The sequence below is a fragment of the Musca autumnalis genome, unplaced genomic scaffold (assembly GCF_047663935.1).
Source record: "Musca autumnalis isolate F117 unplaced genomic scaffold, ASM4766393v1 scaffold_4, whole genome shotgun sequence".
NCBI classification, from domain to species: Eukaryota; Metazoa; Arthropoda; class Insecta; order Diptera; family Muscidae; genus Musca; species Musca autumnalis.
This window is the reverse complement of record NW_027411977.1, coordinates 138433293-138845197: the sequence shown is the minus strand read 5'-3', so window position 1 is coordinate 138845197 and position 411905 is coordinate 138433293. Positions and strand designations below refer to the sequence as shown.

The window sequence follows — 411905 nt, the reverse complement described above, 5'->3', positions numbered from 1 at the left end:
TCTCACCAACAAACTGACAATTGCCGCAAGTAAACTCGCCTAATGTAAATTGGGACTAAGTTACTGAGCAATTCTTACTACAAAAGTAAAAAGACAAATGCTCTGTTCCAGAACCTGCAAGAATCTACTATTTTTTACTACGATAACAATTTTTCCTTTATGTTATCGGAAAAAATAGTAAAAATTAGTAGATTCTTGCAGAACTGGAACAGACCAAAATTGTACGTTTGGTTTTATAACGTTATTGAAAAATACCTACGTCGTCTTCTACTATGCGCAACAAGTCAAAATTAAGAGTGCACATTCTGCGCTTCGCACTTAATTGCGCGAAAAAAACTTTTTAATTTTATAGTTGTACTTGGTGCAAACCCCATCTCACTGTTTGGGTACCAAATTTCTACTAAATTGAATTGTGGAAAATTGGCACTTAAACAGGATTGATCCGCAATTTCGTAGGCACTCCTACCAGCTAAGGACCTAATAATTAAAAATTTCCTCTGTTCTTCTGAGAACTCTTCTTGCCCTTTAACTAATTGGCGTTCGACATTTTGTAACTTTTATTTCAACGTATTCAAACTGTAAGAAAATGTCCTGAAGTTCATTTGTTAATTATTCCATCATATGACGTTTGGACTTCTATTGATATTTATCATTCAAAACACTATCAGTTTTGAATAACAATCAACAAATATAAATAAATTTATAATAATTATTAAATAATAATTATTATTAAATATTATTAATTAATTATCAATAAATAATTAAAAATCTATATTAATAAAAGAGTAAAGTGATTTACTGATTGATTCATCAACGCCTAGGAGCTAGAATCTTGAAATTTTGGGTGTGGAAGGCTGGGTTTTTGGAAATTCGAACTAGAAGGGTACGAAAAGTACTAAAAGGTACTAAATGTGGCTCCATTTGTATTTGGCGAACCGGTAAAGCTAGAACTCTGAAATTTGGATCAAGGGTCACTGATGGAGAGTAAAATAGATATTTATCTAGAAAAAGTTTGCTGAATTCAATTTTTGTAACTATAATTTACTTTTTTAAATTCGCTTGACTTCCTGAATTGAAATTTTTCTATAAAAAATTTGGCGGAATTGACTTTTTCTATAGAAAAACCTCACTAAAATTGTATTTATTTAGAAAAAGTTTGCTGAATTTCATTCTGTATAGAAAGATTTGCTGAATTTACTTTTTTAAAGTCCGCTGAATTGATATTTTACTATTCAAAATTTGGATGAATAAACTTTTTCTATAAAGTTTCTTTAGAAAAATTTCAAAATTTCCCTAATGAAATTTCAATAGGGAAAGTTAATTGCGTATTGAAAACTTTGCTCTATTAACTCTTTTCACTACAGAAGTTCACTGAATTGACTTTCTATAGAAAAAGTTTAGTGAATTTACTTTTTCCATAGAAAAAGTTGTCTTAATTTACTTCTTGTAGACAAAAATGTCGCTGACTTCACTTTTTCTATAGAAAAAGTACGCTATATGGACTATTTTTATAGAAAAAAATTGCTGAATTCTATAAAAAAAATTTTTGCTGAATTAAATTTTTTTATAGAAGAGTTTGCTGAATTTATTTCTTTTTAAGAAAATTCGCAGAACTGACTTGCTAAATTGACATTTTTCTATAGGAAAAGTTCGCTGAGTTGACTACTTCTATAGAAAAGGTTCGCTGAGTTGACTTCTTCTATAGAAAAAGTTCGCTGAATTTACCTTTTCTGTAGAAAAAGTTCGCTGAATTTACCTTTTCTGTAGAAAAAGTTCGATTAAATTTCATTTGATATATACGGAAAGGAAATGACAGTTGAAATCCTCTCGATTAAGTAAATAATAAGAATCCTAATTTGAAGCAAATTGTTGAGGAGAAGGGTGGAGGTGGTTTTGCAAGTGTGTCCTCGTGTGTAGTAAAGTAATAAATTTAGTACAATTTGGGTTTGGGTAAACGGATAGAGCTGGAATCCTGAAATTTTGTCTGTCAAAATAAGATTTGTCTGTCAAATTTGAATTTCCTTACCCTGCTTTTACACATGACAGGACAGTTGAGTTCATGTATTGATTGTCAAAAACCCAAAACTTGCCTGTGTGACGTAGGCGTCCAGACAACTGCAAAAACGGTTGTAAAATTATTATTGAAAATCATCGATTTCTTTTCATTTTTCATTCTCATATTTCCTTTTTGTACACATTCTTTTGTTTTCAGCACATTTAAATTATCATCTCACTTCTTTTTCACAAAAATGTCAAAAATTTGATAGCCCGACTGTCTGTGAAAAAATGATGGACAGCAGAAAGACAGCCGACAAAAGTCTGTATGTGTTAGTAAATCAGAGTTGTATTTGAAGACAAACTGTCTGGTGTAAACGACTAGTTACTAAATTGTTTTATTTAGTCTTGTGGCACACTATGAATATTTTCATTAGACTATTCTTTTTCTTTTAAAATTTCATTGACGTCCACCACAAAATATTTTCATATTAATATGTTGATATTTAATTAATTATTTTACATTGTTTTGAGTTACGAATAATAATTTCAGATTGCAGAACCTTGTCTACAGAGTTTCACTCCCTTCACACCTCCTGCCTTTAAATCATTTTCATGTTAATGACAATTTTCATAGTCTGACACAAAACCTACTTAAATTGTTAAAAATCTAAAATGATGCAGTATGAAATTACAATTACAGATTACTAACCACAGCCACAACCTTCAAAATATCGAAAATGGGGAAACTGGCTATTTAATACCCCAACGAAGACTTAATACCAAATTTCAGCCATTTCGGAGGGATTTTGGCACCATAACCTTCAACCTACAGGTGGTGTCTTAAGACATGCCTTTCGGACTCGGCTATTCATTGATGTAATATGAATCGTGGTGCACTCCCTGTTCCTTCTGGGAAGCTTATGGAACAATTATTATGTGATAAGGTGACAGACTCCACAAAGTTTTTTCTTACAATATGTTTATTTGTCCAAAGGGAATTTTGATTTGTTGAAAACTAATTCGTAGGGTAGTGGTGTAGGGTATCGCATGGTCGGCCCTGTCCGACTATAGCCTTTGCTTACTTATTTTTTATATATTTTTTCTAGTTTTTTGACCAAAAATATAATTTTTTAAGCCAACAATTGAAATGTTTCTTTTTACAAAATCGATTGATGAAACCAGGGTTTCGGAGTCGAGGTATTTTTGGGTCGACTCCGACTCCAGACCAATTTTTTTCACGACTACGGCTCCGACTCCGGGTCGACTCCGAGTGTAATTTAATAATGTAATAATTTTAACTTTTTCCTATATTTGGGCCCATATAGGCTAATCTGTTGGGTTTTCCTAATATATTCTTTAGAAAGAGCATTCGTTTGGACATAATACTCAACTACATAACATAAAAATGAAGTACAATTAATACCTATATTGTTTCGTCTGAATCTTAATTTAAAAGCGGCAACAAAATACAAGATATAAAGTATTTGTCGGTTTTTGCACGAGTATATTCTGGAAGGATCTCTTCCCCGTAAAAAAATTTTTAAACATTTAATATACATATGTGAAAATGAAGGGGCAATACAAAACATAAGGACTACATGCGATAAAACTGATAAGCAATTCATGACCAGGTTTTAAAATGGAAGTAAGCCAACATTTTAGAGTGCTTCGATAGCCTTAAGGGGTGACATCCAGTTGAATGCCCAATAAAACCTCTGATTTTTGTCCAAGAAAACTTTTGTGACAGATGTTTTCTTCATCAGAATGAGCATAACTTAATCCGCTTTCTGAATTTTTTGTTAAAAATATTTAGAAGTTTTGTAGCAAATGGCTGTTTGTATACCCTCCACCATAATATGGAGGATATAATTAACTTTGTCATTCCGTTTGTAACACATCGAAATATAGTAACAACCTTTAAGGGTTACGTCTTTGGGCATTTCAGGTGACGATATGTATATTCTTCATCGGCATTAAAGTCTAAGTCGATTTTACAACGTCCGCCTGTTGAAATCAAGATACAGCTCGCAAATTTTAAGATAGAGATCTATAATTTGGAACAGAAGTTTGTATTACCCCTAGGATGGTTGGTATTGAAAATGGCCCACGTTTTGATATATAACCATAGAACCGTACCTCCAAATGTTCGGTATTTTAAAGGTTTTTGCCTAATTATTTAACCGAAATGGCTGCGGGTATACAACTTCCCTTCTAAGATTAGTTGGTATAGGTCCATGTCTTCATATAGCCTCCATAGAATGGTACATCCCGATTTTCGGTATTTTCATGGCTGTGGCCTAAAATGGATTAAAATTTGGTATTTAGTCTTCCGTGGGGTATTAACTATTCTAGAAGAGAATTATAAATATATTTTCATGTCGTCATATAGCCCCCATAAAAGCGTACTTCTCGATTTTTGGTATTTTTAAGATTGCGCTCTCAATAATCGAAAGTGCTGGTGGGTGCCACCGTGGTGCAATGGTATGCACACCCGCCATGCACACATAAGGTCGTGGGTTCGATTCCCCGGCCAGGCAACATCAAAACACTTTTCAACGGTGGCAAAATACCCCTCAGTAAGGTTGGCGACATTTCCTGAGTATTTCAGCCATGTAAAACTTCTCTACAAAAGTGGTGTCTTAGACACGCCGTTCGGACTCGGCGATAAACTGTAGGTCCCATATAATTGAGCTAATATGAATCGGGGTGCACTCATTAATATGAGAGAAGTCTCCCTTGTCCCTATGGCATGTTGTGGAACAATTATTATTATATGAAATTTGGTATTTAGTCTTCGTTTGTGGTTGTACAACTTTCCACCTAAAATTTGGCGGTATTGCTCCACGATTTTCGGTATTTTGAAAGTATAAACACACTGTTCAACCGAAATGACTGCAATTTGGTATTTAGTCTTTAGTCTTCTTTGTAGTTACAAAACTTTCCTCCAGAAATTTCTCGCTAGAGGCCTTCAAAGAACAGTACTCCCTATTTTCGTGATATTGAAAGTATTCTTCGATTAATTATTAGATGTTGATGTCCTTAATAAATTTTTTATAACTAGGATTTTATATAATCTTTTTAAAGCTCATCACAATATCATATATGGATATGAGGTTGTAAAAAATGCATAACCCTAGCAAGCATCTGAAATTCATACATAGTTGAGCCGCTCAGTGCACACTTTTACAAATCTTAAATTTAAGTATCAAAGCTTATAGCTTAGCTTTGTGATCAAAATAGAGATGAAAATACTAGACTTCAAAGGAAAGTAAATATGCTGTAAATCTTCCTCTAACTTAGTATAATACACCGTTTGCTTGTATGTTTTCTTATAGCTTTTTTTTAATATATAATGATTTTTGAAAAGAAAAATTGGTGTCCCGAATTTAATGTTATATTTCTATAATGAAAAAGGAAATTTGCCCGGAGTCGGAGTCGAGTTATTTTTTCGACTCAGACTCCGACTCCGAAACCCTGGATGAAACACTAGATTTTGATGTACTTGATAAGCCTACAAAAATATATGGCAATCGGATTATTAGTATTCGAGCTATAGTTGGTACTGCAAAACCCTTTAATAAGAACAAGGTTTCGTAGACTGCCATGTGCCACAAAACTTCTTATATTTTTCAATGATAGCTCTTAAGGCTCTCGTAGAACTCTAAACTGTTGCCATATATCCAGTTTAAAACCTGACCATTATTTGCTTATAATTTTTACTGGTCGCAGTCCTTATAATTTCCACTGCCCCTTCATTTGCACATGTATTTATTTCAAGAAGGAAAGTTTCTTCCAGAATAATCTCGTGCAAAAAACCGGCAAATGTGTGCACATTTCATGGTGCTCAATTTGTTGTTGGGTGTAAAGACAGTGTTAGAATATGTATTTTTTACAGCTAATCTTTTTGACAATCGAAATAAAGGCGTACGAACAGTACTAAAATAAAAATAAATATTGATTAAAATGGGTATAAGTGCAACAAAATTTTCAGCGCTCGCCATTTCCATATTATATATTGTTTGTTTTTTATACCCTTTCCGCTTACAAAGTAGCGGACATTTTGCTAGTAACAAATATTTTTTTCTTCTTCTTCCATATCCAAGAACACCACCAGGAAGTGATTGTAATGGATTCACAGATGATTCTACTGAAAATGAAAGTAATAATAGCGTGGAAAGCGCCAAGAAGGGCAAAAACAATAAAAAGCCCTACATGCAGGAAGAATTCAGAATAGGATTATCTATGCCACACGAACAGAGCTGGCAAAAAATCGATGACACTATCGATAATATCGATTATGATTTAAAAATTCAATATCGATAGATAGTTTGGCCTATCGATATTATCGGAATAAAAACCCATAACCTGAAATCCATTGAAATAAAAAGTAATTTCGTTGCTTTTCAGTTATGGGTCTGTTCCAGATCTGCAAGAATCTACAAATTTGTACTAGTTTTTCCGATAACATAAAGGAAAAAATGTTATCGTAGTAAAAATTAGTAGCTTCCTGCATAGAGCTGGCAAAAAATCGATGGCACTATCGATAATATCGATTGTTATTTAAAAATTCAATATCGATAGATAGTTTTACCTATCGATGTTATCGGAATAACAAACCCTAACCTGAAATTCATTGAAATAAATAGAAATTTCGCTACTTTTCGGTTATGTGTGTGTGAGAAAGTAAGCCCGTAGTCACACGTACACATTTTTCTATAAAGTAAAATGTATTTTTTTATATTTTTTATAAAATAAAATCAATTGTTTATTCTGCCTAACATTTCTGTGAACTACTTGTGCAAAATTTCAAGAAAATCATTGACATTTCCGCCATTTTCATTTCCAAATTAATGGTGATGACAGCTTAACGATAATATCGATAGCAATCGATATTTAAAAACATTATATCGAAAATATCTAATGTTGGGAATATCGATGGTTTGCCAGCTCTATTCCTGCAGGTTCTGGAACATAGCATATGTGTGTGTAAGAAAGTAAGTCCGTAGTCACACGTACACATTTTTCGGTAAAATAAAATGTATTTTTTACAATTTTTATAAAATAAAAGCAGTTGTTTATTCTTCTTTACATTTCTGTGAACTACTTTTGCATAATTTTGAGAAAATCATTGACATTTCCGCCATTTTCATCTCCAAATTAATGGCGATGACAACTTAACGATAATATCGATAGCAATCGATATTTTAAAACATTATATCGAAAATATCTAATGTTGGGAATATCGATGGTTTGCCAGCTCTACACACGAACCAAACAAATTGCGGATGTCTTAAAAATTCCAAGTAAGTCACTTCTGCACCATTTACATATATAGGCTGGAAGGAGGATACTATTCGAGGCCTCATTTGGTACAAAAGGCAAAAAGAGGAAGATAGGTATAGGAAATTTACGGAAAAAGATAGACAATTCGATAACAATGACACATGGCAGAATAAGAAGGTAGTCTCATTTGAAAAAACCGTCCTTGAGCTGCCAAATACAACCATGCATCGGAAACAATATTAAAGTTGTTGTTGTTATTGTATATCAATGACAACAATAACAAAAAGAATTGTCCAGCAAGAACTTTCTCAGAGAGTAAGGGGTTTTTATTCTCTTTTGCTAGAAAATTGTAAAAAGTAAACAGACACCTTCCCAGCAAAAACCAGCAAGCAATCAGCTGACTTGTCAAAACAGAACAATTTGTCCGCCAACAAAGGAAGCAAACACGTTGTATTTTATTAAAAATAAAAAAGAAAATGAAACAAAAAAGTATTTTTCCACTTTACAAATTTGTTCTCCATAAAACAATACAATTAGACTATGTTATTTCCACAATAAAATTGTTTTTAATGTTCACAAACATAAATCAACAAAAAACTAAAAACGGCTGATTGATTGTTTTCAGGAAGAAGAAGAGCTTGCAAGTGCTTGCTAGAAGAAATTTGTCCAGCAAGAATTTGCAAGCTCTCAGTGAAAGAACTGTCAAAATGTCTCTCTCGAATCGCTCTCTTTTGCTGGTTTTTTGTGTTAACAGACGACTTCCAGCAACAATTGGTACAAATTGTTACAAATTTTAGGGTAACCAGACACAGCTAAACTATGGTTTGTTGTCTTTATGGACGCAGCCTGTAGAGGCAACAAAGAAACCAGATAACTGAAATAATACACGAACGAACATCTTACGTTGTTGCAACAACAACAAACAATTGATGCGCCGCGCAATCTATATGCCGTCAGCGAACAAACCGATAAGTAAATGGGTTTGAGTGAAGATGAACCCATTCATCTACATTTTGTTATATTGATTATGTGCTGCCTGTTAAAGGTCACCAGACCTGGTCTGAATCATTGGGCACTGGTCGGCTGTTGCGCGTATTCCCCGTGTCCGCTCTGGTGGTTGTTTTTGTTACATGTGCCGTGGTAAAGGTAAGGTCAATGTAAACCAATTTTTATACTTATTACACCTATTTATATTTAATAAATTTTCCTTTGTAGTGGCTGTCGTCTCAACCAACGTTCGTCAAATTATCAAGATGAATACTTAAGCTGATGTTCCCTGCCGCCCCGTCGTTCTGGCTGCAGAAAAGCGTACCATTGCCAAGGCTGTCGCTAGAAACTCAAGAGAAACAACGTTGAATTGGCTAAGAACCACTTTGCTGTTGTTGCCACCTAAGCCAAGAATGAAAAAAGAAAGCCGCCGCTGCAACATGTAAACTTTTGAAAAATTGTCCACTTGTAAACTTTATAAGAATATTGTATTTTTTAAAAATACAAAATGTTGAAATTTGTATAATATATAAACAAACTTATGTTATGCAGGCGAATATCTTTACGACATACATATCGTCACCTGAAATGCCCAAAGACGTAACCCTCAACGTAACCCTTTGAGGGTTATGTCTTTGGGCATTTCAGGTGACGATATATTGTCTAGTAATTCAAATTTATTTATAGGCCTATTTTATAGTGGTACTAAAAATCAGGTAAAAGTTGCTGAAGAAGTGGAAAAAAATTAAAAGATCGCATTATTGGGGCACTGACAGCCTCTGTTTTATATCCTAGATTGTTATTATCCTTATTAAAATGTATCGAAGAAACCTTGTTTGTAATATAGGCTGACTTCCGAAACGTCATAAAACTGCGTTGTTTCAGTTAGTGCTCGTGCATTGTGAAAGTAAACTATCCATCTATTCTGAGTTTCAAATGCAGAACAGCGACGTTACTGAATAGGATGTTATGTGGAATAGGATGCTTAAGAGATTTACAAAGTAACTAATGTTTTGGAAGTCAGCCATAGCCTTCCCCTCAGTCTTTAGGCCAGAGTCTATACACATTCATACGGGCAAAATGTGCTTCATCGAAATAATGGTTTTAGACCCCAAGTATGTTTGGACGAAATCAGTTTCAGACAATTTGGCGTAAGCTAAGCAATTTAACTCTGTCTGTAGCGCACGCTAACTCTCGAACGGATCAACCGATTTGGTCCAAAATTTGGCCTTGGTAATATATTGTCTATACTTAGATTAAGTTCGAAGATGGGTAAGACTACAGCCCAAACTATGGATAATATTCTGTCCAAATTGAGTTTAACTTCTATCGGCCTTCTCTTTAGGGTACCTCCCCTACAAAAGTTCACAAACTCATATACTCGTAACTCCAGTGGATCTGTGGTTACATCCCATCGAAGTCACTTTCATGGAACTGGAGATAGACCCAGAGCCAGATAGAGCAGAAGAACGAACACATAAACATAAAATAATAAACACTCTTACAACAACAAAAGTTCAGCTTTTTGTTGGTGTGCAGTTTTGGGACTGTTCGAAGATCCTTTGAATATATATACAGATGCTACTCCTTGTGGTCCTGTTTACAACGATATTATTTTTTCGTGTGTAAGTCCATGCTTTCTGTGTAAGTTCATGCAGTTGATCCGTTAGAGAGTTACCGAGCACACAATTTTAGCGAAAATGTTTGTGAAGATGAAGATATGGCCCATTCTCGAAAGTGATCAATGTTTGGACATATTGGGCTGATCCGTTCAAGAGTTATCATACAGCCAGACGCACGTATAGAGATAAATCGACTCCTAATTGTCTGAAAATGTTTAATTTAAAAATTTGAAATGAAATTGGTTTTGAATTTGGATAGTAAATAAACCTGACATGTGTATATGTTAACGTATACATACAAAGTTTGTCAAAATCATTTTGTCAATGAAGGGAGGGCAAAGCGAATACAACTATGTGAGCTCTGAGCGTGAGGTTACCTTGTATCATTGTATCATGACAGGATTTGTCAAGAGGCAACATTAGGATACAATTCAGCAAGATATTGAAGATCCTAGAAGAAACTCAAAAAGGAATTTCTTAAGACAAGCAATTTAGTCAAGGAAGAAGACAACAATTTATCAAGAATTTCAAGATTCAAGGAGATAATTTTAAAGAGAAAATGGATTTTTCTAAGCATATCAAGCCTTTGGAGAATGAAACTGATTATCCCATATGGAAGCGTAAGATGCGCGACTTATTAGACTATCACGAAGGAGCTATTGACGTTATAGAAGGTAAATTGAAGAATCCTAGTCCACCGTCCTCTAATGCCACAAATGAAGAAAAGAAGCTGTACAAGGAAAATGCAGATTTGTATAGAAAAGCAAATAGTTATGCCAAGTCGATGATTGCCAGCGCAGTAAGTGACAATGTTTACCAAAAGATAATGGATAAAGAAACTGCTGCTGAAGCTTGGGAATCCCTCATGGTTCAATTTGAAGCAAGATCAAAGGATCAACTTTTCAAGATATGCATTGATTTCTTTTCTTTTGCATGGAATTCTAGTGAGGATGTTAGCCTACATATTGCAAAGCTAAAAAGCTTGTGGATAGAACTCAACAATGGATTAAAAGGACGTAAGGAAAATCAGCTCCCTGAAGTTTTATTGGTTTGTAAAATACTTCAAATCTTGCCAAGTCACTTTGACACTTTCAAGTCTAGCTGGATGCTTCTAACTAAAAATGAAGAAAAGAATTTTGAAGAAATGACCGCTCAACTGTGCATGTACCAAAGAAATTGCAAAGGTGTTGATGTCGGTAAGGATGAAGAAGCACTAGTTGTTAATAATGTCAAGAAAAGAGTCCCTCAAATCAATAATACCAAAACGATCAAGAGAAATGGTGTTTGCAACTATTGTCATAAGAAAGGTCATTGGGTACGCGATTGTAGAAAATGGATAAGTGATGGTAAGCCTATAAAAGAAAAGAATACTGAGGCAAAGAGTTCTCAACAGCAAATTCTACCATTAATGTGTGAAGAGATTAACTCAATTAAAAATGAATTTTCAAACACTTGGTGGATTGATAATGGCGCCACACGACACGTCACAAATAATAGAGGATTATTTAAAACTTTTGAGAAATTCAAGGAGTGTTGCAAGTACAATTTTTCATCGGGAAATCCCGTCCCGGGAATTCCCGCTTTTCCCGCTCATTTTTGACTCCCGCAATCCCGATGCCAATCCCGGGAATTCCCGGGAAAAATTATATACTAAAAACGACCTTCAAACGGGTATATTCAGACATTAATTTCAAACATTTTGCAACATAAACATAAAATTTATTGCCATTCAATTAACGGCCTGTTTCTGTAAGACGATTGGAATTCAAATTCGTTCGAATTACTACCAAACTCCTGTTGTTGTAGAAAAATTTTGTCTGATTGAAAACAAAAACAAATCAATAAACTGAAGATTGGTAGTAGTTCGAACAAATTTGAATTCGAATCGTTTTACGGAAACAGGCCATTAATATATAATTGTGCCATTAACATCCCAGGTGGGACAAGGGAGACTTCTTTCATATCAATGAGTGCACACCGATTCATATTAGCTCAATGCTATGGGACCTACAGTTTATCGCCGAGTCCGAACGGCGTGTCCAAGACACCACTTTTGTAGAGAAGTTTTATAAGGCTGAAATACTCAGGAAATGTCCCCAACTTTACTGAGGGGTTTTGCCACCGTTAAATAGAGTTTGATATTGCCTGGCCGGGGATGCGAGCCTACGACTTTAGGCGTGCAAGGTGGCAACCAATTCAATTAAAATATTCTTTATAAATTGATCAGAAATGAAGTATTACGTAGGGGGAATGAAACTTAAAGTAGGACAGTTTCTTTGGAAAATTTTCAGAGTATTGAAATGAACTGATTGCTGTTCGTTTACATTTGTCAATGGTTCAGAGTACCAAAAGTAAACTATCAAAATAAATTAACAGTGCTAGTCGATAAAAAAAGTAAACCCGACAAAAAATATTCAGATTTCATTTACATTGTTATAGACGACCAACGGGATTTTAAAATTTATTTGACAGACTTTTATTTTTCTCAGGAGGTCCACAATATTTGTTTTCATTTTATAACATTTTCTCTAAAGAAGAGATTAAATTGACTTCGGTTAATTATTCTATACCTTCAAAGAGCAATATACGAAACGACAAAAAAAATTCTGAAAATAGCATTTGAAGCCGATGTGCTAAAATAGCTAGTGGATTTTGGGTAGGTTGATCCATTTGTGCCGTCCCCACCAGGTCAAAAATATAATTCATAGCGTAAGGTTGTATTGGTGATATTCAGATTGTTGGTATAACTTATATTCATTCAGGTAATTCCTGTAGACGTAAAGAGGGAGCTAATTAAAGTGCTAAATGGCAAATTTTTATCTTCGACATAACTGCTTTCGTGTCTCTAAAATGTACTTTACGATGATATTATATATGAGCGGGAATTCCCGGGAAATCCCGGGATTGAAAAATAATTCCCGATTTCCCGGAAAATGAAAAGGACCGGGAAAAGAAAAACCCTAGTTGCAAGATTAAAGCTGCCGGTAGTGAAATGTTAGATGTAATTGGCAAAGGTACAATCGAGATCAAGTCAAGCATCAACAACAAGGATATTACACTAACAGATGTTTGGTACGTTCCAAAAGTATCAAGGAATTTATTCTCTGTATTATCTGCTCAAGATAAGTGTTCAAATAGTAAATTCACGTCGACTGCAACAGCATGCAAACTTTTGGTGAATAATAAAGTTATGTTAGTTGGTCATCGAGAAAAAGGAGGCACATTATATCAAGCTGATATTGAAACAGTAATCCCGAATTCACCAAACGAAATAAACTCAACGGAATCAGATAACACATTGCAACTATATCACGAGCGTTGGGGACACCAGAATAAACGCCATGTACAAAAGAAGCTAAGGAAAGAACTTGGCATTAATGTCAAACTTGACAGACAAATTTGTAAATCATGTGTTTATGGCAAATCACATCGCTTACCTTTTGGTACTAGAGAGGTATCTAATAGTCCAGGCGAGTTAATGTCAGCTGACGTCTGTGGTCCATTTTCAATGCCTTTCAGTAAAAAGAAGTATTTAGTAATATTTAAAGATGCTTACAGTAAATATTGTTTTGGATATTTCTTGAAGGAAAAATCTGAAGTTAAAAACGCATTGAAGGAAGTCCTAGCTCTTTCAAGAAATCAAGGCAATCCAATAAAAGAATTTTTGAGCGATAATGGTGGTGAATTCGATCATTTTGAAGTAAGGGAAATACTTAAGGAATATGGAGTCATACAGAGGCTAACTGCTCCTTACACTCCGCAGCAGAATGGGGCAAGCGAGAGGGAAAATAGAACTGTCATTGAGATGGCCCGAACTTTTAAATACGCAAACAAAAATGTTTAATTTCCTGAAGCTATATGGGCTGAATTAGTTCGTACCGCTATTTATATTTTGAATCGAACTCGCAGGACATCAGTTGATGGTAAAAGTCCACATGAACTTTGGTTTGGAAGAAAACCCAGGATTACTCATTTAAAAATAATTGGATGTGAATGTTATGTCCATGTTCCCAGCCAGAAACGGAAAAAGATGGATTCAAAAGCAATCAAAGGATATCTAATTGGTTATGACACTGAGGAGCGATACAGGATTTATAACAAAGAAAATCACAGTGTAATTTTATCTAGAGATGTAAAATTTAGAGAAGAACTTACAAAATGCGACGATCCTATCCAAGATTTGAAAATAGAAGATTCAAACAGTACAAGTGAAGAAGTAAAATTGCCATTTAAAACCTATGAAGGAATAAAAGAAGATGTTTTAGAAGAAAATCGCGATTAGCCATGTACATCAAGAAATGTTGAACATATTCGTATTGAATCGGATTGGGAAGAAGATGAGATTTTTGAAGAATGTTCCGAAGAAAATTTATCCAATGAGAGCGAATCCCGAGGATTTGAGTTGAGAGAAAATCCAAATGAGAATTCAATAAGAAACCGCTTAAGAGATCGGTCATCATTGCACAATTCGAAGTTTGATGACTATGTTATGGCTGCTCAAGATTTTATGAGTCAAGTTGAAACCCCTACGAGCTTTAGCGATGCTATTGAAAGTACTGAAAAAGAACAATGGATTCAGGCAATGAACTCTGAAATGAATTCCCTGAAAGAAAACAACACGTGGGATTTGTGTCAACTGCCCAAGTGAAATAAAGCACTGCCATCGAAGTGGGTTTATAAGGTAAAAACTAACCCCGATGGAAGTATAGACAAGTTTAAAGCAAGACTTGTTATCAAAGGGTACAAACAATGTAAAGGTATAGACTACAATGAAACCTTCAGTCCAGTCGCAAGGCTCGCAGCAATAAGAGCTATAATAAGTATAGCTGCAAGTGAGAGGATGCATATCTCTCAATTTGATGTATCCACCGCTTTTCTTTATGGTCATCTTGAAGAAATTATATTCATGAAGCAACCAGATGGTTTTGATGATGGTACTGGAAGAGTTTGTAAGCTTAAAAGGAGTCTTTATGGATTAAAGCAAGCTCCCCGTTGTTGGAACCGCAGATTTGGGAAATTTTTGTTAAAAATCGGCTTTATAGCAAGTGAAGCAGATCCCTGTGTGTACATAAGAGACAAAGAAGGAAAGAAATTAATATTAGCTCTTTATGTAGATGACGGTCTAGTTGCTGCCACAGATCTGAATGAGTTGGAAATATTTTTGGAAGAGTTGAAAAGAGAATTTAAAATAACGGCAAAAGACGCAAGTTATTTTTTGGGCCTGGAAATAAAAGCAAATGAATGCGGAATATCAATAAGTCAGCAAGCATACACAAAACGAATTCTAGAAAGGTTTAGATTCTCTGATTGCAGACCTGTTTCATCGCCTATGCTGAAAGGAGAAAATCTTGAACCAGGGAAAGAAAATGCGAAGTTTTCTCAATTTCCTTACAGACAAGCAGTAGGTGCGATAATGTATCTCATGTTGGGAACAAGACCTGACTTAGCGTATAGCGTTGGGTTCCTTTCGAGATCCTTAGAAAACCCATCAAAGGAAGATATTACCAGAGTTAAACGAGTTTTTCGCTACATTTCTGGGACAATAAATCATGGAATATTTTATAACAATAGTCAAGCTCGAGAACTAGAATGTTACAGTGACGCAGACTTTGGTGGATGTTTGCAAACTGGGAGATCTACATCTGGTGTAGTTATAAAATTTGCTGGTGGTGTTGTGTCATGGTTAAGCCAGAGGCAAGCTATGGTAGCAACGTCTACAACTGAAGCAGAAATTGTTGTAGCTTCTGAAGCAACAAAAGAAGTAATTTGGCTACAGCGTTTATATTCCGAATTGATTGGGCTAAATGCCACTCCAGTGTTATATGTCGATAATTCCGCCGCAGTACGCTTGGCTCAAAATCCAGAATATCACAAACGAACAAAGCACATCAACAATAAGCATTTCTTTATTAGAGAAAAAGTTTGTGAAAAGAAGCTTGAAGTTATACAAATACCAACGCAAGATCAATTAGCTGATTTGATGACAAAACCTTTGCAACCTATGAGACTCAAGCTTCTTTGCGATAATATTGGATTAAAACAAAACGTCTAACATCTCTTAACAAGGGAAAGTGTTGAAGTATTATGTTAAGATATGTTATACTACTGTTCTTATAAACCAGTGTGTGAATCGAGTAGTTTTTGAATTTTATATTGTTAGTACTTTAAATTGTTCACATACATATTTTATTTATTCCAAATAAAACTTCTACTACAAAAGTTTTTTTATTGAATTGAATAAATATGATACATGTTTGCTTTTCACCTGTGTTCAAAATGTGTATTTTTCATGTTTTGATGTTTCTAATACTGAACAAAAATTCAAGCATTTTGCATAGCTAGTTAATATATATATGGTAATATTCAAAAATGTTTTACAATCGTTGAAGTTGAGGTTCACCATTTAATAAGTCGCGAACTGTCAATATATTTTACACAATATGAATAAATTTATATTAATTGAAGTGTTTTAGCCGGGGTCGCATAAAATGAACCATAACAAATAATTTATGTGGAAGCTGTGTTGGTGGTAATATTAAAAATGGGTAAAAATGTGTTGAAGTTTACAAGTTTTTTCTTGATTTCTGGCCAAACCACGGAAAATTCAGACCTGAGCTCAAAGAAAGAATTGAAGAATACCCTTTGGGCAACATGGTTCTAATGTATGACTTTTCGATATATACACTACATCCCCCTAAAATCGATGCTGACATTTTGAAGTTTTGAAATCTGGGTTTTTTTTGAATTTTTCTTATAATTGGATGGCGCAACCAGATAATTACCCAAACTTTTTATTGGATTGTAGAACTCGTGATTCCACGTCGTTTGATGTATATCTCATGAATGTGCTTCATACAGCTCCCTAGTAATAGGAGCCCAAAGTCGAAATTTTGGTGCGTAAATTTTCTTCAAAAACCTATTTTTTGGCTTCAAAATTTACAACTGTGACTCAGGTACCCTTGAAACCCGCGTGATTTTAGTTTTTTTACGCGCCGTATCTAATGAACCCTTCCGCTTTCAAATCCATCTACTAAAACGGTGGTTATAGATACCTTGAAAGTAGGAAATTCTGCAAAATTATATTTTGATGATTCCGCGCATTGAACCGCGATTTTCTTGGGTTATTTTTACATAAATGGAATCCTTTATACGCGATTATATTATTTTCCAAAACCGTGTGGCATAAATTACCTAGATTCTGGAGTAATATTCGTATTTCGTATAAAATAGAATTTTGTAGCACATCCGCGGGTCTTGACGAATTTGTTTAAAATTTGTTATAATGAAGTATTTTTTATAGGCGGTCACTGAAATCGGATGCGCCTTATAATCGTATGTACATCGCGCAATTTTTACCCACATAAAGGTTTTTTGAACAGTAAGATGCAGCTAACGGCACACTTTGGCCGCTGAATGAAAAGTGGAAAAATCGCTACATATTGAGAGAGATGCACTCGCTGTATCTGAAAAGCGCATGCGCCTTAACTGATTTTAACGAATTCGCGAATTATACGTTTTTTTAACTTTCATGTTTTTTCTTTGGTTATAATTTCAATATTGCTTTCTATTTCATAATCCTATTGTTTATCAAAGTAAGCAAATACACTTTCGCGATTGTCATCGCATTTTCCCTAAAGACGTTTCAGCGAAGTTTGTCAGTCCTTGCATCGAAATTTAGAGAAATAGTAGAATAACTCCCAAAAATGTTTTTTCTATTTTTCGTATTAAACAAAAAAATATATTTTTGAAAAAATTTCCAACACTAAGTTTTCGTCTTTTGTTGTTGCTGTAATATGGCAGTTATAAATCCTATCGTTAAAATTTTGGTCTCATATTTTTCTACGCATTGTCTACAATCTGTACGTATTTTTAATTTATTTTTTCGAGTTTTATTTGTACTCTAAATTAGAATAAATTAAATTTACTCCAAGAATTTTTCAGTATTTCTTGATTTTCCGCGAAAATAGAAATACATTTAGTAAATATTTAGGCATCTACGGATAGATATTAAATGCTGTTAACGCTTTATATATACATTTTCTTATTACAGCAAAAATGTAATTTTTAAATATTTGTTCTTTATAAGGGAATAAAACCCCCCATAACTTTGCAGCGCAGCATCCAATTTTGTAAACGCGAACAGATTTAAAACCACGACTTTTTACTTAATCTATGTTCCAAAATTTGCGGATGTGCTCGCAAAAAATTTTTTTAACATTTCTTCCAATGGAATTGCAAAAGAAATTTGAAATTTACCATATATACATATATATTTTATTTTCTTTCTTTTAACAGCTATGGTTTATGGATGGCGATATCAATAATCAATTGTGGCTGTGGAAATATTTAACTTGGATGAAGCAAAACACTTACTGTCTGGGTGGCCTATTGGTGGGACTGACGTTCTTTGGGTGTTTTATGAATCATCAAGTTGATCAAAGGCAAAACCGTAAAGCTGTAAACAGATACAACGTTTGGGTAAAGTTTTGTGTCGTTTTGGCCGTTTTTACACTGTTGGGCATGATGCCGAAAAATTCAAATTCATTTGAAATATATGCCGACAAACAGATAAACGCTGGACTTTGGTATCGTCGTCGCCCTGTTGTTGTTGTTTTTTCTCGACGCCCAACGCAAAACTTTAATCAAACGTTGTATCTGTTTTCAGCTTAAGGGTGCCAAAATGAGAATAGCCTGTTATTCTTTGATCTTTCGAAAGGTGGGTCATGAGTGCGATGTAAAGTATAGTTTCCCCCTAATGCTTCCATTTCTTATAGGCCTCAAAACTTTCCTTGGAAACAGCTGGAGACATCTCTGTGAGTCATATTGTCAACCTGATATCCAACGATGTAAACCGTCAATATCTAGGTTTTGTTTTTGCCCATTATCTATGGATACTCCCGATACAAACTGTGTTAGTTGCCTATTTGCTTTGGGCTCGAGTTGGATATGCATCTATTATTGGTGTGGTCGCATATTAAATTGTACTCGCCCTATGTTCAACATGAACCCTTTGTTATATATTTTTGTTTACTTTTGTGTGTAGCTATATGAAACAAAAATAAAGGACATATATATATTCCTGGGAAGAGTCTATCGAAAAGGAAGTGCAGGAGGCTAGACGCTTGGAAATATTGGAAACACGTCGTGCTGGCCTATTTGCGTAGTTTCTATTTGAGTAGCATAATCTTGCCGGAACGTTTAACATTGTCTATAACAATTGTTGCTGCGGTTCAATTTGGGGCGGTTATGTCAGCCGATATTATATTCGCAATGTCGAATTTATATCATGTGTTTCAATTGGTTGCTGGGCATGGGCATATCGTTTGCTGCAGAAGCCTTTACATCGTTTGAACGTATAGAAACTTTTCTGCTGCACAAAGAAAAGGATCGGGTTAACAATGAAATGAGCGAAAGACGTTTTTGCCCATAATTATTGTCGTTTTTGCCCATAATTATTGTCGTTTTTTTCGGTAGACTCCTAATTTTTCAATGTATCTCTAAAGGCCATAAGGCCTGCGTACATAAGCTGCCTTGCCTGCTTACCTTGCTTACTTCTGATAAAAGAATAAAAAAGAAAAGGGCAGCCCAGTTCGAAATTTCCTCGGCCTTCTTTATTCTTTTATTTTTATTATGTCAAAAATGAAGCAGGAAAGCAAGGCAATCAGGCAGAGCAGCTTATGTACGCAGGCCTTAACAGCTCAACTCGAAAGAGAATTAATTAAATATCACTATAAATGGCCTTCGCCTTAATAAGGCAAAAATAAAAAATAATTTCAGCATGAGCCAGGCTGGGATTCGAACCTGGGTCTCCGACAACTGAGTGTCAAGGTTGCCGGCGTCTTAGCGTTCTAAGCCACCATCAACTTGTCAAAACTTTATTAGACAATAATTGATGATCAAAAAATAAAATCTTCTGATATAGAAGAGCAATTACTAATGATGTAGGAATAAAACTTACCATAGTATTTGTGAACATTGAAAAATGGGATTACCAAAGCAGGACTATAGGAAAAGTTTGGAGTTTCAATTAACTGACATAATTTCGCATATACATTTATCTAATGAAGTTCGATATATATACCAGTTACCAAGCTTTGCCTTCGTCTGCCACAAAAACAACATCCTAATACACCTGAAGATCGGATTTACCACCCGTGAAACGTAGTGTAATGGTATGATGCGTGGGACTTCGGTAGACTCCTAATTTTTCAATGTATCTCTAAAGGCCTAACAGCTCAACTCGAAAGAGAATTAATTAAATATCACTATAAATGGCCTTCGCCTTAATAAGGCAAAAATAAAAAATAATTTCAGCATGAGCCAGGCTGGGATTCGAACCTGGGTCTCCGACAACTGAGTGTCAAGGTTGCCGGCGTCTTAGCGTTCTAAGCCACCATCAACTTGTCAAAACTTTATTAGACAATAATTGATGATCAAAAAATAAAATCTTCTGATATAGAAGAGCAATTACTAATGATGTAGGAATAAAACTTACCATAGTATTTGTGAACATTGAAAAATGGGATTACCAAAGCAGGACTATAGGAAAAGTTTGGAGTTTCAATTAACTGACATAATTTCGCATATACATTTATCTAATGAAGTTCGATATATATACCAGTTACCAAGCTTTGCCTTCGTCTGCCACAAAAACAACATCCTAATACACCTGAAGATCGGATTTACCACCCGTGAAACGTAGTGTAATGGTATGATGCGTGGGACTTCGGTAGACTCCTAATTTTTCAATGTATCTCTAAAGGCCTAACAGCTCAACTCGAAAGAGAATTAATTAAATATTGTCGTTTTTGTCCATAATTATTGGTTGTATCGATGCTACTTTGGTAGGAGAAGGTGGTGCTTCATTGTTGGGCGGTCAAAAGGCCCGTGTAAATTTGGCAAGGACAGTATATACGAGTAACAACAAAGCTTCTATATATCTGTTTGATGATCCCCCAAGTCGTGAAATTTTCAACAATGTCATGGGTCCCAATTCTCTGCTGCGGGAAAAGACACGCGTTTTAATCACACATCAAATACAATATCTACACCAAGCCGACTATATAAGCGAAACGGCTATAGAACCTGATCCCTGATCAGCTAGAGGCTGAAGATCAGGGGAAGGGGACAGTTACAACTGTTGGCGTACACGTACTGAAAAAAACTAAACACATAAATGAGGAGGCTTTGAACAAGCAGGGAAAGAAATCCGATGAGGGCATGGAAGTTTAAGTAGGCTTTGTATCAATCATATCATGTAGACAGTTTTTTGACGAAAATACGAAAAAAAATTAAATTGTGTTTTAATTAAATAACTTGAATTCTTTTTCGAATCGCAATCAAGAAACGGGCTATTAGTTAGAAATTATGAAATTTCAAAACGTTCATTATTGAGATTTTTTAATATTTATTTGGTCTTTTAGGTTTATTGGAAAGGGTCAAGGCATATTTATACAAGGTAGAAGTGACAATCAGCTGTATTCTTACTTTTTTTTGTAAATTTAGTTTTCAAAATGTAATAGGGTCTACACATGAAATTTGAAACTTTGAAATTTGCTACCATAAAATACTGCTTTTCATCCTAAAAGTGTAATAAAAATTACCTACGATAGTTCTGAATGCTTTATATTTACATTTTGTTTCAAATTTGTTCTATTTTAGAGGATTTTCAAAATGTATTTATGTTTTTCCTAAAACAATTTTTGGAACGACCCCATTATTCAATATTTTCTTTGACAATTAATTTTCAATAACAACAATGTTGTTTTTGTAATTTTTTTAGTTGTCGTAATTCATGCATTTACCTTATATGAATTTGCCTTGGAAAGGGTGAAAAGGACTTTGTCAAAGTGTATTACACTTGATTCTATAGTTTTTTAGATATTCAAAAAATTGTTTTAAAACATACTTTTGGTCTGTTCCAGTACTGCAAGAACCTACTAATTTTTACTATATTTTTCGATATCATAAAGGAAAAATTGTAATCGTAGTAAAAAATAGTATTTTCTTGCAGGTTCTGGGACAGGCATTTTTTGTATTCTCATTATCGAAATTTTACAGCCAGTTTTTTCCAAACTCGATGCGAAAGAATTCGCTCGAGTTAGTACTTCTATTTCATTCATACTTCACTTTGAATTGGCAAAAAATTTGCAATTAATAACTCAAACTTATTAGTTCTCATAGAATTTTACAGAAACACTCTATTAAAATCCACAACCCAGACTCGTTTCTTTATTAGTTTTGGGCATTCACAATTAAACCAAAATTGATTTTAATCCTCTGTTTGTTCAAAGCCATGCCTTATTTATGAACTTTTTCATAGCTGATTTCATATTCTAATGTTAAATGTCCTATTTATTCATAATAGGGATTAGGTATGTGTATTCGTACTGTTTGTTATTTGTATTCCAGTGAATGATTTATTGTATACGATAATCAGAAAAATATAAAAAAAACATATGAACTAAAAAACAAAAACTAATGGATATATAAAATAATTTCTCAATTTCACAATTTTTAATTTCCAAATGTCCAAAAAGGGAATATTTTTATCAATTCGTCGAAAATATGTGATAATTAAGTGATTCTAGTAGGTTTTTGACGTTTTAAAATATTGATTCTAAAAGAATATCACTTTTTAAAATTCCTATTCCTAGGGAAATATTCATGATTGCCCTGAATAAGTTGAAATCCAGTTATAGAAACAGACTTTATAATTACCACCAAGGTAAAATCCAATTATAGAAGGTATCGGCTTTATAAATACATTTCTGATATATATGCAGCCGGTATGCTCTGTCCTTTTCTGAAACTTAAGAATCCCCGATTGAAGACAAATTTGATTTTTTGTAAGATTTATGGATAGCAACTCATCGTAGTTGCGTTGCCAGAGGAGAAAATCATATTCATATTTGTCATATTCATTCAATATTAGTGTTTTGAACCTTTAGCTTTTAATTTAATTGTAAAAAATTATGAATTTCAATGCAGAAATGGAATTTTTTATTACTAAATTTTCTGTTTCCATCCATAATCGACCCCTTAAATATTAATTAAAAATGTAATAAAAAAGGGAAAAATTATAGATCTATATATATTTTAATTTAAATGAAGTTTTATAAGAAATGTAAATAAAAAAGATTAAAAAATAAAAATAAATATATTTTTATATCTGAAGCAAAATTGTTTTTTAAGTTTATATGACGTTCTTTTCAATTATTACAACAAAATATCTGTTAATTTCGTTGGAAAAGACCATCGAAATACATGAACTCGGTATATAATCAACATGCATTTACATTATATGTAAATTATGCCTGGAAAATGTTGCGAATAGTTGCATGTATAAACAAGAAAATATAAACTAGGAAGCTAGATCCCTTTAACTAACTACAGTTAGCTTATGTTAGGACCTGTCTAAAGAATCTTGTTAGCAACTTGTGAAACATAGCATACTCTATACCGCAGACCACTAAGACATGAGAAATAACAAGTTGAACTCATTAGTCCTTATGTCAACTTCACGAAGAGAGTAGTATGCAACAAGTAAGCAGCTAACGTGTTGCAGATTGGGATCATTTTAATTTAATTTATTTCAATTCTCTTATTTTTCATGATCTCCTGATGATATGCTCAAGAGGGTGCCTTAAGGTCAGCTCGTCTGGATCGTCTAACAAATGCTTTACAAGCCCTTTCTCCAGATTGCAAATGGATAATGGGAGAAGCTCCGGAAATACAAAATTATTATGTTTCATCTAGCATGAAAACAATGGGTGTGTCGGCGGCAGGTGGTATTGGTAGGGCTATAATGATCAAGGGATTCCACCACCGCAAACTACAACCTTCAGCCATCATTAAGGCCAAGCCATCCAAGGCCTTAGGACCAGACGGCATCTCGATGCTTATGCTAAAGCAAATAGGTCCGGCAGCAAAGTGCTACCTTGCACAGATCCTTACACTTTCCATCAACCAGTCAGTGATTCCGGAGGTATGGAAGAGCGCAAAGATCATCCCGCTACCAAAACCAGATAAGACAGCAAGCCGAGGAGACTCGTACAGACCTATCTCCCTTCTGTCACCGCTTGCCAAGGTTTTGGAATCCCTCCTGCTGCCAAATATGACAGAAGAACTAAAAATTGCACAACACCAGCATGGCTTTAGGAAAGCACACAGCACCACCACTGCCCTTACTGATGTCGTCAATAGTATAGCAAACGGACTTAATCACAAAATACCTGCCCATCGCACCATAGTCGTCGCTTTGGATTTCTCCAAAGCTTCGACACTGTTGATCATGCAATTCTTATTGGCGACATCCTGGATTCTACATTGCCTAATACAACCAAGACATGGTTATGCAATTACATCAGCGGCACAGTCACCACATTTCTCAAGGGAAAAAAATTTAGAGCTCTTGCCAATAAATCCTCTGCAACCCTGTTCACTTCATGGACTAAAGAGGTGAAGCGTCAACTAAACATACACATTGGAGAGGGGACAATTCCAACTGTTCAGCACCCAAAAATTCTCGGGATTACCTTCGATAGTATGCTTACGTTCGCCAGCCACGCATCAGTCCTGAAGTCCAAAGTCCAGAAACGGAACAAGGTGCTCAAAGCCATCTCGGGCACTACGTGGGGCAAAGATAAGGAGATCCTTTTGGCCACTTATAAAGCAGTCAGCCGATCGGTCCTTAACTATGCTGCACCCGTATGGACTTCTTTCATTAGCGACACCCAATGGAATGGGTTACAGACTACGCAAAATAATGCCCTGCGAACCGCAACCGGATGTGTGCAGATGACGAGTGTGGATCATCTGCATCAGGAGGCAAGGATACTGTCAGTGAAGCAACATAACGTGTTGCCCTCTCGACAGTCCCTACTGGCATGTCATCTGCCCACGCATCCCAACCACCACATCATGGTTCAGGATTCACCCCCTAGACACATCCGGAAGGACATTAAGCGGTACAGCCCAGACATCCAGGATGTCATTCCACCTGACATCGACCGACTGTCACTAGCTGCATCGCTTAAACAGATTTATACTCAAGTAGTCCAGCAAGCCGTAAATTCAAATCGCGTCCTTAACCGTCAACCACCAGCGGTAGCAGAGGTCGAACGATCCTTGCCCAAAAGAACCAGAACCATCTGAGTACAGCTCAGATCAGGCTGGTCAACCATCCTAAATTCCTATCAGGCTAGAATTATGCCAGGAGTTGAAGATATCTGCCATCATTGCAGACAAGGACCGAACGACACGAAACATATACGAGGGCAGTTCGGAAACTTCCTAGCCTAGCACAAAAAGCGCGGTATAAACAGCAAGAAGTTAAGTGTTTTGGAAACTTCCATCTCTGTTATGAACGCATGTTAAATTTTGGTTCGATCTGGCAACTCCTTCATACAGAAACAGGTATTCAAAAAAGGCGCATCCGCAATTTTTCTACAATGGAAAAATTAGAAATGCGCGCTGTCATTCAATATTTACATAAAAAAGGTTTATCGGGACCATGGCAGAACTACCAGGTAGTGGTATCACACCAGATGATCGAATATGAAAAATCAAATCCCTTTATAAAAAAAATATTTTTGTTGTAATTTCCCCAACAACATAAAGAAAGTTTTGACATAACATATTCAAAATTTTACGATGCCACTACCTGGGTAATTGTGCCATGATCGGGACAAGAAATTCATAATGATATGGTGAATGTGTTAGGTGAAAGTGCTCCTTCATATGCAACAGTAAAAAATTGGGTTGCTGAATTTAAACGTGGTCGTACAAGCATTGAAGATGAACCACGTAGTGGACGTCCAAAAACAGCAACAACAACAGAACTTGTGGTATTAAATGATCGACGAATAAAGGTGCGTGAAATTGCTAATATCATGGGCATCTCAAATGATCGAGTCCATTTAATTTTGCATGAAGGACTACAGATGAAAAAGCTTTCTGCAAGATGGGTACCGCATTTGTTAACAGTCGATCAAAACGCATAAGAATGAACATTTCTCAAGCTTGTTTGGATCGTTTAAGCGAAATAAAATGGATTTTAAGCGTCGTTTTATAACTTTTGATGAGACATGGATCCACCACTATACTCCAGAGACAAAAGAACAATCCAAACAATGGACTGAAGCTGGAGGAAGTGCCCCAAAGAAGGCAAAAACAATTCAATCGGCTGGTAAGGTTATGGCAACGGTTCTTTGGGACTTCAAAGGTATTTATTGATTGAATATCTGCAAAAGGGTAAAACAATAAATTCAGAGTACTATTGCAACCTTTTGGATCAATAAATGTACAAATTCGAGAAAAACGTCCTGGCTTACAACACAAACAAATAATTTTTCATCAAGACAACGCACCAGCGCACAAGAGTTTTTTAACAATGGCTAAAATCAACGAATTAAAGTACGAGTTGCTTGACCACCCACCTTATTCTCCTGATTTAGCTCCCAGTGACTTTTACTTGTTCCCAAATCTAAAAAAACCCTTGCTGGCGAGCGTTTTACCTCAAATGAAGATGCAATTACAGTTGTAAACCAATATTTTGAAGACCTTGAGGAAAACTATTTTAATCAAGGGATAGAATTGCTAGAAAAGCGTTGGACTAAGTGTATTGAAGTTTCAGGAGATTATATTGAAAAATAAAAATATTTTTGAAAAACTAACTATTCTCTTTCATTGATAGGCTAAGAAGTTTCCGAACCGCCCTCGTATTTGCATGCCCATCACAACCTACAGACCTACGCCCCCTAGATCTATGGTTAAAGCCAGTAGAAGTTGCTAATTTCCTGCAGCTCCCAACCTTATCCCGACAGCACAATCCCAATCACATCCCAACTCACCCTCACAAACATCCACACACATAACAATTGTTATTAACCCCCAGCCAACAATTTTTGCCGAGATCGTACTGCATTCGGATGTATTTTCTGCACAAGTTTCCATTTCTGATGCCGTAATAGCATGCAAAACAGGTCCGAATTTGTGTGAAGCGGTTCGCAGAATTCGCAACGTTTTGTCGAGGGAAATTCGGAAAGAACATTCTAGTTTCTACACGAATTCGTTTAGAATTCGAAAGATTTTCTGATAACACTCTGAAGAAATATTCAGGGAAAACGAGGCAGCCAAACTGTTACAACAACAACCTTCAGAGTTTCCATTTACTTGTAGTGAATGACAACAATCTTTTGGAATTCAAAGGTGAATGGACGCCTCCAAATAAAGAGAAATTTATACGTTTTGGTTGACTTTATAACCGAAGAAGAAGAGGTGAAACTTTTAGAGGAAATCGAGCCCTACATGAAGCGCTTACGTTATGAATATGACCATATGTTAGGGTTTCGTGATTTTGCTTAAATACGGCAAATCTTATCGGAATGGGATCTGGAAAATCTTATAGCTGTGAAAATTCTCTACAAGACTGGCTTATGTAATTTTTCCTAGGTTGTACCATTTTTTTAGATATATAAGTTTAAGTTGGAAATTGCAGTCATGACATTGTTTTATAAGGAGACGATACAGAATTGAATTTGAATTGTCCCGTTTTCAACTTCTATATCTGAAAAGTTGTAAAATCTACGAAGATATCATTAAGGTCAATCTTTTAGAGAATTTTGTAAGCTGCAACATTTTCTTTATTCCAATTTCGATAGGACTTGCGGTTTCCAAGCAAAATCGCAAAAACCTAAACAATCCCTAGAAATGTCAACTTGAATCGCGATTTATTAAAAAAGCGCTCCGGCGATTTTTTTTTTTTTGTTTTTCTGATTTTTCTCATCTATGAGCATTGTAGTTTCAGAATCCGCAAAAACCTCCCAGGTGTAAGCACCTTCCATTTAAATTTGATTCAAGAGCACCGTGCCCCATATAGCGGTACCACCCCTTTTTAATCGAACTGAAACATGGCACACTTTTCAGATTTGGATGACAATACATGAATATAGGCCCATTTTTTCCTACAGCCCCCATATAACGGTACCAAAATACCGGTATTTTAAGGACTTTTTCTTAATTTTTGCCCGAATTAGCTGTCATTTGGCATTTACTTATGGGGACATAGGTCCAGGTTTTGCTATAGCCCCCATATAGCGGTACGGCCCGATTTCAAGTGTTTTGAGGATTTTATCTTCATGTTTAGGCCGAATTGGCTGTAACTTGGCACTTGGAGTGGAGTCCCCAATGGTACTGAAGGAAAAAGGAAGTAATTTTTGAAACCTATAAGTACTAAATTTGGTATCAGTTTGGTGTTGCAACATGTTGTATGAGGGATGGTGGTTTAGATAAGGATTTTTTTGAAATGCATACAAGTTTAAAATTAGGCTGAGGGCTTGATGATTTATTGAGAAATACGAAATGTACTAAATGCTATTAAATTTGATGTTGGGTGTAGCAATGAAGCGCGTGAAAAGTAAGTTAAGTTAAGCTGGTACGATTTATTTTTGTAGTCAATGTCATTCAGACGTTAATGGTGTTATAAGTTGATCCTTCTTCACATAAGGGTGCATTTTATTGATCTTCTTTCCATAAATTTAATTTAATTTTACTTTCGCGGCTTGTAATTTTTAATTTCTGTCGGTTGTCAGCTTTAAATGAACCGAAAAATAAATTCAAAATACATTATGATTATTATTTACTCACTACAAAGAACTAATGTAAAAAGTGTGTATTATTATCAATTCAAATAAATTTAATTTATTAGTTTTCTTAATAACTATTTTAAATAATCTTAATAACTATTTTAAATATTTAATTTTATTTACTTTTACTTATTTTTTAAACCGGGTTTCAGACCAGGCAAGTTTATTGGCTTCTTCCAGGCTTCTTGATACCTCTATAGCCGTATCACAGCGCGATTTGAAATACTTCATTGTATAAGATGTTGGTGTCGACGTACATCTTCTTCTTATTCTGTAGAATAAATTCTCAATGCTGTAATGCGTTGACAATTTCTTGAAGCTGATATTTCCATGTTTATGTAACATTAATTTCCACGCTCTTATTGTTGCTACCAATTTTGTTATGATGGGATGCCTCATTTTTCTCAAGATAGTCTTCACTTCGGACAGTGTTCTTATTTTCTGTCGCAGAGGGCGTTCTCGGGAGAGCAAACCCAAAAAAAGTGACATTACTGAAACAAATTTGAGGGTGGGTTCCAAGTCTTGATTCACTGGTCGAATCTGCATCAGGCTCATCAGATATTCAATGCTCTGCCTGCCGAATACTTGCCTGTAATTTGCCAGTTCGAAGGTTTCATAAGCATAGCTATCTTCCGTAAGTTTGTGTCCTTTGGGGCCTATGGGTTGGAGCTCCGCAATGTATTCAAAATTAACTTTTGTTCTCCGGTATTTCAAGTTGCCATTCCTGAATGCATGGACTACATTCACCACCAGATGTTGTGGATCAATACCCCAAATCTTCCTTCGGCTGGTTCGGCTTCTTCCTCCAGTCTATGAGCAGGATCGGCATCGCAAACGTTGTATTGGATATTAAGATCCAAATTCTCAGCTGCGGTGTAAATTATCCTCAACAAGCGCATAAAACCCACGGGTGTGTTACGCCAGAGCATAGTGCCGACGAAGAGGCTCCAATCGCTGAAAAGACTAGTCAGCAGGAATCCATATTGTGTCTTCATGCCTCGGAACTCGACGATATTTATGGCATCAAAGCTTAACACACACAATTTGTCCTTTTCCGTTTTTGTATCGAAGAATTCCCTTAACTTCCTAGCCGTTGATTCGGCAAATCCCATTTTTTGCTGAGTGTACCACCACTCTGCAGTCTCCAAAGGTGGTGTTTCGAAATTCGCCATCTGCTGATAAACGCAGTATGAACTTCTGCCGCTTAATGCCATCACCAGAATTAGCCTTCTTTCCTCCACGGAATAATCGCCTTCGGGGTTTGCCAGGTTTCCAATTGATATGTTGTAGATGGTTCTCTGGGGTTCCATTTTCTTGTTTTTCACTTTAGACTTTAGTATTCACTTCACAAACACGACACTTTTCACTTGATAGACACTTGTTGAATGAATTCATGCGTCAGAATGACCTTTTTTATAAGTGAATTTGCACGTCTTTATCATGTGAAAAGGGTCAGAAAGTTTGCATGAAATTTCCCAAACATGTACTTTTGTTGTTGTTTGATGCACCAACAAAGGGTCAGAAAAATTGCATGAAATTTCCCAAACAGGTACTTTGTTGTTGTTTGATGCACCAACGTCCTGAAAGGGTCAGAAAATTTACATGAAATTTCCCAAACAGGTACTTTGTTGTTGTTTGATGCACCAACGTCCTGAAAGGGTCAGAAAATTTGCATGAAATTTCCCAAGCAGGTACTTTGTTGTTGTTTGTTGTACACGTGTAATGTCTGGCCTTAAATTTTTAATTATTTTCCTTATTATTGCAGAAAAACAAGATAAAAATTAAAGATAACAATTATGAACGAATGAGGCAAACAACGACAAAAAGCCGCGACCACCAAACCACCGTCGAAATCCATGCCGGAGGCAAATTTGTCGAAATAAATGCTCTATTCCTAATAAGATTTAGCTCTACCCTCAGACATTTAATAGGAAACAGAACAAAAATTGCCATTATCCCACCCGACATATCACCAGAGATATTGAAGCACGTTACCGACTTGCTGTATTATGGAGAATGCATCTTAAACATGTTTCTTTTCCATATGTTGCAAGAAACATTGGAATTGTTAGGGATACAATGTGGAAATGACAGTAAAAATGACGGTGGGAATGAAAATGGCAGTGAAAATGATGGTGATAGTGACGGTGGGAATGATTTTTTTGGTGGAAACGATGAAAATGGCGTTGATTTTGTCGGTGCGAAAGATCTTGGTGATGAGAATGTTGGTACGAAAAATGTTGAGAATGATCTTGCTGAAGAAAATGGTGGTACGAATAATGTTGCTGAAAATTGCGGTACGAATGGTGGTAAGAATGATCTTGCTAATGGTGATGAGAATGGTGGTACGAATAATGTTGCTGAAAATTGCGGTGCGAATGGTGGTACGAAAAATGTTGAGAATGATCTTGCTAATGGTGGTACGAAAAATGTTGCTGAAAATTGCGGTACGAATAGTGGTAAGAACGATCTTGCTAATGGTGGTACGAATAATGTTGCTGAAAATTGCGGTGCGAATGGTGGTACGAATAATTTTGTGAATGATCTTGCTGAAAATGGTGATGAAAATGAAACATTAGAAGCGCCACCAACAAAAAAAAAATTGGACAAAACTAGTAGTACTTTACTAAGTCTACAAAGAGCAGTAGATGGATGCAACGCAGAAAAAATGACCATAAACGCAGCAGCATCCTATTATAAAATAGACCGTAAACGAATTTCGTATCACCTCCATCGCACAAAAGGCGGTCCATTTTTTAATAAAAAATAAATGTAACTAATGGGCCGATTCCGTACAGCGAGGCGAGTCGTGTCGCGTTGCCAGATGCAATTTTTAGATTCCGTTCAGCAATATTCGCCTGACGGCGTCAAATTTTGTCGCCGTAATGTTCATTTTCCGGCGACAACAAATTAGCTGTCGCCGTTCATTTTTACTAACGAATAAAAGCGAAAAATTGAATCGTAAGTAACATTTTCATTTATTTTAAGTGAATTTACTTAATATTATATACGTTTTTGGTGTTTCAGTACTTATAATGGTGAAAATTACTACAAGACAGCAATTTGAAATGCTGGTTCGAAAAATGGAAGCCCACCCAAACGTAGCTCGTGGAGTCAGACTTTTTGGGGAAACTAAAGCCACTTTTGATGAGGTGTGGAAGGATGTTGCGGAGCAATTAAATAGTTGTGGTCCACCAACCCGTACACCAGATTAATGGCACAGAGTGTGGACTCATTTTAAATCCAAACTAAAGAAAAAAATGTCTCAAAATAAGAAGAACATTACAGCTACAGGAGGTGGACCATCACAAGAAATATTTTTGTCGTCAATGGAACAAGCGGTAGCAGACTTACTGCAAATTAATATGGTTTCAAATCCTGCAGGTGCAATGTACGGAATTGAAGACACATGGGATGATAATAACAGTGAAATTGGACAATCTGCTGAAGTGGAAAATGAAAGACCTCAAAGTGAAGTAGAGATTGACAACGTATTCTCCACTCGCAGGAAACGAAATACACCGCAAGACCAAAAGATCCACATTCTTAAGGAGCAAACCGAAACTCAAAACGAACTTTTAAAATCTCTAACCTCGCTTGAAAGTGCTATTAACAAACAAAATGACATTTTAACAGAAACAAAAAACGTTCAAAAGAAACAATATGATCTTTTAAAAGATACCAAAGATCTAAAAAGAAAAAAATATGAAATTTTAAAAGAACTTAGAGATATGAAAAAGAGGAAATATGAAGCTTATGCCGCGGAGCAAAAAATTAATATTAAAATTAAAAAAGCCAAACTTGAACTTCTAGAAAAGCAATTGAACGCTTTATAATAGAAACATTTAAGGTTTTTTTTTACTTCATTTTTTTATTTCTATTATCTCGTTTACAAAACGCGTGCTGAATTGAAATACCTTACATGAAATAAATACGTCATTTTTAGATTTAAGAAACTGAAATAAACTTACGTTTACATTTGAATTCTATTAACTTAAACTTTGTGTTATTGATTGTCTTATATCCGAGGCAATAGCATCATCTCTTTCATGTTGATTTATTATAGCTGGCTCGCCTAATTCTTCAGGAATATTTTCCCAATCAGAATTGTAATGTCTGCCTATATTGTATAATGCACAACATGCATTAATTATAGATGTGCACTTTTGTGGTGAATAGTGTAAACCGCGTTCTGCAGAAAGGCATCTAAAGACAGATTTTAGAACCCCATTAGTGCGCTCGATTATGTTTCTTGCTCTGGAATGCACGGTATTGTATTTACCCTCTGGTGAATGAGGGTCTGCCGAGCGGTAAGGCGTCATTAGTTGTGGTTCCAAAGGAAATCCGGCGTCTCCTAAAATAAGTTTAATTATATTGATTGAAACAAATTTTAATTTTAAGATCCGACCTAGTAACCACGTATTGGGCCCGAAATCTGCAGCGATCATTTGCTTTAATGAACTATTGTTCCATATGAAGGCATCGTGAGTTGAACCAGGATGTCTACCGTCAACAAACCTGATTCGCATTTTAAAATCGCACACCTAACAAACAATTAACACTTTAGAATTTTTTTCAGAATTGGTAAAATATTACTTGCCAGCAAAACGTTTATACTAAAATATCCTTTTCTATTCAGATATAAATGGCGAACATCTTCCTTTGGTCCCATTATATGCACGTGTGTTCCGTCAATGCAACCGACAACGCCCGGGAAATTTGTTCTTGAATAAAAATAGTTTTTATTTTGAAGTTTTTCCTCTTCTGTTAATTTGGAAACAATCCAAATTTTACACAGTTTTTCCTCTATTAACTCCAGAACTTCACTTAATACCTTCGACAATGTGGGTTGAGCCATCCCGAGGTTAAAGTCATTGCCATGGGATTTTTGAAAGCTTCCTTCGGCAAAAAGCCTTAAAGCAGCACACACTTTAAGGAGTGGCTGTATTGCTGTTGATCTGCAGGTTTGTTTAAAGTCATTTTTTAATGCCTCCACTATATAAATAACAGCGTCTTTTGGAAGCCGAAAATAGGCTTTAAACCTAAAAAATTAACAATTATTTTGATGAATGTTGATAACCAAACATACTCACAATACTGATGGCAGTTCTAAAGGATTCGATTTATCTCTTAAGTGTCGTCTGATGGATGCTACGTTAACTACATCTTCGTCGCTATCATCAAAAAATAGTTCCACCGAGCTTATCATTTTAGAAAACTATAACTTTTGTGTACAACTTGCTTTGATATTTTTTTCTGATTTATTGAAATCAAAACAAAAAACGCTCCACAACATCACCGATAACTTGTTATCGACGATTATTTTCTATCGCTGTACGTAGTGCATTTTTTAAATTTTGTCACAGAGACGATAGACGACGCGACACGACTCGCCTCGCTGTACGGAATCGGCCCATAAATATACACCACCATTATGCCGGGGCGATTTGAAAACCTTAATGGGCCCTTCGCGTTTCTGATTCCTGGGGTTGAACTGAGCAAAAAAGTCTACTGGACCATATGTCTACGATGAAAATCGAGCCTCCCGATTTTGACTTTAAGTTTTTTATTGACGTTTTTTGGATATTTTGGCATATAACAGCCAAACCATTGAGATTTTCGATCCAACACAAAGACAAACATTGTAGCCAAGACAGTAATTGAAAACTCTATAATACATCGCAAAAGCATTGGAACGTTTCTTCAGGCAGTTTTGGCCTTAAGATTGTGCAAACTTTTCGGAAAAGGTCGATAAATGACATTGTGCTACAAAATTTGACCCGAAAAATATTCAAGTGTTCTGATGCAAAATTATATCGTGTTGGTATCCATGGACAACGACAAAGCCCTTATTTCGTTTGGGTCGCTTCGTTTTATTTTTTTATAACGGTAAAAGTAGTGAAAATCTGGGTTTCTTACATTTTCAAATTTAATTATTTATTTTTTCCACAACGGATTTCTTTTGATCCTTCTTCCTTTTAAAGGGGTGAATAATGTCTTTTGAATAAGCTATTATTGTTTTAAATCGGTTAACAAATGGCTAAGTTATAGTGGTTAATGTCTGAAAACCCCCACAAAAAACGTATAAAGGAATTTCTCATAATTTTCAAAAATATAATGTTTTTTTTTTGTTTTGTTCAATATCCATAATTTTCCAGACAAAAATTATAAGCCTAAAAAATTTACTACATATGTATACATCACATAAACAACAAAACAAAGCAAATAGCAATATAATGGGTACTTTACACGATATGTTTTTTACATATGAGTTGTCACTTCTCCCATACAAAATGTATATGCAAAGTGACAGCTCATATGTAAAAAACATATCGTGTAAAGTACCCATAAGCGAACAACACCAATCATCCTCATACACAAAATATGCGGAACGTGCATTGCAGGATCTACTGTGGGAATGAAGAAATGTTTAAAATTCCAAAAACCAAAACACGTATTTCAAATTAAACAATTATATTATAGTCTTATCATCCTTTTGAAGTATTGGCCCAATTTTTTGTTAACAGTTGAATTAATTCAATAATGGGCGACTGTTAAGGTATTCCCAATCTTACTCCTAGTCACTTGCAGGCACCAACTAAATAGTATATCTATATAATCATGGCTGTATCGAAGTGAAAATTGTTTTTTTTTTTTAATACCACTATACAGCCATTTTGTTGTTCAAATTGAAATAAAAACAGAGAATAGAAATAAAAACATAAAGAAAAAATCCTGCAAAAAATCGCATGTTTATATCATCAACCCAAGAAATCGTTTCTTTTTCGAATTTGCATTTATTTATTAACATACATACATTTTATTTATTGGCATTTGCTTAGAATTGAAACTATAGCTTAATAAAATTAATAACTATGACTTGAAATTAAATTATGAATTAAAATTTAAATATTTTGTCGTTGCAGAAATCGTGCCAAGAAAGTGATAAGGAGGTTGAAGGGGGTTGCACATAAGGAGATGTTTATGAATAAAACCACAAAAGAGATGTGGTCGATATTGAGTAAGAACGGTTTGCGTGATTCTGAGAGCGAAGTGAATGTGGATGTAGAGAGATTGAATGCTGATTTTGTTTCCAATCAGACGGTGGATGCTTTTGATGTTTCTTGTGTTCCTGTTGGCGCTTATGATGGTTTTTCGTTTCGTTGTGTTGATTATAATGAATTGGTAATTGCATTTAATAAAATAAAGTCTAAAGCAGTAGGTTCCGATGGTTTCCAGCCATGGTTCAATTATTAGAAGGTTGGGCAGGTTCATGAAATTATAAAAAAACAACTCTGATGCCGGTTTGCTTATAACTTCAAAATGACTAATAACAAATGCAACAAGTTTTGTTTATTTGTCAATGTTTCTTTTGTTTTCATTTAATATCAAATATTACTTTTTCATTTATTAAACAACCAAAATGTGTCTCATCGAAATAATGTTTTAGACCTTCAGTATATGTGGACGAAATCCGTATCAGACAATTTGGAGTCGAGTTAGCCATGCCCGGACGTCTGTCTGGAGCGCACGATAACTCTCGAACGAATAGACTGATTCGGTCCAAAATTTGCCCAAACATAGATCAATCCTCAAATTGCTTCAAATCGATTTCTTGGAACACGTTGTATTCCATATTATGACGGTACAGGAGCAAGTCCATACGTCCTAAGAAAATTGCACGAAAGCTGCAAAAACTCCTACGGCCATCATGTGTAGTGGCTGGTGAGGACGACAACTCTCGAACCGAAAACTGCGTTGGTCCAAACTTTGCATATCATAACATTTCTAGTTTGAAGATGGTGCTCTAACGATCCACTACTTCCGGCCCCTCCCCCACAAAAGTTCACGATTTTAGTTTAAGAACAATTTACAATTTGTGTTCAGGATGGAGATAGACATATCCCGTTTCTATATTTTTTTGTTATTATATTTTTTCATGTACTGCACTGTTGATAAGCGCAAATTCTTAGTGTCTTCCAATTTGTCCATTTGTTCCATTTCAGGGAAAAATCTTCACCCACATATTAACAGCCCAATTCGATCACAATGTTTCACTTCAAATCCTACATCATGATTATAGAGCACCACACCAAAATTGCCGCGATAGTCTTCATCAACTACACCGCCACCAACGCCATAATGTCCTTAAGGGCCTACCTGGAGAAATCCATCCGTAAGATCCATCCATCTACCCATCAGTTCAAACTATCTGCAAAATATATAAATCGGTTGAAAATAAAACAGAAAACAATGATTTGGCCTACCAATCAACTAGGAATCATTGGAGTGTCGTAAGGCTTCTGGTATACTTCCAAGAAGTGTCCATTTTAGGCACAATAACATTTCTTTTGTGTTTTAATTTTTCTTTTTTATTTGATTTTGAATTACTTTATTTTGTCAAACTTGTTAAAAATCAATGTGTACAAACAAACAACTTCAAAACTGTTTTGACACAATAGGCGGACCCCAAGAAAAAATTGTAATCAGCTGTTTGCTATGGCCTACCTTGTAATGATTGTACCATGGTTTCCAGCTTAAGTTTCTTAAGCTTGTGTTTCCTCTTGTTGGTCAATTTCTGTTACATATTTGCTCTGTTCCAGAACCTGCAAGAAGCTACTACTTTTTACTACGATAACAGTTTTTCCTTTATGTTATCGGAAAAAATAGTAAAAATTAGTCGATTCTTGCAGTACTGGAACAGACCAATTGTTAATACCATGTTAACAGCGTCTGTGTTTCCCGAGGTGTGGAAAATAGCCAAAATAGTGCCTATTCACAAAAGTGTGGTGACAATGGTGAATATAGACTTACATAAGTATACGTACGCCCCATAAATCTCGGGTTTTAGAATAAGTAATGATATTTATGAAATTCCAAGTACACAGGTTTATTTCGTCTCACTAATAAACAATATTTAATACAACAAAAGTATATTCCATAATATAAATAACGGTAAATTTTACAAAAACCAAAAAATGATACTTACAAAAGTATACATACGCCCCAAGGAAATATGAGTATTATCGTACAATTTATGGAATTAGCAGCAAAATTTATACATTTTATTGTTTTGGCCAATGTGTCTGGGTGTCCGAGATATATTTTAGAGAAAAAAAAATAATTTTTGGGTGTTAAGTGCCGTTATTTAATGCCAAACTTCTTGTATAAGCTCGTTAAAGCGGACCCTTGCTGATTTCTTTCCGTTTTAGGTATTTGACTATACCAAAGCCACAATATTAGTGTCAGATTATAGATTTTGAGATCCTAGAAAGGTTTTTAGGTGACCTTGTGCATAACACACCTTCCTGGGTGTCGATAAATTCACATTTTTCCTAGGATATCTCAGGAAGTTAATAGTTTCCTCGGAATTCTTGGCTCAAATTACATACAGAAGACCTTGAATTGTGTTTTAATATGGTGTTATATAATCCTTGGACACCAATTGAATCAGAAATGTGAAATATTCTGTTAAAAACCTGCTCCCAAAGCATAAAAATATAATCACTACCAAAAAGCATGAAATTTACACTGTGAACAACGTAGTTTTCGTATTATAACCATTACCGTAAATATAGGGTCGGAAAGTATCGGATAATTGTACATTTCTGATTCAATTGGTGTCCAAGGATTATATAACGCCATATTAAAACACAATTCAAGGTCTTCTGTATGTAATTTGAGCCAAGAATTCCGAGGAATCTATTAGGTTAGGTTAGGTTCAGGATGCGCAGCTGCCATGTTGACAGCTACTCCACTCGGAGACCTTGAGGTCCATTGTGATCATCCAAACTATTAAATTATGTGTGTTGTAGAGGTGGAAGATGTTGTATTGATGTGTGATGTGTGGTTTGGGCTATTTGATTGTAGATGCTGGATATGGCTGTGTGTGTTGATATTGGTTGAGTTGTAGGTGGTGATGATGTGTAACTGATGTGAAATTAAAGGTGGTGTTGAGGACAAGTGATGGGGTGCCTAGATGGTGGTGATGTGTAGCTGATGGTTATATAGTGATTTTGTGCATTCAGGTGATGACAAGGAGATGTGTTATATGTAGATGATGATATGTGGCTACTTATATGATGGTAGTGTATGTGAAGGTATTGGTGATGTGAAGGACAAGTGATGAGGTGCCTGTTGTGGATAGAGCTGTGTGGTGCTGTGTACCCGTGGATGATGCTATGTGTCTGTTGTTGTGATGTGCTGTGTGGGAGGAAAGTGATTAGGTTGGAAAGGTTGGACAGGAAGGGAAGCGGAAGAGAGAGAGAAGAGTAAGAATAATTAGAATGATTAGTGACTGTATTGGAGAAGTCAGGTTATTTAAAGAGGGAAGATGATTTAGTAGCTAACTACGATTTAGTTACTAATAGTTTTAGGTCTGTGTTGGCCTGTCCCAGAGCATCTTAAGGCTCTTGCAGTAAACCACCAACACTGTGGGGTCAATAGAGGCGAAGTAGGAAAGAGATTCAATCACATATTCACCAAATAGTCTATGTCTTTTGACCATCAGTCTAGGACATCTGCATAGAAGGTGCTCGATTGTCTCCGTTTCCTCCTCATCCTCACATAACCTACAGTACTCAATGTTGTTGCCATCCCACTTGCAAGTCATGGATCTTATTCCGCAGTGACCGGTTATTACCCCCACAGCGGTTCTGATTTCTGATTTGCACAGCGAGAGGAGGGACGAAGTTCTACGCCATGAGATAACCGGCCAGATTGACTTAGATACCTTACAACCAGGCACATCCTGCCAAACTTTAACGGTTTCCTCTGCGTAGAGCTTACTGAGTTTGTCGAGGAAGAAGCAGAGAGGTGGCTTGACACTATCCTCTACCGTGAGGTCCGAGGATTGGGATCCTCTTCTAGCCAGTTCATCAACTATCTCGTTTCCCTCAACATTGCAATGTCCTGGAACCCAACAAAACCTAACAACTATGTTACATGTTTTTAAGAGAGACCTGCATCTTTGAACAATCCTGGATTTAATACTGTATGACCCTAACGCTTTTAGGGCAGCCTGACTGTCCACGTAAACAGTGACTGCCTTATCTATAAGGTCCGTCATTCCCACTATTAATTCCAAGGCTTTCAAAACCGCAAAAACTTCTGCCTGAAAAACACTACAGTTGTCATTAAGCTTATATGAGTTCCTGATGTCTAATTCCTCACAGAACACACCAGATCCCGTGCCTTCCTCCATCTTCGATCCATCGGTGAAGATCGACAGGCTATCGGGAAGTGGTCTGCCTCGTGTCCACTCACTCCTGTCGGGGATTAGTACGTCAGCTGTGTCAAAGTCCAGGCTTGATGAGATGTAGTCAGTCTCATCTCCCCTGGCTCTTAGTCCAATCTGGCTACAAGTCCGCTGTAGAACACTAGCATGTCCAAGATGTGAACCACGCCACAGATTTAGCTCTTTAAGCCTCAAGGCAGATCGTGAAGCTCGATACTGTACAAGTATGTCCAAAGGTTGGACGTTCAGTATGGCATTCAATGCGGCCTGAGGGGTGCTTCTTGCTGCTCCAGTAACGAGTACTGACGCAGCTCTTTGCACAGTAGCTAGTTTGGACAGATTGGAATTATTGCCTAGGGCATGCCACCAAACGAGACAACCATAGGTCAGAATGGGACTGACCACTGTCCTATACAGCCAATGTATTACATGTGGTCTGAGGCCCCAGCTCTTGCCTATGGAGTTCTTGCAGGAATAAAGCGCGATTAAACCCCTCTTGGTGCGCTCCTCCGTGTTCCTATTCCATCTTAGCCGATGATCCAGGATCACTCCCAGGTATTTCGCCTCCGTAGAGAGATCCAATCGCACTCCATCCAGCGTTGGCGGCACAAATTCGGCAATATTTCTTTTCCTGGTGAATAGTACCAGCTCAGTCTTCGCAGGGTTCACCCCAAGACCATTGTGGTGAGCCCAGCGAGAGAGCTTAACCAGCGCACCCTGCATCAGTTCCGACAGCGTCGACAAGAATTTTCCACTGATTAGAAGGACAACGTCGTCAGCGTATGCTACAACTTTAGTCCCTAGTCTATCAAACTCCTTGAGTATCCCATTCACCACTAGAAGCCACAGCAATGGAGATAAGACTCCACCTTAAGGGGTGCCCCTAGTGACTGACTTCCTTACGGAACTCTCTCCAATACTGGAATTGATCAGTCTGCTTTCCAGCATTCTGTCAATCCAGTTGATTAAGATAGAGGGGACACTCAGAAGCTCTAGAGAAGAATGAATGGATTCAAGCTTCACATTATTGAACGCTCCCTCTATGTCTAGAAAAGCGGCCAATGTGTGATCCAAGTTATCCATGTTCTTCTCTATATAACTCACTACCTCATGTAGCGCTGTTTCCGTCGATTTCCCTTTCATATAAGCATGCTGGGAGCTGCTTATAAGGTCACAATTTATGTACGATCTGATCTCCAAGTCGAGCAGCCTTTCTAAGGTTTTTAATAGAAAGGAGGAAAGACTTATCGGTCTGTAGTCCTTCGGCAACGCGTGGCTTGGCTTCCCAGCCTTGGGGATATAAGTCACTGTTACCTCTTTCCACAGTGCCGGTACGTGCGACAGCAATAAGCAAGCCCTAAAAATAGCCTTCAGTATGGTGATCAATACCGGTGGTGCGTTCTGAAGCATCGCCGGAATGACGCCATCTGGACCAGGAGATTTGTAGGGTTGAAAAGTGCTGATCGCCCAAGAGATCCTTGAGTCACTTATCAACCTATTGACGAAGAACCTCTCATCGGGTGTATAGGTTCTGTTCGTTTCCGAGCTCGGATACGAAACAGCGTCCTTGCATCCCGGGAAATGAGTCTCTGCCAATAGATCAAGAGTCTCTAGAGCAGAGTTCGTCCACGTGCCATCATTTCGTTTGATGCTCCCAATAGGTTTGGGGTCCTTTGAGATTACCTTACGAAATCTTGCCGCCTCGTTTACTCCCTCTATCGATTCACTAAAGTTAATCCAGGAGTTTCTCTTAGCTTTCCTGACCTCACTTTTGTACTTATTGAAACTGTTCTTATACAGATCCCAATCCGTACTAAGTTTGGTCCTGTTCGCTTTGTTGTATGCTCTCCTGCTAACCTTCCTAAGGTTAGCTAGATCTTTGTTCCACCAAGCGGGCTGTGTTCTCCTACCTGGGTAAGTTAATGGGCATGTCTTTTCATAGCAGTCCCTGAGGACATTTGTGAGATCCTCAACCCGTCTGTCCACTTCCCTCTCTGTGTGAGGTTCAGATATTTCACACAGTCTTGAAGAGGCCATGGAGTTGAATTTCTCCCAATTAGTTCTCCTGGGATTCCTATGAGGTTGTTGCCGTTTACTTCCACTCGGGACTCGAAAGTGTATCGTCCTATGGTCCGAAAAGGAACATTCCTCCGATACTCTCCAGTCCGTTATGGAAGTATCCTCCATATTTGTAAGGGTGAGGTCTATTACCTCCTCCCTTACCCTATTCTGGAAGGTGGCCGTATTTCCCCTATTACACACTCGTAGATTATTAGTTAAAATAAAATCGAATATGGACTCACCTCTCGTATTAGTGTCACTGCTGCCCCAGTGGAAGTGATGGGCATTTGCATCGCAGCCCATTATGAGATTACAAGTGCCCGAGATCTCATCCACTAGCTTACGCACCAATCGACTAGGTGGGTCAGGTACCTCGTACGGCATGTAGACCGAGGCTAGCACCAAGGCCCTTCCGGAGCCTACTTCCAGCCTCACTACCGCCGTGTCGCCATCACTGTAATTATAGAGATGAATTGGATTTAAACATTTCTTCACTATAATACAAGATCTTACCTTCTCCCCGTTCGACGAATAGAACAGAGAGTATCGCCCATCGTTTAGTCCAGAAACCCTATTTTTGTAGAGATAGGGTTCCTGGACCAAAGCGATGTCAATCACCGAATTTGTAAGGGAGAGAAGGAGCTCTGCAGCCGCCGCCTTGCAGTGATGCAGATTGATCTGCACCACGCGAAGGCCCTGCTGCCCGAACTCCTTACTGGGGCTGCGAGAAGCGGAACCGAAGCCAACCCAACCCGAAGTCCAGCTCTCCCTTACAATTCTTGATGAACTCTGCACTAGCACTGTCCATGGTGAACTTCATCACCGTGCCTCCGCCTTCTGGATAGGATTTCACCATTTTCCAGCTGTCGATCTGGATGGGCCTGTTTTGCTTCCTGATCAGCTTCAACACCTGTGCCACATCCGAAGCAGGAGGTGGCACCCATGTTGTAGCCGCTACTCTTGATGGGATCTCGGCGATGGGAATCGCAGCCAGCCTGCATCCGTCCCACAGAGCGTCAGAGCTATTTACTGTTTGGGTGAGGAAATCACGCGATTCCTCATCCTTGCAGTTGATAACCTTGACGCCCTTGTATACGGATGCCCTGCCAAAGCCGGTCTTCCTTTCATCCACATCATCGGAAGTAATGACATTCCTCAGAAGACCCTCTACCAGCAACCAATGATCGTCACTGATCCTACCTTCAGGGTCAGTTCTATCAATGATTGCCACCAGAAGGTCATCTGGGGCCGTCATTCTTGCAGGCCTGTGTGGCTCATATGGCTTCTCACCAGCAGGTTTAGGAAGTTTTTGGCCCGAGCTGCCTTTACAGGCCCTCTCTGGATGAGCTTCCTTAACCGTCTGTCGAGCTGCCATTTTTGCATACGAGGCCGGTCGATTATCGGACTGGCGACCACCCAGCCTCTTAGCATCTGGATGCGGATCCTCAGAAGACCTCACTCTCTTCATACCAGGTGGTAATGAAGAAGTAGTCTTCTGACCGCTAGCCAGCTTTGAGGTTGAAGGGCCGTCAGTCCCATCAATCGTCCGACCTCCAGCAGAGCCGATATTCCCTTTCGGGCCAGTTTTGTTATTCCCCGAGGTGTTGGATTTGTTCCTCGTCACTGATACCGCAGATGCCTGTTCAACAGGCTTCCGCAAATCAGCGACCTTGGAACATTTCCCGCCTATGTCTTCCCCAGCAGCTCTTGTGGCATTCACCGGCGGGGTTGTCACAGTAGCTGAGATATCCCAGGAAAAATGTGAATTTATCGACACCCAGGAAGGTGTGTTATGCACAAGGTCAACTAAAAAGCTTTCTAGGATCTCAAAATCTATAATCTGACACTAATATTGTGGCTTTTGTATACTCAAATACCTAAAACGGAAAGAAATCAGCAAGGGTCCGCTTTAACGAGCTATACAAGAAGTTTGGCATTAAATAACGGCACATAACACCCAAAAATTATTTTTTTTTCTCTAAAATATATCTCGGACACCCAGACACATTCGCCAAAACAATAAAATGTATAAATTTTGCTGCTAATTCCATAAATTGTACGATAATACTCATATTTCCTTGGGGCGTATGTATACTTTTGTAAGTATCATTTTTTGATATTTGTAAAATTTACCGTTATTTATTTTATGGAATATACTTTTGTTGTATTAAATATTGTTTATTAGTGAGACGAAATAAACCTGTGTACTTGGAATTTCATAAATATCATTACTTTTTCTAAAACCCGAGATTTATGGGGCGTACGTATACTTATGTAAGACTGTGTATATCAATAATGCCGATCCTTTCAAAAATGGTCGAATATGTTATGAAGGATCAAATGCTTACTACATTAATGAACATGCGCTGTTGTGTGAGAGTCAGTATGGATTCAGGAATAATCGCAGCACAACATCGCTTCTTGTTGGGTTGACTGACAATATTAGGAATACTGTTAGTGCTGGTGGTTGTTGCGTATTGTTGTCACTGGATTTGGAAAAGGCATTTGACAAATTAAATCATGCCATTTTAGTTAGGAAGTTGCATCGTCTGTTTGATTTTTCTTCCTCAGCCTGTAATTTAATTTATTCGTACTTGTTCAATAGACGACAGTATGTTTCATGTAAGAATAGTGTTTCTGGTATGCTTCCCGTGAGTAGTGGTGTTCCTCAGGGGTCTGTTCTTGGACCTCTGTTATTTGTAATGTATGTTAATGATTTGTTGAGTTGTGTTAATAGTAGGAGTTGTATGTCATTTGCTTTTGCTGATGATGTCAAAATTTTGTTTAAAGGGGAATATATGTTTTTGGATGTTCTGCAATCGTCAATTGATTTCAGTGTCAATATGTTGGTTACTTGGTTGTCTTGTAACGGGCTCTCAGTGAATACTCGGAAGACTAAAGTGATGTTTTCCGGAAACTTGCAAGAGGATTCAATTAGTGTTTCCATCTATAGTACTACTATAAATGTTGTAAGCTCGATGAAATGTCTTGGTTTGTTTCTTGATAGTGGTTTAGTGTTTGATGTGCATGTGAATTCTGTGGTGTCCAAGGTAAACTTTGTTTTAAGAAAGTTGTACTGTTTGGACTTAGTTCTGTCTAGAGACATTAGAATTCAATTGGTCCATGCATTGATTATGCCTCACTTTTTGTATTGTGCTGAGATTTTCGGGGGTAGTTATGGTTTTGTTTTGCGTAAGCTGCACCTATTGTTTCATAGTGTTATGAGATATGTTAGATATAAGTAACTGAGAGTAGTTATTGTATAGCTGTTTTTAGAACCGCTCTTGGCCCTATGGGGTAGGTTACTGTGATTGTCAAATAAATTAAATTAAAAATTAAAAAAAAAACTAAGGGATTTAGTCTGGATGATATAGAGCGTTTATCAGATCATATTGTTTGATTTTTTAGATTATTTTTCAACCTAAAATTGCCAGCTGTGTTTTGTTTCTTTTTTATTTTCCTATTTTCCATCACTTTTCAATAAAACAATGCCATTTCGCGTTTCTTCCTAATTATTGATTATGACATTCTGCCAAAATCACCAAACATATGGTTGTTGTATACTATATGCACCAGCCATTGTTGTAAAAATGCCCAAACCAAAGATTTGGTCCATACTTTACACATCCAGATATAGATCAGGTTCGAATATGGACTTTATTTGTCCACTCCTTCGGGTACCTCCCACATGTAGTCTGCTACATCGGAGGATTATCGCAGTCAACCCAAAGCCGTATTAGAAAATAATTATTATGTTAATATTTTACTACCTCGTCGTTCCCTTTACATTCTGTTTAATTTAATTTTCCTATAAAAAATAAACTTGGACGGGTCCGAATTATTTTCTTAACGGATATGATACTAAAACATGTTTTTTATTACTTGCATTTAGTGACTTATATAAGCTAATATTAAAAGAAATATATATTTAATTAGGACATGATAAGTTCAATTCAGTTAAGGTTTCTTGGAGTTTGGCATATTTCTGTTGCAGCTCCTTCTCACGTTCCATTTGACGACGTACATCTTCTTGCAACGACTAAAATTGTCGAGTAAAATATTTGTTAAAAATTATGAAAATATGTATTTATTTATTACATACCTCTAACCGCCTGGGTATAGCCACCGACTCCTGTTCAGCCAAAAATTTAAAAGTAGACAATGCAGTGGTGTTTTGTTCAATTTGCTCATAAGTGTCTTGTAACTGTTTAATCAAGGCTTGTGCCCGAGCTTGGTAGCCACCTGTTAAAATTTTTAGTTTCTTTTCAATTTTGCCACAACGTTTGGCTTCTTTAGCCATGTGTCGGCGATTTTGTTCCAAACGTCTTTCCGCTGATTCTAGGCGATCTTTTTTACTCGCCAAGTTGGCCCGAGTATACCGATTTTGTGAGGGTAAATATAAAACTTGACCCAAACATTCCTCCCAAACTTGCGAATATACGTCTAGAGGCAGATCACCGTGACCCATACCCTCCTTCACCACTTTCATTTCTTCGGCCAACATTTCCTTGGCTTTCTCCAGATCACTTTGTGATACATCCTCATAAGGATTTGCCTTAAAATAACTTTGTAATTGATCCATTTTGGCTTGGGATTGTCCGGGCACGGGATCTTTGGTTGAGTCGAACAACAACATTGTAATCATTTCGTGTTTTATCAATTCTTCTGCCTTTTGCAGTTCGGTAAGATTCTGTTTATCCGTAGGAGGACGTAATATTTTTGTATTAACCTCGGTTGGACGGGGTAGAGCTCGTTGTATGACTTGTGATCTCTTTTCCAATTCACGTTTACGTTTTGCCTCTTGTTCAGCAACAATACGAGCATCGACATCTGCCTGATCTTCGATCATTGCAACTTCATCGGATGGCTCAGTGGCAGTAATATCATTGCTATCATCGGGTACAACAATTTCGTAGTCATTTCGTGGTGCTGGAAGCGTGGCTAATCCTTCTCGCAGAGTGTGCTTAAGTTGTTTTTGATAATTTTTATATAAGGCAGGAGTATCGCCTACGTTAATATTTTCCTCGGGATTTATACTAAGTTTATCTCTAACTAATGCCACAGTTTGAGAACCATCTCCACCTCTTGGTGTCTTACCGACGGGCACCAAAGCCGAAGACATGGGTGTAGCAAATCCACCTGGTGTAGCATTTTCTTGACCCCGCTGAGTCCTAAAAAATGCATGTCGTTTATTAATTAATTTCATTATTAATATATTATGTTCATTTACCTAAATGGTGTAGCTATGACAGTATTTGGTGTAGCAATTGCTGACGACTTGGGTAATGTACCAGAAAAGTCAGACTCATACAGGGGTGTGTTTACCCCACCCTTTAGCGGTGTTTCAACATGTGTTAGTGCCATTATGTTCTGGGCCTCCTGCATAATTCGATCAGTGTACGGAGCTGGTGTTCTTGGCGTTGCAGCAACTTGTGGGGTTATTGAGTAGTCCGTCAATAATGCATCGGTTGTCTCAATACCACTTTCGCTTGCCACTTCTTTGGCAATTTCACTAGCGCGTCCCAGCTTAACAACCTGTTGCAATTCCTGATCAGAAATTTGGGGCTGTGGCAATACAAGTTTAGAACGTTTACGTTCTGGTTCCAGGTTTTGCAACATTGCTGTTGGAACATCGTTTTCTTTTCGCTGTTTCAATTTCTGTTTATCTTTTTTGCGTTCACGTTCTTCCTTCTCAGAACGCAACTCTCCGTCCAAATCTTGTTGACGCATTTTATTGAAATCCGGTTCAGTCTTATCAATATGCTCCTCAGATGTGTCATAAAATCCCAAAGCGGGTCTCTTCTCAAAGGGAATTTCGGCATTATAGTCTATGCCCTTAATGCGTTTGGGTCGTCCACTACCAATACCAGCAGCACGAAGTTCACGACGTTTTTGTAAAGCTGCCAAACGACGAGCTTCTTCCAGCTGCTTTTCACGTGCTTTACGTTTGGCTTTTTTACCTTGTGTGTTGGCCAAACGAGCTCGAGCTTCAGACAACATTTCCAATTCTGGCAAATAAAAAGGAAAAATGAATTAGATGTCTAAATCTTGTCCTTCACATACATACCATCTTCGTCCATGTCCTTTGGATCAGGTCTGGCCGGCTTAGTTTCTGGATTGGGATCAATCTCACCGGGTTTCAATTTACGCGGATCGTCGGCAACTTCCTCGCCATCTTCTTTGCGTTGAGCTTGATCCCTATGGATGAATGGGACAATAAATTGAGTATATAAAATTACATCTCTATTACTTACAGTAAATATTCGTAACGTTCCAAACATTGCGCTGCTGTACGTCCAATTATAGGAGCTATGGTCCTCCATTGCGTTGGCATCAATTTAGCCAAATGCAATAACTTTTCATCCTCTTCGCGTGACCACTCTGTCTTCTTGATACTGGGATCCAACCATTCATACCAACGTGCCTTGCATTGTTTTGCGCTTTTCCTGTGCAGCAATGAGGCAATACGTGACCATTGGTTTTTGCCATACTTCATTACCGCGGCTTTGAGGATTTCATCCTGAAGAGGAAGGGAAAAGTTTTATAGTGTCATTGAAACCGCATATGTAAACCTTTGTAGCTTACCTCGGTGTTCCGCCAAACACCTCCCTTTATCATAATACGCGGCATTTTGAAGTTTTATATTTGTTGGCTTTATGAAAATTAATTTTAATTTTTTTTTGTTTATTAAACGTATAAACACATTTCACACACAACACACTGTCCACCGGTCAAGAAGAAGCATTGAATTTTTTGGTTCCTTTATTCTCTTGGTTCCTTCATTCTCTCTACGTTTTATACACGTTCCCTGAGTCCGTCCCCCTTTTTCAGTATATAATAAACGGCATTATCATCATAACTCGCTGCAGCAGAGATCAGCAAGAAAAAATAAATTTGCAGAAACTAAAGGCCTCGACACTAGAGTGGTTTTAAAAAATCGATGTCGGATTTTTTTATGCGACGCCCTCCTAAGCTCAATCGGAATATGTTAACACGTGCCAGTATGTTAACACAATTTTCAAATTTTTTGTAGGATTACTTGTTTAGCCGCTACAAAGAATTGGTAAGAGGTAGTTTACACTATATATCAATGTCATATGACACGAAATAAAAACATTCCATATCTACCCAGGCAACGTGAAGACGTAATTCTATTACATTTTTGCTGGTGTGGACGCACAGAGTAAATGGCGTAAGGAAAATCTCCAATATTGCACATATTAGCAAAAATATAACGAGGGAAAATTTCATGTCATATGACATTTACATATAGTGTAAACTACCCCTAAAACTGTTTTCACAGATTGGACAATAATGATAAGTTTACACTTGCGCTCTAAAATCCACTTGATTTCACGAAATCCTGGTCTAGGGACCGACGGAATTCGTCGCTATAACCGATATGTCGTTATAAGCGATAAGGTTATAAAGGGTCCCAGGGATTTGGGACTTTTGGATATGGTCGTTATAACCGATATGACGTTATAAACGACGACGTTATAAGCGGTTTCGACGTATACACTTATTTTTTTGTTGATTTCAAACATATCACAATAATCAAGGTGGATGCATATGCGCAGCTGATCGAAGATGAATTTTCAAAACAAGTTGTTGTAAATTGAATTAGTTATAGAAAACATACGACAATATAAAACATTACAACTTTATTTCAAAAATTATCGCAAAATTATATATGTATCGTATTAATTTTGTATAGTACTAACAAATGAGAAAATAAAAAATTATTTTATCGTTGAGACATCATCATGGTAGAACAAACCAGGTAAAGTTAATACTACAACAAATACAACTCAACAACAATCACAAAGGAATTTGTTTTTGTTTGTTAACGTTAGTGTCAACGTAAATGTAAACAAAATAAGGAAATTTCTATAAATTATTGAAATTTAAAAAACTAATAATTTTTCACATTTGATTGAATATTTTGAAAAACATGAATGAAAACTCGTTATATTTTCAATTTGAATGTTTCGATATCATTCCACTAAATTCATTATTTCTTGCAGAAAGTAGAATTCTTGAAAAAATGTTTGGGGTCGCTGGTAATTCATTGAAAAAAAAGAAGCTGTTGCTTTTCAAAACAAAAAAAGCACAATTTATTAGGGCTTTATTCTTTTCAGGTTTAACAAAATGCCACACATATTAACAAATATTGTACCGCCTCTATAAGCGGTGTTTTAGTGTGTGGCATGTCGTTCGGACCTGGAGGAGGTTACATGTCAATGATATGAAGGAGTTTTTATGGGAAATAGTTGTTTTTCTGATGAATAAATTTGTTCTTCAAAAAATATATATCCCTAATATACATCGAACATAAAAATAAATATATAAAATGACATATGGAATTTGACACTAACACTACAGCCCAGTTCAGTCAGCTGGGTATTGCTGCTACCTTTTCTTGTTCTACCATGAGACATCATAATAATAAATTTTGATATATAAAATTTGTGTTCAGAACTTGCAAAATATTACTACTTGCAGCAGTTTTCCCGTTTAGTGCTCAAAATGCGTTCCCGTACTCCGAAATCTAGCAAGACTTGCACTTCTCTTTAAACAAAAATAGCGCCGAATAACACCATCTTTTCCTGTTATATGCCATACAATTTTGACCTAGTAGAAACTTGCTGCATGTTAATTGGCATTTAAATACGATAGCTGATACGTTAATTTTGATATCACTCCTGGAGATTTTGCAATTTCCACCATTTTTCCGTTCCCGTATTTTTTAAGAAATTTGTATGGCGAAGCAATTTTTGACAATTATACACAATTCGCTTGTGTATACGTCAAATGAAAACTCATCTGAAATCGATTGGATTTCATTTGACGTTTGAGCAATGGAATTGACAGTTGAAATCGAGTGGATTTCGTAAATGTAAACATAGTATTATGTTTGGTTTACATTCGGCGTCTTTTCGTGATTTCGAAGGCGTTTCGTGATTTCGCACGGAATCAAGCAAAAATTATCATGATTTCACATACAAAAATGAAATCATCTCATTTCGTGATTTCAGCGAAATCAACATCGAAATCGCAGTACACATGATATACAACCCTGTTATTGCCTGAAAAGTACCAAAAGTTGCAACACTTTTCACGTATCACAATAAACAAGGTAGATGGTCAATTGATGCAACAAAAGATTTTAGTATCAAAATTTGTAAACAATGTGAAAAAATCCCCATACAAATTTCTTAAAAAATAATAGAACGAAAAAATTACGGAAATTGCAAAAACTCCAGCAAATCAACGTATCAGCTATCGTATTTAGATGATAATGAACATGTTGCTAGTTTCTACTATGCCAAAATTGTATGGCAAAAAACAGGAGAATAGGGTGTTATTCGGCGCTGTTTTTGTTTAAAGAGAAGTGCAATTCTTGCTAGACTTCGGAGTACGGGAACGCATTTTTAGCGCTAAACGGGAAAACTGCTGCAAGTTCTGAACACAACTTTTATCTATCAAAATTTATTATTATGATGTCTCAACGATAAAATCATTTTTTATTTTTTCATTTGTTATTACTATACACAATTAATACGATATATAGATAATTTTACGATAATTTTCGAAATAAAGTTGTAAAGTTCTATATTGTCGTATATTTTTGATGACTAATTCAATTTACAACAACTTGTTTTGAAAATTCATGTTCGATCATCTGCGCATATGAATCTACCTTGATCATTGTGATATGTTTGAAATCAACAAAAAATAAGTTTAAACACCGGGATGTATTTCAGGATTTCGTGAAATCCAGTGGATTTTAGAGCGCAAGTGTAAACTTGGCATTATTGTCCAATCGATGAAAACAGTTTACCAATTCTTTGTAGTGGCTAAACGAGTAATCCTACAAAAAATTTTAAAAATCGGGTCAGATTTTAATATAGCTATATAAAGAGCCCATGGAAACTTTGAGCTCCCACTGGCACGTGTTAACATACTCCGAGTGAGCTTAAACTTTGGCAATCTTAATTTTTAACAAAACTAAACATTTAAGGAGGGTGTCGCATAAAAAAATCTGATATCGATTTTTTCACTTTTAGTTAAAACCAGTCTAGTGTCGAGGCCTTTAGACCATATTCGTTTTATGTAAACGTAGCTGTAGCCACTTTATGAATTTATAAATAGAGTTGTACAATCTAGTTCATTTGAAATATCTAGTTCAATAGCTCTGCTCTTTAAACTGAACTAGGTCAGTAATCTAGTTCATAGTTCACTGTCAAGTTCAATCATTCGGATAAAAATCGTTCACCGGCTCTTAATAGGTCGTTTGATGAAAACGTATACATACACCAAATACAAACAACCAAAAGACTAATATAATTTAACTACTCCATATCAAAAATATTAAATTTACATAGTTTTATTGCATTCTTACAGAAAGATTAATTAATTTTAGAAAAAAACAACCTTCATTTAGGTGACTGCCAAAAAATCTTATGTTGTGTGTGTAGAAATTGTCATTGCGAAAAAGCTTTGTGCGTGTGTGTTTCTTTTTATGTTTTCCCTTTTTTTCTATCCAAAAAAGCAGATTCATTAGGTAATCGATTCGACATATTGTAATATGTTATGTCTCTATGGGCCATTATTACATGTGTTCTTTTACTATCTGATGGATTTGAAAATGCAAAATAAACTAATTTGGAGGCATTAAAATTATAATTTTCACATTGAAAGTTAATGACAAGAAGCTCCTCCTTAAAATTCAATCATCTCTTTTAACTTTAAGTTAACCGAAACGCTATAAATCTGTTCGGTAAATCCAAACTATCACAAAAGAAGACTTATAATAATGGGGGTAAGTTTTTGTAGAAATCTTCATTTTCGGGCAGCTATTCCATGTACCTTGATCCAAAACATAAACAAGCTGATCACATTACGAAGGCATCCCTTAACATAGACGACGCCGTCACTTTATGTATTTGTGAACGACATGTTGAACTAGATTGTGAATCGTTCGTTGATCGTACGGCCACCGACTGATTATAGTTCAGTGAACTATTGAACTATAATGAACTATATCCACTGATCTAGTTCATATGCTCTTTTCAATGAATCGTTCAATTGAATTAGTTCGTTCATGAACTATACAACTCTATTTATAAATGATGATAATGCAGTTTTTTTTGTTTATTCTCTCATTCCAAAATATCAGCTGTTTTACCCCACTTGTTTTCATATTCATTCTAAACATTGCAAACTCATTTTGATCAATCTTTATACCTTATTTTCTTATATTTACAAATTAGAAATTATAGAAATTATTAAGAAGTTTGAAATCCGTTAAATCAAGGTTTGAATAGTATTATTTCTTCAGATGCAGTATCGAAAGACGATTAATTAAAACTCAGCACAACAATGAATGAGACCGGGTTTTTTCAATTTACAAATTATCAGGTATGAAAATGGACGGACACTTCTTTTTCATAAATTAAATCATTTCCTTTTAATGTGGACCATGTATAGGTGTCTTCTATTGATACCATAATCGACTACGATATCCAGACACAGAATCACTATTCCAACAATTGCGAGTTACTGGCAAACACTTCACCTGCAGTGGAACCGAGACATCATCCAGGTCAAAACAACTTTATCAACGAAACTGCCACAAATTTATGTGTCTCAAACAACTCAGTAGTGTCAACAGGCCAGACGCCAAATACATTTGTAAATATTCCGTTTGTACAGATTCACACCACAGATGTTCAACCGCAACGCACAAGCTATGGAAATGTTTTTCGCAGGAATATTAGTCGACAAGAAGAAATTAAATCGGAGCCAATTAAATCAGAAAACTCGGATGCATCTAAAGAAAGAACTAATGCTACTCCTACACCGCCGAGGACGCCATCTACTACACAGAAAAGTCATAGCACTGAAGTTGCTACGCAAAACCAAAATAATGATGATGATAATTTAAATGAGGAAGATCACCATAAAGAAGAGGACCCAGCAAATAAAGTGAATGCATGTACAATATATAAATGTTCGTTATGTCCTTACATTAGTTTAAATGAAGATCAAAGAAATGAACATGAGTCTGTGCATACGGAAAACTCCAAATTAGAAGGAACTGTGCAACATGAATTGAAGTGTCCAGGTAATGTATTTATCCATGTTTGTGCATATATAAAAAAGCTTTTGGTACAAACCTAAGAAGGTTTGCGGTGCATAGAACCTATAATAGTCAATACTGGATCATCTCATTTCTAAATTCGGATCTTTCTTGTCCTTTTATTATTTCAACTACATACATACATATGTATGTATATTTTATTTAAATTAAATTTCTATTTCAGGCTGCAACAATGTATTTTTTGTACAAGAATCTCTTGAAGTCCATTTGCGACTCGATCATATCATGTCAAAAGAAGAGGCCTTCAAATTATCACATTCCATTGCTCAAAATAAGAACAAAGTATCTTCACAACCAACCAAAGAATCCTCTAACAATTCCGAACACAGTGAACCACAACGAAAAAGTAGAATTTATTTGAAAAATGTGGAATGTCTGAGGGAACCAAATCGCCAACCAATTGAACAGACTGAGAATCAGTTATTTGTAAACAATACTAATAATAACAACAGCAACAGACAACAAAATATCAAAGCACCAAAACAGAAAATTTCCATAAAAAGTGTGGATGTTTTGCGTGAACCAGCTTTGTTGAGGAGAAACTCTCATTTGGATAATACAAATTATAATCTGTTTGCCTCCGGCGATGATACAAACAATAAGGAAACAGATTTGAACACTATAGATTCTGGGTCGTACAATGATAATGAAAATGCCATGGCTCCCATTAATAGAAACAACAACAACGAAAATAATGATAGCGGTAAATCGAGAAAACCCAAAATTTATGTGAAAAGTGTTGAGAGTTTCAACTTAATGCCTCTGGAATATATAGAAAATCATTCAAATTTATTTACAAACACAACGCAGACCAATTCCAATTCTACACACTTTCCATTTATATATGAAAGTAGCTCAAATGTTCCACCAACCGCTGCATGCAATGGTACTATGTCGTACAATGGCGGTCATAATGAAATGTCCAACACCACTTATCAATTGAATATTAATTCAACTCCAACAGACAATAGTTATTTACTGGATAATCAATTATATGTGGTTAACAATGTTGAGACTATGGACATGAATAATTGTGGTGGACAAATTGAAAACATTACCCTAATTACTGACGCAACTCCTCCACCGGATGTCTCTACAATAAATTTAGAGGAACCCTCAGCTTCTATGGTAATTTGATTTTATAACTACATTAGATTACGAGTATCAGTTTTTTTTAATGTGCGTTTATTCTACTTCTTCTAGAACAAAAACTTTTATCCAATTCAAGAACCGCATCGTTGTACATTACATTTACGTACTGTTGACGAATTGAATCTTATGAATGAAAATGAACTGCAGCATCCAACTAATGGGGAGATGAATCATTTTAATGTTGTAAGTATTTTCCTGACATGCAAGTTTATATATTCCGTAGTCAATCCTCTTGCAATACCTAAGGTGCCCGCGTTCACGTTGCTTAATGCTCATGACATCGTTGTAATTCGATACGTTTGACTATGCCGTTGTTGGTATAAAGTTCAATAACACGGGGTTCAACGATGTTTTGAACCTGATTGACCCGTAACCAAAAGCGTTTCTCCATGTTTGTAGCTTTATCTTTCCAATTTCGAGTGACCTCATTAGCCAATTTTTATACCTCAGCCGGCCATTAGTCGGTCTTCCAAACTTTTTTATTTATTTATTTCAATTCACATATGCCCAGTCTTTCGACCTTAAGGCTGTACACTACAATATAATGCCATGATAACAAGTAAATTTTAAATTATGTAACTTAAGGGTGGGATGACTATACTGCTCCAAAACACAATTACTATGTATAAAAAAATAGGGGTAGTAATTATAAAATGGGTGACACCGTGGTGCAATGGTATGCACTCCCGCCTTGCACGCAGAAGGTCGGGGGTTCGATTCCCCGCAACATCAAACATTTTTCAACGGTGGCAAAATACCCCTCAGTAATATTGGTGACATTTCCTGAGTATTTCAGCCTTGAAAAACTTCTCCACAAGTGGTGTCTTAAGACACGCCGTTCGGACTCGGCGATAAACAGTAGGTCCCATATCATTGAGCTAAATATGAATCGGGGTGCACTCATTGATATGAGAGAAGTCTCCCTTGTCCCGTATGGGATGTTGTGGAACAATGTTTTTAGTAATTATAAAATAAAATAAAAAACTATATTAAATATACAATATTTTGATTGATTGAATTATTATACTCCAGGAAAAGGAAGGGATGTTAAACAACTCCAACAAAAAATACAGAGCTTTATATAAAGTAAAATGAACATAAATGAATAATAAAATTATAATTTTTTAAATAGTTTGATTTTAGTGAAATTTCAAAACAGAGTGTATTAAAAAATGAGCATCAAATGCAAGCATCTGGTACATCCCCACGCTTTTTCTTTACCATTAATAAATATTTTACATATCGTCACTATAAATGCCCGAAGACGTAACCCACAAACCCAAAACTTTACAGGAGAAGCAAAAAACCTTATAAAATGAAAACCTGTTTTATAGAATATCAATCTTTTAAGGGCGAATAATTGGAGTATTATCAATCCTGTGCGAATAGGAATATGTAGTGAAACCAAAACCGCTTAAGCGCTTGGTTTTGGGATCCTCCATTACAACAAAATCTGCAATGTTATCACATTTTCCGAAATGTCATTTCTTGAATAGGATCGTTATTTTTGAACGTAGAAAATTGAAATTTTGCCAGAGGATGTATTTTAGCTTTATGTACTGGATTCCATCAAAAAATGAATTTCGATTTTCATGTGGGTTACGTCTTCCGGCATTTGTGGTGACGATATGTATCTGTATATTCTTATATCTATTTTTTTTTTTTTTAATTTCAGAATAAAAATCCGATCAATCAGGAGCAAAGGGGTACCTTGCATTTACGTACTGTAGACGAACTAAACTTAATGAATGAAAATGAGGTACAGCATTTAATAGCCCCCAATTTAGATAATAATCACAGCGCCTCCGATGTATTAGACAACAACATAAATATGAATGATGGCAATCTAATTGGTGATGGGCTTTATGATGATTCTGATGCTTTCAAATTTCAAGATTTGGACAGTCAAATGGCAAATGAATGGCCTGAAACATATGACGATTTGGCGGAAGATATTAACGGCATAATTACTGATGTGACCAATAATTCTGTTGCCAATAACAATAATCGGGAGGAACATAACATTTACACATCAATGGAAGATAATCAAAAAACATTCCCAAATGGTATGGAAGTCGACACTCCGCAAGTTTCGTTAATAACAATAAGGGATATAGAAGAGCTGACAGGAGGGTCTGGTTTACATGATATGGGACATAACACGAATTATGTAAACGATGGCACAACAGATGTAGCAGCTTCACTTGGAAACACTATGGAACCAATCGAAAACTCCTCCATGACAAAAGATAGTTGTGGAACAACTGAAGGTACGGGAAGTACAGAAAATCTTAAAAGAGAGTTGAGCAATGCTACACCAGAGACCAAAGATTGCGCCACACTGAAAAATCCATGTGATACCCATACACCCACAATAGCTGTGGAATCAAATAATGAAGTGGCTGTCACACCAGAAGCCCGCTCTCCGATATTAACAACATTGAGTGTATGCGAAATAAATGCAAAAAGTCCCATAATATCTGCAATAAATAATCTTAGATCAGATTTGTGTGAAATTCCTAACAACAAACAAAACAGCGTAACAGTAAGTTCTTCATTAGAGCGAGAAGGGCTTGCTCCAAGCCATATACCGGGTCATGATGATAATGTTGTGCATACTGCAATATCCACTGTCCCCTTAGTAACAATACCACATTTATCAACACCTCAATGTTCACCAACAACATCATCAATTGACATTCCAGTACCAGTATCAGAATCAATTTCAACGAACAGTCCAAATCCGGATGCAACTACCCATCATGCTCCCGAAGCCGAGTTTACTGTACCTCAAGATAATACACCACCTCATGCTGAATCTCAAGTAGCGCCTGCAGAAAAAGGCCGTATTTATGTAGCAAATAATTTAATGGAAACTCCCAAGAAGCTTGTTACTGCACTTAGTGTTCGTGGCAGACCATTTGGTTCGAATCGGACAAGAATGGTTTTGGAACCCACATCAACTAATGAAGTATTTGTAAAATGTAATTTTAAGGGCTGTGCTTTTCGCTTTAAAAAGGACGACACATTGGAGTATCACAAGAAATGCCACCTCACCGACTCCTCCAACCTGACAAGCAACCAAGTTGCAATGTGTCCCGAATGCAAATCAACTGAATTTAGTAATTGGAATACACTTCACACTCATTTATGGCGCGCTCATCAAATTGACATGGAATTGTACAAATGTGAGTTGTGTGACTTTAAGACTCCAATATTTTCCAGACTGGCAAATACCCATGCAAAAATTCATTACGATGATCGCAACTATAAGTGCGAACAATGTGGCAAAGGTTTTAAAAATTCCAAACAATTGAAAAATCATCGTCGTTGGCATAGGGTTCAAGCCAATTCCAATAATTCTCCATCTGTCCCACCACCCAAGGAGTTGCCACAACCAAATATTTATCGGTGTCCCAATTGTGGTTCGACATTTTCACATCAGAAAACTTTAAAGGAACACTGTTGCAAAAACAGTGAATCATCAATGATGAAATGTGATGTCTGTCACAAGGTTATGAGTACTAAGGCTTCGTTGAAATTGCATTTGTTAACACACAAGAAAGAGAAACGTTTCAAGTGCCAACAGTGCGATTATGCCACCAACGATCATAATGCTTTTCGGCGACATCGTATGGGACATGAGAATAAAAAAATGTACGATTGTCAATTCTGTGAATACAAGTCTGTGCAGAGCGTAACGTATCAGGTGAGTACGACCACAGAATTTGATCTTTTGAATAAAGCTACCTATTTTATAATAAGTCTGTACGATAACCCAAAAATTTGTACAAATTCGTGCAAATTTTTACTGCTTTTTAATGCTGTTCGATAACAAAATTATCCAGCAAAAGAGAGCGAGTTGGGAGAGATTTTTGGAGAGTTCTGTGACTGAGAACTTGCAAATTTTTAGGTCTGTACGATAACCTAAAAATTTGTACAAACCTGTCCGTGTACTCGGTAATTTGTAATATTATGCCGGTCTGCGTAATCGATAATTTGTAATAATTATTACAAATGTCTCTAAAATTAAGAGTGTCTGCGTACTCGATAATAGCTGTGTCTTTTTACTTGATAATTAGTAATAATTATTACTAATGTTGCAAATTTTGAAAACCTACTCGCACCACCAACCGTACATTACTACGGTAGATGCATTAGCAATCTGTTACAACAATTGGTGTGTCTTTTTACTTACTATATATTGCTGAAACAATTTTCAGCAACTTTTCCTTTATACAACTGTCAAAATTTGAAACATGTGTAATAATTATTACAAATTAAGTTTGTCTGCGTACTCGATAATTTGTAATAATTATCACAAATTATTACTGAATGTTGTTTTTTTACACAAATGTTCAGTAAAAGAGAATGAATTGGGAAACTTGATTTGAAATTTTTATTACTGAGAACTTATAATTTTTACTGAAGGAATTTTGTTCAGTCAGTAACATTTTGTACCTTTAGGCAGTTGTCAAAAGTTTAAAATATTCAAATATCATAATCGTAAATATTAATCAAATTGAAAATGTTTACTGAATGTTGTCTTTTTACTTTTTTTAATTTTTTCCTTTGAAAGAGTATAGAATGCTTTACTCTCTAAAAAGAAGTTACTGAGTAATATTTACTGAGAAAGTACAAGGACAAACCTATTATCGAGTACGCAGACACACTTAATATCAAAAAGTTTTACAAAAATAAATCATTTGGTACTTTTTTCTAGCAGTGGCTGGATTCTTGTATGAAAATTTGAAATAAAATATATTTCCTTTATAATTTTTTTCATTTGACAGTTTTTTTCCTTTATAAAAGTTTTCATTTCACATTTTCATTGAAACAGAATTGAGCCCCAGAACTTCATTCCAAAATGATTGCCTAAAGTATTGTTCAACGAATTCAACAAATATTTAATTTTTTTCATTATTAATTTTGTTTTTTAGTTTTTGCTTTAAAATGAACACATTTTTTACCATCTACCTACTTAATGTTCTTTAAAAAACACATAGGTTTTCACAGTTCGATTTTTTCATTCACGAGCAAATACTCGATCGAATCGGATGTCGTAATTAGGCCCCCTGTCTTGCTACTAGTCATTGATGACCCAATTAAAGACAATATCGTTTATGTTGTCGTGTGTCAAATTTTCATTTTTATTAAATTATCAAATATATTATTTTTACAAATTTAATTAGTTAGTTAAATAATATTAATTCGCTTAGTTTTGCGAGCCAACATTTTCTTCGAGCTTCTTACACCAGCCAACCAAAAGGCGACCTTCGTTTATTTTTGGATTCTGCAAAAATACACGCAAGTTGTTCATGACAATTTAGGAGATTCCCTCAACGAATCGTTGACGAAAATGCCATCGAAGACTGGATTTTCTATTGGGAACTTGCATGACCATGGGCTCAATTCTGCTTCTATGAAAAAGTGAAATGAAAACTTTTATAAAGGAAAAAACTGTCAAATGAAAAAAATTATAAAGGAAATATTTCAAATTTTCATAGAACATGTCTTGCATTGTGTCTTGGTAAGTCCCAATTTACATTGGGCGAGTTTACTTGCGGCAATTGTCATTTTGTAGGAGAGAGAGGTGAGACATATGGTAACCCTTTGCCTCTCAGCACCCTCTCTCACCTACAAACTGACAATTGCCGCAAGTAAACTCGCCCAATGTAAATTGGGACTAATAAACGAATGCTCAAAAAGTGTGATTTGAAACAATTGTACAAATATTATTTATTCCAATATAAAATGTTCGATTTGTGATAAATGTAAAATTATAAGTCATTGAATTCGGAAACCACGTCACTGATTAAACAGTTTTTGTTTATACAAAGTGCATTAGGTAGAAAACGGTAAATTAGAATAAGTAGACTAACCTTGAAAATTCCAGCGGCTGTATCGTAAAATACAACTGAGATATATGGTAAGATTTTAAATATGTATATTAGTGAGTATTCACAATATTCATTTATGGTGTAAGAAGCTCGAAGAAAATGTTGGCTCGTAAAACTAAGCGAAGTATTATTATTTAATTAACTAATTAAATTTGTAGAAATAATATATTTGTTAATTTAATAAAAATTAAAATTTGACACACGACAACATAAACGATATTGTCTTTAATTGGGTCATCAATGACTAGTAGCAAGACAGGGTCTTTGAAATAGTCGTTAACGAAATAGGGTGATTTTTGTCATCGAAATCGTCACCGACGACAACTTCGCTTACTCTGTCGCTCAAGCTGTCCTGCATGAATACTGGGACACTTGTGTGAAAATGTCGTCAACGATCCCAAAAGGCTGTCTGCAAAGAGTCGTGAACGAATTGGAAATGTCGTACACGATTCATCAATGTTGTCTTAAAGACACTTCCTACTGGGAACCCGTCCTCAAATTGATGTACGTAAGTAATTTTGGTTTAATTGTTATTCTCGAAGCTTTTTTAAATCCGGTTTTTCCTAGAAATTTTCGCCGGAGAGATATTTACAATTGCCGCAAGTAAACTCGCCTAATGTAAATTGGGACTAATACCGACTGATATCCTCATTTTCTGTCAAAACATATTTGTAATCAAAAATAAATAACAAATATTTAACTTCTATAAAGGATATATGTGTACAACGTCTTTATTTAAGCATCGCGAATATTAGTTTTTTATTAATATTTCATAGCATGCTCCTTTCAGACAGTTTGAAATTGATTTGTTTTGCATGACACATTGCAAGACAATGTCTTGCAAATAGTCACCTATTCGTCATAAAAGTATGTTTCAATACATTCTGTCTTGAAAACGACATGACAACTTAGGTGACATTGTCCTGCACTTAGTAAAGAAAGACTATTTTTCAAATTTCATCAACGAATCGTTCATTTTCTATTGGGAATAATTCAATACTAATATTGTGTACTCAACATAAATTATAGTACGTTTATATATAACAGGATTTAACAAACCCACTGGGTTTTAAATGTCAATTCCATTACATATACGTCAAAAAAATCCTCATAAAGAAGGTTAACCCTGCAAAAGGCTATAATATAAACATGGCCTTAGTTTCCTTTTAATGCATTAAAGTTCTATTTATATCAACGGATGACCTATTTTTCCTTTTCAGAAACACATTCGACACAAACATCCCGACAAGGCTGACACAGTTTTACACAAATGTTCATATTGTCCATATACTACGATAAATCGTTCACTACTCATTGTTCACCAAGCCAAACATCACAAAGAAATGGATAATGGAATTCCTAAAACTGCTGATGTTGTTAATGATTCTGCGGCTGCAAATAAAATCATAGAGAATTCAGTTACAAATGTAGTTACCGAAGGTATTAATATATTAGAGAAATCGATGATAGTTACTACAACCGATGTACAAAAAAGCAAAATAAAAGTGAAAAGTAATCTTTTCACTATATAATAATTCGATGTTTATAGAAATGTAAATTTTTTAATCTGCGGGCAGTGCAATTATTTATTGCTATAGAGTATTACAGCGTGTTTTTGTAAAAAGTTTTTGCCCATTCGTTCGTCGATTTCATGAGCGAAGACACAATTTGGTTTTCATAGCGGTTGACGTTTGTATTCGTGTGACAAACAAATAAAAGCTTTTTATTTTCGTAATTTTTTTGGTTTTCTTAACAAAATCAGACGAACGAATACGTCAAAAATAAACGAATGGAAAAGACCCATCGTTTTGAATGAAAATTAAATAATTTGAGTAATAAATGGCACAAAACACACAAAAACTGGAAGGGAATGCAATTTTATTTATTTCCATAGATGCACACGCGTATATGTACATCCGTTTCTTCATATTATCACAATTATTTTTGGACAAATTTGATTACATTTTTTTCTTATTTTTTGTTTTTCATCTGTTTATCGGGGTTGCCATCAAGTAAAACATTTTACGTGCAGACGCCTATGCAAAATTCACAAAATAAGTATCATGGAAACCCTGAAATATAAAAGCTTTTACGAAATAGACGAAAGCTTTCAGATAAAAACGAATGGTTCGTAAAATTTTACAAGAACTAAATTATGAACGTATATGTTTTAGTACGAGCGGTTCGTGTGACAGGCAAGCATTTTTACAAAAACACCCTGTTAATCTTATTTTTTATTTATTTATTATTTTTTAAGAAATAAATACGTATTTAAAGAACTGTTTTTTATTTTTAGATTTAACGAATTGTTTTTATTGAATCATCAGGGAGACTAACATAAAATATATCTTAACATTTATCATATTTTCTGGAATTATGCATCATGTCTGAAATGGTAATACTAATCGGTGTGCATTATTTCGGCAACAAGTGGTTGGGACCAATGATGTGGCAAGATGCGGCCCTCCCTCTCCTTCAAGATGGAGATTGAAACATCATCGGAATGATGCTGTTATGCCCAGAGTATGGATAACGTAACCCGTCTGGTTGTTGTAATAACATTGACCTTACTAAATGTGTTGTGAGAAGTGGGTGGTGGCATAAAATGGGTTAATAAGCTTTACTAGCTTTTACTGGATACCATACAGGCTAATAGTACGTTTACATTTGCGAAATCCACTCGACTTCAACTGTCAATTTCTTTGCTTGAACGTCAAATGAAATCCAATGGATTTCAGATGAGTTTCCATTTGATGTATATGCACAGGAATTGACAATTGAAATCCACTCGATTTCGTAAATGTAAAGGTACTATAATAGAACCACAAGCCGTATTATCGCAAAGATAGTGTTTCTGAGCTAGAGGATGTCTACTTTCGATTTTTTATGAGGGATAGTAAAAGTTCGATAAATTCGCCTTAAATTGGCTGTAATTTGTCATTTGGGGTTCCTAGCCAGCAAGAACTATTTTTATCTAGTTTCTTGAGAATGTTTTCATATTCCTACTTCACAATCATGGTAGAATAAGAAAAGGTAGCAGCAATACACAGATGACTGAACTGGGTTGTAACGTTAGTGTCAAATTTCATATGACATTTTATACATTTGTTTCTATTTCGATGTACATTAGGGACATATATTTTTCGAGAAAAAAAAATATATCATTCGGAAAAAACCATTTCCCAGAAAGACTTCTTCATATCAATGATATGTAACCTCCTCCAAGTTCGAACGATAAGCCGCGCAGTAAATCCCCGCTTGTAGAGGCGATACAACGTTAGTTAATATGTGAGGTATTTTGTTAAAATTTAAAGAAATAAAGCCCTAATGTGCTTCTTTGATTTCTTCTTTGATTTCTAAAACAAAACATTGAAACAGCTTCTCCTTTTTCTATGAATTTCAAGCGACCCCAAACTTGTCTGCAAGAATTCTACTTTCTGCGACAATTTATGCATTTAGTGGAATGATGTGAAAACATAAAAATTGAAAATGTAACGAATTTTCATTCATGTTTTCCAAAATATTCAACCAAATGTGAAAAATTATTCGTTTTTTAAATTCCAATAATTTATAGACATTTCCTTGTTTTGTTTACAAATACAACTGGCAGTAACGTTACAAACAAAAACAAATTCCTTTGTGGTTGTTGTTCGAGTTGTATTTGTTGTAGTATTAACTTTACCTTGTATTTGTTCTACCATGCTTCACAATTAAGAAAAAGTTACAAGATTATTTCAAATTGTGAGCTAAATAATGACATGATTTTATTTATTTTTAAGACATTCTCTTATAAATAGGTGTTTAATAATTTTACGTGCACAAAACTTCTTTCCATAAGCTTTAAAATAATACCCATATTGTCTACGTTAGTATTGTAAAATGTCAAAACCCATGTGACGGGAAGTGTGGACTTCCCCCGGAAAATATATATCATTGTGTTCAGGGTCCCAAGGAATATCTACTGTAAAAATTTCAGCACTATAATGGTACCCACAAACAACGTAATGGTGTTAAAGTACAAGATTTGCGAAATGTCAAGACCCATATTTCGGGAAGTGTGGACTTCCCCCCGAAATCCACTGTAAGCCCGATCCACTGTGCCCCTTATGCCTTGTTCATACTAAGGCTAATTCGCTGTATATTCCTTGTTCGAACCCAAATTACGATATAATTACTTCATTTCCCATACAAAATTTTGAGAACGAACGACGATTTTTGTACCTTGTTCAATTTAAATTACTCTCCGAACGACGATAAAATATGTCCCATCTCTAACAAATGAGAGAATTTATCGAAATAAATTAATTATGACAAGAAAAATTCAAAATTTAAAAGTTTATTAAAAACCCAACAGTTTTATGCTAAGTTTACATTTACGAAATCCACTCGATTTCAACTGTCAATTCCATAGCTCAAACGTCAAATGAAATCTCATCTGGATTTCATTTGACGTTTAACCTTTGGATTTGACAGTTGAAATCGAGTGGATTTCGTAAATGTAAACCAAGCATTAGAAAAACTGCAAGACATGTGGCCTGTTCCCGTACTTTATAAAGTGGTAAAAGTCGTAAAAGTTGTAAAAGTCGTAAACGATTTTCATATAAATTTTGTGTACGGGAACGCAAAATGTGTAAAAGTGGTAAAAATTGTAAAAACTTGTTAGTTCTGGAACAGAGCTATGAATGGAAAGTAAACGTTTTAACGACTAGTATACACTCAAATCATATCAAAAATTGTCTTCTCTTTCATTGCAGTTATATTTCTTGTCCGTCGTTCCAAATTCGCGTACAAATCTAGAAACAAAATCAAATGCCTGCCAGAAAAAAAAGATATTTTGACAGGTCTCTCTCTAACTCTCGCTAATTTTGAAAATAGAAAAATTTAAAAATGTACTGAAAACACCAAAATTGTGAAAAAAAAATAGAAAAAATGAATGAAAATAATATTATTTAATATTAAATAGATATCATATCAATTAATTTTACTCGTCTTTTGGTTGAAACTTTCTTTATATTCAGTAAATAAAAAGTATGGAAATATAAATCATGTTGCTATGAATGGTGTACCATGTCGTATGAACGGGTTAACTCGTGTACGTAATTATGAGAGCGAACAACGTGATTGAAATGCTGGTATAAACATAGCATTACTTTAGCATAACATTACTTTAGCAAGACACATTTATAGCTCTATTCCTTTACGTGCAAGAATCTTCAAATTTTACCACTTTTTACTCGAAAAGCGTTCCTTTACTTTAGACACCATACAATTCATATGAGAGTAGTTACAATTTTTACTACTTTTGCCGGTTTTACCATTTTCAAAAGTAAAGGAACAGACCATATATTTACATACATACATATATAAATTTATAGCTCTGTTCCAGAACTAAAAAGTTTTTACAATTTTTACCACTTTTACACATTTTCCGTTCCTGTACACAAAATTTATATGAAAATCGTTTACGACTTTTACAACTTTTACCACTTTATAAAGTACGGGAACAGGCCATATATTTTCCATCTCTGAACATCTTCGGCGCCAGCCAAACGCTCTCATTTAGTTGTACGCCATATGAAACTGAAAATCATATGTTTTCACATTGACTTCTTTTTTCATTGGTAAATTGAAACTCCGCTGTTTTAGTTTTAAAAAATAAAGTTTAGGATTTGTTAATAAAAGTCAATCTAATAAGTAATGATATTTCAACGAATTCATATGTTGCGCCATTCGAATGGACTCAAACAGTTAAATTTACAAAGTAAAGTAAGTAGAGAATACATTCTCCGTCGAATCTGAAGAACTGTGCTGATATGACATAACCTGAAACACTCTTGAATGGACGTTTGCCTCCTTCTGCCTCTTTACAGTTTACATCACCCACAGCATCATCGCTGTACATAAATTCACGGGATTTGCATGTGGATTTGGGAGCAGACAGAAAATGGCAGCGTGCACACACATCCAAGTTACCAATGATGTCTTTATCCATGCCCACAATAGGTATGCGATTTGCCAGCGCAGAGGCAGCAAGTGAAGCGGCTGGAAAGACAATTATAAATTTGGCAGACATTCCCGATGTACCAGCCGTTCCAGAAAATGTCGGTGAATTGGCTGGACCAGTTCTAAATGCCTTGGGAGAGCCTTCATTTGCTTCCATTGGTTTGGGAGGCTGGTCACCAGTTGGTCTTGTACAGAATTGTATGGAGTTTTTGCATGTCACTTGGGATCTACCTTGGTGGGGTGCCATTGCAATTGGTACAGTTGTGGTGCGTACCATTATCTTTCCTCTGGTAATTATGGCTCAACGGAATGCTGCAAAAATGAACAACAATATGCCGCAAATGCAATTGTTGCAAATGAAAATGACGGAAGCAAGACAATCCGGCAATGCTATTGATTCTGCCCGTTATGCTCAGGAAATGATGGCATTCATGAAGGAAAAGGAATTGAATCCCCTGAAGAATCTTATTGTACCGTTGGCTCAGGCTCCACTTTTCATTTCGTTCTTTATGGGTTTGAGAGGAATGGCAAATGCGCCAGTAGAATCAATGAGAGAAGGTGGCCTTTTCTGGTTTACCGACTTGACAATTGCCGATCCCACATTTATGTTACCCGTCATTACAAGTTTGACCTTGCTTCTGACTGTCGAAATCGGTACAGACAGTGCCAGATTATCAGCCCAGAATATGGGTATGATGAAGTACGTGTTGCGAGCTCTGCCTCTAGCAATTTTCCCATTCACTATGAATTTCCCAGCGGCTATTCTGACATATTGGGCATGCAGTAATTTCATTTCACTTGGGCAGGTAAAGATATACTTAAAGGATAGGACGAACTCATATATAAAATTAACGAGTATTTTATTTGCTCCAGGTGGCTGTTCTGAAAATTCCAGCAGTAAGAGAGTACTTCAAAATCGACAAAATGATTACACACAAAGCCGAAAATTTGCCCGTCAAGAAAAAGAAGTTTGTTGAAGGCATGAAAGATTGTAAGTTGGTTAAATTTGCAAAATTAAATGAAACTTACAAATATTCTATTTGTTTTTTGCAGCATGGCAAAACATGAAAATTACCAAAGAATTAGAGGAACGATCACGACTAGACGAAATACGGTTTTCTAAGGCAGGTCGAGGCCCATTGGTTAAAACCTATAAATATGACCCCACAAAACCACGACCGGCTTCGAGCATACAAGCACAAGCTAAAAAGAGTAGTTAAGACAAGAAAAAAATAATTATCGGAATATTGCTTCTGTAAATACGGTATAAGTTGTTGTATTAAGTTTTTATTAGAAATAAATAAAAAACAAAAACAAAGAAATTATGCTGCCGTTGCCTCTTTTGCCGCAATACATTGATTTATAACTTCTGCCAAATGTTTATTTTCTAGTGCAGCTGCCACTCGTTCCTTGTCAGCCAGTTGTTTGTTAACTGCATTCTCCGAAGAATGAGTTCCAGGCGTAATTTCCACAGTTACCTTAAAACGTGGAGGCAACGAACGTAAAAGCTTAACTCTTATTGAGAGTCCAATCAATGTAGCCATAGAACAATGCGGTATTGTCGGGGTAAAGTTTACAAAAATTGTATTGCCTTTATCATCAACTTTTATCAAATCTTCCTGGACAACATGTAACTCCTCCAAGGTGAGCGGATGTTCCGGATCGTTAATGTTGCGTATTAAATCTATTAAATTGAAATTCTTTACAAGTTGTTTACATATAGGGGTCGATTATGGATAGCAACCCAACCCCAGTTGCGTTGCCCACAGCAAATTTAGTAATAGAATTTTCTATTTCCGCATTAAAATTTATACTTTCCTACAAATAAATTAATAGCTGAAGGTTTAAAACATTGATATTGATTGAATTTGACAAAGATTTCCGTCTTTTTGCTCGTTTTAATCGCATGATTTTCTCTTCCTGCAACGCAACTAAAGTTGAGTTGCTATCCATAATCGACCCCATAGAATATGAGCACAATGTCACACTGCTTCTTACCAAATATTTCCCTCTTGTCAAAGGGATCCACTATACTTTCATCTGTTTCTTCTTTGGTAATAATGCGTTCTTTTGACTTACTATATACATTGGGATTCAAATTCTCAATTTCCGCAGGCATTTTTAATTAATTATATTTATTATAATTGGTTGGTATATTTTATTTTTATCGTTGAGTCGTTAACTAGTTCAAATGTACTATTCCCTGCAATGAACGAACGGAACCATATCAAATTTCTGGTGCTTACATCAGGGATGCACAAAACAATTGGTCTGTTCCTTTACTTTAAAAAATGGTAACAGTGGCAAAAAATGGTAAAAGTGGTGAACTGGTCTCATATAAATTGTATGCTTGTTGAAGTAAAGGAACGCTTTGCAGGTTAAAAATGGTAACCTCAGGTACGTAAAGGAACAGAGCTAATATATGTGACTGCAGTGGTAAGAGTACCAAATTTACTCTCCGACGGAGCACAAAATTTAAAAATTTTATTTTTTATAGATTTTCTTTATTTGTTTGATATGATCAGATTAAAGAATTAATTTAAAATAACAATCAATAAACTAGAAGTGTTAACTCTAATATACAAACACTATTTAAGTATCATAACTCTGCATTGCACAACTTCCAAACTTTTTTGCTGGCATCTCTAAAGCAACTGCTTATAAAATGTATCGAACGGAGTGCATTTTTCATAACTCTGTTGGACTACATCAAAAGATGTTGTGAAATCATAACTCTAATTGCACAACTCCTAATTTTTTGTTGGTTAGTTCTTTATGACCTATTCTTGGTCTGTTCCTTTACTTTTGAAAATGGTAAAACCGGCAAAAGTGGTAAAAGTTGTAAACTGCTCCCATATGAATTGTGTGGTGTCTGAAGTAAAGGAACGCTTTTCGAGTAAAAAGTGGTAAAACTTGAAGATTCTTGCACGTAAAGGAACAGAGCTTCTGTAACATTTTAACAACTTAACTCATTTTATAGCACGGTTACACTACAGCTTTTTGCCGGGTTAACCCACTTCATGAGGATTTATATGCTTAATCTGACCAGATTTGCCATACAAAAATTAAATCCTCTCATGGCTGGGTTTATTTTAAGTCCGGCACAAATCCACCACAAATACAGTGTTGTATTCGGTATTTGTGCAAAAAAATTCAACTCTACTCCAAAAGTACCAAAAGTTGCAACTGTTTTTGCAACAGAGTTTGTCGTGTTTTACAAGTTTACGATTGGTTGCATGAGATTTTATGGAGTTAATCTATCTAAAGTTATTTGGAAATCACAAAATTATTTTTTTTTTCATTAGACACTTTTTTAACAAAAAGTACGATTGATACCACGATACAAAAATGTATCTCTGTGTGTAAAATATACCAATATGAGCAAAGAGGGGACGATATCTCATACGAGAAATTGTAAAAGTGTAACACACGACTTTATTAGTTATTTTGTATGTATACGTAAACAAACATCAGCTGATAGTTTATATCCTCAAAAAGCTAAGTGTAACCAGCAAAGATTAACCCACTGGATCTATTAAACCCAGTGGGTTAATCTTCAATAGTGTAACCGGGGTATTACAACAATTTCATTTAGTTTTGTTATGTCCAATTTACAGTAGCAACTTTTTCGTCATTTAGAGCTGTTTCGTCATTTATTTGCTAAAACAGGCAACATTTTGCGTCATTTAACATACAAAAATAAATGACGATAGCTACGTCATTTATTCTAAACAACGCACGAAAACACCATACTATTATACGCAACCCTGCTTTTTCGTCATAAACTACCAAAAAATGCAACTGTTTTATGATGTCTTTGTTTGTTTGTGTGTGTTGTAGAAAAACAAAAATACTCAAACGATGACAAAAGTGAAAATAAATGGTTAAACAACTTGCAAAAATTATGTTTTTGGAATTAATTTAAGTTATTTGATACACATTTGTGTTGAAATTCAAAAAAATATTTTTCTGAATAAATATATTGTGTGCGTGTGTTTGTGTTATTGTATATGTGTGTATGTGCGATTGTGTGCGTAAGCAAATGACGCAAAAAACAGATGTAAATGCACTTCATTTGATTCTAGGATTTCGTAAAACGAAATCATTTAATGTGCATATGTAAATTGGACTTAACATTAACAAAAGTAATTTAGGCAATATCTGCTCTGTAGTGGGATTCTGTAACTCATTTTTGCTGTTATCGAAATAGTCGGTAAAATTAAAATGCTTATAATTTCGATAATTAACGAAAATTTTCGGTAAGTTAACGATGAATAAAAAGTAGTCGCTAGCCTCTACCGACACAAACAGTGATGCCAACTTTTATTTATGTTTTTAATCATAATTTTGCGATTTATTTTGACCCATGGTATAAGTAAAGAGGTAGATTTAAATGAAAAAAATCTATAGAACCCTTGTTTTTCCTGAATTCCTAAAACTTCAAAATTAAGCAACAAGTGGGTTTGTTTACAACACCAATTTTGAGCATTTTATAAAAATCGCGAAAAATGAATGAAGGACCAATGTTTCTCCGCATAATAAAGTTGTGGATATGATAAAATGTTTGTTTCAATGATAGCCTGACGAATTATTTCCATACAAATGTTCCAAAAATAATTTTAAAAATCATTGAATTCGATTGTTTTTTAAATTGTTTGACATATTATTCAAACACCACACACACATACACAGTTTGTGTATATTGTTTTGAAGTTTTAGGAATACTCGAATGAAAAAATTTAAATTGACATAAAGCTTTGCCTAACCTTTCTTATTAAACCATGTTTTGACCGATTTTTGTCGGTAACAGCAAAAATGAGTTACAGAATCCCACTACTGTTCCAGAACCTGCAAGAAACTACTATTTTATACTACGACAAATTTCCTTTATGTTATCGAAAAAAAAAATAGTGAAAATTAGCACGGTTACACTACAGCTTTTTGCCGGCTTAACCCACTTCATGAGGATTTATTTGGTTAATCTGGTCAAATCTGACCAGCAATCCTCTCACGGCTAGTTTTATTTTAAATCCGGCACAAATCCACCAAAAATGCAGTATTGTATTTGATGTATGTTCAAAAAAATGCAACAATGCTCAAAAAGTACGAAAAGTTGCAACTGTTTTTACATCAGAGTTTGCCGTGTTTTACACTTTTACGATTGGTCGTATGAGATATTATGGCCTTTATAAATCAAAAGTTATTTGAAAATCATAAAATTATTTTTTTACATTAGACACTTTTTTAACAAAAAGTACCATGATACAAAAATGTATCCTTGCGTGTAAAATATACGAATATGAGCAAAGAAGGGACGATATCTTATACGAGAAATCGTACAATTGTAAAGCACGACTTTATTACATTTTCGGTAAATGTTTTCTTTGCTCACTATTTATGCATTTTGTCCCATATTTTTTGTTTTCCAATCAATCACAATACTGTTTAAGTACTTGCAATGCATCAATAGTTACCATTTTAATTTTTGGAAACAAATTTTTTGGTATTTATGTTTTATTTTGTATGTATACGTAAACAAACATCAGCTGACAGTTTATATCCTCGAAAAGCTAAGTGTAACCAGCAAAGATTAACCCACTGGATCTATTAAACCCAGTGGGTTAACCTTCAATAGTGTAACCGGGGTATTAGAGGTTGTTTACACTGGCTATCAATGTCATATGACTCCAAATAAAAACATTTCATACCTACCCACGCAGGCAATGTGGATGCGTACTTTGACTGCATTTTTGCTGGTGTGGCCGTAAAAAGTAAATGGCATAAGAAAAATCCCCAATATTGCACATATTGGCGAATGTATAACCATGGTACAATAATAGCTCTGTTCCTTTACGTGCAAGAATCTTCAAGTTTTACAACTCTTTACTCGAAAAGCGTTCCTTTACTTCAGACACCATACAATTCATATGGAAGCGGATTACAACTTTTGCTACTTTTGCCGGTTTTACCACTTTCAAAAGTAAAGGAACAGACCAAATGTATAAGGTAGGCCACAGCTAACAGCTGATTACAATTTTTTCCTGGTTATGGCCTATTCTGTCAAAAGCAGGCTTGACATTTTTTACTGTTGTTGACATTATGCAATTATAAAGGTATATGCATCGGTGAATTGTTCCAAAAAAAGAACTGTGTTGATGGAGCCCACTGGAGCCCACTGAATTAGCTGGCGGCTGTTTATTTATTATGTATTATATCTCTTTTGTATTTTATTATCATCACATTTGTTTTGATTGTATCTACATACATATGTATGTAGCTAGCAAGCATTGATATGTTTACATTAATTTTCTCTTCTTGCTTATTCTCAAAACCGGTTTATTATCACTCATTGTCGATTATTGCTATTACATGTTCATAACAACAACAATTCATTTGAGTGCATTAAAACATATGGTCTGTTCCTTTACTTTTGAAAATGGTAAAACCGGCAAAAGTAGTAAAAGTTGTAAACTGCTCCCATATGAATTGTATGGTGTCAGAAGTAAAGGAACGCTTTTCGAGTAAAAAGTGGTAAAACTTGAAGATTCTTGCACGTAAAGGAACAGAGCTATAATTTGTAAATTTTGTGCATAGCAACAGTGATTTCAATTTTATGTAATGCTTGGTTTTAGAGTTGGGCAATCTCGTTCCTTTTGCGGTTCGATCTTTTCCGTTCCGTTCCGCAAAAGGAACTAGGTCGTTCAGTTAGTTCCATAGTTCCTTTTAGTACCAACCTTAATATGTGTAACTACACTCATACTCGTTCACTCAGTTCATATCGTTCGTGCTTCTTCTTCATCAAAACAAAAGAAAAATAAATTGTTTTCGGCTTTCTTCATGGAAGATTAAAAATATTTGAAACAAATTTACAATCGTTTTGCTAATTACAAATATTTCAATTGCTTTTTTTTAATTCGGCAAAAATCAGTTTAGTAAGAAATGAAAAACGAAATGACACTATGAGATTTCTTATTCACTAATAGAAGACAGGGAGGGAGAGACACCTGATGTTAAATGAACTGATGGAACTAACTGAAAGGGAAGAGCAAAAATAATGGGAGAAAAACGAACGAGGGAGCAAAAGGAACTAGCTGAACCGCATAGTCGGACCTAGGACCGGTCGTTCCTTTTGTGGAGTAGTTCCTTTGAACTAGTTCGTTCCGGAACGACACAACTCTACTTGGTTTACATTTACGAAATCCACTCGATTTCAACTGTCAAATCCATAGGTTAAACGTTAAACCAAAGTTAATATACATTCTGAAAGTGGTGAAAAAATGCAATACTTTAAGAGCATAATTCTAATTAACTAAACCCAAAGAATAAATCGGAAGTTGATTTTTCTGATATCTGTTATAGTCCAGAAGTTATGGCCAATTTTTATAATTGCAAAAAGTTGCTGAAGTTTGCTTTACCAAACCAACCTTTTGTCAATTGTGTTCCACCTTCCTTACGTGAAGTGCTACTGCGAACCGGAAATTCGGGGGGTTAAATTAAACAGTTGTATGAAAAAGAAATACGTTAGATACCATTATTATATGTTTCCTTTACATTTATTTAAGGGGTTGCCACTTAACACTAAAGAATAGAGTTTTTTTCTTTAATTAGTCTGTGTTTAGACACACAAATTTCTCGGGAAAGTAAATTGAGTTTTTTGTGAGAGAGCGGAGAGGAAAGAGCTCCTCAATACTCTTTGCTACCCCCTATTGCCTAAAAACTGAATTTACTTTCCCGAGAAATTTGTGTGTCTAAACACAGACTAATTAAAGAAAAAAACTCTATTCTTTAGTGTTAAGTGGCAACCCCTTAAATAAATGTAAAGGAAACATATAATAATGGTATCTAACGTATTTCTTTCTCATACAACTGTTTAATTTACATGTCTTACATGTTTTGTGTTAGTAGGAGGCGGTAAAATTAAGCGAAAATAAATTTAGTTTCATATAACTGTACAATATTCAAAAATATTTAGATTTAAAAACTATTATTCTTCAGTTTTTAAACCAAGTCCTTGAAAACGATTTGTTCCATACGCAATATCATTCACAACTTGGCAAAATTGGGTAATTTTTTTGTTCCAAACACCATCATTTTTGGTGCGGAGCAATTCGTTTTCCTTATGGGTACTTTACACGATATGTATTTTACATATGGATTGTCACTTTGCGTATACATCTAATATATAAAAGGCAATGTGTGTATGTTAGTATGTTTGTTTGTTTGTATGTTTGTATGTTTGTATGTTCCGAATAGACTCAAAAACGGCTGAATAGATTTTCTTCAAAATTTCAGATAATGTACTGGGAACACCGGTGGTGAAAATAGGCTATATATTTTTTTGAATGATCGTCGCGGAAGTGAAATATCGCGGTCATCCCAAATTATTCAAAAATGTATTATTTCATATTTAGTAAGCGTGACTACAAAACCGCTAAAACACTGGCTTCAATATGTGGGATAACGCGGTCAACGCCATATTTTGGAATACAGTAAAATCCCGATAACTTGAGATGTCACTATATAGAAATTCCGAAAAATCGATTGGGAAATCTTATGAAATTTTGTATGTGGAGTTTTTAGGTCTGAGAATAGGTCGTAATCTATTTGTTTATCCCGCTAAGTGTAGTGACCGGTGGTGCTCCCCACAATTTTTTTAAGAAAACCGCGAAATTCAAGATGCATTTTAATTTTAATATATTGTTTACAAATTGTTTGCAATGCTATGGTAATTACAGTCTTGGTCGTCGCGGAAGTGAAAATCGCGGTCATCCCAAAATTTTCAAAAATGTATTATTTCAATTAATTAGAACTGTCGTAAACTGTTTTTATACGGCTAGGAGTAGTGACCGGTGGTCCTCCCCCACAATGTTTTTAAGAAAATCTGAAATCTTTGATATTTTTGAACGTATTGTTTACAGATTGTTTTCCCTGAATGATCGCGGTCATCACAAAGTTTTCAAAAATGTATTATTTCAATTAATATACATAATTTTAGTAAGCGTGACACAAAAATGATATAAACACTAGCTTGAACAAGTGGGATAGCGCGGTCGTGAGCTATTTTAATACGGCTAAGTGTAGTGACCGGAGGTTCTCCTTCAAATTTTTTTTTTAAATCTGAAGTCCATGATATTTTTGAACGTATTGTTTACAGATTGTTTGCAATACTACTGTAATTACTGTTTTGACCCTGAATGGTCTTCGCAGAAGTGAAATATCGCGAAAAGTGAAATATCGCGGTCATCACAAAATTTGCAAACATTTATTATTTCAGATAATATACATAATTTGGTAAGCATGCCTAAAAAACTCTATAAACGCTGAACACTAAACAATAAGTGGGACAGCGCGATCAACTCCACATTTTGGAATACAGTAAAATCCGGATAACTTGAGATGTCACAAGATCGAAATTCCAGAAAGATCCATTGGAAATCAGACAAAGTTATTGATATACAATACAATATCATAATTGGAATCAGAATACCGCGATCGTGTACGATTTTTGAAAATATTATAATTACGGATAAAATCTCAAAATGTGGGAAGTGGAACTTCATGAGCTTTAATTTCAGTCCTTGGAATAGCTAGGTAAAGATACATTTTTTAAATACAGCAAAATCTCGATAATAACAAGTAATTTTTTTATGAATTATATAAATGTTGCCATACATATCCCGAAGGAACATACATTTCGCTGAGGGGTATTTTACCACTATTGCATATAGAGCGCGAAGAAAAAAAGCGTTACGTTCGATCGGCCTGAATGAGGTTAAATCCACCAAAAATAGCGAAAATCGGGAGATACAGTTTTATGGGAGCTATATCAAAACGAGGACGTATACTGAACAGTGGCTATATCTCTGAACTATCGAAAATCGGGAGGTACTGTTTTATGGGAGCTATATCAAAACGTGAACCTATTACTGTTACATAGCGAGCGCAAATAAAAAGGCGTGTCTTTCGGTCGATACGAATATTTATGCTCTCCTCTTTAAAATATATTAAAACCAGATTTCAGCCATTTCGGTGTGATAATGATGTTAAATCCTCAAAAATAGCGAACATCAGCCGGTACCGTTCTATGGGAGCTATATCAAAACGTGGACCTATACCAACAATTCTTTGCAGTAATAATTACGACCCCAACCGAGACCAACAATCCAATATATAGCAATGTCAATTGACGTGCACCGACCAGTATATGTGGGTCACAAAGTGCTTTAAACTGTCGATTTATGGTTAAGGGTATAATAAAAGAGATTTTATATCTTAAATTTGGGGGATAGCATTATATGGAATTTATGTCAAAACATTGATTTATATTATGAAGTTTCTAGAGGGATGCCTAATTATGGGTGTATCAATGCTGATAGATAACTAAAGTTTACACGGAGAACCCAAACAACGGGCCAGCAACGCGGACCGGGTCAGCTAGTTTTGTATATAAAAGGTGACAACCCATATGTAAAATACATACCGTGTATAGTACCCATTACTTTTTGTTCCATACGCCAAACGACATGGATATGGAACTAAAACTTTCAAAGATGTTTCGTTCCATACGCCATGCTTTATGGATATGGAACAAAAACACAAATTGTTTGCTGTCGCAAAGTGGATATGGAGGATATTGACATCTGAATATCTCAGAAACTATAGGAGTTAGAGAAAAACCAACCAAAAAATCTGAAAGAGCATGGTTCAAAACATTGTAAAGTATCTTTATCTCAAAATGTCAAAAATGGCGTATGGAACACTTATGCATGATACCGATGATATTCCAATTGTGCTCAAATTTTAACAATCTTAAAATCTAACCAAACTAAACAATTTAGGAGGTGCCGCCTAAAAAAAAAAATCGACATCGATTTTTTCCCTTTGAGTTAAAACCAGCCTAATGCAACAAATTAAGACAAAGAAAATATTGAATTTTACATAAAATATTTGACAATTTTATATTTTTGCATAGTTTAATATTAAAAAACTAGCTGACCCGGTCCGCGTTGCTGGCCCCTTGTTTGGGTTCTCCGTGTAAACTTTAGTTATCTATCCAGCATTGATACAGGCGTAATTAGGCATCCCTCTAGAAACTTCATAATATAAATCAATGTTTTTACATAAATTCCATGTAATGGTATCCCCCAAATTTAAGATATAAAATCTCTTTTATTGTACCCTTCACCATAAATTGACAGTTTAAAGCACTTTGTGACCCACAGATAATGATCGGTGCACCTCAATCAACATTGCTATATATTGGATTGTTGGTCTCGGTTGTGGTCGTAATTATTACTGCAGAGAATTGTCAGTATAGGTCCACGTTTTGATATAGCTCCCATAGAACGGTACCGGCTGATTTTCGCTATTTTTGAGGATTTAACATAATTATCACACCGAAATGGCTAAGATTTGGTTTTAATGTAATTTAAAGAGGAGACCATAAATATTCGGATCGACCGAAAGACACGCCTTTTTATTTGCGCTCGGTATGCAACAGTTATAGGTTCACGTTTTGATATAGCTCCCATAAAGCAGTACCTCCCGATTTTCGATAGTTTGGAGATATAGTCACTTTTGGGGGTCGTAAACAGTCTTGCAGAGAATTTTCAGTATACGTCCTCGTTTTGATATAGCTCCCATAGAAGGGTGGCGCATGATTTTCGCTATTTTTGGTGGATTTAACCTCTGGATAGTGACATCTCAAGTTATCGGGATTTTACTGTATTGCAAAATGTGGAGTTGATCGCGCTATCCCACTTATTGTTTAGTGTTCAGAGTTTATAGCATTTTTTAGGCACGCAAAATTATGTATATGATCTGAAATAATAAATGTTTGAACATTTTGTGATGACCGCGATATTTCACTTCCGCGAAGTCCATTCAGGGTCAAGACGGTAATTACAGTAGTATTGCAAACAATCTGTAAACAATAAAACATTGTGGGGAGGACCACCGGTCACTACTCTTAGCAGTAAAAAACGCGATATTTCACTTCCGCAACGACCATTCAGGGTCAAGACAGTAATTACCATAGCAATGCAAAAATTGTAAACAATATATTAAAAAGTGTCTTGAATTTCGCGGTTTTCTTAACAATTTGTGGGGAGGACCACCGGTCACTACACTTAGCGGGATAGAAAAATAGATTACGACCTATTCTCAGACCTAAAAACTCCACATACAAAATTTCATAAGATTTCCCAATTGATTTTTCGGAATTTCTATATAGTGACATCTCATGTTATCGGAATTTTACTGTATTCCAAACTATGGCGTTGACCGCGTTATCCCACATATTGAAGCAAATGTTATAGCGGTTTTGTAGTCACGCTTACTAAAATTAGGTATATTATCTGAAATAATACATTTTTGAATAATTTGGGATGACGGCGATATTTCACTTCCGCGACGACCATTCAAAAAAATATATAGCCTATTTTCACCACCGGTGTTCCCAGTATATTATCTGAAATTTTCAAGAAAATCTATTAAGCCGTTTTTGAGTCTATTCGGAACATACAAACAAACAAACATACTAACATACACACATTGCCTTTTATATATTAGATGGTATCTAATATATAAAAGGCAATGTGTGTATGTTAGTATGTTTGTTTGTTTGTATGTTCCGAATAGACTCAAAAACGGCTGAATAGATTTTCTTCAAAATTTCAGATAATGTACTGGGAACACCGGTGGTGAAAATAGGCTATATATTTTTTTGAATGATCGTCGCGGAAGTGAAATATCGCGGTCATCCCAAATTATTCAAAAATGTATTATTTCATATTTAGTAAGCGTGACTACAAAACCGCTAAAACACTGGCTTCAATATGTGGGATAACGCGGTCAACGCCATATTTTGGAATACAGTAAAATCCCGATAACTTGAGATGTCACTATATAGAAATTCCGAAAAATCGATTGGGAAATCTTATGAAATTTTGTATGTGGAGTTTTTAGGTCTGAGAATAGGTCGTAATCTATTTGTTTATCCCGCTAAGTGTAGTGACCGGTGGTGCTCCCCACAATTTTTTTAAGAAAACCGCGAAATTCAAGATGCATTTTAATTTTAATATATTGTTTACAAATTGTTTGCAATGCTATGGTAATTACAGTCTTGGTCGTCGCGGAAGTGAAAATCGCGGTCATCCCAAAATTTTCAAAAATGTATTATTTCAATTAATTAGAACTGTCGTAAACTGTTTTTATACGGCTAGGAGTAGTGACCGGTGGTCCTCCCCCACAATGTTTTTAAGAAAATCTGAAATCTTTGATATTTTTGAACGTATTGTTTACAGATTGTTTTCCCTGAATGATCGCGGTCATCACAAAGTTTTCAAAAATGTATTATTTCAATTAATATACATAATTTTAGTAAGCGTGACACAAAAATGATATAAACACTAGCTTGAACAAGTGGGATAGCGCGGTCGTGAGCTATTTTAATACGGCTAAGTGTAGTGACCGGAGGTTCTCCTTCAAATTTTTTTTTTAAATCTGAAGTCCATGATATTTTTGAACGTATTGTTTACAGATTGTTTGCAATACTACTGTAATTACTGTTTTGACCCTGAATGGTCTTCGCAGAAGTGAAATATCGCGAAAAGTGAAATATCGCGGTCATCACAAAATTTGCAAACATTTATTATTTCAGATAATATACATAATTTGGTAAGCATGCCTAAAAAACTCTATAAACGCTGAACACTAAACAATAAGTGGGACAGCGCGATCAACTCCACATTTTGGAATACAGTAAAATCCGGATAACTTGAGATGTCACAAGATCGAAATTCCAGAAAGATCCATTGGAAATCAGACAAAGTTATTGATATACAATACAATATCATAATTGGAATCAGAATACCGCGATCGTGTACGATTTTTGAAAATATTATAATTACGGATAAAATCTCAAAATGTGGGAAGTGGAACTTCATGAGCTTTAATTTCAGTCCTTGGAATAGCTAGGTAAAGATACATTTTTTAAATACAGCAAAATCTCGATAATAACAAGTAATTTTTTTATGAATTATATAAATGTTGCCATACATATCCCGAAGGAACATACATTTCGCTGAGGGGTATTTTACCACTATTGCATATAGAGCGCGAAGAAAAAAAGCGTTACGTTCGATCGGCCTGAATGAGGTTAAATCCACCAAAAATAGCGAAAATCGGGAGATACAGTTTTATGGGAGCTATATCAAAACGAGGACGTATACTGAACAGTGGCTATATCTCTGAACTATCGAAAATCGGGAGGTACTGTTTTATGGGAGCTATATCAAAACGTGAACCTATTACTGTTACATAGCGAGCGCAAATAAAAAGGCGTGTCTTTCGGTCGATACGAATATTTATGCTCTCCTCTTTAAAATATATTAAAACCAGATTTCAGCCATTTCGGTGTGATAATGATGTTAAATCCTCAAAAATAGCGAACATCAGCCGGTACCGTTCTATGGGAGCTATATCAAAACGTGGACCTATACCAACAATTCTTTGCAGTAATAATTACGACCCCAACCGAGACCAACAATCCAATATATAGCAATGTCAATTGACGTGCACCGACCAGTATATGTGGGTCACAAAGTGCTTTAAACTGTCGATTTATGGTTAAGGGTATAATAAAAGAGATTTTATATCTTAAATTTGGGGGATAGCATTATATGGAATTTATGTCAAAACATTGATTTATATTATGAAGTTTCTAGAGGGATGCCTAATTATGGGTGTATCAATGCTGATAGATAACTAAAGTTTACACGGAGAACCCAAACAACGGGCCAGCAACGCGGACCGGGTCAGCTAGTTATAATATACATATAACCATAATTTTATACCCTACACCACACTGTGGTAAGGGGTCTTAATAACATAATAATCCGCTAAAAAATCGACGTTAAACGGCAAACAATCTTAATTTAGAACACTGCGAAGATTTTTGATGATTTTTTCATGTTTTATTGACAATTTAACGACTTTTATGACGATTTTCGGCCAAAAACTGTTTGTATATTTTGCATTTTTTGGCAACAAATATATACGGAATATGGCCCGGTTATTGAATACAGTTTTTTTTTTAACGATTTTTTTTCCAATCAGCACTTTTGTATCTTTATTATTAAAAAATATGCAAAATCCGATGTCTATCCACAATACATGATAATACATTTAAAACATGTTTACCTCGTTAATATTGGACCCATTGAAACAGAACATATTTATGTTTAACCAAATAATATTATTTTATTCATTCATTCATACATACATATGTATATCAATTGTAATTATAATAAAAATATTATTATAAGAATTAACTTAATTATTATTAATCACATGCAAAAATTTAGTTTTTCTTTTAATTTTATTTTTAATTAAATATTTTTGCTTTTTTACTGCTTCTTGGTTTTTCTTTTTTTTAATATTAAAACTATAAAGAGGATTAACATATCATTATTAAATAATAAAAATACATTTGTTTTTTATTTATTTTTTTTTTTTTTAATTTAGACTTTTCTACTTTCTGGCCAGTTTAATGCGAGGCCTACGTTTCGTATCGAAACAAATAGACGACAATAATTATGAAAATTTAGTTAATGTGTCACCCTGTATTTTTTGTTTGTTTTAAAATAATATAAAACGGAAACTTTAACAAAAAAACAAAAAATTCTAACAGTAGATTGCTTAATCAATGATACAAAACGAGGCCGAAGATGCCAAGCCTTTCTTAATTTGTTGTTGATTTTTATTTAAGAAAAAAAAACAATGTTTTCCCCTTCCTTTATTGTGCAATATTTGTATCCATCATTTTATTATTATTTTTGTATTAATTTGCTACTAACTAAGATTTAATTTTGTTTTTACTAATAATAATAATTTTTATTTAATAATAATTTGTTTTCATTAGTATTGTTTCCGTATGCAGTTCCATAAAAGGCACAATCCATTGCAATGCCTAAAGCCTAATTTACAGTGGTACATAAAACATGAGTTGGGGGGAAAACACGTTATTTATTTGAGACACATTTAATGGGATTGGAAATTTAATAACGTGTTTTATTAAACCCCGTCTTAATGCACCATAAGATTGTAAGTCAATAAATGGTAATATTTGTAGACATGTCAATGAATTGAGTCTTCCGGAACCTTTCATTCCTAAGTTAATTACTTTAATGTTTATTTGTTATTACATTTTTTGTATATAAATATATAATTTACATTTAAACATTTTACATTTATAGTTTTGTTATTTTTTTGAAATATATTATTTGTGGTTTTTTTTTGTGTTTTCAATTCTTATTTATCATATAGAGCTCAACATTGGAGTTGTGATCAAGAACAAGTTTACATTTACGAAACACTGTGAATTTCAACTGGAAATTAAATTACGTATACGTCAAAAGAAATCCAGGGGATATTGGATGAGATTTTGTTTGACTTATACGCTATGGAATTGGCAGTGGAAGTCCACTGAATTTCGTGAACGTAAACTTGATTTGGTCATCAATATTTTCTTTCTGACTTGAATTTGTTTCTAAAAAACACTTGAAACATTGTTGAGCATTGATTGTAAATGGGGATGTTTTGAGTTAAATTCTTAAATGTTCACACTATGACGCATCCAAATTTTTGTCGAAGGAGTAACGTTTTTTGCTAAATTAGTCAAAAAGTGAAATTATATGAATATTGGTAATTGAAATACCTCTGCAGTAACTCAAAAGGAGTTAAAAAATATCTTCCCACAACATTTTGTAGGAGGCAATAGGGGTCTTCTCTCATATCAATTGGTATCGCCGCATAAGGTTTGAATTTATATGGTAAACGTGCTTGATATCGATTATAAATACTTTTTTATAGCGGGTACTTCATTTATAAATAGTACCTCGACTATATTGACGTCATTGTAGGAAAATACAATGCTTTGAATGATTACCGACTATTAGATATATCATAAGATTCATATGTAACGAAGAAATAAAATATGGTGGCATGGTACAATAATTCTTAGGTAGGCCACAGCTAACAGCTGATTACAATTTTTTTTTGTTATGGCTTAATCTGGCAAAACCGTGTTGACATGCAGAGTTGATATTTATTATTGATCAAAAAATTCAACTCTGTTTTGTTTTCATTTCAACATTTCGTTCTTCTTCTTCTTTGTTTACTCATCCGTTATCATTCATCAAAACAATTTTGACGTTTTACGCCATAGCGACAGGGTTGTATTTTTTGGCGATTCTCATACCTGGCCTACCTATGAATTATTGTACCATGTATGGTGGAATAATATAATACTATGTTTACACTTACGAAATCCACTCGATTTCAACTGTCAATTCCATTGCTCAAACGTCAAATGAAATCCAATCGATTTCAGATGAGTTTTCATTTGACGTATACACAAAGAAATTGACAGATGAAATCGAGTGGATTTCGTAAATGTAAACATAGTATAAACATGAGTTGCGAGTATCTTAAAACATCTGTCAAACAAATCAAGATAGTCATTGTCTTGATAATTAGCACTAATATAAATGTACTCTTAGAAACAAATTTAGTGAAGACAAGTAATAAGGTAACTATGTTAATTTTTTTCATTTAAGAATTAACCCATATTTTTTATATATTTCTAATTATTGAGCATCCCTGTTTTTTTATTGTAATGTACAAATTTAGAGGGTTTTCTCACCTCTTTTTCAATGGGATATAAAGCTGTTAGTCTTCTATACATTTCTTTCATATGTTTTGAATTTGTTGTTATTTTATGTTTTTTGTTTTCTCTTTTTAATTACTAATAGTAAACTTCAGTTCTTTAATTACGTACATCAATTTTTAGTGTTTTTATATTAGTTTTTGTTTTGATTTATACACATTTAAATGCCAGTTACACTAGGGCTTAGTATCGTGTTAAACATCTCTATCTTATTTATTTGATGTAAATTGTTTGGAAATATATATGCAAATACGTCAAATAAAATAATATAGAGCAATTATTATGATAAATAATAAGCTCTGATGCTAACGTAGCCTAACTTAATTTGTTTTTTTTTTAAGATAATGAATAGACTTGGGCCTCATTTATTTTAATTATACACTTTTATAGGATTTAGGTAATGCTTGTTTTGAAAGGGATATCAAGTTCCTAAATTACATTTATATCGTCCGATCATCATGAAAACGACTCCATCTTGATTTATTTCACATGTGTTTTCATACATATGTATAATGTGAAATGAATAGAAATAGAACGGTTTATCGTAATAAAAAGCAGTACTATAAATGTTATTTCATACTGTCCTTGAAGTCTGTAGTAGGATATTGCCAATGAGTTTTATATTTTATAGAACTTAAACGCACGTTACATTTAACATGTTTTATAAAACATGCATCATTTAAGTTGTCAATTCCATACAATATCTGTCAAATAAATGACGTAAACTCCCCAAACACCTGTTTTAAGTGCAAGTGAAAAATGGGCTTTATGCTTTGTTTAAATTTACGAAATCCAGTCGATATCAACTGTCAATTCCTGGATTTCATTTGACGTTTAAGCAATGGATTCGACAGTCGAAATCGAGTGGATTTCGTAAATGTAAATTTACTATTACATTAGCAATATTATAGAACATTATAGAACTTACATAAAATTAGCATTATTTACCACGATAAACATTAGTATATTGATATAAATAGTATGAAAATATATACCACACAAATCAACTTCAAGATATGTATGTGATGAAAAGCGATTCGACTCGTTTTCCCTTAAATCGAAATCGTATTTCGAATTTTGGTGAATATTTTATAGAAACTGAAAATGGATTTTAAAAATATTATTTTAATAATATTATTGAAATAAGTAAAACTATATATACCACCAAAGGTATCACGAATATATAACCTTTCGATTCTGGTAATCGAGTCGATTCGGTTTTCAGAGTCATTATCATGATAATGAGCGCCAGTATAAATACATTCTTATTGCCATGTTATAAATACCATATCTTCTATACACCTGTGTATGTAATAAATGGATTTTGAATAGATATTTGTGCTTTAAGAAAGAAAACTGAAACCCTTCTATTATATATTTATGTAAGGATATTGTTTTTCATTTTATTATTAAGGATATTATTTTTCATTTTATTATATTGTTTTTACTTTTTTTTATTAGATTGTTTTTACTGTTATTAAAAAAAGGAACAATTTTACTTGATTTTGTTTTGAATATTTTATTTTAATTTCTACAATGATCATGAAGTTTGCATTTTTTAATTGAGCATTGAGTAATTTGAAACAAAATGATTGTATTGATTTGTGTTTATCCAATATGTTATTTAATGTATGGTTTATGGCACACTATTGTGATCTATGTATGTGATTTGTGTTTATTGTTTGATGCTGAAGAAAAATATCAACCATAAATCAATTCAACTTCCAAAATCTTTTGGATGTATTGATAGTTAAACTTTAAAGCAATCTCTACTTTTTGAAGGAATAAGAGTAAATAAAAAACTCTTTTCTTTATAAGAGCATGTTTATTAGGGTTATGACTTTTTGACATTTTTCCTCAAAAATGATTTCCTGTAGCAGGGATGAATGAACTTTTGCCTATTAATCACTATGCTATCGTTTATTTCCTTGAAATATAAAAAAAGTTCACGCACAAATCGATTTTAAAAAAATAATTTTTTTAAAAAATATATGAAATGAAAAAAAAATTTTTTTTCAAAAAATTATTTTTTGTTGCACGAATGAATAAATATAAGCCTACTAATAACTATAATAACGTTTATTTCATTCAAATATTAAAAAGTCGCGAAAAAAGTCACTTTGGAAAAATTTAAAATTTTTTGTTTTTTGTTAAAAAATTATATTTTTGAATAAAAGCGTTTACGACATTTTTACGATTCTCAGAATTGAAGAAAAATAGTGAGAAATAAATTTTATGTCATTTTAATTATCTCATGTGACTCTAAAGTTTATTTTCAATTATATATCTGTTTTCAGTGACTTCAAAAAATTGTCCATAATTTTGATAAATTCAAATTTTAAAATCATTTTGTGCGTGAGGTTTTTTCACCGAATCACCTTATAATTAAGATTTTATTTAATCTTATGGCAAAACTCATCACGCTATGATACAGGGATATGAGGTTGTAAAAAAGTCATAACCCTAATGTTTATACTGGCGCTTATTATGGTTCTATCTTGATTTGGTTGCCAAATGTTTTCATAATTTTAGGTCAAATTATAATTATAATAAATTATTTAGTTAGAATTATAATACATTATAATTTGAATAAACGCCAGTGAAAACGTACTCAAAATGTCATCGTTTTAGCCCTTTGGAATTCATATTTATGTTTTGTCAAACCACACTAGAACACTGATTAATCTTTTAATTAGATTTAACTAATCTAAACCTTTACAGCTGCATTACTTGCTCGAATTAGATCACATTGCATAAAGATTGGAAAAAGATTTTTTTTAGCAAAGAAGGAAAACTATTAACATTTCGTGCCCTGTCGCATTGATAAGATTGTTATGGGTAGTTTACACGATATGTTTTTTACATATGAGTTGTCACTTTTTATATACAAAATGAATATGCTAAATGACAACACATATGTATGTAAAATAACATATCGTGTGAAGTACTCATTAGAGTACGTTTCTACTGTGCTCACTTTTGTAATAATCAGCTTTCTCTCACACTCTTTTTGGCTTTGATGTATTTGGAATAAAATGTATTACAAACAACTGTCAAATAAGATTAATTCATCTATTTATTTTCAGTTATGTAGATATGAAGACTGAGGCCTTCGCCAAGGCTACAGCTAGTTGAACGATAACTTTTGCAATGGACTGTGATATCAACACTCATTTGGTGTACTTCTGAATGAAAATTCAACATGAATTTTCTCACTCTCCGTAAAATTGAAACGGCAAAGGGACAAAACTAACGGGATTTTTTTTCAGAATAACTCCCATTATTTCCAATGGTGAAACAGTTACAATTTTAATTTATTGCAAATATTGATCTGTGTAATAGGATTGGTTAGAGAATATGTTACATGTAGTTATAATAGTACCTAATTAACTAATTAATATTCTTTTCGGACCACAAATAGATATTCTTTCCAGTCTCGTTCAAAGATGAAATACAAAAGCCAAATAGGAACCCACAATGCAACACTGAAAATGCTAATAACTTCTAGTATGCATTTTTGAAAGTACATATTGAGACTACAAATAGGGTTTTGTTCTGTCAGATACAGTTCGGATTTTATGGCCTCATCTAAACCGGGCTAAAACTACAGTTTTTTCATTTATCGGGCCCTACTGTAGCCCTTAACTAGTAAAACTGATCTTTTGAACGGACTACATTAGAAAAACTCGATCTAGGGCATCAAAATCGTTAAATATAGAAAATTTTACATAATTTCTGAAATTCTGATCAGTATCAGCTAAACTATCGAGAGTTGAACAAAGCAAACTTTTGCAAAAATCTTCAAATAAAGTTCTCAGCAATTCTTAAGAACATTCTGAAACTCTAAAATGCTTACTTCATGTTGTTTCAACGGTATTTTGCATCATCACTTTTACAACACGTATTTCAAACACAGTTCACACCAACAGTTTATTCTCGAATTTCGGATTTCCCCACATTATTGAAATATTTATTAATAGTCGTTGAAAAAATAAACTGAAAACAGCGTAATTGAGGCATTTTACAACAATGACATGTTCTGAAGAGTTGAGAGTTTAGAAAAATTTAACGGGTTTGGAGTTACGGTGCGAAATGTATACAAATTATGGAAATTTTCGATATTTTACAAAATTTTAGGCAATAAATGTAGCTTTCCGAGTTCATTATTTCTACAAATATTTTATTCTTGCCCTTATCTACAAATTTGCTTCAGAGGTCAGATCATGATTCACATAGGTTTCAGAGATATAGCCCAGAATTGCTTTAAAAAGTCAATATTTAACCATGTTTAGATGGGGCCATAAAATCCAAGTTGGATCTGACACAACAAAATCCAACTAGGGTTTTTGTCGTTTGGGTCTGTACTTTCAAAAAATCCTCAGCTCAAATTGTTTGCAAAATTAACTTAAAAATGTTGCACAGTGTAACTGTAAGAACATGGTAGAAAGTGCCACGGTGTGTTTGAGAGAAGACTTCTTCGAAAAAATAATAGAATGGGAAGATATCGGTGTCAACTCGAACGCCTACAGTGACATAGGTGTAAACGTATATAACTAATAAAGGCAAAAATGCCACCTCGAAACTTGGTGTCGTTAAATTTAGCTCTTTATAAACAGGAACTAAATTAATTTTTAAACGCTATTTGCTTTAACCACGATTCGACGTGAGAATGAGAATTGGTCAATACACAGAGCATTAGAAATTAGTTTTTTATTTTATTTCAAAAGTCTGTTTCTGGACAAAATATGAACTTTTGCGAATAAAAAATAAAATATGTCTAAAAATGCCCATTACGGAGAGTGAGGCGAACAAATTCTAAAGGACGTAGAAATTTCATTAATGTAAGCAAATTGTTGAAATTTATTCAGTGTACATCTCTGTTAATAATCCAATAATCATTATATCTGAACTTGTTATGCCTAACCTCGCGTTTACAAAAGACAGAACAGTTGATTTCATGTATTGATTTCAAAAACCCAAAACTTGCCTCTGTGATATAGGCGTCCAGACAACTGCAAAAACAGTTGTAAAATTATGAATGAAAATCATAGATTTCTTTTTGTTTTCTGTTCTCATATTTTGTTTTTGTACATATTATTTTGTTTTCCACACATTTGAATTATCATCTCACTTCTTTTTCACAAAATATTGTTAACCCGGCTGTGTGTGAAAAATTGATGGACAGCTGGGACACAGCCGACAAATTTATGTATGTGTTAGTAAATTAGAGTTGTATTTGAAGACAAACTGTTTGGTGTAAACGCCTAGTTAAGAGGCAGTTTACACTATATATCAATGTCATATGACACGAAATAAAAACATTCCATATCTACCCACGCAGGCAACGTGAAGACGTAATTCTATTATATTTTTGATGGTGTGGACGCACAGAGTAAATGGCGTAAAGAAAATCTCCAATATTGCTCATATTAGCAAAAATATAACGAGGGAAAATTTCATGTCATATGACATTTACATATAGTGCAAACTACCCCTAAGCAAAACTTTAGTTAGTGAGGTTGTTTGTCGCCAAAAAATCCTTTAAATTTTGGTAAAATCCCTCTTTGTATTTTTAGACAACAAAATATATAAGTTTTTAACTAATTGAACATAGTGAATTTTGTCCTCTTTTTCCATTTGTGAAAAATATTTAATTCGTTGGATAACGATTTTTGGTATTGAAATTAATCATAATATATGTATGTATGTCTCTATTGTTGGATAAAATATGTCCAACAAAAGTGAAAAACTGCCAACATTTTGCATTAACATTCTTTACCAACCCATATATTTAAGTATGAACTGAATTGAAGCCAATTGCCTTAATTGTGAAGATGTTTCCCAAAGCAAAATCTGCTTTTAATGAAAAATTCTCACTCAATTTTATGCAATGCGATTTAATGTAGCTTCAATTTATTAATAATTCACAGTTACTTCTCGGCTACCCTATAAACTAAACAAGCTGTTCCATATGTGGTTTGTACTTTTAATATATTTCTTTACACCTTTCGCTTTATTTTATAGATGTGCAGTAGTTTGGCGATATTTCTTTGAGAATTCAGTTTGCATTTTTCCTGAGATATTTTCTTTTTAAAGAAAATTATCTCGCATTACATTACATTTGTTTATTTTACTCTAAGAGCATTAAGAGCAACTTTGTATCCATACATACATACATATGGATATGTATTTAAGTTTTTTGTTATCGTTTTGTTTTTGTTGTATTAGTAGTCTGCTATCCTGGCTGTATACAATATAATTCGTATTTTGTTTCATGTTTAATTAATTTTTATTTTATTATTTATTTTCATTTTTAGTTGAGTTTTTCTTTAATTTCTCTTTCTTTCATTCTTTCGTATTCGTACATACATTTATAGATTTATTTATATTATATAATAACTACATAATTTATAAAACAGAGTTGCACCCTTGGATTTGTTGTTGTTGTGTTGCATGTTGCAGCAGCAGCATCAGTATTTTTAACGTGTGTGTTGTGTGTGTTTTTGTGTTGTTGCTTTTGTTTTTTTTTTGTTTTCATTTAATTTAAATTAAGTTTATAAAATCGTATCGTTGCTAATAATGTATGGTGTATGACTAGTAGTAGACAAGTTAAAGATGCTAAACTCATCGCCGAGGATACTGTACTGGCCGGTGAATTAGATGGTTCATGTGGTGTAATTTCATTGCCTTCATTATTATCGGAGCGTGGATCAACGGGGAAGGATGTGGCACCTAAAATGGAGATAGAAATATATTAATCGAATGATGTGAATGTGTTGTGTACTTGTTAGGGAAAACTTACCGTCTCCAGATCCATCACCAGACCCTTGTAACCGATATTCTTCATCATCTACATCATCAGTTATGCGACCAGATCCTTCGTCATCATGACCAGCCATATCACTTTGAATGTCGTTGATTGTTCTCGGAGTAGATGGCATCTAAAAGTGAAAAAGAAAATGGGGTTATTGCAATTGAGGTTTCAGAGATGGAAAATGTTAAGAAATTGTTCTCGATTGGCTGGTCACAACGCAACACTTACCGCTGTATCTAGATTTTTACGTATTTTCAACAATTTATCTAGTAATTCGTGTAATTTAGTTGGCTCAGTTGTAGGCTCATAAGGTACTTCAGGATTATAGCGTTGTGTATCGGCGCCAGGTGTCATTATAATTTGAGTGTAATCACTAATACGATCTCCTACCCAGCAATGACGATCGTTTCGTTGAAATTCGTCATCATCGCAAACGCTAAAAAAAACGAAAATAGTTTATTAATAACATTGCAAAGTTTTTATGTGATTTAAAAATTCCTACTTTGAAGCCCTACTTTTGTTCTAGAACCTGCAAGAATCTAAAATTTGTTACTACGATAACATATGCGCTGTTCCCGTACTTTATAAAGTGGTAAACGTCGTAAAAGTCATGGTATAAATAGAAAGGTATAACAGAGCTCACATCTGATTTCAATTTTTTTCTGAGTGTGACCGACTTTTGTCTATTTGAAGTTTATATTTTGTGTGTGTATGTGTTTGTTTTGAAAAATATTAAAAATGTTTTCAAATTAGATTCAAAATTAATTGCAATGAAATCGTTAATTACAGAGCCGTTGTAGAATATATTTATCAAACTTAAGTTGAAAATAAGTTTTTGACAGTGTTTCGAGGTATATGTGAAAACAAATATTTGTGTTTCATTCATTTTCGCGCTGTTTTAAACAATTGGATAAAATGACAAAAAGTATCAAACAAACAAAGGCAACCTGTTGCATATGCCAGTATAACAATTCTGACAGGAAGCGGGCATACGTGTAGGGTTGAATTTCTATCGTTTTTTCGAACCTGTTCTACCTTCCTTATTGTACCATGGTAAAAGTTGTAAAAGTCGTAAACAATTTTCATATAAATTTTGTGTACGGGAACGCAAAATGTGTAAAAGTGGTAAAAATTGTAAAAACTTTTTAGTTCTGGAACAGAGCTATTTTTTTCCTTTATAATACCTAAAAAATTAGTAAAAATTAGTAGATTCTTGCAGTTTTGGAACAGACCAAATAATAGTAAGCTGATTTTAACTTCCACCTTATTGAATATACTTTGAAATTGCGTAATGTAAATAGGGTCATATTTTTTGACATTGCATTTAAAAACAAATAAATAAATTTACAAAAATTTCAAAAAATAATAAAATTGTTCCAAAAGTTTTTCGTACAAATTTTGGAATTATGTTAACTAAAATTATTGTCAACATTAAAGATTTCATACACAATATCTTTGTTGGACAGGCGGAAACCTATACAAAGAGGAGTTGTGAGGTAAATTCAATTAATAGATTCGGAAATTTATAATTTATCGCAATCTATTCAGTATATTGTTGTTCTTTGCAGGCTTGTAGCCAGTGTGTTAGTTGCCGCGATTGCATTGAGAATGTAATATTTTTTGGTGGTGCCATTCTAACTCCAATATATGTTTGCGTTATAAAAGAGATTTTCTCTAAAATTGGAAGTTACAATTACAAAATTGCCAAAATAAAACGTAAAGCTGCATAATGCATGTATGTACAAATTTCAATATGTAAAAAACTACACTAGTTTTTAAAAAAGGCGGCTAATAAAATGGGATAAAGGACACATCATCAGGGTTTAAAATGCTAACGCCATATTAGCAAAAGCATCGAATATTTGCAGCTTTGCATGCTAAAATTTCTTCGAAATATGTTTAGCAACAATGAACAACGGCAACATGTAGCAACAAATTTCACAAAAATATTGCTAGCGATGCTGATGCTATTTGATATTGTCGCTTTCATAAAAAAGCTTCGCACACGCATACTCATATTTTGCAGCACACATGATCAACACATATCAGAAAAGAGAATAAGCAACAAAGTTTCAGCGGCTTAGCCATGTTTTTAGCAAGCAATTGTTTTTGAGATCAGGGTTACCAGTGTAATGCATTGAAAATCACGATATAATTAATTCCACTTTTTCGTTCAAAGGACATGTGAATTTTTAGTGAAGCTGATCAATATATATTTTTTTTATTTTTAAACAATAATCATTAGTATTCTTTAGGTTCTACTATATGATGGAGGCATTTTGACATTAAATGACACCTTTTTTATTACTGCGCTGGCAACTCTAATCAAAAAACCACCCTGGGATGCTAATTCGTTCTGAAGAATGGTCAGCCGACTGCTAAATATGTAGCGTGGTTGTTGATTATGCCTAACGCAAAAAAGATTAGGCGTAAAAAACGAAATAAGCAAAAATGTACAAAAATAAATATGCGTTCGGTTGCTTGTTTAGCCGTGTGTGTCAATATTGTGTAGCAGTTGAAGGGTACAGCTAATGCTAATGTTTTTAGATGCTGGCTTTTAAACCCTGCACATCATATTATATTATTTTACATATTTCATATTTGTATGGAGAATTCTTTAATTGATTTCAGGCAAATATTAAAAAATTTAGACTTTTAAGATTTGCTAAAATCTTTCATGTGTCTTTGTAACTGCTAAAATGTATACATATGTATATATTTTTGGTAAAAGTGTGGAAAGAAAGTGTGGCGAAAGAAGGAAGTGGAAGTTTTCTCTCATTTATTGCTATATTTTCGAAAATGTATGTTCATATTGTTACTTACTTATTGACTATGTTTGAATAGAAATCTTTGGATTTATCAATGGTCGATGAGAAATGCAATAGTTCAGGTTCAACTGGATTTATCTTTTTAATATAGTGAGATATGGGTGTTTTAATTTCACTATCGATATCTTTGGAGGGCAACAATTTGGGTGTGCCACAGGTTTTCTTAACCTAAAATAAGAAGAAATTCCAAATTAATTAATTATTAAAAGAATATTAAGAATTTTTTTTATAATTGCAAGTGTCTATAATTGCTCTGTTCCATAACCTGCAAGAAGCTACTATTTTTTACTACGATAACATTTTTTCCTTTATGTTATCGGAAAAAATATTAAAAATTAGTAGATTCTCGCAGATCTGAAACAGACCAAATTTGTTATGCAAAATGAAATAATTTTTAATAAATATCAACTTCAAATAGATTAACCCCCTGTTTTTGTAACTTATTTTTGTTCGTTCGTCTATATTCGTAATAATTTAGGCATCCCCAGAAGACATACATGCCTAACATTTCGTATACCCGTTCTATATACAGCTAAGAATTCCTCTACATTTGCGCTAAAGCGAGTAAATCGATTTACAAAATTTGACAATTCGTGTGAGAAGAATAATTTTTTTTTACAAAAACAGGGGGTTAGGCCATGTTTATATTATAGCCTTTTGCAGGGTTAACCTTCTTAATGAAGATTTATTTGACGTTTGCGCTATGGAATTAACATTTTAAACCCAAATCCACTGGGCTAATCTGGTTAAGTGTACCCGGGGTATTACTTTCTCATTTCTAACATTTGAAATGTGAGAAAAGCAACTTAAAATCAAGTTTCTTTTAATATCTCCTTAAAATTTTAAATAGTTATGCTTACAAATTTACACCTGCATGTGCAATTACACTGCCGCTCACTTGAATAGAACCCCCCTGCAAAATTTTTTTCAACCTCCATTTTTTTCGAATTATACGAGATATGAAGTTTTTAAGTTTTATTATATTTCGCTTCATGTGTTTGGAGTAAATTTAGTCATTCATTTGCATTCAAATCCAATTTGTATAAGAATTATACAAGGAAAACAAAATAAAGTCAAAAATTGATGTAAAATATTTGGCTCATATGAATAGAACCCCCCTTTAAAACTTGGGAATACAAAAAGATTGTATTAGAATATCGGATGCATATTCACTCTATATTGAAAACGAAGTACTTTCAGCAATATTCAGTAAAATTATATCCCTCCTGATTAAGGATACACCCGTATAACCTGCTTTGGCAAGGATTCTTTAAATAATCAGGATTACTGCCTAGCAAAGCTTGCTTTTTTCATTCAAGAAGTTTATTTTTGGAAGCTTACTGTCTCCTTTAGTCGTATATTTTACGCATAAGTCATTCCCATACTTTTTGAGAATATTTGCCACCGTAGAATATGCCGAACCCTCCAGGATATCCGCATTTCTTTTCAAATATTTAAGTTTCGATGACTCGAAGTGTACAAAAGTTTATAAAATTGTGATGAAATTTCCACTCCTGATATCCAAAAATGTTACTAGTTACTGGATATGTCTGTTTCAGAACTCCTTTATAAGTTGGCGTGGGCTTTTAGGATGAAGAAAATTGACGCCCATGTCCTTAATAATTAGTAATACATTCCAGCACCATAAAAGCACATTCATAGCTTGAGTAAAAATTTAGAAGATGTTCTTCCATTCAATAGGCGCCAAAAAAATGGTTATATAGTTATGCAACTGTTTACTTAATGAGGAGAGTCCTTACTAATTATGAAGGACTTGGACGTCAATTTCTTTCACCCAAAATGCGCACAACAATGTACAAAGGAGTTCTAAAACAGGCATTTCCAATAGTGAGAAGCATTTTCGGATATCCCGAGGGGAAATTTCATAACGATTTTATAAACATTTGTACACTTCGAGTCATCGAAACTTAAAATTTAGAAAAGAAATGCGGATATCCTTCTGGGGCCGCCATATTCTACAGTGGTAAATATTCTCTAAAATTTGTGGGAATGTCTTATGCGTAAAACGTACGACTACAGGAGACAGTACGCTACCCAAAATAAACTTGTTGAAAGAAAAAGCAAGCTTTGTTGGGCATTACACCTGATTATTTAAAGAATCCTTGCCAAAGCAAGTTATACAGGTGTATCCTTAACCAGGAGGGATATTCTTTTACTGAATATTACTGAAAGTATTTCGTTTTCAATATAGAGTGAATATGCATCGATATTATAATACAATCTTTCTGTATTCCCAAGTTTTAAAGGGGGTTCTATTCAAATGAGCCAAATTTTTCACTTCAATTTTTGACTTTATTTTGTTTTCCTTGTATAATTCTTATACAAATTGGATTTGAATCAGGGCTTCGGAGTCGGAGTCGGAGTCTGGAGTCGGAGTCTAGCAAATTTTGCTGGAGTCGGAGTCGGAGCCTGGAGTCGTGAAAAAAAGCTCGACTCCGACTCCGGGCAAAATGTTTTTTTCTACATTTATCAAAAGAATTTTTATTTTTTATGATAGAGAGATTAACTTTATTAAAATTTTGATAAATCGTTTATTCATTTTATAGGAAATCTATGAGTAAACTTGTAAGCAAAGGATTTATTATATTCAGTAATGTTCCATGACAATAGAATTATAATTGCATCTTTCAATATGAATCGATTTCTTAGTATACCATCACATTTATGACAAAACTTATATACACTCTGGAATACTAGTTTTAGATCTCACATATTTATACTTCACAATATAATGTGGAAAAAGTATTATAAGTTTATTTTGCCCACAATTAAGGGGTTATGGTCACTTATCGTGCACGAAAAATGAAATTTTTCATGAATTTTTACAAGTAATCTACCAATTTTTTCCAAAAGATATTGTTTTCATCTGATTTATAATACCTTGAGCTACTTTCAGATTTTTTTTTTGTTGAAAAATATTGCACAGTTTTCTGACAAATGGCCACCTACGAAACACTGTTTTTACTAAAGCAGTTTGCGGTGACCACTGTAGCTCGAAAACGAATAAACCGATCAGCATATGTTTTTGTGGGATCATTAAGAACATAATAATCGTGTAGTTAAGCGAAACGAATTAAAAAATATGCATTTAAGAAAAATTTGAACTGTAGAAGTCAAAATTTCGATTTTACCTAAAAAAGTTGAGAGTTTTTTCGCCATAAATCCGTCAAAATTTTTTTTAAAAAGTCTCTTGCTTAAGTACAATCTTTTTATACGTATAATAATCCCAAAATGCTATTTTGAGAAAACCGTGTTTCAAACTTCGATGTTACATACAAATCACAATGAATTTTCTCTTTCTAACGCTCATATCTCAGCTAATTTTTATCCGTTCGACATATTCTATTCTACATGTACTTTAAAATGAGTCAGCAAAAAATTTTCGCTTTCGTAAAATCTGTAAGTAACAAATTACTGTTGGCATACCCATCTTCATATTTCGACAAAATAAAACGAAAAAGATATGTGACGGTGACGTACAAAAAAAATTAATCAAACTCGTCAGTTCTACTTGTTATACCCTCAGCATTTATTCTAACGAGGGTATATACACTTTCATACGGGCAAAATGTGCCTCATCGAAATAATGGTTTTAGACCCCAAGTATGTTTGGACCAAATGTGTTTTAGACAGTTTGGAGTCGATTCAGCAGCGAACGGATGAACCGATTCGGTTCAAATTTTGGCTTTCGTAATATTTTGCCCAAAACTTAGTTTAAGTTCGAAGATGGGCTATAACGGTCCACTCCTTCCGGTACCTCCCCCACAAAAGTTCGAAAATGTTCGGAAAATTTGTGCGCACGATAACCCTTGAAGGGAGTAACCAATTTGGTCCATACTTTGCCCATCGTAAAGTGTGCACCAGACTTACAAAATGTTTCAATATGGACTCAATCGGTAAACTCCTTCGGGTACCTCCCACACAAAATTTGGGAAAAGTTCAGTTTAGGGCCATCTCTCGAATCGCTCTGATTTTTGTTTTAGCAACTTGTATTCACCGCCCTCCATACGACGGTTCAAGTTTTATTAGGGGCGTGTCCATACTTCCTGAGAATATCGCCTGAAAGGTGCAAAAAACGAGTATGACACCGTGTGAGGCGGTTGGAGCGCAAGATAACTCTAGAACGGATCTGCCGATTCGGTCCAAAATTTGGCGTTTGTAACATTTTGTGCAAAGATAGTTTACGTTTGAAGATAAGCCATATCGGTCCACTCCTTCAGGAACCTCCCCCACAAAAGTTCAAAAATGTTCGGAAAAATTGTTCGTACGGTAACTCTCCATACTTTACACATCCTAATATATCTACTAGATATAGATCAAGTTCAAATATGAACTATATTTGTCCACTCCATCCGGTACCTCCCACACAAAATTTCGGATAAGTTCACTTTAAGACCTGCTATCGAATCACTTTGATTTTTGTTGAAGCAACTAGCATTCGCTGCCTCAATTACGATCGTAAACGTTTTTTCAGGGGCAAGTCCATACTTCTTGAGCAAACATCCCGAAGGGTGTAAAAGCCCCCTATGGCACCATATGTAGTGGCTGGAAATCTCTTCCATAATGGTCAATGTAGATCCATTCCTTTTAGTATCTCCCCCGCAAAACTTTTGATCTCTAATCCTAATGAACATTTTTGTCGATTCAAATTCCCAATATTTTTAAAACCCCTAAATACATACGTTTTTGGGAAAAATTATTTCAATATATACAGGCTGAGGGTATATCTCTGTCGGCAAAGCCGACTGACACTTTTTTACTTGTTTTTGTTTTAAATTGATAATCTGAGGGTATACTCGTACATATATTTCGGCAAAATCTACTGAAACTTTCTAAATTCTTTCTGCTGTTGTTGTTCTTTTTGATATAAGATTCAGCAGATTCAATACGGAACATCAATTTTACATCGCATTGCATTACAAATTGTTTTAGAGAAAAGAACAGATAAGCATATAGGGTCCTAGTATAGGAAAAGTTGAAAAATTTAGCAAATTTTATTAATTTTTAATGGTATAGGAAATTACCCTCGGAGTCGAAGGAAAAATGGCTCGACTCCGAAACCCTGATTTGAATGCAAATGAATGACTAAGTTTACTCCAAACACATGAAGCGAAATATAATAAAACTTATAAACTTCATATCTTGTATAATTCGGAAAAAATGGAGGTTGAAAAAAATTTTGCAGGGGGGTTCTATTCAAGTGAGCGGCAGTGTATGTACGTATACATATACCAATGCCACTCAGAATGGTAACAGTAGAACTTATTATCCTTCTTGCAATGGGCTTGTTAAACGAAATGCTATGTAACACTTTCACTAATTCATTGCCTACTTAATAATTTAAGCCATGTCGACACATTCATTACTTGAACTTTAGTTGTTGTTGTTGTAAGGAAGGTTGTAAGTATATAAATACATATATATATATGTAAATGTTCTTGGTTTTAAACGAGCAACAAATGTCTGTGCTTTGCTGATGAATATTTTATACAATTTAATGTGACGTTAAGAAAATACTGAGTTGGATATAGTGGGGGTATCCCAATAGAAGTAAAGGCCTGGGTACATAAGCTGCCTCGCCTGCCTGCTTCTGATAAAAGAATAAAGAAGGCCGAGCCAATTTTCGAACTAGGTTGCCCTTTTCTTTTTTATTCTTTTATCAGAAGCAAGCAAGGCAAGCAGGCGAGGCTGCTTTTGTACCCAGGCCTAAAAGGTGAGAACACAATGAGAAATTCATGCTTATCCAAGCCTGAATTTGTGTAAAGGAATAAAGAAATCCAAAATCGCATTTGAATTAGGTAGTACCTGGTCTTTATTCATTTACTTGAATTTGAGCTTGCTTCACGCAACAAACGTCATTGTGTTTCTACCTTAAGTTCTTTAGGCGACACTATAAGAATCGTGAGTATTTGATATTCGAATTTCATATCATTATTTCAGTTTTCTGGAACATCGAGAAAAGGAAGTTCTACGAGAACTCCATTGGAAATGTTGAGGTTTACTTGTGTTTTTATTTGATTGATATAAACGTCACGTCATAATATCCATTGGGTAATGTGACTGTTTCTAATAAGAATTTGCAAATTACAATTATTGAACCCGTAGAGAACTTCAAGTCTGTATAAATGTGAATGTTTAAAAATTGTAGAAAAGACAATAAAGTCTATTAACACCTTCAGTACGAGGAATGGCGTTAATATTGACACATTGCGGTGCCCATATATCAGAAAACATTGGTTTGCCATAAAAAAATTACAATGTCAGGGAGCTACCGTTGAGCCAATATGAATAGGCGCGAACTCATTTACATATATGAGAGAAGCCTCTGTCTCTTCGAGGATGTTTTAGAAACGACTATTTTAACACTATCCGAGAAGTGATCTTAAACTGGATAAAAGCGCAAAAGTGTTAAACTTTCATGGAGGAATGGACCGACATAGTTCACTTTGGTTTTTGCTTTTGAGAATATCTTTATATCGCCGTAAACAGCACCGTAAAGAGTGCTCTCGGTAAATATTTCTCTGTTCAGGCTTTAAACTGAACGAAAATGTTAAACTTTTGTGAAGTTTGTTCCCAGAGGTGCTGTCCGATACAGACCTTCTTTGAACTTGATGTACGTTTTGAATAAATGTTATGATGTGCAAAGTTTCAGCCAAATCAGATACTCAACTCGTAAATTATGATACTGATCAGTTGTTGTTTTGTAGCTATATAGAAACTTAAACGCCTGTTACACTATACACTTATAACATGTTGAAGAGCATTATCTCGATTTATTTGACATACATTGCATGAAAATGACAACTTAAATCGACTGGATTTGCTAAATCTACCATAATCTAAACGTACTATTACGTAGAAGCGTAGATTTGATGCCGGGCGCTGACGCTGGCCGGGTCAATTCGGTACGAAAGAACTCGCTGTCCTGATTAATGATTATCAGTTATTTTGGTTGGTGTCGGAAGAGTTTTTAGTGCTTTTGGGTCATTATCTTAGGAAGTAAGGACTTACGCCCGAAAAGCGTCGTAATAGGGCCGCGATGAACAAACTGCTTCAAACAATTTCAAAACGATACAAGACACGTCCTTACCATACATTTTGCGAAAATCGTTGATATTTTATGTGGGAGGTATCCGAAAGAGTATCAAAGTGTATATACCCTCGTTAGTCTACAGACACGGATGCGTATAACTGTAACAACAACATTTTCAACCAAATTCAATGTACATTTCAGAGTTTTTAGAAGCCAGAAAACTTCCTTACAAAAAATTTGTCGGCTTAAGCCCACATTTTGATATAACCGTCATCCAAAATATTTTTGGATTTTTCATATTTCAAAGATTTCACCCATATTTTCTAAAAAAATCAGCTGTTATTTGGTATTTTTCGAGTTTCGGGTACCTCTAGATTTGAAATATTTTAAAAGCTTTAGCTACATTTTCTAATCGAATCAGTTAAAATTTGTTACTAAAGGTTTCCAATGGCCAGAAAATTTCCCTTCTAAAAGTTCTGAATATATATTTCCACGTTTTACCATAGCTCCCACACAATTTTACCTCCCGAGTTTATTTAAATATTTTTTTCGGAGTTTTCCTAACAACTTAGTTATAATTTGGAATCTTATGTTCCGAAAATCTTGCTGCAAATCGTTTCAAAATAGGTATCCGTATATATCGATTTGCGGTATCCGTATATATCGGGTCCTTTTTTACCCTCAGATTTTAGGCTAACGAACAAAATGTGACTCATCGAAATAATTGTTTTAGACCCCAAGTATGTTTGGTCGAAATCTGTTTCAGACAATTTGTAGTCGATTTAGATATGTCCGTCCGTTTATCTGGCAGGAGCGCACGATAACTCTAGAACGGATTAACCGTTTCGGCACAATATTTTCAATATTCTTTGCAGCAAGAATAGTATCAAAATAGGATCACGATTTGCGATATCCACAAATAACGGGTCCTTTTTATACCCTTAGATTGTATGCTAACGACCAAAATAATGGTTTTAGACCTCAAGTATGTTTGGACGACATCCGTTTCAGACAATTTGGAGTCGATTTAGCCATGTCCGTCTGTCTATCTGGCAGGAGCTCATCATTCGGTCCAATATTTGGCCTTCGTAATATTTTGTCTAAACTAAGCTCCAGTTCGAAGATGGGCCATATCGGGTGTACTCCCTCTGGTACCCCCTCCCCACAAAAGTTCAACACTTTTAGCTAAAGGTTGGCACGATAACTCTCGAAGGGAGTAAACATACATTATTGCACATGGTATTATGTGTACTAGACATAGATTAGCCTCGGATATGGACTATATCGGTTCAACCCTTCGGGTACCTCTAACACATAAAAGAGCAGTTTAAGACCTCCTTTCGTATCGGGTGCCATGTACCATTAGGACCGTACAAGTTTTTTAGGTGCGGGTCCATTCTTCCTGAGAAAATGACCCAAAATCTGTAAAAAACCCCTACGGCCAACATGTGTAGTGGCTGGTGCGTTCGACAACTCTCGAATCAGATACTGCGTTGGTCCAAACATTGCATATCATAAATTTTCTCCCAATCATAGATATAGTCCGACGATGGCGTTTATCGGTCCATTCCTTCCGGTAACTCCTACGCAACACTTTTGAGTAACAAATCCATATTTTTGTCAACAAGTTCATACTCCCAGAAAGAGCCTTTTAACTCTAGAACTTTTCAACATTAAATCATTTGCAAAATGATCATGTATTGCCACTTAATTCAATTTTTCGAACTGCTTACCGTCATTTCCAATTCTGGTCCATGTCCCATGGCTCTCATTATTGAGTCAGGTAATTTAATATCCAATTGTTTAATTGCTGCAACAATGCCAGCATCAGCACTCATGTGAACATTCATTAAATTTTCCAAACCACTCGCCACACTAGACCAATGGGTATCTAAAACACCAGCATATTGGGCTGAACAACCTCTGTGTCAATGAAAGAAAGAAAGACACAAGATTAAATAAAAACCAAAAACACATATTAAAGTGTAAAAAGAGAGAGAGACAGAGTAAAAGTAAACACTTGAGTAAAATTGGAAAATTGTTCACTTTACTGTAAGAAATATGGTAGATATACATACATACATCTGCATGTATAACCATTAGATTGTACATACATATTTGCATTCTGCCTACATACCTCAAAACGTTCACACAGTAACCGTAACATGTTTTAACATGCGACTTTTGGAAACCATTACAACGTGGACAATAACTCATTCGTAGCAGATGCTTTTGGCAGCTTTCAGTCAAATGTGCACCATACAATTCATCTGTCTCGGCCAAAACTTCAGCACTCTGATGTAAAGCGTTGATCAGAATGTGTACCATTTGAATGCTTTGCCTTAAATTTCGACTGATTTCATTGGGTATATCACCGAAGGGTTGGATGTCGTCATATGTGTGTTTCAAGCAATTAATATAATCCGCATGCAATTCACCATTCCTTTGCTTGTCCAAATGTACCACTTGATGGTAGGCAACGGGAAATAAATCGACAAAGAACTGATGTATGGTATCCTCCAATGTGTTGACGCTGTCTGGTGACTCGCTTGATTTTATAGTACTGCAGCAAAATGGAAAGAAAAGGAAGAGAGTGAGATGTGAAATTGAGGGAATGTTAATGATAATCGATTTATCAGTTAAGTTTTCAGTAATTGATATGTTCAAATGAAGTGGACTGAAGTAATGACGACTTACTTGTACATATCGTCACCATAAATGCCCAAAGACGTAACTAACAAAATAATAATTTTACAGGAGAAGCAAAAAACGTTATACAATGAAAAACTTTTTTTATGGAATATCAATCTTATAAGGGCGAGTATATGGGATATTATCAATCATAAACGCTTGGTTTTGGGATCCGTCATTACAACAAAATCTGCAATGTTATCCCATTCTCCGAAATGCATTTTCTTGTATAGGATCGTTATTTTTGAACGTAGAAGCTTGCAATTTTGCACTTTAGTCTTATGTATTAGATTCTATCAAAAAACGAATTTTGATTTTTTTGAGATACGTCTTCGGGCATTTATGGTGACGATATGGAAATGGGGCATTTTTGTTAGCTGTTCAAGTCAACAAGAATTAAATAAAAAGAAAATATGTTATATCAATTTCATAAAATTGGCATTGTGTCCACTTTTTTATTTTTTATTTTCTATTTTTATACCCTATACCACAATGTGGAAAAGGGTATTATAAGTTTGTTTTGGTAAAAATTCATGTAACACCGCGAAATATTCGTCGGAGACCCCCAATGTGGTATACCAATCTTCATATCTCGACGAGATAAAGCGATTTTGAGATGTGTGTCCGTCCGTCCGCCCGTCCGTCCGTCTGTCCATTATAAATTGTAAACACGCTCCAGGCCGCAATTATGGACCGATCGTCACGAAATTTTGTATGGAGGTCGGGTTCAGATCAGAATAGATCCCTATTCTTATTGGTGATGATCGAGAAATATTTAGCGGGTGAAATGGACCAAAAACATAATATTTATCCAATTTTCTAGCGGCTCCGTAGGTCTCAATAATAGTCCGATCAACGCGTAATTTTAAATAAGGTAAGAGTATATCACAAAGGAGAAGCTTGCAATTTGAGATGGCGATCGGATAATATTTAGAGGGTTAAATGGACCAAAACTTTTGTGTGAAAATTGTGAAATTTTTTAATATACAGCTTATATCTTAATTCCTGGAAGTGACATTCCGGACAAGTGAGATATACTTGAAAGTGGAACGCTTGACCTTTCAATTGATGCCAATTATGTTGGTGTGCATGATCAGATAACAGAGTTACAGCCTAATATATTTCGTTATTTGTTTGTAGTGTAATAATAAACTCGCTAGAAGTCGCAATTATACATCAATAGTCACGAAATTTTGCACCGGATAAGAGTAAAGGTCGAAAAAGATGCCTACAATTTTGAATGATGATCTGATATTCTTTAGCGGGTGAAATGGACCATTACTTTTGTATGAAAAATATAAAAATTTTATTTTTGGTCGATATTTTAATTCCTTGAGGACATATATATTTCGCAATGTAGCCTACATATGGAAAAAAACTACTGACCTTTCCTCTGATGTAAATTGCAACAAAGTGTTTGCTAGATAACGGGCCTACTGCCTAATATATAATGGGTTCTGTGTAGAGGACCACATTTTTATCCCATGCTACTTATTGTCTCTCCAAAAGTTTATGTAACACCACGAAATATTCATCCTAGACCCCTTATTTGGTATGCCAAAATTCATATCTCTACGAGATAAAGCGATTTAGCGATGTGTGTCCGTCCATTAAAAATTGTAAACAAGCTTAAAGCCGGAATTATGGACCGATTGTAACGAATTTTCTAAAGAGGTTGGGTTCGGGCCAGAATAGAAATTATTAGTTTTTGGTGATGATCGTGAAATGTTCAGGGGATGAAATGGACCAAAAACAACATTTTAACCAATTAATAACCCGCAAAATTTTAAACAAAGTTTGAGTTTTTGATGAAGAAGAAGCGTACAAACCAACGTGAAGATCAGATAATACTTAGCGGGTTAAATGGACTAAAACTTTTGTGTGAAATTGGTAAAAAGTTCAATAACGTAGCTGTTAAACAACGGAAGTAGCAGTACTACATAAGTGGGTTTCATTACATTTTACGTGAACTTAATTTTCCTTTCCTGCTACAAAAATGTCTTTGTCATGCTAGATAACTTTTTGGTTTTGGTCATAAGTATTATACATTACATCTCTGATATTTGATAATTAAATTTTCACAATCATTGAAAAGAAGTTCCGTGGAGAGCTATTGTCCAGGGATAGTGGTATAGGGTATCCCATGGTCGGCTCCGTCCGACTATAGACTTTTCTTACTTGTTTATTTTTATATTTAATTTATAAAAAAATAAACATACATATGTATATTTAATTTATATTACAGATTAAATACTTTAAATATAATCTATGCCAGTAATGAATAGATTAACAAATATTGATCACAGCTCATGGCAATAATCCAGATTAGCATTCCTTTTTTTAAACTAGAACAATTTAACCTCACATCCATTGCGGACACATTTGTTGCCAGTATGTGAGGGTGTTTCATTCCAATTGCGAGGAAGCAATTACTTCAATTGTAAACACCATTTAAGTGGAACATAACGGACGTAATAACAATAATTACCTTTTAATATCAGAGTATAATTGTTCGATTAATTTCCTTGACAATGGTAACATCCGTTTGTAGACTTGAGAAAATACATTTAAAGTAAGATTTTCCGATTTTTCGGTGGAATCCAAAATGTAAGCTGAAAATAGAGTGTAAGAAAAAAGAATAAAAGTTAGAAAAATTACATTAAAGCAAAACACAAAACAAAAGAGAATATATACAATTGAAATGTGTCCCATAATTAAGTGTAATATACTGTCATGACAACTTTTCGAAAGAAATTTGTCTAACATAAACTCTCCTAATAAGTTCTATGTGCTATTAGCCAAGTTATTTGGAAATTTGTTAATATTATTGTCTCAACTTTGATTTACTTTCATTTCATTGACTCAAGAGAAAAGATTTATATTTTATACATGATACGTTTACATTCTATTGGATATATGTATGTAAACGTATAACATCATAAATATGTCCATATGTATGTATGTATTATCTTTATGACAATTTGACATATTTTTCTATACTGTGTGTTTAAAATCAAATGAGTTTTTGGCAATTAATAGCATCATCCGAGAACTTATTACTTTTAATCAATTAATTTTTTTTTATAAAAACTTTTTTGAGGTTGGTGTTTTCAAATATAATGGGGATCAATAAACTAAGGTTCTTATTTTTCAATTTGAATGAAAGAATTGTTATTAGACTAAAAAGCTGAGCGTGTAGTATTTTTGTTTTATACTTAGATCAAACTGTAAAATAGACTTGGTCGGTCTACTCCTTCGGGTATTTCTCATTAAAGGGCTTCATGGATCGTTTTCATTTCTATACAGCCGTTACCCAATTTGACAGGATATGCGCATGATTTGTTGTAAACATTTATTGTGGAATCTCTTTCTGGAAGTTTGGGTGCCGCTCCAGGTGGGACAGACCATACTTAATGAAATGGGGCGCCGAATATTTCCAAAATCTTACAGCCACTAATCAAAAGGTGCTCACCTCTGCTCTGACTTCCAGTGATGAATTTCATGTGTATTTTGACCAGCTGAGAACCAATATGGTGGCAGTATAGGCCAAAATGTTCCCAACCCTGTCTGAACTTATGCAAGGTGCCTTGTTACCACTGGCTAACTGGGCCCATGACAATGGCGTTGGGTCAACCTAGAAGAGACGAAATTTGTACTTTTCATCATATAACGCAAAACTCCCGAGGCGAAAGCCTCCAGTTTTGGAGTTGCTTTGGCACACTCTCCAGAAGCAAAATACCTCGATACAATCCTGCGTTGACATGGAAAAGGAATACTAATTACGGGGCTTATAATTCTATTGAGAAAAGTTGGTGACTGCGACCACACACAAGCCGTACACTGGCAGTATGTAACTGTAATCCTATCCCTCTTAACACTGGCAGTATGTAACTGTAATCCTATCTCTCTTAACCTACGGCGGATTTGTCGGGTGGCAAGCACTTGGGAATAGCGTGCAAAAGTCTGTGTATATTCTGATTATCGGGTCAATGAAAAGCACTTCTCATGCCGCCTTGGACGTGATCTTGGATCTCCAACTTCTGGATATGCTGATCCGGTTTCAGACTGCGAGGACGGCTTTTAGACATTTCGCACATGCGAAAGATTTAAAAATAATTGATAGTCAGCTAGAACTAAATGACAGGAGTTGCGCAAGCGATTAAGTGCCCAACAACTTCAGGGTTGACTCAGTATCCTTAATTTTTCAAAGTTGGGACCTTTGTGCTAAGGCAACTCTCCTGTGGGCGGTATGTCAATAAATACAGGGAGATGGAGAAAGGCGCAGGCGGTGACTTTTACTGTCAGAACACATTAATCAAAAACTCATTTAAGCTTAATGATAGCTCCAGCGACTTTCAGGCAGGAAAACAGCAGAATTGGTAAAAAGACTTAAAAGCAACCTTATAGGACCGGTGACTATATATGCCGATAGTCAAGCGGCCTTTAAGGCTCCCAAGTCCTGGAGCTATTTTTGATTGCAGGAAATCTCGCCAGGTCATAGTAGTACAATGGGAAACGAATCTTCAATGAACTAGCATAAGGTGGCTCTTAGTTTAACGATCTGTCGGTTGATGAATCTGTTCTGCCACCAATGTGCTACTACATCGGCAAACTTCGGGAGATTTACCTCGAAAAAGCGATCGCAAATGGCATTGAAACATGGATGCAGGACATCCTCACACTCGATAAGTTAGGGATGAAAATCACTGTGGGACTTATTACGGATCACTGCAGAATAAGATCTCAAACTTCAAAATTGGATGACTGTGGTATTGATTACTGCAAGTTATGTGAAGATGCAGAAGATACTGAGACTATTGAACCTCTTTGCAAACAAGAAGACGCCTACTGCTAGGAACATATGAGATAGATACTCAGACCTTTCATCAAGCATAGATTCCATTGTCCTTAAAGCTCTATCATCATATTTACCTCATCATCTTCAACATATCCAGGACGAACACAATTTACCAATATACAATATACAATTAGACATATTGAACAACCCAACAAAAGTTCAGAAATGATTAAGTGCCGTTTGAAGGATGTTTGCGAATTGTTTTGAAATTTGAAATTCACGGTAGGTGGTCCTTGTGAGCCTGCATACTATGGCGGTCCTTACTCATCCTGCAGACACTTCTTACACACTATTTTTGCACTTATAATATTAAATCCAATTAAAGGACACTTCTCGGATCGTGTTGAAATTTTAATAGTGGTCCTAGTAGTCCTTGTGATCATGACCTGCAACCGTATAAATTTTTTTCTAGAGAAAGCCAATACTACGCGATATATGGACATTGGACATTTATTGTCACCTACAAATTTGTTGTTTCATTTTAAAATTAGGGATATGTTAATATGATATTTAGGTCCACCATTTCAGTTTTTGTCTTCTTTTCTGTACAGTAATAGGCTGACCGCAAAGCGAACTTATTTTTACTGGCTTTACTTGAACCAAACCAAGAGAGAGGGAGAGAGAGTCTATCATATATAGAATAATTATATACAGAATAATTATGAATTTAATTTTTTTGCTTTATTCTTTATAATTCCAAAATGGAAAATAAAAAAATACAATATATTACATTATTACATTTTCCTTTTTAACGAAAAGTTACATTTTTATTTTTTTGGGAAACAAAATGCAACATTTCGTCAAACGAGAAAAGTAACCCACAAATTATTCATATTGAAATTCCACACCTGAAGTGTAATTAAGCTAATGAATTAAAACATTCCACGAAAAATCGATGAATGTTATGCATAACAAAGATGTGAAAGAATGGTGATGGTGATACTGTGTGGACTGTTATTCTTTGTTTAACTTTTGTGTTGCAGAAAATGTAATTGTCATTAAAACAATGTGTATGTATGCTTCTTTATCCCGATACGGATGAAGAGGTGACTTTAACAGCAATATGCACTTTATGTAATTAATGAATTATCAGTGGAAATATGTAAACATTTCTTGAGAAAATATCGAATGACTTCCCAGCAAACATTGTTGATGTATATATATAAGAATTCATATTCCCAAAGAAAGAAATATTTATTAAAAAAAACTAGTGAAAATGTTAATTTGTATTTATATTATATATTTTTTAATGTAATGAAGGTAGTACTATTCCCACATTTGAATCAGCAGTTTAAAGGGGTTTGCACTAATTAGTGTACCGCATTTTTGAATGTAAACATTTTGCTGGGTTTAAACTTTGGCAGCGTGCATCAACTCAGTATCTTTATTTTACATTCTTCATTCATACCAGTTGGAAGATATTCATATTCATTTTTCTTCTTCTTCTTTTCTCTAATCAAGTAAAAAAGTTGTCCAACTAGACCAGCAGCCACAACTTAAGATCTATAAAAAATATTTTTGTAGATAACAAAATTAAGTTTGTATTACAATGATGTAAATGCCGGTCTCGTGTAAACGAAAAAGATGTAACCAGAAAACCTGTTCCAGTTCCATATTTATGTCAGTTAAGCGGTCTTTTCAGTTCCTTTAATTTCATTCCGTGTAAATGTAAAGAGACAAGTTTAGCATATCTCGTTTTATAGAGTAGTTCATTACCAATATACATACATACATATGCAAATCGTTGGCCAGTACGGCCACCTTCAAGACTGGGTGGTCGGCACAGTTGTTTGGCCACCACTTGTTTTCGTTGACTTAAATTAATAATATTTAATAGAGAAACATGCCTTAATTTTAATATTAAAGTAAATATGCCGCAAATCTTATGAAAATGAATGGAAACAGTCAGTCGTTAAGTATGTATATACATATCGATTGAATTTTATCTACATACATGACGACATGTAACAGATGTTTATATGTTTGACCGAGAATAACAAAAACTGATGATGAGCATTTTGAGTAAATGTTAATTTTTTGACTTTACGTTTGTTGTAAATAAAAACACGAGTTTTTCTATCAAAAATAAGTAATTATTTTTTATATAGGAGGGATTTTTTCACATAAACTACACTGTATTTTTAAAAACTAAAATATTCACATTACTGTGTGTGTTGAAAACGTTCTAAATAAATATTAAATTTCACTGCCGTTTAAATCTCCTGAATAATGTGAAAGTTTGCCAAACAAAATATGTATGTACTATTCCCATATAATTTGTAATACCATGTGAAATGGAATAAAGAAGAAAATAAAACTTGCCAGACAAGACCAAACTAAAAGATATAAATATGAAATTGAAATGGTGCGGCCTGGTGGTAGTAAATAAAGAACATTTCATCCCACAATAGTGTTGGGTTATTGCAAATGGCTTTGCAACACTACACAAGCAAAATATTTTCTCTCATTAAAAATTAATTTACATTTGTGCACAATTTTCAAATACTCACCAGTAGAGTTAAACTTCCTTTGCGTTGATAACAAAATACCCTTGGGGTTAGCAAACAGTGTGGGTGTCCAACCCATCGTCATCTTCCCACAAAATGAAAAAAAAAATCTAAATTATGCTCTCTAAATTTCTGTATAAATTTCCATGTCACACAATTCAATTCCAAAGAATAGATCCCTAGCATTTCATTTATTCCATTTGTAATCAACACTCTGAGAATTGTGGGTAACAAAAAAATGACAAGCAGCAATATCACTGGTTTTTGCAACATCATTATCATCATGACTATGATTTGATATGGTGTCGACACCACACTGTTCTTCGTCAACGCCATACTCAAAAGTTCAGAACCAGAACATGGTCTTATGTTGTATGTATAAAAAAAGTTAAATGTTCACTAGTTCGTTCAATCAAATGTCTTTTACACTTTGTGAATTGTGGTTGGTTGCTGTAAGTGATGTGAAATGTTATCACTTCTAATCCTTTTAAGCAGGAAGGATGAACCTTGTTATCTATAACACCACCAATGCAATTGAAATCAACAAGGCATTGAAGGAAATTTATATATTTTTAAAATGTTAACTAAGGAATAATGTAAAGTAAAATAACGATGTGGGGAATATTCCGGACCTGCTTGACAAGTTCGGTCTAACTTTCATTTCAAATTGACAAATACATCCCCGTTGACGGTACATCCAACTGAGTTGGTATCTTTAATATACGCTTTAAGTACGTCCATGTTTATATTAGGCAATTTTCCTGACAATTGCAAAACATTATTTTTTGTTTTTTTTATAACATAAAATTTGCACAGTGGTAGTGGGATTCGAAAAACTACTATTTCTTCTTATTTTTTTTTAATTTGTCAAGAAAATGGGAAAAAATTGTTATTTTACCAAAAAATTAGGAAATTACATTTAGGAATTAATCTTGAACATCTTAAAAAGTCCTCATTTTTGATTTTAAAAATGTTTTAGCAATTATTGCACCAGCCTTTGTGGGTATTACTGAATGAAATTTTCGTTTATGTCCGCGATAGATTTAGCAATTGCATATTTCAAACCCGCTTTCGTATTTAAATAATTATCTTCTGAAAAAATGTAATTTTAATATTTGGTAGGTAATTCGGCTGGGATGCCCAGTCATATTATTCTGGAGCTGTAGTTATTTGATCATCAATTTATTTAGTTTATTGTCCGGCTGGTACAATTGCTGAGCTATTTTCAAAATCGAAAAATCAAACAGTTTTTAAGAATTTTGAGATAAATTCCTATATAAAATTTTTTAATAACGCAACTTTTTATTTTTTTGGTAAAATATAAAATGTTTCACACTGCACAATGGTCCCAACTCCAAATTTTCTGGCCAAAACTATTTCAACGTCCATTTTGTATTGAAATTAATTATTATTTTTAATAAATGTGTACAAACTGCAATTCTTACGTTTTATCGACCAAAATGACCAAAAACTGCCAAAATTTGTTGAACAGGGTGGTCCCGTGGTGTGGGGTCTAAACCAAAACATTGACCTATGTTAACAATTTTTGGTACGAAGGATTCATATCTTCCAAAAGGTCGAAATACCAAATTTCAGCCGAATCGGTCATAAAGTGTCGCTAAAATTCACAAAATATCTAAAATTGGACGGTACTTTTATGTGGGGGCTATGACAAAAAATGGACCTATTTTCAAAAAACTTACTCATACTTGTTTTCTACACTCTGAAACCCTTAAATATGAATTTTAAGAAAAATCGGTTGATAGATGTAGGTATTACCGCTCTATTTCAATTGGATACTACGTACAGTCACAACAGGTATTTACAAAAAATTCTCCCATCTTAAAATAGAAAAATCCACTTTATTTTAACTGTGGCAAATTTGAGCAAGAATTTATTTCTCAATTTATTAGTTCAGACCCCTAGCTATCTTCCAAAATCAATTTGGATTTGGACAAACTTGGACATTTTTTTAAAAGTTTAAATATATTTTAAAAATATTTGTAAAAAAATAATTTTTAATATATATAAAAATTGATTTTATTACGCTAATTTTACAAATTTCATCGCCCTTTTTGTAAATATTATGAAAGTACTCATTAACAGCTTCCCGATTCATAATAACTTTGGTCTCACTTCTATATATTTATGCAGCGACGCAATACAACAAAAATTGTATATTTTACAGCACAAGGTCTGTTTTATTTTTACATAAAAAAGTGTCAACTTTGGTACTGCGCCAATCAACGAATACTAACGTTATTTACGAAAGCTAATTATTTTCAGACGACTTGAGGTGTTTTTTATTATTCTGTGCAAAAAAAAAAGTTAAAATTTCGAAACTTCAAAAATAGGGTTTTGGCCAAAAATTTTCAGATTGAAACCTATGTGCACTGGTATAAAGGAAAAATTATATTGACAAATTTAAAAAAATAAGAAAAAATAGTAATTATTCGAATCTTACTACCAAGTAGGACTTAAAAATATTTAAATAATCATTTTTAACTAATCAAAATCGAAGAAAAAAATCAAGAATCGAGAGCTTTAACTATTAAATCGCGAGAACTGCACCCAAGCTCACGGTGCAAATTTTTTTCTTTTTTATTTGATAGCAGATAAAAAAACAAATTCAAAAAAAAAAGGATTTGTTTATTTGGACTAATATTAAATAAGTTATGAGTATTACTTTGCATATAATTTTTACAGAATTCATAATTTTCAAGGCTCAATATCTCTGGAACCGTTAATAACAAAAAAACTGAAAATGTACTAAAATAGTTTGCTGTGGAGCAGCATTAACACAGCAAAAAATAAAGGAAATCAAAAAACCACTTTTTGTAAAAGTTTCCGAATTTACTCAGAATTCCCCATATATAACAGACATGTGTACAAATATAACAGAAAACGAGTAACAAAGTATATGTTGACTTTGCCGACAGAGATATATATACCTTAAGCCTGTGTGAGTTAAAATTTTCATTTACGGACAGATCGAAAAGCGGCAACACAACCAATATTTTTTACCTAAAATTATGTACCTAGAGGGTTTTCTGAATTTTGCGGTCTTTTTGCACGCATGAACTTGCCGACTCAAATACATTGCGGAGTAGGTACCATTTTGGAAGTGGTTCTTATTTTTGGGAGTCATTTCTGTGGGAGTCATCACTGTATAATTTAGCGCTTTTGGAGCACTACGTCAGGGTGCATGGATTTGCGCACGAAAAACATAATATCGCTGTAAACAGGACAACAAGGAGCAGCTTCAGTAATCTTCCAAGAGATCCCAAACTGCACTTAAAAAATTAATGGACTTTTGTGGGGGAGGTACCTTAAGGAGAAGACCGAATACAAATTTTTGTTGCAAAAATCAAAGAGATTCGAGAGGAGGTTTTTAACTGCACTTTTCCGAAATTTTGTGTTGGAGGTATCCGAAGGAGTGGACCGATATGGTCAATCTTCGAACTTAAACCAAATCGACTCCAAATTGTCTGAAACGAATTTGGTCCAAACATACTTAGGGTCTAAAACCATTATTTCGATGAGGCAAATTTTTAGTCGTATCATAGTGTATATACCCTCTGTAGCCTAAAGGCTGAGGGTATAAAATTGCGAAAATCGAACATACGTTACTCACGAAATTTGAAAATAATGGCTATTTTTGATCAGACCTCGTATGGTGAAGGTCAGAGTAGAAATGTTTCATAAAAAATGCATTTAATTAGAAAAATTAAATTAATATTAAAAATTATCTAAAAATGTTGTCGTTAGGCATGCCGTTCAAACTCGAATATAAAAACAAGTAACGGCGTTAAGTTCGGCCCGGCCGAACTTGTTATACCCTCCACCACAAGTTGTTTTGAAATAAAACCGAACAATTAGTTTCCTTTCGTTTATGAAGACGACTAAATACCAAATTCAACCAATTTCGTTAAAACAATGTGGCTAACTTTCAAAATACCGAAATTCGGGAGGTACCGTTCTATGGGCGCTATATGAAGGCGTGGACCTATACCGATAAATTTCATATGGAAAGTTTTGTACCCCAAATTAAGACTAGATACCTAATTTTAGCCATTTCGGAAGAATATTGAGTCCACAACATTCAAAATACCTAAAATCGGGGGTTCCGTTCTATGGGAGCTATATGAAGGTGTGTACCTATGCCGACAAATTTCATATGAAAAATTTTGTACCCCAAATTAAGACCAAATACCACATTTTAGCCATTTCGGAAGAGTATTGAGGCCACAATCTTCAAATTGCCGAAAATCGGGGGTTCCGTGTTATGGGGCTATACGAAGGCGTGGACCTATACCGAAAAATTTCATATGGAAAGTATTGTACCCTAAATGAAAGCTAATTACGAAATTTCAGCCATTTCGAAGGAATATTGAGGTCACAACTTTCAAATCGGAAGGTACCGTTCTATGGGGCTATATGAAGGCGTGGACCGTTAAATGTATTTGCATTACCAAACATCCTAGGATTAATAGAAATCTCTATACAAAATTAGAAAGCTTTATCTTAAAAATTGCAAGCTGTATCTTGATTTTAACAGACGAATGGACAGATGGACATGGTTATACCGACTTAGAATTTTACCCTGATCAAGAATGACAAATTTAATTATTGCTTCCATATTATGGTGGAGGGTATAATGAGGTCCCATATTATTGTGCTAATATGAATCGGAATGCACTCCAATATATGAGAATAGTCCTTCCAGTTCTTCCGGGGAAGTACGTGAGGAATATAAAAGGTAGCTTAACTTATTTTTTCAATATTTTAGAAAAGTGGAAAAAGTTACATAACGGTGACATACTTCCTCAAACTCGCATCTTAAAAAATACAATTTTTCAGTATTATAAGTTTTTTTGATAAATCGGTGGTTGAGTTGCATTTGCATTTAAACTTTTGCATTTAAACTTTTTGCATTTAAACTTTTACCCAAACCTCGATGTATCAAAAATGATCATTTTTTATCTTCAGTGAAAAATTAATTTTTTAAGATATTAGTTTGAGAAAGTAAGGCATCGGTATGCCTCTCTAAAATGAAGTCGTTGCAAGGTTATTACAGCTTTCCAAGGAACATGTTTGGTTTGTCACCTCCATATAAATACATATATCGCCTGAGATGTGACATTTTGAACCGTTTAAATATCTCATAGATCAATTTTGGTTATACTGTGCACCTAGACGTATAACAGTTGCCATGATGTAAACAACCAAATGATCCACAAATATCATTAGTCTCATATTTTAGAGACGTTGCAATCGGGTTGCCTTCTGTTTTGCAAGAGTGTTACACACGTACTACCAAGCTGAAGATATGCAAAAGGATTGTAGTTTTCCAAGAAACATGTTGGCTTAGCCCCCATATAAAGATAACGCCCTATTTCACAGTGGTCCCACTTGTATGAAAAAGAGTGCTAAAAATAGTTCTAATTGAGCTACCGCCTCCAAATTTTAAACGTAGGTTTATAACTAGCCAAAAAGATAGAAAACCATTTTTAGTGGATGTAGGTCCATATTTGGGTAGAGCTCCCATTGAAAGGTACCGCCCGATTTGTGGTATTTTGACGATTTTGGCCAAACTAACCAACCGATTTGTCTGTAATTTGGCATTTTGAGTTCTGAGTGAACAAAATACCTCCTTGCAAAAAATATTCAATATCGGTCTACGTTTAGGTATAGCTCCCATATAAACGTACCTCCCGATTTTCAAAATTTTGACGATTTTACGGGCGTGGTGTAAGAAGAATAACTCAGCGGGTGGCAGGTGGGGGCAGCAGGACTTTTTTTAATCGTAAACTAGAGACTTGCCCCTGCATTCTAAAAAAATTTTCGAGACTCACAAATGCTCACAACATTAGTAAAACTCAACATAAATTAATAGTAATTATATTAAAAGTAGCAGAAAAAGTCATTTATTAAGAATTTATTTTTAATGAAGTTAGAAAACGAATTATGAATTTGTTTTTACGTAAAAACATTGCCAATGCCATCACCTATAAGTTTCATTTTGAAAATTTCACATTTACCTCTCCAATTTTTTATAATTTTACTCATAACCTACTAATGCTTTGCGGGAGAATTTTTCGTTTTTAAGGCCTCACATACAAATCACAACTTCTTCGACATAACTTGGCATATAACCGCTGTAAATTTACAAAAATAAGGCTGGATGTTAAAAATTTTATATGTTTAAAGAATATTTATTTCAATCGCAATAAAATTTGTCACCATCAATTTTTCGATTTTTGTCCACGGGCGGAACCACTGTGTATTTGTGTTATTTTAAAGCATTTGGTAATTTCGGCAATGATTTTTATTCCCTTATACACCAAGACGTATAAATGTTGACATGACGTATACGTCCCAATGACCCTTAAAATTTTATTCCTCTATTATTTAAAGACCTTTAAATATCAAATGTTTCTTCTTTTAATTTTGCAAAAGAGTTACTTATCTTCAAGTTGAAGGATATATGTTTGTATATAGTTTTCCCAAGGACAACATTTGATTTATTTCTCTTAAGGCTCCTGGTCCGTACATAACCATATTTTGTCTTTCATTTTGCAAAATGACAAAGAATTCCAACATTTCATAACTTAAAATTACAGAGTAATGTCTATTTAATTTCAGAAATTCTCCTTTCTTAGAGATGTCATGTTTTTAATGACACAAGACTTTGTGGTACAGCAGCCATGGGTGGTAGTAACGATGCATACTTCAAACACTCCCTTACCTACTATTAAGGCTATATATTAACATACATACAAAATTACAAATATACAAGCATCCTTTTAATTTACTTACTTATGGACACCCACAGCGTCAAGTGTCGAGATGCGTGTACATGCGTAAATACATTGTTGTATGAGAATTGTGTGTGTGTTAATGTTAAGTTGCTGCCTCTTGATTAAAACTTTAATAAAGGTAAAATTCTTTTGGCTTGGCATGTGGTAAAATTGAATTGCAGTTGGTTGGTTTAGTAGCGAAGGAAACGAAGCAAGAGGTGTTTAATGTACGAAAATATTGCCCAAAAAGAAAAAAATATGTAGACATGTTTGTAGTATGAACTCAATCATTATACTGCTAGTAATATAAACATAGTTTTCTTCTTCTTCTTCTTTTTGTTTTCTTGTAACATAAACCTCAATGAAATGAGAATTAAGTTTCCGATACGTTCTATGGTTAATATTGCTTTCAATTGAAATGAAACCAAAGTCATTAAGAGGACGTATAAGCAGAAGAAAAAAAAAATGAAAAGACTAAATGGAATACATAAAGACATTTGAGATGAAGTAAAAGTCTTGTTGAAAGCTTTAATTAAAATTTCATGACTTATGGAAAACAACCAAAAATGTTCTTCTTGTCGCCTTTATAGATACATGTGTATGTATTTCTGAATGTATGTGTATGCAAGGAGTATTTGTCGTAATGTCATCAAATAACATTTCGAATCATGCGAAATTAAAATGCTATCATTATAAAGAGTGTAGACACAAAAATTTAATAAGTTTGTGATTTGTGTTTGTCTGCAAAGTTACCCGACTTCGGAAGAACAATAATATTTTTGCAAGTGTCAAACATGTTGTAAATGTTAATTAAAATGCATTCTTATATGGTTTCAGGGGATAGGCATTAGAATGATCACATTAAATATTAAATGTAAACAGCATTATTACATGTTACATGTAATTTGAATGGTGTGTTTGAGAACGTTAATGTGATAAACTTAATGGGAAGTTTGGGAAATTTTTAGGGAAAAAATATATATTTTTTTTGATTTTTTCGGCTTTAGGCCATTATTTAGTAAAACAAAATTATATTTGTTTCAATTTCAAAATTTCCTTTTGGGTTCTTAGTATAATCATCAAGGGCTTTCATCTCCAAAAGAAATTGTCCACCCCCAAAAAAAGAATAAACTATAAGACAGACAAAGAACACTGTGTACAAATACATCGAAACGTCATCCAAAAATATCAAAAAAAAAAAATAGAAAAACGTCAGTTCAACATCACCAGTAACATAAGATGAAAGTTGTTTGCTAGTTGCATAATTATAAAACATTTTGATATTGTCGATAACAGATAACACACTACTTATAAAAGCTCCGTTTCCCTACCATTTAAAGGGTAAAATTTGCAAAAGAGCGAGCTATCAAAAATGGGTTCCACATACACATTTTTCGAAAGATAATAATTCCGTGTACCTTGACGTATAACAGTTGCCATGATGTATACTGCCAAATGATACGCAAATATCATTAGTCTTATATTTTAGAGACGTTGCAATCGGGTTGCCTTCTATTGTGCATGAGTGTTACATAGGTACTACTAAGCTGAAGATATGCAAAATGATTGCACTTTTCCCAGGAACATGTTGGCATAGCCCCATTATTAAGCGCCTGATTCGTGAATTTTGGCAATGATTTTTATTGCCCTTATATACCAAGACGTATAAGTGCTGACATGACGTATACGTCCTAATGACCCTTAAAATATTATTTATTAATTATTTAAGCTGCTAATTACGGTGTGGATAACTAAGGCTCCGGAACACTAAATCTCAAAATCAGCTTATCAAAAAATCTAAAAGAATTGTGTTCTCTCACCATTTGTTTTAATTTTCATGGTACCTTCCGAATCAACGAATGCTCATCCATAGCTTTGAATTTTTGACAGCATGTGGTTCTTGGGCGTCTATTATAACGACATACATTTGTTGTGCTTACTTCAAGAGAAAACAGACCTGAAAGTTCCTGAAACAAGCCCTTGCACAGTGTCCAATTTTTGCGAACACCAAAAATCGGGAAAATTTTTTATCAATTCACACCAAATAGGGTCAAATATTGTTTATATGATCCCACTACATGTAGTTATGAAAAAATATATACGTTTCTTATTTAATAAGCGGGTATAAAAACGTGACCCTATTTGGTATTTTTTTGTCTCAATATTTAAGTTGTTTATAAAACTGTAATAATATCCAAAATAAACAACGGTTTTTAAATATTTTTTTTTGTGATTGCACAGTGGATCCACCCATTGGCCAAAAATAAAAAAAATGAATGTCAAAATTTTGGTACAACATCTGGCAACTCTGACAGCTATGACACGGACCTTTTTAAAAATATATAAATTTTTGTTTCATTCGAACGCGATCTTCTTAAGAATACCTTCAAAAGTCGGAACATTTGACTAATATTTTTTGTTGTGAGTACAACCTATATTTTAAGTGCAAGTAAATATATTCAAAATATCGCGAAACTAATACGTATAGCAAAACATTATAGTGGATTTTGAAGGAGAAGGTAATAGCTTAATTTTCATTAAAAAATTGTGTTTTAGCGTGCTGTGGAATTCTAGTTAGCTGCATATATTCTTAGTGTATTTTGTAATGCCAATTCGACCATATACTTAAATTTGACCTAAGGTTTTAGTAATGATGCCCACCAGTGCCCAGTGCCTCGGGAATAATATTCCAAAGTAGTTCATGGGTTTAAGATTATTCAGTATTAAAATCAGCTGCCATCTAGTGCCAGACTATAAATGGTGGGCCGCTGACTAAAACTGCCCTATAATAGGGTTTCTATGGATATATTAGCGTATAACTCTGTTATCTGACCACGTGCATTAACATAATTGGTATCAGTGGCAAGATGAAGAAATCTTGTTCCAAATTTGTCTTACGTTGGCGGTACGTGCCTTCCAGGAAGAACGCTATAAGATCTATATTAAAAATTTTACCAATCTTCAGACAAAAATGTTGATTTTTTTAATCCGCTAAATTGGTTGGATTTTATGTTGTTTTGGAGATTGTTTTGTTTCCCCAAGCCTATTTTTGCATCAAAAGACCTTCGGGACCTTTTTTCATGTCATTTTGTATTAACAGCATAAAACAATTCTTAGCGAATGTTACGATCGTGTTTTCTTAAAACACTCGCAGCAGCACAAAGCTGTAACCGGCGCTTAGGCTTGATTTTTATACTCTAAATATTTTTGGCCACTTTCTCCATACAAGTGGATCCACTGTGGATTGTAATGAAAGGTATGTGAAACGTATTTATGATGTTCAGTTTCGCCAATGAAATGTGCGATCTTTAAAAATTGATGTCAGTACTTGTTAATTTTTTTCAAGGTCCAATTTCACAATAAATGATGAAAATAGTTGTGAGTAAGATCGAGTTGGGCTGTGTTACTTATCATTGGAAAAAAGGATCAAAAGAACCCCTTTTATGACATGCACGAGGGTTAATTTTCCTAAGAAAACTATTCCTCGCATTTTAGTCAGTAAAGTTGCCAAAGACACCATATACCTAAAGTGCAAGGATCCCAAGTAATCTTAACTCAAATATTTCCAAAATTGTAGAAAAAAATTGTAATGCGAAAAGCAAAACATAAATATTGTTGAAATGGAATATGAAAAAATTGGCAACATTTCCCAAATGTACTCTATTTTCATTCAATAATATTGGTCACTGTAACTAACATAGACTGAGAATACATGTATTTAAATTATACAATTTTAAATATTTAAATTATAACATTAATACCATTTTAATTCGTAGAAATGTAATGTTAATGTAATTTTTGATTAATCCCTTTAAATTCTATGGGCAGAAAAATGAAAACAAACTTAAACACTCAATTGAAGTAAACGTTTGAAAAAGTTCTCAAAAAAATATTGTATATAAATTCTTTGCGAATTGATTTCTTTGTGCAATTTGTTTGCGTTTTTTTGAGGGCTTTATTGATTTCATGAACAGCAAACGAATTCTGAAAAATTTCACAGTGGTCGTTTACTTTTTTATCTTCTTTGTCAGGTTCGTTGTCCGTGCCAAGGATGGATATTTTGTACGGTGATTGGCTTGCTGAATACTCATATTCCCACGTTTGGTATTGTCAAAAAGCCATAAAAAATGTTTTTTTTTTTGTTTCATTGCAATGTCTGTGTGCTTCTTCTTTGTGTGATATTGAACATTCCTTCGAAAAGTGAATGTTTTTCTTTTACGCTTTCCCTTGATGTTTTGAAGAACTGCTTCTGTTTGTAGCAGTTGTGAATCGATGATTTGAATATGTGTGGATTTTCGCGCATAAAACCGCACCTACTCTACCTACCTACCGACAAACAATCGCTGTTGTTGCTTTCCCAGAATATATTTTAGGATTTTTTACGATTTAAGAAAAAAGTTGTTTTCTTCTTCTTTCCCATAAATCTCATTTGAAAGTAATAAAGTTATAAAATCACGATTTTTGATATTTAAATAAATAATTTGAATACGTTGTGATAGCATTTAAAGCAATCTTCGTGCCCTTTATTTTTTCTCAGGAAGTATTTTATAATATTTTTATGGAAAATGGTTATGAATTGAAAAGAATTTTAGTCAGGAAAGATCAAACTTTAAAATTGCGTCGGGAAATAAAATAACAAATTTAAAATTGTTCTTGGGTTATAGATTATTTTTATTTATTTATTTTTTTTTTTAATTTTTCTTGGGTAAAGAAGAGCTCAAGAAAAATTAATGAAAAACGCAATTTTCGTATTAAAAACAACTTTTAAAATTAATAAAACTTTTAAAATTAATAAGCCCTTTAGACACGGACTCGGCCCTTAGAATCAGGCTGCGCTATTAGACATTAGTTAAGTTTTCCTCGCCCTTCCCGGTGTGTTCATGGAAACCATTTTTTATTTATTTAATGCAAGAACGATTTCTTTCATCTATTGATTCCATAATGGTAATCGACTATTGAATTAATTTTATTATGAATTCAAAGAATTTCCATTAATTAAGTCGATATTATTTATTACATTTCCGCATAATTTCTTTTTCAAAGACTTTGTTTTTGCATTTTTCTTTCATCCCTTAAAGGGTATTTCCTGCCTAGGAATGAAGCTTGCAACTAGTGGATTATATTCTATCGTAGTGGCAAACATTTTAATGCATTAAGGAAAATACTTAACAAGCAAAAATAAAGAAGACGAAGAAGAAAAACGAACAACACCGGACACAACTGTTTTTCCAATGAATAAAGTTCTCATAAATATGCCATAGCATAGTATAGACCCGGCGAAAGTACATATCACTCTGCAATTGCACCAGCAATTGTATAAAATACAACAACTTAAGCTTTTACTAAGATGTAAACTCACGTTCTTTAAAAAAAACAAGTACGGTACGGTATTAAGCAGAATAGTTTCGTTCCTTCTTTTACCTTCCCTTTGGGAAAAATGTTGTTTTGTATTGCTTTAAATATTTTTCATAGATATGTAAATATTTTAATGTGATTAAAAAGAGGCAAAGAAGAAGTGGAAAGCTAGAAACATTATGAAATTGCAATGCAGAAAAATTGAGTTCTCATTTTGGAGGGTGTAAAAAAGAAATGTTAGCAGAAACTAGAAATGTACAGGGGTCAGAATGAAGTGCGAAGATATTACCGCAGTGTTAAACACCAGGCTGATGGTTATGGCGCCGGCACACTCTTCTGTGAAGATAATAAAGGTTATTTGGTAACTAACATATATGATGCACTTAGTATGTGGAAGGAAGGTATTGAATGTAAACCACCTAGTCAATGTGAGGTCAGGACAGCAATAAAATGGTCAGGACAGCAATAAAATGTTTGATTATCACATTATCGAACTCTTACTGGATAAACACAAACCTGACAAATGGAACCGCAGTAGTTCATATTATGAATCGTGTTCGTTCCCGCTGTTCCAATTAGAGTTGTCCCAAATGAATTATTTGGAACTATCTAGTACTACGCAGTTGCAATGCGCCCATCGTTTGTATGAACAATCTGCTTATACGTAATTTCACACGTTAGTTTTTATGACGTTACTCATACGTTTTGGAACCAGTTCAGTGAACTAGGAACTAGATACCGAACTCTAGCTCCGATTCATGCATATTATGAATGCTGTTCATAAGGTAAAAATACTGATTTCATCAAAGAAAGAGACTAAAAAAGCAATTTTTGTGAGTTTTATTTTATATGACAACGTAATTTTGACGTTGAGCTTTTATAAACTAACTATCCTGGGACAAGCTAATTCTTTGATGTATTTTGTTTGAGTTGCTGGTTATTTCAGACCAATGTGAGTACAAATACATATACTAGTATGTTGATTCTATCAACACTCGCTTAAACTACGCTTCATTGATATCGAAGTAATTTGGAAAATGTATATGCGAATTATGTAGATGCTTGGTTATATTTATTTCAACTTTGTTCTTACTTATGGACGTTTCTTATAATACGTCTACATAGACAAAACTGAAGGTGATAGTGAAAAAAAAAACAAACAGTGGCAGAACTAATCAACAATGTAGAGTGAGCGGGAAAAAATAAAACAAGATATGAGAGATTTTATCAAAAAAGAGAGTATAAATAGGAAAAAAAAATATAAACAAAATATAATAGAAATAGGAACAAATTCATTAAACAGTTTTTTTCTGCCAGTCAATGAAATACTCGGGCCATGAGGTTTAAAATTAGGACAGTCCACCATAGACCAGATTTTACTCTATGCCAAATTCTAAAGACGACCCATGAAAAGCAGACACTTTCCACTTATTCTTCGATTAGAAGTTCGGCTACCGCAACACAAAAATATGAAATGAGTTGTAAGCCATGTCAAAATTTGGCATTCCTTCGAAATTGGTTCGACTGATGCAAGATCAGCAGTTATAATAGAAAACAACGTCACTGAACCTTTCAGTCAGCATTCCCCTGTGTGACCTATATAACATCCCATCAGTAAAAATTAGTATTTTTATTGTAGAGATAAAAAATGTTGCATCTTCCAAAGAAGAAATGGCTCATAGACAAACGCTTGCAGAGGATTTTTTAGTAAAACACTCTACTAACACATAAGAAAGATGGAAATAGCGTAGCACAGGAAAACACATTACGGTTACACTGAAATTTCCGTTCGAGGGCATCTGTCGATAATACTGTTCCCATTCACCATAACGTGAACCTTTTATTGTCAATTGAGAGGAATGAAATGTGATATTATCCCAGAGTCTGAAGGGCGCTGAAATTAAAAGCACTTTTTATAAAATAGTTTTTTAATTGACAATTTTTAAGAAAACTTTGAATTCTAATTTTTGCGTCTTAGGATCTTTGTCAATCTTTGGCATTTTCTGGCACTTCAGAAAAGTTTTCCATGATATTGAAAAAGGGCGTAAATAACGACAACAATTTACTATATATGTACAAGGAGATACAATTCGCTCCGATCTCAAAATTACAAGCGGGTCGTTTGGAAAATGCGGCTGAAATACCTGAAATCGAATAAAGTTCGACACATTCAACATATTTATCGATCAATATTTACCTACGACAGTTCAAATTAGTAAATGTGTTCCGTGTGCGGTCAGATTTTGGCATTCCTTTGAATTTGGTTCCACTGATACACGATCAGGGGCCTAATTACGACATGCGATTCGATCGAGTATTTGCTAGTGAATGAAAAATCGAACTACGAAAACCTATGCGTCCTTCAAAGAACATTAAGAAGGTAGACGTAAAAAAAAAAATTCGTTTATTTTAAAATAAAAACTAAAAAACCAAAATTATGAATGAAAAAATGTAAATATTTGTTGAAATCTGAGTCAATTATCTTTCGAGTTGGGTAATAATTTTCGAATGAAGTTGTGCTAGAAAAATGTACGATATTATTTATTTTTGTAAAACGTTTTGACATTGTTGTAACAGATTGCTAATGTATCTACCTTAGTAAATGTACGGTTGGTGGCGCGATTAGGTTTTCGTAGTTCGATTTTTTCTTTCACGAGCAAATACTCGATCGAATCGAATGTCGTAATTAGGCCCCAGCTGTTATAATAGAAAAAAATTTCTAAGCCTTTTAGACAAAATTAATCCTAATTAACACCCCATCAAAAATGGCAACCACATGACCCGAATTACAAACTAACCATTACAAAGTAATGTGAACAAACGTCCTTCTCATAAGTTGGTTGCAAACCCTGTTACGGTAATTTTGAAATTTCCGTACGAGGGCGCTTCATTGTATACCATACCCTAGACCAGCGTCGCCCATAATATTTTCATCAATACTAAAGCATGTGTGTATGCACGGGTGAAAAAACAACAACCACATGATGTTCTTCGTTTGTTTATGTATACGTACACTGTACAAGAGAGAGAAGCAAATGCAAAAACAACTCAGTGGGCGCCCTCACTATACTGTCTTTGCAAAGAAGCTCGTCTCTGCCCTAGACACGACCCTTGTGGCGTTTGTCGACAATACTGTTCATTATTGTCACTTGACAGGTATGAAAATTGGTGCATAACGTTTTTACTTAAATGAAATGGCATATTATTCCAAAGTATTCCTATTACGAAAATGGGACATCAACAGTTATAAAATAGTTTGAAATACCTTAAATACGCAAGTAATGTCACCACAAGTAAAGGTGTCTATTTGATTTTCTGATCCAAGCACCTCCACAAAGAAATTTGGTTAATTGGTTTTGCTTTTGTCCAGCTTTTTATTGAATTGATAGAAAATGTCGTATCTTCCAAAGTAGATATGACTCACATCCTCCCAATACATAAGCAGGTTACAAATAGTGGAGCGCACGAAACCCATTAAGGTTATTCTGGAATTTCATTTTGAGGGCGATTCGTTGGTAACCATATCCTAGACACGACCCTTGTGGCGTTTGTCGACAATGCTGTTCATTATTGTCACTTGACAGGTATGAAAATCGGCGCATAATGTTTTTACTTAAATGAAATGGCATATTATTCCAAAGTATTCCTATTACCGAAAATGGGATGTCAACAATTATAAAATAGTTTGAAACGTCTTAAAAACGCAAGTAATGTCACCACAAGTAAAGGTGTCTATTTGATTTTCTGATCCAAGCACCTCCACAAAGAAATTTGGATAATCGGGTTTGCTTTCTGTCTAGCTTTTTATTGAATAGATAGAAATGCCGCATCTTTCGAAGCTCAAACCCTTGCAATGCATAAGTAGGTTGCAAATAGTGGAGCGCACGAAACCCCATTAAGGTTATTCTGGGATTTCAGTTTGAGGGCGATTCGTTGGTAACCATAGCCTAGACACCACCCTGAAAGTGCAGTACAATATCACCGACAGTGGAATTTTATAAGTTCCAAAATTGGAGGGAAAGCTCCAGTAAAATAATTCTGTAATTTCCTTATGAAGTCGCTTCGGTACATATCATAATCAAGACAGGAACCTTGTTGCTTTTGTCGGTAATAAAATGATGTTTTTATTGTTTATCGAAATCGAAAATTTGCGATAGAAAAGAAGTAGGAGATCGACGAGATTGAAAATCGATTCTTAGTTCCACTTATGGAAGTTTTACTGACTTTCAAAAACAACATCCGTGGCCAACAATATCTAAATCAAATCCACAAATTCTAGGAAATTGATGACAAATTATTGACTTTAAATTAAATTAATTTAAGGAAAAATAAAAATTATTGCCCATATTCATGATATTCATAGTTATATACATCATTTGTTGTAGCCATATTCAATACTTGTTAGTAAATTTCAACTTTGCAATTTATTCTTTATTATGTTTAAATTTTAAATTTCTTGGTATGTATTTTGTAAAATAATATTTTGTGTTTATTTTTCAATATAACATATTTTATAAAATAACATTTGCAATGTTTTTTTTAGAATATGCAAATGCATGTAGAAAAATAAACTGAATAAAATATCAAATTTCATTACATAATTGTGTTGAACATTGGATTTGTTCAAAATCCATAAATCCTTTATGAAAGTTTAAGCATTTAATTACATATTCAGTATTCGTCTATGGCATAAAATAACTTTTTCTAAATAATTTCTGTTATTTTTTGATCAGTTTTGTTTTTTCCTCCATCAATTAAAATTTCATTTGTGTTTATTAAATTTACTGAAAAATACCAATTACAGTAAAGTGTTTCTATTAAAATTTGTTTAAGATTTTTTTTTTACTTTTTTTATAAACCCAAACATTTAAAGAGGAAATTACATTAAAATTAATATGCAAATGTTCAATTTTTTTCATTTTTTAGTGACACTGCCAAATGCAGAATTTTGCAAAGGAAATGCAAAACATTATTAAATTAAACGAAACATTGGTCACGTTTCAGGCATGATCTCACCTACAATTTTTGGTTTTGTGGCGTTTTTTTGGTATACAAAGCATACATTTATTTGTATGCAGATATGTATGTATATATATGAATATTATGTCCACACATCCTATGAAAGGAGTTGGAAGAAAAAAAAATAGTTTTTACCGTGTATGCTTAAAAACACAAAGATATATGTATGTATGAATACATACATATATTCATTTCTTTGATTATACCCAGTCAGCATTTTTTGAAAATTTTAATCAAATTCGAGTCTTTTTTGATCCGACTGCACGATTAAAAAGCTAGAATATGAGCTCATTTTCTGATCATAAATGACTCCTTTGTCGGTAGGAAAACATAACCTCAGGCGACTCTTCTAAACAAATCACAAATGAGTCTTTTTCGAGTCGTATTTCAATCATTTATTGGTGTTTTGTTGATTAATTTCGGACCCTTTTTCGAGTCTTTTTAGAGTCATGTTTATAATCATTTATGAGTCTTTAGGGAGTCATTTATGAGTCTTTTTGTTAGACGAAATAAATTAAAAAAGTTTTCTTTTTATTCTTCTTTGTTTCTTTCCTTTGTTTTATAGTCTTTTCTGCTTTGTTATGTCTTTTAATTATCCTTTATGTTGCTTGGTGGTTAGTATACTGCTTCTTCATTTCACTTGGCAAAACCTGTTGTGTTGTGTTTGTCTGTACCTTTAATATTATACGTTACATTTATATCAAAATTTTGTAGAAAGTGTATATGAGAATTTTATTTTTTTATTTATAAATAATTACAACCAAATAAAAATAAAACAAAACAATCAGTTTTTAATCACCTAACTGTTCAAAATATGATCAGAGTATACATAATTATAATCACTTTTCAAACACCTGTATGACCCTTTTTTGATTAAGCATTTTTCAATCTTCCAGATGATCAAAATGTGACAATAAATAACAAAAAATTGTCACATTTTAAACACCTCAATGATTTATTTGTGATTGCTACACATTTGTTGTTGTATTTTAAATTGAACTATTTTTAATCATTACAGGGAGTCACTTTCGAGTCCCTTTCTGATCACACAAGCGACTTAATCAATTTTTGATCACCAAAAGGACTCTAAAAAGACTCCTCAATGTGATTTTTGACAAAACAGTCTTCTAAATGCTATCTGGGTATATTATGTGGCATTGTGTTCATTGACTGATGTATGTATGTGACATGATACAATTATTGATATAAGAAAGGCAGAACAGAAAACAAACTTCAAACGACTGTGTGTTGCTTTCATCAACATTTTAATGATGTCAAAGCAATGCAAATATCACAAAAGAGAAACACCTTTTTGTTTTTGTTTTATAGCATTCATTTTATGTACATATGTATGTATGTCTGTTTCAAAGGTTTAATTTGTATAGGATTTCAATTTTTTTGCTGTAAAATCGATATATGCATTTCTTTTGCTATTCAATGTATTCGTTTGAAATTTATATTTTATTATGATATCATTAAATGTTATGGCTTCTAGGAATTATTTTGAAGAGTTTAAATAGTACTCAAAAAATTCTAAAAACAACATTAGATTCTAATTCGATAGCTTTATTCGACAACAGCCTGTCAAAAAGCATTTATGACGATAGATAATTGATGAACTATAAAAAATTTGTAAAATACATTGAACATTGTATGATGGCAAAATAATAAAAACTATTTTTATACCCTCCACCATAGGATGAGGGTATATTAAGTTTGTCATTCCGTTTGTAACTACTCGAAATAATCATTGTATACCCCAAAAACTATATATTCTTGATCAGCGTGCAATTCTACATCGATATAGCCATGTCCGTCCGTCCGTGGAAATCACTCTAGCGTCCGAACGGATTGACGTAGGTGGATGAAATTTTGGGAAAATCTATTATATGTACGTAGGACTTTTGGTATTAAAAGCGGACTATGTTGGTCCACGCTTTCGTATTGCCCTCATACAAAATGACGCGTGACGCGTCGTAGTTTTAAGGAATTTTTAAGATATTTGTCCAATTTTACCACCGAATTAGTTGTAATTTGTCTCCAGAGGCCAAAAAAACATTCCTACCAAAGTTGGTTTATATTGGTCCTCGTTTTGATAAAGCCCCCATATAACGCCGTCATTTTTAAATATTTTGAATGTATTAGTCCCATTTGACAACATAATCGGTTGTAACTTTGTATTTTGTGCTTCCAGAGGCTAAGAAACATTTCTACCATAACATGTTTATATAGGTCCACGTTTTGATATAGCCCCCTTAGGACGTTATCTCCCGATTTTCGGTATTTTGAAGGTTTTGGCCTCATTATCTCAACGAGATGGCTGAAATTTGGTATTTAGTCTTCGTTGGGGGTATAAAACTTTCCCCCAGAAATTTGTTGGTATAGGTCCACGCCCTCATATAGCCCCCATAGAACGGTAACTTCCGATTTTCGGTATTTTGAAGGTTGAGGCCACATTAATCCACCGAAATGGCTGAAATTTGTGGTGGAGGGTATAAAAAGTTCGGTTCGACCGAACTTAACGCTTTTCCTACATGTTATATCTTATTATCATACTAATTAGCAATTTAATAAAACTATGTTAAAACACCCAAAACATATTATTTTCGTTAAGATGAAATATATGATTATGGTAATCGTATTATGATTAATATTGTTACGAAAGTGACATGAGTTATTTTACAAGAATTTCCATTAACTTAAGATTTTTAAATTGTATACTAAATTTTTATTAAGCATTTGCTTTATTTAAATCAAATTTGCAATAACAACTACTTTATAGAATTAACTCACTGTTTTCCATATTTATTTACCTATTGTTTGTGATACATTCATATTTATTTTGATTATTCATTAAAGTAATAATTTACCACTAAAAAATCGATATTGACGATTTTTATAGTCTCGACATGCTCTTAAATCAGATTTTTAAATGTAATGACTTTTTAAGTGTTCCATAGTTTAATCTATCTGCAATAACTGCCCCGTAATTTTATGGCTTAATCTACAGCCGGTCAATCTTAGTTTATGTTTATAAGTTGTTGGTTTCATATCTCGGAAACCGATTGTATTTTCATTTTCGGGAATTTGGCAAACTTGTATCACTAGTTCTGGATAACAAAAATGAAGGCCTTTCCTCAAATTATCAGATTATTTTTACATTACATTCCAAAAATAGTATCCGTACTATGGATGTTAGTTGTTTTGAGGATACGTAGGACGATTTTCGACCATAACAAATAATTTTTTGAGAAAATACCACCGATATCTTCTATTATGTGGTAAGTTTTTCCTTGGAAAGTTTAAATTGTTTTTTGAAATTTTGCCTTTTAGGGCGAAGATCATTTTTAATGATTTTTTATTAAGTTTCTCGTTTTAGAGTTAAGCTTGATGATCGGAAATTATTTGCAAGTGAAAAAGGAAAGCCAAGGACTCGAACCCAAATAGTCACCAAATTACGTTACGTAGTTTCACTGGTGGTAAAGTAGATCTTCGGACGTATCGACTATGTAGTGGCTTCTCTGTCCTAGAACTTTTCGTTTTTCAAATGCAAATGTGTTTTATACATTTACGCGGATATTTGGCCGCTGAAGTGTATTTTCTTCACGACAAACGCTTTTTTGCGCTGCCTTTGAAGTTATGAGTTTTGGCTTTGAACGCTAACACGCCGTGACAACATTTTTTGATATGTTTTCAAGGCCGTGGGTTCAAATCTCTTAAATTGTTTATGTTTATGACTATCTGTGTTGCACTGATGCACTAAAGACAGTGACGATCAACATTTGTACACATATTGTCTGTATTTCGTCTTACTTTCATTCTAAAATACTTTTCAACTCTAAAAAGTTATAAATGAATAGCCTTTAACATGTTCATTTTACTTGGCTTGTTATATTTTTTCAGAAAACTTTAATGGCGTTTATAGCAGCATTATTTCAATTTTCGTACATAGCAGTTCCGCACTGCTATTATTTTGCACGGTACTGTTTATGTCTTCACGAATCGACTAGAATGTTGCGTGCTCATTGTGGAACTTTGAACATTGAGGATGCTAGAACAGTCTATGCATCAGGTAGCGAGTATAAATACAGAAGAGTAGTAGGTGGGTGAGTTGAGTTGTAAATCAGAACGCGAATTAAAACCGTCAGTGAAGGTATGAGCAACCTGAAAACACAGCTGTGTGCTTACTAGAGTTATGAAATTTTATTTCCCAGCTTGTTTCTATCTTGTGTGATTTTCTATCTATACAGAACTGAACAAATATATGTATTTTTATATGTATATTGACAAGGCTATGAAGAAGATAGACTCGATTTGGAATGATGCCCTCTTTTGACAACAATTCCAAAATCGATAGCGGCAGAGTAAACATTGAAAATAGATTTTTACTGATTTGATAAAGTCAAATGATCGAAATATCGGCTTTATAGTTCATGGTAAAAACAAAGAAGACTAATTGTTGAAAAATTTCGTCACCACTAAAGGTGTTCATTTGATAATATTAAGATCGCAAGCACCCCACCAAGAAATGTGTATAATAGCTTTTGATTTCTGTCTATTTTTTTATTAAATAAATGGAACATGTCGTTTCTTCCAATGTAAAAATGGCTCATAGAAAAATACTTGCAGAGGATTTTGTAGTAAAACACATAAGTAGGTTGTAAGTAGTGGAGCGCACGGAAACCCATTACGGCAATTCCGGAATTTCCGTTCGAGGGCGCTTCGTTGGATATTATAGCCTAGACATCTTGAGGCATCTGTCGATGGTGTCGTACATATTTCCATAACGGGAAACTTTTACTTTTACCTTGGCATATATGGAAGTCGGTGCATGTTTTTATTTAAATAAAATGGGATATTATTCTAAAGTATTCATATTACTGAAAATAGTTAGTCAGCAGTTATAAAATTGTTTGAAATGTTTTAAATACGCAGAAATATCGCCACTAGTAAAGATGCCCATGATACCATTATGATCGCAAGCCCTCCAAGAAGAAATTTGAATAATCGGTTTTGCTTTCTGTGTAATTTATTTAGTTTTATTGAATAGATACAAAAATGTTGTTCTTCCAATGTAGAAATGACTCATAGAAAAAATACTTGCAGAGGATTTGATACTAAATACTCTCACAATAAATAAGTAGGTTGCAAATACCGGAGTACACGAAACCCCATTACGGCAATTCTGGAATTTCCGTTCGAGGGCGCGTCGTTGGATTCTATAGCCTAGACACCACCCTTTGGGCATCTGTCGATAATGATGTTCATATTTGTCATAACGTGAACCTTTTATTGTCACTTGGCAGGTATGGAAATCGGTGAATAATGTTTTTATTTAAATGAAATGGGATATTATTTAAAAATATTCTTATTACCGAAAATAGGATGTCAACAGTTATAAAATAGTTTGAAATGTCTTAAATACGCAGTAATGTCGCCACTAGTAAACGTTTCCATTTGATAATATTGTGATCGCAAACACCTCCACAAAGAAATTTGAATAATAAGTTATGCTTTCTGTGCAATTTATTTAGTTTTATTGAGTAAATAGAAAACTTGCAGATGATTTTATTGGAAAACACTCTCTTAAGGCATATGTAGGTTGCAAATAGCGGAACACACTAATGCGGCAAATCTGGAATTTTCTTTCGAGGTCGCTCCGTTAGATACCAAAACCTAGACACGAACCTTGTGGCGATTGTCGTCAATCTCTAGGCAGGAATGGAAAGTTCAATACAAATCAAAAACGATAGTACTGAAAAGCGGAGCTTAAAATTACAACCTAAGTTTTTTTTTGATTCTTTTGGAGTTTTTGTGCGAAACAATATTTCGGTAATGCCGTTAACAATTGAGGAGTTTTGGGTAGTTTTCAAATCATAATATTAAATTACTTTGACTATTTGAAATGTTGAGCAGTAAATGGTACTCTAGAAAAGATTTTGACGACATTGGAAAAAGTCTTTAGATAATGACTGTAGAAAGATTAAAACTTTCCGATATGTTAATAAAAACATTCAAATACCTAAAGTCAGGCGGGATTGTTATATGGCAGCTATACCATACGTAAATCTATATTTACGATTTTTTCAATCTGAATCGTTTGAAAATTTTGGCAAAAATACGTAAAATCGTCAAGTCAATACTTCTAAATATTTTTGTGATACCCAAGGCGAATTTAAGAAGGTGATCCAAAAGGCGAAGTTAGGCCGTAGTCTTCATTTGCTGTCAAAATTTTTTGAGCAGTAAAATACTCTTCGCGAAGCTTAAATAAAGATGTTGTACACAGTTATTGTTTATAGAAGCGAAATATTTGTTATTCATATTTGATTAAAAATATGTTTTTTTACAGCAAATGAAGACATTAGTTGGTATTATTGTATTACCTTCTTTTTCGCACCATGGTCATACCCTACTATACAAGTGAGACCATTTTGAAATAGTGAAAATGAAAACGCATTAAGATATTTATTGAAGTATCCACCAGATGTCGCTTTGGTCGATATTATATCCTAGCGTCTCTAGGAAATGTTTGTTTTGTTTATTGTTGAAGATTCAATCTCATTTTCGATTGCTTGAGTGGAGTATTCCCGCATTGGCTCAACTTCATTTATTACCCTCTATTACAGAGAGTAATGTTTTTCAAAACGAACTGACAGTGTTGCAAAATTTTACTGATCGCTACCAATATCATGATTTCATCCCGGCGAAGGGAATTATCAATTGGCTTCTCAGTTTTTGAAATGATGCCTTTTTAGCGTAAAACCGAACTCTTTAAGTGTCTAGTATTCTCATATGAATGAGAATCACACTCACTTTTCGGCTTTTTCTCTGTAATAGAGGGTAATAAATGAAGTTGACCCAAGTTGAGCAGTCTCTAGGAAATTATTAAAGTTGTTCCATATGTAACTAAAACCGTTTAAATGCCTAAAGTCGTGCGACATGCTAATATAGGAGCTGTACAGTGCGTGATCTGTCTAAATCAGTGCCGAACAGACATTTGACGCTGGTTACGAAGATTTTCGGCAACTCACACACACACACGACCCGAAGGCAAGGAAAGACCGTGCAAGAAAGAGCAAATGTTTTGATTTTTTTCTAGCTTGCGTCCATACAAACTTACTAACACCCTGCCATAAATTGCCAAAGTTTTGAATACATTTACTTTTTTGTCTTCCCTCTTCTTGATCGGCACTGGTCTGGTACTCGTATTGATAACTTTTTTTTAAAGCTAAACCAGTTAGAAATTTTGGCAAAAATATGTAAAATCGTATTCAAGTCAATACTTTTATTGTAAATATTTTTATCATACCTTCCTATACAAATGAGTACTATGCCAATGTAAAAAATAGGGGGATATGAAAACTCATTAAAATATTTATTGAAATACCAACCAGATGTCGCTTTGGCCGATATCATATCCTAGACACGAATATTGTGGTGTCTGTCGGTATTGATGTTCATATTCCCTTGGACGTGAACCTTGTGTTATCTCTTGGCAGGGATGGAAAGTTCAGTACAACGTACAGTGGATCCACCCATTGGCCAAAAATAAAAAATGAATGTCAAAATTTTGATACAACATCTGGCAACTCTGACAGCTATGACATGTACCTTTTTAAAAATATATTAATTTCTGTTTCATTCGAACGCGATCTTCTTAATAATAGCTTCAAAAGTCGGAACAATTGACTAATATTTTTTGTTGTGAGTACAACCTATATTTTAAGTGCAAGTAAATATATTCAAAATATCGCGTAACTAATACGTACGGCAAAATATTGTACTGAATTTTGAAGGAGGAGGTAATAGCTTAATTTTCATCAAAAAGTAGTGTTTCAGCGTGTTGTGGAATTCTAGTTAACTGCATATTTTCTTAGTGTATTTTGTAATGCCAATTCGATCATATACTTAAATTTGTCCTAAGGTTTTAGTCATGATGCCCACCAGTGCCCACCTCGGGAATAATTTTCCAAAGTAGTTCATGGGTCTAAGATTATTCAGTATTAAAATCAGCTGCCTTCTAGTGCCAGGCTATAAATGGAGGGCCGCTGACTAAAGCTGCCCTAGAATAGGGTTTCAATGGATATATTAGCATATAACTCTGTTATCTGACCACGTACATTAACATTTGGGATCAGTGGCAAGATGAAGAAATCTTGTTCCAAATTTGTCTTACGTTGGCGGTACATGCCTTCCAGGAAGAACGCTATAAGATCTATATTAAAAATTTGACCAGTATTCAGAAAAAAATATGTTGATTTTTTTAATCCGCTAAATTATTTGGATTTTATGTTGTTTTGGAGATTATTTTATTTCCCTAAGCCTATTTTTGCATCATAAGATAAACGGGACCTTTGTTCATGTCATTTTGTATTAACAGCATAAAACAATTCTTACTGGACACGTTTGCAAGAGAATTTTGCAACACATTCTTTATAATAGGAATGTTACCTAACGATACCTTAGATTAATAGAGATATGGGCCGAATTTTACAGATTTAAATCGCAGCCTCAATTATTGGTAACAATCCTGTAGTCAGGCATTTAAATATTGCATTAGCAATTTTTCAAATTTTTAACGTTCATTTATTTATATTTGGGGAAATTTAAGAACATTTCAAATTAAATTCAATTTCCTCTCGTTGAGGTAAAAATTCTGGCGGATGTTATTGTTATTATATTGACCATTTATCTTTCTTTCTTTCTGCTGCTTATTATGCAAAACAAATTCTCCATAATTTTGTAATAACTGTCAAAATTGGTCGTCGATCATCCCCCGAAATCAACAAAGTGATAAATTCACAACAATGGATTTTATATTCCGTCCTGATATGGGAAATAAATAATAATTTCATTATAACCAAAGATAAATTCAAATGTTGATAAATATGACAAAATTTTGTGCTGGACGGGGTTGTAGTTGTTATTTAAGCCATAATAAATTTTGTGTATGCATGTGTTTTCCTTCTTAACATTAGTCATTCATCCTTGTGGCATACGAATACATACATAAATAAAATAAGAAAACGCTTTGAATTATTTCTACTTACATTGAAAATGTTTTGCTGTTGATTCCAAAACGCCACGTAAACTCTTGGTATGATGATGCAATGAACGTTCAAAATCTGCTGAGGCAATTTTCTTTAATTCATTTTCTGTGGAATTTGTACAACAGTGACCTCCACATTGGGAACCTGCAAAAAATAAGAGGAGACAACAAAAGAAATGAGTAAACAACAGCAGGTGCGATGAGTAAGAGATTGAAAGTTGGCAATCTATTATTAAGTTTTGTGTGGTAAACACATTTTTCAAATTAGTTTACAATGTGACAACGAACACCTAAACAGAGATACAAATAAATAATGCAGCTTGTTTTATTTTTTCTTCTTCTTGTTCTTATTCGTGGCCCATGATTGTTGACAATGATTGTTTTCTATTTGGGAATTCCTCACCTTAACGATGTTGTGTGGATTTACGTCAAGACATGGTAACGCAACAACAACAAAAAAGGCGATAGAGAAAATCGAAAATCTATGTCAAGGTAAATTCTATTCGTATCCATTTTGGTTTAGCATTTAGTCATGTTGTGTGCACGAGTCCTGGCAGCGGGCCAATACAATGAGGTTATGTGTGAATATCGATTGCAGGTGGGTGTTTTGAATGGCACTTACACACACATAGCGAGTTACCTTCCTTCCAGAAATGACTGGAGGAGTTGGAGGTGGGGAGGAAGTTTGATAATGTTTTATGAACTGTAACCAAGTTTTTCATGTTCATTGTGGTCAATTATTCAAAAGGTTTTGCATAAAATATGCGGGTATTTGTGGTTTACCGGCTGCGAGTTTATTTGCAATAATTGGATATTAAATAAATTGTGGTTGTCCTGAGGCAGACCATGCATATGGATGAGCGGTTTGGAAGTTTTTTTTTTTTAAATGCATCATATAAATTAATTTTGTAAACAGTTATATTTTCAAATTATTAAATTAGTACGCTCTCCTAAAAGTATGCTACATGTGTTAAAGTATAATTTATATTGCTGCATTATCGGTGGGCATATTTATGAATTTATAAGGATAATATTTGGACGGAGAGAGGTGATCTCACTTGAATAGCGAAGCGTACAAAAACTGTTAAAATAATTCTTGGAAATTCCGTTAGAGGTAGCTGCAGCAAATAATGCAGGCAAACATTTTATAGCATCTGTAGGAAATGGTACTCATATTTTCCTAAATGCGAACCTTCTATTGTCTGTCGGTAATGATGTTTCATCTATGGCAGTATTAGGGATAGGTAATGGAAAGCAATAATCGATTCATCGACTTTTCGATTTTGGTCTAAAACTTAAAATGCGATTTTTCGGTCTGGCGATAATTTCAGTTGTATTATCGGTTTTGACTGTCAGTTTTGCTGAAATAATCGGTTGCTTGCCAGTGTGTCCGTTTACTTTTGTCAGTCATCAGGCAACCACAAAATGTTTTGTGGTTGCTGGACAGTTTGACATTTATCGATATTTCCGAAAAATCTGCAGTCAAAACTGATCGTGTGTACCCGCTTTAAAACTCAACTTTCGGCGTTTGCATAACAGCAAAAAAATCGATTACAATTGAATATTCGTCGATTTTATTTTGAAACTGTAAAACCCCAAAATGTGTAAAACCGCCAAGTCAACAATCTATGAGCAAACTCGAAAATCGATCACAAGATAATCTATTATGCGATTTCCCTTCAGACTAAAGTTGACTACGATTTATAGACTTTTGACTACAAAAGGTCGATTAATCGAAAATCGATTTACATATCCCTATTCAGTATTGATAGCTTTGTTCCTTTACTTTTTTAATGGTAAGAGTGGTAAAAGAGAAAAGTGTCAAAATTGCTCTCTCATGAACATTTTTACCAGAAAAGGTAAGGAACGGAAAAATGGTAGATCTGGCAGCAATGTCGAAAAGAAACATAAAAAAATCAATTTTCGTCTTTTATTTCACAGTTTTTAATTTAGTTTTGTCAGCGTTCGACGTTTTCTTCTGTTTTTCGTCCATTTTCTTTTTCATTGTGAAATAATCGTCAAACAAAAGTCGAAAAATCAGTTCTGCCATTTTTTACCTGCAGAAATTTTGCTGGTAGCCTGTGGTTGAAGAGAAAGCCATTTTCGCTCTCTCTCCTCTCTCACTCTCTTAAAAATTGCTTCCACTTTTGCCACTTTTCGGGGTTAAGGAACGCTTTCCAGGTTAAAAATGGTAACAAATGGTAAAAATGGTAACCTCAGGTAAGTAAAGGAACACAGCTGATGTTGCATGGCTGTCGGCATGGCGGAATAAGAGGGTGTTACATCGATAACACCATGGCTGTCGGTAATCATTTCAAAGATAATATCAGAGGTCGTTCTAGTCGATTTTTTCGGTAGATCCTATATAATCGTATTACTAAGTTGAATTAATTGGAAGCTTGTTCCAAATGCAGCATATCAAATAATTTTGAAGAAACTAGATATTCATTTAATTGAACGAAATCTCCCCTTTCCCCTAAAAGTAAACTCATATGTATGTCAAAGTAATATTAAAAAATAGGAAATAAGTCTTAATCAATACAAATTAAGAAAAAAATTATAAAAGTTATATTTGAAAGAGACAGCCTTTCGTGTGATCCTGCTTGAAAAGTTTATACGAGATGCAAACGTCAAAAGAAATGACACAATATACACCAATATGCACTTGTTACTTGCTTATGGTGACGTTTACAGTACCGTTATACTAAAATTCACGACATTGTTAGCAATGTTTCTAAAAGCTATTTTCGAAGAAAAGTGCAAAAGTGTTGTTCTATCCCCTGATTTTTTCTTCTATCAGGGCAACGACGTTAAAGGTTAGTCTAATATGGGACAAGCCTGGCTTATACAGGGCTTTTCACTTTAGGAGATGATGTTTGTACGTACTCTGTTTTTATTTTTCATAGTCTTTTGTTGGAAAATAACTTCAAAAACTAGAAATGTCAAGCCAAATTACCTATAAAGGGACACTAATTACGATCATGCCAAAATTACGTCAGGAACATTATTCTTTCGGTCGGAATCAATGTCATTGAACTATTGGAAATGATAAGGAAAAAATTATTCCACCATTCTGATAACTAAAATGGCATAGACATTTAACAATTTAGTAGTTATTAATCATTATTTCGGTGCATCATTTTAATGCTCAATTAAAAAAAAAAAACAAAATTTTTTGGATTTTGTTGTATGCCATCTTAAAGACAACTTTTCAACCTACAAAATTGTTTTTTGAAATGTTAAAAATTTCAACTCGTTTCGAAGTTTTGAACGTTTAAATTTTTTAGATCAGATTGCATCATTTTCAGTGACACCTACTGCATGTATACGTTTGTAGGTTTGGATCTTTGCTATTGTCTCGTTTCGAATTTATAAACGTTTAAATTTTTTAGATCAGATTGCATAATTTTCAGTGACAACCACTGTATTTTTGGCGAATCTCGGGGTATTCGCTATATGTAAGTGCGTCTTCCCTATTAATAATCGTTTTTATCTTCATGCACATGATAGGGAATAGTCAATATTTAGATTTTCTCAATAACCAAGAGTCGAGTTCGATCTTATACTTTCCAACAAAAGTCGTGTAATTTTGGGTGTCTGATCTAATTATCGTGGCTTTTGTAGCAACTGTCAAAAATTATGTTTATATTTTCCAAGACGTAAACCTTCGTTTGTCTGTCGGTAATGATGTTACAGTTCGTTCGATAAACATCTGTATACCTTATTTCATCCTATTTATTGGAGAATTGGCGCCTATCATCATGCATATGGTATTCACATCTGTAATAATAAAATTTTTATTGTTGTAATTGGGAACTTAAATGGAGTTGCGCATAAAAATCTACATAACATTTTGAGCGTATTACCTCATCCCATATTAAATAGGTAGGGTGTTAGTAGCGTATTACCTCATCCCATATTAAATAGGTAGGGTGTTAGTAGCGTAACACCCAAAAAAGCTATAAAAATAAATCTTGGCATTTCCGTTAGAGGTAGCTTCATCAGATATCGTAATGTAATCGTTTTGTAGCATCTGAGCGCAATGGTGTTGATATTTTCCTCGACGTGAACCTTCTGTCTGTCGGTAATAATGTTGCATCTCGGTCGGTAAGTATTTTCAAAGATAACATGAGAGGTCGCTTTTGCCGATTTATTTGTAGGTCTTAGGGCCATTATTATAGGTATTGCATTGATTTCGAAACGCAAAATAAACGAATTTGGAGACATTAAAAATATAATTTTCACATTAAAAAATAATGCCAAGAAGGTTCTCCTTGAAATTGAATGATCACTTTTAATATTAATTTATACGAAACTCTATAAATCCGATAAAAATCCTAACTATAACAAAAGAAGACTTACAATAATGGAGCTTAGTTTATCCAATTAATAGAAGATTGGTCGGTGATGATACTCTGTATGAAACTTGGTTTTTTTTAATATTCATAATATTTTGAAGCTTGTTGACCTCAGAAGGAGCTTAATAATAAGAGAATTCAATTTTAAATTCCATTGCACGAAGAACAAGAAGACAAAAGACTTTATATTATCTTATAACTGGAGCTTTAGCGGCCTTTGTAAATTAGGTTTTAACTCAAATTCCAAGTTCCAAAAATAAAAAATGTCGTTAGTAAAATTTATTATTTCTTAGGTCATCTACTTCTGTTTTTTTTCTTTCTCTCAAATGCACCGTATTTAAAGATATTTTCTGCCAAAGTGTGCCTTAAGTTCCTTTTTTCACATCTCTATTTTTGAGGTCATTTGTTGTTGTCAAGGCTTAATGCATGGACTTCAGACATATTTATAAAGAAAAACACCGCGACATGTTATAGATTTAATACAATAGACACTACACAAATCCAAAGACATCAAAGTCGTCTAGTTTATAGTGTTTTATGTCTTGTATTCTCGCCGTCTCGCTGTTGTTGTTTGAAGCATCAGACATTATTGTTGTAATATAGACCTGTTTGTTTTATATTTTATGCTTAAGAAATATGATTAATTATGTGATAGAATATAATAAAGAAAAAAGTATTTTATTTACAATTGTTGTTGTTTTTTATACATATGTCTGGAGTTGATGTCTAGTCTACTCATTAGTTCGACATTAAGACAGGACAAAATAAAAACTAACATAAAAAAATGTCTTTGCTTGGAGCTTTATCCTACACAAGTGGAATAGCTTTATATGAAGATTAAGTAAAAAGACAAAGGCAAAAGGTTTTTGTTTAAACACATAAATACAAAAGTTGTGACATTTTGATCCTCGTACACAAGAGTGAAATTTGTCATTTGTTCATATAAATTCCTATCTCAAAAAAAAAACTAATAAAACTTGTTCTAAATTGCCTCTAATTCAATTTATGTTTTTAAACTTTATTGTTATATCAAAATTCTATTGGCTTCGATCCAGATTTCCATTTAATTCCACTAGAAAATATAATCTATGCCATAAATCACCTTTATGGAAATACGGAAAACTTTTAAATTTAATTGCAGTTGCAGGAAAAATAACCTAAAATACTTTCAGGCGCCCTAAAGTCTGGCCTGTACTTAAAGCCAAGAAATAAATAAAAAAATAACACCAACAACAAAAAATGACGCCAAAAGAATTTTTGCATTATCGTTGCCAGTTTAGCAATGACCATGACACTAAAGGGACATTCAAGAATTGAGCAAAACAACTCCACCCAAACAGTAGTGGCGAAAATTGCAAATGCCCCATATTTATGTTGTTATCGTTGTGAATTTTCTGTTGTTGTTGTGGTTGTTGTTGATTTACTCTGCTCAACAACAATTTGTACATGAACATATTATACCAAATAGGCCAACAAATATTCATAACCATGCAACAACAACACATGCATGATGCATCCGAAATTGCTGGCAATAATTTTGAACATCGTATACGATGTTCATGCTGGGCATAGGAATAAAAATGCTTGCATATGTCCATGCCTAAAAGTATGCATTCAACATGCACAACATTTCTTCCTCCCTCTCTCTTTTTGTTTGTAGCCAGCCAACTACAACTTATATCCAGTTGTGTGTCCTTGTATGCCTGCCGTCCATACATATTTGCAAGTAAGTGTAAGTGCTTTAACGTTAAGTAATGCCGTAAGTTGGTCGTATGTATGTGTTTGCATGAAATGCTGAGTAGTTAGTAATGGATACCAAGTGGAGTACAAATAAAGGTAAACAAAAGTTCCGGCGTGGAACAGCAGGCAGCAAACTGTTATGACCAAATATTTAACACATACAAACATTAACAATAACGCAAACTTGTTTGGCGTAAAAAATTGTATTCCTTTTTTTCACTTGTTATGTTATTCATTCATTCGTGTGGGTTTTATGCGATTTCGTAAATAGAACAGTGGGGAATATCGGGCTATTCTATCTAAATGCCTATTTTGAACTTCAGCTGGTGTTTACAAACAGGAATTTCGGGTCGACAATAGCGAATATGCAAACCTTTATCCCTAATATACAGTATCGGCCAAAACTAAAGCACCCCCTCAGTAAATTTTTTTGAAATGATAATTTTTTTATGAAAACTAAATTATAAATTTATATTTTATTTTTCTTTTTATTTATTTATATCTTTATAATTGGAAAATACAAAAATAACGAATTCAGAATTTAATAAACAAAAGTTAAAATTCAAAAAATATTTTAGGTCGCAAATATAAGCGGACAAAACTAAAGCACCCCCCAATTTGAGGTACAACAAAAACTATTGAAATCAATATTTCGTTGCGTATCCTCTATTCTGAATGACACAATCATATCTTTTTGATATAGAAGATACTAAATTATTAATTACTGCAGGCGAAATAATTGATTTTCGGAAAATTTAGCTTAAATCCTCAAAATACTGAAAATCGGAAGGTACCGTTATATGGAGGCTATACCCAAACGTGGACCCAGGTCCACGATTTTTGGTGGATATGTTTTGTGACCACTAAGAACCCTAAGTACCAAATTACAGCTAATTTAGTAGGAAATGTGGCTTAAATATCCGAAATGCCGAAGATCGGAAGGTACCGCTATAAGGGGGCTATACCAAAACATTAGCCGATATTGTTCATATTCATCCAAAAATGATGCTACAGCATCCACTAGGCATTGTTTTGAAATGTTCATTTCATTCAATTCAAAAATTTTAAAATGAATCCTTAGAAGTATAATTATTTTCTGAAACTGGTCCAAATGTTTTAATTCTGTTATACATGGTGTATTCGCTAAATGTGAATGTGTCTTCGCTAGTTAGAATAGTTTTCACGTTAGCGAGCATGTAGGGAACAGTCAAAATTCTGACTATATTGAGCAATGTCCGTCCGTCTGTCTGTCTGGCTGGCTGGAGCGCACGATAACTCTCGAAGGGATGAACCGATTCGGTTCAAATTTTGGCTTTCGTAATATTTTGTCCAAACTTAGTTTAAGTTCGAAGATGAGCTATATCGGTCCACTCCTTCCGGTACCTCCCCCACAAAAGTTCGAAAATGTTCGGAAAATTCGTACGCACGATAACTCTTGAAGGGTGTAACCGATTTGGTCCATACTTTGCCCATCGTGGAGCGTGTACCAGACTTAGATGAGGTTTTAATATGGACTCAATCGGTCCACTGCGTCGGGTACCTCCCACACAAAATTTTGGAAAAGTTCAGTTTAGGAACATCTCTCGAATCGCTTTGATTTTTGCTTTAGCAACTTGTATTCACTGCCTTCCATACGACGGTATAAGTTTCATCAGGGGCAAGTCCATACTTCCTGAGAAAATCGCCTGAAAGTTGCAAAAAAACCCTATGACACCGTGTGAGGAGTTTGGAGGGCAAAATAACTCTCGAACAGGTCTGCCGATGCGGTCCAAAGTTTGGCCTTAGTAATATTTTGTCCAAACATAGTTTAAGTTCGAAGATAAGCCATATCGGTCAACTCCTTCAGGTACCTCCCCCACAAAAGTTCAAAAATGTTCGGAAAAATTGTGCGTACGATAACTCTTGAAGAGAGTGGCCGAATTGGTCCATACTTTACACATCCTAATATATCTACCAGATATAGATCAGGTTCAAATATGGACTATATTTGTCCACTCCATCCGGTACCTCCCACTCAAAATTTCGGATACATGTTCGCTTTAAGACCTGTTTTCGAATCACTTTGATTTTTGTTGAAGCAACTTGCATTGCTGCCTCAATTGCGATGGTAACTAGGCGTTTACACACAGACAGTATTGGCAAGACAATAGCAAAGTTACAAACCATTTTCACCAGTACATTCATACTTTTCTCTATACATATTTAAAAATTTGTAAATGTATTTGTGAAAAAGGTTTGTATTTTTGCTATTGTCTTGCCAATACTGGCATTTGTAAACGCAGGGTAAAAGTTATTTCAGGGGCAAGTTCATACTTCTTGAGCAAACATCCCTGAAGTTCTAAAAAACCCATATGGTACTATATGTAGTGGCTGGAGATCCATTCTTTTTAGTATAAATCCTAATAAACATTTTTGTCAGTTCAAACGCCCAAAATTTTTAAAACTCCCTAAATACATGCGTTTTTTGGAAAAAAAATGTTTCAATATACACAGGCTGAGGGTATATCTCTGTCGGCAAAGCCGACTGATACTTTTTTACTTGTTTTATCCCATTTACAGTATAATTGGCACATATCATGCATATGGTATTCACATGTGTAATAATAACATTTTTATTGTTGTAATTTTGAACTTCATCCCATATTGAATAGGTAGGATATAAGTAGCGGAGCAAACAAAAATTATTAAAGTATATCGTGTTGCTTCTATTGGAGGTAGCTTCAGCAGATATCGTAATGTAGATAAGCTGAGCGAAATATGGCGTTCATATTTTCCTAGACGTGAACCTTCTTTTGCCTGTCGGTAATGCTGTTGCATCTATAGCGATAAGTATTTTCAAAGTTATCATCAGATGCCGCAATTTTGGTTGGACACCATAGTAGTTTTTTGAGCTCTCTTGAGTCACTGTGTCGAGAAACATGAACTTACCACTAAAACAACTATATCGTTATAATCAAAATCACAAGGACTACCTTCAATGAAATTTTCAAAACGATCCTCGAACTGGCCTTAAACTGCTCTCTAGCGAAAATGTTTAACATTTTTGAGGGAGATAGCAAGAGGAGTTGTCCGATATAGTTCACATTCGAATTTCATTCAAGTTTGGGAGAAATATTACGTTCTGCAATGATTGGGCCAATGTCTGTCACTGCTTATCACGCTCCAAGCCATTTTCGACGATCATATGAAGATATAGTAACGGGTAGCACCTGAGTGAAATGATACTCATATTTTTCTAGACGTGAACCTTCTATTGCCTGTCGATAATGATGTTACATATCGGTCGATAAGTATTTAACACCAGAGGACGACATTTTTGTTGGACACCATATAATTTTTAAAGCTCTTGGTTCTTTGTGTCAAAAACATGAACTTGCATTTCAAAACAATTCTTAAACAGACCTTAAACTGAACTTAATCGAAAATTGCTTTAAGTCTGGAGTAAATTTTTAACTTTTGTGAGCGATGTACCGGAGGAGTTCTTCGAGAGAACGAAAAATAGTATATCTCTGTAAACATCATCACAAGAAGTACCTTTTAAGTAATTGCAAAGCGATACTCAATAGACCTTTAATTGTATTTAAGGGAAAAATTTTAAACTTTTGTGAGGGAGTACCTTCAAAGTAATTGCAAAGCGATCCTCAACAGACCTTTAATTGTATTAAAGGGAAAATTTAAAACTTTTGTGAGGGTATTGTCCCTTCTTGGAACATGATGTACGTTTGAAAGACATTTTCGATGTGCAATCAATTCGTAAGCTATGGTGCTCATCATTTTAGTTGTCGCGGGTAGGTTTTTTTATTGCAATTATCTCAGGTCGTGAGGAAAATCGGTTGCAATAAATGGTTCTGACCAACTTACTCTCTTCGAATGTTATTGTGTGCACCATTTTAACGAACATTTTTTAAATTTTGTGGGGGATGTACCCGAAGGAGGGTGCCACCGTGGTGCAGTGGTATGCACGCCCGCCTTGCACACAGAAGGTCGGTGGTTTGATTCCCCGGCCAGGCAACATCAAACATTTTTCAACGGTGGCAAAATACCCCTCAGTAATGGTGGCGACATTTCCTGAGTATTTCAGTCTTGTAAAACTTCTCTACAAGTGGTGTCTTTAGACACGCCGTTCGGACTCGGCGATAAGCAGTAGGTCCCATATCATTGAGCTAATATGAATCGGGGTGCACTCATTGATATGAGAGAAGTCTCCCTTGTCCCGTATGGGATGTTGTGGAACAATGTTTGTTTGTTTTGTACCCGAAGGAGACCACCGAACTTAAATACAGTTTGGATAAAATATTACGAAATGTCAACCACTAATAAAATAGTTGTTTTAAAATAATAAAGCAACAACAATAGGATTAAGCCAGACTATTTTGAAAAAAAATAAAAATAAAAAAGTCAACCAAATCGGTTGATCCGTTTCAGAATTATTGTGCGCCCGAGCCTGCCAGACAGACGGACTGAAAAGGTAAAATCGACTCCAAATTGTCTGAAACGCCTTTCGTCCATTATTTCGATGAGGCACATTTTTGATCGCATCAGAGTGTATATACCTTCGTTTGCCTAAAGGCATGTACAGTGATGAGTATATGACGCTGCATCAGGTATCGAGGACACTATTAAAGCTGAAGCTCTAGCTGATCGATTGCAGAATGCCTTTCGATCCGCTGATGGACCAGTTGGTCATTTTCTCCACGGTTTTATATCCAGGGCCATGGAGGTTTCGGATGATCGATTTCCTTTCGCAACGTTATCAAGCACCGGTTTTATTTTTTCCTACTGTGTTTTGTTCTTCCCAGCATCTTGCAAACAGACCCGCCAAAAAATCTAGTGGTTTAGATAGGATACCAGACACAACATTGAAACAAAGGCTGGTGCAGTTTTATGTGGTTTTCTTTCTATTCTGTTCAATCACTCACTGAAACTAGAGTACTTCTCAAAAGTCTGGAAAAAAGCTACGGTGCACAGTGGTTCAGAATCGTTTTTTCCTGGTCAAAATTCTGTAACTTTTGAACGGATAGAGATATTTTCATAATTCTTTTTTTGTTAGACAGATAACACAATCAGCTTTCCGGTGAACTATAAGCGGTCAAATTAGGTCCGGTAGTTGCAGAGGAATTCAATGTCAAAGTTAAACTTTTCAATTTTTTTACTATTTTTCATCAAAATATCAGTGCTTTTGTGTTTTTATATCTTTTTATATATTAAAGATGGTCAAACGCCAATAAATAAACTATAAAAATGCAAAAAAAAATCAAAAAAATTTTTCGAAAAAAAATTTTTAAAAAATTTTTTCACAAATTTTTTACATTAAAAAATGCAAAAAAATTAAATTTTTTCAAAAATCAAAATAAAATGCTCTTGGGTGTTCATAAAACGTATATAACTCATATGAAAACTCATATACTCCAAAAAATTTTAATTTGTGTACAAAAGCTGTAATTCATATGGGAATTGGTATGGAAAAACACACATTTTTACCCATGTAATTTCAATAAATTTAAAAAAGTGTTAAACGGACGGAACGGGACGGGAACAAAAGTATATATGGGCTAAAAGAGGAGACTTTCGGGCATATTTCTGTGGAAACAGAACATTGTTCCATGTTGTTCCACAAAAGTTCTAGTCCACTAAATTTGGAATTTCATAAAATTTAGTACCTGAGGAAAAATAAAATAGCTCATGTTGTGTAAACGCCACGGTAATTTGTTTAATTTATTTTTAAAGGCCACAATCCTACCTACCTAACAAAAAAACAGCGAACGCAATTTATGTTATATTTCTTTCTCCAGAAGTTTTCAAAAATTACGTATTTCTCAAAAATTGGAAAAATGTTCGTCTTTAGGGGCACCCCACGCCCGAACCTTCCAATATTTTGACCTAATTTTTTGTTTTCCTTAGTTTTAATATGTTTACTATCGAATCCCATATAGAAATTAAATATCTGTTACAAAATAAAATTTTGATTTTTGGCCAGGAAAATCGATTCCTGAACCATTGTGCGGTGGTACCCACTTTGAGGAAAGTTTCACCATTCAACGATGGTGGTAGCTATCGTCCCATTTTGATGCTTTCAGCTTTTGGGAAGCTATACGAGTCTTTTATACTCAAACCCTTTAAAATATATTCGAACGCGAATAATGGTCTTCCAATTTGGCATCAGACCGGGACACTTCACGTCCCATGTCCTTACGGTCTTCTTATCTTTTGTGATCAAGGGTTTGATCGTTAATATATATAACCATAGCCGTAGGGCTTGAATTTGCCAGGACCTACGTCTTAGTGTGATATGACGGAATCTAGTCTAAACTGAAGCAAATTGGTTTTCACGCCCAGATATGCTGACTAATTGCAAGCTTTCTCAAGGCAGGAGATTTAAAGTTAAAGTTGGCGAACGTCTTTCCCTGTGGGACCTGTTCGATCTGGGGCTCTCTTCTGGGACCCATGTTCTACAATATTTTTGTGAGTTTTATGCCTGAACCGCCCCGAGAAGACCTGCTACTCCCATACTCCGACGATGTGATATTAGCAATGTCTGGCCCAAGAGCAAACGCTGTGGCTTTTCTCCTTAACGAAATGAACGTGGGCAAATGACCAGCTATTATGCTCAGTGGCAAAGCTCGGGTCGTGTTTAGGAATTTTAGGGATTTTACCCGTTTTTAAAAATAGTTGTTGAAATTATCCAAGTCAGAGACAAAATCAGGTACTTGGAAGTAGTGTTCTGCAAAAAACACCTTGAAAGAACCAAATGACTTGCCTATCAAGGTGCCCTTCGGCACAGTGTTGTTCTCTCTAATGGAATAAAGCTCCTGATCTACAAACAGCTGATCATATCAATTGTCTTCTACGCCCTCCCGTCATAGTTCCTTAGCTCTTCGTGTTAGATGGAAGGGGTTAGGAGATGTAAAATATCGAATTTAAACTACTGTTTAGGTCTTAGAGACACAGTTCGAGGGGATGGGTGGTATAAAAGCCCATCATGTAGAGCAAGTTATAATGGGGCGAATATTGAGTGAATCGACAAGTTTCTTATGAGAGGAGCTTTGAATTTTGTGAATTCTATTTAATGCCAGGTCAGGCAATTAGGTGCCCGTGTGCGCTCATTTAACGTTGCTCTCTCCACACACACAATTCAACCCATTGAAAAAGCATGCACTCACACAATGACGCCCCGTAAAGTATGCAACAGAAAAGTATGGTGCCTGACGCCGATTTAATGCCATACTTTCTTTTGCATACTTTAGGGAGTTGTTATTGTGTGAGTGCATGGTTGTCAGTAAGTTGAATTGTGGGTGCGGAAGAGGTTTCGGCATTCCCTTTACTCGCGAGCAAGCAAAGAAAGTTTCTCTCTCCACTCACACAATTCAACCCAATGAAAAACCATGACCTCACACAATGACACCCCTAAAGTATGCAATTGAAAAATATGGATGGATGAGGCCACGTGGGTCCTTTTTTGCCGATAGATGGCATTGTTTTTATTGTGAAAGTGCCACTGTTCTATCCAAAAACAACATTTACCCAAATCCAATTTCTCCCATTGTAAATCGTGATCATGAAAATTTTATTCACTCCCTGAATAATTCACAGGAATGTGTTAATATACATTAGTTGCAAGTATGTGTGTGTACACACATACATGCAAACATACATATGTGCTTGTTCGATGAGATGGATATGTGTTAAAGTATGTATAAATAAGTATACAAAATTACATATCCATTTGCTGAGCTTATAATAGTGCAGTAAAAATGTTTATATATAACTTTACATTTGTGTACATATTTACTTTCGAAAATGTGCTACTACTACAAGTTGCATTTGCCCTGCAACTGCTGAACGGAGTAGCATAAAGGCAAACATGTTGTGTGTGCTTCAATGGAGGAATATGCCATAAAATGTTCATGTTGTTGCTCAAACAAAAGAACAAAATGTGTTGGGTGTGAGTTAAGGAAATGAATAGAATTTTTTATGACCAGCACCAGAAGCAGGATGTAGAAGAATGGTATATATTTAAAAGCGGATTTCCTTAAATTTCCTTACTATATTTATAATATATTAAACAAAAAATTTTAAAGGTATCCCATGGGTTGGTAAATTGGTGAAATGTTTTCACACACAAGTCTGACTGAAAAATTATAATTAATATTACATGTCATTAAATTTGTTATAAACTTTAAAGTCATTTCATAAGGAAAGAAAATTGTCGTGAGAGATGAAGTCAACCGCGACTAGGGAAATCCTGATGGATGATTAAAATGGCCTCATCAAGGAAATGAGGTCGACTTAGATGAGCAAAAGAAATGAAATGATAGAAAGGTTTCTGAACGAAAGGGTGCTTCTATAGACCCTTTCTGCAAAAAAGGGTTCAAATATAGACCCTTTCTGAAAGAAAAGTTGCTTCTTTATACCCTTTCTGAAAAAAGTGTGCTTCTATAAACCTTTTCTGAAAGTAATGGTCCTTCTATGGTCCCTTTCTGAACGAAAGGGTGCTTCTATAGACACTTTCTGCAAAAAGGGCGGTTCTGTAGATCCTTTCTAAAAGAAAGTGTACTTCTAAAGACTCTTTCTGAAAGAAAGCGTGCTTCTATAGTCCGTTTCTGAAAGTAAGGGTGCTTCTATAGACCCTTTTTGAAAGTAAGGGTGCTTCTATAGACCCTTTCCGAAAGTAAGGGGTGTTTCTATAGACACTTTCTGGAAGTAAGGGTGCTTCTATATATCCTTTCTGAAAGTAAGGAGTGTTTCTATAGACCCTTTCTGAAACTAAGGGTGCTTCGATAGACCCTATCTGAAAGTAAGGGTGCTTCTATAGACCCTTTCTGAAAGTAAGGGTGCTTCTGACAATAAGGGTGCTTCTATATACCCTTTCTGACGGTAAGGGTGATTCTATATACCCTTTCTGAAAGTAAGGGTGCTTCTATAGACCCTTTCTGAAAGTAAGGGTGCTTCTATAGACCCTTTCTGACAAGAAGGGTGCTTCTATAGACCCTTTCTGAAAGTAAGGGTGCTTTTATAGACCCTTTCTGATAGTAAGGGTTCTTCTGTAGACCCTTTCTGAAAGTAAGGGTTCTTCTGTAGATCCTTTCTGAAAGTAAGGGTTTTTCTGTAGACCCTTTCTGAAAGTAAGGGTGCTTCTATAGACCCTTTCTGAGAGTAAGGGCGCTTCTATAGACCCTTTCTGAAAGTAAGGGTGCTTCTATAGACCCTTTCTGAAAGTAAGGGTGCTTTTTAGACCCTTTCTGAAATTAAGGGTGCTTCTATAGACCCTTTCTGAAAGTAAGGGTGCTTCTTTAGACCCTTTCTGAAATTAAGGGTGCTTCTATAGACCCTTTCTGAAAGTAAGGGTGCTTCTTTAGACCTTTTCTGACAGTAAGGTTGCTTCAATAGGCCCTTTCTGAAAGTAAGGGTCTTCAGTAGACCCTTTCTGAAAGTAAGGTTGCTTCTATAGACCATTTCTGAAAGTAAGGTTGCTTCTATAGACCATTTCTGAAAGTAAGGGTGCTTCTATAGACCCTTTCTGAAAGTAAGCGTGCTTCTATAGGCCCTTTCTGAAAGTAACCGTGCTTCTATAGATCCTTTCTGAAGGTATGGGTGCATCTATAACCCCTGCTTCGTTAATTACCGAAATTTTAATTTAATTTTTCCGGTAACCAAAAAATGAATTCGAGAATACCTCTACATTAGGTAAGTCTATCCTATAACATTTAATAACTGCCTACACAAAATTCCTTTTGTTATTGTAGAGACAATAAAAACAGAAAACTCAACAAAACAATCTCTCTTTCGCACAAAAAGCAACAATCAATTTTAAATTTTTTGTTTAAATAACATTTAAACCCTTGACAATTGAAAATACTCTGTCAATTGTCTATTGTCAACCAACCTGCAGTTGCTGCTGCAGAACAATTACCACAAAAGTACTAAATTAACACCTTAAAATTTAATTGAAACCGAAAAGAGAAATGAATTGCATGTAACAATGATAACGGATATTGAAAATGGAAATGAAATCTAAAGGACTTTTTAATCCAAATTCATGTCTATGTATTTGATTGGGTGTGTGTGTGTGAGTATACTTGATGGCTACATCAATACTGACCACACAACCGTACAAGCATGATTGCATTCAAAACCATTGTCCTGCTTTGGACTATAATAATTTCACAATTCTCGAGTAGAAACAGACAGACAAACAGAGAGACAGATAGATTGTGGTGCAGAGCTTTGAACAATGAATATTGCAAAAGTATGTCGTTGTGTAGTAGAATTGTGGTAACAGTGTTAAACAAACAGGGATGTTGTCGGTTATGGAAACGTTTTTGAATGCATTCGAAGTAATATAAAAATTTTTAGATTTTTATTCAAACTTAGATTCTCAGAAAAACAAGGGAATGTACGGCATTGAATAACTTTAAATGTAAAATTTTGAAAATTAGAGAAGTATAAAGTCAAGAAGTTGCGGCGCCATTACTAAATAATGGGTTGATATATTTGTTTGTTGCCACAACCGCTTACAAATCAACCTATTATTTACCACACAATAGGTAATTACAAAAGGTTGTTAAAACTCGATAACTATGTTGAAAAAGTTGATCTATTTTATAAACATTTGACTTTATTTTGAATATCACAACGCTCCACATTTTTATTTTGTTTGTTGGTGAAAACAAAAATTCCTTTCCTCGAAAAAATTAAAAGGAATAGCCCATTATTTTCCATGTACTAGTTATGCAAAAGTTCCGTTGTTTACATTATTTTGTAATGCCTACGTCTCATGTGGCCCCCAAATTTTCCTGGGACCTTAAACCGTATCGCTTTGTACCACTATGCAACGGTAATTTAAAGTTAGCCACATAATAACGCTAGCACCTGCATTATCACCAACCACCAACCGCCACCAACATCTCATCATCATCGAAATTATAAACATCATTGCCACAATAGAATTTGCAGTAAATCCTCTTATGGGCATTGAGTGCCAAATAATAATAATGCCACAATATTCAATGCCATAAATCTATAGCGCAATTGTTTCATTGCATCATCCACCATGCTGGTTGGCCGGCTGGCAGGTGGAGTGAAAAGATTTGACATTGTAATATGCAACGAGGTCAAGTTTAGAAAGGTTAAGGGTTTACTCATCTTCGTAGAGAAATGTTCAGTATAAAAGCCAGCAAGTTTCTTTGACTTTTTGAGAGGTGGGAAACAAACAATAGTATCGATAGTTTTGTAACAGCTTTGCTTTTGTGATGGTGAAAAATATGAACTGCTATAAGTTGACGTTGCCAAACTAAAATCCAAGTATTAGTTCTGTATTGATCTTTTCCATCTACTAAGCCTTTCCATCTTACATGAAGAAATGAGGAACCAGACCGGAAAGGCGTAGGAGACCGGCAAGGCGTAGGAAATACGTGGTTGTAGATCGGAGGTACACCTTGGTAGGCAAAATAAATTCGTTCGGATCTTTTAAGAATAAAATCTACGTCATCACCTATTTTTCCTTCGTGTAGAAAGATCTAAAATTCGGATATATGACCCGAGGTTTACCTCCGAACATGGTAACTGAACATTTGTTCTCATTTAGCTTGAGGCCATCCTACATATTTTTCAGATGTAATTTGTAATTCGTAACACTATATTTGTAATTCGAGAATTCCATTTATAATTCGAATTATTTCATTTTGTAATTCGAATTATTCTATTTTTAATTCGACTTATTCCATTTGTAATTCGAATCATTTTATTTGTAGTTCGAATTATTGCATTTGTAATTCGAAATATTTCATTTGTAATTCGACACATTTCATTTGTAATTCGAAACTCCAAGTATAAATCCAATGCAACCAAAATTTTTTAAATTTTTTGTTTCGAATTTCAAGTGGAATAATTTGAATTACAAATGGAACAATTTGAATTACAAATGAAATAATTCGAATTAAAAATTGAATACTTAGTATTACGATTGGAATAATACTAATTTAAAATGGATCCTCGGAATATATATATCATTCACAAAAATATTGTAGAGCATGGATCAAAGTAGAGAACCCTGGGGGACGCCAGCCCTAACTGGTCCTTCTGTGGAAAGATGGTCGCTAACTACGTCTTTAAAGCTCCTGCCTTTAAGGAAGCTTGCAAGATCCTGCCAATACAGCTGGGTAGAACATCGATCGATCTATCGATGCTACCAATTTCCTAACCGTCGGCCGTCAAGGAGCTTTAGTACGTTTCAAAAAAGATCGATTATCAATTGCCTCCATGGCCCAGGCCCAGAACCATGGAAAGAATGGTAAATCGGTACATCAGCGTAGCCAAAGAAATTCTGCAATCAATCAGCTAGAGGTTCAGTTTTAGCGCGCACACGCATTCTGCAATCGATCAGCTAGCGGTTCAGCTTTAGCAGTGTCCTCATCAATATGTGTACTCATCCCTCCCTTCCATTAGAAACAGAACCTTGGAGAGAATGGTCAATCGGTTAATTAGCGGACCCAAAGCCTTTCTGTAATCGATCAGCTAAGACTTCAGCTTTAGCAATGTTCTCAACAATATGTGCACCTTAAGAGTCAATTAACTCACCTTGAGGCCACTTCGGTTGCAGCCTTAACCTTAGCTAAGTTCTGGAACGCTCTTGCTTGTAGATGTGGATCGAATCAAATATAATGTGGGCAAGGTTCTCAACATCCGCATTTAGAGTGTTACGTCCCGAGAGATCATTAGTTCTGCCCGTTGTGCGGGAGATTCGCAATGTGCTGAACAGTATGTGTACCCTCAGAGTCAATAAACTCACCATCTGGGTACCTGAAGGCCACTTCTGCTGCAGCCTTGACCTAAGCGAAGTGTCTGTTAGCGACTTTAATGCCCTCCAAGAAGTTCTGTAAATGCTCTTGCTCGTAGATGCGGATCGAATCACCTATAAGGTCATCAAGGTACTTTATATCCGCTTTTGGAATGTTAACCTGCGACGGATCATTAGTTCTGCGCATTGTGCATTATTGGTTAAAACTGCATAATCCTCGGTGGATCTCACCTAATGACATGTTCTTAGCTCTTTATCTGGGGCTGAGAAGCCGGTAGCATTTCTAAAGACAGGAACTGATGAGACTCTAGCATCCCTAAAGACAGATTCTAACTTACTAACAGTTGAATCGATATCTTCATCTGGGGCTGAGCAGCCGCTAGCATTTCTAAAGACAGCGACTGAGCAGACACTAGCGTTTCCAAAACCGGATTCTAACTTACTAGCAGTTGAATCTATCTCTTCAAGTGAAACATATCTGTTCACCAGCAGACAGATTTCTGTGAGCCCTTGTTTTATTTTACCCTGCTCGCGAACTGCATTAATTGTTAACAAAGTTGACAAAGCCACATGTTTCCCTCCATCTAAAATTCACCCATGTCGAGAACTATCTCAAAATTCTATAATCTGATTCGAAGTTCAATACTGCAATCGCGCGAAAGCGAACCCGATGTATCATTCAGCCATGTGGCCACATTTCTGGTGTTTTAAATTTGAATTGCCACCCTTCCCCCTTTTTTATATTTCCTCCCAAAGTAAACTTACAAAACGCAGATGCACGATTTCCGATTTTTCTTGTAACTATTTGTTCCCTTATATCTTGTATATAATTGTTCCACAAACATCCCAAAAGGGAATGGAAGACTTCTCTTATATCAATGAGTGAACCCCAATTCATATTAACTCAATGATTTGGGGCCTACTGTTTATCGCCGAACCGTGTGTCTCAAGACACCAATTGTAGAAATGTTTTAAATGACTGAAATACTCAGCAAAAGGACGCCAAGATTACACTGATGGGTTTTTGTCATCGTTGAAAATTTGATGTTGTCTGACCTGGGAATCGAACCTGGAAATTCAGGGTGCATACCATTGCACCACGGTGGCATCTTCATATACCTTTTGCTCTTTCCATATAACATTGTGCCAATATTTCCCAAAAATGTTTAAACCTCATTGTTATTCCATCCTGATTTCAAACGCCGCCGTTTTGTAACTAAATATCTGACATTACACAAATGCGGGTTGTAATCAATTTATCCGCTACTGAATGCGATATATGATGCCTATGTTTGTCTCTGTGTGTCCGCGCTCAAAATTGGCTTGTTTACGTAATTTGGTTTACGTTCAATTTAAATATAACAAACACCATAATACTCCGGCAGCATCATTTTGCTGCCAATAAGTATCTATGTGCATGTCTAGCAGCTAAGTCAACCAGAGTGGCATCTGTCTAGTTACCACAAAATCCTCATTTTATTCAGCAGCAACAACAACATCAACATATGTATGTACATGGATGGCTATAATGTAACAACTAATTGTTTGCAGGAAACCGCAACCATGATGCGCTGTTGTCTCCACCATTGCAATGGCATTTGCAAATGTGTTGATGTTGCAAAATTTAAGTGTCACAGGAGAAGAGAGATTTGAGAAGGGGGAGGAGGATGAGAAAAAAGGTCATGCTTTAAAAACATTTTTAAAACAACATAAAAACTAACAACGCCAAAAAACCATAACATGATACAAATTCTCTATCAAATTTAAGTGTACCTTGTTTTTGTGGTATAGTCGTCGGGTGTGTGTGCGTTGTTGCTGAATTCTCAAGGATTACTAGGCAAGGATATCCTTGCTTTAAAAGTTAACACTATTTTTTAAGTGTGACACTTACTTGCAGGACATGACAGCATAAAAGCCACAAAATATGTTGTTTAAGAATTTTTCATAGCTTATACAACAAAATTCTGTGACTACAACGAAATGTCACAAAAAGTGTGCAAAACAAAAAAAAACCAAACGAAAGCATGACAAATATGAACTATTTTAAGTATGTTTCATACACACCAACACATACATACGCTGCTGTTTAACCATACGCACTGCATATTTTCACACACATATATATACTCACACCCACAAAAAGTAACTACCCAGCAAACCAATCGTACCGATATCGTAACGAAGTCGGAACAAAATTCGGACGTTACGTCCGATATCTGATCCGAAATCGTAACGATATCTTAACGAAAGTTGTATGAAGTGGTTGACATAATTTCGGAACGAAATGTCGGAGCGAAATCGGATCGATTTCGGTCAGAATTCGCAACGAAATCGGAAGAAAATCCTTGGGAAATTCGGAATGCGAATTTTTTCCTCCGAATTTTTGTACAGATTTCTGAACGATTTCGGAATAATGTCGTATGAAAATCTGAGTTATCTTCCGAACTTTCGTAAAGATTTCTGAACGATTTTGGAATAATTTCGTATGATTATCGAAGGAAAAAATTTTTCTCTTATGCCTCTCTTTTATTGATAAATTTTCTTTGTTATGTTTTTTATTGGAAGATTATAATTTCAAAGATATCTAATGATTTTTACTGTTGTTATCATTTTGTAGTTATAGTAGAACAATGTAAACTTTGTGTACGAATATGTTGAGTCTATCAGCACTAGTTTGAATTATTATATGTTGCATTTATATTTAAAATATTTAAAAAATGTATATGCGAATTTTATAACCAACCATTTTGTTTTTCGACAACAAACTAAAATGTTGCTTGTTAGATATATACAAAAGGTGGTTGTTGTGCGAAGGGAAATTTGTTTCCGACATATCGATCCGAATTCTTAACGAAATCGGAAGAAAAACAGTAGCATATTCGAAGGGAAATTTACTTCCGACATTTTCTCCGAAATCGAAATGAAATCTGAACGAATTCCCCTACGAAAAATCGTATAGAAATCGATACGAAATCTGAACGATTTTGTTTCCGAAATTGTTCCGATATGTCGGACATCCGACATTTGGTTTGCTGGGTATTCAGGCTTTTATCTTGTATTTTATTTTTGTGGCATATTTCCAGGCGTATGCTGTGTGTTTCTTCCCGTCACTGTTGTATGGCGCTGCTGTGTTGCCTCCATTCATTCGCTTTTAACAATTTTTCTATGTTTTTATTTTCGTGTTTTTTTTCGTATGAAATAGTAGACAAAACGAATATGGAACAGTTTCCATTTTTTATTTAACTGCTCGGGTTTTTTCGACATTTTATTCCACTTTAGATTGGTAAACCAAGAGGGAGTTTGAGCGTGTCACAAAAATAGTAGTAGGGAACAATTTTCATATATCATATAACACACATACATATGAACTATGTCGTACATACATAGGTATGTGTTATATATAGAATGTCATCCAATATTTGTTTTTGTGTAAAATAAAATACAACAAACTGCCAGTGTAGATTTTGTTAGAGGAACTCATCACTCGTTAGTAAGTCACTGGGGAACTTTATGTATAAATCATCAACTGAAATATTAAAAAGGAAAAGAAAGACATTCCATACATACACACATGGTGGTGGCATGAAAACAATGAATGGCAAGAAATAAACAACATTTAAATTGTTACTTTTTGTTGGTATATATAGCATAAGATGTTTTTTAACAAGTATTCGCTTTTAAAAGTTAAATATAAATTATCAATAGTGGATAGTAGGCTCATATGGTCCATTTTGTGTATTTAAATTCTAAAAAAATAATATAGACTGGATTTTTGGAAATGGATGATGTTGTTGATTTTGGGGATGAAAAATGCCAGAGAACGGTCCTTGACCGGCCTAAATAAGGCAAAACCCAGGACTTACCTTGGTCTCTCTTCGCTTTAGCACCCGTTAAAGGCGATAAGCTAGCATGTGCCGTATGTTCACAGATAAGAACGATAAAAACTTGTGTTGAGCCTCAGGTTAGTAACCCACCCCTTTAAAAATATATCACACTATGAAAAACAAGGAACAAGGAAAGGTTTAAACTTCTGATTTTCTGATGAAAGACTTGCTATAATTCGAATCAAAGCTAAATGTTTCAACATCAGTCTCATTTGTGCCATGTCCCGATCAAAGACAAATATGAGCACACCAAAGATCTATTTTGCGAACGCTTATTTTTTTATAACCGCGACTGGGGTCCTGTCTATGACATTTAAATTATTCCAGCCAGGTCTGTCTTTGGCCCAAAAGTTTTTATAATGAAACATCTGACAACGGATTAGGCGGAAAGACTTCGTAGCGGCAAAAACATGGTGGTTAGTATCACCTAATATACACATCCCGACATAATATAATATCGCTGTAAACAGGACAACAAGGAGTAGCTTCGGTATAAATTTCCAAAGGATCCTCGAACAGACCTTAAACTGCACATCAACAAGACCGTTGAACATTGGTAAGGGAGATACCCTATCTTCGAACTTTATCTAAGATTTGCAGAAATATTCGGATATGCTAAATTTAAACCAACGCAGTATCGGGTTCGAAAGTTGAAATGCCACTACGGAAGGTGGCCGTAGGGGTTTTTTTACAGCTTTCAGGTAATTTTCTCAGGATGTAAAAACTTGTATCGTCGTAAAAGGGGCCCGAGAATAACCTGTTAGCAAAAAATTAATACAATTCGAGAGCAGGTCTTTAACTGACCTTTTCCGAAATTCTATGTGGGATGTATCATTATGTCAGGAAGCATGAATTTGCCCACGAAATACATAATATCATTGTAAACAGGACCACAAGGAGTAGATTCGGTAAAAATTTCCAAAGGATCCTCGATCAACTCTTTAAGTTAATTTAAACAAGAACTGTTGAAAATTTGTGGGGAATGTACCGGAAGGAGTTAATCGATACGACCCATTTCCGGTATCACACTTAAACTATGTGTTGAAAATACATAACGAGATCCTAACTTTGGACTAAATCGACTGTTCCGTACAAAAGGTATCACACGTACCCTTTTGAACTTTGGTGGGGAAGGAGTAGCGAGTCATCTTCGAAGTATATTTAGACCAAAGCAGCATCCGATTCGAAATATGACGTGCGCACCAGCCTCTAAAGAAGGGGACCGTGGTGTTGTTTTTACTGTTTTCGGGTCATTTTCTCAGGAAATATGTAAAAAGGTGCCCCGAGAGAACACCATATTGCCAAAAAAAAAAAAAAAAAAAACGATTCGAGAGCAGGCGTTAAACTGCACATTTTCGAAATTTTGTGTGGAGTTACCCGAAAGAAATATTACAATGTTCAAAATATGGGACGATCGGGAGCCACCGTCGTGCAATGGTATGCATATCCGCTTTGCACTCAGAAGGTATGCGGTTCAATTCCCAGGCCAGGCAACATCAAATTTCTACGCCGTTCGGACTCAGCGATAAACAGTACTCACTCTATGCAAACAGCCGAAAAATTCATGCTTGGATACCAAAGGCCTCCAGCAACGAACTCATGATATGACCAGAAGTGTCGTGCTGCTACCGAAGAGAAGAAAGAATGCGGTATATAGACCTACTCTGCAATCATTAGCAACGTGAAGTACACGAAGTGCGAAACATAAAACTGAAGGCTTTGGCACATCCTCCAGTAGGAGGAGCAACGTAATCTGATAACAAATACATATAGTGAGCTCAGGTTATGAAAATATAATTTTTGCAAACTGATGGCATCCAATATTAACTAGGACGACGAAAGTACCACAGATCAAATCCCAGGTGATGCTGTAGAGTGTATATCGGCCGACCAAGATGAAGCAAAGACGGCAATAAATCGGCTGAAGAATAATAAGTCGACACAAACAGATGCTTTATCAGCAGCCAAGCTTTGAAAACAAAATTATTTTATATCGGACGTAAGACCCAAAATTTTTGGCCGTTATGTCCTACATTAAATGGGGACATAATTCCTAAAATTGATTTGGGAGATGCGTCCGTTGGGAACTATGTCACGGCACCTGAGGAACGCATACGCGATGATTGGAAGTTGGGCATCCTATAGCCCGTTCTATTCTTCCGTCTTTATTGGGTGAACGACTAAAGCATATGGTCAATGAGACAATTTTACCATATCAATGCGGCGACCTAAGAAATCAACATGGACCACACGTTTAGTTTGCGGCAAATCCTATAAAAGATCCGAGATATGCGGAAAGATTTTGCAAGCGATGTCTGAATTTGGTATTTCGGCAATGCACATTCGACTTTGTAATGTGACATCAATCTGTTGCCCGGTCCCCAGTTTAAATGGGAAATAACCTCTTCGAGCTGTTTAGTCAGTAGTCACACGTACACAATTTGCGGTAAAATTGAGTTTTTGGGTAAGAGCGGGAAGAAAAGAGTGTAGAGGGGCTCTTTCCTCCCCGCTCTCTCCCGAAAACTCAATTTTCTTTACCGCAAATTTTGCGCGTGTGAATACTGACTTAGTACCAAAAGTGATTTTAGACAAGGAGACATCCTTTTGTGTGATTTCTTCCACATCTCGTTGGAACTGGTTATACGAGATGCAAAAGTTAAAAGAAATGGCACAATGTACAGTAATAGGCACATGTGACTTGCTTATGCCGAAAACAATGGCATCCTGGATAGGTCAATAAAAGATGTAAGTGAAACCTGTGAAACAACATCAGTTGTTAAATAAGAAGAAGAATTGTATTGCCCTAAATATGCTACTTTAGACTAAGTAAGTCTTTTAAAAGCATAGCCACATCTCGTCAAACAAAAATAACACTTTACAAAACACTAGTACTACCCGTGCTAATGTATGGTTCCGAAACTGGGCCACTCTTTCAAGGTGTAGCTGGGAGAAAAATTCTTCGAAAATTCTATAGATCAAATCAACTTTTCAACAATTCCCATTTATCTTTCCTTGTTTTATAACTCTTCTCTAGAAAATATTTTGCTAATTATGTCAGACTCGAAGTAGTTTTTTTGGAAACAAACCATTGATTTTAGTGGCTCTACTGTTGAAATATAAAAAAAACATAAAACAATTTTTATTGATAAAAGATGCCTAAAATTTATTATTGAGACTTCATACCTCTCTCTCAGTTCTAATGAACTTCCCTATTCTCTCATAAAGAAAAATAATAAAATTTTAATCCACATCCAAATTCCTTTCAGCACCAACCATAATCTACTGAAATGGCATGAAATAAATACAAAAAGCCCAAAAAATTAACTGATTGCAATAAAACTAAATCGATGATCATTTGTGTTCACAATTCTTCTTTTGGCAGCATTAATTTACTATGCCATGAAACTACCAAAAAAAGTATATAAATTTATCCATTCAAAAAATGTGCGGAAGGCTAGAGAGGATGGTATGACAATGTTTATGACTTTATGGATGAAGTTCCCAATAAAAAATGTATGTATGTATGTATGTATGTATGTTAAGAACATTTAATATTAAACCACTTCCCAAACGAAATATCGAATGTCATCTGCCACAAGAGATTGGTGTGTGTGTGCATATGCATGCGTCTGTGGGTGTAACATAAAATTAATGCTTTCTCCTAACGCTGGCAAACTTTGCTTAGATTGCCAAACCCCCAGTCATATGCTGTTTTTTTTTTTTTTGTTTTGTTTTTGTGTAATATAAATTAATTGATTAGAGAGTCATAAAAAATAGAATTGTCGTTGTTTTATGTTTCAGGCTTTGGCATTAACATCGTTCGGAAAGAGTTTTATGGAATTGTTAATTAATTCTTTGTAATTAGTGTTATTATTGATTTCCTAATTGATTAGTCTATGGGGAAGGAGGAGCGCTTTACAACCAGAAATAAAAAATATAATTTTCTTTAAGAAACATAAAATTCCAAAGATAATTTTTACGGATTATGACTCATGGTTGTTGAAAGTCTTAGGGAAATTATTTTTCTTGTTAATTTTGTCATCACACACATTGGTGTTTGTTAGTATAAGATTTTAAATTTGTTTTTTTTTCACGATATTTAAAAATAATATTTATTTATTTTGGTAAAAAAAAGATGCCACATAATCGGAATATCCCAATACAAAGTAATGTAAACAAGCTACATTATGTATTAGCAGTAGGCTTCTTTAAGGCAAATTTACTGATCTGACTGATTACTAAATAATGAGTAAAGGTGATATAGTGTGTGTGTCCCAATACGGAACCAACATTTATTGACAAAAATACGAAAAGTTGATGATGGACAAAGCCTATTTGTTTAGCTACAAATCAGAAGTTCGCATGTTCTGTACCACCAGCCAACAAAACAAAATTGTGAAGTGTGGTGAAATTTAAAACAAATTCACCTTAACAATTCTAAAATTACTCATTGTTAAACCTACAAAAAGCTACTAATCCATTACTTCAACAAGGGCATGTCACGCGAAGTAAGTAGTTATTTTTTGACCAAATAAGTAAGTACTTATTTAACTACTTATTTAAGTAGTCGAGCGACATGAAATTATTAAAATAATGGGTAAGTAGGGGGTTTTGTAATGAGTATTTTTGGGATATGTTTTTAAGCTTGTTTGTCGATTTTAAGTGGCCATAAAAATACTACCTATTTGATGCGAAATGTTCTTGTTAAAATAAAATAACAAATTAATTTGTAAGTAGTTGCGGTTACCAAATGGGACTAAGTAAACTCTCTGTTGGCAATTGAAGTTTTTGCTGGGTAAGGACAAAATAGAGCAACTTCAAAACTAATTAGAACCAGAAAATATGAAACCTCATTTGATACTGCATTAGTCGAAAATGTATTTGCCAAGAGCAGTCACAGATATATTTTTTCATCAGGATTTCGTTATCCACTATCTCCATTTTGAAAGAATTTTTGCTCTTAAATTTTTCCGTGCCAAAAATTCCGTAGAAATAATTCATGAATGTCGTGTGCTTTGCGGCTTATGGCTTGGAACACCTTTAACCGTATAATTTAGCCTTGTAGTCGAAAAACAGGTGGCAAGCATTGAAATCTATCCGGTTGTTCAAGATGTGACTTAAACCACATTGAGAGGACCCGGTGGAGTTGACAGTTGATCGATGGAGGAGGAGACATTACCCTCCATAGTTGGAGTATAATGCATTATACGCGCTCCCTTTAAAGGGATTTTTCTTCTTGGATTCCAATAATAGGATGGGTATGGTTTCCTCTTATTGAGTTTTTCTATCTTGTTGATGGAGACACGTAATCAACACCCCTCAAACTCAGCTGCAGGCTTTTTTGTTTCTTTAAATATGATTGCCTTTGCCTACATTTCTGTATTTTGTGCTGTGACATCTTTCTTCCTTTTAGATATGTCAGCATAAAATAGCTTGGAAAATGTTCTTTAAATACCCTTAGCAGGTTTTCTGTACTTTGGATCCGATTTCCTACGGTAAAATGTGCCTGTACGCAAGCTATCAGTTCGAAGTTGTAATATTTGTAACGTACCTCAGTGAGAAAATTTGTCTCGATACGAAATGGGTTAAGAAATATTTGGCATGTTTCGCATAGACGATTCGGAACCCAATTCGTTCAAAGTATGTACTACCAAAATTCTGTTGTTGTGGAATTTCTCAGGAAGTATGGAGTTACTCAGAAAAAAAAGAAACAAGTAAGAAAGTATTAGTCAGCTGTGCCGATAGAGAAATACCCTCAGCCTAGGACCTAAATAAGCTAACACAACAAGTATGGACTTGCCACCGAAAACAATTGCGCCGTCGTAACGAGAAGGATTTTTGGTAAAAATTAACACGATCCGAGACGAATTGTTATCTGCAGTTTTACCAAATTTTGTGTGGGAGGCACCGGTAGGACTGGAGCGATATACATGACTACATAAAATAATACGATGTGCAAAGTTTGGACCAATCAAAAACTCCCTGCGAGAGTTATCTTGCGGATTTGTCATTTTTTTTGGTGCCATCTGGGTTTTCTAGAGCTTTTAGGTCATTATCTCAGGCAGTATAGACTTGCCTCTGACATTGAACCGTCATAAAGGTGGCCACAAGGGCAACATGCTGAAAAAAGTTTGAAGACGATCCAACAGGAACTCTTAAACTTCACCTTTTGCGAATTTTGTGTGGGAGGTATCCAAAAGAGTGTAACGATATATTGGAACCCGCTCTATATCTGGACGGAATAATACAATGTGCAAAGTGAGGACCAAATCGAGTGCTCAAACCATTTTACGGAAATTTTTTGAATTTCTGTGGTGGAGGTACTCGAGTGGACCGATATGGCCCATCTTCGAACTTAAAATAACCCAGTGGGAAAATGGGGAATGTATTATCTTTGTAATCGAGAAAAGAATGCAAATGACCAAAAAATTGCACATTGATTACCCATAATATTCCCCAATCTAACGGTTATGGAATCAATACACAGACAATTCGTAGATCACACACTCATTTCTTCTGGACACAAGAAAAGAATGCATTATTTTCCTAGGACATGGTCCGTGTTAACAATAATGTACTCTGGAATCAATAAACCATAGTGTTTCTGCATTACCTTCGCGTTTACCATTGCTTCCATTTTCCCACTGGGAAGTTTGGGCAAAATATTAGAGAGTGAAAAAATTTGGCCAGAATCAATAAACCATAGTGTTTCTGCATTACCTTCGCGTTTACCATTGCTTCCATTTTCCCACTGGGAAGTTTGGGCAAAATATTAGAGAGTGAAAAAATTTGGCCAGAGAGACAGGCAGACGGACAGGGCTAAATCGACTCCAAATTGTCTGAAACGAATTTCGTCCAAACATACTTGGGGTCTGAAACCATTATTTTGATGAGGCACATTTTTGGTCGTATCAAAGTGTATATACCCTCTATAGCCTAAAGACTGAGGGTATAATAAGCCTAAAGGCTGAGGGTATTTTTTGCAATAAAGGAGAAGTTTGTTAGTAATTCGAACGAATTTGGTTTCGAATCGTCTTAATGAAACCGGACCATAACAAAACAAGAGAAATATGCAGCAGTAACTGTCTCTTTGGCATCGTTCCCATTGGGTACCGTTCCAGCAGAAAGGTATTTTCCGATGTAAAATATTTGTATAAATTCACTGGAACCGTTACATAGCTTTTAAGCTTACACTTTAAGCTCAGCTACCTACACCAGAAAAAATCTTCATTAATTTGTTTTGGCTTCTTTACTCAAGAATTTCATTAAATATTCATCTCATAGCTTATATTTTTCATGTTCGATTAATAACAATAAGAACAACCAAGACAACAATAGCAACAACAACAACCTTTTAGAATTGTAACACCCATTTTGTTTGTTGTTGTATCATTGTTTTGTGTGAACATTTTAAAGGGCTTATCACGTGATTGGATTTAGTAATTGTTTTATATTTTGTACGGCGTTTAAATGCATGGCGTTTAAATATTTCCTATTCAAGTGAATTTTGAATTTCTGCTGAAAAAGGGTTTGTTAAACTTGTTGGACAAGGAAGGTAAGGCTGGTTGATTGTTGGTAGTTAGCCAGTATCATCGAGCTGTAGTGACGAGTGAGTGGCTCGTGTAGATTTCAATCGAAATTCTCAGGTATTCTAAATAATGACAGGCCTACCAGGCACTAACTACATATGTACATACGTATGTATTTATGTATACATATAGTGGTTGTGGGGAGGTTGGGATGTGGTGTCACGTGTTCATTTACATACATAACAACATGTTTTGTCTATGGTATGTAAATGTAAATTTATTAATTAACACTTGCTTTTCTGTTAATAAAACTATCGATAAGCAATTCAATAAACGCTTTGAATAGCTTACAGATATTTGTATTATTAGTTTCTATTTAAAAATGTAAATTTAATTGTGGTGATTTATTTAGGCATTAAATTTTCTTGCATCATAGTTAAATGATTTAAGCTTTTAAATGGTTTATTTAAATTTATGTTCAAAAATAATTAATTTGCATAGTTGTAGCAAACGTTCGTTGGCTATTGCCGTTTAGCCATGACAAAATGCTCATAAAATTACAGCAACGTAAACTTCTTTAAACAGTATTGGGAAGACAAATGTTAGCGACTTTTTTGTTAGTTGGGAATCGGAAAAAAATTGAAATAATTATTTATAAAAACAATTGACAATTCAATTCAATTCGTTTATTTTCAGTCTTTAGAATATTACAATGTTAAAAAGATAATGACAATAAAGACAATGTTACAAAGATAAAATATTTGATATTTTCCACTTAAATTCCGGCCAAATGATACGCAATAACCACTTAGTAAACTTTAAGGCGTCCTCCTAAAATATTGTTTAATAATAATACTTCTGGAGTTTTTCAAAATACTTGGCCTAATATTTGCAGAAATTCTTGATATCTGTAAATTTTTTCTCCCAAGCTTAAGCATTGATAATTCTAGTTAATGACTCAGTTTTTATCCCCTGCATCTGTACCGTATAAAATTATGAATATTCCTTTTTAATTATTCCACTAATATTTAATTTTCCACAAATGTTCCATTAGTCCCGTGAGTGGTATAAATTTTAATACAAAATAACCAGAAAATTGTTATTTAATTACTTGTTCAATTTGAGTGTGTGTATGTTTTTTTTTTTAATTTTTAATTTATATTAACTAACCACTTTGTAGGTTAGTCAGTTTTCCATTTACCCATTGGAGCCAATTGGCGGCGACAAAGTGATGACGCCAACATTTCTTTACGTGCAGTTCGTTTGTTTTTTTTTTCAAGTCCAACAAAACTTTGTACAGCAGCAACAAACGTCATGGGAATTATGCAAAATTCGACGTTATATTGCATGCGTTTGAGGACGACATATAACAGCGAAATGTTGGTCATATATTAGCAACATTACCATATTGGGTAGTAAGTAAGTCGCTGAAGATACATACAAACAGATATGTTTTTCTGTAGAGTTTTCTAATGGCGCCAATAAATTAACTCCATGGATATTCTATGGAAGCCATGTTGAAAATAAATAATACAAGTTTTACGTATATTTGCCACTGATAGTTGTTAATATTTTTTTGTTCGTTTTGCCTTGGTAAATTGACTACTTGAAGTTGTAGTCACGTTAGTAGCTCATAATCTGATGTTGTAGTTTTTTTTTCGTCGAACACGTTAAAAAAGTATGCCAAATGATAATCAATTTTGTGTGTGTGTTTTTTTTTTTTTGGTGAATGACAGGGTAATGCAAAATATGAAAAGGATGTTTCTAATCGGTAGGCAAAGTTATGGGTTATAAGTAAGATTTGATTTTAGGATAATATTACACATATATACATATGTGCAGACCAAATCCCTACGTCTATCTGAAAAGAACTGTCAATTACGATCATGATAGCAGGAAGCATGGAATTACCCACAAAAGACATTATATAGGTGAAAACGGAACCACAAAAAATATATTCGGTACTGCACTTAAGCAGTTCATGCACATTTGAAGATATTTTACGATGAGAAGTTTCGGTAAATCGGATACTCAATTTATAAGTTTGCATAAAAATTAAGTTTTGGAAATATTATTGCCTTTGCTTTTGCTTCAAAAAAAAAAAAAAAAAAAAAAAATAAATAAATAAATAAATAAATGAATAAATAAAAAAATATATATGAAAAACACACTCGAATTTGGTAGTGTTTCTTACGAATTCATTTTCTTATCGAAATATATAAACAGGCTGTTAGTGTTCACCAGTCATTTGTGTTGGTGGTGGCAGGGTTTTTTAGAGTCAGCGACGAAAAAATGTACCCAACAGAGAGGACCGATATAGTCCATATTTGAAGCTGATCTATGTCTGGAAGAAATATTACGATGTGAAAAGTTAGATTCATATCGGGTTCCCTTATCGTGCGTAATATTTTTGCAAAAAATTTCGAACTTTTGTTGAGTAGGCTGACTTATCGTGCGTTCCAACCAAGCTGTTCAACCAGTTATATTTCACACCTCGGGTTTCCCTTGTGGTCCCAATTACAACGGTAAACTTTTAGTACATACATACTCCCTTTTTAAAGTTTGTGCGGCTTGTAGTACCGATTTTTTTTTGTGGCAGGTTCACTTAAAGCGTTCTTGGTGAAATTTGGGAAATCTTTACCTTTGTTACTGGTTGCGCATGGCTTTACACCGTTCCCTTTGGAAAAATTACGTAATATGCTTTTTTGTGGTTCTTGCATATCTCTGACATGGGCCATATTTAATCCACTTAGCGCCGAGAATTTTTTCCGAGAAAACTTAAAATTGTTCATAAAAATTATATTCTTCAGACTTTTTAAGCTCTTTGTAATTAATAACTTTTTTCTCTAAAACGTATAGTTTTCCTGCAATCGGCCCTTTTAAAAAAAGTGCCAAAAACTTTGGAGGGTAATATAGGTGTAACCTTATATGCCCATCCCTTGGTTTTTGATTGAGAAAATACTCTTACTATATTCCTAACAAATTCCTCACTTTATACGGTTCTAACATTTATGATTAAACTTTTATCGCATATTTAAATGTTTCATCAAAAGTCGAAAATTTCGAAAAAGTAGATTTTTTTGAATAGCTTGGGTTTTAGGCAAATTGCGTGGAAATGCATAGGTCAAATGAAGCTTTATAAGCGTGGAATGACAGATAACAGACAATACTATAACAAAATGCAAAAAACCCCACAAAAATATTCGAAAAAAACAGAGTTTTACGTTAATTTTTGCAACCATTTTTTGTGGCGTTTAAACGACCAGTGGCTTTATCTGGCTTAAAATGGGTTAAATAAGAATTTGACAGTGTTGAAAAAGTCAAACATTATGTTCTCAACGTCCAACTTTTTAAGCGTCTATTGCTTATGGGTACTTTACACGATATGTTATTTTACATATGTGTTGTCACTCTGCGTATACATTTTGTATATAAAAAATGACAACCCATATAATAAAATACATATCGTGTAAAGTACCCATTACACTCAAACAATTTGACGTTCAAAACTTTCAACTTGAAAATTGGAAAGAAGTGCAATTTTATTTATTTTTTATTTTTATTTATTTTTGACGGGAATATCAAATTGTCTAAGTGCATGAAACCTGCAACATAAGTCAGATGTTTTTATGCAAAGCTTCAAAAATCAAAATTAATACTTTGCACCATTCGAATGACATTATTCGCTGCATAGTGCCTGTTGTTGCATATTTGGTGGTTACTCTTCACAGCCTTCGCAAATGATTCGTTGGGTATTGCAATTTTTAAAAAGTAAGATTTTAACTTGAAAATTGGAAGAAAGTGCAATATTATTTTCTTTTAACTGGAATATATAATTTGCACATATAAATATAATCTGTAACATGCATGAATGACAAAAACTAGTCACACTTTTCCAAATGCGCATGTTGTAGTTCCAAGCGCCAAAATTCGTTGGAAATAATACACTGCTTATCGCTCGTGAAAATTGTTAAAAAGTGCAATTTCATTTTTGTATCTGAAAGGTTAAATTCGCATTTAAACGGTTGGAAACTAAATGCATTAAATCTGCGACATGACCTATATCAGAGCTCTGCATATACGAGTATGGCAAACAACTGACCCACCTTTTCCAACATCTACATGTTTACTGATTGATATTCACAGTATTCACAAATGATTCCCCAGCAAAATGTTCGATGCCAAAGATGACATTCAATCATGGGTGCAAGTGATCTAGCATGTCATCTTTTTAGCATCTTCATCGATGAATTTTATATGAGCGTGGACCCCAAAAGATGACGTTCTTTTCTGGATCCTAAGCATGTAATTTTAACCAATGCGTTGACATGTCATTTCCACCAATGCTTTGGCATGTCATTTCCACCAATGATTTGACATGTCATTTTCACCAATGCTTTGACACGTCATTTTCACCCATGCTTTGACATGTCATTTTAACCAATGCTTTGGCATGTCATTTTCACCAACCCCTTGGCATGAAATTTTAATGTCTTGTTTGGAAAATGGAAATGCTGTATTGAAATATGGTTTTCATGAAAAACAAAACTCTTTATTAATTCAAACGAATTCATGAAATAGCTACAATTAATTTATCAGTTTAGTTTTTCAAAAGTTTACATCCAAAATTGCCATGTAATCACCACCGCTGCAACGCAAAAGATTACTTCCTCCGTTCTCCGCAACTGATATTATTTCATCTTACAAAAGGTTTTTTCAAGTATCTTCCCATCACCAGTTCAGATTTCAACATGGACTCCAAATGCACTCCTTTAAGTATTTTTATTTCGTAAATTACTTTTATTTTATAATTTTGTTATTTTATTTGGTAATTTATACTATTTTGTTTAGTGACGGAAATATGTAGGGATCTACAACCCGGCTTGCTTTAGGGATCTCTAAGAACAAAATGTAACGAACGGGGAGGAGAGACTTTTTATGGAAAATACCATTTATGCTTAATTAATTTATTTTTAATTGTTTCATTCCAAAAGTAGTTTCTTCTTTATTTTCAGATTCTTGTTCCTTTTCGTTTCGGACTTTTTTTTCAAATTCCAAGAAGCGAGATTTGATTGATTTCATTCTATGTCAGATTTAGAACAGACAAGGGAACTTTTAAAATAGCAATGTGTGCAGTCCGATTCTATTTTTAGCTCGATGGTTGGGACTTCATATAATACCAATTGTTTAGAAGTTTTAGTTGTTTGATATGCACGAAATGTAAAGTACAGTACACATTGTCAGTTTTGAATGACGATTTTTTGCAATTATCGATAACGGTCCAACCGTCCAGCAACCACAAAATATTTTGTGGTTGCATGATGAATGCCGAAAATGAACGGTCACACTAGCAAGCAACAACAAAACTGTCATTCAAAACTGACAATGTGTACCCAGCTTAAGACAACATCACGACGACAGTTCTAACAACTTTGGTCTGTTCCAGAAACTGCAAGAATCTACTTATTTTTACTACGATAACAATTTTCCTTTATGTTATCGGAAAAAATAGAAAAAATTAGTAGATTTTTGCAATACTGGAACATACCAAAATGAAAATAAACAGGTGTGTAAATAAAAACACAAACATCATCTCTATTGGATCGATGGAATGGGTACAAATGCTGATGAAAAGATCGGATCTTTCACGACTTCCTTTGCATTGGTTCAAATCCTAATGGAAAGATCGGATCTTTCACGACTTCCTTTGAACCAATGCAAAAGATGACATGAAATCACGTCATCGCAAAGAACCCCTTCCGTCAAATTTTGCTGGGTCGTTAAATTTGCAAATGTTTTTAATATAGCGAGCTTATAAATGCATAACAAATGCCGTGAATGTTTTGAATGCACTTAAGGTTTATGACACAACAATCAAGCAATAATAGACAATTGAGCGAAAGAATCAAAGGGGAATACAACATCAATCAAAAACGAAAATTCAGCAGGATGAATGTTAAAAAAATGCTGAAGAGAACAAGAAAATGTAGATCTTAAAAAATCTAGTATAACCATCTAAATAATTAGTTGAAAGTAATCCTACTATTAAATGTCTTTATATGAACCCTAAAAAATTTTTAAAATAGGATCGGATTTTGTTATAGCTCCAATTTGCATATTAGGCCGATTTTGGATATTTTGGGCTTTATATAGCATTATCAAATTCCTATCCGATTTTCAAAAAAAAAAAAAAAAAAAAACAAAATGTAGGGTTCTTTTTTAGCCACAACAATGAACTGGTAACATTTTTTCATTGAATGGACCATAATTTCTGTTTTTAGAAAATTTTCGTGAAAATTCACCTATAAAAAGTGGAACAAATTTAGAGTATAGGAGTTCCAAAATGTTGTGGGCATTCTAATGGTTAAATTCTACCACATGTGTCGCCTAAGTGAAACGTAATATGGTCATCGTATCAGAACGAACTTAAAATGGCAATAAAAACAATATGATTCCAATCGTAAACTGTAAGATTTTATACCTGTTTTACCGTAGTCTTATACAATTTCATAAATGGCATATGTTTATTCCTTTAGACACCTATAAGGAGCATAGATCCAAAAAATGGCATGGTGTTTATTTAAAATAGGGGTCTCCACATGGGGAAATGTTATTACCACTTTTCAAAAATAGTATTATTTTTTTCAATCGTACAAGGTTTAAATTTAATTAATTTGCCAAGTTTTATTATTTTTTATTCGTCCACTTTTGGTTTAATAAATGCTGTTTTCGACATGAATACAGGTCCGTTCCTTTTGGTAACATCCACTTAAACACTCAAAATATTTTGATTAGATCCACTTTAAATCGATTTGTTTTTACTTTCTATGGTCACATATAATAAAAATGTTTATGTACATTGTCGTCAGGACGTGTTATAAGCACTATAATAATATTCTAAACCTAAAATGAAGGAGAAGTTGAAAAGTTCGAGTGAGTCAACAAAACGTAATTAAAAACATTTTATATAGCTTAATTTAAAATACCCATAAAAATTAACTTTCCCATTTTTTTTCGCAACATACTGTTGTGTATATTTTGCATTGTCTACTTGATATTATAGAAAACAGTTTATTGTTTAATCTTAAGTAAATATTGAATTTGCATGTTTGTGATTTGTTTATTTGTTTCTCTTGTCTCGTTTTGTTTCGTTTTCTTTGCTTTGCACATTTATGTGGTTTTATGATTATTTCAAATGTTTAGAATATTCTGACATTTCTTTATTTAAATTCTTGCAACGTTCTATCTCTTACCACCATAAAGCAATAACAAGATTTTGCGGGGAGTGAAGAAGGTCGGTCCACAGCCAGCCACATCATGGCTCATTGAAGAAACATAATATACCGGTAAAGTAATAAACAATTCAGATTTTAGATTCCTATTCAAATAGATATGACTTAGAGACTTACAGATACAAATACAGCATAAGCTACAACAAGCTAAACAACATTTGAAATTTAATGATGTACGGGCACGCACGCACACACAGACTTACATGGTGTTCACTAAAATATACATTTATGCAAATATCCCCATCCATACAACTCCCTGTTTAACTCCTCAAACCTCAATGAACGAGACGAAGAACTTGTTTTATGACCATTTAAATAAAGTTGCTCAGAAATTCATGCAGTGCCTGCCAGCCATCATAGTCATGACTTTACACAGCATTACAACAGGCCAAAATGTAATGTCAGCCATATATATCCTCAGCCATGATGGCCTGAATGGAGTGTGGTGGGGGGAGCATGTAAAACGAGACAAAACAACAAAAATGAAAACAAGTCATAATGAAAACGGTTGTAAAAATGCAAAATGCGTAAACATGACAATTTGAAATTTATTGTAAATTACAACGCTCTGATGGTGCTCCCACACCACCACACCAACAATATACCAAACTAAATACCAAACTCCTCACACGAGTCATCGTTGCAAATACAAAATTTGAACATCGTTGTCCTTGTTTGTTTGAATTATAGAATTGAAATGTTATGATGTGGCGGTTGTATATAATTCCTGCTTCTGCCACTGCCTGCCTCTTTTCTCCGCTCCCCTTCGCTGTTGCAATAAATGTTGGGAGTGTTTTATTGTGTGTTTATTGGGTGATATACCCGATGCGAATGATTTCCAAACTGAGTTGTACAACCTAATTATGGGACATTTCGTTGGATTTATGGACTTATGGTTTATTATGGGAAATAAAATATTTTTCGAAATATTTTATGAGAATTTTTTTATTATTTGAAGAAAATAAAAAAGGACCCCTAGTTAAGATGAACGATAACACAATGCTATAGGACGACAATTTTGCAAGGTCTACAAATGTGTGTATGGCTTGATATTTGGGTTATGCAATCCTTGCAAATTTTCTGAAAAACCCCGTTTTTCCTCCTCGCAGAATTCGACCATTAATATTCGTATGAGAGAGCGAGAGAAACTGCTCTGTTCACCTCTAAATCTCCTATCACCCGCTGATGCCCAACAAAGTGGTGAATGTTTCATCTATTTGTAACCGCCACAATATTTTAAAAGATTTCCAACTTGCCCACAATTCCATGAACCACTCCAATAAATCAATTTCCATAAGGCATGTGGTACGAATTTTCCTTAATATTGCCTTTTCATATGCCAGCCCTGACTGTTATAATTTTATGAATCAGTTTTTCCAATATACCAATCTGTTTAATCTGTGAATTTCTGCGGGCCCAAAGTTGTGTCTGATTAAAATCAGCAACAATCCAGTCAACCACGACAAACAAACAAAACCCATACAATGTTGTCTGGATTAAAATAATCATAACGTAACGCATTGCTTTATGTTTGTCTTTTCTGTCTGTCCGTCTGCCAGTCTATTTGGTTTGGTCTGTGGCAAGAATGCATTAACTTAATGGCATGGATAATTCTGAAATCTTTAGAACACTCCTTTGCATACATATTTGATAAATATGTATATGTACATGTGTGGATTAATACATAATTTCAATGACAATGCCCATGGTGGTGGTGGCGGCGATAATGATGTTTTGTTTAAATGCCAAAGCCTTCGTTATTTGGTATTGTAAGCGGGTAAGAACAACATAACATAAATAATTTTTGCAAACGAATTGAAATATTTCCCCTTAATCGCCCATTTAAAAACTTATAGAGGTACATTTATGGATTTTATTGATATATGCAAATATGTGTATTAGGGTGATATGTCAACAATATTTAAAATTGTGCGATTTTTTGAACATATTGACATTTCCGAAAAAAACAATTTAAAGCCACATGAAACTATAACCAATTACAAAGTAATGAAAGTGCTAACTTCTTTTTTAAATCTTTTTATAAACATAAATAAACAAAAATGTCCTTAGTTTATGAATGTACTAAGCTCCTCCGCAACGGTGTCCCTACCAAAACATTGCCCTGTATTAAAAATTTTCTGAATAAAACTTTTGTACCCACATATCAGTCCGAAAATGTGACAAAGAACCCATGGAAAAAGTTATCAAAACGTGGCCATAAGCGGTTGGAATGTTTTATACTCCGAAAGAAATACCGAAAATCGGAAGTTTCCTAGCAATAAATTTCTTGGAGAGAGTTTAACGCTCCCATCGAAGACTAGTAATTTCAGTCATGTGTAATAATGATGCAAAAACCTGGAAATCAGGAGGTACCGTTCTCTGGAGGCTATATCAAAACGTTGACCTATAGTAACACATTTCTGGTGGACCTATAGCATACAATTTCAGGGGAAGAGTTTAGTGGTCCCTGCTCCACGGAGGATATATCAGAACGTGGAACGATGTAGCCCATTTTCTATATCAAACTTCTGTACAAAATTATAAAGCTCTGCCTGAAGTAGTGCGAGCTGTATCTTGATTTCAGCAGACAAATGGACGGAAAGACCGACATCGTTATTCTGATGTAGAATTTTATGCTGATCTAAAATTTCGATGTGTTACAAACGGAATGAAATGTATCTTATGGTGGTGGGTATAAAAAGGCAATGTGATGTTGTTGTATATGTCGGTCTCAAAATCTCAGGGCATCCGAATTGACTTGAAGAAATATTCGACCAGGGGTCGTCAGGTTCATACCTGCTTTGAGCTCTTTTGGTCCGTGCCGGGATAGGCAGGAATACAGGGACATTGATCTCTTCCGTTTAGCAAATCCTTAGTTGAGTATTTGACAAGTGGCCTCTTTTATCGTTAGCCTCCCACATCTTACCAGAACCTGGTGGTCCTGCTACTGAGCCAGGCAAGGATGTCAACAGAGGGGAATCATACAGGCCTAGTTCCCTCCTGCCGCCAACAATAACAAATATTTTAAAGACACTACTGCTCCCCATAATGAGAAATAATTTCACAGTTGCCCAACATCAGCAAGGATTCCGGAAAATGCACATTACCACATGATATTGGAGTCTGATCTTATTGTCGATGACATATCACGGTGCGCCTTAAACAAATTTAAATGGAAGGAGCCTACACCTGGGAAGTTTTTGCGAATTCTGAAACTGCAATGTTCATAGATGAGAAAAACAAAAAAATAAAAAAAATCGCTGGAGGGGTTTTTAAAGTATACACTTTTAGGGTTTTTTAGGTTTTCACGATTTTGCTTGAAAACCGCAAGTCCTATGGAAATGGGACTAAAGAAAACGTTGTAGCAGTGAAAATTCTCTACAAGATTCGCCTTCATGATATTTTTTGGTAGGTTTTACCGTTTTTGAGATATAGATGTTCAAATTGGGACAATGCACGGAATGTATCGTCTCCTTATAAAACAATATCATGCACGTGGGCCTTAACTAACTTTAAATGAAAACCGCTTACACAGGGAAAGTTTTTGTGAGTTCTGAATCAGCAGTGTTCATAGATGAGAAAAATCCAAAAACAAGACAAAATCGCTGTAGGGATTTTTAAATAAATCGCGGTCAAAGTTCACATTCTTAGGTTTTTTTTTAGGTTTTCACGATTTTGCTTGAAAACGGTTAGTCCTATCGAAATGGGGCTTAAGAAAATATTGTAGCTGTAAAAATTCTCTAGAGGATTGACCTTAATAATTTGTTCGTAGTTTTTACAATTTTTGAGATATAGATGTTTAAGTCACATTTTTAGGTTTTTTTTGTTAGGTTTTCACGATTTTGCTTGAGAACGCCAAGTCTTATCGAAACGGGACTACAGAAAATCATATAGCTGTGGAAATTCTCTACAAGATTGACTTTTGTAATTTTTTAATAGATTGTACCGAGATATATAAGTTTTTGTTGGTAAATTGTAGTCATGCCATTGTTTTATAAAGAGGCTATACAGTCAGTGCATTGTCTTCGATATCTCAAAAACGGTAAAACCTACGAAAATATCATGAAAGTCAATCTTGTACATAATTTTCACTGCTACAACATTTTCTTTAGTCCCATTTCCATAGACTTCAGGGTTTCAAGCAAAATCGTGAAAACGTAAAACGCTCTAAAAGTGTGAACTTTGACCGCGTTTTTTTAAAAAGCCCTCCGGTGATTTTTTTAGTTTTTTGATTTTTCTCATCTATGAACATTGCAGTTTCAGAATCCGCAAAAACTTTCCAGGTGTAAGCTCCTTCCATTTAAATTTGGTTAAGGCGCACCGTGATATGTGATAGGTTAAATGTCTACTTATCTAACTTAGTGTAGTTCTTCCGTTCGGCCTAAGCATATTGGTCGATGTTGTTCTCATACGGACCACTAACTACTCCAAGATATTGGGTGTAACGTTCGATGGCATGTCTAAGTCGTCCGCGCAAGCCACAGCTATTTGCAACAAGATCATAGGTAGGAACAAGATCCTCAAGTCGCTGACCGGTAGTACTTTGTGTGCTGACAAAAAAACTTATTGACCTCTTGTAAAGCAATAGGCCGGTCAGTGGTAAGCTATGGGGTGCCAGTGCGATATGCCAATGTAAGTACTGCTCAGTGGAAGAATATCAAACCCGCAACAATGCCTCCTCCCGACACCTGTGGACCATATTCATGAGGTGGCAAAGATTCTGCCAGCACAACAAGATGTTGTCAATGTAGTACCTGCTTGGGCGTTATCGCCGTGAACATTCCTGCCACAATCTAGCGGACACGCTTTCCCACCCAGAACGTCAGCTGTCGGGCTCGAATCGACAGCGCTATAAACAACACGTAACCTGCACTCCTTCGGATTCCTCCCTTTGGTGTTTGTTAACTAGCATAAAATATTTGTCTTCAGGAGGAAAGATTTTGATCTATATCTTTATACCCGCAGCCTTTGGGCTAATGACACCATGAAAATGTGCCTTGTCCCAAGTTAGTTTGCGAAATCCGTTTCAGAAAATTTGGAGTTGAAATTGAAATTTTCTGCAGCTGGTTGTGTTCGCGGCCCCCTTTACGACGGTACAATTTTTCGGGGTAAGTCCATACTTGCTAAGATAATTTCCTAAAAGCTCCAAATAATCCTGCCGGCAACAAGTCAAATGACTGATGATCACGAATACTTACGAATTGATTATCCGATTTGACCGAAACATTGTGTATATTGAAATTTATTCCAAACGTACATAAAATTCCAAGAAGGTATATATTGGAAAACATCTCAGTTCACAATTTTTGCTTATGTGCAGTTTAAGGATCGCTGTTCGAGGATCGTTTGCAATTTCTTACCGAAAGTACTTCTTGTGGTCCTACATACAGCGATTTTATGATTTTCGTGGGAACGTCCATGCTTCCTGACATATTAGTCCAAAAGCTCTACAAATAACACTGGTGTTTCTAATTGAAATCGGCAAGTTATTCGGTTTTTACGATTTTTACCTAGAATTTCGTTATTCTCGGATACAACCAACTATTTTTGGGGTGTTTTGGGCACAATTATATCGAGAAGATGTTGTACGTTCGATACAAACTGTTTTCGCAATAGTTATGGTGAATATATGTATACCAAAAAATATACATAAATGTTAAAAATGATTTCGGATAGTTCTCGCAGTACTCATTACAACAGTTATGTTTTGGAAAAACAAAGACTGACAGCAGTATATCGCTGTCGAGAAAGCCGACTGACACTCTTTTACTTGTTTGTCTATATATTGGTTAATATATGTATTTGGTATTAGACCCCACACATATTTCAGGAATCGGTGATGAAAAACTGAGGAGTTGGTGCATTATCATTTTACTATCAGATAAGTCTTCATTTTCCTTTTTAGTAACTTTGTGGGAAATAGTTCATTTCACCTCTTGTTAGAGGACTTACATTTCGTATACCACCCTTATACACACATACATATGCAAATATATTTTAAAAATCACAAGTAATGTAATCCGCCATCCATCTCTCCATTCATTAAAATTAACCCATTAACATTTTTTAACTGAATCTCTGCTCCTTGTAACTTCGACTAGCTACATAGCTGTTGGGTGCAGTGTTCTCTAAACTACTGCAATATATTAAAGTGCTGCTGTTGATGTTGTTATCGCTGTCGCATAATGTATTTCACGAGTCTGGATGTCAGCCAGCCACTTTGGCAGCATTCCTGTGATTTTGTTCCCTTTGAAGTATGTATATATTTTGACACATAAGTGTCACTATTAATTACCTCATCTAAAACACAAGTCAACATACATAAATACATACATACATACTCGTCTATTATGTATGTAAATTGTAGATTTGCACTTATGTTGGTTGCTGAAAATATTTATGTATTTTTCATGCTTCTGCGGGTAATGCCATTGGACCCATGAAACACACGCACATCCGCACACACTTAAGTTATTATTATATCCCAACCAAAGGCACTTAATTTTACACAACTGATTTTTATACAAAACGGAACAGAGCAGTAGTTTTATAAATATGTATGTTTGTGTTGTTGTTGGTTACTTTTTAAGAAGTCTGCCTTGAGTAAGTGCCAGCAGTAAGCACTTCACGCTGCAATCAATAAATTTTAAAGTGTGTGACAGACACTTTTGTCATATGTATGTATATGCGCACACTTCACGCGTTCTACAAATATTGTAAAAATATGTTCATGAAGTTAGACGGGAAGCAAGACGGAGGCACTGCACCGAGTTACCTTAAACAAATTATGTACAGCAATGTGGTGAAATTGGAACAGATTGCCATAGCTTGAGTCATATCTAGTAGTGATCCAGTTAGAGTACTTAACTTATTTAAGATTTATGTACAAGAAACGCAACTATTTGTTAATGGATTAAAGAGTTTTTTTTTCGGAATACTAAATTTAATTAAAACTGTTTAACGATATTAGCCAAACAATTCGAAGTATTTTTATTAGTGTTGGTTGACATGTCGAAATGGAAACCCCTTTTTTAATGGGTAATCAGTTAAATTTTTTTACATTGCCATATTGTTTTACATACCATGATTTATGCTATAGACCATATATTATATCATACCTGAAAATAGAAAGAGAAAACATAGATTAGAGATCAAACTAACGGATAAAAATAAAGAATAGAAATAATAAATAAAGGTGATTATAGAAGTGAGTTAAAAGTTTCTTTGTAATAAGTAGTCATTCTAAAGTCTAGGTGTAAATATAGTTACGAAAGTAACTGGATTTCCGTTAATTTGAATATTTGAGTTGTAGCTCAAATTTTAGTTTAGCAGTTACTTTATTTAAATCAGTTTTACAACAACTGCTACTCTATAGAATTTACTACAATCATGCAATTTAAGCGATAATTGCATGATTGTAGTAAATTTTATACAGTAGTTGTTGTTGTAAAACTGATTCTCCATTTCTCCTGTTTTTTTAACTCCTTCTCTCATATTTGTTTTAATCACTCAATTATAGCTTAATTCGTCTTCTATTGTGACGTCTTTATTATCATCCTTTCTATTCTCTTGTATTTATTACCTCTGCCCAATTTGTTGTTTACATTCATCCGTCTGTTCGATATGTGTGTATGTGTACATCTGTTAATGGATGCATTTCGTTCAACATTCTAGACTGAGGTTTCTAGAACAGTATATGATTCAGCGAGCAAGTATAGATACGGAAGAATAGCAGGTGATAGCAGGGACGTACGCAGGGGGGGGGGGCACAGGGGGCCCGGGCCCCCCACGAAATGGTTTGGTCGAACAAAATTTTTTAAGCTACTGTAACTAGTTATTATATTTTTTTCTCATAAAAATGTTTGTATATTTGAAGATTTCAAATTAAAACTTATATTTTCTTATATTTCAAAAGCTAATTCCTTAATGAATATACCCCATGTCTATTATTTATTCAGACTGTATAGAGCTCTCGAGGCTTAAAACTCATCCGGTTATAACAAAAATAACGAGTTCAGTATTATGGGAATGGAAATATATAAAAAAATCTATTGAATAAAATGTATGAAGGGTCGGTCCTTCGTGGACTACGTATTGAAAGCCAATTAGAAATTTGTTTTACTGCCATCGCCAAAATTTTGTTATTCTGTTTTAGACAAATTTGCTGCTAAACAGTATGAGAAAATAATGAAGACAAATGAATTTTTGTGCGTCACTTGATTTTTACTTATCATTACCGAAGTATAATTGTAACCTCAGACTTTAGATTACGAGATTATATACACTAGGATTGTATAGATTTCATCAAAATAATGATTTAAGACTTCACATATGTTTGGACGATAGTCGTTTCAGCCAAGATGGAAGTACTTACCACCGTCCGTCCGTCTGTATCTCTGTTTGTCTGGCAGGTTGGAACAAATGACAACTCTCGGTCCAAGTTATGGATCTCGTAATGTTTTGTCCAAATTAAATTTAAGTCATATCGGTACCTCCGCCATAAAAGTTCACTAAAATAGTTGAAGGGACTAACCGATTCGGTCTAAAATCGAATCTAATATGGTTCGCAAGATTACTTCCATCAAGGTCCAAGAGAATATGTTTGGACAACATCTTCAGGTCTCTTATACAAGTCTAACATAACTGCAGTTTAAGACTGTTCGATGATTCTTTGGACATTTTGTAGTCTTGTTTACAGCGATATCCTACTTTTCGTGGACAAGTTTATGCTTCCTGACAAAGCTCTAAATACTACGGTGGCCAACTAAAAAGCTTATGGGCGCGGTAACTATCGAGAGGAGTGTCTCTCAAATAATTATTAGTGAATAATTATGTGGGGTTCAATAAGGATCGATCAAAGTGTTTGCCATCGAGTCCAAAAACTTCTAACCGTACAATTAAGAAAACAAATTATAACGCTTCTTTTGTAACATAATATTAAAAGTAAAAATAATCCTGGTATCAGAACCTATCTCTTTCGGTAAATAACACTGTGCAACATTTTTAAGGTAATCTTGTGCAAATAATTTGAAGTGATGATTTTTTGAAAGTACAGACCCAAAGTACAAAAGCTCTAGTTCCGTTTTGTTGAGTCAGATACAGCTTGAATATTATGGCCCCATCTAAACATTGTTAAATATCGACTTTTTAAACAACTCGGGGCTATATCTCTGAAACCAATGCAAATCTTCTTCTGACCTTTGCAGCAAATTTGTAGATAAGGGCCAAAATAAAATATTTGGAGAAATGAAAAAAAATAAATAAATTTTATAATATATCTAAAAATTCCATAATTTGTATACATTTCGCACCATATCTCCAAAACTGTTAAATTTTTCTTAATGTTTTCATTTGGAAACATATCAACGACAACGACAGCCGATATTCTTAAAAATTAGGCTAAGATCATCGAAATAGTGAAAATCTTGCTATAGCAAAGACAACGGCAATTCTTTGTTGTTGTAAAATTCTGCGATAAACCATAACGTAGACCTGTATGATTAAAAACTTCAATATACTTCAATAAATTTTACATGGCGACATTACCGAACGTGGGCCGATATTGTCTATTTTCAATTCTAAATATCCTACTCTGTAAATATTTAAAATTGTATCCTTAGTCCCAATTTACATTAAACGATTTTTCTCGCGGCAATTTTTCTCGTTCTCTTTTAAACTTGCCTCTTGCGTTTATACAGGCAATTCTGTTTCTGCAAGTTTTGTTTTCAAAACAATGAAAATAATGTCAAAAACGAAAAATATAAAAGGAATTGCCTGAAAATTGCCGGTACGAGCAATTTTTTCCACTTCCATACCCCTTACGTGTCTCTCCTACAAACTGAGACTTGCCGCAAGTAAACTCGCCTAATGTAAATTGGGACCAAATATTATGAATTCTTTCTATTGAATTTATATACTTTGTACCATTATTTCATATAAAATATAGAATAGAATCACGGTGTGTCTTAACCTAATTTAAATGGAAGGTGCTTACACTTGGGAAGTTTTTGCAGATTCTGATACTACAATGCTCATAGATGAGAAATATCAAGAAACGAAAAAAATCGCCGGAGGGATTTTCAAATAAATCGCGATTTATGTTCACATTTTTAGGGGTTCTTTAGGTTTTCACGATTTTGCTTGGAAACCGCGAGTCCTATGTAAATGGGACTAAAAAAAATGTTGTAGCAGTGAAAATTCTCCACATGATTTACCTTTATGATATTTTCGTAGGTTTTACCGTTTTTGAGATATAGAATTTCAAATTGAGACAATGAACTGACTGTATCGCCTCCTTATAAAATAATATCATGCGCAGTGCGCCTTAACTAACTTTTGCTGAAAACCGCTTACACATGGGAAAATTTCGCGGATTCTCAAACAGCAAAGTTCATAGATAAGAAAAATAAAAAACAGCAAAAAATCGCCGGAGGGATTTTTAAATAAACCGCGATAAAAATGCACAATTTTAGGGTCTTTTTAGGTTTTCACGATTTTGCTTGGAAACCGCAAGTCGTATCGAAATTAGTCTAAAGAAAATGTTGTAGCTGTGAAAATTCTCTACAAGACTAACCTTTAGATTTTGTGTAGGTTTTACCATTCTTGAGATATAGAGGTTCAGTTCAAATTTTTAGGTTTTTAACTTAAGTCTTCTATATCTCAAAAACGGTAAAACCTACGAAAATAGCACAAAGGTCAGCCTTGTGGAGAATTTTCACAGCTACAACATTTTTTAAGCCCATTTACGTAGGACTCGCGGTTTCCAAGCAAAACCGTGAAAACCTAAAGAACCCCTAAAAATGTGAACAAAAATCGCGATTTATTTAATATTTGATATTTCTCATCTATGAGCATTGTAGTTTCAGAATCTACAAAAACTTCCCAGGTGTAAGCACCTTTCATTTAAAATTAGTTAAGGCGCACCGTGAATATGTGCCAAACTTTCCAGTCCATCGGACAAAAAATTTACCGAGATATGAGCTTTCGAAGGGAAACATTTATTGTGTTTTGAATGTAGCATAGAAACTAAAAACGTCTTTTCCTCGAAGTGGCACTTTATATGTTTTTGTGGGACTATTGTACACATAAATCATGTGCTTAACCGAGAGAGTCTTAAAAAAACTGCTGACGGAGTCAGTGTACAGTGTTTTGTTTTTGTTAAAATCGAAATTTTGATTTTAACTGTTCAAAATTTTTAAAAATTGATTTTTAATTGCTTTTCGATAATGGACAAGATTATTAGGTTCGTAATGACCCACAAAAATATATGCTGATCGGTTTATTCTTTTTCAAACTACAGTGGGTACCGCAAACTGCTTTAGTAAAAACAGTGCTTTATAAGCGGGCATTTGAAAGTAAGATTTTTCAAAAGAAAAAAAAAAAAATAGAAGGTAACTTAAGGTTTAATAGATTTTTTATAAAAAATTCATGAAAATGGTTTTTCTCATGCTTATAAGTGGCCATAACCCCTTAAAATAGCTTTACGTAACGCTACACAACATTTGAATTTTTCTTGATTTTTGGTCAAGTTGTGCCCCCCCGAAATGAAATCCTGCGTACGTCCCTGGGTGATAGAGTGGGTTGTAAATTATACCGCGAACTAAAACCGCCAGGGAAGTAAAGCGTAACCTAAGCAAAGTAAAGCTGTGTGCTTTGTAAAAAATTTAAGTCGTGTACGAATAAGTGAAGTGACATTAATAATCATTGTAAGATTCGTAATCTAAATAACCTCACGTTTCGTATCGTATGCAGTAGCAATATATATTTATAATGTTTATATTTGGTTGTAGTTGTAACAGTGTTTAGCTTTGTTCTCTTACCTTTTTAATGATAAAAGTGGTAAAAGAGAAAACTGTCAAAATTGCTCTCTCATGAACAGTTTTACCAGAAAAGTAAAGGAACGACAAAATGGTAGATCTGGTAGCAAAGCCAAAAAAATTACAAAAATTCACTTTTCCTCTTTTTTTCACAGTTTTTTATTTTGTTTTGTCAGCGTTCGCTTTTTTTCTTCTGTTTTTGTTCATTTTTCCTTCATCGTCAAACAAATGTCAAAAAATCAGTTCTACCTTTTTTACCCGAAGAAATTTGTCTGGTAGCCTGTGGTAGAAGAGAAAGGCATTCCTGCTCTCTCCTCTCACTCTCTCTTAAAAATTGCTTCCGGTAAAACTGGGGTTAAGGAGCGTTTCGCAGGTTAAAAATGGTAACCTCAGGTAAGTACAACTTTTATAACTTTATGTTTGTGTGTTCGTTCTTTTGCTCAATCTGGCTCTGGGTCTATCTCCAGTTCCAAGAAAGTGGCTGCTTCGATGTGATGTAACTACTGATCTACTGGAGTTAGTTGAGTAGGTTTGGCAGGGCAGTTGAAAAGTTGCATGGTGTTGTGCGGGCCCATGCCGCATGTCGTGGCAGATGGTGCTCCTCAGCTGCGGTAGAAGGGGGATGTACTCCGAGGACTTTATTTACACTATATTTGAAAGCTTATGGCCTTAGCAACTGCGTCCGTGTGGATGCTATTTAAACCTGCTTGATATGCTTGTTGATCTAGGGGCTCTCTCCTGTATCCTCTAGGACGTAAAGATCCTTCTTGATGTGTCTGAGTGTGTCGCACCTACCCACCAGATGGTGATTGGGATGGCTGTCACGATAACAGCCGAGCAAGTACTGCAACGAAAGCATCTCATTGTGTTGCTGTTACTGGAAGAATCTTTGCCTCCTTATGTAGATGGTCCAGTGAAGACATGAGGAGACACCCTGTTTCTGTACTGAGGGTGGCATTCTGACAAGTTTGAATCTTATTCCATTGCGTATCACATAAACTCCGGCACCAAACTGGCATCGCATAGCTTACCACAGACCTACCTATCGCGTTATATGGATAAACAAGGTTTCTTTATCTGCACCCTAAGTGCTGCCGGCTAGGGACTCGAGGGCCATGTTCCTACTTTTCAGTTTGTCGCAGACAGCTGTGTGACCCATAGAATTTTGGGGCAGTTTGCGGTCGGAAGATCGGTTAAATAGGAGTCCAGACTTTCACAATTATCCGCATATGTTACGATATCGATGCCGTCTGGAGGGGGCGGATTGCAGTAGAGGTTAAACAGTTCTGTAGATATCACCCCACCTTGGCGAACTCCCTGTTTCACTCTACGGGGTTTGGACTTCTTGTTCCTGAATTCCATGTACGACTGGCGTCCACACAAATAACTGATTATTCAACGTTTCAGACTTGGCCGAAGGGTTGTCTGCCCAATGTCCTCAAACAGCGTAAAGTGTCTGACATTATCAAAAGTCAAGCGCCACCATCACTGTTCTATCACAGGGCTTATTTCTCGACAAATATGTGTGGGGACAGCGTCTAGCGCTGTGCTGTTTACGGAATCCATACCGATGATCGATAACTAGGTGGGTATTTCTGACGCTGGGGAGGACTAAGACCTCAAGGGTCTTTGTCTTGACAAATATGTGTGGGGACAGCGTCTAGCGCTGTGCTGTTTACGGAATCCATACCGATGATCGATAACTAGGTAGATATTTCTAACGCTGGGGAGGACTAAGGCCTCAAGAGTCTTTGCTACCGGCGACAAAAGCGAAATCGGCCTGTTCGATTCACTTTTGCTGGCATCCTTGCCTGGCATCAGTAACGGGACCACCCTGCCCATTTTCCAGACTTCGGGAACAATGAGTGTGGCTAACGACAAGTTAAGAACTTTAGTGAAATACTACAGCTGTTTCAGCAGATCCAGATCATACAGCTATTTCAGCATTATCATGGAGATTCCATCAGGGATCAACTCTTTGGACAATTATCGTTCCTGATTGCATTCGCAACACCATCCATTGTAAACTGAGGTGGTTCATCCTCGGCAGAAAGGGATCTCTTCGCCCTATAACTCTGTAACCCTGTAACAAGCTGTCGATTGAAATAACATGCGGGTCAGTCAACGCAACGTAACGTCGGCGACTTAACCGTTGCTCACAATTCAGTTATACCGGCTCTAATGTTGCAAATCTTCATATGATTTAGTCGCTTGTTTCGCTTACGATCAACCTGTTAACCTCCAGTGTCAACTCCTTCACTCGTTGGGGTCACGCGCTCTTTTTTAATCCCATTGCTTCTGCTGGAAAGTTCGGTCTCATTTCGGGTATTCGACCAGCAGTTATATGGCATGCGGCTGCAGCCGTGATTATGTCTCGGAACGCCTTTCCGCTACCCGAACATCAGAAGAATTGGGCAGATCTCTGAAGCGGTGATTAGTGAGTTCTCTGAAACTCGGCCAGTCAAATGGTTAACAGCTTAGAACGCTTTAAGGTCCGTTTCTAATATTTTATGTTTATAAAGGTCGAAAGAATATCGTATTCAAAATCGATTTAAGGAACTATGTAATTTCGTCAACAGATCGTGTCATATGAAATTCAAAGGTGGTACCAGACGAAACCCTACCATAACGCGGAGGATGTTAAACAAAAACATATTGAAATATTGTTTACTAAATTTAGAAATTTACACAGATTATCAAATACACAAAAAATGTGCATAATTTCCACGCATTCAACTATGTGTACTCAGTGGGGATTCCAGAGATTTATCACAGTGTTGACAAATAATGTTTATGGGTTTATTATTTTATTTTTCTTTTTTTGCAAAACCAACAAAAGTACTAAAAAGCCTAGCATTCGAAACAATAATTCTTGATTGTCATTTGTTGTTGTTGTTGTGTATTTGTTAAATGACATAATTTCTGATTTTTTGTGCACTTTGTAGGTGGTGTTGAAATTATTCACCAACGCAAAGAAATTATTATGAAAAACAAAAACAAATAAAGAAAAAAAGCTAAAATATTGTCGCCCGCAATGCCACGAGGGAAAACTGTTGACAATTTGGATTACATGCAGCATAAATTGTGGTTATTGTAACAAAGCAGTGAACGAAGTTTATTGTGGAGTGTGAGGAGCGAGTGTGACATGTTACTACCCACTTTGTACATCGAATTACATAGTCGGAGTGGTTGGGGCCAATTTATTGCCAAACAAATTGCCTGACGTTTAACACGAAGTCTAAATATGAGAGATGTTATTTATTTTATATGGATTTTGGGGTTTTTGTTCTCTTCTTTTCTGATGTAAGTTGTTTGTCGGACGTAGAAATTTAATTTATGATTTGTTATATACTTTTTTAAGGTTATATTATTTTAAGGTTATATATTATTTTGTAAATATTATGTAATAATGAAAATTTAAATACTGTTGTCAATTAGAGAAATCACGGCGATAGAAATTCCACTCTTCAAGACATAATTGTCCAAGAAAGAGCTCTAAACAAATCCTACCGTGATTTAAATGACAGGTGGCCATTGCTCAAACCTTTGCACGTCGCAATATTTCTCTCAAACATACATCAGGTTCCCAAAAGGTTTATATCGTACAAGAACTTCGGATAGCTACCTCACAAAGTTAAAAATGTTCAATATGACTTTTTACAAGCAAAATGTCAAAAAGTGTAGGGTCAGGGCCACCTAAAGACTAATCAGCATGAATCCCTGCTCGGAAATCTATGATTAGTAGTACGGCTTCAAGAACAAATGCTTGATTTAGCCACCATAAAAAAGTAAATAATTGTGTAGACTTTCCTTTCAACGTCACTTGAAAATGTCCGAATGTTATTGGAGAGTTTTTAAATCAATGCCGTTTGGTATTGCTGATGTTACGAAGTTTTTCGGCAATTCACACACACCCGACCCGACTAACACACTGTCAAAAGATGCCAATATTCAGAATTGTGTGTGCCCTCTTCTTGGTCGGCAGTGTTTTAAATCTTCACTTTTATTCATTCTAACCTTTCATCCACACATACATACATACAAAGTCAAGTCACATAAATTAATATAATTTTCTTTTCCACATTTTTAATGACTTAATAACGTCTTAATTACAAGACAATTTATTTTGTCGTAATGGGTGTTGTAATGAATGGTTTTGTCTATTTCTTTTTTTAATCCTATGTTTCAATTATTTATAAACACGTTGTAAAAACAATAATGATTATTTGCAAAACTTAACACTACCATAAAAATTCTTAACCACCTACAATGGCTGGCAATTTGCTGCTGGATAATATTATGTGTTTTATTTGGTGGTAGGACACTTGGCTTTGTTTTAATGGAATTTAAGAAAATAAGAAAGGTGATAGACGCAAAAAAGTCGTGAATTCTAGCTTGTGAAAGAAACAGTAAGAAAATGGAGAACCACCGTTCAACTTTCAGCATGAAAGAGGCTATAAAAGCTTCTGACAAGAAATCTTAAAAAAATATTTCAACGGTGGTTAAACCTCTTTGAGTGTTGATGACTACATTTCTATAGTACTTCTGTTATGTAAAATTTTCCTGTAAGTGGTGTCGTTCTACACCAATGGTGGGCAAATTGCGAGAGACTCATGTATTTTTTACACTTTAGTGTATGAGGCCGAGCATTTCTGCCCAACAGTGTTCTACACACCGTTTGAACAGGTCAATAAAAGCTCGCTACGGTGTTCCTGGGGAATATTTTAATTTTAATAAAATAAAAATATATATTGCAATTACAATTATCACAAATCAAGGCCTTAGTGTAAGTGATTTCTGCTTACATATGTTTCTTATGTCAAACCAGTAAATATTTTATAGGAAAGCATGGCAAGCGGCGGCACACATCGTGTTCACACGTTGCCGATTACATGACTTGAAACAACATGTAATTACATTGCTGTTTTTAAATATCCTACACACCATCAGTCAGTTAAGTTGAGATAACTTCTGGGTAAGGGGAGCAGACAAATTGACAATCGAGTTATGGTATTTGCATTCAATTTATGTTTTATGGTATTTTAAAGTTAAAATTTAAATTACAGAAAAACTATTTTTAAAGTATTTAATATTTATGTAAAACTTATACAAAGTGTTGAAATATTTATCTGTCAATAATTTCATTTAACAAGATTGTAGGTAATTTGTCAAAACCCCAACTCAGCTTGACAGTTTCCCATTTAATTACTTTATTTAAATGTCTTCGTCGTCCTACCTAAAAACATAAAAAACAAGATTTGGCCGTCCCAAAACGAAAATGACAACAACAACAGAAAACACTTGTCACATTTTATCGCCGTCAATGTTGTACAAATATGTGACACATGGAACCATAGACAGTCACTACTGTCGCCACACCACCAAATGTCCTACCTATTTTGCAAGAGTAGGAAAAAAATCGCCCACATTGTTTTATGTTACTAGCTCTATCCAGTCAGGCAATATTACAAAAGCCTACAACTATTTGAAATTGGGGTTTCAACGAAATAAAACGAAATGCAGTTGTAGGTATGACGATATGAGAATTGTGGGAAGATTGTCAAAAGCGAACTTCAGACTGCAGTTAACCGGGAGAATCAGTCACCAGAACTCCTAATAAAGAATGTGGGTCAGATTACCGAGTTGAACAAAAAAAAAAAAAAACAGTAAGGAAAGGATCAAAGTCGGGCGGGGCCGACTATATGATACCCTACACCACTGTGAATATGTAAAATATAAATCGGAGCTATATCCAGATCTTAACCGATTTTGATATAATTTGGCACATTTATTTCCAGACCGAATTCAGTCACACATTCCAAATATCATTGAAATCGGACTTATATATCGTGTTTGGAGCAGAAAAAAAAACGAAATCGGCCGAAAATATATATGGGTGCTATATCCCAATCTGAACCGATTTCGATATAATTTGGCTCATTTATTGCTAGACTGAATTCAGTCACACATTCCAAATTTCATCGAAATCAGACATATATAGCGTGTGTGGTACAGGAAATACGTGAAATCGGCCGAAAATATATATGGGAGCTATATCCAAATCCGGACCGATTTCAATATAATTTTGCACACTTATTTGTAGACAAAATTCAGTCACACATTCAAAGTTTCATCAAAATTGGACGTATATAGCGTGTTTGGTGCAGCAAATACGTGAAATCGGGCGAAAATATATATGGGAGCTATATCCAAATCTGAACCGATTTTCACCAAAAGCAATAGCGTTCTTCCTATGGCTAAAAAAGTTGTAGTCCCCAATTTTTAGCTGAATCGGACAAAAAATGCGACCTGTATGTTGCGAACAAAAATACATGGACAGACAGACAGACGGACACGCATAAATCGACTCAGAAAGTGATTATATGTATATCCCCAAAAGGAACTGTGGGTCTATTTCGTTTCCTTTTGTATGTTACATACAAATGCACAAAGACATAATATCCCTTACCACTGTGTGGTGTAGGGTATAAAAAGAGACGAGACGACATGTGCCAACTATCGTTCAAAATGTCCCCTTAAGTATAAATTAAGGGTTCCTCGAGAATCGATTTTTTACCCGAAGGTGCTGCTTGTGGTCCTATTTACAGCAATATAATGTGCTTAGTGGGCAAGTTCAGGCCTTCCGACATTATGGTCCAAAGTCTCTAAAAATACTCTTAAATTTAAATAAATTCGGGTATAGACTCTATCGGAAAATCTTCCTGATGCCTCCCTCACAAAAGTTTAAAATTTTACCATAAGTGCACTCGGGGTTCACTCTTTGATATTAGAGATTTCTCTCTTGTCCTTTCTGGGATGTTTGTGGAACAATTATTATTACTAGAAGAAGTGGACCGATGTAGCCCGTATTCAAACTTAATAAAAGTTAGGAAAAAATGTTACGAGGAATATGATCTTGTAGAAATTTTCACAGTTATAAGATTTTCTCTAGCCCCATTTCGATAGCACCTGTCGTTTTAGAGCAAAATACCGAAAACCTTACAAATGTGAATTTTGACCACAATTTATTTAAAAATCCATTCGGCGATTTTTTGATTTATGTACATTTCTTTTTCAGAATCATCAAAAACTTCCCAGGTGTAAGCACTTTTCATTTAAGATTAGTTAAGGCACACCGTGTTTTATAAGCAGGCGATGGAGTTAGTGCAATGCCCCAATTTGAATTTCTATATCTCAAAAATGGTAAAAGCTAGCAAAAGATAAAAAATGTCAATCTTGTAGAGAATTTTCACAGCTATCACATTTCGATAAGACTTGCAGTTTTCAAGCAAATTCCTCCGGTGACTTCATTTGATTCCCGCACTTGAGGAAAAAAGGCGTGATCCACATTTTTTATCGCCAAAAGATGCTGTTGAATCGATCAAAAACCATGTTTTGGAGGTGTCTCATTCGGAGTGAAAAAAGTGCTTCAACAATAGTGTATAAATAATGCCGGAGAATACTATTTTTGATAATAAATATTCTCGTTTTCATTATTAGTTCAGAGACTTTTCTAGTAGCCCTCGTATTTGGCTCTCAAAAGTCCAACAGCCCCATTTGGTAGGGAAGCATAAAGACACAGTCTTTTCCAATCTTGGTATTAAAATCGCCAAGAGAAAATTAATGTCAGACCATGGTTTCCAAACTTGTAAATAATTTTGTCGAAATTCCAATAATTGTAAAACCCCGGCCAACCATTGATTGCATCCCTAACTGAAAATTTCCTATCAGCGTTTGTGTGAAAATGCAATTTAAATTTCTTGTTGCCTCTACCTGTTGTAAAACGAACGCACCCTGAGGCAATATAGATATTATGTTTTGATCTCGATTTTAAGTCAATATTGAATGCTTTGAAAACTGAAAAGAAAAACATGTTTATTTAGTAGAGCGTTCATATGTACGAGTATTCATTTTCATGATTGCCTGAAGAAAAACAAAAAAACAGAAAACAGAAACAAAAATAAAAATGAAATCAAAGAAAATAACTATACCGAAAAAAGATAACTATACTTAAAGTTTGCCATGAAATGTATTTTACCACCATTGGCATGTAGCTGGGTTTCTTTGTTTAGGCATCAACAGTAATTGTGGGGATTTAACTAGTCTATCCAGTTTACAACTTAGCATGAGATGAAAAAAACGAAGGAAAATTCATCAATAAAGTCATTTGAATTTCATTATGTGAAACCTAGTGTATGACCAAGCATGTTCAATCATTTGTCGAATTTGCACAAAATTTAATTTGTTCAAAATGTGATTGATTGTGATTGTCTTTAAATTATTTGTAATATTTCAAATTAATTTAATTTACATCAATAATACTATAATACTTTCAAAGTGGCACCGGATACTTGGAATTTAGGAAAATATGGAATTAATTTGTGTGTATTCACTGGAATTTCTAATTTAAATCCCCAGTTTTACTAATGAGTAATATTTTACTTTCACATTATGAATAATTAAATGTACGCTTTATCATATTTTAAATAAAAACTAAGTATACACACAAAAATGAATCATCCGTCCCTGTAGGAAGCATGGTGTCATGTGTCGACATTAGGGTGACCCAAAATAAAACATTTTTTTTTTTATTTCCTACCCCCTAAATTTTTTCCATTTGATCCAAAAACCTCATAAATGAATTTTTATGGCGATCGGTTAACGTTAACCCATGCCAAACTAGCAATCTTTGTTTCCATAGTAATTTGTGTGGGGACAAAGGCGCATTTTCAGCAAAATTCTTTAAAGGCCATAATTAATGTCCGATCGATGAAAAAACATCAGCACTAGCTTGAGTTACTAGATGTTGCATTTATATTAAAGAAAAAATTGTATATGCGAACTATATCAACCACTTTGTTTTCCGAAAACAAGCGACATCTATACGTGTTTGGTTTGTTAGGTGTGATAGTGGTGGTTGTTAAGCGTAAAGTATTTGGCTTTACTTCAATTAGGTTATTGTGCTTTGTTGATACCACAGTTTATACAGTTGGACACTAAGCCCGGCTAATTGTTATGTTTGTTGTCAAAGCATTATTGTGATTTAAAATACAAAGAAACTTAAATCACAATAATGTAAAATCTATTATGTTTGTTGTCAAATGAATGGCCGACCTTCTGTAGGCCTTGGTTGATATATGAAAAAAAAGTTTTTGCATGAAAAGAGAATCTCGAGAGAGAGAGAGAGAGAGAGATTCAAAAAAGAAGACAGCAAATTATGGGGAAAGTAGGGGAAACTTTAAAAGAGGTGCGTTCAAATTATGTACAAAAAAGATTATGAACGGAATTAGTAACAAATTCAAAATTTTGCTTTTATTCTGTGTTGTGACAATCTGCTACCAACGTCTCTATATGACCCTTTATGAACTATTGACTCACTACCTCCTATGTCTATTAGGGTTATGACTTTTTACAACCTCGTATCCTGTGTCATATTTTGATGAGCTTTTACCTAAAATTATATAAAAACTTAATTATAAGGTGATTCGATAAAAAAGATCACACACGAAAAGCTTTTAAAGTTTTAATATGAGGTTTTTTGAAAAAAAAAGTTGGAGTCACTTTAAGCACATATATAACTCAAAACAAGCTTTAAAGCCACACTACATAACCGAAATGACATAAGCTTTTGTTTCTCACCAATTTTATCGCCACATTATCACACACTTATCATTTTATATGATATATAACTTTATTCCATATATCATATCAATTGAAAGTGGTTTGTGAGTGACCTTTTTCAATATTTAAATGGAATAAAAGATATTTTGGGTGACATAGGGGATGGAAGATACCAAGCAACGGTCCTGACCGGTTTTAACATGGCAAAGCCCAGGATTTATCTTGGTCTCTCTTTCATCTCAAGTGGACACTGACCTCCCCGTGGTGTCACCTGGGGAACTGCCTTTAACACCCGTTAAAGGTAGTGAGCTAACATGTGCCGCGCGTTCACCCATAATAACGTTAAAAACTTGGGTTTGGGCGTCGGGTTAGTAACCCTCCCCTAGAAAAAACAGCCTACTATGAAAAAACGAAAGAAAAGAAAAACAAACACCTCTAAAGTTGACGAACCCCGCAAACGTTTCAAGGACCATGATCTGCGAATCTGCACCTGGAATGTTCGCACTCTTTATAGAGAAGGTGCAGTCTTCGCATTGGCAGACGTACTTGAAAAGTACAAGGCCGATATTACTGCCATACAGGAAATACGATGGATTGGGAAAGGCGTCACAACAACACCTAAAGGTGACGCACTGTATTATAGCTGCCATGACGTAAAGCATGAGTTTGGTTGCGGATTTGTAGTTAGTCGGAGACTAAAACATCTGGTATCCAGCTTCACTCCAGTGAATGAAAGACTTGCTGCAATTCGAATAAAAGCTAAATTCTTCAACATCAGCTTTATTTGCGCTCATGCTCCCACTGAAGAAAAGGACGAACAGACCAAAGATATATTTTACGAGCGCTTAGAAGAAACATATGACCGTTGCCCTGTCCATGACATTAAAATCATTCTAGGCGATTTTAATGCCAAAATTGGAAAGGAGAATATCTTTGGCCCAACAGTCGGGAAATTCAGTCTCCACAGTGAAACATCTGACAATGGTATGAGGCTGATAGACTTTGCAGCTGCAAAAAACATGGTAGTTAGCAGTACCAGATTTAATCATCTCGATATTCATAAGGGCACCTGGCTGTCCCCAGATCAAAGAACAAGTAATCAAATTGATCATGTTGTGATAGATGGAAGACATTCATCCAACGTGTTGGATGTACGATCGTTCCGAGGCGCAAACATTGATTCGGACCACTACCTTGTTGCAGCAAAGGTACGTACCCGTCTAAACGTTGCAAATAAAGCACGAACAGACACAACGCGGAAGTTGGACATCGATAGGCTGCAAACACAACAGATAGCCACAGCATATTCCACTCAACTAGCCCAATTGCTTAACGCGAGCACTCCTTGTCCCGATAACATAACAACACAATGGCAAAATATTGTCTACTCCATGCAAACAGCCGCAAAACCCATACTTGGATTCCAGAGGCCTCCACAAAGGAATTCATGGTATGATCAGGAGTGTCTTGCTGCTACCGAAGAGAAAAATGCGGCATATAGAGCTACTTTACAATCAGTAGCAACGCGAAGCGCACGAGAGAGATATCGGGAGAAAAGGAGAGAAGAGAAACGTCTTTTCCGCAAGAAAAAGCGAGAAATGGAAAAGCGGGAATGTGAAAAAATCGAGATGTACAGGATGAAGTCCGAAAATCCTACCAAAGAGTAAAACATCCAACAGATGGCTTTGGTACAGGCACATCCTCCTGTAGAGACCAGCAAGGTAATCTGGTAACAGATACAGATAGCGTGCTCAGGATATGGAAGGAACATTTCTCCAATCTGCTGGTATCCAATAGTAGCGAAAATGATGACACCACAGATCCAATCCCAGAAGATGGTATAGAATGTATACCGCCCAGCCAAGATGAGGTAAAAACAGCAATCAACCGGCTGAAGAATAATAAAGCAGCAGGAGCCGATGGCTTACCAGCCGAGCTGTTTAAAACCGGAGGCGACGCGCTGATAAGGTGTATGCATCAGCTAGTTAGCACCATCTGGCAGGAAGAACGCGTACCCGACGATTGGAACCTGAGCATACTATGTCCCGTCCACAAGAAAGGAGATAAGACTATATGCTCCAACTATAGGGGCGTAAGTCTTCTCCCTATTGCCTATAAGATAGTGTCAGGGATATTGTGCGAACGACTAAAGCCAATGGTCAACGAAATAATTGGACCATACCAATGTGGCTTTAGACCTGGCAAGTCCACCATTGACCAGATATTTACCCTGCGGCAAATCCTAGAGAAGACCCAAGAGATACAGATCGACACATTTCACCTTTTTGTCGATTATAAAGCAGCATTCGACAGTCCCCTCCGATCAAAGGTATTCCATGCAATGTCTGAATTTCGTATCCCCGCAAAGCTCATCCGGCTTTGTAAGATGACTTTAACTGATACTAGGTCCTCAGTTAAAATTGGAAAGAACCTCTCCGAAGAATTTTGTACCAAAAGAGTTTTCAGACAAGGAGACAGCCTTTCGTGTGACCTATTCAACATTTTGCTGGAAAAGGTAATACGAGATGCAAATGTCAAATGAAATGGCACAATCTACACAATCTAAAGGAAGTAACTTATACCTTTAGGAAGGTCGAAGCAGAATCTGCGAAAGTGGGTCTGGCGGTAAACGGCGAAAAGACCAAATTGATGGTTTCGACGCGCAAAGCGTCCATAGAGCTCGGACCAACTGTGGAAGTTGGTACCTACAATTTTGAGGTAGTTAAAGACTTCGTCTACCTCGGCACTGCCATAAACACAACAAACAATATCAGTTGTGAAATAAGAAGAAGAATTGTATTGGCCAACAGATGCTACTATGGTTTAAGTAAGCAATTTAAAAACAAAGCCACATCTCGTCAAAAAAAATAACACTATACAAAACGCTGATACTACCCGTGCTAATGTATGGCTCCGAAGCATGGGTACTTGCGCAAGCAGATAAGGCAGTGCTTGGTGTGTTTGAGAGGAAAATTCTTCGGGCCGATTTGCGTTGACGGTGAATATCGACGTCGTATGAACCACGAGCTATATAAGCTATACAAAGACATGAATATAGTTAAACGTATCGAGATGCAACGATTGCGTTGGCTAGGCCATATCATGAGAATGAGCGATGATGAACCCGCTAAAAAGGCGTATGAATACATGCCACATGGCGGTGCACACAGAATCGGCAGGCCTAAGCTTCGATGGAGCATACAAGTGGATGAAGAAATGATGAAGAAATGGCGCGGTATTCCAAAAAGTCAAGCGAAAAACAGAGAGGAATGGAGATCTTTTCTTAGTTCGGTCTATGGAACAAATGTTCTGTAATGGGCCAACCAAGTAAGTAAGTAAAAGTTATTTTAGTTATAAATAGGCAACAAGTCATTCATTCGTGTAACAGGAAATAATTTTTGAGATTTTTTTTCATCTCATAGTATTTTTCAAAAAAAAAAAAAAAAAAAAAACAAAAATTTCAAAGTAGTTTGTGCGTGACCTTTTTTAATAATTAAATGAAGTTGACGTTATTTTTGGCATTAATAGGCAAAAGTTCATTCATTCTCGCTACAGGAAATCATTTTTGAGAAAAAAGGTCAAAAAGTCATAACCTTAATGTCTATACTGACTCACTAACTCCAATGTCAACACATAGTCCCTCAGCAACTAATGAATTACTACTGACATACTAGTTCCAATGTCACTACTGGCTTTCGAATGACACGTTCATACAAAATGTCTATAGGAAATTAAATTGATATTTCCTACAGGGGTGTTATACGTATGTGTCTATGCATGTATGTATGCAATTGCAATAGATACGACATTGAAAGTTTCATATACAACTCCTTCCCATTTAAATATGTATACTGTATACAATTATAAACACTACAAAAAGTTATAAATTTTCCAAGAATAATGTTTAACTTCATTATACTAAGTAAACAGTGATAGTAAAACATCATAATGTTATACGTTTTTTATATTTTTTGTTAGATTTAGTTTTAATTAGAAAACAAGGATTGATTAAAACTTTAAATTTTATATGAATTTATGGTTTATTTATTCCGTAGGAATACAATTATTAAATAATGCTCCTACGTTAGTTAATAATTAAAAATACATTTTTAGGTATTTTTAATTATTAGGTATTTTAATTATTATTTTGAAAATATCCTTGACCTAACCATAGCTGCAACATTTAAATTGCACAACACGATCTTGCTTTGTTTTTGGTTGTAATTAACATTTTTCTTTGAGTGCATTTTTTGTGCATAGTTTCAAGCACCATGATGGAATGCTGACTGCCAACCTACCTAGCATGAAATGAAAGTACTTGAAGTTGTTGATTTTTGTTTATGTCTATTATTTTGGTTTTTTTCTGCAAGGAAGTTGCACAGAATGAAAATGAGAGAAAAAACACCGTCAACAGCAACAACAATAACAATAAAACTTTTCTTCATCTTCAACGAAAACGGAACCCAGATATGAAAATAAACAGGCAGCAGCAGTAGCACTACTAGTGGCTGCAGCAGCAGCATCATAGTTTCACTGGATGCATTACAGATGGCTGCCCTTCTTGTTTGTCGCGTGTGGAACTGCCGTTGTTGGCATGGAGGTGTCTCCTCCTCATGATTGACTGACTGACTGGTGGGTGACGAAAGTGTTGATTGCTTCAAACACATGTTAAATGTAATGTATAAACAATGATGTGAACTGTTGAAGAGTGTAGTTAGTTCATGTAATTGGTAGCGATGTTTTCATTTATCAACAACGTTTTGTTGTTCTCCTCCTCCTACTGCACTCACTTCTTTATATATTCAGTCAAGCAGCATGGGGAAAGTGATGAAAAATTAGGACACTTGTTACCCGGTTTCTTAAGAAGCTTTACGCAAATCTTCACTAATTTCTATGAATATAGAATTTTATTTTTAATTTCTAAACAAAATGAAGAGCGTTTTGTTGAAATCTGAAAAGAGTTACAAGTTTTTGTATTCAACGTGGTTTAGATCAGCAGGCCTTTAGAGGATCTAGACAAACAGGGCAATCAAGAATGAAAATTGAGTGCGGAATTTGTTCCCTTTCACCAATTTTACAATTTTTTATTTCCATATTTATGTCCAAAAATGGAATATTTTTGTTTGGTTTTCAAAGTTTTAGAATATTGATTTTAAAAGAATTTAACTTTTTTAAATTATTTTCCGTGCGGAAAATTCCGAGGGAAATATTCATGATTGCCCTGAAAGTTATTTGATATTATGGGAAGAGGTGATGTTGCAGGAGACTAAAAATATAAAGCAACGGTTCTAATAAAGCAAAGCTCAGAAATGCTTAGATTCCTTTCTCTTCACTCTTAAGGCAAAAGGCTAAAATACTCGCGAGTGGAAGCACTTGAAGAGTATAAATTTTATTTTTCATCTAGTCTATCTATTACAGGAATCTCTATATACATTCAGATTTTGGTAAATACTATTTTATATACCCACTATCAAGGCTGCTAAGCGTAATTACTCTGGGGCCTCTGGCCCAGCAACCGTGAGGGGTGGGTCCACGGGATATTTTTTGCTGGAAAAGGCATCGAATGTCCGTCTAGCCTATCTATTTCAGGAAACTCTAGATATATTCAGATTTTGTTAGAAAATTATTTTATATACCTACTACCAAGGCTGCTAAAGGGTAATTACTCTGGGGCCCCTTGCCAATCAACCATGAGGGGTGGGTCCACAGGATATTTTTTTCTAGAAAGGGCATCGCAAAATATACGTAAAGAAATAACAAAACCTCGGGAAGACTACGAGAAAAGAACAAAACGTTAGAGGAACTATTTGGCATAATCAGGGTAAAAGGCGTATAAATGTGCAAAGCATATAAGAACTTCTACAAACTGCAAATTGAGAGCAAATATAGCGTTGGTTATTCCAGTGGCAAAGCTCTACCATCCACTCATCCAAAAGCGAGAGGACAATTGAAGAGACTGTGTCCACGCTTACCAGCCCAGCGATACCTGATTGTTCCGAAGTAGCATGGCCTCACCCGGCTGCATTACAGATGGTCCTTGGAGGGATGACAATGCAGCATCAATTAGCAAAAGGAAGCATAAACCAGCAGGCACTCCAAGTCGCTCTGTTATAAGTTCAAAGTTGTCGAATCATAAAGCAGTAACGATGTTCCAGCAGGTTTCTGCTGAGGGCATTGAAATTTCAACCCCATGCTAGTCAGGAATCCTCAAGACTAACCGCAATAAAGCTGAGCGGGTAAAGGAGTACTTGGAGAAGTGGAGCACGCCAAACACCTTGAGAGCTTTGAAAATCAGCTCCGACGTAACCCGAAATGTTAATTTTTTAGACATTTTTTGTATATTTTACTCACAAAAGTTGTCCACTGGCCCCCAAAGTGGTGTTGAAATGCATTTCTGGCTACGTCCCTGGTTAAGAATGAATCTATAATTGTTCCACAAACATCCCACACGGGACAAGGGAGACTTCTCTCATATCAATGAGTGCACCCCGATTCATATTAGCTCAATGATATGGGACCTACTGTTTATTGCCGAGTCCGAACGGCGTGTCCTAAGACACCACTTGTAGAGAAGTTTTACATGGCTGAAATACTCAGGAAATGTCGCCAACATTGCTGAGGGGTAATTTTGCCACCGTTGGAATTTTTGATGTTGCCTGGCCTGGAATTGAACCCACGACCTTTAGTGTGCAAGGCGGGTGTGCATACCATTGCACCACGGTGGCACCCATGAATCTAAGGAAGAATCTAAGGAAATTAAGAATGAATCTAAGGAAATTAAATTTGCTGCAACCTGTAGGGATTAAATGCGATGATTTTTGCTGATGCAACAAGCGTGAATACTGGCAAAAAGACAGGCAACTCTAGCATATGTTAGCAGAGAAAAGTCAACCTCACACCCAAGTTCAGCAGCAAGTGTTGGATCGCGTTATTCACGTTATCATGTAAGATGGGCTCTATGGATCGACTAAATTACCAAGCATGGGCGCAATGATGATCAATTAAAAGTAACCTTCAGCAATGGTAAAACTCGGTTTATGAAAACATGTGGCCGGAGAGATGACATAAAGCATATCTTCCACCCAGCTAGTGTTTTTCGTCAATTCACTGAGAGAATTGAAGATAATTTTAATATTAATTTTAATTAATTTCCTGTTGGAATCAAACTCGATTGATGTTTGATTTTTTGCACAAGAAAGAGGAAAGACGAAGATTCGAACCCATACAACCACAATTATGTGACCGGTTTTGCTGTTAGTAGCAGCTCATCAGTCATATCGGCTGTGGAGTGGCTTCTCTGTCATCGAACTTTTCATTTCATATCTGGTGTGTTTGATGATCCTATCTAATTTAACATCTCAGCAAAAATACTCATTACAAAAATCCTTACTAACCCGTAGATACATTTACAGTTGCTTAAAGTCGTAGCTATTAATTTATCTACTTATATTAGCGGCCAAAAAATAACCAGTTATGTACATCGCGCAACATGCCCGTCTTAAAATAATAGGTTAGTAAGGGGTTTTGTAATTAGTATTTTGCTTGGATATGCATGTATATGTGGTTCCAAAGTTGACATAAAACTTGCCAAAAATGCTGATAAATAAAAAAAAAATTAAAATCAATTTGTGCGTAAAGTTTTATATTATCAAATCACGTTGTATGTAAGATTTTATCTAATCTTTTATCTAAAACCAAAGTGTCCAAAAACTGAGAACTGATGATGACGCTGCATCATCATAAAAACATGTCATTACTAATTGTGATGTGGCAAGCTATACTTAACACTCAACAGCAACAATTTTCACTGTGGAGAATTCTAAAAACATTGTGTCGGGCTGCATTTTTGCTGGTGGTGAGACACAGACACCCACCATTTACTTCCACACAAACAGGAAAGTAAATGTCAACAGCTGTTGAACGGGATGATGATGCTGCTCAAGTTGATGTCATTGTGTAAACAAAAATGAAGAAATCAGCAAAAGATATGTAAACAAACAATGAATCAGAAGAAGAAAACCCTTTTTGATATTTAAATTGCTTGTGGTGGTGATACATATCCAGTCATATACATACGAGTACATTCTAGATTTGACAATTGGACGACAGACAAAATGACAGATATTATTTACATGACATTATGGATGACATACATAAGTGGAAGACCATGTGCGCATCAGCTTCAGTTCTGGAATTTCAAATTAAATATTCAACAATTTATTTGGTATGCACTATTGCTTGTTAAGAAATGAATGTAAATATCTAGTGGTTCACTAAGCGGAGGAATAACTTTGTGGCATCAAGCTGTTACGAACTTGTTTGCCACCAAAAATTTCCCAGAAAAAATTAAACAATGATGTCAACAAAAAATTCCAAAAAGGATTGAATCATTATTTAGGTCAGTGGTAAACATTGAGTTCCCAAATGTAATTAATTGCAATTAATTGAAAAAAAAAACAACAGTGAAAATCAGTAGAGAAACGTTTGAAATTACAATCTTTCCATAACAAAGATAAATTAATAAAAAAGAGAGGCGTCAGCGAAATTTTTTTCCTACGTTATTCCAAAATCGTTCAGAAATCTTTACGAAGATTCTGAAGGTACCTCCGATTCTCATACGACATTATTCCGAAATCGTTCAGAAATCTGTACGAAAGTTCGGAAGAAAAAATTCGCCTGATCTAGATATATAAATATGTGAACGTTTCTCTGTCGACACTATTCACTATTCAAATAATTGATACACAATGACACCCCCTGAAGTATGCAAAAGAAAATAAGTCTTTGCCTTGTTTTAAATCATCGATACGCCAGAGAGCGTACATGGGCTCTCAACGTTTCTCTCTCCACACACAACTCAATTATAATTGAAAATGCATGCGGTCACACAATGATAGCTCCATAAAGTATGCAGAAGAAAATATTTTGCCCATCGCTCGATTAAATACTTTGTATTAATAATCTTATCTACTATTCTGGAAATTTTTACTATTTTTCTTGCATAATTTTGAACCGCCACACAATATCTCATTATTTATTATTAGATATTTTCTAATTAAAATATATTATTATTTTTCATTTCTTTTACCATTTAAAGGGTTAAACCTAGAACAGCAATATCTTATTTCACTGCAATTCATTAACCCAACACAATGTTTATTAAGACAACATATCGTTGCACATGACATTTCATTACGGTTAACATAAATATTTGTTTATGAATCTAATTTTGATGTCGAAGCACATTTCTGCATATCATTATGGATGCAATTTCAAACATGGAACATGTGTAAATTGTTCTTAGTGTTGATGGTTTCATAATTACTTTGAATACTGAGACATTGAGGAAAAGATTTTCACAGAAGTAAAGGACTGATCCAACACTAGCTAAGCGAATAGAAATCACTTCCTTAAAATCTTAAAAATTCGTTAAATAAAATCGTTTTCACAGGAAGATATGGCTTCTCCTCAAAAATTATACCCTTATAATTGGGTAAACATTTCAAGATACAAGACTAGGCCAGCTTTTGAAGCTTTTATTCTGAATTAGGTGAAGTGTAAACTATGTGAACTGAATGAAGTCTTGTGTGGATAACAAAAAAGCATTGTAGAATTGTAATCTAAAACGATCTCGAAAGACGACGAAGCCAAACTCATAAGATCCAAAGGCTGCGCTAAAAAAAGCGTTTGTCTTGGAAGCCATACAGATTGAACGAACAAATATTTGTCTCTGTAAAAACACGTTGTTTTTGAAAGAAAAAGTTCGATGGCAGAGTAGCCACTCCCACAGCCGATATGTCTGATGATTATCTTCGCCCTAACCGGCAAAATCTCAGAACCCTTGTTTTATTTGCTACAAATTGTATCGGGGAATAAAACAACGCCTACAAGGAGCTAAGTCAAACCTTAATCCTGTAAAAATATGTATATGCGCATATTTTGACTTAATTTATTACATGTTGTTAAATTTTTTGAAAATATTCACTCAATAAAATCTATATGAATATAAATTTTCTTTACCATTGTTTGATGAATTTTTCCAATTGCTTCTTTGAATGCCTTTTTGTTTTCTGATAATTAATTTTTTGTAATTAATCCAGTCATTTGCATGGTAGTCAGTTGTGTTAAATGAAATGAAAACTCACAGACTACTTTGTGTTTATTGGGAAAAACTGGAATTCACAATCAGTTCAAAAGCTTATTATTTCAGGCGCCATAATGTATGTAGGTTACAATGGTGACTACAATGGGACAAGTGGAGGGAAAACGTGGGTTTGGTTTCATTCCAAACAAAATGATTGAAGATTTTTTTTCATCATAAGGTCTCTTGTTATTATATTATTGAGGTTTAATTTAATTCTCGATCAGATTCCACTATGAATACAATATTTGATATATTTGAATCCTTTGCATACTCTTTATGTATTTATATTGCATACTTTAGGGCTTAATAAAAATATGGTGACTAATAAACGGTAAAAAATAAATTCAATATTTTAAATATAGGGATTCAATTTGAAATTGAATATTTAATATTTCCTATTATTTTTGTACTGTTTATTAATTAGAAAGCATAATTTTAAATAAGCCTTAATGCAGGGATGAACCCGAATTATTATCAAAGACATTTTTAAACTAATTATGGAAATTTTGAAATTATATATAGTTTGTTGGTATATTAAATCAATAAGTGCAAACTATAACCTTATTTTAAATTTAAAAAAAGTTTTAGTTTTGCTGAAAGCTATGAATTTAAATTAATTTTGAAGCAATTAAAATGTGCGCGTGATAATCCGTTGCTTTTTCAACATACATATTTACACTGCTGAAAATTTCCTAAAAATTGCAAATGTGGCATAGTTTGAGGATAACTAAAATACTTGGAATGCTATAACAATGCTTAGAAATATTTATTGTTTTCCAAAAGAGTTGTTTTACCATTGTTAATTTAAATTTGTAACAAATTCCAAAATATTCAACACAATTATTCGATATGTAAATGAATTTCAATTATTATCTACATTAAGGCATTAATAAATGTGAATATTGTTGCATATTTAGGGATGAAAACATTTAGACATTTACAATTGCCTCCGCATAACCAATTTCTAGTGAATAAAATGCACATATTTCGAGGCTTATGTTAAAATAATAATTAGACCATAACTTTAGGAATCGAATAACCTCCTTCCCTTAATTTATTAATATTAAAATTTATTTTATTTTGCACACAAACTTTTCTCACACAAGCTAAAAACTCATCACATAATGGTGAAGCATTGAGAAAAAACAAATAATCATGACAAATGTGGCATAGTTTTAGGCATTATTAAATGTGAATACTTGTTGCATACTTAAGGGATGAATAAAATTCGACATTTACAAATGCCTTCGCATAAACTATTTCTAGATAATAAAACTCACATATTTCAAGGCTTATGTTGAAATAATTATTTTGAGCATAAATTGTGGAATTGAAATACAAACGATTCTCAGTAATTAATTTCGATTAACATTAACATGTAAGTAATTGGAATCGCTTGCAAATGAAGGAGGTCTGTAGTAAATAATTTCAAAATGATAAAATATTAAATATTAATGCAAATAATCGTAAACTGAAATTTTATATAACATGTGGGTGTGTTGCAAGAGGTTTTACTATATAAAATATTTAAACAATGTTAAGCTAACTTTTTATAAATTACCTTTTCCTAAAATTTTAAAAGACAAAATAAATACATTTGAAGTCTTTTGAAACATTTATTTCAAATTGAAAGTTAATTGTAAGAAGTTCCTCCTTTTACTTTTTACTAACAAATATATCTATTGAAAAATAATCAGTCGTCTTAGTCAAAATCGGTATTCCCTTAGCGTGTGAAAAAAATATCAACGGCAAGAGTATTGAACGAAAATATCGGAATCCGCAACTTCGAGTAAATTGTTCTCTCCTTTAATTAAAAAAATATAATTTTAGTTAGTGAGAATACGTCCGTATGTGGTTTTTGATTTCTCATTAACTGTAGAAGCTATTTTTTAACATCATTAAAAAAAGAGAGAAGAGATAGAAAAAGTCCCTAAAGGAATATAATAGTAACAAATTTTAATTTTTGTCTTAAAATGGTCACCGTAACGTATGAATAACGTCAACACTAATACGAACCTATGTTTATACTACACAATTTTTGGGAAACTTTTCGAAGAACTTTGACTGGCATTATTTTTTTAATTTTCCACGGGCTATTTAAAGACTGACATACGTTATGTCTTCATCTTCCGAGGCCGTAAATGTTAGATTACTGAAACTTTTCGGAAAAATACTTTAAAGCTTTCAAAGTTGTATTTTTCTGTTTTTTTTTTCAGAATTTGTAAGACCCAATTTACATTAGACTTAGTTTACTTGCGGCAAGTTTCAGTTTGTAGGAGAGACACGTAAGGGGTATGGAAGTGGAAAAAAATTGTTCGTGCCGACAATTTTCAGGCAATTCCTTTTATATTTTTCGTTTTTGACATTATTTTCATTGTTTTGAAAACAAAACTTGCCGATACAGAATTGCCTGTATAAACGCAAGAGGCAAGTTTAAAAGAGAACGAGAAAAATTGCCGCAAGAAAAATCGTTTAATGTCAATTAGGACTAAGGGCCTCTACATTAAGGCTTTTAGAGATGTATTTTTCTGAAATTCTTGTTGGACTATCAATAGGCCTTTGACGTGCGTATAAGAAACGTCAATACTCACACAGTCCAGTTCCTCAATCAAATATAGTTTAATGTAGCTTTTGGATTATTTAAAAGGTATTTGGGGGAATTTTTCAAACGTTTGAGAGAATTTTTGAAGACTTATGGAAAAATATTTGGCGTATTCAAGCGAGTAGTTTTTACAAATTTATGGGAGAATCTATGGAGGTATTCAAGAGGGGATTTTGAAACACTTTTAGGAGAAATCTTTGGGGTATGTATTGGAGAATATTTGAAAGTATTTAGGCATGGTTTTGTTAAGATTTTTGAAAGAATCTTTGAAGGTATCCAAGCGTGGGTTTAAAAAAAGAAATAAAAACTTAGACATTGAACCAAGTTTTGTTTAAAGATTATTGGGAGAATATTCTTCAAGGGAAGATTTTTAAAGACGTACAATTTTTGAACGTGTTCGAGCGAGGAATTTTTGAGGATCCATGAGATAATTTTTAATGTATTCAGGAGTCGTTTATAAGATAATCATCGAAGGTATTTAATCGTGGATTTCTTTGAAGATTTAGTGAAGAATCTTTGGAGAAATCAATGCTCATTTGTGTATGATTTATGGGAAAGCTTTAAGAGATACCAATGTGGGAATTTTTTAAGGTACATATGTATATGAGGGAATATTTAAGAGACTTCAAGGGTGGGTATCACCACAAATGTTTTTGGCCAAAAAAGAGTTCAGTAAACACAATAAGGATAGCTTTTTACAGCCTTAAGTAAAGTAATTAACCACAACACTTATTTATAATTAACGTCAACATATATTGTACCAATTTCAGGGGTTTCTTGTTTTTTTTCTTTTTTTATCGAAATAAGAGTTTCCACTGGTATGGAAAGATGGGGATGACATCTAGTGATTTTTGGAGGTACAGATAGCATTATTAAGTCTACAGATTCGTTCTATCCATCTCAGATGAGCCATAGTGTACTTGAAGAGGGTTTCTGAGTGAGTGGCGTATGAGTAACGACAGTACTTATAGAACACTTTGGACAATTGCAGTTTTTGTTTCTTTTTATCCACCGATGTGGAGAGATACATAGTAAAGAGTTTTTGCGGCACAGACAGCATTAGTAAATCTACTTGATTGCTCAGATTAGCCACAATGGACTAAGAGGCTTATGGATGGAAATTATGTGGAATTTCCAAAATGTTCTTGTTAAATATGTGAAGGCCTTGAAATGTGGACTTGTTGATAATATAATTCATCTTCGAACTTAATGTAAGCTTGAAAAAAATATTACAATATATAACGTGTCCATCAAGTAGCCAGGGAGACAAAACTAGGTCGACTCTACATTGTCTAAAATAGATTTGGTCTTAACATACTTTGGGTCTAAACCATTATTTCTATGAGACACATTCCTGAGCGTATGAAAGTTGTTCACGTACTAGATTCTTGCAGATCTTTGTTTTAAATTCCTACCTTGAAAATTGTTAATTACACTGTGCAGCAGCATTTTTGGGGGGTGGAAAATTTCTTTTGAATATGAAAGCCCTTGATGAGTATACTACGAACCCAAAAGGAAATTTTCGCCATAGGTCAAGTTTCTGAGATATCGCGCGATGAAATTTTTGATTTTTTCCCTATAATACTTGGGAAAATAGCTCCATATCTCTGTTTGGCGTTGTTGTAGCTTCGTTTTGAGGTGACATGTCTTCAGTGAAATCGATTGGCGAATCTTTTTGTAGAACATTACATTCTTCTAACTCAATGCCTTTCATGTCCTTTTCGTCCTTTATTTCTTGAACCGTAGTGAAAGTACCACAAGATGAGATTTTTCAGCATCCAAATATTCTACAAAAATGTTGCTCAGAAGATTTTAGGTACGGTTCCCTTTGACAACTAATCGATTTTGTCCCGTTTTCATTGTCCTTTTTGACATTTAATCGGTTTTGGTTCAGAAATAAACTATGTTTTGTTTTTCTGTATATTCGTCATTGGGTATTTATTGGTATGTACACATAACTATTGGTTATTGCTTATGTAGACATCTGGGGTGCTTCTGAAATATTTACCACTAATAGCTATTGTAATGATGAACACGTTAATAACAAATTTTCTTGGAGGATAGATCCGGTTATCTCAATTTTGGAACCGGATATTCCGACATTAAAACCGATTTTTGAACCGGTTTTAAGTAACCGATTAAACTTATATGTATACCGTTAAAAAGCTTATAGAGTTGTCAATCAAATTAAATTAATTCGCTTCTGAAAACTTTGTTAGTTGCAATTCTAGAACAAAAAAACCGTTTTCTTAAACCGTTTTTTAGGAAAAATATCAATACGCGCAAATATGAAGATCAAAGGCTGGGGGGCGAACAATTCTTTTTGGCTATGAAAGTCGATGAAGGTAATATTACGAACCCGGAAGGGCAGTTATGCCGTAGGTCAAACTTCTGAGTTATTGCGTGATCAAATTTGGATAGGTTTTTTGTCATGTAGGTATGTATAGTTTGTCAAGAAAGAATTCATTTCGCTATAACTCAGAAGTTTGACCTACGGCATAACTGCCCTTCCGGGTTCGTAATATTACCTTCATCGACTTTCATCGCCAAAAAGAATTGTTCGCCCCCCAGCCTTTGATCTTCATATTTGCGCGTATTGATATTTTTCCTAAAAAACGGTTTAAGAAAACGGTTTTTTGTTCTAGAATTGCAACTAACAAAGTTTTCAGAAGCGAATTAATTTAATTTGATTGACAACTATATAAGCTTTTTAACGGTATACATATAAGTTTAATCGGTTACTTAAAACCGGTTCAAAAATCGGTTTTAATGTCGGAATATCCGGTTCCAAAATTGAGATAACCGGATCTATCCTCCAAGAAAATTTGTTATTAACGTGTTCATCATTACAATAGCTATTAGTGGTAAATATTTCAGAAGAACCCCAGATGTCTACATAAGCAATAACCAATAGTTATGTGTACATACCAATAAATACCCAATGACGAATATACAGAAAAACAAAACATAGTTTATTTCTGAACCAAAACCGATTAAATGTCAAAAAGGACAATGAAAACGGGACAAAATCGATTAGTTGTCAAAGGGAACCGTACCTAAAATCTTCTGAGCAACATTTTTGTAGAATATTTGGATGCTGAAAAATCTCATCTTGTGGTACTTTCGTTACGGTTCAATAAATAAAGGACGAAAAGGACATGAAAGGCATTGAGTTAGAAGAATGTAATGTTCTACAAAAAGATTCGCCAATCGATTTCACTGAAGACATGTCACCACAAAACGAAGCTACAACAACGCCAAACAGAGATATGGAGCTATTTTCCCAAGTATTATAGGGAAAAAATCAAAAACTTCATCGCGCGATATCTCAGAAACTTGACCTATGGCGAAAATTTCCTTTTGGGTTCCTAGTATACTCATCAAGGGCTTTCATATTCAAAAGAAATTTTCCACCCCCCAGACTTTGAGTTCCATTTTGTGTCACAGTGTTATTTATTTCCATATTTTCCATGACAAAGGAAAAACCATAACCCCTTTGAAATATAACCTTTAAAGTGAATTAACTAATTTGACCCTTTATTCTAATAAAATCATTCTTCACTAAGGCAAAAACAACAATTGTTATGATGGTCTTGCAAACAGCATACAAGCAAACATAAAATTTTCCATATGCCCACAAAGTGTTCTCTATGCTGCTGAGAATGAACAGATTTTGACTAAAGCTTCTTTTAAAATCCCTGTTGTGTGTAGAGAGGAGTACGAGTAGGAATCCCATTATATCGCATCATTGGTTGGGAACTCTTGCTTGGTTGCTCCTTCTAACTCTAACAGACTATGAGTAATAGAGACTACGTTGAGTCTTGTGCTTAGCTTACAACATGTAGAGTTACAACAAATGAACGAACGAATGAATGGATAACTGGGAATATATGTATCTGAAGATTTAGAAAAGTTGATGTTGTTGTGTTTGTAGTTGTAGTTGTTGTTCTTCTTTGTACTGTTCTTGTTAGCATGTTGTGTTTGTTTGTTGTAAATCTTTATGATAAATTACCGTAACGAGTAGAACTTGAAACAAACATTGTATGCCACAGAGTGTATCTATTTGGCTTTAAGGTTATGTGGTGGTTCTTTTTTTGCTGTACATGATATTTCATTATATTCTGATGCTATTAGAAGGGGACGAGATAGAGAAAACAGTTGGGATTTTGAAAAGAACAACAAAAAAATGTTGATTACATTCATTTTAGAGTTCTGGATTTGACATTATGAATGGGCAACTCTGTTTTGGGGAATTCAAAATATATAGCATACTTTTAGGAACGTTAAATATTCTCAAGGGCTGTATATTTTAAGGTTGTCCAATTTAAGGAAAAGCCTTATAATTACAAATATCCAAATTCCGCAAAGCTAGTTTAAATACATTTTTAGAAAACAGAGAGGAACCCTAAACATTTTGGGAATACAGTTATATGGCAGCTACATCATAACTTGGAATCCTGGTAGTTCTCCACCCAATAAAATGTATAAAAATAACATTTCATGGGCATGGTTTTAACTATTTAATTAACCACAACTGTGAACATTTACAAATCTCTACATTTTTTGTGAGATAGACCAACATTCATGTGAGCGCATGCAGACAAGCCGAGGGCATCTGATTACATATGGAATTTCTAGTAAAGCACCAAACATCCACATGCAAATATAAAACATACGGATGCAGCAGTACAAAAACCAATGCAAGTTTAACAAATTCTAATTTGTTGTTGTTTTTTGGATTCTTCCTCTTGTGACTGTTGTCACAATCATTGTTCGTTGCTGTTGCCGTTGTCGGTCGTCATTGTAGAAGTTCTGTTGTTGTTATTTCGTTAACTTTGGAACAGATAACGAACCCACCAACTACTACTAACTTGTCAAGTGATATGGCTACGACTTTTTTGAGTTTCTCCAACTTCAAAACTCTCAACGACCAGAAGAATTGTTGCATGTGACATGGACCAGTGGTTGAGTTGCTTGGCTCTTTTTTTCATTCTAATGCAATCTATTCATTATTTTGTAAAGACTTGAAGACAAATTTACATAAGGGTGAGTGCACTTAGTTGTGCCGCTTTAATAAAATATTGAAGAGAGTTCTTGTTATTTGTTCTTGTTATTCTTGTATAACAAAAAATTACACACACACATTGTTAGTTTATTACAAAATAGTTTTCTTCTAACTTTGCCCCTAAAGAATAGCCCATAAACGGTAGTACAAATATAGAGCAAGCAGAATGAAAAGAAAAAATATTTTGATACATATCTAACAAAAACTCGTGTTGATGAAAATGACTTTTCTACCACAACAGCTTCGTTTTATTTAAAACTACAACCAAGCTATTGGAGCACACAAATTGCCAGCTTATATTGCAAACTGTAGAGAAGTTGGTGTTGCAAATGTTGTAGCATGACAACGATAAAATAACTTCAAACAAACAATAGTGCTAGACAAAACAAAATAAAAAACAAAACAACTTTAAAGTGGCCTTAGTTTGTTTTGTTTCATTTACAGCAAAACAAAAAAGCAAACCTTTATCAATTTTCTCTTTACCATGTACTTGTTGTTGGGAAAACTATTTGTTTTTCATTTAGTTTATTATTTCTGTTTTAAGAATTGTCTCCATGGTCTAGTTTTGTCCATTTGTTTGTAGTTTATTTTATTTGTGGTTATTTGCCTTTTCTCCTAGAGCTTGTTATGTACAGAGTTGTGTAAATTACAATAGTTGTTCTTTTTACTGTTGGGTTTATGGAATTTAGTATGACAAAAATATTAATTGGACTAATACTAATTGAAATAGAATTAGAATATTGCGCATACACAACTTATATATGTAGCAAAGTGTGGATGTTACATTTAGTAACATACTCATATGTAGAATTGTTACAGTAAGAGGTTCTCCCACAAGTGGCATCATCTTAAATGTCAATACTTTTTAGCTACCAAATAAACAATTTAACATTCACTAGTTATAAATTTAACAATGTGTAGTGCATACTTTTAGGATGTTATAATAAAGTAACATATGCCGCATGTTCCAAGTAAGAGTTTCTCCCACAGTGGAACCATATTAAATGGAAATTTAATATACACAAGGGTGGTGCATACGTTATAATAATAAAGTAACATATGTATTTTATAATATAGTAACATATGTAGAATGATCAAAATTACAGCTTCTTCAGCAAATAACATTATATTAAATGACGAAACTCTTTAACTACTTGCTTACTCTGTAATTCAATCACAGTAATGTTCTTTTTTTGACATTTAAACCCGAATCAGAGCTGTTCTTGATCCGGGACGAGTTTATTGGGTCATGTATATGTAGTTATTTTCCAAACAGTTCAATAAATATTCTATCATATAGAGCAACGTATTCGAACCAATATTTGTTACTTCCCAGCCATGTTAAAATAAGTTATGGTAAATGAATACACTATATGAATTGAAAATGGTCCAAACTTTGATGCTTGTAGGTTTGAGAACAGATTTTTGAAACACTTCATAATTGCTTATCCTTATCAAAAAAAAAAAAAAAAAAAAAAAAAATCAAAATTGACTACTAATTATTCTAGACTTACAAATTTATTCCATGGACGTATAATTGAAACATACCTGCAAATAAAAAAAAAGCATTTAAGTACAATTAGGGAATATATTGACAAAAATGTTTGAAGAAAAATAGTTTCCAATGAAATATATATGTTTAAAAATTTGAAAACTTATTACTGTTATTATTCGTTTTAAAACAAAAGTTAAAGTTACCATTCATTTAACAACTTGTCATGCATTTTCTATTTATGATTCCATTCTGGTTGTTTAAATATTTCATTAAGGCAAAAACAATGATTGGCATCGACTTTTCTATCCTCAGCCATATAGTTAATGTGCGTAGTGTAAGCTCGAAAATGTAGATAATTTAAATAATGGTTGTAAACCTCCAGGTATACACGTTAAGACTTCAGACGTGTCAGAAAATCGGTCATTAAGTTCGACTCCAACGAGAAATTAATTAAAATTAATATTAAAACTATCTTCGCCCTAGGCATAGGCAAAATGTTCAAATAAATAAAAATCAGCTTGAGTCTGGCTGGGGTTTGAACCCATGTTCTTGAAAAACATATGAAAAATGTGTTATCACGGCGTGTTAGCGTTCAGAGCCAAACTCATAACTTCCAAAGGCTGAGCTAAGGGTTTGTCATGGAAGCCATACAGGTTTAATGGGCAAATATCCATCTCTGTAAAAGGAATTGCATTTGAAAAAATAAGTTCGAAGCCACTCCACAGCCGATATATCTGATGAGCTGCTACCAACATCGAAACCGTGGTAGTTTTGTGGGTTCGAATCTTCAGCTTTAATTGTTTACTTGCAAAAAATCTTCGATCATTAATCTCCAAAGAGAAATAAATTAAAATTTTTCAATTCGATTGTTCACGGATCCATTTTTAATTTTTTACCGTAGTAGTCCTAATTATAACGATATATTTTAACGAATCTAATTGGTAGATTTAAGTTAATTTATGAATTTTCATTAATGTTTGTTTTGTTTATTGTTGAAGATTCAATCTCATTTAATTGCTTGAGTTGGAGTATTCCCCCAATGGCTCAACTTCATTTATTTCCCTCTATTGCAGCGAGTAATGTTTTTCAAAACGAACTGACAGGGTTGCAAAATTTTACTAATCGCTACCAATATCATGATTTTATCCCGGCGAAGGGAATTATCAATTGGCTTCTCAGTTTTTGAACTGATGCCTTTTTAGCGAAAATCCGAACTCTTTAAGTGTCTAGTATTCCCATATGAATGAGAATTAGAGTTGTGCTTTCTAGTTCGTTTAGCTGATCGATCTTTTTAGTTCAGGTCTTTTGATTGAACTAGTTCGTTCTTTAAGTTCAGTAGTTCAGTTCGTCGTTCAGCAAGCACTTTGCAATAAAACTCTCTAAAGTGTTGCATATTACCATATAGTTGACCGAAGATCCCATAAACTGTTGATAATGAATTGGGAGAGTGTTTTCCTCGTTGGTCGCAGGACAGTGTGACACAAGTTCTATTAATTTTTTTGAATTCTGGCTCATCAACTATGTGTAGCGCATAATGACCTTTTGCTACCACTTTCCCTATCAATTTCTTCAAGCTTTTTCATAGGAGGCGGTCTCCGGATGTTGAGAGCTTGTACTTGGCAATTCTACTCCAACCGCGTCAGATTCCAAGTTCAGAGTCCTGTGTGTTTGCTGCCGTTTCAAGAGGCGGTCACTGCCTTTTCACCACCAAAGGAATATGATGATGTTTTGTCTTCATGTGTATACTTAAACTGCCAATGTACCCTCCAGCAGTACTCAAGGATGTGGGGCAATACTTGCATGTCGCTCTTTTAGAATCATTTTCCTTAAAATATATTTTCTGTTTTCAGACATATTACTTTCAATAACAAATTTGCACTCTTCGATTGAGAAAAACTAGAAAAAGGTAATTGTTACACCCTGCGTTTACACATGACAGGACAGTTGAGTACATGTATTAATTGTCAAAAACCCAAAACTTGCCTGTGTGATGTAGGCGTCTAGACGACTGCAAAAACAGTTGTCAAATTATGAATGAAAATCTTCGATTTCTTTTTGTTTTCCGTTCACATATTTTGTTTTTGTTCATGTTCTTTTGTTTTCAACAAATTTCAATTATTATCTCACTTGTTTTACAAAAATGTCAAAAATTTGTTAACCCTATTTTCTGTGAAAAAATTATGGACAGCTGACAAATGTATGTATGTGTTAGTAAATCAGAGTTTGAAGACAAATTGTATGGTGCAAACGCCGGTTGCAACAACTGACATTTCTTTCGTTCTTTTACTGAACTACTGAACTATAAAGAACGACTTCGAGTGATCTAGTTCAGTCGTTCTTTGAGGTGAGTCGTTCAATTGAACTAGTTCGTTCGCGAACTACACAACTCTAATGAGAATCTCACTCACTTTTCGGCTTTTCCAAAGAAACACCAAAATCAAAATATTCTGCAACTTGTCAGCACGTATCAACAAAGAATTCATCGAATTCTGTGAGTTGAAAAGAACATCAACACAGTTGCCTGTGAGGTTGTTGTTGGAATTTTGTTTTTAACAAAGTTCCCCTGCGCGTGCCTCCGCTGTTTTTTTGTTTGTTTTGTTTATTGTTGAAGATTCAATCTCATTTGATTGCTTGAGTTGGAGTATTCCCCCAATGGCTCAACTTCATTAAAAAAACCATTACTCTCTGTAATAGAGGGTAATAAATGAAGATGAGCCATTGGGGGAATACTCCAACTCAAGCAATCAAATTTTCATTAATTTAAGAATTTTAATTTGTAACGTAAATTTTTATTAGCATTTACTTGAATCAATTTATTTGAATCAATTTTACAACAACAACTACTATTTTCCATGTTTATTTTATTTTATTTTATTTTATTTTATTTTATTTAAATTATTTATTTACGTTGTGAAGTCATTCATAATTACCTCTTCTATTCTCTCGTATTATCTCTGCCCCATTTGTTCGCTACATTTGTATATGTGCATCAGCGAATGGATGTGCCCAGCAAACTAAATGTCGGATGTCCGACACGTTGGAACAATTTCGTAAGATAAATCGTTCAGATTACGTTCCGATTACTACCCGATTTGGAGGGGAAATCGTTTAGATTTTGTACCGATTTTGGGGCAAATTTCGAAAATATATTTCCCTTCCGAATTTCCCAAGGATTATCTTCCGGTTTCGTGGCGAAATCTATCCGATATCTCGCCGACTTTTGGTTCCGAAATTTTGTCTTCCACCTCAAACAACATTCGTTAAGAAATCGTTACGATTTCGTATCCGACATAGGACGTGCATTCGTATTTTCTTTCGATTTCGTTACGATGTCGGTACGATTGGTTTCCTGGGTGGTTTCAATTCGTTTGAACTTTTTAGAACATCCTAGATTGAGGATTCGAGAACATTATATGTTTCAGCGAGCGAATATAAATACGGAAGAATTGGTGAGTGAATTGTTAATCATACTGCAAACTAAAATAAAGAGTTGGATTTAGTAAAGTAAAGTTGTGTACGAATAAGAGAAGCGAGGTCAATAAATCTTTGTAGGATTCGTAAATTAAAGAAACAGCGTTTTATTTGGTACAAATCATGTCGAGGAATGAAGCAATGGACCTGAAATATCTCAAGATCGCGACAACATTCAAAGGAATGACATTATTCGGGCCAAACTTTACTAGTCTTAATATATTTTCACACTTTGATACGTCAAAAAATGAGCCTCATCGAAATAGTGGTTTTAGACCGACCCCAAGTATGTATGAACAAAATTCGTTTTAGACGTTTATGTGTTTTGTCATCAAAAGTAACTATGTGTATGTATGTGTTGTGCTCTACCATCTACACTAACAAAATTCCCTGGACCACAATGTGAGGGTTATAATTTTCTGAATGTTCTAAATACGTTATCAATTTCGTAAATTAAAACTGGCAATAATTCATACCTCGAGAGTTCCATGAAAATAGAATTTTTTAAATAAAAATTAGTGGGAAATTTGTTCCCCCAATTAATAAATTAAATGTTGATTATTAGAATTATGATTCGTTTGAAAGAATCAACACAAGATTTAATTACTCAATACAATTTATATATGTCAAGAGGTCTTTTGATGCTACTCAAATACAAAAAATATAGAAAATATAAAAAAAAATTGGCAAATGTTAAAAAATTAAGACAGGCAATTTTTGTTTATTTGTATTCTCGGTTCGGCTTTAGTTTTTTTCTATGTTGTTTCTGTATGGTTCTTTGATGCCAATTAATTCATTATTATTATTAGTTTATTTGAAATCATTGTTGAATAATTAATTGAGGACCTTATGGTGCCAAACAGCATGGCACGCTTCACTAAATAAAAACATTGATTGTCTAAAAAAGGCAAATTATGTTTTTGGGGTTTTATGTCGTTGTTATTGTTTTTTTTGCATATTTTAATTTATTTGTACTTTTGATATTTTGGATATTTAATTATGTCTTTATTTGTTAATATGTTTTTTTTAACTATTGATGTTCAGTTATGTTTTTTAATTGGCAAATAATATATAGATTTTTGGCTTTGAGAAGTTTGTGGCTTCTGAATATGTTTAAATATATATAATTAAATTTTGGTTAATGTTTGGCAATTTCCAAAGTTTCTGGAATTATGACTTAGTAAATAAAAAAATAAAAATAAATAAAAAATGGTTCAACTTTTTTGTAATTATTACCGCAGCACAGAAAAGTTTTTTCCTAGTCAAACTTTTTAAATTTGTAAGAATAAAAATATTTTCATAATTTTTATTTGTTCGACAGATAACACATTCAGCTTTCCGAAACAACAAAAGCGATCAAATTCGGTCTAGTAGTTGCAGAGGAATTCAAGTTTAAAGTTAATATGATGAGTTTTTTTCATATTTTGCATTAAAAAGTGTTTTTGAGTTTTTCACATGCTCCAATCTATTAAAAAGGTAAAGCACCAATAAAAAAATAATAAAGATACAAATTTTTTTTTAGTATTTTTAAAAAATTTAAAATTTTTTCAAAAGTTAAAAAAACACTCTCTGGGTTTTCATAAAACTCACATAAAACCTCAAACCCATGTAATTTCAATAAATTAAAAAAATGTTAAACGGACGGAACGGGTACAAATGTATATATGGGCTAAAAGAGAACCCTCTCAGCCATCATTCTGCGAAAACCAAACTTTCTGCCATGCTGTTCCCTAGAAGTTCTAGTTCCAAAGTTCTACTTTGGAAATTCACTAAAATTTAGTACTTGAGGAAAATCAAAATAGCTCACTTCGTGTAAATGCTACGGTAATTTATAACAATAATTTATAACAATTAATTGGAATACAAGAAAAAGAAATTAGATGCATACGCAATTTATATTGGAACCAAACTGCAAGAATTGAAATAAATGGTGATCTGACTGACGAAATTCCCATATCAAAAGGAGTCAGGCAAGGATGCATACTATCGCCGCTTCTTTTTAATATATACTCCCAAAAGATATTTAATGAGTCAATTGAAGGAGAACGTATTGGAATAAGAGTTATGGGTAAAATTATAAATAATATACGCTATGCTGATGATTCCACAATTATTGCTAGCAGTATATCTGGGCTGCAACAACTCCTAGACAAACTCACGTACGTAAGCGAATCATATGGCCTCAAAATAAATATAAAGAAGACAAAATATATGATTGTAAGTCGAAAATATGTCAGTTGTGAAACGTCATTAAATATCAAAAACGAAAACATCGAACGCGTAAAATCTTTTACATACCTCGGCGTTTTAATTAACGACCAGTGGAACACATCAAACGAAATTAAGCGTCGAGTGGAGATGGCCAGAAATGCCTTTTTTAAATACAAAAAAACACTTACAAACCATGAAATTGGTCTCAAAACGAAGGCAAGATTTGTCAAATGCTACATTTGGTCTATACTACTATATGCAGTAGAAACCTGGACCCTAAAAAGTGCAGATGAGAAAAAAATTGAAGCATTTGAAATGTGGGTATACCGAAGAATACTGAAGATACCCTATACATCGCATATTACGAATCAGGAAATTCTAAGACGAATGAACCTTGATAGACAACTTTTACGCACCGCAAAATCAAGGAAAATCGCATACCTGGGGCACCTGATGAGGAACCATAAATATAAATTTATACAAGCCATTATTAAATGTAATATAGAAGGACACAGAACAAGAGGCAGAAGAGAGACGTACTGGTTAAGGAACATCCAAGAATGGACAGGATACTGGGATGAAACGAATCTAATATATGCTGCGAAGAATCGAGAGCTGTCAATAATTTCATAACATAAAACATTAAAATATATTAATTTGTAATACATATAATATTGTATGATCGCTTATATCCGAATAACGGATCCGCAAATAAAGAAGAAGAAGATAACAATTAATGAAGACAACAATCCTACCTATCTAACAAAACTATAATGAACACAATATCTATTATAGTTTCTGAGAAATAGCTATTTCTCTCTTCAGAAATTTGCAGAAATTACATATTTCACAAAATTGGGAACAATTGTCGTCTTTAGGACGCCACCCGCAAAATTTCCAATATTTTGGTTTCCTAATTTTATTATGATTACTATCGAATATCATAGAAATTAACAAGTGGTGATAAAAAAGGGGTTTTGTCCAAAAAATCGATTTGCGATGCGCCGCACAGTGGTTCAGAATGGTTTTTTCCTGGTCAAAATTCTGTAACTTTTGAACGAATTATAGGCAGCCAAATTTGGTCTGGTAGTCGCAGAGAAATTCAAGGTCAAAGTTAAACTTTTGAGTTTTTTACACTATTTTTCATCAAAATTTGAGTGTTCATGTGGTTTTTATATCTTCCTATGTATTAAAGATGGTCAAACAACAACAAATTGACAATAAAATTACAAAAAAAAAAACTAAAAAAAAATTTCGAAAAATTTTTTTTTTTAAAAAATTTTAAAAAAAAATTTTTGCAAAAAAATTTTAATTTTTTAAAAAATGAAAAAAAAAAATACTCCTTCTGATTTTATACAACTTATATAACTCGTATAAAAACTCATATACTCAAAAAAATTTTAATTGGTATCAAAAAGCTGTAATTCAAAGGGAAACAGTATAGGAAAACACAATTTTACCCATGTAATTTCAATAAATTGAAAAAAGTGTTAAACGGACGGAACGGCACGGGAACAAAAGTATATATGGACTGAAAGAGGAGACTTTCGGGCATCTTTCTGTGAAAACGAAACTTTGTTCCATGTTGTTCCACAAAAGTTCTAGTCCACTAAATTTGGAATTTCATAAAATTTGGTACCTGAGGAAAAATAAAATAGCTCATGTTGTGTAAATGCTACCGTAATTTACTAGAACGATTTTTAAAGACCACAATCCTACCTATCTTACAAAAAAACAATAAACATAATATCTGTTATAGTTTCCGAGAAATAGCTACATCTTTTTCCAGAAATTTGCAAAAATTACGTACGCCCACACTTTCCAATATTTTGACCTAATTTTGTGGTTTCCTTAGTTTCAATATGTTTACTATCAAATCCCATATAGAAATTTAATATCTTTGACGAAACAAAAATTTGATTTTTGGCCAGGAAAATCGATTCCTGAACCATTGTGTGGCGGTCAGTATTTTTTTTTAAATTAACGAACACTAATCCTGCCACTAGCTTTGTTTTCATAATTTTGCTTTTTGATATATATATATTATTGTCGGCAATAATAAAAAAAATAATTAAAACTAGTGAAAAAGTATTTGCCGACAGAGATATACCCTCAGCCTGTACGAGTTCAAACCTTCATCAACCAAAATCCTATTCCCCAATAATTATGTAGTAGGGAGGTTTCAGATATTGTGATCTTTTTGGACGTAAGCAAATAATGAGGAGTAGATACCTGAAGGAAAGGATCGACATACTCCATTTTGGAAGTAGATCTTATTTTAGGAGTCATTTGAGGTGGTCACCGTATAACTTAAAGGTTTTGGACCAGCATGTCAGGAAGCATGGACTTTCCCCGGAAAAACATAATATCGCTGTAAAAAGGAGCACAAAGAGTTGCAAAGGATCTTCGAACAGATCCTGAACTGCACATAAATAAAAATGTTAAACTTTTGTGGGGGGACACCCTAAGGAGAGGACCTATATGTGCCATTTTTAAAATTAAACTACAATTGGACAACATATTAGGAGATCCAAATTGGTTGCCGCGTCCAAGAGATATCGAACACCATTTTCGTGACAATTTTTAAATATTGGGGGGAAGTACCGGAAGTTGTGGACCTGTATTGCCCATCTTCAAACTGAAACTAAGTTTGGACAAAATATGACGAAGGTCAAATTTTGGACCAAATCGGTTGATCCATTCGAGGGAGAGCACAGCCACTACATATGGTGCCATAGGGGGTTTTACGCCTTTTGGGCCGTTTACTCAAGAAGTACCGACTTGCTTCTGAAAAAACTTTTACTGTAGTAATTGAGGCAATTTTGAACCTTTTTTTGGGGGGGGGGGGGGTACTTGAAGTAGTGTACCGATATGGCTTATCTTCTAACTTTAACTAAGTTCGGACAAAATATTACGAAGACCAAATTTGGGGCCGAATCGGCAGATCCGTTCAAGAGTTATCTTGCGCTCCGACCACTACACATAGGGTTTTTTTGCACCTTTCGGGCTATTTTTTCGGAAGTATGGTTTTGCCCTTGATGAAACTTGTACCGTTGTGTAGGGTGCAGTGAATACAAGTTGTTACAATAAAGATCAAAGCGATTCAAGAGCAGGTCCTAAACTGAACTTTTCCGAAATTTTGTGTGAGACGTACCCGAAGTAGTGGACCGATTGAGTCCATAATTTTCCGAACATTTTCGAACTTTCGAACGGGCAGGTACCGGAAGGAGTGGACCGATATGACCCATCTTCGAACATAAACTAAGTTTGGACAAAATATTACGAAAGCCACCGAATCGGTTGATCCGTTCGAAAGTTATCATGGGCTCCAGCCAGCCAGACAGATGGACGGAAATGGCCAAATCAACTCCAAATTGTCTGAAACGGATTTCGTCCAAACATACTTGGGGTCTGAAACCATTATTTCGATGAGGCACATTTTGCCCGTATGTTTATATACCCTCGCACAGTGACCAAATTTCCGAAAAACCTGGCCAAAAATCAAGGTCAATTTTCACAATAATTGATGAAAATAGGTGTGAGTAAGATCGAGTTGGGCTGTGTACCTTATTATATTACAAAAAGAGAAGACTTTTGTACCAATTTCCATCGAAACATCCTGCACATATTTGCACTTTTCTTTTTTATGTGATATTTTGTCTTGCAGATACATATATACACATTTTCGTTGATTTAGAATGTCAGGGTAACTTCCTGGCATTTCGGTAAAATTTAGGGTTTTGATGTATTCTGGAATTGGCCACTGTGTCTCGTTATCATCATGCTGAGGTTAAAACAATTAAGTTACAGTGTTTTATTTATAAATGCACTTAAAACTAGAAAATATTTTTTCATGATGGAATCTCTCAAATAAAACGCTTGCCGTTTAATATTGTCACAATTTTGAATGCAAATGCAAGCGTTTTATTTCAGAGATTCGATCATGAAAATTTATTTTCTAGTTTTAAGTGCATTTATAAATTATTTTTATTATTTAACTTTTCAGTAATTAAATTTTTTGACCACTAAGATCCTCATAACAAAATTGTGGCCAATTTAGGTCGAAAAATTAAAAATGCCTGAATTCGTGTGGTTCCGTTATATAAGGGCTATACCAAAAACCTGGACTTATGCCCATAATTTTTGGTGGGGAAGTTTCTGTATCATTGGGAACTCCAAATGCCAAGTTTCAGCCAATTCGGGTTGAAAATGAGGATAAAATCCTTAAAATACCTACAATCGGGTGGTGCCGCTATATAGAGGCTATACCAAAACCTCGACCTATGTTCAACATTTCTGGTAAGGAAGTTTCTGTACCATTTCCAAATTACAGCCAAATCGGCCTAAAAATGAAGATATAATCCTTAAAATAGTTTAAATCGGGTGGTACCGCTATGTGGGGGCTACAAAAAATTGACCCATATTGGTTTTGGTTTCATATTCATGTATTGTCATCCAAATATGAAAAGTGTGCAGAGTTATAGTTCGAATGGTGAACTGCAACTGTGTGGAAAATGAGTTACTAGATTTGAACTAAACGGACACCAAAGCAAGTTAAATAAAACTCTGTAAAATAGTTACTTTATTATACGAACTTAATTCTAAACCATTCCTCTGTTTGTGTAATCACAGTTCCATGCTACTATCTTCCCAGCGGCTTTAAATAAATGTAATATGTCATGACTTTACACCAGAGGCTCATTAATTAATCTTAGCCTTGAATGAAATCAATATAAGAACTTTTCATACTTTTACGAAAGCAAACTACTTACTATGTAAATGTCGGTATGTATATGTCTGTATGTATATGTTGTCTAACATATGCATTACATACACATCTATTTACTATTAATTTCCACAAAAACCACAAAATAATATTTGTCTATTTATTTTAGGCGACTTTATCATCAAATTATATAAACAAATAAAATCTGTTTGAACAAATTGCCTGCTAACATAACTAACAGCTGTCATAAGGAAAACTAAGATTAATTAAGACATCAACAATCCAAGTATCCAAGAATATACTCGTACATATTGTGTCAACAAAGTTAATGTGCATTTTGACTTTTACCAAGTAATCCTAATGCTGTCAGAACCACAGCAACACCACCACCACCCTCCCTCCTTTAATTCTGACCATGTGACCGACCAGCTAATATTCAACTTGACAACAGCCAACAAAATGCCAGTAAGTAATTTATTAAAACTTTTAATAGAAAAGTTATATTTGTTGTGACTTAAGTAGTAGTATTTAGCACTTGGTGTTATGCGTGTCTGTTTGTATGTATTTCTTGGTGGGGTGAAGGTTGTTGCCTGGTGTTGGTGAACTTTGATTTTATTACACATCTCCCAGGCTAGTTGACGTCATTGTGTAATTTATTTATTTGTTTGCAAAATGCAATTTAAAATTGTTCTTCCACAATCTCGTTATAGCGGACAGTACTACTCCACACATAATATGTTTGTACAAGTGGGTCAGTCACAGTATCTTTTGTTGTTTTGCACCCTTCTCTCTTTCATTTCATCTATTTCTCTGGCCATTCCTCAGGCCGTTGCCACAAAACGTCCTTGTGATCTTTATTTTCATTTGTGCAATTCCATTACCATTGAAAGTAAAGCACTTTATGCTCCCTTTCTCATCCATTTAGATGTGTAGCTTATACGTCTTTACTTACTTACATTTGTACGCATGGATATTGCAGTGACCCCGTAATTTAATAATGACAATAGAATAATCATAGAATGAGTGCCATAATATGGTTGTGTTCCTGTCTATGATGATGTATGGCGCACAGTGTAGTGAAAGTGGAATAGTTTCTAGAAAATCGAATTTGGATTGGGAATTTCTATTATAGATATGAATTACTAGAATCCAAAAAAAAAAAAATATCCATTAAATTTTAAGGATAAGTCGAAGAACTAGATTAAGACCATAACTTTATAAAAAAAATCTATCAACCTTCTGCCAATCTTTCGAACTGAGCTGGACTGGCGGAGTTATACCATCAGTCACTGATAAAACAAACAAAAAAAAAAATGATCTTCGCCTAAAAAGGCAAAATTTTCAAATAAATAAAATCAGCTGAGCCAGGCTGGGGTTTGAACCCACGTCCTTGAAAAACACAGGAAAAAAGTGTTGTCACGGCGTGTTAGCATTAAGAGCCAAACTCATAACTTTCAAAGGCAGCGCTAACCGTTTGTCATGAAAGCACAACTAAAATGGGAAAATCCTCATTGTTGTTGTAAAAAACAAAACAAAATGCATTTGAAAGAAGAAAAGTTCGAGGACAGCGAAGCCGCTCCACATCCGATATGGCTGAGGAGCCTTTACCGAAGGCGAAACATGCATGTCAAATATATATAAAATATACGAGTTTACTTTAAAATCTGTACGTATCGTAATGTGAGGCTATACAAAATCACTGACATATACCAAACCAAAAGGCCTCGAAATATAAAATTTCGTTAAACTAAGTTTAGAAGAAGTATTGACATGTTTGGTATACATTTCCAAAGAATCTTCGAACAGACCCTAAACTGCACTTAGACACATATATTGAATTTTTGTGCGGGATGTACCCTAAGGAGAGGACCGATATGGGCCATTTTAGAAGTTAAACTAAATTTGGGCAAAATATTAGGAGATCCAAAGTTTGGACCAAATTGGTTACCCCGTTCAAGTGATATCGTGCATAACGTTTTGTGTGGGAGGTACCCGAAGGAGTGGACAAATATACGCACCAAATCAAGAGTTATCTTTCGCACAATTTTCCGAACATTTTTGACCGAATCGGCAGATCCGTTCGAGAGTTGTTTTGCGCTCCAACAACTATACACGGTGTCATAGGGGATCCTATAAAGTATATACACTAATACATCGATTTGCGTTGTTTCGAATTTTGTTAAGCAAAAATAATATATTTTTTTTGATTTGCGCTGCTGAATCGATTTGCGTTATTAAAAACTAATATTTGTGGCTTTGAATTTTGTGAAGAGATTATTATTCAATCATGTGGAAAAATGTGTTTTGATTTGCGCTGATTCGATTTGCGTCGGAACCAATCAATAACGCAAATCGAGGTATTAGTCTGTCCGTTTGTCCGCCCGTCCGTCCGGTTGCTGAAATCAAGATACAGCTCGCAATTTTTAATATAGAGCTTTGTAGTTTGGTATATAAGTTTCTATTACTCCTAGAATGTTTGGTATTGCAAATGGGCTATATCGGTCCACGTTTTGATATAGCCCCCATAGAACGTGCTGAACCGAAATGGATGAAATTTGGTACTTAGTCTTCGTTGAGGATAGAAAACTTTCCCCCAAAAATTTGTCGGTATAGGTCCTTCTTTGGGGGTATAAAACTTACTCCCATAAATTTAACGGTATACTCCTTCATATAGCCCCCATGTTACCTTCCGATTTTCGGTATTTTGAAGGTTGTGGCCACATCAACTCACCGAAATGGCTGAAATTTGGTATTTAGACTTTGTTGGAGATAAAAGCATTTCTGACTGAAATTCGTCGGTATAGCCCCCATAGAACGGTACCACCCGATTTTCGTAATTCTGAAAGTTGTGACGTCAATATCCCACCGAAAGACTGAAATTTTGTTATTTAGTCTTCCATCGGGTTATAAAATATTCCAGAAGAGAATTATCGGTATAATTCCGTTTTCCTATATCCCCATAGAAGCGTACCTCTTGATTTTCAGTATTTTGAAGTTTTTAATGAAATATCGAAAATTTGGTATTTTGTCTTCTTTGAGTCTAAACTACTTTCCGCAAGAAATTTGTAGGTATATATCGACGTTTTGATATAGCCCCAATGGAACGGTACCTCCCGAATTTCTGTATTTTGAAGGTTAGATACATTGTTTCGTCTTCTGCATAAAGGAAAGGTAACTAAGTGTTCCATTTTACTTCAATACAACTCGTGGTGGAGGGTATAACAAGTTCGGTCTGGCCGAATTTAACGCCGTTCTTACTTGTTTCGACTATTTTTTCGTCATACTGTGCCACTTCATGATTACATGAGTTGAAAACAATGCAATTACTATTATATTTTTCCCATTTAGAGATAGTTAAGAGGAGTTCATTAGTTCCATTACCATTGTGGTCAATGAGAACGGGAATATTGCATGGACTGGCGGACTTTTGAACAAACAGAACAAAGGTAGACGTAATTAAAACACTCTCTATACTACTGTATAAAATAATAGCACGTGTTTTGATTTTGTTTTTTTTTTTTTTGTTAATAAAATTCAATACGAAAAATATGAAGACTACGGAGAGGAAATAACATTTTATGCCAAAACATTATTATATTTCTTTCTCACAAGTTTTTTTATACTTTCGCATGATATAACAATTTTCACAACTGTCCATCATCAATCGATCACTTCAACACTTAAATTGATTGTGCTAAGGTAGTCAGTAGTAGCAGCAACAGCAACAACCGAAACAAAAAACTTGCTAACCTTGCCCGAAGGCCTTTTAAGTTTCCAATGCAGAAGTTGTTATTTTTGTGTTCTCTTGGCAAGCGAATGCAACGAACTTTTTTTCTTTTTTTTTTTTGCTATCGTTATTCAACATCAACTCGTCGTCATGGCTGACAAAAGTTAGTCCATAGACCAGCTTTAAAACTGGCACATACGTACGAGCGAGCGCCAGTTTGAATGGCGTCATACAAAAATATCTGCATTTTTAATAGATCCCATAGAGCGTCTGAGTGTCTGCGAAAGTTTCATAGAATCTATGAAAAGAAAATATAACAAAACAGCAGCAACAAAAAGCAAAAAAATAAAAAAACAAACGAAAGCAAAATAAAAACAAAATATGGCCAAGTAAGTATTTAAAGAGTGTTTATCAAACAAATATTTAAGTTGGATTTATGGTATCAGATAAGGAGGGCGCGTTTTATATATATAAAAAAGTTTCTATATGACAAAAAAACGGTTTTTATGATAAGAAATTGGAATAATTGATGACTGAGACAATGTGTGAAAAAATAGCGTCAACAATTTATGAAAAAATTTCAATTGGGCTTATGTTTTAAATAATAAATTTTTTGCATGAAGAGTAGCATAATGCAACAATGTTGCCTATTTTAATAAAAACAAATTGCTGGAAAATTGACGAAGTCAGCAATGAAATATGACTGCTGTCTTGTAAGAAATTTTGTAACATAATACTTGAAAACTTAGGTATGCAATACATAAATTGCATGTGCCAAAATAATGAAGTTCTTTAGGAAATTTCCAGTCTTACAAAGCATTCATGTAGCTGGCTACAGCCTACATGATTGTTTTTTATATTGTTATTTTATATGTTAAAGTTCTGCAGCATTTATGTGCATTTTTTGACCCACTACACATTTTTGTTTTCAAATAATTTGGGCCATACTTTGATCTCAAAGGCAATTTAAATCACATAACAAACTTCATTCAAAGCTCAATATATCTTTGTTATTTTATAGAACATAATAATGTTAGTTTTTCATTCTTTTATTGTTGCTGTTGTTATTGTTGCACCCAATATTTATTATAATAAACAAAATATTTTATTTTCTAATTGCACACACACGCAAACTCATAAATAAATAACTAACTGGACAAACTTGTGCCACCATTATTATCATTTATCTTTTTTATTGTTGTTGGTGTTTTTCAACACTGACGCAGTTCTAATGTCAAAATGTGTGCAGTTTTGTTATTCCCAATGATTACGACGGCCATAGATTGTCGATAGTTGTGCCAAATGTAATTTATTTAAAATAAAAATTGCAATAAAACAATTCAAGTGGAAAAAAGAAAATCACAACATGTCATTGAACTGCATGCCTGCCTAGCTGGCTGCCTGCAGCTAATATAACAAACACAATACAATGGAATCAAATCTAAATTATTCTGTTTAAGTTTTTTTTTTCTATTTTTTGCATTTGACAATGGTGAACTAATTTGTTGGTGGGGAATTTGTATGCATATTGGCAAATTTTCGCTTAGAAATGCAAAAATTGAAGAGAGAATATATTCATTCATTAAATATTTTAACATTTCATTGGGGATTTCAATTTGTTTAAAGTGCAATTTAGTTGTCAATGTACTTTTTTTTAAAAATACGAAAAGTGGGAAATTAATTAAAATGTGGAAAGTCCAGAGTAAAATGTATGTTTTTTAAAGAGTACTATTGAATATATAAGTTTCCACCATTTTTAATTAAATACATACACATATAAACAAAAAAATCGTGACCCCAAACTCGTCTAATTTTCTCCAATGGGGGTATTCCCCATAGGGAATAATCGGTATTAAGAGGTTATCTCTAGTTGTGCAGACCAACCAATTTTTCATGATTTTTTAAAGAAACTGCAAATAATTGTATGCAGATCTTTCTTTCAACTGAAAGAACACATTTTAAACTATATATATATCAAAAAATATGTCTAAAATTGTCTTTTCCATTTCAAAAAAATCAAAAAAAAAAAAAAATTTAATACTACGTCAATCATTTTTGGTACATAGATTAAGAAAAAAATCAGCATTCCAAATCTGTTTTCGTTACTAACTTTGATCGTTGCGCGCAAAAGATATGACCGTTTTAATTATGACAATTAGAAAAAATTCTAAAAAAAATCGCGGCTTAATATAGTTAGCTGTTATATCCCATTATCGTTAACTGAATTCGTAACCTTTGCGAGGATGCAAAAAAATAATCGCAATGTCTCAAAGGATTCGCGAAAAATCAAATTTGTTAAATAATTTCACGTATTTACCAACATATTTTTGAAACAATAGCGCTCATACTTACGAAAAATATATAAAAAAACTATAACAGCATCCAGACATTTTGAGGAATAAAAGGAAACCTAAGTTGTGAAGGTTGGAGCTATAGTATTTATGTTATTTGCAAAAATACAAAGAAAATATTACGAAAAAATTAAAATCATATTATTCTAATTTTATTTTTTTTATGGTTTAATAGGAAAAGTCGGAGAAAAATTATTGAGTTCTTCGGCATTTTCGTAAAAATTTCACGCAATAATGATGATATTCCTTTGTAACAAATGTTTCGCTTATAGTTTTCCTATTGGATAATATTATTAGAACCTTATATTAAATCACAAGGAATTCCAATTGTGGCATAACGTTATAATAATGTTATATTGAATATTACAACATTTGAGATGCATATAAACCGCGCAATTGTGAAAATGACATGATGCGCATCCGATTTTCCAACACAGCGAATCAATCCCTTTTATTTGATGTACAGTTTGTCAAATTCTACTTGGCGGCCACGATGTAGCATCTGCTGCATATTAGGGTGATAAATACAGTAAAATGGTCATAATTTCCGCGAAGTTCATTTACATTTTATGCGCATCCGATTTCAATAATCACCATTAAAAAATACATCATTCTATGCCGTTTAAATACGATCCATCAAGAACCGTGGATGTAGCATTGCACGCAATTTTTAGAAAAAATCTATTATATCTCTGGATTTACGAGAGTTTTTAAATATCTGTTTTCGCGCAGTTTTAACCAGGGTTTCGGAGTCGAGGTATTTTTGGCTCGACTCCGACTCCGACTCCAGGCGAGTTTTTTTTCACGACTCCGACTCCGACTCAGACTCCGGGTCGACTCCGAGAGTGAATTCCTATACCACTAAAAATGAATAAAATGTGCACAAATTTTTAACTTTTTCCTATATTTAGGCCTATATAGGCTAATGTGTTAGTTTTTCCTTACTTAGTCATTAGAAAGGGCATTGGTTCGAATCTTACATTGAAAAATAGCAAAGTTTGAAAGTTTTTGTCGGTTTTCATTTTCTTGCACGTATATATTCTGGACGATTTCTTCCGCGTGAGAAAATCTTTAAGCCTTCAAAATATTTTAAAATGATGGGGCAATACAAATCGTAAGGACTACATGCAATAAAAACGATTAGCAATTTACGATTTAGTGTACTTAGCCTTAAAAGGAGACCAATTGTAAAGCTCAATAAAAACCATTTTTCATGAATTTTTTCCGAGAAAACTACGTAACTTTTTGGCAGAATTTTTTTTTTCATCTGAAAGAGAAAACTATTACGAAGGTTTGAGGTCGTCTACGAAAATTTGTTTTCATTAAAGCATTTTGCGGTGCCAACTCTATCTCGAAAACTAATAAACCAATTGTCATATATTGTGGCCGATTTCGGTAAAAACAAGGTTTATATGCTGCATACAAAATAAAATAAATTATTCAAATCCAACGCTCATACTAAGGCAATATTGTTCCGATCGACTTAAAAATTTGACCACATACTCTATGCTATTTATACTTTCTACCTTTTTCTGAAAATTATAAATAGGGATCACCCCTTAAACTAAAATTCAGCGCTCACGTTTTGAACTTTGGTGTGGAGTGGATAATTTTATTGAAATATTTGAGATATATTGTGTACACCACTCAGCATGAAGGCAGGTGGATGTTTTCTGGAACTGAAAATTAGCAAACGATGAGATTTCGTGCATGAAAATATACTACAAAAATGTTGCTAGGAAAATTTTATGTAGTGTCGCTTCACTAGGACAAGAAATCGATGTTGTCATGTTTTTATTGTCCTTTATCACTTTTACCCGATCCTTATTTATGAAAACTCTATGATTATGTATTTCATTGAATTTCGTATATGCAATTGAATGTGCAGAAAATTCTGACATATTCTGTTATTTGAATATCTACATCTAAAGCCCTCATTGAGTATTTAATGAATCCTAGATGAAAGATTCTCCGTTTGTGAGGCTTCTGTTAACCAACAACGAATTTATGATGCCTAATTCAGAAGCGTAACCATCCGAATTTCATATATAGTTAATAGATTATGCGAACTTAACCGAAATACATAAACATGGGTTTTTTGAGAAAGTAACGGGTAAAACTGATAACGGACAATTAAAACGTGACAATATCGATTTCTTGGATATGGGAAACCTACATATAATTTTCGGTGGAACATTTTTGTAGAAAATTTCATTTTGTTTTACTTTATGAGTTCAAGAACAAAAAGGACATGGAAGAAACTAAGCTAGAAGGACAGCATATTTGACATAAAGGTTCGTCATTCCATTTAACTGAAAACATGTAATCTAAAAATGATGAAACAATATCTCCAAACAGAGATATAAAGCTATTTTCTCAATGACTGATGAGGGTCAATCAAAAAAATCATTATGTCATGACTCAGAAATTTCAGCTATGGGATCCTTTGGGGTTCTCAATTGGGGCTTTCATTCCCAAAAGGAATTTTCCCCCAGATATTAACTTCCGCTTTGTGTCACAGTGTATTCACTAAGATTTCCCATAGAGACCACAATGTCTTTAATAGAAGACAATGATGACTTCTCATAAAAAAACAAGATGAGAATACCAATAGGCATTTGTGAGAAGACCAGTAAGACTTCTGACGAAAGAGGTCCAATCTTAATTCGATTGATAGAACTTTACTATTGTTTGCAAAAAGTGAAGAATCAATTGGATCAACAAAATAGGGATGTATAGACTACACTTCAGAGGATAGTAAATATCCTGTGAATTGTCCTTTAACTTCGTATAATATATAATTTGCATATATATTTTCTTTTACCTTTCTTTTAAAATAAATAATCATTTTAAAGAAATGTTCTTGTTCCAAATTTAAGATTATATAACTATAACGTAGGAAAAAATTATGCCCGGAGTCGGAGTCGAGTTATTTTTTTCGAATCAGACTCCGACTCCGACTCCAGCAAAATTGCTCGACTCCGACTCGTAGACTCCGACTCCGACTCCGAAACCCTGGTTTTAACACGCGTATTGATCTATTTATTTAAGTAGAACTGACACATCCGAAACGCGTTTTAATATGCGATATTTTCAAAATAATTTTTTGCACATTTTCGAAATTTGAGGGGTATCATATCCGCCGATCTAGTGGGTGGATTTTTACGCGTCGTGGCTTGTTAGATTCAGAACGTAAAAAAACTAATTTATACTGAAATGTGTTGTTGTTGGGCTTTTTGGTCAGGTATTTTTAATGAGAATAAAAAACTAAGTTTTATTTCATTTCCACTCGACGTTTCGTTGGTTTTATTCCAACTTTCTCAAGAGTGTTATTTTATTGGCGAAATTCTAGTAACAAAATAAAAAGGGAGATTCTTATTAGACTTTTTTCTGTTAGATATTTCACTTGTTTTAACTTACATTAGATATTTCACATTATTTTAAACTTTTTTCTTATATTAAAAAACGGGACTGCACACACATAAATTAATATAAATAATAGAAAAATAATTGCAAAAATAATTAAAGTTAAAACTAAGCTAATATCACAGAACTGTTACTACTTGATTGCAATGGAATACTGATGTTTTGTCTTGTCTTTATCTTCTTTTGTGTTTACTGATCTGTCAATTCGTTGCTGTATCCTTAAACTTTCTAGTGTGTATCTTCTGTTCTCTTTTCTTTCCTTATCCAGTATTTTGACATTTTTTAAGTCCGCTGTGTGTCCACTGTCTTTAATGTGTTGAGAGAGTGCTGTTTTTTCTGAACCATTCCTAATGTCAGTTTGATGTTCGCTCATTCGTATACTTAGCTTTCGTTTGGTTGTGCCAACGTATACTCTTCCACATTCCTCTTTGTCATTGCCTTTACATGTAATTTCGTAAACAACATTGCTCTGCTGTAATCTGTCTCTTTTTGTTTTGCGCCTTTTAAATAGTGTTTGAAGTGTTTCGTTTGATTTGTATGCTAGTGATGTTGTTGTGTTATCAATGATGTCTTTCATACATTTAGTCTCTGTAAGTTTAGGAACATACGGTAAACTGAGGAAACATTTTTCCGTTTTCTCAATGCTTTTATTATCGTTTGTGTTTGTACTATTTATGATTTGGTTTATTAGTGCAGGTGGATAGCAGTTTTTGGTTAAAATGTCGGTAAATTTGTGTATGTTGTTGTTTTTGAATTGCTCGTCGCTTAAGAAAAGGACTTTATTCAGTAAACTTTTTGCAGTATTCACTTTCATATTTTTTGGTTGTGTCGAATTTACGCGGGTTTCTACGGAAATCGAATGACGTTTGTAAATGTTAAACCAAAAAATAGGTTTTTGAGAAAAATTTACGCACAAAAATTTCGTGTTTGGGCGCAGATTACTGTGATCCTGCGAGGGCTACACCCTCATGTTATACATTAAAAAAATGCGAAATCGCGAGTACTACAATCAAATAATATGCTTTTAGGGAAATCCAGCTGCGCGTCCCGATTAGAGCAAAAATTCAAAAAACCCAATTTTTCAGGTTTCAAAATGTCAGCATCCGTTTGAGGTAGATGCAGTGGATATATTAAAAAGTCATACATTAGAAACATCAACTCTGAAGTGTACTCTTTAACTTCCCCTTTGAGCATTAAGCTCGACATTGTGTTGTAAATTAATTGTAATTGGAAAATAACATAATAAAACTTGTTTCCTTTTTTTTATTTTTGCCTTATTAAGGCGAAGGCCATTTATAGTGATATTTAATTAATTCTCTTTCGAGTTGAGCTGTTAGGCCTTTAGAGATACATTGAAAAATTAGGAGTCTACCGAAGTCCCACGCATCCAACCATTACACTACGTTTCACGGGTGGTAAACAACATCCTAATACACCTGAAGATCGGATTTACCACCCGTGAAACGTAGTGTAATGGTTGGATGCGTGGGACTTCGGTAGACTCCTAATTTTTCAATGTATCTCTAAAGGCCTAACAGCTCAACTCGAAAGAGAATTAATTAAATATCACTATAAATGGCCTTCGCCTTAATAAGGCAAAAATAAAAAAATAATTTCAGCATGAGCCAGGCTGGGATTCGAACCTGGGTCTCCGACAACTGAGTGTCAAGGTTGCCGGCGTCTTAGCGTTCTAAGCCACCATCAACTTGTCAAAACTTTAGTAGACAATAATTGATGATCAAAAAAATAAAATCTTCTGATATAGAAGAGCAATTACTAATGATGTAGGAATAAAAAACTTACCATAGTATTTGTGAACATTGAAAAATGGGATTACCAAGCAGGACTATAGGAAAAGTTTGGAGTTTCAATTAACTGACATAATTTCGCATATACATTTATCTAATGAAGTTCGATATATATACCAGTTACCAAGCTTTGCCTTCGTCTGCCACAAAAAACAACATCCTAATACACCTGAAGATCGGATTTACCACCCGTGAAACGTAGTGTAATGGTTGGATGCGTGGGACTTCGGTAGACTCCTAATTTTTCAATGTATCTCTAAAGGCCTAACAGCTCAACTCGAAAGAGAATTAATTAAAACTTGTTTCCTTCAACGATTTTTTCCGATTTTTTTACATTAGTACGACCACAGCTTCCGCTCAAATTATTATTTTAAGAAACCCCTCGGTGAATCGGGCTAAAACGGCTTATTTTACCAAAATGCGGTCAAAAGTTATGGTATAGTAAAACTGACCCATACCTCAGTTTCAACATAAGTTAATTTTCTACAAAAAGCTTGATATATATATATAATTGTTCCACAAACATCCCATAAGGGGCAAGGGAGACTTCTCTCATATCAATGAGTGCACCCCGATTCATATTAGCTCAATGATATGGGACCTACAGTTTATCGCCGAGTCCGAACGACGTGTCTAAGACACCACTTTTGTAGAGAAGTTTTTCATGGCTGAAATACTCAGGAAATGTCGCCAACATTACTGACGGGTATTTTGCCACCGTTGAAAAGTGTTTCGATGTTGCCTGGCCGGGGGATCGAACCCATGACCTTATGTGTGCAAGGCGGGTGTGCATACCATTGCACCACGGTGGCACCCATTTACACATTTTAAACTACTTTTGGAATTTTTATTGCATAGTTTTGCGGTAAATGGCTACCTATGAAACCCTTTTTTGTAAAAGCGTTTTGCGGTGCCAACGATAACTCGAAAATGAATGGGCCTACCTTCATATATTTTTGGGCGTTTTAAGAATCTAATTGTCTTGAAGCGAAACAGAGTTTAAAAAACAAAAACTGTTTAACAAAGTTGCGAATTGTCAAAATCAAAATTAAATAAATTACTGCTCTTTGTCCAAAAGTCAGACAAAAAAATTAAAAAAAAAAATCTGTCTTGCTTAAAGACAAGATATTTATTTTTTAATAAGCTCACCAAAATATATAAAGATATGTCATTTTATTTTCGAGCTATCGTTGTCACCTAACAATGTAAGCACTAGGGTTATGACTTTTTGACCTTTTTTCAAAAATGATTTCCCGTAGCTAGAATGAATGAAATTTTGTCTATTAATGCCAAAAATAACGTTATTTCCATTTAATTATTAAAAAAGGTCACGCACAAACCACTTAGAAAAATTTGTTTTTTGAAAATAACTATGAAATGAAAAAAAATGTTGTCAAACAATTATTTCCTGTTGCACGAATGAATGATCTCGCACAAACCACTTTCAATTTATATGATATATGGAATAAAGTTATATTTCATATGAAATGATAACTATGTGATGATATGGTGATAAAATTGGTGAGAAACAAAAGCTTATGTAATTTTGGTTAAGCAGTGTAGCTTTAAAGCTTGTTTTGAGTTATATGTATATGTGCTTAAAGTGACTCAATTTTTTTTTCAAAAAAGCTCATATATAAAAAATTTAAAAGCTTTCTGTGCGCGAGCTTTTTATCGAATCACCTAATAATTGAGTTTTTATCAAATTTTAGGTAAAAGCTTATCAAAATATGATACAGGGATACGAAGTTGTAAAAAGATCGTAACCCTAGTAAGCACTGTAGTAGATGTAGATTTTTTTCCACTTACCGTTTGTTCATATTACCGAGTGTTAAAAATATGAAGAGATTTTACATACCTGCAAAGAAACAGAATAATATAAAGTTGTAAAAATTTTTGGAAATAAAAAATGTGTATACATTTTTAGTTTTTCAAACTATAAAAAAGTAATGTTTCAGTTAATTTAAAAAATTGATTTCTAGCGTAAATTTAAATTATTTAAATCAGTTATACAACAACAACTACTGTATAGATTGCATATTGTTAATTTCTCCTGTTTATTATACACTCCACAATTATATGGAGGATATATAAAGTTTCTCATTCCGCTTGTAACTCATTATTCATACATTAGAGTTATGACTTTTCTAAATTTTTTTTCTCAAAAATTATTTCCTGTAGCACCGATGAATGAACTTTTGTTTATTCCATTGAAATACAAAAAAGTTCATGCACCAATCAATTAAAAAAATATTTTTTTTTTAAAAAAACATTTCATACGTTTTTTAAAAAATATATTTTTTTAAAATTTTTTTTTTCTCAAAAATTATTTCCTGTTGCACGAATGAGTAAACTTACGCCTGCTAACAACTAAATTAACGTTTATTCCATTCAAATATTGAATAAGGTCGTGTTCCAACCACTTTGAAAAAATTTTGATTTTTTTTGTTTTTCTTTGTTTGTAAAAAATTATGTTTTTGAAAACCGCGTGACATTTTTATGATTCTCAGAATTAAAGAAAATTATGCGAGAAATATTCGCATAAAAATAAAACGTTTACTATTTTCCTCTTACTATTCACCAGGAAGCAGAAACTTCCCTTTTTCTAGCTGCCGGTTTTTTGATGGAGTGTCATTGAAGCTAAACACCTCGCTACAAGCCTTAATCATCGCCTGGTATGGAAAAAGAAAAGTCCTATTGCTTTCTACTCCTGCAAGAACTCCATTGGCGAAAGCTGGGGACCCAGACCATAAGTCATAAACTGGTTGTATACAAAAGACTGCTTAAATTGTGCTCACCGGATCAATTAAATGCACTCTCCAGGCTACTTTGGACATAGTCCAGATCTCCAACCAATGGGTATCCTGGTCCAGTTCCAAGCGCGAAGACGGCCTTTAGACTTCGAGAGTCAGGACCATGGCAAATTTTACAGATTGCACATGCGAAGTTCTTAAACGTAACCGAGAACGCAGCAGTGCTGATTAAGGGACTTGAAGCCAGCCTTACAGAATCCTCGAAAATATGTCGATAGTCTGACGGCCCTTAAGGCTTTCATGTCATGAATCATAAACTCGCGAGCCATAATTTACTGTAGAAAGGCTCTTTATGATATACGAACTGGGAACTTTACTGGGTATAAGGACATAATAATATAATGAGAAAAGAATTAGCAGAAAGCTAGTGTGTTTTGCTCATAGTCGATCGATTTATCAGTTGATGGATCTGTGAGGCCACCAATGTGCTACTAGATCGATGAACGAAGACGCGATACGAGCATAAGAGGAAATTGTCACAGATCGCCAAACGTTACCACTGTTCCACACATCACCCGGTATGATAAATGGCATGTGCCGGCAACCCGTTATATCCCTTGGCTTAGACCATCTTCCGACTATCGTCTACGTTAAAATACCTCCCGACTTCATAACTTCTGACTGCCGTTCTTTTCTAATGCAGATGATTGGCAGGGTTTCAGCAATTTTACTAATCACCGCTTCAGAGAGCTTCCCAGATCCTCAGATAGCTGAGAGAATTTTCATCACAGCTAAAATAACATACCTCCCGACGTTATAACCACTTCTGATCGCCGTTCTTTTCTAATGCAGTTTATTGGCAAGGGTTCAGAGATTTTACCAATCAACGCTTCCGAGAGTTATCCATTTCCTCAGATCCTCGGGTAGCGGAGAGAATTTTCATTATAAGTGTAACCGTTCGCTACATACATACCTGCTGGTCGAATACCCGAAATCAAACGAATATCCGATCACAAACCCTGAAGACCAAAGATTTAGATTATTTAGTCTTGAAGTCGACAGACTAGTAGGCAAGCATAAGCGGAAAATGTGGCTAGATCACCAGAAGTAATGCAAATAAATTGTGGGCAACGATTAAATCACTCTCGAATCGGGGAAATACGGATTGTAGAATGGATGTTATAGCGGAATGGAAGTTTTAGCGGCTTGACAGTGACAGATTCAAAGAAGAGGGGGTTCTACGCCGTATAAGAGCCCTCTCAGACAAAGAGGTACCAACACAATATACGATAGCGATGTTGTAGACGTCATCCGAAACGCGAAATCATCCAAACCGTTGGGCTAACACAGAATCAATTTATCGTTAGCCACCCATATTGTACCAGAATTCTGGCGACTTGGTGGCCCTGCTACTGAATCGTTCTTATCGCCAGTTGCGAAGATTCTAGGAGCACTATTCTTTCCCTTGATGTGAAGCAGTTTCCCAATTGCCCAACATCAGCATGGATTCCAGAAGGTACACATCACCACAACAGCACTACACGCTATATGCACACATATCATTCGAGGACTGAACCAGAACAGGCCGTTCGACCAAACAGTTATGATGGATCTTGACCTATCGAATGCCTTTGATACCATCAACCATGCCAAGCTGTCCGAGAGCATAGAGAATACTTTCCTTTTGCAGCTTTTGTAACGGCTATAGGAAAGTCAATGATGGAGTCAAAAGATAACTGGAAAAAATATGCAATATATGTATGTACATCCAAGATGTGATGATGGAGAAAACCCTATACCAATGCAGTCAGGAACCGAACATAGAGCAGCCAATGAGCCTCATCCCGAAGTAATGCGAAAGAGGTCGCGGGGTGGTGGTACCAGTGGGTGGGTGTGGCCACCGTGAGCATTGCTGCCACGATGTGTTAAAAGCATTTGATCAAAACTCAACTTATAATGCCCTCTCCTGGTAGTGGTGTAAGGTGTAATGAAGAGACGAACCGTGGAGCTATATGAGGTCCATACATGCTCATTCTATTAATGACAAAGTAATGTTCAAGTAAAATATGGAAAGTTAATACTAATATTTGTCGTTATTCGAAGAACAGAAAACATTTTCTGTTCTATTTGTTAAATCCCTCAAATTGTCTATTAGTCTGTGTTGCAACAAGAAATTATTTTGTAACATATGGCAGCAACACTTTTTCCTATGCGAGTGAGCCAACAAAATATTCATTTTTTACTTCTTTGCTGCAATGATGCACATTACATTGTTGTTGTTACATTATGCATAAATACATGTGCATGTAAGTAAGCTTGCATGTATGCATCAATGTTCATGTGTGTCTAAAAATTAAATCATCACTCAAATATGTTGAATACAAAGAAAAACGTCTTTTTTCTGTCCGTCTGTCTGCCTGTCGGTCTTTAGCTGTTTTTTTGTACATATTTCGAAAGCTTTCGAAATCAAACTAAAAGTCAATTCCACAAAGCAAAATGTTTCATTTCACACAAGAATCTCTCAGCTGCAGCCAAAGTAACAAGAAAAACAAAAAAAAATAGTGATGCAATTGCATTCATGCTAGACCATCCCATTCCAATGAGTATTCAAAAAGACAGCTAACCGGTCGGTCGGTTGGTCCATCAGCTTGTCGTTCATCCATTGCATGCATTTGCGCTGGGTTGCCAACACCAACACAATCAATACAAAATAGATAATCATGTATGGGCAGCACAAACATACAGTAGCACACATATTGATGAGGAAACATGGCGATATTCTAATGCAGTTTTTTTGATTCGTCATTCCACATTAACACATTTCAATATTGAAGCAAAACTTACACTGGGAATTGTTTTAATAGGGGCAAATAATACAACATATTGATAATTAATCAAATACTGTATGAACTCAGTTATGATGGGAATCTCCGTATCGATCTAAAATAGCAGCAGAGATGTGATGTTCAGATAAAAGCATCTAAAGTTGAATCTGCATATCGTAAGAGGGTTTTCACTTAAATATTTGCAGTTCATACTCCTACAGTTTTGCTCTGTTCCAGAACCTGCAAGAGTCTACTATTTTAAAAATTATTACAAATGTTTCCTTTATAAATTTGACTAAAATTTAAAAATAGTAGATTTTTGAACAGAAGATGTGTAATAAATTTCTAATTCCTCAAAGACCCCACTCTAATTATTGTCAGTGTAAAGATAATATACACATATGTATGCACTCGTATGTTAATCCATTTACATTCTGTGTCATAAACTGTGAAAGTGTTGTACAATATAATTTGATTTTTCCCTTCCCTCATGCGTATTTTTCACAACATTTTAAATCTGATTGCAGCGAGGTCATATGCATCATAAATTGTTATATTCTTGAATTTTACTATGTTTTCTATGATGCCTCTCCACCCCTCGCTCTCCATCTTTCTTTGACATTTAGATGCCTGTGTGTGATTCCCATGGATACATTTTGTTTATTCTCAATGAAAATTTTGTTGTTGTTGCAGCTGATTGACGCTGCAAAGAAATAATTATTAATTTTTTCTGCTGTTGTTATTGTAATTGAATAACGATTTCGTGATATCATCAATTGCTTCCAAATCGTCAACAGCAGCACATTTTGCGTTTAACAGCAGATGTTCGTTCAGCCGTTCAAAGGCCATTTGCAAAGCAAACACTACGATCTTCGAATCAATAATGAATCACAAAATGAAATTGTGACATTAATGGGAATATTGAAGAGAGAATTTATGGCTGGACATTATCGCTGAGAGGGTGGGGAATTCGTTAATTTTTTCTAATTTATATGGGAATCGTTATAAGCTTCCATTAATTTTATTATCTATTTTATTGCAACTTTTCAAACATATTGAATATTTGAAGATTATAAAATTTAGTTTTGCCCAGAAAAGAAGGAAGAAGGAGAATCCGTAGAATTTATGCTACGAAATAAAATTAAGATAAATTTTGCGAAATTAAATAAATAATACAAATATAATTAATTATAAAGAACACAAAATAACAAATAATAACAAAAAAGATTTCAAGATTTTTTACATGTTTTCGTTTGTGATGTAGTTTTTTCATACTGTACAGGTACAAGAAATATGTGCAGTTTCTTATATCTATCCGAAAGCCACTATTTTTCAAAAATATGCAAGATTTTCTTTCTAATGCAAAATCACGTTCCTATTTTTCCCTACATTCCCATTATTTGCTCTCATATTCCCTCTCTTGTTTGCTAAATGCTCTCAACTTTGATCTCTTTTTCTTTTGAATGGTCCCATCGTCTCACCATCACATTGACACTGTATTAACAAACCACAACACAATCCCCACCATCGTCTCACCATCACATTGAGACTATATCAACAAACCACAACAACACACAACCTGAGTTACAAATAAACGCTTTACGCTAAACTATCACCGTCGTAGCAATTGTCAGTTAACTGACAAACCAAACAACTACTCTGCGTTTGGTATGAAAAAAAAAACAAAGTGATTGGCTGTACGATATAGTTCGCATCTACAATTTTTAATTTCTTTAATATAAAGGCAATATTAAATAAAAATCAGCAAAATTTGTCTCTGGTTTGGTTGGTGGTGTGTGGGGGTTGTTAGTCAATAAAAACGAAACAGCTCGCCAATTTTTTTTTCAGTTTCTCAGAAGAAGCCAGTATTTTTTTGCTTTATGAAAGGCGTTCATGAAATGCAGAAATTTGAACCTTGGCAAGAGACTTTATGAATACTATTCCTAAACTGCAGTAATTTGTTTTTCTGTGCACAGGAGTGGATAAGGCGATATCAGTAGTCCAATGGTCATGGAACTATTAAAGAACAGTTACATCACGTGCTTTTCAAAGAATTTCAATTTTTATTTAAAAACTTAAAACTTTTTACTTAACATAATGTATCGGATCATATATGCATACCTACGACTTATTTATTATTGCACTGCAAAAACTGCATTGGGGACTCAGACCACAAGTGTACACTGCTTGTATGGCTCTGCCCATCTTAACCTATGTTAAATTTTCAAGTGGCAAGCACATGGAAAGAAGGCTCTACTGTCCAAACTATTAAGTGTACATAGGGCTGCGTCAATTCTGATTGTCGGAGCAATCACAAGCAATTCTCAGGCTGCTTTGAGCGTGATCCTAGATCTTCAAACTCTGGATATCCTGGTAGCATTTCAAACTGTGAGGTTGGCTTTTAGACTCCGAGAGTCAGAAACTAGATGAGTTTGTCATTTTGGTTTTAAACTTTATTGATAGTCAGTTTGAATCTGCCGAAATTAAACAGTTGTGCTGAAGGTAACTCTTCTGTAGACTGTCTGACCAACATGGAGGAAGATACTTGCACCAGTGTATATTACGAGAAATCCATTAATATTACACTCATATAAACTTAACGATGATTTTGGAACCTGGACGTAGAATATCTAAACCAATATGTTCTGCGATCTCCCAACGTAGAACCATATTCCTTCTCTCACTAGATACGTTAAGGGCTCTGCGCATACGGTCCGTTGAGTGCAGCCTTACAACAACTACATGAAAACTTCAAGAACAAACTTGACATCACTTATACATTTTTCATGTGGTTCTTGTTTATAACGCGTGACGCGACTCATAACCGACCGTATGTGCCGGGGCCTTTAGGGATACAAATCACTGTAGGGTTTAGGTTTTAGGATGACAGTGGCGTCGACTTTTGTAAATATGTGTAGATGGAGAAGAGGTCGAGTATCTACTTTGTAGGTGTTCCTTATTGCGACCAAGAAGACCCAACTACTGGGAAGATACGAGATACATATGGTCTGTTCCTTTACTTTTGAAAATGGTAAAACCGGCAAAAGTAGTAAAATTTGGAAACTGCTCCATATGAACTGTGCGGTGTCTGACGTGAAGAAACGCTTTTCGAGTAAAAAGTGGTAGAACAAGACGATTCTAGATTCTTCTAAAGTAACAGAGCTATAATTTCACCTTCATTAGGTATAAATAGGTAAGTCGACTTTCGATTCATCGACTTTTGCTGTCAAAAGTCCAAGTAGAGTTTTGACTGGAGGGAAAATCGCAGAATCGATTATCTTGTGATCGATTTTCGATTTTGCCATAGATTTTAGTTGACTTTGGCAGTTTTGTAGTTTTCTGATAGCTACTAAACCATCTGTACAAAGGATCAAAAGAAAACTCGAAAATCGACGAATAGCCAATTTCCTACGTTGCAAAAAAAAAAATGAAAGTCGAGTTTTAGGACAACTGAATTAATCGCCAGACGGAAAAATCGCATTGTTAGTTTTAGGCTAAAATCGAAAAATCGATTATTGCTTTTTATTAATTATGCCTATTAGATATATTATTAGATATACTATTATATACTATTATCTATAGATATAGGTCTCATTGACATTTTTAAATTTGCCAAAAACCTGTCATGGCCTGTCAAAAAATACCTAGCTACTCCCGGAAATTTCTTCGGTCAATACGTTCGATTAGGGTTAGGACTTTTTGATATTTTTGTCAAAAATTATTTCCTATAGTGAGAATGAATGAACGTTTGCCTATAAATGCCTAAAATAGCATTCATTGCATTTTATTATAAAAAATGTCCCGCACAAACATCTTTTCATTTTTTTTAAATACTATGAAATTAAAAAAAATTTCTCTCAAAAAATTATTTCCTGTTGCACGAATGAATAGCACTTTGCCTATTAATGACTAAAATAACTTTTATTTTATTTAAATACTAAAAAAGGTCCCACACAAACCACGTTTAATTTTTATGACATATGAATTAAAGTTATATATAATATAAAATGATATATATGTTATAGTACGATAATAAAATTAGTGAGAAACAAACGGTTATGTTATTTTGGTTATGTCGTATGCCCCTATACATTGTTTTCAGTTAAATATCAGCTTACAGTGACTTCAAAAAATTTTCAAAATTTCTGAAAAAGGAAATCTTTAAAAGTTTTTAAGGCGGAAGATTTTTTTCATCGCATCACTTTATAATTAAGTTTTTATGTAATCATAGGTAAAACTCAACTCAACTCAAACTATCATGCAGGGATACGAGGTTGTAAAAAGTCATAACCCTAATGTCGATGCGATGTGGTAAACTCGAGATTCCGATATTTTTGTCGTATATTCACATATATGTATGCTCAGCGTACGAAAAAAAACTTTATGAATGTTTCGTTTCGTATTTGTCTTAGGAACAAAACAAGACGAAACATTATCCAAGTTGACCGAACTCGCTGTGTACTTTCGTTTTGTTTACATTCGTGAGTGTGAACAAAACGAAAACTGAAAAGTTCTCAACTTCACAACAACTCATAGAAAACAAAACCGTATAATACACACTGCAAAAGTTTGGTGGTTGATGAAACATCCACTGCAGTATATTCCAAGTGTGTTATGCTAGCTTATAGGTTTGTTAAGCAATTAAATGTGTGTGTCTGAATCTCGCTTTCATCATTTTGCACATCAAACGTTTGCAAAACAATTCAGGTTGTTTCGTTCGTGAATGAAACAATTCGAAACAGCATAAACGAAGTACATTTCAGCAGTCGTACAGTTTTTTTTTTCTTCAGTTGAAAAGTTTGTGGTTTTGCTTTGAGAACGAAAAAATTAAAGTTTGTGACACTGAGTGAATGGTACGGGAAACGTTTCGTTTGTTTGCCTTCATTACATATGTTATCCTCTTTTCGATACGCCGTTCCGTTAAATTTTCATAGCCTTTGATGTGTTCACTGCAACAGCTAGCTAGCTATTCGCTATCCATCATTAAGCATAAGGCGCGCGCGTTCTTCGAACAACAAAGTATGCTGTTAAATGCGAAAAGGATTAGGCTAACAACCACCGAACATATTCTTGATGAATTTCCGAGAAAAGCCAAAAATAACAAAACAAAGAAAAATTTTGAAATATTTCACACAGCATATCCGCTACAAAATCGCATGAGTCAAATTTCTTATTGTTTTTCTAAATTTTTTGTTCTTAAAAAAACATTTTGTTGTAGTTGTTTCTGTTTTCTTCTTATGTTTTGTTTATAAATATTACACATTCGCTGTTATTATCATTTTTTCTCAATACGCTTTTTAATTTGTTTTTCACTTGGCGTGTTTGCCAAAAAATTAAACACGTCGAAATTTTCTGAGGCGGCAAGCTGTTGCAATAGCGAGCGAAAAAAAGCAAACATCATCATCATTGCCCAAAGCAAAAAATCTTTATTTGTTTTAGATGTTTGTCGTTGTTGTTGTTTTATTCACTTCACTGCCCATTTTGGTGAAAAAGTCAAAGACCGTTTGACCGAATTGATGGTGGCGGTCGGTGTTTCGTTTGGCCAAAAACAGCAACGTCTGTAAATCACGAGATTTTTGGGTATAGTATATTTTTAAGTTTTCTGTTTTTCGCGTTTTGTTATTTTTATTTTGGCAGCACTTTTTTTGCCAAAAATGAAAACGGCCGCAAGATTTTTGTTTTGCTTTTTTATTTTGAAATTAAAGCCAAAAATAAATATTGAATGATTTTTATAAGAATAAATACGAAGAAAATTTTTCGCCTACGAGAAGGAAATTATTCACTCTTCAATGAAAATGATATGTATGCGATTTTTTGTATTTTTGACTATGCAATGGGTTCATTGAACGAAATGCTGGTGTTTGGATTAAAAATATTATTTTTTTCAATACTGCAGCAAATATAGAAATAGACAATTTTTTAATTGCTAAGAAGAAATAGAAGAATGCAAGGAATAGCAAAATGATTATTTTACATAATTAAGACTACAATATAATCCCGATAATCACTTATCCAGAAAGATTTTTTACGAATATTACGACGAAGACCGCATTCAGGGAACCAACATTTGCATGTTAACCCAGTAACATATTTTGGCGCCTAAAAGTATGCATTATTCACGTTACTTTAATTCTCTTAAACATATGGGCGAATCATGTTATCTTATTATATCCAAACCGTTTAGAAACCGGTGTCAAAAATTACAGAATGGAATATATTGTTGCTAATGTAACTGGTCGATTTAATTTAATTAGGTCTGTGTACTACATTTTTATGTTAAAATAACAAATTTAATGACTTGATATAGTAGCTTAAAATTATTAAGGAAGGGATGTTAAATTACTCCAAAGCAAAACAAAATACAAGGTGGCGCAAAAGTAATCTTCCGAAGTTTTTTGGCTGTAATTAAAAAAATGAAAAACTTTGATTTTTCTTGTGGATTATTTTTATTTGGTCTTTTAATTTTTTTTACATCAAGTCGAGAATATGATATCAGATAAATGGCCGCCGCCACAGTTTATTGTCATTTGAGCCCTTTTTATGGCATTTTACATCACTTTGGCCAAAACTTCCGGCGATAGGTCCTAATATTCTTGGCGGATATTGTCTTTAAGAGCTGAAAGAGTATGAGGCTTGTTGACATAAACCCGCGACTTCAAAAAGCCCCACAAAAAGAAGTCTGGAGCGCCTCGTCACTCATGATTATTTTTGATGAAAAATCATCTTCTTCTTGGTGGTGATTAAGGATGGATTGATCGTATGTTAGACGCGATTGGCGGTGAGCGTTTAACAGCTGATGCACCGTCTGGACTTTGTACGGAAACATCTTCAAATATCGTACTAAAATTCGCTGTAAAGACCGTCAACTGATACTCATTTGCGTGGCACGTCTATGACATCCTCGGCTACATCAGCAATATTCTCTGCAAAACGGATACTCCGGGGTCTGCCATGCCTGGCAGCATCTCGTGTTGTGCCAGTCTCCTCGAAGCGAGCGGCTAAACGTCTGTGACGAAATTCAAGTTGTGCCAAAGTCACCGACCGCGTTCTGGAGCAGTGTAGCGTAACATTGTTTATCAACGTGTGTTTCGCATGTGTTTACTACACAAATGTCAAAATAGAACTGACATTAGGGGCCAATCGCAAAAATTATAGCATTTTCTGATAGGAGGATTACTTTTGCGCCACCTTGTACTATGCATAATTAAGAATTAAACAAAATATATTATTTGAACACCTTCCTACAAAAAACTGTTTGATATAAATTGCATGAATTAAAACTACTCCATGAAAGAGTGGGAGGGATGTACAGTGAGTGGATGCGCCCATAGGACAAAAATGAAAAATAGTATGTCTGCGTATAACACTTATATGAGCGTAAAAGTGTTACAAAAATAGTAAAATTCAGTGTACTAACAATGTTTTGAAAATTTGTAACGGTATTTGCTGATGGGAGCATCATAAAAACATGTGTTCATTCCTTGCGTTGTAAACGGGACAAATAAAGTGCTTTACAATGTGAAGTTGTCATTTAAGATATGAGCATATTTTCTATATTATTTCATCTGTGTATAGTGATCCTTGTACATTAATAATAATAGCCAATAGCCAAAATTAAAATTATGTAATTTGTAATGTTTTTACTAACTTCCCATAAACTTTTAACTATTATCGCTACCTATCTCCGCCACCGCATTAGCATGTTTTTGAAGCTATCGATGTCAAGATTTAAAAAATGTATAACTTAGCTGCGGAAGTTTGCGGATGAACGTGTGTAACCATATTTGTGACCTAACCTCTAAATGAAGAAGTCAACATGTAACGCGCGATATCTTATAAACGGAGCAACGAATTTTGTCCAAACTTTGGATCTCGTAATATTTTGTCCAAACTTAGTTTAAGTACGACATTTTTGTTTAAGTACAGTTTAAGGTCTCTTCAAGGATCCTTCGGAAAGTTTTTACGGAATTATTCCTTGTGGTATTGTTTACAGCAATATTATGTTTTTCGTGGGTAACTCCATGCTTCCTGTAAATTATACGGGGACCAACTGAAATGACTGGTAGGCGCGATATGTAACGAAAGAAATGACTCCCAAAATAAGACCCATTTCCAAAATTTTTGTCGGCAAGTTCATACATGAAAAGAGGACCAACATTTTGAAAACCCCCTAAATACACATTTTTTTAAGGAAAACCCAGTTCAATTCACACAGGTTGAGGGTATATCTCTGTCGGCAAAGCCGACTGATACTTTTTTACTTGTTTGATATTGACGTCTAATACAGCATTAGCTGGTATTATAAATACATACAGTGACTGTCACTGAAAATGATGCAACCTGAAATAAAAAAATGTAAACGTTGATAACTTGGAAACGAGTTGAGATTTTTTAACAATTAAAAAAACAGTTTTATAGCCTGAAAAGTCTTGTCTTTATGACGACATACAAAAATATTCCGTTTACAGTACCGTTATACTAAAAATTTGCCGGAAAACAAAAATGGAAATTTTTAAATTTAGCATTGAAAATGATGCACCACTATAATCGATTAATAATTAATAATTTCCAAATCGATTAATAATTTCCAAATATGGTAATTGGTTCCCTATCGTTTTCAGTAGTTTCGTCATTGATTCCGACAGAAAGAATGATGTACCTGACGTAATTTTGGCAGGATTATAATTAATGTCCCTTTGTAGGCAATTTGGCTAGAAATTTCTGCTAGAGCAGTCTATGCATCAGCACGCCAGTATAAATATGGGAGAGTAGCATGTGGGCGAGTGAGTAGTAATTCGGACCGCGATTTAAAGCCGTCAATGTAATCTAAAGAGTAAAGAAGTGACCTAAGTAAAGTTAGGATGTGTGCTTGAGTGAATAATGTCAATAACGCATTGTAGATTCGTAGTCTAAAACGAACCCTCGTTTTATTTGGTACAAATCGAATCGGGGAACAAAACAACGACTACACAGAGCTGAGGTAAACCTAAATTACCTAACAATATATAGAAATACCATTAACGCCAGAACCTTAATTCTTTACGAATAATAATCCTTACACTTCCCCCATAATTGTACTGAAAAACAAATATGTGTACAAAAATTAATCCATCTATCTTAAATGCCAAAAAATGTCTGCAATTAAGGTTATCGTGTTTAAAACTGTTATTATAAATTATTGTAATTGCATGATAAAATTTTATTCTAACCAACAATTTAGCAAAATTCCATTACATTCTCACACACGCACGCAGAAGTCATTAATCATTTATATCAAGACAATTGACCTTTGTAGACGGGGTGAGTGGGTACACCACATAGTCAGTTTCAAATGTGCTAATTGTCCTTTAGAGTTGAAACGGAAACTTGATTATCCTTGACAGTTTATCGATAGCCAAATAACCCATTGACCACAATAGAAACTGAAACTATTGAATAAAAAATGGCATGATGTCCTTCGGGTGGAAAAAACAAACACTCTATGGCATTACTCTTGTAAATTCTTTCACAAACACACAACCACGTACCTACATAGTTTACAAAAGTTATTTACCTTACCGTCATCATATTCTTCTTGGCCACTTTCAATGGCAGCTACATGTATTCGTGCTCGTTTGTCAGTTTTATATTTTCTACCTCACTCTCTGTTTTTTTCTTTTCTACTTCTTTCTATATTCTCCTTTCCAACCACCTCTATATTATATATTTTTTGTTTGTTACATGTCAAAGTTTTTCTTAAAGATGACAACTACAGTAAACAGCACAACCTTAAATGTTTTAGCTTAGAATAATGTCAAGACCACACACAGCCACAAAAAACATTTCACACAACAACAAATCGTATAGAACAAGCTGGGCTTACCTTACCTTACCTGCCAAGAGGATAGATAGCGTGCTGAGAAATAACATTGATTCATGCTTTTGGAAAAAAATAGCAGCAACATTTTTTCTTTGCTTCTGCATTTGTTATAAATGTTATGAAACTCATTAAAATGAATATAGCCATGAATGTAAAAGTGAATTTGGCACGCAATTTCAATTTATTTTTAGTAAAAACGGGACGAAAAGAATGAGACCACCTCAAGACAAAATCCACGTTTGGTTGGCTGCAATGAGGCCTCGATTTCCACATTTGGATGGTTGTATTGAGGCCTCAAAATTCTTTAAAACTCCATGTTTAAGAAGCTGAAAATCTTTAAAACACGATGAGGCCAAAGGAATTTGATATTGGGATCGATGTAAGACAAAAATTCCACATTTTGACAACGTTTAAAGAGTATAATGACACCTCAAAAATCTTAATAATTGACCTCTAGATGGCTAGAATAAAAACTTAAACCACTTAAAACCAGTTTGCTTTGCTGAAAAAGATATACTCAGACAGATGGACTACCGCCTACACAGCCTAAATATTGTTCCTCAACATTTACGAGGGGTACAAGAAAACCTTCTGGCCTAGGCAACGCGCTTTGACTTTTTTGGAAAGTTTGTCAGGAAGACGAATAAGCGCGTTCTTCCGAGGGTACGTTCAGTGTCCACTAGAAATGGAAGAACTGATCGTTTTTTTTTTTTTCATTTAAAATGTCCATCAGCATACCCATATTTCACCGCCCTACATCGAAATTTATAATTTATCATTCCTTCCTACATTTGCCATGTAAACGATGATATTTTTAGATAGGAAGTTTATTTAGATTTCCAAATATTTTGTTGTTTCTGTTTTCACCTCGTGGCTTAAGTTAATTGTTAAATTTCTTGTTATGTACAATGTGTTCTTCCGCAGCAGCAAGCACTCTCTACTACCCACACCACCTCATTCACCACTCATTCACCTGGGTTAATTTGCCTAGGGTCATTTTTTCTGTTTTGTGTAAAATGTAACTTTTAACCTTGTTCAGTTAGTGAATGAGCCATCATCAACAACTATTTCCCAAAGCTATCATTAGCTAGTAGTAGTGTAGTGGTAGTTGGCTGTATCTGTGGAAACGTCAATGGCCGGAATCATGTCTCCGTGTTTTTGGCTTCCTTGCCTATTGGCGATGTCTATCATGGTAGTTAAGTTTTTTTCTTTCGTTTATTTTTCTGTTTTCAAATAACTTTAAAGATCCATGGGATATTAAAGAATATAACCCAACAACATCAAAATTTAATGAATACGCCACAAAAAATAATGATGGCATTTTATTGCCTCTTCATTGACGTCGTATGTTTTGGGGTTTTGAATGAAACCAGACATCGAGAATTATACCGAAGTGATTAAACAACAATTTGGCACGCGATTTTTTTCTAGCTTTTAGAAACGAAACAAGTTAAAGACATTTGCTTGTTTTCATTCTTAAATCGTTTGCCACAACTATTCGGTTGGGAAAGCGAAACAGGTTTATTATGGTGCAGAACTAATTTTGATTGTTTTTGAATGAATAAGGAAATATGAAAACTATTTCCTAAGAACATTCAGGAAGGGATAAGGGGGAACTTCTCTCATATCAAAGATTGAAATGTGATTTTTCTAGCTCCGTATTAAAGAAGAGTTTGAACGGTGTACCATGTCCCTGAGAGGTGTAATCATACATACATATGTTCCCACAACATCCTCGTTGGGACAAGGGCGACTGCCGCACGCCGATTCATAATGATGCTCCTCTTGTCAAAAGGCGCTAACGGTAATGCCGATGCAAAAATCTGATCAGCATCCGTATCTGATCATAAACAGATTCACTGGTTACCCATTGACTTCGGCTGGGCCAGTCGGCTCACTGCTGTCCTAGTATCATTCTAGAAAGGCGATATTTACCCCACTATTTTTTGGGAGTGTTTCTATGGCTTCTCCGTCGTCGCTTCTATGGACTTTGACAGTTTCTTCCTTACCCCTATATCCTTTTATACCCTCCTAGTGTTGTTTGTTTTTCCGTTTGTAATTTGCGACCCTATAAAGTAGATATCTTCTTGATCAGGATAAAATTCAGAGTGGATATAGCCATGTCCGTCTGTTGTAATCACTTTAACGTCCGTAATAATTGAGGTAGAAAGCTATATTTTGCACCTGAGTTTATTTTTTTATCATAGGCAGGTCAAGTTCGAAAATGGACTATATCGGCCAACGTTTTGGTATAGTCCCCATATAACGTTACCTACCGACTTTAGGTATTTCGAGGATTTTAGCTGCATTTTGTTACCGAGCTAACAGTAATTTAACATTTGAAGTCACAAAACATCTCCACAAAAAATTGTCAACATAGGTCCATGTTTTGGTATAGTCCCCACATAGCGATAACTCCCGATTTTCGGTATTTTGAGGATTTTAGCTGCATTTTGTGACCGAACTACCTGCAATTCAACATTTGAGGTTCACAGTAGTCACAAAGTATCCCTTAAAAATATTTCAAAAAGGTCTATGTTTGATATAGATATATTACGGTACCTCCCGATTTTCGGTATTTTGAGGATTTAAGCTACATGACCGAACTACCTGTAATTTCACATTTGAGGTTCCCAGTGGCCACAAAATATGTCCACACAAATTTTCAACATAGTTCCATATTTTGGTATTGCCTCCATATAACTTTCCCTCCTTATTTTCGGTATTTTGAGGGTTTTAGCTACATTTTTGGAACGAACTACCTGCAATTTCACATTTGTGGTTCCCAGTGGTAACAAAACATATACACCAAAAACTGTCAACATAAGCCCATGCTTTGGTATAGCTCCCATATAACGGTACCTCCCGATTTGGCTGATTGTAACTACAAAATATATCCCCAATATTTTTTCAACATAGGTCCATGTTTTGGTATAGCCCCCATATAATGTTACCTCCCGATTTTCGATAGTTTGAGGATTTTAGCTAAATTTTTGGACCGAACTACCTGTTATTTCACATTTGAGGTTCCCAGTGGTCAAGAAATATCTCCAGTAAGAATTGTCAACATATATTTAGGCATATTTAGGCATTTAAGTATGCGTGGTCACAAAATATCTCACCATAAAATTGTGGACTGGAAAGAAAACTAATTAATATTTTATGGTGGAGGGTATAAAAAGTTCAGCCCGGTCGAACTTAACCTTTTTTTTTACTAGTTCTACTGGGCCCTTTTGCAGGATAAATTTTTCCCCTTGGCAGCAGACGTCAAATTTTCGGTCTATGTTAATTCGCAATGTTTAATCGAGGGCGTGCCTTTGCTGCAATATGGTAGTGACTCTGAATTTGACCCATGTGAATAAATTCATCACAAAACAATTTGTTCTACGTATTCAGGTTGTAATCTGTCAGTTTTACAATACCGCATCTGTAGTGAATATAATATGTATGTACATGTGGCCGTTAGGGTACATCTCAGCCTCAGTGGTGGCTATAACAACGTACAAATTATAGCTTTATAACCGTGAAAAACTGTGGTACTTTGTAGATATGTTTGGTTCCGCTTTCCCTGCTGGTGCTTCAGTCTTTTACTTAGTGACTGACTCATGTAGTAGTCCATACCTCCTAAATATTTGTGTGTTTGTGGTATATAATTTGGGGTTGTTGTTATAAATTTGTGTTATTGTTGATATTGCAGAATGGTGTTGTTGTTGTTATTTTTTTTTTGCTACTACTACCGCTGTTGTTACTGCTGCTGTTGTTCTTGTTATTGTAATAACAAAGAAGGGTAATTTGCTGATATGTTTTGTATAACCCAGCCTTTTTGCAGTATTTCCGTTCCATGTTTTATGTTTTGGCACGAAATATTTTTGCCACTGCTGCCTGCTGCTGTTTACATTCATTCAATTTAACCTTTTCTGTTTAACCCAATGGTGTTTTCATGTTGTTAGTTATTCTTCTGCTGGTCTGTGGTGATGGTGGAGGGAAATTCCCAATTTTCATTTCAGTTAAACATTAGTGAATATTTTTGTTGGTTACGCCTTCAAATTCAACTTGTTTATATTTAGAAATGATTTTGTGTGATTTTCACTTACACACATACATAGATACATAAATGTTGAGAAAAATTTATGTTATAAACGATGGTGTTATGGGTTTACTAAATTTTTTTGAAAGCCTTACATTTGAAGGGTAAACAAAATTTTAGTATTGCTGGCCATGATACCCATAACATGTTTTCTTTCACAATGAAGACATGGATTTGGTTTGTGGTATGACCATGACTGTGCTGAGTAAAAGTGCTTATTCTGTGGGTGTTTATACATACATACAAATGTATGATTCATAAGGGAAATTCCATGGAAATTCTATTTTAGAACTTTTAATTAATTAATATTCGAAGATGGTGTATAGCAAACAAATGTTTACAGTGATGGTCAGTCAGTATGTGTCGGATGTTTCCTTGTTGTTAAAACTTCGGAAGAAAATCGGTTTTCGTCTAAAACTTAAAACTCGATTTTTTGGTTAAACGATTTTTAAGAGTGGTATAAAAATCGACTTCAGATTTTTCGTTAATAAACTGAAACTTGTTATAATCAAATATAATCGACCGATTGCTTTTGGCGCACATCCAATAGTCAACTACGACTAATAGTCGACTACGGTTAATGCTCGACTACGACTAATAATAGACTACGACCAATAGTCGACTCCGTTTTTCGAAAGTCGATTAAGAATCGATTATCCGATTTTCGTTCAGTCAATAGTCGACAACGGTTTTAATGCATTTTACGGCAAATAATCGATTAATCGATTAACCGAAATCGACTTTGCTTATCACTAGCATACACAGTGGACAAAACTTCAGACTTTTTGCAGACATATCGGTTACAAGACATTTGCTTTGTTCAATACACAAAAGTTTGTAAGGGCTAGTCAACTTCTATGCATCGTGCATGCATTTTTTTGGGAAGAAGACAAAAAAATATACAAAACATTGAAGTTGAGTGCATGGAAATGCTTCACATCTATCGATAAAACCAAACTGCATAGTTCGTACTTGAGTGGTTTCTAAATTCAGTGCCAACCTTTATGTTTAGACCAAAAGTGATATCAATGATGGGCATACCTACTACCGAATCATTAACTTATATCTACGGTTAAATCATTGGTCTCTCATTTAAAACTCTAGACCAGTAAAATCTGCCATTGAATCTCTAGAGAGGTTTAAAATAACGATGTGGACTCAACTTCGGACTTTTTGCAGACATGTCGTATATCATGTACTTTGTTGGGTAGACAAGGGACAAAGAAATCTTTCGACTATATCGTACAAATCTAGCACTGCCAATTCCAGTCTCTGAGTCCTTGGTGAGGTATATCAAGACGATATGACATCAGATATTGTGTAGATGGGAAATCCCATATTGAGTCTTAATAGAGGTATATAGAGATGATGTGGATACAACTTCCGACCATTAGCAGGCATGTCAAGTGCTTGCTTTTTTAGGTAGACTATGATCAACGAAAGCATGTGACTATATATTATAACTCTAGAACTGCCAAAATATCTCTTTGGGCAAGTCTTCAGATATCTTTGAGTCTCAAGAGCGGTATATTGATACGATTTGGACACAACTACAGACTTTTTGACAACTTCAGACATATCGGATATCAGGTATTTACCAATGGCCAATAAAAGCATAGGACTACATCGTAAAACTCTAGAAATAGCAAATCCCTCGTTGAGTCTCAAGAGAGGTATATTGGGACTTTGTGGACACAACTTATGACTTTTAGCAGACATGTCGGACATCAGATAGTTGCTTTATTGGGTAAACAAAGGCCAATGAAAGCATAGGGCTATATATTACAGCGGTAAAACTGCAACCCTGCCGAATAGGACTATATATTACAACTCTAGGACTGACAAATTCACCATTGAGGTATATGGACACAACTACAGACTTTTTGCAGACATGTCTGATATTGGGCATCTGTTGGTCTGTTGATTTGTGCTTTGATAAAAAATATCCCTGGTAGATTTCCATCTAAAGAATATTAGTACTCTTATGCTGCCATATCCACCATCGATTCTCTAGAGGTTATGTAGACACAACTTCAGAATTTTTGCAGACATGTCTGATATCGGGCATTTGTTTTCTTGGGTTGACATGAGTTTGCTTTTGGATTTTTTGGTTTTCTGAAAGATATCGCTGGTAGTTAATAGATTGAAGCAAGCAAAGAAAACCAGGCAAATTCCTCTTTGAGTCTCAAGAAAGTGTATTGTGAAGATGTGGACAGAGCTTCGGACGTTTATTTGCCAAATCTGACCTCAGATTTTCGCTTTGTTAGGGAGATTATGGCCAGTGAAAGCTTAAGGCTATAAGCTATAACTCTGAAACTGTCAAATCCATCATTGAGTATTCAGAGGGTTACGTCGAAACTATGAAGACACTACTTCAGACATTTTGCAGACATGTCTGATATTTGTTTTCTTGGAATTTGTGGTTCGTTAAAATATATCTGTTTTATATGTCCGCTGGAGGCCATATTGACCATATTTTATGACTGACTATACATTACAATTCTAGAAATGTAAAAATCAGAAATTTTTCTCAAGAGATGTATATCGAGACCACGAGGACACAACTTCAGACTTTCTTCAGACATGTCTGAAAGTGGTCAATTGTTATCTTGGGTAGATATGCGTTTGTCATATATGTTGTAGCCCGACTTGGACCCATTTGACCCATTCTTTAGCAATTCAAGCTCAAATAAACCCCATCTATCTAATAAAATAAATTAATTCACTTCGTTTTAAACCATTCAAACTTTTTGTGCTTATTAAATTTCATTCTATCATCTGTCATAAATATTAAAAACTGATTGTTAACTTTTTAATGGAATTTGTAGCCTTTATTTCCGCCCCCAGAGTAAATGCGGAAATTTTGCTTTGCATTGAAACCGGCAAAGAGAAAAGAAGAAATGACAGTTTGATAGTAGTGAAGAGAAAAAAAAGATGGCCAAAATGGGAACACTCCAAAAGAGGAGATGCATGAATTAAATATAAATCATGGCAACTGCTTTGGCATTCATAATAAATGATAATGCAGTAAAAATGGCAGATGCCAAACTTGGAATGAACGAAAAAAAAAACAAGAAAAAAAGAAGCAGGACTAAAAGAAGGACATAACCGAAAAAGAGCTAGATTTTTTGTTGGTTCCCTTTCTCTGTGATAGCTACTTGCCATGGCAAAACATGTTATTGTTCATAAAAAAATATGTATTTTAAAAATCAAGTGAATGGAAGGAAGCATTTAAAGCCCAGCCTCTTAGTGTAGCAGTTAGCTACAGCTGCATTCTAACCGGGCTTGATTTGCTAGTGACACATGGTCTAAGTAAATGGACAGCGAGAATACCAACAACTGCAAACGTAATAGCAACCAGACATATTGACGACAATTGCTGTTCCACTGTTGTTAGAATAGCCATGATGACATTACAGCCCGTCCGTCCGGACTGCTGCTGTCTGCTACTGTAGCCGTCGTTGCCAATTAAGCGAAACGGATATACAACCAACCATATATGAGCAAAAAATACACCCATATTGTGTGTGTGGTACTAGTGGGTTTGCCATTTGTCCGCTTCTCTTCTATGAAAGATTTATTTCACATTTTATAGAGTACACAAAGTTACTTTGTTGATACTTAAATCAAAGATTTACCTCCAAGTAGATGGACATTTTGAAATTCTTAGAAATAGTTTTGCCATAAATAGGCAGGCAGCAACAAACAACTATTTGCTGTTGTTGTTATCCGATCCAATCCTCTTCTTTCAAGCTGATGATGTTCTAATTCTTTTCTATGGAATTCCATTGTACAACAACAAGAAATAATATTAACGACAAAATCTCCATAAAAATGGCAAAAAGTTAAATATTATGAAAACAAAGAGCAGAGAACAACCCATTATTGCCATTTTGGATAGTCTGGGGATTGTTGCACGGCACTTGTCAATGACGCGCGTTCGTGTGTTCAGTTCAGTTTTTCACATTTTGCAGACAGATTTCAATGAATTTCTTACTAGAGTGAAAGATGATACCAACTTTTAATATAAATGTGGTAGGATCAAAGTAAATTCGACCATGGCAAGTAACATTATTAAGGGCCTTAACAGGGCCCGATTTGGTTTTGTAGTTGGTCCCGCATAGTATAAATGAAATGTTTTGAATTAAAAACTATATAAATTAATAATAATAGTTAATAAATCGTCAGCACGATTTGACTCTGTCATACATCAAATATTTGCTTTGTTGGGTAGACTGTGGCTAACGAAATCATTGGATTATTTCTTACAACCCTAGAACTGCCTGATGCCTATTTAAGTCTCAAGAGTGGTATATTGAGACGATGGAACACAGCTACAGACATTTAGCAGATATGTCTGACATAACATAGTTTCTTTGTGGGTTAAACTATGGCCAACGGAATCATTGGACTATATCTTACTACTCTAGAATTCAAAAATCCCTCTATGAGAGCCAATAGAGGTATATAGACTATCAGACTTTTAGCAGACAAGTCTGATATGGGTTATTTGTTTTCTTGGGTAGAAATGAGTTGAATTGTGGATTTGTGGTTTGTAAAAAGATATCACTCATAATATCAGATATACCTGCTGGTGGATGGGAGATTAAAAAATGCTTATGACCAACGAAATCATTTCGAGTCATCTCATATGGCAATATGTGATATATAATTCTCATTTAACAAAGCCGCACTTTTTATACCCTCCAGCGTTATGGAAACTGAAAGAAAATGATGCTTCCAGAAATCCTTACTGAAAGAAACAATGCTTCTAGGGACCCTTTCTGGAAGAAGGGTAGATAAGCACCCTTTCTGAAATAAAGCGTGCTTCTAGGGATCCTTTCTGAAAAAAGGGTGCTTTAATGGACCCTTTCTGCAAGAAAGGATCTATGGATGCCTTCTACAAGAAGGGTGCTGCTATGGACCTTTTCTGTATGAAAGGGTGCTTCTATGGACTCTTTAAGTGTGCTTCAATGGACGCCTTCTGCAAGAAAGGATGCTTCTATAGACGCTTTCTGAAGGATAAGGTGCTTTTAGAGACGCTTTCTGAAAGAAAGGGTGCTTCCATAGACGCTTTCTGAAAAAAGGGTGCTTCTAAAGGCCTTTTCTAAAAGAAAGGGTGCTTCTAAGGCCTTTTCTAAAAGAAAAGGCTTTTCTAAAGACCCTTTTTTAAAGAAAGGGTGGTTCTAAAGACCCTTTTTAAAAGAATGTGTGCTTCTATAGACCCTTTTTGAAAACAAGGGTGCTTCTCTAGAAGCTTTCTTAAAGAAAGGGTGCTTCTATAGACGCTTTGTGCACGAAAGGCTGCTTCAATTGACGCCTTCTGAAAGAAAGGGTACTTCAATATACCCTCTCTGAAGAAAAGGGTGTTTCTATGGATCCTTTCCGATAGAATGGGCGCTTCTATAGAAGATTTCTAAAATAAAGTTTGTTTCTATAGACGCTTTCTGAAAGAAAGAGTGCTTCTATGGACCCTTTCTGATAGAAAGAGTGCTTATATAGACCCTTTCTGAAAGAAAGGGTTATTCTATAGACCCTTTCTGAAAGAAGGGGTGCTTCTCTAGACCCTTTCTGAAATAAAGCGTGCTTCTAAAGGCCTTCTCTAAAAGAAAGGGTGCTTCTAAGGCCATTTCTAAAAGAAAGGGCTCTTCTAAAGACCCTTTTTAAAAGAATGTGTGCTTCTATAGGCCCTTTCTGAAAGAAAGGCTGCTTCTATAGACCTTTTTTGAAAACAAGGGTGCTCCTGTAGACGCTTTCTTAAAGAAAGGATGCTTCTATAGACGCTTTGTGCAATAAAATCTGCTTCCAAGGCTGCTTCTGCAAGAAAAGGGTGCTTCTATAGGCGTTTTCTAAAAGAAAGGGTGTTTCTATAGACGTTTTCTAAAAGAAAGGGTGTTTCTATAGACACTTCCTAAAAGAAGGTGTGCTTATATAGACCCTTTCTGAAAGAAAAGATGCTTCGAACCTTTCTGAAAGAAAGTCTGCTTCCTTAGCACCTTTCTGAATGAAAGGGTACTTCTAAAGACTTTTTCTGAAAGAGAGGCCGCTTCTATCGAACCTTTCTAAAAGGGTGGTTCTAAAGACCTTTTTTAAAAGAAAGAGTGCTTCTAAAGACGCTTTTTAAAAGAAAGTTTGCTTCTATACACCCTTCCTGAAAAAAAGGTTGCTTCTATAGACCCTTTTTGAAAAAAGGGTGTTCCTATAGATCGTTTCTGAAAGCAGGGGTGCTTCTATAAACCCTTTTGGAAAGAAAGGCTGCTTCTATAGACACTTTCTGAAAAACAGTGCTTCCTGAAAGAAAGGATGCTTATATAGACCCTTTATAAAAGCAAGGCTGTTTCTATAGACCGTTTCTGAAAGATAGGATGCTTCTACAGACCTTTTTAGAAGGAAAGGGTACTTCTTTAGACTCTCAATTTTTTCCAAATCTCGACCTCTTAATGTTCAAATAAAGATCGCTTTTCGTGGGGCCTTTTGCCCAAGTCAACTTGGGCCATGCATATGTGTATTCCCCCCTACAAAATGCCATTTTGAATTAAGAAAAGCACAGCATAGAACTCCATGATGTGATGATGCCCAACAATAATGCATTTATGGCAAAGAAATGTGTTGACAACTTAAGGCATCTAGTGTGACATACAGACAGCCAGGCAGGCATGCAGACACACACAAACAGCATCCACATAAGGTACTCTTGGATTTGTCTCTTACATTTATGGCTAGGCAACTTCTTTATATGGAATTAGCTGATCTCGCTCTCAATACTAACGACACCAAAAGGCAACAAAACCAGTGGCAGTAACAGTGGAAGTAGAATAATAAATCCAACAGCATAGAAAGTGAAAAGATGACAGTTTGAAGGCAAGGAATTCTTGAAGCTAACACACACACATGTGTACATATGGCTACATATAAATAAGGACTCACACATTGTAGTGTTTAATAACGCTGTCAGCTACTTAGTAATGGTGTCAGTGACAGACTTAGTATCTTGACTAGGGATTTTATCGTTTTAAATTTATTTCAGGATTTCATCTGTTTTTTTTTCATAACCTCTACATACCGAGGCTCGTGCTGTATTTTATTTCCAAAGGAGGAGGAGAAGAAGAAGTTTAAGCAAAAAATTCAAAACATGTGTGCATTTAAAATGTCATTATAAATGAAATGGATATGCCGTTCTGGTTTCAGTTTTATTTTGAAACAAAATTATTTTGTCATTATTTTGTTGCCTCAACCCCTAATATCATCGCCCTCAGCCTTTTTAACTCTCAAAATAACAGGGTGGTTTCGCTGTGATTTTTTGCTGTTTCTGTGCAGGCCCATCAGGAAGTGTGCTTGGGAAAATCATTTTACAGTGACATGTGCTGATGACACTGATATGACACTGACGTCTGATATGCGCTTGATTTTGATGTGGTGGTACAATATTTTCAATTGTTCATTGTGTTCATTTCGGCTCCCCTCCTCCTCATGCATAAAATTATGTGTGCATTTGTTTGTCCGCCGGTACGTACGTCCGTCTGTCTGTACATTTTAATGCAATATGTTGCCTCAACCCGAAACCTTAATGTAAGCCATATTGCCTTTCGTTTTGGATTTGTGACTGACATTGATACAGTTTTTCGTTCAATTTGGTCTCATATTTTGTCCAGCTTTATCCCTTTGTCTCTAAAAAAAAAAAAACAAGGAGAACTTGCTTTGTTTGCGAAGGGTACAGGACGAGTGATGTAAAAATGACAGTTGTTTATGATTGTATGCAGTATGCGTATCTGTAATGATTCTCATAACACATGACAGGTTCTTCGTGAAGTTCCCATTGTCACCAAGTGACTAGTGGCCGACTAAATATTTGGAACTAATACAATAATAGAATCAACTATGTATTTGCATTGAAATGAAATATTCTTTTGTTAGTTCAAAGAACTGCATATCGTCTCCATAAATGCCCAAAGACGTAACAGACACGCAAATCGAAATTCGTTTTTTGATGAGATCTGATACATAAAGCTAAACTACATGCTCTGGCAAAATTTCAAGCTTCTACGTTAAAAAATAACGATCCTATGAAGAAATGGTATTTCGGAAAATGGGATAATATTGCAGATTTTGTTGTAATGACGGATCCCAAAACCAAGTGTTTCCGCGGTTGTGGTTTCATTAATTACTACCATTCGTGTAGGATTGATAATATCCCAAATACTCGCCCTCATAAGATTAATATTCCATAAAACAGTTTTTCATTTTATAACGTTTTTTGCTTCTCCTGTAAAGTTTTGATTTTGTGGGTTACGTCTTCAGGCATTTATGGTGACGATATAATTCGTTCAAGATTCAAACATCGCCAAAGCAGCATAGCAATGGATGATGCTATAAGGAGATTAAAGTAACACTTCCCAACTGGGGACTTTAACCGTTTTATGATTTTTCCCCTTTGGGGTGGAATTGAAGTTGTACGTTTGGCCTCCCCTTTCGTTATTGTATTGCCGGCGAGAGAGAGTAAGGTCGTAAGACTAAGTTATTGTTTCCAATCTCAACTGCGAACCAGTATTACAATAACAGGAGCAATAACATCAACACCATGTACACATACATCCAACAACATTTCATAAGAATATCTTAAGACCCAACAATATCTGTCTGCCATGCCAGCCATAGATATGTTGTGGTGGGGTGGTGGTCTTAAGGGATGAATGTTTATTTTTGTATGAGAAATTGTAAGCTTGGCAATTAATGTCTTCTGTTGTTGCTGTTGTTGTATTCGTTTTATATAAAAACAACATTGAAAAATTAACATTTTTATTGAAAGTTATTGCTGCTGGATGGTCGTTCCCAAAAAGGGGGCAAACAACAAAATATAAAATTTAATTTTGGCAATGTTGCGTATGTATGTGTGTGAGGAGGGTAAAAGAAAATTAAATTTTGTTAACTACTTGAGGCATGTCTGTTCCTATAAAGATAAACAGTGGGTTAAATGGCTTGGACAGGCCTGAAATACGGCCACAGGATATTTTTGTTTTAGATTAAATAATATTTTTAATAACTTTGTTCGTTTTGCAAAGGCTATGTGTTTATGACATATTTGTCCTTGTAGTTATGGGGGTTTTGTTGCAAAATGTGTTTCTTTGGGGATGCGAAAATTCATAAGAAATATTTTTGATTCAATTTTTAAGTCGTCATAATTGTTTTTGTCTGTCCAATGTTGTCATCAAAATAAGTATAGCTGCTTCATTTATTTTTAATAATAAGCTCAGATTTGAATTTCAGCAGAACAGTAGATCTGTTGTTAGTAATATTTGAATGATAGAAAGCATTTGGCTTCTTAGATTCGATAGTCGTTTTTGAAAGGACAGGCAGTAAGTCCTTATGTCTGTATCTCCCGCAGTAGTTTATTCATTTACCAGAAGTGACTTAAGCAAAAGAAATATTCAGTTAGTTGCCTCATTCCGTATTATTGAAATACCGTTGCCTCTGTAGCGCCTAAAAGTATACACATAGATTTATGTTTTCTGTCAACTACACAAATTCGAAGGCATTGCTGTATGAAGGCTATATCGCAGCGTTTACCAATGTTTATAAAATAGTGGATAATTTCATTCAAAATTGTGGATAATTTTATTCACATTTGTGGACTATTTTATCCACATTTGGGAATAATTTTATCCACATTTGTGGATAGTTTCATTCATATTTGGGATAGTTTTATCCATGTTTGTGGATAAATTTATTTACATTTATGAATAATTTTGTTCATGTTTTTGGATATTGTTTATCCACAATTGTGGATAATTTTATCAACAATTGTGTACAATTTCATCCACATTTGTGAATAATTTTTTCAACATTTGCGGATAATTTCATCCACATTTGGGGATCATTTTATCCAAATTTATGGAAAATTTTACTCACAGTTGAGGATAATTTTATCCAAATTTATGGAAAATTTTATCCTCCTTTGTGGATAATTTTATTCACATTTGTGGAGAATTTTATTGACATTTGTGGATATTTGTATCCACATTTGTGGATAATTTTATCCATATTTGTAGATAGTTTTATCCACATTTGTGGATAGTTTTATCCACATTAGTGGCGAATTTTGTTTACAGTTGTAGATATTTTTATCTAATTTTTTCTACGTTTGTGGATAATTTTATCCACATTTTTGTTTAATATTATTCAAATTCTTGGATAATTTTATCCAAATTTGTGGATTATATCATCCAAATTTTTCACGCTTGTAGATAGTCCAGATATGCGGAAAATTTTATCCAAATTTGTGGATAATTTTGTTCACATTTGTGGATAATTTTATTTACATTTGTGGATAATTTTATCCACACTTGGTGATAATTTTATCCACATTTATGGCGAATTTTTCCACATTTGTGGATAAATCTATTTATAGTTGTAGATATTTTTATATAATTTTTTCTACGTTTGTGGATAATTTTATCCAAATTTGTGAATAATTTTATCCACATTTGTGTATAATTTTATCCAATTTTTTGGATAATTTTATCCAAATTTCTGCATTGTTTCATCCGAATTTTTTCACGCTTGTAGATAATCCAAATATGTAAAAAATTTTATCCAAATTTGTGGATAATTTTGTTCAAATTTGTGGATAATTTTATTCACATTTGTGGATAATTTTATCCACATTTATGGCGAATTTTTCCACATTTGTGGATAATTTTATTCTGTAGATATTTATATCTAATTTTTTTCTAGGTTTTTGGATAATTTTTTCAACATTTGTGTATAATTTTATCCAAATTTTTGTATAATTTTATTTAAATTTATGGAGTTTTTCATACAAATTTTATCCACATTTTGGATAATTTTGTTCACATTTGTGGATGATTCTATTCACATTAGTGGATAATTTTATCCATTTTGTGGATAGTTTCATTCTCATTGGGGGTAGTTTTATCCGCGTTTGTGGATAATTTTATTTACATTTATGAATATTGTTTTTATGTTTTTGGATGAAGTTATCAACAATTGTGGATAATTTTATCCAACTGTGTGCATAATTTTATCCACATTCATTGGTAATTTTATCCAAATTTGTGTATAATTTGGTCCACATATGAGGATAAGTTTATGGATATATTTATCCACATTTACGTATAGTTTTATCCTTACTCTTGGATTTTATCCTAAGTTGTGGAAACTTTATCCAAATTTGTGGATAATTTTTTCCTCATTTTTGGATAAATTTATCCACATATGTGCACAGTTTTAACCAAATTTTTGAATAGTTTTCTCCAAATTTGTAAATAATTTTATCCTTATTTGCTAATAGTTTTTTCCAAATATGTGAATAATTTATCATCATTTATGGTTATTATTCACATTTGTGGAATATTTTGTGGAAATTTTTATTTTATAAAATACCTCCTAAAGGTTCTATAAAGACAGATCTCACAAATGTCTTTAGTAACTAAAAGATCTCCTAAATGTGTTCTATAGATAAAACAACTCCTAAAGGTATTCTTTAGATAGAAGACCTCCTAAATATCTGCTGATGCTAAAAACTCCATACAGGTCTTCTATAGGTAAAAGAAGACCTCCTATTGACTTGACTATCATAAAATCATAGACTATTTTTCATATGTAAAAATTATTTCTTTATTTCTCTACAGAAATCATAATGTAGAGAAAAAAGTGACCGCATACTTCCTTCTCTCTCTAATTTACATAGTCACCTTACTTGAATTTCAAATTTTAATTACATTAGACATTTTCACTTAGGTGGGTCCATATCATGTTACCATCATAATCAACTAGAGCCTCTACTCGTGATGATTGGCACTCAAAAAGTGTTTGCCAAATTGTTTACCTAAAACGAGATACAGAGAAAAAGAAAAAAAAATATGGAATTAATAATGTAATAGGTTTTCAAGGCTAGAAATATATGTAAATGTAAATGGATGGCATGCTCTTTAAATAATTAAACAGTTAAGGACACGTGTGTTCGTTAGTGATGCCTAGCACATCACAGTACTTACATCTAAACCGATTAATAATTTAAATATGTAAATAATATTCATCCCTTAATGGGAGTTGGTAAAGGTAGTACATGGATGGCGGTAAGCAAGTGAGTGAATTGAGACAATTTACATTTTACAGACGGAAGGAAGGAAGAAAGGTGAGTTGCGTTGAGTTTTTTAGAATAAGTGATTAGGAAAGAAAAAACATTCGGAAATGCTTGTTTTTTAGATAATGCAAGTAGGATTATTATCATTATCACAGGGCGTGTATGTGTGCTGTTGTTTAACATATTCATTGAATTTTTAACATAGAATTTTCCCCAACCCTTATATGCCTAAAATTCTCATGTTCCAAATACAACAAAACAAACATCAAATCAAATAACTAGTATCCCATTTATACACCCCTTAATATGATTACAACAACATTTGTTGGAAAAAAGTTGTAGGTGCAGCATTGTACAATACAAACATCATAAATTCTAGCCCTCATCGATACCCTCCTGCCCCGATCATACATATGAGGTGTGTGCGTGCGTGCCACATGTTTTCTTTTTGTTTTGTATATCCCCCAATAGTCCGCCAAATGTTTGTTTGGCTGTGTGTGGTTTTACGGTTTGAGCAATTCTATTCTATGCATAATTTATTCATTCAGCAGCTACAACATAATCAGCAGGAGTTGTTGCATTAGCACCCCCTAACTTGAGTGCAGTCAAAACGAACATCATCATCTGAATGTTTACAGTAGTACAATGGGGGAAAGTAGGGAAAAAAGTGTGTAAGGTCGTCGAAGTGACCTCCGTCATAAGGAGACAGTTCAGTTCGAACGATATTTTGTCATATTGGTGATGTAAATGACTTGGGGCCGAAAGTATGAACTATAGCTTTGCCTCTAACAACTCTGAATGCGGAATGAACTTTAATATTCTTTTATCTTTTAGATTTATTTGCTCTGACAACAACTTAAATTCGAAGCTTCTGCTGGAACGGGACTACACCAATGCGTTGACCAATGATTTGACCAACCTACCCAGAACCCATGGCTTGTGAAAGAGAAATTACACTGTGCGACACGAAAAAAATTAACCACATTCTGACACCGCAGCGTGATAGAAGACGAAAAATAAGAAGACACGTGTATCGGCGTTTTTCCCTGTTACTTCGAATTTCGCGGTTATAGGCACCCAAAGACCTGAGGCCTTGATGTCAAAAAGGACCATTTTGTCAGGCTCATATCTTCTAATCCGCTAAGAATTTTGGTTTACTCGTGGAGGCAAAGTTGTAGCTCTCATCTTAAAGAATAATAATTGTGAAGACATAATGCTACAACTTTGCCTCCACGAGTAAACCAAAATTCTTAGCGGTTTAGAAGATATGAGCCTGACAAAATGGTCCTTTTTGACATCAAGGCCTCAGGTCTTTGGGGCCCATAACCGCGAAATTCGAAGTAACAGGAAAAAACGCCGATACACGTGTCTTCTTATTTTACGTCTTCTATCACGCTGCGGTGTCAGAATGTGGTTAATTTTCCATGACACAAAAAATTACACACTGTGTTATTTATGTATGTGCCTCAATCCCTAATATTTAAACATTCAGCCTAAAAGTATGCACATTGATTTTATATTTTATGACAACTGCAACAAATTTGAAGTTATCTGAATCCACATTGACGTTCATACAGAACGCTAGATACGATTTTATAGGCAATGGGGAGAAGTCATATGTCCCTGTATTTTTAAAATACTACCTTATCACCTGTTTGTTTAACCGACAAAGAAAGAATACTCAATTTCCAATTATCGGGTATGCGCTCCTATTGAAGATGGTGTTAAATATCTTGATGCAAATAACTGGTGCTTTGAAAAATGGCATCTGGTAACCAAATTAACATTTTTGGGCATTTAACTTTCGTCTATTAATTGCTGAAATTGAGTGGAGTATGCTATGGAGGTCTGTTGTTATTGCTGTCTTACGATGTCCAGCTATCGCTTCGTTTCAGTTCTTTCTTTATTCGGATTCTTTATTATTGCTACAGCAGAGGGAGCGATTTGAGCCGCATTTGCTCCACGAATCGATCTTACGTGAAACATACTCGGTGATGTTTCTAAAATATATACATATTTAGGCAACTCGTGCTTTTCCTCTTTCGAGTGCTTTCCATCCATGATCTGTTGTCGGATTTTTCCACTGTCGAGTGATTTTCGCTTAAAAAATGGCATGGCCAAGACATTGGCGAATTAATTTGAATTAAGGCAGTTAATGCAAATTAACGCTGCCGTCTGTCTAGGGTATAAAACACCTCATGTTTGGTTTGGCAGTTGGTGTTCTTCTGCTGCGGTTTTTACACTGTATATCTGTACTGCCTGCGCGACTGCATCAGTGAGAATACTATCCAAACCTACCTGATGGCCTCGTTGGTCTAGAGGTTCTCGTTTACACCTTTGGACCAGGGATGCCAACTGTTTCGAGGTAAAAATCGCTACAGCCATATACGCACCACAGGTCTGTAGCGATTTTTACCTTAAAACAGTTGACATTCCTGCTTAAACAGTGGTTTTTGTACGTCAAAAATCACCACAAGTAGTGGGAGAACCACCAACTTGGCAGCCCTGCTTTGGACCTATCTCTAGATCATGAAGATTTCCCTGACGGGCCAGGGAAGCTCACTGCGATAGCACCAATCAGGTGCCCGGTAAAAACTTCACCTCCTCAAGAAGATGGTCCACTGGTGTCGTGAGGAGGTACCCTTTGGCACTCCTCAGGGCGGCAGTCTGACAGTTTTGAACATTCTCCCACTGTGTAGCGCTAACATTTGCATACCACGCTGCCAACGCATAGACCGGCCTATTGCTTTGAAAGAGGTCAACAGGGTTTCTTTGTCAGCATCTCAAGTTCTGCCGTACAGGGAATTGAACATGCTATCAAAGTTTACATCCAAAATTTTGGGATTGTTAGTGGTTGGAATCAGTGCACCATCGACCACTAAGTTCAGTGGGACCCTAATTTCAGCCGTTCAAGTGTAGTATTGGATTTAGAGGCGGATATTTTCATATTCCTCAGATGGATGTACTGCGTTAGGTTAGACAAGTAGACATATAAAACCTATCACATATGCCATCGACGATAGAACCCGACGCCAAGATCGTATTACGATCTCTATGCCGTCTGGAGGGTGAGGAATTTAAGAAAGTTACAGGTTAAATAGTTCTGGAGATTTTACCCCACCTTGGGGAACTTCTAAATTCCACAAAGAACTGACGTCCGCACAAATAGGTGATTATCCAATGTTTCAAACACGGCTGGAGGGTAGTCTTCTGTCCTCGAAACAGCTTGGCATGGTTGACGGTCTCGAAGGACTTCGATAGGTCAAGTGCCACCTGTGACCGTTCCGTCGCACGACCTGTGCTGGTTAAGTTCTGTACTGATGTGTGTGGATATGGCGTGCAATGCTATTGTAGTACCATGCATTTTCCGCAATCCATGTTGATGTTGGGCAACTGGAAAACAGCTTCTTATTGTGGGGAGGAGAAGCGACCCAAGAATATTTGATACCGGCGACAGGAGGGAAATCGGCCAGTACGATTCACCTACCTTTGCTGGTATATCCTTACCGAGCTTCAGTGGCGGGACCACCTTACCAACTTTCCAGTCTTCTGTCTGGTATAATATGGGTGGCTAACGATAGGTTGAGGACAATTGTTAAATGCTCATCTCCCGGTGCATCCAGTTGTTTAATCATTACCATTGATATTCGGTGTGGGCGAACGATTTAGATGATTTCGAGTTTCGGATTACGTCTGCGACAACTCCCTATCACTCTTCGGGTGCTCTATAAACTGCCCCGCACCTCTTTGGGTTAGTTACTGTCAAGCCGTTAAAAGTAACAGCCGTTCTATCATTCTTCTTTATCGGATTGAAGAGTGATTTAACCGTTGCCCATAATTTACTTAATCCTGTACCAATGTTGCATTACTTCAGGTGATCTAGCCACTTTTTCCGCTTATGTTCGCCTTTTAGCCTGTTGACTCCAACAGTAAGTTTCTCCAATTCTTGGGTCTTTAGGGTTCATATGCAACGAGCTGCTGTAATGTTGATGTTCCGGAAAAACCTCTCAGCTATCCTGAGGGTAAATCTTTGTCGACAAAGCTGAATAGAATACCGTTCTATGTTTTTTTCTGTATATAGCACGCAAATGTTGTTTCAATATCAGTACGACTGACAAAGGTCTAATATTTTAGGATCCAAAAAGACAATTTTATAAGTTTTTATACTCTAGGGCAAAGTTCGGCACAAAACAAGAACAATTCGAGCAAACACTGTTGTCATTGTGTGAGTGCATGGTTTTTCAATGGGTTAAATTGTGTGAGTGGAGATAGAAACTCTCTTTGCTTGCTCGCGGCGATGCCGATTGCTGCTCTAAAGTCTAGAGGAGGGAGCGTGCCGTGCCGTGCGTAGAGTGTTGTCGCGGCTTCTCGAAAACCCCGTGCTTCGACGTGCCGAGCAGAAAAAAAATTTTGAGCAGTGCGTGACAATGTTTTTTTTTATATTGTTGTTCTTGTTGTAAAGTTGAATCACGCACGACACACAATTTAGCACGATCGTGCCCCATGGGCCATTTTGTAAAGGCGAAATTGAAATATGTAGAGGGAAAATAGTATTTTCGACAACAACAAATGAATGGAAAGGTACATCCTTATTACTTTTCTGAAGTAAGAAATCATTGTGTAAAGCACGAAAGATCGTTATATTTACTTTCTGTTTATTATATTTGTTTTATATGAAAAAAGGGTTTCGTGCGTAATCGTGCCTTTTTACACCCCGTGTTAGTTTATGAAAATGCATAGAAATTTTAGTGCGCGTTTGTCAATTTCAGTGTCGAAGTTTTTATTCACGCTCCCTTCTGTACTCTAGACCATTATAAGATCATAGAGATATCAGAAGTTCGCCCTAATAATAAAAAACGCAAAATTTACTTTTTGCCCTAGAAAAAATTTTAAATAATTTCATCATTTTTAAAATTAAATAAATACTCATTCCCTGAAAAAAATTAACTAATTAGGCAGACATTGTTTATAAAAACTTTTGCATCACCCAGTCACACTGTATCCATTTATCTTTAGGAAATTCTGCATTTCTATGTTTTCAATGCGTCATGGCTTCGCGGTGGTGTCTAATTTTCCCTATCGGCAAACTAATTTGAAGTCTCAATAATTATTGTAAACATGCAATTTCAACACATCCTCGTTACTTTAAACCATGTTTCTCCTGTTTACACACAAGTGCGTCCGTCAAGTGACCTATAAATAGACCTAATTCAATAATTCCTATACGAGTATCTACACGTTCGCAAGTGAATTTTACTTGTGTGCTGCGTGCTTACGTACGTGTTCCATGCTGCGCTTCAACGAATTAAGCAACAAAAATTGTAACATTTGTGCGGTGATTTCATTTCATTTGTTTAGATTTATGTTTGGCGGAGAATATCCCAGCGAGAAAAATAAATAAATGAAACAATTCTTCGTCTTCTTCACTTAGCAAACAAACAGAAACATGAAAGAAATGTTTATGGAGGAAAGACAACCAACCATACAGAGATGTTCTTCTATTTCCCCTATTGTTGTTGTTGTTGGTTCGTACGTTCGTTCATATGGTTTCAAACATAAAAATTGAAATAACCAAAAGAGCATAATATCGAAACTAAAATAAATATCCAAACAAAAAAACATCGACGCCTGTGTCAATATTCATTCCAAGTAAATCATTTAACGCGCTGTCTAAGATCAATTCTTTTCGAAACCAAGATCATCAGGGAGGCGCCACAATTGAGTTTTATTCTTTTTTTGTTTATTTGTTTGTTTGCTCTTTTACGTTTTCGTGTTAAATATTGGATTTTATAGATATTTTTATGGTTGTGTAGAAATGTGATAAGAATATTTTTTGAAATTTAAAAATATACCCTTCTTTTCGAATGATTAGATAAAATTGAAATTTTTATAACGCGATCTAAAACTTCCGTTAGAAAATGTTTTAATTGAAGAATGATATGTATATCTCAATTAAGTTGTGTATTATGTACTTCAATTAACATTCATTGATATTCGTGGCGATTTCTTAATTGGGGTGATTATTCCTGCACATAGAAATCATTGGAATAAGGTAACCCAGAACTTTGTAGGTGCCTTACTTGTACATGCCTGGAAAATATTTTGTATTTCTTTTTTCTCATTCATGACCATCATTCACAAACAAAATGTTTGCCAACATCTGTTTGAGATTGAAAATTATGCCTAAGGTTGCAAATAGTTTTACGCTTTTGCAAAAGGTCTTTCTTATACAAAACTACAAACAAGGTTATTCTTAGCTAAAGATAAAAATTAAATCATATAAGGACCACTTGTTTTCTTTCAATTTCTTGCCCATAAAAATTCGATTTAAAGAAGCAATTCAAATTTATTTTCATTTAAATCGTTTGGAATTTTTAAACTCCAAAAGCAATTTGTTTAAATTCTCTTTAATTGTCACTTAATGGCATACTTTTGTACTTTCTCCATCTCGAATCCCTCCTCGTTGTCTCGTTTAATGTGAACAATAAAGTCCCGCTTGACAGCATTCTCATTTGTGTCTCATGTTCACATTGTGTCCTTAAATTCCATTCAATCAGCAGCAGTAGCAAGTGTCGACTTCTGTTCAACCCTTTTGATCTGAAGAGGAGTTCTTATTCAAGGGGGTATGCGGGCGTGTTAAGCAGCAAATGACATTTTCTCATTTTTGCTGCGTTAATTCTGTGGTTTCTGCCAGGAATTGAGTAAGGAATGGTTGTTGCGGAGGCTGGCATTGCTGCTATTAAAGAATTTTAAACTGACTTCATTAATTATGGTGACAGCTCATCAACATTGTATTACACAGACACGTTATGTTGCTCCTTTTTTGCTTTTAATAACTTTGCCGTTGTGAAAAGTGGATTTATTTTGGTTATTTTTTTCATAAGTGGTAAAATATATGTACATACATACATTATATAAAGTACAAGTAGCAACAATGATGTGAGACAGTGGGTAAGAGGTGGCATCCCATAGAGCAACTTTGAAGAAGGTATTTTCAACATCATTTACTTACTTATTTACTTAAGTGAACCTCTACAGAACATTTGTCCTAAAAATAGATTTTCTTCCTTTCCTTTTTTAATTGAGGAATGGGCATCAGTTAGTAACATCTTACAAAGCAGAGTGAGCTTTGCGGGAATACCTTACGAATGTAAGTGTCGATGTTCATCCCTTGCTTCTTTTCTATGATATCTGGCCAATGGTGGATTTGTCAGGTCTAAAGCCGCATTGGTATTACCCAATTACTTCATTGACCATACATGCAGAGAAGAGATATTGTAGGAGCAATCATATTCTATGAACAAAAAAGTGTATTGTAAAAATCTGAAAATATATATTGTTGGTGCAACAATATATTTTGTGTCGTTATGGTGCCTGACCCAAAATATATGGTTGAAACAACAATACATATTTGCAGATTTTTACAATACACTATTTTGTTCATCATTGCTCCTACAATATCTCTTCTCTGCGTGTAGGCTTTAGTGGCTCACGCAATCTACCAGACACTACCTTAAAAGCAATAGGGAGCAGACTTATGGCCCAATAATTAAGCAGTCTTACCTCCTTTCATGTGGACGGGACTTAGAATGCTTAGTAGCATTCGGGACTACTGCCACATGTAGATTGCAACTTTGCATTGCTTACAATCTTTTGTAGAAGATTGTACATGAGGTGGAGAAGGAGGACTAACCTTCCTTATACAGCAGTCCGTCCAATATACCCTTATCTTGCTTGAGCTTGACTCTAGTGGGGAATTCATCCTCTTATGAGGACATCACCATTGTGGCCCTCGGTCTGACAAATGACAAGTTCCGGCAACCCGTTATTTCGCCTATGCTACGCCTATCAACCGTAGAGGTATCACAGATGCAGATGTCGTCCAAAACGCGACATCATCCAAAGCGCTGAGCCCATACGGAATCTTAATAGTAATGCTTAGATAACTGGATGTCCGGATTTATCCCGGGCCCTCAATCTATAATTAGCCAACCACATGGTACTAGAAGCCTAAAAAGTTTGCAGGATGGTCGCGCTACTGAAGCATGGATGCCAGTAGAAGCGAATCGTACAGGTGGATTACCTTACGCCAGGCATGTATGCCAACAGAGGCGAATCGTACAGGTCGATTTCCCACCTGTCGACAGTAGCGAAAATTCTAAAGGCGAGGAGTGCCTTGATGAGAAGCAGTTTTCCAGCTACCCAACATGAGCATGGAGTCCGAAAAATGAACAGAATTACACGCCATATTCACACATATCATTCGAGCATAAGAATAGGGTGTGCGATTGAACAGTCATGGTGGCTGTTGACCCATCGAAGGCCTTTTATACCGTCAACCATGGTGGTGTCCTGATTCCGAACACAAACTGTCCCATGATGTATAGTTCGGCTGCATGTTTAAGTCATCCGCGTAAGCCGGCGATTTGCGATAAACGTAGGAAAAATGTTCTCATGTCCTTGGTCGACACCACTTGGTTAGAACTGGCAAACTATCGATAGTCTGATCGTTTTGATCGCTGCCGTAAAGCATTGTTTATGCCCGTTTTCAAACCATCTATTTCTTGAATAATTCGTGACAAATAATCCAGAAAACATGGTTTGGTCGTCGGGGAAAACTTTGTTTTCCGACAGTAATAAAAACGATAGTCAGACTATCGATAGTTTGCCAGCTGTACCCTTGGGGTGAAGAGATCCAATAGCCCGGTCTGTGATAAGAGCGGCGCCAGTAAGTGTTAGCGTTACTTAGTGGAAGAATACTCAAACCTGACAGAAAACCGTCCCGAGGACAGTAACAGGTTCCTCCTCACGATACCAGAGGACCATCTGCGTGAGAAGAAGATTTTAGCGGTACATCAGCATAACAAGATGCTGACGATGCAGTACCTGTTTGGGTATTACCGCTGTGAACGTCCCTGCCATAATTTAGTGCACATGCTTCCCCACCCAGACACGTCAGAATATATAGAGAACCTCAACGAGCCTATCAGGCAAGCCACAATAGCATTCACACTGATGCAGTTGCTCAGGCAGTATATTGGTACAGTGTAAATGTCGTATTCGGAGACCTCATCCCCTCCATTGAAGAACGCAGCTGTAAAGGCAAACACGAGGGGTTTTAGCTTAGTTAAGGTCTGGCTGCAGCCGCCTCAATTCACATTGGACCCGAATTGATGGCACGATACGCAACATATGCACTGCATGTGGATTGGGACCGCACAACGCGCTGCAGCTAAACACACTCACCTGTCTCTTGATTCTTTATGGACGCAGCCAATCCAGGTTGCAGAATGTTTGAATCTGGACACAGAGGAACCAGAACCAGATAACTGAATAAGATCTACGAAAGAACATATTTGTGTTGCTACAACAACAGCTCGGCTGGTACGCCATTGTCGCGTTATTATCCTTCAGCTGGATTAGTGGTGTTTTTTTACCTTAACTTGACCGGGCGGTATACACTGGAATTGGATCCGTGGTATCTTCGTCGTCTTCGTTAGTGTTGGATACCAACAGTTTGGAAAATGGTCTTTCCATTTCCTGAGCACACTATCTATATCTATTACCAGATTGCCTTGCCCGTCTCCACAGGAGAATGGCCTGAACCAAAGCTATCCGTTTGATTTTCTACTCTTTGGTAAAAATTTCGGACTGGATCTTGATTTTTCACACTTCCGCTTTTCCATTTCTCTCTTATTGGAATGAGGAGTGCTTTTATTAAGCATTTGTTTCAGTTGAGTAGAATATGTTGTAGCTGCAGCTTGTAATTCCAACTTACCGGTTTTCGACTTCCGTGTTGTGCCTTTTCGTACCTTAATTGCTATGTTCAAATTGATACACACCTTTGCTGTAAAAATGTAGTAATGCGAGTCGATGTTTGCTCCTTGGAACAATCGTACATCCAACACGCCTGATTAATGTCTTCCATCTATCACAATTTGGTCAATTTGGTTTTTGTTGTTCGATCCAGAATGAATGACGAGATGCTTAAATCTGGTGATGCTAACTAACATGTTTTTTTTTTCGCTGCGAAGCCTATCAGGTATTTCATTATAAAGACTGAATTTCCATATTTTTGGACCAAAAATATTCTGGCAATCATCAAACGCCTAGACTAATTTAAATGTCATGGACAAGGAACCGATCATATGTTTTTTAAGCGCTCGTAAAATATATCTTTGGCCTGCTCGTCCTTGCCTTCAGTGGGGGTATTAGCGTAAATAATACTGACGTTGAAAAGTGTAGCTTTTAGCCAAATATTAGCAAGTCCACCAGGGAGAAACTGGAGACCAGATATTCTTACCTCCGACTAACTAGAAATCTGCAGCCCAAATCGTGTCTTATATCATGGAACTTTGTGCACGCAGATTGTGGTCTTTAAAACGTTTGCGGTGGTCCTCAACATTGGAGGGCTTTGGTTTTCTTTGTTATTTTCATGGTTGAAGCAATTATTCATGTGACACAGCGGAGTTGTCAGTGTCCCCTTGAGATGAAGAGGGGCCGTGACAAGTCCTGAGCTCTACTGTATTAAATGCGATCGGTACTGTTTCTTCGCCAACACAGACATTATAATTTTCAGGGTTTCAAAGAATTTAACTACCACAAAATTTGTGGTGGTTAAAAATTCACTTGTTTCAACTAACCCTCAATCGCATCTCTTTTGCGACTCAACGTCTTTCTGTACGGATCCAAGATGGCTTTCAGATAAATGATGTCACAGAAGTTTGTGTTGAGAAAATTGAAGTAAGAAAATATTTCTAACTTTGATTGATGTTAAACATGAGGTGCCATCGTCTTTAGAAGTCACATAGGCTTTAGGAAATGTTTTTTTTTAAGTGGAAAACTTTAAAACCACTGTCTGACAGCATCAGTGGCAAAAGTGTCAAGCACGTAGTACACGCAACATTTCGTATGTACACAAAAATATACATACGCACACACATTATCGCATATCACGCAAAACATCCCTGTAGGAAATGTCAATAGTGAATCTATACTGACTTACTACTGACATTGTCAACAGTACTACTGACAAACTGTAGACAACTCATATAATTTCCTATAGACATTTTGTATGAACGTGTCATTCGAAAGTCAGTACTGACAATGTCAATAGTATGTCAATAGTAAGTCAGTAGTTCCTGAGAAACCATGTGTTGACATTGGAGGTAGTGAGTCAGTATAGACATTGGAGGTAGTAAGTCAGTAGAGACATTGGAAGTAGTGAGTCAATAGTACATAAAGGGTCATATGGAGACATTGGTGCTAAATTTTTCACTATTAAGTTTTTTGGCCTATTTGGAACATTTTAATGCGATGAACATATACTTTTGTTTAAATAGTATATTTTATTAAAGAAAAACATATAATTATGGAATACTAAAGCCCTGTTCCTTTACGTGCAAGAATCTTCAAGTTTTACAACTTTTTACTCGAAAAACGTTCCTTTACTTCAGACACCATACAATTCATTTGGAAGTAGATTACAACTTTTGCTACTTTTGCCAGTTTTACCATTTTCAAAAGCAAAGGAACAGACCATAAAAAAGTACAAATTGCGTATTACAGTCTTTTTTACAAAATTAGTAAATAAAGCCAATGTTTTCAAGGCTGTCTAACCAATAATAAAAAATTATTTTCATTGTCAGAAATATCATCGCCTTTTTATTTTCTTCGCCATAAGGATTGGTGTGATTTATCTGCTTAAAATATTTCTTCTTCAGCTGCACTTAACGTTTTATCAAGCGATTTGCTGAATATTGATATAACATCTAGGAATTGAAAAGAATAAGCATGTATAAATAAACATAAATAAAGAAAATGTCCTTAAATTTGCTTACACATTACATTTGTATAAACATTGGAAAAATCTCGCAATTGTCTATTTTTCCCTTGTCTGTTATTTTCCTTTCCTAATTTATTTTGATCATACTCGTTGTTATATTTTATTGATTTTTCACGAAAACACATTTTTTTTTAACGAACCGCCAAAATTATTTTACGCCAAGAAATTAGGAAAATGAAAAAATATGAAGATTCTTTGTTGGGCCATCAATTTTCAATATAAACAATGCTTCTTCTTATTAAAGTAAAATTATAAATTAGGAGGGTTGGCGTTTTTTGTTTGGGATGACGACTTCTATTTTGTTTTTCAAAATAGTCAGGCTTAATCCCATAGTCGTTGTCTTAATATTTTATTAAAACAACTTTAATTTATTAGTGGGAAAAAATTGGCGATGTATACCAAGGGGTAAGGCAGGGAATACTATAGTTTCAGATCTCGCCACAGATCTTCATCAGTTCCCTTATTTCTTGTTTTTCAACAAGAAACTTTTTATACCCAAGTGTCAATTGCTAGCTCAAATAGATACGTGCGCAAAGAAACACTCTGATCGAGAATTTCTTTGGCACTACCTAAACTCTAGCAACTTCACTTGCAAACAAATCCAAATTTTTCCCACTGCTATGCGTTCGTCGATTCTCGACGAAAAAACACATAACTAATTTGTTGGTATTGCATACTACAGCAATAAACAACATTTTGACGGTGCCCGGTCTCACAATTAGGAGGGTTGGCGTTTTTTGTTTGGGATGACGACTTCTATTTTGTTTTTCAAAATAGTCAGGCTTAATCCCATAGTCGTTGTCAATACCAACAAAATAGTTATGTGCTTTTTCGTCGAGAATCGACGAACGCATAGCAGTGGGAAAAATTTGGATTTGTTTGCAAGTGAAGTTGCTAGAGTTTAGGTAGTGCCAAAGAAATTCTCGATCAGAGTGTTTCTTTGCGCACGTATCTATTTGAGCTAGCAATTGACACTTGGGTATAAAAAGTTTCTTGTTGAAAAACAAGAAATAAGGGAACTGATGAAGATCTGTGGCGAGATCTGAAACTATAGTATTCCCTGCCTTACCCCTTGGTATACATCGCCAATTTTTTCCCACTAATAAATTAAAGTTGTTTTAATAAAATATTAAGACAACGACTATGGGATTAAGCCTGACTATTTTGAAAAACAAAATAAAATTATAAATTGTTGACAAAGTGTTGACTTTGTCACCATAATAGTATACAAAGTGGTGACATGTCTACACATTTCCCCATGCTTCCTACAGGGATGTGACACAACATTGAACACGAGTTATAAGTTTATTTTTTCACTTCTACTTCTTCTTCATCTTCCATAAAGAAGCAAGCAGGGCAAGAGGAAGTAATGACGGAAAGACTTAAGGACCAATTTAAGGTCATGGTTTAAGGCATGCTCAGTAGTCGTAATATTCACTGGATAATAAAATGATTTTTATAAAATTACAATGTGTCATTTTAGTTAATCTACAGAGGCAGGCAGCCAAAGTGGCAGGCAAGCCAGCAGTCACAATGGTCTTTGTGAAAAGTTTGCCACATAGTTTATGGTGACAAATATGTGGAATTAAGAAGACATAAAAAAGGCATGGTGGTAACTTAATGACAAGATTTTTATGTTTGATACATACATATACATTTGTATCATTATACACATGTATGTATGTTTGTAGATTTACTTGTGACCGCAAAGAACTATGAAGTTGTATCAGCAAATTTATGACCACAAATTAGCATTTTCTTTGTGAAAAGAATAAACACACACACACACGAACAACAATTTACTCATAAAAATCAGTCAATAATATTACTCAACAATAATTTTTATAGTTTGTGACTTAAATTGTGTGATGAAATGTCTTTGTTTCAATTCACGAGGAGGCAAAAGATGACAACCTGTTTCTTGGTTTGTTTTGCTTTTGTGTGGGCGTTTTTTTCTTTTCTGTTTTGTTGTCAAAATCACAAAATGAATAAAACTATTAAGATATCTTTTTGTATTAAAAACAAAAAACTACATATCAATGATCATTGAAAATATATGTTAATCGCTTAAGAGGATTTACGTTGCTTGATAATTTGTAGATAATAGCAGATAAAGAAAATGGCATATCATGCCAATGTGCCAAGATGGCAACCTGTTTCATCAAGGTTCTCTTCGTGAGAGATTTGCTTTATGGGAAATCTTAAAATGTAATTCTTACATAAAACATCAATTAGGGTTATTTATTTATTATTATTAATATTACTTAAAGCATTTTTGATATTATCACGATAGTTTATTATTAATATAATATACAGTGAGTGTCAAAAATATTCGGTTTCCAATTTTATCAATAATAACACCTCAGTATTTTAGAAGTCCATACCCAAAAACAAAACAAAAAAACAAATTCTTAAAAAACTGTTGGTCTTGTGGCAATTAAAAAATTTATATAGCAAGGATCGATGGCAACCTTATAAGCGAGAATTACAAAGAAAATTCGGTTAACCCTGTTTTCTATGCGCCAAAAATATTCGGTTTTTGTAACTTTTGTTAAAAATGTTGCCAAAAAACAGGACATTATCGAACTTTTTCTGCAATATTAGTATATATTTTAATAATTGCGAACAGAATCTTTGTTCCTGTGTTTAAAAATACTATATTTTATGGCAAATTATGACAATTTAGCGATAAGGAAAAACGCTATCCTATAAAAGGGAAAACTGGGTTTATTTCATTATAAAAACGACAGAAATAAAAGAAATTTTGCTTATTTTTTTAATATTTAGTCGAATATAGTTGAAATCATGTGCAAAAGTCACAAAGATATAGAAATAATAGATTTAGTGAAACACTTAAGCCAGCCAAAACCAAGGATTTGGAGGAAATATAGAGGAATCTCCGGAAAAATTACGGCTAAAATTGAAAACCGAATATTTTTGACACTCACTGTAGGTATTGCCGTGAAGATAAGAAGATAATATATAGAGTAAATAAATATAAAGAAAACATTTTTCACAGAACAAGAGCCCTTTAACTTATATTAAGAGCGAACATATTCAAAACAAGAGTTTGGTTGCGGATTTGTAGTTGGTGGGAGCCTAAAACATCTGGTCTCCAGCTTCACCCCAGTGAATAAAAGACTCGCTACAATTCGATTAAAAGCAAAATTCTTCAACATCAGCTTTATTTGCGCTCATGCTCCCACAGAAGACAAGGTCTAACAGACCAAAGATTTATTTTACGAGCGCTTAGAAGAAACTTATGACCGTTGCCCCGCGGACGACATTAAAATTATTCTAGGCGATTTTAATGCCAAAATTGGAAAGGAGAATATCTTTGGGCCAACAGTCGGAAAATTCATTCTCCACAGTAAAACATCCGACAATGGTATGAGGCTGATAGACTTTGCAGCTGCAACAAAACATGGTCGTTAGCAGTACCAGATTTAAGCATCTCGATATTCATAAGGGCACCTGGCTGTCTCTAGATCAAAGAACAAGTAAGCAAATGGAACATGCTGTGATAGATGGAATACATTCAACGAGCGTGTTGGATGTAAATCGTTCCGAGGAGCAAACATAGATTCGGACCACTACCTTGTTACAGCAAAGGTACATACCCGTCTAAACGTTGCAAATAAAGCACGAACGGATACAACGCGGAAGTTGGACATCGGTAGGCTGCAAACACAACAGATAGACACAGCCTATTCCACCCAACTAGTCCAATTGCTTAATGAAAGCACTCCTCGTCCCGATAACATATCAGCACACTGGCAAAATATTGCCCACTCCATGCAGACAGCCGCAAAATCCATACTTGGATACCAGAGACCTTCACCAAGGAATCCATGGTATGACAAGGAATGTCGTGCTGCTACCGAAGAAAAAAATGCGGCATATAGGATATCGGGAGAAAAGGAGAGAAACGTCTTTTCCGCAGGAAAAAGAGTGAAATGGAAAGGCGGCAGTGTGAAAAAATCGATGTGTACAGGAGCCAGAATGAAGTTCGAAAATTCTACAAAAGAGTGAAACATCAAACTGATGGCTTTGGTACAGGCACATCCTCCTGTAGATACCGGCTAGGTAACTTGGTAACTGATACAGATAGTGTGATCAGGGTATGGAAAGAACATTTTTCCAAACTGTTGGTATTCGATAGTAGCGAATACGGGGAAGATACGACAGATCCAATCCCAGAATATGGTATTGAATGTATACCGCCCAGCCAAGATGAGGTAAAGAGAGCAATAATCCGGCAAAAGCCGACGGCTTACCAGCCGAGCTGTTCAAAACCGGAGACGACACGCTGATATTTATCAGCTAGTTATTACCATCTGGCAGGAGGAACGAGTACCCGACGATTGGAACCTAAGCATCCTATGGCTTGTCCACAAGAAAGGAGATAAGACTTTATGCTTTAACTATAGGGGCATAAGTCTTCTTCCTATAGCCTACAAGATATTGTCAGGGATATTATGCGAACGACTAAAGCCTATGGTCAATTCAATAATTAGACCATACCAATGCGCATTTAGCCCTGGCAAATCCCATATTGACCAGAAATTTACCCTGCGGCAAATCCTGGAGAAGACCCAAGAGATGCAGATCGACTCCTACCACCTTTTGTTAATTACAAAGCCGCCTTCAACAGCCACCTGTGTTCAAAGGTATTCCAAGCCATGTCTGAATTTGGTATCCCTGCAAAACTCATTCGGCTTTGTAGAATGACAGCCTCAGTTAAAATAGGAAAGAACCTCTCCGAAGAGTTTAGTACCAAAAGAGGTTTCAGGCAAGGAGACGGCCTTCCGTGTGGCTTAAGTAAACAGTTTAAGAACAAAGCAACATCTTGTCAAGTGCATGGCCAAGTATTTAGTTTAGGCAGAGTGTAATTTATATCATCTCTAAAAATTTGAACTTCTGAAAAAACTCGACTTTCAATATTTTTAAATATGTTTTGAATGTTGGAACAATTGTCTTTAAAATATAATTTTGTATTACTCACAGAAACAAAACTGTTTTTATAAGAGTGATGCTAGTTTTTATAAGTTTAAGGACCATTATTACATGTGTTCTTTTACTATCTGATGGATTTGAAAACGCAAAATAGACCAGGCATTAAAAATATAATTTTTACATTGAAAGTTAATGCCAAGAAGCTCCTCCTTGAAATTCAATCATCACTTTTAACTTCAAGTTAAACGGGACACTATAAATCTGTTCGGTAAATTCAAACTATAACAAAAGAATACTTATAATAATGGGGGTAAGTAAATCATGACTTATTAATTTGTTCCCCGACAACACACAAAAATCGTATATGCGTTCAAAATCAAAGTATGATCACTATATAAACCAAAAAACAAAAACTAGCACTCTTTAACACCAATTATGATTATCAGCTATCATTATTAAATTTCTCAACACAGTGACACTATCTCATGCCCCACCGAAAGATCTAAGCTTTGGAAACAGATTTCTTCATTCCCCAATTTAGAGGCAAATAAACAAAATGAAAGCAAAGTGCAATTGCCGCACGATCCCCTGCACACATTCGAAAAAAAAACTTTTGTTTTATCAAATGTCGTTATCAAAAACCAACACCAAATTAAAATAAATGAAAAAGTAACAACTCCCCAGGGTATTAGGGGAGGACAGCGGCACGCAATGCAATGGCATAGCTTGGCATGCCATCAATGTTAAATTACAGTTTAATATTCTATCAAGAAATACTTGTGGACAAAACAAAAAGAAGCTACAACAATATCGCAGCAAAGACAAAAACAAAATGGGAAAAATTAAACACCAACCGAGAGTGCATTAAAAACTTTTCTTTTAAGTGCCAGAGCGATGGTTGGTGCTGCTGATCTTCTTGGAATTTTGCCCCTTTAATGGCAATGTAAATTGATGGTTCATTGGGCTGGCTGGTTGGCTGGTTGGTGGGTGCATTAAATTTGCTGCTGGCTTCTTTACTAACTGTTTGCTTGTGGTGCTTGCTGTTAGTTTGTAATCAAATAAAAGTTAATGGAAAAACTTTAAATGAGATTTTTGATATTTCTTAAACGAAAGAGGACAACAAAAACGTATGCATGCCTAGAAAACGGCAATCAAGTGTCTAAAACGAACCAAGAACTAAAGACAAATCATGAAATTAAACAGAACGAAAAGAATGTCAAAAGTAACAGTTAGAAATCATGTAACAAAAATTATACCTCTCTTTTCTTCTTAAACAAGAAAAAAATTAAATGTAATTCTAAGACTTGGAGATTAGGCTGAATCTCCTCCAAGTCTTAGAATTACTTAAGTAAACACCAGCATAGAAAGAGAGATGGATGAATGGATGTTTGGTGAGATGTATAGTTGTGTAGTTGATGTGTCTTTTACCGCCTACCAACTTTTACCGACTTGTCGACTAACTACCAAGTTGCTCAGCTCGGTATCCGTATTTGCTACTTTTTTATTTGCAATTTATCTTACCGTTTATTCTCTTGCTCTCCCACTTCTTTTTTCGTCAAGCAAACATTTATGATTATTTGCTTATAACGGGAAAACTACTTTACGCTGTGAAAGACATGATAATGGAAAAGGCTTTTGGCAAAATAGCTTTAGCACTGAGAAGACGAGAGAAAAAACAAATGAAGTAGGCGTTTTACAGGAAAGAAATGCGATTTTTTGATGTCTACAACATAACGTTGCGTTGAGAGGAAGTGTGACTTAACTTTTTTTAACGAAATGAATTAGGACATTTCAGATAGACTTAAATTTAAATCATATGGCCAGTGGATGATAAAAAGTTGGAATTAAGCGACAAAAAGTTAGCATATAATATGAAATAAAGTACTCGTAGTAGAAGTAGAATAACAAGTGCAGTTGTTGTTGTTGTTGTAGCATCTTCTAAATGCCTCCAAATCCAAGTTCAGAAAGGATGTCACCTTGATTAGATTGGTCCAAAGTGAGAGTGGAGTTAGATGAGTTGGTCTTGCTGGACAGTTGAAAAGGTGCAGAGTAGCATGCGGACAGGTGTGGCATTAGGGGGGTTTTAAAAAATCGATGTCGAATTTTTTAGGCGGCACCCCCTACGTGTTTCGTTTTGTTAGATTTTAAGATTGTCAAAGTTTGAGCACATTTGGAATATGTTAACACGTGCCACTGGGCATCAAAGTTTCCATGGGCCCTACATATATGTACATACAGACCGACCCATCGTATGTGATTAACAAGGTTTCTTTGTCTGCTCTCCAAGTGCTGCCGGCTAGGGACATGAAGACCATGTTCCTGCTTCTCATCTTATCGCAGATAGTTGTTGCAAGCACGGACGACTAATACATGCTATCGACTGTGGCCCCCAGGACTTCGGGATAGCTTGTGTTCGGAATTATTGATCCATCGACCTGCACATTCGTTGGGAGCATAATTTCCGCCGTCCATGTGGTGACCAGTATGGCTGTTGACTTAGTGGCAGATATTTTCATATTTCTGGCGTGGAAGAACTCAACATGTTCAATGAGATAGGCATTTAGCCTGACACAAATACTATGAATGGTGGAATTTGACGCTATGAGCTTATACATCCACGTACTTAATTCACTCAATGCTGCCGGAAGGGCCTGGAATTGTTCCCCTCTTAAGGAACTCCCTACTTCACTCAACTGGGTTTGGACTTCTTGCTTCTGAATTCTACGTATGACTGGCGACAACACAAATAATTGGTGATCCAACGTTTCAAACAAGGCCGGAGGGTAGTATTCTCGACATCCTCGAAAATTTTAGCATGGCTGAGCGTATCAAAATCCTTGGTGAGATACAATGCTAGCAGTTTTGTGGGACTGTTTGTTCTGAGTGAGACCTCGGCTAATATGTGTGGAAGTGGCATGCAGTGTTGTAGTGGTACCATGCTGCTTCCGGTAGCCGCGTTGATGATTCGCAACTGGATAACACGCTGTGATTCTTGGGAGGAGTAACGCCTCAAGTATCTTTGCTACTGGTGATAGAAGTGAGATTGGACTGTACGATTCACCTTCGCTGGCATCTTAGCCAGGTTTCAGCAACGGGACCACCCTGCTTATCTTCCAGGCTTCGGGAACTATTAGGGTGGCTAGGAATAGGTTGACGAAGCTGCTCAAATACTCGATACTAGGATTATCTAGCTGTTTTAGCATCACTATAGAAATTCCTCCAGGTCCAAGCGGTTTTTATAATTTTGCGCATCGGATAACATATGCAACATCATCACCCATCGTAAATTGTGGTGGTACCTCCTCTGCTGGCAGAGATCGCACACGACGTAAAACACTTCTCTTCGCCCAGTCGCTATCGGGGTGCTCGATAAAATATCGGCAAAAATAGCTCGCACATCTCTTAGAATCGGTTATAACCACGCCGTTAGACATGGAAAATGTGCAATCATGCTTCTTACCAAGATAAAGCCTTGCAGCACCTCAGATGCTCTAGCCAATTTTTCAGCTTGCGTTCACCGACTAACCTATTGACTTGCCAACTCCCTGACTCTGGGTTCGATGGGGTTTGACGGCGAAGACCATCACGCTCATTTGCAAATCTCGTAGCCTATCGGGAATATAGGTCTTATTTCAGGTATTCGACGGGCGAGTGGATGCAGCGGCGATGATTTCTCCGAAATTCCCCCCTTTTCCCCAAACATCAGAAGGACTGTGCAGTTCTCTGTAGCGTTGTTTGGTGAATTCTTTGAAAACTTGTCAGTTGGCTTTTCCGTGGTTAAGGAAAGTACGACGTTCAGAGGTTGTGAAGTCGGGAGACGTGTTATCAAGTCACGTCATTTGTCAGACCAGGTGACACGATGGATTTGTCAGGCGAACTATGGCAGTCTCCTCTAATCGTGGTGGGTGCATCCTCAGCCAGCCAACGCTATGCCTCTCTGGTCATTCTCTAGGGTAGAATGCCACAGCTCATGATGCGCATTAAAATCTCGAAGAACCAGCCGTTCTCACCTTCCAAAATGGCCTGATATCAGGCAAATAGCGCGGAACAAATCTATTAAGCGGCGGGATATATACATTCAGCAATTCTATCTCGGTGATTCCGAACTTCTCCGCTACCCCCATACACACCAAGTATGGGTCACTAGTGTCGAGCGCAAGCGAGATAGTTCAGTTGAACGATTCACTGAAAGGAACTACTGAACTAGGCAATTCAAAGTCGTTTATTATAATTCATTAAAAAATTGTCCGTTCCTTTCTATACACATATCAGCTGTTTGAATTATGTCGCACGAAACTCTAATCCAATTCGTCAATGTCTTCAGATCAGTTCGTTCGTTTTTGAGATAAGTCACTTTTCTTCTCTATGCTGCATAACTACAGATTTTGCTATATATGTATGTGTGGTTTTTAATTATTTGTCCCTGCCTAGAAGTGAGCACTGCTGTAGGTGTTCTCTTTATTTTCCTTTAGACATGCAAGGGATTTTAAAGTGATTAATTTTATTATCCTCGAGGTATGCTTTCATAAAAAAGAACAGGGAAGTAGACAGACCACCTCATAAGTTCTGTTCACAAATATAACATTTTAAATTTTGTTAAATAATGAGATTCACAATATATTTATGACGGGTAGTAAAATTTGTTAATTGTATGCATTTTAAATATAATGGAAATATAAAAAATCAATGAAAACATTACTTCACATGGAACAATTTAAATGTAAGTTTAAAGGCTTTACTTCAAGCCTAATTGACCTAATAAAGTTTCAGACAAGAATATTCCAGACCTGAGCAATCATTAAAATTTAATATTTATCTTCTGTTGGCGAAAAAAGTTTTTACCCTCATAAAGACTGATATATCACATAAAAAAACTTCTTTATACGATTTTATTTGACATTTCTCCGTTTGCCGTCTTTACTTAAATTCTTAAATAAGATTAATGATTACAAATGATACTTCTTTTTTATGCCATCATCATTCAATAGCTAACCATTAAAGAAGGCATACCTATATAAACATACATATATGCCCATTTATCTATCAATGGGAAAAGCTCACAAGAAATGAACAAACAAAAATATCACAAAAGAAACTGATTGAGGAATGTATCAGAAAAAGGAAGCAAAGAGAAATAACAAATCAGCATAGCAGCCTTTTAGGCGCTTAAAGGCAAATACGCAAAATTTTGTGAGTGATTTTAGGCTCATAACTATAACGTAGTGTTTTATGATGTGTTAGGCATTTCATGGTTATATATAGGATTCTACACAGTGGTCGCTTATATACGGCAATTATTATCGGTGATAGCAAGTCTCTTGTTCTTTAATGTGTATATAAAAATCAAGATAATGGAGAAATCATTCAATATAGTAACAGTAACCCTAATGAGAATTTCAAGATCCAAGCACTAACCACGTATGCTCTGAAAAAATGCCAAGGGACGGTCTGAGCGACGTTAACATGGCAAAGCACAAGACTTATCTTGGTGCCTCTTCCATTTCAAGTGGCACTGGCAAGTTGCCTTTGCTTAAATAATAAAGACGGTATGTCAATTTCGTGAAAAAAGAACACGAGCAGGCTCAGGGGATCGATGACTCTCAAATGATCCAAAGAGATGCAAATACATAGGGAAGTAGAAAAGATTATGTGCTAGGCAACACACAGTGTTGCCAAGAGCCATTGAACATTTTTTTAGGAAATAACGAAGATCGTGAGGGTCGTCATAAAACGGCCGTTGTGCCAGAAAAAAATAAGCCGTTCGGGAATGTATAATGCAAGATCGCCATTTTGTATAACGTGAAGTAGAGGCATGCTTGGGCGTTTCATTCACCAACTAACATTTAATGTTGCATGAACACCTGGGATTTTCTCGTCAGATCCAGCACAATTTGACAATCGTTCAAAAAAGGCTCTTGTCGACTTATGCAAAGAAAGTGTGCATAAATACGATTGCGGTGCTTCGAACGATGTTTATAAGATTGACACAGACGACGAATCTTGGATCTATGTGTATGAGGCCGAAACAAAAAAAGCAATCAACGATGGGGGTCTTCGAAGGCAAGACAAATCCCAGGAAAATTTTCATGGAGGAATCACTTCGAAGCAAATGGTCGCCTGTTTCTTCGGCTAAACTGACCATGTTGCTGACTAAACTAACTATACGGCTTGAGTAATGTAGGACGTTTAATTCTGAGTTTGGCTGAATTCTCCGAAGAAATTCGAAAAACGAACTAGGGAAGGCGCATCATTGCCCATAAGCGCCCATTTGACCGAACAAAACGTAGAATCGAGGGGTCATCCGACTTGCAGCCCTGACTTAGAACCCAATGACTTCATTTAATTCCCGCACATCAAGAAAAAGGGCGTGGTCATCGATTTTCGTCGCCCGAAGATCCTGTTGAAGCGTTAAACAAGTAAAAAAGTATCAGTCAGCTGTGCCGACTGAGATATACCCTCAGCCTCGGATCTAAAAAAATCAAACACAATACTTCTGACAATACTTTTTGGACCAATTTCTCAAGAAGTATGGATTTGCTCCCAAAAAAAATTTACACTTTATCTAGGGCCGCATACAGAACATGTTACAAAAAAATTAAAAACGACCAGACGAGTCCTTTACCTACATTCTTTCCAAACATTTTGTGGGAGGTACCCGAAAGAGTGGTCCCATGTAGTCAATACAACGTTTGGGCGATATCGGTTTCTCCCTTTGAGAGTTATCTCAGGTACTACCCAGATTAGACTAAAACTATCCATTTCTTAAAAAATCTTGACAATTTTTCAACAAGATGATTATTAGGAGAAGCCAATGACAATCCTTATCAAGTAACCTATACCATGTACATAAGAAATTATTTCACATAGGCACAATACATACACATGTACATCAAAAAGGACATTATTCTATGATCCTAATGTACATTGATTTTGTTATTCGCTTTCTATATATTCTCGCATTTTAGTGAAACAATAAAATGACCGATTAACTATGCAAGCAAACAAGTGTGATTGTGTGTAGTAAGCTATTACCAGGATTCCAGGCTGGGCTGTTTGTTTACGTACATAGTGGCTTATTTTATTTTACAACAATTTTTATATACACAATCTTACATATGTACGACAATATGTACTTTAGTCAGTGACTTAACAAAATAAGGTAGTTCCCAGATTACATACATATTTTCAAATCAAGTTGGGATTTAACGATGCACAGTATTCTAAACAAAAACATAAAATTCTTTCGACCTGTCTGATATTTTATTTGTGAAAAATTTATGAACCTAAATACGTAATTGGAAACTAAACAACAACGAGTTTCTAAATTGTGAATGCAACAACAACAAACAAAAATAGATTTTTACTTCTAACACAATATAAACATTACATACTCTCGTACATGCATAAATTTCCAAATAACCGGAAGTTTACATATTTCTTTATTGCAGACAAATTTTTGTTTCAAATTTCCCCACCAAACTTAAGACCGACCTCACAGAAAAAGAAATACATTTTTCCTTTTTAATCAAAAGTAAAAAAACAAACAAACGAAAAAAAATTCTTATTCTTAAAGTGTTAGACAATAGACATAAAACAGTCCATAAACCCTGTCTGCTCACACACATTCATCCCTGTCTCTCCGGTGTTAAATCTCCCAGTGGTTGAAGCACTTGACATGTCAGCAGTAATTCAAAGGGATTATGTGGTTAGGCGAGAAACGACAGCGCCCCATATTGTTAGCACCGCTACTACCACGAAGTAGTCAAAAACACGACATAGCCGGAAAATGAAACATTCGTCACTTAAAGACGTTTCCTTTTTTCTTGGTCATTGGTGGCGGCGGTGGTGTTAAGTTTCTTCACATTGGGAGGTCGCGCAGAGATTGTTAGCTGGCTGTCTGTCATCAATTACTTGTGTTTGTTAGCATGAGCTATAAAATATTATCTGTGGGTTGGTTGTAATTTAAAGTTAATTAAAATGAACAATAAAATATTCAATATAAATTGAATGAAATATTTCTATTAAGAAATGGAATAGTTTTACGATTTTATTAACATTAAAAAAAAAATCAAATACTTAAAACTTTTATTTTTTATTCTTGTTATTTTATTTAATTCTTTTGATCATCACTAGACATCGGATTTTGCATATTTGCATATTTTTTAATAATAGAGATACGAAGATTCTGATTGGACCAAAATTCGTTTCAAAGAAATCTAAATTCAATGGCAGGGTCATATTTCGTATTTATTTTGCATATTTGCATATTTTGCATATGCACAAAATATGCAAAAAATATGCAAAATATGCAAAAAATATGCAAAAAATATGCAAAATATGCAAAAAATATGCAAAATATGCAAAAAAATATGCAGAATATGCAAAAAATATGCAAACAGTTTTTGGCCGAAAATCGTCATAAAAGTCGTAAAATTGACAATTAAAGTTGGGAAAAATCATCGAAGTGTCCTAAATTAAAATTGTTGGCCGTTTAACGTCGCTTTTTTAGCAGATTATTATGCTATTGAGACCCCTTACCACAGTGTGGATATAAAAATATATATGTTATATGTATATTGTAATACCATTTTTTATTATTAACCTATTAAAAATATAAAATTTGTTAAATTGTCAAATATTTTATTTAAAATTCAATATTTTCTTTGTCTTAATTTGTTGCATTAGTCTGGTTTTAACTCAAAGGGAAAACATCGATGTCGGATTTTTTTATGCGGCACTCCCCTAAAGTGTTTAGTTTGGTTAGATTTTAAAATTGTTAAAGTTTGAGCACAATTGGAATATGTTAACACATGCCACTGGGTCCTCGTAGTTATCAAAATCTCGACTTTTTGGCAATTTGACGACTTCAGCTACCCATATCTATGGAACGGTTAAAACTATTTACCCGTGTTATGCATTACATTAAATGCCATACTGTTCTTAATATTTCTTGCCGAACAACAAAATACGTAAGTAATACTGAATTCAAGATAATAAAGCCAATGTCCCGAAAACGCCTTAGGGTGAAAATGGAGTCTATTGTGAAAAAACCCTTTTTACAGTGTTTAATTTAACTTGCTTTTGTGTCTGTTTAGTTCAAATCTAGTAACTTATTTTCCACACAGTTGTAGTTGACCAATCGAACTAAAACTTTGCACACTTTTCAGACTTGGATGACAATACATGAATATGAAACCAAAACCAATATCGGTCCATTTTTTTCTTAGAGCCCCCATATGGCGGTACCACCCGATTTAAAGTATTTTAAGGATTCTGGTAAAATTTTTAGGCCGAATTGGCTATAACTTGGCATTTGGGGTTCCCAATGGTACAGAAACTTCCTCACTAAAAATGTTGGACTCAGGTCAAGGTTTTGGGATAGCCCCTATATAACGGTACAACACGATTTCAGGTATTTTAAAGTCTTTATCTACATTTTCGGCCTAAATTGGCTATAACTTTGTTATGAGGTTCCCAGTGGTCAAAAAAATTAAATGCTGCAAAGTTAAAAATAAAAAATAGTTAAAAAATAAGTTACAGTGTTTTATTTACAAATGCACCTAAAACTAGAAAATATTTTTTAATGATTAAATATCTCAAATAAAGCGCTTGCATTTGAATTAAAAATTGTGGCAATATTAAACGGCCACCAGCGTTTTATTTGAGAGAATCCATCATTAAAAATTATGTTCTAGTTTTAAGTGCTTTTGTAAATAAAACATTGTAACTTAATTTTTAAATTATTTTTTATTATTTTGATGTTCTGCGGTCAAGTTACAGGATCTTTTTCAAGAAATTCGGAGTTAATGCTTAATCTCTTGAACAACAAGTAAGTATACCCTGTAATTACGCCTGGTAGAATTTTTCTGGAAATTTCGGCAGTTGTTCTTTTGTTATACCCCGGTTACACTTAGCCGGATTAACCGAGTGGGTTTGGATTTCAAATGTCAATTCCATAGCGCAAACGTCAAATCCTCTCGAAGTGGGTTAACCCGGCAAAAAAACTCTAGTGTAACCGTACTATTAGTTTGGTTTTTTTCATCTTCTTCTGCTTGCTTTGTTAATATGTTTGTCGCATTTGGCTCTTTACGGTGGTTTGAACTATCAGATCAGGCCAACAAGTTCAGGACTAAGATACCACAGATGATATATCATTTTGTTATTTCCCTTATCTGATATTTGTTTCATATATCAATAAATCTTCAATGCGGTTTAGGTCTTTTTTCGACCTAAAAAATATTTCTGAATTTCGCTTTCACTATTTGTTGTATTAAACTCAATCTATTGTCTCTAATCCTTTAACCTATTGATTATGTTTACCCAATCCATCCAATATTATATCTACATACACATTATCTTGTTCATTATAGGTTTTGTAAAATCAATAACCCACACTCTCATTTATAACACTCAGTTGTTGTCCTTTGATACAAAATAAATAAACAAAATAAGAAACATTCTGGGCGCGTTAAACCGGGCTCGAAAGATGAAAACACAAAGTGCTTCTACGACCTCTTGTTCTTGGGAAGTCAGCTGGGAAGTAGTTTTAAAACATTCTCGCCTACATCGAACTTGGATTTGTCAATCGCAAACTATTCTTATAGAAATCGCGTGAATATGTTTGTTTGATGTCCGGACGTGCTGCCAAACTTCCAGTCAAAAATCCCTCTCAACAATACTTCTTATAAATCTGTACGCAGGTACAGAAACTCTCGACTTAACATTTGCTCAAGCTGGTAAGACCCCATTATTCTAGGCATTCGTACAAAAAGTCTTGTCTAAGTCTTGTTTCTCCCCTGAGCTACTGTCAGTTTCAGGAACGCCCAGGAGTTATTCTTTACCCCATACCAGATGATACCAGAACAGCAACCCGTTTTTTCTGCACTGTTTTGGGAATACCTGGTAATAGTTTTCCATGCCAGTGCACGCAAATGGCCTTGTTTTGGGGTAGTTGAAGTTGTTGCAAGTATTTTTGCTGTTTATTCTCCGAAATAAACGGATAAAGCTTCTAAAGATCACATATTTTTTGAGGGTCCTCTCCGAGAGCTTCTGCTGTAGAAAAAATGATACGACTAACGTTCCTATAGGACACTTTACAGGGATCCAGCAGCAATGACAATTTCATGGTTAGGAGTTTTTGTTGAAGCTGCGCTTAAATATTTTCGGGACAGATGGTTCTTCAGATTCTACGAAGCGTTTAGCATCAAAAGAAGACCTAGACCTCATTGAAAATCTATTGAAATACAAAAACATAGAGAGTAAAAGGAAATAAAAAATGATAAATCACCTGTGGTATCTTAGTCCTGAACTTGTTGGCTGGGCATTGTTTGATCCGACAGTGCAAAACACCGTAAAGAGTTAAATGGCGACAAAAATCTTAACAAAGCGAAGATGGAAACTTCTCCGGAAATATTCGACCCAAACTTACAAAAGAACAACTGTTCATTAACTCCGAGTCGAGCTCACCCCAGATTACAACCAATTAATTAAAAAGGACGAATAACTAAAACAATGCGTTCTCCAAGTAGTCGGCTATACCCAGATAGTCACGTTAATCGGGACACTGGTTTTCTATCTCGAATTCAGTAATACTTAACCATTTTGTTTTTGAATATAAAATAAACAGAATAGCCTTTAATGCATAATACTGGCAAATAGCTTTAACCGTTCCACAGATATAGGTCGCCGAGAGAGACGAGATTTTTATAACTTCGAGGCTCCAGTAGCACGTGTTAACTTATTCCAATGGTGCTCAATTGGCAATCTTAATCTTAAATCTATCTAAAATCTAATCTAAGTAAACAGTTAAGGCTGTACCCCCGCCTAAAAAAATCCGACATCGATTTCTTCCCTTTGCGTTAAAACCAGCCTAAAGCTACAAATTAAGACAAAGAAAATATTAAATTTACATAAAATGATTGATATTTTATCAAATTTTATATTTTTGCATAGTTTAACAATAAAAATAGTATTACAATACCATACCACACCGTCGTAAGAGGTATCAATAACACAATAATCTGCTAAAAAATCGACGTTAAATGGCCAACAGTCTTAATTTAGGACACTTTAAAGTTTTTTTGATGATTTTTTCCAACTTTAATTGTAAATTTTACGACTTTTTTGACGATTTTCGACCAAAAACTGTTTGCATATTTTGCATATTTGTTTGCATATTTTTCATATTTTTTGCATATTTTGCACATTTTTTGCATATTTTGCATATTTTTTGGCATATTTTTTGCATATTTTTTACATATATTTTGCATATTTTTGCATGTTTTTGATATGACCCCAAATATCGAAAAATTGACCCTCAAAACGCCTAGATCCAAAATTTGAGTCCAATCGGATGAGAAATAAAAAACATGCAAAAATCCGATGTCTAATCATCACTCATGCTTCTATCCCGGAGGACTTATAAAATTACGTGAACAAAAATTTGGAAAATGTATAAATATTTATAGATATTGTAATATATTGTCGCCAGGGATATGTTACTGGCATTTGTAAACGCAGGGTTAGCCTTTAGGCTAGGCTTTAGGCTGTGCCTAATCGGAATTACGGTTTTAGACTCCAAGTATGTTTGGACGAAATTCGTTTCAGAAAATTTGAAGCCGATTTAACAATGTCCGTCCGTCTGTCTTTCTGGCTGGCTGGTGCGCACGATAACTCTCGAACGCATCAACCGATTCGAACCAAATTTTGGGTATCGTAATATTTTGTCCAAACTTAGTTTATGTTCGATCCACTCCTTGGGGTACCTCCCCCACAAAAGTTCAAAATTTGTCTGTAAAATGGTGTGAACGGTAACTATCGAAGGGAGCAATCTATTTGGTCCAAACATCGCATTATTCCTTCCAAATATAGATCGGGTTCGAATACCCACTCCTTCGGGTACCTCCCACACAAAATTCGGATAAAGTGAAGTTCAAGAGCTCCTCTCGGGTCGATGTGAAATTTGTTTCAGTTGTTGTCCTTGGGGCTCCCTTTACGACGGTATTTTTTTTTTGTGCAAATCCATACTTCCTGAGATATTGACCTAAATGTTCCAAGAAACCCTGACGACACCACCCAAAATGGCAAATCCGCATGATAATTCTCGCTGGGAGTTTCTGATTGGTGTAGGCTTTGCACATCATATTATTTCATCCAGTCACGTATCAGGTTGGAATATGGGCTCCTGCACGCAGAAAAATTTATGTTAGAAATATGTTTGGATCCAAACAAATATATGTTTGGGACCGGTTGCAAACAAATATATGTTTGGATCCAAACATAATATGTTTGGGTCCAAACAAATATATGTTTGCAACATTTTGTAACATATTTCAATTTGATATGTTTAGGTAAAACATATTTTTTATGTTAGAACATTTTTTTCATGGGTGTAGAGTAGATGTTTGTCAAGGAGAGTAAAAACAGTGCTCTCGCGGCTGTGGAATGCTATTTTGTAATAAAGAGTTGTGTGTATTGTATAATAGAAGACGTAGAAGCGAAGAAGGGGGCTTTGGTGGTGTGTTTGCGTCAAACTCGTGTGTTTCTTGTTTTGTTGTTGTTAACCAACGTAGCGGGCGAAGAAGAAAAGAAGAAATTATATGAATTATATTTTTTCTTTCTTCAGTGTTTTAGATGCCTTTGTAGAGTCAAGACGGTAGAGTGAATAAATCAGTGTTTTGTGTTTTCTTAAAGAAATGGTGCTTTTTAGTAAATTAAATGCCCATACATTTTATAATTGAATCGGAAAGTTGAATGGAATTATTTTATTGGACAAGGAAGAAATCGCATTTAATATTGGTAATTGCATACATACTTATGTATATTTGAAATATGGCATATCCATATTTATTTATTACATTACATAATCATTTGATTCTAGATGCCGATTCCCCGCTGATGATTTCAACTATGAGGACAATTTGTTTTATTTCACAACTAAGGAGAAGCGTTCAACTACATTTCTATATCAGGAAAAATGTCTAAAATTGTCTTTTCCATTTCAAAAAAATCCAAAAAAAATTGTTGATACTACATCAATGATTTTTGGTACATAGATTAAGAAAAAAATCTGCATTCCAAATCTGTTTTCGTTACTAACTATGATCGTTGCGCGCAAAAGATATGACCGTTTTAATTATGATAATTAGAAAAAATTCTAAAAAAATCGCGGCTTAATATAGTTAGCTGTTATATCCTATTATCGTTAACTGAATTCGTAACCTTTGCGATGATGCAAAAAATAATCGCAAAGTCTCAATGGATTCGCGAAAAATCAAATTTGTTAAATAATTTTTACGTATTTACAAACATATTTTTGAAAAAATAGCGCTCATACTTACGAAAAATATATAAAAAAATTATAACAGCATCCAGACATTTTGAGGAATAAAATGAAACCTAAGTTGTGAAGGTTGGAGCTATAGTATTCATGTTATTTGCAAAAACACGAAAAAAATATTAGGAAAAAATTAAAATCATATTACTCTAATTTTATTTTTTTATGGTTTTATAGGAAAAGTTGGAGAAAAAATGTTTGAGTTCTTCGGCATTTTCGTGAAAATTTCACGCTATAATGATGATATTCCGTTGTAACAAATTGTTCGCTTATAGTTTTCCTATTGGATAATATTATTAGGACCTTATATTAAATCACAAGGAATTCCAATTGTGGCATAACGTTAAAATAATGTTATATTGAATATTACAACATTTGAGACGCATATAAACCGCGTAATTATGAAAATGACATGATGCGCATCCGATTTTCCAACACAGCGAATCAATCCCTTTTATTTGATGTACAGTTTGTCAAATTCTATTTGGCGGCCACGATGTAGCATCTGATGCATATTAGGGTGCAAAATACTGTAAAATGGTCATAATTTCCGCGAAGTTCATTTACATTTTATGCGCATCCGATTTCAATAATCACCATTAAAAAATACATCATTCTATGCCGTTTCAATGCGATCCATCAAGAACCGTGGATGTAGCATCGCACTCAATTTTTAGAAAAAATCTATTATATCTCTGGATTTACGAGAGTTTTTAAATATCTGTTTTCGCTCAGTTTAAACACGCGTATCGATCTATTTATGTAAGTAGAACTGGCACATCAAAAACGCGTTTTTATATGTGATATTTTCAAAATATTTTTTTTGCAAATTTTCGAAATTTGAGGGGTATCATATTCTCCGATCTAGTCGATGGATTTTTACACGTCGCGGCTTGTTAGATTCAGAACGTAAAAAAACTAAATTTACGCGGGTTTCCACGGAAATCGAATGATGTTTGTATATTTTAAACCAAAAAAATAGGTTTTTGAGAAAAATTTACGCACAAAAATTTCGTGTTTGGGGGCAGATTACTATGATCCTGTGAGGGCTACACCCTCATGTTATACATTAAAAAATGCGAAATCGCGAGTACTACAATCAAATAATAAGCTTTAAAGGAAATCCAGCTGCGCATCCCGATTAGAGCAAAAATTCAAAAAACCCCATTTTTCAGGTTTCAAAATGTCAGCATTCGTTTGAGGTAGATACAGTGGATATATTAAAAAATCATACATTAGAAACTTCAACTCTGAAGTGTACTCTTTAACTTCTCCTTTGAGCATTAAGCTCTACATTGTGTTGTAAAACCACTAATTGGAAAATAACATAATGAAACTCGTTTAATTCAACGATTTTTTCCGATTTTTTTACATTAGTACGACCACAGCTTCCGCTCAAATTATTATTTTAAGAAACCCCTCGGTGAATCGGGCTAAAACAGTTTATTTTACCGAAATGCGGTCAAAAGTTATGGTATAGTAAAACTGATCGCGAGTTACAATACCCCATACCTCAGTTTCAACATAAGTTAATTTTCTACAAAAAGCTTGATATATGTTTCCTTTTTAAAAGTGTGACTATTTACAATTTATTTTAATCAGTTTTTCTTTTATTAAAGTGTGTTATGTACTTCTTTGGAATTTTGTATGTACCTATGCGTTTGTTGTTCTTTTGCCTTCCAATAAACAACCACAATATTTGTGTGTATACTATAGAGATAGCCAGTGAGTTCTTACTGAGAGCAAGTGAACATACATTTCAAAGTGTTTTACATTGAATTTCACGCTCCCTTGCTCTCAGTAAGCGTCCACTGGTGCATGTGCTTGTTTTTTGTGCCTTTTGGGTTTGTATTTTTTTGCACCCAAACATAAAATTGTTTCCACCCAAACATATCTTTGTTTGCACCCAAACATAAATATGTTTGCACCCAAAAATAAATATGTTTGCACCCAAACATAAATATGTTTGCACCAAAACATAAATATGTTTGCACCCAAACATAAATTTGTTTCCACCCAAACATATATTATGTTTGGGACTGTTGCAAACATATATATGTTTGCTGCAAAATATGTTTGGGACATATGTTAGAGAGGCGGTTTTTTTGCATGTGCGGGTACCTCCCACACAAAATTGTAAAAAAAGTGAAGTTTAAGAGCTCCTCTCGCATGGTGTTGATTCCTTTGTCAGTAGGTTGTTCTAGCAGCCTCATTTACAACGGTTCAATCTTTTTCCGGAGTAAGTCAATACTTCCTGAGATAATGGTCCAAACTCCAAAACCCTCCAGGCATATACTAAAATGGCTATTGTGCAAGATAACTCCAAAACATTTTCAAACATTTCTTTCAAACTTAGTTTAACGTAATTTAATATTTCGAGTCTTTTATGAAGAAGTTTGGTTACTAAAAATGTTTGGTATATTTCAATGATTTGGTATAGCTCCACATTACGGTACATACAGATTTTAAAGTGGTGATACAGTGGCTGAGGGTATATCTCCGTCAGCACAGCTGACTAATACTGGTTTAATGAATTCAATCGTGGCCGACACTCGCCAAGAAAATAACGAAGTTCGTGAGGGTCGTCCAAAAACGGTCGTTGTCCCAGAAAAAATTAAGCCGTGGGAGAACGGATAATGCAAGAACGCAGTGCTATATACCGTGAGATAGAGGCATCTATTCTACCAACATTAGATATTGCATGAAAACTTGGCGGCAAAAATGTTTTTTTTTCGTGGATCCCCAGAAGATGCTGTAAAAACATTAAAAAACCATGTTTTGGAGGTGTCTCAATCAAGCCACTGTAAACAACTTAACACATAGTAGTATGTGAAACTGTCCTGAGTACTCTTAGGCTAATAACTCTCAAACTTTCCAAAAGAAATGTCAAATGACTCCTGGTGCACTGCTTGTTGCCTAGGCCAGAAGGTTTTTTAGTGACACTCGTCAATATTTTTATAACCTACACCACATTGTGGTAAGGGGTATTATGTGTTTGTGCATTTGTATGTAACATTCAAAAGGAAACGAAATAGACCCATAGTTCCTTTTGGGAATATACATATAATCACTTTCTGAGTCGATTTATGCATGTCCGTCCGTCTGTCTGTCTGTCTGTCCGTCTGTCCATGTATTTTTGTTCGCAACGTACAGGTCGCATTTTTTGTCCGATTCAGCTGAAAATTGGGGACTACAGTTTTTTTAGCCATAGGAAGAACGCTATTGCTTTTGGTGATAATCGGTTCAGATTTGGATATAGCTCCCATATATATTTTCGCCCGATTTCACGTATTTGCCGCACCAACCAAGCTATATACGTCCGATTTTGATGAAATTTGGAATGTTTGACTGAATTCGGTCTAGAAATAAGTATGTCAAATTATATCGAAATCGGTTCAGATTTGGATATAGCTCCCATATATATTTTCGGCCGATTTCACGTATTTTCTGTACCAAACACGTTATTTATTTCAGATTTCGATGAAATTTGGAATGTGTGACTGAATTCGGTCTAGAAATAAATGTACCAAATTATATTGAAATCGGTTCAGATTTGGATATAGCTCCCATATATATTTTCGCCCGATTTCACGTATTTGGCGCACCAACCAAGCTATATACGTCCGATATTGATGAAATAAAAATAAAAATCAGCTTGAGCCAGGCTGGGGTTCGAACCCACGTCCTTGAAAAACAAATGGAAAAAAGTGTTGTCACGGCGTGTTAGTGTTCAGAACCAAACTCATAACTTTCAAAGGCTACGCTAAGCGTTTGTCATGAAAGCCATAAAAAGATTTGAACAAAAAATTCAACTTTGTAAAAAAAAACAACTTGCATTTGAAAGAGGAAATAAGTTAGAGGATAGCGAAGCCGCCCCACAGTCGATGTGTCTGAGGAGCCTTCCTAAACCAAAGGCGAAACATGCATGTCACACAGTGGTGATTGTGTGGGTTCGTATCGTCGGCTTTCCTTTTTCAAAAAGCATCTTGGTCAGTAAGCTCGTCTCTAACGAGAAATTAATTAAACAAATTAATAAAAAATGACCTTCGCCTAATAGGCAAAATTTTCAAATACAAATAGAAATTTGGAATGTTTGACTGAATTCGGTCTAGAAATAAGTATGTCAAATTATATCGAAATCGGTTCAGATTTGGATATAGCTCCCATATATATTTTCGGCCGACTTCGTGTATTTGCTTCACCAAACACGCTATATAAGTCCGATTTCAGCCCCGCCCGACTTTGATCCTTTCCTTACTGATTTTTTCTAAATAATTATTGAAGGTAGATCATAGTAGAAGTCATCATTATTCTGAGGGACCTCGAACTAGTCTGAGATATCTTTAACATGTTAGGAGCAATCCCAACACGTTGTCATGAAAGAAATAAGCCTATATTTTTCATAAGACATACTGGGTTAGCGAAGCAAACCAAGCGTCCATCTTTTCTTTAAAAATATATGGAAAGGTCTCTACTTAAAATGAAGATTTAATACATGAAATTTCAATTCTAAAGTAGATTTTACAATATTGAACATTCTTACCACTTTGATTATTTCAATTCACTTTATATTACCTGAAAAGGAGAAAAAAATATTAAAAGTTAGCACAGACTTAAAAATCGGATAACAAAATACTTCGTTAACAAAAAATGGTCTTGAGGGCTTAGCTAGATACTAAAAAATGAAAGACTTCTGACAATTTGGATAAAATCGAAATTTTTCAACATCAGTCTTATCTGCTGCTATGCTTAGGTGTACTAAGGGAAGAATGAATAGACCAGGAAACACTTTTTGAAATTTTTTTTATTTCATACATTTTATAAAAAAAAAAATAACTAATAATTTTTAAAGTCGATTTGTAAGTGAACTTTTTTATATTTCAATGAAATAAACGTTATTTTAGTGAATAATAGCCTAAAGTTCTTTCATCGGTGCTACAGGAAATCATTTTTGAGAAAGTATGTCGAAAAGTCATAACCCTAGTCTACATAACTAGGTGTAGGGTAGCACAAGATCAGTCCGACTAATATGTCTCATATATTATTTCTTTCTCATACATATATTATTATTTAACACTATATATTGCACACCAAAAGGTTTCTACTCCAGAAGTCAACTATAACCAAATTACTGATATTTTAATGTAACTTTTCCAATTTATTCCCCGAATAAATATATTAATTACATTATCAACGTAGATTCATGTCGTTTGAATTTTTTAAGAGTTCCCATTAATTTGCCATAATTGCATTACCTTGACAATTTTATGCTTTCAGGGCAAATTAAGTTGTTTTTACTAGCTTTCATTCTCAATTTATTTTAAATTATATATATTTTTTTCATACCAACAACCTTATAACAAATCCATTAGGTATTATATACCTTGCAAAAAAGCAAAAACCGTGTGAAAAAATGCTCAAATTTTAAGGCTATTTTCCCAATTGTTTTTCGCTTTACACTTCAGCGTGCCGTGCCAACCAACGGTGGTCATCCAAAAGGAAATTTTATTTATTTAACAAATTTTATATTCACTTTGCTGTCCATTATTATTTATGTAAATTTACTTTGACATGACGGAAAATAGTGAGAAAAACTACGAAAAAACATTCAATCCAATTTTACGTGCCACTCTTTGGTAGCGCGAGGGCATTCCTCCATTATCATGGCTTTTTGATGCACAACAAGGCTGGCCATCAATCTATTGATGCCCCATATTAAATCTCTGTTGTGTTCTCTTTGACAATGTGCAACGCGATTTTGCTGAGGTTTGGTAAAAAAAACGAAAACCAAAAAAACGGAAGAGGGTGTAGTTGGGTTGTTATTACTTTTTTTGCAGTGCAACATTGTGCTGTTGTTGTTGTAGTATTTTTTATTCATAAATTGATGAAATTGAAATGCATGAGTAAACATTTTGATTGACAGAGGAGCATTGGTTGTTTTTGGCCAAGCCATAAATTCGTATAAAAATGTGAAGTTTTTCATATGTTTCTTTGCTTGATTGGACAGAGAGAGAGAGAGACAGGAATGCCATGGACAAATTTGAATAAGAACAAAAAAAAAAATCAACGCTTATTTGTGTCAACAAAAATATGTATATGAATTGTTGCATTATTTTTTCAGTTTTCTTTGGTTTATTGTCCCTTTTTTGGAAACTGTGTCACAGGTTTTGGGAGAATAATTCATAGGTACATCATCCAATCAGTGCTAAACGAGGTAGACCAAGAATGTAATTTCGAATTCTATTGAACAAAATTCAAAATTTATTTTTAAAGCGTATTTTTATTCTAAGATAAAAGCCAATATATTATAAAAATGTACCCATATGAACTTCTGTAACAAGAAAACAAACTAACTTCCATGTTGCGTGGGAGTCCCATCAGTCATGCATTTGCAAACGAGCGACCGACCGACCGACCGACCCTTTCAAGCAACAGCAACAACAACGGTCACACATAACAATAATGTGTCAATATCTAGTCATAGTACATTTCACACTTAAACAATAACAGTAAAACAACAACAATTTCCAACACCAACACATTTTGTACAGATACATCACGTTATATATAAATACACATATACTTACAATATACCCTAAATGTATGTAAAACACAATACAACATAAAAAGCATAAACAAACCGTGTCAAATGAACCCATCAAAAAACAAAACAAAATCAGATTCAGAAACATGGGAATAGCATAAAAGTCAAACTGAAAGACAATGACCAGACAGACAGACCCTCAACGAAACACCGAAAATCTCACACCCACAAAAAAGTTATGGCATGTGAATTGTACGAGTCTGTTACTACATGTATCTATCTATGAATACCCGGGGACTAGCGGAAGTGTAAGTGGTATTTATTTATATAGAGACAAAAAGAATACAAATTGGAATATACATACATATGTATGTATATGTAAAGTGTATAGCTTTTAATAACAATCTAACATTCCCATCAAATCCATTCGCACATAGATACACTTCAATATTATTTAGGATATCTACTTAGGTTTGTGATTGATATAACACGTATGGACATAAGGGAGGATTCAAAAAGTTTTATTTAAAAGGCGTAAGTAAAATGATTTTCAAAGATGGGAAAAATCGCCTTAGATTGTCGGTCGATTAAGCCAAGTTTTGTATTTATACATTTTAATTAAGAATTATTAAATAAAAAATTCTGAATATATAATTCTCATTCACTTTGTATCATTGAAAACAAAAGTCTGTGGAACGTGCACCTATACATTTATCTCGTTCATTTAGCACCTTTCGTTTATATAGCTCTTCTTCTTTAACAGGTTGGGCAAGTCAATACCCGCTAGCAATGAAAATTCCAATTGTTGCCAGTTCATTAGTCCCGAACAAGTTCTAGATCGTACTAGTACCAAACTGACCCCTAAGTACTGCGAAGGGAACCAATTCACACCTTTTTGTGTTCAAGAAAAGGCGTCTGTTGCGAACTTTAAATAAAACATCCACATGTCCAAACAACGACAGTATAAGACTGTAAACCAGGAACTAGTATAATACCATCTATGGGTAATGCTTCCAGCATCTTCTGGCGTCGAAAACCGTCGTCCGCATATTTTTTTCTTGAAGTGCGGGAATAAAAATAGGTCATTGGATGCTAAGTCAGGGCTGTATGGCGGATAACCCATCAATTCCACGCTTTGGCCCGTGATGGTGTTCGTTTTTCGAATTGCACCGAAGACTTCAGGCAAACAAATTGACCGTCCTACTACGTTGCCCAAGTGGAATACTCGGCACATGGCCACTTATGACGAAGGAACTGGATATCACTTGCTTCGAAGTGCTTTTTCCATGAACAATTTTTATTGGATTTTGCTCGTCTTCGAAGACCCACACGGTCGATTGCTGTTTTGTTTTGTTCTTCATACGCATAGATCCAAGATTCGTCACCTCTAACGATCTAGTAAACGCCTTTGGAAGCACAGCGTTTAATTTTTTTTTCAAAATTTCTGTGTAGCAATTGACACAAGCCTTTTTTAACAATTGTCGAATTGGGCTGGATCCGACCAAAACAAACCTTTTTTTACGTACAGGTGTTCATGCAATATCGAATTTATGCTAGTGGAAGGTATTCCCAAGGATGCCTTATCTCGCGGTAAGTCGCAGGACGATCTTGAATTATAAGTTCGCGCACGACATCAATGTTCCCTGAAACAACACATAGTGTTGTTTAGGCCATAAACTTATCTAGTAGCTCTCGCAACTTCTTACAAATCAACCTACTTAAGTCCATATCTACATTAGGCAATTTTCCTTGCGGCAATTGTCAGTTTGTCGGTGAGAGAGGGTGTTGAGAGGCAAAGGGTTATCAAACGCCTCATCTCTCTCTCTCCATCAAACTGACAATTGCCGCAAGGAAAATTTCCTAATATCAATATGGACTAACCATTATTTCCGGGTGCCACCGTGGTGCAATGGTATACACACCGTCTTGAACGCTGAAGGTCGTGGGATCGATTCCCAGGCCTGGCAACATCAAAAAACTTCAACGTTGGCAAAATACCCCTCAGTAATGCTCGCGACATTTCCTGAGTATTTCAGCCATGTAAAACTTCTCTACAAGTGGTGCCTTAGGACACGCCGTTAGGACTCGTCGGTAAACTGTAGGTGCCATATCATTGAGCTAATATGAATCGGGGTGCACTCATTGACATGAGAGAAGTCTCCCTTGTCCCGTATGGGATGTTTATGGAACATTTATAACCATTATTTCAACAAGGGCAAGTCACCCGGAAATAGTGGATACTTTTTTCTTTTACCGTCTGCCTGAATTGAATTGTGAAGTTTCAAATCACCCATAAAAAACTTCCATAAACATCGGTGAGATGTAATATATGTAGGAAATGAGTGAACTTCCGAGGTTACCCTGGTCTTAGCCGTCTTCAGGACTTCTGCCATCGGAGTTATGTTGCTGCTTGCTGTGTCAGATCATCTACCAGCGTGTCTTCAACTTCGGAATATGAGACATCTCCGCAGTCTCCTTTAAACAACAAACACGAAAGTAATCGAAATCTTAAACTTTAAGAATCGAAGAAATATCATGGTCGCGGCGATCCAGGAAACCAAGCCATTGTTACCCATAGCTTGCAAAGTTGTGATGGTCACAACGTTTTGCGAAAGGATCCTATAATAAGCGGAGTAGGAGGGATTACCTTCCTTATACATCAGTATGTCTAGTACAGACCTATCTGGCTGAAGCTTGACTCTAGTGACCCATACATGGAATGTATGGGGGTAGCAGTAAAATATGGGACAGTCGAGGAAGGGTAACTTGCGTTATATGTATGCACGATATTAGTTCGCTTTTGCAGGGCAATAACCGTCTGATGCTAGGGGACTTTAAGGCTCATCTTGAGTTTTGGTATTCCGTCCTAGGCAATGACTAGAGGACTAGAGGAACGTTGAACGGAGGCGCTTGTAAGAGGAGATTGTAACAGCTCGCCAGAAATCACCATTGTGGCACCCGGTCTGATAAAGGTCGAGTCTTGGCTAGGGATGGCGATCCCGAAATCCCGAATTCCGGGATTTACTTCGTCTGGGCCCCGGGATTTTTCAAGTTACTTTTTAGTGGGGTTTTACCCGCATATGGAAAATAATACTCTGCAAATTAGGTTGTTGAAAATATAAGGCTATAATTTAAAGCACGAAGGGTATAATTTAAAGCACATTTAGAAAATGTTCCGCAAAGGAATATGCCAAGGAAAGTTTCTTAAAACAAAAAGTTTATATTTGAAAACAAATCGTAATTTTTCAAACAAAATTCGAAGAGAATGAGATTGGGAAGGAGAACGCTACTTTCATAAAGACTTTTATTGTAAAGCTATTCGCATATAAGTCATCCACTAATGCAGATGGTTGGAAATACCATGCTTAAGCTTTACTAGTTATAACCCCAGACCTTGTTTTGGCTCGTTAGTGTGTTCCTCAAAGTGAAACGACTCAAAGTGAATTAAGATTTTCTATTGTTTGGTGATCGGTTGCAGGGTTAAGAAAAATGAACATTTAAACGTCTTAATGTAATAAGGATCATCTAGCGCATTGGCTTTTTTGGTTCCAGCTTTTTTTATTACAATACTATTTTCTTATTTTGTTTGTTACAATTTATTTATTTTTTCAATGAAAATTTTATTTTATACAGTCTGTCGCAAAAGTTAGTATACACCGCTGAAACCAAAATGTATTAGGGATAAATATCACTATAACTTATTGAAAACAACAAACAATTAGTTTTATTTGATAGACAAGAAGGTTGTCTTCCGTAATAACAATTAAAAGTGCTCAATATTTGCATACATTAGCAAATGTACGGTTCGAATCCCAAAAATACCAAAATTTATGTCGCAAAAGTTAGTATACAATGGAGAATCCTCGTGGAACTGTGTAAAAAATTCTTGATATTTTTGAACAAAATGAAACTAAATCTGTACTTAAGATCATATGGAGTATATTAATTGGTTTTAATGACAGTTATAGTACTTATAGTGACAAGTCCAACGTACACTGGGTCGTAAAATCTACAAAAATTGGTCATCTACAAATACAACAACTGTAGCGACAAAATTCCGGGTGTTATGTCCTGTTTATGGATTCTAAAGCCATGAAATGCTCAGAAAAGCTCTAAAGTTTTAATATGGGGTGATCTTGATCGAGTTTCGGCTTGTCCTGTTTGAAAAAACGGGAATTTCTTGAAGGAAACCCATACTTTTGAGGTCATTGTCCTTTTCAAACATGTAATAATCCTTAATCCTTACACATAAGGACTTTCCTTTTGAGTTAATTTTCTCACAAATGTTGCCCCTTTTCATATTCCCACCAAAAGTAAATAGTAGGAGAACCTCAAGGTCCGTTTTAAGCCCTACAGTTAAACTGTCCTACCGGCCTTTTAGCAGTATCGAACATGCTTCTCATGTCCCTAGTGTCTAATGTACTACTAATGTCTAATGAAGTACTTCTAACTGATCCATTTAGTTGTATTTTGGTCCTAAGTGAAGCGAACACAGCTTTTCAGAACGTTGTTGCACAATCCATGCGTAATAACAGCAGAGAAAGCTCTGTATTAAAATTTTTAATGAGCTATCATATCCTTCTGTGGTGGTGGAGTATCACTGTAGAACTTACACCCGAACTTGAGGTTCTCCTACTATTTGTTTTTGGTGTGAATGTGAAAAGGTGCATAACTTGTGAGAAAATTAACTGAAAAAGAAAGTCCTTATGTGTAAGGATTAAGGATTATTACACGTTTCAAAAGGACAACGGCCTCAAAAGTATGGGTTTCCTTCAAGAAGTTCCCGTTTTTTCAAACAGGACAAGCCGAAACTCGATCAAGATCACCCCATATTGAAACTTTAGGGCTTTTCTGAGCATTTCTTGGCTTTAGAATCCATAAACAGGACATAACACCCGGAATTTTGTCGCTACAGTTGTTGTATTTGTAGATGACCAATTTTTGTGGATTTTACGACCCTGTGTACGTTGCACTTGTCACTATAAGTACTATAACTGCCATTAAAACCAATTAATATACTCTTTATGATCTTAAGTACAGATTTAGTTTCATTTTGTTCAAAAATATCAAGAATTTTTTACACAGTTCCACGAGGATTCTCCATTGTATACTAACTTTTGCGACATAAATTTTGGTCTTTTTGGGATTCGAACCCTACATTTGCTAATGTATGCAAATATTGCGCACTTTTAATTGTTATTACGGAAGACGACCTTCTTGTCTATCAAATAAAACTACTTGTTTGTTGTTTTCAATAAGTTATAGTGATATTTATCCCTAATACATTTTGATTTCAACAGTGTATACTAACTTTTGCGACAGACTGTACTATACAAAATACTCCTGCAGAGACAAGTCCAAACAAATCCCGCAGTCCCGAAATTACCCCGAAAAATTCCGTTCGACATCCCTTGTCTTGGCAACCCGTTATTTCCCTTAGCTCAGACCATCTTAGTCTGCGATCATAGTCTGCGTAAGCAGAACAAACGACTTCATAACCTCAGATCGCCGTACTTTTCCGAACCATAGAAAAACTGATTGGGACTAGCAAATGAGCCTGATGAGCTTCGTCGTACAAACCATAAAGAGTTAGGGAACTTACTTTTGAAGTCAACGGTCTAGTGAAGCAAATCCAACATTGGCACCGGATTAAGAAATTGGTGGGCAGCGGGTTAATGACTCTCGAATCCGAAAGTTTAAGATCCGTAGAGTGAGGCAGGGGGTAACTGTTTAACTTATACCTTTCTTAAATTCCACACACTCCATACGGTCGTAATGTATGTGGATGATTGTACGATCTTGGAATCGGTCTTATCGTCGACGACATATGTGATAGTACTTGGAGTGCTGACAAAGAAACCTTTCCGACGTCTTATAAAGCAAAAGGCAGGTGGTAAGCTATGCGGCGCCACTGTGGTATGCAAGTGTTAGCGCTACGTAGTGGAATATTTTTCATGCCTGCCAAAATTCTGCCCTGAGGTATGCAACAGGGTGTCTCATCATGACACCAGTGGTCCATCTTCATGAAGAGACGAAGATTTTTCCGGGGCATAAGTATAATAAGATGATTCAGTACCTGCTTGGGTGTTACCACCTTGAACATCCCTGCACGCCGGTGCACTAGTTCCCCACCCAGGCATGTCAAAGGTGCAAGAGAGAACCACTAGATCAACGAAACTATCAGGCAGGCTTGAATAGCATTCACAATGATGCAGTTGCGCAGGCAGTACAACGGAACAGGTACTAGGACAACAACCATCGTAGCAAAAGTACGCCATCTTCCAAGGCAAACAGTTAGCCCAGTTAAGATCCGGGCGATTTAGGCACCTAAATTCGTAATGTGCCCGAATTGATATAACGATATGCCTTATCTGTGTTTTAGGACCGTACGACACACTACATATGATTAGCTCCAGCTAATCCCACTCGCATGATTTTTATGGACACGGCCAGTCCTGGTTGCATAATTTTTGAATCTAGACACAGAGGAACCGATCCTGCTAACTGAACTGCTCCAACAAGAACATTACATTTTTGTAATCGCAAATTCTCACAAATAAACCTACTAATCTATTATTTTAATAAGAGCATGTCGCAATAAATAAGTAGTTATTCAATGGTCACTAAACGTCGACAAATAAGCTGTCACTTAAAGTCCTAACTACTTATTTTAGTCGTCAAAAATAACCACTTATTTCAACCGACATGCCATTGTTAAAATAATAATAATAAATAATGGGTTTTCGAATGAGTATTTTTGCAGGGAACACATTATCTTTGAGCCTACCGGTAATGCAGAAAGTAGATTGTTTACAGTACTTTGAAACGGGTTTATTATTTTGTCCGCTGTTGGAATTGAACATTCTGATTTCTAATTATATACACAAGACGCCAAAAATTTAAGCGTCAAATGAACCGAATAAGCCATTACAAAGTAATGTAAAGAAGCTCAATTATTATTTCTTACATTCGTACATCATTGTACATCGCACTTCTTTTTCAAGTTTTTTCTTTGTGAAACACTCTAATGTGTGGTAAAGTTAATGTTCTAAGTTTTATTTCCTTATTTTATTGGCCTTAGATACTGAGAACAAGCGAATGAAAAATAAAGAACTAAAATAAAGAAGAAAGATACTAATGTTAAATATGTAACAAGGAAATGGAATATTTTAAGGCAAAATAAATCATTGGAATCAATTGTGATTAGGGCTAATAAAAAAACATTTGCTTGTTTTTGGTTAGGGGGAAATGAATGTTTGACAAAAAAGAAACAAAAAAAAATGAAACAGGCTTAAACAGAATATAAAATATCATTATGAAGAAAAATCACATCCATGCCAAGGGGAGATATAAAAGAATAAGTAAATTGATAACCCATAAGAAATTACATTTCCTTGTTTGTGAAAGTAAATGCCTGGAATCTCCAGAAGAAGAAGGCAATAAGTAAAATGGAAAACGATTGATTGACAGCATTAAGTGGTTTGATCCCTTCAAATCCATCACAAGGATTATAAACAAAAGTCAAAAGCCAAGTAAAGGAGTCTGAAAATTAAAACTACTTCCAGGAATATACAGTGGCAGTTTAATTAAATTTTTTCTTCTTAAGGAAATATTCAACATTTATTTCTTCTTTTTCTTTATTACTCCAATAACTCAATCCAATTGCAATTGATTTTAATTAAAAATTGAAAAAATCAAAAGAAGTGATTGTCAATCCAATTGACAAAACGAAAGCTTTCCGGGCAATGTAGTTTACAATAATTTCCGTGGAATTGTTGAAATCAGTTGAAAAGTCAATAAATCATAAGCAAAAGTTTGATTGGTGTATATGAAGACTGCCACATAACTCAAGCTTATTATAGGTACCTCACAATCAACATGATATTCAGAAGCTACTGTCAAATTTTTTTGTTTTTGTTGTTGATTTCTTTCGAAATTTCTTTGCAACATTCAAGTAGCGGAAATACTCGTTGGTGTTTTTATTAATTTTTAACAATTTCCTTTTTTTGTTAATGGTTGCTATTGTTTATTAATTCTATACGATTTATTGTTGCCATTGAACAATGGACATTACATTGTATGCAGCACAATGGCGTTTGTTGTTTTTACTTATTTATAGGCTAAGGTCTAGGGCTGTCCCCACAATTCATATGGAATCTAACGAATTTTTCTTGTTAAAAGGTGTGAAACAGGTTTGTTTTTACATACATATGCTGTGTGAGGTGAATCATCAATTTTTTTAGAAAAGCTGTTTTATAATGAAGATTACTTGCATTGCAATTCAATGAATTACGTAATAATATGAACAAAAGTTTAACACTCTATAATAATGAGATTTTTTTAATATAATTCATATAATTTATATCTAGCGGAGTCCCATTTCATTATGGCCAGATCTCTTTCGATCTTAAATGTTAAACATAAAAAAATATTTGTATAAACAATAATTGCTAGATAAAAATATAGAGTTGGTGATTACAAAAACTACTCCACATAATGTCGGCCCTATATTTATGATTTAGTCTCTCAACGTAAGCCGAGAAAATGTTTTTATTAGCATTTTTTCATATTTATTAGTTGTATTCTAGTCGATTTTTAAGTTCAGTTCATTCAACAGAAATAGTTCATTAACTTAGTCCAATGTTCAGTATTAAGTTTAGTCGTTGAATCGTTCATTAACGGTGCCGTTTGTATGCAAACACATACAAAAATAGTTTGGTCTAGTTCATACGCTCATTTCAATGAACTGTTAAATTGAACTAGTTCGTTAATGAGGTAAATAACTCTACACAAAAATGTATCTAAATCTTTCGTAGGAATATATAAATTTGACAATAAAATCTTCTTGAGAATAAAATCGTCCTTTCCTAATGGTTTAGAAAGAACATTTTGGTTCGTGGCCCTATGATTTTTGGAAACTTGCGGTAACCAATCTCGAAAATAATGTGTGTGCTTTTCGAATGAAACAACATTATATTGTTGTAATCGACAAAATAATGTATACTGTGGCAACATGATTTATAAATACATACAACAAAATCTATACTGAAAGGTAAATCAGGAATACGCTGTTGACGTTAGCATACACCATATCCCTCTACCTGAATGTTTGTTCATTGGCAACGCAAGCAACTTATTCGCATTCACTTCATTACACTGGACACTTATAGTACGCTTAAATTCACTGGCATATATATACTCGCACACAAATATAATCGTACGCACGTCAAATAAATTCTCGTCACAAATCTTGTGGACGATAGATTTCGAGTCGAAAATGGGGATCATGACTGCGGCCAAAAAGCCTACACTACGGTATGACAATGAGGTATTATTTACACCATCGCAAATTTTTAGTTTCAGACTACAAATTATTTTGTTCAATATAAATCGTTTTGTTTCGATGGGATGGAGTTTTTAGTGTGAGACGTAATGAAAAGTTGCCTGAACTATAGGCAGATATGTCAGTTGTGTCTTAAGTATTCAATATGTCCTGAGAAACTTATTAATCGGTTTTAAATAAGGAGAACCTGCTAACCGAAATTCTGCTAACTTAAAAACACCATAGAGAGAAGGCTGAATGAGCATATGGAAACACTTAACATTGTATACCTTTGATATTTACAGACAGATCCAAGGTATATACCGAGTCTGTCGATAAGTTCAGCTGATGTTGTTGCTGTAGTAGGTAATGGGTATGAATCGCTGATTGAAAGAGAAATAAATGGAAAGATAGAACATAATAACTTAGATGTAGACAGATAAGATTCCACATTCAATCCAGGAAGCGGGCTGCTTCGACTTTTTGGGTCCATAGAGAATCAGGTGCGAAGTTATTCGGAGAGATGTCTTGTGATCTGTGTGGTGTTTTTCCACAGTTTGGAGATGCATCAGAGATGTCAGGGTTTAGAAGAGAGAGGTAGCTATTTAAATACCTGGAGATACCAAACTGGTGTTGTAATAACACCGACTTGGTAATATCTTTTCATTAGCTAATGGGTGCGAACCTGCCACCGAACACAATACCTTCAGAGGTAGTTCTTTAAATACCACATAGGGGCTATGATAAGACCGATCTGGTTTCTCAGGTTAATATATTTTCATTGTTGTTTATTAGAAGGAGTCTACGACCGAGCATTGTTCTGCTTGCATGTGATGAAGTGTGTTCATGTATCATCTCTGTGTGGATCTGCTTCATTGCCTGTTGTATGTCATCATTGTGGGTATTGAGGCGATATTGTTTAATCTTTTTGAAAGTGTGGACGTATGGGCTTAGAGCTTTGCGAAGTTCAAGCGGTTCGGGTGGCTAGTTTGTTTGCACATTAACACGTGCTGTCTCCTTAATAAGGTGCAATGCTCTTTAACTCTTAACATCTCGGTTCCGTGGAGTTGTTGGTGGTCTTGTCGTGCTTTTGAGTAGCATTCAATGGCTATTCTGAGTGCGTTATTTTGGATAGTTTCGAGGTTTCTCCATTGTGTATCGCTTATGCCAGAGGTTCATATTGGTGACGCATAATCCATTAGGGAACGCTCAATGACTTTGTCTCCGAAGGGACAAGAGACACTTCTCTCATATCTATGAGTGCACCCCGATTCATACTAGCTCAATAGTATTGGACCTACTTTTATGAGCAGAGTCCGAAGGGCTTGTCTAAGAAACCGCATTAACTTTTGTGATGCCTTTACCGTTAAAACCTTTGGTTATTGTAGAGCAGTGGTGCTTATTTATGCATTAGCGTCTCAGAGAGTGTTTTCCCTATCTAAACAACGCAGATGAGAATTAAGAGGGCGTATGTTCTTGTTGTACATTAATCAATGCCGTGTCTATACTCCTTCCAGCTGGGAAGTCGTATTGGTGGTCGGTAAGGTGAAAATGCTCAGTAATTGATGATAATAGTATCGCCTCTAGCACCTTCACAACCAATGCCATGAGTGTTACAGGTCGATAAGAACTTCCGTCAGCTTCCCAGGTTTAGGGATGGGGAATATCTTCCTAATTTTCAACAGGTCTCAAATTAAAAATAGCTGAGGTATACATTGAACGTATGGGCCAGATAAGCATTTTGGATGCCAGGCCATCTGCACCAACTGCTGTGGAGCTCGCGGTGGCTTTGATACTTTTCAGCATATTTTCTCTTGCGACCTGTGTTTGAGGAACTCTACATATTGTTCAACACGGACATCAATGGTGGGAACTAAAGTATCAGAATTTCAGTCAGACTTCCGTTTTTCGTTATACCAAGAAGATTTTCGCAGGAACGAAAGAAAAAGAATGAAAAATGATCCGGAGAATCATCACGCGGGCTCTTTTGTTATCTGAAGAGATATTTGGCCAATGCAAATGGTAGAATTTAGAGGCTGGGAAAGAAGTTTTTTAACGACCAACCCATTTCAATCGGATCGACGCTCAGTGGCGACATTGGAGGGGTTTGATTGGAAAATTCATATTATTAAAACCGAATAATTTAAATGACATGCGATGGATAAGTGTTCGGCCTACGCTATGAAGAGACCTGCAAAGTCATAATTTGTGGAGATGTTAAATATGTGGTGTCTAAAAATAAATTTGAATCCATTTTCAATTTTAGCTCCATTTTATTTTTTCTGTCGATATTTTGGTAACATATGATATATTAAAATTGGGTCATGGGTCCACCTTTATTAGTACCCCTTAGTAGTTACATACATCATGGTCCAAAGTCCGTATACCAAAATAATTTTCATGTTCCTTGATTTGCAAATTCCTTAAAGCGATTATCATTGTCCTAAAAAATAAATTATCTGCAGAGAAAGTTTAATTAACTTTTTACTTAAGATTTAAAACTAAAATCTTTATACAAACGTTACATTGTTACATACATATGTATGTACTTTGTTGTCTTTTGCACAATTTGACCTCTAAAGATTATTTACTTTTTTGAAAAGAAAACTTTGTCCAGCAAAACTGTTCACATATAAATACCCACAAACATGCTATAACTAGCCAGCAAGCAATTCATCCATTCAACCATGGCATAGCATTGTTTTAAAAATTGTTATACGTTATTGTTGTTGCTGTGGTTAGGACATAGTCAAAATGCTTAAAGGAGAAATAAACCGGGTTAAGGAATATATTATGGTGTGCCCTGTTTTTTCTGTTTTTTGTTGCTGTTGTTTTCCAAAGTTGTTTTATGCCGGTGATTTCTTGTGTAGTTTTCAAAAATGTACATGCTTGAATATTTTTCATGCAACCAAGCATCATCAGCAGGCACCAATGTTTTGTTGTTTTTGTTTTTAGCTTTCCTTTGTTTGTTGTCATTTTTCGTGTTTTTTTTGTTTTGTTTGGTTTCTTTTAAAGCCTTACGAACAAAAATCAGATTCTTATCAACTCATCTGGCTGTTTTAGGAAACTTTAACAAAGCCCACAAATGCCGAAAACCTCATGAGAAGAGATATGCAGAAGGAGGAGAAAAAGAAAAACATAAACTGAAAACTTGTGCAATTTCTTAAAGTTTGATGACGATAGTGTACGAACGACCACCACCAAACAGTTCAACTCCCGAGGAGGATGCTGAACAATGAGGAAGGAGAAGGCTGCTGGTGCTGATGATGATGAAACTGGCAAATATTTGTGGGTTAAGATGAAAAAAAAATAATGAAACGAAAAATGTAAACCGGTTGGTTCGCTGGTTTGTAGGCATTGCTCCTTTGCCAGAGCAGTGATGCTGCTGTCGGGCTTCTTTAATTTTCAGTTTTGATTTCAAAGTTGAATGCAGTTTTTGTCAGGGTTTTTTTCGTTTCGGTTTGGATGTTACATTCATTTCAAATTGTAGCTGCTGCTGATGATTATTATGATGGTTGGTTTTTTCCACCTCATTTTAAAAAGAGACACATATGCTGTTCGAGTTTTAGTGTCTGATTATTGTGGTTTCCTTTTCCTTGATTGTCTGCGTTTTAGTTGTTTCTGTAACTGGTTAATCTTCATTTTGAATGCTTTATTCTGAAAATCCAAGTGATAAAGATATTCGTTCTTATGTGGTCATTGTTGGCTGGCGTTTGTTATTCAATAAAATCCCAGTTTTTCTGGGCGAAATACTTAATTTACGGTGCGCAATGTTCATCCTTTATATTGATGCAATTTACATCAGCAAATAACTTGTGCTCCTGACTAAAACATTAAGATTGAGCTAGGCGACTCATTCAATATGCTAGACGTTCGATCAAGCAGAAAAGGATATATCGATTCAAACCACTTTCTTGTAGACGAGGTACCCACGCGACTTAAAAGATTGAAGTAGCCCATTTGCCGCCAGAGCGCACTGCTTATACCGACAATGTAGACGCACAATGGGATAAGATAGGCTATCCTTTCCCTAAACTGCTGTAAAATATATGCACGCATACCAAATACCACCACCTTTCAAACGTGTCGTTATGCTACTGATAAGGAATACAGCGTAAACCTGGTGCCAATACCTACACGAAATGTGTAGGGGAGAAAATATCGGGAGAAATCGAGAGAGTGAAAACCTATATCAAGAGAATATGGGAAATGGAAGACAAATATGAATATGAGAAATTCCAATTATACAAGAGTTTGAATGAAGTTCGGAGGTGTCTTGGGAACCCTTAAATTAGTTCGGCTCAGACCACCTTTCTATTATCGTCTCCGCTAACATACCAGCCGGCTTCGTAACCTATGACCGCCGCACTTTTGTGAACCATTAACCGCTTCAAAGTGCTGCCATTTCCCTCGAATAGCTGAGAGAATTTTCGCGGACATCATCACAGCTGCTCGTTACATACCTGCTGGTCGAATACCCGAAATTAGAAAGAAATTCCCAGCAGATGTGACGAGACTAACAAAAGTGATTAGCTTCGTAAACAATGTATAACCGCTTTGAGCCAACACGGAATCTCAATGGTAAGGTTAAAGCAACTGGATAAACCCGGAATCGGGAATTTGACAAGTGTCTTCTATTTGTTGTAAGCCACCCATATTGTAGCAGAAGCCTGAATTGTTGGCAGAGCGTTGCCGCCACTGAAGCCAGGCAATGATGCAAGCAGAATCGATTCGTACAGGCCGATTTTCCCACTGTCGCCAGTGAATAAGATGCACTACTCCTTCCCATGATTAAAATTTATTTCTCAATTGTCCATGATCGGCATGGATTCTGGAAAATGTCAGTGCATTGTCTCAATTTGAACTTCTATATCTCAAAAACGGTAAAACCTACGAAAATATCATAAAGGTCAATCTTGTGGAGAATTTTCACAGAAACAAAGCAAAATCGTGAAAACCTAAAGAACCCCTAAAATGTGAACTTAAATCGCGATTTATTTGAAAATCCCTCCGGCGATTTTTTCTTGATATTTCTCATCTATGAGCATTGTAGTTTCAGATTCTGCAAAAACTTCCCAGGTGTAAGCACCTTCCATTTAAAATTAGTTAAGGCGCACCGTGTAATGCAATGAAACGGTTACATTAATACTACGAAACAGTTTCATAACTTTATGATCAACAAGTCTATCAGACAGGCTGAAAGAAAAAGCTTCATAACATTAATGAAATCTTACGTCACATCAATGAAATTTGTCATTGATTTTGATCCAACGTAAAGCTTCACTGAATAAATAAAAAAATCATCTAATTAAAATTTTGGAAAATATTCATTAAAGCAATGAAAATTTTTCATTAATGCAATTGAACTATTTCATTTATACAATGAAACACTTTCATTACTACAATGGAACTTCTTCATAATTACAATGAAACGGTTACATTAAAACAATGAAAAATGTTCATAACATCAATGAAATCTGTTTCATTTATTGAAATAAAACAAAAAATCATTAAATTTTACGTATCGTAAAGTTTCATAGCATGAATGAAACATTTCATTATATCAATGCAACATTTCACAACATCAATGAAACATAATCATAGAAAACCGTTCATTGCTACAGCGAACCATTTTTCTTTATGGGTGCAGCAAGTCAAGGTTACAGAATTTTTGAAACTGGACAGAGAAGAACCAGAACCAAATAACTGAAAACAATAATCGAACGAACAAATTAACTTTGCTACACAACAACTGATATTAAATCAACGAAGACATTCATTCCAGTAATGAAAATATTTCATTGATTTTCAATAATTTTAATTTATTATAATGATTATAAATAATGATTATATTCGTTAGTGCAACGAAACTTTTTCATTAATACATTACACTAATGAATTAAAAGCGTAAACATATTTTGAATGTGGATGTGTACGGTCTCACAGTGCGTGTGTGTCCGAATACGAAAGCGACAGTTGTGAGTTCAACGCTCACAGTAGGCACGCTAGTTTTTTGTTTGCAAAGTTACGAAGAGATGTTGATGTAATGCATTTTTTTAAACAGCGCTTAATGTTCGCACGCGTAGCACAATATTTGGCTACAAATCAGAGAAAAAATAAAAATGTGGAATGATTTGCAATTTTTATGCAAATTCACTTCAACTGCTCTAAAAATAAAACATATGTCTAGAATAATTACTTATTTTGATAAATTTTTGTGGGCAAATCCAAAACTATAGTTACTTTGACTTTTTCGAAATCAAATTTATTAAATTACCACTCACTTTAAAAACTTGGTGTGTTAAAATTCAAAACAACAAAACTAAAATTAATCTGAATTACTTTAAAAATAATAAAACATAACATATTCAAATAAGTTATACATACAATGATATTAAAAAGCAATAAAAACGTCCGTGGGGTTTCCCAGAATTCAAGTCTCAAAAACAAGACAAAAACACTAAAATTATAATTTTGTTTATTTCATTAAAGTGACAGAATTTCAAGTGACAGAATCAAATTCCATTCAATTTATGCAAACACGCAAAATTTCATATAAAAATATTTTTTAATAAATTTAAAACTTTATAATTTTGACGTTTGTCGCATGAATTCGCTGCTCTTGTTACCAACACCCAGCTAACTGACAGTTTGTCACTTTAGTTTTTAGCGAAGCGTAAAAGCAAAATGTTGTTGCTGTCTCGTTATCGTTAAACTCTCACCAAGAGATTTTTTCATAGAATTTTAGCTTAGAAAACGATGGTGATTTCAGATTTTTGTTCTTGTGGCAACGGCTTTTGCTACTGTTGTTGTTACTGCTGTCACTGTTGTTAAGAGCTTGTTTATAAAATTTAACAAATAATTGAGTTATATAACCATGAAATATAATTGGTTTAAATCCCAATATACAACAAGTCACAAACTCACAGTTTAGTTAGAGGCAGACCGACAGTCTGATGTTCGGGTCGTAATAGTCAGTTGTTGTTGTTGTCCTGAGATGTTTGCGAATGGTATAGCAATTTAAGTTTTATGTTGGTAAATAGTCTCTCTTTTTGCTTGTTTCATTTCTCCCGTAACTGCCATATCCGTTTGTCTGTTGTTACTGTTTTATAAATTTACGCACAAAATGCCAAAAATGAAAATGTTAGCGCTACTTAAAACGGCGAAAGGTACACCTTGACTATACAGATAACCCTCGATGAATGTAAAAACAACAATACACGGTTGGTGGTGACGGAAGGTGTATTAAATGAGGATGAGCTAAAAAGTCTAATCTTGTTTTCAGTGAACATTTCTCTTCCAACTTAACTCATCTAAATCTCCAAATTCCAAAATAATGAATTTTAAGGCCTCATAACTGACAAACCGGCTGACTTCCGAAACGTCAGTTGCTTTGTAGTCGTGCATGAAACTAGAGGTTCTTAGATCGAGTTCCATACTAAAGTAATATTATGAAATTCCAGTAGTGGGGAACTCGATCTAAGAACCTCTAGTTTCTGATGTTTCGGAAGTCTGCTACCGTTTGGAATTTTCATTTTATATGAATTTATTAACTTAAACTAGTGCTGTTTCGTTCATGAACGAACTAGTTCAAAGGAACAATTCCGTGAAATGCGCGAATGGAACCAAATACTCCTCCTTTATTTAGATTATCTCGTTCATTTGGCTCACCTCGTTCATATAGCTCTTTTAGCTTGTTAGATGTCATAGTATAAACGATGAAAACAGTTTCTTAATTTCGTTATTTTTGTTTCTGGCGAGTTAAAAATACAAATATCCTGTAAATCGATCGAAGTGTTTTTAACAGATATATCCCCATTTTTATGAGTTTCCTTTTGCCTTCCTTTATTGTTAAAAGTGACCAATTTATTTGAAATTTATATTCTTAAAGCCTCCAAATGTATAAATTTCAAGTTATAAAATCCAGCCTATACCAATAGGAAACATATAATAATGACCCATAAATTAAAAAGAATATACTATTTTCCAACAAGAAATATTTTTTCTATAGTGATTGAGTATATGAAACATTTATTTTCTTATCTATTAAAACGACTAGTGATTATTGATGATGAGAAGAGAATGAAATTTACCCAGCAAAATGTTCGATGCCAAAGATGCCATTCAATCATGGGTGAAAGTGATCTGGCATATCATCTTTTTAGCATCTTCATCGATGAATTTTATATGAGCGTGGACCCCTAAAGATGCTATTCATATTTGGATCCAAAGCATGTCATTTACACCAATGCTTTGACATGTCATTTTCACCAATGCTTTGGCATGTCATTTCCACCAATGCTTTAGCATGTCATTTCCCCCACACCCTTTGCAATGACATTATCATTACGACAGAGTTTTAACAACTTTGGTTGTAATTTCGAGTCTCCGACAACATCAAGCCTATTGAAAATAATTATTCTTATATATTTAGAAAAAATTTGTATAAATAAAAACACAAAAATTCATCTCTATTGGATCGATGGAATGGGTTCAAATGCGGATGAAAAGATCGGATCTTTCACGACTTCCTTTGCATGGATTCAAATGCTGATGAAAGGATCGGATCTTTCACGACTTCCTTTGCATTGGTTAAAATGCTAATGAAAAGATCGGATCTTTCAAGACTTCGTTTGAATCAATGCAAAAGATGCCATGAAATCACGTCATCGCATGGAACCCCTTCCTTCAAATTTTGCTGGGTAATATTCAACGAAAATGAGCCAATGAACGAAATGAAAGGTTCCTTTTGGTGAACGGTATGAAAAAACATAAAACCGCATTATATGTGGTCTTACTGTCGTCCATCTACGAAAATAATATATTTTTTAATTAATTATAACTTGTATTCGCTGCTGTTGATGTAAATACAAACATTCGTACATACCTAGCACTTTGGTCGAGCATATTCAGCAATTTAAACAAGAATTGTGTCGAGAGTTGTATTTCAGTTTAACAACAACAACAACAAAAAACAATTATAAACATATAGCCAAAAAGTTCAAGGCTTGATACCAGTTGCTCTGTAGGTTGGTTGGATGGCTGGCTGGCTAGTTGGTTGGTGGCTAATGTTATTCGGGACTGACAAATGGGTTTTGGTCTGTAGGTTTTTCTTTGCGTGTCGTGTCCAGCAAACATTCATTTGCCACAGAAAATGCAGAAAAGCATAAAAACCTGACAATGGAAATTGTTTGGTTTCGCGAGACAAATTAAAACAAAATTCCAAAATTGTAGTTCTTTCTTTTAAAGATGACATTGGCATTTTTGTTAGGGAATTATATTTCAATTTATAGAGCTTTAAATAAATAATATAGAAATTTGGGAAATATTTATGCTTTTACGAGAACGGGTATAAAGTATTTGGGCAATTTAGAAAAGGTCAGTAAAAAATCTAGGCACTGGATAAAGTTGTTGGTTTACTTGGATAATATGGATAAAGCTATCGAACAAAGGTAATTGAAAATTAAGGGCATTTGGATAACATGGATAAAGAAACTAGGTGCTTTTGTTGATATGGATAATGAATTTAAATAATTTAGAGAGTTGTACAAAGTATTTTAGCTATTTTGACGATAAATGCGGAGGAAGTATCTGAAAGAATGAACCGATATAGTTCATCTTGGAACTGAAACTTATTTTCAGAGTCATTACTTTCGAGAGTTATCGAGCCCATCGTATGGTCACCGTAAGATTTTTAGAGCTTTATGTCACGAAGTATGGACTGACTTTTATGAGAATTTCAAAATAATCCTTGAGCAGCCCTTAAATTGCACTTGGAGGTTCCCGATATAGAAATTCTTGGATGAAATTTTGTGATGAGGAAAGTTTCGCCAACTCGGTTCATTAATTAGTACTCTTCAGTCATGTTAGTAGGCACAGGCAGGTTTTTTAACCGTTATACCATCGTTACAGACAACGATGCAAAACAAAACAAAAAATAAGTGATCCGAGACATGTCTTCTGCGAAAAAAATAAATTTTGTTTGTTAGGAACTCGAAAGTTGACTGATAGATTTGGTTTCCGTGGTGGCTATAACCTTTATATCCTCAATTATTATCTTAAAATATACCGTTTTGAAAACCACATCATTCGGGTGGTGATTGCTATTCTGTTTTAACAGGTTGGCATTATATCCAGCCTGATGAACTGAGAAATATTAAAAAGTCTCCTAGACCTTGTTCGTTTGTCTCAGCGAGATCATGTAGGAACGGTCATCTCAGAGCTTTCAATAATCTTTGCAGTTGTGCACACATACTTGAGGTCCATTTGCGACCGTATCACAATGGTCTATACATTGCAACTAGTAATATTTTAGGCAGGTCCGAACATCGACTGGTTTCCTTAAAGGCTGAGGATATAGACGTCCGAAAGTGAACATAGATTATGATCATTTCCTAGTAGCACCCAAGCTGGTTAGCACCTCTTCAAACATATCGGGTTAATGAGAGATCTGACACAGCCCACGAGACTTCAACAGACTAGGACCAATATTTGAAAAGTATTTACTTACCTTCAGAAAACTTTGTTAACTTTTATGTATTTTTTAATTTACGTACCTGAAAATAGGAAAAATATGTTAGTGATATTTTATAAAAATAAAAAATAATATTAAAATATTTTAATGAAATATTTATAATGCGGTAATGGTTTTATGTAAAGTTTCAAATAAATTGATATCAGGTGACACTTATTGTCAGTTTCTGTAAGACGATTCGAAATGAAATTCGTTCGAATTACAACCAAACTCTTGCTGTTGTAGAAAATATTTGTTTGATTGAAAACGAAAATGAATAAAATATTTTATAAAAAACAGAAGTTTTGCAGTAGTTCGAACGAATTGGTATTCGAATCGTCTTAGTGAAACAGGTCATTAATTTGGCGTTTACAACAGACAATTTTAAAACAGAGAAAAGCAAAAAAATTATATAACGTTTTAGCAATACATTTATAATTTTGTAAATATATATGTACATATATAAATATTCTCAATTGAGTATAAAATGCCACTCAGCATTATTTAGGTGACATTCCCTGAGTATATCTGCAACGGTGGCAAACATGAGATACCATATTATTGAGCTAATATCAATCGGGGTGCACTCATTGATAGGAGAGAAGTCTCCCTTGTCCCTTCGGTGATGTTTGTGGGATGTATTGATGCATTTTTGAGTTAACTAATAAGCTACACATTTTTTGTTTTGTTGCAGGTACTGCATATAGGAATACGGCGAAGTCCGGAAAGCAAACTTCTTCCACTTACGTTAATTTCATTCACATATTTTGTCAGGCAACCTTCATATCCTTCAAATGTCCTTTTCTTCTGTTTACCTCTAATACAGGTACTTACATATATTTCAATTTCAAAATATTTTGCTACTCACAATGAATGTTACACATTATTCATTGTTACTCGTCAACATATACAGCAACCTTAATTCATCTTTTTCTTAGTCTACTACTTTGGGTTAGATTTTCTGGAAAGAAAATCACATTTTCCAAGAATCACATCAACATCATCATTCGTCTTCTCATTTCTGGGTGGATACCTATGTAAAAAAAGAAAGACGAAGCGATGCCATGGTGGGAATGCATGGTGTATTTATTCCGTACGGATGATACTTCTATGGTCTCGGGTGTTAAACAAAATGAAAAAGAGGAACAACAATAATGAAAATAAATAAAAGTAATGCACAATGCAGCTAACCAACGAACGAACCAAACAACAACATTCAGCCAGGCATCCAACCAGCCAGTCATTTGAACAATGACTTAAGGAAGAGAACAATGAAACCTCTTCGAAGTCAAAGAATGGGAAAAAACAACCAAGGAATACAATTTTGTAAAGTCATTCTCCACAACAAGAAGAAAAAAATCACTAAAAAATAAACAAAACTGCAACTGAGCATGAAAGGCATACAAATTAAAGAAAAAAGAGCAAACCAAATGTAAAATTTTATCATAACATGCGAAGAAGAATAAAGAACCAACAAAGTGAATAATATTCGAGAGGAATAAGAGCAAAATCCACAATATTAGTTGTATTGATATGGACCGTTAAATGTTAAACAAGTGTAAAATGCTGTTCAAATAATTATATTGATTGCATTTAACACGTACATTTTAAGAAATAGCAAAATAACAGCATTGTTTGCAGCTGATATTTTCACACACAAAATGTTGCAAGACGGGCATCCTAAAAATTTTAGCACGGACTTTCCTGGTTCTTTCTAGGAGGTGACATATAGATTTCGTCATTAGCGAAGATCCCCACTTCTATTAATATCGCCATATTGGGGGTAATTTACAACGAAATCTTCAAAAGCAACAGGAAATAAAAATTAAAATACGATGAAGGGAATAAAATAACATAAACAAATAGTCAAATTGAGCTTTGAGGATCTGAAAGGAGCTTGGTACTATGGTTTTGATCACAAATACAGATACACTGAACCCATATTAAATTAAATGTAAGGATGTCAACTAATCGGACTAGTTATAATGTTATAGCAGAAACGGAAGCACTATCAGAAATGTGAGTGATAAAGATTTTGATAAATGAATGATAAAGATTTTTTTTGTATAAGAGGTTATCTATTTGTATAAATATTTATTTATCAGTATATTAACAGAAAAAAATGGATTATTTGGCATTACTATGGGACATTTATAGGGAATAAATAGTGTCGAAATATTGGAAATATTTGTTATGTATAAAATCTTTGATATTTGTACCATTATACGAAATGTATGCTGCCGCTTTAAGAAAATGCTTAGACCAAAAAGGATTCATTGGAGGAATTTGAAATTTCGAAGAATGATGGAATGACTTTATATTGAAGGCCTCTCACTATGGGGAAATTTATGCCACGTTGGGATATATGGCGAAGTTTTTTTTATAAAAAAATCATTATTAATTTTATAAAAAAATTCAATTTTTTTTTTCTAAAAATCTTTTAAAAATCCAATTTTATTGCCAAAACGTCTTTTTAAACATCCAAATTTATTCTCTCTAAATCTTTTAATAAAATTAAATTAATTCTAACGATTATTTTTACAGAAAAAATATTTACTAAAAATCTTTTAAAAAATCCACGTTTATTTTTATGTAAAAAAATATTTTCTTAACATATATTTAAAAAATCCGTACATATTTGTTTTTATATACAAAATTATTTTCTAAAAATCTTTTTAAAATACCCACGTTTATTTTTATATTAAAAATTAGTTACTAAAGTTCTTTTAAAATATCCACGTTTATTTTTATATAAAAATTATTTTATAAAAAAACTTTTAAAAATCCACGTTTATTTTTATATAAAAGTTTAAAAAAAAATCCACGTCTATCTTTATAAAAAAATATTTTGTATTTATAAAAGATGTTTTATAAAATCTACGTTTATTTTTATAAAAAATAAATATTTTATTTTATAAAAATCTTTTAAAAAAAGTAATAAAAAATATTTTATATATTTTTTTAAATAAACGATTAGTTTTATAACAAAAATTATTTTATACAAAATCGTTTAAGCAATCCACGTTTTTCTTTATAAAAAAAATATAAAGCAATTTATTTTATAAAAATCTTTTAAAAGTACACGTTTACTTTTATAAAATATTTTATTTTATAAAAATCTTTTAAAAGTACACGTTTACTTTTATAAAATATTTTATTTTATAAAAATCTTTTAAAAATCCACGTTATAAAAATATATTTTATAAAAATCTTTAAAATAATCTATGTTTATTCTTATAAAACATTATTTTATACAAATCTTTTTATAAATCCACATTTTATAAAAATATTTAAAAAAATAGGTTTATTTAAAAAAAAAATCTATACAAATCCACGTTATAAAAAATAAAAAAAATATTTTATTTTATAAAAATCTTTAATAAATCCGCGTTTATTTTTATAAAAATCTCTGAAAAATCTGAATTTATTTTTAAAAAAATCTTTGAAAATCCAAGTTTATTTTTTAAAAATATTTTATAAAATCCTCGTTCATTTTATAATTTTTTTTTTAAATTTTCGTTAATTTTATAAAAAATATTTGAAATTCCACGTTAATTTTTTAAAAAAATTTCGACATTTTAGCGTTAATTTTATAAAAAAAAAGACTTTGAAAAATTCAACTTTATTTTATAAAAAAAAATTCTTGGAAAAATCAACGAAAAATTTTATAAGAAAGCTTTAATGAATCCACATTAATTTAAAAAATGCACTTTAATTTTATAAAAAGTCTTTGAAAATCCACGTTAATTTCAAAAATCAACTTTAATTTTATTAAAGATCTAAGACATTATATACAAAATCACGTTAATTTTATAAAAAATCTTTAAAATTTTATAAAATCCACATTAATTTTATAAAAAAAAATCTTTGAAACTTTATAAAAAATCACGTTAATTTTATAAAAAAATTCTTTGAAGTTTTATAAAAAAAATTCACGTTAATTTAATAAACAAAATCTTTGAAAACTCCACGTTACCTAAAAAAATATTGAAAAATCCACGTTAATTTTTTAAAAAAATCTTTGAAACATATACGTTAATTCTATAAAAACATCTGTAAAAAGAATCTTCGTGTTTTATAAAAATCTTTGAAAAGTCCACCTTAATTAAGAACAAATAGAAATCCACTTTTATTTTATAGAAATTCTTTGAAAAATCTACTTTAATTTTATAAAAAATCTTTGAAAAATCCACTTTGATCTTATAAACATTTTTTGAAAAATCCACGTTAATTTCATAGAAAATCTTTGAAAAATTCACGTTAATTTTATAAAAAAAATCTTTGAAAATTTCACGTTAATTTTATAAAAAATCTTAACGTGCATAATTTAAAAAATATGTAAAAAATCCACTATAATTTTATAGAAAATCTTTGAAAAATTAAAGTTAATTTTATAAAAAATCCACGTTAGTTTTATAGAAATTCCTTGAAAAATACACGTTAATCTCATAAAACACGTTGAAAAATCCACGTTAATTTTATAAAAAGTTGTGAAAAGTCAACGTTATTTAAAAATAAATGTTTGAAACATGCAGATTTATTTTTAAACAAGTAAGCAAAGGCTATAGTCGGACAGGGCCGACCATACGATACCCTACACCACTACCCTGCGAGTTAGCTTTCAGCAAATCAAAGTTTCTTTTGGACAAATAAGCTGATTGTAAGAAATAAATTTTTGGAGTCTGCAACCTTATCACATTAAGTTTAAATAACAATATAATAATTGTTCCACAAACATCACAGAAGGGACAGGGCGTGCACCACGATTCATATTACAGCAATAGTATGGGGCCTACTGTTTATCGACGAGTCTGAAAGGCATGTCTTAAAACACCACCTGTAGTTGAGTACATGGATGAAATACTCAGAAAATGAGGGGTATTTTGCCATCGTTGGAAATTTGATGTTTGCTGGCCGGCGGGTGTGCAAACAATTGTACTATGGTGGCACCAATAAGTAATTTTAGAACGGACATTTAGTCTGGACCTAATTTTTTGCATATTTTGCCATATTTGCTAAACCATATGCAAGACTTTGTGCCCTAAATATCCCATTGAATTGGCTGAAACTTTGTATTAAGTATTCGTTCATCACAATTTTCGATGTCCAGGTCTTCATATAGCTCCCATACAACCGTACCTCCCGATACCCGATATTTTGAAGGTTGTGGCCTCAATATCAAACTGAAGTGGCTGCCATTTTGTATTCAGTCTTCGTTGGAGGGGTGCTCTAATTGATATGAGAGAAGGCTCCCTTGTCCCTACTGGGATGTTTGTGGAACAATTATATACAGTACATTTTAAGAAATATTCTTAAATTTGAAAATTGGCATTGTTTAGCAATTTCTGCTACATCTTTAAATTTTGAACAATTGGACGGGTAATAGATAGGGTTCCACGCAATTTGTAAGAACTGGGAATTTGTCTGTCATGATAGAGAAAATTTGTAGCATGGGAGGAAGATGTTGTTCTCTTCACAAAACTCATTATATCTTAGGTAGTAGGTCCGTTACCAAGCACACATATTATTGCAATTTTCATCAGAGGAAAGATCGGTAGTTAATTTTTCATATATAGGCGACTTTGCCGGTATATGGCCTCCAGGGATTCAAATATGGACCAAAAATAAAATGTTTTTATTTAGAATACAAAAGTAATGGTCCATTGCACCCGCTAAATAATATCAGATCATCATCAAAAATTGTAGGCATCTTCTTCGACCTAAACCCCTACTTCGTGCAAAATTTCGTGACTATTAATCTATAATTGCGACCTCTAGCATGCTTTTGATTACATTACAAGCAAAACACTCGATATATTAGGCTGTAACTCTGTTATCTGACCACATAAATCAATATAATTGGCATTAATTGAAAGGGCAAGAGTTGCCCTTCCAAATATTATTTATGTGGGCGGAATGTGTGGTCCAGGAATAAAGATATTACCGGTATATTAAAAATTTTCACAATTTTCACACAAAAGTTGTGGTCCATTTAACCCTCTAAACATCATCCGATCACCATCTCAAATTGCAAGCTTCTTCTTTGTCATATAATCTTACATTATTTAAAATTTCGAGGCGATCGAACTATAATTGCGACATACAGAGCCGCTACAAAACCGGATAAAAATTTTGTTTTTGGTCCATTTCACCCGCTTAATATTTCTCGATCATCACCAATAAGAATAGGGATCTATTCTGATCTGAACCCGACCTCCATACAAAATTTCGTGACGATCGGTCCATAATTGCGGCCTGGAGCGTGTTTACAATTTATAATGGACAGACGGACGGACGGACGGACGGACAGACACACATCTCAAAATCGCTTTATCTCGTCGAGATATGAAGATTGGTATACCACATTGAGGGTCTCCGACGAATATTTCGCGGTGTTACATGAATTTTTACCAAAACAAACTTATAATACCCTTTTCCACATTGTGGTATAGGGTATAAAAATATGTAATTTTTATAAAAAAAAAATAGTTGAAAAATTTAGGTTAATTTGATATTTTTTGAATAATCCAAGTGAATTTTATATAAAATACACCTTTACTAGCAGACTCCGGTCCCCGTTGCTGAACGACATTTGATTTTCATTTATATAGATATAAAATTTTTAAAGAAATAGGGTATAGGGGAAGTGCCCCCGCCCCTTCCGAAATTTAACTAAATTAGTAGGCTATTTTAACCGGGGGCCATCTCTGTACATTTCCTGGTAATTTCAGGAAAATCGGTTCAGTATTTTTTTTAGTAATCATAAAAACTGAAAATTGAAAGGAAGTGGGCGTGGTCAAATTTTCGTTGCATAAAAACCCAAGTCGGGTTATGGCGCACATTTTACGGAAAGAATTATTCAAATGGGTCCAGCCGTTCTCAACTGATGCCATTACCATCGAACGACATTTGATTTTTATTTATATAGATTTACTTAAAAACATAACAAAACCCACGTTTATAAAAAAAAACAAAATTCACGTTTATTAAAAAAAACAAAATCCACGTTTATTTTTTAAGAAAAAACTTTTTTTATAAAGAAATCCACGCTTATTTTTATAGAAAAAAAGTTTACTTTTATAAAAATTTTACGTTAAAAAAATCTCAGGAAGTACTTGTATTGTATGGGCGTATTGTAGGACTGCACCTTCAAACATTTGTTGGGCTAATTCCTATGTAGATTCTATTGATTATGTCTGTCCCTACGAAAATTCTATGTATTCATAAAAGTGGAGATCTTTTGATGACGCATTTAGATCCACCACTACTGTTATTGTTTTTTAGGGTATATATCTGTTTTTCGCTTCTTTTAAAATCTACTGGTCTACATTTTCCAGCGTTACCATTTATCCCATATACATTAGGGTTATGACTTTTTTACAACCTCATATCCCTGTATCATAGCGTGATGAGTTTTGCCATAAGATTACATAAAATCTTAATTATAAGGTGATTCGGTGAAAAAACCTCACGCACAAAATGATTTTAAAATTTGAATTTATCAAAATTATGGACAATTTTTTGAAGTCACTGAAAACAGATATATAATTGAAAATAAACTTTAGAGCCACATGAGATAATTAAAATGACATAAAATTTATTTCTCACTATTTTTCTTCAATTCTGAGAATCGTAAAAATGTCGTAAACGCTTTTATTCAAAAATATAATTTTTTAACAAAAAACAAAAAATTTAAAATATTTTCAAAGTGACTTTTTTTCGCGACTTTTTTAATATTTGAATGAAATTAACGTTATTATAGATATAAGTAGGCTTATATTTATTTATTCGTGCAACAAAAAAATAATTTTTTAACAAAATTTTTTTTTCATTTCATATATTTTTTCAAAAAATTATTTTTTTAAAAACGATTTGTGCGTGAACTTTTTTTATATTTCAATGGAATAAACAATAGCATAGTGATTAATAGGCAAAAGTTCATTCATCCCTGCTACAGGAAATCATTTTTGAGGAAAAATGTCAAAAAGTCATAACCCTAATATACATATTTCATAGTAATGCAGGTGCTTGATAGGTGTATTCCGAATGCAAAAAAGTTCCTAAAACTGAGTTATATTTGTGTTTGTTGGTTTTTTTTTCGTTTTTTTTTTCCTAAATCTATTGCAGATAATTATTGGTTAGGTCCGGTCAATTCGGCGTCATCCTATCGTTCGTTTTTAATGTTAATTTCATGTTCGTTTTTCAGCTCTAAGTTTTACCTGTTCATTGTGTCTTCGTAGAAGATATGATAAGCAAAATGAATAGACATTTATGTTGTCCACAAACACTTTAAGGGCTGTTGTTTTTGTAATCATAGCGGATAGAGAAAATAGGTAGTTGTAGGAGATAACGTCGTTTTTCTATGCGTTTCGATGTACATTTCACACGATCATTAGTCAATGGAAAAATCAATAAAGTGAGTGTTAGAGATTAAGGCAGACTTGGTTTGGAAAAAGGGTTTTTTAATAGTTAACTTTTGATTTTTTTCTCCCTCTCAATCATTATTCTGTAATGGAGAAACAATTTCTGGGTAAAAAATTAAACCTTAAAAATTTAACCAATCCCTTGGAGAAACAAATTGAAGTAAAAACTGTGATTGATTTCTACCACATTGTTATTTGTTCTGCAATAGTCATTGTTGTAGTTGTGGTAAATTATTGTTTCAAATATTCATTGTTTGTACTTGTTGTTGGTGTTCTATTTGAGTTTGTCATACGAGTATATGTAACAATGGACTGCATTCTGGCAATTTTTTCACATAAACAGTGTTGGTTAAAACTGTTTAAATTTCCTTGATTAATTAAGGTACCTAGAATATGTATTTTTCGTTTCATGGATTTTAAATATACATACATATTTAAAAATACAAAGATTTCTCCAAAAGTTGACATTCAAAAATCCGACCACTTTATTATGTTTTTTTTTTTTTTTGTCGCCACTGTAAATTTGTTCTTTTTGTAACATTTGTTTCCGTTCAGTTTTTTTTTTCATTAAAAATTTCTAGTTATGACTCGACGCCTGCATTCATTTCATTCATTGTTCGTTTCGCAGTTCCGTGTATTATTTTTGCAGCATTCATTCATTATTCATTTGGTGGTGGAACAATTTTCGCATAGAATCTGGTTTAGAATTAAACCAGATTCTATGAGAAATTGTGAGTGTGAATGTACATAAGTAAACACATGTATGACATTTATTAAAATATTGTAAAATGCGTTCAATTTGCTGCTCTACTTTGTTTCAGAGCTTAAAAAAGAATCTACTATTTTTGCATTTTTTATAAATTCGAAAAAAAATCAAATATTATAGACTCTTGTAGGTTCTGGAACAAAGCATATAATTGAAGTGTTTTGTTTTCGGAGGTATTCTGAAGACTATTTTTTTACATTATATCAGTGTGTTTTTTCCTAAAAACGTTTTAGATTTGATTTAGAATCGGGACTAATATTTTCCATCTCCGTGTCTAGAGATTCACATAGAATTCCATTTTTAAATCTACATATCACAAGTAATATGGAAATTAATGAAGAGTGATAATGATGGCGTGCGTGGTGCGTGCTTTCCATAAACTTTGCATAGCTTTAATGTTTTTCTTTCTCTTATTATTCGCATAAAAATTATGACACTGTTCCAGATTTATAATTCAGATTATAATGATAAAAGAAAGGCTTGAAAGTGAAACAATGACAAACTAGAGCAGTTATTTTTATAGAGGGAAAAGCCTTGAAACTTGTATCCAACAACAGCAACAAGAATTTAATTTGACACTTTACAATTGAAATTTCAGATGAAATGCAAAAAGTATGTTAAAAAGAAAACTTTTCTTTGAAATGAAAAACAACAACTGTCATAAATGTGTGGTGTATACTTTTAGGGTTGTTGCAACTATACCATACCATAAAGTGACGAATGAAACGGAATGAGAGAAGGGAATGAAGAGAGAGCTTGGTAGTAACCATGATGTTATTAATAAGGTTAACCAGAAACTACAATAAGAAGACTATTTTAATTGAAAATACTTTCAGTTGTCATAACTTTTGTTTCCGTTTTCACACAATTAATTCGCAATAATTGTGTGAAATCAGCTGGCTTTACTGTTTGACCTTATGTATTGCATCATGATAGTAACCAAATCAATTAAAAACTGCAAACAGTCTTTTGCCACAAAACAACTATCAAGTGGCGTATATTTACCTGTGTCAGTTTTTGTTTGGAACTTTAACTCTATTTTTTATTGTTTACTTCTGGTCTCATTTTCGATTATTCCCAAATTTTCAAGCTGTACTTTTGTGCCAATAATTTCTTGCAAATTTTTTTGTAACAACTTTGCTAATTTTTATCCAAATTGAATACGATGTGAAGCAATTATTTTGCTACTCATTGTGTAAATGTAAAGTGTGGTGCATAAATTTAGGGATTCGACAATTAAAATAACATATCACTCCACTTAATTTTATTATATTTTCTTACTATACCAAAAATAACTTTTAATAATTAAGCGACTTGTTTAATTATTCAACTAAAAGTTTTGTATAGGAATTTTTACTCTCTAGAAGTTTTGCGTTATCGGAAATGAACTAGTTGAACTCATTAAAAATTGATACAGGATCTAAACGCCTTTCATAATTAACTAAAATTGGAACTGGTCAAAGACCGACTAAGTATTACTGAAAGAATGAACGAGTTAACGGAATGACATTTTTGTTTAAAAAACCGAACTAAAACGATCTCTCTTAATGATGTCCATAATTCAATCATCACGGTGGTCAATCCTTACTGAAACTTCAAAGGATGGAATCAACAGCTAAGTATTACAGAAAGTGTAAAAGACTAAACTAACAAATTAAAGGAAGGATCTTCTACATTCAAATGATCTTCTACATCCGAAATGAGCTAATAACTTGTCAAAATGACTCAAAATATTATATTTATTTGAGAATTTTATATTTAAATGTGTGGTGTATACCTTTAGGGAATCGAAAATAATTATAAAATCGTATATTACTACAGCAGTTCAAATCAAAATTTCAACGATTTGATTAAATTAATTTTAATCAATAAAAACCGAACGGCATTTATATTAATCAATTGAAAATCTCACTTAACTAATGAACAAAAAAGTAACAAGTAAATGAACCACGGAACTACTGTCTAAAGGCCGATTCAGCAAGTGGAATGGTGAACTACTGAGCTAAGGGAACAATCTTTTACCACCTTCAAAAGAGCTGAAATAAATTTACTCTAATATAAATGAACTCAAATATCCAATTCGACTTCAAACAGAGGACATGTTGTCCATAATAACGATTTAAAACCGATTTGATCGGGTCATAAACTCTTCAAGAAACTCTTGAGTAGATAAGTAGAGTTGTATATTCTATTTCATTTGAAAGATCGCTTAGTATAGTTCAGCTAATTCTGTAATTAAATTGATAGTTCAATATCTAGATCAACTGTTACGATCAGAATTATTCGCCGGTTTTAAATCGCTTTCAATTTCATTCGTTTGTATGAAAACACATACTGACATACAGAGCGAAGAAATCACTAAACCTACACGTATTCATAGTGAATGGTAAGCTGAACTAGATTTGCAATAGTTCGGCCGCTCACTGAATTTAGTTCAGTTAATATGGACTATATGGAATATATGGACTGTTCAAGTTCACGAGCTCTTCTCTATGAATTGTTCACTTCAGCGAATGTGTTCTATAAGCGTTCCGTGGTTCATTGTTCGGACGTTCGCAGTATTTAGTTCATTGTATTTGTATCAACTTTTTTAGTTCAACGCTCTTTTCAATAAATCGTTTACTTGGACTAGTCGTTCGTACGCAAAACAACTCTAAATATAAGGCAAGCTATACTGACCCAGATATGCTCCTAGACAGAAAAAAAATTATAACGATTTGATAAACATATTCAAACATTAAATTAAATTTTGATTGATTTTTGCCGATAAAAGAATTGCAATTTTTACGAACGTCTTTATCAATTTCATTTTTTTACGTGCTTTTTTTACAAACGTCTTTATCAATTTCAGTTTTTTACGTGCTTTTTTTGTTCACGTATGGACTCTTCAAGTTCACGAGCTCTTTTTATGAATCGTTCACTTAAGCTAGTGTGTTCCATAAGCGTTCCGTCGTTCATCGTTCGGGCGTCCACATTACGTAGTTCATAGAATTTATATCAACTTTTCTAGTTCAACGCTCTTTTCAATAAATCGTTTACTTGGACTAGTCGTTCGTACGCAAAACAACTCTAAATATAAAGCATGCTATACTGACCCAGATTTGCTCCTACACAGAAAAAAATTAATAATGATTTGATAAACAAGTTCAAATATTAAATTAAATTTTGATTGATTTTTGCCTATAAAAGAATTGCCATTTTTACAAACGTCCACCGTGGTGCAATGGTATGCACGCCCGCCTTGCACGCAGAAGGTCGGGGGTTCGATTCCCCGGCCAGCCAACATCGAACATTTTTCAACGGTGGCAAAATACCCCTCAGTAATGTTGGCGACATTGCCTGAGTATTTCAGCAAGTGGTGTCTTAAGACACGCCGTTCGGACTCGGCGATAAACAGTAGGTCCCATATCATTGAGCTAAATATGAATCGGGGTGCACTCATTGATATGAGAGAAGTCTCCCTTGTCCCGTATGGGATGTTGTGGAACAATGTTTGTTGTGTTTTAACATTTTCAGGTTTTTACGTGCTTTTTTTTGTTCACCTAGTTTTTTATTAAAAATATAATAAGGCGTTTATATCCTCGTCTTTCAAAAAGTTAATACGATACATTTTAATTAGTTACAAAATAAAAATCATGATAAAGCTGTTTATCGAAAAAGTTTTTTTTTCTGTGTAGGACTCCATCAAGCAAAACAGGCGCAAATTTCTCTGTGAAAGGAAAATAAGTTGTTACGCCATGTATTTATTTATTTATTTAAAATGAAAGACTTTAGCTTTGTTCCAGAACTAAAAAGTTCTTACAAATTTTAGCACCTTTACATATTTTACCCGAAAAACCGTTACCGTACAGAAAAGAGTTCTAAAATGTTCACTTCTCTTTAAAAAAAAGCTGGCGCTGAATAATGTTCTCTTTAAAAACTTCCCTGTAGGAAATGTCGATAGTGAATCGATACTGACTTACTACTGACATTGTCAAAAGTTCTACTGACAAAGTGTAGACAACTCATGTAATTTCCTATAGACATTTTGTATGAACGTGTCATTCGAAAGTCAGTAGTGACATTGGAACTAGTATGCCAGTAGTAGCTGAGGTATCATGTGTTGACAATGGAGGTAGTAAGTCAGTATAGACCGTACTGGTTGTTTGCCACCAGATCACACAACCAGGAATCGGATGAAACCAATTGGTGAAGAGTGACTCCAAAGAGTTGATGAGCAGTCAGTCAATGGGACTACTCATCAACGCTTTGGAGTTTGGATCTTGTGATGTCTTGTTGCGAAGGTGTTGATGATACGAAAAGACCAACTATATCTATATTATTCCTTGTCGATGAGCGACTGACTAATCATCGACGCTCAAGATAAACTAATAAAACTAGTCTCTTGAAATTGTTTATGGGATCGGGGTCATATTAAGAATTACATTTCACAGCTTTTCACTGTCATCGATAACTAATGTAAAGGCATACAAAGAGATCGATGTAGCGGTTCTCTTACTAGGAGAAGGCCGCCAAAGCCCCGATATGAAGACCTGTGGTATGTGATACCCCACAACATAGTATTTAGAATTGGAGATTCATATTCAGATATCACCTCCAATAGAGATCATTTTTAAATTCGACATGTATAACACATTTTCAGTTAGGAGCCACATTAGCAAGTGAGTGATGCATACTTTTAGGAGAGAGAGGGAGCAACATATGCATTATGTACATATGTGTAAAAAATATGGTAGTTTTAATAATTAGAATTTATCTATTTTATTTTCAATTAGCATTTAGCCTGTGAAGCTCAAAAATATTTTTGTTGCAAATATTTCCATATGTAAATATTTCGAACATTTCGTAACATCCAAAGGCATACACAAAATGATGCTTCATTTGCCAATCTAAAGACGTTTTATTTACCCAAGTTACGAAGTTCATTTTGTATGGAAATTGCTCAGTAAACAATGCCGTATGTATTTGGCAAATAAATGAACAGTAATATTTTCATATTTTAAACCACACACACCCTCACGGGAGGGAAAGACTCTGAGCAACAAAAATCAACATAAAATCATAAATTATATTATTCATATGCAAAACACCTTTAGTAAACAATAGAAATAAATAAAACAACGACAAAATTCTGCATTCCCACACAAGAAAGGGCGCCACACCATGTCAAAACCATTCCCAAAGCAATTTTTCTGAATGTGAGTGACTAGCTGGGAAAATGGGAGTAGCCGTGGTAAATGGAGCAATCATATCTTACATTTTGTATCTATCCAAAAAAAAAAGAATATTATTGGTATGAATTTGAAGGATACAAACCCATCACAGTCATAAGGATTAAGGAAACCTACTACTAGGTATTGTCAAAGACACATACATTGGTTAGCCACCAGTGGAAGTGAAATCGTTGGAAAATTATGATTGTATGTGTTGACAGCTCAAACGACAGTGGCAGCACACCTGCTGAAAATTTATGGAATTTTTCTTTTACACCAAAACACAATGAAACAAACACCTTGTTTGTTCCGTTTTATTTTCTGAAGGAGAGTCAAATGATAAACAACTTGTCTTTTGGATATATGTATGTATGTAGGTTAGCTGGGAAGGTTGCTTGCCATCTTTTATCATATATCTTTTGAAATGCTAATTTCTCTATAAATTTTAAAGAAAGGAATGAATAAAAATGTGGCCAAATTTCACGTGTTATGTTCCCGACTTCTTTTTTCTTATTGTTAAAATGATACACCTTTTAAGCATAAAAAACGTCTTCAAAACCCCTCCAAAAAATATTGGTCGTTTTCGTTTTTTATTTTTTGTTTGCCGTTGTCGCTAAAGATTATTTTAATATTTTAGAGGATTTGCATAAATTGTTTGTGTTTAGGCTTTAGGCTGTTTCTCAAGTTTCCGTTTTTGTTGGTTTGCCGTTTTTCTCAGCTGTTTATTTAGGGGGAAAAATGTTTTTTTTTTTTATTTTAAAATTCCAAAAGAAAGTGAATTTCAACACTCAAATTGGTGTGACATATAACCATGGAAATTAGAGAAGCCTAAAGTAATACCTATTTGAGGAAATACAAACAAAAGAAAATTGTTACAATACATGTTCTAATCAGGTATATAATATACATATAAACAGAGAAAGGATATGGTCCCTGGAACTGTATTACGAGAGGAATCAAAATGATATTTTTATTTTTTATATGGTTGCTGCAAAAATATTTTAATTTACAAAGCTACATTTCCAATTTCCATAATATTTATTTACAATGTTATGGTAGAAAATGCTATCTTATCAAGTTTTTAATATAAACACATAGATAAGCAATATGATCATTGGAATCATATCTTGAAAGGATAACGCCTATTGTATCTATTTCTATTGTTTCTATTATATACATTGTTACCGTAAACCATATTATGGTGTCGGATACAAAGTAAATGGTTGCAGCAAAAATATATTGTTAAAATACCTATTATCTATCCATTCTCGGCGTGTAAGAACTTTAAAATAAGAACGAGAATACCTTATTCCCATATATAATTTGTTAAAATGTGTAGATCACAATCATCTGTGCCGATTACAATTCCCAACAGGTTTTTGGTAAAGCAATATTGAAAATGCCTTATCTACAATATGTCCAAAAGATTTCAATATTTTGACGTATAATTTCCGCGACCATGCTCGTATGTGGAAGGTTTGCCAAAAGCTTATCAATTAAAACTATTTGAATGACAGCATTTGTAGTGATGCTGCTAATATTTTCACCTTTCAATCATATTTCACTTTTTTCGTTATTAATTTTTGTAACAAAATATAATATTTTATTTTTTAATTAAAAATGATGGTTTCGACATTGTTGTGGATTACATGATAATTTTATTTTTATATGCTGTCAATAATATTGAATATTAACAGTGGTACATGGTAATAACGAACACTTTGGCAATAAGGATTATTGATTTCTCTATAAATTTATATCTATAAAATTCAGTGGTAATGAGTGATTCACTGAATCATCAGGAAAAACAGCTGAAGCGTGGTAGTTGAAATTTCTTATGATTTTTATGTTGGTGCGAAATTACCAAATATATTCATATGTACGAGTATATAATTCTGTAAAGGTGAGTGACGCACTGGCCGACTGATTATCAACGTCCACGAAAAAATGGCTAAAGCTAGAATCGTGAAATTTCTCTGAGGATCACTGTTGTTGTGAATAAGACAAGTAACTGGATCAAAAATATCTATATATATATATAAAATTCTTTGGTGATGAGTGACTTTATGACTAATCGATTATCAACGCTCTCATGAAGATCACTGTTGCGGCGATGTTTCTAGGTTAGACTGGAATTTTACCCTGGGAGAGTTCAGTGACTCATTGAAATTAGTAGTTTGAAACCGAAGGTGTTTGTTAATAATGGGTTTAGAAAAATTCGGGAATATTTGTCGTCGACCAAAAGTATCTACACAGAAAAAAAATACTGTATTTTAAGAATAGTGTTCATAAAGTCTTGTCAAGGTTCAAATTTCTGCATTTCATGAACGCATTTCATAAAGCAAAAAAAAAAAAAAAAAAAAAAAAAAAATACCGGTATCTTCTGAGAGATTGAAAAAAAATAATTTTGGTAAGTTGTTTATTTTTATTGGTTAACAACCACTACACACCACCAACCAAACCACAGAGACAAATGTTGCTGCTTTTTATTTTGCTTTACTTTTATTTTGCATTACTGTAATCTACCGTTTCTTCTATTGATTTTCACTGTTAAAAAATTGTAGATGCGAACTATATCCTACAGCCAATCAATTTCTTATTCGACACCAAACGCACTATACTTTTTTTGGTTTGTCAGTTAAATAACAACAATTGTTGCGACAGTGGTAGTTAAGCGTAAATCGTGTGTTGTTGTGGTTTGTTGATATAGTCCGGTGGTGCACAAAATATTTTGTGCATTAGTCTCTCTGAGCGGGTCTTTCCATTGCTAAACCACGACAAATGAGAATAAAGAGAAAATATGTTGTTGCTGTAGCCACGTTAACGTATATGGTTGATCTTGGCTGATATTGTCTCAATGTAATGGTGAAACCATTAAAAAGAAAACGAGAACAAAGTTGAGAGCATTTACCAAACAAGAGAGGAAATATGAGAGCAAATATGGGAATGAAGGGAAAAATAGGAAAGTGATTTTGCATCTCATGAAAGTCTTACATATTTTTTTTTTTTAAAAAGTAGTGGCTTTCTGATGGATATAAGAAACTGCACATGTATCTTGTGTGAGGTCCCTGTACAGTATAAAAATATGTAAACATTCTTGAAATATTTTTTTCTGTGTATATATAAAATTCTGTGTAGATGAGTGACTCACTGACTGACAGATGACCAACGCACAGCAAAACTGCTAAATCTATTGTATTTTGGATCGCTGTTGGTCGGAAGGTACGATAATACCAATATATATAAAATTATGTATAGATGAGTGACTCAGTCACAATCATGTTGCTCATGTTTTAGCGAAGGTGATAGGATAAACTGGGTTCGGAGATATTCGTACAGGAAGAGTACGAAATGGAAAAAAATCTATGTCTATACAATTATTTGGTGATAAGTGAATCAATGAATAACATATCATCAGGACAACTACAAAAATTTAGGTCTAGGAATTTTTCAAGACTTATGTTCAAGAAAAACGTATGAAGTTAAATTAAAAATTCTTTTGAGCGTTGGGTTTTGGGAAACTCGTCCTAGAAGGGTACGAAAAATATCTATGTATATCATACATTTCCGTGTAGAAATGTGACTTATTGACTGATCGATCATCACAACTCAAGAAAAACGGATACTGAAATTGCAGATGTTGGTGCGAAGGTGATAGATAAAACTGAGTTCTGTCATATTAGTACTGTAAGCATCCGAAATGACGAAAAAACGATATCTATACAATTATTTGATGATGAGTGACTCACAGAATGATTTCTCATTAGAAAAACGACAGAAGCTTTGGTCTTGAAATTTCTCATCAACGTTCAAGAAAAAGGATGTTACTGACTGATAGGGTAGGAAAGGCTTGGTTTGTAGAAATCCGTCCTGGAAAGGTGCGTAATCACCAAAAATATCTAAATATAGAGATCAAAATCTGTGAAGATGAGTGACTGGCTGATCGTTAACGACCAGGAAAACTGGCTAAAGCTAAAATCTTGAAATTTCTCATATGGATAAATGTTGATGTGAAGAAGGTATATAAGACTAGGATTTGGGAAATTCGTATTTGAAGGATACGAAATGGCCAACAATATTTCTATATATATAATATTCATTGTCGATGAGTGACTGACTGGATCTTGAAATGTATCCTGAAGATCACGGTGTTAAGCTGCTAGATTAGGATTGAACTTGATTTCCTCATAGATTTCTAAAAAAATTGTTTTAATGATCCGGATTATCGGGATATATTCCCATTATCGCAGTAGACTAAAGAGATATAAAAGTTCAACTATTTTTACAAATTTTGCCAACTTTTAACAGTGTTTATGAGCCGTTTGATCAAGAAAAAATATTTTGCAGCGTATAAAGGAAATAATTAATTGCCGTGATCTAAAAATAGAGGAACGCGATATGAGACTTTTGTGGATTTATTGTCGTAAATGTATATACGATTTCAAGAGTATTTCATTAGACCGTGTCTAAAGCCAGGCCAGGCTATGTGTATGCTCACTTGCTCTCAGTAAGCGCACATTGCCTGATCTGGGTCTAAAGGTAAGGTCGCATTAGGCAAATATTTTCTCCAGCGACCGGCAGTGTGCGCTTACTGAGAGCAAGTGAGCGTAAATAATGCATTGCAATTTATGCTAATGTGACCTTACCTTAACGCATATATGAGCACAGTGAGAGCATTTGTATGCAGAATCATATTTTAAATTAAAGGCGCGTGCTGTCCGTGTTCATCTCTGCTCTAACGTTTCTGACAGTAATTTATTTGTATATTGTTTAAATTTGTATTTATTTATATTGTCAATATGCAAAAACAAAAACAAGCAATTTTTCACATCTATATTTTCTCTTGCCATTCGCGAGCGGGTGAGAAAAGTAAACAAGTATTTATTTAAGTGTAAATTTTGCATTATGCAGTTTTATGCATTGTGCGGGTGTATCGGGAGATGGGCAAACAGCGAAAAAATTGTTTGCATGAAATATAAAATGCAAATAATTCATTTTATTTGTTATTTATATTTAATACCATATAAATAAAATGTTGATACTTGCCAACATATTTGGATGTAGTAGGTGCGCTTGTAAATAGATGTGTTATATAAAATAAATACAAACATACAATGGCGGTAGCGATGGAAAGTGTAAATATGTAAATATATACATACATTAATTGCTATTAAAAATTCGTAATATTCGTTTAGTTTTAATAGTCATCATCCTAGCTGACTAGGAAAGAAAGGTTTAAACATCGATTTATTAGGATGTCTTGATTAGAATCTTACCAATATGATTCATTACTTTCCGTTTGGAAGCTATAGCTGAGCTATATAGACTTTTATATATTGCTATAACTTCCCCTCTACTCTCCTCAAGCAATAAGACTTCTTTATGAAGTGGATGCATCCATGCATCAGCCATGGCTGAAAATGTGGGACTATTTTTACCTTTCAATATTGAAGAATATTTTCAGTTAAAGTACTGTCTCAAAATTGTGTGGGCAAACAAAACATTAATTGTAGTGTATATTCATAATTTATAAAATTTATTACACTGTCACCTGGCCGTCATCACGATTTATTTTCCTCTCATACCTTTAGTTGGACACAGTGATGTGTAATCTTTAAGTATTTTCTTTTCCTTTATCGCACTATGGGGATAAACAATATTTATTTACTTTGTTGTTTTATGTTATAAATCATATCATTTGGTTACCTTAAACAGACACGCAGACTTACATATTTACGTGTAAATAAAACTGTGAAGAAGAAGAAAACTTATATGGCTACGAAAACGAATGTTTTATCTGAAATTTACTTCACATATCTGTGATACAACTAAAGACAAGTTATAATTTCCGATATGACGGGTCAAATATGCTTTGAGATAAAGATTACAATTGTCAATAAGCGAAGACAACTTTAACACGCATATAACGAAGACTTGTGACAAACAAAGCATAGTTTTTATTTTTATAAAATTGCGTTGAGATAATTTTTTTTTTTAGTTTTCTACTTTAATTTATTATATGCTACTTTTTATTTCCGTCAAAAAAGGTAGTATGTATTTCTATCGGTCAGACAATTGGGACTTGTTTGAAAAAGATAACACCAAAGCATAAATATTTTTAAGATAAGATATATAATTTTTTTAAATATGAGTGTGCAATCTAACTACAGTAGCCGTTGCTTTTTTGGTAGATAGGTATCATTTGATTTTGCACAAAAATAGGGTGTGTATGTGTTTATACATGTACATATGTATATGGGATATTTTATATTGGGGTTTGGTTAAGTGTCATCGACATGTTATCAATAGGATTTTCACTGTCATCTGAGCTGCTCAAAAGTGTCAGGGAAATATTTTCACGTTTTGTATACTCATATTATGTAAACTGAATCTGAGTAACAAGGTGCAAAGTTTAATGATATGCTTGGAAGTCATGCCAAAGGTTTAGTATTTATAAAAAGTTTATTTATCACTTACTAGAAATATATAAAAATGTTGCTTTTTTCATTATTTTGTTTACGTTCGAAATCGCTTATGACGTCGTCGTTTATAAAAACATATCGGTAATAACAACGAAATCCAAAAGTCCCAAATTTCTGCGGCCCTTTATGGACACAAAACAAATATCGCTTATAACGACCCGGCAAACCAGTCGTACCGAAATCGTAACGAAATCGGAACAAAATTCGGACGCTGCGTCCGATGTCGGATCCGAAATCGTAACGATATCTTAACGAAAGTTGTATAAAGTGCTTGACATAATTTCGGAACGAAATGTCGCAGCGAAATCGGATCGATTTCGGTCAGAATTCCAAACGAAATCGGATGGCGTTTTTTTTCTTTCGAATTTTCGTACAGATTTCTGAACGATTTCGGAATAATGTCGTATGAAAATCTGAGATACCTTCCGAATCTTCGTAAATATTCCTGAACGCTTTTGGAAAAATGTCGTATGAATATCGAAGGAAAAAAATTTTGTTTGAGGCCTCTCTGTCGGTATAATTAAATTTGTTATTCCGTTTGTATCACATAGAAATCACATAGAATCATCGGAGACCCTGTAAAGTATATATATATTCCTGATCAGGGTAAAATTCTTAGTCGATAAAACCATGTCCGTCTGTCCGTCCGTCTGTTGAAATCAACATACAGCTCGCAGTCTTTTTTGTACCACCCGATTTTCGGTATTTTGAAGGTTGTGGCCACACAATAATCCACCGACATGGCTGAAATTTGGTATTTGGTCTTCATTTGGGGTACAAAACGTTCCATATGAAATTTTTCGGTACAGGTCCACGCCTTCATATATCCCTCATAGAACGTACCTCCCGATTTTAGGTGTTTTGAAGGTTGTGGCCTCAATATTCCTCAGAAATTGCTGAAATTTGGTATTTAGCCTTCGTTGAGGGTATAAAACCTTTCCCCAGAAACTTGTCGGTACAGGTCCACGCCTTAGTATAGCCCCCATAGAACGGAGCCTCCCTATTTCGTGTATTTTGAAGGTTGTGCCCTCAATATTCCACCGAGATTTGGTATTTGGTCTTCATTTGGGGGTATTAAATGTTCGTTATGAAATTTTTCGGTATACGTCCACGCCTTCATATAGCCCCCATAGAAAGGTACCTCCCGATTTTCGGTATTTTGAAGGTTGTGGCCACAGCAACCCATCGAAATGGCTGAAACGTTGTATTTAGTCTTTGTTGGAGGTAAAAGCCAAAGCCTTTTTGGTTGAAATTCTTCGGTATAGGTCCACGTTTCAATATAGCCATTCTATGAGGGCTTTATCGAAACGTGGACCTATACCGACGAATTTCAGTCAGAAAGGCTTTTACCTCCAACAAAGACCTCCCGATTTTCGTAATTCTGAAGGTTGCGACGTCAATATCCCTCCGAAAGAAATTTGTTGTTTAGTCTTCCACGGGGTTATAAAATATTCCAAAGGAGAATTATCAGTATAGGTCCAAGTGTTCCTATATCCTCCATAGAAGCGTACCTCTTGATTTTCGGTATTTTCAAGGTTTTACCGAAATATCGGAAATTTGGTATTTAGTCTTCATTAAGTCTAAAACCTTTCCGCCAGAAATTTTTAGGTATAGATCGATGTTTTGATATAGCCCCCATGGAACGGTACCTCCCGAATTTCGATATTTTGAAGGTTAGCCACATTGTTTTACCGAACTTGGTATTTTGGTGTTTAGTCTACTTCATAAACGAAAGGAAACTAATTGTTCCATTTTACTTCAATACAACTCGTGGTGGAGGGTATAACAAGTTCGGCCTGGCCAAACATGACGCCGCACAATGGTTCAGGAATCGATTTTCCTGGCCAAAAATCAAAATTTTGTTTTGTCAAAGATATTTAATTTCTGTATGGGATTCGATAGTAAACATATTGAAACTAAGGAAACCAAAAAATTACCCCAAATATTGGAGGGTGTGGGCGTGGCGTGCCCCTAAAGACGAGCATTTTCCCCATTTTTGGGAAATACGTCATTTTTCCAAATTTCTGGCGAAAGACGAAGCTATTTCTCTGAAACTATAACAGTTATTGGCCAGTGGCCTTTAAAAATCGCTTTAGTAAATTACCGTCGCGTTTACACAACATGATCTGATGATGAAATTCCAAATTTAGTGGACTAGAACTTTTGTGGAACAACATGGAACAAAGTTCTGTTTTCACAGAAAGATGTCCGAAAGTCTCCTCTTCCAGCCCATATATACTTTTGTATCCGTCCCGTTCCGTCCGTTTAACACTTTTTTCAATTTATTGAAATTACATGGGTAAAAATGTGTGTTTTTCTATACAGTTTCCATATGAATTACAGTTTTTTGACACAAATTACAACTTTTTTGAGTATATGAGTTTTTATACGAGTTATATAAGTTGTATTAAAACCCAAGGAGAAATTTTTTTAAAATTTTGAAAAAAATTAATTTTTTTGTAAATTTTTTTTTTACAAATTTTTGAAAAAAAAAATTTCGAAATTTTTTCGAATATTTTTTAGTTTTTTTTTGGTGATTATTTTGTTTATTTGTTGGGTTTTGACCATCTTTAATACATAGGAAGATGTAAAAACCACAAAAACACTCATATTTTGATGAAAAATAGTTAAAAAACTCAAAAGTTTAACTTTGACCTTGAATTTCTCTGCAACTACCAAACCGAAATACACCGCTTATAATTCATCTGAAAGCTGATTGTGTTATCTGTCTAACAAAAAAAGAATTATGAATATATCTCTATCCGTTCAAGTTCAAGTTACAGAATTTTGACCAGGAAAAAACGATTCTGAACCACTGTGCGCCGTTCTTACTTGTTTATTGATAAATTTTTCTTTGTTGTTTTTACTGGAAGACTGTAATTTCAAACGTTTCTAATGATTTTTACTGTTGTTATCATTTTGTAGTTATAGAAGAACAATGTAAAGTTTGTGTACGATATGTATTAGTCTATCAGCACTAGCTTGAATTATTGTATGTCGCATTTACATATATTTGAAATATTTAGAAATTTTATATGTGAATTTTATAACCAAACATTTTGTTTTTCGACAACAAACTAAAGTAAAACGACAATCACAAATAGGCAAGATCTCTTTGATTTTCTTTGGCTAGTGGAATCAAATGAAGGTTTTCTGTGTGAGAAAATTTTATCTTTTTATAATGGTAAAGTATATTTATCCATATAAAAAAATTCCCAAATAAAAAAAATTTCCAAATTCAAAAATTTATCACCAATTAAGTTAAAGTTCAAATTTACATAAAAACTTTTATCAGATGCACTTCAAGATAACAGACCGACAATAATTCAAAAGAATAACTGACGCCATTGTGACATATTTTCCGTGTCTGTATGTAAATAAATGGGCAATTATGTTGAAACATTTTGGTACTCAATTTGTTACCAATCCTAGACAATACATTATGGTGATATTGGAAGATAGAATCTACCTTTAAGTCTAATTAAGTGTCTATCTTCATCTGTTGGGCTTATAAATTACATTATCATAAAATATCAATTAGGGGTATTATGTTAACAGACTTTTAAAACGCGGTCTATTTGTTGTCTGTGACATTGAAATAAAGCTTCGAATGCCATTGTAATGAATGAAGCTTTGTAACTAATTTTATTTTCAATCTTATTTAATGTTTTGTTGTCTACTATCTTTGATCAACAAAAAAATCTTATTGTCAACAAACAACGACAAATGAAGCGGGGTTTCTATTGTATTCTCAGCTTGTATCATAGAAAACTAAATGTGAAACTCATTTATCTCTTTACTCCCGTTTCTTGGTAGTTTGTGAATACCTCCTACGCTTTATTCGCTTAAATTGAAGAGCAAGGCATATGTCATCAGCACGACTAAGAAACAAAACTGACATTATTAATTAATAAAAAAGAATTATTGTGGGGTTGATTGTTTTTTATACAAAATGGAATTATGCTTTGCTTTATTTGGAAATTTATGACAGTTTCCATAAATTTGATTTTTTGTCTCTCTTGTTCTTTCATTTTCTATGAAAATGGATTTAGCCTTAAGCTGTTGTTCTTCAATGAAATTGTTTACAAACTCATCGCTGAAATATGTCAAGGCCAAATGTGGAGCAAATGTTGAAAATATTAAATTAAAAAAAATATACAAAAAAATAAATAATTTAACTTGTTGTGTATTTATTTCAGCTATAGTCCATATTTTGTTGCTTCAAAATTTGAAGAAACAAAATGTTTAACAGTGGATAATGAAATTGATTACTACGAGCGGAGGCAGAGAATACTATAGTTTCGGAAGCAGCCAAACTTCCCCAAACTTCTATATATATAGTATTCTCTGCCTCCGCTCGTAGTAATCAATTTCATTATAAGCATAAACAACATTTTGTTGTGATCTCTGCTTACTGCAAACAACACTACTTATGCTTGTCTTCTTTGCGATGCAAAGACAGCATAAAAAAACAGTAGTGGGTATATGATTTTGATTATTCTGACTCAATTGTGCGGTCAACAGATTTAGGAGGATACAGAAAATTTCTCGTTCTGTTTAATTTTCTGGTCACTCTTATTGACCTGTTTATCGACACCGAGTCAGCGGTTAAGAGAACTGATGAGGAAGTTTGGCTGCTTCCGAAACTATAGTATTCTCTGCCTCCGCTCGTAGTAATCAATTTCATTATCCACTGTTAAACATTTTGTTTCTTCAAATTTTGAAGCAACAAAATATGGACTATAGCTGAAATAAATACACAACAAGTATTATTTTGCAGTCCAACAATACAAAGCCAACAACAATAACAGGCAATCAGCACGGCCTTACTTGTTGACTACGCATAAAGCAAAAACAACATTTTGTTGTGATCTCTGCTTACTGCAAACAACACTACTTATGCTTGTCTTCTTTGCGATGCAAAGACAGCATAAAAAAACAGTAGTGGGTATATGATTTTGATTATTCTGACTCAATTGTGCGGTCAACAGATTTAGGAGGATACAGAAAATTTCTCGTTCTGTTTAATTTTCTGGTCACTCTTATTGACCTGTTTATCGACACCGAGTCAGCGGTTAAGAGAACTGATGAGGAAGTTTGGCTGCTTCCGAAACTATAGTATTCTCTACCTCCGCTCGTAGTAATCAATTTCATTATCCACTGTTAAACATTTTGTTTCTTCAAATTTTGAAGCAACAAAATATGGACTATAGCTGAAATAAATACACAACAAGTATTATTTTGCAGTCCAACAATACAAAGCCAACAACAATAAATAATTTAAAAGAAAATTGTTAAAGAAGTTTGCAACTGAAAATTGCAAAAAAAAAGTTGTTCTTGTACTAGAAAGTACATACCATGTTAATATCTTCTATCTAATTTAGGAAAGTGCGGATTACGTACCTGTAAAGAGAATAATAAATAAATATTTTTTAATAAATATTATAATTTAATATATGTACGTTAATGTGTGTTGCATAGTTTTAGTGATATACTGAAATTCTTCTTTACAACTTATTTAATTATTTATTTCTGCAATTACTATTTTGTGATTTTCCGAAACTAAACGTAAGGTCGCATTAGGCAAATATTTTCTTCGGCAACCGGCAGTGTGCGCATACTGAGAGCAAGTGAGCATACATTTCAATGCATTCACAAGCGCACACTGCCGGTCGTTGGAGCAAATATTTGGCTAACACTGTGCAACACGAAAATTATTAACCATATTCTGACACCGCAGCGTGATAGAAGACTAAAAAAGAGAGGACACGTGCCTCGTCGTTTTTTCGTATCTCATCAACTTTCGCGGTTATAGGCCTCCAACGGTTTGAGGCTTTGATGTAAAAAGGGTCATTTAGTCAGGACTATATCTTCCAAACCGTTAGGAAATTTGAATTCATCAGAGAGGCAAAGTTGTAGCCCTTGCTATTTTGACCATTAATATCCGTTTCTAAAGAGTTCGTATATTCTAGAAAGATGTTTAGTGAGATCTGAGGTACATTTTTGTAGTTGGTTGTTTGCTTCAAATTTGATCAGTTTGAAAGCTGTATAACAAAACTTGGGAAAAATTTTTAAAAGAAATTTGACCATGGCGATTTTGACCTTGCAGATGAAGTTTGATGGATTATATGTGTTCACAATTTTTGTTCCTTAAGACAAGAGCTACAACTTCGCCTCTGAGATAAATTCAAATTTGCTAACGGTTTGGAAGGTATAGCCCTGACTAAATGACCCTTTTTACATCAAAGCCTCAAACCTTTGGAGGCCTATAACCGCGAAAGTTGATGAGATAGGGAAAAACGGCGAGACACGTGACTTCTCGTTTTTTTGTGTTCTATCACACTGTGGAGTCAGAATATGGTTAATAAAACATGACTCAAAAAATTACACACAGTGTAATGTGACCTTACTTTTAGTGAACTGAAGACAGTCGAGATTTTTGTTTTTATTTAACTCATTTCCAATTAATTTAACTCAAATGAAGTTTTTTAATTTAAAAAAATATTGAATTGTTACGTACATTTTATTTGAGTAAGTTTTACAACAACAGCTACTAGATTGAATCTTCTACAATCTTGCAATTATCGCTTATACCCTATACAGACAACAGCGTTAATTTGCATTAAGATCTGCACTCAATTTTACCCTGACAGACGGCAGCTTCTGCATTTATGTATTAGCTGATTTGTGGTATACAACTGTTTTTTTTTTTTTTTTGTTTGCTCTGCAATTTTTTATTTTTCATCATCAATATGCTCTCTCTTACATGAATGTGGGTTTTCTTTTGCAGTATTGCCATATTGAAATACCTAAATTCAGTTTGATTTGGTGCATTCAAAATGGTTAATGCAAATTAACGCTGTCGTCTGTCTAGGATATTAGGTGTTTTTCTGCATTTGAACGTCATTCATTATTACCCCATTTCACCATCTCGTATTTATAACCTCTGCCACATTGACTGCTTAAATTCAAAGAATAGCAGAGAAGATTTAAGTTTTGGATATCGCCACATGTCCTCTTCAGTTCACTCAAATATATTTAACAATCACACTTATACTTGAGGGTGCCACCGAGGCGCAATGGTATGCATATCCACCTTGCACTCAGAAGGTTTGCTGTTCGATTCCCAGGCCACATCAACTTTTCAACGGCGGCAAAATACGCCTCAGTGTAATCTTGGCGACATACACTCCGGTTCATCTGAATAGAACCAGCCAATTTTTGTCTACAAATGCCGTTATATCTGACGAAAGGAGAGGAATTGTAAATTATAATTTTGTGGACGTGTAGAGTATATAGTAGCCGATATTTTCAATACCTAACATGTTTCACATATGCGTCATAAGGGTACTTTTTATTCGCTTTATGAAAAAATGTCAAAATATTAGCATTTTTTAATGGTTCACCAGGATAGAACCACCCTAAGAATTTACACAAATCCTTTGTTAGATGTGGTAAACTTTAACAAAAAACTATTTATAATTATAAATAAATGCCGTGAGTGTTAATTGCTATCAAATATTGTGCAAAAATTTGTATTAGGGTCTGGAAATATGATGAAAATCGATGCTTCGAGCTCCAAAAAATATTTTTATGAAGCAATCGGTAGAAACAATTTATAAAGACAACATTTTATACTGAATTATGTTCAAAATTTTCTATACTACAATAAAGTTACAAAAAAGTCACATTTGATAGGTTTAAGAGTCCGAAACAGAGGAAATATGGTAAATATAACTCAAATTTCTACCTTTCCAATCCAAAATTTGATATTTTATCTCAGGAAAGTGAATGCAAATCGATGGGTTCCACCCAGTTTCGTTGGCTGTGGACATCTACATCTCCAAAAAATAAAGAAAATTCCACCGCCGAACGCTCCATGTCACCATCAAGTCCTTGGAATTTCAAAAGGTTCTAAGACATTTGATGTGAAGAAACAGCTTAGCGGTAGGGGAAGGCAGATGATAATTTTTTCGAAAGGAAAGGGTTTAATTTTGATGGTTATGATGTTCACACATCTTTGCCTCATAGTATAAGTACCGAAAAAATATTTCTGATCCGTTATTATACAAAAAAGAGCGCCTATGTTTCTGTGCTTTCCATGTCATGCGATATCTTCTAAATCAAAGCCTTGATGTTGACATGGAGCGTTCGGCGGTGGAATTTTCTTTATTTTTCGGACCTGTAGATGTCCACAGCCAACGCAACTGGGTGGAACCCATCGATTTGCATTCACTTTCCTGAGATAAAATATAAAATTTTGGATTGGAAAGGTAGAAATTTCAGTTATCTTTACCATATTTCCTCTGTTTCGGACTCATAAACCTATCAAATGTGACTTTTTTGTAATTTTATTGTAGTATAGAAAATTTTGAACATAATTCAGTATAAAATGTTGTCTTCATAAATTGTTTCTACCGATTTCTTCATAAAAATATTTTTTGGAGCTCTAAGCATCGATTTTCATCAAATTGCAAGACCCTAATACAAATTTTTGCACAATATTTGATAGCAATTAACACTCACGGCATTTATTTATAATTATAAATAGTTTTTTGTTAAAGTTTACCACATCTAACAAAGGATTTGTGTAAATTCTTAGGGTGGTTCTATCCTGGTGAACCATTAAAAAATGCCAATATTTTGACATTTTTTCATAAAGCGAGTAAAAAGTACCGTTATGACGCATATGTGAAACATGTTAGGTATTGAAAATATCGGCTACTACATACTCTACATGTCCACAAAATTATAATTTACAATTCCTCTCCTTTCGTCTGATATAACGGTATTTGTAGACAAATATTGGTTGGTTCTATTCAGATGAACCGGAGTGTATCATGAGTATTTCAGCTATGTAAGTTATCTCTACAAGTGGTGTAGTAAGAGACGCCGTTCGTACACGGCGTTAAACACACACTAGGTCCCATATGATTGACCTTAATATGAATCGAGGTGCACGTATTGATATGAGAGAAGTCTCCCTTGTCCCTTCTGGGATGTTTGTGGACCAATAATAGGTTCAAGTCAATTTAGATGCATTTCGGTTAATTTAATTTTTTTTTTGCAACCTAAAAATTTTATTAGGCTGCTAATTTATTAGGTTTGCAACAACAATTACTGTATAAAATTTTTCTCAATGCTTCCGGTCTTATATGTATGTATATTTGTTTACATTCGTTATATTATAATCGTGCAATTATCGCTTAGTGTCAGTTTTCCCCTTATTTATGTTGTACTCTCTTTTATGACGTCAGTTCAGTCACGTCATTGTTGTTCTCTCAATTCTCTTGTGTTTGTCCTTTTTCGCTCATGTATGTATGCATCATTGTTCCCCTAGTGCCAGTTATGTCTTTGTGTGTGTCTGTAGCACTGATTCGAGATGTTACCAGATCTTCCGTTTAAAAATATCGGCAACGAGAAGCGATTGGGCATAAATACCGGGGAATTGTGAGGCAGTCAGTCAGTTGTATTTGAGAACTAAACTGTCAATTAGAGCATGTTTTGAATGTATTTGGCCCATTTGATCACCAATTAGTTATCTGGTATTTTGTCTTACCAGAGGTAAGAAGACACTTTCGCCAAAAAACTGTCTATTGCGCAACCGGCTAATTTCAGGTATTTTGAAGTTTTTATCGTTATTTTCGGCCCAAATTGGGTGTAATTTGGACCACATTTTTGAATAGCCCAAATATAACGGTAACGCCCCATTTCAGAAAGCTTGAAGTTTTTATCGACATTTTCCTCCCAAATTGGATGTAATTTGGAATTTAAAATTTCAGGTCGACAGAAAACCTTCCCACAACAAATTATGGGCTTAGGTACTTTCGTAACAAAAAGAAAACTAATTATTATATTTTAGAATATTTCATGGTGGAGGTTATAACAAGTTCAGCCCAACGGACAAAATTTGTGAGTAAAATATAACAGAAAAGTCTTAAAAAATTAACATTTCCCTGGCTACGTCGGTGGCTCCTATATATTTTTTGTCCGATTGAAGGTGTTGGATGCACCAAACATTTGGATATATTTTTGCCTGACTTCATCTATTTGGTGCACTAAAAACCCCATGCCTGTCCAATTCTTATGAAATATGAAAATTTTAACGAAATTCAGAAGTTCAGATTTGGATATATTTCCGCCCGATTTCATTTATTTGACGCACCAAACACTGAACTAAATAGACATTTTGATGAAATTTTGAAAAATCGTCTAATTATATTGAATTCGTAGTGGTGTAGGGTATCGTAAATTCAGCCCCACCTGACTTTGTTCCTTTTCTTATTGGTTTTTATATAATAAATGTGAATAACATAAAATGAAGATCGATTTGAAGCATTAAACCCGCTGAAATAGTAAGAGAAGCAAACTTCGAGGCGCTAACTTTCATTAAAAAATAATTTTTAATTTTGTCTGTTGGAGCAAAGACCATTTAAATTTAATTTTTATTAATTTTCCGTTGGAATTGAGCAGAATCGAATATCGAACGGTCAAAGATTTTTTAATATGAAAAAGGAAAACCTAAGAGATCCTCAGAAAGCCATTTACACAACCGATACGTCTTATGAGCTGCGTAACTAACAGTGAAACCTGTCGCATAATTTGGTGGTTGTGTGGGAGTCCCTTCGGGTTTCATTTTTCATATTCAAAAAATCTTCGATCATTCAGCTCAAAACCAGCGAGAAATTATTAAAAAATATATATAATTGTCATTATGGTTGTTACTATAACTCGTTTAACCACAACTAGTTTATTTAAAAAAAATTGTTTATAATAAATTTTGTTTCGTCAATATTTTGTACACTTAAAAGAGCAAGTGATATATTTCCCATCCACAAAAAATTAACAATATATTTTTTATTTAGTTTATGCACACATCATCTATTTTCAGGCGCTTTGACCCTGTTTTACACGTTCTCGCCCACAAATACAAATGGACCAACAATAACCACAACTATAACAAGAAAAATGATTAATAACTAAAACAACGCATAATGACGTCTTTATAGTATTGACCAACAAAGCAAAAAAAAAATAAACCAAACTATAAAATGAACATGAACAATTATTTACTTTTCATGTCCGTTTTTTCTTTTTTACTTTTAGTGAGGTGCTGATAAAATAGATCAAAGAAAACATTTGAAAATCAAAGAATAGAAAAAAAACAGCACCAAAAAGATGTGTGAAATGGAAACAGTTTTGATGTTGCGAAAATCTAACAAATTGAAAATGAGATGAATGTTAAAAATAGAGAGGCATTAGAATGATCTCAAAGTAAACTAAATGGGTTTATATTTTCTTTTGTTTATTTTTTGCAATAATATAAAAAAACGGGGAAGCAAAGGCCCAAAAACTACAAACACGATCCAAATTTTTCATCCATATTTGTCGTGGTTTCTATTTATGACTACTCTGTGGTTTGGTTTTAATTCAAACTTTTGGAATACAGAAAAGAAGTCATTTGAAAATACAACTTATGACGGTTCATGCAGAAGGCGAAAGGCGAATCTTCGATGTAAAGTTCAAAAATTGTCTCGAAATTGTATTTGAATATAATGGCAACATATTTTGAAAGCAGGTGCCTATAGAATTTATTTGCTTCGGATCTCCGTAGTAGAATTTTTTTCAGTTTGGCATTTTGTCTACAGTTCCTAATTTTTTTGTAAAATTACTTTTGTTGTTTAAAATTATTGATATTTTAATTTATTATCCCAACTAGTACAATATATTGTAATACTCACGCTCCGAAATCCACCGGACTTCATGAAATCCTGAAATACACGCCGTTGTTTACACTTATCTTTTGTTGATTTCAAACATATCTCAAAAATCAAGGTAAATGCATATGCGCAGCTGATCGAACATGAATGAAAAAAAAACAAGTCAGAACGGCGTTAAGTTCGGCCGGGCCGAACTTGTTATACCCTCCACCACGAGTTGTATTGAAGTTAAATGGAACAATTAGTTTCCTTTCGTTTACGAAGAAGACTAAATACCAAGTTTCAGCAATTTCAAAATACCGAAATTGGGGAGGTACCGTTCTATGGGGGCAATATCAAAACTTCGATCTATGCCGAAATTTTTTTTTTTCGTTCTGTCCCACGCCACTCACACCCGCCCACCCGACCGAGGGGGGCCACCTCCCCATAACGTAGGGAACGCGTACACCCCATAGACTGGACAATGGAGGCTTAGTAGAATGATGGGATACCAAATGCCAAATTTCATCCATCTCGCTTGAAGGTTGTGGCCACAAACCTTCAAAATACCGAAAATCCCGTTCTATAAGGGCAACGAAGACTAAATACTAAATTTCAGCCATTTATGTGGAACCTTCAAAATATCGTAAATTGGGATGTACCGTTCTATGGTGCTATATAAAGGCGTGGACTTACACCGACAAATTTTGAGTGGAAAGTTTAATACACCCAACGAAGACTAAATACCAAATTTCAGCCATTTCGATGGATCGATGGTCACTACCTTCAAAATACCGAAAATCGGGAGGTACAGTTCTATTGGGGCTATATTAAGGCGTGGAGCGGTACCGAAACAATTTCTGGGGGAAAGTTTTATATCACCAACGAAGACAAAATACCAAATTTCAGCCATTTCGGAGGATAAAATATCGAAAATCGGGAGGTATTGCTCTATGGGGGCTATATGAAGGCTTGGACCTATACCAACAAAGTTCAGAGGGAAAGTTTAATACTCCAAATGAAGACTAAATATCAACTTTCAACAATTTCGGTGGAATATTGATGCCACAAACTTCAAAATACCGGAAATCCGAAGGTACCGTTCTATGGGGGCTATATGAAGGCGTGGACCTTTACCGACAAATTTTATGTGGAAAGTTTTATACTCCAACGAAGACTAAACACAAAATTTCAGACAGTTCGGTGGATTGTTGTGGCCACAACCTTCAAAATACCGAAAATCGGGTGGTGCCGTTCTATGGGGGCTAAATGAAGACGAAGACCTATACCGAAAAAATTCTGGGGAAAAGTTGTATACCCCCAACGAAGACTATGTACCAAATTTCAGCCATTTCGGAAAGATAATAAAGCTAAAAGCTTCAAAATAGCGAAAATCGGATAGTACCGCTCTTGACCACTAGAAACCCTAAGTGCCAAATGATGGCCAATTCGGCCGGAACATGTAGCTAAAAACTTCAAAATACCGGAAATCGGGCGGCCCGCTATATGGGGGCTATAAGAAAACGTGGACCTATGTCCATAATTTTTGGTGGAGAAGTTTCTTGCTCACTGGGAACCCTAAATGTCAAATTATAGCTAATTCAGTCCGAAAATGTGGTTAAAAACGTCAAACTATCTGAAATCGGGCGGTACCGTTATATGGGGCTATATCAAATCGTAGACCGATATAGCCCATCTTCGAACTTGATCTAAGCTCAGACCAAAAACACATGTGTACGAAATTTCAGCGCTGTAGCTCAACTCATTCGGAAGATAGCGTGATTACAACAGACGGACAGACGGACGGACGGACAGGGCTAAATCGACTTAGACTTTCACGCTGATCAAGAATATATATACACGGTCGCAAATGATTATTTCGATGAGTTACAAACGGAATGAAAAACTTAATATACCCTAAATGTTATGGTGGAGGGTATAAAAAATTAACAAATAAAAAATTATTGTATCATTGAGAAAAAAAATAGTGGGTAATTCCGACTGATAACTGTTGTATTCCAGAATCCGCAAAATAGTACTACTTGCACTATTTTCCCCTTTTGTGCTGGACATGTGTTTCCGTAGTTAGAAAACTAGTAACACTTGCGCTTCTTCCTCCTTTTGTGGATATTTCGCGCAAAAAAAAAAATTGTCAGCAAATGAAAACTACGGTCTGAATTCGCCTCAATTCGCCTTTTGGATCACCTTGTTGAATTCGCCTTGTTTACAATTTTATGTGAAAATTTTTTAAATTTCTAAAATAACATTTCCTGTGTTAAATCAGCAAAATTCTTATAGAATCATAAAAATCACATTCTGACCTCAATCGCCGACATTGTACATGGTCAAAATCATCTATAAAAATAATGCCTAAACTATAACCCCTTAATGTCTGAAAAATAACCCAATCAAAAAAATATTTTCTATAAACCCTCCATCAGCAGCATTGCTTTTTCAAACACCCACCCACACAGCCAGCAAAAACAATCACATAATCCAAAATGTCCATTAGATTTTGTAGTTTATCTACTTTTCCATTGTTTTTTATGTTTGAAGAGAATTTTTCTTTCATGTTTTGTTTTATGTTCTTGCCATTTTGTTGTTTTTGTTTTGTTTTTACTAACTCATTCACTTAGCCAACTACCTACCTGAAATAGTGATTACTTAGAGCCCTTTGATCTTTTTTTATTTTTTTTTCATTTGAAAAGTAGATGACCAGCCAAGTGTGGTGTCGGCGATGGTGTAAAACAGGTATCAGAAAAAAAACGTATATTGTGGAAATGTTTTTCTCTCCTCTTTAAAAACTATATAAAATGCCTGCCAAGCTATTATTGTGGGCAATTGTGCGTGGTAGTTGTTGAATGGTCTTTCGTTGCGTCCGTTTGTCAAGGTCAGATAATCAGTCCATAACCATTATTATTTTATTATGTACATACATAAGATTTGTGTTGAAATCAAGTGTATAGGTATTTGAAATACACACAGACATACCTATAGATGATGAAAAATTATTTCCCTAAATTCCAGGAATTTAACGGAAACATGATTTCATTTTTATTTAGATCAGAAAATTGTTTTTGGTTTAAATCTTAGAAGAAAAATCAATCAATAAACTTTTAGTACGCCAAAAGTTTTCTTTCAAAATTGTTTCAAAACGCACCGACCGATTTGGGAGGTTCCATCAAGGCCTACACGAGGTCTAGAAATAAGTTTGCCAACTAATTTTGTAAACGTTTCAGATTTGGATACATTTTTGCCTGATTTCATCTATTTTATGCTCTAAAAACTTTATGTTTGTCCAGTTCTGAGAAAATTTGACGGAGTTTGGAAAGTTTGCCAAATTATTCAGATTTGAATATATTTTCAGAAGAAGTTTAAAAATTTGACGGAATTCGGAATATATATAAGTTTGCCAAATTATTCAGATGTGAATATATTTTCAGACGAAATTTGACGGAGTTTGGACTATAAATAGGTTTTCCAAGTTATTCAGATTTGAATATATTTTCGGCCGATTTCATGCACCAAACACAAAATTAGACAAACATGAAATTTTGAACATTCTCTAAATTATATTGAATTCGTAGTGGTGTAGATTATCGTACAGTCAGCCCGCCTGTTGTATCCCCATAGAATGGTACCACCCGATTTTCGGTATTTTGGTAGCTGAAATTTGGTATGCAGTCTTCGTTGAGGGTATTAGACTTTCCGCTAGAATTTTGTTGGTATAGGTCCACTCCTTCATATAGCCCACATACATATAACGGTACCTCTCGATTTTCGGTATTTTGAAGGTTGTAGCCCCAATATCCCACCAAAATGGCTGAAATTTGGTATGCAGTCTTCGATGAGAGTATACAACTTTTCACCTGAATTTTGTCGGTATAGGTCTACGTCGTCCTCGGGTCCTCCCGATTTTCGGTATTTTGAAGGTTGTGGCCACAATATCCCACCGAAAGGGCTGACGTTTGGTATTAAGTACCCATGGGTGTACCAAATATTCTAGAAGAGAATTATCAGCATGGGTTCACCTCCAGATTTTCGGTGTTTTGAAGGTTGTGGCCATAATAGCCCACCGAAACTACTGAAATTTAGTGTTTAATCTTCGTTGTGGATATAAAATTTTCAAACAGAAAATGTTCGTTTTTTTAATTTTTTCTCGTTGGAATCGAGCTTAATAACCGTTTATTTTTGCAAGTGAAGAAGGAAAGCCGAAAATTCGAACCCACACAACCACCACTAGATGCCATGCAGTTTCGCCGTTTATAGAGCGGCTCATCAGACATATTCGCTGTGGAGTGGCTTCTCTGTCATCGAACTTTTCTTCTTTCAAATGCAATTTTTGTTTTTACAACAACAATGGGTATTTGCCCATTTTTGGGGACTGGCACTATGCAAAAATAAACGGTCATTAGGTCGATTCCAACGAGAAATTAATTAAAGAATTATCTTCGCCCTAATAAGCAAAAAAAAAAAAAAAAAGAAATTTTTCGTTATTGGTGCACGTCTTCAGATAGCCCCATTTATTTTATTATTTAACAGGAATAACTGAAATTTGGTATTTAGTCTTCGCTAAAGGTACAAAACATTTATACATGTACAAAACATCTCTCGCAAAAATCAGACAGTGTATGTCCACGATTTGGTATAGCCTTCATATAAAGGTGCCCCATTTAAGAATTTTTGAAGATCTTAGTCACATTTTTCTACCAAATTGATTGTTAATTGCAAATTTGTATTCCCAGACTTCAACAGAGTTCGTGGTAGAGGCCGAACTTAACGCGTTTCTAAAATTCCTAAAATCTGTCTATCGGAGCTATACCAAAATCCGATCCGATTCTCGCAAATTTTTGTAGGATTCGTTTTTTACCCACAACAATAAACTGATAAAGTGTTTTCATCGATCGGAATAATTGTGCCATTTAGAGAATTTTCGTGAAAATTGATCTTTGACAAATTACTATGGAAACAAAGATCGCAAAGATGAAATTAGAAAAGTTTGCAAATTGTGAGTATATTCTATAAAATGACGTGTCGGGATATATACCAGACCTAACTGCCCCATTAATAATTCATATTGCGTTTCGATTTATTTGAGACGAAATGGCACCACCTTTATTTGATTTCGTTATTTTTTGTATGTATGCAAATACAATATACATTGATATCTATTCAGAACCAACTAGATAAGGTGTATAATAAGACACTTATACATATTTGTATTATGCCAAAAATATCAGGTTTATCATTAATTTCCATTGAATTTATTTCGTATTTTTTTATTTGGATGAAAAATACTTAATTACTGGACGGCATTAACTTTATTATTCATAGGTTAATATGCACATATGTATGTATGTATCTATGAAACAAACAGAAAATTATTGTCAAAATTATAAAATCAAATAAATTCCAAGAATTTACAAAGCTTAATGGAAAAATATTTGTCAATATAGGTACTCAAAAGTAATTAAATCTCTTCTTCTATTTTTAAAACGAATATTGTTAGAGACTAATGAATGTTGTTAAAAACAAATCAATTGGAAAATTATTTTAAATTTCCCCCCTTAGATTGGATTTCATCGAAATACCAATACCCTGAAAATAGATTCCCCCCATTAAAGTATGTACACATTTCTATAAAAGCCCATACAAATTTCAAAACTTCCATAACAGCTTTCCAACAAACAAACAACCCTCCTCTATGGCAATTCATTTCTTTTACCTTTCGCACATGCTTATTGGCCCCGAAGTATAAATACTAATGCGAGAAAAGAAACGATAGCATTATCAAAATAACCGATAATTAATAACCCATTAAAATTGTTGGCATTTAAACTATCTGTCTATCGTTTAGAATAATAAATTATCCAAACGGTAATAGTGTTCCGAGTAGCAAGAGCAGCAACAACAGTCGACGGAGGTCGGTAGACACACACAATTAACAGACTTCCATTGTTGAAAACGTGGTCCAGCAGCAGCAGCAGCAAAGGAGAAACAAGAAAACGGCCAAGAAACTAATACTAGTTCATCATACTCATATACGAGAGAATTCAAAGTGAAATATTTCCAGTGAAAAAATGAGGCAAAATAATTAAAAATGCTACGCTTCGTTGAGTCAAGTCTACCATTTCAACTTTAGTTGCTTGCTCTGATGTGCTATGCTCTACTGAATAAGCGGATAATTTAAAAATAAATGAAAGACACCGCCCGTTTTTGGGAAGCTAAACTGGAAATAGTTTTCCTAAGCAAACGAATTATTTGAAGACATTAAGAGCGGCAACTTTTATTGTGTGGGGAGGAACGGACGGTGGTGATAGATAGAATTACTCAGTTTTTATCAAAATATACAAATTAAGAAATGAGAGAACTGTCATAGTCATCAATGAAAAGCAAATGCATTTCATCGCTTGAAATGCATATTTTATTGATGTTGACATTTGTAGGCTTTGTGTCAATGACGCTGATGCCATTAGAAGCCAACCAACCATATATTAAGATCAACACATAATTTACATTAAGAAATCAGCATCTGCCCAAATTAGATACATTATTAAAATTTATTTTGGGGGACATTTTGTCAAAATAGATTGACCTTATACTTGTGAGAGTATTCGTATGTGATAGTGTAGTGGCAAATTTACAATTGTATTGGAACTTCTGTGAAATCTTTTAATTTTATTTTTTCTTTGGTCAGATCTTAGTCTGTTTAGTTTGGAAAGGCTAGAATTGTAGGTATCTATCGATATTTTAATAGTTTCAACCAGGGCTTCGGAGTCGGAGTTGGAGTCGGAGTCTGGAGTCGGAGTCTAGCAAATTTTGCTGGAGTCGGAGTCGGAGCCGGAGTCGTGAAAAAAAGCTCGACTCCGACTCCGGGCAAAAATCTGTTCTACATTTATCAAAATTTGTCAAATCAATTTAAATTATTTAATTGATCATAATTTAAAAAACTCCTAATCTCTATTTTGACTACAAAATGTATATCGGAAACATTTTTGGGTCAATTGATTGGAATAATGTTAGCATGTTCCAAATATACCTAGGGAAAATCTTTTAGAAGATTTACAGGCCATTTTATAGAAGACTCACTGGTCTTCTCTTGTTGTTTTTTATTAGAAGTCATTTATGTCTGCTGCGAATGAGCCTGTTGGACTTCTATGAAAGACCTTGTTGTACTTTAAGGGAAATCATACGAAAGACCTACTAGACTTCTTGCTGAATTTGTATGAGAAAAGTTAGAATCTTCTTAAATAAAAAAATGTGTGTGGTTATCTATAAGTAAACCTACTTAACCATTTCTCTTCCTATGCTATCCTGTTGTTCTTTGATGAGAAGAGATCAAATGATTTTTCGATTAAGTCATGCATCTAGGATAAATTTGTCAATATATTTATGCTGAGAATTGAAAAATATTTAACAAATTGACTTTAAATTATGAGCATTGCCTCTATAGGATGGTGGATATATAAATTTCTAGAACAATTTAATCATTTCCGATTTTCAGTTCGGCTTAGCCGTACTAAACTTTGGTTTTACTTATATTCTTTTTGAGGTGGTAGACAAAAGAGACTTTCTACCATAAGATACTAACTTGTCATTCCGTTTGAAAAACATCGAAATATTCGTCGGGAACTTTATAAAGTATAAAGATGTAAAATTGCCGGTTTAGGATTACGATTTATTATAACGGCACGGCCCGATTTTATGTATTTCATAGGTTTTCTTTTGTCACATTACTTGGTGCAATACGTAAAAAATAACTATGGACGGACAAGAATCCGAGATATTATCCTTGAAGATGTATCCTTGTATGTAGGCAAAGGCCTACAAGTGTAAATCAAAATTCTTAACGGTTTGAAGAAAATTATCCCTTTTGACATAAAGGTTTCAGGTAACCTTAACCACGAAAGTGTATGTTAAGTGTATGTGAGGCAGTACGCTATTTTGGTCTTATATCACGTTGTGGTGTTAAAATATCATTAATTTTCCATAATTAAAAAAGATACAAAGAGTGTTACCGGTCAGTAATTATGGTAATTTGATATTTCGAGTCTCATTGGGTACATAAGTCAAATTCGGAAAATTGTAAATATACTCGTACGTCGGTGTTTATAAAGAGGAACCTTGTAACGATACCGTCCGATTCCAGTTGCTTTGAAGGATTTTGCTACATGTTCTGAAGTGTGAAGTATGCTGAATTGCTTGTTACTTTTTATTCCGTATTGTCAACGTGAAAAATACGAACAATATAGGTCTATGTTTTGGTATTCTCCCAATGTAATATATCTTGAAAGTTCAAACTGAAATGACTGTAATTTAAGTTGTGAATTGCATTTTATCTATTTTCGGAGTCGACTCCGGAGTTGGAGTCGGAGTCGGAGTCGAGAAAAAAATTGGACTGGAGTCGGAGTCGGAGTCTGACCAAAAATGGCTCGACTCCGAAACCCTGGTTTCAACTATATTCCGTTATATTGTTTAAATTAACGTGTTTTCGAGTTTCTTATGTACCATGGCGCACCTATAATTATATGAGGAATATTTGACACATGTAAACTCTTTCTCCTTCCCATGACTTTTTTCTAGTCCAAATTTGGCGACATTTTCCAAATTGGATCAAAATTAGACAGAATTTGCATGTTTGATGCATCAAATACCTCAAATCGAGCGAAAATATACATATATGGGAACTATATCCAAATCTGAATCGATTTCAAAACAATATGGCAAACTTTCAAACAAAAATGCAAATTCGGTCACAAGTTTCAAATTTCATCAAAATTGGACATACATAGTGTAGTTGGCGCACCAAATACCTCAAATCGGAAGAAAATATATATGGGAGCTATATCCAAATGTAAATCGATATCAATATAAATTGGTAGACTTTTTTCTAGTCCAAATTCGGTGACATTTTCCAAATTGGATCAATATTATACAGAATTTGCGTGTTTGTTGCATCAAATACCTCAAATCGAACGAAAATATATATGGTAGCTATATCCAAATCTGAGTCGATTTTCAACAAAAACAACTGCGTCCTTCCCATGGTATAAAAAAGAGAAAATTGAGAAAGAAATTAATAAATATAAATTAATATTTTTTTGTAAAAAGTACCACGGTGCGCCTTAACTAATTTTAAATGAAAGGTGCTTATACCTGGGAAGTTTTTGCGGATTCTGAAACTACAATGTTCATAAATGAGAAAAATCAAAAAACAAAAAAATCGTCGCAGAGATTTTCACGATTTTTGCTTGAAACCCGCAAGTACTATTGAAATGGGATTTGAGCAAATGTTGTAGCACTGAAAATTCTCTACAAGACCCTTATGATATTTTCGTAGGTTTTATCATTTTTGAGATAAAGAAGTTCAAATTGTGACAATGCAATGACTGTATCGTCTCCTTATAAAACAATGTCTTGAAGGGCGCACCTTAACTAGCTTTGAATGAAAACCACTTACATCTGGAAAGTTTTTGCGGATTCAGCAATGTTCATAGATGAGAAAACTATAAAAACAAGAAAAATACCCTGGACGGATTTTTAATAAATCGCGGTCAAAGGACACATTTTTAGGTTTATTTTAGATTTTCAGGATTTTGCTTGGAAACGACGAAACCTATCGAAATATGAATATGAACTATATTTGTCCACTCTTTCGGGTACCTCTCACACAAAATTTTGGGATAAATTCACTTTAAGGCCCGCTCTCGAATCAATTTGATCTCTGTTGAAGCAAGTTGCATACGTCGGCAAGAGTTGTTTCAGAGGCTAGTCCATACTTCTTGAGAAAATAGGTGCAAGAAACTCCAATATCAACGTGTGTAGTGGTTGGAGCGCAAGATAACTTTTGAACGGATCAACCGATTCGGTCCAAAATTTGGACTTCGTCATGTTTCGTCCAAACTTAGTTTCAGTTCGAAGATGGGCAATATCGGTATTTCCCCCAATATTTAAAAATGTCAATAAAATGGTATGCACGTTATATCTTGAACGGGGCTACCAATTTGGTCCAAACTTTTGATCTCCTAATATTTCGTCCAAATTTAGTTTGACTTCTAAAATGGTCCATATCGGTCCTCTCCTTAGGGTACCTCCCCCACAAAAGTTCAACATTTATGTCTAAGTGCAGTTTAGGGTCTGTTCGAAGATCCTTGGGAAATGTATACCGATTCAGTTCGTTGTGGTCCTGTTTACAGCGAAATTTTGATTTCCGTGGACAAGTCCATGCTACCTGGCATACTGATCCAAAAGTTATACTATGACCCACTAAAGTGACTAATGTGCGCAATATCAATCGAAAAGATATGACCCCCAAAATAAGATCATTATTTATTTCCACGTTTATCTCCAAAAAGGGAATATTTTTGTCGGTTCGGCGAAAATATTCCATAATTAAGTGATTCTTGTAGTTTTCAACGTTTTATTACATTTAAAAGAATTTCACTTTTTAAAATTATATTCCGTGCGGAAAATTCCGAGGGAAATATTCATGTTTGCACTGGTACACTTAAATAAGACCAAAAAGGTGCCTCATCGAAATGATGGTTTAGATCCCAAGCATGTACCAAATCTGTTCGACACAATTTTGGAAAAATTTTGCCATTTTCGTCGGTTTGTCTGACTGGCTGGTGCGCACGTTAACTCTCGAACGGATCAACTGGTTTGGTTCAAAATTTGGTTTCGTAATATCTTGCTAAGACTTGCTCACGAATCTTTTTGGGTTTTTGCAACATTTTGTTCTTGGCGCCCCTTTTATCGCGGTTCAAGTCAGGGGCAAGTCCATATTTCTCGAAGAAAATGGCACGAAAGCATGTGTTATGGCTGGTGCGCAGAACAACATTCGAACAGGATACTGCGTTGATCCACATTTGATGTCGTAATATTTCTATCGGACCACTCCTTTTGGTATCTTCCCCACAAAAGTTCAAAATTTGTTTGCTAAAATGATACGTGTGGTATCTGTTAAACGGAGCAACCGATTTTTGTCCAAACTTCGGATCTCATAATATTTTTTCAAAACTTAGTTTAAGTTCGTAAATGGGTCATATACAAAGTACACAAAAATTTTTTATAAGTGCAGTTCGAGTATTCTTTGGAAATTTTTACCGAAAGTATTCATTGTAATCGTGTTTACAGCGATATTATGTTTTTCGTGGGCAAGTCCATTATTCCTGACGTAATGGTAGAAATGCTCTATACGGTAACCAACTGAAATGGTTGGAGAGCGCGATATTTTTTAGAAAGGAATGTCTCCCAAAATAAGATCCACTTCCAAAATGTATTTTGACAACAAATTTGTAAAATTTTTATGATATTAGAAAATGTTTTGAGATGAAAAATTATACGAATTATCAAGGGGACAAAAATGTGTGTAATTTTTACGAAATATCGCGACTTTTTCAAGGGCCCGACAGTCTGTTACGAATTATCGAGAAATATAATATAACTATTTCTGAGAAATAGTTATTTTTATTCAACAGAAATTTGCAAAAATTACGTATGTACTTTCCAAAATATGGAAAAATTATCATCGGGAAACCAACGAAGACGAAGTAATCTATATGACTACGGCAACAATTTAGTAACACAGCCGAACATAGAAAAATGTGAGATTTTGAAAATTAAAATTGGGTGGAAATTTTCTGTTGAAATGAGGTAAAGTACGCATCAATGTAAAAATAAGCATTAACCTATTCAAAATCAAATTATTTCACTCATATGATTATACCGGGTAATTTAGGAGCTAGGAGCTTGAGAAGGCCGATCAATGTTAGTGGTATCTATGACAAGGCAGGATGCTTTTCTTTCAAAAAATGTCAAAACCCAATCAGAACTTAAGATATGCCTCATGAAAATCCATAAAATCCAACATTTTTTAATCAATTTTGATATTAATCTATTGTTCTACTGTTTTAGGAGGATACCCCATTTTTCAAACGCATCAGTTTCCATAAAGATATTAAATCTGGGTCAATAATATATACATACATATGTATGTTAACTTCAACATTAAAAAATTTCGATCAAAAATTAAAAATTGTATAAAATTTGCGGGATTTTTTTTTTTTTTTTTAATTTGTAGTCTTCAAGCTTTTCAAAACACAGTGATGCGAAAAAAATCTCCTAGAGTTAAAGCTTTCAGAAAACAATTGTTCTAGTTTGGAAAATTTTGCTAATTTTCACACATTGTTTCATTGGGTCATATCTCTTGGAGGTGGTAAAATAAATTCAGTCGAATACTTTTCAGGTGGCAATTTTTAAACAAAATATTCTGTCTATAACCTAATAATTCGTCGGTCCCCAAGTGCTACGTTATATAGAAGTTCGACTTTATAAGTAAATTGTGTCAAATAGTTAATGCGGAAATATGACGTGAAGAGAAGAGTTTTTTTAGTCCATTTGACTTCTAAATATTATTTACCCCCTGTTTTTGTAACTATTTTTTTGTTCGTTCGTCTATATTCGTAATAATTTGGGCATCCATAGCTTAGCCCCTAGATGACATACAGATCTAGTTCTTCGTAGACACGTTCTATATCTAGTTAAGAATTCCTCATTCAAAAATCAGCATTCCACATTTGGGCTAAGGCGAGTAAATCGATCTACAAAATTTGACAATTCGTGTGAGAACATAATTTTTTTTTTACAAAAACAGGAGGTTAATATATCGTCACCTGAAATGCCCAAAGACGTAACCCTCAAAGGGTTACGTTGAGGGTTACGTCTTTTGGCATTTCAAGTGACGATATGTAAGTATCGTGACGTTTGACAAAAATTTCGACTTCTAGAGCGACTACAAATGGACGGAGTGAGACTTGTTTTCGCTATTTTTGAGCTAAGCCGAAAAATCATATATCAATGGAAAGCTGAGAAGTTATATGTATTTTCCAATGAACTGTAAATCATGTTTTCTTAGTTTGCTAATAAACCAGACCTAAAGCTGGCATTCCAACTATTTCAATTTGTGGCTCCATTAAAAATCCAGAAAAAGCATTTCTACCTAAGACCAACTCCCAAATAATTAGAGCTTATTCCATTCTTTGTCTATTGTCCAGATGGATGTGTATATCGTCACCCAATGCCCGAAGACGTAACCCACATGAAAAACGAAATTCTTTTTTATGGAATCTGATACCTAAAGCTTAAATACATGGTCTGACAAAATTACGTCTTCGGACATTTATGATGATGTTTGTTCATCTCTGAATAAAAATTTATTTTATATAAATTTATATTAAATTTTACAATGACTTTTTAATAGTGCTGGAACATCTTTCCAATTACTGATTTATGACCATCCCTTAATGATTGTTGATAAAAAAATGTGACATCATTTTTTTTAACCACAAACAACCTAAGAAAATTTAATCTTCAAAATTACAAAATGTCTATCATAATGATTCGCAACGGAATCAGGAAAAAAACAAAACAACAACAAAATTGTCACCACTAATCACTTTAATCCTAGATAAATGTTATACCACCCGCATTCTTTATATCCGAGCCAGTCAGCCATTCATTTATTTTGCCATCTTACCTTTTTCATTGAAATGTTGGGGCAACTGAATATCTATCGCCTCAAAGTCTCCACGAACATCATTACAATGGAGTCCATCCTTTGAATTGGAATCACGACGCTGCAAACGACGATTCCGATTATGATGATGAAGACTGTGTGATTGATGATGATGCAGAGACGAGGCCTGATGATGATGCGGTGCTTCCAAATAGCTGTTGGTGGTACCCAAATCATGTGAAAAATCCAAACTCTTGGCTGAGGCTGATGCCACAAAAACTGTGGCAAAAATGGCAACAGCAACAACAACAATGAATTTCATTAAATTGTTGTAAATATTTTGGCAGGACGAGTTGGTGGCTGAATGCCGTTGTTGAAGATTTAAAGCCATTTTGATTTTGGGAGTAGTGATTTTGTAATTGGGGAGAAACAATTTTCAGATAATGTAAAATTTTTTACTATTTATTGTTCTTGCTTTTTTAATTTTTGTAATTTCAATACAAAATACACAAGTCGATCAAATTTTTATTTGAATAATATTTGCACAAAATTTTAACACATTTTTATATTATTTTTATACAATTTTTTCGGGACACATTAATACAAATTACTTTTGTATGGCCCTTAGAATTTTTTGTATGTATTTTTTATTTAAATTATTTTCTTTAAACTTTAAGGTGGACACCACACTTCACATTTCTGATAATTTGTTTCGATCTTATTTTTTTTTTTTTGTTATTCCCTTTTTTCGTTGAACTTTATTTGTTGTATTCTTCTTCTTACTCTTTCTTTGCTTTATTTTGTTATCTTATCGATTGATTTACTCTTTTCTTTACATTTTATTTTTGTAATCTTTTTTTAGTTGTATTTTATTTTTAATTTCTTTTTCGTAAATTTCTTTAAGGTTTTACTTCTTTGACGTGATATTGCTGGTTGTATGTGTGTGTTTAGCCGGTATATTCCACTAGTTTTTTTGGTGGGGGATTTGGCTATAGCTCAAAAATTTTGTTGTTAAATTCAACTCACTACAACAACAATGCCAACAACAAGGTGACAGCGTGGTTAACAGAAGAATCGGTAAAGCAGAGTGGAAATCATTTACACGACACTGCACAAGATTACGACAAATACGCACTCACACAATCACTTCTATGTTGTACTCTGCGTAGCAAACACTCTCGTTTACTCGCCGCCACACTAGTATTTTATGCCAGAGACTACGACGAAGGACCACGATGATGACGAGAACAAACAACGTTGGCTACTCAACTCAACTGAATTGTGGAGCATTGAAAGAACAATGATGTCGTTGCTTTTGGTTTGAGATATCACAAACGTTAGCGTCGCAGTCGCTGAGAAGCTGTACTGCGAGAGAGTATGAGCCGAGAGAGGTTATGTACTATCTGGCTATGGTGGTATGAAGCTAGGCCAGACACCACGGCTGTTTTGTGAATACTTTTTTGTTTTGTTTTTGTTATTTTCGTTTCGTTTTTTTTTCTAACCGGCTCTTCTTCTGTTATAGTTCTGGTTTGGGGTTGTTTGTGTAGTTGTTGTAAAATTGTTGTTTGTATTTTGGGAGTAAAGAAGACGACGAAGTAGGTTGTATGTTACGCAGGTTGTTTGATTATACAGTCAGTCACTAGCCCCATCAAGCTCACACACAAAAGCACCACATTGACAGTCAGAGCTAGTTGTGCAGCCAACCAGAATTATCTTAGGCCAGGAGACCAGTTGTAGCGGGTGGGGGGACAATCACAACTTGTATCAGATGTTATTGCCAATGGAATTAGGGGGGTAATGGCTTCTTTTCTCTGCCTCTCACTTAAGTTGTGATACACCACGAATCATCCAACTTCATTCAATGTCGGCATAGCAAACTTCTTGCCAATGTTTCATCTTAATTTCTGATGTGGGAATTACACTTGAATGTTTTTTAAATTTGTTTTGAAACTTTTATTTATTCATTCACCAGAATATTCCACCGTTTAACACCACTTTTTTGGGATAAATTCAAAATTAACACAAAACACCACCTCACATAGTGGACGAAAGCGATGCTAGGTAGGTAATTTATTCTGTTGTTACCAACTTTAGATATGAAGTAGGTAGGTATTTCGATATTATCTACCCTTTTACGCCGACAAACATTCAATTCAAAACAATATTTTTCGAACTATCCGTCAATAATATTTTTGCCATCCAAACGCATTGAAAACTCGTACTCAACTAAAACATGTTGGATGTGTTAGCTAGTTTCTGTTATTGCTTGGTCATTCGGTTTGACAGAAGACGCCGCAGCGCTGCTTATTTTACAAATGCTTCATACGTGCTGTAGAGGTAATAACATGTTGGATATAACATTTAGGTTGTATGTTGCAATTCATTTAAAGTGAAACCTGAATAAAATCTACAGGTCACCAAATAAATAATTTTTTATAATTTGCTATTAATTTATGAAGTACGAGAAAAAATAGTTTAATATCTCGGGTTTGATATGTGTAAGGTTTTAGACAAATACTACAATATTGCTGTAATAATAATATTGGGTTTTCCATTTAAAAATTATATTATATACGAGATCTAATAATGAAAACGCGAATATTTATCACCAAAAATAATTTTATTTTTTTTTAAAGTATTCTCCAGCATTATGTTTGAGATAGCACAAACACTTTGTTCCACCGATCGACACGGGATCCTACGAGAACAAACCCATTTTTTGCGGCCAGGTGTTCATGCAATATCGAATATTAGTTGGTGTAAAAATTGCCCAAGGATGTCTCTATCTCACGGTATATAACTTGGCAACCTTGCATTATCCGTTGAAGCACGGCTTCGATGTTTTCTGGCACAACGACCATCACTACCTTCTTTTTCGTACGAGCGTCCTTCACGATTGAATTGATTATACCAGTGTTTTCACAATGCAGGATGACCTTTCATTGCCGTACAAATATTTAATTTCATCGATGCACTCTTGCAAAGAAAAATGAAAGGTGCTTACACCTGGGAAGTTTTTGCGAATTCTAAAACTACAATGTTCATAGATGAGAAAAATAAAAATACAAAAAAATCGCCGGAGGGTTTTTTGAATAAAACGCGGTCAAAGTTCACATTTTTAGCTATTCACCATTTGCTTGGAAACCGCAAGTCTCATAAAACTGGGATCAGAGAAAATGTTGTAGCTGTGAAAAGTTTGGCCATTCTGATATTTTCATAGGTTTTACCTTTTTTGAGATACAGAAATTCAAAATTGGACAATGCCCTGACTGTATCGCCTCCTTATAAACAACAAGTTAGAACGGCGAAAAGTTCGGCCAGGCCATGTTATACCCTCCACCACGAGTTTTAATGGAGTAAAATGGAACAATTAGTTCCCTTTCGTTTATAAAGAAGAATAAATACCAAATTTTAGCAAGTTCGGTAAAACAATGTGGCTAACCTTCAAAATGCCGAAATTCGGGAGGTACCGTTCCATGGGGGCTATGTCAAAACGTCGATCTATACGTACAAATTTCTGGCGTAAGTTTTTTAGACTCAAAATAGCGAAAATCAAGAGATACCCTTCTATGTGCGTATAGGAACCCGCGGACCTATACTGATAATAACAAATTAAAGTCTTTCGGTGGGATATTGACGCCACAACCTTCAGAATTACGAAAATCTGGAGCTACCGATCTATGGGGGCTACATCGAAAGGTGGGCCTATACTTTCAGTCGGAAAGGTTTTTACCTCTCGTGGTCACAACCTTCAAAATACCGAATATCGGGAGGTACCGTTCTATAGGGGCTATATGAAGGCATGGACCCATACCAATTTTCAGCCATATCGGAAATCGGGTGGTACCGTTCTATGGGGACTATATGAAGGCGCGGACCTATACCGACAAAATTAATAAGGAACGTTTAATACCCCAAATGAAGACCAAATACCAGCCATATCGGTGGATTATTGTGGCCACAACCTTAAAAATACCGAAAATCGGGAGGTACCGTTCTATTGGAGCTATACTAAGGCGGGGACGTAAAGCGAAAAATTTCATATGGAACGTTTAATACCCCAAACAAATACCAAATGTCAGCCATTTCGGTGAATTATTGTGGTCACAACCTTCAAAATACCGAAAATCGGGAGGTACCGTTCTAAAGGGACTATATAAAGACGTGGACCTATACCGACAAAATTCGTATGGAAAGTTTTATAACCCCAACGAAAACTGAGTACCAAATTTCACCCAATTTGGTGTGATAACAAAGCTAAAACCTTCAAAAAAATCGGAAGGTAACGTTCTATGGGGGCCATATGAAGGCGTGGATCTATACCGACAAAATTCGTATGGAAAGTTTTATACCCCCAACGAAGACTAAGTACCAAATTTCAGTCGTTTCGGTGTGATAATGAGGCTAAAACCTTAAAAATACCGAAAATGGGGTGGTACCTTCCATGGGGCCTATATGAAGGCGTGGACCAATATAGCCCATTTGCAATACCAAACATATTAGGAGTAATAGAAACTTCTATACCAAATTACAAAGCTCTATCTTGAAAATAGCGAGCTGTATCTTCATTTCAACAGACGGACGGACGGACATGGTTATATCGACTTAGAATTTTACCCTGTTCAAGTATATATAAATACTTTATAGGGTCTCCGATGAATATTTCGATGTGTTACAAATTTAATTATACCCTCCATATTATGGTGGAGGGGCAATTTCCAAATTTAAACTTATACATATATCTCAAAAATGGCACAACCTAGGAACAAATTACAAAAGCCAATATTGTAGAGAATTTTAACAGCTATGAGATTTTTTCTATTCCCAAACCTAAATATGTGAACTTTGATCGCAATTTGTTTAAAAATTCCTCTTCCTATTCGGTATTTTGAGGATTGTAGCCACAATTATTAATCGAACTAGCTGTAATTCAATATTTGAGGTTCTTAGGGTCACCACACTTCTTCACCAAAAATTGTCAATATAGGTCCACGTTTTGGTATAGACTCCATATAACGGTAATTCTCGCTTTTTCGATATTCTGAGGATTTTAGCTACATTTTTCTACCGAACTACACTGTGGCCACAAAACTCCACCAAAGATTTTCGTTATAGGTTATGTTTTGGTATAACCCCCATATAACGATGCTTCCCGATTTTAGGTATTTTGAGGATTTTAGCTACATTTTTCTACCGAACTACCTGTAATTTTGGGTGCAACTGTGGTGCAATGGTATGCACACCTGCCTTGCACGCTAAAGGTCGTGGGTTCGATTTCCCGGCCATGAAACATCAAAACATTCGATATTTCCTCAGTATTTCAGCTATGCAAACTTCTCTACAAATGACGTCTTAAGACACATCGTTCATCATTGTGCAAGTCTCCCTTGTCACTTAAAGGATGTTTGTGGAACAATTATACCTGTAATTTGACATTTGAGATTCACAGTGGTTACAAAACTTCTCAACCAAAAATTGTCAACATATGGTATGGTATAGCTCCATATGAAGGTACCTACCGATTTTACGAAACTACGTGTAGTTCGACATTAGAGATCCCCTTGTGGCCACAAAACTTCAACACATATTGTCAGTATAAGTCCATGTTTTGGACCTTTAAACAGTACCTTCCGATTTTCGGTATCAGGATTTTAACTACAATTTTTAACCAAACTCCAGCAATAATTATCAGCATAGGTGCCATGTTTAGTATAGTCCCCATAAAACGATAACTGCCGATTTTCGGTGTTTTGGTGATTTTAGGTACAAAATTAAACCAAACCAGTTATTTTCAGAATTTTTGAACGAACTACCTACCTACCCACAAAACTTCTCTACTAAAAATAAGCATAACTCCCATGTTTTGGTATAGCCCACATATGTACATATAGTATCTATAGCCTCCAATCGGTACCTCCCCATTTTAGGTGTTTTAAGAAGTTTCTCTACAGTTGTAACCGAATTATCTGTAATTTGGCATTTGAGGTCCCCAGTGATCACAAGATGTCTCCACCATAAATTTTCAAATCCACGCTTTGATATAAGACCCGTATAAAGGTGCCGCCCTATTAGAGATATACTTAAGTACATTTTCTGGCCTAATTTATATACATACGTGGTCGTAAAGTATCTCCTCCTAAAATTGTACACAGGGAAGAAAACTAATTATTCCATTTTAGTTAAGAATATTTCATGGTGGAGGGTATACAAATTTCAACCCGGCCGAACTTGATCCTTTTTACTTGTTATTTGTTAAAATGTATTCAAACTGCGAAATCGACTAAAGCGATTTTTGTACATCCGATTTTTCAATAGAATGCATTAATCCTTTTCAACTGACATGTTCTTTGTTAAATTCCAAGATCTATGAATCATTGGCTACATTATAGGATGCGACAGTAAAATGTAAAAAATGCATATATTGCTATGCGTATGCTATTTCGCCTATCTCCGTTAATTATTACATCATTCCATGGCGTTTTAATGGTCTATAAATAACATGGATGTAGAATCACGTTCAATTTTCAAAGCAAATTTTATACGTCGTGATTCGTTATAGTTTCCAGATATGTATGTATATGTTTCTGTAAATATTATACATATGCATTAGTGTATATATAGTAATAAAATTTCACAAATTGAAAATTGCGGAACCAAGCGTATTTTTCTATATCTCCGATTGCGACAGCTATACATTATCCGCGGCAAAGAAAATGAATAGAATTAGCCCTGTTCCTTTACGTTCAAGAATCTTCAAGTTTTACAACTTTTTACTCGAAAAGCGTTTCTTTACTTCAGACACAATACAATTCATATGGGAGCAGTTTTCAACTTTTACTACTTTTGCCGGTTTTACCATTTTCAGAAGTAAAGGAACAGACCAATTGTTTCTCTCTGGGACCCTCAACTCCGCACTAAATTTCATGGGAATCCGATCAAAATTGTGATCGGGGCTGGACTCTTGTTCTATGAAAATTTGAAATGAAAAATATTTCCTTTATTATCTTTTTCATTTGACAGCTGTTTCCTTTATAAAAGTTTTCGTTTCACAGAATTGAGCCCATGTAGTCTGATTAAAAAGTCTAGAAGTTCAGATGAACAGAGTAATTTATTCATAAGAAATATCAGTGGAATCTAAAATTTTTCACACTTCTGCAGATTTCATAAAAAATACTAAAAAACATCATCCTTACTTTTGCTCTCCTGAAAATTTGCCATTTAAAATTTTGTTAACATAAAGGTGTAATTCTTCCTGTGTATTACCTAACATTTATCTATTTATGTTCTATGAATCTATCGGCCTTCAAACAACACTCAACTGAGATACATTTTTTCATTGATGCAATTCGATTTCATCTTGGAATTGGACAAAAACAATATCCCTTGTTCATTCATTTCTGTATGAAAAGCAAAGGTTTCTTTGCAAGCATGTTCGATTACAACATGTTGTTTCAGTTAAACAAACGTGTGCATTCATTAGATACTTTTGTGGTCTTTGAGTATCTCTGGATGTTTGCAGTCAGTGCAAAGAAAGAATCCCATGTTGTCTGTCTGTCCTTTATGTATGTATGCATGTACCTCTTTTGTCGCTTCTTCATTTACCTGTTCATTGTTGAATTTTTTTTTCTGTACGAACAGTGTTTAAAATTAAAAAAAAAAAAATAACAAGTTAAGGTGATGATTTTCGCTTTAAAAAAATATTTGCTGTAGGACGATTACATTAACTTTAGCTTATTAACAATTAAAATAGCGTTTATTCCCAGGTCAGGCAATGTGCGCTTACTGAGAGCAAGTGAGCGAAAATTTCAATGTAAAATGCATTGAAATGTATGCAGAATTTGAGTATGCTCAATTAAAAGCTGTCTTCATCAATTAAGGAAACGGGCGGCTGGAGTTATGATTTAAAGTTCCTCTTCTACATCACTCGTGTCTTCCGACACACCGCTTATGGCTGTATCACACCATATGCTTTTTCACATGTATGTTGTCACTTTGGGTATACTAATATACTGACCAGCTGATACATGTGAAAAGGCATATGGTGTGATATAGCCAGTAGGGGAGTGAAATCCCTTTTTTATACCCTACACCATAAGGTGGGGTGGTATAATAAGTTTGTCATTCCGTTTGTAACTATTCGAAATAATCATTGTAGACCCCACAAACTATATATATTCTTGATCAGCGTGCAATCACTCTAGCGTCCAAACGGATTGAAGTAGGTGGATGAAATTTTGGTAAAATCTATTATATATACGTAGGTATTGAAAGCGGGCTATGTAGGTCCACGTTTTCGTATAGCCCCAATACAAAGTGACGCGTCGTCGTTTTAAGAAATTTTTATATTTGTCCCACTTTACCACCAAATTGATTGTATTTTGGTATTTTGTGTCTCCAGAGGCTAAAAAACATTTCTACCAAAGTTTGTTTATAGGTCCACGTTTTGGTATACCCCCATATAACACCCCATATATAGTACGAGTCACTTTAAGATATTTTGAATGTATTAGTCCCATTTGACCACAGAATCGGTTGTAACTTTTGTATTTTGTGTTTCCAGAGGCTAAGAAACATTTATACTGCAACATGTTTATATAGATCCACGTTTTGATATAGCCCCCCTAGGACTATATTTCCCGATTTTCGGTATTTTGAAGCTTTTAGCCTTATCACATTATCACACGAAATTGTGAAATTTGGTATTTAGTCTTCGTTGCTGGTAATTTGTAGGTATAGGTCCACGCCTTCATATAGCCCCCATAGAACACATTAATCCATCGAAATGGCTGAAATTTGGTCTTCAACAGTGTACTAAACGTTCCATATGAAATTTGTTCGTATATGAAATGTGTCGGTATAGGTCCACGTCTTCATATAGCCCCCATAGAACGGTACCTCCCGATTTTCGGTTTTTTGAAAGTTGTGACCTCAATATCCCACCGAAATGACTGATATTTGGTAGTTTGTCTTCGTTGGGGGTATACAACTTTCCAGCTGAAATTTGTCGGTATAGGTCCACGTCTTCATATAGCCCCCATAGAACGGTACCTCCTGATTTTCGGTATTTCGAAGGTTGCGACCTCAATATTCCACCGAAATGACTGAAATGTGGTAGTAAGTCTTCGTTAAGAGTATACAACTTTCCACCTCACATTTTTCGGCGTAGGTCCACGCCCTTATATAGCACCCATATGACGATATCTCCCAATTTTCGGTATTTTTGAAGGTTTTAGCTATATTATCCTGGAATTTAATATTTCGTTCTCATTTGGGATGCACAACCATGGAAACGCACATCCCAATTTTCGGTATTTTGAGGGGTTTAGCCTTATTGTAACACCGAAATGGCTAAAATTTGGTACATAGTCTTCGTTGAGGGTATAAAACTTTCCACCTGAAATTGGTCGGTATAGGTCGACGTCTTCAAATAATCCGCATAGAAGCGCACTTCTTAATTTTCGTTGTGAAGGTTGTGTCATCAATATCCCATCGAAACGGATGATATGTAATAGTCTGTTGGTGGTATAAAACTTTCCACCTGAAATTTTCCGGTATTGTTTTATGTTTTTATATAGCCCCCATAGAAAGATGTCTTCCAACTTTCGGTATTTTGAAAGTTTTAGCCACATTATTCAACGGGAATAACTGTCTTCGCTGGAGGTACGAAATTTCTTCCTCCAGAAATTTATCAGTACAGGTCAACTTTTTATACAGCCTCCATAGGACGGTGCTCGCGATGTTGTTAACTATCCAAATCCAGAATATTCAGGTTTAGATCTAGTCGGTATTGCCCAATTTTATGTATTTCGCTTAATTCGGAAAATTGTAAATATTGGTCCATGTTTTGGAAAGACCAAAAATGTCTCCCCATATGAGCTGAAGGGAGTATTATTAGTTGAGATATGTATATGTACTACTCCTGTAATAAATTAAACTTATCTGGTTGGAAAAAAATAAGTACAGGCAAAAACCATATTTGGGTTTTGTTTTCTTAGATCGGGTTCGAATTTTTAAAACAAATTGGGGCTGTATCTCTGAAACCAATGCGAATCTTGTTTTGACATCTGCAGCAAACTTGTAGATAAGAGCAAGAAAAAAATATTTGGAGGAATAGTGAACTCGAAAAACTGCATTTATTGCCTCAAATTTTATAATATATCTAAAAATTCTGTAATTTGTGTATATTTCGCAGCGTATCTCCCAAAATATTAAATTCTTCTTAATGTAACCTTTTGGGAAAATATTCTCTGGAATGTAATACACAACTCTTCAGAACATTATATAGTTGTTAAATGCCTCTATCGCCTTGTTTATAGCAAATTTTTCAACAACAATTTGGTAAATATTTCAATAATTCATTGAAATCCCCAACATGAGAATAAACAGCCTGTGTGAACATTGTTTGAAATAAGTTTTGTAAAAGGTATGTTATGAAATACCCCTTAAACAACGTGAAATAGCCGTTTTAGAGTTTCAGAATGTTCTGAAGAATTGATGGTCACCTTATTTGGAAAATATTTAGAATGGTTACTTGTTTCAACTCCCAACAGTTTAGTTGTTACTGACCAGAATTTCAGAAATTTTGTAAACTTTTCTATATTTTAAAGAGTTTGATGCGCTAGATGCAGCTTTTCCTAGTTCATCTGTTTGAAACATAAGTTCTACTACTTTAGGGCTACAATATTGCTGAAGACTGCAAAGCTAAATTCTTATTAGTTTCGGAGATCACTGAAAAAAGGCTCATTTTAGGTCGGTTTAGATGAGGCCATAAAATCTAAACACGATCTAAGAACACAAAACCCAATTAAGGTTTTTGTAGTCTCAATATGTACTTTCCGAAAATACACATTAGAAGTTGTTTGCATTTCCAGTGTTGCACAGTGTAATATTAAACAAAAATAAAAAAAAATTAATTGATGGATGGGGCGAAATAAGGACTATTACCCTGTAGAGAGGAGATTGACGTCAAAATTAAAACATGAGGAAAAAAAATCTTCGATAATATTCAAATCCCTGGAAAGGCCGGTGGGATTTGTCTAAAACAGAATCATATGGGTCGGCCCGGAAAAACGTACATACATGAAAAAAATTGGCGAAATGTCTTCTAGAGCAATGAAATGAAAATAAATAAAATAAATTTCTTTGGAAACAATTACGGCAAGATGATTTTCAATCTCAAGGAAAAATAATTTTATATAATGGTTACAAAAAATTATAATGGTTACAATCCTTCAAAATAAACATCAAATTTCGAATTTTATACAAAAACTGTGGTATTAAAACACTTTTGAAAATTACAGCAAACTACTAAGCAACATGCCAAAAAGATTACAAAAAGTAGTCCAAAATAAAGGTGGAATCCCCAAATATTAATAATATTAACACCTTAATTACAATCTATCTTAAAACAATTGTATATACTTATAATTATTAATGATTTCCAAAACGTACTCTTTATTTTGTCCATAAATTTGTATGACTTTTTTCTTAATATCGCACTTAGAAGTTCATTTACCTTGAAGATCTACACAAAAATTATTTTCTAAGTGTCATTTATGTTGCAAATTTAAATTGAACTTTGTTTTACAAGGAATATATTCCTGACTTGAACGAAAAAATGAATAATAACGTCTGTAGTTATTATTTTGTCCATATGTGTATGTTTTGACAAAATCCGTTCAGGACTTTTATAATTGTTCCACAAACATCCCAGATGGGACAAGGGAGACTTCTCTCATATCAATGAATGCACCCCGATTCATATTAGGTCAATGATATGGGACCTACTGTTTATTGCCGAGTCCGAACGGCGTGTCCTAAGACACCACTTGTAGAGAAGTTTTACATGGCTGAAATACTCAGGAAATGTCGCCAACATCACTGAGGGGTATTTTGCCACCGTTGAAAATTTGATGTTGTCCGGCCTGGGAATCGAACCCACGACCTTTAACGTGCAAGGCGGGTGTGCATACCATTGCATTACGGTGGCACCCTGCTTCAGGACATTTGGAGACATGATAAATTTCAAACGGATAAACTGATTATGTTTAAAATTTGGTCTTCGTAATATTTTGTCCAAACCTTCTTCGAAGATAGGTCATATCGATCCACTTCTTAAGGTACCTCTCCAATTTTTTTTTTCGCTGAAATGGTGCGCACGGCAACCCTTGAATGTATCAATCGATTTAGTTCAAAATTTGGTTCTGACTAGCTGGAGCCCGCCTCTCGAATGGATCAACCGAATATGTCCAAAATTGGCCATCGTAATATTTTGTCCAAACGAAGATCATATTCGAAGGACGGTCCACAGCTTCCTGTACCTTCGCCTCAAAGGTTCGAAATTTTTCGCTAAATGGTGCTCACAACAACTCGAACGAATGAACTGAATTGGTCCAAAAATTGGTTCACGCAATATTTCTTCCAAATATAGATCAGGTTCGAATATGCACTACATCGGTCCATTGCTTCAGGTATCTCTAATACTAAATTTCAAAATTGTTCGCAAAAGTTTGTTTTGTTTTTTTTTCAGGAACATGTTCCTACTTACTGAGACAATGGCCCCAAAGCTGTATAAAACCCTCCCGTAACTAAAATGACTGATAAGCACGATGACTTATGAATTGAGTACCTCATTTGGCCGGAACGTTGCACATCATAAAATTTCTTCCAAGCGAAAATTAAGATCCCAGAAGGTATATATCGGCCATAATGACTAAAAAATCCTACAGTGACCAACTAAAATGGCTGTTGGGCACGAAAACTATTGAAGTTCCAGAGTGGAATATGTTGGTACATTCCGTCATTCATTTTAACAGGTTTTTTTTTCAGTTTAAGGCCATTTATAACACTGTCGGCAAATCCATCCTATTGATATGACCAAGTTAACGTTATCGTTGTAACTCGATACGTTTTAGTACATCAGTGTCGGTAGGCTGATATAACACGTAGTTCATACGACGCCGGTATTCACCGTCAACGCATATTGGTCCATAAATATTTTGCTTCGGATGCATACTTAAGTACGGGTAGTATCAGTTTCAGGTAGAGTGTGATTTTTGTTTGACGAGAGGTGGCTTTGCGTTTAAACTGTTTACTTAGAACAAAGTAGCATCTGTTGGCCAATATTATATTTCTCTTGATTTCAAAACTGATGTTGTTGGTCTTATTCATGGCGTTGACGAGGTTAATAAAGTCATTTACTACCTCATAACATTTACAGTTGGAGCGTGTCAGTCTACTGGACGTCTTGAGCGTTGATACCATATACTTCGTATTATTGCCGTTGACTGCCAGACCCACTTTGACATACTCTTTTTCAATTTGTTCATAGGTTGCTGTTACGGCTCACGTTGATCCATATCATCTGCGCAGGCCAGTAATACTATTTCTTATTGTATACAGTGCTAATTTTATTTCTGGCCGTATGTACATTCGCAACTAGTATTACCTTTTCCAGTTGGATGTTAAATAGGTCACACGATAGACTGTCAGCTTGTCTGAAACCTCGTTTTGTGTTAAAAGGCTCACAGAGGATCTTTCCTATTTCAATTGCTGATCTTGTGTTAGCCAATGTAGTCCTGCATAATCGTATTAGTTATGCAGAGATGCCAAACTCAGACATGGTTTGGAACACCTTTGGACTAATTGGGCTGTCGAAAGCGGACTTGTAGTTGACGAACGGGTGGTATGTGCTGATCTGGCTTTCGTGGGTCTTCTTTAGTTTTTGGGGCAGTGTTAAGATTTGGCCAATTGTTGATTTACCAGGTCTAAAACAGCATTGGTATGCCAAATTATTTTATTGACAGCACTTAGTAAACAATGGGTAGAAGACTTATGCATCTGTAATTGTCACAAACCGCCTTCTCTCCTGTTGTGTACGGGACATAGTAAGCTGAAGTTCCAATCGTTGGGTATGCCCTCATTCAGCCAAATTTCGCGAATTAACTGATACATACTCATCATCAGCATTTCGCCACCGGTCTTGAATAGTTCGGCAGACAATCTATCAGCTGCTACTGCTTTACTGCTTATCAGCCGATTAGTTGCTATCATGACCTCGGCTAGGTAGTAGACATTCAACGTCGTTGTCTGCGATTGGTTCTGGGGTATATTAATCGTCGTCCATATTCGATAATAATAGCTTTAGAATTGCTCCTTCCAGATCCTCAGTACGCTATCTGTATCGGTGCCTCCACAATACCCTTCATTCTGGTGTCTTACACTCTGGTAACATTTTAGGACTTCATTCTGATTCTTGAACATCTCGAGTTTCTCGCGCTCCCGTTTTTCTTACTCTTCTTTCGTTCTCCAGACAGTACGCTTATCCTTTCTCCTATTTACCCGACAATTTTACTTGGTGTTTGGGGTATCTCGTTTTCCCATCTGGGTATGTCCACGTGGCGTTGTGTATTTCGAGCCTCATTCTGATGTCGGATGTGACCTCGTGACGGTTGAACTTGCCGACAAAAAAATTCCCCCTTCCAATTCTAGCATTAAAATCTTTTACAGCAATCTTAATGTCTTAGCCAGGGCAGCGGTTATATGCTCTCTCTATGCGCTCAAAGAATATATCCTTGGTCTGTTCAACTTTCTCTTCGGTCGGGGCATATGCGCAGATGAGACATATAAAAATGTTTTATACCCTCCACCATAATATGGAGGGTATAATTGAATTTGTCATTCCATTTGTAACACATCGAAATATCCGAGACCGTATAAGTATATATTTTTGATCAGGTAAAATTCTCAGTCAATATTACCATGTCCGTCTGTCCGTCCATCCGTCCTTCTGTTGAAATCAAGATACAACTCGCAATTTTTTAAGATAGAGCTTTGTAATTTGGTATAGAAGTTTCTATTACTCCTAGGATGTTTGGTATTGCAAATGGGCTCTAACGGTCCACGTTTTGATATAGTCCCCATAGAACGGTACCATCCGATTTTCGATATTTTGAAGGCTTTAGCTTCATTATCGCACCGAAGTGGCTTAAATTTGGTACTTAGTCTTCGTTGAGGGTATTAGGCTTTCCCCCAGAATTTGGTCGGTATAGGTCCACGTCTTCACATAGTCCCCATAGAACGGTAGTTCCCAATGTGCGGTATTTTGAAGGTTGTGGCCTCAATATTGGAAATGGCTGAAATTTGGTACTTAGTCTTCGTTGGGAGTACAAAACTTTCCACCTAAAATTTGTAAGTACAGGTCCACGCCTTCATATAGCCCCCAAAGAACGGTACCTCCCGATTTTCAGTATTTTGAAGGTTATGGCCACAATTATACATCAAAATGGAAATTTGGTATTTAGTCTTCGTTGGGGGTATTCAACTTTGCTCTCTAGATTTGTCGGTATGGCCACAATTATACATCAAAATGGAAATTTGGTATTTAGTCTTCGTTGGGGGTATTCAACTTTGCTCTCTAGATTTGTCGGTATATAGCCCCCCTTCATATAGCCCCCATAGAACGGTACACCCCATTTTTCGATATTTTGAAGGTTGTGGCCTCAATATTCCACCGAAATTGTTGAAATTTGCTATTTAGTCGTCTTTTGGGGTACAAAAACTTTCCACCAGAAATTTGTAGGTATAGGTCCACGCTTTCATATTGCCCCCATAGAACGGTACCTTTCGATTTTCGGTAATTTTAAAGGTTGTGGCCACCGAAATGGTGGGAAATGGTGACTAAAATTTGTATAGGTCCACGCTTTCATATTGCCCCCATAGAACGGTACCTTCCGATTTTCGGTAATTTGAAAGGTTGTGGCTACAACAACCCACCGAAATGGTGGGAAATGGTGACCAAAATTTGTTACTTAGTCTTCTATGGGGTTATAACATATTCCAGAAGAGAACTATCAGTATAGGTCAACGTCTTCCTATATTCCTCATAGAAGCGTATCTCTTGATTTTCAATATTTTTACGTTTTAGCCACATTATCTTACCGAAGTATTGGAAATTTGGTATTTAGTCTTGTTTGAGTCTAAAAACTTTCCGCCAGAAATTTGTCGGTATAGATCGACGTTTTGTTGTAGCCACCATAGAACGGTACCTCCCGAATGTCGGTATTTTCAAGGTTAGCCACAGTGTGTTACCGAAATTGATGAAATTTGTTATTTAGTCTTCTTCATAAACGAAAGGAAACTAATTGTCCCATTTTACTTCAATACAACTCGTGGTGGAGGGTATAACAAGTTCGGCTCGACCGAACATAACGCCGTTCTTACTTGTTTTTTTTTTTTTTAATTTTCTCATCAACCGGAATGAATCTAAAGAGGAGATTTTTAAGCCTCATATTTACCATAAATCCGACACCTACCTCATGTATCGTACCATGACAGCAATTACACATAGCGTAATCATTTGTGATATTTACGTCTGCCCGATTCTTACTCACCAAGTGGGCAAACTGCACCTACTCTGACAGAGGCAGGACATTCCAGATCCATATTAAAGTTTGTTTTTATGCCCTTTACCATAGTACGGAGGGTATATAAAGTTTGTTTTTCCGTCTGTAACGTATTGAAATGATCAGTTGCGACAATAAAATGTATATTTATTCTAGATCAGGATAGCGCCCGGAAAAATTAAGTTAGAGCGCTATATTTTTGCACCCGAGTATTTTTTTCCATAGAAAGGTTAATTCGAAGATGGGTTACAACGGTCACAACAATTCTTTACCAAAAATTGTAAACATAGGTCCATTTAGGTATTGCCCCCATATAACGGTTCCTCCGATTTTAGGTATTTGAAGGAATTTAGCTACAATTTTTAACCGAACTAGCTGTAATTTGGTATTTTAGATTCTTAACAGTAACAAAACTTCTTCATCAAAAAGTGTCAACATAGGTCCATTTGTAGGTATAGCCCCAAATAACGTCCCGATTTTCGGTATATTGAAAATGTTAACAATTTGCTCAACCAAAATTGTCAACATAAGCCCACACTTTGATGTAGCTCCCTTGTAAAGATACCGCCCGATTGAAGACATTTTCAGATACATTTCCTGACCTAAATTAGGCATTAGGGGTATCTGAAAAACTTCCCCACCTAAAATTACTGAGAGGAAGGAAGGATCACTAGAAAACTTTCTGGCCTAGGCAACACGCAATGTTGTCAGGCGTCATTTGACATTTTTTTGGAAAGTTTGATAGTTTTTAGCCTAAGTGTACTCAAGACAGTTTGACATACGACCATGTGTTGGGTTGTTTACGTGGCTTGATTGAGCATCTTCTGGTGATTGCTGGAATTTCGGGTTCATATGGATATTTCCATGATTCGTCACTTTTAGTGGAATTCTGTAACTAATTTTTCAAGTTACCGACAAAAATCATAAAGTTAAAATGTTTATAATTTCTGTAAATAACGAAAATTTCGGTAAGTTCACAACCAAAATAAAGTTGTCGTTATGTTTTAAATTTAACGATTTTTGTCGGTAACGTCTTTTGAAGCACCGCGATCGTATTTTTTTCGCCATTTCTTGCACAGATCAACACGGGATCCAACGAGAAAAATCTCATTTTTCCCGCCTAGTGTTCTTGCAATATCAAATGAATGCCAAAGGATGCCACTATCTCACGTTATATAAAATGGCGATCTTGCATTATCCGTTCCATTTTTTTTGCAAAGTGATTTTTCAAATCTGTTTACATGGTCGTATGTCAAACTGTCCTGAGTACGCGTAGGCTAAAAACTGTCAAACTTACCAAAAAATGTCAAATGATGCCTGGCGACACTGCGTGTTGCCTGGGTCAGAAAGTTTTCCCCCAGAAATTTGTTGGTATAGGTCCACGCCTTCATAAAGACCCCTTAGAACGGTACATCCCGATTTTCGGTATTTTGAATGTTGTGGCCTCATTAATCCACCGAAATGGCTAAAATTTGGTATTTGGACTTCATATTATTAAACGTTCCACATGAAATTTGTCGGTATAAGTCCATGCCTTTATATAGTCCCCATAGAACTTACCTCCCGATTGTCGGCGTTTTGAAGGTTGTGGGCTCAATATTCCTCAAAAATGGCTGCTATTTGGTATTTACTTCATTGGGGGTATAAAACTTTCCCCAGAAACTTGTCAGTACAGGTCCCCATGCCTTAGTATAGCCCCCATAGAACGGTACCTCACTATTTCTGGTATTTTGAAGGTTGTGGCCTCAATACTCCACCGAAATGGCTGAAATTTGGTATTTGGTCTTCATTTGGGGTCTTAAACGTTCCATATGAAATTTGTCGGTAGAAAGGTACCACCCGATTTTCGGTATTTTTAAAGTTTTAGCCTCATTATCACACCGAAATGGCTGAAATTAGGTACTTAGTCTTCGTTGGGGGTATAAAATTTTGTCCCAGAAATTTTTCGGTACACAGAAAAAATATTTTAAGAATTTTTACATATGTATTTTTGTTCGTGATGTACTCGTAGCTTTTCCATACTGTACAGGTACCTCACATAAGATACATGTGCAGTTTCTTATATCCAAAAGAAAGTCAGTTGTTTGAGAACTGTTGAAGTGTTTAGTGTTTTTTGAGCATGTTCCCGAAAATTGGTCAATCCCATGCTGAGTATTTTTTTCCATTATTTATATTATAATTTCCAAATTTATGGTAATGATTTCGTAAGCCTTCATTGAATTATATTATATTTTGTAACAATTTTTGAAGATTTCCACGTTTAAATCCAAGAATAATCACGTTTCCATCATTACCGTGCTTATTTTCTAACTACGGTAATAACAATAAAATGACCCATCGCTAATTAATGCATAAAATTGTATTATAAAACAGTATAAGCCGAAAAATATTTATTTAAAACCATTTTCGCACATTGCCGTTTCCGACCCCAAAAACTAGTCTTTACGCAATATTCACCCACATACATATATATTTCCTTTCCACCCCAAAGCGGATTTCGTGAATTTGTAAGATTTAAAAATTTAAGATTTTGTAAAACCTTAAGACACTGTGCTTTAACTCTTTACCGTATGGGTTTTAATTTTAATTTCGGTTTCAAATGAGTTTCTGTGTGAGTTTTTCGTTGTTTTTTTTATTTTTCACAATATATTTGCGTATGTATGTATGTACATTCTGTGTGTGATCGGTGTTCTGGTGGTGTGTTTGTATGGTTGTAGCATTTAACGCCATTTTTCGCCTCAATTAGCACATTTTGTTTAGTTGGCGTCTCATGTGTCGTTAATGCCTTTTTTTGTGTTCTTTCGACCAGTTTTGCGTTACTTTTTCAAAGTTTGGATTTGTGCTGTATGTTGGGTACTTCTGTTGTTGCGTCTCTATTGATGTCTTCACGCCGTTCACGTAGTTGTCTCTTTTTTCTTAGCGGTGCTTAGTCGTTTTAATCGTTTTATGGTAGTTGTTACCGTTGTCGTTGATGATGATGTTCTCAATGCGACTCTTTTTGGGTTAATCCTGTTTTTAGGATAAACCTTTTTGTTGCCTCTGTCATTTCATGGATCTTCTTCTTCCGTGTGCTTCTTTGATTAGTTGTGTCTTTTGGGTAAACACCACATTTTGTTGGTTATGCAAAAGTTCTTGACGGCGTCATCATCGTACATTTGTTTTAAACTTTAGTCAAGGTTTTTTTCCTTTGGGGTTTATTGTCATGTTCCCCTTCTTAATTCGTTCTACGCTTTCTAAGGTCATCAGGATTTGGGAGATGCGATTTTGTGTCGCTAAATACTTTTTGCTTATCGATGATATTTGTGTTTTCCCAACGCTTTGGTTGTTATCTATTTAACGGTCTAATTAGTTTCATTTTACTTTGTCCATGACTTTCTACCAAGTTTTCGAAGATATCCTTACACGGCCCATTTGCAGTTCGTTGATGGATTTTGAATGACTTGTATTTAAATCGAAGCCTATTTGAAGGCTAGAGTAAATCCACTTCTTGATTTTTTTATCATTTTGGATAAAGTATTTATATGTATTTATGACCAACAACAATTGTTGTAAGTAGCTTAACATTGCCTGTTACACAGAGTTTTTAACGAGGATAGTTATGAATAACAATATTTCCTTCGCAGAATAGAAGTTGAGTGAAGTTGTGGATAGTGTTAGATGTATTGGTGAGCTGCGAAATAAGTAAGCAGCGGCGAACAATTAGGAGGGTTATGGGGTGAGAATATCGATGTAAATCTTCGAGCCTATGATAACTGAATGTCCTTCCGCAAATGGACAGTGTAGGATATCATAAAAGTCTCTGTCACTCCTTGTACATCTAATGGCATCTTCACCATGAAACCGTTAAAGTTACGGGTGTAGGCACCCACATAGAGATGTTATACGTATAAGAAATAAATGTAACTTAGAATTTAGTGGTGAATCAAAATCCAAAAAATATTAGGCCCTCCCAACTTATCATTAGGGAATAAATGAAGATTACCAAAATAACTCACAATTTGGCGCGTCAAAATAATATCCAGAATTTGGTCAATCCGGTATTGGCCAATTTTATGTATTTCGCTCAATTCGGAAAATTGTCCATGGTTTCGAAAGAACAACAATGACGCCCCATATGAGTTGTTTTGAAGGGAGTTTTATCAGTTGGGATAAATGTATGTACCACTCCTGCAATAAAATGAAGAGTTTAGCTCTTTCATAAACGAAGTTAAACTAATTGTTCCTATTAACTTCAATACAGTTCGAGGTGGAGGTTATAAAAAGTTCCCCCCGGCCGAACTTAACACCGTCCTTACTTGTTTATACTTCAATAGGATAAACGTCATTTTAGTGATTAATAGACAAAAATTCATTCATCCGTGGTACTGGAAATTATTTTTGAGAACAAATATCGAAAAGTCATAACCCATGCATGCATACGTTATCCACTTTCAATCAGAACTATCGGTAACCACATCAGATGTATTGTATCAAAGGATAGACGTAATATTTAGGTCTGTTTGAATATGTGAATGATGCGCTAAGTCGATTAACGACTGAAAGACTGAAACAACTAATAGCAAAACAGGTTAATATAATAAACCCTACATACATATATACATATTCAAAGTATCCAAAGCAGTTGATTTATGAGTTCCCGTAGTTAGTTTGGAATTTTATTGAGAATTTCGTATCAATCCTCGGGATGTTTTAATTGCCTTTAAAACATGCGGTTGTTACGGTGATTGTGTTTTTTTATTAAACCACAGCTATAAAAAGGCATTATCTATCTGTTTCGCAAATATTTAGTGTGTGAGTCATTATCATGGCGTGGACTATGCCAACCTTCTTCCTTTTAAAATATTTTAATTAATAGATTTTAAATTATGGCTGTAGTTGTTTAACGTTTTATACATAGCGTAGCATACAGTATTTTTAAATATTTCTTCTTATTTATTGCATGTGTGTCGGTGACCATATTTGTAATCGTGAGAAACCAAAATGAAATTGTAAAAATGTTTACAGGAGGTGGCCTGGTCCCACAATTTTTACGGCGGTGGACCTCTGAATGCCTTACTTTCATTAAACAGAGGACATGCAATTGGCAAGGTTAGTGTGACTTCATCAATCGACACTCCAGGGAACTGCCAAATCATTGTGCTGCTGTTCAGGTAACATAACGACATTTCCTAAACATCGTCAAAGCTATAATATATTTCTAGGCAGCCGATGCGATCGAATTATCAAAATAACAAAGAATATAGATTAGTAGTAGGGATGTGGAACGGGACAGGGTTTCAAAAATCCCGGGATTCGTGATTTCGAAATTCCTTATCCCGGGTTTTCGGGATTTTTCGGGTCAACTTCAGGACTGCGGGGTTTGTCAGGACTTACCGCTATAGGAGTATTTTGTAAAGTAAAAAAATCAATTTTAATTGAAAAATTAAATAAATTGATCCAATTAAAATGGGAAAATAGTATTTGAAAAAAAAAAATAAACTAATATTATTTAAAATAAAGTTGTATCCAACGAACTTCGAGAAATTACTCCCGTAAAAAAAGCTAATTCGTAAGATGTTTTTTTATTACACTAAAACCTTTGTTATTTATGTACCCATGTTAGTACCCATTTTCATTGTGCGTTGTTAGATTTCCGATGTTCCTTGTAAACATATTGCCTCGTTTCACTTTGAGTCGCAGCTTTTTGGAACCTGTTAACGATGGGAAGCGCGTTCTAGGGGTATAACTCGAATAGCTTCCGTGTGGTATTTCCAGCAACCGGCATTAGTGGATGTCTTAGATGCGAATTGCTTTGAAGTATTTATCACAGCGTTTTCGTTACAATTTTCATCCGAACTTAAACCCATTTTTTAAGAAACTCTCTTTGACGTATTTATTTATTTATGAACTTATTTCAAATTATACCCGCCGTGGCGTAATTGATCAATTATATTTTCAACAACTCATTTTACTGATGATTATTTTTCATATGTGAATAAAACGCCATAAATAAGTAAAACGAAAATCCCGGGACCCGAACTAAATAAATCCCGGGATTCAGGATTTGCTAAATCCCGAAAAAAACGGGGTTTCGGGATTCGGGATCGCCATCCCTAATTAGTAGAGTAAATAAGCGGTATACGAGGCTAAAACATATTAAGTGCTACAAAATTGGAATGTGTACCTGCAAACTGTAGGCCATGATCAAAGGCGCTATCTCAATCTGGAAAAAGGGATGGTCGTGCTTCTGTTTCGGTTTTGGCTATGGCCATTTTTTATTGATTTACATCTTAAGACTATACAGCATGACTTACTGCTAATTAAATATAAGTATACATGTGACAATCGCCACCTTCTCCAGTACAAAATTAAGCTGCAGCTTAACTGCGAGCTGAAATCCATTAATTTTAAAAGTAATATTTTTATAATTATTATGTATGTAAGCCCCAAAATGTCAATTCAAAAAATGGGCAAATTAACACGAGTAAATGCTGAAAAAACTATGTACTAAAACTAAGAACTAAAACTAAAAACTTAAGGCTACTATTTACAAATATTTACAAGGATCTACTGGGACGTTATGTATACGGTATCAGTAGTGTTCATCGTATTGAACCGTCTGTGGTAAAACATTAGGTTATTTTCGTTGTTATACAACAAACCTTCTTCGTTAATTTTTAATAATGCTACAGGTGAGAGGTGTTTTCGTAGCATTATAGAGTCCCTATCCACAGGATGTTCCAGGAATCCTCGCACGAGCGCATTGTCGACGTTCCGTGAAGTCTCAAGAAAGTTTAGGGCCCCCCTCACCGGGAACCTGTCCAACCTCTCCATGTTTGCCCTGTCATAAACTGCCCGACATGAAGGCCTTTTAAATAAACCATCAGGTGTTATGTATGGGCCCATACCAAGGCAGTAGGTAAGTATTGACCTTTCCCATCTCCTAAGCCTCTCCACCTGGCTTGATGAGATTACAAACCAGGTGGGAAAGGCGTAGGAGATAATAGGTCTTATAACCTGCTTATAAATTAGTAGTTTGATGTTATTGCCAAGGCCACCATTGTGACGCAAAACTCCCTGATAAGCAAAATAAATTTTTTTGGCTCTACTGAGGATGAAATCTACATGTCTGACAAACTCTAGCCGTTCATCAAATATGACGCCAAGGTATCTGATTTTGTCTAACACTTGCACGTCCTGACCACCGATTTTAAGAGCTGGTCGGTAGGATTTATAATTAGGGAAAACCACCTTTCCCCTTAAACACTATTGCTGAACATTTGCCCACTTTCAGCCTGAGACCCCACTTGGAAAAGAATCCTTGAAGGATATCGAGGTGGGCGTTAAGGCGAGAAGTAACAGCACTAGCTTTCGCTCCAGACAAGGCCAGGATGACGTCATCGGCATACAGTAGCTGCAAGCCTCCATTAGGGGGTTCGGGCATGTCGCTGACGAAGATATTATAGAGCATGGGACCCAGAAGAGATCCCTGGGGAACCCCTGCTCTAACAGGTCGTTCATTCGAGAGCGAGTCTCCGACTTTGAACTTAAAGCTTCTTCCCCGGAGAAAGCTTGCTACTAGCCTGCATGTTTGAGCGTCAACTCCAAAACATTTCAATTTAAAAAGTATGCCGTCGTGCCATACCGAGTCGAATGCTCTGGCAAAGTCCAGAGCCACTGCGATCGTTTCACGCCTCCTATCAAATCCACTCACCACATAGGATGAGAAGACCGAAAGGGCGTGAGAAGTCGAGTGACCCGTCCTGAAACCAAATTGACAGTCTTTGAGGATTCTCTTGTCTTCGACAAGAGCCCTCAGACGTTTCAAAATGAAGGACTCATAGAGTTTGCCAAAAGCAGAGAGCATAGAAATTGGCCGATAACTTCCGCACTTATCGGGCGGAGAGCCTCTTTTGAGAATGGACACTACCATAGCCTGTTTCCAGGCTGATGGAAAGTAACCCAGATTTAGACACTGATTGAATAGGATAGCTAAGAATCCAAATATGACATTTCCAGCCTTTTTAAGTGCAGTGTCGGGAATTTTGTCCAGACCACTGGATTTTTTAGCAGGCCTGCGGGCGAGAGCCACGCCAATATCACTAGGTCGGACGAATCCGGCTTCCCCCCACCTGTCAAAGCTCTCAATAGACGAACCGTCCGCAGTAAATGTCCCACTAAAGTTTTCCAAAGGAGACCGATCGTCCATTCCCTCGATAGCTCGGTTAACCGAGGTAAGGAAGAAACGGTCGGTCGGCCCCTCCATGGACTGCAGCGCACCCTGCATATGGTCGGCTAAAGCTTCAGCTTTTAACCTATCGTCATAAATGGGCTCATTATTTGAGTCCTTTAGCTCCCCTAAAGGATCCCTTGATTTTAGGCCAGCGGCTGCTTTGACCTGTCCAAAGGTTCTGTTGTCCACAGTGATTCCTTCGAGGAAGGTCTGGTACCTTTCTCGCTCAAATATTTGAATAGAGTCCTCTATTATACGGTCAAGATTCCGCAAGTCAGCTCTTAAGGTGGGAACTCTAGAGGAATCTTGTGTTCTTCTCAATGTCCTACAAATTCGTCTGCGCTGCCGAATGAAGCCCAAAATTCTAGGAGGCAGGTGCCCGTTTGGATTTCTGTTTTGGAACAGACGCGTCGATCGCAGATCTGAAGACTGTTTCCAGACCAGTTACCGCCACGTCTATCTCCTCGACAGAAACATTCCTGTCAACAGGTAGGCAAATGTTTGACAGTCCCTCCCTTATTTTTCCCTTATAACGGTTAATGTTAATTTTTTCAAAGTTAAGAAACGTCCCAACTTCCCTCGTTTCTAAACCGTCCATGTCAAGCACCACTTCTAAGGATCTGTGGTCAGACTCATAGTCATAAGCAGTGGCTAAGTTACCACCACCAACCAGGGGTAGACCTGGTGTTCGCAGAAAAACATCTATGAATGAACCAGATGGGCCGTTAGGCCTAGTAGGAACATTCGAAGAAAATATTTGAATGTTAGGACAATCGATAAGATAAGCAGCCAGGGCTGCACCTCTTGGATTTGTCTCTAATCCACCCCATGAGGGGTGTTTCGCATTGAGGTCTCCCCCAATAAACACCTCACCTTCTGAATGTAGGTTAAATAGGTGCTGAAGATCAGCCACCCGAAATTCGGCAGCAGGACTGGAATATAGAGCCGCAAAAGCAACAGAAGAGCCATCAGACCTCCAAACTCTTACTATACATGACTCGATACCCCCAGTGGAGATGGAGATGCGACCGCAGCGATAATTATCTCTAATTAACACCGCGGTCCCACCCCCACGACCACTCTCCCTAAATTGAAAAAAGCCAGTATAACCATCCAGGTTAAAATTATTATTTGGTTTTAATTTATGTTCCGCGATATCAGGACGCCTATCTTTGGCAAAATTTTTTAAGAAGTGTCGCCTCGCCAATGAGAGCAACGAATTAACATTGATGAATGCCACCTTAAAGCTGCGCATTTCCGGCGACAAACAAAAGCCATGATCTCGTTAAAGATCGAGCCAAAAGTTTTAGCTTTTTCACATTTCGCGTTGAAGTCAGTGACGAAGTATTGCACAATATTAGATCCTGCGTTCGGTTGATTAGGGACAGACGCGGGAGGATAACTCGCCGGTCTCGAAGTTCTAGGGGTAGGAGCTGCATTATTACCCATGGTAGCAGCAAATGAAATATCTGTTCGGACAGACGAAAGACGTTGTGACCGAGTTACAGCTCTGTTCTGAATATCAGCCTTAACTTTAGCTTTCTTATTCAGAATCGCCTGACGGCGTGGACAGTCACGAGCACAAGCAGGGTGACCTTCGGTTTCGCAGTTGGCACATCTGCAAGGAGGTGCAGGAGTTTTAACAGTATCCACTGAGGAAGAGTCCACTGATTCAATAACCATCTCTTGGCCTTTAGATGGTATTTGACAATTTTTAGGGCTATGGTTACCACTGCATTTAACGCAGCGGATCGGCATGGTGCAATTACTTGCAACATGGCCGAACCGCTGGCAGCTAAAGCATTGCGTGATATCGCGCCCTTTGTCTTTGGTGATGGTGATATTAATGTCATCAAAAATAGTTCTCAGTTTATACAGACTAAGGATGTCAGACTGTTTAGAAACTCTAAGCAGCCATTTTCTGTCAGAGACGCTGCACCAAGACTGCACCAAGAAACTCGACCTTGAAAGGAAGTTTTGTTTCTAAGTATTCTTTAATTTCACCCTCAGTATAGTCCCTGGTGAGATTATTTATAACCAACATATGGGGCAGAAGAGACCTGGGCGTGTGGGTATGAAATTTGTACCCACGGTCGGACAATAATTTTTTAACACTTTCATAAATTGGGAGACCCCTCACCTTAAGAGACAACACATTCGAACGGATATAAGTTAAAGAAAACTCACCTATGCGATAATGTTGCTTGAGGATTCCTGAAATCTCCTTTAAATTTACATCATAAATTGTAAATGCTGGCATTGATTTACCAGCAGACGGCTTTTCTTTAGGAGAGGGAGGCATCTTGCCACCAACAGCTGCTTTGGCGGCTCCATTGTCGGGAGTCACTGGTTTGTTCACCTTCTTTTGTGGAAGGACTTTCGCTGGGATTACGGTGGGTTTCGGAATTTTGCCCTTCGAAACCGTGTTAGTCACATTCATATTTGGCGGTAAATCATCTGTCGCAATACCGAGGTTTTCGGCTACCTCGGCAGCCCGGTTATTTCCCTGCGTTGTAACCGGCTCATAGTTAACTGGGAGCATTTTAGAGTTGTCAGTTAACACTTGTTTCAAAAGATCTTCCGGCGCTTCTTGTGGTTTGCTACCGTAAGAGGCGATTTCATTTTGGAGTTTGGCAATGACACGATAAAATGCGCTTTCCCGGCCAATTGCCATTGTCAACTTATGAGTTGTCTCTGCAAGTGCATTTTTCAAGCAGCTTATATCGTCTTTCAAGCTGTTAGCACTTTCCTTCGATAATTCAGCTGCCATTTGATTTTTTTCTTGCTCGAGGCGCTCGATCGTAGCTTGTTGTTGGTGAATCAAAGCTTCCAGTTTTAGAAAATTATAGGTCGCTTCCCCATCGTTAACATGCCCGCGCTTCTTAGATTTGCGCTTCCCAACGGATGAGGTTGACATTCCACCGTCGCTGTTCGCATCCTCTGGTGCAAAATTATCATCCGCATTTGTAGTTTTATCTGCCATTTTTGATTTTGCAGATAAAATGCGTCGGTTTTCACTTGCCAGTTTTGGTAAAGCCGTATATAATGTGGCATTTACATTAATATCACCATCTTCATCATTTTTGCCGCCGTCAGAATGTAAAGGCATTGGCTTTGAACTGCTAGCGGGGTGGGTTCTGCCCGCCAGCGATGCTGAATGGCTGTAAGAAACAACCACCACTCGTTTCAGTCTTCTTGTGTATATTAAACCAAGAAAGAGATTGACCGACTACTATGCGGTTCTCACACTTAGCACTTAACCACAAGGAAATTATCAGTTTTTACGCTTTTAGCGTCTGAGATAAGCATTTGAGATCAGCATTTGAACCCATGCAAAGGAGGTCGTGGAAGATCCGATCTTTTCATCAACATTTGAACCCATTCCATCAATCCAATAGAGATGAATTTTGTGTTTTTATTTATACAAATTTTTCTACATATGTATATGTATAACATTAATTATTTACAATAGGCTTGATGTTGTCTGAGACTCGAAATCACAACCAACGGTGTTAAAACTCTCGTCGTAATGATAATGTCATTGCAAAGAGTTGGTGAAAATAACATGCCAAAGCATTGGTGAAAATGACATGTCAAGCATTGGTGTAAATGGCATGCTTTTGATCCAAAAATGAATAGCATCTTTTGGAGTCCACGATCATATAAAATTCATCGATGAAGATCCTAAAAAGATGACATGCCAGGTCACTTGCACCCATGATTGAATGGCATCTTTGGCGTCGAATATTTTGCTGGGTATGGTCAACAGTGCCATGCAAGTGTGTGGGCCCCAGTCTTAAGAGGTATTGAGAAAGAAGAAAATTAACCCCCGTGGAGTGAAGCAAGGAGTTCCCCTTAGGAGGGGTACCATCTTCTAAACCCGTAAACGTAACTCTTTCGGAAATGTCAAGCCCTTCCGACGGCTTAGACATAATTACTTTATCGTGTGATTATATATCCTAGGATGAGTACATGTTCGTTAGCATGTTTTATTCAACTATCTGGTTCTGGCGGTTGGGTGCCGTATGGCAAAGCCTATGATTTATCTTGGCCCCTCTCTCATCTCAAGCGTACACTGACCTACCCGTGGTGTCACCTGAGGAGCTGCGTTTAACACCCGTTAAAGGTAGTGAGCTAATATGTGCCGCGTGATCACCCATAAGAACGTAGGAACGTTAAAAACTTGGGTTTGGGCGTCGGGATAGTAACCCTCCCCTAGAAATGAGCAGCCTACTAAGAAAAGACGAAAGAAAAGAAAAACAAATGTTCGCACTCTATATAGAGAAGGTGTAGTTTACGCGCTGGAAGATGTACTTCAAAAGTACAAGGCCGATATAACTGCCATACTGGAAATATGATGGATTGGGAAAGAAGTCACAACAACACGTAAAGGTGACTCACTGTATTATAGCTGCCATGACACAAAGCATGAGTTTGGTTGCGGTTGGTCGGAGGTTAAAACATCTGGTCTCCAGCTTCACCCCACTGAATGAAAGGCTTGCTGTAATGCGGATAAAAGCAAAATTCTTCAACATTAGCCTTATCTGCGCTCATGCTCCAACCAAAGACAAGGACGAACAGACCAAAGATATATTCTGCCAGCGCCTAGTAGAAACATATGACCGTTGTCCTGCCCATGACATTTAAATTATTCTAGGCGTTTTTAATGCCAAAATTGGAAAGGAGAATATCTTCAGCCCAAAAGTCGGGAAATTCTATCTCCATAGTGAAACATCTGAGAATGGAACGAGGCTAATAGACTTCGCAGCGGCAAAAAAACATGGTAGTTAGCAGTACCAGATTTAAGCATTTCGATATTCATAAGGGCACCTGGCTGTCTCCAGATCAAAGAACAATAAATCAAATTGATCACGTTGTAATAGATGGAAGACATTCATCGAGCGTGTTGGATGTACGATCGTTCAGAGGAGCAAACATAGACTCGGACCACTACCTTGTTGCAGCAAAGGTACTTACCCGTCTATATGTTGCAAATAAAGCACGAACAGAAATAACACGGAAGTTGGACATCGGTAAGTTGCGATTATAATAGGTAGCCACAGCATATTACACTCAATTGGCCCAATTGCTTAATGACAACACTCCTCGTCACGATAACATATCACACCATGGCAAAATATTGCCCACTCCATGTAAACAGCCGCAAAATTCATACTTGGATACCTACACCAAGTAACCCATGGTATGACCAGAAGTGTCGTGCTTTTTCCGGAAAAAGGAAAAGAAAATTAGAGTGGAAAAGCGGTAGTGTGAAAAAATCTAGAAGTACAGAAGCCAGAATGAAGTCCGAAAATTCTACCAAAGAGTGAAACATCAAACTGATGGTTTCGGTGCAGGAACATCTTCTTTCAGAGACCAGCAAGGCAATTTGGAACTGACACAGATAGTGTGCTCGAGATGAGAAAGTAGCATTTTTCCAAACTGTTGGTATCCCAGAAGATGGTATTGAATGTATACCGCCCGGCCAAGATCGAAAAATGTGATGTTAAATTTTATATATGTTTGCGTTTCATTCTTACAGTAAATACATCATATACGACGAATCGTCGGCATAATCAAGTAACATATGTCTGTTTGTGTATATTGTTCCACTTCTTTTGAACTTCGCGTCTCGTATGACCTTTTCCAACAGCATGTTGAAGAAATCGCACGACAGGCCATCTTCTTGTCTGAAATCTCTTTTGGTAATAAACTCTTCGGAGAGGTTCTTTCCTATTTTAACTGAGGATGTGTTGATATGTATCGGGACGAGGAGGCGTTCCTCAGCTGCGATGGATGGGGATGGTCTCCGAGTACGACATTCACACTGTACCTTTGTACTGCCAGTACATCGGTTTTATGCTATTCAAGCCCGCATGATAGGCCCTTTGATCTAGGGTTCTCGTTTGTACACTTGGACCTTTCTCCCTAGATGATGAAGATCTCTCCTGACGTGCCTGGGGAAGCCTGTCACTAGATCATGGCATCATGGTACTGCATCGACAACATCTTGTTGTGTTGATGTACCGCTAAAATCTTCGTGTCCTTAGGAAGATGGTTAACTGGTGTCATAAAGAAGTCCTCGTGGCAGCATTCAGGAAGGTTTGAATATTCTTGCACTGCGTATCAATAATATTTGCATACCACACAGGCACCATGTAGCTTACCACAGACTTTTCTATTGATTGATAAGAGGTCAAAAAAGTTTCTTTGTCAGCTTGACTTGACTTGACTTGACTTGAGAAACTTCTTCCTGCTTATGATCTTGTGGCAAATAGCTGTGGCTTGCGCGGACGACTTACTCATGCTGTCGAATGTTACACTCAATACCAGTGGTCGAAATGTGGGCACCGTCTACTAATATGTTCATGAGGAAAATACTTATCGCTGTCGTCATGGGTTACCAGTCCCGAACTATGTGGAGTTAAACTGTTGGTAGTTTTTATATTGCCAAGCCTGAGGGCTACATTCTGGTACCGCGGGTGTCAGGAGCCCCTAGGCCTGTAAGATCTAGCCTGGCAGTTTGGTGCAGGCCCTGTGGGGGCATCGAAATGTGTAGAGTTTCGGCTTGAATGTGGAGTTGCATTATCAACCGGATACCTGACCCAGAGAACGCCAGGTGTGTGAGATAGGCTCCGTCCTAACCAAGGGGTAGAATACGACCAAATACTATGGGAACCATGATGGACGCATTGTTTCCGTCCGGTGTTGAGAGCATCGTATGGTCAGACGCGAAGTTTGGTGGTATTCACGTTAATCCCGACATATCTGTAGTCCTGGAGTAGGCTACGGCTAAAGCAGCCGGGGTAGTTCACAACCTTACCGATGCTGATATGCGGCATTTCGGGATATATTGCCGCTCCCATAAAAATGATTTAATCGTTGCCCATAACTTACTTAGTTCTCTACAATTTGTCATTGTTTCAGGTGATCTAGCCTCCTTTTCCGTTCATGCTCGCCTGTTGACTTCAAGAGGAAGTTCCCTAACTCATGTCTTTTCGGGGTTTGTACGACAAAGCTCATCGCCCTCATTTTCTAGTCCAGCCGTTCCTATTATGAAATTTGAACTAATTTCGGGTATTCGACCAGCAGGTATGTAGTTAGCGACTGCAGCTGTAATGATGTCTCGAAAATTCTCACAGCTACTCTGAGGAATGAGCAGATATTTGATGCGGTAATTGATAAATTTTCTGAACCCTTGCAATCAGTTTTCCCATGGTTCAAAAAGTACGACAGTCAGAGGTTTTGAAGTGGGGTGGACTGTTGGCGAAGACGATGATAGGAAGATTGTCTGAGCCAAGGCAACTGACGGATTGCCTAGATACGTCATTTATCAGACTGTGTGCCCTGCAGTGAACGGACTGGTGTATAAGGAAGGCAAGTCGTCCTCTCCCACTTCTAGTAAGATCCTTCCGCAGAACGTTGTAACCATTGCAACCTTTCAAGCTACAGTTGGCAATGAGCTTTCGCTGATGTTATTGCGAAGACCGTTGCAATGGCATTGCAGGAATGATGCATTTTCCGGGCGGTTGAATAGCAACGTGTGGTGTTAGATGCTGCATTTGTTGACGACGAAGAATCAGTTCATAAAACAGGCCGCCATTGGATCGGTGACAAAATTGTAGCTGTTATTGGTGCCGTTGTTAATGTCCATTAAGAGGATAAATGTTCCGAATTTTGTGTAAAAATACTGGCCATACTATTGTTATGGACGGTACTGGAGGTTCAGTACTTGGAATAGAGATCAACGAGCTACCCCTTCCGTGTTCCTGTTGGTGCTGCAAATTTAAGTCGTACAATCAATATCATTGGAGAAACCATAGATGATCGAGGTCCCACCTGTACCAACAACACAGCCCCCATGCATCGAATTTCTGGTTTGTTCGGGTGTCGGCAAACTGTATTTATTATGGAACCTATCAAGAATGTCTCATTGTGGATACTCCGTATTCATTTGTGTTGGTGAACGTATCCGTGAATATAAAGATTTTGCAATGAAACTATGTGGTGTCATTTCCCTTAAAGATAAGATCCCAAGGTAGCTCTTGCCCAAGGTCAAATTAACGAAACCTCAGACATCCGTGTCACTTTTACTCTTGTCGAATCAAGATGATCAAGACGCATTGCTTATCATTGACCGAATTTTATCACCCTGTTGGTTCTAAGGTATTTCCCAACAAGGTCGTATTCCATCTGATGTCGGTTTTCAACCTACCTTGGCTTCATTATTGCTGTATTGTTTCTCGAGAGACTCGAAAAAGTTACTTACGAAAATTTATTGGGGAATTTTGCCTACTTACCACTGATTTTCTAACCCAATTCTATTCCTCTCAGGTAATTCTTTGCTAACGAAGTAACGGAATCTACTAATTGAGCAAGTACTAATTATTTGAATACAATAAGGATAACCGACAATTTTCAGATTTTTCTACATCCTTTTTTTAGGATTAAGTAAGAAGAGTATAAATCGTATTTTTTCATGAATTTCTGGTCATGTAGAATGCTGCGACTCTTAACTAATATTAAAAAAAATCCTATCTAAAATTGGCAATTGTAGAATAAGGTTAACTATGGCTACCTACCATTGCTGTTGTTGTCATGTAGTAGGCCCTGTTTGCTATAGGCTGCTGTCGCCGTTTTCCTTTTGTTATTGCCGTCGATGCTGTTGAAACTTGGGTGAGCCGGATTGTCTGCCAGACTATTGTGATGGTTGGTAACCGCAAAGTTGAAAACCCCCCTCCGGCAATCATCCAAAAAAGCCCAATAGTGAAACATTTGCTTACTGGGTCTTGTGAAATTCATACGCGAAGGAATTTTTCAGTTTGGCAGAACACAAAAGGAAAGAAATAAAAAAAAAAAAAACGAACACTTCCATTTTTGTTGTCTGCTGTTGTTCGGTTATTGTTGTAGTTGTTGGCTTCTCCATACAGATGATAAATGCAGTGCAAGGTTTTAACTGTGTGTCCTGGTTGCAGTTGTTAGTTTTTGTTTTTGCTTTTTTTCGTGTTGCATATTTCCAGCTATACCCACATCATGATGATGCATGCACCACTGAAACCTTTTACTTTTGTTCGAATATTCAAGAATTCGTGTTGAGATTGCGGAGTTGTTTTAAATTTCAGTTTCTTGTCCATTTCGTTGGTCTTGATTCGGTTCATGGCTTTTTCCCTTTTTTAACGCTTCTACCGTACAAAACGAAGATTTTTTGCATTAGTAATGAATGTATTCCACAAGTCTGTTTTGTTCACATCCTTTAACTTCGTAAGAGGATATTTGTTTACATGGCGTTTCTTTTTACCTATTTTGCTTGCCAGCATACCTTTGGAAGATATATGTGAGTGTGCCTTTGGTTTGGTAACTTACAGTTTTAAAGGTAATTGTTGGATCAAATAGGGCTTATAAGGAAATGAGAAGTATACATTGAATACATATGTACACATGTTTCTTCCATATCCCCGAAGGCACAAGAGAGACTTCTCTTATATCAATGAGTGCTCGCCGTTTATAATTGGCTCAATGACATGGGACCTACTTTTTATCGCCGAGTCCGAGTCTAAAATACTCGGGAAATGCAAGCCAATATTACTCTGAGAGGATTTGCCACCGCCGAAAATATTGATTGAACCACAGACCTTCCGAGTGGAAGGCAGACGTGCTTTCCACTGAACCACGGTGGTTCCCATCCTCATTCTTATGGCTAATGCGGGTATATACACTTTGATACGACAAAAATCTATAGGGTTGACACGAAACAATAGGTGTTTCGGCCAATCCAGCACCAAGTATATGCTGCTGCAACAACAATTACCCAACAAAGAAAATGTTATTCCCGCCAGGGATGCCGCAATGTCCTTCACTCGCCCAAAAATTTTAATTTTTTATATTTTACTCACAAAACGTCAAATTTTGTCCATGGCATACACCCTCCCACCTCCCAATTTAGTGTTGAGGTGCATTTCTGACAACGTCGCTGCTGTGTTCCAAGATTTGCAGTTGTATTAGAACGGAGGCTCGATGATACTGAGTGTCTCACATAGTATAGGTTTAATGGTCAAGTCCTTCCCATGGTACTGGAGGGTTATGAAAAGGACTTTCCATCAGCCGAAATCGACAGTGCTATCCTTCCAAGGCAGGATGATACTGTGGATAGCCTCCCGACCATAACTTTTTACCGATAACGTTGCCACTGCCCCAACCAGTTCTGCTAATCTCTTGCCTAAGGAGAAGATAGCGCCGATGCACTACCTCAGAAAGTACATTGGCAGGGAAACCTCATCAATCACGGTGAGAAAATGTAAATTAACAGGATCAATCTGAAGGTGGTTGTTGTTGTTGTTGTAGCAGTGTTTATTATTATGTTTGTATGTTCGTTCCACTGTTCAATCTGGCTCTGGGTCTATCTCCAGTTCCAGAAAAGTGGGATGCAACCACAGATCCACTGGAGTTAGAGGAGTAGGTTTGGCGGGGCAGTTGAAAAAATGTTTTGTGTGTGCGGGCAGATGTCTTGCACGACTTTATTCACACTATATTTGCTTATGGCCTTGTTAACATCTACACCCACAGCCCCTAAGGACCAAAACAGGAGCGATGTTGACTTCGGCTCAAGGAGCTAAATGCTTGACGCAGCTCCAAACGTAGTCACGCTTCTACGGCGTTCATAACTACTCGTACCACTGAGGTCCAATCCCACGGTGGCGAGTTCTTTCGTACAGGATTGACCCGGAACCACACAACACCCTTGTTCCAGCCATAGGTGGCCACTTCAGTGTACACATGTTTGTGTTTGTTTTTTTTTTGTTGGAAGCAGCATATCCCAGATTGCCTGGACCAATTTATTGCCAGGATCAACTTATTTGTGCCCAATTTGCAACATCCTCACCACCACACTCTAACTTCGGTGAGATTCAATAGATGCCGGGAGTGGGTGCATCTCAGGGTTTGTTCTGTACTTGTCCATGCGAGGCACTACGACAGGGACTATGTTGCTGCGTGAACACAACTCCCAGCGAGTCGTCGTCATCAGAATACACGACTCCCGCCTAGATATGATCGAGGTTTTCCTCGATCATGAGTGGGAGAGAGAGAATATCACATTCGCGGCGGTGCAGGAAACCAAGCTCAACAACAACAGCGTTCTGATGGTTATAACGTACTGAGAAAGGATCGCACCAGAAGAAGAAGGTTAGGGGAATAGCTTTTCCATTGTATGGGGGTAGCAGTCAGGTGTGGAACTGCTGAGGTAGAGTTGCTGACCGTATACATCCCGGCGATAAAAACCTGTGCATCGGGTTATAGGTCCAACACTAGCCCGTCGTTGTTTCTCTTGGACCAGACCATCTCCCCATAATTGTCTTCATCAGCAGACTGCCAGATTTGGCGCAGTACTTTCGCCAATCATGGGAAAGCTAATTGGCGGAGTTTCAGAGAGTTTACTAATCACCGCTTCAGAGATCTGCGCAATCCTTCCGATGTTCGGGTAGCAGAAATGACGTTTCGGGACATCATCACTGCTGCAGCCGCTCGCCATATACCTGCTGGTCGATTACCCAAAGTAAGACCAAACTTCCCAGCAAAGGCGAGCGTAAGCGGAACTAGGAGAGCCGGATAAACTGATTTGTGGGCAACGGTTAAGTCCCTCTCGAACCCTGGAAAGAAGGAAGACAGGACCTCAGTCACGTTTGGCGACGTTGCGCTGACAGATCCGCTGATTTAATCGACAGTTTGTCAAACACACCAGGAGTGATAGGGCGAAGAGAAGAGATCTTTTCCAGTCGAGGATGAACCACCACAATTCACAATGGATGATGTTGCAAATTTCATCAGGAACGCTAAATCATCCAAAACGTTGGGCCCTGGTGGAATCTCCATGGTAATGCTGAAACAGCTGGATGTACCGGGAGTCGAGTATCTCACTAAAGTTATCAACCTGTCGCTAGCCACCCACATCGTTCCCGAAGTCTGGAAAATGGGCAGGGTGGTCCCGCTACTGAAGCCACAGTACGACAACAGCGCTGCACGCCATCTCCACATATATTAGTCGAGGACTCACCCACAGTAAGCCGTGTGATAGAACTGTGATGGTGGCGCTTGATTTATCACAAGCCTTTGATACTATCAAGCCCTCCACGCTGTTTGAGGAGATCGAGCACACAACCCTCCGGCCAAGACCCGTAGAGTTTCGGAAACTGTTTTAGCTCTACCTCTCCAGTATTCCGCCCCCCTCCAGACGACATTGAGATCGTAAGGTATACGGATGATTGTTCGTTTATGGCGTCAGGTACTTTCCCCGATGTCATTTGTGAAAGGCTGAACTCCTATTTAACTGATCTTGCCACCTTTTTCAACGCGGGTAATATGCAAAAATCTACCACTAAATCTACGGCCACTCTGTTCACCACATGGACGGCAGAGGTGTGATGAGAGTTAAAAGTCATGGTTTGTAATAGCAGAATTCCGAACACAAACAACCCCAAAAATTTAGGGGTCACATTCGATAGCAGGTTCATGTCGTCTGCACACCCCACAGCTATCTGCCACAAGCTGAGATATAGGAACACGATCCTCAAGTCCCTAGCCGGCAGCACTTGGGGTGCAGATAAAGAAACCTTATGCGCTTGGGGTGGTGCAGCCTTCTGAATTCCTATAGGGCGAGGATCGATGACACCGTGCAAAACATATGACCAGCATGTAGCATAAAAACGCACGTCACACACAGCATTTTTCAACTGTCCTGCGTCAACTACAATACTCCCAACTTTTAAAAATCGCATATAAGTTGAACGAAAATTATTGAGTCTTCCAAGCCAAAATCTTTGCAACCAAGCTGCAGAATTGGTAAGCACTACGAAAAGGGACATAGTTGAACTGGTGACTATTTACGAAGGTAGTCAATTCCTAGGAGACGCTAAAATTAATCGTTACTGTGTGTTGGGTCATTGCAACATCGAAGTAAATGATATAGCGGATGAATTGGCGTGTCACGCCTCGGTGTCAGCCAATATTGAAGTCGACAACTCAATCAAGCCACTTTTTGTCGTTTCATCCGACAGCTACAACAAAGTTATCGGGATAAGGCTAGCTAGATTTAGCACAAGGAATGAATCTGTAAGTATCCAAGGCAATATGGCCAATCCTCTCTAACTACAAGAACTATATGTCTCTCTCCGTGAAGAAATTAGACCTAAAAATAACGGTCGGGTGATATGCCGTTGTTAACGTAATGAGTGACGAAGAGATTTGTAATTAAATTTTTCGCTTTGAGAAGAAGCGCAAAGAAAATCAACCCAGTTTAATTCCGTCCAACACTTAAGTTCTGCGGTAAAATAATTTATACCCCCTATCTTAATAGTCATTGCTAACGAAGGGCATTGACAATTCGACATAACTAAGTCATAATCATAGCTCACAGATTACTTTATTGAATGAAGCATTTCATAATCAAAATCGGTTGAAAAAACATTCACATACGGGAGATGAAGCTCAATTCGTGTGTGTGTGTGCAAGTACCTCCAATCGACTAATGGAAAGGCATCAACAACAACAACAACAACAAACAGCAGCCAGAATCAGCAGTAACAAAAGCGTCAATAACAAAAACAAATCAACAGCATTCTTTTGTTTAGTTCTTTGGTTCAGTTGACCACACATTAACCCGCTCCCCTTGTTAAAGCAAAAACAGAGGCGCTCAATGCATGGCATATGGTATGCATCATCAGCAGCAATGTCCATGGTATTGTCCAGGCCTCAGACCAGTCCTCCATCCCCTGCCGACCATTCATTTGTCTGTTCGTTCACTCGCTCCACCATCATAAGAGGAAACCTAAATTGTGTGTGAGATGTTATAAGATCACAAGATTTCTGAGAATTTTTATTTTTACATACAGACAAATGGACATACGAACACCGCGCCACACACATGCATACATACGTATGCACATTCAGATGGTTGTTGGTACAATAAACCAGCAAAAATTCCTTATACCTTTGTTGGCAAACAAAATGGAAAAATCAAACTTAAGCTGAAGTTGAACCCAAACGCTAAATGCTGATGTGAGTACAATGAGTTACGTTTTTTGTTGTTGTCGTTCTTGTTCTATGTTACACGTTATATTTGCCGGACATAGTCGGAACGTGTCCGATCATATCCTCTTGGGGTATATTTAGATTTATGAGAAACTCTTGGATTTCTTTGTGCCCCCCTTTGGTCCTCTAAATTTGGAGCTGTGCATA

General features: G+C 35.0%; 5 protein-coding genes and 2 long non-coding RNA genes across 8 annotated transcripts; 4 read left to right on the top strand and 3 right to left on the bottom strand.

Moving 5' to 3' along the window:
• Positions 1 to 45672: 45672 nt before the first annotated feature.
• Cdc5 (cell division cycle protein 21) lies at positions 45673 to 48759 on the bottom strand. The gene is made up of 6 exons (XM_073980921.1): positions 48420 to 48759; positions 48089 to 48354; positions 47902 to 48032; positions 47065 to 47842; positions 45937 to 47005; positions 45673 to 45873 (listed from the first exon to the last, which is right to left on the bottom strand). The coding sequence occupies exons 1-6, from the start codon at positions 48462 to 48464 to the stop codon at positions 45763 to 45765; spliced, it is 2400 nt and encodes a 799-aa protein (XP_073837022.1). The 5' UTR covers positions 48465 to 48759; the 3' UTR covers positions 45673 to 45762.
• A 4267-nt stretch (positions 48760 to 53026) lies between these two features.
• LOC141400962 (uncharacterized) lies at positions 53027 to 63351 on the top strand. Its single transcript, XM_073980683.1, has 6 exons — positions 53027 to 53258; positions 53328 to 53964; positions 54164 to 55128; positions 55204 to 55335; positions 56828 to 58861; positions 62273 to 63351. Exons 1-6 carry the CDS (start codon positions 53220 to 53222, stop codon positions 62582 to 62584), a joined length of 4119 nt encoding a protein of 1372 aa, XP_073836784.1. The 5' UTR covers positions 53027 to 53219; the 3' UTR covers positions 62585 to 63351.
• A 3259-nt stretch (positions 63352 to 66610) lies between these two features.
• Positions 66611 to 68377, top strand: OXA1L (OXA1L mitochondrial inner membrane protein). Its single transcript, XM_073980681.1, has 4 exons — positions 66611 to 66818; positions 66923 to 67861; positions 67929 to 68046; positions 68109 to 68377. The coding sequence occupies exons 1-4, from the start codon at positions 66750 to 66752 to the stop codon at positions 68273 to 68275; spliced, it is 1293 nt and encodes a 430-aa protein (XP_073836782.1). The 5' UTR covers positions 66611 to 66749; the 3' UTR covers positions 68276 to 68377.
• galla-2 (MIP18 family protein galla-2) lies at positions 68316 to 69267 on the bottom strand. Its single transcript, XM_073980682.1, has 2 exons — positions 69054 to 69267; positions 68316 to 68739 (listed from the first exon to the last, which is right to left on the bottom strand). Exons 1-2 carry the CDS (start codon positions 69172 to 69174, stop codon positions 68378 to 68380), a joined length of 483 nt encoding a protein of 160 aa, XP_073836783.1. The 5' UTR covers positions 69175 to 69267; the 3' UTR covers positions 68316 to 68377.
• Positions 69268 to 91048: 21781 nt separating this feature from the next.
• dally (division abnormally delayed protein) lies at positions 91049 to 375290 on the bottom strand. Its single transcript, XM_073981790.1, has 9 exons — positions 373083 to 375290; positions 137760 to 137903; positions 106659 to 106782; positions 103617 to 104042; positions 103213 to 103402; positions 94421 to 94593; positions 91826 to 92033; positions 91586 to 91724; positions 91049 to 91515 (listed from the first exon to the last, which is right to left on the bottom strand). The coding sequence occupies exons 1-9, from the start codon at positions 373450 to 373452 to the stop codon at positions 91322 to 91324; spliced, it is 1968 nt and encodes a 655-aa protein (XP_073837891.1). The 5' UTR covers positions 373453 to 375290; the 3' UTR covers positions 91049 to 91321.
• On the top strand, positions 92816 to 328376 carry LOC141401500 (uncharacterized). 2 transcript variants are annotated; one of them, XR_012412387.1, is made up of 4 exons: positions 92816 to 93093; positions 93166 to 93332; positions 327657 to 327788; positions 327901 to 328376. It is a non-coding gene; the product is annotated as an uncharacterized lncRNA (long non-coding RNA). The 2 variants fall into 2 exon arrangements; XR_012412388.1 differs by lacking the exons at positions 327657 to 327788; positions 327901 to 328376 and adding an exon at positions 163803 to 163848.
• Positions 210314 to 215484, top strand: LOC141401501 (uncharacterized). The gene is made up of 2 exons (XR_012412389.1): positions 210314 to 210965; positions 212988 to 215484. It is a non-coding gene; the product is annotated as an uncharacterized lncRNA (long non-coding RNA).
• Positions 375291 to 411905: the final 36615 nt, after the last annotated feature.

Coding starts and splice junctions, on each gene's coding strand:
- Cdc5 (XM_073980921.1), bottom strand. CDS start 48,464: ATGCCGCGTATTATGATAAAGGGAGGTGTTTGGCGGAACACCGAG. Junction 48,355..48,419: donor GTGTTTGGCGGAACACCGAG/GTAAGCTACAAA, acceptor CTTCCTCTTCAG/GATGAAATCCTCAAAGCCGC. Junction 48,033..48,088: donor GAACGTTACGAATATTTACT/GTAAGTAATAGA, acceptor ATTCATCCATAG/GGATCAAGCTCAACGCAAAG.
- LOC141400962 (XM_073980683.1), top strand. CDS start 53,220: ATGAATGAGACCGGGTTTTTTCAATTTACAAATTATCAG. Junction 53,259..53,327: donor TTCAATTTACAAATTATCAG/GTATGAAAATGG, acceptor GACCATGTATAG/GTGTCTTCTATTGATACCAT. Junction 58,862..62,272: donor TGCAGAGCGTAACGTATCAG/GTGAGTACGACC, acceptor TTTCCTTTTCAG/AAACACATTCGACACAAACA.
- OXA1L (XM_073980681.1), top strand. CDS start 66,750: ATGATATTTCAACGAATTCATATGTTGCGCCATTCGAATGGACTCAAA. Junction 66,819..66,922: donor AGTTAAATTTACAAAGTAAA/GTAAGTAGAGAA, acceptor GCCTCTTTACAG/TTTACATCACCCACAGCATC. Junction 68,047..68,108: donor TGTTGAAGGCATGAAAGATT/GTAAGTTGGTTA, acceptor TGTTTTTTGCAG/CATGGCAAAACATGAAAATT.
- galla-2 (XM_073980682.1), bottom strand. CDS start 69,174: ATGCCTGCGGAAATTGAGAATTTGAATCCCAATGTATATAGTAAGTCA. Junction 68,740..69,053: donor TGACAAGAGGGAAATATTTG/GTAAGAAGCAGT, acceptor TCAATTTAATAG/ATTTAATACGCAACATTAAC.
- dally (XM_073981790.1), bottom strand. CDS start 373,452: ATGGCTTTAAATCTTCAACAACGGCATTCAGCCACCAACTCGTCCTGC. Junction 106,783..137,759: donor AACAGCAAAACATTTTCAAT/GTAAGTAGAAAT, acceptor CTCTATTTTCAG/CTTACATTTTGGATTCCACC. Junction 94,594..103,212: donor GACCAGAATTGGAAATGACG/GTAAGCAGTTCG, acceptor TTCTTATTTTAG/GTTAAGAAAACCTGTGGCAC.